General features: G+C 38.4%; 2 protein-coding genes across 2 annotated transcripts in view; both read right to left on the bottom strand.

The window, feature by feature from the left end:
• The window catches only part of Ovch1 (ovochymase 1), a 57,035-nt gene extending 49,293 nt beyond the window's left edge, over positions 1-7,742 (bottom strand). Inside the window, 6 exon segments of the mRNA XM_077799071.1 lie at positions 348-499; positions 1,801-1,896; positions 5,630-5,802; positions 6,536-6,633; positions 6,933-7,048; positions 7,679-7,742. Coding sequence (XP_077655197.1) covers positions 348-499; positions 1,801-1,896; positions 5,630-5,802; positions 6,536-6,633; positions 6,933-7,048; positions 7,679-7,742 — 699 coding nt within the window.
• Positions 7,743-10,776: 3,034 nt separating this feature from the next.
• LOC113175576 (transmembrane O-mannosyltransferase targeting cadherins 1) lies at positions 10,777-279,463 on the bottom strand. Its single transcript, XM_077798495.1, has 20 exons — positions 279,023-279,463; positions 262,927-263,104; positions 252,905-252,978; positions 250,388-250,564; positions 246,721-246,924; positions 164,982-165,063; positions 163,984-164,087; positions 140,275-140,464; positions 108,480-108,601; positions 91,773-91,940; positions 81,197-81,310; positions 66,315-66,458; positions 42,424-42,532; positions 28,678-28,780; positions 26,087-26,222; positions 25,387-25,531; positions 24,283-24,420; positions 22,849-22,971; positions 20,881-20,958; positions 10,777-16,703 (listed from the first exon to the last, which is right to left on the bottom strand). The coding sequence occupies exons 1-20, from the start codon at positions 279,319-279,321 to the stop codon at positions 16,563-16,565; spliced, it is 2,829 nt and encodes a 942-aa protein (XP_077654621.1). The 5' UTR covers positions 279,322-279,463; the 3' UTR covers positions 10,777-16,562.
• Positions 279,464-497,716: the final 218,253 nt, after the last annotated feature.

Here is a 497,716-nt window from a genome sequence, read left to right as displayed (position 1 = left end):
TTTTTCAAACATATTTTGCATTAAAGGAAAAAAATATTATAGTGTTTAATGAAATGTGAAATAAAAAATAATTCCCAGCTGGATTTATAAAAGATTATCATTTTGATTCCATTAGATTGGAAACACTGAAAATAACCCCTGTCCCAGCTCACCAAAATACTGTGTAGAAATGGGCACAGGAAAGAATTCTCTCAGTTCAGACCAAGCACATTTTTCAATAGAAGCCAGATGGAAAGATGAGGGGAAAAGGAACTTTGAAGTAGTAACTCCCCAAAGCAGTCATGGGCAAAGGCAGAAACCACTTTAACCCACTTTACTAAATAACTAGCTGGTTTATACTTTGGTACCTGGCAGGCATCCTTTCCCTGCTCAGGAAAACTGGCACACAGCAGGGTCCTTCCCAGAGGAGGAAGGTTCATACTCTTCAGCACAGAATTACACATTCTGTCATCCATGATGGAAAGTTCCCCTTCTTGTAAGACATTTGAATACTCAGAATCTATAGAGAGAAAACTGACAGATAGTCAACAACTGTCCCCTTTAAAGCAAATTAGTGAGTAGCCCTCACATTTAAAACTCTCTCAAATAGATTTTAAGCCAATGTAGAAGATGCATTTTTTGTTGTTTGTTTTTGGTGTGAATTATGTTTCAAGGTCAGATATGTGATAATGGACATCATTAAGAAATTCAGATTTCAGGTTACAGGCAATTGGCTTTTCTTAACAATATGCTTAAATGTTTCCCCAAGAGGAAAACTAGAGTCAATAAGGCAATGTTTCATAAAAGTCTGTTTTAAAAAATCATAATTTTAAGCTGTGTTGACATACAATTGACAAATAAGTATTATTCATATTCAAAGTGTATAATGTGATGTTTTGATAAATGTATAATTGTGAGATGACATCCACAAACATGATAGCACAATTATCTTTTTTCTTATAGTGAAAATACCTAAGATTTGTTCTCCTAGCAAATTTCAAGTGTACAATAATTATTGCCTATAGGCACCATATCATGCATTAGGTCTCCATAACTTATCATATAATTGTACTCTTTGCCCAATATTTCCCCATTTCTACCATCTCCCAAGCCTCTGGAAGTGACCCTTTTGCTGTTCTTTCAGCTGCACTTTATAAAAGGTCATGATATTAAAAACAAGGAAGCTGGGGCTTGGATTGTGACTCAGTGGCAGTGGCACATGCCTAGCATGTGCGAGGCACTGGGTTGGATTCTCAGCACTGCATATAAATGAATAAAACAAAGGTCTATTGACAACTAAAAAAATTTAAAAATTTATAAAAACAAAAATAAAAAAAACACAAATACAAATAAAATCAAGGAAACTTACTGATTCTATTTCCTGATTACTCTTTTATCATATTCTTCTAAAAAAATTTTTTTGGTAGTTGTAGATAGACAGAATGCCTTTTTTAAAATTTTGTTTCTGTTTTCTTTTTAAATGTGGTACTAAGGATCAAATCAGTGCTTCACACATGCTAGGCAAGCTCAACCACTGAGCCACAGCTCCATTCCTACTATATTCTTCTTTATATTCTTCATACCTCCAGCTTCCTTTATCTGATGTACCTAAGCACAACGACAGCAGCAGGAGTGATAGGAATAGGTTTTTTCCTAAGTGTGAGATGTCTATGGTGAAGACTACTAGAACTCTTCACTGGGTCAGAAATTAGACAGGAAAACAAAAGGATGAATCATTCATGGTCAACAAAAATCACTTCTGCTTTCTCTGTGTATACAGAGACCTGGAGAAAGTAGTGTGCATTTTTTGATGCCTCTTACTCTCTGTAATCTTGCCCCATCCACTGGCCATGCAAAGAATTCCTGCTTCAAATCGATCATCTCTGTGTGGAAGACAGATTGGCTGAACAGCAATTCCTGAAACAAAAATCACGAGGTTTGTGAATAGACAAATGACACCAACTATATTTGGAAAAGTAACATGTGTTTGATTTCATGGATTTCATATTTTTATAAATGTCACTGTTTCCTAAATGTCACTTCATAATTATAAGAGAAGAAAATGCAGAAAAAATAAATCAAGGAAAAAAATCTAATTCACTGTTCTGCATAACCACCATGAGCCCCCCCCCCCCCCAAACTACTCAAATTTCAAGTGTATACTCTCAATTCTGATATTTTCATTTAATAGTTATTGAGCACCAACATGTGGCAAGCACTCTTCCAAACTTCAATGAATGAATAGGAAAATCCTCTCCCCAACCCCTTGTGGAGTTTATAGGAGAAAGAGGGGGGGGGAGGGAGGGAGGGAGAGAGAAATGGGTGGGGGGAGGTACAAACAAACTATTTTAAGTGCTCTGGGGAAAATAAGTAGGTGGAGGAAGAAATTTGGGGAGGATGGACGGCATGGGGGCTATAGTTTTATGAATTGTGGGCATGGTAAGTCTCATGGCGCTGGTGACATTTGAGAAAGGTCTTGAAATTGAGGGAAGGAATCATTCAGTTCTCTGGGCAGAAAGCATTTGCTGAAGACAGTGTAGAAAATCTCTTTTGTGAGACCTTGGCACACCTATTTGGGAAGAATGGAGAAGCCAGGATGGCTGGAGCATATTGAGCAAAAGGAACTTTAACAGAAGATGAACACAATTGGGCTTAGATTCTAATGGGGGGGAGGGAGGGGGAGGGGTGGAGGAGATATTATTGGGGAACCACTGAAGTGTTTTGAGCAGAGTGACGTAATCTGATTTACATGTTTAAAAGAATTATTCCAGCTGCTGGGTTAATAATAAATATTAGGGAAGCAAAAGAAGAAACCTGATACTTTAAGAGATTTTAAAAATTAACCCTGGCAAGAAATGATCGCACAGCCTGGGTAAGATAGTTGAGTGAAGTGAAGAAGGCAGAAGCAACAGGATTTTTGGTGCATTAGAAAAACAATCAGGGATGAAAGAAAAATCCAAGACAAGTCCAAAATTTTTAGCTTAAACAATGAAAAGATGGAGTTGTCACTAACCAAGATGAAAGTAGCTGTGGGAAGAGTCTATGTGAGGGGATAATTAGGGTTGCTTTAAACATATTGAGATGTGGATTAGCTGTCTAGGTAGATGACCCTAACCAGTTGGTTATGTACATCTCATCAATTCTAGAAGGATAATGCAAAAAGGATAATAAAAAACCTAGATTATATATATAATTATTCTACATTAGCATACATTATATATATTCCATTTCATATTATATATTATATACATTATATATTATTATACATTTTATAGATATATTTGTGTGTGTGTATGTATGTATCTCCATCCATCCAGGATCTAGGGGGTTAAAGCTATGATCCTGGATAAGATCACCAAGAGAATGAGGACAGACTGAGAAGAAGTCCAGGGCTGAACCCTGGGGACTGCAACAACACAAGACAAAGGGATGAGGAATCATCACAGAAGACTAAGAAAGGGTATAAAGGGGTGGAGGAAAACCCAGCAATTCCTTGAATATAAGGTAAGAAGATATTTCTAGTATGAGCAGCACTGATCAAAACTCTTATCAAGAAAGACAAGAATTTAGAGTGAATCTTCTAAGCTCTCAGGTAGAGATTATGGTGACAATGACAGGGGTGAAGTTGGTGGAGTGAGTCTGAGGGACTTGAACGTCCAGTAGATGTTTCCAACCTATTACAGAGAACTGAGAGGAAACTGGCATATTTAGCCTAGATGACTCTTGATAGTTTTCTATAAGAAGTGGGGTGATGATTTCCCTTGATAGATCATTCTAGCTTGATGACACCAGCTTGGTGACCTTGGTCTCCTATCTTCTGACTTTCATCATTCCTGTTGAGAGGTCAGCTGCAGCCTAATTGTCTTCCCTTTTTATCAGTAGTTTGCTTTACTATTCCCCCTCGACCCCCTCTAGATTCTTTTGAGATTCACTCTATTTTAGTGTCCTACATTTTCAGCATGACAAGTCTATAAATAAAATTATTTTTAGTATCATGGTTGGACTTACTGTGCTTTATAAAACCTAAAGATAAATGTCTAAGTTACGATTAACCCTCAGCCACTTTCTATTAAATTATATCTTCTCCATAATTATTCAGGGCCAAGGATTGAACCCAGTAGTTGCTTAGGGCCTAAGATGCTAAGGCTGGCCTTTATCTTGAAATCCTCCTGCCTCAGCCTCCCAAGCCACTGGGATTTACAGGTGTATACCACTGTGCCCAGAATAAGGATTTGCCTCCTTTTTAAAACATTTTTTTTTTTGGTACTGGGGATTGAATCCAGGAGTGTTTTTCCACTGAGTAAATCCTCTGCCCTTTTTAAAATTTTTATTTTGATACAGGATCTCCATAAATTGCTAAAATCCTCACTAAACTGCTGAGGCTGGCCTCAAACTTGTTAATCTCCTGCCTCAGCCTCCTGAGTCACTTGCATTATAGGTGTGTTCCACCACATCTGGCTTATTCATGCTCTTTATAAAGCTCAAATTGGATATATACTGTATCTTTCAGTTCATCTTCTCTATGCCTCACTTTCATTTGGATAACCATTTCAGAACTTGTAGTTCCCTATATCTAATTTGATCCGGTAGACAATACTTCTATTGAGTTTTAAATTTCATTATATTATTTTATACTTCTTTATTGGTTCCTTTCAAATCCTTCCACCTAATTGTATTTTGTTCTTTATAATTTTGATATACTTTTGCCTCTTTAAGTAAAACATGCTTGTTTTGTATTCTCCACCTCATTTTGACATATGTAATTTTTGAAGGTCTGATTCTGGTGGTTAGTTTTTCTAACTTCATGTTTGGCTGATTTCTCTGATATTTGTGTGTTCATATTCATTAAAACTTTATACTGAAGCTAGAATTTGAGGCTCATGTTTTCAGAGAGAATTTACTGTTGCTTCTGCCAGAAAACCCCATTTAACTCACCTGGAACCATTTTAAACTAAAATCTTGGCTTGGAGGGCCTGAGCCACACAGGTAATGTCAATTTCAGCCCTGAAGCTGAATAAGGGTTGGTTCATGATTGTAGATTCCTATAACTCTATGTTTAGGGCCAAGGTTCAAACAAGTAAGATTCCACTTTCTATGGCATATTTTTCTCAGTCCACCAAAGCATCACCTTTCAGAATGTCCCAGGTTCTTTGCAACTACATTCATGGCCAGGTAAACCCCTAGGATCTTAAAGATCAATTAGATGCCTAAGAACAGAAGCTTGCTTCAATGACTGGCTACTCCTCTAGATTTGTTTTCATTCATTTTGGCCACATCCCTGCCTTTTCTTGCATTAAAAATAGCAAGGGTTTTAGTATTTTATTCAGAAGGCTTAATACTTGTGCTAATAGTGTGTTACATATTTAGTACCAAAAGTACCATGGTTAGAACTGATGTTGAGTACAGCTTATTCAAAGATACTGCAGTACTTAGAATGCTACTGAGAAGCTGAGCATACATATCTTGTGGCTGGGATTCAGATTGTACAGTAGTTTATTGTTTCATAGGCACTAGACTGAATAAAACTTTTAAAAGAGAACAAAGCTTACTTCTATTACTATTCTATTACTAGACGTATTTACAAAAATTGAACTTGTACTTAAGTTTTCCCCATTGTATTTTTGATAGTTAAAAACCTTTAAATACTTACCAAACTTGACTTTGTGTTTTAGATATAGCAGTGCAATATCAAAACTCATATATCCAAGCCTGTTGAATTCAGGGTGAATAACAATTTTTAAGACTGGAATATTCTGCTCTTGCTTTTCTTTCTGAAGTAGGTTGTACTCCCCAGCCGTCACAGTTAGATTCTTCAGTTGCTTCCTAAAACCAGAGAAAAATGTTTCAATAATTATTTCCCCCCGGGTTTCATATGATTAAATGAAAAGGGATTATTAAGGCTTTAAGCATTTCTGAGTCTTGAAAGAAGGCACTCATTATTGGTTACTACTGTCATACATTCCTAATTTTTGGATCTATTAAACGTAAGTGGTTTTCAGTCATGGAGTGTTTGCATTCTTGTGAACACTTTCATTTACTGCCATCAATTCTGATTATTTAAAAGTTTTCTACTTTTCTTCATTTGTAGACAAGCCAGTCTATACATGCTGCACTGTTTTTAATAAGATATCAAAGTGGCTTCCCAGCACTGCCCCTTTTTCCTATTTGTATCTTCTTTTAACCAAGTATTTATTATTTCTGCAGTAGTTTTCACTCCTAATGATTTAAACCTAGGTTATTGAAACTTTGGAACATACATTTAACATTTGATGTTAACAATTAACCACCACCCTTAGTCAACCACTAAATCCACAAATCTAAATCATAGATGTTTGAGATCTTTGAGGGCATCTCTGTGTAGCAGAGCAGAAAGCACAGGACATCTTGAAGCAGAGATAAGTTTCTAGGAATGAGGACGATCAGAGGTTGAGTAGAAATGTGGCAGAGTGAAGAAGGGGACCGAGGTGTATCAACCCTACATGATACATGAGCATCTCATTTCCCAGTACTGTAGCCATGAATCAGGGTTTGACAAGTATCAGAAATCACAACTTACCCATCAAGACTACTCAGGCAGTGTGCTGCCGTGACAACCCTATCATCTTCAATCAAACTTCCTCCACAGATGTGGCGCTCACCCAATTTTAGGGAGACCTGCCCAAGGAGAAAGTTAGGAACATAATATATATCTCCCCATTGATGCCATCTCCTTTTGAAACATTTGAAATTAATTCTTCTAATCTGATGTGATATTCTTAAAATACTGATATAAATTGGATAGTAGGATATACATTCCCATGAAGTAAACTTATTGGTGGAGAGGTAGAAAGGTGTCAGGAGAAGAACAACACATTCACCTGGGGTCTTGATACTCGAAACAAAAGAAATATTTCACCATTTTCTCATTAAAAACAACAACAACAACAACAAAACAACGTCTTTGTTATTCTGACCTGCCAGGGTTGTCCACCAACTGTTGAATTTCTCCAACTAATTCCGGAGAAGAACCTGGATTCCACAGTAGGCTCCTCACTCTTCCAATCAGCTGCACGAATTCCATACTTGAGTCCTGTGTACAAGGACATAGACACATATTCTGGACTCACCCAGAGTGCCTTGTTTAAGGGTTCCCTTCCTCGAAATTGCACGGCCAGATTTTCCTGCCCTGGCTATCATTCCCATGGCACTCAGCTGCAGGCATTCCCTTTCTCAGTTATGTTCACAGCCATCTCTGCTCCACTAGGTCTTGCCTCAGGACTTCTCTGCTTGCCCTTTCAGCCCAAACTACCTTTACAGGAGGAGGCGGGGCAGGAAAGAACCTGCTTTGCTTTTGGTGAATGGCTGGTGCTCACTCTGGGAGGACGCGCACATCATAGATGCAGGTTTTATTAAAGTTGCTGGGGAACAACATAGGCCACTCCTGAAGAGAGAAACGGGGCTTTCCAGTTCTCCCACCTGATTGTGTTTCCTTGGAGGAGGAGACTCCGTAGCACAAATGTGGTTAGCAGAACTCTAGAATCCAAAGCATTTCAAAAAGGAAACCTGCCCAGGCCTGCCTTTGGGAATATCTGGGCCTTCCCTTACCTGCTTTCTTCCCAGGACTAACCACAACACTGGGAAATACTAGAGAAAGGAGTGGTGAAGTGGTCCCCACCCAGCATTCTTGGCCCTGGTGTCTGCGTCCAGGGGTCCTGCTCACCCAGGCTTTGGCAGAGGCCAATGGCAAGTAACAGCAGCAAACCAGCCCTGGCCAGCGTCCCCATGCTTGCTGGGGATCTCATGAGTTCTCCTCTCAGGATGGGAAAACAGAGGGAGGAATGTGGGCTCTGCTGCTCTTTATTCCCAACCATCCCACCAATGGGCTGCACCTGCCATGGTCCCTGGCCTTGCAGGTGTTCTTCGTGATCATTCCATCCTGAGCTGTTGCCACTCTCTGGCCACTCGGTTTCTGTGTATCTCCCACACCCCCCTGGTCCTAGAGATAGGCATGAGGTGTCTCAATGGCAGGAGGGCCTCTCACATATTTGCAGAGGTCACTACCAACTGGACTGAGGAAGAAGGTGATTATTAGCTGGAGCATTCTAACAAATTCTGTCCCAGAACAGAGAATGTAGGCCAAACCTGGCGTGTGTGTGTGTGTGTGTGTGTGTGTGTGTGTGTTTAAAAATGAGCCTTGGTCACCTTAGGAGACACAGAGAGGCACACTTATGAAAGACAGTGGAAGACTATTGACTCTTAATTAGTGCTTCCCTTCTAAGAACCTTGATGAAATTATTAACCTTCAAGAGTTTTCTACCGGATAGAAAAGATGAAGTTTATGTTGCTATTGCTTTTCTTCTGGCAGTATTATTCATTATTAGCTTCAACAGAATGGGCCAAAGCTGTAGAATCCATCATTTAATTAATAAAATTAACTCATTGGTGAGATTATAATGTCAGTATTTTTTTTTCACAAATATTGTTTGATGATAAGCCTGAAATTGGGAGAATAAAGCCAGAATTTGTAATGGACTTATATTTTATGAGAAAATTAGGGCAAGACTAAGTGGACATTATGCATCAACTAGCCTGGACATCTACCCCCCACACTCAGTTGTCTCATTTCCATGTAAAACAGAAATAAAAGTTCCCTCAGATAGTGGGTAAACAAGGCGAGGGAGATAGGCATCAGATTGGAAAACAGAAGACTGTCAAGATAGTGACAGTGCATATGCAGATACATGAGCAGTTGACATTTACCCAGTGGGGACAATGACCCCTGTAACTGCAGAAAACAACTTTTGGTGAAAGGCCTGAAAAATGTGACTAGCTCCCAAAATTGAATTTAAAGTTCAAACTTTCTTGTCCCATGAACCAAGAAGGGATTTCGGTGATTTTTATCTTCCAAGTACCATATCATTTTGAAAAGCTCTAGTACTGTCCATTATTGTGGACTTTAGCCATCTGTGGCTATTTAATTACAGTTAAATCAAAGATTAAGTGCTGCATTTCAAATGCTCAATAGCCACCTGTAGATGGTGGTTACCTATAGAACAATGAGATATCATTCCCATCACCATAGAAAAGTTCATTGGACTGTACTGTTCTCGAGAGTAGTGCCATTTTATTTTGATTATGTTTCTTTTTTTAAAAAAATATTTATTTTTGCATTATAATTCTTAATACACCATTATATCATAATTTATCATATCTCTGATTATATATAAGGTATGTTGACACCAAATTCACATCTTCATACATGTATTTTGTATAGTGATGAGGGTGATTATCAGTTTCTAATGGTCACTTGGAGGACAGTTTGGGTAGATGACTCCTGAGTTTCAAGCATGGAAGCCAGGGGTTATAGTATAGGGAGAGGGCTATACTATAACCCTGTAAGCTGTCTGTAAGCTACCAAGCTCTTCTGTGGAAATAAAGTACTGAACCTACATGCCTGAGTACTGCCCATGAAACTTCGAGGTATGCTGGCTGCCTGACCAATGGCCCTTCTGGCTCTCATCCCTCACTTTTGCATTCCCTGAAGTCATCATGCTCATTCCAGGTACGCACTATTTTCCAATGAAAGCTCAGAGCTCCAAATGAATTCAAAATCCTTTTCTGCAAGAGATCAAGTGAAAATCATCAAAAAGTCTTTAGTACATGAAAAGGGAAAGGGGTGGGGGAGAAGGGCAGGTGTGTTGTGCAAGAACAGCTGGGCCCAGTGTTCAAGTTGCTGATCGTCCTGTGGGTAGCCTCCCTTGAGGCTCACAGACCCTGTCCCTTGCACTCTTCTGCACACGGAGCACACAGCTTTAGATGTTCCTTGGTTTCTTTCACACCTGGGAAATCTCCATGCAGCTCTGCAGTCTCATCTTGCTATAGCATAGCTCTCTTTGTTTCCAGAGTTCAAAATCTGTAGTCTTGAGTGAGACCTGGTCCTTTTATGGTAGATACATCCCTTATAGACTTACAAAATAGTGCCCTTTCTTTAAGTGGAAAAAGAGCCACTTGGTAAGAAATATATCCATACAGAGTGGCCAGGTCATTACATTGAAATTTGCTAAAGTGATGATGGTTTGGGCATCAGTTACTTGTGGTCATGTTGAAGCATTTAAATGGAAGAATTGTTGTCTTTTAAAAATAACTTTAGTAAGCAAAAGAGTTCAAGGAGGGAGTGGATTGAACTACCCCAGAATGGATTTGACTTATGGGAACTCTGCCTTTAATTTGGGCATAATCACTAGGGTAGGACAAGAGTGAGTTACTGTTCAAAAAGTTTGTGAAGGAAAGAAATACAGCAGCAGCTGGAGATGAAATGGATGGAAAAACTGAAGGTTTTTTTTTGAAATAGTTTTAAAAGTGATTACCAGGTTTTTTTTGCTAGGGATTAAACTCAGGGATTATCCTCCCAGCCCCATGTATATGTATTAAGATAGAATTGACAAGAACCAGAAAAAGGAGGAAAGATGATAGAGAGGTTAAGGGATACAGTAGCATTCCACAAGAAGCAAAATTCAGAGCCAAGGGAGAGGAAAAGATACAAGAGGGTGCAGGTTAATTTGTGGATGGAGTGCAGGATATTGAGGAAACACCAGCTTTGTAACTTTCATTTACTCTGTAAAGAGGTGAGTTTTTCACTAAGCAAGATGAGGGGAGGAGATCTGGAATGGCTCAGTACTGAAAGAGTCAGTATGGTGTATGGGACAAGAGCAGACAAGAGGTACACAGGACAGTGTAATAATACAAACAGCAAATGAATGAATGAGGAAAGGAATGAAGACTTTTTTTTTATTTCTAAAACACATATGTGCTGGTGATAAGGATATCAATGGGAATTAATCAGGGAATACTTGAGAGATTGAAGCCAGACATAATTATTTTCATCATATTTTATACAAAATAGACATTTACATATATTTTACTTTGGAAAAACCTCGGCAAAGTATACATATCAGATTTGGAAGGTGAAATACTTTATGGGAGATATAATTCTAACTGGTACAGCAAAAGCAACAAAAAGGTACATTTATATACAAATGATCAAAATAGGAACTAAATGCATATGAGCAAAGAACATGATGTAATTCATTTCCTCCTGACCAAAGGAGGGATCCATATGAGTCACCACAAATCCAATGATTTCCATATTATCGAACCAAGTCATGTCTTCTAAACATATTCCACTTCCTTAGGAGAAAGTTTTATCTCTTTTCCCCGAAAGTAAAAATCAAAATCACTATAAGAATTTTTAAGTGCAGACTGCAAAAGAAGAGTAATTACCTCTGTCATGTTAAAGCACTTAGGAAATTTAGTCACTTTTTGGGTTCTTTGTCTGTATTGTGATGCAGTGATCATCATTATCTTAAGATTCATTAAAAAAAAAGCAACATCCATTGGTCTTCTAGTCAGGTGCATAGTGCTTTTCAAATCAATTCAAGAGTACCATTCAGAGGCTCATAGACCTTACTGGAATCATGAGACTGACCAGTCCTCCATGAGCAATAATTTGACTGGGACAGTGGCTAACATGCCCTAGGTGAGGTGGTTCCTTGGTGGCAAAGCTATGACTAGAATTCAGATGTCTTGACATTTGGACTAGTGCAAACCTCCTACAGATCAGCAAGATAAGAAATCCCCAAAGGACATTGCACACATTGGAAATACCAGACCTGATACAAATACACACCATGTGCACTATTGACAATGTGAAGAAACCCCTGGATTTCTGGATACAGACATCACCAGGGGCAACTGGTGGTCTAAACTCACAAACTGATAATGAGCATGTATTGTATGGGTGCTGATTTTACGAGGGGCATGTCCAGTTTTTTCCCCCCAGAAGTTTTTAGTTGAAAGGATGCTTGGTGATAAAAATGGAACATTTTAATATGAACCATTTGATTTCTATAAATATCAATTCTGTTTTGCTGCTTTGATTGATATTAAACCATGCTTTTGATTGTAGTTATTTTATCTCTTTAGAGCAAAGAGCTCATAAAAACAAAAATACTAGATGGCAGGGTAGTGCACACCTGTAATCCCAGCTACTCAGAAAGCTAAGGTAAGTTTGAGGCCAGCCTAGGTAACTTAGCAAGACCCTGTTGCAAAATTTAAACAAACAAAAAAACCAAAAAGGATTGGTGATGTGGCTTAGTGATAAAACACTTGCCTTCCATGCACATGGTCCTGGGTTCAGTCCTCAGTCTCAGTACTGAAAATAAAATGCTAAAAGATGCCATTTAGAAAAGTTTTGCTGTATTTGGGAGATACCATCATATAATCAAATAAAAATAATTTGGAGATCAGGAAATAAAATACACCACAAATTACTTCTAGCTGTATTTGCTTTGAATGCCATTACTAACATCCTATAAACTTAATTATTCTAAGGTTGAATCCACCATGAAGTCAAAGTAAAAGTTTTTATGTATTTTTAAAAAATTGATTCTAATAAGTACACTGAGAATTGATTAACAAAGGTTTCCATATATGGGCCAGACAGAATCATGTAGGACTAAACTCTAAGACACTCTATACCACCTATGAGTTATATAATATCATGTTTATATACTGGGCATCTTATCTGGTGCTTTCAAATGGCAAGGCAACTCATCTCCATCTGAGAACACAAATTCTGTAAGCATAAGGCCAAATTACAGTCCAGTTGCCACAAGTGCAAAACCATCCCACCCTGTCACTTGTTGATTAATCTTGGAATGAGATGTCCTTAACCAACCATTGTGCCATAAATTACTCTTTAGAATTCTTTGCTTTTTTTAAGTCTAGTAGTTAAAAAGTAAAAATTTTGAAAGATTATATATGTTTTGAAAAAATCATAAACTCCCATTAAAGTTATCAGGCCTGCAATGTCTGTAGCCTCACTGCTGTTGGAATCATCACCCGATCAGCCAGATAGTAAGGATTTTGAAAGGTTTTCAGTTGTTGCCTAAGGGAAGCTAGTGTTGAGAGCCACTGTGTGTGAGGTGACACATCTCACAATGAGCAGAGTGCAGCTCTGCATCTGAGGCACCTGAAATATCTAATGGAGACCTTAAGAAACCGCACACTTGCTTTTTACTCCCTCTCAAATTATAGTTCCTGTGAGTCAGATTGTATGGGATGGTTTGTATTTTCTCATTTGGTCAGGCTGACAAGTAGCTGCACAAATACTTCAAAATTTGGCATCAGATGAGGTACCACCTATAGTAAATTTCACAAGCTTATGCTAAGGGTTGTGAAGTATTATAGGGAGTTGGAATTTACATGGTGGTAATCCTCCTCGTTTTGTAATAGCTTCAAAATAAATAAACCCAAAAGACTCTATCTCAGGATTCCCTAAAATTTGATTTTTTCCAAGGTATCTGCATCTTTGGTTTTAAGCACCTATGTTACATCATATTTTATGAATGCTATTAATAAATAAGAAATGCTTGAATCATTTTCAAAATCTTGAATAATTCATAAGGTTAAAATAAGCTACTTAAGCCATTCTCACCTCATTCTTCTCTGTCAAAGGGCATGTTAAAGAATTGCCATTTGTGTGGATTTTGAAGATGAGAAGAACTGGTTCTAGGGAGAACTGAAGAACAGGTCAGAAAGACTCAGCCTAGAGGAGGGAATGTGCATGGAGAATTCTTAATGTAGCTGAGAAAAGAGTAACAAATGGTGCTCAGAGTGACAAAGTCACAAAGGAAACTGAATATTAGATCAAGTGTCCAGCCAGGCCAAAGCAACTCCTGTCTTGTCCTTCCTTCCTGCCCAGGACTTGCTGCCTAATTCTGGGACCTAGTGGAAAATGAAATCAAGGGGTCTACTGTTTAAAAGTAATTAAGAATTTTAAGCAGAGAATTCAACCAAGAGAGGATGCTTCTTAGTGTTGGACCCTTGAGACAACACGGACTGCACACTCATGAAGCCAGCTCTGCTCCTCCACTTCAGAAAGGGCTCTCAATTCACAGGCCAAGCATGCCTTCATTAAGGGAAAACCAGAGCCATCTCCTTGACTAGCCAGGGCTCTCCACTGTTATTCTGATAAGGATGAATTCCACTTATTATTTCACATTATAGGGACCAAATGAAACATTGCAATATACACTTAACATCTTTGAAAAATAATGTGATTTAATTTCTTATAGGCACCATTTCAACTGAGAAAACTATTTCACTGGCTACATTTCAGTGAAGGATAAAAATATCTGACTGAATAAACAACGCTTACGTTCCCTTGCTACCCCTTTGAACAGTGCTTGGTTTTAATGTCTAAGGAGAGGCAGGTGTGTGCAGACAGATGAATCAGAGAATAAGAGAAAGAGGGACTGGGGGACAGAGAACATGAAAAGCAGCAGAGAAAAATCTCCTGAAGGCCATGTGACTCTTTTCCCTCAGAAATTTTCAGACTTTAATTGCCTTTAAATTGCCCCAAAAAATGTGTACTCATACCTTCAGTGGGCCTTTAAATAAGGCATGATTACTTCAAAATTTGGCGTACAATCTTTTCCATTAACTTTCTAAGCATGAGTTTTGGTTACACACTATCCTGAAAAGTTGTGGTAAAGTCCTAGATACTAGAGACTTCCTGTTTTCAATTTGGGGATGAAAAGTTATGTTGCAATAAATTTAGTCATATGCTTTTTGGCCTAAGGACTACAGAAATATTATATTGGGTTAGGGAGGAGAAAAACCTTTTTAAGATATTTTTAAAGATAAATTTATGACGTGTAACACTAAAAGACCATTAGAAACAGAAGGTTATAATGGTAATTTATACATTATCAGATTACTGATATGTACAAAAAAGATACATGCTAATTTAAAATCTGTCATCATTTGCATTTATAACATCTTCCCCTTCATCCCCAAAGAAGTTTACTTCCACTTATTTAGACTTACCTTGACAAAAGAATAACATATGGGGGCAGTACTTCCTGATCTTGGGTGGTAAGTAGAAGGCTTTTTTACTGGCCTGAGAAGGTGAAATATATGCACCTACAGGCTGTGATGTCTGTGTGGTACCTGGCTCAGCACATGACCAGTACTGCCTGGAGTGTTTTTGTTTTTAATGATGATGATCAAGTTAGAACCAGGTGTTCCAATTTCTTCATTTCCAAAATATATTACCACCCAAATATTGAAGGCTGAGCCCCAATTCTGTTAAATTGAGTAGGTGGATAATCAATATAATTTTTTTGGAGGGACTGTTTAACTACTTTGTAATTCAGATTCATATTTTTGTATGGTCAGTTTTGAAAGATGCTATTAAAACTTATGTACAGAGAAAAAAGTATATATGCATATATATTAAGTATTTTATAAGTTATGAAATAAATAACACTAGAAATAAATGTCAAATTGTGAATTCACCTTTGCCTTCCTTTTAAATATAAATATATATATTTTTAAAATTTTAAGTTTAGACTTTCCCCTAGATTTTTTGAGTATTCTCCATGAAATCTTCAAAATTACAAGTATAAGACAAAGTTTGGGTTTCAGTCATTCATGTTTTAAGCACAGAATTCCCAATGAAGACTAGGAAGACAAATAAATAGTTATTTTTCCATCTAGTTAGAGTCTATGAAGATTTCTGTTATATATTGTAAATATTTTTCAATGGTTAAATATACTTTCCAAAAAAAATAATAAATCTTAAGATGTCTGAACATTACAATAATAAAGTAGGACATTTCTCTCAGTTAATATCTTTAATATTTTCTATGTAGAATATACTATTTTTTTCTCCACCAAAATAACAATATATTTGAAGGTGGGACGTTTGAGATTTTAAATGCACTTTTGAAATCTTGGAGTAGAAAGAACTACTACTCTAGTAATAAAATTAAAATAATTTTAAACATTTCCATAAAGAATTAGGGGCATCATTTTCCTTGATTTTCCTGTAGGGATAAAGATACCCATATACAATTCTAGAAGCTTCCCTTTTGATATATTAGGCAATGGAAAAACTTGCCTCAGAGTGGAATTGAATTTACTCCTCAAAATATCTCTGGTAATATCCTTAGGGGGATATTAGATAAAGCTCACTTTACAATAGCCCTTTTCCCCATATATTCTACAAGGTTCTACAAAAGCTATTACATACTCATTTCAGGGTCTGGAGAATTAACTGAGCTTCCACTTGGTAGACTTTTCCAAATGGCTTACACCAGAGGATTTATCCTCTTTGAAATAGCTCATCCCATGAAGAATGGATGCTCCGCCTTTATAGCATTTCGAGCCTCTGTAATTTCGGGGGACACGAATGTCTAAACTATGAAAGTGAATTAGATCTCCGGGTTGCAAAAGCACAGAAATGTATTAAGGGAAATCGGGAGTTAAACCAAACAAAAATCTGTAAAATGTGTAGCTGCTGTTTTCCTTTCCTCTCAGATCATCCTGCCTGGCTTGCTGATTTTGTCTTTTTCCTCATGGAAATGCAAGTCCTTCAGCACAGGGCTACTAGCAGACACCCCAAGGTCTGCCACCCCAAACTCAGAGTCTTGAGAGGAATGCACGACTGGTTGTGCCCCCATGGATGTGAAAGCAAGGTCCCCATCACTTGTCCTCTTCCAGGGGCACCAGCATTGTCCCATGAGATGGGTTTAACAGTGCTACGTTCGATCCTTTTCTCGAACTTCTTGTAATCGTTTCTCTAGGCGATCCAATTTGGCGAGATTTTCCTTCAGCAGTTTGCTGTCTGGAACCAGCTGTAAAGCTCTCTCATAATACTCTCTTGCAGACACATAGTTTCCCTGTGGGGAAAAAGAAAGAGAACAATTATCCTCAGTTCCATCAGAACACTTTTCCAGAGCATGGGGAGACAGAAAAACTCTCTGGCCAGTTTAACATTTCCTTTTCATAAGGAAATCTTGTTGGCATGTGCCATTTTATTGTTATCTATTGGTGCTTTTGGAGAATCCATTTGTTTTGAGTACCAGACCAGCTGGAGAATGTGAAGGATAAGCATTATATCATAAGGTTAAAGGGAAGAAAAAAACTGATTTTCAGTTCTATTAATGTAGGGCATGAGGCTATCATTTCATAGTGATCCCAAGGGGTTAGCCCTGTTCCTTTTTTAAAAAAAACTGGTTCTTTTTAGTTATACATGGTAGTAGAATTCACTTCAATATAATTATGCAAGCATGGAATATATCTATGGAACCAACTAGGTGCCCTGTTCCTTTATAAAATAAAATGGAGCCATGGTTAGGAAATAGAGATAGAGAGAGAGAGAGGAAGAGGGTGGGGTGTTTTGGAAACTGCAAGAATAATGATTAAATGGTTTACTTAATGACTGTATATTCTTAGTGGAAGAAATCATTCTAATTTTCAAATTGAAACATAAAAAGTAACTTTTGCCTAACATAGGTTTTACACCATGAAAATACTTGATGAAAATATGGGGTTAAATTTATCTAGTATCCTAGGTGATGGTGATACTTAACCATTATATATTCAGTGTAGGAGGGAAGGTGTGTTTCTCTGACCTGCTGAATAAACCTGTCCTCACCCTTCATTGGCATACATCTGTTTTGTTTAGTGACTCCCCAGTTGGCAACCATATGTGTCTGGTCCCAGATGGTCTCTGGCAAATTAGTCACAGCCATTAGTTTTTTCTCCAGCCCTTTCCTATTACTACTTGTATTGCCTCCCTTGTTTGCTCCACCCTTTCAGATCTGTGTCCTGCAAAATCCCAGAACTAGGAATGTTAGAGTTCTCCCCACTCTAAAAATACATTAATACTGGTGTTTTTACATGCTATACCTCATTCTCAGTTACAACGTCCATGTGGATGAACAGCCAAGCTCAGCAGTCTAAATTTCCATCACAATTTAAAATTGTATCTCTTGGAGTAAAAGTAGTAGGTAGCAACTAGCAACTAATATTTATTGAAAGTTAATCATCTTCCAAATAAGCTGCTGTGTGTCAAAAGTTTAGCAGCTGCCTGATGTAGTGAACTCTCAATGTGATACCATCATTACTGTTATTAAATCTTGCCTGTTTCTCATAGTATTCACTTGTATATTCATGAAAGGGAGTGGAAATGACAGAACAAAAAATTGTACATGGAATCCAAGCTCTGGTATGTGCAATAAATGAAAGTGTTTCTGATTATTAACAATCACTCTGAAAAGAGGCTAAACAGATTGCTGACAAGTGGAATCTTAGATTTGCTACATTCAATTATTATTTTTTCAATTCAAGAATCTATATTGTAAGGCTTTGATTTTTATCAAGCTTGGCACACATGTGCTGACAACTACACATTTGTGGCTATTAAAGTGTTCTCCAAATATATTTTTATTGCAGTTGAGCTTGAAATTGTTCTTTCAGGAGGTTGCGCTGAACTTAGGTCTTATACCAGTGCCTTGGCATCTTCTCAGATCAGCAGGTTTCTCTGTCCTTTTGACAGAAACCTAGTTCATTTTCTCTCCCTCAAATTGCTGTATTCTTGATTAAACTGGAAACTATATATTTTTAAAAAAATTATATCCTTTATTCAGTATTTCCAATTCCATGCTAGGTAGGGAGTTTGAAATGTCCAGTTTCTAGAAAAGTGAAAGCCACTAATTACCTGCAGTTATTTGGATTTAATGACAATAAATTAAGAATTCAATTCCTCAGTTGCATCAGCCACATTTCACCTGCTCAATAGCCCCATGTGGCTGGTCACTATTTCCTTGGCCAATGCAGATATAGAACACGTCAACCATCACAGAAAGATCTACTGGATAACATGACATTCTAGAAACTGCAGATTACTGATCTGTGGCAGTACTGAAAATAGTACTTAGTAATATGATCTGGCTGAGGAACCTCTTTGTTTATAAGAAAATGTAGTACAGTTTTTTTTTTTTTTTTTTGGTCTACCTATTTTATCTTACATAAAACTTCATTGAAAGGTTAAGCATCCCTAATGAGAAAATGCAAAGTGCTCCAAGCTCTGAATCTTTTTGAGCATCAACCTGATGTCACAAGTAGAGAATTCCACACCTAACTTCATGTGATAGGTCACCTGTCAAACTGTAGGCACATTTTAAATATCGTATAAAACTACCTTCAGGTTATGTGTATAAAAGAATTACATGAAGCACAAAGAAATTTTGTATTTGGTCTTGGGTCCCATACCCAATATATCTCATTATGTATATGCAAAAATTCTACCACTCTCAAAAAAATCAGAGACAATTCTGTCCCAAGTGTTTACCGTAAAAAATATTTAAATTGTGTCTTTTATTACTAAGTAGTATGAGCAGGAGACAACCATGGAACTCACGGCCTTATCCCCTTCTCTTGAGTCACCTCACAAAGCCTTATTCAAACTCTCCACCTTCCCACTGGCCTTAGGCCTGCCCAAGTTCCCCCCCAAGTACAGAGAAGGAGTTAGGCCCAAGAATGGGATGACACTGTCCATTGCACACACCATTCATCAATGCAAAAGACACAGAATGTTCAGGACTGTTCTTCTAGGCTTCATGATAATCGTGAAGGCTTAGCACATCTACATGACCACATCCAAGCTATACGACTGCTCTCTATATAGATGTTAGATTGTATAAATGAACTCACTTATGGACCATTTTAAAACTATAAATGTGATGGCTCAACTTCACACATGATGTCTGCAGTAACAACAAAACAGAGGCTAATTTTTAATCACTGTTGATTACATTTTAAAACAATATACTCAATAGATCCTTCTCCAATATATATGTAGATTCATTATATATGTATATATATATTCATTTTATATACATGTGTATGTGTGTGTGTGTGTGTGTGTGTGTGTATATATATATATATATATATATATATATATATATTTATTATATATTTGGCGAAGGATCTATTGAGTATGTTGAATCATTTCCAGGAGAAGTGCCTCTAAATATAAAGCACTAGGCTCAACTGGACAATAAATACACTGTTTTATCTGCATTTCTAGACTTCTTGGATACTCTTAAGGGTATCTGTCATACTTGTTCCAATTAACAATTGATCCCATAGCTTTAATTGCCACCATATTCCATCTGAACAAATACTAGCACATTGTTTTGAAATAAAACTACTTATTATACAATTTAAAATATTTAAACTTATGATTTTACTACTTTCAAGTAAGCTCATTCTATTTCCCAACTGGATATTGCTAGACACTCTCAAATATTATTAAGATCAGAACTTGAGTTCCTTGACTAGGATAAAGGTCATGTTTAGATTCACCATCTCTTAAGTCAAGGCTGTCAGTCACAGGCTAACTGTCCTCCTCACCTATGTAGTCAGGAGCTTTTGACTTGTTTGTTCAGTGATGTGTTCTCAATTCATAAGGGTACCTGGCACATAGGATGCTCTCCACAGATGCTTGTAAGATGAATGAATGAATGAATGATGGCAGTGAATCTTTGATTTCATTAGTTATAAACAATAGTCCCCCTAAAGGTTATTTCAATCCTTGGCAAACTTACCCAAAGTTAGCTTTTCTTTCGAGAAGTGAAACAAAACATACAAACATGTTTTTCAGTAAAAGCTTAAGCAGCAAACAATGCCTTAGATATAAGAAACAGGTAAGTAGTATTTAAAGTCATACTTTAATGTTAATGGAGAGTTAATCAAAAAATTTAAGCCACACTAGCCCTCAATGGGGATTCAGTTTACAGAGATGATACGTATATACGTATATATGGTTTTCTATGATTAGCAAAATGAAATCTAACTTACACATTATATATATGTTAAAAATTCATGATATTCAGTATTTATAAAATATGAAGTAAACACATACTGTGAATTTCACTTTTAAACACCTATGATTTTGGTCGTCAAATGATTTCAAAGAGGAAATTAGTGGTTTCTGCATCCCTTAGAAGAGATTGAATGCTGAAACGGAAATGGAAAACCCGAGTCCCGTGAAGTGAATTATTCTCCTACCTTGATGTGCTGAATTCCACCCATGTTCATCCAGGCCTGTGCTTGATCTGGATTTAGTGCTACAGCTGCCTTATAGCTCTAAATAAACAAGAAATATCAGGTTAGGAAATGAGATGATACAAGATTGCAGAACGCTTCCTGCACAAGTGAAAATTTAAATGGTTAATAGAATGAATCTAGTCACCACTCCTGGTTCAGGAGAGTCCCCATTCATTTATGCTATTTTTCAAAATTGATGATTATAAAGTGAAGGAAACTGAAATGTGTAATTTCCCAGCAGAGCTAATATGTGCTCTTAAAGAGACTGAGGATGAATACAGGGAATCCAGGTGATTTCTATAATAGCACACCACTTCCCACTGGCCTTGACCTGCAAGAAAACTGTACTCTTGGCTTTATTCATGATAGTGCAGTTGGAAAGAAGAAGCCTTTTCAAAATCATAGAATCTGATCTGGGGGCTGGGAATGTAACTCCATGGTAGAGTATGTGCTTAGCATGCATGTAGCTATGGGTTCAATACCTAGCACTCAAATAAATAAATAAATAAATAAAAGTCAGCAAATCTTAGAAGAGTTTCCTAAACAGCTTAATTCCAGTGTAGCACTCCCTTCTATAACATCACTGACCTCCCTATCCAGCCTGTGCTTAAATTCTTAAAACAGATGCTTATTGCATCTATTTTACTAGTAGATAGTTTAAACAGCAATTTTGTTTTTATTCTATCATATGAACTGTCTTCAAATGTTCCAAAAGAATTATCTCTTAAGCATATTCTTTTGTCTGAATATTATATGTTCTATAAAATGCAGTACAAGTGAGGTCTATTTTTAACCTTATATGAATTGTTTTACATCAGAAGTATGCTCACCATGAAATCCTAACTTTCGGAGTACTCACCTTAAATAAGGCAGAGGCTTTACAAACCTAAGGATCTGTGTGTATTTTAAAGCTGTTTGGTATTTTTATTAGCGAGAAACAAGTCCATTAAATAAAATCTAGTCTATTTTTCCTCTACATCAGTTTTAGGAGAAATAAGTAAATGATGAGAAATTATATATTTTTAAAAGCCACTAAAATAAACCTAAAGGCATGTCTCTTGGATTAATTTATATTAGCAGAGATGGGAGTGTAGTATAGAAGTTAAGAGCTAGATTCAAACCATGGCTCCATCTCTTATACCAGTGTGACCTTAATCAAGTTAAATGACCTATGAGTCTCAATTTACAAAAGTATAAAGTGGTGACAATTGCTCTGTTTTTCTTATACAATGTGACATCTGTGACTTCATACAAGTAAATCATACACAGATATGCTAATTAACTACTGTTGGTTTTGAACCTACTGCCACACTTCTTTGAATCTAACCACTCCAGATAATGACTATCTGAGCCACTGGAAAAACAACTATGAAATTACCTTTGCTTTGAATACTATGTAATTAAGATACAGATAAATAGTTTAAATACCCATAAATTACTATACAATATAAATATCTGTAGTTAACTTACCAATAATGATATTATCACATTAATTACAAATAAATTAGGAAGGAAGGTACTAGAAGCATTCAAAAGGCAAAGAAAACCCACAATTTCTGAGAAAAATGCTTGCAATGTTTCAGAGAAAAATGCCACCATTTCTATCTTAAGGGTTCACATTCACATTAGTTCACATATCTTTACATGTTTTCAATAATATTTTAAAAAGTAAACACTCATGTGTTTATTTTTCAACACCATTACATTATTTGAGATTTTCTCCACAATATACTTGGGTATAATTTTTGCAACCTCATTACTCTAACTGTTGGCTGGACACAAGGAAAAAAAAGTATGGTAATTTAGTAAATAATATCAGTAAAACTTCTACTGATGTTCACTTGTGTCTTCTGCAGAATCTTCATTAAATACTACAGGAGTATTCATTTTAATCTGCAAATTTAATACCATATCTTTAGGTGTTTTTACCTCAAAAGCTTTGTCAAGAAGGTTCTGCTCTCTTAGTTGGTTTCCTTTTGTGAAATAAAGTTCAGATACAACTTTTGGGTCCTTTGGTTTCAGCTGGAGAGCCTTGTCTATAGCATCAAGTGCCTACACAGATGGGAAATAAAGGGCAGAATAAATGCACATTGGATAAAGGAAATCTTACTTGAATAATAAAATTCATAAAACTCTTTGTTCAGATGTGTTGGCTCATGGGTGTCCAACAATCAAAATACATTCTCCATTCTCCCTGACATTCTCATTGAGGTTTGATGACCTTAACAAAAATAACATCTTTATACCGCAGGTTTCCCATTTATAAACCAGTGACAACCGGTTTATAGGGAAGTTGTGCAATACAGCTGAAAGGAAGCAAGATCTGGGGTCAGATGTTTGCCCTGACCACATGTCTGTCTGGACCATTCAACAGCCTCCTCTCTGGTCCCCTCAGCCCCAGCACCACAGCTCCTCTGCAGCAGACACCCTTTAAAAACACACACATCTGATCAAGTTGCTTTTCTCCTCAGAAACCCCAGAGTTTCTTCCAGGATGAGAAATGAAGCCATGAGCCCTGCCCCAGGGGTCTAGTTCCAGCCACCCATTTGCATCTCATGCTGTGTTCCTGTTCTCTCAGGCCCATTTCTCAGCCAGGCCCCTTATTGCTGTGCATGTGCTGTTCCCATCACAATCCCCCCCCCCCCACCACCACCCGCAGCTCCTTTTGCTTAATAACTGCTACTTATCAGCCAACCCTAACCTACTGACCCCCTAGACCAGTATATATAGTAAGGAGACCCCATGATATGTTCTTTGGGACACCATATCTCTTTATGATATCACTGAGCTGTGTTATAACCACATTTGTTTTGTGTACTTGTTTAATTTCTATCTTCTTTTCTACTGTTAGTTCCATGAGGATAAGGCAGTGATCTTTTGTTTTTCTTCATACCATTTTTTGGTTGAGCCTAACACAGTGTCTGGCACATAGTGAGCACTCAACAAATATTTTATTGAGTCAGCTCAAGAATTTCCTGGTTATGTGACTTTTAAAATGAAAATAAACAGGAGCATTTGCAACACTGCCCTGCCTTTTAGGGTCATTAAGAAGTTTGCATAAAACTGTGTTAGAAGAAGCATGGAAAATGACAAAGTGTACAAATGTTAGACTTTCAGAACTAGCTAACAGCGGAGATAAGAGCACACAATATATTTAGAATAAGGAGGACCCAAGAATATAGTATTTCAAAGGGACATCTTAGGAGTTAAAAGGATATCCGTGAAAAGCTTGCATGAGCTAGGACAGGCCCACTGGTGATGTTCAAGACTTCTTGGCCTTATGAATGTGTAAACTGGAGAACCATTCAGGTGAGCACACTTTCTACTCGAGTCCAAACAACTCTCAGCAGTGACCTTCCCTACCTTGTCATGGTGCTCCTGCTTGCTATAGATTGCTGACAAGAGGCGGTAACATTCGAGGCATCCAGTCTCCTCTGACACAATGTGACTGGTCATCTTCTCAGCTTCTTTCGTCTGACCCATCACAGCCAAAACCTGAGCCTGCAAACCCACATGAACCTTGGCTTAGAAGATAGTCGGTTAACCCCAAATGGAAGCATTCAGAAAACAATCTTGACAAAAACACTCAGCATCTATTTAGTGACTCACAGAGAAGGCTGAACTACCAGCTCATAGGTTTTAGTTTTTGTGGTTCTTTGTTCCTTTATTTATTTAGGTATGTGCATATATTTGTGTCTGAATCACAGAAATGTCAAAGACACCCAATGAAATGGCTGGTGCCTCTTACAAAATATTGAGTGAATATGTCTGAAGATAAATAATTTCCTGATTCCAACAATCTGTTTTTAACGATTTGTTTTTAATAACAAGTTTGACATAGTACATCTAAGGAAGAATGAAATTCTGAATAAAAATATTGATATTCATGTTATTTTTCCTGAGTTTGGTGGCTGTACTGCAGTTACATTGGAAAAGGTCCTTGTTCTTAGGAACTATATGCAAAAGTACCTAGAGATAAAGGGGTTTGATATCTATAATTAACCAACAAGAGTTAGAAAAATTATACCATGTGCTAATAATAGTATAATAACATTCATAAACATCTAAATATATATAGGTTTACACATATGTACATACACATATGCATACATAATTGTTAAAAATTGATTGAGCTGGGTGAATAGGTCCATGGGAATTTTTAAGCTATTTTTATAACTTTTTTATTTTATGATGGCTCTGATGGAACCCAGGGCATTATACATGCTAGACAAATGGCTGCTACCAAGATATATCTGCATCCTTACAACTATTTTGTAAGTCTAAGGGTATTCTGAAGCAAAAACACCAAATATTTTTGGTGCCCCTGTCTTTTGTGAGTGGTAGTGACCCTGATTCTATGAAGACTCACGCAATGGGCTCCCGTTCTGCGGCCTGGTGACTACAGCGCGCCCTGATGCCCATTGTGCTTGTGTTCCCAGCTTTATGTGCCCTCCTCCTCCTGCTCACCAGTGCCAGGCGGAGCTCCCTCTGTGAAGGCTGAAGTGCTGCAGCTTCCCGGTAAATCTGCAAAGCCTCTTCATAGCGGCCAGTGTTGTAATACAGTGCTCCCAGAGGTGACAATATCTCAGCTTTGCGTGCCACCTGCAGGGCACTGAGTTTGGAGAAAGGCAAATTGACACTTTCCTTCTAACAGGCACATTTCTGAAGGCCTAAACTTAGATTTAGGGAGGACTGTCCAAGGTTTGAGATGATTAAGATTAAAAAAAAAAGGATAATAATGACACTCTCTGAATATAAAGATGTATCTGGTGACCTGCCAACATGGTAACTGAGTCCCAAAGGTCTTTTCCCTTGCTGTTGACAGATAGGTCTGTTCTTATTCTGATGTCTGTGCAGTCTTTCTTCTATTCCCATCATGAAATTGATATGTGTGGTTTAGGTTGCAGTCCATGGATTAACTGTAGTGGAAATTAAATTCAAACCCTAGCTATAAGTGTCATGACCTAACCAGTAAGAAGAAAAGTCTATAAGGATACCGTTTTTTTTTTTTATTGCTGAACTATTCTCTTTGGAAATGAGAATCTGTATCACCTGAACTGGCAAAATCTGCCAGTCTTCTGAAAGCCTGTTTGTTCCAATGAATTACAAAGTTGGTGGCAATTGCTGAGGTCTCTGGCAATGTGAAAGCAAAGAAAAGGAACTGTACCGTTTGTACCATTCTTCGGCCATGCTGTTCTCCCCCAGGGACCGGTAGAGTCTGCCCAGGTTCACCATGGCCACGTGATGACTTGGGCTGAGTCTAATGGCCTGTTGGTAATGGGCCACTGCTTTCTCTGGAGAGCCTGCAACCAATAACGGTTTGGTAAGAGCAGAACATGTCTCAATTGTGAGATACAGTATTATCTGTATAATTCTTCCTCAGTATTACGGTCAGACCAACAATGATTCAATCTGTATTTTAGCTTACCTTTTGGCTTCTCCTTACTCTAACTTTGGACCATTTCCCTTTTCATTCACACTTTCAAAGAATTAGTAATAAAAGGTAGCAAAACGAATGTACTTATGTATACTACAGTAGCCAAAGTGTTTACTATATGTATTACATTAGTCAAACTGTTTCTGGGCACCACCTTTGCTCATATGAGGTTTTGAGATTATCAGCGATTGTTATTTATCCAGTTGTACAAAAATTAGATTTGGCTATTATGGAAAGAAAACTGTCCTGAGGCAATTTCTAAGGGTCTGTCTAAATCACTATACTGAGGACAGTTACTGAGGCACTGTATGTATAAGCTCCATCTTGAAAATCTCTTTTTTAAATTATACATTTTTATTTAAATGGCATTTGTTTAATGTGACTTTAAACATAATAATAATGCCAATTTGTATTTATTTGAGGCATTATAAAATTTATTATTTATATATTTCAGTATACTTCCCAGTTATATGATCCTGCAGGTGTTTTGGATACTGTTTAGCTGCCTTTTGATATAATTTGCTATGTCTTGGGATTTAAAAAATATTTAAAACAAAAACAAAAGTACCACTTTACAGATATAAAGATATATTTACAGATATATCTTACAGATATAGGCATTAAAGTGCAAAGACATAAGAGACTTGACAAGGATACTATAGCAAGCAAGAAAAAAGGCCAGAATGAGAATCAAACCTCTCTGGTCTGAGATGGTTCCCCCAAGAAGTTTCCTAGTGAAACCAGCTAAATGAATGAACTTCAGAATACCCTAAAGTTCTAAATGGGAAAGGAATCTTTATTATCTGCAAGGAAATTTTCTCACATACACCCTCTTTGAATATAAGTTTGACTAGGATGATCCAAGACATACCATGTCACAGAGAGACCTGTGAATTGTCATTGTCATTTACAGGATATGTAGAGTATGTTATGGTTTGGATTTGAGGTGTCCACCCGTATCTCATGTGAAACACGGCAAGAAAATTGAGGTGAAATGACTGGATTATGAAAGCCTTAACCTAATCAGGCCATTAACCTGCTGATATGGATTAACCAGGTGGTAATGGTAGTCAGTTAGGGTAGGGCTGCAGGAAATGGGTCACTGGGGGTGTGAGTACACGTTTTTGTCTGTGGTGAGTGGAGCTCTCCCTTGCTTCCTGGTGGCCACGTCCTAAGCTGCTTTCCTCTATCACACTTTTCTGCCATGGTGTTCTGCATCATCTCAGGCAGAGCAATGAAGCCGGCCATCTATGGACTGAGACCTCTGAAACCATGAGCACCCCCAAAACTTTTCCTCCTCTAAAATTGTTCCTGTTGGTTGTTTGGTCACAGTGGAGGAAAAAGCTGACTAAAACTGCGTGTGACTCTGTCTTGTTGAAATAAAAAGAAGAGGGTTAAATTAGGCCCACAGGAGGTCTCTTTGGATCTTTATATCTTATGACAATTTATCATGTGGCTAATGAACCAGCAGGTGGCACTCTACAACAATTTTACATGCAAAAATAAGGTTAAGTTTCCTAGATATGTAAGAATGTAAATTTATATTCTGTAAAACAGAAGAGCTTCACATATCCTGGAAAATAAAAACCTTTCAAGCATTTCATATTGGGAAAAAATAATTAAGAGTGAATTTTACCGCAGGGCATCCAGTCTAGCAGTCAATAAGAACAAAGTGGTATTTTTGCATTCAATTCAAATATCATCTCATGACTTGTAAGTATTCATTACATGCCAATAGTATATGGGGCTTGGCACAAATCATAAAATAGAATTCATGCCCGTAACCTTTTGTATTAAATAAGTACATTTTATTTAGTACCTGTCATAGGAGAATACTGCATCAATTATAATAATGTACTTTCTGTAAAACATATCAAGGAGGGAACAACGAAACAATTCTGAAGGCTTTTTTTTTTAAAAAAAAAATCAATTATACAAAAGAATCTACCATCTGCTGGTAACTTGATCCAGAGATGGGTACTGTATCACTGTGGAGGAGCATTTCATCATCATAGGTTTATAAACTTGTACAAATGATACCCAAAGAAAGCTGAGCCTCATTAACTCCTGGAGGATACTTCCTGCCACCTGAGGAGTTTTCCTCAGAGACATGATTATAAGAAGGCGCAGAGTTTACTAAACTGAGCCTGAAGACTGACATGACAGCCCCCAGCCCAGGTACAATGTGACTGGCAGCACAGCGAGCTTCCTGCCAAGACACTGGATTTTATTTCTGAGGGATTGTTTGGGTTACCCCTTTTTGCTTGATAAATAGTATTATCTAATCTCCACACAGAAGGTTCTTTTTAAATTTCACTTACCAGAATCAACTAAGAAAACTCCATAGTTGTTGTGTAAATCTGAGCTGTCTGGACAGTTCTTTATTCCTGCCTGGTATATTTCTTCAGCTTCCTTAAATCTTTCCTTTAAAGAAGGGACCAAAAAAAAAAAAAAAAAAAAACAAACATGAAAAAACATTATGAACTCTGCCTGAATTAAGGTGAATTACTAACTATGCACAAGTACCTACAATACAGATCTGTGCTTAATTCCTTTAGGGCAAACAAGGTGATGTTTAATACTATGGAACATCTAAGTGGACTGTGGAAAAGGCTTGAAAACTACTGTTTGAAAGAGATGTCCTTCACCTCTGTAATTCTTAGTAAACTATGAATGTGCTTAGAAGTGGGGATCTGGCTGGGAGGCATTTGAATAGACAGCACTATTTTTTTTTAAAGGATCTATATTATAAGGTGTGTGTTGGGAAGTTTTTAAAGGGAAGAAGGAAGGGGAGACTGTTGCAGGTTATGGGGAGGGCTTGGCCTCATCCTTTCTTTCCTTCCAATATTTCTATGGTTTACCAAACTACTTGCTACTCCCCTTATCAAACCTGTGCTTTTAAAAAAAAAAAAAATCTCTGAGCTGTTCCCTCCTAGAGTAGTATGTCTACTCAAGAGCATCCCTCCAGCCTGAGTGGGGAAGTGGGGCTACTGGCCACACTTCCAATGGACAATTTTCTAATTGCCCTCATGTTCTATTCATCTAAAGATCACCCTAACATGCTTTAATAGTCATGAATTAACTTTTAGGCACATCTTTCACAACCATCAGAGATCACACTTTCTTTTACAATACAGTAGTTAAAATCTAATTAACCTGATGTTCTATGAATTATCCACCAAGAAACAATTTGATTTCCTAGTACAGGTAAAAGGAAATGATGCAGAATAAAGCACAGAACAACTGTTTCCTTAAGATGTTCTCTACATGAACATTTTCCAAAACTACTGTAAGTTACTACTCCTGAGCCCTCAGCCAGGAAAGGGAAGGTGAAGCACAGGTTTCTCAGACGTGGCACCTTAAGTCTATGAATAAAAATGTTAGATATTCATACCAAGTGCTGCAACAGGTCAGGACTCAGATTTGATTTAACCTAGAAAGGTAATAGAAACTTTATCCTCTATAGAATGACCAATGCCATCTGCTTGAATTCACATATTTAAACACCATTAAGGAAAAGGTGAGATATCTCTTTGACAAAAGTGGGGATTCAGGCTTTTAAAAATATGTTCTTTTTTACTGCCAAACTCAACAAATTACCAAACTCAAAAAAGTTAAAGATGAATGAAAATCTTTTTTTAAAAATTTTTTTTTTAGTTATACATGGGCACAATATCTTTATTTTGTTTTTTATTTTTATGTGGTGCTGAGAATCGAACCCAGGGTCTCACATGTGAGAGGCAAATGCTCTACCGCTGAGCCACAACCCCAGCCCCCCACCAATGAAAATCTTAAAGTATTTCCATTCAATCTACTGAAAAAGGGAAGACTTAAAAGATATTATCCATGGAGTGGCTGACAACCCAGTGTGTGTGTGTGTGTGTGTGTGTGTGTGTGTGTGTGTGTGTATAAAAAGATGATAGGCAGAATGTAAATTACATAAAACTCCAATAAAATTGATATTTAGAAAGTAGCACTGGGTATTCATTCACTTATCCATCCATTCAACATAGGTTAGCTACAATCTCAGTAATTAAGAATTGGGCCCTTGGTACTTGAGTACAATGGATTAGCATCCTGTCCCTATTATTTACCCCTGTGAGACTTTACTCTCTCTCTCTCTGCATTAAATGTAAAACAGGAATAACAATAGAACCTCTCTCATAGGGTTGTGAAAATTAAATGGGTCAAAACATGTGAAACACTCAGAACAATGTGTACTACATATTCAGCCCTTTGTTTACATGTAGTTATTATTCTTAGTCTGATCACTAGAAGTTTGACTAGTGCTGGCTGGTTTTTCCACTTACAGGGTTAGGAGTTAGATGCCTAAGACACAGAGATGATGACAACATAGTAGTTCTACTCAAAGACCAATGAACTAACAAACACAATGCAATGTGAGCAGTTGACTAATGAGATAAGCACAAGATGCTCTTGAGTTTGGGTACCCTAGAGTTGATACTGCAGCCATATCAGACATCACAACCATTTCCAAGAGGCATCTTAGCCAACGATTACAAGTTCCTGTGCAAATAACTCTGTATGAGAAATAATGAACTAACTCAGGTGTATTTTCTTTCAATTTTTCTTAATCACCTTCAAGTACAGAAGTCAAGGAACACTTAATATCTTACTTAGCAGCAATCAGAGAAAAATACCCCGGATAATCCAAACTGAAAATCTTGATTTGCCTATTTTACTATTTGATCGGTGTTAGGGTTTGAAACCGCCATCTTTGTTTTTAAAGGATCATATTTTCAATCTTACATGACAATTTTACAGGATGCAGTGACATGATAAAATACAAATTTCACAACTAATGTTGAAAACTACAAATGATATACCTAGCCTAGTTATCTCATTAGATTAGAAGCCAGCTTGTCACAAGTTATGAAGGATTCATTTCTGTTTTCTGTAAAAATATCAGGATGTCTGTATGGCCTGGCCATTAGTTGATGTTGTAAAGCTGATTGGAATGCCTGCCCGTGCCCTGAACTCACCCAGGTCCGGTTTTCCCTGACCAGATAACTACCCTTTCCTAAACCTTAGTGACGCCTCATAAATTCTGGCCTTCCCTGGCCGGACAATGACCCTCTCTGAGTCTCTAAGATCTCCATAAATTCTGATACCGGGGCCAGCAAAAATGTAAACTTGTGTTATGCTCTTCAGAATGTTGTTATCTGTAACCCCCCCCCCCCTTTGTGTAACTTTTTGGGCTATAAAACTGGGCCACAAAGAAGCCTCGGGGCTGTCTTGTTCCCGACGTTTTGGGAGTGAAAGGCAGCCCGGCTGGTCGAAATAATAAGCTTGCTTTAATTTGATTTTAATTGGAGTCGGTGGTCTTTTCTTGCGTCGAGGTCTAACACAAACAACAACAAAAAAGTGAGAGCACAGATTAGAATTGGCAAGAACATTAATGGACCCAAGTTTACCACAATTTTAAACCAAAGGGTACTCAGAGATTAAAACTCTTAGCTAAAGTCTCATAGCTACCTGGCGACAGAGCGTAGAATCTAGGTTCTAAGTGGACATACAAGGAATTGGTGACCCCTGAATAAAAGCAGGATTTCTGAAAATAAACCAGGATGGCTCAAAACTAATTGCTCAAAAATTACACTTTTGGATATTCATCCATCCATGCATCTGCCATCTCAATAGGTACTTGGTGAGCACGCTTCATGTGCTACATACAAGTGGAAACACCACAGGGTACCGCACAGACACATCCCTGTCCTCAGAGACAAGCGAGAGGGTTTCACAACAAGGAGGATCACAGCTAAGCTTGTAGTGTCAGGAAGGAGAAGCACAAGGTGCTGGTGAAGCAGCCAGGAGAGGCACCCAGACCTGGAATTAGAAGGACTGGACACCTGTCATACCTGAGGGTCCTTGTTACCATTCACTTCAGCAGCTATGGAACATAAAGATGTGCCTGAAAAAAAAATCTGCTTCTATTAGATCTTCAAAACATCTCTACAACCAAACCAGGTTAATTGGAATGTGTTTTTCCTGAAAAGAATAAAATTGATGTCCTCACAATCTCCCTGGCTCAAGTCAAATACAACAGTAAACAGCAGTTTTCAAATGTAATTAGTTTTGCCTGATTGAATTTTACCGCCCCCCCCCTTCCTACTGCCTCAAAATAGGCAGAGACTACATTTTCATCTATAACTTCTCCATTGTTTTAGGGTGTATAACTGAGTTTCTAGTAGAAAAATAATTTTCAAAGTCCAAAGGAGTAATGGGATCTAGAAGACCATGTGTGTCAAGAGCAGTAATCACATCCCTGTGCCCTCGGTGGCCCCCAACAGTAGTGTTCAAGGCTCTATGAAAAATGTCTTCAATATTTGTCTTTCTTTTCCTTTCACAAGGAATGATTAACTCCACTTAAGAAAAGAACAAAGGGAAAACATCACTACAGGAGAAAAAAAATACCTTACAGGTGCTTAAAACGAGTTTTCCCTTTCCTGGAAGGACAACACATTCATCTTGAGTAGTGGTATTATTTAATCCTTGAAGCTCCATTTCAAGCCCTCACTTTCAATTACCTCCTCTGGCTAGAAGTCCTGAATCATGCCTGATGGTTCCTGATTTCTACAGACTTGAAAGTTCCAAAGGAAAGGAAAATAAGCTATTCACCAGACAACTTTAATTAAAGATATAAGTGATGCAGAGAATGTTCCTGACAGGTAACAGTGGGTACTGTACCCCTGGGCCCCCAACCAAACACAGCATGAAGTCAGCCTTCCAGGGCACAAACCTGGTCAACATTCCCTCTTTATACATGCTATAATTACCTAAGATGGCATGTGTTTTACCACGAGGAAGGGAAAGTAGGAAGCAGAGGTTCTAAAAAGAACTCCTAACTGTAATTAACTCTTTTGGGCCAAGTGATATATCTGTAACATCTTCTTTATAGATCAGATTGCAGCAACCAGCAGATAGACATTGGCTTATGGCTTAATGCAGCAGCTCTCAAGCTTCTTGATTTTAAGACCCTTTGCAGCTCTAAAAATTACTAGGGCACCAAAGAGCTTTTGTTTATGTGGACTACATATATCAATATTGATCATATTAAAAAAGAAGCTGAGAATTAAAAAAATTATTTGTTAGCTTATTTAAAATAATAACAAACAACATTTACATGAAGTTTTTTATATTTACTATTTATAATTTTACTATTTATAATAATGAAGATTACTAATATTTATTAATTTATATTTTCACAAATCTCCTTAATGTTTGACTTAGTAGAAGAGACCTTATTCTCCTATCTGATTTTGTGTCAATCAATGACTTTTATATGGCTTTTGTTGTTGAGGGTGGTGAAGTGTGTGAGGAAAACCTGGCTTTACATAGGTATTTATATGGTTAGTAAAGGGGACAGTATTTAAATAGCTTTTCCATTCTTGCAGATATGTCATGTAGCAACAAAAATACTAGAGTACTCATGAGGGATAGGGAGTGAAATAGCCATCAGGAAAACTGCACAGACCTTCTTAGATCCCTTCTTGGAGCAGCTGGCTTAATGGATGGCCCAGAGCAATATGCACTGTCTGCAAGGTGAGGAGTCAGGCATCCCAGAGTGGTAAAGGACCAATAGAAAAAAAGAAGTTTCCCTAGGGCCCCAACATCATGGCTAGACTGCTTTCTACAAGTACTTCTGGTCTAACCCATGATGTAAAGTCACAGAGCCAGGAGGCCCCTTCCCATTTAGCCAAATGAGGACTTATAATTATGAACCTGAGAAGCTAAGGACCAATGGATCTTTAAACTCATGTGAATGGCTTTGCCAAAAACTATTCAAGAAACAGGGATTCCAAAGATAAAGCAGAGACAAATGCTTTCTCACTCTCTTGTTTTTATTTTCTTTACAAAATTGTTCCTCCAACCCTAAGTCATCAACAAGGACATTTATGAGAAACATTCTATCAATATTTGATGTCTAACTATCTTTCACATCTGACTGAAATGAATCAACTCATTTGGCTGTCCATCAAGGAAATTTAGATATTTTCTAATCCTGGATTTTCTCATCCCTAGCAGAGTGTGATCAACACCACTCTGTGATAATTTAAGTAAAAGAGAAACAACCACTTTACAGAGCAAATTCTAAGAGCAAGCAATGAAAATAAAAGCCCAAGAGAAAGCATTAACAGTGAGCACCTACAGGAGCAATGCCTTCCTGAGCCCAGGAAAAGAGAGGAAAACCCACATTTACATACAATCACACCTTCCTGCTTCCAGAGGCTTTTCTTGCTGTCATTGTGCCCCCATTCTCTACACTTCCCTAAAAACGAAAAGTTCACTGTTGCAAAAAAAGAAGAAAGGAAAAAATAACCTAAATAATCAACCATTAGCATGTTATTATGGTCTATTCCTTCTGGCCAGGAAGGTTTTCCTTTTATTTTTACTTAGCTGATATATCTCAGGTCTTCAGGCTTCAGATTAGCTGTCCCCCTTCCACCACCCCTGTGCCTCTTTCTCACATTAGGTTATTTAAAAACTTATTAAGCCCCACATTTTCAATTCTGTGAACATAACAAAGATTCAAACATTATTTCAAAGTGACCATAAGTGATATACTTATTGCTTGATTTTTTTTTAAATTGGTGTTCCATTTGGGATGATGGAATACAAGGGGTATATATTCTTGCAGGTACTTGTCGTCTGCATATTTTCTGACTTGTGTTTATTGTTGGGGAGGGGTCATAATTCCTCACTTAAGGGTAGCCTTCCCTCCTAGATTCTATGCTCCCTAAAGGTAAGGCACAGACTTTGCTACTTCAAATCTGTAGTGCTTAGTGGTATGTAGGTGCTCAATACATGTGTTGGATGATGAAGTCGACACATTTTTACATCCAGATCCAGTTGCAAGTTGACTTAGCCACACAAAGAAGTGGTCTGCATGGCTGCATCCACAAAAAAGATGGAATTTGTTGAAGGAAAGAAATTGAACCTCTTTTTTTGACATATAGTTCTAACTTATATTTTATTGTTCCAATTTTCTTTCCACTCAGAGATAAAGTTGCATCCCAAAATACATGAAAGAAAAATATTTTAAGTGTTACCATTTTAATTAATTGAGTTTTTCAATAGGCTATAAACCTGGGGCTAGTAATAGTTTACAATGGGTCGGAGTCATAAACAACGTTAATTTTATTTCCTTTACTGCTAGTGTACTGCAAAGCTGTATAATCTATGGTAAGAGTAGGGTGGTTAAAAGTGAAGGAGGGCTTGTAAATATTTACAATTGGGTCTGAAACACTGGAGTGCAGCCAGCGCTGAATGTTAATGGAGAACCAGAAGAAAATGACAAGCCAGAGACCACCCTGGAGTCAGATCCAGGAGTTTATCTTCTGTCCTCAGATTTCTTGATGTCTTTGCTGCAGCAGACACAGAGGGCATTAACTTCTGGAAGCCTCGTGTATCTGACCTGTAGGATGTCTTACCCTCCCTGGTTTCTGGATCACATCTCCTCTCCCTTTCCACCCCCCCCCCCCCGCATCCATCTCCATTAACCATGGCCCATTACAGTCTAGTCATGGGACCCCAGAGCCACGCTGGCAAGAACTCCAGAGACCAGATTTCAGGCCTGGTCCTGCACGAACCATCTGTATGACTGTGGACAGACACTTGGTTCTGTGTGCCTTACATTTTTATCTATAAAATAAGAAGGTCTCTCCTATACTCGTCTTCATTTTCCCCTTTTCAAAATTACCTGCTCACAATAGGGTTTCATTTAGTTGAAGTCCTAAAACTATCTTCCTAGCCCTAATCCCTTTCTGAGTCATTTTCATTTAAATGTTCCAATGATATTAGAGACATAAAGGTTGTACAACTGCTGGTGGAAGAGGAAATTGGTACTACTCTTTTGGAAAGCAATTTAGTAACATGTCAAGAGTCATGAAATATGTGTATATTTTTTGACATGAAAATTCTACTTCTAGGAATATATCATTAGGAAATGATTCAAAACATTGTTTTCAAAAAGACCCTAGAAAGGAAAAGTTCACTGTTGCAAAAAAAAAAAAGAAGGAAAAAATAACCTAAACTGTCAACAATTAGCATGTTATTATGTAAACTACAGTCCCTTCTTTTGAATTAGTAAATAACCATTAAAATGGTAATTATAAAGGGCCATGCTGCACTATGAAAAAGTGAATAATATTATGCATAATTTTAATGTCAATAATATTATGCATAATTTTATAAGACCCAAAATATATGAAATATAAGTAGAAAAACAACATAAATATATTAAAAAGATTTGCATGATATAAAAATGATATTTTTTGTTTTTAGATATTTTATTAAGGGTGAAAAGAATATTTTATTTTTTCTGATTTTTCACACTTTTGTGTCTATATGAGTTGAGTAGCTGGGGAAAAAGAATAAACTGATCTCATTTCCTTCCTAAAGTCTGGTTTTCCTCTTGTCTCCCAAGGGTAAAAGTGGCCGTGAGTCCTTTAGATGCTCTGCTCTGGAGTTCTCAATGATCTTTTCATTTTCTTTCAACCTGCACAAGCTGAAAGTTCCCCTTTGTACAATGGTCTGTCCATTCCCTCACCAACTAAAACAAGGCTCTTAGTTACACCAGAATACAATTTTAAACTTCTTCCAAAATAACCCCACGTATTTCCACAAGGTTTTCAGCCTTCCATGTCTGAAACCCCCTCTTCAGATATTTAGCTTTGCTTTCTATTACCTATCAATTTCAGGCCTGGGGTGCATCATGAGCCTTAATACGCTTTAACCATGCAATGTCTTTCCAACTTATTAATCTAATTTTCAGATTTCCCCTTCTCAAATCATCTACTTTGCCCAAATAGATATACTTGCTATGTTTAGGTTCAAACAGAGCAAGGAATACAATATGTAGTTCCAGACAAATCCATGAATGGTCTCACTGGCACAGAGAATGGGAGAGTGTCAGTAGATAGCATGTTTGCAAAAGGAGCCAGGAACAAAGAATACACCTTGCTTCCTTTTTTGATGGAATCACAATCTGGCATCAGGGCAAGGATTTCAGCAGGTGTCTGACAAAGTGTTTTTGAAACATCCTTGTAGAGAAGACTGAGAGAAGTGAGCTAGATGATAATATAAATCAATAAGTTAATCAAATGTTAAAGAAGTCTACCCAAAGATTCCGGGGTAAGAGGGAGGCCAACCTGAAGAGAAGGTTCTACAGGTTGGCTATCTGGCTTTCCATCCACTACTGAGCTCTGCAACAATTTTTAAAAAACTAGAAACATAATAAAAAATTAGTAGCTATTCTTATCAAATTTTCCAATTGAAATACCTGGGAAGGGTAGACAATATGTTGAAAGGCAGGAAAAAAAGGTGCTATAGAATCAGAAACTTAAGGATGATGTAAAGAACTTGAAATTAAATTCAGATAAAGAATTCAAAATCTTTTCACATACATTGCGAAAACTGCTTACACAATGGGTGACTTCATTTCAGTGATCATTTAGCATTAGATTGGTCCACAACCATAATAAGCATGCGCCGTCATGTGGACAGATGGTGGCACTGGAAGATGACAGGCTCAGTGAGGGTTAACCCAGGTTTGTGAGTGTTCCTTCCATATTCTCTGGGTATCTGAAATTTGGGGAGGCTGTTAAATAAAGTGGTGCCACGCCACCAAGAAATGGATTCCTTTGCTACCAAAGAATGTTAAGCCAGGTGGATCTTCCTTAGCAGTTTCTCTGTGCCTTGCTTGTGTATCTGAAGCATTCCTCCATGACTAAAGAATCCAAAACATGAAGAGGAGATGGTGCAAGTTGGAGAGGGGGAGGCCACCCTGAATTAGACCCAACAGCTGCTCCATCTCTTTCATGTTAAAATCCATTGCCTAAAGGGGCAGAAGAAAGAACCCTTCAGTCATTCAGTGAGATTCCTAGGTCTCACAGCGTTTTACATCCACCTCTAGAGTAGGAAAGACTGCCAAAAATATGACCTTTTTATGTAAGAAAAGAGCCTGGTCTTAGTCATAATTTGTTTTTCTTAAGGATTGTTCACAGCTTCCATTACGTGAAATGCAATAACTTACATCAATTTGCCATCGCAGTTCACAAAAATGAAATTTATCAAGAAATCAATTTTAAATCAGCCATCTGGCACTTTTTAAACAAAGCTGAGGAAAAAGGATATATGTTGACCTGTTCAAAATTCCCCTTGAAAACTGCTTTTGCTTTTATTTAATGAAAAAAACAAAACAAAACAAAACAAAAAAAACAAAAACAAAATCTAAGCAACTTCTATCCGCTATAATATTTGTTAAAAGTAAGAATGAATATAAAGACCTTGAAGGATAGGATAAAATAAATTTGGGGGTCACTAAATATCAGGATCATTTTTAAATAGTAACTTTCCATGAACTTAGAATTCATCAATTTAGAGAAGGAATACAATTGAAACTTGGGAAATTTATTAAGGCAAATTATTTTTCACGTATTAATACTTTATTTGTATGGAAATAATTATACTAATCACGGTGTTGGTGTTAATAGTTATTAACTAATTAAATTATTCATTAAAATATCCATTAGCACTAAGTTTATATTCAAGAAGATAATCTTAAATATTTCTAAAATGTTAGAGCATTAGATACAAGAAGTTAACTCAGAATATATCAATTTTCAGACTTGGAAACTGAGGCCCAGAGAGGTAACAGACTCTGCCCATGCTGTTGGTTACTGTGAGGTGAAAAAGGAAAATGCTATTAAACGCTGTCAACATCACACCACAGGTAACTGAATCTCAAAGTAAGTTAAGTCAAGAGATGCTGTGTGAAAGCCTGCATCACTACATTAAGCCATAAGAAGAAACGGGTGTAGAAAAAAATCACTAGTTTTCTTAAGCTCTCAGTGTGAAGAAGATAAACCTAAAACACTAAAAGTCAATATAAGGCTGAAATTTAAATGCAAGATATTAATTCAAAAAATAACAATACACAATTAGTTGTTATGGATTCCCATAAATGGAACACTTTGGAAAGACAAATCACCATAAAATGTGGAGGAAATGGAAGTTGAACTGATTTTGAAGAATGGGGAGGGTTTAGAAGAACAGAAAGAAATAATTCCCAGTGGCTCAGCAGGCCGAGACAGGAGGATCACCAATTCAAAGCCAGCCTTAGCAACAGCAAGGTGCTAAGCAACTCAGTGAGACTCTGTCTCTAAATAAAATACAAAATAGGGCTGGGGAGGTGGCTCAGTGATGGGATGTCCCTGAGTTCAATCCTTGGTACCAATAAAACAAAACAAACAAACAACAACAAAATAACTTGTTGGATTGTCACTGGTATGTTAAAGTGATATCAATTAACATCAAGGTAATTTATGGAATATTACTCAGCAATTAGAGAGAATAAAATCATGGCATTTGCAGGTAAATGAAAGGAGTTAGAGAAGATAATGCTAAGTGAAGTTAGCCGATCCCAAAAAACCAAATGCCAAATGTTTTCTTTGGTATAAGGAGGCTGATTCATAGTGGGATAGGGAGAGGGAGCATGGAAGGAATAGATGAACTCTAGATAGGGCAGAGGGGTTGGAGGGGAAGGGAGCGGGCATAGGGTTAGAAATGATGGTGCAACATGATGATCATTATTATCCAAAGTACAGGTATGAAAGACATGAATTGGTGTGAATTGTGTATACAACCAGGGATATGAAAAATTGTGCTCTATGGGTATAATAAGAATTGTAATGCATTCCACTGTCACATATAAATAAAAAAAGAGCAATTAAATGTTTATCTGCCCCGATAAGCTGGGGAAAAAGGAACTGGGAACTGTTAATATAATGCTTGATTTATTTAGTTATACCTCATTATTCCACAAAGAGAGGCAGGTTTAAAAAATATACAATATAAACTGAATAAAATAAATGGTTTTAAAAATGACAAACCCAAGAGTAAAAATGCACACAGAGTAAAGCAGACTATGCAGTCTAGAAGGTTGTCAGCTGGAAGTGAGTCCAGGCAAGATGGAGAGGGGAGAGGGGAGAGTGAATCCTTTCTAGCAGTTTCAGGGTTTTTCATGCACTGGTTTCAAAATAAAACAAACCAACCAACCCTTGTAATGTATGAGAAGTTCAACCTTCTTTAATGCTAAAACATGAGACAATTTGTCCTTCCAGTGCTCATAAAGAAGTCACTGAAATATAATTATGTCCAAAAAAAAAAGTCACTGAAAGATGTCTTGGGTGATGGCCTATGGTTATAATGGATAATTTCTCATGGCCGTGTTTCACACTGGCTCTCGTGGTCAGACAGGATCATCACGCTGAGACACAATTCCATTATAACACTGTGGCCTACATGCTCAGCTCCACTTGCAGTATAAGAGTAAAATTCAGAACATGTACCATAGTAGAGACAAAAATCTACTGGTCACATACAGTGTGACAGACATGGGAATACAGTCATGAATAAAATGGCAATTCTCATAAAGACCACAAACATGCAAATGTATGTTGGATGGTGATAAATACTATGGGAAAGTAAAGCAGGAAAAAATGTCAGAGAACATCCAGGCAGTGGAAAGTTGCTATTTACATACAAGAGTCATCACAGAAGACACCTTTGACATGGTAACACATGGACAAAAACTGACATGATGTGAAGAAAGAAACTCTGGGCCTTCTGGGAGAGAAATGTGGCAGGCAGAGTTCCTGTAAGGGTCCCCAGAGAGAAGCTTGTCATGCATGAGCAAGACCACTGGCCAGAGAGAGGCAGGATGAGGATCTTAGGAAAATGAAGGGGCCAGAAACCAACCTCAGATCAAAAATATTCTTAAGAAAAATTGAATTTGTACTGATTTTTTTTTTTTTTTTGGTAGGGGATGGTTACTGGAAATTGAAGCCAAGAGTGCTTAACCACTGAGCCACATCTTTGGACCTTCTTATTTTTTATTTAAGTTCCTTAGGGCTTTGCTAAGTTGCTGAGGCTGGCTTTGAACTTGTGATCCTCCTGCCTCAGCCTCTGGAGACCCCGAGATTGGTGTGCACCATTGCACCTGGTTTGTACTGATTTCTTAAATTTCCTAAACAGTACAGTATAACAACTATTTGCATATCATTGGCATTGTATTAGGTAATACAACTAATCTAGAGATGTGTATGGGTTAATATGCAAATACTATAACATTGCATATTAAGTTGGGTATCTAAGCATCCACAGAGTTGGGTATCTAAGGGGGATAATGAGGATGACTTATTAAAGCAAGAAAACTATTTTCATAATTTCCATCACTTAACTACTCATAGAATGTCCTAATTTTGCTTCTTGGTGGAACTTATGAGTTTTTTTAAAATGCAAATTGCACCCTAAGTAACTGCCTCATCAAAATAATTTCTTACGTTTAAGCAGAATGAATGCTGCAAGGCATCTAGCTAAGATGTTGTGCATGATTTTAAAGACAATTTGGCAATTGTGTGACAGCATAATCCACTGTCTATCAAGGGCACCTCCAAGTGTCAACAAAATTATTTCATCAATTTAGAGAGGTTGACTCCTCTCCACTTTTCCATAGCAAGGGGTCATATGTCCAGAATTCTGAAAAGTGGTATCAAATCACTTTGAAAAGTGAAGAGGAGGAGATTCAACACAAACCTTTTTTATGCAACGAGAAATTTCTCTTAGAATGCCATCAAACCTGCTATCTCCTAACAAGTATTGAGGACACAGGGTCTTCAAGATTGTCATTAATTTGTTCCCTATTGAGTTCAGAGACCTCAATCCATTGTCAATTCCCCAGAAAAATATGACAAGTAAACAGCAATAAAAACAGTAAGTCTCAAAGTTACAGAAAACATATTAATGGTCAGTAAGACACCACCTTTGTCTAAAGGTCACCTACACTGTGAAGAAAATATTAGAATGAGAAAACTAGGCTTCTCATATCTGTCAGGAAGAAAAGTGACATAGAGAGATTAGGTGTCCAATGTAAGTTTACCAACCATTAGTCAAATCATTAGTACAAAAATTTATGTAACATTAATTTATACACTTAACAGTCACATTTAAAAAAATACGGTGTGAAATTAAATGGAAACAATTACCTGCTCAGCCAATAATGAAGCTAAGCTTGAATATGCATCTGCAAACTCTGGGCCATATTTAATGGAATCCTTCAGAAGAGTGATAGCTTCTTCTTTCTTCTCCTGGGACCTATAGACAATAAGTGGGGCAGGGGCATCTTTTATTAATACTTTGCTTAAATCCTCTGATTAGACTTTAAAATCTCATTTCCTTTTAGCAAAGATTGCTCATTCATTCTGGATTTTATGGCAAATGAATCAAACTTGGCTGTCTCAGGTGCTAACAGCTTCTTTCTGTCTCTGGATTCTCCTTTGGAAAGTGATATAAAGATGCAGGTTATTCACTCATTTTTCTACCTACTTCAATACACTTTGGGGAGTTTTACGTAATAGTTTTATGAGTTGTGAACAAGAAATGCTGACCCTCAGAAGAGTAATTTTGGGGCCATTACCTAGGTGGCATGGGAAACAGTTTACCATGATGTGGAAGATGGTATGGGCTGCCTGTTTCTGGCTGCACCACTTCTAGCTGTGTTCCTAACAGTAGCTGAGCCCCCCACCAGGGACAAGCCAGGCCAGACTGCCAGTGTTAATATTTGGTTTTATATCTAAGGGAAGAAAAGTTTCACACATGAAATTATGAAATTAGAAAATACTGTGACCACTGATCAGCAAATAATAATGAGCTATTTTATCATATTTTTATTGAAAATGGGGACTGATTCAGTAATATGTACAACAACTTCAGCAGAAGTCCTCCACCAGTTATCAAAGGCCATGAGAGTGGCTCCTGCTATAACCCCCTACAGGTTCAGTCTCTGTAGGATGAAGTTATGTAGAAGGAAGTTGTTACCATTTGGAAGCCAGGTGTCCCTGAAAAGCTCACATGTAAGACAACGCAAGAAGGTTTGGAGGAAAAATCATGGAGTCACACACAGACTTAATCCAATCAGTGAATTAATCTCCCGATGGAATTGAGTGGTAACTGAAGGCAGGTGGGGTGTCACTGCAGGAAGTAGGGCACTGGGGACATGGCTTTGGGGATATATTTGTATCTGGCAAGTGGAGACCTCTCGTATTCTCTGCTTCCTGATCATCATGTGAACTGGTTCCCTCTGCCACACTCTTCTGCCATGATGTTCTGCTTCACCTTGAGCCCTGAGGAATCAAGTCTGCTGTCTATGAATTGAGACCTCTGAAACCATGAGCCCCTAAATAAACTTTTCCTCCTCTATAATTATTCTGGTTGCGTTCTTTTAGTCACAGCAGGGAAAAAACTGACTAAAACAGAAGCTAATACTGACTCACATGTATGAGTTCTTATGCTGCCAGAAGCGGCTTGCAACAAGTTGATTTCACCTGGACGGGAGCTTTCTATGACAGATGGAGGGTTCGGGGAACGGGGGATTCATGATTCCAATACAGACCTTGAATTTATGGGTTCAATTTAGTAAACATTTACCATTGTCTGTTATATGCCAGGCACTTAGCTATTTCCCAAGGGAGGTGGTTTTCCATACTATATCTACTTCTTGGGATCTAGCTAACTCCTAATAGGATTCTCTGATGCATGATCCTATCTTTGAAAACAAGTTGTTCAACACCTGTATCCTTAAGTGAATGGTCCTTGGGATGTGGCTTTAAAATTGCAGGATTATAATAAATCTGTATTACATCTTTCTTAAAGCTTTGTTGTTGATTCATCCAGTCAATAAAAATTTCAAAAGTGTCTTTACGTCTATGGAAGCCATTAGGATTACATATATTCAGGTTTCTATTCTAAACTATACCTTGAAGTAATTCTTCCATTTGCTCACTTTTTTAAAAATGCAAATGTATGTTTTAATCCTGGTAATTTGACTATTGATTTTATGGTTAGCAGAACTCTTTCTCTGTGATTTCATAAATCTTTATAAACATTAATTTGGAAATCATCCTAAAATCCAAAGGAAGATGCAGATTTAGGAGATGAAGGCTGAAATTAAGTCTCACAAGGCATTATTTAGTCAGATACTCTTTAAAATAAGAAGAGGGAAAAAAAAAACGACTAAAATGATAGTAAAGATTTAATGGTTTTCATTTGTCATAACTTATGTCAGTTAAAATGGAAACTGAGACTTTTTACAAATGAACTCAGCAAAATTAATTACCACTTAACATGGTCTATGAATGCAAATACTTGAGGTTGTCCATTAACATTCATGTGATACAATGGAAAAGTTATCATCACAGTTATTCACAGGAACTCAGATTTCTTTGTGAAAAATGGTCTCTCTAAAATTCCTTAAGGAACTTGTTGCTTTCAAGAAAAATGTTTCATCCTGTGATCAGCTCAGTGATGAGAATTTTATAAGGCGCAAAGACTCTGGCAGAGAGGACTCTTCCTCTTGGCTCTGTACTTTTGGATGATTCTGGTTTGTCTGGGAACTTTTGAGAATCACTAGACACCAAGGGTCAGACTAACAGATGTCACATGCCACTTTGACAGATACTTTGCAATGCTTTTTAAAGAAAGTCCAAACATTCCATAAGTAGTAATTTTGTTTTTGTTTCTACAAGGGAGACAAATTGAGAGGATATTTCTTCTACAGTCCTGTTGCTCACCATTTGGTGGGAACTTGTATCATAGGTGTGGTTTTGGCTTAAAAATTTACAGCAGTTAATTTGTCCAAATAGAACTTTACAACATGATTACCATGTGAAATTAAACTTAATTTCAAACTGTTTCAGATTTTAGTAGTATTCTTTTTCATATGCCCATTGTAGCACATGTTCCTCTGATAATTATCCCCTATTTAAACACAGGGGAGAGAGTCCTATAGTACTATCAGACTGCTGCCATCAACAGTGCACCTTTCTCTGTCTGCTTGTTAACACCTCAGTTCACACTTTTATTTTACACATTTGCTTCTAGTTACTCTTTCTTCTCTTTGTACTACATGCAGACAATTAAAAGAAAGTTTTCTATGAGCACTGCTTTCAACATTGTCCCTGAGGTAGAAATCTTCATTAATGCTCAACTGCCTACAGATAGACTCAATCAAAACTCTCTACAATCTGGTTCTGACTGACATTCCACAAACACCCTGGGACCCACTATTCCAACCAGACTGGGTGGATTTTGGCATATCTTCTATTGAACCTAAGAGATCACCTGCTCCATTGATTCTTTATCTTCACAGTAACTTAAAGTCGCCTGGGTGTGCTTTAAACAGACCTTCATGTTCTGAGGAAGCCCTCCATATGAATGTGATCACCATCCACATTTGAGTATTATGAATATACCAACCTCCCTCATTTATAGTGATGAAAGTGAGACTCCGAGAGCCTCAACGAATGTCTGGTCCCAAGCAAAGAGGAAGGACCTGCCCCAGTGCCTCTCTGCCTGGTGTCCTTACCATAGCATTTCACGGAGGGCCTTTCCCTCCTCCCCACTTAACTTCTGGTTCCCAGTGAAGCCTTCCCTGACTTGCATGGCTCAAAGCACTGTCTTCTCATCAAAGATCCTAAGCCCATAACATGATTAGAAAAAAGAAATAAAAAAGGTCTGTGTATGTGTATCTATCTCTATATCTACACAGGTCAAGTATTTTTAAATCTGAAAACCTGAAATCCAAAATGCTCCAAAATCATAAGCTTTTTGATTTTTAGATGTTTGGACAAGAGATTCTTAACTCGTAAATTTTCTATGGAAGTATTTAAAAAATCCTAAGAACTAGAAAACCTAATGTACTTCTGGTCCCAAGCATTTTGGACAAGGGATACTCAATCTATATCTTTATCAATTCTATATCTATGTCTATCTATATCTATATATATATTACATTTCTTATACACACACACACACACACACATATATATATATATATATATATATATATATGTGATACATATATATATTTAACGGAGACACACACACACACATATATACAGTCAGTACTTTCCAGGCTCTGAAGCAGCTTATGTACCCTGACTACACAGCAGTTAAAAGCACAAGCTCAAAGACCAGGTCTGGGCTCTGACTCTACTTCTACCATTAACCAGCTTAGGCAAATTGTCTGACTTCTCTGTGTCTCAGGTACACAGTAGATACTATATCTATTTTGGCTTTTTTGTTAAGTGCTTAACCACTGTTGGCTTTTATTAGTTCAATTAATGTTTCTAAAATCACCCACTGAAAACTAGCTCCTCCCCCTTTTTTGTAGTTTAGAAAAAATTTAGGTTAAATATCAGAGTAACTTTTCTTTTTGTACTTATTAGCACAACCCGGGATGTGCTGATATACCTAAATCTTTGGTGTCTATCAAGTGGAAAGTGACACCAGTAACAGAATCATTCCCCGGGGCAGGCTTCCTCTAAGGCAAATGTGGAGGTAAGCAGGCCTAAAAAGAATTCAGAATCCACTTAGCTGCCACATGGGCCACAGAAAGGAGCAGATCAGCATTTTTCAGGGTGATGATCACAGATGAATGCTCAGGCAAGAAAGAACCAAGGCATTTGGAATCTCTTCCTTAGCTGGCAAGGAAGTTTTTCATAAAAGAAAGATTTAGACAGTTATTTCCATGTAAAAAGGAGGTAGGCATCACAGGAGAGGCAGAAAATTTCAAATAGTGTGAACTTGCTTAATAATGGGAATTACCAATATACTTGAATTGTACAGATCACCCCTGGGCCAGCATTAGACAGTACTGAAATTTCCCAATGTGTTCATTTTGGCTCTATAAGAACTAATTTAGGAAACTCAACAGGCTATTATCAGTATAAGTCTTATCTATATGAGACTACTTCCTTAGCCATTTGAAATGAATTGACAGGTCAATCCAAAAGAGGAAAAAATATTAAAATAACATTTTTGTCTAAACTAACCAAGCATGTGATTGATATAGGTTACCATGTCTACACGTGTTTTCTCAGAATTCTTTAGAAAAACCACCTGAATTAATCATGTCATAATTTGTGAACAAGTAGATAAAATCAAACCTCAGTACACACCCTGTGCAACTAGCCACGGACACACTATGAATATGGAGTCATTAAAAGAACACTGTGAATTCCTTTGGGAATTCATGTGACATGAAGGTCTTTCTGAGCTTCTGTTAGGGGGTTCCACTGGCATGGATGAAACTATTATCTTACCCCATTTAGGTAAGATAACAGGTAAGAGGTAGCCTATCTCTTTTGCCCCTCTATCTCTATTGCTCCTCAGCACACCCTGAACTTCTTTGTCTGCCATATGCAGTCACTGGTTGATAAATGGTGATTATCCATGACCTAAAATATTTTATCTGCACTTCTCTCTTAGATTGATACTGCTAGAAGTTTAGTGCTTAAAAATTCCTAGGTGTTGCCAGGCACGGTGGCACATGCCTGTAATCCCAGTGGCTTGGGAGGCTGAGGCAGGAGGATCTTGAGTGCAAAGCCAGCCTCAGCAATGGTGAGACGCTAAGCAAGAGTGAGACCCTGTCTCTAAATAAAATACAAAATAGGGCAGAAGATGTGGCTCAGTGGTTGAGAGCCCCTCAGTCCAATCCCTAGTACCCACCCCCACCCCTGTAAAAAAAAAATTTCTAGGTGTTTAGTAAAATGCAGAATCTCGGGTCTTCTAAGATGTAGTGGATCTTGGGTGGGGCCCAGGAATCATTATTCTTAGCTCCTCAGGCAATCCTGGTCTTTAAGAACATGGCTGCCCTGACTTGTGTGTGGGATTCACCTATCAATACAAGGCTAAATACAACAGGATTCTGAAGGCTAAAGAGGGAGAAAGAAACCCATGGGACCACCTGAGCTGAAGGAAAAGGTAGCTGTGACCTGCTGAACTGCCCGCCAAGAAACACTTCTGCCTGCCAAGGGAGGTGAAGAGGCTGGATGGGGGCAGGTGGGGAGCTCTGCAATTGGAAGAGGCATTTTCTTTTCCTAGGAGCTCTATTGTGAATGTACGCTGTGGATACATGTCCTCTATCCTGTTATCCATGTAAGCATCATAACAGAAATAAAAACCTTCTAATATTTTGCTGCAAAACTCAGCTCTTTTTAAGTTTCCCAGAGGAACTTCCAAAAGGCTAAAATTCCCGAGAATGGGTTCCTGGGACCCATAACATCTTCGTCATTGATTTCATGAAAGAAACATTAAGCAGAAATTAGATCCTGTTCAAAACATGCAAATTTTGACATTAAACATTTGTAGTTTCACAGGGAATTTTCCCTTTGGTTATACAGCAGTGAAACTGTTTTTCCTGTGAGTTAAGTAAAAACATTTGCCTCCTCTCACTTTACTGGCTCTATCTCAATGACAGAGATTTAGCAAAAGCAAATAAGGCTTTGCCACATTTTCTTTCAGTAATTAAGGACCTGTTAGGTTTGTCAATTCAGAAAACTTTTTGGATTCCTGTCTAGAATCTTATGACACATTCATTTAAACTGAAAGCAGATGCTTGCTTTAAAAAAAGTATTGACATTTGGGGAGAATTGAGGAAATGCCAGTAACAGAAATAAATGGATTTGGCGATCCACTTGGCAGCAATAAAATTTCTCATTAACCACAGTGTGAACTTGGAGCACTGGGCAGCCTCGTATTTACTATTCCTTTGTTGGGGTATTTTGTTGTTGTGTTATTGGATCCAGAAATGATATCTCTCACAAATGAAAATGCTTATGATTTTCTTTTTCTTTCTTTCTTTTCTTGGCAGACAGATTTTACTAGCTCTTCCAAAGAATTGAATTGTGAAAGTCAAGTTTGTAAATGTCTAACTGAGATGATCTTTTTATTTTTTTATTTATTTTTTTTTATTGGTCGTTCATAACATTACATAGTTCTTAATACATCATATTACACGGTTTGATTCAAGTGGATTATGAACTCCCGCTTTTACCCCGTATACAAATTGCTGTATCACATCAGTTACCCTTCCATTGATTGACATATTGCCTTTCTAGTGTCTGATGTATTCTGCTGTCTGTCCTATTGTCTACTATCCCCCTTCCCCTCCCCTCCCCTCCCCTCCCCTCCCCTTTTCTCTCTCTACCCCTTCTACTGTAAATCATGTCTTCCATTTGTATTCTCTTGACTTACCCCTCCTTACCTCTTATATGACATTTTGTATAACCCTGAGGATCGCCTTCCATTTCCATGCAATTTCCCTTCTCACTCCCTTTCCCTCCCACCTCTCATCCCTGTTTACTGTAAATATTCTTCTCAAGCTCTTCGTCCCTACCCTGTCCTTGTTTACACCCCTTATATCAAAGGAGTCATTTGGTATTTGTTTTTTAAAGATTGACTAGCTTCACTTAGCATAATCTGCTCTAATGCCATCCATTTCCCTCCAAATTCTATAATTTTGTCATTTTTTAATGCAGAGTAATACTCCATAGTGTATAAATGCCACATTTTTTTTATCCATTCATCTATTGAAGGGCATCTAGGCTGGTTCCACAGTCTTGCTATCGTGAATTGAGCTGCTATGAACATCGATGTAGCAGTGTCCCTGTAGCATGCTCTTGTTAGGGCTTTAGGGAATAGACCGAGAAGGGGAATAGCTGGGTCAAATGGTGGTTCCATTCCCAGCTTTCCGAGAAATCTCCATACTGCTTTCCAAATTGGCTGCACCAATTTGCAGTCCCACCAGCAATGAACAAGAGTGCCCTTTTCCCCGCATCCTCTCCAGCACTTATTGTTGTTTGACTTCCTAATGGCTGCCAGTCTTACTGGAGTGAGATGGTATCTTAGGGTAGTTTTGATTTGCATTTCTCTGACTGCTAGCGATGGTGAGCATTTTTTCATGTACTTGTTGATTGATTGTATGTCCTCCTCTGAGAAGTGTCTGTTCAGGTCCTTGGCCCATTTATTGATTGGGTTATTTGTTATCTTATTGTATAATTTTTTGAGTTCTTTGTATATTCTGGTTATTAGGGCTCTATCTGAAGTGTGTGGAGTAAAGATTTGTTCCCAGGATGTAGGCTCCCTATTTATCTATCTTATTGTTTCTTTTGCTGAGAAAAAACTTTTTAGTTTGAGTAAGTCCCATTTGTTGATTCTATTTGTTAACTCTAGCGCTATGGGTGTCCTATTGAGGAATTTGGAGCCCGATCCCACAGCGGGTAGATCATAACCATCTTTTTCTTCTATCAGATGCCGTGTCTCTGATTTAATATCAAGCTCCTTGATCCATTTTGAGTTAACTTTTGTGCACGGCGAGAGATAGGGATTCAGATTCATTTTGGTGCAAATGGATTTCCAGTTTTCCCAGCACCATTTGTTGAAGATGCTATCCTTCCTCCATTGCATGCTTTTAGCCCCTTTATCAAAAATAAGATAGTTGTAGTTTTGTGGATTGGTTACTGTGTCCTCTATTCTGTACCATTGGTCCACCCGCCTGTTTTGGTACCAGTACCATGCTGTTTTTGTTACTATTGCTCTGTAGTATAGTTTGAAGTCTTGTATCGCAATACCGCCTGATTCACACTTCCTGCTTAGTATTGTTTTTGCTATTCTGGGTCTTTTATTATTCCATATGAATTTCATGATTCTTTTATCAATTTCTACAAGATGTGCTGTTGGGATTTTGATTGGCATTGCATTGAACTTATAGAGAACTTTTGGTAATATCGCCATTTTGATGATGTTAGTTCTGCCTATCCATGAGCAGGGTATGTTTTTCCATCTTCTAAGGTCTTCTTCTATGTCTTTCTTTAGGGTTCTGTAATTTTCATTGTATAAATCTTTCACCTCTTTTGTTAGGTTGATTCCCAAGTATTTTATTTTTTGGGGGGGATATTGTGAATGGAGTAGTTGTCCTCATTTCCGTTTCAGAGGATTTGTCGCTGATATACAGGAATGCCTTTGATTTATGCGTGTTGATCTTATATCCTGCCACTTTGCTGAATTCATTTATTAGCTCTAATAGCTTCTTTGTAGACCCTTTTGGGTCTGCTAGGTATAGAATCATATCATCTGCAAATAGTGATAATTTAAGTTCTTCTTTTCCTATTTTTATGCCTTTAATTTCTTTTGACTGTCTAATTGCTCTGGCCAGTGTTTCGAGGACTATGTTGAACAGAAGTGGTGAGAGAGGGCATCCCTGTCTTGTACCAGATCTTAGAGGGAATGCCTTCAATTTTTCTCCATTCAGAATGATGCTGGCCTGTGGCTTATCATAGATTGCTTTTACAATGTTGAGGTATGATCCTGTTATCCCTAATTTTTCTAGCGTTTTGAACATAAAGGGATGCTGTACTTTGTCGAATGCTTTTTCTGCATCTATTGAGATGATCATATGGTTCTTATTTTTAAGTCTATTGATGTGGTGAATAACATTTATTGATTTCCGTATATTAAACCAACCTTGCATCCCAGGGATGAATCCTACTTGATCATGATGTATAATTTTTTTGATATGTATTTGAATCCGATTCGCCAGAATTTTATTGAGGATTTTTGCGTCAAGGTTCATTAGAGATATTGGTCTGTAGTTTTCCTTCTTTGATGTGTCTTTGTCTGGTTTCGGAATCAGGGTGATGTTGGCCTCGTAGAATGAATTTGGAAGTTCTCCCTCTTTTTCTGTTTCCTGAAATAGCTTGAAAAGTATTGGTGTTAGTTCCTCTTTAAAGGTTTTGTAAAACTCTGCTGTATACCCGTCCGGTCCTGGGCTTTTCTTAGTTGGTAATCTTTTGATGGTTTCTTCTATTTCCTCTATTGTTATTGGTCTGTTTAGGTTGTCTATATCCTCCTGGCTCAATCTGGGCAGATCATAGGACTCAAGGAATTTATCTATGCCTTCACTATCTTCTATTTTATTGGAGTATAAGGATTCAAAGTAATTTCTGATTATCTTCTGTATTTCTGAAGTGTCTGTTGTGATATTGCCTTTTTCATCCCGTATGCTAGTAATTTGGGTTCTCTCTCTTCTTCTCTTCGTTAGCATGGCTAAGGGTCTGTCAATTTTATTTATTTTTTCAAAGAACCAGCTTTTAGTTTTGTCAATTTTTTCAATTGTTTCTTTTGTTTCAATTTCATTAATTTCAGCTCTGATTTTAATTATTTCTTGCCTTCTACTTCTTTTGCTGTTGTTTTGCTCTTCTTTTTCTAGGATTTTGAGATGAAGTATGAGATCATTTATTTGTTGGTTTTTTCTTTTTTTGAGGAATGAACTCCAAGCAATGAATTTTCCTCTTAGAACTGCTTTCAATGTGTCCCATAGGTTCCGATATGTTGTGTCTGTGTTTTCATTTAACTCTAGGAATTTTTTAATTTCCTCCTTGATGTCTTCTAAAACCCATTGATCACTCAGCAACCTATTGTTCATTCTCCAGGTGATGCTTGCTTTTTCCTTTCTTCTTTTATCATTGATTTTCAGTTTCATTCCATTATGATCAGATAAGATGCATGGTATTATCTCTACCCCTTTGTATTGTCTAAGAGTTGCCCTGTGACATAGTATATGGTCTATTTTTGAGAAGGTTCCATGTGCTGCTGAGAAAAAAGTGTAGCTACTTGATGTTGGGTGGTATAGTCTATATATGTCAATTAAGTCTAGGTTGTTAATTGTGTTATTGAGTTCTATAGTTTCCTTATTTAACTTTTGTTTGGAAGATCTGTCCAGTGGTGAGAGAGGTGTGTTGAAGTCTCCCATGATTATTGTATGTTGGTCTATTAGACTCTTGAACTTGAGAAGAGTTTGCTTGATGAATACAGCTGCACCATTATTTGGGGCATATATATTTATGATTGTTATGTCTTGTTGGTGTATGGTTCCCTTGAGCAGTATGAAGTGTCCTTCTATATCCCTTTTGATTAGCTTTGGCTTGAAATCTATTTTATTAGATATGAGTATGGACACTCCTGCTTGTTTCCGCGGTCCATATGAGTGATATGATTTTTCCCAACCTTTCACCTTCAGTCTATGTATATCTTTTCCTATCAAATGCGTCTCCTGTAGACAGCATATTGTTGGGTCTTGTTTTTTGATCCATTCTACTAGCCTGTGTCTCTTAATTGGTGAGTTTAAGCCATTAACATTTAGGGTTATTATTGAGATATGGTTTGTTCTTCTATCCATATTTGTTTATTGATGTTACTAAACCTGATTTGTTATCCTCTTTGACTACTTTCCCCCCTTTACTGTCCTACCTCCCATTGTTGGTTTTCAATGTTATTTTCCATTTCCTCTTCCTGTAATGTTTTGCCAAAGATTTTTTGAAGAGATGGTTTTCTAGCTCCGAATTCTTTTAACTTTTGTTTATTGTGGAAGGTTTTAATTTCATCTTCTAACCTGAAGCTTAATTTCGCCGGATACACGATTCTTGGTTGGAGCCCATTGTCTTTCAGTGTTTGAAATATGTTATTCCAGGATCTTCTAGCTTTCAGAGTCTGTGTTGAGAGATCAGCTGTAATCCTGATTGGTTTACCCCTAAATGTAATCTGCTTTCTTTCTCTTGCAGCTTTTAAAATTCTCTCCTTATTCTGTATGTTGGACATCTTCATTATAATGTGTCTAGGTGTGGATCTCTTATGATTTTGCACATTCGGCGTCCTGTAGGCTTCTAGGATTTGGGATTCTGTCTCAATCTTCAATTCTGGGAAGTTTTCTCGTATTATTTCACTGAATAGACTGTTTATTCCTTTGGAATGGAGCTCTGTGCCTTCCTGTATCCCAATGACTCTTAAATTTGGTCTTTTGATATTGTCCCATAATTCTTGGATGTTCTGCTCATGGTTTCTTAGCAGACTTGCTGAGCTGTCTATGTTCTTTTCCAGTTGAAATACTTTGTCTTCATTGTCTGATGTTCTCTCTTCTAAGTGATCTACTCTGCTGGTAGTATTCTCAATTGAGTTTTTAAGTTGGTTTATTGTTTCCTGCATTTCTAGAATTTCAATTTGTTTGTTTTTTATTACCTCTATCTCCCTGTGAAATTGATCTTTTACTTCCTGGATTTGTTTGTCAATGTGATCTTTCATTGTCTGATTTTGCTGTCTCATGTCTTCCTTGAGACTCCAGATCATCTGAAGCATATATATCCTGAACTCTTTATCTGATATTCCATCTGTTGCAGCTATTACCTCTTCTAAAGTTGAGTTGACCTGCATTGCTTGTGGTCCTTTCTTTACTTGTCTTTTCATACTGCTCGCGTTTCTTTCTGCTTGGTGCAACTGTTGTGTTTTGAAATTTACCCCCTATTTATTTATGTTGCTCTTGTATACTTGAAAAGTCTCCCTTGCAGGTGCGGGCGGCGGCTGTGCCCCTACTCCAATTGGGGTGACGTGTCTACCACGCTGGCGGCTCTCTGGGCCTGTTCCGGGAGTGGAAGGCGGCTCTGCTCTGTCCCTATTCCAATTGGGGTGTCGTGACTACAATGCTGGCAGGTCGCTGGGCCTGTTCCGGGCGTGGGCAGTGGGCTTGGCTGGCGGGATTCCACCTAATGGCAGTCCCTAACCTCCCTGCTTGCTAATTAATGGCTTCTCTGAGGCGCCACGCCTTCTGTAGCTGCGGGGCAGGCCGCGCGAATCAGTTGGCCTGGATCTCCGGTGTCCTGCTGCTGGCTGTTTTGATGTTGCAAGCTGTTGGAGAGTGGTGGTGTATTCTTCAGCTTTCCCAGATGGTGGCCGCTGACTGCCTGGATGGAGTGTCCGCTGTTTTGATGTTGCACTCTGAAGGAGAGTGGCGGTGTATCCTTCAGCTTTCCCGGATGGTGGCCGCTGACTGCCTCGGTGGAGTGTCCGCTGTGGGGGATGGGACTGTACAGCTTCCTTCCCCTTCTGAGATCCCGTGCTCGGCCCAAGGGTCCGTGTGGGCTTGGCTGGTGGGATTCCACCTAATGGCCTTCCCTAACCTCCCTGCTTGTTAATTAATGGCTTCACTGAGGCGCCACTCCTTCTGTCGCCGCAGGGCAGGCCACGCGAATCAGTTGGCCTGGATCTCCGGGGCCCTGCTGCAGGCTGCTGGGATCCCTGGCACTCTATCACTTTGATTTTTTCTGCTTGCCCCTCCCCCAGCGCTGGCTAGCCAGGTTTCGTTTGGGCTGCTACTGGGAGGAGGGGTTGGAGGTCAGGTGTCTCTGGTTTCCCCCTAGTCTTTATGGAGGCTCAGCTTGATACTCCCTCTCCCGGCAAGCCTAGGAGAGATTTTATGCGAATTCCCGCTGTCTGGGGGGTGAGCTGAATGACACCGACCTGTTTTGATGTCGCACTCTGAAGGAGAGTGGCGGTGTATCCTTCAGCTTTCCCGGATGGTGGCCGCTGACTGCCTCGGTGGAGTGTCCGCTGTGGGGGATGGGACTGTACCGCTTCCTTCCCCTTCTGAGAACCCGTGCTCGGCCCAAGGGTCCGTGTGGGCTTGGCTGGTGGGATTCCACCTAATGGCCTTCCCTAACCTCCCTGCTTGCCAATTAATGGCTTCACTGAGGCGCCACGCCTTCTGTAGCCGCAGGGCAGGCCACGCGAATCAGTTGGCCTGGATCTCCGGGGCCCTGCTGCAGGCTGCTGGGGAGATGATCTTTTTAAAGCACACATTTTTCCATGGCCCTAGTGTCTTTCCTATTCATAAAGAGAAGAAAACAGGGTATACTCTGTGTAGCTTTAGGTTCAGGTCTACTGAACACATCCTGGGCAGTTCAGTGGATACACAACACCTAGTTTACTGGGTCACCCTAGTTTTTCTGCTGGGTTTTTCCACAGATGTGAATACACAATGGTCTGGAGAACTCATTCATGGGATAGTGAGGAATAAAAAAGAATTTCTTTCCAATTCAAAATCATACTCATTATAGCTAAAATTCAGGGAGCAGATTACTACTCCCTGGCTCCTGGCCCCCCAAACTGGAAGCTGAGGAGTGAATAGATAGAAAATTCTGACCCATCTAGTCATACAGCAGCAGAAATGGGCCTGGGCTCCCCAAAGACCTCACATGGGCTGGCACAGAGAGGGTCCCAGGAATGCTACTCCTGGTTCTTCTTTACTCCTTTGGAACCTCTCTTGACATCTTCATTGTCCGCTCTGCACCCGAGCCACAGGACACCTGATCACTGTGGCTTTGTTCATGCACATGTGGAGTTAGTTCTGTGCCACAGGGACACAGAGGTGGGCTGGAAAAAAACAGCCCCAAACCAGTGTCACTCCTGAGCTCAAAATTAGTCCCAAGACAACAGCATCACTTCCAGGTACAAAACTAGTTCTAAGTCAGCATTATTTTTAAGTATACACAAATCAATCTGCTAAACCCAGGAAGAGATTGGAAGAATCCATAAAAACAATGCTCCCTGGTTGGGACCTGAAAGAGAAGGCAGTTGAGAAAATCCCAGTTTAGCCAGAATCATTTGCCCCTTAGCTGAAGGGATGCTTTGATGATATGGCTTCATGCACGTCCTGGGTTTCAGGCTCAGGCTGACTGCCTCACCAGCTGATGACATGGATCAGAGGCTTCATCCCTAGGAGCCTCCGTGGCAGAGTTTGTAAAGTGTACCTATTAATCTATCACCCCAAGTCATTGTGAGGGAGGAATAAACCACACGGGTGGTGTGATTCACAGAGGAGGATGCAATAACTGTGAGCTCCCCACTCACCAGCCAGATTCCCACCAGTAATTTCAATCAGAAGTTTCACTGACTGATTTCTCAGCAAAGGCAGGATGCCGTTACAATACACGCCCTGCCTCTGAAGAGAAACGGACTTTCAAGTTCTCTGGTTGTCTTTTATTTACACTTCAGTCAGGAGAAACCTGTAATCCTCAATAAAGCCACAGTACTGCAGCTAGAGAGTTCTGTGGGATCACCTGGTCCTCTCATCTTAAAAGAGAAGGAATCTGAGACTCAAAGAAGTTGACGACTGCCTAAAACTGTTAAAATGCACGGGTAACAAATGCTTTATGTAACCGATCCATTGTTAATTTTCTACCAAGAAGCTGAGCTTCCAATCGGAAAAGAGAAATTATGTCCCTGCGTTAAAAATAATTGATACTAGCTAAGCCTTACTTCATGTTTAGTGGGTTTTAGGTCCTATGTTAACTGCATTACAATACTCGGTAATCCTGAAGGACGTGGTTACTGGTATTATCTCCCGTATATACATGAATAATCAGAGGAAATGCAAGATAAAATTGTTTTCCAAGGTCATACATGAATATGCAGCGGAGCTAAGATTCAAACTCACCAACTTCTATCAGCTGCTAGTCCTGAAAGGGCACAAAGGGGCCAGGAAGGCAGCAGTATGCTGTGAGAGAGAGCACAAGACACAGAGGTCCCACCTCACAGTTTAGAGGCTTCTGACCCTCTCCAAGGCAATTCCCTATGTGTAATAGGAGAGTGACAGTGTCTGTCCTCCAACTGACCCAGATGAACAAGTTCATGAGGCATGAGGAAGTCCTGTGTCACTGTCAGGTACTGTCAGGTGCTATGTCACTGTCAGGTACTGTTGTTCCTTTCACTTGGAGGAGGGTGGCAGGAAGGTGAGGGCAGAGAGAGCTCTGCCATGCTTCCTGGCAGATAAAGTGATGTGGCCTGAGAGCGTGAGGCGGGGGCACTGGGCTGTCTGCAGAAGGCAGAGAGGGGAGGGAGGCTGGCAGACTTGAAAAGGAGTGTCCAAGAATGGAGGTGCACGGGGCAAGCTTCACCTGCCCACCTGCTTCCTGGGACAGACCCTTCGGGCACAGGCAGGTGTGTACTCAACCTGAGGAAACAAAGACGGAGCACATTCCTCTCTGGGCCCTTCTGGCTTCTCTTCCTGGCCTACATAGAGCATTTTTAGACTTGAAAGTCCTTTGATCATCTTCAACAACCTATATACTAAATTTAGCTCCTGTGTAAGGGCAAAGTGGATCTCCTACTGGGTTTAAGATAAATAGTTGAGATGCCTGAAATTCTGAAGTTAAGACATTGTGTGCAGAAAGAAATTTCTAATAATTATCCACATGACTCTTATACGTTAATTGAATGATTCCTTCTTTAACATATATCTCAAGTAATTCTGTAGCACAGGAGCTTAAATAAAGGGGACTATATTACAAATGAATCTGGGAAAGATTAGGTGAGCAGAGGAACAGGGAAAAAGATTTTCAGGACACGGGAGACTACTGAAAACTCTTATAATTGACAAAGTAGTCTGGCCTGTTTAATTATCTTCTGCTAGAAATATTTATGCACAGAAAGAAAATGACATTCCAATTCCTTGAAAAGAATGTAAACAAAACCCGGGGATTCCTTAGAGCTTACTTTCACCCACAGTGCTTCCTGTGTAGCTCTGTCCTCATGCAGCAGGGTTTATGGCAGCCATCAGAGAAAAAAAAAAAAAAGATTGAGGAAAGAATACTCTCTTGCAAACCATGCATGGATTTAAAACTACTCAGCCTTTATTCATTAGTAATCGTGGTATGAATGAGTATAGGTGTGGGGGAAGAGATAAAAAATATTTAACAATTAGCAATCTGTTTATATATAAATAACTTTCAAATCATGGAGATGCAGGAAAACATCAAATTCATTTGGACAGGAACTAATTATAAAATAATAAAAATGTAAATGAAACTACATTTAAAGAAGTCTAACTTTATGGCCTTGGTAACTGTCTTGGTAAATGTAGTTTGGTGGGTTGAGTATTTCTCACACGGTGACAAGCGGTCCATGGAGCTGGTGTCTGGGTTTACACAGATGTGAGAAGAGCAGAAAATGCAAAGGACAATGGCAGGATTACGAAAGTTCTGAATGCTAAGATGCTTGGACTCTGTATGCACACGCGATGGACATAAAATGAATTTCTCAGGGGTCTCAAAGTTTATAAGAAGGCTGGAAGAAGACTAGATGTTAGATACAGAAGAACAAAATGGTGCACTATAATATAAGCAATGAAAAAAAAAAGAGCTTCAAAACAGAAGGAGGCCCACAGTGGCAGATTCTTCACTTCAGAGGAAGTAGGGCGGAAGAACTGGAGAGCAGCCCCACCAGAGAGCTGTGTGAACAGGTGAGGAGAAAGGAGAAGCACTGAGTACCAACAGCGCCTCTTGCTAATTTGATCAGAGTTCAGAGAACAACTTAAGGAAATAGCTCCTCTAAGGAGGGTTTCCCAGGGCAGTCTGGGGAACGAGGAAGTTTGTGGAATGGGGAGAATTTGGACCTAAGAGAGAGCCCATGATAATGGTGGAGGGAGGAGAGAAAAAGAGAAAGAAAACACATGGATTTTATAGCAATGACTACCAATGGCTGAAATAAAGAAGATAAACAGGTACCATCTGTTAATAAGGACATGGAGCAAATGGGTCTCTCACTGTGTCCCATGGAATGAAAATGTGACAAGTACTTTGGAGAAATGTTTAGCAACTTCTTAAAATATGAAAGACATATCTACCCACAATTCTACTTCTGTGTATTTACCCCCCCAAAATGGAAGTATACAGAATGGAATACGAATATTCATAACAGTTTCACTCCTAACAATCAACACCAAAAATAAACCAAGTATCCACCCACAGGAATATGAATGCTCAAATTACAGCATATGAATACAGTGGAATGCTACTCAGCAATAAAAAAAACCCATGGAACAAAATAAATAAGACTCAAAAATTACACTATATGAAAGAATACAGAGATGTCAATAGTACATATTAAACACTCACTTATGGAAGAAGTTCTAAAATAGACTGAATTAATTTATGGTGGAAAAAGAAAATCAGAATAACCATTGCCTTGGAGGAAAGAAGATTTACTGGAAAGAGATTTGAAGGTCTCTCTGGGGTGGTAGAAATTACCCATGTTATTTGCGGTAATTGTAAAACTTCGTCCGGACCACTTAAGACGTGTATAGTTTATTCCCTGCTAAGTATGTCTTGATTAAAAAAAAAAAACCCACAAAGACACAGGTATAAACACTAGCCTCATTAGGGGTAAGGTAATTCTATCCAACAAAAGAGCAAATGTAGAAGGAGTCTGTGGACATGCAAATATTTTAAGGTAGGGAGAAGAGAAGCTGTAACAATTCTCAGCCCAAGTGAAGGGATGATGTCACCTTCTGCATGTATGTGCACAGGACACTGAAGAAGGGAACAAAGGACAAAGGAATAGGGAAATAGGAGCTTTCGTAAAAGAACACAGGGGATAAGTATCTAATAGCTCTTAACTGCCATCCTGTTTTTGATTTTGGGTTTTTTCCCATGATGCTCTCTTCAGAGTTTTGTGAGGATCCTGTGTTTTTCTCCTCCTACATGTGACAGACTGGATGATGATCTGAGGCGTGCTTTCCACAGAAGTAGACACCACTTCTTGGGCAAGGCGGCGATAGTGGCAAAAAATTGTCTTACACATTTACCAGGGTTTGTGGTCTCCAAAGCCCCACCCTAACTAACAAATCTTATTCAGTAACTGGGCAAAAAGGGGGACTAAAAAAATATTTTTTAAAGTTTCATATCCTGAAGACAGTGATCATGAGGAAAAAAAAAACAAACAAAACATTGAGCAATACTGGTTTATGGAAAACAAAATACAGACAATGGGGTATTTTAGGTCACCCTGGTCAAGCCAGTTAATGATAATCAAGGTGTGAAAGAGGCATGTCACACATTCTTAAAATATGTCAGATATATCAGAGATGGGATTATAAATTATGAACATAAAAATCAGAGAACAGAAACATGGTGGCACATGCCTGTCATCCCAGTGGCTCGGGAGGCTGAGGCAGGAGGATGTTGAGTTCAAAGCCAGCCTCAGCAATGGCGAGATGCTAAGCAAGAGTGAGACCCTGTCTCTAAATAAAATACAAAATAGGGCAGGAGATGTGGCTCAGTGGTTGAGTGCCCTCGAGTTCAATCCCCTGGTATCCCTTCTCCTAAAAAAAAAAAAAAAAAAAAAAATCAGGGAACAGAGATTCTAAGGACAGTCCAGAATAGGATTGAGAAAATAAGAGGAGAATAATACCACAGAAGGTAAAGAAGACAACTGAGCATAGAGAATAACTAGGAGATGATAGGTGACAATTACAACCCCTTTGAAATAGTAAGGAGAGAGTGGGAGAAAGAGAGGGTGAGCAGAGGTAAGGGGTCCAGGTCAAAGAGGAATGTTTCAGAATTCAGGTACTAGAGAACCAAAAGGTCTGCATGGTTAGAAAGCGGCAGGGCCATGTTGGTGAATGACCACTGTGGCACAGAAATGAAGCATGTTGGAGAGAAGGAAGCAGAGGAACTGGGTGATCGCCAGAATTACTGAACTGATGAAAGATGGTAGTGTAGGTTGGCAAGTGCCAGTCACTGCCTTGGAGCTCCAGAGCCTGATAGTCTAGAAGAATGCACAAAATAGTGCTGATTGGTAGTGTTGAGGACAGAGGTGGTGAACTGAGCTTTAAAAAGCCGCGAGATGGGGGCTGGGGTTGTGGCTCAGTGGTAGAGCACTTGCCTAGCACATGTGAAGCACTGGGCTCAATTCTCAGCACTGTATAAAAACTAAATAAAGATATCTTGTCCATCTACAACTAAAAATATTTAAAAAAAAAAGCTGCAAGATGGAGACAAGACAGGTATGAGACCGACAGAGATGAGGGGAAGAAAAGTGTAGTGGGTTGGGACCAGAGAAAAGAGGGAAGTAACCTGAGGACTACCAGGTCACCATGGGTGTGGTTGGGGAGGGTTTGCCTTCCACAGCACTTGCCACTCACAGGTGATGTTCTCAGGTGGCAGTAAGGGCTTTGTAAAGCATTCTTTATCCATTGAACTGGCATTTTGCGCACTCTGGAGCTGCAGTTAAAAAGTGGAGGACAGAATTATCTTGAATGTATAAAATTTTGTTTCATGGAAGGAAAAAAAAGGTTGTGTGGCTAATACCCACACGGTGAGGAAGCATATCCCAAACATTCAAATTTATTATAAAGATAATAATATCCTTGTTTTTGGGTCCTAGACTTCTTTAGAAGTTCCATTTTTTTCAGGAACAGTGTAAAAATGTATGTTGTCATCAAATTCATTTATATAGTTCAATTATTAGATATTCTATTACGTTTTTCCCTCTTAGTTTTGATTAACAGGTTTACTCTAACACTCCTATCCTTGAATGTGAATGGCAGGTAGTGGTGGTAATGGGGAGGTATGACCTGATTCTTTAACAAGTTCTTTTAATCTTCTGCTTTAGTAACAAACATAAGCAACTATTTAATCACTCACAGGAATATTTTCCTATACCTCTAATTTAAATATTCTATTACATTTTCTTGAGCCATCAGTGACTTCTGCTCTGTTCATCTATAAAGTTTTCATGCTAATCTTGCAAATTATTTTCTTTTCTCTTGCCCTCCCCCACTCCTCCTCCTCCTCCTCCTCCTCCTCCTCCTCCTCCTCCTTCTTCTCTTTGGATGTTTTAGGTTCTAAGCAAAGCCAACAATAATTAATAGAAATTAAGAATGCTGGCACAGAAAGCTGGTCCTTATCAATCTCTCACACTGTAAATGTGCTGCACAGAATCATAATAGGTTAGCTTCCAAGTCCCACGAAAAGGCATGAAAGAGGCCAAATATATTTGGATAACACTCAGTAAAGTCTACTGCTGTGAAAAGCTGTCTGTCATATAATTCCAAGAATTCAAATGAGTTGCTGCAATATTGCCAGGATTATCTGACAGAATCACATCTTATTTAGACCTTCTGGCCTCAACAAAGTCTCATATTTCTCTCAAAGTCAAGATTATTAAATGTCTAAATGTGTTCAATATAATAGCTACTGACCATATGTTGCTGTTGCACATTTAAAATACAGCTAGCCTGAGATAGACAGCTAAGCTGAGACAGATTATAAGTGTAAAACAGATACTAGATTTCAAAGACTTAGTATAAAGAAGAATGCATTAATATTTTAAATTTTATGATAAATTTAAAATTTTTTAAAATATTAACTACATGATAAAATCATAATTGGGGTTAATAATAACGTTCTCTTACTTTTTTGTGCTTTAAAATATGGCTTCTTGAGAATTTTAAATTACTTGCTTGACTCCTTGTATTTTTACTGGGCTGCTCTAGGCTCTCTGCAGTTTAGAGCTGGGCCACAAGGAGGCACTAAAGTATGGTGCTTAAGGTCAGGGGTACTAGGTCAGACAGACCCAAGTTCCATTCTTTTGCCTTATGGAAGAGGAACCTTGTCACATAATTTTCTAATCTTAAGATCCTTGTTTATAAAACAAGAATAATGACACTGCTTTCCTCTTAGAGCAAATCTAAGCTGCTTATATCTATAGAGATAACTTAGGTTCTTAGAATGAGCATTAACTTCTAGATTATTAAAAAGAAAAGATACAGTTCTAAAAAGTGAATTATAATAACTCCAACATTATCTCAAGAGACAAAGAGGGCATAAATCTTAAATAGTAAAACAGATCATGTCATACCACATTTAGAATATTCTTATTCTTTTCTTGCTTTTGACCCATTGCCATTGGTTCAGAAATATATTAAGGTACGTAGAAGTAAAGTTCGGAGCTATCTAAATGTAGATTAGCTCTGCTGTTTTCTGGGTCACCTTTCTCTGTCACTTGGCAATGCAATTTCAGCATCATAAACCAACTTTACTATTTCCTTAGGAAAGATACAGTTAGGCAATTGCATGCCATTAAATAGTTTAATATTGTGTAGTTTGGGGTCATAGAACTATTTGAGAAGTACAGGGAATAGGAAGCAAATAGGACAAGGAATCCAAAGAGAGGGATTCAATCCTAGGTTGGCCACAGCCAGATAAAGGTCTTGAGAGTTTTCTAGAGTCCTGGTTTTTTCACCTATAAAATAGGGATATGGATGATAATACCATGTAGAATGAAGGTAATACGTAAATATTAGCTATTAACATTATTTTAATCCACTGAGATTAATCTCAACCTCTGGGATGGCTGGTGTTCACCTATGCACCTGGCCTGATTTGTTATTATTTTTAAAGGGAGCTTCCTAGTAGCAGTGATTTTTTTCTTTTTTTCCCCCACTGCAGTTGTACCTCTCTTCATTCTCAGTTGGTTTTCATCATTCTCAGTTTTTGTCAGACTTTGACAATGTCAACTAATTTAAAAAGCAAAGTTTATTAATTTATTGTTGATCTATATTTTATTTCTTTCACTTTATTTGATAGTATTCTCTTGATTTTGTGTTCCAATAGGTGGATGAAGCCATTCTTTTTTTTTTTTTTGTGGTGGGGGAGGTACCAGCGATTGAACTCAGGGGCACTCAACCACTGAGCCACATCCCTAGCCCGATTTTTGGTTTTAAAGAGAGAGAGAGAGAGAGAGAGAGAGAGAGAGAGAGAGAGAGAGAGAGAATTTTAATATTTATTTTTTAGTTTTCGGCGGACACAACATCTTTGTTTGTATATGGTGCTGAGGATCAAACCCAGGTCGCACGCATGCCAGGCGATGGAGCTACCGCTTGAGCCGCATCCCCAGCCCCCTAGCCTGATTTTATATTTTATTTAGAGACAAGGTCTCACTGAATTGACATTGCTGAGGTTGGATTTGAAATTGTGATCCTCCTGCCTCAGCCTCTCAAGCTGATAAGATTACAGGTGTGTACCATGGAACCAAACAGATAAAGCCATTTATCTAGAAACAAAAGGTAAACAAAAACCTTCAGATCTAGATGGCACCTATCCGCTCATATTATATCAGATTATTTTGTGATAAACTCACCCCAATGCTTCTGTTCAAATGAGATTAAATAAACACACACATTAATAGAAAGGACAAATATGTGCATAAATATGTTGATGTCAACAAGCAATCAGGAAGGTAAGGATGAGACATCATACTGTGTTACTGAGACACTGAAGACCATCCTATTAGGAAGAGGATAAAAGAACAAAGTAAGCCATGAGCCTGCACAGTACTGGAGAGGCAGTCAGACATGCTCAGTAGCCTACTCAGTAAGCATGTGGAGTGACAGCCTTCTGATACCCAGGTAAATATATCACTACCTCTGATTCCAGCTATTTTCACCTTGTAAATTTCAATTTCTGATTTTTAATTTGTGTTTTTTAAAAAAATTTAAGTTTAGAAGCTATATTCTATAACCATCACCATTATTACTATTATTACTATTATCATTGTCCGGCCCATTACCCACATGCTTAGAGTTTACCTTAATAAAACAAAAGATGCAAAAGGATACTCATCACACTGCCAACCTTTATGTGGACAGTGAGTGAAAATCGAACATCAGTGATGGCCAAGAGAGGCTCCTAAGACCAAAAGTCACCACTACTAATCCCAGACATGCCTCTGGGATTGTGTTTATGCCATTAAATTACATCTTTAGAGAATGCTGCTTTTGCCAAAGCATATTACATAATATGTATCTTGGGAAATGTCTTATCAAGGGAAAAAAACTTTGAAAAATGCTGTGTCTATCAGAGTTTCCTTCTTGAAGATTCACAAGACATATCAGCACATTACAGCTTCTTGCAATAAAAGAACTATCTTCACTTAATTCAGCAAATCATAAATTTATTTGGCCATATAACCCTTTCCAATCCCTATCCCTTTATACTCTACAAACATCTCCTAGAACCAGTATTTCCAGAAAGACACTCTGGGAAACACACAGAATTAATTGTGATGAATATTATGCTTCCCAAAGTTTAAAAACCCTAATTATTCACCTCTAGGAAAAGGTGACAACAGGAAAAGACCTGAGTATTAAGAAGGGAAGGGTTCTAATTTTTTTTTTTTTTGGTTCCCAGGGACTGAATCCAGAGGGGCTTACCCAGAGTCACATCTCTAGCCCCCACCCTTTTTTTGGGAGGACAGGGTCTCCCTAAATCACGAGAGCCTTGGTTAGTTGCTGAGACTGCCCTCAAACTTGGGATCCTCCTTCTTTAGACGCCCAAGCTGCTGGGATTACAGGCTTGTACAACTATACCCAGCAAGAAAGGGTTTCTTAAAATCACAAAGCCACCTGATCAATGGTGTGTGTTCCACTTACTTAAGGAGATTCCCAAGATTGAAGAGAGCCCGGTTGTGTTGCGGATGGAGCTGGAGAGCTCTCTGATAGTACATCTTTGCCTCTGCAGTGTCTCTTGTCAGTGTTCCAAGGTTGTTCAGGGCGCTTGCATGCCGTGGATACAATCTGAAAAAGTGGAAATAAGAAACCATGACTCCTAAGTTGGGCAGGCACAGTTTGCTTCTTTCCCCTCAGGTAAGCCATAACCCCAATGAAACATTGCATTCTTTTATTTTAATGGCAAGTCTGTGTCAAATCTTCATGGTCAAAGATTTTTTTGCAGCTGAAGGCATGTAAGTATGGAAGGGGAGCACATATTTGAAACACAGAGGCATAAATAAACAACTCCCAGACAGACAAAGAATAAACAGTATGCTAATATAGCAGGAATAAATAAATTTTAGTCCTTCAGAAGCCTACAGTCACTTTCAACTTCCTTGGCTCAGGTGCTGAGTTTCCGGCTGGTGGCGCTGCTGACCAGCTGCCTCGGCAGTGCCTGCTGTTTGCACAGATGTGGGAGTCCTGTAGGGAGGGATCTTCATAAACATCTCTGGGTTGGAGTGTAAGCAAGACTACTGGGGCTGAGAAAGGATGATGCATAAAATCTCCCCCTAAAAACAAACTCCAGAGTGACTCTCTGTCTTGACATTCTTTTTCCATTTTCATTCATTTCCTTTCTCCTACTTCAATTTGGTTCCAACTGGATTGAGATAGTTCTTGGGATAAAAATCTTGAGCACTTAAAACATCTAAACATCAAAAATTTAATTAATGCACAATTAAGTGAAAGCCATCATCCTAATGTGCAAAAGTTAACGCCAAGAGAGTGGGAAGCAGATCAGTAGACCAAATTCATGCTGATTAAGGAAGGGAATCAAGGTACTTAATTTCAGAATTATAAATTATTATTAATTCTAAAATTATTAATTTCAGAATTATAAAGAAGCCAAGTCAGTGTAGAATCCAGTGGCTTCTGATACATTTGGAGTAGACATAAGTTAGCAGCCTAATAGGTTTGTTCCATCGCTGTCACTAGAGTGTTCTGAATAAGCCTGTGGAAAGGGCTTAAATGTAGAAAAGCTGAGAAAATGCCCTTGTAATAAAACTAGGTTCTGTACTTGCCAATTTTTTTGACAGTCAAATGTCACTCTGCCCTCCCTGCTCTGTACCTACTAAGAAGATCAATTTAATTTGCGGACAGAAGAGGCCCTTATTAAAATGTGAAGGAAGGTGAGTTAAATAGCTTTTTTTTTTTTTTCTCTTTGCTCAACTTGGAGATTCCTGTTTATTTGACGCCTCCCTACTCCTTATAGAGCAGCTATGAACATCTTTTAGAACTAGTACTCCTAGGAAGGACACTGTGTCGGGCTTCTCTAGGCTGACAAGGGATAAGGGACAGAATCAGTTCAAATACATCCTCTTAAAGCTTGAAATCCCTAATTATTCACACTGGCTCTGGAGGCTGTTGGAGAAATAGAGTTAGGCCAAAGAAAAACACTGAGCCAGCATGTGTGCTGCTGGTGGCTTCTCTCTGGGCACATTTAATTAGCACAAAAAACTTTAGGAGCCCTGATACCAGCCACTGAGCACCTAGCCTCACAGATCCTGGAGACAAGTGCCTGGCACTCTCTCTGAGATCCCATCAGAGGGGATCAGAGCTATAATCAAAGTCAGAAGAAGCGCCAGGCTCTGGAAAGGACCTTGGGAAATCTGTGTGCAATGATTTCCTTGGAATTGACTGCAAAGCACATCATGGCCAGAAGTCAAATTCTTCCCAAGAAACTTTTGTTTCTGTTTGTTTTTGATGTTGAGCAAAACATTTTGACCTCTGAAAGATTTAAGGGGTGTCCCGTGGGTATGGTGAGGGCAATTTCCATGCTTCTTATTTCTTCTGTGACAAGCAATAATAGTCTATTGGGGACATGTGTCCTCCTTTAACTTAGAAAATGTATTTCATAAGGCTTTCTCTTTCTCTGATTTGTTTAGGCTTTGGAGCCTTCAAGATAAATGTCTGAGGTGAAAACACTAAGGAAAAGGACAGTCTAAATTCCCTAAGAGCTTCCATGATGGCTCACCTATGTACTAAGGCACCTGCTTGCTCTGCCAAGCAGCTGGCCCTCTCCAGATGGTTCTCAGCCCATCTCCACGAACTTCACATTCACTCAGGATCCCACTGCTATGAAAATGAGTAGCTATGTACATTCAAAGTTCAGTGACTACAGAAATGACTTACTTTCTTTTCTAAACAGAAACAGAATACAAGGCCACAGAACTCTCGAAATCAAAAGCAAGTGTTGAAAAGTGAAGTAAGGGACAAGAGAGGCATTATGAAGTCTTTAATATGCCTTGTGCTGTAAGAATGGGTCTGCAGTTCAGAAACCTGAGGCTTAGGACTCCTCCTAAGGTCTTCTTGCCCAGCTAGAGTCAGGGAAGAGGCTGCATGTAACAGAGCTCATCTCTTCCAGAAGGACACTGCGACACTGCTACTACTCTAAGTCAGTCACTGTGAGCACCAATGATAGACCTCTACCTGGAAAAGATATAGACACTGTTTATTCATAGTAATAGCACCGGTTTGCTAGTAATATCCTTTCACTATCTAATTTGGTTCACCTAGTCACAGCAAGCATTGCATTATTTATGAAACAAAGCAGAATTTCATTAAAAGGATTCTTCACAGGTCAGGAAAAATTATCTAGAAAATTAGATGTAGATTTTTTTTTTTTAACTACAAATCCCAGTGCTATTTACTGCAGACCTGTGCAAGGGCAAATTTTATTTTGTGTGTTTACTTTTAAAATAAATTTGTGTTTGAATTAGCTTGGATCTAATGCAATCCTGAGAACTCCAGGAGGGGAATTTTCTCTTGGAAAGATGAATAATTTAAGCAATGTCTATGTTGCTACATTGACTGTCAGAATAAATTAAGTCCTTCTTGACTTACTTCTACAGGTATGTTTTACAAAAGGCCCGTTGGAGATTATTCCCATCCCCACCCCCAAAAATTCAAGATTCACTGAATTGGAGCAGAATAGTGATTTTTCAGGTTGATTTTTAAAGACCAGCATGAATATTCACTGGATTTTCTTTCTCACAGTCTTAGTTCGTTCTTTCGGATTATTTACGGGGATTATCTGGCTACTTCTTTGTTATTATTACTTCAATAAATTAAACTTAAGATTTTATTATAGAGAAACCATGTTATGTTGTCATATAGTTCTGGGGTATGGGGAAGTTTATTTTTTCCCCCTTGAAAAGATACATAGAGATCTGGTTCTAGGAGCTGAAGAGAACTTTTTCAAGTGTTGGATAATTCTGATTCCTGAGAAACAACAGCCATTTAAGCATTTAAGGGGTTCTAAATTTTTATCAAGTGATATTTCCTGAAGCAGAATTAATAAAGTATAGGTAGTCAGGGCATGATTCTCCTCCATTCCCCTAGTCATATTATCTCTGAAGAACGAACATCAACAACATGTTAATAGGATATATCCACTGGGAGGGAGCAGTTGCCTCAGTCAAAAATGGAAGGCAAGGATAGAAGAAAATAAGTTCTAGGGTGAGTTAATGGTATTTTCCATTTGAAAGGACTTTCTCATAAGTTGTTGTATTTAACCTTGAAAATTCAGTAAGCTTACTCTACTCTTTTACAGTTTAAAAAAGGGAGGCTGGGAAAAGTTAAGTAAATATTAGGTTATATTTTTTAAAAAAAGATATCTCAGAAACACTGTGTTCTTAAATGTTAAGAAGGTGAATGGTCACTATATATCTATTTACTTTTTCCCTAATGATACAAGAGTCATGCAACCTTCTATAAACAAATATATTGCTACAAGTTAGAGATTCCATTTGGAATAATTTCTACTTTTTTTTTATTTGACCAATTCTATGAAATAGTTCTCAGTGATAGAAGTGAAATAAACTCAGCACTCAGGAAGTTGGCCACAGAGATTCTTATGCATTGGGAAAAAATTGTGTACTGCTATACAAAATAGTCATGGCATCTCTAAAAGCACAGTATTATGGGAAATATTTAGAATTAACAATACTCAGAAAGTGTGTAAGACTGGGCTCTCTGGTTTAGTGTTTTAAAGTTTTAACCTTAACTAAAGATCCACAGAAGATGTATGTATATGACTAAAGTTTGGCTTTATATTTTATTTCAGTCATTTAAATTTTACAATCTGTTTCAAAGTTAGGGATGCTGTGAATTTTTCACTGTCTGAGTGGCCTGGAAGGCATTTCATTGTTCAAATAATATTGAATCATGTGCTACAGTCTGCAATTTCCTTTCAGAGTATACACACCCTGATTTATTTGTCTGATTTTCATTCCACCCATTAATTTATTTGAGGTTAACTATGCTGAGGTCAGATATTTATTTTCTATTTCCTGTTGAGGAAAAAAAGAATCCAAAAGAAAAACATGACTAGGAAAAAAATCCAACCAGAAAATCTAAATTTCACTGGACTAAAATATACACAGATTAAACTTTTTCAGAAGTTGACAGCATATTTTCAACTGTATTAGTCTCTGATATATTGTAAGTCCCTGGTTTCTTCATGTGATAAAATTTAAATCATTGTGTCACTAAATTGCACATAGGTAAGATGAATCATTTTAGTGGTCTACTTCTTTAATTGCTTGAAATTGCCATTAAAGCTTAGCAAATATTATCTACCCATTCTCCCTTCAATGTACTCCTTCTGATCCACTAAAGACAGCCTTGGGGATAAAACCTCAAATGCAATTTAGGGAAACAGGACACATTCTCCAAAGAGGGGCCACCTAATTTGTCTGACCTCTCCCAAGGGATGACCTCTAAGAGTGATCCGGAAGAACTCCACCCTGTTGATTTTCCAAGACCAAGTAGCGTAAAACCGTGGCTTTCGGATGTCCTCAGGAAATGAGTCATTTTAAATGGCTGAATTTTCCTGATGCCTGAGAACTTACCTCTAGTAGTTGGGAAATTTACTGGGCAAAACCATTCTCTACTCTTTTAAATAGAAATGGTGCATGAAGTAATCAGCCTTTCTCAGAGGCATGGCGGTGACTGTGGCAGGATGGATAGGAAGCTGCTGCCTTGCTGGGGTGGAAAAAACAACTAAGGGGAGTCAGAAGCCTGGGGTGACTTTCTAGCTGTGCCTGTGCTTTAGTTGATTTCTCTATAAAAATAAGGGTAATAACACACTGACCTCTGTGAACAAATGGTTTCTACTGAACAAATGAAATGGTGGATATAAAATATCCATTATCACACCTGTTACACTACATACATTTTCTGCTTTGGGGCCAAATGCAGGACCTACGGGTGGCTTGATTTGGCTTCCCCCATAGCCCTACTGAGCCCATGCCAGGTGGAGCAGCCAGCTTTCCTTCCTGCCTATGGATTTTTCATCTTCCAAACAAAACATCATTCTCCTCTCTGCTGCCGATGGCCTTTGACTTGCTCCCATCTGTCAAGATAACATCCATTATTTCTTCATTGCTAACCCAGTGAACACTCGATCCATCTTATACCCATCGGTTTCTCCTATACCGTGGGTCCTCAGATGTGAAGGTCAAGTAACCCTTCATTCTGAGAAGGCAGGAAAGTTCTGTGTCAACTCCAAAGCCTGTCAGTCCTTCATCATCTGAAGCAAATGATCCCCATAGGCAGCAGAGCAATTTTCCTCAAGCTTTTCCAATATGCTCAACACCACATGGAATTCCAGACACGTGCGATTTAAAAACATCCAAGGTCATAAGGAGACTCAAAGTCCTGTGTGGTTCCTGAGTGACAGATCAATGTGCCCCTGGGATCCTCATTGTAATAACACTTCCCAGCATGAATGCACTGGTTGATGGATTAACTTAGAGAAGACACAATAGTGGGAAGGATAAGAATGTCCATATTCCTAATCAATACCTGCCAGCCAAGGACACCAGAAGAGGAAAGGAGGACAGATGGCACATATTCTGAATATCCACATTAAAAACTGGGGTTAGTCATTGGCATATAACAGGCAGGAATGAGGGGCATTGGACACCTTGCAGTGCATAGGAAAGACCTGCATAAAGCAGAAATGTTCCAACTCACAAGTGGACAGTTCTCTCATGGAGAAATACTGCTTGTGGAGCCGTCTTCTGATGTTAAGGGTCCTGTGATGGAGGCCACAAACATTTACGAAGTACCTACAATAAGCCAGGTCCTCTGCTGAGGGTCCCCAGTAATAAAGGGAAAAAAGTCCTTGCTCTAAAGAAGAGACCCAAGAAGCCAACTGCCTTTAAGGTGTCCTCATGAGAGCAGACAGAGCAGAGAGAGGGGAGACAAGCTGAGAGGAGCACATGGAAGAAACAAATGAGCAGGGCCCACAGCACTTGCCAGGTTTCCAGAGCAGACAAGGCTTTCCTGGAGGGACAGTTTTGGGTGGAGACAGGTCACCAGGACAGAGGGGCAAAAGCAGCAGGAGGAAGGAAGGTGCTCCAAAGAGGAAAGGCAAAAGCACAGAGAACTGGGCCAATGAAAACATTTCACTCTGACTACAGCACAGAATGGAAAGGAGAAAAATAAAGGGCAAGGATGAGGTTCTGGAGAGAAGACAGGTTGAGAGTGAAGAGCCCGGGGGTGGGGGTGGGGTGGGGTTGTGGAAAAGGTCAGCAGTCTGCTGGGTGGCTGGCTGTGGGAACTGGCTCTTGGAGAAGTGGTAGATGGGAGATACCAGTCAAAGCTCTTTTTTCTTCCTTAGAAGGAAAGCAAAGGTTGAGAAGAAAAGAAGGCCCACTGATAGTGGGGAGGGGTAAGGAACTGCTCTGTTGAGTGCTTGGTAGACAGAGAGGAGTCTAAAGAAATAGCAGAAAAATCATCATGGCATGGTGCCATCATGTTAATATACAAGATGCTAAAAAAAATGACTAATTTAAGGGTAGGGAGTGAACAACAGGGTCCATTGGATTTATCTTCTTGGAGGTAGCTGGTGACCTTGCAGACAGCAGTATCAAGAGTGGGGTGGGAGTTGGGTGAGTAAGGAGAGGAATGTAAGGAAGAAGACACTGTGACTTTTTGGGAAATGTTGCCACTTGAAAAGTGGGAAGGAGACAAGAAAGAAGAAAGACTGAATGGCAGGCAAGGGGAAGGAGAGATACAGAGAGGCTTGTGCATATGTTTATTTAGAGATATCCACAACTTAAATTACACTGTTATATTGTTTGCACGTACAAGTATGTAACAACAAATTCCACCATTATGGACAACATAAAGTATCAAAAATATAGCAATAAATAAAGAGGGCAGCAAATAAAGTGTGTTTAAGTAGGAGTGGGAAAGTACCCAGAGATGGTGAAGAAGCAAAGGGTTCTAAAGGAAAGGATTATAAATTAGATCTCTGAATAGTTGGAAATGATGGAATCCTGAGCACACAAGAAGGAGTCAGCCTCAGGGGAGAAAAAAAACAAAAGCAGAGCAGAGAGAGAGACAGACTTATTGTGGGGAACCTGGCTCACTTTCCGGCAGAGGCCAGCAGGCTGGAGACACAGGGAAGAGCCCGGCAGTCTGGGTCCACTGGCAGAATTCCCCCTCCTTCCGAGGAGGTCAGTCCTTTCTTGTTAGTCTCCACCCACATAATGGAGAGTCATCTGCTTTCCTCAAAGTCTACTTATTCAAATGAGAATTTCATCTAAAAAAAATACCTTCACAGAAACATCTAGAATAATGTTTGGTCACATACCCGGATATCATGGCCTGGGTAAATTAACAAATGAAATCAACCATTGCAAGTCCACCCCTCATCCATGGGGCACCCAGAAAAAGGAAAAGATAGATCTGAGAGTGGACATGTGTTTGGCAGAAGTAATTCAGGATCTTCTACTACTGATGGTTTTTAGTTTTTAGATCACAGTAATCTTAAAAATTTATCAAGTCATTCAGATATTTTAAAAACACAAATGTTCATGGGTAGCTTCGTATTATTAGACAAATATTTGCAAAATGCCACATTCCTGGCACTGTCTTTCATGGTAAGAATAAGGATAAACATTTCATCTCTCCTGGGGTTCACCTTGTAGGGACAATACACAGCACATTAATAGGTAAGTAGGCAGAGGGTCATAAACGGAAATATATGAAACAAAGGGGAATACGGTATGTTTGAGGCACTTATACTTTTAAGTAGGGTGGTCAGGGAAGGTGACAGGAAGCTGAAACTTGTGAAGGAATTAAGGGAGGCAGCCACTTGGATATGGGGCAGAGTGGGTTGGGAAGAAGGAACTGCCAACCAGACACAGGAACATGACCTGACTGGCAATGTGCCTGGGGCCAATATGGGAGCTGAGGGGACATGAAGGGTAGTAGGAAGCAGGTGGTGGGAAGTAAGGGATCAGACACTGCAGGACATAGAGAAGGCTGTGAGTCAGACGGGAGCCATTGCTAGCAATGGAACCTATCCATGCCCACTGTGTTGAGAGGAGTCTGAGGGCAGGAGGCAATGGAGGAAATGGGAGACCAGTTAGGAGAATATCCAGTATTTTAGATGAGAGGTGACACCCTTTTTATTTTCTATTTTGAGACAGGATCATGATCCTCCTGCTTCCGCCTCCTGAGCAGTTTGGCATTTTAAGCATTTTATATAACTTATCTTATGATACTCCAACCCTATGGGGACAGAAAGTATCACTATTCTCATTTTAACAGAAAATCTAAATCATATTCAGGTTAAATTGTCATATTTACTTATATAAGTTGAGCATTCCTATTCCAAAACTAGGAAGTCTGAAATCCAAAACACTTCTGGTCTCAAACATTTGGATAATGGATACTCATCCTACATAAGAGGTTGTAAATTAAGCCTCTGTACTGGATGCTGTCTTGTGCCAGCCAGGTGCCCACTTCAGGTTAGAGGCACTTATTCCCCCAGGTGCCAGAAGAGTTGTCTGCGGATAGCTTTCAGCTCAGTTCTTCTCTGGACACTGATCTTGGCCCCAGAGAGCAGCTGTTGCCAAGCCTGTGTTTGCATCCTGGGCACAGGGCCTGACTGATAAAAGGCTGTAAAATTCATCTCTGGCCTCCATTCATGACAACTCTGAGGGGCTATCCTGGCTCCTGGGCTCCCCATGGGATCAACAGAGGCCTCTGCTGCAAGTGCATCTCAACCCCCCCACCGCGCCCCCATCCATGGTGCCTCCCTGGCCTCCTTCCCTGTTGTTTCTGAAAACATTCTTAGTAAACTTCCTGTCTGAAAATCTCTGCCTTAGAACCTGTATCATGAGGAACCGTACCTAAGCAAGTTACGTGGAAAAAAAAAAACACATGACAGAAAAAAAAGTCAGCCAGAAAGCATGAAATGTTTTAGAACAAGGTTTCATTTTGAAGTTCAGTTCATAGCATGGCTACAAAATGATTAGAATTCTAGAATTCTATTTTTCCCACATAATGGTTAATTTCTTCAATTTAATGAATAAATCTGTCAAATCCAATTAACACAAATATATACACATACATACTAAGAATGTAATTTCAACAAGAAGAAAAAAATAATTTTAAGCACTTATTTGTGATATTGGAAAGCAAGACTATACTTTTATAAATGGAAAACAAAACAAAACAAAAAAACCCACCAATCCCCCCAAAAATCCATCTCTACTTGTTAAAACTGGCTAACAAATGTTACCGGAATTTTAATTCTTTCCAGAAATACACTGCAGCTGGTATCCAAGGCCACTTGTAGTCAGAAGAGAGTTATTTTAAATATTCATTCAAAATAGTCTGTGCAAAGAAGGATTTTTTAAAATACCCTTTGACTCCCGATTTTAAAAACATATTCAAACCCCACCAGCTTTATACAGCATTTTTTAAAAGAATTAAAGCAGTATACCTAACACATCAGGGAACAGTGGTTAATTAGACATGGTAGATCTCTTTAGAGCCTAATGATAATGGCATTTTTCAATACTCATTCCTTTATTATTTCCAATTGCCACACACACTTATCTTAAGTCTAATGGAATCTCCTTGTAGAATTCCAGTTATCCATCCAGGAAGGAATACAAAAGAATTAGATCAATAAGCACTATTAGCATGAGAAGTCTCTATTTTATACACTTAAACACATTCTAGTCAGAAAGATTTTAGTTTTATCCTTTCCCATGTGTCAGCCAATCAAATAGTGAGTGGAGATTTCTTTTGTACAGAAGTATTAAGAGCACAAAAGAAAATTTAGTTCTGCCGCCACATGAATGAATATGTAACAACAAATCTCACCATTACATATAATTGTAATGTGCCAATGAAATATCAAAAATAAAAATTAGAAAGGGAACAATAATTTAAAAATGTTAGCTATGCCAACGGAAGATACTCTGGTCAGAATTCTGAATACCTTTGGAAACAGTTCTTTCTTGGCTTTTGGATTTTTTGTTTAAAACATCAGTTATAGATATGATAACTGCTTAGGTATGGGCAAGGCCACACTCTAATGGTCCCATGGTTGCCCCAGCACACCCAAGCCACCGTTAGGATAGGTAATGTATCCCCAACAGCATTTCTGGGATGGTGGTGCCAGTGAAATCTTAATTGTATATTTCACATTGAAAACATCCTTGTGAAAAGAATTTCACTGCTACCTGGGTGACTGAGAATCACAGCCCTTTTATGAGACTACAATACTGCACATCTGATGCTCACCCACCTGGAATATTTCAGCAAACCTGGGTGTGGCAGGGGCTTACTGAACTGGGGTAGAGGGAAGAGGGCATTTGAGTGAGCAAATGTTCTGTGGAACATGTGACAGTTTCCTGCGGACCGTGGACAAGACTTTCTGATGTGTTGGACAAAGTCAAACTTTATTCTCCACCCCTGGATTCTTGATAACCAACCTATTTTAACCAACCAGTAATTGAATCATGCAGGGAAATGAAATGGTTGATGAAAAACAGATTACATGACTCTGTCACCTATAGTAAAAACTCTGAGTACAGTGTGTTAATTGTGTCATCAGATTTCCAGATGTTCTCTATTCCCTAAAATATATAAGTGGATACTTACAACTTAGCAAACTTTCTCTGAGAGTCTGGGCCTTCAGCTCCCATATATGGAGTTAATGACTGCTAAAAAGTCAGTTGTAGTGTTCACTGCAATGAAATATTTTGCAAGCAGACAAAATATGTGGGAAAAAAGAGGTGTATTTCCACATAAAATAAGTAAAAATATACTAAAAAAAAGTTTTTCAAAATACTGTTATCTTCGATGTGAGAACTGTAAAGGACTGGAGAACAAAACTCTAAAAATTCTGAGATAGTCTACTCAAATTAACTTTGCAAATTAAGTATGTTTAACTTGCAGCACTAGAGATTAAACCCAGGGCCTTACCTATGCTCGGCAAGTGCTCTAACACTGATCTACCTCCTCAGTGGTTTTTATTTTATATTTTGGGATGTCTTGCTAAATTGCTCAGGTTGGCCTTAAACTTGTGAACCTCTGCCTCAGCCACTTGAGTAGCTGGAATTACAGGTACAGGCTACCATACCCAGCAAGTATCCTTAATTTTTTATTACTCTTTAAACTGACAAAACCGGTAATTATAGCAATGAACTATGGACGTGATTTTTGCAGATTTTAATCAGTAGTCTCTTACTCCAAGAAAAGGACTTGGTTTGACAACAGAAGATGGGTAAATGAAGATACATTGGAAATTTCAGGGTAAAATAAAATGTTCAATATTGTGCATAATTTGCTTCAAGATTCTCCACTTTTAACTGAATTTTTGAGCTAATCAATAATGTACATACATGGTTAAGTACACATTCAATAACTTCTGCATTTTACTTAAGCCAGGTTAATGTTTCTCCTTTAGGGTTTATTGGATGAGACATTTCTTGGGAGATCTTGTGCATAAAGAGCTGAATTGTTGGGCAGTCTCTGGACTTTTTATTCCCATCACATGGGGTGAAATGGCAGGAACTTCCCCCACAGTAACTGAGTGGTCAGAAAGCTTTGGAGGCAGATGACAAATACATTAGTAGTGGTCTAATTCTCCTATACAGAGAATCCAAAGCTTTATAGTACTATAATAGGTCTACACAGAGAGCTACTCTTCATAGCAAAGCAAAGCTAACACTAACGTTTTTTGAGGATTTCAAGAAAGGGTTCTGACCCCTCATTCTCTTTTTTCATGATTTGGATCTTAACCTGAATATATAATCTTGGCTGCAGCATTTTCCAGGGGAGATTTATTCTAGCACAACTGAAAAAAAAAATAAATGAAATATACTGAGAAAGAAGTCAGTAGTAGTACTCCATTATTTAAACATACAGTTTAAAAGAACCAGAATAGTTATGTTGTATATAATTACCAACTTAATATAGTGTTATGTTTAGAGCTGTAAGTCAGCCAGAAAGAGATCTCTATAGATACAACCCTGATGGCTCATCTCACCATTGCCTTTGGGCTCTGCATAGTCATTTCAACAGTCATGGATAATTGCTGGAACTGATTTCAGGTCATTTCACCTTTAACCTAGAACTTCCCTAATCACTCTCTTTCTTACTGTGTGGAAATACACAAAACATTGGATACACAAAAATGTAGTGTAGGGGTGGAGCAGTTGGGAGGGAGAAGAATTCCTGACTCAGCAACGTCCACAAAGAAACAGCATTACGAAAATAAGGGCAATCTTCCAATCTCTAAGGATAAATAATCATCAAAATGATGGACAGTCCTGGTACTTTTCCTTTACTCTCTAACATGAGGAGTGGAAATTTATTTAAAAAGAAAAGAAAAACTATCCACCTCTGCTGAATATTTATCCCTGTGGTAATCACATAAAAACAATGATATTTTTAATCATAAGTATTTTGGATCTGGTCTGAGAACATTAAATAATTTACTAATTACTAGACAGTACATTTATAGCTTTAATTGTTTTTCCCCATTTCTCAAGGGACATATTTCTTCCAGAAGCACATTGCTGGAACAAACATTTATTTTTATTGTTTCACAGGAAAGAAGCAGAAGTACCCACCCAGCTACTATAATTCTATAAAATCCACTGCCAGAGAATTTTGTTTAATTTACACCTTTGCCCACACCGTGCCTCAGGGCCTACCTTATTTTTCTATTTGAATTTGATTGGAAATAGTCTGTTATAATGAAACAAATTTATGAGACTGATACTTTTTAGACAACTTGTTGTTCTTTTCCTCCCTTCAAGAATACCACCGAAAATCATTACACATTAATTAATTATGAAGGTCACAATCCATGCAATACATGCTCACTGTGGAACATCTGAACACACAAGAAAATATAAAGGCAAAAATACAAACCATAATCTAACCAACAGAGATAAGAATTGCAAACATTTTGAAAACTGTCTTCCAGTGAACAAATGCAATTCTTTATTAAATCTTATAGATTACCTTCTATTCCATAATGAATAAGTTGTATTCTTCAATAAAAAAGCTTGGTTACGATTTTTGCTCTAGGTCTCACATTTGTTGTAATATTTGAAAAAGTATTCAATCACAATCTTGATATATATGATTTAAAACTTTTGCTATATTGAATATTAAGTAAGCAGGTCCTAAAGCCCAAAAGTTTTTGATTGATAACCAAATGCTTGTGTAGAATATAATAATGATTTCAAACTAAGACCTGAGACAATTCAGGTAGGCACTTCAGTATGATTTGTTTGGCATATGAATTTTAATCATGTCCCAAAGTGGAATAGTCTCAGAAAATTTAACCAAATGTGAATCAATCTCTCTCTTCTAGAAGTTTCTGTGAGCATAAGTAGTATTCAATAAGAGGATTAGATTCGCCTTGCTTCTTTAAACTAACAATTGAAGATTCCAAGGCTATGCTTAATTATCATGTGTATTAGTCAGTGACAAAATACCTGAATAATCACCTTATAAAGACAAAAGGTTTATTTTGGCACACAATTTTGGAGGTTTTGGTCCATCATTGATAGGCCCCATTGCTATGGGCCTGTGGGGAGGCAAAGCATCATGATCGGAAAGAAAATGGAGTAAACTATTAACTTATCGCTGATGAAGAAGTGAAAGAGGAAGGGGCTGGGTGTCACTGCTTCCTTTAAGGGCATGTATTCCAGAGCACCACAGGCTGGGGACTAAGCCTTTAGCACAGAAGCTTTTGGGAGACATTCCAGATCCAAACTATAACATCATGTCTCCACATGCTGAAAGTTAAATACATTTATTATCTGGGAACTTTTAGAGAAAATCATCCATAAAGTCAGAGTTTCAGTTCCACTGAATACCCACAGACTACTGCTAGTTACAAAAAAAACTTTAAAAAGTTTTACTTTTCCCTTAAAGTCATATCAAAGGTATTCTTTCTTCCAATGGAAAACACAAGAACAGTGTTAGAGAATACACATACACACACACACACACACACACAATTAACATATTCCCAACATGGTGATCAAGTATTTTCTCACTGTTTTTGATTTAATATATTCATCAGAGTGTTTCATTTCTATACTCAAGTATCTTCCTATATACATGCAATTGAGAATTTACTGGCATACATATCCTATAAAGTGACCATACATTTTTAATAACCAACTCCTGTTTGCACAAATGTATTCAATGGAGTGTTACTTCACTGAATAAGGGGCAGCAATAAAAACTTAAAAAACAAACAAACAAACAAAAAAACATTGAGTGAGAAACAAGGCAGAGTTACCACACTTACAACAGCACTGAATGGTGAGCCGAAAGACTCCTACTCCAAGAAATACCCTCCCTCCAAAGATACGATCACCCTCAATAGAAACCCATGACCACTCATGTCTGGGAGGGCATGAGTGAAATAAACCAGGATCTTCACAGCACAATAGCCAGTGCCCTCCCTGCAAGGCGCTTACTTGAGGGCTGTTCTGTAGTGGTAGATGGCTTCCCTGTTCCGACCTTGGTCCTTCAGGAAGTTGGCGTAGTTGTAATGAACCTTGGCATTATGGGGCAGAGTCTGAACTCCAGATCTAAAACAGATACATTAAAAAAAATTATTTTAACAGCAACAGAGAATACTGTTGTGATATTCCTTCATATTTTACTCATGGTTTTATGAATGTGTGTTTCTGAAACATTTGTTGGATTCACCTCCAACAAGGCTTCCAAAATTTGTGAATTGTATGATTTACTCAATATTATTTTCTAGGAAAGACAAAAGTTGTGCACAAGTGAACAAAGCTGCTAACTGGACACCAGTACAATGTCCTTGGCAGGTAAACATAGAACCTTTCTACTTTCTAGAGACATGCCTGAGGCCTGGAAAGCCCTGCCATGTCTCCTTGGGCTTTCTTTTGGGAGCACAGCAGGGCCCAATGACAGACCTGAGGGCACGTTAGACAGCAAGGGCAAAAGATAATCTTGTATTTCCACGCCAGTGTCCTAACTAGGGTGCAGTGGGCAAACATGTGATACTCCCAGGGCTGCTGTAAAGTGAAACTGCAGAGGATGACGGAAAGCACAGACAAGATCCTTCCAGTGCAAATTCACATACGGGGCAAACCCATTCTTCCTCTCCTGTCTACCTCAGGGACCGGTGTTTTTATTCACAGGAACTCAATGGAAAATGCCTAAGTGCTCCATGCACACACCGAAGAACCAAAGGAAGAAAAGATTAAATGGATTTCATAAAATGAGTATCAACAGCCCATAATTATTACCTCCTCTTCAGGAGGTGAGGTGAGATCTAACAGGTGGTTCCCTTTGTTCTCTGCCTCTTCCCTTTTCTTCTTTCCCACCATTCCAGTTCCCTTTGATGCTGGAATCCAGGCTAGCAGGAAAGGGTATCTCCCATCTCTCAGCAAGTCCACAAAGCCACCGCTTCCCCCTGGGCATGTGTAGTTCTCAGGAGGGCCACTTGGCAAGGAAAACCCTTTTCAGACCCAGGACTGTGCCCAGGGACTCAGAGAGGCCCTTCATTGCTCACCAATAGTGGGTAGTAAATTTGAGCTTATTTGAGATAATTATCACATGCCTGGTTATGTATGGACTGGAGCGAATGAAAGTAAAAGTTAAAAGTAAATGTAGGCCCAAGCAGAATAATTTAAAAGGGACTGATGGTATAATCAAATTAGTCTGCAAGCATTTCTTTGAACTGCGGTAAATGGCACAGTTGCTTTTTTTTTTAAACATTTTTTTAGACGTTGATGAACCTTTATTTTATTCATTTATTCTTATATGGTGCTGAGAATTGAACCCAGAGTCTCACACATGCTAGGCAAGTACTCTACCACTGAGCCACAACCCCAGCCTGGCACAGTTGTTTAATATCTAATTTAAAGCCCATTCAGTGCCACACACTGTCACCAATTGCATTCTAGAGACAGAAGGTGGACAGAGTCCCTGCCCTCGGGAGCTTACTGGGGTGAGAAAACTGGGGAATCAGGAAATGCAGGTGATGACAGAATGGCTTGCAACAGCAGGTGAGCTGAGGCTTATCCCAGAATGGGGATCAGGGGAGACTTCCAGAACAGTCACCTCAGAGCTGAGATGAGGGATAAGGAGAAGTAAATAAGCTCCAGGGTGAGAGGCAGCACAATGCCCTAAGCAGAGGACCTAGAGAAAGTGCGCAGAGGCTTCTGAGGGACTGAAAGAAACTCAGTGCTGCTGGATCAGAGAAGGTAAGTCTGAGAGTGGGGAGACCCTAAGAGGCTTTGGGTTTCTTGGAAGAGCCCTAGGGAGTCAGGGCAGGGTTTAAAGCATAGAAATGAGACCAACAGTGGAACATCTGAGGACTGCAATGGCTGCAGTGGAAGTGGATTAGGAGGAAAGACCCAAGGCATAGAGACCTGTGAGGGTGCTGCAGAGAGCAGTAACAAGAGGACAGAGGAAGAGGAGGGGGAGGGAGAGAGAGAAGGAGGGGAAGGATAGTCAGAATTGCAGCCATGGCTATGGTAGAAGATGTTCAGGAAGCAGAGGTGGCAGGTGGCAGGTGGCAGAGTGTGATGGCAGATGATTGTCCGGAGAACAACCCTTGGAGAATGTTGAGGATGATTCAAAATTTTTCTTTTTTCATTCACTTTTAGCTTTCCCCCCACCCCTCTCCCCGCCAATAATTGGAAATTATCTGCAAAAATAAATCAATACAAGAGAGATGATTGTAGGCTGGGCTTCCTACTGACAAATTTTATTGGAAATCTAACGCTTCCCTGTACTAAATCTGTGCCAATTTTTTTTTCTAAATAAATGCATCTGAGAAGGACAGTAGTGGAGGCAGAGGGAAAATGCAGAACTTATAAAATAAATGCAGATAAAAATATTCCACAGTTCAGGAAATGAGGCTTTGCTCAGAGACATTAAAAACCTTGCTTAAATAAATGGCCACTGTATCAGTCTGCTCAGTCTATCATAACCAAACCCCATGGGTGGCATAAAACAATAGCAATTTATTTCTCACAATTCTGGAGGTGGAAGTCGAAGATTAAAGTCCTGGTTGATTCAGTTTCTGAGGTCAGCTCTCTTCCTGGCTTGTAGATACTCACCTTCTAGTTATGTCCTTGCATGGCCTTTCCTGGGGAGGGAGGTGTGTGTGCCCAGAGCTGGCTCTGGTGTCCCTTCCTCTTCTCATAAGGGAACCAGATCTATTGGATTGGAGCTCCACCCTATGATTTCATTCACTTTGTCACTTCCCTCACAGGTTCTATCTCCAAATAGAGCAAAATGGGAGGTGAAGGCTTCAACATATAAATTTTGGAGGACATAAACATTGGGTCTGTAGCAATCACCGATGACGCCCTAGCTCTTAACCATGAGGGAGGGCACTGTACTTGCCCATCAGCAGCATGAGTTGAGACTGTCGCAGTGCCAAATGGCTGTGCCTAAAGGTCTTACTTTCCACTGAAGGCTTGTCTACAGCTGAGGCCATCTGCCCAGGGAAGCCCATAGGGTAACACAGAAACTCTGAGGAGGGCATGGGGCAGGAGAGGATCAGTGTGACATCTGCAGATGCCTCACAAAATTAACCTGCACAAGAGGATGCAGCTGGAGAGGGGCAGGGATAAAATTCAGATTCAAGGAGTTTGGTTCTAGATTTTGTTCTCTAGCCTGGAGGGAGGTGGTAGGGGTAGGGGATGAATGGTTTGGGTGCTACGTAGAAAGAAAACTTGTGGATCTTATTTTGATAAAATTGAAAGGGGAACAGCTGGGCATGAAGAAGAACTCAGGGATGAGAACCAAGTTTTGGGGGAATTATACTTTAATGTACTATCTCTCTCGGACAACAGATTTTCATTTCATTGTTAGCTTAAAGAAAGATCAATAGGGAAATTCCATGCGAACTGTGAAAATTTATTGGGGGAAATATGTTAGGATGGTGTAAACTTTGTTGAATTTTGGTTGGAAAAAAAATTTTTTTTTAGGACTCTCCATACTGCTTTCCATAATGATTGCACTAGTTTACATTCTCACCAACAGTGTACAAAATTTTCCTTTCCTCCAGTTATTTCTGGACGACTTCTTCTTCTTCTTCTTCTTCTTCTTCTTCTTCTTCTTCTTCTTCTTCTTATTATTATTATTATTATTATTATTATTCTTTTGATCCAGGGATTGACTCCAGAGGCACCTAACCATTGAACCATATCTCCACCCCTTTTTATTTTGAGACAGGGTCTTGCTAAGTTACTTAGGGCCTCAGAAAGACAAATAGTGCCAGACACAGAAAGACAAATAGTGCATGATTTATCTCATTTATCTGTAAAATCTCAAAAGAAAGTCAAACCCATAGAAACAGACAATAGCATGATGGTTATGAGGGACATGAGGGCTAGGTTTAAGGCACAAACCTGCAGTTATGTGGGATGAGTCTAGGGATACCATGTACAGCAAGAGGATTATCTTATTGTGTTGTAGATTAAAAATTTACAGAGAGAACAGATTTCAGGTGCTATTACTTAAAAAAAGGTAAAAATAGCTGGGCGTGGTGGTGCATGCCCAGTGGATCACTAAGCAACTCAGTGAGATCCTGTCTCAAAATAAAATACAACCAAAGGGCTGAGGATGTGGCTCAGCAGTTTAGTGCCCCCAAGTTCAGTCCTTGGTGAACCCCCTCCAAAAAAATGGTCATAATAGGAGGCGAACACGGGATTTGAGAGTTATGTGAAATGGCTTACCTATAGCAATTATTTCACCGATAAATTTCATGGATACATTTATCAAGTCTTCATGCTGTACTCCTTAAATTTATACAGTTAAAAAAGGAAGAAAGAAGAGAGCAGATGAAAGAAGTTTGCTTCCTTTTCCTGTTTCTCTATTTTTACTGTGACTGAAAGAAGCAGAAATAAATACGACCGATAGTGTTGATGTGGCTCAGGCTCCCTGGAGAAGAGCCCAGGTGAGCAGGCAGCAATCCTGGCACCAGCTGAGGGTGACATGATGGCTGAGGGCTGACTGTCTTTTTAAAAGGCCTCTCTAATGAAGGATATATTCTCCTATAAAGGAACCAACCCCCGTTCTCATGTGAGATAGAAATGGGCATCTCAGACTTCACTGTTTAGAAAGCACTTTTCTCAATGAAACTCAGTGGCATGGTAAGGTCTCTGAACTGGCTGCCTAGGGGCTGAGACCAGGTGAGATCAATGCATGTTCTGTTCTCTCAACAAAAGCTGCTGTAGACAAAAGGGCTCATGTACTTCAAGGAGCGCCCCCCCCCACCTTAAAGATCGATGCATGGAGGAGTCCAGCAGCCCAGAAGAAAAGGGTGCCTGTGAGTCCTGTAAGAATTTGTTACTGGGGATGAAAAGAGTCAGAATTTCCTCACTGCTCAGAATGGAGGACTCAATGGAATGCTGATGGCAATTTCATCCTCTCTCTTCATTTTACAGGAGAGAAAAGCTGTGGCCTATCAAAGGTGACCAACTGTTGAATCTGAAGGGCAGCCAAAGGCACTTGCTGTGCCTATGATGGATAGCTCTATTTGGAGGTGGATGCTAAAATACCAACGCTATCTTTCACTCTTACACAATTTGTATAATTTATGAAATACTTTTATTTACATGACAGAAAATAAATACATAAAAATGTAATTGTTTAAATGGACAGTATGAATTTTGTAGGCTATGAGTAGGATCTGGGTCAGAGTGATAGTAATAGTTTTAAAAAGACCAAATTTACACTCAAGAAAATTGCCAAGTTTTCTATCCATAAGTACATAGTGCATGGTAACAGGTGGGTTTTGCAGACAACTTTGATTATAGCATGGATGTAACAGGAATATTTATGAAACTTATCTTTTTCCTTTGAAATTAGCCCAGTTATTCTAATTCACATTTCACCCAAGGAATGGATAATCAGGCCTTCGGAAACACAGCTCTGGCTAAGATCAGAATATTGTTCAGGAGGAAGCAATAATATCCACAACAGGCAGTGGAGTGGGTGGAGTAGCTACAATTCTAAGAACACTCTGCTTTTCCCATTGTTGTTTTGACCATTATGTTCTTGCTGTGATATTTTTCTGCTGTTTTGCCCGGTTCTCAATAAACATCTAGCAAAGAGAACTTTCCCTGGAAAGCATAACTGGCCAGGTCAGTCTCCCTGTCTCTTCCTTGATTTGATTTAGCACTCTCAGTTGCCTTAATGGAAATATCCAGCTTTATACATATTTACTTCACATAAATATGTCATGTTCATAAATTATATGCTGGATCCAAAGTACTATATTATTCATTACAACAATGATCATTTGGAAAAAATCCCCTTCTCCTTGCAGGATTTCAACTCATGAGATTAAAATGTGTGCACTTCACATTTCTCCCTCACACCTCTTATTTGCAGAAAATTGGAGAAATAACAGAAGGAATAAAAATAGCCACTTTTATCAGGCATATCTCCAAGTTTTTTGAATATCAACTTGTTTTGTTGGCATGGCTGGATTATAGGTCAGCAGAACCATCCCCAAATTCCTAATAAGGAAACACATTTTTTTTTTTTTAAATTTGTAGTGTTCTGCCAGAGTTAAGTAGGAAAGGAGTAAAAATTTGTGGCTCTTCTCAATTTTGAACCCTGCTTTGACCCAAGGATGCCAGGATTTAGGGCATGCTCATTTTAAGTTAAGCACTAAGCTAAATATCCATGTCTCATGGATTGCCTCCTCAACAACCTGTCAGGTAAGTTGTATTATTATATTTCTCAATGCGGAGATTTAAGCTCAGACAGATGAAGACATTTTCTAAGGCTATAGATCTAGTGCTTAGTTAAGTAGAAATTTCAACTAAGGTCAAGAAATAGTCACCATCATTCCTGAGGTAGGTCGACATCTGAACCTAAACCAAACAGTCCCATAGGCTATGAGTAACACAGAACAAAGTGAACTCAGTAACACTTCACTATCAGAATGTTATCGTTGATAAGCAAACTCTAGCCTGTGGGCCATAGAGGAGGCAACGTGTTCACACGCCTGTCTTTGGCCTCTTTCCTGAGGCAATAGGAGACGTGAGTACAGTAGTTGTAAAAGGGACTCTATGGCCCACAAAGCCTAAAATATATTTACTACCTGGCTCTTAAGAAGAATTTGTCAGTATCTGGTGGTTTTGTTCTTTGCCCTGGGAAAGCTGTGAATTTCTCTGGCACAGTAGTTTAGAAAAGAACTGAGAGAAAAGGTGCTTCCTTCGGAGTGGGAGAAAAATGTAGGCTGTAAGTGTTCATCAATGGCCAGTGGGTCACTGAAGCAGTTCGAGAGTGCAATTCAGAGACCCTGAAGCGCTTGCAAAAGAAAGTATGCTTGTCTCCATCTTTCCAGGTATTGTGAGGATGGGGCTTAATCTAATCGAATTATGTTACCATGGTATCATTTAGTCCACACAAATCTAAGGTTCTGGGCTATTACTAGGCCCTATGGGATGAGGAAAGGACACAGAACAGTTTCTTGTTACAAAATTAAAGAAAAAATACCTTCCAGCTGCAATTATGGGTGTGTTTATACTGGACCTCACTGAGGTTAGAAAACAAGAGTTCTAAAAAAAGGTGTGGCAGCTTATGCTCCCTTGGCTTTTAGACCAGATGTGAGTTCAAACCCTGGCTCCTCTGAACAGCTACTTCAGCACAGACAACAACTTACCCTCTTCCAAGCCTCTCATGAGCCACAAGTGCTCGGTTCTTTCTGTCTTGTGTGTGTAAGATTCTTGCCAACGGGAGAATAAAGCTGTGAGGGGATGCTGCATTTGTATCTCCTAAAAATACATCACACAGTGGGATCGTTTATGTGAGAGGAAACCTCAGCTGGAAGGCTGGAGCTTGGCCAGCATTTGTGTTTTCTCTAACATAAAGGTCTGGCTTAGGATATTCTGTAAAGACTTTTAAGAATATTGCCAAGCAAAACCATCCCATAATTAGAGGCCTCAGCCAGGCCATATGTCCTAGGAATGCTTGATGGGTTTATCATGTGGAACTGAGGAGGAACAGAAGCAGAACCTCTGCTGAGGACATTGCTGTGTCTGGAACCATTACAACTGTTTCTTAATTCAGCCAGCCCTTGGGTGTGGCCACAGTAGCTACTTTAGTTTTTCTTTATCCTTTAATGCTCAGCTCAGACCTATAGTAGAAAGATCTTTGAAGACCTAAGTGAGTCTTGGTCACTCCCTGCACTTACAGAGGGCTCTGTGTCTAACATTACTTTAGATTGAAATATTTTCCCATGCCTGACTCCATATAGACTTCCAGCTCTTCTATGGACAACCCACCCCCCATCCATATCTTACAACACAGCGCAGAATAAGAATCTGAATACCTTACACAGTGTTTACCACATGCTAGACACTGTCTTGTGCATGTTTTGCTGAGTATTTTATTCTCATGCCGTATCCTGGAGACAAATACTATTATTCTAAATTTTACAATGAAGAAGCTAAGGCACAGAGTGGTTAAATAACTTGCCTCAACTCATATAGCCATAAAATGGCAAAGCTTGGTGCCTAGCCAGAATGTCTAACTCCAGACCCCCAAGTCAACCCCTGATCCTATCCTGATGCACATGTTACCAGCAAATGTTCACTCATCTGATCTGAATATTATTCTCACAGATGAATCCACATATACATCTGGACTTGAAGGACAGAGAATAATTTTAAAGTCTCAGATTCTTAACAGGCTTCTCAGGACTTACATAAAAGACAAATCTCTCTAAACAAAAAAGAGAGAAGAAGAAGAAATCAATAGCTTTAATTTATACATTGACCACCAAAGCCCCCTGCAGAACCAAAGTCCCTTTAAGTACAAACATGGAATGGTTGTGTTTTAGTAATCAACTGTTCACTTCCTACGTACTTCCACCTAAAAGAACAGAAGCTTCTGGATGCAAAGTCAATGGACTTTTTGTTTTTCTTTTCTTAAATTGCTGGTGTCAGTCGTATGGGTTCTGAGCGCTAACTTACTGTCCTTAAAATAAACTACTGCCGGTAAAAGCCATCCCCAAAGCTGTTCTGCTTAAGCAATAAACATCACCAGAAGACACAACCACAGTTCATTTCTTTACCCAGGCACAGGCTTAACACAGTGCAGAACCGTTGCAGTTTCTCATGAAAGCACTGACTATTGAAAGTGAAAGAAACAAAACTAAGCAACAGAGACCAGAAGGAAGTTTTATTACTGAGCTTCAATAGCCCTGTGTTTTCAGAATGACCGGGAAGGAATCTACTGTGTTCTGCAAGAACTGGGTTGAATGTGGAGGGTTATGACAGTGGTTGAGCAGACTCTGTAGTCATTCTGTCATTCTGCGGCCTTAGCACGCGTGAGGCCCTGGGTTTGATGCCCAGCACAGCAAAAAGCAAAAGAATACAAAAAGAACTTTACATTGCAACAATTCCCTAAAGTGCCCATTGAAATAATGATGATGACAATGATATAGGAATAATAAAATAATCAGACATGCATTCCAAACTAATTATTTCTATTTTTAAAAAGTTAAGTTGTCATGTAGTAAAATCAGATGGATTATTTAAAAATAGTAGAGGAGTATAGTCAACTTTAGTTTTATTTATTCATTTCTTGTTCCCTTCTCATATCATTTGGACTTCCGGCTGGAAACGTTCCTCTTGCTTGGCTTTGTGAAGTCCTTGTGGAACCCCCAAGGAGCTCTGCTGCCCTAATATCACCATAGAAGTCAAAAGAAGCTTCTTTGGCTAGGTCCGTCATCTTAGCACACTGGCAGGCACTGACGGAGACTAAGGTCAAGCTCAATCAAGAGGACTTTCTTTTCCTAGGATTCTGATGTAAAGATAGATGGGTTTACCATTCATTCCCATTACTGAAAGGACACAGCAAGGAGTGTCTGGGTCCCTGTTTCCTGTTTGTGACAGGTCAGGTTCTTGACCTTCCTCTTAATTCTGCATGTTTTCCTATGCTCTTCCAAAAGCTTCTCCTTTTCTTGAGCGGTCCCAACTCTTTTGGTCATTTGTTTTCCACCAGAAAAAGTGTCAGGTACCAGCTGAACAGGGAACTGAGGGAACCATGCTAATTACATTGGCCAACTGGGTTATATAAGTGAGGGCAGAAGGAGAAGAAAACACAGGTTGGAGATCCCTGGGAGACAGGGAAATACTGTGTGACAGTAGCAAGAGAGCCAGATACTGGTCACCAGGGCTATAGCACAGGTGAGACAGACTAGGCCCCAGAGACACAGCATGATGAGTGAGTGACAGTCCCAAAGAATGTTCATATTTCCTGACAGGTTCAGGGCTGTGGATGACATTGGTATATTTTTAAACAGCTTCCATGCCACAGAAAACACTCTCTGGAGATGAAAGAGTCTTTCACTTCCTTGTTCAAAATCAATACTCAAAATAAAACAATTAGGTTACAGATCACAAGGCATTTAAAACATTCTAAAGAAGTACACATATAGCCATCTCTCTTGCTGTGTGCTCACCTTTTCCAATGACTTGACTGAACGAGAAAACTAGGCTTATCAGTTTCATTTTGTTTACAGTTGATTTTACAGTTCAACTCATCATTAGGACTCTTTCCATTTAAATTCACAGACTCAAAAAACCTTCCATGAGCCTTGCTTTCATAAATTCACTGAGAAGAGCTCATGTTAAATTTTATATAATATCATTTAAAAAAACCCTAAAGTTAAAATTTAAAATAAAATATATCTTCCATTAAAACTTTACTAAAAGTATCAGGTGCAGTGGTGCATGCTTGTAATCATAGCGGCTGGGGAGGCTGAGGCAAGAGGATCCACAAGTTCAACGCCAGCCTAAGGCACTACGCAACTCAGTGAGGCTCTGTCTCTAAATAAAATACAAAATAGGGCTAGGGATGTGGCTCAGTGGTCGAGTGCCCCTGAGTTCAATCCCCAGTACCAAAAAAGAAAAAATTTTTTTTTACTAAATTTTCTAGATTAATCAACACCACCACACCCATGCTATCTCATTTGCCGATGCAAATTTGTAAGTGAACAAATAAATGGGAAAAAGTACACATTTACCTGTCTAATCATACCTGAATAAGGACTCTCTTGACAGCCAAATTTCATTCTGTTTCACAGTTTTCCAAGAGAAAAGCAACAGCAGCAACACCGTGGACACAATCAGGGTGGTGGCCCCACATCGATTTAGCCAAGTGCAGAGCTTGCTTAACCCATGCACAAAAAGGATGCAGTAGCCCATGCTGGAAAACAGGGTAGAAGGAAACAGGGTTACTTTCGGGGATGCAGCAGATTCCCCCTGAGCATTCTATCCCATGTAACTAGCTTTCAACTAAAGCTCATTCTGTGCCAGAGAAAATACAAAGTCCCTTGTCTTGAACAACATTTTCCTGTTAGTTTTCTAAAGCTAGAGCTTTAGTATTAGTGTGGTACAAGTTCATGTTGTAGGCTCATGAAGAACAAGTTATATTGATGGGATTTTCTTGCTGACTCTGATCCAGATTTCCCGACAGGCACGAAGAATTCACATGTTATTTGAATGGGACTTTGGCACAATATTGTGTCTCCAAAAGTCTTTTGCCTTGTAGAACATGGTCTCTCACACTAACAATGTACCCAGGGACTTTTCCAGCCTGCTAGTTAGACTCAGAACATAAACTTAGTTTGTACCCATTATTGCAGTGTGCATTTTAGTTGAAATGGGCTTCTTTTCAAAGATGATGACTAATGGCTATTACAGAACATCTTAAGTCATAAAGAAGAATAAAATTACGGTATCTTCCAGTAAATGGATTGAACTGGAGACTGTCATGCTAAGTGAAATAAACCAGTCTCCAAAAGTAAAAGGACAAAACTCTTTTCTGATATGAGAAAGCTAATCTCAAATAAGGGGGCGGGGTATTAAAAACAAATAAATAGAGAGAGAGAAAGAAAGGGGAAAAAAACAGGATAGGAAATTTCATCAAAAATAGAGAAAAGGCCAGGGCATGGTAGCTTCGGAGGCTGAGGCCTTAAGTAGCTCAGCGAGACCTTGTCTCTAAATAAAATATAAAAAAAGGACTGGGGATGCGGCTCAGTGGTTAAATGCTCCTGGGTTCAATCTCCAGTATTGAAACAAAACAACAAAAAATAGTCAGAAATAAATAAACAAAAAAGAACAGCAGAGTAGATGAAAGGGAGGTGGGAAGAAAGAGGGACAGGAAAGGAGAAGAACAGTGCAATGGATCTGACTGAACTTTGATACATACATACATGAATATACCACAGTGAGTCCCAACATCAAGTATAACAACAAAACACTAATTAAAAAAAAAACAAACTATAATTAAATTGCAGAAAGTTCAGTAGAGTAGCCAGCCAGTGACTCAGAAGGCTAAGGCAGGAGGATCTCAAGTTTAATACTAGCCTCAGCAACTTAGTGAGGTCCTCAGAAACTTAGGAAGACCCTGTCTCAAAATAAAAAAAAAAATAAAAAGAGCTGGGGTGTGGCTCAGGGGTTAAACACCCCTGAATTCAACCCCCAGTACCAAAAAACAAAAACAAAGACAAATTGGTAGTGCTGAGAAATGAATTAAAGTAAATCACATTCATACTTTTGTGATTATATCAAAATGTATCCTAATGTTACATATAACTAAAAAGAACCAACTTAAAAAGAATAAAACAATTCTTTTTTTTTTTTTTTTTGTTGGCACCGAGAATTGAACTCAGAGGCAATTGGCCACTGAGCACATTCCCATCCCTATCTGTATCTTTTTTTTTTTTTTTTTGAGACAGGGTTTCACTGAGTTGCTGAGGCTGGCTTTGAACCCATGTTCCTCCTGCCTCAGCCTCCTGAGCCACGGGAATTAAAAGTATGCATCATGAATGAAGCAATCTTGCATAAAGAAACCCTACATTAGAAACTAATACCATCAGAAGCCCCCCAAAAATATAGTCCATATATTTGTTCAATTATTTTTTCACTTTTTTTTCTTTTATGTGACTTCCAATAGTCTAGGCACTAAAAACACAATGAAGAATAAAACATAAATAACTTTAGTCTGTGAATGTGGTTGGTCTTCTAAAGGGAAACAACAAAATAGTCTATTCATAAACACATATTCTTTGAAAACACACCTTTCTACCTTCTCTTCTCCTTTCCAAATACGCTTTGGTATCAAAAGTAGAAAAGTGGAGCGGGCACTGAGGTCTCTCACCTGGAGACCTTGAAGTCAAGTTAGAGCTCCATTTCTCACTTCAAGTGCTGTGAGTCAGTTGATCCAGCTCCCTAAAGTTTAGGGTTCACTGTTTGGCCAACAGGAGTCCCTGCTAAACACTGAGGATGATGACTTGAGATAAGGAGGCCCATGTCCAACATCTCCACACAAGCCCAAGTTTTGATTGCCACAAGTATAAAACAACCCCAAAATACAAATCCCCAAAACTTCTTACTGCTTTCACAACTCCTATGTTTAGCCTTAACAGTGGGAAGCTTTTCTACAAATCTTCTGTTGCTGCACAACTGAGCACACTAGTGTTAACTTGCCTGACCACAATGGTTGCTCAACTTCATAAGGTTGCTGGCCTCCTGTTCCTGCAGCCCCAGTCAGATCCCCCCAAGATAAGCAGGATGCTTCTAGGGCCATATGAAGGTCCTCTGGGCTCCATTTGGTCATTTATCAGATAGTTAACACACAGCTACTAAAGGGCAAATAGTATTTCAGACATCAAGGACATATCAGGGAACAAGATTATAATCTTTATCCTTATGGAATGCACATGGGTAGGGAGAAATAGTTAATAAATAGGCAAATAAATATAGAACATGCACATAATCATGTTACATGGATAAAAAATTAAGCAGGGAAGAGCTTGAGATTTTAATATGGGTAGTCAAAGAAAGTCTCACAGACTTTAGAGCAAAGAACTGCAACTCAAGGAAAGTGTGCCACACCGATACCTGCATCTCCAACATCAGCTCTCTTCCCATTTTTGCTTATGTTAGGCAACATGGCTAAGAGCCAACATTTATGGAATCAATCTTTTTTTTTTTTTTTTTTTTTTTTGGTACTAGGGGCCACTGAGCCACGTCCCCAGCCCTTTTATTTTTTATATTGAGACAGGGTCTTGCTAAGTTTCTGAGGGCTTCACTAAGTTGCTGAGGCTGGCTTTGAACTTGCTATCCTCCTGTCTCCGCCTCCTGAGCCACTGGGATGGAATCAATCTTTACATGTACCAAGTATTTTCTATATTTGATTTCAGTACACCTTCACAACTCTATTGATCACATTAATGTTTAACCTGAGAACACTGTGAAGAAGAGAAAGGTTAACTTGCTACATTTGGTCATATATCTAGTAAATGGCAGAGCAAAAATACAAACCCTGATTTCAGATTCCAGGGCCACACCCTATCTGCTGTCCTACAGCAGGGATTGTGATTTGACATCTTGATTCCTATATTCCTCACAGCTTATCAGAGACTATTTTCCTCCTACCCACTCCATTCAGGGCATCTTGATAGTCGTTGACTGCTTTCTTGTGGGAATTGGAGCTGCCATGTAAAGAAACCGGAGGGATGGAGGTGGTTGGAATTCCAGCAATCCACAGTAATGGCCACAAAGTGGCAGAAAACGACAGATATAATTAGCTATTTTATATGTTCACATGTTTACTGAGCACGTTCCACATGCCAAACACCATGCTCAGTACTTTTCTGGGACTTTTTACAAATCTGTAGGGCCTGGGGCAAGACGAGTGCTTTACAGATACTATCTCAATTAAACATTTTATCCCCAGTATCCTCCATTTCATACTTGAGGAAACTAAAGCTTAGAAGAGTTAAAAACTCACTCACAGCTCCAAGTGCTAGGGATGAACCAGACCTGACTACTTAAACACTATGCTGTGATCTAGAGGTTGGTAAACTCATTTTGGAAAGGGCCAGGTTGTAAGTATTTCAGGCTTTTTAGGAGTTGGACCTCACAAAACAATATCCCAGAGTTTGGGGTTCTCACAGGCTGAACTAAAAGAAGCAGTTTCAAGATCTCTCTAATGTTTCTATCTCCCCGTTTCTCAATCCTCTTTCCTGAAACGCAGGGAAGGCCTTTCTCTGAAGTTCCCTTATCTATATAAAGACTGATCCAACAAAGAGGAACATGAGTGCCTTTCATCCCCTTACAAAAATGTCACTAATGGAGGAAGATGAAACCCATAGCACAGAGGGAGAGACTGAAGATTGAATAGTACATTAGAGCCCAGAGAGCTTTGTCACAGGCCACTGCCGGTCCTTAGGCCCACTCAGCTCCCTGAACAATCACTGAATGCCCTCTACAACTGCAACCTACCCCACTTCTCTCTCTCCTATGATGAGAAAATCTAAGCTTCAGCCATCTGTCCTTCTCTGAGCTTCGGATCAAATGTGGCTCCTACATACATGTTCACATCAATAAATTCATGTGCCTTTTCTCCTGTTAACCTATTGTCAGTTCATTTCAGCAGACTTCCATATTCAGACCTGCAGAGGGGAAGCTCCTTTCACCCTCATGCAGGCCGTGAAACTTTTGTCATTTATGATCCACTCTGTAGTGGGAAAGCAGCCATCACACCACAAAAACCAATGATGTTTCAATAAATCATTTATAGAAACAGGCAGTAGGTCAGTTTGACTCATGGGCCTTACAGTTGGTTGACCCTGCTAGACCAAATGAAGGTGAGCCCATTCCTCTCCATTCGGCATGGGCATCTGTATCAAGTAACATGGTCTGTTCTCTCAAAAGTCCTTGCATTGACACATGGTTTAAAGAAATGTTAAACCACAGAAAATAATTTCTATTTAGCTTTGCAAATTTCTTAGAGAGTATCACGTTCTTAAAAACCTGACACGAATATCACAGAAATCAAGATGCTTCTCTATTATGAGAATCCATCTTTCAACATCTGCTCTAATGCAGTTCTTAGCAGCAGGGGAGAGAAACACTTTCTACATGGCTAGGGGCAGGACAAGGCTTCATATTGAAAGAGGAAAATCAAGCAAAAGAGAAACTGCATGTTTTTATGGCTTCCAGGGAGATAAAACCAGTCTAACTTGCTCTGGTTAGTTGGGTTAAGGAAACTGGGCTAAGGACAGTGCACAGAGTCAGTGCAAACCACTAAGACTGGACAAAATCACAATTGGGAGAACCCAAAGCCAAGGGCTTAGCTCAGTACAAAAATGCATTTTGAGAAGTGCCATGACTCCCCCTGCCTCCACTCTCTTCCACAAATACCATCTGCATTCACGGGACAGGGGCATCTCCAATTTGGACATAATTTTGTCAACAAGTCGCTCTGTATGCAGCATGTAGGTAACTGAAGACACCTGCCTTGTGTTTCTTCCTTAGACTTTTATGATGTACATTCAAAGAAAACTTAATAAGAATTGCAAACCAATAATATCTGTTCTTTTTCACTGGAAGAACCAATGTTTTAAATCTTCTATTTAAGAACTTTTTTGGCAGCTCACCACTGTCTACATAGTACACATGAACCCTACCTAGAAGCTTTCAGATGACAGAAGAACACTTCCCATTTTTACCAAACTGAAAAGATAACACCTTTCTACCTCTGGCCCAAGCCTTTTATGTTTGCTACAGCTTCACTTTGTGTTTAATTACCCGCAATCAAGACTCATTTGTTACTAAGGAGAGCTGAAATTCTACCTTTTAATTTGTCAACAGGCTTAAACAACCCATGGGGAGTATCTACCACCCTCGGCCAGCACAAGCAGCTAAACTAGAGGTCGCTGGAGTGAATTTCCTAAGGTATCAAATAAAACACAGACACACAATATACCTTTAAATTCAAGCCCCCTGAAAGTTCCTCTGCCCATGGCCTCAAGCTCCCCAAAATGGGAGAGCGAGGAATATCAAGAGAGGCTGATGAGAGAGAGAGCACATTTTGGAATGGTCTTTTATTGGGGGGACTCTGGTTCTTAGAAATTTCCATCCAAAAAGGTCAAGAGGGGCAGGGTTACAAGGACAGGTAAGGTAACTTGATCCTTGGTGATGTAAGAAGGCACGCCCACACATGAAGACACATTTGGCTGCATTTTTACTACTCTCAAGATGGGGCTACCGTCTACAGCCCTTAAAAGTAGCCAGATCATTGGGAATGACCAACAGTGCCTCAAACCCATCAGGAGAGGAAAACGCTGGTCACGTGATATGGCAGCCTTCCACAAGAATCTCTAAATAAAATAACAGACACAATCTTATCATTTTATTTTTAAAAAAATGTTCTGGGAATCTGAATGAACCCTGTCACTAATTAGTTTCATTTCAGTCTGTTGAATCTCCACCTTGCAAATTATCTGAAGGCTAAGATGTTATTCCAGTCTTAGGGATACTGATATGAAATGGTTAAACAGTGAAAAATGAGAGCAGGTACTTGTGACAACATAGGAAATACCAGAAAGTCAACAGAGACTCCTCAGAGCAAGCTGAACATGGAAGCTGCCGGCTGCTAGGAGCCCAGACTCATTAGTGTCCCCATTTGTAAGGTTCTTGCTTAGCATCCAGATGGCCATCTTAAGTGACAGCAAGAAAAATTTCGATTTCCCACCCAAGGGCATTTCTGAGAAAGGCTCACTACTCCCTCATATCTACCCAACACTCCACCTCTGGCATTCTTTCCTGCCCAAGGGCGTATCACCACTCCTTCATACCAACCCAAGCTTTAACCACCCCTGCCTCATAAAGGTCCTGAACCCCAAGCCTGTGTTGCATCTCTCATCTATAGAGAGATGGCCTTCATTTGTCAGCTCTGACAAATAAACTCTGGTGTGTATCTCTGCCTGCTCTCCGTCTTTCATTTCTTGCTCGCCTGTCTCCGGGTTCCTCGATTTCCTTTCAGGATTTCTGCCCTATTATTTCTCTATCATTTAATGGACGGAGACATTTTCCAGAAGATTGAACGTATCTGGAAGGAAGGGCTTTTTATTTTCCAAGAAAAGAATCGCCAAAGGGACCTTTGAGCATGTCCCTAGTTCCTGAGTTCTAGGGTAGGTATGAAAAGCTTTTTTATGTATTGTTTTCCATGAATAGGTTTCTTCGGTTCCATACACTGGAAAAGAACAGAAGAAACCTGTATCTATGGAACACCTGGTGGGGAAACAGCATTGCTTTGACCTTCTGAGAATCTGATTCTCTTTTACCTCTTTGAAAATGTGATGCTTCCTCTTAACCTGAGACCTCCACTGGTAAGTACAGCAGGGCTCTGGTATAAGAAAAATCTTTGTTTTTGAATCATTTTGTCTCCTAGGCATCTAGCAGTGGACAGGGGCTGATTCTTGAGAATAGACAAACCACTGCAGGTGACGATGTCAGAAACAAACATGAAACAAAGGTTGACTAGGAAACCAACCAGACCAAGCTGGTCTTGAAAATAAGAGACCCATGATTATCACCAGGAGAACTGTCCCAATGCAGAACCTGCTCCTTTCCCCTTGTTGGTGTTTTTAATCCAGGACTGGCTGGCTTCCCTTTCTGCTTGGATCACACAGTCTCAACTAAGTTTTCCAAGTAGGCCCAAAAGGCCTTTGGCCAGGCAGAGTGGCGTATGCCTGTAGTCCCAGTGACTCAAGGGGCTGAGGCCAGCCTTGGCAACTGAGTGTGGCACAAAGTTACACAAACTTATAAGACGTTGGCCCTAGTAAAAGCAAGACAATAGAGGTTTCCAAAAGAGTAAGGAGGATTTTGGAAGGTTATGATATTTACATAAGAATTTTCTGTATTTTCCTGTACAGAACTCAAAATGAACAAAATAATTTCATCAATAACAAGGGATCTTGATGGGGGAGAGGCTGAAATGGTAACACTTATGTCTACTCACGTGCTCCAGGCAAAGCCAGAGCTGACCATGTTGAACCTGGGGCATGTGACATTAGCAGTTGACTGTTTCCCCTCCATCTCCAAAGGCAACACCCAACACCTAACCCCCAACACGAAGATGCTACCCTGCTCAGCTAGCATTGTTCATTCCAGAGCTCCCTTTTGAATTGCTTCCTTGGAGCACATAAGGTTAGAAAACAAAGGAAGAAGGAGAAGGAAGTCAGGGGAAGGGGGAGAAGGACAGGCCTACAGCTATGTGACTTTGATTTCCTTTGACTTTGATTCACCCAATCTCCTTATTTGTAAAGGGCAGATTGAAATAATGACTTGCAATTACCTAGCACAGCTTACAACATTTTTCACATGTTATCCTGTTTAGTCTCGTCTGAATCTAAATTACACTGTCCAAATTTTACTTTCAAATCTTGGTTTCCAATACATTTGCTTTCCACCATGTAAGATTTAACAGACATAAACATTCCTCTTTTATAACCGAGTTTCACAAAATTAAGGCCATTATTCCAGTCCAGTAAATAACTGTTCGAACTTATCTACACCTCATGCCCTAAGCTAAGAACAATTGATTGAGCACAACAGATTGGATAATTGATCTTCAGCCCACAAGTAGCTTGATCTCCTCTCTGATCACTTCATTCTGGCCACTGTTGTTCTATTGATATTTGTCTGTGGTTTGCAATCTCTAGCACAGTTGGGTCCCTCAGTAAAGCCTTCTGGCCGCCCTTCCTGATCATGACCTGTACACAGCACTTATCCCCAGATGGCTTGGTGACTTAACCCTGCCTTCCTACTGGGTTCACCCTGGGTGCCTCCCTACTGGGTCACTGCCCTTGAGAGCATTGGACAAGGTCTCACTCCTAAATTCACACCCTCCTCTGAGTTCAGGTCTCAATGGGCTGAATGGAACAGTTCCTGCTACAGTATAGCAAGAGCAAAGAACAAACCCATTCAAGCCAAAAGCTGTCCCTTCTTAGCTGATGGTATTCTGAAGTAAAACTGTAACTAACTTTCAAAACCCTAAGTAGGCTAATAAATCAGCAGGAAGCCTCTGACTGCTTGATGCGGGAGTTGTTTTCCAATGAGGGTTGGAGATGCAGGGAGGAATACATTGTGAGAGAGACTCGGGCTTCTTTTGAAATATACTGACAAACATGGGAGACACCATGTTTTAAAAGAATTAGAATACTTCTCTAAGGTAAAAAGATTTCTTCTTTTCATTACTCAAATTTTGTATTTTCCCACTAATCTTCCACCAATGGTATCAATAACCTTCATTTTTTTCTTTCTCGTCAGATCATATGGTGACCTGACTTTACGGTTTACCAGTATACCTATACACAGCATTTCTCCTTTATGTTTGTTTCCTCATTCTTGTTAGGACAAAAGAACCTTTTTGTTTTAAGATAACCATGATTGAAATTCCTAAAAAAATGGTTTCATAGCCAAAGCTAATGAATAATTCAGCGAATTGGGGAAATTTAGTCAACATTTACATTTTCTTACATCTATACGCACATATTCTCAGAGGGCAGGTGTGCCTGACTTCATGACCATAAAATCTTTAATCCACTTTCTAGGTTTTTAGTTAAGTGGCCCATTAATAAGCCCACCTTGCTTTGTCTGAACCACTAATGTACTGTACTATGAGAATGTTAAACAATGAATCTTAAAAGGTGAATCTCTGAATACCTAGCCTTGCCTAGTTCCGGGACTTTCTGCCATTCTTGTGACCTGGTCTCCACAAAATCTAGTGATGTATTACCTGTGGCTCAACTTTGGCTCATCCTTACCAGTCATGGCCTTAGACCACAGTCTATGCATCACCCTGACTTCAAGCTCCTGCTGAGATACTAGGCCTCAGCCCACTTTGTGAATCTCACTGGACCTCACCTGGACAGGCAAACACCTAACCCAGACTCACGGCTGCCTTGTGTCCTGCTGGCTGCCTGTGCCATCATCTCGTGTAGAGCATGGGCTGGCGGTGCTCATGTGACTTTTCTAAGTGGCAGGGCCCCCTTTCCTCCCAACACCCATTCCTCTTGCTGCTTGCCTACATGAATTTCTAAACTTCACCAGCTCCTGCTGTCCTGAAGGGCTCTGCATTCCCTCATAACAGAGCCCACACCAACGCCTTCCGAAGCTTTCTTGCACCACTACCAGGCCCTGCAGAGAGCCTGACCTCATGGCACATGGACTCCCTCCCTTTCCTGCTTTACCCAGGGTGCTGTCTGCCCTCCCCCATTGGATCTCTCCTGGGGAATCTGAGCAGACACAGGCAGACACACCAGGATAGTTTTTCTTTTCTAACTATGAAAAGAAAAAAAGAAAAAAAAAAGCAACCCACAAACAAAAAATAGTACATAAGGCCTAAAGGGGGCGGGAGGATCAAGGTTTTTCATAGTTATCTAAGACATAGGAAGCTTGAAATTTGCAGCTGTAAGGGACCTTAAAGATCATGTAGTCAACCTCCTTATGTCAGAGAAAACATTCAGCCTTTGTTTTTTTGGGACTGGCTGACTTCACTTAGCATTATCTTCTCCAATGCCATCCATTTACCTGCAAATGCCATGGTTTTGTTCATTTTTAATGCTGAGTAAAACTCCATTTTACTGATGGACATCATGTATGAAGCACATGTATGAAGTACATGTATGAAGCCTTGAATTGGGTGTCAACATACTTTATATACAAACAGAGAGATACAAAAATTGTGGTATATATGTGTATTAAGAATTGTAATACAAAAAACCAACAACAAAGTACATGTATACTTCATATACAGAGATATGAAAAACTGTGCCCTATACAGGTAATAGGAATTATAATGCTTTCCACTGCTGTCGTGTAGTTAAAAAAATAAAAAAATTATTAAAAAAAGATCATGTAGCACTGTGGATATAGCAGTTTGAGATTTCTAAAACCAGTAAATACTTCTAAAGAAGTGGGGTGGGTGGGAGAAGAGGGATGTCCAGAGGACTGTCTATGGCTCTGCTGACAAGGAGACTGAGGACACAGGAAGGATAAAAATCTCACAAATTTCTAACTATGAAAAACTCCTTTCTCCTTTCACTCCCTTCCCCAATTTAGCCTCAAACAGTGAAAACTATCAAGCAGCTTTAATCAGCATTTGGAAACTACAGAGCATCTGGGAACTATCCACCCGGTATCTTAGAAAACTAGTCGCCTCACCCATTCAATGACTCCCGAGACTGCTTGGCCGTGGGTGGCACTGGGCTGCACTGATTCCCATTTTAACCTTCTTCCTCTGGATTTGCTCAAGTGAGTTTCTGAGATTTCCCTGTGGATACTCTCATTGGGCCAATTTAGATTCACTTCAAATAATCATGACCCTCGTCCAGCAGCTCTGAAGGAACATGTGTATAGATAAATGGACGTGGAAGGGCCAGACCATCAGATGACAGAGGTAGTGTGACTTCAGAGATCAACCTTCTCGTTTTCCCCTCTGAAAAACAGATACTGCAGTATTGTTTTAATAGCTACTTGTGTAAAATTTTAAAAATTTCACTTTGAGTTGATAGGTAAGATTTAAAGAGGTTTCTCAAACTTAAAAATGAGTGAGGCTAAGAGCTGGGGATGTGGCTCAAGCGGTAGCGCGCTGGCATGCGTGCGGCCCGGGTTCGATCCTCAGCACCACATAAAAATAAAGATGTTGTGTCCGCCAAAAACTAAAAAATAAATATTAAAAAAAAATTCTCTCTCTCTCTCTCTCTCTCTCTCTCTCTAAAAAAAAAAAAAAAATGAGTGAGAGTCACCCTTCCTCCTTGTCTACTATGTCCATAAGCTCAGGGGATATAAGATACAAATGGCATCCCTTTTTCCTTTTTTCCCCTCAGATTCATGCCATCCAACTTCTTGTGTAGCCTCAGTAATTCTTGATTGTGTCTATCCCCAAATATTTTTCTACCTTCAATTCCTGTCTATTCCTTTCCCTTTTCTACTCATTGAAGTTTTCCTAAAGTAGCTAAGGAATTTGCTCTTTGGCACTGAAGTGAATAAATCATCCTGAATCTGGCATGTGGGTGAATGTTAAATTACTTTATATAACTTTATTTGAAAGCTTTCATCAACTATTTCTGCTTCATCAATTTCCAGAAATTTCAGTCCTTTGGAGTCTTCTAGTGCAGTTTGTACAAAATACAGAAAAGATAGCCATAAAATTATATGCTTCTCTTGGGATCAGAATCAGAGATCAAAATCTGTTTAAGAATGAATTCAACCTCCAACTCTCTTGCCTGTTCAAAAAGGACATCCACAAAGTGGGCATTTATCACCAAAAGAAAATATTATTCCAATTTATTTTGATGGTAAAAACTCTGACCCTAAACACCAGGGAGTGCCAGGCAAATAGCTGGTTTCTGCCCTTTTTATCCACAGATTTCCAAGTGCAAATGAGAGGAAGATTATATTTTGGGTGTTTTCTGGGCTAGGCTGGAGGAAGAAGAGAAGCCGGAAGATTTAAGGGTTTTTTTCCTAGTTAGGAATAAAAGTCAGGGGTGGAAGGGACTGTCAGTCTGACTCATACTAGACCCTTCTTGTAGAATGGCCACATCAGCCTCCTGGGACTGAGGAGATTTACCCAGGCTTCAGTAGGGCTGGATATGTCTTCTGTGACAGTCAGGTATGAGCACCTTAGGCTAGAGGCCAGGATTTGGCTTCATAATAACTTGAAACAAACATATAACGAGACAAAATTCACCTTTTTTCCCTCTTTTTTCCTCCTGGTGCTGGGAATTAAACTGAGGGCCTCCCACATAGTAAGCACACACACTACCACTGAGCCACATCTCCATGCTGAGCTTTTGGTTCATATTCTATTGTTCCCTAAAGTTTGTGAGCCAACACATAATTTCTGCATAAAGATGACCTGCATTTTCAGGGATGTCAGTGAGGACATCATATATATTTTCCTCAAAGAGCCTGGGCACTAATGAGGTAGAAAGTGGCTGTTTCAAGACAAGGTCAACAACAGAAGGAGATTCGTGCAGAGAAGATTTCTAATTGTGTAAAAGGTTGAGAACTGGGGGTACAGCTCAGTGGTAGAAGCACTTGCCTAGCATGCACAAGGCCCTGGATTTGATCCCCAGAACTAGGAAAAAAAATAACAAGGAAAGAAGAAACAGTTTGGTTTAGGAGATATTCTGCATCATGGTCAAATTCTATCTTCAGGTTTATTAAATGAAGCAAGTATTATCCAGTGCTTTGACACCTCCAGGAGACCCACAGCATCCACCCCACTCTGCTTGGCCCTAGAGAGGACTTCAAATGTTCTATCCCCAATTATCTACTATTCTCCACTAAGACAGGGCAGCTGGTCACTATTAGGTAAAATCTGTTTGTGAAAAAGTCTGTCATTTTTCAAGATAGCTCAATATTTACAAAATGGTTCTGGTGAAGTCATTAGAAACCCTGAAGCTACAGCAGTGTGTTCACACGGGCTTCAATTACTGACAATCTAGGCCACTTCACTTGCACAACACAATAGATAAAAAGGAATCCAGTGCCTAAGTAAAGACGCTCCCTTGCTAGTTTAGTTACAACAATGACTGTGGAAAGGTTGGGATTCCTTAGAGATGTGACATCCCATTGAAATATTCCTAGGCTTCCTCTCACCCCAAGTTTCCAAAATCCAGGTTACACTCAAACGTAGTCAGGACTGCAGACCCAGTGGAATGACCTGGGTCCCCCAGGATCATCTTTCAGAAACAGGAAAGCACCTCCACCTCCTTGATCACATGGCTTGGACATCTGCTGAGACTACACCACTACAAGAAGCAGCAGTCATGATGCGCACGGTAATGACGTGCATGTGAATCCAGAAGTCACAGGGCAGCAAAGAGAAACACTCAGAAATGACAGCTTAGCAACAACGCTGCAATACATGGATGCAGGAACTTGGACAGAAAAGGACAGTCATCTTCTTAATGCAGGCTAGCTTACTGAATCTGTTTTTGGATGCCTCTTCACTGAGTTTGCCAAATGAAGCAAATCCAAATTGGTTCCCAAAGGCAGGCACTTGCTCTTAACTAAACTGATGCTTTCTTCATATGCAACAATTTTATTGTAACCCAAGTCAGATTATTCCTAGGAAAAATGAGCATTTTATTTCTAGACAAATATATAGTACCACAGGAAGGGCCACTGAGACATGGCAAATGTGAAGAGCCTGAGCTGGCATGAGCTGGGTGGTGTGTGGAGGACATACCTGCCCGGGCAAGAGAAAGCCCTGACTTTAATGAAAACACCCCACAAACTACTGATGGTGCCACTGTAGGCTTCCATAATATGAGAGCCTTCCTTCTCCCTCCACCAATGATCTCCTGTGTCTGGACTCAGAAAGCAGTTCCTTGCACTTGTCATTCTCTGTCACCCAGAACCCCAAATTCCTGAGGATTCAGATCTCAGGATTCTTGGCAATACCAAGTCTCTATCACTAAATGGAGTTGAACTGAAATTGCTTTATTATGTTTCCATTTTCTTCTTTTTCTTTCTATCAAAATGAAATAAGGTCTGCAAGGTGAGACAAGAGTCAGGAGAGAATATTTGCATTCCAGCTCTGCTACTTACTAGCTGTATCACCTCGAGTGAGTTATTAACTCTCTCAAAGCCATTTCTGTAACATAATGATCATGGTATCGGCGTTTATCAACAACACTGCTACTTAATATTCACTGGCCACGTATGATGCCAAACACTTCCTAAGTTCTGTATATGGTTATCTCATTTAATGATCACAGGATCCCATTGAGTTGTGTGTTGCTATTATCCCTATTTTATATAATCAAGAAACTGAAGCTGGGAGAAATCACACTGATATTGAAGTAGGAATTTCAAGGCAGGCCCTCTCACTTGATGGGGCAGGCAGTGAACCGCTAGATATAGCATGAATTAATGGACATAATGACAACATCCTTAGCATGGAGACTGAAATATGATAAAAGCTCAATAAATGCTTGAATACAACTAATGGTAAAATGGTATTAAAGAGCAGAATAGTATTGTAAAGAATATTAAGTCTTATGAAATACTCCATTTTGTCAGTCATCAGTTAATGAACTCTTTCAAGGCAGATACTGCAATTACTTTTTTTTGTAGCCTCAGATCCTACTGTATCATTTATGATAAAAAGTACTCTATAAGCTCTGATAAATGAAGAACCTGGAGGCATTAGTACTATAGAAAAAAGCTGACTAAAGATACTTTCACCTTACTTAAGCAAAAACATCACAGCTGGGCAGAGTGGCACATGTCTGTAATCCCAGCTTCTGGGGAGGCTGAGGCAGGAGGATTACAAATTTGAGGCCAGTCTCAGCAACTGAGGGAGATCCTGTCTTAAAACGAAATTTAAAAAGAGAGCTGGAGTTTTAGCTCAGTAGTAGAGTATTTGCCTACCATGAGCAAGGACCTGGTAGGTCCTTTGTGGTACCCTTAGTACCACAAAAGGGATTAAAAAAAAATTACACAGATTGATGTTGCCTTTTGCCCTTCTATAAATTAGTATGGCAACTTCTCAAAAGCCTTTTAGCTGTAAGTAACACAAAATACAAAGAATTGTGCTGTATATTTGTCTGTGTCAAATAATATTTATCAAACAATAACTTCCTTTCCAAATTGTTCTAGGATACCTAAAACAAAATAAAGGCTACCCTTGGCCAAGCCCTACCCAAGTTTAAACATAATGCTGCATAAGCATAAACTTAGGAAAGCTATAGTTTTGGTTTGGGAGAATTGGAGATTATAAATCTCATTTCTAATTAAAAGTGTTTTTAAATTCCTAGTGCAATATCATAAACAAAAATAATGATTTTCTTAAAATATTTTGGATTATATTGCCTTTTTAAAAAATCCATTCTTATAGAACTTATAAAAGTTATTATTGAACTTTTATAAAAATGAACTATTCAAAAAGGCAACATTGTAGACCAAAATACTAAATTTATGGAGTTTACTAAAATCTCAGTTTTAGAAATGAGAAAATCTGGTGCAGAAAACCATCATGTCTTGCTCAAGGTCACACAACTGGTAAATGGCAAAACTAAGCCTATCTCCTGCTTCAATGGTATTTCTGGGCATCTGAAAAGAAAAGTGGTCTTGGAACAATGACATTTGATTGTTAAGAGGGCAGACCAGCTTCAGCACAGTTCAAACATGCTCAGAGCTAAGTACATTATATATGCATACATCTATGAATATCCTTTATAATTTTTAAATTACTTTTATTTCACACAATTTTTTTCTTTTTTGGTACTTAGGATTGAACCCAGGGGTGCTCAACTACTGAGCCACATCCCCAGCTCTTTTTCATATTTTATTTCTAGACAGGGTCTTGCTGAGTTGCTAAGTGCCTCACTAAGTTGCTGAGGCTGGCTTTGAACTAGCAATCCTCCTGCCTCAGCCTCCTAAGCCACTGGGATTACAAGCTTGTGCCACCATGCCCAGCTTCATAGGGATTTTCTTGAGGATAAATTTTCTTGAGATTATTCCCACTTTTAAATTAAAGAAAAAGAGAGGGCAAGGAAGAAGATTATAAACATAATAATTTTATGCAAATCAATAAATATTTCTGAAAATTTATAATAATTATATTTAATAAAACATTTGGACAAGATGGTGTGGTAAGCAACTGCAGCTAATGTTCTAAATATACTGAAGTCAGTATTCCAGTTTAACTGTGAAGTTGTAATGGACAGAGAACCACTGGGAACTAGAGTGAATGTCACCAGCATGGTCTCACCCAACCTTCTGTGTGGCTGTCTGAAGCCTGAGGTGATCAAGTCTGAGCTGTTTGAGGACCTAACTCTCATCACCCCAAGGATGGTCTCTCTGGAACCTTCGGTGTTGGTTGAGGAGGGTGGGAGGGCGGGGCTGGTAAAGAGCAAATTGCTGTGATAATTACCTAGGTGTGTAAAGGACTCTCTCGGCCACCACAAAACCCACCCTGAAGAAGAGGTTGCTGGCTGGAATGAACGGGAACACCAGGAACAGCAAGCCCACTAAAACTTCCTTGTGCTCCAGTCTCTGAAACACAAAATAGCGAAGGACAAATCAATTTTGGTTTAATTCCACTTCAGTCAGCAGTTAACCACCTCTTCCAATTTCGATTCTCAGTGAAGGAGTGAATAAATCCGAGCCCGTGAACCTTCTGACCAGCGAGCTGAGTTTATCACACAAAGCCCCAGGCTGGGACAGCTGGCCTGTCCAATCACCCATAGCAGCCCGACACACACCTGCCACCAGAAACATCTGATGCTGGTACAGTGTGGTCCCTGACCCCTGCTCCTTGCTCTGAGCGGGCGCTGCGGCAAGCCTGCTTCTTGGTTCTGGCCCTTTTCAGATTCCTTGTCCCTGCAGGAACCTTGGGACAGTCCAGGGAGCAAAGCTGCTGGGTAGACTACAGCACACAGGCACCAGAGGGAATTTAATTATGTCCCCTCTCCAAAAGAGAACACTTTTAGAAGAAAAGAAAAGAAACACTGGGAAAAGGTATAGGGATACTGATGGTAAAATTTAGAATACCTATGTGGAGGACTCCATTGAGCCCCCAAATTTCTTTACCACCTCTCAAATGAAGCCAATAAAACAAGTATTTAAGCATCTATTCCACATATTTTTTTGTAATAAAAAAATCATCACACAATTTCATTAAATTGACAAATGCTCTTTTTCCAATATTTGTAAAGATTTTTCTTAATCGTTATAGAATTAAAATTTGCATAATGCATGAATTCGTTTTTATAGATTTTTAATTAAAATTTCTTTGGTACGATAATATGTTGTAATGAAAACTATAAAAAAACCATTTATATTTCCACATGCATATATGATATAGATAGATGCATTTGAAGAGAGTTCTATTTAAAACAGGCCTTACATTTATTGATTTTATTATTTTTTTAAGTCTAAGAAGAAAACCAAATAGAACTTTCCATTTTACAAGATTAAATGTTTCCTATAAATATAAACAGTTAAAACAGTGTAATTATTTTAATAATTGAAAAAGAATAAATAAAAGAATTTCATAAATATAAATAAAACTCCCTAATGGAAATTACAAATGCTTTAAGTATGCAAAGTAAAAGATGTTAAAGATCCTGGCTATTTGTCATCTGGATTTTATTAAAGTCTGTTTTCCTAACTATAACAGTATAGAGTAGTAAAATTTCTATGAGCAATTCCATATATTTTGGAAGTTTACCTTAAATAATTAAATAGTTCCATTAGTAATGATCTCATTTTTATTTAAATAAACCATTCCCTTTAGAAGAAAAGTAAAAATATATAAATTATATCACAAGTTTTCAACTCAAGTGGATACAAAAGAAATGTTATATTTCTAAGGTTCTACCAAAATTGACAAAAAAAAGGTAAAAGAAAAAGAAGAGCAAAATTTTATTTAAAATCTGCAAATTACCTTTGTAATTTAGATTATACTTAAAATTTACAAAGTACATTTCAGTTCAAGAACTTAAGGGATGTAATTTAATAAACAATAAACATCTTAATAATAATCCTATGACATCAAATGCAGGTATTTCTTGCTAACATTAAAAATAAATCTGAAAGTGAATGTCTTATCATGTGGTCCTTATTAATTCTGAGCTTATGGTTGAATAGCTCACTGATATTCTCTTTGTGTAGGTGCATTTTTAGTTTTTACAATAGCTGATTACTTCTCTTGGCTCTTTCCAAAAGCTAAAATACCTTTTTTTTTTTTTTTTAAATCCTGCCCTCCAATGTTTCTTTATTTTGGTTTAAAACAACAAATGAAAAAAAAAGACAAGTAAGATTGACAAACCCTCAGCCAACTCTCTTTCCATGTATGAGAGAAAATATTTGACCCTTGATTTTCTGAGACTCACTCCACTTGGAGTGATATTCTCTATTTCTGACAATTAATCGGCAAAGGTCATAATTTCATTATTCTTTATTGGTTAAGTAAAGAACCATTATGCACATGCCACAATTTCTTAATCCTAATACTGAGGGGCAAATGGGATGATTCTATAATTTGGCTACTGTGAATTGTTCTGCTATAAACATCGAGGGTATGTTGCTCTAGTCTGCTTTTATTAGTTCTTCTGGAAAAATACCATGAAGTGGGATATCTGGGTCATATAGTGGTTCCATTCCAAGTTTTTTGAGGAATCTCCACACTGCTTTTCTTGTTCCTGTTTTTAGAGGAAATGTATTCACTTTTTCTCTGTTCAGTATGATGTTGGTTTTGAGTTTCTTGTACATAGTCTTTACAATGTTAAGGTAAGTTCCTTGTATCACTGACTTTTCTAGTGTTTTTAACATAAATGGATGCTGGATTTTATCAAAGTCCTTTTCTGCATCTATTGAGATGATCATTTGATTCTTCTTCTTAATTCATTTGTGTGGTGAATTACATTTATTGATTTGAACATGTCGAACCAATCTTGCATCCCTGGGATGAAACCCATTTGATCATGATGTATTATCTTCTTAATGTGTTTTTGGATGTGGTTTGCTACGATTTTATCAGGGATTTTTTCATTTATTTTAATCAGGGATATTGTTCTGTAGTTTTCTTTCCTTGATATGTCTTTGCTTTTGGTATGATGGTTATACTGGCTTCATAGAATGTATTTGGACTTCTTCCTTCTCTTTCAACTTCATGGAATATTTTGAGGAGGACTGGAATTAGTTACACTTTAACAGTCTGGTAAAACTAAGCTGAGAATCTATGTGGACTTGGGCTTTTCTTTGTTGGAAGGCTTTTAATTGCTGTTTCAATTTCATTACTTGATATTGGTTTGTTCATGTTTTCTAAATGTCTTCATGGTTCACTCTGGGCATGTCATACATGGCTAGAAATTTGTCAATATCTTCCATTTTATTGGAGTAAAAATTTTCAAAAGTTTCTAATGATCCTCTGGATTTCAGAAGTGTGTGCTTATGTTTTCTTTTTCATCTCTAATTTTGTTCATTTGGCTCTTCTAAACCTTTGGTTAGTTTGGCTGGGGGTTTGTCAATCTTGTCTTTTTATTCATTTGTTGTTTTTAGAGATACATTGTATATGTTCATGGAGTTCACCCATTCCATTTAGCATCTCATTCCTGTGGTTGTACATGATGTACAGTTACACTGGTTATGTATTCATATATGAGCATAGGAAAGTTATAACTGATTCATTTTGCTCTCTTTCCAATCCTCATCCACTCTCCCTTCCCTTTATTACTCTTTGTCTAATCTGATGAACTTCTATACTTCATTTCCTTACCCTCCCTTGTTATGGGTTAGCATCCACATATCAGAGAGAACAGTCTGCCTTTGGGTTTTTGAGACTGGCTTATTTCACTTAGCATGACAGTCTCTATAGTTACATTCATTTTCTGGCAAATGCCATATTTCATTCTTCTTCATAGCTGAGCAATACTCCATTGTGTATGTATACCACATTTTCTTTATCCATTCATCTGTTGAAGGGTACCAAGGTTGGTTCTATAGCTTGGCTATTGTGAGATGCTATAAACATTGATGTGGCTACATCACTATAGTATGTTGATTTTAAGTCTTTTGGGTATAAGCTTTCTATAGACGTATTCATGTCTTTATAAAGCGACTTCTAAAGAGAATGCAATACACTCTTATCTCCCTGACCAAAGCCTCCTTCCTTACTCTGGTGGACTTTCAGGTACTTTCACAGAGCTCCAAAAGCCTAAGCAGCCACCAGGATGAGAGGCTCTTTATCCTTGATACAGGGTCAGATGAGAGAAGAGGCCAACCTCCCTGCCTCCTCCTTATTCATGAGCCCAAGGTGCTCACACTGTCAGGGAAACAGAGTTGGGGAGAATCAAGGAGAGCTCAGCCTCTCCCAGAAGACTGATGTGCAAACTGGAACATGACAACATGAAGGTTCATTTGTTCCTCCACCAGGTTCTTTGGGGGCCAGGAACACTCGCTGTTTTCATCATGACCGTCATCCCAGTTGTAACCACACATGCATCTCTGGGTCTGCTGTTTTCAGTGGCTGCCTTCCCCAACAGACCACAAGCTCCACATGGGCAGGGAATTCCTCAGTCCTGTTCACTGGTAGACAACTTTTGTTTACCTTAGTGCCTGGTACCACTAGCTGCTGAATAAATCAGTAAGGGAATAGATGTAGCAGGAAAGAGAGAAACTGATGGAAGGTGGGGTGGTGGTGGGTAGGTGGAGAAGGATCCCTAGTGCGAGTGATAATCTGGCTTGAAATATTAATAAATGCTTTCAAGGAAGACAAATGGGGACAGGGAACATTGCAAGAAGAAGATACAGAATGTACAAAGCAGGAATCACACTAGACATGTTGGCAGACGACAGATCATGCATTCCCTGAAGGAGATACTACTATGTCCCTCATACACAGAAAGAAAGATGAGTGCTTGGGGTTGATTCTAGACTCAGTTTGTGGCCCTGCCACTAATATAGCATTAGTTGTCTTGGGCACATGTGAACCTTTCCAGCCTCAAGGTGCCTTGACCACAAGTGAAACAAGTAAGGTTCTGGGTTAGTGGGGTTGGATCATTACACAGATTTCTTGAGCATTAAGAATACATGTCATCATAAAGTTGATCAACCCCTTGCCCCACTCACAAAGAGAGAAAATGCAAATTACTAAAATATATGATGGAAAAGGAAATATCACAATGGACACTAATGAAATACAGAAGATAATTAGAAACTATTTTTAAAATTTATATTCCAATAAAATAGAAAATCTTGAAGACATCGACAACATTCTACAGACATATAAACTACCCAAACTGAATCAGGAGGATATACATGATTTAAACAGATGAATTACAAGCAATGAAACAGAAAACACCATCCAAAGCCTACCAATCTACAAAAGCCCAGGACCAGATGGACTCTCAAGCAGAGTTCTACAAGACCTTCAAAGGAGAATTAACACCAATACTGCTCAAATTATTCCATGAAATAGAAAAGGAGGGAAGCCTTCCAAATTCATTCTATGAAGTTAATATCACCCTGATACCAAAACCAGACAAAGAAACATCCAGGAAAGAAAACTTCAGACCAGTATCACTGAAGAACACAGATGCAAAACTTCTCAATAAAATTCTGGCAAATCGCAGACAAAAAACATATTTAAAAGATAGTGCATCATGATCAAATAAGGTTCATTACAGGGATGTAAGTTTCGTTCAACATACAGAAATCAATAAATGTAATTCATCACATTAATAGGCTTAAAGACAAGAATCATATAATCATCTCAATAGATGCAGAAAAGGTATTTGACAAAATACAGCACCTTTTCATGTTTAAAACACTCAACATTGTAAAAGCTATATATGCTAAACCCAAAGCCAACATCATTCTAAATGGAGAAAACCTGAAAGCATTCCCTTTAAAAACTGGAACAACACAAGGATGCCCTCTTTCACCACTTCTATTCAACATTGTCCTTGAAACTCTAGCCAGAGCAATTAGATAGGTGAAAGAAATTAAAGGGATATGAATTGGAAAAAAAGAACTCAAACTGTCACTATTTGCCAATGATATGATTCTATATTTAGAAGACCCCAAAAATTCCATCAGAAAAAATTCTAGAATTAATGTATGAATTCAGCAACACCCATAAATCAAATGTGTTCCTCTACATCAGTGATGGATCTACTGAAATAGAAATTAGGAAAAACTACTTCATTCACAATAGCATCAACAAAATAAAATATTTGGGTATCAATCTACAAAAGAGATGAAAGACCTCTAGAATGAAAACTACAGAACACTAAAGAAGAAAACTGAAGAAGACCTTAGAAGATGGAAAGACTTCCCATGCTCCTGGATAGGCAGAATTAATATTGTCAAAATGGCCATACTACCAAAAGCATTACACAGATTTCATGCAAAATCCCAATGACATTCTTTATAGAACTAGAAAAAGCAACCATGAAATTCATTTGGAAAACTAAGAGACACAGAATAGCTAAATCAATCCTTAGCAAGAAGAGTGAAGCAGGTGGCATCACAATACCAGACCTTAAACTATACCAAAGCGTCACAGTAACAAAAACACACATAGTTCAAAAACACATAGATCAATGATGCAGAATAGAAAACACAGAGACAAACCCACATAAATACAGTTATCTCATATGAGATAAAGGTGCCAAAAACATTCACTGGGGAAAAGATAGCCTATTCAACAAATGGTGCTTGGAAAATTGGAAATCTACATGTAACAAAATGAAATTAAACCCCTATCTCTCACCCTGCACAAAAACAAACCCAAAGTGGATCAAAGACTTAGGCACTAGACAGAGATCTTGTGCCTAATAGAAAAAAAAGTAGGCCTAAATCTTCTCTATTGGGATCTAACTTCCTTAACGACTCCTAAAGCACAAGAAGTAAAATCAAGAATCAATATATAGAATGAATTCAGATTAATAAGCTTATTCATAGCAAAAGAAATAGTTAATAATTTGAGAGAGAGCCTACAGAGTTCCTCAGATAGAGCATTAATCTCCAGGATATATAAAGAACTCAAAAAACTTAACACCAAACAACAACAACAAAAACCAAATAACCCAATCAATAAATGGGCTAAGGAACTGAACAGAAACTTCACAGAAGAAGAAATGCAATTGATCAACCAATATATTAAAAAATATTCAACATCTCTAGCAATGAGAGAAATGCAAATCAAAACTACTCTAAGATTTCAACTTACTCTAGTCAGAATGGCATATATTGCTGGTGGGGCTGCAAATTGGTGCAACCACTATGGAAAGTGGTATGAAGTTTCCTCAGAAAACTTGGAATGGAACCACCATTTGACCCAGCTATCCCACTCCTCAGTTTATAACCAAAGGATTTAAAATCAGCATACTACAGTAAGGCAGCCACATCAATGATTATAGCAGCTCAACTCACAATAGCTAAACTATGGAACCAACCTAGGTGTCCCTTAACAGCTGAATGGACAAAGAAACTGTGGTATATAAACACAATGGAATATTACTCAGCCTTAAATAAAAATGAAATTATGGCATTTGCCAGTAAATGGATGAATCTGGAGAATATCATGCTAAGCAAAATTAGCCAATCTCAAAAAACCAAAGACTGAAAGCTCTCTCTGGTATGTGGATGCTAATTCACAATGAGGCAAGGATAGGGAAGAATAGAGTTTTTTTGGATTAGGTAGAGGGGAGTGAAGGGAGGGGAAGGGGTATGGGGGTAGGAAGGACAGTAGAATGAACCAGACATTATTATCCTATGTCCATATATGACTACACGACTGGTGTAATTCTCATCATGTACAACCAGAAGAATGAGAAGTTATACTCTATTATGTATGATTTGTCAAAGTGCATTCTACTGTCAGATATAACTAATTAGAACAAATTAAAAACAACAACAACAAAATGCATGTCAACAGTGTCACTGAGTTGTGAGCTTCCAGGCCACCAGTGAGTGCTGCCACTAGGGGCTGGTCTTAATGATGTCTTTCTTTGTTTTAAAAACATTCAATTGAAGACAGTGGCATAGTGTTCAAACTCGGTGACATTTTATTTTCATTTAGAGAAAAATAATGTTTATGAAAAAATTCCTTATCTTCATATTTATCTGATGAAAATACTCTGTCTTCCTCTTCCTCAGTGAAGGGAGATTAAAAATATTCAAGAACAAATTTCTTTGAACAACAAGCCAATTTGACATTCTAAAGTTGGGGAAAAAATACATCACAGACATGGCTGAATTTCCTAGAATGAGATAGACTGGGAGGGAGCCCAATATGTATCCCATGGATCACAGATGTGACAAAATCTGACTAAAGAATGTACAGCACATTTCAACCAATAGAGGCAAATGTAACTCAATAAAATATAAGCAAAAAAAGAAAATTTGAGGTATTTTTTCAGGGTATACATAGTACATTCATTTCTAGGAAAAGATATAAAAGGACATTTATTTATTCCAAATTATATTAGAGAAGGAAGAGACATGAAAATAAAAGAGCTAAAAATGCAGTTCTAACAATACATACTATTCATCTGGTCTAGTTAATTCTGCAACTTCAGACAACTTAATTTACTTCTCTCAGACCTTTAGTTTGATGACGAGTTAAATAAAAAATAGTACCGATACCTATTCTATCTGTAGAAAAAAATGTGTGACAAATTCATGAAGATAGGTGTTAGGTTTGATTTTTCTTTTCCGGCTTGGGAGGAATACAGAGAAGCCACCCTCTGAGCTGCAAAGAGGTAGAAATCTCATCTTAACACTCTGCTTAGAGAGCCCCGAGGCTTTCTCTGCCACCATCCATGCAGACATACATCTGGCCAAATGGCTAAGGGAAGAGCAAGGCCTTTCTCAAATCCATAAACTGGCACAGAGTAAACACAGATCCATAACCTGAGTCCAGTCTGGTAGCTTCTGGTTTATGCTCTCCCGTTTGTTCCCAGTTCACCTTTCAAAGCAGGAATGAAGACACACTCAGATCCACACCCCTGCACTCTGGCCAGCAGTGTGTGAGTGACAGAAGACCCTCCCTGCCCAGTTCATCCATGGTGGGCTGTTCCCTTCCAGAGAAGTAGAGAGACTTATTATGGGCATCATCATCATGACTAGTATATTTTCTCTCACCTCTAAAGAGGTTTCAGATAAATGGTTCAGTGCATTTAGGGCATAAATTGTGTTTGCAATATTCTATGAATTGTGGTTATATTTCAATCCTGAGGATTTATTTTGCTGCCCTAGGCTCTAGCTGTCTACATCTAATTGATTAATCTTCAGGGAATCTGGTGACAGCAAACCTCTTCTCTTTAGCCCTGGGATTAAGGCATTTGCCAAGCTGACAACTGTTATGGCTGAATGCTCATTAGGCTCCTTTTATATGTTCTTTCATCAGACTATGGATTCCTCAATTGCAGTCCCCATGCATATTTAAATTTATCTAGATACCTAGTGCACACCTAATGAGCACTCAACAAATACACATCCCACGAGTGAAGATCAGTAACAATGAAGCTGCACAGCTATCACTGGGGCTCCTCGAGTGCTTACATACCCATTTTAGGTTCTCTCAAACAAGGCCCTTTATTTGGTAATACTCTGAAACACTGTATTTGCAACATTAATTTTGGGTGAAAAGTCCTTGGTCCTTGAACATGGAAAAGTAGCTCACCAGTGCCAGGCAGCTGGTGCGCACCACTGACTTGCTGCTCATCCCTTGCAGAAGGCTCTGATGTATCCATTGCTCTATACTACTGCTTACCCCCAAATGGCAATAGTACCTTCTCACCCAAGAAAAAAAATGACCTCTTTCACTTTAGTGGAATTCAATTTCAAATTTGGGAATATTTCACCTTATTGAGGTATTCAGTAAGTTATTATTAAGGAAGTTCTTTTTAATGGAGGAAGCCATAATACTTTAACCAACCGAAATGCACCACGGGTCCACTTAACAGCACATACTGCCTCACCTCACCCAGGGATTTGTTCTGAATTTCCACTGGTTCAGATTAGATTTCTGGGTTCTTTCCAAATAGATGAAATTATAATCAGCAAAAATGCCAGAAAGTGATCACATTATTCCTGTGAGGAGTCTTTCTCAAGGGTGCAAAGCCTTCAGGTCCTCTTCATGCAATTCTTTGGAATCTGACTCTTCCCGGGCTGCTTTTGTATGTTTTAAAACTTGTTTTGCAGCCCAACGCCCTTACTTCTGTCCATGGGAAATGTCTCTGTGAGCCTCCACCTCAGCAAATCCAAGTCTGTGGTTTACTTAAGAAATCATGAATTTTGAATCCACAAAAGCCTTTATGTTTACTTGATGCTATCAAGCATTCAAGCACGAAGATAATATAGAATGCATCAGGTGGCTAGAAACTTAGCATATCCTTAACCTCCAACTCAGAAGCCACATAGGACCCTTTCAAGACCACAAATTTTCAAGACCACAATACCAAGCTAGAGGAAGTAAAATGCACAGAAAGAGCTTAGCTGTTTGGGACAAAGATTCTGAACTCTTCACAAACATACCTTTTGCTTAGTCCTCCTGGGATGCCAGAGTAAACCCTGAGCTGCCTTCCTTGCCTGCCTGACCTTCACTGTTAAGCCCATTGTCATTTTGACTTTAATAGCCTCTCCCACCTAGACTTCTGTCTAGCAGCAGCTGATTTGCCTCTCTAAGGCACAGCTCTTGTCTGGGGTTTCCTTCTGTTATGGTTTGAATATAGTTTATCCCTTCAGACTCAGGCAGGAGTTTAATCCCCAAAGTCCTATGTTCATAGTATTAAGAGTGTGGGAACTGAATGTGACTATGGTGTTTGGATGTGGAGTCTTTGAGAAGTGATGAGATTTGATTAGATCATTAGGATGGAGCCTCCATGATTGAATATCAGTAGCTTTACAAGAAGAGGGAGAAAGACTAAACAAATAGACGCACATACATTGTCATGATATGATGTAGCTATGTGGAACCCATGTCAGAGCCTGTGCTATCCTGTTTGGAGGTCTAACCTCCAAAGCTATAAGCTAAACAAACCTATTTTTTTCACAAAGTAGCCTGTCTCTGGTATTTTGTTATCATACCAGAAAAACAAGACTAATACTCTCCATGGCTATAGCTCTCACTAGGTGCCTGGGGAGTGTTCCTCTCCTTTCACCCTAATGACCCTTTAGCAGGTGACACGTTGCTTGTGAATTCTGCTAACTGTGCCCATATCACTACATACAGTCCCTTCATAAAGTCTCTTCAGTCAATCGCTGGTCATGCCCTCTTTCCTGCCAGTACTCTGGCTGAGAGGTCAGCAGAGTAGGAATAAGGGGATAGAAGGAGAAATATGGATTCCAAAGAATGGTAAAAACTCTGGCTCAGGTGAGCTGATGGGAGCCTGCTCCAACACACCCCCAACTTGGTCCTGTCTTCACAAGGTCTTGCTCATTGTCTTTCCATTAGGTTTCAGCCCTTGGGTAAACTACTTTTTAAAGGCCAGTGAGGATATAAAAATTTTTAAATATTGTATAAAAACAATAAAGACAAACACCAATCTGAGAGAGCATTTTTACCTGACCAATGAGTCTGAGATCAATCTCTCAAGCTTTGGAGAAGAGAAAGTCTTGAATTTTCACTAGTATTAAAACATCGCATGCAACACCACTTATGACTCAAATGAGATCTAGAATCTGAATTCACAACATGAATGCTAGAGCAAGAGGAATGGTGGGGCCCACTTCAACAGAAAGAGGAAGGAAAGTTAAGAGCTGATTCTCAGAGACTCAGCTACACCTGCTACATGCAGGTGATCATACATTTAACTGGAGCCCAAAGAGCCACCACACCACGATGCCATGGATTTAAGGACAGTTCTCCCAACTCATGAGCATAACTCACATTTCAAATATAGACATGGAAAGGTGCCACTTGCGTTTTTCCACTACTCTGAAATCAGCAGGACAAGCTAAAGTGCGACAGCAAATGGCTCAGGTTCAGGATCTCAAGAGCAGAGCTGCCAACCCACAGTCACATTGGCTCAAGCTGGTGATATCATTTCCTCACTTTCATGAGCTCTAACATTTGCTCATAAATGCACAGGGAGTAAAAATTTAAAAGGGGAAATGAACGAAGAAATTATACCCCCTCAGAGACAAAAGGAGACTTGTATAGTCCATGTCTTCTCTCAGCCAAGTTAAACACTACCGCTTCCCATGCCAAACTTTCGTCGCCAAGAGACAGTGCCAGATGCACTAATGAACAGAGAGCTGAAGGCAGATTAAAGTCAAAGTATTCACAAATTGACATGTTAGATTTCTGCTCTTTGGTCTGCATTTTTTTTTTTTGCACAGAGTTTTTTGTTTGATTTGTTTTTAATCAATAGTCTGAAACGTTCTTATAAACACCAGTTCCTGAGATCGACACCTCCTATCTCATAACAGCACCCAGTTACTCTGTAGCATTAAATGAGTTGAAATACTGAAGTTCTGAGGTTACTTTACTCAATAAGCAGCTAATTCATAACTTCAATTGGGAATGTAAGCTGCATTTTGCTTAAGCATGCTTTTAAATGGTTTAAGAAAAATAAAAGTGAAAGTATTTCAGAAGACACCTTTCTGGAAAATATTAGTCAAGTAAAAAAAATAAAATAAAAACAACGTTCACTTTAAGTCAGCCTTAGTAAGGAGTTAAGGGAAACAAGTAAATTATAAAAATGTTGCTAAATAAGTCTTTTTCTGATTAGAAGGAAACTATTACAGGAATTTATGGAGACACAGGGGAAATCAGAAAGGAACTTTCTTCATCTCTTGCTTTTGTTCTGAATAAAAACAGAAAAGGCATGAGAAAGCTACGTATGTTTGAAAAAGAGACTAGAGAGATGAAAAGGAGGGGTAAGACAAGGTATCTTCTAAAGTTCTGTCCAACATATAAATTATTACATGTGTGCCAGGGAAATGAGGCAGCCTGAGGGCCACAGGTCTTGGACCTATGACCATCACACCAGGAGATGTCCTTCTGCCAAAGTGTTCCAAAGGTAAAAGGACCCTGGTAGGATGCCATTAGTAGAGGATAGAAGAAAAGCAAAAGCACACACCATATGCCAGAATCTCCCACTGAGATCTCACAATCATACCACAAGGTAGGTACAGGTGTCCTCCTTTTTGTAGCAGAGGAAATGGAAGCTCCCAGAGCTTATGAGATTAACCTAAGCTCCACCCACTGAGGATCTGACCTGTTCCCATACCCGTCCTCTTCCCATATAGCCCATGCAGTGATGGAATCTAAAGCTGATATGAAGTGGGAGGAAGAATTCTGGTCCTTTACCACTTTCTGATTTTCATAGCAGCAACACATTGATGGGATAAGGTCCCACAATTTGAAGGCAGCCAGGAGAGATGCTGCTGAGATATTCTAGAAAATCTCAACCCTAGAGAGCCTCTAATAGAAGGTACCATTGACTTGCTTTGCCAGATAGATGCAAGCACAAGTGTTCTACAATCTAGAGGGAGGTTTGTGGCACAGAGCATTGTGCTCCTTGTCAAGTGTTCTGTTTGAATGAATCTGTGAATGGTTTGAGGAGGTCCTTCTACTCCCAACACCCAACCTGTGATCAATGACACATATCCAGGCCCACTGACCACATCAGAACATGACTGAATTTAGTTGACAGATCTGGGATACTGAATTATAAATCAGTATTACATTTGAGAAGCATTGTGAAGAAGAAAATGATCACTTCTGATATAAGAAATCAAACATTAAGATGTAATTATCCTTCTGGGCAAGGAAAGTAAGAGAAGCCCACATTGTAATGATCACAGAGATATAAAGAATCAACTAAGTGGACAGCTCAGGGAGACAAAGACCTTCTGCATTTTAAATCTTGTCATTGTTCTAATCTTCTCTCTTTAATATTCAGTTGTTTATATGTGAACCATTTGTGAATGGATCTTCCAGGAATGTTAAAACTGTGTTGATCACTTATTCTTGTAGCATATCTATCATAGTGTTCATTAGGCAGATGGATTTGGAAAACCAAAAGGGTGATGTTTCTCTAAGAGATTTGTGTTCATATGTGTCGAGAATGAAGAGAGTCCAATGGACTTAAGAGAAACGAGAAGCTTGGGGGAAGTATACCAGGACCCTCACCCGACACCCCTGGCTGCAAGGGAAGCCCTGTCTTGAGGAGGGTCAGTGGTGCCCATGAGAATCAAGAGAAAAAAAATGTAAACAGAAGCTTAGACTTGCACTAGGAACCTGTCTGTAGATGCAGTAGGAAGAGAATCTGTGGCTCAGATGCCTAGGCTTGCATCATGCTCAACTGGCATCATACAGATGAATGTGACACAAATAATGTCACTGCATTAGTCAGCTTCCCATTGATGTGACACAATACCTAAGAAAACCAACTTTAAGAAAGAAAGATTTATTCTGGCCCACAATTTTGCAGATCTCTGTCCATGGTAGCTTGGCCCATTGCTTATGGGCCTATGTTAAGGCAGCATATCATATGAGGAGCATGTGGCAGAGCAAAGCTGCTCAGATCATGGTGACTAGGAAGCAGAAACAGACAAGAAGGGGCCAGGTTCCAATAGTCCCTCAAGAGCACACACCCCAGTCACCTAACTTCCTTCCACCAGACCCCACCCCTTAAATGTTCTTTTACCTCTCAGTAGCACCTAAGCTGGAGAAACTTCAGCACACAGACCTTTGAGTGACATCCCAGGTCCAAAATAGAGCAGCCACAGAATCCTAGGTCAAAAACTTCAACTTAATTAAGATGACTCAGGGATGAAGGGAGAGAGGCAGGAACAATTAACCAGTTTTTCCCTCTGTAAGGGTTCAGTTAGGACCCAAGATAGATTTGAACAAGCAAATAGAGTCATGAGTGAACCCAGCTTTAATGAAGTAGAAGAAACAGAGGCAGAGGATAAATCACATACATTTCTAAAAGATTTTGTTTTTGCAGAAATGCACATGCCTGGCAGAAGTTGTCTTCTACCTGTGACTACTCCTTAAGGACTTCTGTTGGGACAGCCTTCTCCCAAAGTAGGATGCTACAGACATCCTCTTAAAAAAAAAAAGACAAGAAGCTTCACTTCTTCACACAGCAAGTCACACTCACCAAAAGGCATGACTCATCTATCCACTTGAATTATCACACAGAAGATGGATCATTTGTTCTATAATCTAAAATTAATATGGAGAAGGAGCCACAAAAATGAACACAGATTCACTCACCTAGTGATTATCTAAATATGTTAGAGCAACAAATCCTAAAGACAACGATTCACCCCACTTTTTAAAAAATATTATTTTAGTTGTCAATAGACTTTATTTATTTATATGCAGTGCTGAGAATCAAACCCAGTGCCTCACACATGCTAGGCAAACGCTCTACCACTGAGCCACAACCTCAGCCCTGGTTCATCCCACTTTATCAACCAAACTGAAGAGATGTTTGGCTCACATGAAATTACTCCATATGAAAGTGAGAAGGGATTTAGTAATACTCTCTTAAAACTAAAAATGAAAAAACAGCTTCACTTGCAGAAATGTACATGCCTGGCAGAAGTTGTCTTCTATTTGTGTAATTAAACTTCTAGAGGACCCACCATTGAAGTAGATTTGATTCCTGTTACCTGTCAATGTACTCATCCAAAATCCAAATATCTTCTATAACCAAAATGTGTTACAATGCATAGTACAGGACCCAGTTTCCTGCCTTTGAAATGTATGATGATAAAAGGCTGATGGGTAATTTTGTTTATACAGAGGTGTTTAAAAGGCTCTTTTCACAAATTACTGACATGACTGAATGATGCTCTTCCCTCACCTTTAACTATAGATTGAAACAACCTACTTACCACAGCTTAAAAGGCCAAATTTAATGGACTAATGAAATGTAGCAGAGGATGTAAATGAAAGTTTTAAAATGGTATCAAATTCTTGTAATTTTCCAAGTTCAGACGTGTACACACCTATTTTCATTGTTTCAAAGCATGGAAGATATATACATAAAAGGGTCCATTTCCATCCAATGGCAGCAACCTAAATCTCTAAGGTGTATATAAGAGAAAGGAAGTGATACATGGCTTGAAATAAGATAAAAGAAAGAATGTGACCCAATAATCACCAGGTAAAAGTTACCTTTTCCATGGAAATGCTTCCAAGGTAATAGAAAAAAGTGGTTTAGATAGAAAAACAATGGGTGAAAGAGTTTCTCCAACAAGCATTGGTATTAAATTGTTTTCAAGTGAAAATACTGGTATTGCCCAGCATAGTGGTCAAGCCTATAATCCTAGCTCTTCAGAAGGTTGAAGCAAGAAGATGTCACACTCCAGGTCAGCCTGGACAACTTAAGCAAGACCCTGCCTCAAGATAAAAATTAATAAAGGGGTCTGGGGACCAAGCTTAGGGGTAGAATGTTCCTGGGTTCAATTCTCAGGATCATACACACAAACAAAAGCCAAAACACTGGCATAGTGAGGACCTGAATCTATAATAAGCAGAAAACTAAAATTCATTTGGCAAAGCGACTCATAGCAAAAAGAACTGAGGTGCATTGAATAGAGAGGTTTGCAAGGCAATGCCAGGGAGCTTGACATTAATAAATGTTGTTCCCAATTAATCACTTTTTAATACCAAATGCCAAAGTCCTGGGTTATAAGCTGACAGAGCCAATTTGAACATTTAAGGATGCCAGGTCCTTTTGTAAATATTGGTGGCCTCTGGCAATTAGAGTCAGATGGAATGAAAGCAAGTCTTAGACGAATTTCTGCCCAAAAGGCAACCATTTATTTGCAGTCACACTGGCTTATCAAGAAGCTTGAGGGAGGCTTTTCTCTTCCTTCCAGCTCTCCTCCAAGAACCTTCCACAACAGTGCCCTTTGTGGAGGACCTAACTATGTGAAGCATAAACAGCTCCCTCCTCCATTTAAATCAGAAGTTAAGCAGGCGAGGTTACTTTTTTTTTTTTAAACCAATTCCAGCTAAAAGGAAAACTGAATGTAGAGAGAGATATGGGGTGTCACTTTGGTCTGTCTTTGGAAACCACCATGTGATAAACAATGAATCAGCTATTGTAGGTGACACCTGCCTCCCCAGCCTATAACATTTTATGGATGGCGTTGCAGTGTCCCTCATGCCATCCTAACTCTGAGCAGTAACAATCATGTATCGAATGCACATATGCATTTCTAACCACAACCTCACCAGAATGGAAGGCAAAATTCCATGAATCGGTCTCAAGGTCGCAACTTTCACAAAGAATTGGTTTCAATGGAATCATTTTGCAGGTGGTATTGTTAAAGAGATAATAAAAAATTATTTTATCGATGCTATTATAATTGCTGGTTTTGAAGGTTCAAAGAAGGCAAGCATGCCTTAAATTCTGCCCAGGAATGGACTCTCAAGATACACACACCCAGCCCTTTTCATTGGCCTAAGTCAATGATTCCCAAAGCATATTACTAGAACTCTGACTGACAAGAAGCCCTGGAAAGTGGTTCCAAATTCAAATTAATTTGAAAAATACTATTTACCCGGGACTGATTTTGGAAATTCACAAGACTTAGTGCACAGTAAGGATTTGTGCAGTCCTCCAGTACAGAAGTTGTTTAACTTTTTAAACCTAGTGCTTCTGAAATGCATTTAAATATATATTTTTTTAATTAGAGCAACCTTAACTATAGGCTAGAATGATGCTACAACATACTTGAGAAATGTTGGTATAAATTGCTGCAGCAGAATGAAATTAAAAAGAAGTTTCTACTTTGGGAGTTTCTACAATCTGTCCTAAAAAAATCATCTCACTGACAAAATTTTTTACTGCATCTCAATGATAGCTTTCATGCAACTATTTTTTTGTTGTTGTTGTTGTTCTGTTCTTGGTAGAGATGGAACACAGCTGATCATCCTTTTCTATGCAAAAAAAAAAAAATCACTATATAATCCAGACACAATGGTGCATGCCTTTAATTCCAGCTACTTTGGAGACTGAGGTAGGAAGATTTCAAGTTCCAAGTCAGCCTCAGCAATTTAGTGAGATGCTGTCTCAAAAGAAAAAACAAAGAGGAGCTGGAGATGTAGCTCAGTGATGGAGTGCTTGCCTAGCAAGTGCAAGGTCCTGGGTTTGAACCATGGGACCACTGCACAGTCTGGGCATCAGCCAGGATAAGACCTATAAGCAGGAAGGTTCTTGGGAGGAGTCTTGATTAGATCATATCTGAGTTTACAAGGTTAACTGTCTCAGAGATGGGGTGGATGCAATGGAAGTAGAGAAACCGGTTCTTCAAGGCAGCTCCTGGGTCTTATTCTATCTTTACTCCCTATACTCAGCACTTTGTTTAGGACCAGTGAAATCAAAGAAATACATAATATTTCACGTTATTGTTTCCCTCTCTGAATGCACTGTCCTGCAGTTACATATTCCCTATGAATATATTCTGCTTGTCTCTGAATACCTTGTCAGATTTCAAGATCATTTCTACTTTTATCACAGAGCTATATACGTGGCTATAGGCTGCTACTCAGACTCCTGGCCTCTGCCTATGAGATGCAGAAAGTGCAGTGAGCCAGCAGGTAATGAAGCACAATATCAGAGAAGTTCCTCCAGTCATTGGCCTTACCAAAGTACTTCTGGAAACTTCCCCTTTCTCAACAGTGGTTTTCTTGATAAAACATAGGCATGGATTACTTGTTCACTCAACAATATGTCTTGTTACCAAAGAAATAGTCCATTTGGGCATTATACTTAAGGGAGAGAAAAGGGAAATTGCATGGAAATGGAAGGAGACCCTCATTGTTATACAAAATTACATTTAAGAGGTTGTGAGGGGAATGGGAAAAAAAAAACAAGGAAATGAATTACTATAGATGGGGTAGAGAGAGAAGATGGGAGGGGAGGGGAGTGGGGATAGTTGAGGATAGGAAAGGTAGCAGAATACAACAGTCACTAATAGGGCATTATGTAAAAATGTGGATGTGTAACTGATGTGATTCTGCAATCTGTATTTGGGGTAAAAATGGGAGTTCATAACCCACTTGAATCTAATGTATGAAATATGATATGTCAAGAGCTTTGTAATGTTTTGAACAACCAATAAAAAATATTAAAAAAAAAGAAGCAAATACTTAAAGAATTTAGTAATCAATCACTTTTGTCTTTTTTTTTTTTCAGGTACTAGTCTAGGCTCCTTGAAATACATTAGTGTGTAAAGCAGATCCCTACCCACAAATTCTATGCAAAAGAACAAGACTGGTGAGGGGTATCTCAACCCAAGCTGGGCAAAGAGTGACTGCAATTCTAACATGGTGGTCAGAGCAGGCCTCCTTGAAAAGGTGCCAGTTAAGCAAGCTTGAAGGGGACAGCAGAGTCAGTCATAAAACACGTTTTATAGCAGGAAATGAGTTGAGGCAGAAACCAGAGAGAATGGGGTGGAGGAGGGATGAGGCCAGAGCACATAGAACATTTTGGCCCATTGTAAAGGTTATGATGAAAGAAAGAAGGAACCACCCAGTTTGACACACAAAAAGGATACAGTTTTGACCTACATCTTGAAACAATCACTCCCTCCACTGTGTTGAGATTAGACTGTCCTACTGGCACCCTGGGAGAAGCAGGGAGACTGGTTAGGAGGCCATGGTAGAAGATAGCAATGATGCTGGTGAGAAGCAGTCACTGTTAAGAGAGATTCTAAGTACAGCTCGCAGGATATTTTGAATATGGACTGAATATGGTATTTAAGAGAAAGTGGAAGAACCATAAAACCCTGAGATTTTACTATTTAAGCAAATAGTAGAATGCACTGAGATGGAAAACTGATGAGGAAACAGGCGGATGGGTAATCTCAGGAGTTATTTCCGAACACTGTATCTGAGAGGTCCACATAGATCTGCACAGGACTGTATACAGATGGCACTTACAACTGAGTGGACCATGGTGAGGTGCACTATCTGTACTATTTCTTATTATATTACAGGTGAGAAAGAAGCTCTGAAGACTTATCATCAACATTTTTGATGTGTCATAATGTAGATAAAGAATTAAGTTTCATTACAAACTTGCTTTCTAATATTCTATGCTACCTTTTTAGATATGCATGCAAAAAATAAGGAATTTTAGGTGTTATATGATTGGGAGGGGGGATTTCCCTCATGCCATATTTTTCTCATTTACCATCCCTTTCTGGATTTGCTGGGCACTGTACTTCAGCTCACCATCTAAAGAATCTGGCAGTCAGTCACTGTTTCCTTTGTATTTTCCAATTCAATAAGCAATCCAATGGGCTTTCAGCTTAGAGGGATGTGTTTTTGCTACTTTTATCTCTGAGAGTGCTAATTACTTATTCCGTGACTTTCTTAGAATAAGATGGAAAAAAAAATGTGCTCCTTTAAATACAGCTTTTATGTTCTCATGGAAATAAAAAGGACAGAACAGCTCCAGGAGTTACAAAAATACCTTTTGACCTTTTTTAAACTTAAAAACAATCAGAAGTGTTGTAAGCTAAGTGGTAATAGGTTGCTTTTATGTGAGTCTGAATCATTGCATTAAGAGAAATAGCAAGTGTTAAAACTTAAAATTACCCCTCAAAAATTGGCACTTTTGGAGTAAAAGCGTTTACTATAGACTACAAGAACTCATGCTGAGAACCACAAAGCACACAAATCAGCAAAGAGAAATAAAGCTGTTAGTGATGTCTGAAAACTTCTTTTTCCCATTACACAACTATCTAATTCTTTCATTAATAAATTCAGTGAGTCTTCCAACAAGGTACAAACACCAGAGGGGTAGGTAAGTCATTTTCTTATTAAGTAGTGTGACTTGTGAAAATGTAATTGCCCCGTGAAGGCAAAGAATGAAACAAATTATTTAATGATGTGGAAAAACTCCTGCAGGCCCAGATCAAAAGCTGAGTGGAGCACTCCAGGTACAAGAGAACTGTACATTATACAGAAATCAGCAAAACGGATTCGTAAAAGTTTCAGTTCCAGAACAAGGAGAAAAACTTCACAGGTGACTTGTTAATCATTGACAATAAGTAAATCTTTGGCTCCAGGGATTCTGATTTTCAGAGGCCTACTGAAGAAAATGTTGGCATTTTTTGTGTCTATTTAGTCTTCCAACATTCACCACTGAGGGGAAGGGGGAAATTCAGCAAGAGGTTTTAAGAATGACAACATTTTAAAAATAACAAAATAAAGGCTGGGAGTGTGGCTTGGTGGTAGAGAGCTTGGTTACATGCACCAATCCTGGGTTCAATCCCCAGAACCAAGGTGGGGGGAGGGAAAAAGTCCTTTCTTAAATCTACTTTTGCTAAATTTTCAAATATTTTTAAAGGCACCTATAATATATCATTTTATAGTAAAGCCTGGAGGTGCAGAGGTGATGACTTCAGTGTTCATATTTATACATACATATTGGTGGCATTTGCCACTGTTTTCTTTCTCTTGATAAACATTCAATTTTAACTAACAGAATTGTTCCATGTTACACCCTGCTTTTCTGTTACATTTGAACACATTGCCTTCCCACGTTATGCTTTAACATTAAAAATTTGGAAGTACATACTAGAATTAGCTCTTGCAACACGAATTTTAAAAGAGCTCCCTGCCACTGAAAGTGGAGGATGAAGGGAAGAGGAGAGGGCTAATTTTCATAAGCAATAATAACATCACACATAGATTCCAATTATGTAAGTGTGCCTGGACCCTGAAGTACATAGACTTGACAAAGGCAGTCCACTGGATTTATTTTGTTTATTTTTAGTCTGATATTTTTACAAAATGGAGACAAGAGCCCTTATTGCTCTCCTAGAGTTATGCTGTGAAAATTTCACAGTGATAGTGATGACAAAGACTATGAAAACAGCTACTAGGTCTCCAGCCTTCCCTATGTGCCAGCCACTGTATGGTCATGTGTCTTGCTCTGGTCTGACCTCACCCTATGGGGCTCATGGAGGTGAGACTACACAACTGGTCAGACTCTGCTCCATAGCCTACCCTGCTCCAGTCTCAGGCCTCTTGATCTGGAACTCTGGGAAGAATCACAAAACACAAGTCACAATACAGTTTGTATCACATATAGCAAAGCAATAGCATAAAAATATGTGAGAAGACACAGTAGCAATGGATCTTTAAATAGGTTCCATTTAAAAATAGAGTGTGAATCCAACTTCTCTATTTTCCAGCAGGAATCAGATGAAATGGTAAGTTCATTTTCAGACTCTCATCAGAAAATTGATATAGGCAACAATTTTAGCTTTGGAACACGGCCTAAGGGCCAACATAAACTATAGCTACTGAGTTGGAAAAATGTGACCCAAGCAGCAGAGCACCATCACCACAGGTAAGATGGCAAGTGGAAAAGTCTACTGAGTGCAATAAGAAGAAGCTGGACCAAATGGGTTGGCCAAGCCTGATGCAAAGCTGATCTCAAACAGTGGCTATTCTCATGACATTGGAAGGCACAGACAGATGGCCCGGGGGCAAGCCATTATCAGGGCCTCATCTATTGATGGGTCCAATGCAGAACATAAAAGATGGGCTACAAATGGGCCAGAAAGATTGGAAATAAAATAGCTTAAGGAGGATTTTCATGAATTGAGGTCAGAAAAGGAATAGAGAAAGTGCTCTCTGTAGAGAATGGGAACTAAAAAGAAAAATGTTAGCCAAAAGGGGACGGGGAGAGGGGGAATCAGCACTGGCATAGAGCCATTCAGTGTTAAATGTAATCTTCATTGCCCAAGTTTAATGTTACTTTACTATACACTATATTAAAACATGATGTTTATTTTGCCAGATTTCATAGTGGCTATTCTAGAATTTAATGATCTTTGTGCTGTAATAAGACTATAACCTATTATTTGGCTGAACAACATGTAAAATAATTTCCAGAAATCTGAATGTATGCTTAGTTCAAATGTATGAGTACATAGTAATACAGTATTCTACCCAGGGGTTTTCTGATCTCTCCTGCAATGATAAAATTGAATAGGTGGGACACTGCTTGGACTGCAAAGCTTTCTTCAGTATTTACTATCCTGTTCATTTACAAACAAAACAAAGTTTGCCATCCCTTGGTCAATTCTGTTGTATTATATTGAATCCCATAAGCTCCTTCAAGTTCTTTCTGGAATGAGGTGTTAGGATATCAATATGCAAACAATCATTTTCCAATAGTGGCTTTCATTATAATTTAACCTCTTTGTTGGAATATATATGGGGATATATTTAAAAGAGAGACTTCAAGCTGACTATCTCTGTACATTAGGTGGCTCCCCTTTTGGTGAGTAGCGGGGATGTGATAAGGCTGAGCATGGAGACAAATCAAGAGCAAGGCTGGGGACAGGCATGAAGTGAGGAGATACTTAGGTCCATCCTCACCTCCATCCTTTCCTTTCCACCAACTTGTCACTTGGCGGTCATCTCCACTGGTCAAGTTGAAGACCTGTCTCCATGTAGACCTGAGAATTTGGCTCATTTTCCATGGCTCACAGCTACAGCCAGGAATTTTTGTTGATTTCAAGGGAACGATGTGGAAAACCGAGAATGGATACACAGACTGGGACAAAACTCTGACCATCTACTAAACATTAAAAAACAAAAAACCCCACAAACTTCCTCAAAGACCCACACTTAAAGAGTGTAGGGCAGGAGAGACCTCCACTGCCTAAAGTCTGTTCCCAAAAGACATCCATGTCATTGTTGAAGGCATTATTAGGAAAACCAGATGTCATTATCCCCCCTCTTCCTTTTCATGCTTTCCACTTACAGGTATACTACAGGATTATAAAAGGTATAAAAATACACTAAATTCTCAAGATACCCTGTGAGAATGTAATAAAAAACCAATACCAAATAAATTACTCTTAAATATAATTTAGTGGCATTTCCTCCATAATGCAGTGAAACCACATTAGAGGACACGGGAAATGAGGAACTATAAAGAGAAAGCCCAATGGTATTAACTCCCCTAAACAATTCAAATTAGACTGGCTACTTTCCTGATATATGTCACTTTTTATTGCAAGTCACCAATCTGACATAAAGTCTGGAAGAGTCATAAAGAAAAACCCAAGTGTATTTTCAGCCTGTGGTTCTCCTAGTGTTTAAACATTCACGGTTCATAGAAAATAACGGAAGCGACAGCTCTCATGGTATCACTACCCTCTGTCTCTGCTGTATGTATGTTCCCACAGAGTGAGTATCCTCACCATGGAGTCTGAGAACAAGTGAGTTCACTTCAAAATTCACTGTTAAAAAGAGCCCATTACAATAATGAATTTCTAGATTGTTCTCAACATTACATCATATAAGCTCAAATATATGCCTAGAAAATAAGGGTATGGACAGGAAGAGAAGATGGAAAAAAAGCCATGGAGCAGGATGAATTATACTTTTAAATTTTCAAAGATGCCAAGTGAGCTTTTCTGTGATATATATAAAAGAATTACTACTTGAGGTCTTAAATTTCCTATGCTATGAAAATAGAGCAAACTAAAAACAATCTCTAAATTCATTCTGTGGCTATTTCTAGGGAAAGGAAACATTTACATTTTGTTTCTTAGTCTTCTTCCCATGCAATTCTGCACAAGATCTCATCAAAAGTCAAAAATCTATTCCCTGCCTGGCTGACCTACAGTCCGGATGGATGCAGACATGGCCAGGAACTGCCTGTAATTTGAAATAGTGTCTAACTTACTTCTATAAAAGAAAGAATTTATTCTTGTTCTCAGGATACCAATGAACAAAACCAAATATTCAATGGAAGTCTATGGAAGGTGAGGCTTGGGTATGATAACACATTTGTTATTTTATCTCTTCCATGTATTCATTTGTAGCTTTTCAAACTTAATTATTAAAATATTAATATAAATTAATATACTTATTAGGATAAGTATAAATAAAATTATAATGGGATAGAGTATACTTATTAGCCCTTCCAGTGTCACAGTTGATAACAAGGTAAGAAGTCAGAAGATGGGTTCTGATGAGTTGGAGAAGAAACAAAGATTGCAATCATAAATTTTGCTCAAAGTGATGGAAAAAAGAAAAAGAAAGGAAAAAAAAACAACCCTGGTTAATATTAGCAAAGGAAAGATTTTTATGTAACTTATTTTTATGTAACTTATCTAAATATTTTTAGATAACTTATTCAACACTAAAGCTGTCCTTTCTCTTTAATCTCCATCTCCTATTCCATATAAATACACACTGAAGCAGGTAAAGGACCTAAATTCTTTCCCCTAATCTCGTTTCCCATCCTCCATGGCCTGGCAAGGGCCAAGGCAGGAGAAGGGAAGGCAGGCAATTGCTTAAGTCAATACAGGCTTGATCCTGTGTGCGTGTGTACACACACACACACACACACACACACACACACATGCCTTCAGCTCCTTGATGCCATTGTCATTTCACACACTCTACCCTGGCCCATTCTGTTCCAGTCATATTATCCCCTTTGCCATCTGTGAGAGCTCTAATCCTTCCAGCTTCAGGACCTCGATCCCTGCTTCCCTTCTACATGGACTCTCTTCCTCCCTCACTCCTGTACTTCCTTCATGCCTCTGCTCAAATTTCACTGCATGTGTGAGGTCAGTCCTGGTCTCTACATAGGACTTAAATGTGACATATAAAGACAATTTTAAGTTTTAAGCTTTGGCTCCCGGCAGCAGGACCTTGGTTCTGTTCACTGCTCTAATCCCAGGAACTAGGAGGCATTCCTTCAATACTGAGATGCTAAGAAGAAGTGGTGAGGCTAATGAGAACATATTCTCCCCTCAATATAGGCCAAGGTTGATTGGGTATGACTGAGATCAATCCGAGACGGAAATAGAAAACATATGTTCCATGACTCTTTGGCTTTAGTCCATATGCTTGTTTATCCAATAATGTTTCCCCTTGATAGTGTGTTGTATAGCCTCATTAGTTCAAAATTTAAGAACATTGTCAGGGATTATAAAATAACTTCAACTCAAGACTTATTCACATAGTACACACATCCTTTGTAAGTACTCTATCTAGATATACCTGTGCTTTGCTGACATTATTAAAAACAATTCTTTAAAAAAAACAAACAGAAGAATATTCATAAAGGAAGAGCTTTTCATTAAAATCGAATCTCACTTTTTATGGGACTTAAAGTCCCTAACCATCGCACAGAAAAACATCCATATTAGTCCCACTTTAGAAGGTTACTAACTAGCAGGAGATCCTGATTTTTAAGACCAGATTCCTGTCTTCCTTTTAGAGTGTAAGAAAATCAAGAAAAGAGAAGCTAGGACACAGAAACAGGAGCTAGAAGCTAAACCTCTGTCTCTGGCCTCTCAAGGAAAAAAAATCGGAACTTGTTAAGTGGACTCCAAGAACTGCTAAAGGCTCTAGTTAATGTTTGCAAAGAATTTTTCAAGATAAAAGCTACCATAGAAGAACTAAGTTTTACTATCTCCTCAGCTGGATTGCTGTCCTAATTTTCTCACCATACATTGAAGTGACTTTGAAACAAATTTCTTGAAAGAAAAGGATGAAGAGCCTTCCTAGGAAGGAGTTGTCATTCACTCATCATGTTACCAAAGACACGCTTAGGGAGGATCAATGCTTGCCTGTGTGTGGGGTCCTTTGCCATCATGAAAGTTCCTATTTAACACATCTGATGGGGTGGATAGCCTGTGAGATTCACCATTTTTCTTAATTAGTTGGTAAGGAGTCAAGAAAAAGCCTACTAACATACCAATCCAGCCTCCACTGCATCTGTTCCTGAAATCAGTTAACCATCCAGCAGGCAGGCCAAGCCATGGGCTAAGGCCAGATCCTAATAAGGCCAGATCCTCATACTCACTCAAACACTGCATTCACCCCAAACATTGCATACTGTTATTGGGAATGGTGCTCTAATGGGTCTTAGATACAGGTTACTTTAAAAAAAATAAGCAAAGTTCTGCATACTCTGTATACTGCACATGAATATCTAGTTGAAGAAAATTAGTAACTTCTTGCATTTTATTTTAGATCACACTGAACAGCAAACAATAAGATATAAGTCATGAATACTGCATGTGGCACAAGCTTGATACTAGATATATGGCAGTAAACAAGATTGAATACAAAATTTCTATCTTCTTGGTGGAAACAATAAAATAACCAAATTATATAGCATTTCAGAAACAATAGTGAAGGACAGTTAAAAAGTGAAAGGGAGATGAGGAAAGGAGTAGAGAGTATGCGGCTGCATTTTAATTTGGGTGCTTAAGGTAGACTAAGAAGGCGATTTTGAGCTCAAGTTTGGTTAAGTAATTTGCAGGCCATAATTTTCAAGAATGGTATTTCACATCATCCTTGCTTTATACAATGGATTTATAAAAATGCAACTGAGATGGTTACTTTAAAACAAGACATTTGGGGAAAAGAATAAACTCTTAGAAAAACAGTACAGAAAAAAACTGAATAACTGCATGCAAAAGAATGAAGTTGGACCCCTACTTCACTCCACATACAAAATTTAATTTTAGTTAAAATGGAACAATGACCTAAATACAGGCAACAGCCATTAAACTTTTATAAGAAAACACAGTGGTAAACCTTCATGACATTTGACAATAAAGGTTTAAGCAACAGAAAGAAAGCAGGTAACACAAACTTCATAAAAACTGAAAACGCCTGGGTATCAAAGGACATTAGCAAGAATGTGAAAAGACAACCTACAGAATGACAGAAAATATTAGGAAATCAAATCTCTTTTAGGGGTTTAATATCCCACACATAAAAGGAATTCTTACAACTCAACAACAAAAAGACAAATGACCTAATTAAAAAATGGGCAAAGAACTTGAAAAGTCATTTGTCTGAAGATACAGAGATGGCCAGGAGTCATATGAAAAACATGCTCACAGATCACTGAGGAAGTGCAGATCAAACAGGAAGATATCTTTTCACATTCACTAGGATGTCCTCAATCAAAATAACAAAAAATAAGAAGTGTTGGCAAGAATTTGGAGAAAAAAAGAACCCTTCTATATTGGGCAGCCACTGTGGGCAGTAGGGAAGGGCAGTTTGGCAATTTTTCAAAAAGTTAACAACAGAATTATTATATGACTCAGCAATTCCACTTCTAGTGATACACCCAAGAGAATTAAAAACATATGTCCACAGAGAACATGCACACAAATGTGTATAGCAGCATTATTTGAATAGGCCAAAGATATAAAAACCTGAATGTCCATCAATGGAGGACTGGTAAACAAATTGTAGTATATAAGAGCAATGAAATACTATTTAGCCTGGAAAGGAACAAAGTATTGATGCATGCTTCAACTTTTATGCACTTCAAGAATACCACGCTAAGTGAAAGAAGCCAGACACAAAAGATCACACACTGTATACAATTCCTTTTATATACATATCCAGAATTGGCAAATCCATAGGGGCAGGAAGCAGATGAGAGGTTAACAGAGTGCAGAGGAACAAAGAGTTGGGTGTGATTACTTAATAAGCAGGGGAGTTTTTTATGAGCTGATGAAAAAACTTTGAAGCTAGAAAGAGCTGGGAGTTGCATAGTGCTGTGAATATATTAAGACCATTAAATTGTACATTTTAAAATGGTTAATTGTATATTATGTGACTTTAATATTAACTTAAAAAATAGGATGTTTCAATAATTGGAAATGGTTTTTAATCCAATTTTCAGGATCAGATCTTATATTATTTACTTAAATTTAAGTTCTGTGTTCATTCTAGTGTTTAATCTATTTGTAACATTTTCAAGTTTTTGTAGCTTTATTGAGATACAGTTCACATACAAGAGAATTCCCCCATTTTAAGTGTTCATGTTAGTGGGTTTTGATTAAACCAGGTGGGCCAGCAACCACTGCCACAATCAAACTTTAAAAAGCATGCAAAAATCCCCAAAAGCTCTTTCAAGACTCTTCACTGTCAATGGCAACCACCACATGTCTGTTACTATAATTGTGCCTTTTCCAGACTTTCATACCAGTGCAATCATTTGGTATCATGGAACTGGGCTACAGTATAAGCACAGAAAGTGTTTACTCAAGAATAGGAATCATACTTTTTTACATACCACCAAGGGCAGATGGACCCAACATGTGTTCCAGAAAGGCACTGTGGAGGGAAAACCTTATTTAAGGATTGGAACAAAGAAGTCCTCTGATCTTGTGTCCCTTGTTATGAAAATTTTTGGACTGGCTAATGAGGGCCTCTACAGATAGGGAATTGCTGGGTCATTTTGTGGCAGTCAAAAGACTTGTCTGGACAGAATCAGGGAGACAGTTTAGGCATACACATCCAGGCACTGCACTTTTCAGAATGACAGTGAGATAAGAAGAAGTCTGGTTTGGTTTAAGGAAGTTCCTCAGGATACAGTCTTATAAATCTGGCAAAGCTCTCTATTTAGCATAATTGGTCTGAGGTTTATCCATGTTGTTTTATGACTCCATTGTTTAAATTTCTGAGCAATTTATTACATTGAGTTTGTGCGTTTACAAATTGAGATCATTAGATTGTTTTCATTTTCTCAGTATTGTTAAAAAAAGCAGCCGTGATGAGTCGCATATAAAACGTTTGTGTGGGCATATGTTTTCATTTCTTTTTAGCAAATAAAATTGCTTAAAGTTATGTTCAACTGTTTAAAGAAACTGCCAAAGTTTTCAAAATGGCTGAGGTATTTCTAATTCCCACCAGTCACGTATGAGGGTTAGATTGCCCTAGGTTGGCCAATACAGTATCATGAATCTTGCTGAGGACATTCATTCTAATAGTATTGTTCTGTGGTTCTCATTTGAATTTTCCTAAAGACAAATGATACTGAGCATTTGTTTTAATGTGTTTATTGGTCTCTGTGTATCTACTTTTGTGAGGTGTCTTTTAGTGGCAGCAAAACTCCAGCTCCATCTAGGGTCTACCTGGGTCCAAGAATTACATTAAAATAATACAGATTAGGGCTGGGATTGAGGCACAGTGGCTGAGTACTTGCCTTGCATATAAGAGGCACTGGGTTTGATCCTCAGGACCACATAAAAATAAATAAATAAATAAAGGTACTATGTCCATCTACAACTAAAAAAATTTTTTTAAAAGAAAACTAGAAAATTTCCAAATATTTTTTAAAAAGAATACAGATTAACAGGAGAAAGTAATAATATAAGTTTTATGTGGCATAGGAACCCACCAAAGCAAGTAAAGTCAGTTACCTACACGTTGGATTAGTCAAAGAAGTGGAAAAGATGAGAATGTAAATTAAGTTATATGAGAAGACTTAAAGGAGAAGAGTTATTGAATCAATAATTAAATGGAATTTTCAGTCCTGACTTCTAATTCTTGGAAGATAAAGACACTGCTTTTCCTTGCAGTATAGGTACAATATCTTTCCCATGGAAATTTTTTTTCTGATTTTAAGAAAAAGCATGAAGATCAGAATGACCTTTTTGAACCTGCAGTTTTTCAAGTGGTTGTACCTCAATATGCCAGAATAGCATATTTTAACCCTCTCCACCAGAACCTTTGCTAGATTTAATCAGTTTTGTTGTTGCTGTTGTTGTTGTTTTAATATTAAGAGTGCTTTATAAATATTCTTGATACAAGTTCTTTGTAGATATACGTATTGAAAGTTTTTCTCCTAATATGTGGCTTGCCTCTTTATTTGATTAACATTATCATTTGATGAATAAAATTTAATTTTGATGATGTCAAATTTATGGACTTCTTCTTTTAGAGGCTTAGTTAATGTGTTCTAAGAAATCTTTGTTTAACCCAAATTTGCAAAGATTTTTCTTCTCTTGTTTCTTTGTAATTTTTGGTTTTATTTAGTTTTTCTGTTTAGCACTACAAATCCACTTAAAATTAATTTCTGTATGCAGTATGAAGTGAAGGTCAAGGTTTTTTCTTACAGATATTCAGTTATATAAGCATCTTTTATTTCAAGATTACCCTTTCCTCCATTGAATTACCTTGGCAAATTTGTCCCAAGGAAAAAAATCAATTCAGCACATAATGTGGGTTTAAATCTGGAATTTCATTTCTTTTTCATTTCCTTTGATTCTTGTTTCTTTTCTTGTTTTTCCATTGAATTTGAGTGACACTCTCCCATTTCCTCTTATGTTTACTAATCTCTGGTTAAAAACTAGGTATTGTATATCATACATTGTAGTGATTCTGGATTCTATTTTATTCTTGTAAAATTGTTGGTTTTACTGTTTTAAAATATTTGATGAACCTGTCAGGACTCAAACTGGAAAATATGTTTCTCTGCCAAGTGCTGAAATTTTTGCTTGGTTAGTTTTTTTCTTCTGCCTGGATCTCTTGTGCCTTCATGGCTTGTGGTCAGTCAATGATTTGGACAAAGGCTATACAGAGATGACTCGAGTCAGTAAAGCTTTCACTCTCTGCTACCCAATCTGGGTATGGGTTCAAGAATTCATTCAGACTTGCAGTAATTAAGTAAGTCTCCCAGATTTTAATTCTGCTTGTGTTCCTTGGTGATATGTGCACACGTTGCTTAGCAGTTAGCCATGAACGCATGGGGTATATATTATCTCAGCTCCTCTATAGTTTTCTTGCCTGTAAAATCTATCCCTGAAATCTCTGGCTATCCTGCTTCTTTCCCATACCAAATTAGCCATTCCAAATACTAAACCTGTGAATTTCTTCCACCAGATCTGGAGGATGGTAACACTCTCAAGCAAGAAGCATTTTTCACCAGTGCAATAGAAGTTTTTTGTAAATAAACATTTTTCAGTTCTTTGCTACTTTTGGTCATTTCTGAAATGGCTGCATTTCCAGCTTTATGTCTTTTCAAGGTGAAGAAGAGGAAAATAATCACTCTACTTAGTCAGCCATTAGTGTAAGCAGAATCTTAACCATATTTTAAATATTTATAAATGTATTATTTATCATGATTTATCAAATAAATTACTTGAAATAAAACAAATTACTTCAAAAATAAGCCAACATAGTTGGAAAAAAACTTCTTGTTTGTAAAACTTCAGATTCAATTTCTGTGAAGTGGGTAGTAAATATAAAACCAAGGTAGGCATTATTTGTTATCACTGCTAAAATATAAATTACCTATTAGGAAAACTTGAAACGCACAAAGTTTTATAGATAAGAACAACCATATTCAGACCCAGACCTTCTGTTATAAAAGAACATTACTGAACATAGAACATTTATCTTCATATGCAGAGTCCATTTGATTTTTTGAGGAAATTACCTTGAAGGCTGTTAGGCAGTGCAGGCTCAACAGGGCCATCACAACTGCCAGAAGGACAGTGGCTAAGTTCCTCATGTCCCAGATGGTCTCTACCAGAGGGATACTGCCCACCTGCCAGTCATAGCACAGGGTAACAGGCGCAAGCAGAAGCCACACGTTGAAGGCCAGGAGGTAGGAGTAAGTAAGGAATCTACGAGGAGAAAAAAAAATTACTAAAATACAACTCAGAATCAGGACATACTGCAAACATTTATTCACTGTATTTCTATTAAACAGTGTTTCTTTTCTATCATTTTTATCTTATAGAAGACAAGACAAGATGTCAAGCCATTCATTCATTTATTCATTAAAGTGGTCGTCTGGGGATAGATCTGATTGCTTCCAGCCACTGGGTCAGATGCTGGCCTTTTGGTGGTAAAGAAGTGAAGACAGTTCTCATAGCATATATTATCATGCAAATCAATAAATATATTACAACCTAGATAAATTCCAGGAAAGAAAAGTTTGATGAAAGCATACTACCCGCCCTCCTCAGGTACCGGGGATTGAACTTGGGGGCACTCAATTGCTTAGCCAAACATAGCTGGAAAAAGTAGCTGAGTAGCTGGGATTATAGGCATGTACCACCAAACCCAGCTCAAAATGTCCCTTCTTAACAGTACCCAGAATCTTGCAATAGATTTGAAAATATTTCATCATTTTTATAATAGATTGACACATATACTCCCCCATTAAAATACCTGCATGAGAACTCACAATGCTTCCAGGAGAATTTATTCTTTAGTCAATATAACAATAGGCTCCTCACTTCCCTTTCTTAGAGCATTATGATAAAGGGCTTAGGATTGTGAATATATGTCTCTTTCAACTTAGAAACATCTCTCTCAGGATCCAAGAGCCATTCCTTGAAAATGCAATCATTAGGAAGGATACGGCCTTGGTCAACTCAGTCTCTGTGAGAGGATAGAATCCTAACTTAACAACTGCTGGTCAGCAGACACAGCTGGTTCAATGGCATTTCCACAGACCAATTCTATAGTTTTCACTACTGTGACTCTGCCAAGCCCTGGCTCCACTCCCTCCCCCAATCTCCTTTCAAAAGGCCGACCTCCCTGCACAACCAGAAGACTCAGCTCCTTCCCCAATGTCAACAGTCACTGAGGGAAATCTGTTTTCAACACTTTTGCTAATGTTCAACTAAGTTCATTCTGACTCCTATTTGAGATTAAAGAGAAAAATTAGATAATTCCTTATCCTCGTAGAATGTATTATCCAGTAGTAAAAATGGAACACACTAAATTGAAAAGGCAGAATAAGATGAATACAGTAAGTGCACACAGTGGGAAGAGAGAGTGTTCCCCACTCCTCAGACTCCTGGAGGGATTCTTGGCTTGACAGAGGTTACATCAGGTGTTTTCTAAGTTACCTTCCAAAGTTCAGAGTCAAAGCAGCTTCAATTCCTGTCAATGTAGCTGCCCTTCCCAGACCTTCCAACCTTCCCCTTCTTCCTTTTCCTGGAAGGTTGGCCACGGAAAATCACCCACGACCATCAAGGGGACAGTCACTGGAGATCATGATTCACTGCCCAGACCCTCAAGTTCCAACAGAGAAATGGGTGGAAGGAGTGGGGATATTGCAGTGGGGTTTCTCAACACTTTCCTCTCTACTATAATTTTTAATAAAATGGTAATATACAAATAATATGATGGAATTCAGATGGAATCCAGACTTTGTCATATAACAAAAACGAAAAACTACCTTTTCCTTTTTAGGCTTGTGTCTTTGGAACTGTCACATAAAAAGTCTTCCCCACAGAAAACTGGTGGCATCATTTTTGTCTCCTCTCCTTACAGAGCTTCCAGGCATTGCTGTCCACCTTCCACAAGATTCTCTGGGATTTAGCTTTACAGGCAAATGCTGAACCACGAAACACCATAGGAAAATCAAGCAACCCTGTTGCACAGTTATACCCTGGCCCCTAAAAATTACTCGAAAAAATATTTCTTTTTGAAGTAATAGATCTAGGCAATAATCATTGATGGCTGTTGAAATTATTATCAAGTGAAAAGCTGATTATGTACTTTATAATGGATGGAATGGACTAAATCAGGTGCCTGAATATGACTAAATAATTCTAACATCACAGAAAGAGAGATGAAGAGCCTAATATTCTCCTGATAGAAATACGCACAGCTACAGAGTAGTCTTGTCAAAAACAAAAACAAAGCCCTAAATTTTATCAAGTCCTAAAATTAAGGGCATACATAGTACATACAGGAAACAACAGTATATGTCACATGACTCCCAGTGATGCAATGTGGGAATCCAGAAAGTGGGAAACACCATAGGACAAGTGACCCTGTTTCTTAAGCAAATACTTTATAATTGTCATCTATAAGTTGAAAGTGGCCTGAGACACCAAAGAAAGTGCAGATTTTGTCTAGATGTTAATTCAAGCAAATCACTATTAAAACTAATCATTTATGGAAATTAGAAAAAAATCGGAATGTTGACTGGCAACAGAATTGGATATAGAGAATCATGATCAATTTTCAAAATGTGATCATAGTATTGTGGTTATATTACTAGTCCTAATCTTTTGGAAACATATCATATGTGTATACTTATACACATATGAAATAGGGTGACTACATCAAAATCAAGATTGGGGATTTGCTTTGAAATAATTAAGTAGGGAGAAGGGGGAAGATGAGAGCGTTGGATATGGATGAAACAAGATGGCCATGGTTATGATGTTATGAATGAAAATAAAGTATAAGTTATTTATGCCATTTTCTTTACTTTTGTGCATATTTGATATGTTTTCATAATAAAAACATTAAGTAGGGGGAAAGAGGCAAAAAATTGCAAACAAACAAACAAACAAACAAAAAATATATATCTTTTTTTATTTTTAGGTTGCAGCTTAACAATGGACTATCAGCCAAGGTTACATAGAATTACTTATTTTAATTTTAAATTAACATTTTGGCTTTGCCCTGAAAGTTGTCCTCAGTTACTTATATTTTCTACATTTGCAATGTTATATTGGCAAAAAGCAAAAAAAAAATATATATATATATATATATATATTTAAATGTACAATCTCAATGTCATTATATAGATTTTTTTTAAAGTTCATTATGCAGCTGGGGCTATATATAGCTCAGTGGCAGACAGCTTGCCTAGCATGTATGAGGCACTGGGCTTGCCCCTTAGCATCACATAAAAATAAACAAATAAAATAAAGGCATTCTGTCCATCTACAACTACAAAAAAAATGTAAAAACAAAAGAACAAAACAAAACCAAAGCTCATTATGACTTTTTACACTCTGTAACTCATATGTTTAAAAAGTGAAGTAAGCCACAGAACTAAAAGCATTTTCCTTTGCTATAACACTAGGAAGGTCAAGACTATTAACTTATCCCAACATTCCCTCTTAAAAAAAAAAAATATGTGTTACATCTACAAACTCCGAGATACTCTCTATCTTGTAGTGCATATGGATTCAGATCATGTTGCTGATAAACTCTTTAAGTACTATCTGAAATATTGACATAGCACTGGAAAATTTTGCAAGTTTAAGCACAAAGAAGCCATTTGGAATCACTCCAAAAGCTAATTACATTTTAGGGAGGGCTAGTAGAGCTAGCTGTAATCAACAGCTAGAATATTTCTTTTTAACTCCTTGACTATGCATTACATTCAAGCTAATCATCTTGTTTATTCCTGCTAAAATTTCAGAAACCAAATAATCTGGGAATATCTCTGCCCTGCTGGGCTCTTTTTTTCAAAGCCAGAGCAAAGCCAAAATGAATTATTTACCAATTTTCCTACTATAAATTCTGCTAACAGGAGGAAAACTGTTAGAACATCTTGCCAACAAAATGAAATATACAGCACAGAGAGGCGGGAATTCAACTTAAGCAATTTAGTCATGCATTTTCATTGATAAGCCAGGAAAAACTAAAGAGGCTTCATGACAGACATACATGAAAGGGAAAAGAGAAGCTAAGGCTGTGGGCACATGGCATCCATTGAGTGGTACCTGCTGAAACTGACTTTGTAAATTGAAATCTGCATTTTTAATCAAGGAAATCAAGGGTATTTTAAGTGAAAAAAATAGACACAGATTCTGTTCTCTGCCTTTGCAAAAACCTTTTTGGCTAAGAAATAACATCACCCGAACATATTTCCTTATCCTATGCAGATGCCTTCAGTAGATACACATGAAAAAAAAATCATGTACCACATGAAGAAATATACAGCCCTTGCTTATTTTACATAAAATAATACTGTTCAAAGAAGCATTCTTTTTCTTTCACATATAAAATCCTTTATTGTTTTATGAAGAGAGGGCCTTGGGTTCACTGAACACACTTGCCTCCTTTGGCAGGGCACTGCCAACACTATCAAAATATTAAACTCAGCATAAGATGCCTTTATTACCCTGCCCTGCCCCAACTTTGCATCTACCCACCAGGCTTGGAGATGTGTTCTGTTCCTTCCCAGGTGGTTGACTATTTTCATCGTCACAACTCCTGAGTTAGCCCTCATGCTTCAAAGGGTCTCCACAGCTTTGCCATTCCCTAGCAATGATAGAACTATGCAGGCATCATCTGCTTATCAGTATGTAGCACCTTCTTCTCCTGCCTATAACATTTTCCAGAGTATAGCCACTTCCCACATTAAGCCTTTTAAAAGGCAAAAATCAACAACTGAATTCAATAAATATTGATTACTTATCTGCTTTTTTTCTAGGTGCTGAAGGGTATGAAGATCTAGCCCTGTTCTCTACAAGGGTATTTCCACTGAGTTGCTGGTGAGAATAGATTCACACATTGCACAGTTGGGTATGGTATAATATAAATAACATCAAATTTCAACGGCATTTTAAGGAATCAGAGACTAGTGAAAAATTAAGGGAAGAGGTTCTCAAATCTCCACAGAATGTAAACAGGTGGAAAGATGGATAACAGAGGGTACAGGCAGGGCCACCAAATAAAGATTGTTTTAAACTATAAATGAACATGGTACTTTGTAAGAACAGTTAAAAGTATAGGATTAAAATGTATAATATTAAAATTATAAAATGGCCAGGTATTGTGGCACATACCTATAAACCTTCCTACCTAGGAGGCTGAGGCGAGCCAGCCTGGGAAACTTAGCAAGATGCTGTCTCAAAAAAAAAAAAAAAAAAGTGGCTGGGGATATAGCTATGGTAAAGCAACACTAGGGTTCAATCCCCATTATCACAAAAATATATAAATAAAATGACTCCCACAAGAATATCTAAAGTGAAAAAATATCTTATCGAGTGTTGGTGAAGATATAGAGCACTTGGAACTTTGAAACACCACTATAAATTGATTAAACCACTTTGGAGAACTGTAGGCAGTTTCAAGAAAGCAAAACAAATACATACTTTCTGACCTAGCCAGCCAGCATTGCACACATATATTTCCCAAAAGGCATAAGATTGTTCAAGACAATACTACTCTTAAGAGTCAAAATCTGTAGACAGCCCTGATGTGCATCTACAATAAAATGAATACACATATTATAGGATAGCATTGAAAGAAAATCTATTCAGCAATGAGAATGAATACAAAAATGTGGATGAACCTTATAACGATAATGGGGAACAAAAACAGAAGACACACACACACACACACACACACAAAAAAAAAAAAAAAACTCAAGGAAAACTACAGTCAAGGATAGGATGACTAGAAATTAGATCTGACTGCCCCCCCACCAAACCAGATCTGGAAGCACAAAGTCATAGACAATTGCCATCAAATGGATGATGCAGAAGGTGGTCTGTCACCCTCATTGCCTTGCTCCCCACAGCAACAGAAGTGCCAGGTAAATGCTATGACCCTCTCTGGGGACATTCCAGGGCCATGAACCATCAGTAGCACTGAATGCCTGCTGTCTCACTCAGCACATGGGAACTGAGATGGCAAGACCATTTCCAAACACTTAATGAATCAGGAAAAGAGATTCAAACAACTTCTGACCAGCTTCTCACTGTGTCTCATTAAAGTTTATGAAGACCAGTGATCCAATCAAACCAGCTCAATTAATGGTAGAGCTATTTTTAATTTCCCAGAAGAATACAAAGACAGGAAACTCAGACTAAAACCACTCTTCTTAGAAACACAACCAAGCAGCTACAAGAAAGAAAGGTAGTACTCTCCATTGGGGCTCCAGGTCTCCTTTGTGGCTACCCAGTTGTCTTGGTATTTGATCTACCTCCTCTGTCTGTTCTAGGCTTCTCGTGCTTGTTCATAACTGAGTCTGTAAGCACTGTCCCTGGGGTTGTCCAGGCGTCTACTTCTCTGTTGTCTTTATATACTGGTCCCTTTGCCACCAGGAGGCTCCACTGCAGATTTCACATTCCTGGGAGCAGCACCTGATTAGCTCACCCACTTTCTAGATTTACTTCTTATAGATGACTGAACTTCAACTCCCCTGATCCTTCATGTCCCAGCATGGATGTCACTTCCTCTGACAAGCTTCTCTTGTCACAGTCCCTCTCCATGCCAGGCTAGTGTCTTCTAGCATCAGGATTTATCACCCTGATTTTTACCTGTGCATTAATACGCCTGTCTTTCCTACTAAAATGGCTCCTTAAATATATGGAAATCAACCTGATATTAAAATAAGGCCTATAGTTTTCTTTCTTTGAAGTGTCTTTGTCTGGTTTCGGAATCAGGGTGATGTTGGCCTCGTAGAATGAATTTGAACCTTGATGCAAAAATCCTCAATAAAATTCTGGCGAATCGGATTCAAATACATATCAAAAAAATTATACACCATGACCAAGTAGGATTCATCCCTGGTATGCAAGGTTGGTTCAATATACGGAAATCAATAAATGTTATCCACCACATCAATAGACTTAAAAATAAGAACCATATGATCATCTCGATAGATGCAGAAAAAGCTTTCGACAAAGTACAGCATCCCTTTATGTTCAAAACTCTAGAAAAATTAGGGATAACTGGATCATACCTCAACATTGTAAAAGCAATCTATGATAAGCCACAGGCCAGCATCATTCTGAATGGAGAAAAATTGAAGGCATTCCCTCTAAGATCTGGTACAAGACAGGGATGCCCTCTCTCACCACTTCTGTTCAACATAGTCCTCGAAACACTGGCCAGAGCAATCAGGCAGACGAAAGAAATTAAAGGCATAAAAATAGGAAAAGAAGAACTTAAATTATCACTATTTGCAGATGATATGATTCTATACCTAGCAGACCCAAAAGGGTCTACAAAGAAGCTATTAGAGCTAATAAATGAATTCAGCAAAGTGGCAGGATATAAGATCAACACGCATAAATCAAAGGCATTCCTGTATATCAGCGACAAATCCTCTGAAACGGAAATGAGGACAACTACTCCATTCACAATATCCCCCCAAAAAATAAAATACTTGGGAATCAACCTAACAAAAGAGGTGAAAGATTTATACAATGAAAATTACAGAACCCTAAAGAAAGACATAGAAGAAGACCTTAGAAGATGGAAAAATATACCCTGCTCATGGATAGGCAGAACTAACATCATCAAAATGGCGATATTACCAAAAGTCCTATATAAGTTCAATGCAATGCCAATCAAAATCCCAACAGCATATCTTGTAGAAATCGATAAAAGAATCATGAAATTCATATGGAATAATAAAAGTCCCAGAATAGCAAAAACAATACTAAGCAGGAAGTGTGAATCAGGCGGTATAGCGATACCAGACTTCAAACTATACTACAGAGCAATAGTAACAAAAACAGCATGGTACTGGTACCAAAACAGGCGGGTGGACCAATGGTACAGAATAGAGGACTCAGTAACCAATCCACAAAACTACAACTATCTTATTTTTGATAAAGGGGCTAAAAGCATGCAATGGAGGAAGGATAGCATCTTCAACAAATGGTGCTGGGAAAACTGGAAATCCATTTGCACCAAAATGAATCTGAATCCCTATCTCTCGCCGTGCACAAAAGTTAACTCAAAATGGATCAAGGAGCTTGATATTAAATCAGAGACATGGCATCTGATAGAAGAAAAAGTTGGTTATGATCTACACGCTGTGGGATCGGGCTCCAAATTCCTCAATAGGACACCCATAGCGCTAGAGTTAACAAATAGAATCAATAAATGGGACTTACTCAAACTAAAAAGTTTTTTCTCAGCAAAAGAAACAATAAGAGAGATAAACAGGGAACCTACATCCTGGGAACAAATCTTTACTCCACACACTTCAGATAGAGCCCTAATAACCAGAATATACAAAGAACTCAAAAAATTAGACAATAAGATAACAAATAACCCAATCAATAAATGGGCCAAGGACCTGAACAGACACTTCTCAGAGGAGGACATACAATCAATCAACAAGTACATGAAAAAATGCTCACCATCGCTAGCAGTCAGAGAAATGCAAATCAAAACTACCCTAAGATACCATCTCACTCCAGTAAGACTGGCAGCCATTAGGAAGTCAAACAACAATAAGTGCTGGAGAGGATGCGGGGAAAAGGGCACTCTTGTTCATTGCTGGTGGGACTGCAAATTAGTGCAGCCAATTTGGAAAGCAGTATGGAGATTTCTCGGAAAGCTGGGAATGGAACCACCATTCAACCCAGCTATTCCCCTTCTCGGTCTATTCCCTAAAGCCCTAACAAGAGCATGCTACAGGGACACTGCAACATCGATGTTCATAGCAGCTCAATTCACGATAGCAAGACTGTGGAACCAGCCTAGATGCCCTTCAATAGATGAATGGATAAAAAAAATGTGGCATTTATATACTATGGAGTATTATTCTGCATTAAAAAATGACAAAATCATAGAATTTGGAGGGAAATGGATGGCATTAGAGCAGATTATGCTAAGTGAAGCTAGTCAATCTTTAAAAAACAAATACCAAATGACTCCTTTGATATAAGGGGAGTAAACAAGGACAGGGTAGGGACGAAGAGCTTGAGAAGAAGATTTACATTAAACAGGGATGAGAGGTGGGAGGGAAAGGGAGTGAGAAGGGAAATCGCATGGTAATGGAAGGCGATCCTCAGGGTTATACAAAAATGACATATAAGAGGAAAGGAGGGGTAAGACAAGATAATACAAATGGAAGAAATGATCTACAGTAGAAGGGGTAGAGAGAGAAAAGGGGAAGGGAGGGGAGGGGAGGGGAGGGGAGGGGAGGGGGGATAGTAGAGAATAGGACAGACAGCAGAATGCATCAGACACTAGAAAGGCAATATGTCAATCAATGGAAGGGTAACTGATGTGATACAGCAATCTGTATACGGGGTAAAATTGGGAGTTCATAACCCACTTGAATCAAACTGTGAAATATGATGTATTAAGAACTATGTAATGTTTTGAATGACCAACAATAAAAAAAAATGCATGTATAAAAAAAAATAAAATAAAATAAGGCCTAAAGGTCTGGAAATGTTTAAATTTTGTACTTTTATTCTAGCCCAAGGCAACCATATACTTTACTATACTTCAACAAAAAATACCTCTTCCATTCCCAATTACCCAGGAATGTGGCTGATGAGTACAGACTGAAGATTATGGGTTTCTGTAGCCCTCTCTGCACCTAATGCCATGGAATACTGAGGACCATACCATGAAATGCTTAGGACCATACTGGTCATGGCATTCCTCATTCATAGATGCATCTTCATAAAGCTATGCCAGGCTTATTTTTTTTCTTTTGCATTTAACTGCAATGAATATAGTTTAAGTGAAAACTTATTACTATAAAGTGAATAAACTATAAAGTGAATCTGAAATGTCATTTAAGTTTTTCTGACCTTTGATATGCTAATAAGTAATCTTGTAAATAGAGATAGTTTAATCATAACAAAAAAAAATGAAGTTTACCTTCAAAGACTGCTAGTAACTTTTTACCTATATATCTGCAAAAGAGCAAATAGAGATTCTGCAAAATAAATGTATGGTTCATTTCTTACCTGTGATCTCTTTCTTTCTCTATAGCACATAACAGCATCTTTATTTCAAACCATTATACTTCCTCTCATTGAGCACAGCTTCAACATCCATCAAGCAGACATGGTCTGACTGCTCACTATACAGCAGGCTCAGGTTTCCACAGAAAAGTCCTGTTGGCCTGTTAATGAACCCTAGCCAAATATATTAAAAATCCTGCTAACATGGACCACATTTTCTATTTTATAAGGCTCTGCAAAATTGGGTTATCTGATAACAACAAAACCTCTAAGAAGTGGGCAGGACTCTCTTGCAGCAAAGGACACAGCCTTAAAGAGGCTACGATTCGTTCCATGTCCCACAGCAAGCTCATGGCAGAATTGGCACACACACAATAGGGATTTCTGACTCCAAATACAACTCCCTACTGTGTCAAATGGTCTTCCATCAGCATTTTTTTTCTTAATATGGATAACTGAAAGGAAATAGGGTGGATGAAGCACCAGAGTTCAGCGGAGCTGCACCTGCTGGAGACCCAGACTTACTCCTTGACTAGTGCAGCTCAGATGAACTTGAGATTTCATCAGTTAAAGCAGGGCTGACATACACTCAAAATCTGGGCACAATCTCCTCCAACATTATATCCAGCAGATAGATGATTGCACTGCTGAAATGTTTGTTAGAACATCTCATAACAAGAAATAGAAGCTTTAAATCAAAGTTTGGGTTTGACATTTTATTCATTATGAAAAGCAATTTTTGCTTTTATGTTCTACTGTTAGCAGAAAATAAAAGAACTGCTCCTTTAACTTTCCTCAGCTTCTCAGAAATTTAAGACTGCAATGAAAATACAATATGTAGATTTAAAGGATTAGACAGGCTTCTTCAAAAAGTAAAAACTAGTAAGTGATCCAGATCAGCATTTTCTAACAACTGGTCTCTAGTTCACAGGTAAAACTTGCTACCTCTGCAAGCTCCCTGTTCTGACTCCTCCTCCCTCTTCCTTATATTTATCCTTTTCATTCCTAGTATCCAAAACAATTCAGATAAGTTACTACTACAGAGTGTCTCTTTAGTTTGGAAAACTACACTTAATGATCTTAATAATCTCTTTTATCCCCAAGAAGCTATTTTTCTCTGAACATAATATGAAATTCACAGTGGGGGCAACACCCTCTGCAGAGATCTCTTCAGCCACAGGAGACCCTGTCTGTACACATGGGTCTCACAAAGTGGTATACCCCGAAACATGGAGGCTGCTGGTTAAGGAATTGTGCCATCTAATCTTGTGATGTGTTAATCAGAATCTCTGTGCCATGAAGCAGGGTCTTTGGTTTAAACCTGCCTCCTGGATGATTCTGTTATTCCCTCTGGTTTGGTAATCATTGCTTTAAAAAAAAAGAGCCTGGTGCAGTGGCATACATCTGTAATCCCAGCAATCCAAGAGGTAGGGGCAAGAGGATCACAAGTTCAAGGCCAACTTCAACAATTTAGCAAGAACCTGTCTCAAAATAAGCAGTAAAAAGAGCTGGGAATGTAGCTCAATGGTAAAATTAATTAATTCATTAATCAATTAATTAATTTTTAAAAGGAAATATAATAGCAAAATAACTTTAGTTTCATTTTTTTTTTAAAAAAAAGAGTTTTGAGGTTTCCAAAACATGTTTTAAAGATACTGGTGGTTGATAGAGCAAGAACAGAGAAGAGAATTTTGCATAGTTTTCCTTAAATACACAAGTATTATTTTTAAAAAAGAAAAAAAAATTAATTCAATAACTATTAGTTCAGAGTTTATTATGACATAGCCACACACTAGGGACTTCACCAATGTCCTAAAGCTGTAAAAACTAAACCAGAAGGTGTTGTACATATTAGGAACAATCAACTGAAAATGGAAAGACAGAGAAAGAAATGTTTTTATACAGAAGTTGAAAAAATAAAAATAGCAATAGAAGTTGAGTCCTACCTTAACATTATTTAATATTTTCCTACAGTGTAATAATACAAGCCTTTGCCTGTATTTTTGAACAGCAGAAACTGATCGACTCATTTAAGCAAACCTATTCTAGCTGCCTATCCAGGTCTCTATCTCAAGAAAAACCACTATGCTAAAAGCAGGACTTTATATTCTTTCACCGAAAATCCCATTTTATATGTTTCCTGGATTTGAAAGATAGATATTTTCAGATTCATAAAGGCAATACTTCTTCTATCAGGTATATACTACTTTGTGCCCTGTCCCCTTCAAATCTGGAAAGATAAAACAAATGACCAGGCAGCAAGGCCTTGAAAGTGGAAACATGTCATTTCCATTGCAGGTTCCAAACATATGCAGAGGCCATGCTTAACTGAGGCTTCTGCTTTCCCTATAATCCCAGACTTACAAGATTCAATGTTGAAGTAACTCATTTCTAAAGATACTTTAGAAACAAAACTAAATTCTGGACTGACACTTTTCTGACAGGACAAGTTACACATAAATCTATTTATTCCACCTCAAATGCATAAACATTAAATCCACAAATGTAGACTATCTGGGTATTGGACCCTAGAAGTGGTACTTTAACATGATGCTCAAGTGTGTTTGAGGCATACCTGAATTTGACAATATGGCTGGAATAAAACCACAAAGCCCTGCCTGGTCTAGCCAGGTCATAATTTGAGTGGAAATTTATAAGGATCAAAAGCAACCATGGTCATGGGTCTTGAAGGGCACTATTTTTGGATGTAAATCATATTCTAAGTTAGTCTTCATCTCAAAAAGCAAGAATTCTCCCACAACTCAGAATCAGATAAGCAAACTATGAGTTGGTAGTTTGGAAGAAAGCACGTGAACCAGAGGCCCACAAAGCTGCTGAGAGCCAACCGCCATGCCATCCTTCCACCTTCTGTCCCAGAGTCCGCTCAAGAGCGCCATGCTTGATCTAGGCCAATGCTGTCCAATAGATATGTAATAAGTCACAACAAACTTTCAGACTTCTGTAAACTATGTTAAAAAGAGGAAAATGTGGGCTGGGGCTGTAGCTCAGTGGTAGAGCGTTTGCCTCGCACATGTGAGGCACTGGAGTCAATCCTCAGCACCATATAAAAATAAATAAAGAAAGATATGTGTCCATCTACAATTAAAAAAAAATTTTAAAGGAAAACTTTAAAAAGAGGATAAAATGAAGCAATCAATTGATTTTAATAATGTATTTTATTTTAATGACTATATCCAAAAATCATTTAACATAAAATTGATATAAAAATTGTTAATGGCATATTGCACTTTTTTTTTCCTCATCAAGTTTTTGAAATCCAGTGTGTCCTTTACACTTATAGCACATCTTAATTTAGCCATATCTGAAGTGCTCAGTAGCCACATGGAACTCAGGGTTCCTGTACTGGATCTAGACAGTCACCTTTTGCTGCCCCACCCATTCTCTCCTACACTCATATGTTCTTGGTTTTATCTTCTTCATTCAGTGTTTCTATTCCACACCCATTCCACTGTGCTTGGCTATAAGCCTCTTCCACTTGCTCTGCAGTCACAAATTATTGTCTTTTTCTTGTTACCAGGGTTGTGTTTTCTTATTAAACATGTCTGTCTCTATTCACTCTCTTTAATCTCTGGTGAAAATTTCTGTTCTGACTGTTGTTCCCACAGAAATTTCACATGGGATAAGAGTGATGGGAGTAATTGAAACTGTGATGGTAAAATTTTCCTTAGTTGTTAAAAAAAATGATTCAATGATAACTAAGAGCAACTGAAAAATAAAGGTGACAGAGAAGTCTTCATGATTAATATAAATGGGGCTACAGGTGTGGCCATTCAGACTTTCAAGGTTTGAGAACATGAAGGATGCAGAAGGTAAAAAGGGAGCCAAGTTAGCACACAGAAAGAAAGACAGGCTGGTCCAGACAGAATTCCCTTAGGTGCCCTAGGGGCTCCGTCACCCTTCTAGAGGAAGAATCAGAAATTAATATCAAGAGCCACACTGTATTATATTTGTATTTTGTTATACTTGTAATCATGCAAGTTAACCAGACATTTCACAGTATGAATTCCATGATCACAAGGAAATATTTTTTTGCCTATATGAAGTAACAAGTAAACAGAACTCAGCAGATATTTTTCAAGACAGAAAACTGGACAGGGTATGGGGGGTGGGGAGATAGTGGTCAATTGGTGATTATAATCAAATTTCTGTTACTCAGAATAGAATATCGGGTATGTTACACTCCTCAGAAGGGTGGCTGGACAGGGCTCAATGATATCTAAGAGTGCTCAGGGTAACCAGGATTACCATTCATCCATCCAACAGTGTTTCCAGGATTTATTTTGTTGCTTGCTTTGAGTCAAAGGTTAGTAAGACCAAGAGATAATTTTAAGGGCCAGCAGAGCAATTCTCACCCACAGAGCTATAAGTAAAACTATGCAATACTTAAAGTCTGAGCACAGAGCATCTTCACACTCAGTGTCAAATGGACAGATTCACAGATTCTGGGAGGCTCTAGGATTCTGAGGGGTTCTGTTCTGGCAGTTCATGACATAGGCTTGAAGATCTTTACTAATAATTATTACATGGGGAGAAATTTTTATTATTAAAAAAGCTAGACCTGGCTGGGAGTGTAACCCTAGTCACTGGGAAGGCTGAAGCAGGAGGATCTCAGTTTGGAGAGATCAGCAACTTAGCAAGACCTTGCCTCAAAATAAAAAGTGAAAAGGGCTGGGGATGTGGTCAGTGGGTTAAGCACCCCTTGGTTTTCATCCCAGTCCCTTCAAAACAAAACAAAACAAAACAAAAACCCTGGAATTTCTCTCAAGGAGGAAACAATCATTTTAATTGTTTGTTGTAGTTGTTTTTGTTTTAAAGACAAACAGCTCATAGGTCATGTCAGACACAAAGCACAAAGCTAAGCATTCATCAAGTCTGTTCAATTTTCCTCTGAGGCACCCAGGAAACCTCAGCCCCTGCAGCTGGGTAGGACAGACAACTTCTGGCCAGCAGGTCTGGGCAGAGGTGATGTGGGTCTCTCAAAGCTGAAATATGAGCTATGTGGTGAAATACTTGATGATATTAAGGAATTACTGACATTTTTCTTTTATTTTTTAGGTAACATGAAAATATTATGGTTATATTTTTTAAAAGAAAAAAATAATAAATGAATTGATACCATATTTGTGACTGGTTTCAAAATGGTCCACTGGTAGGTAAAACAAGAGGTTGGAAGTGGGTGGGGTTGTCAATGAAACAAGACTGAGCACAATGGATAAATGACGAAACTGGGGGAGAAGGACTAACATGGAGTTCATTACTGTATTCTTTCCGTGTTTATAATATGTATCTGAAAGCTTCAACAGAGAAGGGTGGGCCTTCTAGCTTTCACTTCCTCTGCTACTTAGGACCTCTGGATTTCAGGACCATGAAGCAGCTCAGAGCTCACAGCCAACACCTGGAAGATGGAGTCTTTTTCTGTGAGCAAAAATTAAACCTCTTCATGTTAATAAATTATGCCTTATCACTGTGTGTGTGTGTGTGTGTGTGTGTGTGTGTAATCTCACCTATAAGAAGGTAAAAAGGTATAAAATTTTGTAGGATTTCTATAAAATAGCTCAATTTAAGTGTTTATGGGTGTCCTCAATATGAGATGATTGGACTGAACAGGTTAAGCCATTTTGAATTCAGAGTCTGCCATCACATCAGTGCAGTGAGTCACACCTGAGTAGGGTGAGAATACATGTGGTTCTGGAGAAAATTTAGCCTTTGATGGATCAGATCACTTGGGGCTGTGTAAAAAATTAATAGGAATTTGTCAGGAGGAAGAACAACAAAGGTAGGACAGAGCAAATAACCAAGGCAAGAGACTTGCCAAAAATAGGTCAGTCCATGAAAAAGCCCTAGGGGAAGAACGGCTAAAGGACTTCGTGGATGGTGATGAATGTCAGTTAATTGTGGCATGGGTCTATAATATAGCTCTGCTCCTGTCCTATGAGTCTGGTTGCTCACACACAAACACCTTAATTGAGGGATATTTTAGGAGTTTTTAATGTGAAAGGTCTGTGTCCTGAATCTTTGGTGACGCAAAAGAGGAAATGACAATAGCAATGGACATATGAGTGAGATGAAGAGTTCATCAGGAAAGGGAAAATGGAAGACAGATGCCCATGAGAATGTAAGGCCCCAGGGAACAAAAATCCTGGGATGGCAGGTCATCCCAGAATGTGGGAAAAAGATTTGAGTCAATTTTATTTATATCTCAAAAAGGAAGACCTAAAATGGTTTTGGGGATCCACAATTATGCATTCTATGCCATCCTCATGACAGAGCAGTACTATTCTCCCCTGGCTTATCATGGGGTGAATAACACTACTTTCACCACATAAAAGTGAACAAACACTTGCCCAGATGCAAATGTCATGATGACAAAAAGCAAAATAAGGATAGACTTAATTTAGAGAGGGCAGAGAAATGGCTTGAAAAACAGGTAAATGTAGGTGTCATGTCCACAGAAGCATCATATATATGAGAGTGGAGTCCATTATCCATTCATCCATCATACAATAAACAAATATTATAATCCAACCTGCTTAAAACCACACACAACCTGTATAACCTGCCAGCAATGCAAAGAAATGTAAGATATGGCCTCTACCCTTGAGAAAGCCACACATTCATGAAAAGACAATTTGGCAAAGAGTTCACAACAATAGCATTTAATATGAAAAAAAAGAGAGCTCAAAATTGAGTAAGAAATCTCAAGCAAGATTTCAAGCAAGAAGCAATAATAGCCAAAGGGGGAAGAAAAAGAGCATTATAGGACTGGAAGCAGCATGAAAATAGGCTGAGATGAATTTAAAGAACTAAAGCAGTTTACTCTGGGTCATGTCTAAGGTTAGGGAGGAAGGGAAGAGAGGAGTCAAGAGATGAATGGAACATGGCTGGTGGCACATACCTATAATTTTGGCATCTTGGGAGGCAGAGACAGAGGACAGGTAACTTAGAAAGACCCTGAACTACTTAGTGAGACCCTGTCTTAAAATAAAAAAAGAAAAAGGGTTGGGGATGTGGCTTAGTGGTTAAGCTCCCCAGGGTTCAACCCCTAGTACCCAGAGAGAGATAAAGTGAGAGAGGGAGAGAAATAAAGAAAGCAGAAAAGGCCAGATCCCTTAGTCTTTAGCCTAAAGAAAACAGGAAGCTACCAACCTTTAGAAATACCAACTGGGAAGGGTGTGGAGCTTGCATTTGATGACAGCAAACTGTGATAAGAGGGACCAGTTAGAAAGTTCTGTCAGTAATGCAGGCAGAGACCATGAGGGCCACAGAGAAGATGGCAGCAATAGGGTTGGCCACTGCCACAGTCTGGCTGGGCACAATTCAGGAGCCACTTGTCAAAAGAAACTAACTTTATTTTTAGAACCACACATGCCAAACAAAACAGCTCCTCAGGAAAAAACCCTCAGAGCCCAACTGCCACCACCGGCTTCCCACAAGCCTCTCACCCCAACCCCAGCCTCTCCACCTCCCACAATCCTCCTGCTCTTGAGGCCGATTGGCTGGGTTGCATGGGCGGAGCCAAAGAAGTCCCCCAATGAGCAGCTCCGTGGTCTGAAAGGGCAGGGAAACAGCCCAATGAGCATCACCGCAGAGGAGCCAATCAGCTAGATGTTGCTGGGGCCGCTGTGAGCCAATCATCAGCTGGCAGTCTGAAGGGCGGGGAAACAGCCCAATGAACATCACTGCAGAGGAGCCAATCAGCTAGATGTTGCTGGGGCCGCTGTGAGCCAATCATCAGATGGCAGCTGGAAGTTTGCTGGCAGCTGGAAGTTTGCTGGGGCCCCTTTGGCTGTGGCTCTCAGCAGGCCACCAGTGAACAAATTCTAGAGATTAAGAAGATCAGAGTCACAGGACTGCATGGATGTGAGAAATGACAGGGATGTAGTCCTCAGTCACGAATGCCAGGTTATTTGGCTTCCACAACTGGGGAGAACTTGCTTGTCAAGAGAAAGTTGTACAATCAAAATACAATGTCTTCTTTGTTCTTTGGATTCTAATTACACTACTCTTCTCAAATGGAAGGTAGATTCATTTATAAGTCAGTGTCATGTCATCAATTGATCCATAGGATCTCAATTAATTATTGGTTGGTAAAGTTAACGATCCATTACAAAGGATCAACTGGCAGCTGATACTATCTGAATGTTTGGATAAAAGTAGAAAGGTAGAAGATGAAGTATTCCATCCCCAGAGCACCTTGAATAAATGAGGCTTGACATACCCAATGGTCAAGAATAAGATGTCAAATTCTAAATTACCTATAAACTCATGATAACATAAACTGTTCAAAGTACAGCTTAAAAAAAGTCTGGCATGGTAGCATACATCTGCTATCCCAGCCACGTGGGAGGCTGAGCAGGAGGATCCCAAGTTCAAACCCAGCCTGAGTATCTTAGAATCTGTCCCAAAATAAAAAATAAAAAAGGGCTGGGGATGTAGCTCAGCATTGGCGCATTTGCCTAGTACCATAGTACCAGAAAAATTAAATAAATAAAATAATTAAAACATAATCTTCATACAAATACACAGTGGAAAATAAAGGTTTATATCACTCATTAATAAGGGAGGCAGACACTTGACAAAGACAGTTCAAAATGCACTTTCAGATAGGCAAAGTCTTAGATACAACACCAAAAGCACAAGCAACAATGATAATAGTAAATAAATAAATTGACCTTTGTCAAAATTAAAGTACTTCTGATCTTCAAAGGATATCATCAAGGAAGTGTAACAACACATAGGAGAAAATGTTTATAAATCACAAATCTGATAAGGGACTTACATCTAGAATATATCAAAAGAATGGTTACACCTCAATAATTAAAAGATAAATAATCCAATCAAAATGTAGATTAAAAAATCTGAAAATATTTCTCGAAGGAAGCAGGGAAATGGCCAACACACAAAAAAAAAGATGTTCACCATCAAGATCCATCAGGAAAATATAAATCAAAACTGCAACTGCAATAAGGCAGCACTTTACACTGACTGGTATGGCCATAAGAAAAATAGAAAGACTGTCAAAAAGACAAGTGTTGGCAAGAATGTAGAGTAAGTGGAAGCCTCCTGTGCTGCTGCTACAGCTGCCTTGGCAAACATTCTGGCAGTTCCTCAGTTAAATATGAGTTCACATCTCCGATCTGGCAGTCCCACTCCTAATACAGACTAACAAGAAAACATGTATCCCAAAACCTTGTATACAGAAGTTCACAGAAGCAGAATTTAAGATAGCCCAAAGGGGAAACAAACCTAAAATGTCCTTTTTTGTGGAAAAATAAATTGTATTATGATATATCCACACAATGGAATACAACCAGGAAGTAAAAGGAATAAAATATTGATACCTGCTGCAATATAGATGAAGTTGAAAACATGGAGCTAATCACAAAGGATGACATATTATGTGAATCTACTTAGATGACATACACAGAATCAGTAAATCTAGAAAGACAGAAATTAGAGCCGAGGCTGCCTAGGGCTGGGAAACTAGGGTAAAATACAGAGTGCCTGCTAGTGAGTTTTATTTGGGGGAAATTAAAAAGTTTTAAATAGATAACGGTGATGTTGCACAGCTCTTTAATTCTACTAAAAACCACTATTGTATCATGGTCCTGGTTAATAATGTATGGCATGCAATTTATATCTCAGTAAATCTGTTACTTAAAAATTAAATTAATATATATAAAAAATAAACATATATATATGTATATATGAATTGAAATTTTAAAATTAATTTTCATAGTGAAAAAATGAAAAGCAGTAAGATTAGCAAACCGAATACACATGCAGTCAATATCTTGCAAGGTAATAAAACTGTAACATTTGAAGTTTTATTTTTCTTTCTTTTTTTCCCCTGGAGTCACATTTTACTATCAAGAAAGTAATTTTCAAAGTTTTGAAGGATTATTAATTCTCCATAATTAACCCGTTATTTTAAGTTTTATTTTTCCTACTAGAGAAAAATCATCACAACTATCAGGTTTCCATATGTTAAATTCTAAGATGATAGAATTGTACAATATAGAAAATAGTAATGATAAGGTCATAACAAGCCAATGCTCACATTACAGTGAAGGTCACGTAGGCTTCTTTTGTCTTATTCCCATGGCTTAATTTTTCTTAGAAACTTTTCCCACAAGGATACCACAGTAATTTTTCATCTCAGTTTAGTTAAGTAGAAAATGACAAGGGCAATATTTCCTATGAGCCAAACACCTGGAAATAGGATAATCTAAAAGCGAGGGCATTTTGGAATTAAAGCTACAAGAAATCATGAAACAAAGAAAAATTTGATCAAGCTACTCTTAAAAGATACTAGGATTTTAAGTACATGCAACTAGTAACCATAGCAACTAATAAATGGTGAAACAGTAATTTACTATATTTGCCATTAAAAGAAGAAATAATACTTGCAAGAAGGAAGCAAAGATGCTATTGAAAGTTGCACAAACTTTGTAATTCCAGTAATGGAAGTAGTTATGGACTGAATTCTGCCTATCAAAAATCCCTGCTCTATACTGTGACTATTTGAAGATGTGCCTGTAGGGAGGTAATACAGGTTAAGGGAAGTCTTAAGGGTGGGGCCCTAGTGCATGTAAATCTTCTTGGTGTCCTTACAAGAAAAGAGACATCAGAAATCTCTCTTCAAGAATACAGGATAATCTAAAAAGAACAAATTTTTAAAAATTAAAAATATAAAAATGATTTCCTAAAAAAAGGACACCGGAAGAAGGCCAGGTGAGGACACAGTGAGAAAGGGGTCATCTACTGGTTGCCACATGCCAACAATGACAGCACCTTTATCTTGGACTTTCAGCCTCGGGAACTGGGAGGGAATCAATTTCTGTTGTTTAAGCCACACAATCTGTAGTATTTTGTTGTAGCAGCCCTAGCAGATGAATGCAGAAGAAAATGTTCAATGAAGCAGACCAACATAGCCAAATGACAAACTTTGAATCAGTCAGCCTCATCACAGCTAAGTTGCACAGATCAGGAGAGAAAACTCAGCAGAACAATGAAAACAGACCAAGATAACCCAATGTAAGAATCATCAGCCTGCCAGAGGCAAAGTCTGCAAAAAGAGAAGAGACTCTTCACAGGAAAGGGATTAAGACCCCCTCCCTCCCTGAATAGAAGTCTATTCTAATGCAGCCATCCAACAGGAATGTGAAAACCCACTCACAACAACTATCACTGAAATGTCCCCAAGTAGCTACAAGAACAGAAAGACTCATCTCTTAAAGGAAAGGAGGTTATAAAGGTTATAGTGACTATAATATTTAATCACTTTCTATTGACTGATTTTCCTGAACATCATCACAAGGACCGATGGATTCATAGATAGTTCTGGCTGAAATGTGAGTCAGGCAACTCTGAAAATGAACACGTGCCTTGGAAGTGAAAAAAAATCCTAATTTGTCCTTCCTTCCTTCCTTTTCTTTTCGGTCATCAACCAAAAGAAAAATATAACTTAACTCTCTGGGTGGCTGAGAAGGTACAGTAGGAGGGCAGTGAATCTGAGATCAAGTCAACATGCACTGATACCAAGAACTTGGGACTACTTTACTGATGGTGCAAGATATGAAAGAAATAATTGGTTGGTGAGTTGATAGCAGCATGTTCTTGCCCCTCTCCTTCTGCCTCTTTTGGTTTTTAGATACTGGGATCATCTAACCAAAAAGAACAAATGCTCAAGTTCAGCAGACAGGAATGTTTGGAAGGAAACCATTCCGAAGCTAAAGGAAGAAGCTAAAGGAAATGGGGCCACTGTGCGAGAACAGGATTTGGCAACATTCATTTTTTTTTTTTTTAATTAAATGTGATGTATACACACGCACACACACACACTCAAATATAATTAGCCTTTTTTTAAAAAAATATTTATTTATTTTTTAGTTATTGGCGGACACAACATCTTTGTTTGTATGTGGTGCTGGAGGATCGAACCCGGGCCGCATGCATGCCAGGCGAGCGCGCTACCGCTTGAGCCACATCCCCAGCCCGCAACATTCATTTTTATCTTAAAGGCAGAAAGTAACTATTTAAGGAGCTATAGAACTGAAGTAATTTATCAATGAATTGACTCAGTGAAAAATATAGGGACAAGGGGCCCTAGAGATTCTGAAAGCCAGTAAAGAAATCTTAAAAAAAAAAAAAAAAAAGTAGATTGCAACATTAACAAAAAGCTGAATTGGAGATGTCAAATGTAGAGAAGATTTCAACATTTTGAAAAACCTAAGACACTAACAAAAATTTATAAATTTTTTAGACTGCCTAAGAGGCAAGCCAATACTAGAGTATATTAAATGATGTCTGGATGCCTACTCAAGATTTAATTAATACAAATATATGCTGAAATAATGAGAACAATTATGATATAATATTTATTACAAAAATATGTTAATCAAATCAGCAGATTTCCTTTTTGAATGGAAAACAGAGTCTAAATGAAGGGAAGAGAAGCTGGGGGTGTAGCTACCCTGGAGTGCTGTCTAGCATGCACGAAGCCCTAGGTAACATCCTTAGCAAAAAAAGTGAAAATTAAACTAAAATATAAATAAATAATTTAGGTACGGTGGTAAACACCTATAATTCCAGCTACTCAGAAGGCTGGGGAACCTCAAGTTCAAGGCCAGCCTGGACAATGTAGTGAGTCTCTGTCTCAAAAGAAAAAATGAAAAAGGGCTGGGATTGTAGCTCAGTGGTAAATGCCCCAGAGTTCAATCCCTAGGAACACAAAATAAATAAACAAACAAACAAACATATAAATAGATAAATATAAAAAGAAAAAAATATTAAAAACCATAAAGAAAACATGCAAGGCATACAAAGCCATAGAAATTTATCAATTAAAATATATAAGGTAAATAAATAATATAAAGGAGAGATTGCTGACTGGCAAGAAAAGACAAAAATCTATTGTAAGCCAAAATATAAATGGATTTTAGATCAAGGCTTAATTTGAGATTTTTTACGTCTTGGAAACATAAGAAATGAGGGCTACTATCATAAAATAGTATTAGATAATAAAGGCATATACAGAGATGAACATTTAAGAACAGTGCATCTTAATGTTTAAAACATTATGGCAACAATATATTCTGAAGAAGAGTAATTAAAATAGTTAAATTATATCCAAAAGCCTCAGTAGTATATCAAAGCAGATGAATAGATGAGGAATTAAAATACCTTCTCAATGAAGCAGAAACACTGATCACTTCTTGACTATCTCTAGAACTTTTAAGGACAAATGATAAAATATAACTAAATCTATATCTTAGCAAAAACTGGTGTTCATTTCTGTTTGTCACTTAAGACCTCCAGTCCAATTTTAGTCTTACCAAAGGTTATAGTGTCCAAAAACCTCTGTGCACCTCTCTGTGGTTTGTTCTGTAACATTTGTCAAATGAGCCACTTGATAGATATGTATTATCGATAATATTGTCCAGGAAAATATTTGTTGAATAAACAAATATATACCAAAGTGAACAACATCTATAACAAAATAATAAACCAAAACAGCCACATTTATTGAAAAGAATTCCAAATGTATGAATAGTAATTTCCTTTCTATCCACAGGCTGGATAGAAAATCTTTTCTTTCATTACATGCAAAGCCCAACTATAATTTGAAACTATTTAAAGCTACCTAATACATACCAAGTAAAGTTAAAAAAATTATTTTTACTAACCTTGTAAGAAAATAAGGCGAAAATGAAGCTGGATTATCCTGCTCCGAAAAGAGGGGCATGGATCCTCCCATTATCCACAGACGGAAGTACAAAATGACAATCACCTTAAGAGAACAAGAAGATTTGGTAAGAGAGCCACCAATAATCTCCCTCTTTGTATGTGTGTTCTGTCCTTCCTGTCAAGATATGAAGTCAGCCACCCCTTTCCTTAAATCTGGCTTGGTTTCATGACTTGTACTTGTCAACAAAATGCGGTAGAAGACACACTGTGTCCTTTCTAGGTCTAACCTTCCCTGGAGAGGTCTTGCAACTTGGGTTGGATCTTTCAGAACCCAGCTGCCAAGTTGTGATGAAATTCTAACTATCTTTCTAGGCAAGGCTTCAGAAGATGAGATATTATGGAGAGAAGCGATTTGGAAGAGGATGGAGATGACCTAGCCCTTATGATAGCTGAATCAACTTGCCTTAGAACCCAACCAAAAATTATGATGATCAGAAGAATCATCCACCTAAATGCTGCCCAAACTAAAGAATTTCAGGCAGATAATTATGGTTGTGGTATTTAAGCCACTCAATTTTTTTAAAAATATATTTTTAGTTGTTGATGGACCTTTATTTTTTATTTATATGTGGTGCTGAGAATGGAGCCCAGTGCCTAGCATATGCCAGGCAGCACTCTATCACTGAGCCATAACCCCAGCCACTCAATTTTTAGGCCATTTGTTATGCAACAATAGATAACTGATAGAGCCAGGTTTCTGACACCATCTCTAGAGACCAATCAACATTAGCACCTTGAAAGGGACTTGTAAAACACTGCATGTTTCACATATACCTAAAATAGAACATACACCTTCCAATGCTCTGCAATGTTTAAGGCATGTAAACTGATACCAAGATGGTATGGCTGGGATCTACTACTGATTCTATTAAATAATCTGGATTGTGTCTCTGGCCTGAATTAAAATGAAAACATTCTTGATTACATATATACTTACATAACTTATGACCAAAACAGCCCTTTTTAAAAATGGTCTCATGGTAAGCAGGAAATTTCTATTGCTGCTTGTTGTCAGATACCTGAAACAGGGAAGAAAATAAATCTTAAGTAAGTGTAAGAGTCTCCTGCACCATATTCCCTTTTCAATGAATATGCTGTAGCTCTGAGAAAGGCTGTGAAGGCCCCAAGCTGAGAGTGGCCTGTGAGCCAGCACACTTGGGTTCCAATTGCACACCTTTGCTGCTTTCAACCCAGGAGACTGGGAAAGTTTCTTCCCTTTCCTGCACAGTGCTTCTTCTCACTTAGGAGGATGATAATACCTGCCTCACAGGAAAGTCGTCAATGAGACAATATGGAAGGGAACCAAGCGTTGTAATTACTAATACTACTATCCCATCTAACCTCAAAGAATCCAGTCATTCTGACAACTATGTGCTTACACAGTCAAGGGATGATTTTTAAACAAGAGTTCATTTACCTACTTAGTGCAATATCTTTAGCCCACAAAATATCTCACCAATGTCTTACCCCTAAAGATAGTGCTAAGGTTACATGAAGTCAAGAAGTTTTTGTAAGGTTTCAAAGTTAGTGAGCATCAGTGGTGGGATCAGAGTCACCCATATATGAAGAACAATTTTCTCACCATCTTATGGTCCTTGGAAGTAAACAAGTTTACAAGCATGTCAACTTCTGAAGGGGCAGGAACTTGTGTAGACCCTGCATCTGCCACAGCCCATTGAATCTTACAAAGTGGGAGCTGTGGGCATGTACGTGCAAGATATGTGATCAGACAGCTTTAATAAAGACAATGAAAGGGAAACAAGAAGAGCTATCAAAAGCCCCAGCTGAAAACACACAGCAAGTCTTGTCCGCCCACAAGCAAATTTCTACTTATTAAAGCACAGAGTGGAAAAAAGAAGTTGAGTCAAATCACATAATCCAACACACATTTCCCATTTCATCCTTATTCCCCCTACTTATTTTCATTTTTTTCTTCTACTTCTTTTAGTTTGATTTTTCCTCAAAGGATTTCTCTCCAGCATAGCTTAAAATTTGCATTTGAATGAGTTCTCTTCATATAAGGAGAATATTCTTTAAGGAGAGAAATCATTTTGTAAGACCCAAGTGGGTTAGTATCTCACAAAGAAACGTCCACCTTGAGGATTGCTTACAAAATACATGTGCATCCTTAGCTATGTAATAAACATTTTGGAACTGTAGGACATGACAGCCTTACTTAAAGGCAAGTCTCTTCCTTTGCATTTCCTTTTCCCCTTCATGGTTCATAAAGAATTTTGGAAGTAATATATGCTCGGATCTGACTTATCAAGTACTTAATGAATGCAGAAAGTGAAGTGCCCAAAACACAGAACAGTGTCAGCTACTAACAAACTTTGCACTGGATCCATCCTCAAGTACTGTATTTAAATCCTTTTCTCCTTCCTGAGATACCAACACAGTGCTCTGCAAGGAGGAAGGCCAGGTACCATCAGCAGCTACCTCAAATGTGCCAAAGGGTGTCCTCACATTGTGCATGAGGTTTTGCATAGGTTTGCATCTGTGCGTTTTTCTAAGCAAAGTCCTTGACTTGGATACTCAATATCTCCAGAGTCTCTAATCCTAAAAAGAGAAAGTACTGCTAAGCATCCTTCCCTCAGCTTTGCCACTACTGTGATTATCATTTCCAGTCCAAGTCAACCAACGCTGAATTTTTTTGCTATTGCTTTATAGGGGGTAAGATAAATGGCAGCAGGAAGGCAAAGGGAATGAATGACTGATGGATGAAGAAGTGCTGGGGAGGTCAGGAGTCACAATATTTGGGAATGAAAAAAAAAGTACTTCCTGTGGTGGTCTGCTTTTGGAAGTGTTATTTCTCAAGTTCCTTTTGTTGCTTGTTTATTTTTAACATAGTGGAAAAATGAGAAGTGATTTTCCTTTCTATAGAACAACAAACCACAGAGTTTAGGATTTTTTCAATGTTAAATTTAGATGAATTCCCCATATATTATTTCACTGAAAGCTTGCTACGATGGTTACTTCAGTATGTTATTCTTATCTGAGTCCTCTCGTTTAGAAATTCTTGGAGAAATCCCACTTCCTTAAGAAGTCAAGCTGAAGTCACCAAATGATTTATTCTTAAGATGTAACATCCCAAAGCAATCAATGAAAGTCCAAAGTGCTACAGAGATCAGTGATAAAAAAATAAGACTTCTTTTCAAGATTTCTATTTCTAGCTTTTCAATCAATAGTAAATGTGAAAATGATATGGTATCCTCTTTTGATAAATACTAGGTCAGGGGATAAGATTCCTAATCTCAACAGGGTGCACGCCATGGGCTCAATTCTCTGTATTCTTTACTCCTTTCTACTTCCACAACAAAATTGAACAGAGGAATTGTCCCTCACATGCCCAATAATATGGCCTGTGGGGTAGAAATGAATAATAATGAATAGTAACAATATTATTATTAGCAATAATAAAATAGCTAACAATTAATATGTACCAGACACTAAGTGGTTCAAATGTAATAACATGGGCTGGGTATGTAGCTCAGTGGTAGAGCACTTGCCTAGCAAGAAGTGATAATTAAATATTATATCTAATTTTCTCACCTACATATTTCAATTGTAAGATACAAAATGTTATCATTAATGCTTTCTTATTTCAGTAAAATTCTCCACAGTTTTCGTTAAAAAGCCAGAGAGCGTGTCAATACAAACACCGAACCACTGGGGAAACCACTAGAAAGAGAACCGAGGTCCAGGGTTCTATTCCTTTTTTTTCCATCCAATTTGATGCATGATTTGGAACAAATCTACAGAAGTTTTATTTTCTTCCTTTATCAATGAAAATGGGGGCAAATGGTTTCAGGGTCTGTTTCAGGTCAAAAAGATTGTGCTCATTGCATGTTCTCACCAAATGATGATATTATAAATGAATGGAGACAAACAGATACCTGCCAAATTTCAAGAAAAGGGAATGTCAAAGGATCAGAAGGAAATCGAGAATTAGTTGATCTCCACTTTCAGTACATGCAGTTGCATATAAAAATAGTTCAGTATAGATTATTGGTATCATCAAATTATGCATCTTAAACTGATTTTTTCAAATAAAAACAAAGACCAAGATTGAATCAAAGTAATTCTCTAATATGCTTCTACACATGCCACATTTTCTGATTACTAATAACCACTTCCCCAATTGATTATGTGCAAATATTCAGATCCAAAATGTGACTGCTTCCTAAGTTCATTCTCCATAGTCACTCAGTCCTCAATGCCTACTGAAGATCTTAGCAGATATCAGAACAACTGCCACCCTAAATCATCCACCCATAATCCTGTCAGCTCAATCAATGAATGCTTGGGGAAAATTATTTTTTTCTTTTGTGATATTGAGGACTGCATCCAGGGGCACCTTACCACTGAGCTACCCTTCTAGCTCTTTTTTATTTTCTGTGGTGAGACAGGGTCTCACTAAATTGCCCAGGATGGCCTTGAACTCCACAGTAGCTGGGATTACAGGTGTGTGCCACTGTGTCTGCCTAGATAAATTAATATATATTATTATAAGTTGCTCTTCTTTATTAACAATAATTATCATGCCAATAAATATTCCATACATAGGACAAAAAATTCTTTGTTTGATCACACTTTATTCAGGCTCCTGAACCTTCTTCTAAGACCATCTGTACATTGTCTTATAAAATCTCATTTCAACAAGAACCCTGCTAAATCACTTTAGCAAACCAAACGAAAACAAATAAACTAAAAACAATCATCCACCCTTGGTATCTGACTACTCTAGATGTCTGATGATATCTTTCACTCTCCACCATCCCCAGGGGTGATGTCTGATCACCCTTGTCTTTACAAGAATCCTATTAGGTCAGATTAGCCAGAATCCCTCCTTACACATGATAAGGGAATTTCTTTTAGTAATCTGTCATCCACTGACCTCTCCATCCTGCTCCTTGGCTATAAATTTCCACTTGTCTATGCTATATATCAGGGTTCAGCCCCAACTCTCTCTTTGTAGCAAAATTCTACAACAGTGACTCCTGTATCTATTGTTACAGACAATTAAGACTTTATAAACATGTTTTAACAAGTGTGGTTTAAATGTGTTTTTCACACCACAGCAAGATGATCAAAGATCAATAAATGCTTAGTGAAATGAACAGTTTAAAAATCTTTATCTTGACTCCTCTCAAACTCTTTTCCTGTTCCATGTTATCCCTACCCTTCAGTACTAGACTGGGGTACAAAATTATACCAATAAATAATAAATAGCTATATATGGAACATGAATCATAACTAATTAATTTCCCTTTGCTCTTTCAGGATAATGAAGGATATTGATAAAGACTCACATACTCTGAAAAGAATTTGAACTCGGAGCTTTTAGAACAGAAATTTTTAAATATTGCTTCCCTTTGAAACACAAGATTTCTCAATGGAACAAAATATAAAAGAGACACAGCTCACATTAGAAAAGACTACAAGTTTAGCAAAAACAACAGAAGAAAGTTAAGTGTCTCTGGGTTCCCTCTTTAACACACTCTCTTGAACCCAGAAGGGCCTTCTCTAAATCTTAATAAGCAAAGGCATTCTACAGAGGAGCCACCAACCTTTGATGTCCCCTTTGATATGCAAATGAAGATTCTGAAGGAAAAGGAGCTACTATCCTAAGAGGAAATGCATTTCTTAATTCTGTCTACTCAGAAGACCCAATTGACCTTCCATACCCCACTCTGTAGTTCTGGTAAACTGTTCTTAGAGAAATTTTAAACTCTTAACTCATCATGGTATTTACAAAGAAACACATACTTAGATGATCATTCATAAAATATGGAAATCAAGCCTGGGAAGGCACAGGGAATGTGTTTTCAGTTCTCTTAACCATTCTGAAAACTGAAGCTACTATTGGAAGGGAACAGAACAGTGTGGGAGTGCTCTAGGAGAGGGAAAAAGATGGAGCTGAGAAAATGTTAACTGAATTGGAAAAGGTCATGGCCCTTCACTGTCAAAGGTCAACTAGATCAAGCCTCATTAGCTGAGCCAGAGGATCCAATTATAGGCCCTCTACAATTAATTTAGTCAATGATCCTGATTTTAATTCTTTCTATAAGTAATAGCAAAAATTCAGTTTTGGTAATATCAGCCTTGTCTCTCATTAATAGTTCCAAAGAGGTTTCAATTCATTAGTAATAGGGAATACTTAATACATTTCATATGTGCCAGTAATTTGCCCTTGTTATTTCATATTACCTCTGTGAGTGCACACTTGTCCCCATCTTAAGAATAAACCTGCTACTTACTCAGGATCTCATAGCCAGCAAGAGGCAGTGGTGAGACCCAAACCTAGATCCAAAACCAAAGCATTCACTACTCTATCTTACTAGAATCCTAGGCCACAGACCTGACTCTGGGGAGCCAACAAATCAGATCTGGTCATTTATCCCAAAAACCAAATGGAAAAAATGGTGAAAAGCAGAAAAGGAACTTTAACCAATGTAGCCATATTGGGAAGACAAAAGGGAACAGTGTGTGTCCAGCCCTATCTTTCAGGGGCTGGAAATGACTTTGAAGCTTTATAGAAAGAGGATTGAGGGCAAGGTTGGAGCACTGCAGAGTTAGAGGCATTGTGCAGTTGCCAAAGCAGGTAGGTGATAAGAAAGTGATAAGAAAGTTTTTGTGGCCTGGGTGGTAGTTTGGACTCATCAAAAAACATTTGTTCATTAGACCTGGGTATTTCTGGAATCCACGGTGATTCGGAGCAAAGGAGACAGATGCAAAATGGAGAGAGATAATACCAAATTTCTATCCTTCTTTTAGTTACCCACTGGACATTTTCAAGCCCACATGAGTGTAAGGCCTTGTTACAATAATCATATAAAAGTAAAATAGAGCTAGTCTGTACATTTTCAGCACAGATTACAAATGATCCCTGGCTTATTATAGTTCAATTTATGATAGTTCGGCTTACAATGGTGCAAAAGTAATATGCACTGAGCAGAAACCATACTTTGAATTTTGAATGTTGATCTTTCCCTGGGCTAGTACAATACATTCTCATGATGTAGGGCAGCAGCCACCCACCACAGTTCTCAGGAAAGCACATTATCATGAGAGGAAACAACCAATATCTTACTATGTTGCTAAGGTATGATGTTCTGAAGGTTAGGTGCATTGAATGCGTTTTCGACTTAGTATATTTTCAATTTCCAATAGGTTTATCAGGACACAACCCCATTGTAACCTGAGGAGCATCTATAGTATTAAATGGCATCTCTGTGTAATAACAGCACAATAACTTCTGTCTTAGTGCATTTGTGAACAATACTAGAAATGGATAACTTTTAAAGAACAAGAATTTATCTTTTTACAGTTCTGAAGATGAGGAGTCCAAGATCAAGGCACTGACCTTTGCTCTCTAGTAAGGACTTCTTATGTATTCTCACGTGGCAGGAGAGTAAAAGAGCAAGAGAGGCAAACTTTGAAGCTCTTTTATCGTTGTTATTGCTGAGGTACTAGAGATTGAACCAGGACCACTCTACATCCCAAGCCCTTCTTATTTTTTATTATGGGATAAAGTTTTGCTAAGTTGCCCAGGCTGGCCTCAAACTTGCAATCCACCTGCCTCAGCCTCCTGAGTATAAAGAGAAATGGAGAGTGGATAGATAAGAATGCCCCAAGTGACAATGAAGCTGACAGCTGGAAAGATGACAAGTGCATCAGGTGACGAAAGCAGAAATACGATGCACATACAAGGGCCAAGGATTGAGAAAGGGCAAGCTAAGATGGCAAAAGAGCAAGAATAACGTCATGGCTGGGGGATCTAATGTCAGGAGAGATGTGAGCAGTGAGGCTGAAGAGGTAGGCTGGGGCCACTTCACAATGGGTCTTCACATCCCATTGTGGAGTTTGGGTATACTTTGATGGCAATGAACAGTCAGCGAAGGCCCTTCAGAAGAGAGACAAACTGAACTGATTTCCAACAACAGAGTCAGCACTGACACGGGTACAGTGACCACTCTAAGGTCAATAGCAAAGAATGGCCCAGCTGTCCCAGTCGGAAAACAGTGGACAGAAGGAGATAATGGTTATTTGGGAAATTTCTGAGAGATCAGATTTAGAAATAGATGAAAGGTTGTAGCCCAAGAATAAGTAAGAAAAGCATTGCTACATTTACTTAGCAGAATGATTTTGATGTTAAATAATTTCTTATGTACTTTAATCTTTTGTAAACCGGTCATTAGTTCTGAAGGTATAAAAGTTTTCTTCTGAACAGAATACTTAATTTGCCAAAATAAGAAACTTCTACAAAAGGATACATATCAGCATATATTTGTGTGGCATTCACATGTCGAAAAACCTTCCATCTATTCTAACATTTAATCCGTGAAAGATCTTAGAAGTGGCAGGACAGAGAGCATTGTCACTGTGTTACATATCTAACCCTTGTGAGCTGTGGGTCTGAAACCAAAGTTGAGTCTCCTAATGGACAATTCAATGCTTTTTAGCTGCACCACAGTCTCCTCTTTGACCATGTATTCACATGCTTTCTCCTATTTTAATCCACCCAAATTTATTGCACACCAGAATCTCCAAGGAATCCATGCAATAAAATCACTGCTACTTGCAACATACATTTGTACAGGTATACAGGTAAATCTTAGCACTGAGAAAAAGAACAAAAATAGCCAATAATACTATAAAAATATTTTCTGGGCCTCACTGGAATAGATGAGCTCATAAACTCAAGTACAATTAAACTAGTGAAAAAGAGTATTCAATATTGGGACTGTCTGAGTAAAACAGCAAAAAGTGCTTCAGGTCAACAACAGTAATAATAGCAGCTACCATTTAGTGGCTGCCTTCGGTGTCCCAGGCATGGTTCTAATGTATGCGTCCCCTTAGCACATTCCTATGAGATGAGAAATGTCAATATTTTCTATTTGCAGGGGGAAAACAGAGGCATTAATGGCCCAGTAACTTGTCCCAAGGTCCCCGAGGATAGTAAGAGAAGAAAGTTAGAATATAAGTACAGCCCATGCCCTTACCCACAAATGTTCTGCTGCCTCACACATCACTGACAACAAAAGCTGCACTTTCCCCGGGGGAATGCTCAAAGTGCAAATACTGCTTCAGGAGTATGCATATCAATGACATATCTAAAGACATAGGAATTCAGGACACCAAGAAATAGCTAATCAATTTGTTAATTTCTAATTAACAAAAAGCCTGCTGCATCTTCACCACTATGAAAAGTGATAAGCTATTCAGACAATTTTTAATTTGACAAGAATTGGGAACTGACAATATTGGGAACTTAGTGAGGTCCTAGAAGCAATATATGCAAGGATAAAGGCATACATTTGACATTTAAATGATAGCTAACATTTACTGAGTGCTCACTGTGGGCTAGAAACTTTGCCAAATACACATTAACCCTTTAAATACATACCTACAATAACAACAATGAAGCAGGTATTGTTGCTCTCTTTATTTCACAGATGGGGAAACTGAGGCATTAAAAAGTGAACAGCAGCCAGACACAATGGCACATGCCTGTAATCACAGTGGCTCAGGAGGCTGAGGCAGGAGGATCTCATGTTCAAAGCCAGCCTCAGCAATAGTCAGGTGCTAAGCAACTCAGTGAGACCCTGTCTCTAAATAAAATACAAAAGAGGGCTGGGGATGTGGCTCAGTGGTCAAGTGCCCCTGAGTTTAATCCCCAGTACCAAAAAAAAAAAAAAAAAAAAAAGAAAGAAAGAATAGCTTCCCTGGGATCACAAAGCTAGTAATTAGCAGAGCCCGAACCTATGCACTCTATCCCAAACCATACTCTCAATGCCATCACACAGGGCCTTTCTGTACTGTCTGCCCTGCTCCATGACTAAAGGAGTTCATAGAAGGAAGAAATCAACACAGGCTGGAAAAGGAAGGGGAGCCGAAGGGAAGAGATGACACTTGGCCTGGGGGAAAGAGAGAAGAGTCTGGGGAGGCAGGAGGAGCAGTATCTAAGCAGCTGCATGGGGACAAGTGAGCAATGAGGACAAGAAGGGCTCCCTGTGAACACAGCCTAGGCAGCCTCTGCTCCCACAGTGCACACTCCTGAAAATGTCTCTAAGTCAGGTGTCTAAATCGTGAATAAATGAATGCTACAATGGAGGTTCAAACCCTGAAAGCTTGAATAGCAGCGTAATATTCCTAAATGACTGACCCTGAAGCCAGTCTTGGTGTCACTCTTTCACAGAGTTATTAAGTCCTTGCAAGGAGAGATAGAGAAGGAAATGCTTCTACTACCTTTTCCCACATTCTGGACACAGACCCACTCCCGAAGAGCTTCAAACGTTGTAGTTAGTCCCCATAACACCAACTGGCCATGGATGCCGACAGGAGAAGTCCTCTGTGTTACTGGCCAGCACTGGTTTCTCTTCCACTTGCTGTACCTGTGTGGAATGCAGGCCAGGCCGGCCTACGGGTCTCTCTCTATTCTACTTTTATGCTTGAACTTAGACTTGGGTCTGTGTTATGGATCCAGGCAGCTTAGATTTAGGGCAGAGAGGGAAGGCAGCCTCATTTCAATCTTTCACCAAGCCACTTTCTCCAATCCAGCTTTCTGTTGGGGCCCTCCAGTTCCCTCCCCATCCCCAACATCCTCACCCACAGACTCTGAAGCCACTTTGTGGTAGCTGACAGCAAACAGAGGCTTCACACACTGAGTTCACTCTGGGGCCAGGCAGAACATTTGGCAGCCTGGGCTTGCTGCAGACCAAGGCTCCTCCAGAAATAGATGACCTCACTGCACTGCGCTCAGAGCCCACAGCGGAGTAGCTGTGTTATAACCCAGCAGCACTCACAGGAAGTAATCAATGTGGGAGAAAAGAAATCTCTTCTTGGTCTAAAGAAACTCACTCAGAGACCAGCAAATTTCCACGGCCACTGCTAACACCCTCCGACTTGAGAGAGGAGGACTGACTGTCAGAGCCTCAGGGACTGAAAAGTGGGGCGGGGAATCCAATCATGCCTTGCACAAGCTTGACACACACCTGTAAAATTCACTTTCTTACAAGAATCAAGCCTTTTAAATTTATTATTATTATTCTAGGGACTGAACCCAGGGGTGTTTTACTACTGCACTATATCCTCAGCCCTCTTTATCTTTTATCTTAAAAAAATGTCTTACTAAATTGCCCAGGCAGGCCTTGGACTTGTAATCCACCTGCCTCAGCTTCTCAAGTCACTGAAATCCTAGTGCACCTCCTACCTTGAAGGGATTCAAGTTTTATTTCACTCAGAACTCTATTTTTTCCATCAAAGGCAAATACATTAAGGGGGGGGGGAGGAAGTGAAAATTGTGAGACTTCAACTCTAGTCAGGTTTTATTTTTAAATTCCAGTTCTCATTCACATTGAAAGCTCCTGAGGAGAAATCTATAACTAAGATTTCAGAGTAAAAATAAGAATCATAGTGATTCTTAACACAGAGAATACACAGTATAGAAACGATCATTATTCATACTGTCAGGGGTTTATTGCTTACGTAAAATATGTATCAGTATTATGGAAGTTCAAACTTCATAATCTACATGATTAGTTTTTAAAGGTAAGTTTCCTTTCTAGTTTCCTGCTAGACTTGAGAATCTAACTTAAAAATATAAAAAAGTAAACATAATATACAAAATCTAAGTACAAAAGTTGTCCAAGAAACTAGAAATTCCAGCCTCAGACATATTAATTATTTACATATTTAACTATATTCATTTATAGTTCAAAAAAGAAAACATCTGGAACATAATTTTATAAAACTGTAGTAAGCTAAGTTTTCTGTATCGCTGTGTCTGATGCCTTGGTTGTCAAAGGGTTTTCAAAGGGTCCCTCATGCTGTGCTCTCAAAAGCCAGCACTCTAGATATTGCCAGGACAGCTGGGTGTGGTGAAAGCACCACAGACCTTAGAGTCACAGGGACCTGGGTCTGAATCCTGACGCACTCAGCTGCAAACTTGTGGAGCAGGCAAGAGATCTCCGTCCGGAGCCTTCTCTGGAAAATGGTCAGAATTTGCACTTTATAAGGTTCTAGAAAGGATCTCAATGAGATGATGTATGCAAATGGCTCAAGACAGCACCTGACACAAAACAGCAACCAAAGTGGCCATGATTAGAAGAGTGACCATTCAGCAGAAAATGCTCAAATGCTATGGCCTGTCCTTCGTGATCACAAAAAAAATAAGGAACTCGAGAAAAGAATTGGCTAACTACAGAAAAGGCTTCCATTCCTCTCAAGGTCTGTGGGCTCTCTCCTTCCTGGAAAGAGAAGGGAAAAGAACAAAATATTTCCCCAGAAGACAAAACTTCCATTTGGCTTTCCATGCTCTCATTCACTGCATTCTTTTAATTCTGTTCAAAGGTGTTGTGCCTCTTGTGAGTGCACAAGGGAGCAGGCTGAGGAGGGGCCACTGAGGTGGCCTATCAGGGCTGAAAACCAGCCTGGGCTCTGTTCAACACCTGCATGAGGGGGCACAGGTTGAGACTGCCTGTGAAGAAGGGCCTTTCCCTAATTCATCCCAAAAAGCAAATGGTGCCCTCAACTGAAACATCACACTCCACCATGCCTGGTGCCCGCGGCTTTTCCTATTTCTCATAAAGATCCCCTGTTGGCCAGTGGCCCTGATCTATTATGATTTCTCACCAGACAATTTCATTGTCCTAATGACTTTCATAGACTTGTTTAATCTAATCTTTCCATTTTCTTTGCAGGCAATTTCATTTGTTTACTGACATATCATCATGTGTTGCTATATTTCCAGATACCAGACCATGTTCAAAGGAACTTAATGTTTAAATGAAGAACACCAGTGGTTACTGTCTTAACTCAGCTGAGTTTCCCTTGCACATCTAGTACAGTGCTCTATTCATCAGGCATTTAAGTCCTCAAACCAAAATTTAAAAAATCCTATGCATGCAAGTCTAAACATTACCTTTACAAACCCTGCTGATATCAGGACCCAATTTCAGACTCTTATTTTAACATATTTCTTATTCTAAACTTAATTTAGCAAAAAGCATTCTGAACATTTTCTAGTGTAAAGTTTAGAGTCAAGAGATTTTCATGCACGTGGCAAGACTGTTCTCAAAGGTGACCAATCAGTACAATATGTCTAATACTGGGACTTTTGAGTGCTAAAACTTAGAAGATTCTGGGAAAACCAGGATGAGGATAAGATTGTGACCTTGGTACCATCTTCTAGCAGGTGAATACTGAACAGTGAAATAAACTGATGAGGAGTAAACCAAGCCCACAATTCTGCAAAATTCAAATAAAAAATTAATTTCTTTTTCTTGCCTAGACACTTGCTCTATCCTGATCCATGACTCTCTCTTCCTGGTATAAGGGTTTAATCCAAAACAAGTGTTTCTCTGGCAGAACACATCTATTAATTGGTTCAGCATGTTAATTCTGAATATATGAAAACTAGAATTTTCTCATCCATTCTTTTCAGATCTCAGAAAAAATCTTTTCATCTAACTTGGATGAACCAATATAAGGTATCCTTTTTTTAAAAAAACCAATCATTTTATTTTATTTATTCTTTCACATTTTTCTGATTTCTTTTTTTTTTTACATGTACTTGTTTTTTTTTGGCATTACAATTCTTATTGCACAAATATACCACAATTTTTCATATCTCTGTTTGTATATAAAGTAGGTTGACACCTAATTTGTGTCTTCATACATGTCCTTGGGATAATGATGTCCATCACATTTCACTGCCCTTGCTAATTCCCTGCCTCCTCCCTTACCCTCCCTCCACTCTTCCCTATCTAGAATTCATCTATTCGTCCCATGTTCCCCCTCCCTACCCACTATGAGTCAGCCTCCTTATATCAGAGAAAACATTCAGCATTTTTTGGGGGGGGGATTGGCTAACTTCACTTAGCATTATCTTCTCCACTGCCATCCATTTATCAATTCAAGTAAAATAACAAAAATAAACAAATATGGCTAGAAATACAAACTATGTCTCAATAGTAACCCTAAATGTTAATGGCTTAAACTCACCAATCAAAAGTCATGGTCTAGCAGATGGAATTAAAAAAAAAAAAAGACCCAACAATATGCTGCCTCCAGGAGACTCATCTGATAGGAAAAGATATACACAGACTGAAGGCGAAAGGTTGGGAAAAATCATACCATTCACATGGACTGTGGAAGCCAGCAGGGATTGCCATCCTCATATCAAATAAAATAGACTTCAAGCCAAGATTAATCAAAAAGGATAAAGATAGACATTACATACTGCTCAAGGGAACCATACACCAACAAGACATAACAATCATAAATATATATGCCCAAAACAATGGTGCAGCTATGTTCATCAAATAAACTCTTTGCAATTTCGAGTCAAATTGACCACAACACAATCATCTTGGGTGACTTTAACACACCTCTCTCACCACTGGATAGATCTTCCAAACAAAGGTATCCTTTAAAACACCATTTTATTAAAGTAGCAAAAGGGAAAAGAAGGAGGGGAGGAACTATGGTTAATAAACATTTGAGACCACAGTCTCCTCTATGTACAGTCAATGGAACTGTAATGATTTGGTCCAGTGGACTATAAATCTGCATGATTCATTGAAGTAGAGATTGATATTTCAGAAGCTAAATTTGAGTGAAGCTTATAACATTAATTACAAGGAACTTGACGGGTCTGATTTTAAAACACACTATATCTATAAATGATGGGCTCAAGTGTACCAAAATAATTAATCTTAGGCATAAATAATCCAAAACCAAATATTCAAACAAAACTAAAATTCCAAAACCTCATACCTGAAATTTTGATAAACTTGCCTATTTATATATATTTGCTCACACGTGTCTAATAACCATTTTTATTTTAAAATATTGGTAATATTTAAAGGTTTATAAAAGTTTTCCCTCTAGACCACTTTCTTGTATAGTCTTTCCCTCGTATGCAGTTTCATGACTACATGGTTGTCTAAAATTATTCTCACCCTCTTTAAACAGGGGACTCTAATTTCCCATTAGCTATCACTTAAGTAGGTGATATCTTACTGAAAGAAGAGAACACTGAAAATACAGTGAATACACAGACTGGCAAAAGCAATAGATACCCATCACAAGGAAAACAAACTCCAAAAGATATTGTGATATGTCCTTTACCCAAACAGTAAACCTGATCCCTGCCACAGTCAGTCAGAGATCGATTTCTAGGGGGTCTCATCCATACTTAACCTTTAAACCAAGCTATGTCTAGTAGGGATGGATAGGGAAGAACCTTTCTTCAATATGCAAGGACCTGGCAACTGGTGCTAATTCCACTTAGTAGTTGCTTCAAACTTGTGCTTGATGACCAATTCCCGATCAGGCACTTCAGGAGAAACTGACAGAAGATGGATGCCCACAGGAGCCAAACGAAGCCCTTCATGGACCTGCTGGAAGGATGCCCAAAGCCAGACCACATCAGCCCTTGACAGAGCTGGCTGTTATGCCACAGTGTGAGGAGAAGAAAAACAGCTTACCTACTATAACATGATTTGGCTGAGGACCAGAATAATACAATTTACATCCATTTACTGTAACAGAAAACGATGACCAATATCATGGACTGTTCCTAGGAGTGTAATTTGTGTAACTGCAATTTTTTCAATAGAAATTGGGTAGCATGCATCAACATAGACAGTAATTCCTCATTCTTGAACAATCATATTCACCTGTACACAAGTATTGCACTACTGTCAACTTCCTGGTTTTGAAGTTGTACTATAATTACATACAATTTAAGCACTGGGGGCAACCAGATGAAAGGTGCAAAGAAACCCTCTGCACTATTTTTACATTTTCCTGTGGATCTATTAAGTATTTTAAAATAAACAAGTTCTGGGCTGGGGCTGGGGCTCAGTGGTAGAGTGCCCACCTTGCACGTGTGAGGCACTGGGTTCGATCCTCAGCACCACATAAAAATAAATAAATATATTGTGTCCATCTATAACTAAAACAAAACAAAACAAATAAACAATTCTCCTTTTTTGTTAAATCAAGTTAATCTAATTCTAAAGCCTTATTATTGAAGACCACTGACCTCAAAGCATGAACAGATGTAAAACCCCATGGATTCAACACCTGAAATTATCTTATTTTGAAAGACAATATAGTCAAGAATTGGTGCCTTTTACTAACAACTCAATTATCAGAAATTCTGACTTTGTTTCTTTAATATATCAAGTTTGGGACTCAACTGCCTTGAGGTCATTTTCTATCAATAGAAACTTTGACTTTTATAAAGCAAAGTTAAACTCCTTTGCATCACTCTTCCCCAAAAAGCATCCAGAGACTTAACATAGAACACCCAAAATTAGAAGAAAGAATATGTGTAAAATTGGGATAAACATTATTATTCTAATGCAGACAGAAGTAATTTAGAGAAAGTCCTCAAGCATCCAAACCTAAATTATACTCATCAAAACTCCACATAAACCTCAAGAGCTAAATATGCTTTATTTATATACGTGAGTATATACAAGTCAATTGTGTGCAACACAAATAAAAACTAACCCATGGTCTGTCTTTCCAAGGTATTTCTGAAAAATGGTGCTATATGGAACTCTGTAATTTTCTCTTTTAGACAATTTGAAGGTTTACAGAAAGCAGAAAATCCAAAAGGGAAAGAGAAATCAAAAGGCTAACATACTGAACAAAGCAAAACTTTAGGCTCTGCTAAGCATTTAAAGAGTTGAGATGTTGCCACAGCAGGGCAGTGAACAACTATCCTGAAAACAGTCATTTCACATCATTTGGAATAGGGAAAAAAAAAAAAGTGTTGGTGGGACAGAGGGTTAAAAAAATAACCAATTAATTTTCCCCTTACTCTTTCTCTGACATAGGATTTTCAGGGTAGTTTTGACACTGACTAGAGAAAAGGGAGGCTAAAAAGAATATTTAGACCTCAAATGTTTGTGAGCTCCTAAGAGCTTGTATAAAACTAATAGTAAGTAAGTTGCATTTCACAGGATGTATATTTAATTTTTTCCATTGGACTATTTTGACAAATTAAAAAAATAAACTAAACTAGGGTCACTGCAAAATGTTTCTTTTTATTTTCATTTTTTGTTCGTCTGTTCGTCTGTTTCTTGCTTTTTGTTTTCTTAAGTTTGCTTTTATCCTCTTTCTTACTCTTTTGAAGATTTACTTATTAAATCTTAATGTGGAATGACATATAGGATCTCTAGTTCTAGGGCTGGGGGTGCAGTTCAGGGGCTGGGCACTTGCCTAGTATACACAAAACCCTGGGTTCAATCCCCAGAACCACCACCAAAAAAAAAAAAAAAAAAAAAAAAAAATCCAAACAAACCCATTTAATTTTTTAAATGTTTTAAATTTGTTCTAATTAGTTGTACATGACAGTAGAATGCATTTTGACATGTTATACACAAATGGAGCACAACTTCTCATTCCTCTGGCTGAACATGGTGTAGTCATACCAGTAGTGTAATCATACATGTATATAGGGTAATAATCTACCATCTCAGAGCGTGGCTGCCTCAGTCTAGGGAGACTAGCCATGACCTGGAGATATATTGTTGGAGTAAGGTTGTATTTTTATTTATTAACTAAAATATATTCACAGTCATTTTAAATGGTACATATTTCAACTCTGAGAAAAACTTTCCTAACCAGATATCAAGATCACTCAACCCCAAGCTAACAGACCAGCCAAACAAAGAGCTAGACAAACTCTGCGGAGCCACCATATCCACCCTGCCATGTGTGCCTCCAGACCTCATGTAAATGTCAACAAAGTAAACCACTATCTTAATTAATCCACTACTTCAGCTAAACCTAAATCCTACCAAAGACACCCTTTTTCCAGTAAAATATCTACTATGTGGCTGGGCTCTGGACTCTGTACTTATCTTGACTCTTTCTTTTACAATGGTCATAAAGAAAGGCACAGATACTTTTAATACGTTCTTAAACATTCAGAACTTCAATTTAAGATGTAAGACGGGATGTTTTAAAAATAAAAATAATCACCTTCCAGGACTGTTAAGATAAATTAATGAATAAATGTGCTTCCTTCTATGTTTCAGCAATTTTTCCTCTCATCCTCTGGGGAGGATTCTGTTCCTCTAGAAGCCAGTTATTAAACAATCAACAAAATAAGTGGGACCAAGCTACTGAATATTCACATCTCCACTGCATTTTAGCAACTATTGTTCCTGAAAATGTTGATTATTGTGGGGTAGACTCCTTGCTTTCACTTGAACAAGCTTGCATTCCCCAACAGCCATATTCACACTTTTGTATTTCTCAGTTCATTCTGTTTGATATTCCAATCAGATAATGGAATGAATGGAACTCAAAATACCTTTTAAATTAATCCCACCCATAACATAATTTACACAAGTAACTATCATTGCAAAGAAAGCTGATTCACCACACAGCCTCTTAGAGAGTTTTTCATCATCTATGGCAAAAAGAGGGGGTGCTTAGTAGTAAATTCTGTGAAACAGAGTAATGGACTCAAGAGGAAGGAACTGCCGTAATCAGTACATTCTTTGTTTTAAATATATTGCTTTTCTTATGAGATGAAATGAAAGGAAAACATGCTACTCATATCTCAAACCAGGCTAAACCAAGCAACAGGCAATATATGAGATAGGAATCTCAATTTATTTATAATCTCAATTACTAAGGCATAATGCCTTAGCATCTTATATATGAAGTGTGACAATAAAGTAATGAGATCAGTTCTTTTGTTTGGTTCATAAACCGGCACTGATGGGAATTTCAAAATAAGAGTTTCTAAACAATATTGAGAACGGCAAAATGTATAGAGTTAAGTTTGTGGCCAAGATCATTTCAAACAGTCTCTTTATTAAAATGACAGCCACAATACTCAATCTTCACAATACATACATACACACATTAATTTTGTGATAACAGAATTAAATACTGAGAAATATGTGTTCTCCTTTTTGCATTTTATAAGAAAGTCCTCCGAATGTGAACATACATTTCATTTTATTACATTTTTGGGAAAAAAATCTGTTTGTCCCCCTTTGAGATTGGTGCACGGGGGTGGGGGCATATTAAATAAATAGTTTAAGATGAAAACTCAGTTTTGGATTCTTTACAGCCACTGTCAAACGGATCATCACCTAAAGCCAAAACTGAAGAAACAGTTCTCAATTGTGTGGATATTCGTACACACAGGGAAAACAGCTTATGGTGTTCCAGGACACATTGTAATGAAGATACGTTCTCAGAAAAAAGAAGGAAAAAAGAACCACCCCTCAAGATGGCATATGGGGATTTGAGATGAAGAGGACAGGAGAGGTGGGAAGGGGTGACTGCGAGTGGGCTGCACACAGGAAAGTGTGCCAGAAAGGAAAAAGAACCTACTCATGGATGACAGGGTTCTGCTTTGCAGAGATGAGACAAATATAATAATTCAAAAGTATTCTCCGTCCATGAGCACGTTCTCATGTGAACCAATGACCTCGGTGCACACCTTCTTTACTCTCTACAGAGAATGTTCAAATCGTTATTAGTTGTGCTCAGGTCTTTCTCATTCCTACTGATACATTTACAAAGATATGACTGTGCTTTCAATGCAAGACAACTTATTCTTTTTAAGAACTCTCCTTTCTCCTTCCTTTTCTATAATCATATGTTCATTTTATTCTTATTTCTTTGCCTCAACATCCTTTTCATTTCACTTTTTTCCTCAACTCCTCAAAATCTTTTCCATCTCCTGTTGTGTGTTCTCTGCCATTCTCAGGAAAAATGCACACTCATACATACATACACTTAAGTCTTGAGGACCAATAAAATGAGTTATTCGCCAAAGTCCAACTCAACAGATTCCAAGGACATAATCAACATGATCAGTCACTGGTCAGGATGAAATAATCACTTCATACCCACTGATCAAGTCACAATAAAAAAATAGATCATAAGATAGTAAAAATTACTAGTGAAGATGTAGAGTAAGTGGAACATTCCTATGTGATGGTAGGATATATCGACTGGTACAGTCAGTAGGGGAAAGAGTTCAACAAGAGACAAATTTATGCTCTGTGTATAATTTGGCATCCCTTCTCCCAAATTAAAGTACTTGTATGAGAATGTATATAGCAGAATTAATCATAATACCTTAAATGAAAACCACCCAAATGTCCATAAGTAAAACGTTTATAAACAAAAGACAAGAGAATACTACATAGCATTAAAAATAAATGAAAGTACTTACACATACAATAAGGAGAACAAACATCAAAAACATTATGTTAAATTAATTCTGACACAAAAGAACACATACTTTATTATTACATTTATGTAAAATGTCTAGATGAGGCAAATCTACCAAGACAGAGAACGAAAGGGTGGTTGCCTGGGGCTGAGATTGAAAGTGAGAAATGACTACAAATGCCCATAGGGGCCTTTGAGGGATGGTGGGAATGTTCGAAGACTCCAGTGTAGTAAAATATGCACAACTTTATAAATCTATTTTAAAACACTGTATTGTACGTTTCAAATACAGATTATATAGCATATAAATTATACCTCAATAAAGTTTTAAAAAGAAGATATTCTATTAGTATCATTTTCATATGGTAGTGATAAATATTATCATGACAAGTTATCTATTCAACAGATAACATTGTAAAGTTAGAGAAATATTTTCATGAAAGAAAAATCTGACAGCCTGGACAGAAAAAGGTTATTAAAATGCCCAGCCAGATTCATAGCATGTTAAGTGTTATACTTTAGTTCTCTTAGCATTCATACAGCAGACTGAAATATGCCCTTCATATAGTATGCTCCAGGTTAAAAATTCATCAAATTTAAAGTTTTAGGTTATTTATTAATTATATTCTTTTTATATATTAATGGTTATATTAAAAATAGCTTATTTTACATGAATGCTTTAAAAGTATAAATCAAGAATTACTGGCAGTTTAACACTGGCATTGCTAAGAAAAAGTGGCAGTTTTCCAAAAATCCCATCATTTATATTTTTCTGTATCCATTTAACAGACCTTTTCACACTGTACCATAATGGGCCCATCTCCATGTCTGACTCACTACATCTGTGTAAGCTTCTTGCAGGAAAAAGATATTTTCTCAATGACTTGTTCACAGCTCTGATTGTTGTTCAGTGAATCTTTGTTGAGCCATACACACATTAGTTTCCCATGGCTGCTATAATAAATTACTGCAAACATGGTGAAATAAAACACAGCAATCTATTTTCTCAAGTTTCTGAAAGCCAGAAGTTCCAAGTTGGGGGGCCACACTCCCACTGAAGGCCCTAGAGAACACTCCTTCCTTTTCTCTTCCAGCTTATGGTGGCTTCAGGCTCTTCTTGGCTTCTTTGGTTTGTGGCCACATCACTCAGACCTGTGAACTGCCTTCTCCTCTGTGTGTCTGTCTTCTTCTCTTCAGTCTTTTAAAAAGACACTCTTTCTTTTTATTTTTTTAAGGTTTTAGATGGACAGCGTGCCTTTATTTATTTTTTTATGTGATGCTGAGGATCAAACCCAGGGTCTCACACATGATAGGCAAGTGTTCTACTACTGAGCCACAACCCCAGTCCCAAAAGGACACTCTTGATGGGAGTTAGGGAACACTAAAGTAACCCAAGATGATCTCATGTGAAGATCCTTCACTTAATTACACCTGCAAAAACCCTTTTCCCAATGAGGTTGCATTCACCAATCCCAGGATTTGGATGTGGCCCTTTCAGGGAGCTGTTGTTTAATCCACTATACTATATAATCTGAAAGTTAAACTGAAGTCATTTTAAAGGCTTGACAATAACCATTTCAAAATTAAACAGTTGGGCTGGAATCTAACTCAGTGGGAGAGCTCCAGCTTATCATGCATGAGGTCCTGGCTTCAAACCCCAGCACCAATATATAAAAATAAAAAAATTAAGCAGGTTTGCCACCTCACTGATTTACTTTTAATGGGAGAAAATAGTTATTTTCTTTTCCTTTTTTTTTTAAACTTATGTCTTCAATTTAAATTACAGAAGCAGATTTTGTGATGTATTTGACTATGGCCTATTGGGAAAATAGGAAGCAATCTTTTCCATCACTGAAATAAATCTAATTCACTGCAGCATGAGCCAGCTTCACCTTATGCTCCCATGGTTTCAGATTTTTCCAAATTTCTTCTCTTGAAGGATAGAAGTTATTTTCTGTAACTACAGTTACTTTCCAGTGTTTTTCCAAAGGAGGTATGTTTTAATATATCCGGGACTAGAATAATGTATTTTAATGGATTGTGAAAGGATATAAAAGGACATTTTGCTCTTTATCTCAACATCTCATCATGGCCCTCAATATCAAAAGCACTGTTACCTACTTCATCATGTACAGAGGCATTAGTTTGTGTCTGGGGAAAGGATGTAACCAGCCATGCATATTTGGCTCTGAGTCATTGTAGGTTACCCGAAGACAGAATCCAATCCCACTGCTTTGATGGAGAACAAAGGGAGAAAAAATAATATTCTGTTAAGTGTGTCAAAAATGAGAATAAATGGAAAGATCAGGTGCTTTTGAAACCTAACTTCTAGATATGACTAGAACTCAAAAGTCATCAACTCCAACTATCCCACCTGTGACTTTGGGATATCACCATATATTCATACATTTGCTACCTATTTCTCAGGCTGATTTTCAATGATATGCTAAGAAATTCACAGAAAATGAAAAGGGATATTCTGATCTACAAAAATTTGAGGCTACTTCATGAATGCCAGCATTATTCCTTTCTCCAATTACACCACACTGTGTCTATTTCCACATGATCTTGAACCTTCCTGTAATGCACATTTTCCAAGAAAATGAAAGCAAAGGGCAGTGGGTATTAAATTTCTTTTATAGGTTCTGCCTCATTTTTTTCAAAGATAAGCTTGTGATGTCATCCCAATTTAAATGATGCAAATATTGCATTGTACATTGAAATGAAAGATGCAAATGAACCTAAGAATTAATAAGCATCATTTTAAAACCCCACAGTTTTTGCTTGTCTTCTTTTCTTACTAAACAGGATTTAAAATCTGAAGGCGCACAAGTGTTTCATCAAGCTACGGCTGTATTTTTTAAAGTTTAAAAAATATATATGCTGATGTTTCCCTAGGACTATTTAAAATGTATAATTTTTTTTCATTTCCTCATTTATAATTTATAGTAGAATAAAATATAAAGAACTGAACTTATTAATAACTGACATGGAAGAGATATTATTCTTATTTAAGGAAAAACAAAATTATAGGATGTAAAAGGGTTTTTGGAAACTATGAAAGTCTGTAGAAACTTACTCTGCCTGATAAATCATCCCATTCACTGTAAAAAGTAGATTTGTAAGCCCCACGAGAGCAAGAGACTTTACTAGCTTTGTTTACCAATTTATTCTTAGAACTTCGAACTCTTCCAGGCATAGAACAGGTTCTCAATACCTATTTGTCAAATGAATGAATAAGAAATGAAAGAGACCAAGAGTGCAGCTGCACAGACCTAACTTTGAATCCAGGTCTCACGGTGTACAAGCTAAACCTCCCCATCCATCCCAGCCACTGGCACCTGGTACAGCATCTGCCCTGAAAGCTCTTTTACATTCCCACAGTGCACCCCACCTCCCTCAGTTACACTGTAAGCCTCTTTCTGCATCCCCAGTGTCTGTCCCCGTGAGACTCACAATTCTGAAAGTGTCTGAGGATGACAACAATGATTGGGATAGAAGGTCTTCTCTAATATTTAAGGGCTATAATGTCTGAAGTGACTACTTTTTACAAGTGACCTAGTGTATTCACCAATGTCCTCCAGAGAAACAAAAGTGAACATGTGGGTATATACACAAGGAGATTTATTATAAGGAATTCACTCATGTGGTTATGGAGGCTAACAAGCCCAAAAGATAAGGGAGTCAATGTCCCAATTTGGGTCTGAAGGCAGGATGATCTGATTTTGCAGATGAAGTACAAGAACCATCTGCTAGAAGGTAATTCCTTCTTGCTCCAGGGAGGCCAGCCTTTCTCTTCTGTGCAGGCCTTCAATTAATTGGATGAGATTCACACACAAACAGAATGCTTGACTCAAATTCACAAGTTTAAAAATTAATATTATCCAAAACACCCATTCAGAAACATCCAGAATAAGGTTTGACCAAATATTGTAGAGTACCCTGGGACAAGTCAAGTTAATAAACAATATACTTACTATATGAGTCTCATCATGTCTGCTCTGGAGATGTCTATAAATAAACTGTATCCATCATTTCCATGTTTCTAAGTGGCAGAATAACTTCACAGAACAGCAATAAGAGACTTTTGTTCTTTAGTTGCTCCAGTAACTATTTGACTGACACCCCCAAACGCAGGCACATTCCAGTACCTACTACTCTTGCCTGAAACAGGGACCCCTGGAATTACTCCTTCCTAAATCCAAGTCAATGTCTCACTAGTCTTTTTGCCTGACTTCTAGGCCGGGGGGAGGGGGGGGACTGTCTTTAGTGAGCCCCAACAAACCAGGTCTGTCCACTTGCCCCAAACATCAAGTGAAAAAATAATGATGAGAAGGCGTGGCGCCTCAGTGAAGCCATTAATTGGCAAGCAGGGAGGTTAGGGAAGGCCATTAGGTGGAATCCCACCAGCCAAGCCCACACGGACCCTTGGGCCGAGCACGGGTTCTCAGAAGGGGAAGGAAGCGGTACAGTCCCATCCCCCACAGCGGACACTCCGCCGAGGCAGTCAGCGGCCACCATCCGGGAAAGCTGAAGGATACACCGCCACTCTCCTTCAGAGTGCGACATCAAAACAGGTCGGTGTCATTCAGCTCACCCCCCAGACAGCGGGAATTCGCATAAAATCTCTCCTAGGCTTGCCGGGAGAGGGAGTATCAAGCTGAGCCTCCATACAGGCTAGGGGGAAACCAGAGACACCTGACCTCCAACCCCTCCTCCCAGTAGCAGCCAAAAGGAAACCTGGCTAGCCAGCGCTGGGGGAGGGGCAAGCAGAAAAAATCAAAGTGATAGAGTGCCAGGGATCCCAGCAGCCTGCAGCAGGGCCCGGAGATCCAGGCCAACTGATTCGCGTGGCCTGCCCTGCGGCTACAGAAGGCGTGGCGCCTCAGTGAAGCCATTAATTGGCAAGCAGGGAGGTTAGGGAAGGCCATTAGGTGGAATCCCACCAGCCAAGCCCACACGGACCCTTGGGCCGAGCACGGGTTCTCAGAAGGGGAAGGAAGCGGTACAGTCCCATCCCCCACAGCGGACACTCCGCCGAGGCAGTCAGCGGCCACCATCCGGGAAAGCTGAAGGATACACCGCCACTCTCCTTCAGAGTGCAACATCAAAACAGCGGACACTCCATCCAGGCAGTCAGCGGCCACCATCCGGGAAAGCTGAAGAATACACCACCACTCTCCAACAGCTTGCAACATCAAAACAGCCAGCAGCAGGACACCGGAGATCCAGGCCAACGGATTCGCGCGGCCTGCCCCGCAGCTACAGAAGGCGTGGCGCCTCAGAGAAGCCATTAATTAGCAAGCAGGGAGGTTAGGGACTGCCATTAGGTGGAATCCCGCCAGCAAAGCCCACCGCCCACGCCCGGAACAGGCCCAGCGACCTGCCAGCATTGTAGTCACCACACCCCAATTGGAATAGGGACAGAGCAGAGCCGCCTTCCACTCCCGGAACAGGCCCAGAGAGCCGCCAGCGTGGTAGACACGTCACCCCAATTGGAGTAGGGGCACAGCCGCCGCCCGCACCTGCAAGGGAGACTTTTCAAGTATACAAGAGCAACATAAATAAATAGGGGGTAAATTTCAAAACACAACAGTTGCACCAAGCAGAAAGAAACGCGAGCAGTATGAAAAGACAAGGAAAGAAAGGACCACAAGCAATGCAGGTCAACTCAACTTTAGAAGAGGTAATAGCTGCAACAGATGGAATATCAGATAAAGAGTTCAGGATATATATGCTTCAGATGATCTGGAGTCTCAAGGAAGACATGAGACAGCAAAATCAGACAATGAAAGATCACATTGACAAACAAATCCAGGAAGTAAAAGATCAATTTCACAGGGAGATGGAGGTAATAAAAAACAAACAAATTGAAATTCTAGAAATGCAGGAAACAATAAACCAACTTAAAAACTCAATTGAGAATACTACCAGCAGAGTAGATCACTTAGAAGAGAGAACATCAGACAATGAAGACAAAGTATTTCAACTGGAAAAGAACATAGACAGCTCAGCAAGTCTGCTAAGAAACCATGAGCAGAACATCCAAGAATTATGGGACAATTTCAAAAGACCAAATTTAAGAGTCATTGGGATACAGGAAGGCACAGAGCTCCATTCCAAAGGAATAAACAGTCTATTCAGTGAAATAATACGAGAAAACTTCCCAGAATTGAAGATTGAGACAGAATCCCAAATCCTAGAAGCCTACAGGACGCCGAATGTGCAAAATCATAAGAGATCCACACCTAGACACATTATAATGAAGATGTCCAACATACAGAATAAGGAGAGAATTTTAAAAGCTGCAAGAGAAAGAAAGCAGATTACATTTAGGGGTAAACCAATCAGGATTACAGCTGATCTCTCAACACAGACTCTGAAAGCTAGAAGATCCTGGAATAACATATTTCAAACACTGAAAGACAATGGGCTCCAACCAAGAATCGTGTATCCGGCGAAATTAAGCTTCAGGTTAGAAGATGAAATTAAAACCTTCCATAATAAACAAAAGTTAAAAGAATTCGCAGCTAGAAAACCATCTCTTCAAAAAATCCTTGGCAAAACATTACAGGAAGAGGAAATGGAAAACAACATTGAAAACCAACAATGGGAGGTAGGACAGTAAAGGGGGGAAAGTAGTCAAAGAGGATAACAAATCAGGTTTAGTAACATCAATAAACAAATATGGATAGAAGAACAAACCATATCTCAATAATAACCCTAAATGTTAATGGCTTAAACTCACCAATTAAGAGACACAGGCTAGTAGAATGGATCAAAAAACAAGACCCAACAATATGCTGTCTACAGGAGACGCATTTGATAGGAAAAGATATACATAGACTGAAGGTGAAAGGTTGGGAAAAATCATATCACTCATATGGACCGCGGAAACAATCAGGAGTGTCCATACTCATATCTAATAAAATAGATTTCAAGCCAAAGCTAATCAAAAGGGATATAGAAGGACACTTCATACTGCTCAAGGGAACCATACACCAACAAGACATAACAATCATAAATATATATGCCCCAAATAATGGTGCAGCTGTATTCATCAAGCAAACTCTTCTCAAGTTCAAGAGTCTAATAGACCAACATACAATAATCATGGGAGACTTCAATACACCTCTCTCACCACTGGACAGATCTTCCAAACAAAAGTTAAATAAGGAAACTATAGAGCTCAATAACACAATTAACAACCTAGACTTAATTGACATATATAGACTATACCACCCAACATCAAGTAGCTACACTTTTTTCTCAGCAGCACATGGAACCTTCTCAAAAATAGACTATATACTATGTCACAGGGCAACTCTTAGACAATACAAAGGGGTAGAGATAATACCATGCATCTTATCTGATCATAATGGAATGAAACTGAAAATCAATGATAAAAGAAGAAAGGAAAAAGCAAGCATCACCTGGAGAATGAACAAGAGGTTGCTGAGTGATCAATGGGTTTTAGAAGACATCAAGGAGGAAATTAAAAAATTCCTAGAGTTAAATGAAAACACAGACACAACATATCGGAATCTATGGGACACATTGAAAGCAGTTCTAAGAGGAAAATTCATTGCTTGGAGTTCATTCCTCAAAAAAAGAAAAAACCAACAAATAAATGATCTCATACTTCATCTCAAAATCCTAGAAAAAGAAGAGCAAAACAACAGCAAAAGAAGTAGAAGGCAAGAAATAATTAAAATCAGAGCTGAAATTAATGAAATTGAAACAAAAGAAACAATTGAAAAAATTGACAAAACTAAAAGCTGGTTCTTTGAAAAAATAAATAAAATTGACAGACCCTTAGCCATGCTAACGAAGAGAAGAAGAGAGAGAACCCAAATTACTAGCATACGGGATGAAAAAGACAATATCACAACAGACACTTCAGAAATACAGAAGATAATCAGAAATTACTTTGAATCCTTATACTCCAATAAAATAGAAGATAGTGAAGGCATAGATAAATTCCTTGAGTCCTATGATCTGCCCAGATTGAGCCAGGAGGATATAGACAACCTAAACAGACCAATAACAATAGAGGAAATAGAAGAAACCATCAAAAGACTACCAACTAAGAAAAGCCCAGGACCGGATGGGTATACAGCAGAGTTTTACAAAACCTTTAAAGAGGAACTAACACCAATACTTTTCAAGCTATTTCAGGAAATAGAAAAAGAGGGAGAACTTCCAAATTCATTCTACGAGGCCAACATCACCCTGATTCCGAAACCAGACAAAGACACATCAAAGAAGGAAAACTACAGACCAATATCTCTAATGAACCTTGACGCAAAAATCCTCAATAAAATTCTGGCGAATCGGATTCAAATACATATCAAAAAAATTATACATCATGATCAAGTAGGATTCATCCCTGGGATGCAAGGCTGGTTTAATATACGGAAATCAATAAATGTTATTCACCACATCAATAGACTTAAAAATAAGAACCATATGATCATCTCAATAGATGCAGAAAAAGCATTCGACAAAGTACAGCATCCCTTTATGTTCAAAACGCTAGAAAAATTAGGGATAACAGGATCATACCTCAACATTGTAAAAGCAATCTATGATAAGCCACAGGCCAGCATCATTCTGAATGGAGAAAAATTGAAGGCATTCCCTCTAAGATCTGGTACAAGACAGGGATGCCCTCTCTCACCACTTCTGTTCAACATAGTCCTCGAAACACTGGCCAGAGCAATTAGACAGTCAAAAGAAATTAAAGGCATAAAAATAGGAAAAGAAGAACTTAAATTATCACTATTTGCAGATGATATGATTCTATACCTAGCAGACCCAAAAGGGTCTACAAAGAAGCTATTAGAGCTAATAAATGAATTCAGCAAAGTGGCAGGATATAAGATCAACACGCATAAATCAAAGGCGTTCCTGTATATGAGCGACAAATCCTCTGAAACGGAAATGAGGACAACTACTCCATTCACAATATCCCCCCAAAAAATAAAATACTTGGGAATCAACCTAACAAAAGAGGTGAAAGATTTATACAATGAAAATTACAGAACCCTAAAGAAAGACATAGAAGAAGACCTTAGAAGATGGAAAAACATACCCTGCTCATGGATAGGCAGAACTAACATCATCAAAATGGCGATATTACCAAAAGTTCTCTATAAGTTCAATGCAATGCCAATCAAAATCCCAACAGCATATCTTGTAGAAATAGATAAAAGAATCATGAAATTCATATGGAATAATAAAAGACCCAGAATAGCAAAAACAATACTAAGCAGGAAGTGTGAATCAGGCGGTATAGCGATACCAGACTTCAAACTATACTACAGAGCAATAGTAACAAAAACAGCATGGTACTGGTACCAAAACAGGCGGGTGGACCAATGGTACAGAATAGAGGACACAGTAACCAATCCACAAAACTACAACTATCTTATTTTTGATAAAGGGGCTAAAAGCATGCAATGGAGGAAGGATAGCATCTTCAACAAATGGTGCTGGGAAAACTGGAAATCCATTTGCACCAAAATGAATCTGAATCCCTATCTCTCGCCGTGCACAAAAGTTAACTCAAAATGGATCAAGGAGCTTGATATTAAATCAGAGACATGGCATCTGATAGAAGAAAAAGTTGGTTATGATCTACACGCTGTGGGATCGGGCTCCAAATTCCTCAATAGGACACCCATAGCGCCAGAGTTAACAAATAGAATTAACAAATGGGACTTACTCAAACTAAAAAGTTTTTTCTCAGCAAAAGAAACAATAAGAGAGAAAAATAGGGAGCCTACATCCTGGGAACAAATCTTTACTCCACACACTTCAGATAGAGCCCTAATAACCAGAATATACAAAGAACTCAAAAAATTAGACAATAAGATAACAAATAACCCAATCAATAAATGGGCCAAGGACCTGAACAGACACTTCTCAGAGGAGGACATACAATCAATCAACAAGTACATGAAAAAATGCTCACCATCGCTAGCAGTCAGAGAAATGCAAATCAAAACTACCCTAAGATACCATCTCACTCCAGTAAGACTGGCAGCCATTAGGAAGTCAAACAACAATAAGTGCTGGAGAGGATGCGGGGAACAGGGCACTCTTGTTCATTGCTGGTGGGACTGCAAATTGGTGCAGCCAATTTGGAAAGCAGTATGGAGATTTCTCGGAAAGCTGGGAATGGAACCACCATTTGACCCAGCTATTCCCCTTCTCGGTCTATTCCCTAAAGCCCTAACAAGAGCATGCTACAGGGACACTGCTACATCGATGTTCATAGCAGCTCAATTCACGATAGCAAGACGGTGGAACCAGCCTAGATGCCCTTCAATAGATGAATGGATAAAAAAAATGTGGCATTTATACACTATGGAGTATTACTCTGCATTAAAAAATGACAAAATTATAGAATTTGGAGGGAAATGGATGGCATTAGAGCAGATTATGCTAAGTGAAGCTAGTCAATCTTTAAAAAACAAATACCAAATGACTCCTTTGATATAAGGGGTGTAAACAAGGGCAGGGTAGGGACGAAGAGCTTGAGAAGAATATTTACAGTAAACAGGGATGAGAGGTGGGAGGGAAAGGGAGTGAGAAGGGAAATTGCATGGAAATGGAAGGCGATCCTCAGGGTTATACAAAATGTCATATAAGAGGTAAGGAGGGGTAAGTCAAGAGAATACAAATGGAAGACATGATTTACAGTAGAAGGGGTAGAGAGAGAAAAGGGGAGGGGAGGGGAGGGGAGGGGAGGGGGGATAGTAGACAATAGGACAGACAGCAGAATACATCAGACACTAGAAAGGCAATATGTCAATCAATGGAAGGGTAACTGATGTGATACAGCAATTTGTATACGGGGTAAAAGCGGGAGTTCATAATCCACTTGAATCAAACCGTGTAATATGATGTATTAAGAACTATGTAATGTTATGAACGACCAATAAAAAAAAAAAAAAGAAGAAGAAAAAATAAAAAATAAAACAAATAAAAACCAAAAAAAAAAAAATAATGATGAATTCAGAAAATAATTTACTTAATATACCTATTTGGGGAAGACTATGGACTAGTGTCATCAGCCCTGTCTTTGTGGGTACTAACATTAGCTTCAAATTTAAATAGGGAAGAACTGGGGGAGGGGACAAAGGTCTGCATAATTAAACAGTTTTGGTCAAACAGTGGACTGGCTGATCATTATCTCAGTTCTGGTTCTGAGACCATCCTTATCACTTAAATGAGCCATCCCATTCCCACTGTGAGATGACTATCACTGCTTAGCAGGGTCAGCTTCATCATGGGTTGATGTGTCTACAAGGTTCACTATCTCTGGAAGGTTTAGGGCAATGGCTGAGGACTTCTAGGTGCTGTTCCAGGGGTCTGGAACAGAATGTTGTAAAAGCTGGCAGTTGATAATCTGTTGATTATTATGTCCCTGCAAATCTTGAAAATAACTTAGTTACTCTTATCTTGGTGGCTTCATCCTTGAAGGGAGAAGAGATAGGTTAGGTAAATATAGGAATAAGCAACCTTGTCTTGTTGACAGACATTTCCTAAGTGATTAACTTGTTCACTGTGCAGAGTTGAGCAGGAATCTGACTAAAAGTTTAAGGTAATAAAGGAGATACCAAGCTTTTATCCAAGCTTTTAGTCACCCATCAAGCATCAAGAGCCCAAGTCAAAGAGTCAATGCTTTCAGGAAAAGCAGCCGCTAAGTCTCTGTTTTGGTTTTGCCAGAGTATGAACAGATCTTCACTATGCTACAAATCTGAGTATCTGCACAGTTTTCTGGAACCCAATTCTTATTTTTGAAGTCAAGCAAGAAATAGGGAAAGAGAGGGTTAACATCTCATTGCTGAAACCAACCCTCCACTCTCCAGCTGTGAACAATTAGGCTTGTCAGCATTCCCTCCAGGAAACTCCTGCTGCTTTATTAGGATGAATGGGAAACAGGATTTTGACTTTTTGATAGGTGAGGTTATAAATCTACTATCAAGACTGGAAAAAAAAAACATCTGGGTTTATGTGCACAAGCTGAATCTTTAATTAAGGACCCCACAAGATGTTCAACTTCAGAATGCCCTAATATGTTCCAAGGCAGAAGAGGAAAGAGATGGAGGGACCAAGTTTGTGTCTAAGGATTTACATTATTTTAATTGAATTATATAGAAGAGCAGGTAACAGCTGTGCAGAACAAGGTCCCTGAATATCCCTGGTGTGTCAACTTGGAAATATTTGCTACACACAATTCTTTTCATGCCTTTGCACAATTTTATAACTGTCTGAATTTCAAGTTTAATTTTAAAATAATCTTTGATATAAAAATGGATAATCCAGTTCTGAGAAAATAGTATGGGGGAGGCAACTTAAAATTGAATTTTGGTGCATATTATTTAAAATACACACACACAAACACACACTATATTTATTATATTCTATATATAATTTTTAAAAATAAAAAGTTCCAATTAGAAAAACAAAAATCTCTATGACTAATTTGAATGCCACTACATAAGGATTCCAAATTTGATTGAAAAATATTAGAAAAACTTAACTGATTTCACATAAGGTAGAGCAGAAACCTTAGAAAATAATGCTCAAATGGTTGTTTTTGAAGTCAGTCCTTTCACCAGCCTATATGACCTCCCTGCTCAATATAACTCATTTTTGGAATAAGTGATGAAAAGGTTTTAAATTAGTGAAATATTTGGTCAAAACCACTTCCAGTTGTTCATCTGGTGGCTTTGATGCCTCTTCTTCAAGAGGCACACATTTCTGTTTAGTAAAATTCACTCTATATCTGACAGTGTTTTATCTGGTCTCCTTACATCCAGTTTGCCCCTCACCTTTCTAGTCAAAAAAGAAATGCAAAGATAAGAGCATGGTTTATTAGTACCCTATTCCTCACAGTACCCTGTTCACAGAAGTTTTCAAAAAGTGTTTACTGCATTAAATTTAAAGTCTCTCATTATACAGAATCCAGTGCCCTCTGAGAAACTTAAGACATAACCTTTCTGTACCTCCTTTTTCTCTTCTGTAAAATGAGAATAAAGGTAATTGGACCAAAATATGTGACTTATTAAACTCAATGCCAGGCACATAATCAGCACTCAGTAAAGGTATGTATGTATGTATTCAGGTACCTGGAATCAAACCCTAGGCCTTTCACATGCTAGGCAAGCACTCTACTTCCATGCTACATTCCCAGCCCTTTTAAGTGTTTGCTTTTAAAGGACAGGGTCTTGCTAAGTTGCCCAAGCTGGTCTGAAACATGAAATCCTCTTTCCTCAGCTTCCTAGTTGCTGACCTTATGGATAAGTGCAACCATGCCCAGTCTCTGTAAAGGTTATTTTTAAACAAAACTTTTATTATTCATTGTCATGAGGAGAAATTCATAAAACATACAATTGCATTAAGTAAGTAAGGCTCAGACACTTTACAAGAAAACTTCTAGAACTAACAAATGAATTCAGCAAAGTAGCCAGATATAAAATCAACACCCATAAATCAAAGGCATTTCTGTACATCAGTGACAAATCCTCTGAAAGAGAAACAAGGAAAACTACCCTATTTATTATTGCTAAAAAAAAAAAAAAAAAAAAAAGATACTTAGGAATCAACTTAAAGAAAGAGGTGTGCTGCAGTCTGGCTGGGCACAATTCACTAGCCACTTATCAAGCAGAAACAAATTTACTTTTAGAACACACAGGACACACCACAGGAGCTCTTCAGGAATTCCCTCAGAGCCCAACTGCCACCACAGGCTTCCCACAAGCCTCTCAAACCCCTCCACTCCTCCTGCTCAAGAGGTCTATTGGCTGAGTCGCTTGGGCAGAGCCAAAAGAGTCCCCCAATGAGTAGCTCCATGGTCTGAAAGGGCGGGGAAACAGCCCAATGACCATCACCGCAGAGGAGCCAATCAGCTAGCAGCTGGAAGTTTGCTGGGGTTGCTGTGAGCCAATCATCAGCTGGCATCTGGAAGTTTGCTGGCAACTGGAAGTTTGCTGGTGCCCCTTCAGCTGTGGCTCTCAACAGAGGTGAAAAACCTCTACAATGTAAACTGCAGAATGCTAAATATATTAAAAAAGACCTTAAAAGATGGAAAAATCTCCCTTGTTCTTGGATAGGCAGAATTAATATTAACAAAATGACCATACTACCAAAAGCACTATACAGATTCAGCACAACTCCAATCAAAATCCCAATGATATTCCTCATAGAAATAGAAAATGCAATCATGAAATTCATCTGGGAAAATAAGAGACCCAGAATAGCCAAAGAAATTCTTAGTAAGAAGAGTGAAGAAAGTGGCATCATGATACCAGACCTTAAATGATTCTACAGAGCAATAGTAACAAAATCAACATGGTATTGGCACCAAAATAGACTGGTAGACCAATGGTATAGAACAGAGGGCACAGAGACAAACACACATAAATATAGTTATCTCATACTAGACAAAGGCACCAAAAACATATATTGGAAAAAAGATAGCCTCTTCAACAAATGGCGCTGGGAAATCTGGAAATCCATACGCAGCCAAATGAAATTAAGCCCCATCTCTCACCATGCACAAAACTCAACTCAAAGTAGATCAAGGACCCAGGAATTAAATCAGAGACCCTGTGCCTAATACAAGAAAAAAAGTAGGCTCAAATCTTCACCATGTCAGATTAGGAGCTGACTTCCTTAAGAAGACTCCTATAACACATGAAATAAAATCAAGAATCCATAAATGGGATGGATTCAAATTGCAAATGGTATGCAAAGCTTCTTCTCAGCAAAAGAAACAATCGGTGAAATGAATAGAGAGCCCATAGAAAGGGAGCAAATTTTTACCACACTCATATCAGATAGAGCACTAATTCTAGGATATATAAAGAATTCAAAAAACTGAACACCAAAAAAACAAACAATCCAATCAGTAAGTGGGTCAAGGAACTGAACAGACACTTCTCAGAAGATGATATACAATCAATCACATAGTTTCATAAATATGTGAAAAACTGTTCATGATCACTAGCAATTAGAGAAACGCAAATCAAAACTACTCTAAGATTTCATCTCACTCCAGTCAGAATGGCAGCTATTAAGAATACAAACAATAATAAGTGTCAGTGAGGATGTGGGGAGAAAGGCACACTCATATATTGCTGGTGGGACTGCAAATTTGTACAACCAATATGAAAAGCAGTATGGAGATTCCTTGGAAAACTTGGAATGGAACCACCATTTGACCCACCTATCCCCTCCTTGGTTTATAACTAAAGGTCTTAAAAACAGCATACTACAGGGACACAGCCACATCAATGTTTACAGCAGGACAATTCACAATAGTTAAATTGTGGAACCAACCTAGATGCCTTCAATAGATGAATGGATAGAGAAATTTTGGTACATATACACAATGAACTATTAATCAGCATTAAAAGAGAATAAAATCATGGCATTTGCAGGTAAATGGATGTAGTTGGAAAATGCTAAGTGAAGTAAGCCAATCCCCAAAAAACAGAGGCCAAATGTTTTCTTTGATATGTGGATGTTGATGCATAATGGGGGTGGGGGGATCATGGGAGGAATGAAGGAATGAACTTTGGATACAGCAAAAGAGAGGGAGGAGAAGGAACAGGGCATGGAGGTAGGAAAGATGGACACCGTTACACTAAGTACCTATATGAAGACACGAATGGTGTGACTCTACTTTGTGTATAACCAGAGACATGAAAATTGTTTTCTAATGTGTACTACAAATTGAAATACATTCTGTTGTCATGCATAACAAATTAGAATGGATAAGTAAATAAATAAATAAAATATGGTACAGGAGGACTGGGGTTGTAGATCAGTGGTACAGCACTTGACTGGCAGGTGTTAAGCACTAGGTTCGATTCTCAGCACCACATATAAATAAATAAATAAAATAAAGATCCATTGACAACTAAAAAAAATTGTTTTAAATGAATAAGTAAAAATAAAACACCATAAAATACTGTATAGGGTGTGGCTCTGTAGTAGAGTTGCTCAGGTAGCATGTGAAGGTTCTGGACTTAACCCCCAGCAGGGGAGGGAGGGATGCAAATAAAATACCAGCCCACCCAAATAATCTCATGCAGATTACATCTTGATTTGTATGTGTGTTTGTGTGCATGTGTGTTTTGTTTCTGTTTTTATTTAAAGGATTGCCTGTGGCCCGGTAGTAGAACATTTGCTTGCCTAACATAAGGCCCTGAGTTTGATCCCCAGTATCCCAAAAATAGATAAAGAAATAAAACTATGCTCAAAAAGAACTGGGGAGGCCATGAAAATGTGCCACTGAGATCTCCTGCTTCCTCTGGCTGCATGACCTGGTTTTCCTTAATTAGGTTACATTTCCCATGGGGCTGTTCCCATTCAATAACTAAGCAAGACTTGGAAATTACAATGGGTCCATTCCTCTAAGAGGTGGGGCTTCCCTAACAGGCAATTTTGTCTCCAGCAATCACCATCAGCCTGGGCACAACACTGCTAGAACTGTATGGCCCTAGAGCCTGAGACTCTTCCTAACTTACCCCATCCTCCCCTCTCTCCTTCACAGGGATCAGACAGGCATGGTCTTAAGGTTCTATCCATTTCCTCATTTCTATCCTCCCCTCAAAACTTTCCCCCAGGGGCTAAACCAGAGGCTAAACTTTCCACTCAGCGGTAGAGTGCTCACCTAGCATGTGTGAGGTGCTGTGTTTGATCCTTAGCGCCACATAAAAATAAATAAATAAAATAAAGGCATTGTGTCCACTACAACCAAAAACAAAACAAAACAAAAAACCCCACCTTTCCCCCAATATATAAATCTCTTTTATGTTTAATCCTATCTTGACATCCCAAACCAACACTAGAATTTTGAAGAGAAATGTCTTATTAAATGCTTGCACTCCTTGTCAACCAAGTACAGGCTGTGGTAACCCCAGTAGTCAATGTGGAAACCCTTCTACACTCTGTGGTACATGACAGGAGAGAGGCCTTAATAGGGCCACATTACAATTAAATTCATCCCATCAACAACTTCAGGACAAGAAAATAAATTCTTAAGGCACCTAATTAAAAAATAAAGTAAAAAACGGCTCAGGAAAATTTTAATAATCCTAACCGGGATAAACTATGTGCCATATTGAAGATGTTTTTCCCCTAATATAACTACAAGTTTTGTTTAGGATAATGTTGAGTTAACTATTTTCATCACATCCATTTTCAAAATAATATATTAAAAATAATATGAAAAAATATATTTTACTTTCAATAGAAGAAGATGTGCCAGAAACCTAGATCAAACCATAGACTGATTATAAATCTTTTCTAATTTCTTTCTTCATTAAGTTAGTCCTGTTCCTTTTCTATGAGTATCACCCAAGAATCTTTTTTGGAATTTTAAAATTGATTACTTGATAACAGCAGTATCCAGAAAAAAGAACATGTCATCCACTGAAAAATTTTATTAGTTATCTATTCGTGTATAACACATTACTCTAAAACTCCAGCTCAGAAAGGGAAGGATGGATTCTCAGCTTATTCATGTGGACCCCAGCTGAATTTAGTCCCTGGAGACTGTTGGACTTGGGCCTCAGCTCCCTGCCAGCTGTTCACTGGAGGGCTCCCTCATTCCTTGTCACATGGGCCTCTCTTTAAGGCAGCTGCATCCAGCAGAACAAGTGAGCAAGCAAGAGAGTAAGAGGATACCAAAGACAAAAGTTGCAGCCTTTATTACCTAATCTCAGAAATGACCTCTACCACTTCTTCCCACAGAACTAAAGACACTAAATCCAACCCACACTAAAGATGGCACAAGTGCATGAATACTAAGAACAAAGACCATGGAGCAATCTTCAAGTGTGCCCACCACACCATGACTGTAAAAATTCATTTAGAAAATGTTTTCCTCAAAAGCTTACCGACCGGCTCATTGAAATAAGAAAAATAATAATAATAATAAGCAATTGAGGATTATGGCTTTTTTTCTATTAAAAAATAATAATGAACTGAAAAAATGGCTAGTGTTCTGAAATGCATGGAATGAACAGGTGGGAGAGAAAAATCAAAGTAAGGAAATCTGTCTTTTGAAAGCATAAAAGAGCCATGTTGAGAGCTCAGAAAAACAGTGCTTTGTTCATAGTATCAACCTAGAAAATTCTCCGTCAAAAGGGAAGGATTTTAAATGATGAAGCTCAGAAAAAGTTTGAAGTATGTTAGTATCAAGAGAAGGGTTTAAAACAATAATTTATTTCACCACTGTTTTCCAAGATTGATTCAAAGCTTCTCACAGCAATTTATTCTGGCAGAATCTGATTAATCCTGGAAAATACTGTAAACTTTTATCCATTACTGATTTAGAATAATTTTAAAGGAAATCTAATTGGTTTTTTTTTTTCCTCTTTGTGTGTGTGTGTGTGTGTGTGTGTGTGTGTGTGTGTGTATGTATGTGTGTGGTGCTGGGGATTGAACCCAGGGGCTTGTGCACCTCTACCAACTGAGCTATATCCCCAGCATCTAATTGTTTTTTTAAAGATATTACTAGTTTACTTAGAGTATGCACAATGCCAAGCTGAGTTTTATTTATTTATTTATTTATTTATTTATTTATTTATTTATTTATTTTGGCCAAAGACAACCACAATGTAACAGAACTATAAAATTATAGAAACTTATAAAACTTATTCTGCTGAGAAGAATTTTAGAACACATCTAGTTCAACCCCTCTGTTACTTTCACTCCTGGCTATCAATCTTTTTTATGAGAAGGGGTACCTGGGATTCAACTCAAGGGCACTCAACCACTGAGCCACATCCCCAGTCCTATTATTTTTTAATATTTATTTTTTTAGTTTTAGGTGGACACAATAACTTTATTTTTTATTTTTATGTGATGCTGAGGATCGAACCCAGTGCCTCATGCATGCTAGACAAGAGCTCTACTGCTGAGCTACAACCCCAGCCCCACCCCCAGCCCTATTTTGTATTTTATTTAGAAACAGGGTATCACTGAGTTGCTTAACCCCTGGCTTTTTGCTGATGGGGCTTTTACTAGCAATCCTTCTGCTTCCACCTCTGGAGCTACTGGGATTGCAGGTATGGGCCACTGCCTCTATGCCTGGCTCTAACTATCAATCTTGAAGGTTACCTTAGCCTTATATTGGTCCAATTACCCTTCCAAGTTTCACAGTTCAAACATTTATAAATTTGTACAAACTAGCGATATGCTTATTAAAATATAACAACATTATGCCAAGTACAGCTTTGTAGCATAAAAAATAACATGGCTCAATTTGAAGCCATGCACCTAGAAGTTGTAATAAATAAATAAATAAACAAATACATGAAGTAATGTTAGAAATCATTCATTCTAGAGACACTTTCAGGATATTCCTGTTGATCTTCCAAATCATGTGTTTTACTTCTTACATTACTGAAATGTTTTAATCCCTAAGAATTAATCCCTTTTGCTTTGGGCTGTAGAGAGAAAAAAAGTACAATTATATAAACTAAAACAAGCTCTTTAAAAATAGCTCATACCAGGAAAGCTGTGCCAGGTGCTGTGGTACACACATATAATCCCAGTAACCCAGTGGCTAAGACAAGAGGAGTGCAAGTTCAAGGTCAGTCTGGGCAACTTAAAGAACTTAAGAAAATAAATATGGAAAGGAATATCTGGGGCATGATGTCATTTCACAAGGCTATGTGAACATCTGCAGCTGTTAGGGATGTTACAACTTTGGGGGTAGGAGGGGAGATGGCAGTAGTTCCTAGGATGAGAAATACAATCAAAACCCAAAGAGATCTCAGACTAGAACAAGAGACCAAATCTGATACACCAAAATTGATTAGATAATTTTTTTGACATCAAAATTTAAGACTTTCCATCTTTACAGGTAGAGGGCAGAAGTAAAAGAAAATGAAGCTAAACAGGAATATTAGATCTTGGGGAGTGTGCTGACGATACATTTACTGCAATACAAGGGTTAATCTATCTGCTTCACAAGATTTGACAAGACTGCATGAACAGAACCCAGTCCATAAGAAGTAAAGTGCTGTTTCTACAGCCGAATTCAACTTCTTAGAGACACAGATTAATCACCTCATATCTAAGGAAGAAAAACCAAACTAAAAAGAAAACCCAAAACTGTGTCATACAAAGAAAAGCTAAAGAATGTGAAGTTGTTCATCGTAGGAAAGAAAAGCTTTAGGAGGACAAATGTTGCCTGAAAGTGTCTGCAGAACTACAGCTGCAAGAAGGGCAAGAAGGTATTCCTCATCCAAGAGCAATCAGCTCCCCAGGAAGCAGTGAGTGCCAGTCACTCAGAGTCAGAGTAAAGGCAAACACAGGTGTCAGCACTATGTTGGACAGAGTATAGTGGGGACAGTTAATGATGACCACCAGGGCTTCTTCAAATCCCGAGCATAAGCTGGCCACTGCTCACGTTCAGACAGCTTTTGGGACTACCAGCAGTTGATAGTGCAGGAGACCAGGATGTGCCACTTCAAACTATGCCTCCTTGGCACAAGGATTATTTTAAGCTGATTATTTCTTTAAAAAAGTAGACACTGGGGAAAACTCTAAAAATAGAAGAGAAATAACCCTTTTGTAAAGGAAATCTGTTTGTAAGGGTGTCTCCCTCTCTGTACCAGGAAAAGGAGGAAGACTAAATCACTAGACTCTTATTGAAGGAAAAAGCACCCACTTGCATCTGCAATGACAACCCTTAACCCTTGTTAACTGGCTTTTCCTGACCCTGTGTTCATTATCTGGCTTTCCCACACACTTCTTGATTCAATGGACTGTGGGGATTTAAGCCTGAATTCAAAGCCACCTTTTTGAGATTCAATCATTTCTCAGGGTATTTCCTATATATACATATTATCCAACTTCTGTTTGTTTTTCTCTTGTTAATCTGCCTTTTGTTAAATAAGTCTGCTCCATGATGAATTATAAAGAATAGAAAATCATTTTTCCTCCCCTACTCTAGATCTAATCTACTCTAGAGACACCTTCAGGATATGCATGTTGAACCCCCAAATCTTGTGTTTTATTCTTACATTACTGAAGCTTTCTAATCCCCAAGAAACCTTTGCTTTGGGCTGGAAAGAAAAAAGCACAATTGTATAAATTATAAATGATGCACACATATAATCCCAGCCACCCAAGGGACTGAGACAGGAATATTCCAATCTGAAGGTCAGCCTGGGCAACTTAACAAAACCATGTCTCAAAATAAAATTGAAGGAGTTTGGGATGTAGGTCAATAGTAGAGCTCTTGCTTAGCCTTTGCAAGACCCTGGTTCAAACCCCAATACAATCAATCAATACTATAATTCTAATTTATTTCTTACCCCATCAGCATGGATTCCTTCAGAAAATGCTTACTGGAAATAAAATAAATCTACTAAGGGTGTTAGTGTGTATGGCACATTGGTTCACAGGGAAACAAATTGTTGTCATGACACATATGAAATCAGTATATGGTGTCTAAACAACAATGCCACCACAGTTCAGAGAAAGATGCTCTAGAATACTCAGGTAAAGCATCAAGGAGAGGCTGAATTCTTACTAGGGTCATCAAAGAAGGGACAGGTTTAGAGGAGGTGTGCCTTCCCAAAGAGCAAGTGTTTTAGCAGCAAAGAATCAAAGACAAAGATAAGAGCAAAAGCAATGGGATCCTCATCACTATCTCTGTGTGTTTAGACAGAAGAACTGCATTTTCCTTTGGCCCAACTACTCTACTCTCATTTTATCTCTGATCTAAACTAATTAAAAGTATATCTCGGCTTTTGAGTGAACCACAATGCTAATGAGATAGCACCATTAGCATCAGGACTGGGAGGTAATTACTTCTATCTACATTTTGGCTTTTTTGCTGAAATGTGGCAATGTGAAGATGTGATTATGGAAATATTCTAACAGGGCTTGCTGCAGATGCTTTCATCTGGAACACTGACTCCAACAGTCTTCAGCCACTTGGGAACAGACATTTGTAGATACAATTATTTTAATACTGAAAAGCTAGAATCAGTTCCCTGTTTACTGTTAATTTTATTGATGACATGAGTACTTTTTAGTAAAACTTGGTTTCTGTGCTGCAATTTCTATGACAACATTTCATTGTTGGTGCTGTTGGATTTGCGAGGGTTTAGGAGAAGGAGTAAGGTAAAATCAAGACTTAATAAACAGCTGGCAAAGGGAGGAGAGCTGGCAAAGGAAAGAGGATGGAAAGCACCCAGTGGGAAAATGTGCTTCATTACAAGTGAGAAACATGGGATTTTGGTGATGGCAGAAGGTGACAGTTTCAAACCTTAAAGAAGAGAATTAGTTCAGCCTGGAAACCTTGGGTCCTATGGGACTGTCAGACCTCATGGCAAACAATGACTAGTAGATGAGTAACTCCCTGCAGATTTGTTCCTTTTGACTTGGTGGTAGGTGAGCAATGGCTTGGGAATATGCTGAGACCCTCTCAGTTTTACAATCATGGTACTGGACCCTCTATATCAGCAGCCCACCCAAACCCCCACAGTAGGCATCATCATATCCCTTCCTTGAACCAGCTCCTATCACAGCTGTCATCACTGTGGTCTCCATTTGTCCCCAAGTCATGGAAGCAGCCAGGCTAAACTGTATTCTACATTTCCTTCTAGAAAAGGGATTGCTTGGCTATACACAATTTATTTCCAAATCTTACCTTGTCCCACACTCGTTCCCATGCTCTGCAAACCTCCACCCCATCCTCTTACCCTCTTCTGCTCTCCAGCTCCAAACAGCCTTGCCAAAAGGCCACAATGTTCAGAGGGCTCCAATGACCCTCAGCATTTCCCTTTCTCCCTTAGGAAAACTCCTTCCAGTTGGCTCTGACATGTTCTCTCTTCCATTCCCCTTCCCTCAAGTCCTCCCCCCATCTCTTCTCTATGAGGCCTTCCTGGTTGCTGCCCGCTCCCTCTCTCTGGTTTTGACGTTCCACAGCACTAATGATCAAGGCTTCCAATCTAGTCTGCTCAACCCTGCTGTGCTACAAACAAGGTCATCGAGGTTGGGGATCACACAGTACCTCCTGATTCTACCCCTCATCATTCAAAACCAAGTCGAACACTCAAACTCCTCCAGCGACTACTTGTTCACAACGCATGTGAAGTGAGCCCCTTTTGAGACACTAGGCCCTCTAAGGAGACATGTGTTCATTCAATGAATACTGCCCATGATCCTCTCACATGCCAGGAAGTGTGCCCAGCCAGCACTGTGGGATCCATTAGGCAGGAAAACCCACACAAGCCCTGACATTCTCCTGGGGAGACAACACACAATACATAATTACAAAACATGATGACAGTTAAATGGGAAGGCACTGGATCGCATAATGAGTGTATAATGAGGTGATCTGATTTACTCTGAGGAGACATGGCCTGCTTTAGGACTTGCCCAGAATAATACCTACTTAATAAGTAAATGTGTAAATGAATGAATATAGTTAAGGAGAAGAAATTTAAATTATAAAAGGGACCAAAAACTTAACACACATTATTAAATAAATGCATATGAACAGAGAAATAATATATATATTCAATTAAATAATCCATGTAAACAGAGAATCATCCATGTAAACAGAGAAAAATGTAGTTAAAACAGGTAGTAAAAATCATAGGAACAATTTGGTTGAATGCCATTATAGAGATCACCTAAAGACAGTTCTTAAACACTGAATCCCCTCTGGGAAAAAAAAAAAAAAGTAAAAACAAAAACAAATGTTCCACACAGTTGTGGGGGGACTCACTAAAGCCTATGGACCCCAGGTGAAGGTCTCCTAATTTAGAGGCATCTAACCCATGAGGCTCACTTCTGGACAGCACTACACGAAACATTTCCACACAGGTGTCTAATAGACCCACGCTGGCAGGCCCTTTGGAAAACTTGGGTTTGTTCAGAACATTCTAAAGACAAGGTAGTTTCCATGTCAAAAATACACCAACAAGTCCAAATATAAACCTGGAATGTGCTCTGTTGAGCCCTTAGACTAATACCTATTCTCAGGAGGCACCTAACAGAAGACAGAGCCTCTGCAACAACAGAGATCTCAAACTCTGGATTTCTGCAATTAAAATCTGTATCTTACACCAAGAGTCAAGTCCCACCAAAATTTTACCTCCATTTTTCCCCAAGAAAGTGAAGGGATTTTTCTTGTAAACACAGGAACATAAGAGAGTATTGTTTTGCCAAGAGCATATCCCTTTCAGACTAGTTCTACAACTAGGGAAAAAGCATCAAGAAGAATATTGAACAAGTGTCAAAAGGCGATATGAGGAAAATGCATTGTTAAAAGGCAATATGAGGAAAATGCATTTTTAAATTTCATTTCCTTTTTTTATTAGTTGCTCATGACAGTACAATGATCTTGATGTATCATACATTTGATTCAAATGGGGTATGAATTTTCATTTTTCCACGTGTACAGGTTGCAAGATAAATGTCATTTCTGTTTCTTTTTGCACCATTAGAAAATAAAAAATTTCTATTCCATCTCTAACACACATAAAATGAAAATTTCAATATTTGAAGAAAAGTTTCAAAGATTAGGAAACAATTTTATACAGTAGTTTTAAGAACATGGACGATGTAATCAGAGTACCAGAATTCAAATACTGATGTTAACAGGTGTGACCTTGAGGTAATGGTATTCATCCTCAAAGCCTCAATTTATCTTATGTCAAATGGGAAGAGTAAAAACACTAATAGCAACCTTGCAGTACTGTATATATATTCAATTAAATAATTCATGTAAATGAGCTTTAGTGCAATACCCAAAGTTTTCAGAAAACAAACAAACAAAAAAACAATGTAGGCAGGAGAGTGAAAAGGAAAAAAAAAAAAAAAGCAGAGAATGTTTCTTGTTAAATACAAATAAAAACCAAATGATATATTTTCATGTTTCACTTTTCAAAATACAAGTATATTTAGATGAAAATTTTTTGAATAAAAAAATTCATAGATTTTCAAAAGAACTGGAAATCAAAGAAAATCCCCCCTTTCCTGAGTTTCTTAGCCTTGCTTTTCTCTATAGAAACTAAATGTCAAATAGTAATAAAGCCAATCACAAATGGAAACACTTTTTCAGATAAACATTTTCTCTCCCAGATGTGCTTAGAATTTTTTTTTTTGGGGGGGGGTAGTGTGGGTCGTCCCAGGGATTGTACTCAGAGGTGCTCTACCACTGAGCTACATTCCCAGCCCTTTTTATTTCTTATTTTAGGACAAGGTCTCACTCATTGCCAACCTGGTCTCAATCTTGCAGTCCTCCTGCCTCAGCCTCCAGAGCTAAGATTATAGGTTTGTACTCTCGCACCTGGATTAATGTGACTTGCTCTTGCTCTCTCTCTCTCTTTTTTTTTTCTGCACTGGGAATTGAACTCAGGGGTGCTTTACCACTGAGCTACATCCCCAGTCTTTTTCCTGTTGTTGTTTTGTTAAGTTGAGGCAGGGTCTTGCTAAATTGCTGAGGCTGTCCTTGAACTTGTGATCCTCCTACCTCAGCCTTCCAAGTTGCTGGGATTATAGATATGTACCACTGTGCCCAGGAGCATTTCTTAATGATATCTTTATAATTGTTTATTTTTCAAAGGTTTTTTAATCATTTCAGTCATATGCTTTCCACTCACCAATTTCCTTGAGGTTGTTATAGGTGTTTAATGACAGAATGTAGGTAAAATATGCTGGCAAGCTTGGAGTACTTTCCTGTTGTAGAACACAAGTCTCATCAGCATTGCAGACAACAAGAAAATAATGCTGAGAGCCAACCCACAGCACTAGGGCAAAAAAACCTTGAAACAAAGGGGAGTGAAGAGCCATGGTATCCTGTGCTGATGCTGCTAAACCCTGTTGTACTTGCTGGTACAACAGGTCTTTATCCCTACTCAAACAGAATTTAGCATCTATTTCTCTTCTCTGGTTCATTTTCCTAATTTCAACTGAACAGTCAGCAGCTGCCACAGTGCTCACTGGCTTCTGACTGAGCTCCTCCAACCCGGCCTGCACCACCTTGCCAGGGTCTGCAGAAAATCTTCAGGCTTGTGAGGACACAGCAGATCCCTTGTAGTCACTGTGGCTGCTCCTGCTCCCCGCTGCCTGCCAATTAGTCTGCTGGCTGCTTCCTCTGCATTTGTTGGAACTGTGTTCCTATTTCAGGGATCTCAGGAACCATGTGGCAGAGGAGCCAAATGGCAGAAATGCCCAGTATTTGTCATCGACCTGGACCTCAAATGTCCTTGGCACAATCTACCTGAACTCTTAGAACATTTTTAAGGGAGGAAATATAAAAGTATTTTTAACAAGTAAGAAGGGAAAGGATTTATTCAGGAACTAGTTTTATAGGATGACTTGGAGAGTAAAAGGACTTACTTATTAAATTAAAACGATCTCTGGAGGTTCAAATTATGCATTAGTGCTGTGCTCTCCTTTCCTCTTAAACATACAGATACTGTGTACCTTATCCTCCAAGTTTCAAAACCAAAAATTAAAAGACATTGAACCAGGACATTGGTGTCACTGGTTTAACTCAAACTGCAAACAGCTCTGCATTGCTAACCCTGCCATTATGAAGGGGGAGGACTGAACAGCTGGAGCAGATGTGGGAGATGTTCAGAGATATGGAGCCCCAAGGCAGGATGTTAAGGAGCTGCTGAAATTCCTCTAGTGCTGGGCAAAATGCTCAGTCTCTACACAAAACAGCTCTACATCAGCAGCTCATGTCTGGAAGACACTGTTCTCCAACATATGACTAACTTCCCCTCCAACAAATCCCATGTAGAAAATCCCCCAAATTAACCAGCTCCTTCATTTCATACCATTCATGTTACATCAGGTGAAAACACTACCAAAACTCTACTTCAAAAAGGTTTAGGAAAACTTTTAACCTCAACATGTGCTGTCTTAGTAAGAACTAATTATTTTCCTAGCCTATCACCTCCTGTTTACTAATGCAGCAATAATCAATCAACTGTGTTCATGAAAGCAATCCATTCACAATAGTTACAATAAATGAAGAAATTGCCCAGGAATGAGCTTAACTAAGGATGTGAAAGGTACAAAACTCTTAAAAAAAAAAACTGAACACAAAAAAATATGGAAAGACCTCCCAGGTTTGTGGATTGGAACAATCAATATTGTTAAATGTTTATGCTGCCCAAAACCATCTACAGATTCAATGCAATCCGCAACAAAATATCAATGGCGTTCTTCACAGAAAGTCCAAAAGAACCCCAAGAGCTAAAGCAATCTTGAAACAAAAAGAGCAAAGCTAGCTGTATAACAATACCTGATTTCACAACATACTACATAGCCATGGTAACCAAAACAGCGTGGCATAAAACAAGACACACAGACAAATGTAACAGAATGGAGATTTCAGAAGTAAAACCACAACCTCAGCCAACTGATATTCAACAAAGGTGCCAAAACTTACACTGGAGAAAACAATAAATGATGCTGAGAATGCTAGATATTGTGTGCAGAAGACTAGAACTTGACTCCTCTCTCAGTGTTGTACAAAAATCAACTGAAGATGGATCAAAGACCTATGATCTGAGACTCTAAAACCACTAAGAGAAAACTTCAAGACATTGGTACAGGCCAAGATTTTCTGGATTGGACCCCAAAGCACAGGAAACAAAAGCAAAACTTGACAGATTGGATTCCATCAAACAAACAAACAAAACAAAACAAAACAAAAAAAACTTCTGCACAGCTAAGGAAACAAACTACTCACAAAATGGGAGAAAATATCAGCTACTCATGTGACAGAATATGCAAGGAACTCAACAACCAAAAAAATAAAAGGGCAAAAAAGTAATGCAATTAAAAATGGGCAAAGTATCTTAAAAGAGACTTCTCAAAAGAAGAATAGTCAACAAATATATAAAAAAAAAATCTCAAAATCATTAGGAATTAGGAAACTGCAATTCAAGAAAACAAGATACAATCTTACCCCAGATAGAACGGCTATTTTCAAAAACCAAAACCAAAACAAACTAACAAAAAATAATGTTGACACGTATATGGACATATATTGATGGGAATGTAAATTAATACAGTCATAATTATAGGAAGGTTCTTCTAAAAAGTAAAAAAAAAAGAACTATTATGTGATCCATAATTCCAATGAAATGAAATGAAATCAGCCTATCAAAAGAGATATTTGCATGTCCATATTTATTGCAACATCAGTCACAACAGCTAGGATAGGAAATCAGCCTAGGTGCCCATCTTCAGATGAATGGATAAAGAAAAAGTGGTAAGATTACACAATGGAGTATTACTCAGCCATAAAGTATAATATGGTTTCTGTCATTTTCAGCAAAATGGATGGAACCAAAGAACATTACGTTACCTAAAATAAGACAGACACAAGAAAGACAAGTATTCTGTGTTCTCTCTCATATGTGGAAACTAAAAAAATTCAACCTGAAAACAGAATACTGATACCAGGGATTGGGAAGGATGCAGGAATAATGGGTCAGGTGTTTGGATTTGATCAGTGCACACTGTTTGCATATACAGAAATATCACACCAAACCCCAATAATATGCAATTAATTAACTAATAAATGTCAATAATATGAATAAGTAAAATTCATGAACCTAAAAAAAATTTCAGAAAACAATCATGCTAAAGATCTCTTTACATTTAAAAATGACACTAAGGAAAATAATTTTAAAATATGTTATAACTAAAAGAGGGGAAAATATTTTTAATTTATTGATTCATTAAAATAATAAGTCAATTGCCTATTAATAAACATTGCATTTAAAAATCTAGATTTCCTAAAGCCAAAATAATTTAGTGAAAAGAACAGAATTAAAAAAAAAATTTTGTAAATCTCTTTAGATATGTGGCTTAATAGAATAGAAATCAAATTTTCATATTTCCTTCCACATTTAATCTATTCCTATATGTTGTTTTACTTGAAGTATATGAAGAAAATCTACCTTTGCTTAGATGTAGTTGGATAGGCTATGTTAATAACTTTCTAGATAATTGTTGTGTTAGGATTCTCCAGAAGACTTGAACCAACAGTATGTATACACATATATATGTATGTATGTATGTATACACATTTACATACATACATTTATAGACTATACATATGTATATAGACACATATATAGCTTAACTGTATTATATGATATTACTATAAGATGAGACTTTATTACATTGGCTTACACAATCAGAGGCTGAGTAGTCCCAAAATAGTTTCCCAGGCTGGAGACCTTGGGAAACCAGTAACTATTCAGTCCAAAAAGTTGGAAGCCTTAGAACAAGAGGGACCCATGATGCAGCCTCGATCCCAGGCTGAAGGTCTGGAAGCTTCCAAGAGGGTTGCTGGTGCACATGATAGTCTCTTAAAAGCTTAGCTGCAATGTAGAATCCACTGGTCCATCTTCAACACTAAATAAATCTTTACCCATTGTGAAGGCTAATTTTGTTTCACCTTAGCTAGGTTACGGTGTTCAATTGTGTATTCAAAGACCAATGTATGGGATGCTTTGAAAGCATTTTTAAAGTGTTTTAACTTTTTTAAAGATTTTTTAACTTTGAGTGAAGCATATCACCCTTAATAATGTGGGTGGGTCTAATCCAACCAATTGAAGGCCTTAAAAGAAAAAGACTCCCAAGGAAGAAAGAAGAAGAAATTTTAACAAAGAAGGAATTCTGCCTCCTGACTACAACACAGATATTTTGCCTGTCTTATCAGCATTCAGACTCAGGACCACAACATTGCTTGAATTTCTAGCCTGACTGTCTGCCCTGCAGATTTAAGACTTGCTAGCCTCCACAATTATATGAGCCAATTCCTTAAAATAAATCTCTCTACATAGGAGATGGAGATGGAGATGAAATCTCAGTTCAGTTTTCTGGAGAAGCTGTTAGAGTTTGAATCTGAAATGTCCCCAAGGGCTCATGTGTTACAGGCTTGGTCCCCAGCTGGTGGCACTACTGGAAGGTGGCAGAAACATTAGAAGGTGTGGCCTTGTTGGAGTGGGTAAGTCACTGGGGACATGACCTTGAGGGGTATGTTTTGTCCTTGGTTCCTTGCTCATTCTCTATTTCCTAGCCACCATGAAATGGGCAGCTGTGCTCTGCTTTGTCCTTCCTGCCATGCTGTTCTGCCTCAACACAGATCAAAATCAACAAAGACCAGTAACCACAGACTGAAATACCTGAAACTGTGGATGCAAACGAATCCTTCCTCCTCTAAGGTGGACACAATGTTCAAGGCACTATCTTGGAAGCAGAGAGAGACTAGTCCTGTTATGACGCAGATGTGAGGTATTCCCCAAAAGCTCCTGTGTGAGACCATGCAAGAAGGTGTAGAGGTGAAATCATCGGGTTATGAGAGTCCTAACCTAAATCAGTGATTTAATCCCCTGATAGGGATTAACTGGATGGTAATGGTAGGCAGGTACAGAGTGGGGCATGCCTTTGGGGTTTGTATTTTGTCCTTGATGAGCAGAGCTATGTCTGCCACCTGATCAACATGTCCTGAGCTTTCCTCCACCACACCCTTCTGTCACGATGTTCTGCCTCATTTCAGGCCCTGCAGAACAGAGCCAGCTGACGAAGGACTGAGACCTCTGAAACTGGAGCTCCAAAATAAACTTTCCCTCCTCTAATTGTTCTTGCCAGGTCTTTTGGTCACAGCAGCGAAAAAGCTGACTAAAAGGAGTCTCTAACCTCTTGGCATCTTGATGATGAACTTTCCAGTGTCCATCCCACTGAGAAAATTGATTTCTATTTTTATAAATCACCAGGAGTGGTATTTCTATTCTCTTGTAGCCACACAAATCTAGCAAAGTAGTTTGAGTGAATCTTTCAATCAAAAGTGATATTTAATTTTTTAAAAATACAGAACAATACAGCCAGCTCAGCTGCAACTCAGTCACTCAAGAGCTCTTCCTCAAGACAAGTTCTTTGTGCGTACTGCTCACTTCATCACATAGAATGTTGAAAACATCTCAACTTACTCGTTGGTATTTAATAAAAAATAATGATTCTTACTGGTTCATTAAGGATATTCTCACCAGGTGCAGTGACTTGTAATCCCAACTACTAAGGAGGCTGAGATAGGAGGATTGCAATTTCAAGGCTAGCCTCAGCAACTTAGAAAGATCCTCAGTAACTTAGCAACTCCCTGTTTCAAAACAACAACACCAAAAATAAATGTCCAGGGATGTAACTCAGAAAAAACCCCTGGGTTCAATCCTCAGCCCCCCCAAAAAAAGAAAGAAAGAAAAAGAGTTTGTTTGTTTTAAAAATCCACTTGTGAGTATCTGTATATACAACAACTACTTGTACAATTAGTGCTGCCACAATGATTCACAATAAGGGCCAGTTTTACCCACCATTGCTATTGGACTCTGAGCAAATTATCAAAACAGTGAAAATAGAAAATGTCTTTAAAGTACTATTAAAACAACTTTCCACAGACTACCCAAAAAAAGTATGTGAGACACCCCATGGACCTGGGAGCTAGTTTAATAACCACAACTGACTGGCTCTCTCCCAAGCCCACATGCCAACAAAGATCAGAACACAAATCTATTTTATAGAAAAGGGGTCTACCAGTTCAGACGGCAAAGGGGAAAAGGATGGTCCCAAAGCCATGACTGTTAAATTGGGGCCATCCTTTTTCCCTTTACCAGATCCTTTATGTATAAAATACCTTTGTGTTCTGATCCTTGCTGGCATGCGGGCTTGAGAGAGAGATGCATTAGAGGTACATAGAGACTTTTCAAAATGGATTTATTTTGGACAGAGTGCCATCTACATACCACTTCTTGGTTCTCCTTCTCAACCCTTCCTTTCATATTAGCTCTTACTCCCTCTTTTTTAAATAAATTTCTAACCTTGTTTTACAATAGCCAACTGTCACACATGGTAAGTCCTCTCAGAGCACCCAAAAAGTGATAATTAGAAATGTTCGTATTGTTTTCACAAAAGAAAGTGACTATAAAGAATGAAAAAAAAAATCATTTTCTAACTGAGGTGATTTCCAATTTAATACTTTCAACAAAACTGAAGCAGAATCTAATGAAGCCATTCACTGAAATATCATTAAAAATTATATCTATAATATATCAGAAAGTGATAATCCAAAAGGAATTCAAAGAATTGGTTTTTTACATTGTCATCTACCTGTCTCTATAAAACGGTTTCTCATCATCAAAATATAGATGAAAGGAAATATATATGTAAAAAGCAAGGCTAAGCTTCATGATGTAGATGTCATAAGGATCAAATGACATAGTATTGAACTGCTTAGAATATTATTTTATACGTAATAAACATTTGAATATGTTTTCAAATATTTACATAGTATTTTAATTAAGCATTACAAGTGTCATAAATTCTGTTGCTTAAAAACCATTATTTGTGCAAAAATATTCAATTTGTGTTATTCATCTGCTTATGATTATTCTGGATAAATGTAAGCTATTGGGGTAAGGTACCAATATTTTTATTTTTAGAAGGGTTATAATCTGCTGCTCTGGGAAAAAGAAAGCACCCAACCACAGCGCCAGGCACACAGATATCTGAACACAGAAATCTGTTAAATTTTGAAATATTTGCTTTCCTTCTTGTTGTTATATTTTCATTCTACTTTTCCCAGAGACTCATGTCTGTTTCTCTGTTTTGCTTTGATTTGAGACAAGGTCTCCCTATGCTGCCTGCTAAATTCATGGGCTCAAGCTGTCCTCCTGCCTCAGCTTCCCTGTGCTTGATTCTGTATCTTGATATGTTGTACTTTATTGGTCAGACTTTTATTCTTCTCTTAAAATATGTGTATAACCTGAAATTAATTTTAAAGAAATTAATGTCCTATTAGAAGCTAGTTGTGGATAATAACTTGACTAAACAGTTTACCTTGTTCTGAAAATAAAAAATAATTTAACCTATAAACAGGAATTAATGGGTGTCATCACATCACCATGACACATTAAGTAGCAACCTGCAGAAAAGACATTACTGAAATACAGGATGCTATGATTGCTAACAGGATAAATGGGATAGATGTTGACCTGAAATTCCCTGTGAGCAATCATAGACTGTGATGTGGATTTTTAGCCTACAAAGTCCCCAAGATGGGGTGTTTTCCTTAAGACATGCAACTTTGACTCAAAAGCCACTCAGCTGTCACATAAAGAAGCACCGGGTGATAAGCCACATGATGTCTGCATTAAGACACAGGAAAAGACAGTATTGAATTTCTTGTTCTGACAGTGTTGCAGCTAAATTTTCTTCAGGAAAAACATCTGAAATTGCAAGGAAAAAAAACATTTCTAAAATCCATTTGGTAAATATATTGATGAAAGTAGAATACCCAAAATGTGGTATAAAAAAATTAGCTAAACGAGGTTGTGATTGATCTTTCCTGTCCATGGCCCTGCACATGTTGAAGAATAAAACAAAGCCCAGGGATCATCCAAGACAGAGTCATTCCGTCTCCTGCATAAAGCTAGTATTCTACAGGGTTCCACCCTCACTGTAAGGGCATATGCCAGGAAATTTCACTGCCCTAAACACTGACATGAACTAGGGGAGGGAAATAAATCTTCCTTGAGAACTTACAATCAGACTATCCATAAAGGATTTTGGCTTGAATTCATACCACTGTTGGGTTGGTCAGCTTTTTGTTGCTATGACCCAAATACCTGACAAGAACATCTTAGGGGAGGAAAGATTGATTTTGGCTCATGGTTTTCAGAGTGCTCAGTCCATGGTTAGCCAGCTCCATTGCTTTCAGCTTGAGGGAAGGCAGAACACCATGGTGGGAGAGTGTGACACAGGAAAGATGCTCAGCTCATGGCAGCTGGGAAACAGAGCTGGTAGGTGGGGAGGCAATGTCCCCAGAGAAGATATAATCCCCAAGGCATACCCCAATGCCCTATTTCTTCCAGCCATGCCCCACCTGCCTAGAGCTCCCACCACCTCTCAGTAGTTCTTTCAGCTACAAATGGATTAATCCACTGATGAGGTCAGAGCCCTCATGATATAATTACTTTTCATAAGCCCCACCTCTGAACATTACAATGGGACTTAAAGTAACCTCCCAAAGCCATGTGCAAGATGAAGCAGGAACCTTCAGAGTGATAAGATTAGATTATTGGAGCTATAACCTGATCAGTGGATTAATCAATTTGATGGGTTAATAATTTGAAAGGACTGCTATATTGAGTGGTGACTACAGACAGGTAGAGTGTGGCTATAGCACATGGGTCACTGGGAGCAGGCCTTTGGGGTTTATATTCTGTCCGTGGCAAGTGAAGCTCTCTCCCTCTTCCTCCCGGTGGTCATGAATGGAACAGCTTCCATTCACCTCCACCCTGATGTTCTGCCTCACCTTGGGCCAGAGCTACGGAGTTGACTAATCCTGGACTAAATGTCTGAAACTGTGGAACAAACTAATCTTTTCCTCCTCTAAGTTGTCCTTGTTAGGTATATTGATCACAGTGACACAAGGCTTACTAAAATAGGGACCATGCCTTCAACACATGAGCCTTTGAGGGATGTTCCAGATCCAAACCATAACAACTATGTTCTCCAAAATCCTTCAAGTGAAATTTAACATATTCCTGGGGTTATACTGTCCCCAGGCAAGTGCAACAAATGCAGACCATGCCACACGGGCATCTAAGTATGCACAAAGTTCCAAGAATTATGAGTTCAGAGCTAATAATTAAAAATACACAAGTAAACAAAGTATCATGAAAGAAGCAACAGCTAAAACTCAAAACAAAACAAAAATCAGCCAAAATTAGACCCCTGAAGACTTCATAAATAGGCATTATCTGAAACACAATTCCCAAATTTCATTAATTCTATAATGCCATTGATTTTTAAATGCACCATTATTTTAACTCAAAGAGGAAAAATGACAATTACAATTGTAAGCTGCAACCCAATTTCAGAGAAGACAAAGTGGGGAAAAATAAATGTTTATTTTAGGAAGAGTGATATTTAGTTAATATGTTAAAATGACTGAGCACTAAGAATCATCTTGTCTAGGATTGATTCTCTGAGGGCTGGGAAATTTCCATGAGATATCTAAGGCTGAGTGCTTTCCCCCAACAATTCTCACAAGGTACCAAGACAACAAATCCAAACTACTAATGTGCTACATAATTGAGTTGTAACCACAAGGCTTGGACACCAGGCTTCTCTTCTTGCCAATGGAGAATGGAGCTGCGTTCCCCTGACTATGAATAGTGAGGTGGCAGAGTAGAGATAGGGCCAGGTTTTGTTATGTCATAATGAAGATATGTAAAAGCCATTCATTAATCCTGCTAGCAGCAGAGTGGGATTGTCCCAGTCTTGCAGCTTAAACTTTCCGCAGCCTAGATTGATAGATACTCTCTCCCCTAGTATCTTACAATTCCCCATGCTAGATCCCTGTGCATGATCAATGGACAGGTAGGTGAGCACATCTGCATAAACTACTATTTCTGTGAGTTTCCCCCAACAAAACAGTGCCAGAAGAGCCTACAAATATGCCCTTAGATACTTCATATTTCATTGCTCTAGGATGTCTCAAGAATTTGTAAATAAGAAGGAAAATCATATTAAAGGACTAAGAAGATTGGAATAAAAAGCAAAGAGAACTTCTAGAAATAAAGAGTATGACCAAAGAGTTAAACTCCAAGGACAGGTTTATGAACACTACAAATAAAAAATGATGAACTGGTGAAGTGGAGTTAGACCTAATTAATTACCCAGAATATAATAAAACTGGACAAGAAGGAACACAAAAGCAGGATTAAAAGAGTGAGAAGGCTTACCCCATTTCTGTAGAAGATCAAGAGGGAAAGTCGAAAATAAATAAATTAGAGGTGATATTAAAACAGGTAAAGGCTACAGATTTTCCAGATTAGTAAGAAGCCCAATCCACAAGTTCAGGACTCCAAACAAATCACAAGCAGAACAATTAAAAAGAAAACCACATCTCAACTATCAAGAGATACTTTTTAAGATCTTACTAAGACAAAGATCTTCAAAGCACTCAAAGAGAAAACACAGATTTTATACCAAGGTGGAGCAGACTGGTATCCCCTGAAATCAACCACAGAAGCTGAAGTCAGATAATGTCTACAATGAACTAGGAAAAAATAACTGTTAATCCAGAAATACATGCCTAAAAAATCTTTCAAGCATTAAAGTGAACAAAAGATCTTTCAAACATGCAAAACCAAACAAGTGTATGTACCATCATCACATGTACTTCAAGAAATATATTCTAATATAGGCTTTTCAGAAGGAAAAGTGATTATAGATAAGAGAATTGAGATCCAAAAGAAAAGAAATAACATCAAATAGTGGAATGGGTGTCTCTCTGTGTGTATGTGTGTGTGTGTGTGTGTATGTGTATGTGCGCGTGTGAAAAAAATTGAAAAACACAAAAGATGGAAATAAAATGCATAACAGGATAAATATCATGACAATGACTGCATTTTTGACATGTTAAGTAACTTTCAACTTTGTTTATAAGAGTCATACATGAAATATGAGCTAAACCTTTAGAAAGATACATTAGGCTAACAACCCAAAGAATGCCTGAGTAGCTACAACAATTTTAGACATAAGATACTTTAAGAGAAAAACCACTGCTTCACTCTTATTAAACAACTTGCACACAATAGGAAGGCCTGAGTATAGGGAGAGCAAAACTAACAGAACGGCAAGGAGAAATAAACAAATCAACACTGACAGCAGAAATTCTGATACACGTCTTTCAGTAACTGATAAAAGACTGAAAAATTCACCAAAAGAGAAACAGTAATGACAAAATATCAGAATGATGTCACACACAAATCTGATCACAGACCCAGTCTTCTCCTTTCTACTCCTGTAGCTCCCTTTCTACCTCACACTGAACAATTACTGAATATACTGAAACAGTTTTCCCTATATGGGTTATTTCTGTTGATATTTACTACATAAGAAATGAAAGGCAAGAATTTAAAATATTCATTTCTTAATAATTTTTTCAGAAAATGAAAAGGCCATTGCATATTAGCTTATATAACTTGCATGGAAAGTACCTAAGACCAAAACAAAAAAGTTCAGTGATGAAAGGTCTTTGTTTTCCATTTTTGTAAATGTATTTAACATTTGGTGTAACAGATGACTGCTGTATTCTTTTATCTGCTTCTGTATTAATTTTGTTGCAAAATGTAGTCTCTAGGAAACTCTACTACACACTCATAAGAGAATGAGATGGAAAAGCAAACAATATTTTGGTATTATTATTATAAGAACAATGTGGACCTCAAGGAGCCTTTGAAAGGTACTGGGGTCCCTCAGGGTCCCTACACAATATTTAGGCAATGGCTAACATATCATATGCAATCATTTGAACCCACAATGAAAAAAATGCATAAAGCTTTCACAAGTATTGATTATATACAAAAGGGTGGCAGACTCTCAATATAATTCCATTTAGAAACTTCTAAAATATTAAGACTAGATAGTAGCATGGTGACCTATTGGCTGTTTTGTCTCCATACTGGTCCATACATAAAATAAGTCTAAGTAAATTTTAAAGGATTTGTATGTGAGAAGCCATGTTGTACGATGATGGTGCAACTGAGTTGGTAATAACACAATCTCTTGAAGACTGGGGAATTACATAAATTCCTGTTTCACTGTTTCTTTTCAATTGTGTATTATAGGACAGAAGTCTAAGGCAGAAAAAATAAGCAAAACATACAAAGGTACAAAGGAAGAAGTGGATGGAGATGATATTATTGTATATGTATAAGACCTAGAAGATTCTATATAGAAAGAGTCATAACTAGAAAGTTTAGCAATGTGGCTAAATATGAAAAAATATAAAAATGAATTTTATTTTTATACATTAGGTAGCATAAACATGTTGAAAATGCAATTTTTAAACAATGTCTTGTAAGAGCATCAAACAAGGAACAGTCTAAGGAGATGTAAGCTTCATATAGAAAAATGTAACACAGGCTGGATGTGGTAACACACATCTATGATCCAACTAGCTGGGAGGCTGAGGCAGGAGCATCAGAAGTCTCAGGCCAGCCTGGGCAATGTAGTGAGACCATCTCAAAATAAAACCTAAAGAGGGCTGGAAGAGATAGCTCAGTCAGAGTGCTTGCCTAGTATGTACAAGATCCTGGGTTCAATCCATAGCACCACAAAATAAATGAATCAATCAATAAATAAATCAACCATTATGTAAAGATATTAAAGGAGACCTCAATAATTAGGTAAATATATACAATTTCTTATCTATGACAAGAAAACTCAATATCAAGATGTCAATTTTCCAACTTTGATCTAGACTCTCAATATAATTCCACTCAGAAACTTTTAAAATATTAATAAAACAGTAAAGATTCATAAAACAACCAAGACAACTACAAAGAATTACAGAACAGTTATTATGGCAGATATTAGAAATATTTTAAGACCATAACAATTAAGACTAAATAGTAGCATGGAAGACAAATGAACCTAATGGAGACACCAGAGCTAACTCGTATACACAGAGATTTAATTTATGACAGTTTTAGTGGCTCTGTAGATTCATGGTAAAGTACTGTTCTTCACAACAAATAAGAGACTGAGATACTTGATTATTCATATGAAAAACAAGGAAAAAAGTAAGAAAGTAAGTGAAACTTAAATATAAAGGTCAAAGGCATGTTTTAGAAAGGTTTAAAAACCAATTTGGAACATCTCATGACTTCAGAAAAAAGATGACACCAAAGGTGCCAACCACAAAGGTGAAGACTGATCAATTCTACTGCACTGAAACTAACAGTGTATAGAAAAGTCAGCAAATGACTCCAACAAGCACTGCACAGGACGAAATTATCCCCAAGTGGCTAATAATAATCATATGGACACATGATAAATATTATTAGTACTTAGGGGAAAAACAAACTAAAACATAGTGATAAAATATTTCATTTTATCATAATATTTTGCAAAATGATAAAATATTTCATTTTATCATTTTGCAAAATATTGGACTAACCATGTCAAGTGATGACAAGAATGTTATGTATACTCTGGTGACCATAGAGTATATTGTCACAACCAGTTCAAGGGAAAAAAAAATTGGGGTGTAATTAATAAAGATGAAGATATGCATGACCTATGACCTGAAAAATGTCATTTGTAAGAATATAACCTAGGGCAATCCATATACATATATATCAGATGTGTAAAGAATACTTACAAAAAATGATTTGTGATAGCAAAAATGATAAACACAATTTTCTTTCCATGTTATTCTGGATAATAAATACTAGAACAATTCTATAACTGATACAGCATCAGACAGAGTATCATACAGCTAAAATACGAATGGGGCATAGAAATCAGCAATAACACAGATGAATCTCAGAAACAATGTGAGTGAAAAAGCAAATCATCAACTAATAGGTATGATTAACTTATATAAATTTATCATTTAGAGATACAAATGTGATAAAATCATAAAAGTAAGGGAAAAACACAAAATTCACAATTCTGTTACCTCCAAGGATACTAAGAAAAGGTATATTGGAAGAACACCTAAACATTGGAATCCTGTAAACCTGATATAAATTTCAATAACATTTTATCAACTCAAAATTACCTTTTAAGGTAAACCAAATAGATCATATAAAAATGAACCAACGAATATGAGCTAAAATGCCACAGGGTTCAAGCCTTTTATTACAAAAGTCTAAAATTCATTATAAACCTTGGCTGTATCTCTGCCAAGTTCTTACTCTAGCAATTTCTCATTCTGAATTATCAGAACATCATGTTATAAAGGCAGATTATCCCAGTAAATAATTGTGTTTATGAAACACTGCTCCAGAAAAATGACAAAAATACTATAAAATATATTATTTATTTATGGTTCACATTTAATTAGATGTCCTACAGAGACAAGATGCTTCAGAAGTAAATTACAAAAGTTACTCTGGGTTTCACTAAGTTGCTTAGAGCCTTGCTAAATTGCTGAGGCCAGCTTAGAACCTGTGATCCTCCTGCCTCAGTCTCCCAATTTAGCAAGGCTCTAAGCAACTTAGTGAGGCTCAGTCTTAAAAAAACAAAAAACTTTAAAAAGGGATGGAGATATGGCACAGTGGTTAAGCTCTCTTGGGTTCTTTTGTAATTTGGGGAAAGTTATCTATTTGATCAGCTTTTTCAAAATGGTCTATTATCTACTACAACATTCAATTTTCTATAAATAGCATTTCAAAGTCATCACTGGACTTCCAGAGTAAAAACATGACATTGATGACCTCCAATTGTTTAAACCTATTATTCAAATTCAAAACTTTATCTTTTCCCTCTGCCAATAATCTAATGAGACTTGAAAGAAATACATCAGAATCTGAAGAACAGGCTGCCTGCAGGAAGTTGAATTCCATTTTGGTTTCTCCTCTTTTTTTCTTTTTTCTTCAGTGCTGGGTATTGAATCCAGGGCCTTGCAAATGCTAGGTAAGCACTTTACCCACAATCCTTTTTATGTTTTATTTTGAAACAGGGTTTGCTCTCGATAAGTTGCTAAGGTTGGCCTAGAACTTCAACCTTCCTTCTTCAGCCTCCCAAGTAGTTAAATTTACAGGCATGCACCATCACCTCCTGCTCATCTCCTAAATGTTTTAAGACCTAAGCCTTTCTATACAGACCCACCTAAGACCTAAGCCCAGAATTCCACAGCTCAACTGAGTTGGTTGCCAAGTACTTGGTCTGAGCGGAATTTAAAAACACACCTGGAGCCAGGTGTAGTGGTGCATGACTATAATGCTAGTGGCTTGTGAGACTGAGGCAGGAGGATCACAAGTTCTAAGCCGGCCTCAGCAATTTAGCAAGGCTCTAAGCAACTTAGTGAAACCCAATCATAAAAAATAAATAAATAAATAAATTTTAAAGGAATGGAGTGGTTAAGCTCTCTTGGGTTCAATTCCTGGTGTCAAAAAATTTTGTTTTTTTAATTAAATAAAAACACACACCCACTGTTCTGGTTCATCTAACACTGCTCTGGAAAACAACAATGCAGGCTCAGGGGACACAGCCCAATCCCAAGAGCCTGGGAGTCACACAGCCTGTGTTGCTAGGCTTCTGAGCCAGAGGTGCAGAGAATTAAAGAGGGGCAAAAAGGAAGCAGCCTTTCTCATGAAAACATCCAGATTTCTGCTCACTACCTGTATCTGATATCTTCACTCTAAGACAAAAGCAATTAACTTGGAAGTTTCCCTTCACAGACACTAGGGACATTTAAATACAATATTAACTCTGTTAGTAACATATCCCAGGATTTGTCCCAAGAAATTCCCTAGATAAAGTCCTCTCCAAACTTATGATTCCATGAGTTCAACAGGAAATAAGGCACTTGGCCAAGACAAGCATATAAATAGAGCTACAGACCAACTGTGCTCTTGCAGGACGGCAATCAACCTGAAACTCCCTTCAACTGTTTTTGTAATTCTTCTTGTCTTCTCTCCAGACTCATGGCCAGCTTTATAATAATATCTGACACTACCACAGCTCTTATCCTTCAACAGTCCCAGAATGCCATCCCGGTTTAAATGCTTGCTATACCAATGCAGTTCTTGCAAACCACAACAGGTATCAATGGCACATAAAGAAAAAACTCCTGAGAACAGGCAAGGAAAAATTAGACAAGGCAATACCCTCCACACTGAGACCATTCTAAAGTTACAAAGACTTGTTTAGATTGAGACATTAAATGTACACACAAAGACTCTTCCAAATATTGTATCTACATGATTTATGCATAGCACTAGATGTAGTTAGGAGATAATGAATTATGTAAATAGGGTAACAAGACAGCAAACAACCTCCTCCTCAACCTTCCAGGAGGCTCAGCTGAGCACAGCAGGGGTGCAACTCTGCTGCTCTGTCCTGATTAGGCCAAGAGCATCCTCAAATGCAATTAAATCTCCCCAAATGTCAAAATACAGCAAAGAAACCATAATGCAGAATGGCACAGGAGCTCTGCATCTGGAAAGATTCACTGTGTGATTGATTGAGCCTGTACTAGAGCTCCACATGATCAAAGCAAAAGGAAGAAAAAGAAAAAGAAAGGCTCAGTATTATGGTCCCGACTGGTTTTCTGAGACATGAAGTCTGAGATTGTGCATATTGCTAAGGATAACAGTGAAACAGGAGCCCCACATCACAGGTGGAAAGCTTGGGAACTTGGAAGACCAAAACAGTGAAATCTGTTTTGAATGTTAATGAGAGGGTTTATCACTTTCCATTCATAATTGCTCATGGCAGCAATAGCCTTCTTCAGTTATTGCAAATGGGAAAAGAATTTGAAAAATAATTTAAATTTGAATTTAAGCAGAGCACAGACTGGTCATATTGTATTAAGTGTATTCTGTTGGTCTAATAGTAGAAACCCCTTTAAAAGAGAAAGGAGATTTATTAAGATGCTAGAGGCTTCTTCACAACAATATTAAAAATTTGGGGCTGAAATTTCAACACACAAAATAAATGACACAATGTGGCACCTTAAGGATCAGCCTCCATTTTTAGATCCAGCACTCTAATTAGCTGTGACAGGGAATGAGAATTCATGAGGCAACAAGGAGCAGCACCAGATGCTGGGAGATGACAGGGACCTGGAAGGAAACAGCCACAGCAGGGCAGACCCTGTTAGTCCCAAGGCTCCAGGGTTGGACTCTTGAGTTCAGCACGCAGGAAGGAGGGGTCTGCATGCCAACTTCCCTCTCTGAGGCCTCCTGGAATGTGCTGCACAGGAAAACTCCAACATGGACCTCCAAAGGGAGCCTCCCACTTGTCTTGGGTCAGGGGAAAGCAGGATTTTTGCAAGCGTAGATGGGCCTTAAAAATCATCTGCTCTGCTCACATCACACATCAGGGAAGGGAGGACGGAGAGAAGGGGTGATTGGTTGCACTAAGCTACCTGGAATCTTATCCTCAGGGTTTGGACCTCACTTAGAGAAGTCCAAACTCTCTGTTCCTTGTTACACAAAGCAGAGCGGCAGCAGCTGGCAGCAACACAGACTCAAGACCCATCTTGGGACCCATCTCCGGAGGACTGAACCAGGTACTACTTTTCAACAGGATATCCAGAAGATTCCCATGCACATGAAGGTCTGAAAAGCTCTGCTCCACCCGGCAGTTATCACTCTTCCAAAGCAGAGCACAGACTCTAGAGACAAACCTTCTGGGTTCAAACCTCTGCTCCTTGTCTTACTAACTGTGTGACCCTAGGCACATTCCCTAAGCTTTCTGTTTCTTCGTTTTCATCTGTACAATCATCACAACATTTATCTTGTAGGGTTTTTGTGAGGGTCTTTGGTAATTTTTAATTATTGTTCAAAACTATGTCGGAATGTCTGCTCACTCCTGTCTCTGCTAGGCTGGTTGCTCCACAGCAGCAGGGAATTTCATCTGTACTGTGTGTCTCTTCCATTTGCCATCCAGATGCTGCCGGCTCCCTTTTCTTTACCAGAAGACTGGCCTCTGTGGTCTCCATCAATGAGCTGTCCCACCCTCTAGCTTCTGGTTTCATTCAAAATGGGGAGCCCTGGCCCTAGAACAGAGATGGGAGGAGCTGGAGATCAGGGAATATACTCCCCAGACTCCCTCCCTGATGGGTCAATTCAGGCTTGCTGGTGCCTGGATCAAAGGTTCTTTTCAAGATAACCTCTCCTGCTGGATCTCTTCTTTTTCTGCTGTCACTAAGACAGTGCCCTGCTACCTGTGTATACAGTTCCTTTGTTAATAATCCTCCCCCAATTATCCTAATGTGAATGTGCCATCTCTCCTTTTGTGACTTACTAGGTTTCCTTCCATGCATCCACTATATATTTCCTGCAATGTGCATTGCTACTATGCTGGGTGCTAAGGGTACACAGGTAAAATAGAAATGACAAAAGTCTCTGCAACCATAGAATTCATATTCTGGACCTAATACCATATCAGACACAGATAAAACATGCTTCCAACTGGTTAAATAGAATTTCCTCTTTTCATTAAAACTACTTCCCAATGCTGGAGCAAAAGAACTTGTCATCAAGTACACCAAGAGCCAGGTAGTTTATATACAGCAGATATGCCAACAGAAAGTCTGGAGGCTAGGTAATAAGCCACAAGTGACTCTGAGCCTTGTGGATAGGAACAGCTAAAACAAGCACGATGTGGATTTGAATCCAAATCTACTCATTTTCATCCAATAAAATCAAAGACCTTGGAAATATTTTACTGAGAAAGTGAGATTTTAAAAATAAACATGAGAAGGCGAGTTGTGTGGTATTTCCATGAAATCAAACCACTGTGTACCCTAATTAGCCCCCCACCCACCCATATCCACACACCAGACAAAGCAATAACCCACCCACAAAAAATTCTAGAGTTTTTTAATTTTAATTTTAATTTTTTATGTATTTTGTAGAAACCAGCCACATTTCTTAGGAGGCAGATGGATTAAGCTAAATATATTATTAGTAATATGTGTCACTTAAAATTCTGAGCTTGAAGCTTTGCAAAATCATCTTTCCACATCTGCTTGAAAGTTTCATCAAAAGTATTACCCATGTCTAGAGACCAGAAAATGTTACTGATTCCTTTCCTCCACTCTTCCTTCCCAAAACGTCAGATTAACTGTAAGCAAACAGACTCTTTCTACATTTAGAACCCTCCCCAAGAAGAATCACCAGAGGACGACAGTGTCACCATCTGTAGTAGAGATGGCAGTATTAGCAATAAGATTATTTAATTATTTCCTGATGCCAGCAAAGGTATTCATTCACCTGCTCCTTCTTCAGCTGTTCCCAATTAGAAAGTAAGTAAACCCCTTAACAACAGTCCTTAAATTCCAAAACCATAATGGTTAACTCAGTACTAATATATCTGGAGTAGAAAAAGGGAGAGGAATCACAATGAGAAAATACACTTAGTATGTGTTCAAAAGTGGAGAAAGGTTGATGTGGATGTTTTTGTTAGTATTTGTCAGCATTAAGCAGAGTTGTTTTAGTCTCTACTTTATGCAAAGTACAAGCAGTTCAGTAAGTTTTCCTGCAAGACCCATTCCATTAACATTAAGTGAAGGAGGAGTATACCACACACTGGAATTTTGGGGAGTGGTGGTGACTTGTTAAAGTCAAATCAATGACAGTCTATTTTTTTCAGTTTTCTCCCAGTGAACTCTCATTCTTACTAAAAGAGTATTTAACTCAGCATAGAAATGAAGAGAATAAGAGTCTGAAATTCCAGCAAAATGAACTTTTTAACAACACAAAAGCAAAGTAGTAGAAAGTAAATATACCATACAAGCATACTCTTGGAACAAAACATTTAATGAACAACCTGGGAACTGCCCACTATTTTTTAAGCAAGTATAAGAAAATGTAAAGTCCCTGACTTCAATATTAATCTTATTTTCTCCCCTAATTTACTTGATAGAAGTCAGATATTCAAGTAAGATCCATACAAAGATATTTTCATGTGTTTGGATCCATTTAAACACTCAAAAACAAAATGCTGTGTCTGGATATACAAATGCACATGGATTGCTCTGGCCACCACACTTACCACATCTGGGCATACACGTAAAGATTTTTAGTACAAATTGATCTAATTCTTCTAAGCCAGAATATCACACCTCCCATGTGGTTCCAGAATACCCCTTCCATTATTATACAGTTTTTCTTGGCTACAATTTTCTCCCAATCATTCATTTCTTTCTCTACTACAACATTTTAAAAAGTTTATTCTAATTCCCATAAATTAGGATATATATGATGATTATTTCTTTTTATTATTACTTTCCTGGAATTAGTCCATTGAAGAATATGTATGAACTTTAAATGATATGTAATATGCTATAGTAAGCACTGTCAGGATCAAAAAGAAAAGATACCATGAAGACTTTAAGGTATTTTTGAAGTTCACATAATAAAGGTTACAAACATGTGATAGCAACTGATAATCACAAATCACTAAAGTAACAGTAAATGCAATGGACCCTCAGATGAAGGGACCCAGACTAGCTAGACACCCAGGAAAGAGTATTTTAAAATATTGGCTTTAGGCAGGAAGAAATGACTGAGTGGATCAGGTGAAGGCATAGAGATGCATGACAAGAAAGGAAAACCATGGCAACCAGCAACACAAGGTACATTCCAGGGGAAGTGTGCAGAGCCATTTGACTCTCGTAAACTCACAGTCATAGGAAGGCACTGGACAGGTGGACAAAGAAAAGGCTCAAAGTCAATCGGTCTATAAGTACTAAGAGAAAAGCTCTATAGCCAGACACGCCTGTTCTAAGCCTAGTCCTAGATTTGTCTACCTGGAACCTGCCTACTAAACTGGGTTTACAATAACACTAGTTATCTCAATGTTCTTTAAGCATTTAAGTATTTAAGTATTATCACAGTGCTTAGGATATACCAAATGATTAAAACAATATTTTTACTTTGTTTTCATTATGAGCAACCCTGAGGGGTCTAGATCTTGTTGAGTTACCATTAGAGGGGTCTTGATGTAGAGTAACATGACAAGTTATTCATCTGGAAAATAACATCCTTCACTGTGTCCAGATAGAAGCCACCTCTTCCCACATCTCTTCATGCAGACATCTCAGTGATGTCTGCATCTGGATAGTCAGCCCTCCAACATGGATGTGAACTGGCTTCTTCCCAGCCATGTCATTCCATGATACCCAAGGCCCTCCAGAACCAAGTCCTTCACATCTGTTCATACCAGCAGACTCCCAATAATGCTCTGGTACCTTCTCTTATATATGCTGAATTTCACAGTACAGTGAACAGGAGTTAGGTCAACACATTCCCATATTGATTCCATGTTGTTCTCTTGACCAGTTATTTTGTCTGAGCTCAATTTTTTGACATGTAAAACATGGAAACAATAAAACCAATCTGGATATGTTGGAAGGAGATTTAAAGATAAAAGAAAAGCAATCAGCAGTTCAACACAGAATGCTAGGCACTGAGAGTTATCTAATTAACTCTGAAGGCAATTCTGTGAGGTGAATGTTGTAATCACTCCCATTTTACTCATGAGGAAACTTAGGTTTAGATAAAGAACTTGTGGTCACCCCTGGGGAGAGTGGCAGAGCTGCATCTGAACCAGAACTCTGACTCCAAGACCCTTCATCACCCTCGACATCCCCACGGTCTCAGAATCTGGTGTGGGCCTGGGGGCCAGCCCAGGGTGTCCCTGACCTCAGTGCCTTACCTGTGAGAATGACTGGTTGACAAACAAGCCACAATCAGCAGGAAATCCCTAACACCTTCTATCAAGTTGTTTATTTATTATCAAGTTTTTAATCCCTAATGCCAAAGGACTGGCAGCCACTTCGGTGGTAGAGGGAAGGCACAAGAGTCAGGCTAAGGTCCCAGATGCTCACCACATCACATCTCTTTTCCTTCCAGAATTAACACATTTTAATGAAAATTTCCATCTCCTGAACACATTCTGTCTTCTCCCTCTCCTGGAAGCAACTTGACAAAATTTGCAATCAGGTTGGCTTTATGCCTCACTGTGAGTTTGAATTTCTTATGAGCTACTTCTTTATTCATTCCTCGTCAGTCTTTCTGTTTCTATGCCATCAATAATTTTCCTGTGCTCAACACATCATGCTCTTTTCTTCACCTGTTTCAATATTGTTCTGTTCACTCTATTGTTTTGCTTGGGAAGCTTCCCATTTCTTTATTTTGACAACTCAAGGCTATTTTTTTTTTTCATGGCAGTTTCCACGGCGCGTTAATGCACTTTAAACTGTTTACTTACTGTTCTTTAAAGACCAGCATCCAACACCTCACTGGGAAAAATAACTTGCTTCTGATAGTACTGCTTGTGTGTCTGCACCTTTCATAATACAATGGTCTTCTGTTCTCTTTTCCTTTGCCCAGGTACAGAATGTGCCCTAAAATGTATGTTGGGGCCTCGGCTTTTTCACTGAGCAGACAAAAGGTATATATTTAAACTATGACCCCTTCTTTCCCTAACGAAATGTTGCCTTTTTTCTCTCATGTTTTGATGTGTCTCTTAAACATCAGGAAAATACAAGTCTGACATCCACAGGGAGGATTTATATCTTCTGAGACACCTTTCTGAATTTGCCTCTTTAGTAAGGCATTGCACACCTTTACCAACCTGAGGAAGGACTGGCATGCTCCGATTTTTTCAAGTGGGATATAAGAAATGCAATAATTTCTCATGTGGATGAACCTCTGTCCCCTTCCCAGGACACCAGTCCATCCTTCCTTCTGCATTTCCTAACATTTGACATACCCTTCCTTTGGGCTGCCATGGTAAGCAGATGGGTGACCTGTATAAATAAGCTGGAGGATCATAAGTTATTTTGACAGCTTTACAAACCAAACAGATTATATATTTGAACAAAATGCTTTCAGAATGTACCACATTTCCCATGTGCTTAATACTGGTCTGCCACAAGCAATTGTTCACAAAACTTTTTTTTTTTCACAATATCATTCCCTTTTACCCTAGTTTCAGTGACTAATATTTTTAACTTTTTATTTTCTTCTTTTGTGTTTTAGAACAGAAGTCATCATTGTGGATATTTCTTGGAGGCATGAATCCTTCTGCCTCAAGATATTTCTTGCCACTTTAAACTGTACTGTGATTAAGAGGATTGCCTGGGACCTCTGGGGCTGTTCCAACTCTGTGTAAACATAGTCAGAACATAATCTGGTGGATCTGTTCTGTGAGCTGTGCTTCATGACAGTATTTGGCTTCTGACATAAACATTAGCCTCTTGCAGGTTAAAAATATCTAATAGTTTTAAACAACCAATCACATACCAGCTGTGATCTCACTCAACTCAAGAACCAAACTGACCTGGATTGGTCAGGCAGAGATAAAACTTATGACAGAAGGAAAGAGTAACACCTGCTCAGAAAGCTGAACCCTCTGAAGGCATCTAACCCTCCGTGTTCTTTAGGGAGGTGCTATCCTTAACTGACAACTTAGTCATTTACTGAAGGTCTGAGATTTCCCATCAAACTCAGCCTTCTCCTACAATGAATTGATTTTAAAAGCAAAGATTCAGGATTCGGGCTACAGAGGTGTGATTTCCCGTTCTCCATTATTAGCTGAATTTTTGCAGGGCAAGTTACTATCCCCCTGTGTCTCCATTACTGAATCTGTACAATCTGGATAATAATGGTGTCAAATACATGGAGCTGTTATAGAGTAAGTAAATTGATGTATGTAAAATGTTTAAAACAGTATGCATATATAGTAAATACTCAAATTTTAGCTATTATTACAAATTATGCTCAATATATTCTGGGGGTTACTTAATGGAATTCATTATTATATCCAATGAGAGAACTATTACCTCATCTTCTAGTAGGTGTTTAATAAATACTTATGAAAATACACTCACTGAGGTAATGAGATTTTATAAAACCAGCATAAGTCAGTGGACATGGAAGAAAGTTGACTGCACTTGTAACTTAGGGGGAAAAAAAAAAAAAACTCCCAAGGTGAGGTGAGCATAGCTAAGAGTCACTTTTGGCTCAGATGGATTCAGGACCAGGAGGTCAGCAGAGACATATCCACCTCTCCCTGGCTGAGCGCCCACTGGGCAGCAGGTGACAAGAAAGCAAGAGAAAAAAAAGACAAATCTCTGATACTCATATAAATTAGAGTTTTCCCAGACTAGATTTCTCTGTGTTATCCCAGATTCAAAGAGACCCCTCAGCTCTGTTTCAGCCTGTAGTGGGTTAAGGAGATCAAGACAAGAAGAAACCTCAAGATTACCCTGGTTATCTTTTCTTCCTGCCATGTAGATATTCTAATTCATTTCCCATGTGGAAATCAATCATGTGACCAGATTAACCAGAGGGGGAAGCCCAGTTTATGTGGGATAAATATAGTGTCAGAGAGCAGCCTCCCTCTGGGAACCCCAGGACAGGACTACTCCCAGGAGACACCAAGGGAAAGAGACCAGCAGCAATGTCTAGGTAGACAGGCCTCTAGCTGTACCAGTTCTGCTTCATTCCTCAGGGAAAGCAAAAAAAGGCTGGAAAACATCTGACTAAAAGGGAACATGGATTTATTTTTCATATTCTTCCTCAATATTTTTAATTTCTTAGGCCAAAGGAAATCAATAGAAACAGAAAAGCAATCATTTCCTGACTATGATTGCTTTCTCTTAAAAAAACAAAAATAAAAAACTAATGACATGCTAGTATACCAAAGAAAAAACTGCTTTGGCTTTTAGAAATATGCATTAACTTTGAACCATAAAGTAACACATACACACACACACACACACACACACACACACACACAAAACCACACAATCACTCAGAAATGTCACACATAGAAAGTTTCACAACAAAGCAGCACAACCTTCCAACATGAAACCCAGTAGGTACCATTCAGGGGCCCAGGACTGTATCCACATCATTGAATAGCTACTGCACTGCTGCTTTACAGAGCTTCCTAAGAACTGTATTTAACAACAGCCTACAGATGAAATGTGACACATCCCCTTCACCTTAAGGTAAAGAATGTCTTACTTAGAAGTGCTGAGCCAGGTGCACCAAACAGAGAAGCCCACTCACCTGCAGCAGGAGGATGACACGTCTGACAGCCAAGCAGAGCGTCAGCACCTGTTTCAGTCAGCTTGTTTTGCTGCTGTGACTAAAAGGACCTGACCAGAACAATTGTAGGGAAGGAAAAGTTTATTTGAGGGCTTACTGTTTCAGGGGTCTTAGTACATAGAAAGCTGGCTCCATTCCTCAGGGTTCAACGTGAGGCTAAACATCATGGCAGGAGAGGGTGGCAGAGGGAAGCAGCTCCCATCATGGTGATCAGGAAACAGAGAAAGACTCTACTCTCCAGACACAAAATATATACCCCATCAGATATTAATGCACCGATTGGGTTAAGACTCTTTCAACCTAATCACTTCTCCTCTGAACCTTCCTGCATTGTCTCATAAGTGAGCTTTAGGGGGGCACCTCGCTTCCAAACCATAACAGCACCCAGTGGGTAAAAGCCACTTGGACCCCAAAAGAGTTAGTCAGCAACACAGGGAACAGATGAATGCTCCTAGGATATTTCTGCTTTCCCCACAACAGGCCTTTCTAGAAGTTGCTCATAAATCCTTCCCGAAAAATACTGTAAAAGGCTTGACCTCCATATCCTGGGAGTTCTGTCCAGTGCATCAGATGAATGTGGGTTCTAATCTATACAAATTATGCAGCCTTTCTGAGCTCTATCTTTCAAGTGTGTAAATGTGGTGGAAGACCTACTGCCCAAGGACATGGTGATTGTGAAACAGCTGAGTCATACTCGCCTCCTGACATTCCATACTGGCTCCCTTTCATCTCTCAATGGGAGACAGATAATGATAACAAAGCCCAAACTTTCAAGACACAGAAAAGTAGCAACACAGATGTATTAAACCGGTGGCTCAACTGCAGAATGACTAGACATCTCCAGATAAGTGTGCAATAATAAGTGCCAATTGTGTACTTTACCTGATTCATGTCATTTATAATAATTATTAGTTATTTTAGTGATCTGGGAATCAGTCAATTCAAATTTTTACTGCTACTAAGTGAAAAATCTCAGACCTAAAGCCCCTCTGTGTGACTCCCAGGATCCAGGTACCCAACCACTGAGCATACTACCACTTCACTGTCATTAAAGGTAAACAAGGAGGGAAACTCTACAATCACTTTTGGAGAAAATTGCATCCTAGGGTGCTTTGAATCAACATAACTATTTTCCTTGTGTGAACATTAAACTATTTATTACTATTTATGTTCTAGGACTCAGAATGTGAGATACAAACTTTGTCAGAATTTATGTTGGCCAAAGTCAATTCCTGGGAGTTCATAGCTGCTTTCTGATGTTGAGCCACACTTACTGCATCACTTAGGAAAATGTAGTCAATATTAGGTTACAGAGCTTCCAATCGATCAAGCCAGAAAAAGATATTTACTTTGCATCTGCTCATTTTCTTTGCCATGTAGAAAAGTAATCATCTGTTCTAGTACAAAACATAACAGCTGCTTGGACACAATACACACAAGAAGAAATAATTATTTTAATCAGAAACTGGAAATCAAAATTATAAACTTAGCATACTGAATGAATAATAGGAAGGTATTAACAATCCTGTGAGGTTGCAATTATTTTCTTTTTTTTTTTTTTCCTGGAAGACAATTGTAAATTGAGAAAGCTTAAACCAATTAGCAGATGTGGATAAATGACATGGTTTCTCCATGTAGAGGGCTAAGAAAACACATCCTTGAGGTTCCTGTTAACTTTTCTTAAATATAAAATCTACAAAATTATGAAACTATAAAAAGGGATAAAGAAAAGTCTATAGGGCTTGGGTTGTGGCTCTGGGCTAGGGTTGTGGCTCAGTGGTAGAGCATTCACCTAGCATGTGCTAGGCCCTGGGTTCGATCCTCAGCACCACATAAAAATAAATAAAATAAAGATATTGTGGCCAACTACAAAAAATAAATATTAAAAAAAAGAAACATCTATATAAGAGAGCATCTGAACAAAAAATACTGAGCTTTCACAAATATGCAGGATTCAATTATGGTAAAAATCTCAGAACTACCATTACGTCACTCTCAAAAACAAAACAGTACCAAATGGTTTGAATTTTCTAATTATCACACTTAAATAATATGCTCCATCTGGCTTTATGAGCAGACTTTCCCACAGAGGAATCTAAATCAGATAAGCATGCCACTGCACTGTTGCCCTTCCTCTACAGGATCAAAGTCCCTTGGCATGACTCCCAGCCTCCTCCACCACAGGACTCCTGCTGGCCTCCCCAGTCTCATCTCCCACCACTCATGCCCTGAGCTGCTGTAGTTGCATACACTCACATACATGCACACATGTGTGCACACTCACGCTCTGCTATCACATACTTCTGTGTCTTTGCTCATGCTAGGTTCTCTGCCTGCAGATGGTTCTACCTCTTTCATCTATGAAGACTCAGTCTGAGCCAAAGTTACCAGGTTGGCTAAAATAACAACTCCTTTATATCCCATAATTCTCTCACTGCATTTGCCAGAGAAATTATCCTTTTATTTGTATGATTTCCCTACCATTTAGATGTAAGCTAATCCATGCTGGGCCAATGAGAATATCTTATTGAGAATTTGGAGTGAGGACACAGCAACTCTAGTTCACCTCTTACAGAGAACTGAACTGAGTGGCTATATGAAGCTAGCGTTGAGGCAGTTCTGCACTTGTCAAATTAACCCCATCTTTTAAAAGAGAAGAAAAGGAAAACAATATAAATTTCAATTTTTTTCAAAAGCAGAAGAGAGATTATGAAGACTATGAAGCCCTTAAGAGACCAAAAAAAAAAGGAGCAAATGTGTCAACTTAGCTAGTTCTGAGACCAGAAGCTGGCCTCATTATACACCCGTGGGTGATAGAGATTTCGGTATGTCCTGCCAATAAATAACCCAAATTGCTTAAACAAGTTTTATTTATAAAGTTCTGGGCTTAGGAATAAATGATCCTTAAAACATTTGTATATCATAACTGTTTAATAAATGTTAGTTAAATGTATCAATGAACTTCCTTTTAAGAATCAACAAGAGTCAGTTTGTAAATGTACAGTTTTGACAACCTCTGAGATAATCCGGCTGAAAACAACATGCATTTAATCTTAATAAATATTGACATTTTCCATCAATATATTTGACCTAAATTCCAAGCACTTAGGCATTCAAGAATCCAGGATGGAAAAGGAAAAGGGGAAAATGACATACTAGCAAAATGTCCTCCACAGTCTGTTTAGTGTCTCATGAGAACCTGTCATTGCAATATCTCATTTTAGAGTCAACCTCAAACCTCCAACTCCCACAAACTTCCAACTGCACTCATGCCAATGGATTATGGCAATTAAACAAGAAGAGGAAACGTGACAGAGCAGTTTCATGCACGTTTGAAAAAAAGATCATAGACAGAGTATCAAGTGACATGAGACCACCCTCCCTTGTCTCCCCTGTATTATTTCACAGATAAGAAAAACCAAGATCCAGGGAGGTAAATAACTGGCCCAAGAACTACAACTTAGAAGCCAAGTAAAACCCAGTTTTCCATCAGCTGGGCTCCTCTCCATTCTGTTTTCTCCTTTCTTTATCTCCATGGAAAGCCAGGAAAAAGCTATTCTCTTCCAAAAACAAGCAAACAAAAAAGAAAAAGAAAGAAAAACAAAAACTAATCAGCAATGCTGCATTATTCGAGTTCTTCATAAACAACAAGGGAGGAGCAATAATGAGAGTTTAATGCTCAGGACATTCTGTTCTCTTGGTCTTCAACCATAATCACACTGCTATTGTCTGCTTCTAAATGGCTGGAGATTGGCTGCCAATCTCCACATATCTAAAAGGTTTACCTGTCCTTTGCAGCTGTAAAGAAGGGAAAAAAAATGTACCACTTCTCCTCAACTTTGCATGACAACCCAAACTACTGTTTTATAATTAAAGAGACTGCTTTTTTTAATCAAAGCTTTTTTTATCATAATTGCAGTAGGGATCATTATTTCTTTTACAAAGTCACATTCCTTCCACAGTCACAAAGAAAAATTACTTAACAGAGCCAAATGCAAAGTATGAAAACTTAACTGTCAGGAACAAAACACTCCAGCACTCAAACACTGAAATACAACAGTTATTCATTACCTACCCAGGGCATGTCCAGCTCTTAGTCTAAAACACGGACAACTCCTTCCCTCCATGCCATTCTGCTGGTTGTCTGAGGTTAGTGGGTTTTATTTATTTTATTTTTTCCAATTACGATATGTTAATTGTCTTCATCCCCTAAAAATCCATACTTATGTTCCCTTTAAACATTTGACCAATATTGTATAGGTTAAGTCATTGAAGGGCAAATCTTGAATGCTGGACCCCTCATGGGAACAGTAGCTTAGGATGATTTCAAAATCAATAGCATTTCTAGCTTATGAAGTAATAAAGACTATGGTTTCAATACTATAAATAGCATTAAAAATGCATTAATCTGTAACATGAAATATATCTTCCTATATGGTTATAAGATTATCTGTCTGAAATGCTACTAAAATAAGTCTTCATTACTTTATTGTTTCAAACTAATGACATTTATAAAGTGATGCTTTATATGATAGTCATTCTAAATACATCAAAAAATTTCATTAAAAAGAAGTCAACAGTCTCAGAAGCAAAGAATAGCTATGAATTTGGGGACAACTAATAATGAGGATGGCATTCATCAGTTCAGGATACTGATCACAAGCACTCTATCACCTTGCCACACTTTGATGGACTTTCCATCATTGCTACAGGAATGCTTTCCACTTATAATCTGTTTTCCTCTAAAATATTGTAAACTCATAAAAGGAAGTTAACCAAACCCTATAAACAAGTCTAACTGAGGCTATACAACTCTCCATCATAAATACAGCAAAAACTGGGGGAGGGATTATGAAGGGAAACAATTTCTAAACAATTCTTCCACAGTGGTTTCTGCATAAAATAAACATGGGGGAAAGGGGTTAAATCTCAAAATTTATGAAAACTCACAATTAAAAGCTATTATAAGCTCTTTTCATATATTAACTCATTTGCATTAACTCATATGTTTGTCACCATAACCCCATGGGGTAGGTACTAGTGTCACTGTTTTGTTTTGTTTTTTTTTTTTACATAGGAAGAAGCCAGGATAGAAGGTGAAACAATTTGCAATGCTCATACACCTGGTAAGCAGTGGCACATAATCAGAACCCCAGAACTCTGGTAGAAATCCATGTTATTTACTACTATATAAGCTGCCTATCTCAAAGATTTTTGTAAGAATTAATATTGTAAGGTGTGTGTAACACTTGTTACATGGTTCTGGCCACTGGTACGTGTTACAGGGGTACTTGCATTGTTGATCATTGTTGATGGAAATCATGATCAGAATGCAAGCTTCGGAACTGTAAAAGAATTTTCAAATCGTTTGCACTTCTACAATTCTGTTTCCCTTCTGCTGAACAAAATGTCCCTCCAAACTCTTCTTGAATATTTTTTAAATGTTTCTCTCAGGCTGTGTATATTATTAAAATCTGCCACGTTGAATCTACAATCCACAAATCTAGATTAAAACGTGTGCCAATTTTCGGGACAACAAACTGGAAATCCCACCAAATTATCTGAAACCACAGTGATCTATTACCCAGCATAGAGTAACATCCTCCTGAAGGAATTATTTATATATTCCCTGAATGTTTACAAGATGAACTCATGCTACTTTTATTGCAATCACTCCAGATTCTCAGCAGGTTACCTTGAAAAAGAGGAAGAGAGAAAAAAAAATTAAAGTGGGTGGTAGTGGCATTAACCAAAAGAGCAAAGAAATGCAGCAAACCCCCAACAGTACCCTAAGGGCTCTGACTGTTCTGCAAAAGAAAGGAGAGCTGGTTGGTGGCCTTGAAGTCACAGCTGTCACCCTCCAAGCAGCACAGACCAGAAGTTGAGGATTCCAGATGGTGTCTGTTGAGGTGATAGAAAAGCAGGAGACCTGAGATCCTGTTCCAAGAGCCTATTGTGACACTGAGGGAATTTCATGCCAACCAGAAATGCCTACATTCTAATAGCTTTCTCTTTCAACATATGTCCCTGTGCATCCTGATGGAGGCAGATGCCTAAGCTTGATTGCTCTACACTGAGGAAGGAAAACACGGGAGCATCCACTGACTGAAATTCACAGGGGAGTCAAGATTGCCAAGAATCAGTACCCAATCGAGATTAAGCAGAATGAACTACGAACCAGGAACTGTCAGCAGTTAGAAACTCCACTGGCTGCTATTCATAAATTAAAAGGAATTTTGCCTTCGTAGCATGTGATTTATTTGGAAGAAGCTTTTAGTGCTAACTTCTGAATGAAGCCAAGAAACACTTTATTGAAATGATCTGCTCTTCTACTAAGCTCAGTTCAAGAATCAAATCAGAATTCAATAAACTTTTGGATGAACTCAGCAAGGTAATTCTGGCCTTAGCACACACTCTGGGTCTGATTCAGAAGGAACAGTATCACTCTCAACTAATAGAATAAAACAAACAAACAAAAACCTTATCTTCACATTCTTTCTCCACCAAAGAAAATGCTTTTCTGCTAAGTTGCATATTTGAGAGAATAAAATGACTAAAGGAACTTGGGAAACCAGCTTGTCTATGTCAACCGACCAAAGAACATAAAACACACACTAATGACACTATCCCAAAAAACTCAGTTACCAATTAAGAAGCCTTGTAACACTAACTGATACACTTAGTTTATTTTTAAAACTAAGTGCTTTAGTATTTTTCAAAATAAATTTCTCAGCATTTCTATTAGTCCTATAGCAGACATCACCATTTGCTCATCCTTGCCAGTAAAATATTTCCTTCTCCATAAAAGGACAATTGTCTGCAATAACCACTCACTTCCCTCCTCCAATGCCTTAACATTCCCTGAGCACACCTGCAACCCAGAATCATCAAAGGGTACATATTAAGTCTTTGCAAAAGCTACTGTCAACAAATTATGAAAAAAGCTTGGGGTCCGTATGGGGAAAAGATTTCATTTTGATCTTATGTTCATATGATAACACCTTGGTCATAAACTGTTATAATGTTGTTTGGCAATAAATTTCTTTAATTATGCCAGTTGGTTTGGTCATCATTAAATAATGCAGTCTGAAAGTTATTGCTTTCTTGGGTCTGCCAACACCATGCTCCTACCTCCCCCAATTCCATCAGAGTTACAATCTAATGACTGAAGGGTTTATACCAATGGAAAACATTGATTCCATGGCAAAATGTGGCCCAGGTTTTTAAACAAAGTAGCAATTAAAGAATTTGCAAACCCTCTTTAATGTGAATCTAGGTTAATGTCTATGTCCAACACATGCTTTGTGTCTATGAGGTGCTTCCTGTTCTTAGCATGATCACTGAGGTTTACACTTTTCATAAAGAAATTTTAAAGTAAGGGATGGGAAAACTATTAAATAAATATACACTCCATTTTTAAATGTTGGATGCATTTTCTGTGTAGACACATTAGTTAACTCCACATCTTTTCATAAAGTCATTCCATTTATGAAAGCAGGAGCTGAATGAGATTGAAAAATGGCTCATCTGAAATCAATCAATGGCAACAGTGTACAGGGGGGAAGAGGAAGAGAATCCAGTTATTACTCATCAATATTACAGGCTTTGAGCGCAGGTTTTTTTCTTTCCTGTCACCTGCAAATCTCACTTCACTAGCTCCCTGAGCTACTCTCATAGCCAACGTGAGGCTGTTAATGATGATCTAAAACACTTTTGCCTTCCTCACAGGATCATGAGTGTGTGGCATAAAAGTTCAGAATCCTATCTCAGGAGTTCCATTTGTACAGAATTTCTTACTTTGGAGGGAAAAGTGTGCAATGCAAGGTCTACAGAAATAAAGCATTAAAATGACACTTAAAAGATCAGTTACCCATTTCATCAGTGAAGGTCACACAATATTTTTATGCCTCTCCAAGTCCCCTGAATTTAATTACCTTACAATTTCACTATAGTGCCAAACTCTTCTCTAGTCTTAAATCTGTACTGGTTCTTTTGTTTGCATCCTTATGTACAAGGTTATTTATAAGAAAAAATTTTAAGATCTAGTAAAGTGAAAATAGAACTATAGTCTGACACACTCCTTGAGAGTAAAAGAAAACAAGCCCATTTTGAAGCAAAAATATAATGATCATCACTCAGCGGAGTTCTATGGGGGCAGGGTTTTGTTTATTTCACTGCTAATTTCTTGGCACTGAAATATAGTTCTTGGCACCAAAAATAATGCCAGGAACACACAGTAGGTGCTTAGCAAGTATTGTTGAATGAATGGCTCATAATAGACATGCAGGGTCACAGAGAAAAAAGGAAATATCCAAGAATTCATCATCTTCAATGCCTATAGTGGTCACTGCTATTTACATATTAAATGAATCAAGAATATGAACACAAGATTTATTTATTTATTTACTTACTTACTTACTTACTTACTTACTTTTGCAGTGCTGGGGCTGCAACCCAGGGTCCTCATATGAGGTATGCAAGAGCTCTATTACTGAGCCACACCTCCAGCCCAGGATAACATTCAGAATTCACTGAGCTTTCTAATGTGAAAGGGAAAGTGTGTGCGTGTATGAATTTGATGTTTTGAACAGGGTGGGATGGGGAGGAATGTTTACATACAAAACATTTCTCTTTTAACACAGAATAATTCAGTAAAAGGTAGTTTCAACTGAAATGCCATCTGATTCCAGAGTATATATGCTCAGTTAAAGATTTTTTCATTATACTTTCTACTTATAGGACAATTACTAAATCACACATTAAAACAGGGAACTAAATAAATAGCTTCCATTAGGATTTCCCTGAGTTTGAATTTTTCCTGTGTTAGATAATTTCTGGAAAAAATAAAAATAAGAAAAAACACTTCACCTGATAGTGGTTAGCCCAATTTTTTGTTAGCCCATACCAATGCATGCAACCAAAGTTGCAGAAGTTCAACCAAAAAACGAAACTCCCATACAAACTCACTCCCTGAAGGCTCATCACTTGCACAATACATCCTGGGAATCAGAAACCCACATGAGAGTAATAATACAGTATTCACAATACCAAGCTAATAATAAAACCATGTTGTCTGCTCAGTGGAGGGCCATGGTAGACCAGGAACAGATTTACATGCTTGTGATACACACTACTTTTGATCCTGACAACCAATCTGAGAATAGTGTGCTACATGTAGGCTCACAGAGGAAAAATAACTGGTTCAGAATCAAGTGATAGAGCCATGATTTAAATGCTCTATCTACAGAATCAGAGATGGTGGAATAGGATTGCATCTTTGAACTTTTTCTTGATTTACCTGCTCACTTTCTGACAAAGGCATAAGCATACTGTTAAAAAAAATTTTAATACTAATCACACTTATATCTAAATATGTGGCACTTTTCTTTCCCAACTGTTTAAGCCAGAAACCTGAAAATCCTTGTTTCCTTTCTTTCCCTCTTCGCCATCCCAAACATCAGTACATCCCGTATTCAAAATATCTCCTAAAGTCACTACATTCTTTTATCTCATTCTCTCTCACCTTCAGTCAAGATCCTTTCTTTCCTCACCCAGCCATATAAAGCCTCCTAAGCCTTTTCCTTTCTTTACTCTTGCCTTCCAAACACCATGCACCACAAGGAATCTAGAGAAAACCTTTTGAAAAGAAATGTAATCAGGTCTCTCCACATTTTTAAAATAAAACCACCAATGTTTTCTGTTATGGTTTGGATCTAGAAATGCCCCTGGAAAAGTTCGTGTTTTGAAAGTAATGGCCCCCATTATAGCACAATTTAGAGGTTAAGCTTTTAGACCACGGTTAAATCATACAGGGTATAACCTCATCAGTGGATTAATTCACTTGATGGATTAATAATCTGAATGGAGTACTAGGTGGTAACTGTAGGCAGGTGGAGGTAGATGGAGGAAGTTGGTAACAGGGGGCATGGCATGGACTATATCTTGTCCTGGTTCCTCTGTCTCCCTCTCCCTCTGTTTGCTTCCTAGCTGCCATGAGCTGAAGTGGCTTTATTCCACCATGCCCTTGTGCCATGATGTTCTGTCTCACCTCAAGCACAGGGCAATGGAATCAGCCAAACAAGGCTTTCAAACTAGGAACCAGAATAAACTTTTCCTCTTTTAAGTTGTTCTAGTCTGGTATTTTGGTCACAGCTACTAACAACTAACACATATTCTGAATGCATCCAGAGTACAACCCACACTTGCTTTTAGGACAAATATGGCTTTTTATTTCCTGGGCCCTGCCCACCCCCAACAATATCCCACTTTCTCATCATTCTCAAGCTGAAACTTCTCTACCCAGATCTTTGCAGGGCTGGCTCCTCACCTCTTTCAGCATTGAGGGGGCCTTCCCTGATCTGCCAACCAAATTCCCCCAGACCCACCAGTAATTCTTCATCACCTCCAGCTTCACGCTCTGGTTAGCATTCACATTGTTCATTCATTGTTGAATGTTGTATGTCTTTCTCTCCAGAAGGAAGGCCATACAAAAGCAAGCAGCTAGTTCTCCATATTTGCTAGGACATTTCTGGTGCCTAGAAACTGCCTGACTCATGTCAGACACTCAGTAGACACTAATGAATCCAGCAAGCAAGCAAACACTCAAGCAATGAGTGTTAAAAAATTAAAAATAGCAAAGCAGTCTAGGGCTGTAGCTATACAGTAAAGAGCTTGCCTAGCATGGGTAAAGCCCTGGGTTTAGTCCCTAGTAACGAAGGGGGTTGGAGGGATCACCAAAAATGGGAATTATTAAAAACAAAGACCCTGAGAGGATAAAGTTTTAATGGACCACACAGAAAAATAAGAATAGGAATCTAAAGTAGCAAAGTGTTAACAGTATGAATAGAAGTTCCATATGTCCAAATAATTGGGAGGCCATTCAGCTGAGGCTGCTCTAGCACCCTGGACTTTACATAAGCAAACCAAAGCACAATTTAGAGGAAATGTCAACATGAAACTCTAGCTTAACCAATCAGAAATCATCAACTGATCTCTAACAAGGGACTTTCCCCTGGAATGATATAATAAGGATACTGCCACACTTTAATCCATCAAATATTTCTCTGCTCTGCTTCTGTATTCACCCTGTGAAGGACTCCTCTTCATTCCCCTGCATTAGCGCCTCAGACCAGCTGTGGTTTGGACTGGCAATTCACTAATCACTGCTCAAAGAAACCCTTTAAAACTGTGAAATGTCTATATCTTTTAACAAATGTGTGCTAAATTCTGACTTGCCCATGGTTTGAGCTATTTGTGAAGCAATGTAATTTAGTCAGCACACCTGTGCTGAAAAATACTGTTAATTTTCATGGCTAAGTTAAAACATTCAAAAAAAGAAAGAAAAAGAATAAACATTTCATACTCAATTTTCCTGCATCTTCTAAAATGCTAGAGGAGTAGAGTCCCCTGGACTTCCTCCCATACTTGGGCTGCACTAACTTCATGGCAAACAAAAAGAGCAGGGAAGAGAGGGGGCAGTGGGAGAGCACCTTCCTCCCCCAGAAAAAGGCAGGTGCCTGTCTTCTGATTGCTGAGGAATCACAGACCACAGGTTATCACCCTGCATCCCCTAGCTATTCCTTTCTCATCCAATCTAATATAGGCTAGGAAGGAAGGGAGGAAGAAGGGAGAGAAGGAAAGAAAAAGGAGGGAAATGTGGAGAGAAGGGGATCTCAAAAAGTTGACTTAATGCTTTAATTTTTCAGCATCACAGGTGGCACTATAAGATACTAGACACTGAAAACATGCACAGCCAAGAAACCAGGCCAGTACCTCATCAGGGACCACACAGCTCGAGGTGACACCGGGAATCCACTGCTCTTGGGTGCTGGTGGAAGTGAGGAATGGCAGCCACCCCATGCTCCTTTGTGAGGGAACCGCTGTTTCCCGTTCTCCCGGTGGGAGTGGGCTGCCAGTGAGGAGGGCTGGGGGCTCCCAGGCTGCTGTAGGCTGTGCTGATGGATGACCCCGTTGCTCCTAATTGTACACAGAAGGGAGGGGAAACAAAGTCAAACAGAATGACCAGGCTGGCAACCAAAACACCAGCACCCTGCCCCAACCCCCAGGTCCGACTCCCTAGAAGCAACCATTCCCAAGTCTCTGAGCCTTTTGCTTCTGGTAGTTACTACCATAAGTATATATTTTTAAAACATAATTACATTATTATTTATTTTAATCAGTTTTACAGCTTATCATATTGATTTCCAGAAGATCAGAACTTAGTCCCCCGTAGGTGGTCACCAAGGCACCCACAGACACACACACTTCTTTACCCCTCACATTCCAACTATGGTCTTCTCATAATATTTGATTTTGGTGGTATTCAGGATTAGACATTATGATGATCTTATCAAATAATGTTCATAGCTGGGCCATCTGATGTACTCTTATTACATTTTCTATTATGAATCCTCTGAGATAAAATTCGTAATCACCAGATGGACAAAAATTTAAAAGTATGATACTTGCAAATGATGCCGAGAATATGAAACAAAGGTGATTCTCCATGACCGCTATAGTCATTTCGAGAGCAATGACTCAGGATGTGACCCAGTGAACATGCTTCTGACCTAGCAGCTCCACTTCAACAGTTGTGCCAGAGATAAAGCCTCATGTATTTGCACAAGAACACATGCACAAGAATCTCATTGCAGCAGTTTATAAGAGTATAAATGTGGATAGCCTGAACTACAAAATTAGAATGATGGCTAAATTATGATAATTAAACATTATAGAGCAGTAAAAATGAATGAAATATAGCTACATACATCAACACTGATGTATCTAAAAAGCCTAATGCTAAATGAAAAACAAAAGTGATAACATTCATGAAAAGTTTCAAAATACTATGACTTGATATTCACTGTGTATATATAAGAAATAATGCCCTAGAAATAAAAAGTGCCAAATTCAGAATTATGTTTATCTTTGCAGAAAGAGGGTAGGAACTGAGGTCAGAGAATGTCATTTTCAACATGTTAGAAATTACATCCTCACTTAAAAAAAAAGAAAAGAAAAGAAAAGAAAAGAAAAGCTAACTTTCATGGGTTGAACTTTTCCTTTAAATGTTTCCTCCTAAAGGTGATGTCAAATAAAAGAAATCCTACTCCATTCGTGTAGTCCAAACCAAGGTATAGGAATAGATTACTCTTCTGAAAGGAAAGTGCTTCCAATATTCATTTCTATGACTCCTTCTTTCTGCTGCTGGATAACACAAGGAAAGACCACCTAGCACCAAGATGCTTATTCTAAATGAGCACATAAAGAGTAAAGAGGGGGCAGACTCCTAAAGACCTGTGCAACTCAGTGCATGTGTGCCTTCTTACAACCTCATGAAATTCTCAAAGAGATTCATGACCCTCCAAATGCTCAGAACCTCCGAGCTGGTGTCAAGAATCTCATGGTGCGTGAGCAGGGACATCCTGCAGTCTCCTAAATCCCTGTCCTATGCTCTTTCCATAGGGGCAGTGGTGCTCAGAGATCATTTCATGGCTCTAGGGCCACACATCAGATGTGGGTCCAATCCTGGTTGCACTTGGGTTGAGTAGCTGTGGGGAGGTGCTTTCTGAGCCTGCTTTTTCCTCTGTGAAATGAAGACCACAGTCACTGAGAACAAATGGTGTGACCCAGAGCCTAGTGCCCAGTCAGCACTCAAGGCATGCGAACTACCCAGGGCCAAGTCTCCTTGTCAAATGCTCCCGTATCCTGCCTACCGCCTTTCATCAATCACCTGTGTAATTGTTTGATGTCTGTCTGCCCAGCAGCCTCTATGCTGTTTGAAGGAAGGAACTTTGTCTTGTTCTTGTTCAGGCACAGAATAAGCTATGGGTTGAATGGGTGGACAAAAGCATGAAGGAAAGAATAAATTTCTCCAATTACATAGTGCTGCTGGGTTTGAGGACTAAAAGTTCCTAAAACATGTGCTGTGTACACAAATCAAAACTGTGTCATCAGTGTTACTCCTTCCATGGAACCTCAAGCAAGTTAGTATGATGAGGGCAGATTATTAAAGAAAGAAAAGAGACAATTATCCTTTTTGAGAAAAGCTTGGTTCAACAATGACAGGAGGGAGAGAGAAAGGAAGGCAGTCAACAGAGGGTGGAAGAATCCCAAGACCAGAGGAGACAGGGCTTTAGTGAGGGCATTCAAACAGCTCTGGACTGGCCTACAGGAGAAGGTGCATCTGTGATCAGTTGTTACAGCCCTATGTTGTCAGTGAGGCAAAGCAGGAAGAAGTTTGGAGACAAACATGAGGTGATGCAAGAAGTGGGAAGCAAGAGGGATCTGTAGGTTGTTCTCCGAAACGTGGGGCAGGCAACTGAGATTACTCCCATGAGCTGTAAAGGTAGAGGAAAGGCATCCTCCCCTAAGTCAAGCAGGTCCTGCGGCTCCCAGTTTTCTTGGTGGGAGTTTGGACAAAGTGATCACTGGGTTCCTTCCTTTTATATGTCTCTGAGATTGCAGAGAGCTAACAGAGAGCGAAACTGTATTTAAATTATCTCCAAGTTCCACACTCCCAGGCAGAAAGGTGATCAGAATTAAATGACTCACTCCAACCCATTGCCACTCAATAGCGTTGCTCATATCTTTATGTTAAGAAGTATAAAGAGATAGGGAATGGTACAAAGAAATAGTTCTTTTTTTTTTTTTAATTCTTCATTTGACAAGGCAGAAGAATAAATTAGCCACATTTTTAAAAGTTCAAAAATAAGGGACTTATGATTACTGAAAAATAGGGTCTATGTATAAAATTAGTAAAGTTAGTAATTATAGATTTGATAGAGGAAGAAAATTGCGGTATGTGCTTGAAGTTTTAATATGCCTTAGTGATTCTTATCATCTACAAACCACTGAATAAAATGAATGTGCCTTAAAGTTTTTAAATGAAAATGGGTTACTAGGTAAGCTTGTTCTTTAACTGGAAAATGACGTGTAAGTATTCCTATATGGTTTCAACTCACTCTTCATGGAATTTTAAGAGGCACTTCCTGAAACTCTTAAGTACTGTCACCACTAGAGAGAGAAAACAGGCTCCAAGTGAGCAGTACTCTTAGGTGGATAATACTCATTTGAATTCAGAGATTCAAAGCAAGCTGTCAAAACTATTAGCATTTGCAATCTCCCTGTGTGAATCAAGCTTTTCTCAATAGAATGAAGCAAAAACAACCCAGCAGTCTGAACTTGCAATTAACCAAGATACTTTTCAATTCCAAATTTGGGGCCACGCAAAATTGCATAGTCTTTATTGAACTTTATAAAACTGTGAAGAGGCTAAACAGATACAATGCATTTATCTTTATGAAGTACGTCATGTTTATTGTATTATGGTCTAAGGTGAGACAAAATACTTATATATTTTTTAAACAGAAGTGGGAAACCATCATTTTTAGTTATTCTCTCCCTAGGCAGCGCCTAATGTCAGAACTTTAAAATGACTTACGTCATGTCTTGCTTGTGGGAGAGGGAGAAGAGGTCATAAACCAAGCATACTCCAAACACGGTGATTCCCGTCTCTTTTACCAGCATCGCACAGGTCCCCAGAAACAAACTGAGCAGCAAGAAGAAGGGAGAAGCCGTCGGAGGGAAACATTCCCCAGCACAACACTGATCCAGACTCCTGGAAAACAATTGGATGTTCTTTTAAATTAAGAAATGTGGGTCACTAAGAAATATTACCTTAAAAGATAAAAGGTAGTCAATTTCTTTGCATCCTAAGCAATTAAGTGAGTCAAGATTTCTTCCAGAGTATTCATCATGGAATTAAAATTACTAAGATGAAAAAAAGTTAATGGTACTCAATTTGAGTACTTAAATTATGGTACATATAAATTAGGATAAAATATGGCATGTAATAGTATGTAAATATGGGTGTAAATTATGATAAAATATAGTATGTCATAAGTGAACATTCAAAAGTCATTTAAAATGTCATCATAGAGCTATAGTTAGAGAGAAAAGAAGACATTAAGTGAATACATTGTAGGTGAATAATACAGGTTACTACACAACCTGCATGAGCGCTGGAACTATGGTCTCTGGCTCAAATCACAGCTCTGCAGTTAATAAAGAAGTGAGAGAGCAAGTTATTTTACCCCCTGTACTTTGGTCCCCTTATGTGTGAAATGGGAGTCTAGCATTACGGGGGGCATTGAAGAAATGACTTATTACATGTCAAGTGTTTATCATCACATTATTATGAGTCAAGTGTTTTTAGGTGTTCTATACACAAAGCAATCAGTAGATAATTAATTATATCAAAATATAGTAGCTTTTTTCTCTGGAAAGGAAAAACAAATATTCTTCACATTTTAATTTTCTTTTTGCTAATTAATATTTTTAAATTTACTTTCCATGAGCATGTGTTAGATGAAGTTATTTTTTCTCAGTTAAATCTCCAATAGAAATTTTTAAAAATTCTGTAGTGGTATAAAAGTCTTTCTTTCTACCTTACAAAATACAATTGACCCCAAGAAATAGCATTGTTCTCTTTGACAGTTGCCAATCCTGGGCTCCTATTCCTTTGAAGTAAAGGCCAAAACTTCTTGTGGTATCTTCTTCTTACTATTGCATCTTAGAAAAATTATTCATTATCACACCAATATGGACAGGCTGAAGGGCTAATCAATCATTTTTCCCCAAATGTATCAAACACACACAAAAAGCCCTAGAAACAAGTTTAAATTAAAATAATTTCTGTCTAACACCAGAGTAAACAGGAAACAATTCATTGTTAAATTTGGGCTTTTTAAGATTTCATTATACTGTTCATATGATTGCGAATGCAAAGCCAGAACCTGGAGATGGATATTACACTAAAAAAATGCTCTGCCCTTTAAAAAAAAAAAAAAAAGCTGATTCATTTCATTCTTCATTCATTTCATTCTTGATCCAGGGTCTAAATTGGTTTATAACAGGGTTCCTCTGTCTCAGCACCATTGGCATTTTTCAAGCAGATAATTCTTTGCTGCAGGGCCTGTCCTGTACATTGTAGGATGTTTATTTAACAGCATTCTTGGCCTCTACCCCTAGGTGCCAGAAGCACTTCTTGGGTTGTGACAAGCAAAACTGTCTCCAGATAGTGCCAAATGTTCCTGGAGGGAGTGGGGGAATGGTGGCTGGGGAATGAAAAGAAATCACTCCTAATTAAGAACCACTGGGTTAGAACAGTGTTCCTCAGTCACTGGACTCCAAAAGATCACAGGTCAATGAACTGATCAAAAGTTTACAGTTCACAAATCCTTAACCAGGCCTCTCTCCACCAAGCAAGGTGACATGACTAACCCACCCACTTTCCTGGGCCACACTCTGAGCACTCGATCCTTTTCCACATTCTCTTTTCAACTCCTGCCCTATGTAGACATGTCACAAATCAAGTAAGAATCTCATGGTTTGGGGAGTAAAGGCACAATTGAACAGAAAATTATTTTATTGCTTTTTGTTTTCCCAAAGCAAAGAATGTCTGTATTTCAAAGAAAGGATTATAAATTGTACAAGTATAGTTTAAAAACACTACTTTCTGCTTTAGCCTTGTTATTTGAAGCTTTGAGCTACTTTGGTGAGGATGATAAAGAGGAGAAACAATCAGGATCAAAATGAAAAGGAAAAATTAAGCAAATCATAGGCAAATAGAATAGAGCACTGTGCCCAGTATATTTTGGCTCAGAGCTAAGATTCCAAATTCCATTCTCAGGCAGAAACTACCAGTAAAAGGAATCAAGAAGAAAGAGCTCAGATTTCTAGAACTGGGGGGAAAGTACTCTTTTAAAAATGATAGGATATGGTTCAGCATGGGGCTAGAAGAGACAACAGCCCAGTATTGGATAAAAAGCGAGTTCTTATCCCTGGAGCTCATGAGCACAGCACTACCCTGAAGCCTCCCTTCTCTCCAAGCAGATGCTCACTCTACACACACAGCATGGCTGTAATCACAGAGGAGGGCTTGCTGAGCCATACATACCTATTGTAGGAGAGGAAGGCCAACAGGAACAGGAGACACGCTAACACATCAGCTCTGCCAACAATCCCAGCCACCTATGAAGTTTAACACAACGAAAAATTCAAAAACTCAGAAAATTCTGTCAGAAAAATCTCACAGAAATGTCTTTGTTTGTAGATGAATAATATAATGTAACAAAATAGTATAATAAAATAGAATACATATTATTCTTCAAATTCTGACATGACTAACTACCTCTGATCAGTAAGAATTAACAATAAGCTTACAGAAGGAGAAAAAGAAGAAGTGGCAAGATTTTCATGCTTAACTTTATTTTTAACTTCTCTTGTAAAGAGGATCAATTTATAGCATCAAAGCTTATTCATTTATTATTATTTTTTTAAATCTTAAAAAGAGGGCTGCGGTGTTGTTCAGGGATAGAGAACTTGCCTAGCACATACAAGGCCTGGGTTCAATCCCCAGTATCATAAAAACAAAATAAATATTCTTTTGAGCAGTAATGGAGTATGTGACACTGCTAATCTTTGGACACCACAGTGGTAATGAAGCAGAGGATATTTATATACTTATAGAATAGAAGGAAAAAGTAAGCTGAAGAACCAATATTTTGGGCAAGAAAGGGAATAAGTTTGAACTAACAATCATTCCACCAGAGTATATGTTCATGCAATTGTGTGTATATGCATATGCAAGTCTGTGTGTATGTCTGTGTGTGTGTGTGTGTACACGTGTGCACGCACGTATGCATATTTCTAAGATCTGCCACTGCACTGGCTAAAAAGTAGCACAGTAACTTCCTGGCACACCCAAAAATCAGTCCCCACTCAGGAGAACATTAGATCCTTGGAAAAAGGGCTGATAACTGAGATGAGTGTGGAAAGAATCAAGAAAAGTTTCTATCTTCTTCTCATAGCAATAAAAAAGGACCCAAAAAATTAAAGTCAAAAGGTCACAGAAGCCAGCAACAAGGGGCTCCCACTGATCAAACCTGAGATAATTTGAATATCAAAATAAGTAAGGACCATGATTTACTATAAACACAGAAAACAGAAACCTGTGAGTGCATTTGTTTGATATACAAATGATGAAAGAATGGATACATATAGAAGTGCACGCCTACACAGAGCAAGCAAATGGATGGGAAACAAGGAGAGCTCTGGTTTCACTGAAAAGCTAATGAATGTGGGGGAAATAAGGGAGGTGAAAAAAACATTTTTTGCTGCCAAAAAGAAAAGGCTAGATAGAGTATGAATACCAAAAATATCCATAGGGCAGGGTGTAGTTCAGTGGTAGAGTGCTTGCGAAGCATGTGCACTAGCCTGGATTGGATCCCTAGTATCACAAAACACAAAAACAAAAACAAATAAAACAATAGATGCAGTCAAATGCTCTACCACTGAGCTACTGGATTAGACAGAGGGGAATGAAGGGAGTGTTCAATATGTCAAAATATACTCTACTGTCATGTTTACCTAAAAACAAATTTTAAAGTTTTTTTGAAAATAGATGCTAAATCTAGAGCAGTAAAGTTTCCTGAAGTGAGAGATATTAGCATGACTTCAACGTCTTCCCCACTGACTACTTCTCTAGAAAAATAAAGAGAATTAATTACATAATGGAGATAATGTGTTACATTGCATCACACATTCACTAGGCAATCAAAATCACCACCAAGAAAGATGCCTCATTTATACATTATTCTAGCCAAGAATATATAACCTGAATATAATCATGAAAAGAAAACAAAGCAAACTCACAACATCATCCTGTAAAAACAGACATAAATATGCTATTAAATATGATAAGTAATAATATATCATATATAGTAATATATAAAATCTACATAAAATTTTATTAGTATTTTATAACACTAAACTTTTATTACCTTTTAATTTATTCTGGTTTATATTACATCATGGTTCCTAATTATAACTTTTTATAATCTATTGTCATAATATTGCATATATATAATATACATATATAAGTAAACATATAAATGTATATAAGTATACACATATAAGTATATTATATATATGCATGCAAATATTACATATTTGCAATACACTAAATTTCATACATTTTAAATATTTATACATTATATATTATGTATTTACATATAATATGTCATATATTTATAATGCTTTTTTACATTTACTAATTTTAATCATGTTACAAATTATAAAACATAATATGCATATTTATATTATAATTTTATAATAACATTTATTTATTACAATTTAATACATTTAAAACATTTTATAATACAGACACTTTAACCTAAATTCTGAATCATACTGTAATCTATAAATTATATTACAGAAAGACAGTGAAGATGAGTAATTGTTCCAAAATAAAGGATTTTTTATGACCAATACTCTCAGTTTTAGGAAATATACAACTAAATTATTAATATGCAAAGGGGTATAAATTATGCAACTCCTTCAGAATGTTTCAAAAAACAATATTTTTCCAGAGAGGGAGAAAGAGAGGAAGAGTGATAAAACAAATGTGGAAAAACATTAAAAATTAGTGAGTCTGGATAAAAATATAGTCACTCTGTGTATTAAGTTTAAAGTTATTTCAAAAAATGTGTTACTTCAAAAGGGGACTGGAATGGAAGTGGAGTGGGAGACAGATGACTCGTATTATTCTGCCTCACAGGATGTGTGTATTTCTCTTCATATTTTAAAGTCCAAGAAATAAAACTGTAAAGGAAAAAATGGGATACAGATTTTTAAATTTTTAAGTGCTTCTAAGAAAAGGTCCCCAAAGAGCTAGATGAGCAGTTCATTCAGGAAATGAGAAAAGGTGACATTTCGGGCACCAAAAACAACATCACCCAAATCAGGAGAGCACCTGAGGCCCACGGTGTGTTGAGGAATCCATCAACAAGAGCAGAAAATAATTTCTTGGGATGCAGATCCACGAACATCCTCATCACTAGAACACAATTTGTGGTCACAGGGAGAAGCGATGGCACAGCAGGGAGTGGCCCATCCACCAGCAGCACAGATGGCTTTTGTCACCTGATTGAGACTTGATTTTGTTATGTTCAATTTCTGAGATTTGGGTTTATCTTTGTATGAATATCACAACCCCACCTCACATATTGTTGTCACTAATGACACATAGAAATTGCCAGCTGATGAACACCACTGCCCTTCCTCCTTTTCCCTTCAGAGAAAGGGAGTGGAACTCTTCACAAAGGTGTGGCTGTATGGATTGTGGAAATTGTCTTTTCACTTTAAGATGTACATACATGATATCTTAATCCAATTTTATTAGGCAGTCTAATATATAGTTAAAATATGTATAAATATACTAACTAGACAATTAGTATACTGTACATACTGACATATTGTACATACCAATTGACAGCAAGTCACATATTAAGAAAAATTCTAGTCTCTTGGTATAGTCCAATCTATAAGAGAAACCTAAACACAGCCACAGAATTGTATCGCAGCAGAGAGCGAAAGCTACTACCTAATTTGGCTGCTTGGACCACACACTCTTCATTGATTGCTTAATCTATAAGGAACCTGATCGACAAATCAGGTAGACCGCATGACTCAAGGGAGGTAGGCAGAGGCAGTGTGGTATCACCATTGTCAAGGCTTACCTCAGAACTCCTAAAGCAACAATTGGGCACAGGTCATGTGTGAAGCTTAGATCCACTCAGTCTGCACCTCTGCTTCCTTGAGCATTTAGCTGAGCAACACTGCAAGACTTTCTGAAGGTTCCACACAGAGCCATCAAGCCTGCTGCAGTCTCAGAAGAAAGCCTAGAGTCTGGGCCTGGAGGGACACGCACTACAGTATCACCAATGTGGCCAAGAACAAGACTTGCAAACTGATATCAGGAGTAGCAAGTTGGAGTGAGGCAATTACAAGCTAGGTAGGTATACCTAATGCATTAAAGGTGTCCTTAAGCCCTTCAGCCATTTTGGAAGCAGCAGCAACAACATACATCCTGGATGTATAGAATGTAGTAACCCTTCTAGCAGAAGCTCAGAGAGGACATTGAAACGTTAGTGCTGACACTAATAGGTTCCTTTACCCAACCAAACCACTAAGCATTCAACAAACACCTGCTCTATACACCTTTGAGCTGGGATCTTTGGGGCAAAAAATTAGATATCTAAAAGGAAAGAGTTCATCATCAACTGCTAGAGCAGCCACTCTAGTGATTCAATTAGTTAAGATCATCATATTCAATAACTGTGTATTTTATTCTAGTTAACAAGAATTTTCCAAGTGCTTATTTGCCAAGGACTGTGCCAACTGGAGGGATACACCCTGCCTCAAGGACTTGAGCATCTGCTGGAGTTAGAAGAGGGCATTAAATATGATACAAGGAAACCACATGTAACACAAGAGGAAAAATCACTGCCAGGAAAAAACTGGAGGGTTTAATTTTGACTGTAGGATCTGGGAAGGCATCACAGGGGAATGGTTTTGTAATCTGATACTGAAAAGATGGACAAGGAGAATTTCAGAAAGCTCAAGACTAGGGGAATGGAAGCCTCAGCCAGGAAGGGAACAGAGATGCATTCCAGTTAGAGGATGGGAGTAGGGAAAGAGGTCTGAGGATACGTCGAGTGCTTCTGGAAGGAAGGGCAGAAAGTGATGAAGAGCGTGGAGCACATGAAAAGAAGTGGGGGTGCAATGGGAATGGAAAGGGAATGTGAAGTGGGAGCCAGTTGGACTTGATGTTATGACAATGTGGTTGAAACTGTACAGTTCATTAGAAAATAAAAAAGCAACTGGTCAGTTTTTGGCAACTGAAAAACATAGCAAAAGAACAGCATATATTCTGGCCCCAAGTTGAAGGTCTATACCACCAAGAGGGTAACTGTAACCTGGAAAATGTAGCCTTTAACAAATGTTCACCCACTGGGAAAGCATCAGTGCATAGAATTCAAAACAGGCTTAGTATCCCTCATCTGAAATGCTTGAAACCTTAAGAGTTTTAGAGTTCGAATTTTTTTCAGATTTTGGAATATCTGCATAACATAATGAGATATCTTAGGGATGGAACCCTAAACACAAAATTCATCTATGTTTCCATATACTTTTTATATAAGCAACCTAAAGGTAATTTAATGCAATATTTTTAGTGCACCTGTGTTTTGACTGTGACCTACCTCATGAGGTCTGGTGTGGAATTTTCCACTTGCAGCATCATATTAGCCCTCAAAAAGTATCAGAGTTGGAACATTTGGGAACTGGGAATTTGGGATTAGGGATGCTCAACCTATAATGTAAAATACAGATCTCCTAGCAAGACTAATAGAATCATGTGTGGGAATTTTAACTAAGACTTAACTTGCTCTCAAAACTTGGTATTTTTTGAACACCACTCATATGATTTTTACAAAGTATGCTATTTTATAAAGTTATTAATGTTTATTGTATTTGTAAGACTGAGTTCCATTAGCATCAGACAGGGCCAGGAACACATACTTAGCATGTGGTAACAGCTACATGCCAGCTTGATCTAATCAGAACACAACTAACTTTCTCTTATGTCCTCCTAGCCCATTCTGGAAATGGCCTTGACCTTGGAACTCCATGTATCAGCTTTTTCTCCTCTTGCTTCCAATTAATGTAAGTGCATTCCTTCAAACCAGTAAAGTCTCTGTGATGATGGGGTTTTCTCAGAAGACAATTGTAATTTTCCCAATTTCTCTGTTGATTTTTCTTATGATTTCAGGATTCAGAAAAACATCGTATTTCCCAAGAAATACAATGTCAGGAAACATTTCCAAGAATCTCAGGGACTAAAGTGAAGTAAGTCTGCCTCTAATTTTTTTTTCTTTTTTTTTGCAATTGTCCAGCAGAGTGTCTATTCAATAGGCAGTGTATTATAGGCACTCCAATGTTTGTTGAAAGAGTGAGTAAACAAATGAATTGGTCCCTATATATTTATATTGGAAAAATGCTTCTTTCCTCTAGAGTTCTTGTGTTATTATAATATGTTGCTTTGTCTTGTATCTATTTATGTGCCTATTTTTCTTTGCTTTCCTATGAGCTTGGTGAACATCAACCTGTGGATGGGGTCCCTGCTATCCATTCACTTATTCCCCCAGCATAGAGAAGGCAGCCCTACCCCAAGCACATGCTCATCAGCTATTTGATGATCTCACAATGAATAAAGGAAGCCTTTAATCATATCAGCATGTTTATATATGATCATATCAATGTGTTTAAACTAAATCCTATCCCAAAATTTTAAATTCCCCATCCTATTCAAGATAACTTATGGTCTGGTCTCATTTTTTTTCTTTTTTAACAAAAGGGAGAAACTTCCCAGTAATTCCCTTCCCCCACCACAACAAGGTCTTCTGTTGTTTTAAATAGTTTTAAATAATTTATCACTATATCTTCTATCAAGTACAACTTTCTTTCTATTTCTCTAAAATCTATAATGAAATAGCAGTCTCTATTTACTTTGCAGTACAAATTGTTTTGTAGGTCAGATTTTTTCCCTTCTTCTCTATACCTCCCTCATCTTCTTGCAAATGTAAATGTCTTCCCTAACATATCCACTTTTTGACTCCTTTGCACCTTTAATTGTGTTACTATGGATTGTATTTTTATTAGCACAAAAGCCTGTTGAAACCCTTCATTAAAGGTCATTTTGCTAATAGAATTTGCCTGTTTGCTTCAAACCCAGCCTAAACACTATCAGCTCATGATCACACTGCCCCAAGTGGCCCATGCTTTCTGCTTTCCCACTGAAACCATTGAATTACATCTGCAGTTACCCTACTTGTTTGATCTTTCCTGTGATAATTGACTAAAAGACACTTTAAGTATAGATTTTCAGCTGTACTTTAAAAACTATTTGTCAGAAACAAAATATAGGTCTGTGGTCTTAGATTAAAACACAACACTGAACCAGCATTGTATATTTTATATGGCTAGGTTTGGCAATCTTTGATTATTTTTCTTCATGTTAGGACCAAAAAGAACATTAAAATTCAGGTATCTCATCTCATTAAGTTTGTATCTAAAGTCTGTCATGATGGTGTTCTAAAATAAGGTCGTGTTACTGCTCTAAATGTACCCAGTGGACTACGGACACAAAAGCAGCTCAAAGCGCTTTCTCTGCGCTTTACAGGAACACATATAGGCTCTTCTTTGAATAGTAGACATTTGACACCCTGTCTCCTTGAACTTATACTTCTATTTTATGTCCCCCTCAACATTTTTAAATGTATTACATACTTATGCTTAAAAATATTTTATTATCTTATCTCTCTGTAATAAAAATTCATATTTAATTTAATTTTTTTTTTGCAGTGCTAGGGATTGAACTCAGGCCCAAGACCTTGTGCATTCTAGGCCAGCACTTCACCACTGAGCTGTGTCCCCCAACCCATAATTAAATTGATTTTTTAAATTTCATGTGGCCAAAAGCCTCTAAAGGTTAAAATTTTAACTCTGTGTCATTGTACCCAATATTATTAATTCATAATTGTTCAAAATATCACAACTAAAATAGAAAACATGATAATTATTAAATATAAAAGCTTATATTTTGATAAGTGCAGCAAGGTTCAATTATGTGTTTAGCTATCTGTGGCTGAATCTTACCTTTTGTTCAGAATAATGAGACAGCATGAAGCACCAATTCTATTCCTCCTATCACCTTTATATAGATTATCCACATAAATGAGAATGAAGTATCCGTGTTATAGCAATGACTTAATTCTTGGAACTCTGAAGTCACCAGCACTTATCACAAAGTGATCTATCATCTTACACAATTTTTTAATGATCTACCAGCTGACAAATCAGCCAGGTCCTCCTCTAATTTGGTCAAAAGCAAAGAATTTAAACACATCCATCATTAGAGTTAAATGGAATTGCAGCCATTTACTTTCAGAGTTTTGTAGAAGTAAAGCAAAAATCCTCTACCAAGAGTTACCAAAGGACCATTACTTATACCTCACACTCTTTCACTTACAGGCATCTTGTCCAGTCTACTGTACTCAGAGTGGGGAAAATTACCTAAACAATGTCATTTTTTATATGATGATTTTTATCAGTTTGTGTGTGTGTGTGTGTGTGTGTATGTGTACACACACATACAAGTTTATCAATACCTTGGGCTTAAAGGTTTAGAATTCTGTTTGTGGAAAATAGCCATCATACAACCTGATTGCCCAAATCAATTCTCAGTATCAAACCAATTAGTCAAATCATATTTCTTAGGTCAGTTCAAATAAACATACTACTGTGCATCTATACAATTATTGAACTTCTGAACTTAGAACATCAACACAAGCCACCAATCCATATTTCTAATACCATATTGTATTCTTCATAGAAATACACATTATGGTTTGGATGTGAGGTGTCCCCCAAAAGCTCATGTGTGAGACAATGCAAGGTTTAGAGAAATGATGAGCCTTAACCCAGGGAATTAATCACCTAATGGGATTAATTGAGTGTTAACTGAAGGCAGGTGGGGTGTGGCTGGAGGTGGGGCATTGGGGGAGAGGCTTTGGGGTATATTTTTGTATCTGGCAAGTGGAGATCTCACTCTCTGCTCTCTGATCATCATGTGACCTGCTTCCCTTCACTACATTCTTCTGCCATGATGTTCTGCCTCACCTCAAGCCCTTAGGAATGAAGGCTGCTGTCTATTGAGACCTCTGAAACTGTGAGCCCATAAATAAATTTTTATTCTTCCAAAATTGTTCATGTCAGGTCTTTAAGTTGCAGCAACGAAAAAGCTGACTAAACACATAAGACAGGGAGAGATCACAAGTTCTTTCCTCAATGTATCATGTATTAATTGAAGGAAGCCTCCTGACCCCAATAGATCTGTTCCTTTATAAGGAAACTCAGGGGTGTGCATGCCTCAGGCATGGTAGATTCTGATGTATGACAGTATTCCTGGTTTGGGTTTTTTTTTGTTTGTTTGTTTGTTTTCCTTTTTGGTACCAGGGATTGAACTCAGGGTGCTTAACCATTGAGCCACATCCCCAGCCCTTTTTAAATTTTTTTATTTTGAGATAGGGTCTCACTAAGTTGCTTAGGGACTCACTAAATTGTGGAAGCTGGCTTTGAACTTGAAATCTTCCTGCCTCAGCCTCCCCAGCCACTGGGATTGTAGACATGCTCCTATACCCAGCTCTTATTTTTGTCCAAATGAGAAAAGGGCAGGTGAGAGAATAAGTTAAGAAAAGAGAACCAATGTGCCATCTTCCCTGCTGGTGTGTTCTTACACGATCGACTTTGGGAAAGTGTCTGCATGCCAGCTAAGGCTCTGCAAAAGACTCTTTTAAAAAAACTGTGGGGCCATGTACTCTTGGCAAGACGCCCTCTGCCTCTAGCAATGCACATGAAATAAACTAGCTATGGTTACTAAGATGTAAAACAAGGGAGCTTAACAATGCCACCTCATTTGGTGCATAATTAAGTAAATATTTTAAAGGGGCCATAGATCCAAACTATCAATAATTTTAAAACAAAAGTTTTCATCAACTACAAAATAACTACACCTCTTATTAAATAACTTGGAAAATAGTTGGTAAGCCTCCTAAGTCTCTTTCCAACATTAAGGATGTCACTCTGTTTTGGTCCTCCTCCAGCTCTTAAAGTTCTTCTTCACAAATATTATAAATACAAAGCAAAAGTAAAACAGAAATATAGGGCAGGAATAATGACTTAGCATGACAAGTATCTCAACATGCCCCTTGGTGTCTAAAGACGCATTAGGATTTAAATTTTCTGCAATTAAAAAAAAAACTGACCATGTACTATTACTTGGACTAATAATAGTGGCTATTTTTAAATGCAGTTAAATCTTCAAGGTGCAAAAAAGTCAATTTGAACATTCAAACAGAAAAGTGGTCAAGCAGAATGATTTTTATATAAAGATAAACACTTCAGTAGAGCTTTGAATTCACCTGGTTTTGAAAGGAAGAAAAAAAAATATCAGTTAAGCTGATACATACAAATACATTTGTTTTGGTTGTTATTTCATTGAGTTCCAATTATACTCACCGCCTCTGTGTGAACAGGATGCACAGCAAAAAGTAATGCTGTAACAAAAGCAAGTCCACGATTCTTGAAGACGGTTTTATCACAGGTGTACATCAGCACGAGGGTCACTAAGCAGTGTAAAATTACATTTACTGCGTGAAAGTAGAATGGGTTCATGCCAGTCAAAAATATGTTTAGCCTGTAAAAAAAAAAAAAACAAAAAATTAAATTAAAAACTAAAAACCTGTGCTAACTTCAAACACAACACAAGCACAAAGAAAGCAGACAGATTCTATCATTTATACAGATAAGCTATTTGAGTAATTATTTTTAAATGACTCCCAACATTTCATTATTTGATAGATTTGAGTATGAACCACTTTTTTTTTACTATCTCCAAATTAATTGTCCTATCTATAGAAATCAATGCATATATAATACAATGTCACTTCAGGAAACTTTGGCCTTGCTGAGGCAGCAAAAGCAGGTGCTCAACCTGTTTTTCCTTCACCGGGTAGATGATATGAACCCCTCTCATAATATTCTTGTTCTCACTGCCAGCTACTCCAAAGTGGTCAAGTGTTCAAATGCAAGTTCACAGTGCTGTGGGTCAGAGCCACAGTCACTGCAGATGAACAGAAACCAGGAGCCTGTGACTGTGGCCACAGTTCAGACAAACCAGACATGAATGTGTTCTCTCACCTATGGTGCCACCAGGAGCCACATTTCCATATTATGCATGTGACAGCATCATCTAATTACTATCCCACAAGGGGATCTTTGGGGCATGCTATTACCAGCTGCAGCTGAAATAAAAAAAAACATGAGCAAAACCATAATGTTTCAGAAATCTGTACTAGATGTTTTTAATGCAGATTCCCAGATCTCAGAATCTGATTATTAAGACTATGACAAAGAAACAAGAAGAGAACCACATAGAGAAGGGAAGTCAGTTGTTGAACATCATAAAAAAAAGATACTTTCATGAGACAGAAATGCAGAACAGAGACATCTGAAGGTTGCTTTAAATTTAGTAACAGATCATACAATTGAGTCTATGGGATTATAGAAAAAAATGCACTGGTCAGGGTCTAGATGTTTTAGAGGAACATGCACATCCTTAGTCTCCAGTCCATCTTACAAAAGAAGTAACCCTAGGTCATTCTTCACATGCCCCAGATCTTCTTCTCTTACAGAAACAACTCCTCTTTGCCAAAACCACCCAGACTGCACAAGTCAGCTCTAGAGATGACATATGCATATTCTAAATACTTGACTTGATTCATGCACAGCTTTCACCTACAGAATTTTAATCATCTCAAGCTTTATTTGGGCATATGAATCCAAATGTCATAGTTACTAATCAATTCTTCCTTCATTCCCACTCCCAACAAAGTAACCATAATTCAAAACCAAACCTGGAAAACATGGACTGTTATATGGGATTCAACTAAGGGCATTGATGCAAGGTTGGACCCAGCTGTGTGTAGGCAGATCCGTGACCCTGCACACACCAGCACCCTTTCTACAGAAGCATGGTGGAAAATAATCCAAACAAGGGGAAGAGTAATGGGCAGTAAACTAGGGAAACAGGCAGGTTCAAATAAAGCAAGAACAGCACCACATTCCAAGGAAGGAGGACCCCACATGTAGTGTCAAAGTTGCCAGAAATCAGAAAGCTCCAGTCTGTAGATGTAAGAAGGTAAGACCAAGGTGTGGTTCTCAAAGAGTTGGATACAGTTCCTATAAGTCCATCCTCCTGAGGCTGATTCCTCACTGAACATTCTAGAACAACTAAACTATCCATTTAAAATTCATTCATATCGGTGATGATGATGAGAGAAAACAGCATCTCACAGGCATTTTCTGGGTATCCAAATTGGATCTCTGACAGGCAGTTTGCATGAAAGCCTTTAAAAAGTGTATACTCTTTGACAAAATTTCTCATTTCTAGGGATTTTCATGAGGAAATAACCAGAAAAGTATTCAAAGATCATGTGTGGGCAAAAATGCATCTCACCATGCTAATTATAAAAACGGCAAGATCTGTTAAAAAGTCTAAAATGATGAAGAATGAATTCTCCAAACTTCAGTCAAGTTACCTTGAGACAAAATGCTAACAAATTTTTAGGACATATCCCGTTTGCAAGAATTGAAAAAAAGAAGATCTGATTCTGGGAACCAACAGGGGTTCACAAAAAGAGGACTTAACTGATGAACCTCCTCATTTAATAGAAGTAGGAGAGTGATAGATACATCACATCTTTATTTTAACAAAGACATTTATCAAAATCTCCTGCAATCTCCTTGCCCAGAAGATAGCCTAAGATGGATCCGTAGCAAACACAAAGAGTGGTGAGTAATAAATCAATGCCTGCTTGGACTGAGTCCTCCTCTGTATGTCACAGCTTTCCAATATTATCTCTGCTTTTTCCAATATTTTTATCAAAGATTTAAGTGAAACTAATATGTATGCTTATCAAGATTATAAAAATACCTGTATTGGGGAAGGAGTGCTAATATGCTGGAAGACTGATTGATATTCACAGAGTTTAAAAGGGTGAAATTATGAATTTTAATAGGATTAAACTGAATAGTGGTAAGAGTGAAGAGGGGATGTAAAACAGAACAAAATGCTGTCAATCCAGATTAAAATAGTGTACCTGGTACTGCCCAGGAGTTTTTAGTTCCCCTCAACTCATAGACTCAGTGTGTCCTGGGTAAACAGACCAAAACATCAACAGAAAGATAGGGAACTGCTGGGTAAGGTAGCAAACACTGTAATCCCAGCGGCTCTGGAGGCTGAGGCAGGAGGATCCAGAGTTCAAAGCCAGCCTCAGCACTGGCGAGGCGCTAAACAACTCAGTGAGACCCTGTCTCTAAGTAAAATACAAAATAGGGCTGGGGATGTGGCTTAGTGGGTGAGTGCCCCTGAATTCAATCCCGAGCACAAAAAAAAAAAAAAAAAAAAGATCGGGAAATGTACAAGTCAAACTCTTTTTCATTTCAATGTACTCCAGCAGGACTTATCAAACACCTATTAAACATCAGGAATAGTTAAAGGCCCGGAGATACAAAGAGAAGATAGAGCATTTGCTTTTAAATGGTTGACCACATACTAGGAGCAAGAGAGACAGTTAGTCAGATAAGTAATAGTGACAGAATTCTAGCAATGGAGAAATTACCAAGTGCAAAGATTTTGGAGAAGGTAATATTCTTCCTGTGGACAGGAGAGACAAGGTGGGTGGAATCCAGCATGGAACAGGAGACCTCCAGAGTGCTTCTTAACCCTAGAGCACCTTCACAAGAGGGCTCCAGGAGTAGAGGAGGGAGAAGCTCTCTGTAATGAGGTCTCAGGAAGGTAGGTTCGTGGAAGGGGGTGTTCAACATGGGGATGATGACAGAGAGAAATGATACCAAGTTCTCTGGGGGTGGGGGGGGAAGATCTTGGTCATATTTATTGCTCGACCCCAGTGTCTAACACATTCATGGTTGTAGCTCAATATATTTTTTGTATGAATAAACATGATGAGCAAATGAAATACTGAAGCAAGGCACTTACTCTAAGTAGCTCCCCAAAGGGAAAGTAAGATCCAATAACAACATTGTAAACAGGCTGTCTAAGAGCCAGGTTTAGCCAGTAAATTGTTTTGTTTCACCTTTATATCATTTTTCTTTGTAAAATTTACCAATATTTTACATAACAGATGGTTATTTGGATAAATTTCCTGTTCACCTTGAAATGTTATTGGACCTGGTAACACTGGGGTTATATGGCTATGCAGAAATATTTGGGTGCCCATTTCAATAAGACAAATGTTCACAATTTGCCATAGTCTCTGCCAATTTCTACTGTATTCCTAACCTGATGCCATCCATCTATCATCGTACACACACACACACACACACACACACACACACACACACACACAGTTTTTCTTTTAGTAAAAAGAGAGTGCAATGTTTCTTGGGCCTATATTACTATCACAAATGGGAAATCAAAAGACAGTCAAACTGACTGTTTGAAGAAAAATGGAAGAAAGTATATTTCTGGAAGAGGAGGATATTCCCATATGCCTACTATGCAAAATTCTATATGTCAAAGAATATAACCTCCCATCCGGTTCAATTCATTCAATTACCATATCAGCCAACCCTTTCAGGATTTGAGTTTTCAACCATTAGTATACAAAATACTAAGAGGACTTAGGTCAAAAAAAGAATTAGCACTTAAACTAGTAAACATCTGTGCATTTAAACTATATCAAGTGGGGCATGGTAGTACACACCTGTAATCCCACTAGCTCAGGAGGCAGCAGGAGGATCCGGCCTCAGCAACTTAGACCCTGTCTTCAGTGGGAAAGCACCCCTAGGTTCAATCCCCAGTACCACCAAAAAAATAATAATAATGTAATAACAATTAAACTAGATCGACTGCTTTGATAACCAGAAACATGCACACAGAAGTTCCAGGTAGGATGACAGTCCACCTGGAAAAAATTCTCAACAGCAGTGTCTCAGGTTGCACTTCACCCTGAAGGTGCCTCTGTGATGGCATTTTACCACTTTCCTAAAATTCACTAGCTGTATTACTCAAAAGTCATGAGCATTTTTTTTAATTGTAAGAAGCTAATTTCTTTCCATTTACATATCCAACCAGTTCAGCACACACTATATTCTAAATGAAAATTTACTGAATGAACAGATAAATTTATATAATGTTAGAAGCTAAAAAGATAGTCATTCCTTTTCAACCCTAAGAATCTCTCATTTTATTTGGTCTAGCCTTCATTTTTTTTTTAATTGAAAACTAGGCCAAACAGTAGGAAATAAAATATTTTTATCTGAAATAATCCTAATAACTATCTCTGTCTGCAAACCTTCCATAGTTTGGCAAATATGAGCACAAATCGACCCTTCTCCATCTGAACTCTCTCTGCCTTCTTGTAAAACTGCCCAGAAAGGTGGGGCAGTAAGCTCACAGAAAACAGAGTTGATGGTTTCCAGCATGGCCACATCCATTCCCAGGAAAGGTCACAGTATCTGGAACCAAAGGGGAGGCAAGGGAAGGGCTCTGAGCTGTCTGCCTCTAGGATCTCACAGCCAGGAGTTCGACATAAACTCCATCACTCTTTTTTAATTCTCTGCTTTGAAAATGGCTCTGGTTTAGACACACACACACACACACACACACACACACACACACACACACAATAGGCTGTATCCCAGAAAGAGACTTATACTGGGGGGTGGGGAGGAAGTCCTCAGAAAGATCCCAATTCCATTTCAATCAATCAGCTCCATCTTCACAAGCTGGCACAGGTCTGGAAACTTGCTAAGACATCAGAAATCTCCACTGTGGCAACTTGAGCCTGATCCTGGTCTTGCACCAATTTTCCGCAGCATATAGATCAAGCAACATTTTAGAGGCCTATCTATTTCATTCCTAGGAACAAAACATGATTCACCACCTTGATGCCTTCAGGTCAAAACTTTCTGATGCCCAATGCATTCCCACTGCTCCTCATGATATAAACTGCACCCAATTGGTCTCTGGTATTCCAGGATCTCATCACTCCACTGATGCCAGAGAGCCCATCTGAGCAGCATCTCCACACATATCACATTCAGCCTACACAAGGCAATCATCAGAGCACATCCCAGAGCTGCAGGTGCTCCTAATAATGTCATTCTCAATGCCTCCATGAAGGCAAAGCCATCTGCTCTCTCCAGGAATATTATGGAGGGGTAGAAGGGTGTATGTGGTTTGCACATAATAAATGCTTCCCAACATTGCTATCTCAGTAAGCCTTTGGATTCCTTTCTGTATATTATGCCAGGGAAACTGTGGCATCTAGTCTCACTAAACATAGGCCCCCATGGAGTCCCAGTGGTTTCCAAGTTTCTTAATCACCTTATGCACTAATTATGCTGCTAATTTCCTGATTCCTTCCCAAGATACTCTAAGCCAGTAGATCTGAAATGGAACCTGGAAATCAGCCCCAAGTAATCCAAGTAATTTAAGGCAGGAGAGTCTCAGAACAATAAGACATAGATCTCAAAGCTTTGGGAAGTTGGGTAGGATTGACAAGCTTACCAGAAAAGTTGTTTTCTCAGCATAACACAACACACATTCTTTTCCCAGAAGAACTAAAAATGAGGGAAAAGGAAAAATTGACTTTATCTCCTTTATGATGTTTCTCAGGTCTCAAATGATATTTTCTCCAAAACTTTCCGGTGGATTTCCACAGCCCAATACTAGTACATATCACATTCTCCTGTCTTCCTCTATTGCTGTTCATCTTTCTTCTTCCCCACTCTTGCTATCATTATAATTCTCAAATGCTTGTAAGTGGTTTCCATAGTCTTCTTAGATCATTCAACCAATAAATAACAACATCTGGTTCTGCTCTGTTTTTCTCTAAGGCAAATCCCTTTGGCCCTCAATCATTTTGGTTGCTATCCTTCTGCATTCCCTCCAGTACCAGAACTAAATAAGCAAATCATCATCACTTAATACATCTAAAGTACCAAACGATGCAGTTCACAGGCACCAATGCAGATAACAGCACAGAGGAAAAGCAAAATTCCTGTTGATTTGAGCTCAGTGCACCACAGCCTCACCTGCCCATGAAGGGGCAGCAAGTGTCATTATGACTTCATTTAGAATAATGACTGTATCAAAGGAGTCAGAGAAACTGAGGATATGAAGATCAGTAGTGATACCCAGAAGACAGCAAGTCCCAGAAGAAAATCCTTAAAAGGAAATCAGAAAAAAAGTAGCCCAGTGTCCCAAATACCTTAGTTATAACTACAACTGAGCTGTCAATTTTTAGCAAATTCTCCCTCTTTTTTTTTTTCTTCTCTCTCTTAGTGGTGTTTGGTGAGTACTAGGATGTAATGCAATTCAGACATCAACAATCCAGCGTTATTGAAGACATCCAAGATTGCAAGCAAAGTACTCTATAAGACTCTTGTACTTCAATTATTATCAACAAGTTGAAAAGTCACCAAGCCATCTGTACTTCCAATCAACTGGCTGCAAAGTGGGGGCTTCCCACAACTCTCTCAAATTCCATACTTCACTAGAATGACTCACAAGAATACCACTATACTTATTGTAATTTGCTTATAAAGGACACAAATCAGAACCAAAGAAAAGATTATGGCGTAAGGTCTAGGACAGTCCTAAACACAAACATTCTGTATCTTCAGGATGCATCTCTCTCCCAACACATCAGTATAAGATTACCTACCAGGGAGCTCAAGCAAGATTGGAGGTCCAGTATTTTTAATGAGGTTTCATTATGTACACATGATTGATTAAATTATTAGCTATGGATTGAACTCAATCTCCAGCCCCTTTTCCCTCTCAGGTTGGGAGTCAGAAGCTGATAACACATGGCTCACAGCCCCAACTCTCTATAGTCATGTGATTGGTCTTTCCAGCATGGCCAGTCCTCGTCCTGAAACCATCTAGGAGTGAGTCACCACCACTCCCTCACAAAAATTTAGGTATGTGGTTCCATTTCTATCCCTTAGGAAATTTCAAGGGTTTATAAGGTCTCTCCCAGGAACCTAAGACAAAGACCTGACAAATTCTTTAGTATACAACAATGGGAGAGAGAAAGTGATAGCCACATTAATTCCTTTGGTAAAGTAATGTACTCTATTTGATCCAACAGAAAATATTTCATGTTACATGTCATTGACTAAAAACAAAGCAAAACAAAACAAAAGGTCATTTCCTATAGATAGCAGGGCACTGGAATGGATAAATTTTAGGGCCCTAAGTGCAGGTTGTAGGAGAACCCGTGAAATTCTGAGTTTTGTTTCAGAAGTACAACTGCTATCTCTAGCTTAGAACTTTGTAGCAAGCATCCACCAATGATTTATGCTTCAATGCCATTTGACAGGAAGAAGATCCCAAACTTTTAAGAGACTCATGATCTCCCAGCAGGTTTCAATGGAGAGCCATGATTGCCCCTTTCAAAATCCAAGCTGCCTTTAACCTCCCAGTAAGCAGTACTCAATGGAATCCTCTGGGTTGGTCAGAGGAAAGACCAACTCTGCCTTCATTTTTCCCTTAGAGGAAGTAAAAAGAAAATTAACTAAGAAATAAATCAGACTTTTCTACATTTTAAAAGGAGGCCTACCTTAATATTTCCCCAAAAGCAGGCATTCATAAAAAAAATGGTGTATGCATTCATTTAAATTGTCTATTATACTTATTGCACTTTAATAACATAGGTCTGTTTTTTTCTAATTCTTTTTTAAATTGTTGATGGACATTTATATTTTACTCATTTTTTAAATTTTTTTAATTGTAGATGGACACAATATCTTTGTTTATTTATTTAAATATGTGGTACTGAGAATAGAACCCAGTGTCTCACAAATGCTAGGCAAGTGCTCCACCACTGAGTCAATCCCCAGCCCCTAATTATTGCATTTTAATTTACAAATTAATGGGGTTGACTGTGACACTTCCATTCATGCACATTTCTCATATCCTGCTTTAATCCTAACCATCCTACCAACTATTCTCCCTTCCTTAATAGTCCCTCTTCTTCATTTTTTCCCTATATGAGAGAAAACATGCAATATTTGGCTTATGATTAACATGATGACTTCCAGCTACAACGATTTTTCTGCCAATGACATTATTTCAGTCTTCTTTGCAGCTGAATAACACATAATGTGTGTGTGTGTACGTATGTATGTATGTATGTATATACATACATACAGCATTTTCTTTATTCATTCGTTCATCTGTCAATGGGCACCTAGGCTGATTCCATTTCTTAGCTATTGTGCATAATACCACAGTAAACATGGGCACAAAGGTCTCTCTTTTGCGTGCTAACTTCATTTCCTTTGAGTATATAGCCAGGAGTGGTAGAGCTGAATCCTATGACAGTTTTATCTTTAGTTTTTTGAGAAACCTCCATACTCTTTTTCCATAGTGGCTGGGAATTCACATTCTCATCAACATGGTATAAGGGTTCTTTTCACCCACATTCTCATTGATATTTATTTATTTAGATATTTATTTATTTAGCCATCCTAAGTGGGATAAGATGGAATCTCAGTGAAGTTTGATTTGCAAGTCCCTAATGGCTAAAAATGTTGAGCATGTTTTCATGTTAAATGAATTTATTTTTAATTGTCAATAAAATACTCATTCTTTCTCTCAGCAGTAATTCTTAGGTCACTACTATGCAAGCCAGGCAGAGTCCTAGTGGTAGGACAGAGCGCACACTGTCATGACAGGATATTAAAACCAACAACAAAAATACAGTTCCAGGCAGCAATGAGGGATGTGAAGGCAAAGCAGGGTGGAAAGATAAGGGTGAAACATGAGGGAATGTTTGCTGTTTAGTTCAAGAAAACGCCCTGTGAGGAAGTGGCATGAGCAGATACCCCCATGAGGCAGTGAGAGAGCAGGCCATCCACAGAGGGATGGGGAAGAGCATTCAGGAACAAGAAACCACAAGTGCAAAGGCTGCTGGCGGCAGCAGGTCTGGCCTGTACAGGAACAAGGGCTCCAGAATGCCCAGCTGGAGACTGACAGCCCAAGGAGCCAGGGGTCAGGCTGAACAGGACTCTCTAGAACAGAATCCCGACCTTACCATCTGGAAAAGGAACATGGCCATGATGTTGGCAAAATCAAGCATTCCTCATCCCTCTTTTAAAGTGGGATGACACTGGGCACAGTGGCATGTGCTGATGATCCCCAAAGCTCCAGAGGCTGAGGCAGGAGGATCATGAGTTCAAAGCCAGCCTCAGCAACTCGGCAAAGCCGAAAGCAACTCAGCAAGACCCTGTCCCTAAATTAAAGAATTTTAAAAAGGGATGGGGAAGTGGCTCAGTGGTTAACACCCAGTACCAAAAATTTTTTAAAAATAAAATAAAGTGGGATGACTACACACGAAAGTCTGGAAAAACATGAATGTGACTCCAAAGGAAGACAGAAAAGACATTAGTTGATAAGAAGAGATTACTTCAGAAGGTGACTTCCAAGCCTCCATTCAGGGACTCATAAAAACCCCCAGGATCCAAAAATAATTCCTCTCATTTTCCAGCCTCCTACGCTACCAGACTGTAGGTTGAGCTTATCTGGCATCTACAGCGCGTCCTACCAGGCCTCCTCCTCTGGGGTTTCTAGGATAACCTCAGTTTGGTATACAATTTTCAAAGCCACTTTTTCATTTTTCTCTATAAAATATTGCCTCCAAACCTGTTTTTCCTTTGCTGTTTCTATCACTGAATATCCCAGACTGCCTAGGCAAACATTCTAGACCACCTTCACTTGTCTCCTATGATAAACTTAAAAAACCACCTTATCAGCCTTGGAGTGACAGACTGTCTCAAAATGAAATTCCACAGAGGTCAATCAAAAGGAACAGAACCAAAAGAAACATTTCACCATTTCTTTAAGGTTTTGGGCATGGAAACTAGCGCTTATTTTCATGGTTGGCATAACGCTTGTGACTAAAAGATGCAAACTACTGAGAAAAAACTCAAGATCAAACATTAAAATGCTGCAAATTCTTACAGCTGCACATATTAAGATATTCTATTTTTTAGCTCTGACATTTTAAACCACCCACTTCACTCTTATGGTTTATATTACCATCAGAAGCCTTCAATAAAATAAAACTTTATAGCAAACTATGATCTAATAGCCTAAACATGGAAAGAGAATCATGAGTTTAAGGTCCTTTGATTTGCCTTGGGTTCCCCATCTTAACTATGGGAAATCATTAGTTCTTTCTGCTTGAAGCCAACCTCCACTCTCTTACTAAACAGAATGATACAGTTAATAATTCCACAGGAGCTTCTTCTCAAAAGGAAAAGGAAAGGGGGTAAAATTAAAGAGCTAAGCACCTTTTAAATCAACCAAAGCCAATTTTAATTTATTTATTAATTAGGTATATATGATAGCAGAATGCATTTTGATTCATCATCACAAAGGCAGCACAACTTTTCATTTCTCTGGTTATACAAGATGTGGCATCACACCATATGTGCAGTCATACATGTACCTGGGGTAACGATGTTCATCTCATTCCACCATCTTTCCTGCCCCCATTCCCCTTCCCTCCCCTTTGCCAAATCAAAGTTCCTCCATTTTTCCCATTCTCCCCCTCCCCCCCTCCTTATGGATCAGCATCCACTTGTCAGAGAGAACATTCGGCCTTTAGATTTTTGGGGGGATTGGCTTACTTTGCTTAGCATGATATTCTCCAACTCTATAACCAAGGCCATTTTTCAGGGGAGAGTTATGGACATGGTGGGATTTGGTTCTGTGTCATTTCAGTGTCCACAGAGTAGCTTAATACATTCCTCCTGATTTCAAAGCTCCAAACAGAACATGACCAGTAAGGGATAAAGAAACAAAATTTAAAAATGGTTACTGCTGCAGATTAAGTTTCACAGATGTTTTGATTCTGCTTTACCATGATCTAAAAATATTCCTGCATGCTCTTGGACATGCTCTTAGGAAAAGATGGAATGTAAGATTTGATTAGAAATACAAATTCATCAGAATTCTAAATTCACCTGAAGGAATACAAAGAAATGACTATTTGTGTCTGTGAGAGTTTTACAAGAAAAACAAAGCCATCAGGAGTGATCCTGAAGAAGGGATTTACTATAGAGATCTGACCTTTCACAACAGTGGGAGCTGGTTAAATAACCCCAGGAAGTCTGATGCTTCTGTATCTAAAGGGGAGGCTGCAAGCCAGCAAGGTGGTCTCTCCACAAACGGGGGATGGGTACACCAGAAGTAGGGAAAACAAGGCTGAGCTGGAACTCACAGGATAAAGTGGGGTACATACCTGTGACCATTAAGACTCAACTTCAATGATGTGAATGGCTTGCAGAAAGGCTGGTGGTTCTCTTCTTCAAAGTGAAACACTGCACACACACACACACACACACACACAAACACACACACACACACACACACACACACATCTGACTGCAAGTAGCTGAAGGAGGAGCTCTGGAGAGTGCAGGAGGTGCTGTGGGCATGGCTGCAACTGAACACCACCATCAGAGCAGCCAGCACTTCTTCCACAATCTGCAAGAGGCCCCACAGCACCAAAACCTCATGTACATGAACCCTCTCAGCGTGATCATGACTACTTCACTTCACTTCTACCTTCTAAGTCCTGCAGAATTGTCTCCTGTGGACAGCCCTAATGCAGAATCATCCTGGGAAGGGAATTCTGGGAAACAGTACTAACTTTGCTAAACTGATGTAATACAAAACCACCAGGTCTTGGTAAAATGCCTTGATGTTTCACTGCCCTGTACCTCCACAACTGGTAACAGTAGATGCTCTGATAAGTCATTTCCTTGTTTCAACTTTAGCTCATTTCTTATGAGAAAAATTGTGATTAGTACCTTTACTACATAAGTATCTTAATTATTAATTAGTACATAAACACTTTTATAGTAAAAGCATTACACATCTAAGGATTATATTTATTCTTATGTGAATTTCTAGCTCTCAGTATGTGTGGCATACATCTGATGAACTGAAATTAACAAATTTACTTTGAATAAAAAGATACATTTAAATTCTACACTAGGAACAACTGTGAAGACAAAAATATAAGCTACATAGTGGGGAAAAAACATTTGCCAACAGCATACTTGACAAAGGACACGTACTTAGAATGTATAAAAAACTTTAAAACCCAGCACACACACACAAAAAAAAAAATCATTTAGAAAATGGACGTAAGACACAAGGGCACTTTTTGCCAAAGAGGAAATACAAAGGGCAAACAAGCACAAGAAAATATATGTAATAGTATTGGCCACTAAGAAAACAAAAACTAACTGTAGTGATATACTACTATCACTACAATAAGAAAAGGAGCAATAATACCAAGTGCTGGCAAGGAAGCAAGCAACTGACTTAGTCATTCACTGCTGGTAGAAATGTCTGGAAAACAGTTTGGCAGTTTCATAAAGAACCAAACATGCAACCTCCATACAATGATGTTGTACTCCTATATATTTCCTCCAGAGAAATACAAATTTATGTTTAAATTTATATAATTATATAAATTTATATAATTATAGCAAAACCTATAATTGCTTAGAGCAACTTCATTTTAAATATCCAAAACAACTTAGATGTCCTCAACAAATGAACAGTTAAATAAACAGTGGTATGTCTATGCAATGGAATACTACTGAATGGTTAAAAAGGAACAAACTACACACACATGCAACAATCTGAATAAAGCTCCAGAGACAGGTTGAATCAAAGAAAGCCAATCTCTAAAAATCATATCCTATATGATATAAACAATATTGAAATGGTAAAATTACAGAGGTGGAAAACTATTGGTTATTATGGATTAAAGTAGGGGGAGTTACGGATTTGGTGGTTGTTATAGATTAGGGGTTCATGGCTATGGTATGGACCCCTGTGATGGAACTGTTTTATATCTTGGCTGTGATGGTACTCTCAGAAATGTACAAATCTGAAAAAACTGCATAGTACTTAACAAAATTTAAAGAGTACATGTGAAACTGGTGAGAGGTGAATAAAAGTAGATGGTATCAATGTCAATTTCCTGGTTGTGCTATTCCACTTCAGTTACGTAAGATGTTACCATTGGGAGAAAATGGATAAGAAGTATATGGGATCTATATTACTACTTACAACTGCACAGGAATGTACAATTTTCTCAAAATAAAAATGTTTTCTTAATGAGTTTGAAGTCTCAAAGATATCTGCTCAAACAAGCATAATTTAAGATGTGGTTAAATGGTTTGCACATATTTAAAGAGCCACCTTAATTGTGTTTTCATCATCTACCTAAAATAAACATCATAAAGACATCGTTTTTGTTGTTGTTGTTGTTTAGGGTACTGGGGATTTAACTCAGGGGCACTCAACCACTGAGCCAAAGTCCCAGCCCTATTTTGTATTTTTTAGAGGCAGAATCTCACTGAGTTGCTCAGCTCCTAGCTGTTGCTAAGGCTAGCTTTGAACTCCTGATCCAATGTAAAGTGTCAAGGTCAATACTTGGTTCATACTGAATAGCTACTAAATGTGACTTTCTGCCCATCCTTGCAGCATTAAGAGTTGTGTGAGACTAAGTCACTGATGCTCTCCAGCTCTATGCTGTTGCACTAGGAGATGCCATTTCCCCCTGTGACTGTGTGAAGAAAGCTGTCTTATCTTATTTAAATCAATGCACGTGAATAAAGAAAGACTAGTTAATTTTCTCTTACTGAATAGGCACCTATCCATTTCCAACTAGCACCCTGTTGCTCTCTATGCAACTCAGTCTTTGTAAAAATGAAAAAATGTATATTTTATAGCAAGTAACAGTAAACAAAGAGCAATGAATCTTACATACCAAGCTGCCTTTTCCAATCAAATATTACTAGAAAGGAAAAGTTTCTTCACCTCTTTCCCCCTATTCTGCCAACCCCATTACTTCTCTTTATCAATGGCTTTGCCCCCTTACTTAGTCCCTTCCTCCATCCCTCTCTCCCCTGTCCCTGCCATCTCCACTGTGAATTTAAAATTTTTAGGAAGACCTGAAAACATTCTCCCCCACCTCCAGCAAGTGGATAAAGGAATTTAAACCTTCCTTTTTTTTTTAATGGAAAATGCTCAACCCAGGGACCAGGGCAGTGGTTTTTATAAGTCTAGTGTATCTCATACTTAAAATCTATCAACAATGCCCACATAATAAAATTAAGGTCCATCTAAAAGTGAAACATTTATATTTGGGCTATCTAAAGAAATTCTAAGAAATATTTGGAAAACCAGAGAGGGAGGAACTCTCTCAGTGGCTAAAGTTATCTTTCCATTGAAAACCACTACAACTTTTCAAGAGGTCAGTGTTTACAAATTATTCTCTCCAGAGTCAAATGTGTATTTTCTCACCCTCTTTAAAACATTAAACTTTCAGTGGAAGGATTAAGTCAGAAGCCCATGAATTGTTGCCAATTGCCATGGTTTCCTTTTCTAAGTCATCAGAGCCACCTGTCAAAGGAGACCTAGTCCAGCAGGCCAGAACAGGCTTTCAAACTCCAACCCAGTCTCAAATGATCATTACCATAAACCCCAGTTCCTATTACACCCGTTGGAAAACACTTAAAATGCTGATAATACCGAAACAATATTATTTCAACAGTTTCTGTCCGGCACATTGAAACAAGCTTAAGTGCTGAGCCAAATTATAAGGGGTGGAGTCATCAGCTAGTGATGTAGAAGATAGCACTTCTTTCAAATCAGCCCTTCTCTCCTTTCTGTACTAGCCCTCTTTTTAAATTCAAGAAAATACTCTCCTATACAATCCTGGTGTACTCTCGGTTCCCTTTACACTTATTCACACTAGATATGCTGAATCATGACTCTGGGGTTGTAAAAGAAAAACTATTTCAGCAGGGACCCCAAGATCCACGGGGGATTCCACATGTCTGCATTCCTTTGCTTTGCACCTCCTCAAGTCCATTTCCAGAGCTGCTTGGCAGACTGAAGAAGCTCTGGGAGCAGACAAGAGGGAGAAGGTCGGGGTGAGTGGCCTGAGGAGAATCTTCTCTCTCCCCTGCTTTTTCCCAAAACCTACGCAGTCCTAGCAGCTCAAGGCTCCCTCCTCCTCCCATCTTAATGCATTCCCAGAGGGGCTGACACACTCCTCCTGGGCAAAGCTACCCAACAGCTTCTGAGAAATTCCCAATTTGGAAGCATCGCCAGCACCGCCACCCCTCCAGAACCCAGTGGACCCGCGCTGGTCCCATTTGGCAGCCACCGGGCAAGGACTGGGGTGCAATGGGGCCTCATCAGTTGGCCCCTAGCCCGGCCCAGAGAAGCCCGCCGAGAGCGCACACACTTGAGAAACTCAATCCCAAGTCCCCAGCTCTAGCCTCCCGAACCGCCCCAGGAGCCCCGAGAAGCGAGAGCAGGACCCTAGCGCAGAGTAGTGTGGACAGGCTGGAGAAAACGGAGGCGTGGAGGGAAAGGGCGGCAAAAAAGAATGCCCGCCTAGCCAGTCCTGGAACTTCTCCTGGCCTGGAGAAGCAGTGAGATTCGGGGAAGGCGGCGGCAGCGAGCGCGAGGAGAGGGACTCACTTGAAGGTGAGGACGCACAGCGGCCGGTAGGACTTGTGGCTGGTGTTCTCGGCCATGCCCTTGCCCCAGAAGTCGTTGGTGAAGATGCCCCAGCGGAGCGGGGCGCCCGGCCGCACATCGGGGTTGTTCACGATCGCCCACACGTCGTCGTGCACGAACTCGCCCTGCAGGGAGCGGCCGTAGCACAGGCAGCTGGCCCCCGCCAGCAGCGCCGCGGCCCCGGCCGGCGCAAGCCCACAGCCCGGCCGCCGGGAGGGAGCGCGGTCCCCGCCGCCTCGGGCAGAGGTGGTCACCACCATCGCGCCGCCGCCTCCGCTGCTGCCCTGGCCTCTCCCGGGCGTCTGGCATCCTCCCCTGCGGGGGCCCGCGCGGCGTGCGGCGGCAGCCTGGAGGTGGGCTCCTGCATGGTGCGGCGGCAGCTGGACCAGCCGCGGGCGCCCCGCGCTCCGCCGCCGCCTGCGCCGCGGAGTTGGCCCAGCTGCAAATAAACAGCAGTCCCCCCGCCTCCCCGGGCCATCGCCACCTCCTCCGCCCCACTGCGCATGCCCGCTTGCTCTCGCCTCCGCCCCCCCACTCCCGGGACTCGAGCCGATTTCCCCCAACACCTGGCACCTACGTCCCCCTCCCTGGCTCTCTGCTGGGCTCAGCCCGCTGGCGCGCGCGACCCTGACGGCGAGAGTTCACGAATAGGTAAGCTGAGGTCGCGTCGCCGGGCCGCTTGGAAGGGCACCCCCGGGGACCTCCCGGTGATCCCAGCTCTGCACGCAGTCCCTCTGCCCCATCCATCTCTCCCGAGCCGGGTTAAGGAGGGCAGATCTGGCGGGCTTAGCAGGTGCGCAGCCTGCAACCCCATACCCACCCTCCGAAATAAAAGTGGCTGCCGCTTCCCGGGAACTTCCCAGCTTTTCAGCACCCAGGACAAGAGCTGCCGCGGCGCCCGAGAAACGCTCCGGGCCGGCTCTGCGCTCGCGTCCCGCCGCCCTCTCCGTCATCCCCCGCCGGGACTTTCCCTCCCGCCGGGCTCTCGGTCCTGCAGTCCCACCCTCCGGGAAACCGCTTCCAAAAACACCTTCCCAAAGCCAGGAGAAAGGGTGTCCCTGGCCAAGGACTTCCTGCCCGCCCTGCCCGGGTTTGTTCCGAGGCGCCAGGGCTGTTTTTTCTTTACCGCCCATTTCTCTGCCTGTGTTTATAAAAAGCCTTAGGTTCGATTTTTGATTTGGGTCTGGGAGATGACTTGGCTTCTGGAACATTTCTCCTCGCTTTAGATTTTACTTAAACTCTTAAGATAATTCGGGAGTTGCCGAGCAAATTACTTTTTCTTCCTTTCTAACTGGACCTCTTGGATCTGATTTTTTCCTGGTCTGTGATAATAAATTAAGTAAATACTTTTTAAAATAAATACTTTTCAAAAAAAATCAAACAATTCTTTTGCAGTGTTTGAACTATTCCTGCTCAGTCGATATGAATTTTTAAAAACTAGAGGAACACATACCCACAAAAACTGTGTATGAGGACTTTGGCATTAGCTTCTAAACAGCCTTTCTGAATAATTGTTCTCCTTTTTAAAATACTAATTATAAAGCATAAATGAATTTCATATCCCAGGGTGATGATTAGTAGAATTTCTACAAGGATCAATTTTCTGGTCAGTTGTAAACTTCAGCTATTTTACTGTTGAAGTCACCAGGATTTGACACATCCAGACAGAACACACTAAAATAAAATGTCACCATTTGGGGCTGGAATTGTGGCTCAGTGGTAGAGCGCTTGCCTGGCATATGTGAGGCATGTGGATCCTCAGCACCACATAAAAATAAAATAAATTAAATAAAGGTATTGTGTCCATCCACAACTTTTAAATTTTTTTAAAAAGTCACCATTTCATTCCTTTCCTTCCAAAATCCTTTTAAAATCTCATTGATCTGAAACTAATAATAGTAAAATACAAAGCAGAAATTGTTCTTCTCTCTGACCATTTGGTGGCTCTTTACTACACCAACTTTTTAAAATTTTAAGATGTATCTGAATGTTGAAAACTCACTGAATTAAGACAAACATATTCCAAGACAGAATATGGTTCACCCCTTTTCACTTTGTTTTTTGATTTTTTGTTTTGTTCTCTTTTGGTTTTGGTTACCTAAAATGAATGACTGAAAAATCCTAACCATTGATATTTTCATCCTTTCATCAAAACTTTTTGACCCTTGTTAACTTAAACATCCAGACCACATTTTATTTCCCCACACCACACAAAACAGCCCTTCCTATTCACTTAATAAAAATATATTGAGGTGTATACTTTGTGCAGCAATGTGCTCACCGAACAAAACTGCTTAATTATGGGGTAGGAGCCGGTTAACACCATAAAAGTGGAGCTTTCTAAGTTAAAAACTAAAAGGAATAGTGAAGTTGTCCTTGCAAAAATGATATTAGATATAACATTATTCTTACTAATAGGCCAAGATGTCAATCTTACCTATAATTAACAAGGAACTTCTAGAGATAATATCTTTACCCTATAGAATGACCCTAATAATAGATTTTTATAAACAGCAAACTTTTTCTCCTCCTTAAAATCACCTTTATAGAAGTCACATCCTTGCCCACTTCCTTAATCTGAGTTGTATTCTTTTTTAATTGAAAGAAGTATCAGAGGGGTCCATGAAAATGAAGAGTATTGAAGAAGCAGTGAGAGCCAAGAAAGGGGACGAGAGGGATCCTCAAGTCATGTTCCAGGTTTCTGAGCACAGAGTTGCCTGAAGCTTTCCTCCAGGTGCAGTGCCATCTCTATTCAGTTCAGATGATAAATTTTGGATTAACTCAAAATATATATGATCCCTGATGTACGATGGTTCTACTTAAACTCTTTCAACTTGAAGTTGGTGCAAAAGTGATATATTGTGGGAGGCCAACCATATGGGTGACAGAGTTACACTCCCCAGCTGGGTGCTGAGGCGCTCAGTCACAGAAATGGGTGTATCTTGCTACAGCCCCATGGGTGAAGCTATGCTCACCTGTTCCTTTGTAATATAACCCCTTGCCCTGTTTAGGACAGAATCTTCCATGGAAGTGCCTTGTGTATGTCCCCTTCTCTTACTGTGCCCTTGGGTGTGGCCTACCCAGGTGTCAGTCAACCTGCTGACAGTGGACATCATGAAGACAGACTCAGCCCCCTGAAACCTGACCCCTTGACTCATTTGAATAGCTTCTCCTCAATAAAAGGGGTCAGCCTGTGCTCTCACTCTCTCTCTGCAGACCCTTAAGGTTAGAGGAGCCGTCACAGCGACCCCAAAGAAAAAGGTATTTGTGTCTCTTGTGTGGTTATTTCATGCAGCCCAGTTAGCCCAGTTTAACTAGAGTGACCCCTGAGCCTTTTAGTCTCGAGAACAGAAACCCGGCAATACATATTCAGTAGAGTTCATACTTTGAATTTTGATTTTTATTTTTGATTCCAGTCAGCCACATAGTCAAATGGGTGAGCAACTGATATTCTAATATCAACTAAACTATTTGCAGCTAAAGTATGATGTTCGGTAGTTTGAGTGTGCTAATTGTTTTTCAACTTACATCTTCAATTTACTGTGCATTAATTGGGATATAGCTGGTTGTCAGGGAGCATCTATAGTGAGATATCTCAAGTCTTCTCAAGGACAAGCCAATAAATAAATACTTTTTAGAAAATCAAACAGTTCTTTTGCAGCCCCACCTTCCCTCATTTAATGCTCCTCTGTGTTACAGGAAAAAAAAAATTGAAAGTACTGATGTCAGAGACAGATTTACATTGGTATGCCAGCCCATGAAGATATCTACTTCTCTTTTAAGGTGTAAAGCACTCATCTTGACTAATAAAGGAGCCCAAAAGGAAATTAGATTTGATTCTTGTTACTTAGTCTCTGATTATTTTTAAAGGATTGGTAATTAGAGGAATACTACCTTATAAGACACCTTTGTCCACTCCGAGCAATTTAAAACATAAATTATTACAGAAGTGCCTCTCTGAGGCTCATACAGATTAAGTCACTCATGCAAATTAAATGGACCATATTCCTGAAAGAGATTATGACACAACTAAAAATAAATCAAGGGCAAGTAGGTATTTTAATAAAACAAATTTCAAATGACTCAAGACAATTTTTTTTTTTTGGCCAAACTTTAGTTGGGCTCCTTAACATTTTCCTAAGTCCTTGGAGAAGTTAGCCTTCCTGGTAAAATCCAACTGTGGCAAAGAACTCTCCACCCTTGTTATCTGGTCAGTGTTGGGTAGGATTCTTCATACTCCACCACTCCCCAGGTGATGTCTGACAACCCTGGCCTGTCTTAATGAAGAATCCTGTTAGGTCAGTTTAACAGATTCTTTATCCCTAATATTTTCTTTTAATAATTTTCCATCCATTGACTCACACTTTGTCTCTTGGTTGCAAATTTCTGCTTCCCCTTACCTATTCAAAGTTGAGCCCACTCTGTCGCCTCCACTTCAAGACCACAACAGTCCTGTTAAATTAAGTCTGCCTTGGGGCTGGGGTTGGGGCTCACTGTTAGAGTGCTTGCCTTGCATGTGTGAGGCACTGGGTTTGGTCCTCAGCACCACATAAAAGCAAACAGATAAAGGCATGTTGTCCATCTACAACTACAAAAAAAAAAAAAAATTAAGTCTGCCTTACTCTGCTTTAATGAGTATCAATGAGTAACTCTTTAATACTTTGATTGTACTTTTTTAGCCTAATGATACATACACCCTGTTCAGGTTTGTAAGTGATCGAGTGCAATGTAACAAAGGCAGAAATTCAGCAAAATGATTGGGAAAAATTTGTATTAAAAATAATTCTTTGTTATCTAATTATTTATATATTGCCTGTTCTTAAGGATATATTAAACAGAAAGAAGAATAAGAACATTCAAATTACCACACCACGCTCTGGGCCCATAGTACAATAGGCAACATGTGTTCAAAGAATCTGACCCAACATCTGGCAAGACAGGTGTGAGGTAGTTTGGGGTGCCAGATGGTTGGAGGGGATGGCTGTGGCCATCCCTGGGCCCAGACTTGTGGCAGAAATGTGGCAGCAGAAGTTGCAACCCAGGAACAGACAGAGGGGACTTCTTGAAAGAAAACTGGATCCTCCTTCCATCCCTGGATCCCATCTTTGGCATCTTCACAGAATAAAAAGAATATAAAAAATATCTGTGATCTTGCATTTCCTGTCACTAGACAATGAACTCTGTTTACACGTTAGTACAAGGTAGAGGCACATGTGTGTATATTGCAAGAAATCATATTTTGAGGGTGCAAGGGGGTGTCTTTTTCCTGTTACCCTTTTTTGATTCTTGGCTTGGGTCTGTCACAAAAGATAGAATAACAAGAAAAATATATAAATGTGTTTAATATATTCAATGTAAGTTTTACAAGATACAGGAGACTTCATGAGGAAATGAAGTTGGAAGGAAACAGTTAAAAAACCTGATTGCTTTTATACTAGGTTTGGTGAAGGATAAAGAGTCAGGGGAAAAGGTGTAGCACAAAAAGGTTATGAACTGAGAGAGTGAACAGGGGGAAGTTAGCAAGGCCTATTCAGATTCCTTTTGGTTCCCCCCAGCTTTGGAGATTAGGATACCTTCAGGTATATGGAGGTCACCCTTCATATTCTTCTTGAAATACCTTGAATCTTAATTGTCTCCCAAAGGTCTATGTGGCAGAAGCTTGTTCCCCAGGTTGGTGCTATTGGGAGGTGGCCTTTAAAAGGTGGGGCCTCATGGGAAGTTTTAGGTCACAGTGAGTATGCCATGGAAGGGATAATGGGACTGGGGTCCTTCCTCTTCCTGTCTTAGGCTTCCTAGCTATGAGGTGAGCAATTGTGCTCCTTCAGGTGCTCCCACCATGATGTGCTGCCTTGTCACAGGCCCAAAGCAGCAGGGTCTACTGATCATGCACCAGAACCTCCAAAACTGGAAACCAAAATAAACTTTTTCTCATTAAAGTTGATTACCTTGGGTGTTTGTTATAGTAATAGAAATCTTACTAACACATTGGTCTTTCTGACCTGCTTCAGGAAGTCCTTTTAGCACCTACTATTTCTTGAATTCCTGTAGTTTAAAATATTCAGTATCCCAAGTTGCCATATTTTGAGGTTATATCCTAAATACTATGAATAAAAAGGGCTTATTGGAATTCTCCAAGGAGTTTAGAATCTCAGGTTTTGAAAACTGCTATAACATTACAAAGTAAATATACACCGAATTAGAGATTAAATTTTAGCATTATTATGCATAATAGAAAAGAACACTACTTTCCTATGATAAATTTTTAATGACATATATTTTTATTTTTATTTTATGCTTAATTACAAATAAATCCAAAGACTACTTAGTTTCTTGTTCAATCTCCACAATTTTCATAAAATGTCACAGAGGAAGTACTAGAGTGTCATTGTATAAATTTACATTTAAAATTAAAATCAGACTTACACAAAACAGATTTGTATGAAGAGTTAAAAATTTTTAGAAAAATTTTTTCATTGACTCATGAGTTCTAGATGTACTTTCTATTTTGAAATAACCTATAAAATACTATAAGCAGCTCTAATAACAACTGAATCAGCAGAAATATGCTTCTCAAAATCAAAGACCAACAAAAATCTCCTGATTCATAGCATTTGCTGATTTCCATGGTATGAGGGTATGACTAGTCTTGCCACAACCAATTTAATGTTACCAAGATAATATCACTGAACATAAAAATGGGAAGAAATACTGTTTTAGTCAGCTTTTTCAATTCTGTGACCAAAAGACGTGACAACAGTTTCAGAAGAAGAAAAGTTTATTTAGGGCTTGCAGTTTCAGGGGTCTCATTTCTAAACAACTGGCTCCATTGCTCTGGGCCCAAAATGAGGCAGAAGATCATGGTGGAAGAGTGTGGTAGAGGAAAGTGGCTCAGGACATGACAATCAGGAAGCAGAGAGACAACCCCATTCACCAAGAACACCAAAGGCATGCCACCCAATGACTGACCTCCATATCCTACCTGCCTACATTTACCACTCAGTTAATTCCTACTACGGAATTAATTCATTGATTGGGTTAAACTCTCATAACACAATCACCTATGAACTTTCCTTGCATTGTCTCACACATGAGCTTCTGTGGGACACCTCATACCTAAACCATGACAGATGTGTAGTAGCATGTCGTTCTACAGAATTTTCACCAGGCAGATAAAGTGGATGTAAATAAGATCAAGAACATACTAATAGTAAAATAATTATAAAGGTATGGGTTTTGAGCAATAAGATATTCTTTTATCTAATTAATTGGTAATATAATTATTAGTTTATACAACTTAATTTTTAAATAATGGCTGTATTTAACAACTGGCTTACAAAATTTCTAAGAATTTAATAATCAGTTTTTGTGAATAACCAGTTTTCTTCCTATTGTAAGTTGTTCTTGTCAAGTCTTTTGGTCACAGCAACACAAAGCTCATTAAAACAGAAATTGGTACCAGGAAGTGGGTTCATTGCTGTAACTAACCAACCTGACCAGGTGGTTCACAAGCCTTTGGAAATGGTTTGTGAAGGAATGGTGAAAATTTTAGAGATACAAGTTGGGAATGCTTCAGATGTTATAACTGGAGTTTGAGGGTCATTCTGGTGGGAGCTTAGAAAATCAGAATGCTGATAGTACTGTGAACAATAAATATTGGGCTCGTAAGGCTTCAGAGGGAAAGAAGGACTTTTTTGGAAACTGGACTAGAGGCCAGAGACTTTCTGTGAGGTTGAATTTAAAGGTTATGGATTCATTAGTCTGGCAGAGGAAATTTCAAGGCAGCACAGCATTTAGGCAGTGGCATGTATATCACTGGAGACTTTTAGCCAAGTTTATGTGACAATCAGGAGCAAGAAGCAGAGTAGAAAGATTTGAAAACTTGAATTTTTGCCAGAAAAGTGCAAGTAAAGCTGGGTGAAAGGAAGGTATAGTTGTTAAAGAGATCACATCAACTAAAGAGATTCTAAGTACTTTCCTCAGAAACAATAGGGAATATGGCTTTAGGGCATCTCAGAAATTAACAAGACCATGCTCATCTCAGACTCAAGGATATAAGGTTCAAAATTCCTTTAAGAAGAGGCCATGGGAGCACTCTGCTTGCACAGGGAACCTAGGAAGTTGTTTCACCAGGCTCAGTGACCCAAGGACTCAGAGGCTCCTGAAGCCATGGTCCCAGGAGGCTGGTGCTGGTTCTACAGGAATTTAGGATATTGGAGTTAGGGGATTATGGAGGATTCCACTGAGATTTCAGAGGAAGGCATTTGAGGTCAGGCAAAGTGCAGCAGGTTTAGAATCCTGGTAGGCATCCTCTGAGAGGGTGATGTGAGAAGGGAAACTGAAACTGCAGAGCAGACCTCTGTTATTAAGAGATGTCAGTAATATGGAACGTCTTCCAAAGGAAGCTGCAAAAATTGAGCAGAAACAAGCCAAGAGAGAGGTCATGTGGGTACCAACCAGCAAGGCCACAAAGGTGAAGCTACATAAGCCCTTTGGAGAGAACATCATGATGCCATGTGCTCCTGATGCTGGATGTGGAGCTACAGACCTTGTTTGCCAAGATGGATTTCATTTCTGTTTGGGTTCCATCCCTTCTTTCTATGCTACTATTTCTCCTTTTAGAATGGAAATGTTCACTCTTTGCCATTATATATTGGATATATGTAACTTGCTTTTGATTTTTACAGGAGCCCACAGCTAAGAATTTGCCTTGAGTCTCAGAAGATATTTTAGACTTGGACTTTGGGGCAATGCTCAAACTATTTAAAATTATGAGAACTCTTTGAAATGGATTCAATTTATTTTCCATTGAGAGATGGGCACAAGATTTCAGGGGCCAAAGGTAGAATGTTATAGTTTGGATATGTGGTGTCCCACAAAAGCTCATGTGTGAAACAGTGCAAGGGTGTTCAGAGGTACAAAGATTAGATTTTGAGAACTGTAACTTAATTTGTGAATTAATCCACTTAAATTGATTTAACTGGGTGGTAACTCAGTGGCCAGAAGTAGATCACTGGGGGCATGGCTTTGGTGCTAATATTTTTTTCCTGGTGAGTGAAGTTGAGCACTTGCACTCGATGGCTCTCCTGAGTGTCCTCTCCCCACCCCCTCACTCTCTCCTTCCTGGAAGTCATGTCCGGAGATGTTTTCCTTCACCATTCCCTTCCACCATGATGTCCTGCTTCACCTTAGGCTCCAAGTAATGGATTCAGTCAACCATGGACTGAAACCTCTGAAAATATGAGCCAAAATCAACTTTTCCTTCTCAAAGTTGTTCTCACTTTTGGTCATAGTGGTGCAAAACTAACTAAAACAGGTTGTTTAGTAAGGTATGTTATTGTTAGAATGTCCATTGGTCCAAATGCCCAGCAAAGGATCTAAAAATTTTTCACTACACATGTAAGGACTCCCCACTCCAATATTTATCACTCAAATTCAAAATTATAAAAGTAATACTGGCCAACCTTATTTCATCTGATAGTGTGTGAGAGAGAGAGAGAGAGAGAGAGAGAGAGAGAGAGAGAGAGAGAGAGCAAGCAAGAGAGCGCAAGCGTGCTTCACTCACCAGGGACAAAATATAAACCCCAAAGGCACACCCCCAGTGATCTGCTTCCTTCAGGCATACCTCACCTGCCTACTAAGTTAAAACATCCTATGGATTGACTCAGTGATTAGGTCACAGCTCCCATACTCAATTCATTTCATCTCTGAACATTCTTTCAGGGCCTCACAGATGAACTTTTGAGGGACACCACATATCCAAAGTATAACACAACCCTTAATTATCATATATTTCCTTCCCTTGTTCTCATAACTTTTCTTTCCTTTTCTTTTTTTCTAGTTTAAGAGGGTGTATAAGTCCAAAATTTAATTTTGTCCTTGAGTCTCAATTCTTCCAGAGCTACCATGCATTTATATGTAATTAAGTCTTGTTTTTTCTCCTGTTAATCTGTCTTTCTTCATTTTAATTCACTGGGTGCCCAGCCTCTGAACCTAAGAGACCAGAAGAAAAGTTTTTTTTTTTTTCCCCTACAGGTATTAGCCTGATCCCTTGAGTGTTCAGTAGACCAAAGGTTATCTAGGAAGGCAGTATATAATGGGCCCCCATAACATCTCTTACTACCAAAGCCTTGGATGAGTTACCCCAGTTGGCATGGTCCCTGCATATTGTCACATATGAAGAGTGACATGGTATTAAAGACTAATATACCCCAACTCCATGGGAGAGGACAGTAGGAAATCTGCCTAGTACTTTTGAACTCTGCCCCATGCATCACTTCCCTTGGCTGATTTTCATCTGTGTACTTTCCCTGTAAATCCATAAACTGTGAGTATAAAAGATTTCAAATGAATTCTGTGAGCCCTTTTCACAAATAATCAAAACTGAGGGTGGTTTCAGGAACCCCCCAAACTTGTAACTCTTGTCAGAAATGAAGGAAGTTTTGTGGGGACTCTGACGAAATCTCGCTTTAATGCTATTTTTCTACTTTAAAATTTTTCTAGAGTACAAAGTTTGTTTGTTTGTTGTTTGTTTTTTAGTGGATAGCTATTCTTCCCCCATCCCCCAAGAAGAATAGAAGTAGCAATAGCCACTCCCAGAGTTGTAATGTTAAACCCTTTTCTTTTCTCCATTTAGAGTCTCCAGAAAAGGTTACCAAAACAAATGAACAAAACCAAAGCCAAATAAATAAATAGTAAAACCAAAAAAATCTAGAATCACTGCATGAGAGCTGCTGGGGAGTTAACATGGGAACTCAGGTATGACTGTGAGTTTGTAGATGAAACTAAATACTTATGGATGTTTTAGAAAAGAGTGAACAAATTATGAGGAAAATCTAAAAGTCTGATCTGTCTACATAAAATATTCATGACACTCATCAATATTAAGTGTTTTATGTTCTCTGCTGTACAGAAACAATGTGTTTTAATGTGTTTAATTTAATATGGCACTATTTTACATTCTGCTGAATTATAAAAATGATCTTGTTAAGGAATTCACCATCTCACAAATGATCCTGAGGTCCACTCTGTCCCATCCGTGCACCTTTCAGTTCGGCTATATCATTTGTGAGGCCCAATGTTAAAATCAAATGAAGGAACTCTTGGTCCAAAGTTATTAAGAATTTCAAGACTGTGATGGAAGATCTTCAAACCAAGAGTGTGCTCACTCAAGAGCAGGGTCCTTCCAAGTGTTGGGTCCATGTTAAGTACAGTCCCATCTGTGACTGTCCAGGTTGCACCCCACGAAGTCTGTCCTGCTTCTGAGGGACGACTCTGTTCACATAACTCCTGCTAGTTTTGACAACCAAGAATCTTGAATTAGATGTCTTAAAAGTCTTGCCTTGGGACAGCCAAAATTAATGGGCATAGGGTACAAAGGCACTAATAAAATGCCTGCCACCAAGTCCATAATATGACTTTCCTCCAGTGTTATTACAAAAGTTGGAGAACCTATCATATTAGCTTTTCTTTGCCAAGAAATAAAGATTATAACTGGAAATAAACAGTTTTCCTTGAGAAATAACCATCACCCATCTTTTCTCACTTTGTTACAAAGACTTATTTCTTTTTCCATATGCTACTTAATCTAAAGGGATACAAGTGAATCTTTATAGACCCCACTGTAGCTTACAAAAAGATGAAAAATGTCTTTTAGTTTTCATTTTTAGGGCCAAGTTATTGTGAATAAGGCAGCCAGGTTTTTGTGGTAGTGATGTTGTTTTTAAATAATTGTAAGTCTTTTCACATCTTGGATAAGGGCAGAATAATGTACCCTTTCCAGTTGGTAGAAACAGTTTTGCTTCAAAGTCAGTTTTACATTCTCTGTTCTTTCATTTCCTATTTGCTCAGTGATTTTTGTGTTTCCCTGTGATGTAGTTTGACAACCTTTTTTCAAAGAATGAGTGTTATACTTACCTTCTAACAAACACCCATTGTAATGCTGCTATTGCTGACCCACTTGTATTTACGGAAATACCCAAATGTTAATTTTTTTTTCCACTTACACTTTGTCAAAAATTTGGATGTACACAGAAGTGTATTTATTAGAGGTGTGTAGAAGTAGTGACAGAAATGACGGTGTTGACAAACCCCTGTAGTGTGCCATAAACCCTCTGGATTTCTGTCCCCATAGAAAACTGGACTAGCCAATTGTGATAGTCTTTCTCCAGAGGTGACCTTAGAATCCCTCTCTACCCGGCCATCTGGTCTGCCCTCTGTGATCAGAGGTGGGCCTGTGAGTTGAAATCCCTTTACCAGATCTGGTAGAATATGGCTGAAAGGGGGCATGGAACTAAAACATAATAAACATACCTACCATGTGAGTGAAAGTGAATACTTCACAAAGTGTCTGCATATGATCAAAGCCCTGGTTCGATCTCTGACACCAAAAAAGAAAAAAAAAGTGTTTTCATATCAATCTATATGCCTTTCCACTATGGACTATCTATCTTTCATTACCTTAAGCTTTAGATGTATCATTTTCATTTGAATAAATGCACTTCTGATAATTTTTTAAGCAGAAATAAAAAGATTCTACCTTTTGTACTATGGAGTATTTTTAAAGGAAGTTTCTGTAAGAATTTTTACCGTTCTGCAAATATACTATCAGATAAGTGAAAATTGCCATACAATGATTAAATTATCATGTTAGAGTATTTCTATGAATAAAATGCCTAGGAAATGTGAAAAATCTATAAAGAAATACTATGAAGAGCCATTTTAAAAGAGGTTTAAGTACAAAGAAATGCCTATATAGCTAACAGTTTTAGCTACAATTTATCATCACTAAATCTACTCCTGGATTTTTATGCCCCCAAATTAAAAATTATTTATTTATAGATAAAGGAGGATTCCATTCTGTTTCATTAGTAGTAGCCAATTTCAATCCTCCTCCTCCCCTCCCCCCGTTACTGAACTCATAATTGCTTTCTTTTGCTTCAAATGGTTTCTAAGCAAGATGTACACAGAGAAACAGGCTTTTCACTTCCAGATCAGCACCAGACCGTGTTCCAGTTTTCTAAACTGTTAAAAACTCAGAGGGCAACAGTGAAGATTAAATAAGCAAAGGCAAGAGCTTTGAAGAATGTCTAACACCTAACAGGGTTTGCTCAGTAGAAGCCAAGCTTTGATGAAAGATTGTGATGGTGATGCTGATGTTTTTCTGTCTTTTCTCTCAGTAATTTTCCCACTACTTCTCTTTCTCTCCATTATAGTAGAATGGAAACCCTGCAAGTATTAGCTATCTGCTTTCTAATTCCTGATCATTTTATTTTATGCCATTATTTTATTTTATTTTTGATACTGGGAATCAAACCCAGAGCCTTACTCATGCTAGACAAGCACGCTACCACTGAGCTACATTCCCAGACCTATATCCATTTATTTTGAATGAGAACATTTCATCTGTATTTACTCTGGACAACCATAATCCATTGTCCTCACATTGCCTCATCATAGTTGTGGAGCAGAGATTATAAACCTTCTCTATTCCTGGTGCCAAAGAATGCCTCCTTTACCAATGAACTACCCAGCTTCTCTGTTTTTTTCCAGTTTGAATTCTGGCATAAAATCATTTCTTGACAAAACATTCTTTCCAAAATGTTAACCTTTGTCATGACGTAGCTTACATTTCAAATGATTACTTCAGAGACAGGTTTTCGTGGTTCACCATGGTTACAAAGGAATCACATACTATACTGTACTTACCAAGCAAAGGTATTTGACTATTTTATCCCTTATGTTTATTCCCTTTCCTCAATCTGCTTAATTTAAAAACATATTCCTTGTGAAGCTGGAGTATTTGGTGAATATGAACTAGCAAAGAAAAAAGTAAGATATGAGATGTAAAATGACATTTTTCCAAAGATATTCTTTTGTTGGGATTTTCAAGTAAATCTTGGGCCTCTTTTGCTTTAAAATTGCAAGCCTTGGGCTGAATCTCCTTTGTTTTATCTGTAATATCTAAAAGGTTAGAGATAGGGAACTGGTTCCCTTGTAGAAACAGAAATGTCATGGGCTTAAGAAAAAGTGAGGAAGACTTTTGCTCCCTGTAACATAAGGGCTAGATAATTCCAGTAAATTCCCCATCTTAATATTTTTTTTAAAAAGCCAGATTAAAAAACAATAATGACAACAACATTTTCCTCATAAAAGCAGATTACTAACAATAGAGAAATAAATATGTCTGGCCAGGAGATAATAAAGCCTAAGCCCAACATTTGGGGAATTTTGCCCCAAGACAAGTGAGAAGCTGAGTAGAGCACTAACAGTTTCTAAGGACCAGAAGAGTAGGAGCCCAGGTCTACCAAAGATGCTGCCCTGGTAACTGACCATGTGCATAGCAGTATGTATTAGGTATCCATTTCTATATATTAAAAAAAAAGGTACCTGAATGAGATAATCAATTATAAAGATCAACTTCTAAAGAGAAAAGGCTTGTTTTGGTTCACAGTTTTAGAGGTTTCAGTTCATGATTAGTTGGCCTGTTACTTTAGATCTGTGGTGGCTCATCGTGGTGGGAATGCATGGTAGAGCCAAATTGCTTATTGTGACTGAGAAGCCAAGGAGAGAAAGAGGAAGAGACCAGGCACTCACAACTTCCTTTGAGGGCATACCTCCAATGACCTCCCACCAGGCCCCACCTCTTAAAATTTTCCTCAGCTCCCAATAGCACCAAGCTAGGGATGGATCAAGTCTTTAACACATGGGCCTTTGGAGACATGCCAGATCCAAACTGTAGTAGAGCAGCACCCTAAAAATTAGCCCCCTGGACATGAAGAGAAATTAGAAGCTGGTCACCACTTTTACTGGTCCAGCCCAGTTTCCAGGAATCTAGACAATGTTGTAAATAAAAAATAAAATAAAATAAAATGTACTAACAAAAGCAGAAAGAGTTTCTCACCAGAAAACCAATACTAAGTGGACTTCCAACAGAATGAAAATGATTCCAGAAGAAACCATAGAGACAGAGGAAGTAGTAGAATGCACGTTAAGTGGTAGATATGATGATTTATGATGGAATGTAGTTAATTACCTTCTTACAAAACAGTAGAAACAGAAAGCAGATTGCCAGGGTCTGGGAGGGGGGAAAGGAAGTGACTGCTAATAAGCACAGGATTTCTTTCTACTGTGACAAAAATGTTCTAACATAAATTATAGAAATGGTTGCCCAATTCTGTGAGTATACAAAAGTCCATTGAAATGTATACTTTGAAAATATGAATTTTATAGTATGAAAATTAACTCTTATGGCTTTTTGAGAAATAGATAAACTTATAAAAATAGTAAAGAAAGCATACATGGAGTTAAAGTTATTAAATAATAAAAATTATAGGAGGCCATATTTCTTAGCTAAGCTCTTACACAAGGCCCCAGTAGACAGATTAAAATTCAAAATGTAGTCATTCATGCTCCAGTCACCAAACCCAAACTGTATTTAATTGAAAAAGAGAGGTAAAAAACAAATTTCCCAAATACAACTGTTTTCAATTGGTATGATAATGATGTTCCCATCTTTTAAATCCTTACCAAAAAGATAACCTGAAGCAATCTGATGTTACCCAAGCAGTTAGTTTTCAACAGTTCTGTCTCCTATCCCTGCCTTCCAAGGAGAGTAACTTTCAAATAACCAATCTGCTTTCATTCTTTTGTTTCTTCTATTATCAGCCTTTCCCTGTTCATAAAATCAATCTCTTCTGCTCAGATCATTGGAAAATGTATTCTATTTTATGTCATGAAGTGTTGCCTCATTCTAGAATTATAAAATAAAGTCAAGACCTTTGAACTAAATGTGTTGTAGTTTTGTTTTTTGACAAAGTGTTCTGGGATCATTGAATTATTTGGGAAGAGAACAAATTAAGAATTAGTTGTTAGGCTACACAATTATATCTTATGCACATTGTATAGGTATGTCATCTCTCATACATGCACACATTTTTGACAAAGAATGAAAGCCAACCAAGTCAAAGAGTTAATACCAACAAACACTCCATTTTCCTAGCCAGTTCCTTCTTAAAGGCTCCTAACAAAATAGTGATGCAGTTTTCAAGTAGACAGAGAATGGAAAGATAAAACTCTTGTGACTTTTTCTTCAGGTGATATACATAAGGCAGTAATAAAATAAATCTGTATAAACTTAGTAAACACAATAAATAAAAATCACCTCAAGTGATGAAAATATGAAGTTTTAAATAATACTACTAACATAGCATAGTAACACTATGACTTTACAAATACTTTTCTGTTTTATAAATGCTAATTGTTCCAAATGTTTTCTCTAGGCTTGAACTAGGAGGGCTATTGGGTATGCCCCACAGCTGATCAGATTTCCAGCACACTGTAATAAACAATATAAGTGTTAATCATGGAGTGAATAAATGTGTGAATGTATTCACAACTGGACAGAAGACAGGATTTCTGAAGCTGAATGTTTAGGATCTCCTGGAGGCTGGATGGAAAATCTGCTTTTTCCCCCCATTACAATGTTTATTATAATTATCTTCAAAGCTTAAAACATATATTTATAGAATCTTATAACTTTTTGAGTGAAATTGAATAAATTTATACCCAGGAGGCATGCACCAGTTATCACTAGGCAAAGGATTCACTTACAGGATTCATAGTTTTTCTACTGAGTGGTATGGACCCTAACTTCTGACAGAACCATTTCCACCTTCTTTCATTTTGGCAGGAATCTTGAAGGGTCAGTACTCTTATTTCGAACAGCCTTGTTTAAAAGTGCTAAGAAAATCTTCTAAAAGCTCCAAAGTGAGAGGTTTCTTTACTCTAAAGTTTCTCTTCCCTAAGTTTTTCTTTTAACACTAATCTATGACTGTTATGGTTTAGATATGAGGTGTCCCCAAAAAAGCTCATGTGTGAGACAATGCAAGAAAGTTGAGAGGAGAAATGATTGGGTTATGAGAGCCATAAACCCACCAGTGAATTAATCTCCTGATGGGATTAACTGGGTGGTAACTGTAGGTGTGTAGGGTGGGGCTGGGGGGATGTGGGACCCTGGGGGCCAGCCTTTGGTGTATATATTTTGTACCTGATGATTGGGATCTCTCTCTGTTTCTTCATCATCACATGAAGCACTCTCTGCTTCCCTCCAACACACTTTTCTGCCATAATGTTCAGCCTTACCTCTAGGTAAGAGGAATGGAGGAATGGAGGAATGGAGTCGGCTGCCTGTAGACTGAGACCTCTGAAACTGTGAGCCCCCAAATAAATTGTTCCTCCTCTATAATTGTGGTTGGGTCTTTTAGTTGAGCAGCAAAAAACTGACTAACACAATAACCATAGTTTAAAATCAATTCTCTTTACTCATCAAGTGAATGGAGAACTAACAAATCATCCCCCTTCCCACCCCGCATTTCAACAGTAATCTTTTCCATATACTAGCATCACTTTAATTTGAAATGAACTTGGCCCTTTTAAAATTCAACCTACCCAGCTTTCATTTGAGGGGTTTAACTGAACTGGGTGGAGGTTTCACGGTATTTAAGTTGCATCTCAGAAGAAACTAGCATGGAAAATGTTGGTTCAGCCCCACAAGGTTTGGCAAAAACGGAGTACACTTCTGACTGGGTCAGTGATGGGATCTCCCACTGTCTAAGGAGGGTCTGCAGCAGAGAGAGGAATAAGGAATTAAGACAGAGTTCACAGGAGAAAAACGCCAGTGGTCCTTCAAATACCAGAGCCACAAAATCAGAGTCTTGGAATAAAAGGGTCTTAAAACAGAAGGAGAATAGAATATGTGTACATCCAGATGGAAGCAGAAGGGGTTCCATGATCACCACCAGGACAAAGCTCTCTTCCTGAACCCAGGGTGAGGTTGGCAGCTCTGCACAGGGAGCCTCTGGTCCCAGCACACTTCGGTGCCCAGCAGCTTCTGATAAGCAGTGAGACATAAATCAGAGATAGATGGGGAAATTGTTCTAAACAGGCAAGTCTGCACCAGAAATAGGAGTCCTAAGAGGGAGATTTCATCCCACTGAGGAATCAGAATCAGATGGTTTGGGCTTAAAAAAAATTTAAACAAAAATGCCAAATTTCATCACTCTTGAGAAGGGAGTAGGAAAGCAACATCAGCATGATATCATCAATGTAAAATCAGCTTCAGTTAGTGATGAGAAAAGGGTTTAGAAAAACATAACAAGTGTTCATTAGAAGAGAAAAATGTCCTATGTTTATTTTAGAAAAGCATTTTCTATATTTAGATATAATTTTATTCATTATAATATGAAATGTGAATTAATGTTATTTTAAAATACTATTTTATAAACAATACTGATACTGTATAGATCTATAGCCAAGATCTAAATGGGTGAATCCTGTGGGTGATATTGAAAATTCTATATCCAGCAACTCGTATGGCATAGACAGTGACCAAATTGGACCAATCAGGAAAAACTTGCCCTTGTTTCTCCAGCAAGTTTCTGGAACCTCCTAGCTGTGTTGGGCATTAACCCTTTATTGCTAGGGAGTTGGGGAGGGCGGTGCAGGCTGAGGCGCCAGAGAGGCACTTTCTGTCAGTACTTTACAGAAGTATTTCATTATGTTAACAACCTGTTTTACAGCTCACACTGATGAGTATCGGCTCTGGTTTCAACTTGTGCTAACTCTGACCGGAGGTGGTGAAAAGCATGGCTCTGCAGCCAGAATACTGGAACTAAATCCCAGAATTGAGATTTACTAGCTGTGTGACCTTGGGAAAGCTTTTGTCATATGTAAAATGCTTTGATGTGAGGATTACATGAGTTTGCTTCTGAGAAGTGCTTAGAAGAGAGTCCAAAACAGTGAACACTCAATTTTTAGCTGTTATTATCTATTGATAGTAATTCTTTGGAACACTGTGGCTAGGGAACTTGTAGTGGTAGTAAAAAATGTTCTAGATTTACCAATTCTAGTCCAACCCTAGAACTTATTAGCAGCATCATGACATCAATGATAAACAAAAGGAAGAACTCTAACAAGCCCATTTTGTTTAGTTTAGTCCTAAAATCAGAAATCTGAATGCCAGTCACTATTTTTTAATCCAAGTCCTGATGACAGACAAGTTTAAAATCTTAGGCCACTGTGTCTCAGAAAACAAACTTTGCCTTGGGTGACCATCTGGAAGCATTACAAGTTCTATTTTTCTCCCTCTGCAGTCTTTGTGTTCCTGAGAGTTGGTACCAGACGCAAATCTCCCAGAAACTTCATCCACTGGAGATTGACAATTGTTGAGTCTGTTGTTATTAATGATGATTGAATTCTGGTTGAGGTCTTGGGACAAGAGGTGAAAAACAACACATGTAACTGTGGTTCTATGCCATAGTAATGCCTCCCGGGTCACACAGCTTCCTCTGCTACGTATTCTTACTATAACCTAAATCCTTATGTTTACCATTACAAAATGGCACAATTTCATTGAATATGGAATGTAAGTGACAACTTTGCTGAACTTTCAATATGATTGACATGGTTTATCTTGGAGATAACTTGGAGTGAAGAGGCAAGACAATTTCTAATATTAAATACTTTGCTCTTAGTAAGAAGAAACTTCTAACCAAAATTCTGACATCAAAATAGTTTCATTTAAGTATTCTTTTTCCAAAGCTAGTGAAAAATGTGGAAAAACTTCAAGTCTTTTGATTAAACTAAGAACTTATTATTTCCTCTAACACATCTTAACTCTTCTCTTTTAAATACATCTCACCCCGTTAGCTGCCAATTTCTTCTGTTTCTTATTTTCTCTAAAATCCTCTTTTCTTTTCCTCAAATCCCTCATTCCGACACATTCTCCTGCTTTGATTCCATCCTCAAAGTGGAAGTTTATTCTACAAAAGAGTCCACCAAGACAGAATGAGTTAGATTTTAGCAGCAAAAAATTCCCCCAAACCCTGAGAGAAAAGACAAACACTTGCCAGGAGTTTGGAATACCACCAAGAATCTAGAATCACAGATTCTAAATCAACTTGACCATGTTAGTAGATTCTTCAGATGTTAAGATCTGACTCTAAAATGTTGAGTAGAAGGATCAGAAAATAATCTAGCTATTTCTGGTTCCTTTGAACAGAATACACAAAAAAACAAGATGTGGGACAGGCTAGTGTACTGGGGTCATATTTGTTGCATTTACATTAAAGACTGACTTGCTATCCAGTTATTAAGCAGAGAAAGGGGAAAACCATAGGAGATTTTTAAAACCATCTTTTCAATTTATTCTAACATCCTGGGTAACCCCATAGGCAGTAATTTTTGCTGTATTATCCTCTTATTTGTATATAACTTTAAGATAAAAATAGGAGATATGGTTTATAAGACAGGGATAGAAATGGAAATAGCTTCCCTGGTGCACTTACCCAATCTGGCAAATATTTTGAGATATTTTTAGAACAGAAGAAAAACAGGTAATAGTTTTATAAATTAAGTAAGGTAGCATTTAACTATTATATTTTTTCACTTGTAAGAATTTTCAATGAATATCAAGAGAAAACTTACAGTTTTCTTATAGATACTAGTGCTACACTGTTAATAATAAACCTTACTACAATATTCATTCATTTACACAAAAGTAAATCAAAGATTCAAATAGTAGGCATCTAGAACTGCCCTTAGAAACTTCTGTCTCCCCTATCATTAAGTTTATCCTCCATTCATGTAAATTCTGAACAGTGAAATACTTTTGCAAAAATAAAAATGTATTATCTCTGAGGCCTAGGAATACCACATAAGTAGGAAGAAATATTGGAACTATATTTTCTATACTCATTCTCCTTCAAGAATTTTTCAACTTTAGTAAGAACTCTGCCCTCCTGAAGGGACAGACAACTGGGAAGCTTCTGTTAAGGATCTTCTAGTTGTGTCAATACCCTTTAGAGTACTATCTGCAATGTGGACACTAGGTCTTTACATGTCAATTACACACAAACACGATTTATTACTATGGGATAATATTGGAAATTTTCATATATTCCAGATTCCTACATTTCCTTTGAACAATACCTCACTGAAGTATGTGTCTAGGAAGTATAAAATGAAGAATGAATTAGGCTCTGAATATGTACCTTGTTTTTATGGACACCATTCTATAGTGGGAATGCTATATTTGGAAAAGCCATCAGACATAGATAACTTGACCAAAGTTATAAAAGATATTTCCACAGCAAAACAAGTGACATTAAACAATCAAATAGCTTTAGACTTCCCATTAGCCAACCAAGGCAGTGCTGGTGCCATTGCTAACCATTTGGGATGCACTGGTCACATACAAAATTCCATCTCAAAACCAAAGGAGGTGGCATCAGCAGCTCCAAAGTAAGGCCCAAATGGACTTGGAGAGGTGTATTTTGAGAGCTGTTTCACTGATTTGGGATTTTGTCTTGGAAGCATTCTACACAGGCAGCTCATATACCTGATCTTATTCTTGATGTGTACTTATTCTTGTCAAGTACAGAACCCCCAGGGTTTTAAGTGCTGTTATGCAGTCACTGTCATTTGACAAAAGGAACAATGGGATCAGATTTTGGTCTATGTTCAAATACTTATTTCGAGATGAAAAAGTCATCCAGACAGCATGACAGTGTGACAGTGATCTGAAGCAAGATTGCTTTTGTAGCCAACTTCTACACTAGTCAAAGAATGGCCAGCAAGAGGGATCTCAAGCTACAGTATTATTATCCCCATCCTCCATTCAGTTGCAACCTTAGGATGTCCTGCAACTCACATAGCCCTTCCTCTCCACTTAGAGTCTCATTTTGCCGGCATTGACCTTTTCTTTAAGATGCCACTCACACTGATTCAAGTTAATCTATTCAATTTGAAGACTCGCACTGTTTCTGTCACCTTTTGGTTGTTGTCATTGTTTTTTGTTTGTTTCTTTGTTTTTGTGAGTGAGTGTGTGTGTGTGTGTGTGTGTATGTGCTAAGCAAGTGCTCTACCACTGGGCCATATCCCAGCCCTTTTTATTTTATTTTGAGACAGTGTTTCTCAAGTTGTCCCAGCTGGCCTTGAACTTGTGATTCTCCTGCCTCAACCACCCTAGTCACTGAGATTGCCCCTCAGTGCCCAGCTGTTTCTTCAACTTTCCATAAGAATTTTCTAGGGGCTGGGGCTGTAGCTCAGTGGCAGAGTGCTTGCCTAGCATGTGTGAGGCACTGGGTTCGATCCTAAGCACCACATAAAAAAAAAACAAACAAACAAACAAAAAATAAAGGCATTCTGTCCATGTACAACTACAAAAAAAATTTAAACTTTTGGCCAAACTCAATGCAAATTAAGTCCTAAGTTGGTAGATAGAAGTGAAGAGCAGAAATCAATTAAGTAGATTGAAATAAATTGAATAGATTAACTTAAATCTATAATTTAAAACATTCATACAAAGAAAACTCCAGGCCCAAAGGATTTCGTTAGTAAATTCAATAAAATATTTATGAAAGACATAATAGCAATACTAAAATAAATTTTAGAAAGCAGAAGAGGAAGATATACTTCTTACCACTTCTTTCAGCCTAGAATTATATTATTACCAAAATCAAAGATCTTGCATATGAAAAAATTAAAACAGAAACAAAAAGCTAGAGACCCAAATCTCAAACACAGATGCAAAGGTTCCAAATGAAATATTTTAAAATCAGTTGCATGTCTGTATGTAAACATATACATATATATACATGAAAGTAAAATATGATCATCTAATATTTATTCAAGAATTCAACATGAGTTTAGCATTAGAAATCAATCATTCAGTTAACATAGTTCACTCTATTACCTTAAAAGAAGAAAAAACATTATCATTTCAAAGATGCAGAAAAAGTATTCAAAAATTTAACACCCATTCAAGATATTAAAAATTCTCAATAAGTTAGGACTAGAGGGGAACTTCATTGAACCTAATAAAGGGTACCTATGTAAAAATCACTATTAGTATAGTATTCAATGGTTAATGATTATTTCCTAAGTTTGGGTACTTAGTAATTATTTGTGAATAATTGCTATATTATCATTATTGAATCTGCCAAGTCATGAACATAATATATATCTCCATTGTAAAACTTATTATTTATAGAAATAACATGTACATTTATTGGAAAAGATGAGGTAAAGGTGTCTTTATTAGCATATTACCAGGTCTTATGCATAGAAAATCCTTAAACATCTTCAAAAAGCTATTAGAAAAGTAAGTGAATTAGCAAGGTAGCATTCTACAGACCAATTTTTTAAAAAATATTATTTCTAAATACTAGTAGCAAAAAAATTGGAAAAGTAAGAGAAAAGATAACAGTCCAATGACATCAATGACATGAAATAGTGATAAATTTAACACAATGCATTCTAGATCTATACCAAAACAAACAAACAAAAAACACCTAGAAAACATTGTGGAACAAACTAAAGACATAAATTGAGAAATGGAGATATATATTATGTTCATGAGTTGGCAGATTCAATAAAGGTAAGATAGTAATTATTCACAAATTGACTGCTAGATCCCCCACCCCCACATCCCTAATGCTGGGGCTCAAACTCAGGGCCTCACACATACTAGGAAGTACTCTACCACTGAATCACACACCCAGCCCTGACCAGTAGGTTTAACATGAGTCTAATGAAACTACTAGAAGACCTTACTTTTGAGATGAAAGGTTGAATTTGACAAAATTATTTAAAAATTTACGCAGACATAAAAAACAAGAAAAATCAAACAATTTTGAAAATAATGAACAAAGTAGCAGAAATTCTACTACTTGAATTCAAGACTTATCATAAAGCAATAGTTATTCACATACAATGTAAGTATTGTCTTAAAGATAAACCTGTCTTTCAATGAAGCAAAATAAAAGAGTCCAGAAATCCACACATATGGGCAATTGATCTTTGAAAAAGGTGCCTAAATAATTTAATAGTAAAAGGTAATCTTTTCAACAAATAGTGTTCGAATAACTTGATACACATATAGAATAAAAATGATACTATAACAAAAATAATTTCAAATTGATCACAGACTTAACCATAAAACTGAAACTATGAAAGTAGAAGAAAACAAGAGAGAACAGTTTTATGACTTTGGCTGTGCAAAAATTTCTTATAACATGAAAAAAATAAATTGTAAAATAAAAAGTTTGGTATATGGACTTTATCAAAATGAAGAACTGCTCTTTGGAAGACATCATTTAAAAATGAAAGTAACATTTATGGACTTGAATATTTATGTTGATCCAGGGATCCTTTATAAAATATATAAATATTACTATTAATAATAATAATACAACCAATGCAATTAAGATTTAAAAATATATTTGAACATATACTTCACCAAAGGTTTGAATTGCCTGTAAGATCATAGAAAAGTACTAAAATTATTGATTCATCAGAAAATGCAAGTTAAAACCATAATGACATACTACAATGTACACTCACTAGAAAAGCTAAAATTAAAACGTGTTTTATCAAGTGTGTCAAGGGTAGAGCATGTGGGAATCACATACATTGCTGATTGAAATGTGAAATGTTACAAACAACTTTTAAAACAGTTTGTCAGTAAAATATGAACTAGCAATTCCACTCCTAGGTATTTACTCAAATGAAATCATATATTCACACAAAGATTTGTGCACAAATATTCATCTTTGAAACACACCCCAAGTGGAATCAATTCAAATATCTAATAGTTAGTGGGTAAACAAACTGTTATATATTCATACCACTCAGCAATAGAGAGAAAGGAAACACTGTTGATGCAATAATGTGGATGAATACCAGACATACTAGTCAGAGTAAAACAAGCAAGACATCAAAATATACATGTTGTTACTTAATTTTCATAATATTTTAGAGATGACAAAGCTAGTGTATAGTGGTTGAAAAGTTAGTCAGAGGATGGTTGCTTAGGACAAGGGAATAGGAAGCAGAGATTGACTGGAAAGGGACATAAAGAAATGTTTCAGAACTTGGAATGCAATCACCATTTGACCCACTTTTTCCACTCCTCAGTATACACCCAAAGAACTTAAAATCAGCATAACTATAGTGACATGGCCTCATCAATGTTTATAACAGCTCACTAATAATAGCTAAACTGTGGAACCAACCAAGGTGCCCTTCAACACATGAATAGATAAAGAAAATCTATATATACACAATGAAATATTACTAATCCCTAGAAAAATAAAATTATGGCATTTGCCAGTAAATAGATGGAATTGGAGACTATCATGCTAAGTAAAATAAGTCAATTCCAAAAAACCAAAGTCTGAATATTCTCTCTGATATTCAGATGCTAACACACAAAAAGCAGGGTCCTGGGTAAGGAAGAAAGTACTTTTTATTAGACAAATGGGAATGAAGGGAAGGGAGGAGTGGATGGGAATAGAAAAAACAGTAGAATGAATTGGACATTACTTTCCAATGTTCAAATATGAATACATGACCAGTGTAAGCTAAAAAGTCATGTACAAGCATAATAGGAAGTTATACTCCATGTATATATAATATGTCAAAATACATTCTATTGTCATGTATAACTGAAAAGAACAAATAAAAAATTAAAAAGGAAATGTTTCAGGAGAAGTAAATGCTCTCTGTCTTAATCATGTGGTAGTTTCAGGAAGTGTAGACTGTCTTTGAACTGTACTCTCGAAATGGGTGCATTTTATAGTATGTAACTTATAGCTCAATAAAGTTATTAGTTTAAAAAATAATTAATTATTTGGCTGAGCCAGGGAAAACTGCAGATATTCAGCCAATTTTGACATATGAAAATATACATTTTACAGATAGTTTAATATTTTATAAATGAACAATGATATTACCTGTAATTAATTCAAATTGAATTTTGAAAAATGCTTTTACCTTGAATAATATTTGATTCATAATGAGTGAACCTTAAAAAATGAAAAAAACATATACATTCCTCCTTCTTTATAAATCACTGATAGAGGGCCACTGTTGTTGATGCATATTGGAACTGGCTGGAAAGAGAACATCATTAAGGGCTACTTTTATTGTAAACTATAGGGTCTTCTATATCAAGTTGCTCTACTGCTGAGCCACAATCCCAGCCCTGGAAATTAATTTTTAAAAGTGATAAAATTTTTCACAAGTCAAACATACATTTTTCTTTCCTTCTTAATGGGAAGCTAGAAATACTAATTTCTTAGAATGAAAGCAATCTTTAGAAAACTTAACAAGAGTAAAAAATTTAAAAAATCAAATTCAAGATGCTCACCTTAAGTGCAGCAATGTCACTTGCCTAATTCAGAGAGCATATTTTTAAAGCAACAAGTTTCCAGATAAAATTATATTAATATAATCAATGAAATTCTCATTTTCCTTCTTCTGAGAATTTTATTTTATATGTTTTAATTGACACAGTCATTGTACATATTTATGGGGTACAGTGTGACTTTTCCAATGCATGTACACAATGTGTAATGCTTAGATCAAGATCCTTCAGACATTTTTCATTTCTTTTTGTTTGAATCATTCAAAATCCTCTCTACCAACAATTAATATGCAATTATTTTTTTTCAGTCATAGTTATGATTCTGTACTATAGAAGATTAACATTCATACCTCCAATCCAGCTGTACCCCTGTACCCATTAACCAACTCTCTTTCCCTTCCCAGGCTTTAATACTAATGGGATTTTTTTAATGTGTTTTTTTTTCAGGTGTGTTCATGTTTCTACTTCTGAATGATTAAGAAATTGGCTGTGGTAGACTTGGAAAAAAATCTATTAAGGTATGCTATTGCAAAAACAGAATAAAGAACAATGAGTGGCAAATTGTGGCACTCTGAAGAGCAATCACAACATAGTCAACCTTTGCTCTGCCTCAGTTTTTCTTAACGTGTACTTTGCTGATATCCAGATGGTTACAACTGTCTAATAACAGTAGTTATTCTTCAAAGGGCAAGCCAGGTTGTTTCATAAGTACTGATGTGCCACATACATTGGAAACATTTTGGGTGAAATCGTTCTTTTGTGTGTTTGGGATGGGGTCTCCCTGTGTTGCTCAGGCTGGCCCCAAACTCCAAGGCTCAAGCTGTCCTCTTAAGTCATCCTGCTGAGCAGTTGGATTACAGGTGCATGCCAGGGCACCCAGCATGAAATGGGTCTTGTGGTAAGATTGCTAGATACAGTAAGGTATGGCTAGTTAAATTCAAATTTCTGATGATTCTTTTCACTTAAGTATGTTCCAGGTAATATTTGGTTTTTGTCTGAAAATCAAAATTAACTGGGCATCTGGTATTTTTATTTGCTAAATCTGTCAACCCTTTCTTGATCATATAATGATCAATATAATTCAATGAGATAATAGCCCACAATTCATTATGTTTTATAAAATATGCTTGTAATATTCCAAAATTAAAAAGGGATTGGACTAACTGGAAGAGTCCAATCTTTCAATTAAACCGCCAATGCTGTTTTGATAATGCTACACAAACATATGGATAAAATAAATAATTAAGCAATCAATCCATATGTCTATAAAGAAACAGTCAATTCTCTATTACTTCTGTAACACTTCTGGACTGTGTATTGTACACCTTCCAGAGAGAAAAGAATGGTCTCTCTGAGAAAGGTTGACAGGAACTACATTTTAATTTCCTCTGAAAAATTCCTCATGCACTTGGCTCTGATACCATCTTGTGTGTGTGTGTATACATGTACACACACACACACACACACACATACACACACACACACACACACACACACGTTCTGTTGATTTCTGTTGCAATCAAATTCCATGCTATTTTTATCTGAAAGAAGAAATTGGAAGGTAACATCCAGACATGAATATTTGGTGTTTATTTGGACCGTGTCATTAATGTTTCCAGTTTGCTGAGTGGTTTCCATGTTTCCCAGAGGTTTTCACCCTGTAAAAGCTGATGGATGGGCTGACAGAGCTTCCAGGCCTGGGCTGGGGTAATGTGAGCTCAGTGCCTGGAAACAATAAAACAGCAATTTTCTGAGAGATTTACCTGCAGAAGAGCCAGGAACATAAAAGCCTTTTTCAGTTTCCCACCCCTAGCCTGTTCTTTTCTCCTATTCCCAGGAGGGGTTTGGGAGGACTGTATCCTGTCAGGTTAATTGAGTGTGACATTAAATGTAATCTCAGCAGCAGCCACTGTAATGGCTCTAAGGGAAAGACCAGTGGAGCAGGTGGAGGCTTCATGTCAGGAACAGCAGAGGCGAAGGCCACGGGGGGTTAGGAGATGTCAGATCTTTTCACTCGAATGCTGGAGGCATCCAGTTGACATTGACAAGCCATGGTTGAGGCTCCAGCAGTGGCTGTGGACCAAGGGAAGGCTTCTCCTCAGTGGAGTCCATCAGGGCTGGGCCAGGATGGTCTAAAATTCACATTGGGTGCAGCCCACTCCTCTGCATCCTTAACTGCACCTTGAAACTGGGTCTTTATGTCACACAGGATGATGGGATATGTGTCCTAGAACAGGTATCTGCAAGAGAGCTTTGGAGTAAGGAGGCCTGGACTGAAGGATGTGAGAGGCTGCCAATGGGATCCTGGCTCTCCAAGTCTGCTGTGGATCAGTGATCAACTGGCCTGGGCCTGAAGTGGTCATCCCAGCGCACAGCCTGAAGGACACATTGTTATTTACAATACACAGAACTGTGTCAATTCTACCTACCATTGCCATTTCTTCTTTGGTAACCTAAGAATCATGTAACAACAATTCACTCTGAGGTTCACCCAGTAATCCATAACTCTTCTAAATGTTAAATCCCCATAAACTTAAAATAAGTTCTCTAGATGACTTAAGAAAATAATATTTGAAAGTTTCATTTATTGGACTTTTGGGTTCTCACAAGAAAACAATCCCTTTTTTAGCCCCTGATTTTAGAAACCTAATGTGGCACTACCTTGTATGATGTGATAGAGAAATTGGCTGTGTCTTATTTCCTTACCCAGGATAGGAGCATCACTAAAGATAGAAAGAAGATTTTTAGTCCCGGAGGCCCAGAGCTCCCTTTCTCTTAGAGGAAGCTTAGGAGGCTTGTTTAAACTTACTTTCAAGATGGTAGCAGAGATCAGGGGTGAGAGGGAGGAGTGAAGTCAGACCTTGAGAGGCAAGTTAGGTTTTCCTGAGACTGGAGGAAACAGATGTTTGAAAGCAGGCTTTCTAAGACACAAGTTTTCACTGGTGGACACTTTACATTCTTCAGTCCCACCCAGGTGCCTCAAAAGGACATGGACATTGAAAGGGTGGCACATGGATGCCAGGGAAATACTTCTGCCTTGATAGCCTCAGCAGGCCCAGAGGCCAAGCCATGTGGTGACAGGAGCAGCGGATGTCATGGCCAGCACAATTGCAAATAGAGCACATGCTTGTAGTAGAGTGGAGGTGTAGGCCAAAGATGAAGACAACACCTTCTGACCCAAGTTGGACCACTATCCAATCCTCAATATGGATGTTGGAGCCACACTTCTGTCCTTGGCCTAGTTATTGGCCTCAGAGGAGCAGAGTGTCGAACACCATCAACTTTGCTTTGTTGAAACGCTAATGGGGAGGCCATCTGGAGCCTTCTTCCCCAGCCAGAGCTAGAAGTGAGAGGACAGGCTGGCCACTAGGCAGAAGCAGAATGTGGTTCAGGGACTCTGGCTGGGTGTCAGGAGCTGGGGGAAGCACATGGACACTGGCCAAATGTCCCGAGATCTTTCCAGAGAGAAGCTTCAATTGTTCTGGCTCAGCATCCCATCTCTGTCTGATCTTCTGTCCAGCACCCGCTCCAGGTCTCTGCTGGCACTGGTACTTTCTGGACTGATTGGTCCCATTAAATGACTTTCAGATGGTGATTTCCTGTTTCAAGGATGAGTGAGCATTTCCACAAGTTGCATCTCATTTTACTAATATCACTGATTTCTTTGCTTTCTTGCATCTAATCCATCATTCCACTTCATCTGTGGATTTCATTAATGGGCCATTGATGCCCTCTTCCAGATCGTTAGTGAAGATGTCAAATTCTGACCAGACATAATACCAATTCCCATGGCTTGCTGCTGGCTGCCCTGACATCACTTGGAGGAGGCATTCATCATTCTCACACATGTGCCTTCATTATTCCAAACAATTTTAACCTATTTTTCCAGAAACACTTCCTAGGAAGTTAAAAAAAAATTAATGCTTTCCCCAGGAACTCCTAATTTTCACAGGACCAGAACAGATGGCCCCATGATACAGCACACTATAAGCGGCAGTGAAACCTCAGCCTCTGCTAACCAGATAGTTCAGGCTCATTCATTCCTTTTGTCAGTGGAAGAACCAAAAAAAGGGATTATATCCTCCTGCTATAATCCTCACTATTTATGCCTTTTCAGAATCTCACTTTTATGTTGATTTGCCTCTTTTATTTGACAGAAGATTTAATTTCAGTCCATTTTCTGGCTACTCTTCAGGTGCTCATGCAAATCATCAGGTTACTGGATGGCTGGGAAGCTCACACAGGTGGCTGAAGTTTAAGTTCAGAGAAGATGATATTCTCAGTGGACTGGAGAGCAGGGATTGTTTCCCTGACCCTCTTTTACCCATTTCCAGTACAAACCAGGTTCTAATTATACGAAGTGAATCAAAGAAAATCATCTAGTTGATCAAGACGATTTGTTTTTATTTTTAATCTTAGGTGTCTGGTTACACAGAATATTCAAATTTCAGGCATACCTGAATGCCAACTATTTTCCATTTGCCCTGGAATTTCTCTCTGAAATTCAAGAAAGGAAAATCATTTTTTTCTTCTCTGCATTAAAATGCTTTTTTTTTAATGAAGAGAAAATGTAAAATAGTATCTCTACTATAATTACAAGTGTAAATAAAATACTGAGGCACACTGAAAACTAAAAAATGAAACTTTTGGATGGTTGGAATGGCAAAATTGAAGATAAATTTTTCTGCATTTTATTATAATTTTGTTTTATATTTTTAACAACATAATCTGTATTGTACTCTTACAAGTCTGCTTATGAGTGTTGATTCAAAGCTGTGAAGAGGAGAAATGTTAAAAACCTTGAGGAAAGCAGTTTCTCTCTTCTTGGAGTCCAAGACGAAAGTGGATCTCCCATTAACTAAGTGATGTGGCATTTCCTGAGCAATGATTTTTATATATTTCCCAGGCAAATCCCAGGATCTTTGGTACTACTATTATATGACTTCATGCCAAATGTCATGTGAGTTATAACATATAACTCAAAAATTATTCTAAAATGTACAATGCCACTGAGTCTTTGCATGCTCTTCCAAAGTTTAGTGAGTATTTTCTGATTTTGTATGGTAATATAATATGGCATAGCACAGCACTGTAGACAAACATAGCACAGTAGTGAGAACACTGTGGAAACTTCACAGGTTCAAATCCTGACCCTGTCACATATTAACTGTATTATTGTGGGACTATTGTTTAATATCTCTGAACTCTAGTTTCACAGATAAAAAAAAATGTAATAATGACAACTATCAATTGTGAGGATTAAGTGTGTATGTTAGGGTTCTCCAAAGGAGAATTGTAGTTCTAGCCCAAAGTCAGCTTGCTGTCAGAATTTCTTCTTTCTTGGAGGAGATCAGTCTTTATTCTGTCAAAGCCTCTCACCTTACAGAGAGTGATCTACTTTATTCAAAATCCACCCATTTTTTGAAGAAAGCAGTTAAACATTAGTCTCACCCAAAGATACCACCATAGAAATATCTAGAACACAGTTTGACCAATTATCTGGGGATGCTGTGTCTCAGTCAAGTTGACATACAAAATTAACCAGCACAATGAGGTTAAGTGTGTAAAGAGGAAAAAGCTGAGAGCCAGAAGCATTCAATAAACACTTCTCATTCCATTATGCATTCTAGAGGCATTGGAGATGAGGATGAAGTTGTGGGTTTTAAGTTGTTCTTTGTTGAAAGTTTCTGATGAGGATTAACTGAAATATAGCTAAGGAGTGGTAGATAATTATCAATTCTAGTTCAAGACAAGTGACCCTGCAAATTGGCTATTCTACTTCCCCCAAAAAAGAAGACCCTGGAAAAGTGAAGCTATAAAGTCACACCACTGATATGAACCTGAAGATATTTTCAGGGTGATTAACAAATGATAAATAGCTGTACTCTCCTTGCTCTTGGATAATGCAAGACCAACACTGTAGTGAGAAATAAGCACAAAGCCTTCATTTTTTTTAGTTTTCTTTTCCAAAGCAAACCACTAGAAGAAATAGATGTTCTAAAAGATATGAAACCTATTGAATTTTTTCAGGCTGTTACAACAAAATACCACACACTGATGTTTTAGTCAGCTTTTCACCACTATTTTGGAGGAAGAACAATTTTAGAGGAAGAAATTTTATTTGGCACTCATGGTTTACAGACCTCAGTCCGTAGATGGGTGGCTTCATTGCTCTGAGCCTAAGATGAGGCAGAATATCATGGCATAAAAGCATAGCAGAGGAAAGCAGCTTGGGATGTGGGACCAGGAAGGAGGGAGAGAGAGAGACTGTGTGTGTTCTGCTCACCAGGGACAAAATATAACCCCAAAGCCATGCACCCAGTGACTCACTTCCTCTAGCCATACCCTACTTGCCTACAGTTACCATTCAGATAATCCATATCAGTGAATTAATGCACTGATTAGGTTAAGGTTTTTATAAACCAATCATTTCACTTCTAAACTTCCTTGTATTGTCTCACATGTGAGCTTTTTTGGAGACACCTCCCATTCAAACCATAACAGCTGGGTAAGTCATAAAAACTTGAGAGTTGTTGACAGTTCTGGAGGCTGGAAAGTCCAAGATTAAGGTGCCAACAGATCTGATATCTGGGAGAGCTTGCTCTCTGTTTCGAAGACTGTGGTTTATAGATGTGTTCTCTCATAAAGAAGGGTAAAATGGCTTCTTCAAGTCTCTTTTACAAGGACACTGGTCTGATTGATTCATGGGGCTGGAGTCCTCATGTCCAAGGCACAATACAAGAAATGAATTTTGGAGGGACACAAATATACAGACCATAGCACTCCCCAAATAATTAGAGAGAGAATTAGAATAAAACATAAATGTACCATTAAATATTGTGGGAAACAATGTTTTAAAGACATTAAAGTTTCCTACATGTATACTCAACACAAATTTTATTCTGACTTGATTAGTAATCATGACCTTGCCCAGATCTGATGTTTCAGACTTACAAGTTCTCAGCAAAGACAGCTCATCCTTACACTTTCTTCCTGGAAAATAAAACCATCTATAAAAATACAAATAGTGCTTCATAGTACGCATGGAAGTGAAAGAGACTTCAGGTATTATATGTGAAGAATTAATTTTAAAATGTTTTAAAAAATGAGTCTAAATGGAAAGTACACTGAAATGGTGACAGAATCATCCACTGATCGATGCTCCCTTTGGGGATGTTTTCCTCCTTCTATTACAAAATGTTCTAAGCCAACTTCCTCTCTTGAAACACAGAAAAAGTAATATGATATGTCTGCTTTTTAGAGGAGTTGCTTTTAACAAATACAGCCCAGATATGTGAAAATGCTTTGAAAACTGAAGTGATATAAGTGGAGTCATTATTGTTAGTATTAAAAAGAAGGGAAGAGTGACAGTGTGGGAAAATAGGAAGGGTAAGAGCTTTAGAATAAGCTAATGTGAAGGCCAAATAGAAACTCTGCCTCTCCTTTCTTTGTGTGGTGGCAAGAAATCCCCTTACTTTCCTTGAATAATAACAACAACAACAACAACAACAAATGTCAGGCTTTCCATACTGAAGTTTCTAGTGTCTGTACAATTGTGTGTGTGTGTGTGTGTGAATATGTGAATGTGTGTGCATAAATATGTAAGAAGAAGGCAGATGTGAAATTGCTGTAGTTCATGGTACATTGAATAGAATCGTACTATTTGTTATGGCTTAGATGTGAGGCGTTCCCCAAAGCTCATGTGTGAGACATTGCAGGAAAGTTTAGAGGTGGTAACTGTAGACAGGTAGGGTGTGGCTGGAGGAGGTATGTCACTGTGGCTGTGCTTTTGGGGTTTTTATTTTATTCCTGGTAAGTAGAGAGCTCTCTCTCTGCTTCTGGGTACTATATCCTGACCTGATTTCCTCTGAGGCCACACCCTTCCACCAAGATGTTACGCCTCACCTTGGGCCTAGAACAATAGATTTTGTCATCTAGGGATTGAGGCCTCTGAAATTGTTTTCGCCAAATAAAGTTTTCCTCCCTAAATTGCTCTTGTCAGGTCTTTTGGTCATGGTGATGACTAAAACACCATTTAACACAGAAGATGATATAAAGAAAGTTTTCATTTCTTAGGGCCAAGAATAAAATACTTTTGTGGAAGAAAGTTACAATGAACCAGGGAAGTGGAAAAAAAGAGTAAAAGAAAATCTGGTATGGGCTGAGTTTGGATAGAAGTGAAACTGGAAAGAAGCTTCCAGAAGCCAGCTTGGATACCTAGAGTTGAGCTCCCCATACCTCAATTGGAGGTAGATCTCAGAGCATGACAGTCTTTGCCAAACAAATCTCCAAACTAAGAGAAGAAAACAGGTAAAGTTCTAATGACTTCTAGGAGTCGCTCCAGCATCCAAGCAAAACCATGACTGAGACATTATAATAAGTCCATAAGGTGTATTCCTGGAGTGTCTGTTATTAAGCTGCTGTCTCTTGGCTTGCAGAATCCCAAACCCAGCATCATAAGGATTCTGCAAACTGCATTTCTATTTTGCCACCTGACTGTAGTAGAATCTCTTTGCCAAAGCAGGACACTAGAGAGAAACTGGAAAATTGAGGAGGAATGAAAGATGGTTCCTATGGCTTCCCATGGACTTTCTGTGTGTTGTCTTATTCCTGTACTTCCCACCCTCGCAATGCTTCTTCACCATGGCAGTGATACTTCTTTCTTGTAGCATCAGTTAAATGAAATGTGGGTTGAGAGTTTTCTAAGACTTGCAGATCCAAGTTTAGGAAACACCTGCACCAACTAGCTAATATCCCATCCTCCTTGAGCTCAAGGGCCCAGAAACAGCTGAGTGGTGTGTCCTCCTTAAAGAATGCTTCCACCACTTCTCTTCACCACCATACTACAGATCTTTGCCATTGTGATAATGCAAAAATAAAAAAGGAAATTTAAAAACATCAGGTAGGAAGAAGTAAAACATTTTTTCTTTGCAGATAACATGATTATTTACATAGAAATTTCTAAGAATTTTATAAAGAAAATCCTAGAACTAATAAATGAAATTATCAATGTCACAGGATTGAGCTTAGTGCAGGTTGAGTATCCCTAATTCAAAATCTTACATTTGAAATGCTCCAAACCCAAGCCTTTGTAAGAGCCAACATATCACAAGTGGAAAATTCCACACCTGATCTCATGTGATGGGTTTCAGTCAAAATGTAGATGTGTTGAAAATGCTACATAAACAAATACTCAGGCTATGTGTGTAAGGTATAAATGAAACATATGAATCTTGTGTTTAAACCCAGATCCTATCCCCAAGTTATCTCATTATTTATGTGAGAATATTCCAAAAAAAAAAAAAACACTCTGGTTCCAAGCATTTTCAATAAGGAATACAGGAAATAGGAAATAAGTTACATATTATGACCCACAGCATACAACATGAAAATGAAAATTTTGAACTTCCATATATAAAAGCATCAAAAACATTAAACCCTGAGAAGATAAGGTTCTGTCGTCCAGGGTTTAATATATCATTTCAATTAGAGAACAACATACACCGTTGTCTCTTCTGCAGCCAGAATACAAGGGTCTGAGAAAGCACAGGTGGCAGTGAGTGTAGCTCCTCTCATAATCACATCCAATAATCCACCCCCAGAGATTTTGAATCTATCTCTGATGCATTTAGTTCTAATGTTTGGAGGACTTTGTTCACAAGAGAAAAGTCCTTACAACAATTGTTACATGGGACTGGTGTTTGAGACTGCTACCAGGTCATTCTAAGTTCTTCATACCACTAACACAGAGGTGAAGAAGGAGGCCTACTCTGCCGACTGAGTAGTGGATTCTGTTTCCTAGAGGAAATGAGATCAATGCCAGAAAATATAGGCAGGAAGGAGTATTTCTCGGACCCAAGGGATTCTCTGAGAGGATTCTTACTACCTCCTTTTCCAACAGTAAAAATTAACTGAAAATGGCAGAAACTAATAAAGGGAAGAACCACTAAAGATTTAGACTTTTCACATAAAGAACTCTGGCTGGCTAAAGGTTTGGTTGATGGAAGAGGACACATGGAATGTGTAATGGAAGGAGGAAGTTTTAAATACCAGCCACTGTCCTGTGACAGGTTGCAGAAATATGTCCTACCACAGCTCCAGGTAGTTACTAGTTGGCAGCTGCTGTTGTTCATCTGTGTATATATGTGTGTATGTATATAAGTGATCTATTTTATTACTTTTAACTCTCTTTCCCTTATTATTTAACATGTTTTATTGAAGGTTAATTCTATATTTTAGTACTTAAGAAACATAATATTCTGATGGGATTGGATTTGAAAGTGAAGTTTAATTAGCAGTCCAGAGATCTCTAGAAATATTTTATGGTGAGGGTTTTATTAACCTCATTTTGGGAAGGAAGAAACCATGAGATATGTATTTATGTGTTTTATCTTATCTTTTAAATGTCTATTTTGCACCTGCGTTTTATACTGGTAAAATACACACATAATTTATGCATAGATAAATAAACATACATCAGGGGGACATGCTAAAAATCATGATGGGGATACATGACCAAAAAACATTTGAAGACCAAGAGGTTATAGCATAACCATAGAGACCAGAGATACAGTTTTGCTACCTATGTGGGCTATTTTAGTTTTGTAAACAGGGTACTGTATTCCAAAGTCACAGCCCACCCTCCCTCATGCATTCAGTACCATCTTGCATATGGCACCAGGTCAGAAGTTGTGGTGCATAAGTAGATTACACCTTCTTTCTGCTTAAATGGTCAGTGCCCACCATTGGCATCATATCTGGAAGCCAGTGCTTATGTGTTCTATTCAGCTCACTCAGCTTAGTAAATAGACTCCTAGGGCAGTGATCTAGTAAGCATATAGCTCACTTTAGTTCCCATGTTCTGTCTAGTGGAAATCTCTACAAAAATGCATCAGAGATCCCCCAGAATAATGAAAACTGATGTTCACACAAGTCCTGAAGGATTATATAAGTATAGTATACTTCCCCAATCAACCTAGAATACTATAATTTATGCTCAATTTTGTATAGTCTTGGAACAATGTAGCATTCCATTATAAAAAACATTTTATTGAGTTCAGTACTTCCTTTAGCTAGGCCTGACAACAAATATTTACTGTATTTCTTTCATTTAATCAACCATCTGATTCCTCCATCTATGTCCTATTTCACTGCCTATGTATTTACTGAATACCTATAAAGTGAACAGACTCAGAAAAGAGATAGATGAAGAAAATGTAAAAGTCCTCACCTTTCTTAACTATAAAATGATGAAATTGAACTATAATGACCTCTAAAATCTATTTAATAGAATTAGTCTGTATTAAATAATGGACCCCAAGCATCCAGAGTTGCTTTTCTAACATTGATCATAATCCCTCAAATATAAAAATCTAAAGCCCCCTTCCTCTCCACCCATTCCTTTATTATTGCTCAAGTCTGCTTTCAAAAAATGTTACTGGCTCCAGATCCTGAAGAGTTCAAATGATTATTACCTATTGTGTAAGCTAGCTGTTCCTTACTTTAATAAATACCAGAGATACCCAACTTATAAACAGGAAAGCTTCATCTCAGCTCACACAGTTTTGGAGGTTTCAGTCCATGGTAATTTGGCCAGGTTGCTTTGGGACCTGAGTCAGGGAGGTCTATCATGGTGAGGAATGCATAGCAGAGTAGAGCCACTCACTTACATGGACACAGCATGAAAGAGAAGAAAGAGACCTGGGTACCACAGTCACCTTCAAGAGCACATCCCCAATGACTGAAGACCTCCCACTAGGCCTGCCTCCTAAGATTCCGTCAATTTCTGGTAAGAGCATTCTGGGGAGCAAACCTTTAACACACAGACCTTTGGGGACACTCCAGATACAAATGTTAGCACCTATGAACAGCTAAGAAACCAAAGCAATGTGACAGAGAATCTGCTTTGTGCCCAGAGCTGACCACCAGCTGTCTGGCACAGTGTCTGGAAATGAGAGATAGCCATTATTTTTATGGACAGTGTTTTTCTCTCTTAAAAATAATTGCTAACCATTGTTGACAGACTGAAACTTGTAAAGCTCTACTTAGTGGAAAAGCAATTAGGGACAAATAGCACTTCATTTCTAGTTCATTTGGATACTAGCAACCAGAAAATTTTCAGAAAACCAAAGAGTGTTATGAGTGAATCTGAATGAGAGAGGAGCTTTCCTTGTTAATAAGAAGAGGCACTTGCACCTAACTGGCTGCCAGCACACAAACTCATCCACACAGTTATATGTTCTAAAATTTATTTTACTAATTAGACAGCAGCCTCCCTTCCAAAATATCACTCAGAACTGGGCATTTTCCAAGTCTTTTAAATATATCTCATTTGTAAAACCTCTGTTTCACATTTCTGAAATAAAGTTCCTTGTCATATGCTGATTGTTTTAATTAATTTCCAGTCTTCTAGTTCACCAGTTCTTGTAGACTTTGTGATCTGTAAGTCAGACATAAAACCTCTTAACCTATTGAGGTAATATTAGCACTGGAACTGACAGTTCACTGCTTCACTATCCTCATGGGTAAGCCAGTACTTCCCTAGATCTCCACTCTCTGAAATTCTATCACCTATAAGTTTCTTATATATCAGAACATCTGTGGGAAGGAGTTAGTTTCTTCATCTGAACCATGAACCATAAAATAAAGATTAAGAGAAAAGAGCCATGGGGTATCAATCAAAGCCATTCAACTGTTACACTTGTAATAGAATAAATTTCATAGTTACTTAAAAGAGGAGAATTGTTTTCTTTTACATTTGAAAAGACAAGGAGAATATGAATGAAATAAGATTTCAGTGGATATTTATGGTTCATAATTAAAAGGGACTATGTCCTACTAAGACCCCTTATAACTTCTAAACCTGCAATGTGAGGACTTCATTTTCAACAGGATGAAAAGTAAACAATATGGGAGAACTGCCGTCTGCATTAGCTCAGGTAGCAACTTCCAAACTCCCCTTTGCCTCCTCTGAAAGAGAGTTTAAATGCATTCAGATAGTTCTGAGTAACTGCTGTGGGAGTTCCAAGGATTTCAGCAACTCATTCTCTCAGTCAGCAGGAAAATTCTGCTGAAGACCTCCAATTACTTTAACACTTAGCAAACAGTGGTGAATGAAGCACATCAGCACTGCCCACAGGCAAGCTGTTTGCAGAAAACCTCCCCAGCCAGCACCGGGCTCCTTCCTCTGTAGAGTGTGGTCTTGATGCTCAGTAATGGGCCAAGGTTGGTTCCTGGAGGTGAGCAAGGGAAATAGGACTAGAGTGGTTTTGAATTCAGTTCATGACCCAGAGTTCAGAGGTCAGTTACAGAGATGTCACTTGAAGTAGAAAGGAGCCAAATGGCTTAAAAGAGAGACTTTGGCTACTAGAAATCTCTAAAAGCAACTGTAAAATTAAATCTTTTCCCAGAACAATGCACTGAAATCCAGAGGGGATGGCCTAAGGGGTTTAAAATATCAAAAAATTAATTGTGCATATCATTTGATTAAACAATTTCTCTTTTGGGAATTTGTCTTAAGAGTATAATCAAAACAGTATGCAGACACAGAAGTGTTGGTTTTAATACTGTCACTAGAAGCAAACTGAATGTTCATATTAGATATTTCACTAAATAAATTATGGCACATAATAAAAAGAGACTATTTAGTCATTACAAATGGATAAGACACTCACATAACTATTAAGATGTTTATGATACATTTTTGGTGATAAAGGCAGATTATGCAATGAGTGTGAGTCCATTTTAGTTGGGTGAATGGATACATAATTGCATGTACTCTTCTTGGCTTCCTCACTCCTGGTATCAAACTTTGTAGGTTCAACTTGAGAAGTAGGAAGTGGTAAATGACATTACACACACACACACACACACACACACACACACACACACACCACAGTATGTACATGAAGGTATTTGTTACAGGGGATTGGTTTATGCAGTTAAAAGGATGGGGTAGGCAAGTGTTTGTAAGCTATGTATCTGTGTCGGATGCTGGATCTTAATATTCACAGAGCAGACAGGAAGGAAAACTCATACAAACAGGTTGGAATCCCACTAGAAAGGACTGCAACCTCTGACTGATCTTGGTGATGAGGGTATCCTGCAGAAGCTGGGTCCTTTGTCACAGAGCTGAATGCATGTGCCTTCAGAGAAACTAAAGGATAATTTAGGGGTAGCAGAGGAAGTGAAGCCTAGCTGCTGCCTCAGAATAACAAGGTGAGTCAGCAACAGAGTGTGTCTACTGCCCAAAGGTTGCCATCTCCCTCTGCCTTCCCAATATTATAAGAATCCCCCTTGAGACCCACCCTAACCATAAGGATACAAGAATTCTTGGAAATGAAATTCAGACTAGCAAAGTGACACATTGCAAAGCTGTCACTGAGGTCACGTTGGAATCTAGCACAGGGTGAGACCCCAGTGGTCTACCTGCTCGTGTAACTTCTGAGTTAAGCAGACTTGCTCACCCAGCTCTGGATGGAAAACATTGCTCACATGGTTTAAATAATTTTATCTTTCTTCATGGCAAGCAAAGTATTTAGAAATTAAAGCATCTATGACGTGTGAGAAGATACTGCTTTTGAAAATGACAATATAAATCACAATAAAATAGTTTCTAATTGTCCCAAATGACTTACATGTACTTTTTCATTTAATTCTCACATCACACTTATATTAAACATGAAGAAACTGTAATATGAAGGGGTTAAGTAACCAGTCCCAGAGCACACAGCCCACAGAGAGCAGAGGCCAGGATTTTAACCCAAGCATTTGGTTCTAAACTCCTGTTTTTAACCCTATATTACTGCTTCTCCTAGATAGTTAGTTAGATAGCTGTAAATTGCTGTGTATCATAAAAACCCTGAAGCACTAAAAAGTCCTTGAAATCCTATAAAGTATACTAAATTCTATTTAATAAAGGTAAAATAGCAATTAATAATGTTTAAACAGATTTTCTAGAACAAAGTTGTGATAAAGCATATTTTTCAAAGTGGTAAAATTGGTAATTTTCCCACAAACACAAAATGAATGCCTGTCAAAAGTTTTAATTCATTGATTAATGAGGACATCAATAAGACATTAATACTGATGCAAATGAAAAGTAAACATATAGATATTTACATTTAAATTTTCTACTGGACAAATTCATTTGCTATCATCATGAATGGGAATCATTTGCTTTGCTGTGGACAAGAAACAGTTACATTACTATCAGTTTTCTACAAGAGTAAAACTCCAGGGGTTGGAGGGGAAATAAATAAAAAATAAATAATTAAAAAGAATAAAAATAAAAAAGAGTAAAATTCCATCACTACAGATTTATAAAATGGGCTTCTCAAAGACAAACAAGAGTGTACACTCCATAGAACCAGATGACTCCCCAAGATTCTGCTAGAAAATTCCAGCGTTGATTTATGAACACTTGATGATCTTTCTTGTTAATCTACAGGACTTTGACAACTTTTTCCAACAAACAAAATAAAATTTGTTATTGAGGTAAAATAAGCTATTCATAAAAATTTTAGTTACTTAAAACTGTACAGTGTCAAACTTTCTAAGGGTACTTCCTATTCTAAATTTTTATGATCCTAAAAAATAGTGTATTCTATGAGTAAGATTTGATAAGAATGGGATGATAGTAACCTTATTTTCCTATTTTAGTTGATATTACAATTTTCCTATTTTAATTGATATTACAACTAGGAGAGGTCCAGTACCGTGGTGCACACCCATACTCCCAAATATTGGGAGTATGAGGCAGGAGAATTGCAAGTTAGAGTTCATCTTGGGAGACTTGCAGAGACCCTATCTCAAAACAAAAATTTAAAAGGGCCAGGATAGTAGCTCAGTGTAGAGTACTTGCCTAGAATGTGTAAGGACCTGGGTTCAGCCCCCAGTACTGCAGGAAGATAAATAAGTAAAATTTTATCAGGGGAAATTGTTAAAAACAGTGAGAAAAAGAAATAAATGAAGAATTAAAACTGGAGAATATGTAAAGGAGAAAGATATGAAGGGTCTAAGAACAGATATTTGGGTAATACTTTAAAAACTCAGACAGTGTGCTGTGGTCTCAAGTATTCCAAGTAGCAACATGAATATGTTTACTTCCTTACTGAGAATCTCGAAACTATCAACTCAGTGTTGCAGCATCTTAAGTTACAGCCAGCTAAGTTTCACCTTTGGGGTTAGTGGGAAAGTAATTTTTCAAGATGCCAATGGGATCACTTGAGAAGAATGCTTGCTTCTTAAAATTTTTAAATTTTAGTTTTTAAAAATTTCCCAGTCTTATTAAGGTGTGATTAACAAACAAAATTGCATAAATTCAAGGATTCCAATGTGATGGTTGGGTATATGTGTACAATGTGTAATGATTGCCACAATCATGTAACTAGCATACTTCCTTTTAAAGCATCAACTCAAATGCCTTCGTTTTTGGTGAGGACATTTGAGATGTATTCCCTGAGCATAGCTCGAGTATACACTGCAGCATTATTAGTGATAGTCACCATGCTGTACATTAAATCCCACAACTTATCTTACAACTGAAACTTAACCCTGCAATCAATGTCCTTAACTTACCCCCACCTCCCCAGCCCTTGGCAACCTCCATCCTACTCTGTTTCTATTTCAACTTTTTAAGATTGCACATGTTAGATTTACAGTATTTGTTTTTCTCTAATTTATTTTACTAGGCACAGTATTCTAGAGGTCATCCATGTTGTTGCAAGGAACAGGATTTTTCTTCAAGTCTGGGAACATCCCATTGTGTATATATACCCCACCACATACACCTTTTTTTTTAACTGTTCTTCTGTTATTGGATACTTAATTTGATTCCATATCTCTGCAGTTGTGTATAATGCTGCAATGAACATGGTAATGCAGTTGTCTTCAAGATACAGATTTTGTTTCCTTCCAAAATAGAAGGAAGCTTCATTTTATGAGATCAGAAAAAAAAGCAATGAAGCAAAGAAGCAAAGATTATGTAAGACTGCAAAAGTAAAAAAAAAATTCCAAAAGGAAGAGTAAATAGAGCTGAAGGCATAAAAACAGTGTTCAGAACTGCAGATGAATCAGGAAAGACCCAGTCATAGAATCTGCAGTAACAGCAGTGCCGTGATGAACATTTATCATGCCCGTACTGGGACCAAGCCTTGCACTAAAAACTTTAAAGCCTATCTCATTTAAGCCTTAAAACAATCCTATCAAACAAATCATATTGGTAGGCTCACTTCACAGGAGAAAACTGAGGTTGGGATGCTTACGTACTGCCCACACATTATAGAGCTAGGGTAGTGGGTTCTATATCTAGTAGAGGTGTTTTCTTTTAATTTTAAATGTCTTTATTTATTCTAATTTGTTATACATGACAGCATAATGCATTTCAATTCATAGTACACAATTTTTCATGTCTCTGGTTGTACACAAAGTAGAGTCACACCATTCGTGTCTTCATACATATGCTTTGGGTAATAATATCCATCTCATTCCACCATCTTTCCTACCCCCATTCCCCCTCCCTTCCCCTCCCTCCCCCTTGCCCTTACTAGAGGTGTTCTCTAAGCACTTGGAGGTAAATATTTTAGAAAGCAATTATTGTAAGTCTGGAAAAGGTTGGAATGGAGGATGCACAGCCCCCCCAACCCCCTTGGATTGCAAGACCATTTATTTCCCTCCATCTTCACTGCCATCATCATTTTGCAGGCCATAATCTCCTGCCAGGGTTGCTTCCCTAGCCTTAAAAGAACATGGAGGGAGAGGGGGTATCTTGCCACACCCAACAGATACATTGATTACACTGTGGCTTTCCATGTGGTCTTTCAAAAAGCCATGCAATTTTTGCCAATTCTTTGATAAATATTTGATAAATTTAAACAAAAAGACACAATGGGATCCATTTATGTTGGAGGATTGATTGTTGGTAAAGGTGGTAGGAGAAGAAGAGGAGAGACAGGAAGAAGGGAGTTGAAGATAGGGAATGAGAACAGTGGGGGAAATGGCATTATAAAAACCTCTGAGTCTCAGAAGCTGTGCACACAGAGCATGGAGAGCAGAAGTGGGGAGCCCACCTGTAGTGGGGGCTGATGAGAGCAGGTCAGGAGCCCCAGCCAGGCAGAGGGCTAATGCAGGGAAACACTCCTGGGGAAAAGATCCAGGGACTGGGAGGGGGTAAATGGAGGGAGGGGAGTAGAAAGATTAACCACAAGTTCATGAATTTTAGGAACCATCACAGATGGGAGAAGAAAGTAAAAGGGTCTTGGTTCATTATTCCTTCAACAGTGTTAACTCTTAGGAACTGAAAACGAATTCTATCTTGGGCAGGCCTCTATTTTATCAAGCTCTTTTGCCTTTATGATTTTTCTAACATAAAAGTATTCAACTAAATTTTTTTCTAAGAAACAAAAGAAAATTTAAAGATAAAATTTCTAGAGCTGATTAGTGGTAAAAAAAATCTTTGAAAAATCCATTTATCACATGCTTATTACTAAAATAACCTCAGGTTATATCCATCATTTTATTTTATTTCTACATATCCTCAGGATATAAATCATTGCCTTTACTCCTCAAGATATAGTATTTAACTATGCCCATATGAACAATTACTTCACTTTACATTCTTGGATTATGTAAGAATTTTTGGAAAAGTGCTTCTAATACATGAAGCATGCTCTTTTAATTTACAATTTATTTGTCTCAGAGAGGGGATGTATAATATTTTGTTCAATACTACTATCTATTTTAGGTCAAGAAACAGCTCAGAAAAACAAATATTACTTCAATCTCACATCTGACTAGGCAAATCTACACTTTCCAATATGGATTATTTTTGGTCCACTGAGTTTTGTTTCAATTCTTTTTCTGCTGTGTCTAGTTCCACAATATGATTAATGACTGAACTTTCCTTGTCTTCCCCACAGTTGCCTTGAGAACTTAAAATATCAGCTTTATTCACTTACAATCAAGGCAAACAAAGATGCAATCTTGAATGTGCATATTGCTCTTTATTTAAAATGCACAGATATTCATCATTAACTATGTTTTAATCTTTTTTGATGATAATGCATAGAACAAATATACATGGTACAAATGCTTTGTAACTATTTTTGTGGTGAAAAATACTCTTTGTGAAAAATATCAGATTAATATTACAAATTGATAACAAATACAAATTATGCTTGTATTTATAGGGAAGGGAGCTTTGGGAATTTATTTCAGAGGAGTGTAATCTAGTGGGCAGAGAAAGTCTTTCTGAAGTAAGTGACCATTAGATTGTTTAATCTCTAAATTAAAGATGCCAGAATGACTGAATATGATCTTTTTACTTATATGCACTCACGGTTCTTAGGCTACTTCTGAAAATGAGAAAAAAAAATTCACAGAAACATAAAAATACAAACTAGAACTTTAATCTTCAATGGTTTATATGACAAACATTGACAGCAAGTTGTTACAAATAATCAACCTGAGAAACCACTGGACAGTTTCCCTCTGAATTCCATTATAACCCACTGGAATTTGCCTCTCTGAATCTTAGTGCATAGTTGCTGATGGAAAGTCTTAGCTCTTCAGAATTAGCAATATACAAAAACTGATTCTTACTCTTTAAAACTAGTGGGACTACTCTGTCATCCTGTCATCCTGAAATGAGAAATTCAGTCTTTCTGGCACTTGAAACACCTAAAACCAGTATGGATTTTTTTTTTTTACAAGTTTCAACAGGCTTTGGAGAGAGGTGTCAAGAGCAGGCATTGGCATCCAACAGGCCTAAATTCTAATCCTGGCTCAGTAACTTGTTAGCTCAGCTGGCCCACTCTTTCCTCCAATACCATGATCCAAATTCAAAAAACTCTTCCCATTTTCCTGCTCCCTTCCAGGCTTGCAGGCCTGTGTCTTGCCTAGAACACTGTCCCCTTTGAGCTGAGGTAGTACTGCTTGTCCTTCCAGTCTTAAAGTTCATTTATTTGCTTCTTTGGTGAGGCTTCCTGTACCAACTAGATTATATTCCTCGGATATTTATTCCCATAGTTCCCTGTCCTACAAAAACAAGCATAATATTTTGTTGTAATTAATTTCTTTAAGGTCTTTATCTATCAGGTTATAAGCTGTGTGTGGGCCTCGGACCTTTGATCTCTAAGGTATAAAACAGTACCTGGAATGGAGTATCTGCTGAATGAATGAATGAATGAATGCAAGGCTCTCTGTGTTATCTAAGCCTAGTGCCTTATAACTCTGAGACTTGCTTCATGCAGGCTGTTCTATGAGTCCAGAGATTATGTACATAGAATGTTTAATTCCAAAACTTATGATCTTCATGAATGGAAGCTATCTTTATCAGAGAAATACATATACTTTGGGCCATGATATGAAAAATAATAGCAAATCTAAGAAGCTGTTGAGCCAAACAGAGCCCACTTCAAAATGCCAAGCTCACAGAAGCTTGAGTACACACTTCTCCAGGATATGCCAAGCTCAATTGGCATGAGGAACAAAGAAAACAAATGCTGCTGCCCCAGAGTTATTTTGGTTTTATGTTTGTTTGTTTGGTAGGTACTGGAGACTGAACCTATGTATGCATACATCTGAGCTACATCCCCAGTCCTTTTTTGTATTTTGAGACAGGGTCTCGCTAAGATTTTGAGAGTCTTATTAAATTGCTGTGGCTTGCCTCAGACTTGTGATCCTCCTGCCTCAGCTTCATGAGTTGCTGGGATTACAAGCATGTGCCATCATCCCCAGCTACCCCATAATTTTAAAGAACACTTTCTAATGTCAGCTTTAGTGTAAGATTCTACTTTTTGGTTTGAAAAAGTTAAAGTGATGAAAGTTGTGTATTGACTGCTACTACAGTCATGCCTTTTCTTGTTATATCCCACAACTAAAAGGAAGTGGCTAAAAGGAAGTGGCTAAAAGGCAGGGATTACATCCTTTGTATTGACAAATCCAGACCTTCCATTTAGTAAAGACTCAACACATCTTTTTAAAATAAAAAAGAATCAACACATCTTTTTAAAATAAAAAAGAATCAACACAGTTGAGATTTTTACCCAAAATTCAGAGTGGTACTTCTAGTTGTCTACTTATCAACTCCACTTGGATATTCTACCATCTCCCAGAAAACATGCCAAAATCAATTGTTTTGTCTCTCACAAGCCCAAATCCATCTGGCTGCATTCCCTGCCATCCAATATATTCCAGTTATATCACCATTATTTTGAAAACCTCAATGTTACTTTAAAATTTCTATTTGCTGAAATTTAATAGTGTTTCTATATCTAATCCACCACAAAACAGTGATTTCTGTATAATCTACTTTTTCAAGGCCTCATTTTGTGTCCCCATTGCCAACTTCCCAGATAAAGTTCCCACAATTTGTTCTTTCACCTCTGCAACTGATAATCTTCTTAAACTCACTTTCCTGTCCTTCCCCAGCTCAAGAACCTATGATGCCTCTCTGTTCACCATTGCACTGAGAACAGATGCCTCTCTCTGTTTTCTAGGGCTTTCATAGTCTGCCTCCAACAATTCCCTCTTTTTCTTTATCCACAATTTCTCATTGGTCCAGTAAGGCCCATTTTCACCAGTTGCTCCCCCACCATCTCACACAAATACACAAGTTGTGCTGTTTCTGAAATGCCTTCTCTCCTCTTCCACCCCTAATCAGATCTTACTTAAATCATCTTTGGAAGCTCAATTAAAATCCTTTTTCTTCTACAATCTCTGTAAGTCTCACATTGTTCTTCCTTTTTCTGCACTTGCACAGAGTTACAGCTGTTAAAAGGAAAACTGAAGACAAATTAAATTTAAAAGAGTTTATCTGAGGAAACAACAATTTATGAATTGGGCAGCACTTGGAACCAGAAGAGGTTCAGAGAGGTCCATTTTGTACTGGCTTTTGTAGGCTGGACATGGAAGCAAATAAAGGAACTATAGAATGGCTATAGTTAGGTGTTTGCCTTATTTGGGTATAATCTGATGGATTGTAGCTAGAAATTTGTTGGCAGTTCTGAGTGCTGAAGCTTATGTTTCATTTTATTGTTTACATCGGGAGTCATTTTGCTTATGAAGGAATTCACGAAATTAAAGCCGACTCAAGACTAATGTTTCCCAGTTCACTTTTTTTTTTTTTTTTTTTTTTGGTGGTGCTAGGAATTGAACCCAGGGTCCTGTGCATGCGAGGCAAGCACTCTACCAACTGAGCTATATCCCCAGTGCCCACAGTTCACTTTAAAAAAAATAACTCCCTAATTTTGGTTATCATTTTATTTATCAGAAAATTGACCAAAATTTAGTTATACATACCACTCCTGGTCACTATTGTTCATGGTTTGTCTTTGTCTCAGCATGGGATTCATAATTTAGGAAGCTGAGCTCATTGAAGAAATACTCTCTTGGTTGTTCACCTTCTTTTTGTCACCTAATCCTAGGGAGACGCTCTGGCACTCCATGCATTCAAAACCATGGAGATAAACAGAACATTCAGGAAGGTGACAATTATGACTGCTAGGAGACTAACACAGAAAACTGGAGAATGCTCCTTAGCCAAGGCCCCACAAACCAAGCCAACTAGAATAAACAAAAAAGAAATAAAGGTTAATGGCTAGAACAAGCTAGAAGCTCTGTTTCCAAGTCCAGAGGGCAAGATTTCTCAATTTGAGGTTGGAGCATAGTTTCCTGACCTGCAGTCAGGGCTCTGGCCTATGCATTTTGGTGAACTTACTGAGTGACCCAGAGGCATCAGTGCAGTTCTCTGAGGCTCATATCAAGTTATCGAGCTCTAGTTTTAGAGCCTCAGGACACAATAGTTTGTAGATTACAAAATCTCCAAGACAATGACAATACTAGAATCTGATAATGACTATGCTATAGTTTTCTATTGAAACACAATTTTTCTTTCTCTGGATTGTCTCCAAAGGTAATCACATTAAGACCTGTTTTTTTTTTTTTGGGGGGGGGAGGTGGTGGTGTTAAAATGTCTAGACTCCCTAGACTTTTTCAGATTATTTACATAAATGTAGTGAGGATATGGATTAACTGTATATGCTTTTTTAAGTCTGCTTTGTTGGAACTTTTAGTGAGGAATCCCAGAATGGACTTTTTAAAGTTTTTCAATGTAGAAAGTCAAATTAAAAAAAAAAAAAAAAGAAACTTTTTCAATGTAGAAAGTCAAATTAAAAAAAAAAAAGAAACTTGATAACAAACTTCACCTTAAATAGTAGGACAAATTTCTCTCTTTTTGAGGTCATCAAATATTATTAGAATTCCCTAGCTTTTCTTTTTCAATCTGCAAGGTCTAGAGAGCCAAATATCAAGCCAGAGTTTTTCAAGGGCCTTTATTGACTCCATAAAGTCAACCTTGGTTTTTAAAAAATGTCTGGTCATATCTGAACATATGGCATTCTTGTCAATGCCTTGGCAGTATAACCAGTATGTCAGGATTTTTTTCTGTAATATAAGCTCTGACGGGTCCTGGTGTACAGCCCAGATTCAAGTTGGGACATCACAGTAAGAAAACTTAAGCCCTACAGTTAATTGTAACAGGGTGCATACCTCACTCAAGTTTGATCAGTCAGGGTCCTTCTTGGATGTTCAGAGTCTCATCTTAGAGAACAAGTTTCAGTTAATTTGGTAGAAACATTGTGTATGGAAGGCCCTCCATAAAGAGCCTTCAGCAGCCACATTTCTCAGTGATGAAGAATGCAGGCTGACCAAGATGGCTATTTTCATCCCCAGGATCAATTGTAGTTCCTGACAGATCATACAAAAAAATATTTGTTGACTAGAAGGTGCCTGATATTTACTTAATGTCCACTGCATGCCGTAATGGCAGGCTTTATGAGAAGCAACATGGGGATGAGAATTGCATATAGTAACACATTTGATAATCAGGTAATAGCTACTTTCTGTCTCTTCTGATGACAAAGCAAAGGTTCAGATGGTTCAGGAAGAGTTCAAATGGGTGGTCAATGGGTGAGCATGGAGCATGGTCTCACGCTTAGGTCTTATCTGGCTACCAAGTCCATGCTTCTTCCACCAATCCATGGCTCTGACTTCTTAAAGCTTACAAAGTTTTTGGGAGGATGAAACCTACAGACATTAATTAACTAAAGAATTGGGTATGCCCTCTGGATATTCACTGATCAAAGGATACCATTTGAGCTTAGGGCAAAGCTTGGATGGAAAGTCAGCATGTTCCAGGACCTACCACCAATTGTAGACTGCAACTTGATCAGATTTGGGGTTAGATGATTGGTTTTGGCAGTGGTAATTAATACAGAATGCCAAAAAAATATAATTGTAAACAGAAACAATGTCCAACTACAATACAAAAAGAAAGTAATATAATATATCCCAGCATTTGCTTAGAGTTTGACTGTTTCTGTGATGGCCAGAAAAATGACAATGAAGAGGAGTTCATTATAGCTGGGCTTTCTCTCAAATCTGTCACCACATTTCTTTCTGGAACATATTATGTTTTTTTTTTTTTTTTATTCATGAGGTCTAATCTTACTTTGTTACCAAACTTTGTAGATAGGATGTGTATGTCTAATTTTGTCTCATTACAAATTCATCTCAATTTACATCTAAATAATTTTCAAATTTTCCTCTTTCTGCTGTGGCATTAGCCTTGACATGTGAGAGAAAAGGGTGAAGAGGGCTTAAAGCAATTCAGCATCAGAGGAGAAGCAGCTGCTTTAATCCTGACACCACAGGAAAAATGGGTGGCTGCTTAGGAGTTCCCCAGGCTTCCTTAGGAAATGAAGGATTGTTGTTGGGGGGATGGACAGGGAGCATGTCCACTTCTTGGACAGGTGTTTGCCATCAGGTTTGTTCGGTTGCAAGCAACAGAACCAACTCTGACTATTGTGCAGAAATCATACACAAGTATATAGTTAAGATAGTGGGAAGCTTCTGAAATAAATAGAGAAGAAGGAGCCCAAAGAAGGGATAGGAGCAAAGAGAACTCTGGGTCCAGCACAGCAATGATTGAACTTTAGCTGCGTTTTGTTTTTATGTCTTTATAATAGGAGTGTCAAGATTTTAAATCCTAGGACAAAGTCATATTGTTCCATTTGAGTCACTCTTGCACCCTTTGCTATGTGAGAAAAGGGTACTTTTATTTAAAAGACAATCATGGGCTAGGGTATGACTCACAAGTAGAGCCCTTGCTTAGCATGCATGAGGCACTCTCCTGATGGCTCAATCAGGAGTTGCTACTCCCAGAGGCAGCTTCCAGAGCCCAGAGCCCATGAGGTTGGATGTTCAAGTAGGGGCTCCTGCTCCGACTTTTCCTGTGTATGCAAATCTGAGATTTCCTGAGGACCTCTTTGTATCTCTTGCAATCCAATGACAGTCCTGGTTCTGTGAAATAAGGAATAAAAGTCTGAATTGTGTTTTTCTCCTGCAAACAATGGAAACTACTCATTCTGTCAGTTGTTGGTAGCTAGCACAAATAATTATTTCTAACTTTTAGTTCATTCTCTTGCTCTAAGAGGCGTGCATGTGACTCTCTGGGTTAGGTCAATGCAGCTGTCTAACAAGGACAAATCCGCTCCACAAGATAAAGGTGGCAGCTTTGAATTGGTATTCAAGATGTACGGCAGTTGTGCCCTAATGGACTAAAAATAGGGATTAAAAGATTCTCTCTGAAGTTATCAGAGACACTCTGCCAAACACAGTCATGTTTTCTTGGGGCTCACATTCTGTGACCTCTGCAACATTTGGTATTGTTGCCAGTTTTTCTATTTGAAACTGTGTTTTTCCTTCTTAGTCCTAACATACACTTCTTCCCCTACCTTTCAGATTGGGTCTTCTCTGGATTTTTCCATTTATTCATGCACTTAGCATGTTCTAAATAAAAGAGAAAAATAGTGTGTGATTATGGTTTTAAATATGATTTCTTAATTTTAGAAACAGCTTTAATTTCTTTTCCCCCTTGATTAATTCTTACATTTATTTCATTTTTCTGCCAAGTCAGATTATCCCAAATTACCAAAATCAAGTGTCTGATATTAGTACATTGTATCTTCTTTCTAATAGAAAGCTCATTCTTTAATGTCAGCATGATTTCATATAGGCCTGTTTTTAAAGACAAATAATTGTATTGGTTTCTGTATTTTTCAGGAAATCTTTTTTTTTCAGTTTTTTTAAAATACTCAACAGCAGAATGCATTACAGTTTTACACATATAGAGTACAGTTTTTCATATCTTTGTATATAGAGTATGTTCATGCCAATTTATTCCTTTATACATGTACTTTGGTGTGTTTTTTTGCATTACAATTCTTAATACACATATATACCACAATTTTTCATATCTATTATATATAAAGTATGTTGACACCCAATTCGAATCTTTATACATGTACTTTGGATAATGATGTCCATCACATTCCACTACTCTTACTAATCCCCTGCCCCTTCCTTTCCCTCCCTTAAATATGATTCTTAGTTGAAATAGTGATTATACCAATAGCAAGGCAGAATATCGTCATGGAGCAGTAGGGCTAGCTATTGTTCAGAGGTCTTGGCAAGCAGGCATGGGTGTCTCCTGGCTTACCAATGAGGACTAGGTTTCTTTCACTGGAAAAGCAGCAGTGAAAAGGCTCTAATAGCCTAGAAAGGTCAGAGTGAGACCCAGAAGCAGAATAAGACTGGGGCTCTAGAAGGATTCCTGGAATAGGACTTACACTAAGGTAGGAAATCAAGTATCTCTGGTGTCTGAAGCACGCTGGGTTTTACAGGAGGTGGGCACCAGAATGGGCAAGAGGGACTTTCCCTACACATTCAGAACAGCTCAGGCACCTTTGGACTCAGAACCCCAAGTGAAAGACAGTGAGACATAGGAGAAGGACTGAGATATGTGGATGAAGATAACAGAAAAATTTTTATAAAATCTGAAGCTAATATAAAGCTATGAAGAACCAAGAGATATAAAGCTCAAGTACCTGAGTTTGACAATTATGGTCCAAGTGCCAGTTGTCCCATTTATATAATGTAGCTTGATGTAACAAGAGCCCTCATGATAAAGACTATCGAGATTTCACCAATGATAGGTTCACCATAAATCAATACTATATTTTGACTTTCCCAAACTGTTAATTCAACCATAGTTTATATCAATGAAAATAGAATATCTTAAAGAGCAGAGGTGATAATTCTGCTCAAAGTCTACTCCAAGTATTGTATTCAGTTCTGATTTAGGAGAAATATGAAAAAAAAAAACCTGAGACATAGAAAGGAGCTTACCAAAAATAATGAGATTTCTTAAAACAGCATCGCATGAGAAATAAAAAGTTTATGAATTATAAGAAAAGAGAAAATGAGATGGAAATAACAGCTGCCTTCAAATATTTGAGAAGAGGTTATTGGTAGAATTAACTTTCTTCATGTTGCATAGATTAGAGCTAATAAATATATGAAATTTTCAGGGGGTAGAATTTATGGAATTTTCTCTTTGATATCACAAAGAATTTTCAAAGATGCATGAATATACAAACATAAAATGAATTATCCAGGAGGATAGAAGCTTATGTCACTAGTTCTATAACTATTTGAAGATTTTGGGGGGTATATTGGGACTCTTGTGGTTGTAACAAAAATAACAAAATTCGTGTTAACTCAAGCCAAAAGGGAAAACTATAAGTATATTAATTGTCACAAACATTTCTGAAGATCTTATCATGTAGTATTCTCAATACTGAGGATACAACAGTTCACAAAACAGAAAAAAATCTATGACTTCATAGAGTCATTCTGGCAGAGTAATACAGTGCTACCATATGCACGGATTACAGTCTGTGCAAAGCTCAATAGCAAACATCCAAATGAGAGGGTCAGGAGGAGCTGAAATCAGATCTGAACTCCACAGCCAAGACTCAAGTCCCAGTGGGCAGCATTAATAGCCTGGAGGAGAAAGAGGGCACTGATTTGTAACTTGTGGTAAAGCACCAAATATGGTGACAGGCAGCCCAAAGACCATTGTTTTAGTCAACTTTTTCACTACTGCAATTGAAAGACCTGACCAGAACAACTGTAGAGGAGAAAGTTTATTTAAGGGCTCATGATTTCAATAGTCTCAGTCCATAAGTGATTGGCTCAGTTCCTCAGGGATCAAGTTGAGGCAGGAGGACATCATGGTGGAAGAGTGTGGCAAAGGGGAGCAGCTCACGTGATGATCAGGCAGCAGAGAGAGAGACTCTACCCACCAGATATGAAATATATATCCCAAAGCCATGCCCCTAATGTCCCACCTCTTCCAGCCACACCCTATCCCCCTTCAGTTAATCCTTATCAGGGGATTAGTTCACTGATTGAATTAAGGCTTTCACAGCTCAATGAGTTCTCCTCTGAAGCTTCTTTCATTGTCTCACACATGAGCTTTGGGGGGACACCTCACATCCAAACAACAACCATAAAACAAAATATAGAGTGTGTTAGATTATGACAGGTCTGGGAGGAAAGACCCAGCAGGATGCAGAATGGAACAACCAGGGAAGGTCTCCCTGTGAAGTCCAGGGAGGGTCAGTGACATGGTGCCCCATGGAACTCTACGAAGAGTTTGGTTTTACTCTGAGTAAAATGGTGAGATCAAGGAGGGGCAATGTGATCAGAGACTCATTTGGAGAGTATCATCTGGCTGCTGGGCTGACAGTAGAGTGAAGAGAGGCAATGGCGGAAGCACAGGCCCAGGTAATAGGCTGCGGCAGGCACCAGGGAGACCACACTGGACTCCATCAGGGAGTGGTATTATAGCTTCTTAGCTCACTCCACAGCCAGGCCAGGGGCAATTGTTGAACAGTTAGATCTGCCATTGCAACCCAACAAGTACAATTGAGGTCTGGTTGTTCACACATGCATGAAACTGTTTGGCTCTCTTTTCTCTCTTCTTTTCATCTATTCCTTACATAAATACTCATTAGCTGAGATAGACTAACCATGTCTCTCTTCTCAGAAATCTGGAAGAATCTGACACAATGGTAAAGCCTAAGATGAGAGACACCTATGTCTGCCCAAGAACAGAACAGATCATTCCCCTAAAAGTTCTTTACTACCTCCCCAGTTAACTCTTCTCAGAGCAGCCTGAATCTAGGACCTCAAAGAGAATTCTTAAATGACCACAATGTAGATAGCACCAAGGCTGCTTATGAGTTTGAACTTTTTAGGATAAAAACTGCCACACAGTAAACAGAATTAGAACAGATGAGAAGCCAATGGATTTTTTTTTTTTTTTTTGGTATATGAAGAAAAGACAGAGAAAGAGAGAGGGCAGGGGAGGGAGGGAGGAATATTTAGAACTAAAGTAACTTATACTTTGTGTATGTGTGTCCTTACATAGATTTTGTAGATATTTTTGTTGTTGTTGGTGGTGGTGGTGTTAGAATCTGAAGGCCTGTTGTCATCAGCAGAGGCCAGAGAAGTAAGATGATCAGTCTGGAGTGAGGCCAGGGGAATTTGTAACCCCATCCTCTCAAGTGGAAATAATACCGACAGGCATAAAATTGCTATTTATGAGGTTCTAAGACCTAAAAGAGTCTTTTATATATACAAAGAAAAATGCCACCCACAAAGCTAATTCTTTTCCATGTCTGAATTTAGGCTGAGAAGCTCTAGGGCAAGAAAGACAATCTTGTTGGTTTTCAAAATGTATTTAACATTTGGCCAGAGTTGGATAACCACCCTTTTTATGCAGTGGTTCTTAATCTTTTTAGAGTCATAGACCCTGTGGAATATTTTATGAAAACTACTGACCTTCTCCTCTAAAAAATGAATGGATACACACAATTTTGCATAAAACTTCAAGGAGATTATCAGGTCTCTGATTTTTCATGGACCCAAATTAACAAAACAAAACAATATGAAAACTCTAGGGTCTGAGATGCAAAAGCAGATGCCGTGGGTTATTCAACAGACCAACTGTTAATTCCACTGATACCATTTTCCATGACTCTCTAATTTTTTTTTTAAATTTCTAAAGCTACTCCTAAGCATCTATAGATCTTTCCAAATTTGTGCATTTTAGAGAGGGTTTCTGGAAGTTGAAAGAATGTTTCTTAACAGGATGAGAGAATAAATGTTAATTAGGAATTGAATATGTTGTACTTTCTGTTTTCCTCTTTGTCATCTCAGTGTGCAGGTTGCCTCAATCTAGTTTATCATCTTTAATTGATTTTAATAAAAAACTGGAGTAGATATTTGAGATTATTATAATACTTTTCAAAATTTTGTGCAATGGAATCACTTAAAAAACTTGTTTAAATGCAAACTGTTAAGGTCTATCCCAAGAATACCTGATTTGGTAGGTCTGGAGTAAGGCCCAAGAATTTTCATTCTAACAAGTTCATAAGGGATCCTGATGCTGCAAATCATTTTCATTTGAAAGGACTTCATTTGAAAGACACTAATTTCATCTGTTTTAAAGACAAGGGACTGAGACCTGCTCAGATATCTGCTGCCTTTCCTCATTTCTATCCTGAACAAGTGCAGATTCACTTAACTTTTTGTGTCTACCACAGAAAACTATTAGTAGCATTGAATGAGATGAGGTTGGCAAATGCACCAAGCTCATTCTTATCTCAAGGACCTTGTACTCCTTGCTCCTTTACCCAAAAATACTGTTTTTAGAGTCATACAACTTTCTCCCATACTACGTTCACATCACTGCTCAAATTCTCCCTACTTTGTCTTTCCTGTTCTCCCTGTATAAAACAGAGCCCATCACTATCCATCTTCCTACATCACATTGATTTTACTTTCAACCTTTATCTTAACCTGGGTTGTGTGTTCATTGCTTAATTGTCTGTGGATATAGTCCATGAAGACAGGGATGACTCCTGTTTACCATGGTGACTCCACCTCTTAGAACTGGGTCTGGAACTTGATGGATACTCAGAAAATTAAAATAAATAAATAAAAAGAATGAATAGGATTGTTTTTTAAATAGCATAAATCTCATTAGCTTTATGTCCTTATGGACTTCCTTGAATTTTTAACTGTTTATACAAAGTCAGTGAAAGTTTTCCAGCTTTCTATTTCAATAGTTATTATTATCATGATAAAATTCAACAAAAATGTTTAGACACAGGCAGAGAAAGTATTTATTTTAATGTAGTACAAACTCAGTTTATTAGTCATTGTGATTTGGAGACTACTGTAGCCACCAGACAAGGCCATAAATAAAAGGGAGTGTCTCTTTAGAGAACTAGAGGAAATTGATATCTCATCAATTGATTGCTTTCATTCATTAGTGCAATAAATATATTATGGAAGACCTGCTATATGCCAAGCACTGGTCTAGGCTGGAGATACAGAAAATAATAAAATGGGGGAAAAAGTCAATAAGCCAATGTCCTCAGAAAGATTTCACAGTGTTAGAGGGAAGGTAGAGAAAAAATATACGATATAAATACAGTACACTAGAAGGTAATAATGGTTTTGGGTTTGGGTTAGCATGGAAGGAGGAATAAAGACTTTGTGTGTATGCACAATTTTAAATGGAATAGTCAAGAAAGACCTCACTGAGAGGGTGAGGTTGAGAGAAGACTTGAATGACAGCAGGGAAAGAGCCATGTAGCTGTTAGAGGAGAGTACTGCAGACAGTAGAATGTGAAAGGACCCTGAAGCAGAGCCATGCTTACCATATTGAGGGAATCTCAAGGAGTCAGAGGGGACTGGGGGAGACAGAGTGTGACCGTAGGAGGTGAGGTTGGAGGTTGGGTCTGCATCCTGCAGGGCCTGTAGGAACTGTAAGAATGTGGAGCCACTGACTGGCTCTCAGGTTAAAACTTAATCATGATCTGCTTTATATTTTTAACAGGTTCATACTACTGCTATGTTGGGAAGTGTACTGGACTCATATCCAGACTCTGGACTCTCCAAAAAATAAAACAACAACAACAACAACTATATATATATATATTCATTCCCATTTTCCCCAGCACCATTTGTTGAAGAGGCACCTTAGTTTATTATAAGATAACTGTATTTATGTGGGGTTGTCTCTGTGTCCTCTATTCTGTACCATTGATCTACAGTCTATTTTGGTGCCAATACCATGCTGTTTGGGGGACAAGTGCATGGAGTACTGCATACATGGCATACATTCACGGTGCCTGAGTGGCAGGCACTCCCCCTGTGCTAGGCCTGTGATTGGCAGGCTGCTCACCAGCTGCGCCTGAGCGTGAGGCCACCTCTTGTGGTCCCAGTGCTTGCTCCATGGCCAATCCTCAATTGATTGTCTCAAGGACAGTTGGCCAGAAATTGTATTGGTGGCTGCTTATAATCTGCTTAGCTACTGCCCGAGTATATATACATGGTAACTATGCAATAAAATCAGACCTGCTTCCAGCTTGATCACCAAAGGTCTTGATTCGTGACTCTGCAGCCATACTCTCCTCTACCCTGTTACATGGACCTCCTCGCAGGACAAGAGAGAGCCCATGCATGCCATTTTCATTACTATTACTCTGTAGTATGGTTTAAGGTCTCATAGTGATGCTACCTTCTTCACTCTTCTTGATAAGGATTGCTTTGGCTGTTCTGGGTCTCTTATTTTTCCAGATGAATTTCATGACTGCCTTTTCTATTTCTATGAGGAATGCCATTGGGATTTTGATTGGAATTGCATTAAATCTGTATAGTGCTTTTGGTAGTAGGGTCATTTTGACAATATTAATTCTACCTACCCAAGAACAAGGCAGATATTTCCATCTTCTAACGTCTTTTTAAATTTCTTTCTTTAGTGTTCTGTAGTTTTCATTGTAGAGGTCTTTCACCTCATTCATTGATTCCCAAGTACCTTATTTTGGGGGGGGGCTATTTTAATTTAGGTAGTTTTACTCGTTTCCCTTTCAAAGGGAAAATGAGTCACTGATACACAGAAATGCCTTTGATTTATGGGTGTTGATTTCATATCTTGCTACCTTGCCAAATTTATCCACTAGTTCTAGAAGTTTTCTGGCAGAATTTTTTGGGTCTTCTATATATAGAATCATATCGTTGGCAAACAGTGTTAATCTGAGTTCTTCTTTTCCTGTCTCTATCCCTTTAATTTCTTTCATCAGTGTAATTGCTCTGCTAGTGTTTCAAGAACTATGTTAAATGGAAATGGTGAAAGAGGAATGTTTCTTAACCAAATTGTTTCAGATCTTCCTTGAATAATTTCTGCCACAAAATATCTTTTATTTAAAAATATTTATTGACTATCTACTAAACACCAGATATTGCTAGGCACAGTAGAGCATGCCTGAAATCCCCGTGACTTGTGACTTGGGAGACTGAGTGAAGTAGGGGGCTGCAATTTCATGGCCAACCTCAGCTATTCAGCAAGGTCCTAAGCAACTTAGCAAGACCCTGTCTCAAAAAATAAAAAAGGTCTGGGATGTAGCTCAGTGGGAAAGTGTCCTAGGCTTAATCCCCAATACAAACAAACAAAAAATAAGCAGATATTGCAGGTAACTGCCTTTTCTCCACTACCCCTGGTACCCACAGGCAACTGCTTTTAGATGTAGAAAGAGGAAGAAGTGAAAATCACTACTCACTGAAAGCCTTTGGTGTGCACACCATGCAGGGGGGCCAGGCGTTGTCCCTCTTGTCTCTCCAGAATTTTTGCCCTCCTAGAGCTCGGGATTGGCAGGGGTATAAGCAGGGTGCACCCATCACAGTGAGGAAACCACAAAATAGACTTGTGACAAAACACTACTGACTTTGTGAAGCAGAACAGGTCACTTGTGACTGTGCCTTCCATCAACTCTTCATGGAGTGGCCAATACAGGAGCAGAGGTGAGTCCCAGAGACCAGCAGGAAGCAGGTGGGAAAAGAACAGAGGCAGATATGGGCACACGGAGGAGGAGGTGGGGAAGCTAGGAAGCCAAGGGGAGATGGCTGATTCTAGATCCCAGAAGCCTTAGGAGTAGACAAAAGGAGCCACTGAAGAAACCCAAGAAGGGGACACTATGGCACAACTATGAATGCATGCAGAGGGGGAAGTAAGATGCTCTTAAATGGAGAAAACCAGAAGGAGAAGGAAGGAGGTGGTGTCTATGGTCCACGGAGAATCCTAGTCTGAAATGAATTTGTGTTGATACAAAGTATTTCTTGCTAACTTTAAAGCAATTTTAATGTTAATGTCTAAGTTTTGTCTGCATTTTCCAACTTCTGCTTAGGGAGGAATAGCCAAGTGGGAATTTTTACTTTGGCATTAAGGCTATGATGAGGGGGAAATTCCTTAGGGCAGACAATTACATCAGCATATTTTTTTAATTTATATTTTAAATAGTTCAAGTATTCCCAGAGGCCTAGTGACAGACACAACTTCTATAAATACATTAAACTCAAATAATCTGCACACAACTGCCAGCCTGCTAAAAACTCCCACCCCCTTCCAGACTTAACCAATTTTTAAAGGCAATTATGTTTGGAAATTTTAAACCTGGAGCTAATCAATCTAAAAAAAACAGAGTTTACTTCAATAGCATTGCAAATAGCACTCCCCAATCCTTGTTTCTTTACAATTAGAGACTGGAGACCTGTTTACATTACAACTATGTGGAGAAAAACAAAGTATGGTAAGGTGTAGGTAGATGGGGCAGAGTGCTGGAATAGAGGAGACAATGTGAAGACAGAGAAATCCACATCCAAATCCCAATGCTGTCCTTTCCCATCAGTATGACTTTGGCTAAATTATTTAGCCTCAGCTGTAAGAGGAGCAGAGTGGTACTTCAGGTCATGGCCTCTGCACCTAGACAACTATATCTTCCTTTGCTGCCTCCTTGCAGCAAAGAAACTATATCTTCCTTTGCTGCCTCCTTGTATGACCTTGAGAAAGTTACTTAACCTCCACGTGCTTCAGCTTCCTTCACTGTAAAGTAACCACAGTAGTTAGTTCATTAAGGCTGCTTGAAGATGAAATAATTCAAACTCTGTTCAGTGTTTAAAATACTGCCTGGAAAGTCAAAAGCACCATTTAAGTGTTTTCTCTTTAATTATCATTAAATAAAAATGATATAATAACCCACAGGACATTTATAATCATTAAGTGAGATAGTGAGAAAGCTAGTTTATCATACAGTTAAGAGCACAGATACTTGGAAAGTTGTGGCCAGATCATATGTGTTCGAATTTCTGCTCTGCTGCTAAGCTGTATGACCACAGGCCAATTACTAGATTTTCCAAACGAAACTTTCCTATCTCTTACATAGAGATTTGGATATTTATCCAAAATATTTTTATGAGTATTTAGAATACAGGTTAAGCATTCTTAATCTGAAATCCAAAATGCCCTGAAATCCAAAACTTTTTGAGCCACAACATGATTCTACAAATGGAAAATTCCACACCTGACCTCACATGTTTTTTCTCAGTCAAAATGCAGCTATGCTAAAAATATTATATTAAATTACCTTCAGGCTATGTATATGCTTATGAAATGTAAATGCATTTTGTGTTTAGACTTAAGACCCATCCCCAAGACAACTCATTATGTATACATGAATATTCCCAAATTTGAGAAACTTCCAGTCACAAGCATTTTAAATAAGGCATTCTCAATGAGTACTAAAACTATGATAATGAGCACAGTACCTGACCCAGAGTAAGTGGACACTAAATATTGGCTATTATATGTTCCTACATATAAGATACTTCTTCACATATGGTACCTGAGCAATAAACTTTATTTTCTCCTTTGCCACTCATATTATTCATATGGCAAAATTGTTTTTCTTTTTACAAGCCAAAAACTTTCAGATCCATAAGAGTTGTTTGCAATGCAGTTACCAGATGGTGCCATGAATCTATTTGCATGCATTTCTAAAGGAAAGGATAGTCCTTTTTTTGATGTCCAGGGTGGCCATGTTGATTCATCAGCAATTGTTGTTGATCACTACCACAGAAGGGCACTGTGACAGTTCCAAAGACACCATGGAGCACTGTGTCACACATCCTTAGGTAGATAACAATACAGTGGGAGATCCTGAAGATCTGTAATTAAATAAGAATTATAAGTAATTGTGCTGAATGGGATAATAAAGCCACAGCAAAAAAGTACCACAGAGGAAAGAGTAAGGCAGTTCAAGGGTTGATCTTCTACAGATGAGAAATGGCTGGGATAGGTATTTAAAGGTAGGAGTTTGCCAGATGGGAAAGAAGAGGAGAGAAATACTCTAGGCAGAGGGAAAAGCAAGTGTAAGTGACTTGACACACTGAGGAAATGAAAAGTAGCTTGGTTAGTTAAGTAGGTAGCATTCTTCCAACCCTGGAGGAGGAATACTAGGGAACTCCCTCACTAAATATCTGAAAGTGGAAAATATAAGAAATGATTTTTCCCAAAGTGTGGGGCCACAGGAAGTACAGGACGGTGTTCTTGAAGGAAGGGAAACAAGCAAGGTGACCCCCATTGTCACCAAAGCTTCCTACATGGAGGCCATTTCTGAAACCCAGAACAGGCACATTGTAGTGGTTTTGTTAAATTGAGGGGAGACAGCAGTCAGGGTTGGGAATCTGCAGCAGCTGGAATTTGAAGGGAAGAATATAGGCAAAGAAGCAGCAATGGAAAGAAAGAATTCCTAAAACCTGCATGGTAGTCCCACTGAATCTTACATTCAAACTAATCTTTGCATGTGTGAACTGAGGCTGTGTGAAGCATCTGTATTAAAGATCCTGTGGACTCTTCCACCTTGGCTGACTAGAATGTTGTGATTGTGCAGAGATGGAAGTTGTAGGTTGAGAAGTGACATTGTCTTGGACTATCTTGGTCCCTTGAAGAGCCATTTACTTTTAACTTGTGTATCTGACAGAAAAATGTATGATGTATTGGGTAAAACTCTAATAATGCTTCAATATGCTGAGCATAACTCCAGCCTCCTCCAACCCTAAAGCTAAGGATGCTAAACAATAGATCTGAAACCTACACAAGAAATGTCTCTGCTTTGCTGTAGCTCCCCTACCCGATGTCCCACTAATGTATTTGGTGAATGTTTTGATTGATGACTTCCTTTTGTTCTATGACCATACAAGTTCATATAACATCTTCCATGGTGGAATATACCATTTAGGATAACTTGACTCCATGTTCCTTAGCCATGGTTACTCATATTTGGCTCAGAATAAGCTATTTTTTTATTGTATTTAAAGCAGAATTGTTATCTTACATCAACACATGAATAGGGTGAGAATCCATGAGACTGAGTGCTGAAAACACGTACCAGAGGCTAAAAACTGAACAAATCCCAATGCTCCCACAAGACTGCTAAACATTCAAATGCTGTTCATCATTGAAATCTTGGTCAATCAGTTCAACAGCCACTCACTCCATCAAATAAATAAATAGATAGATAAATAGATAAATGAATAAATGAATAAATGAATAAATAAATAAATAAATAAATAAATAAATAAATAAATATTGTGCTAGTCCTAGAGTAGAGGGTACCCTACTTGACTGGTTCCAACAAAATGAAAAACACAAGCCTCAAAAAGTTTGAGCTCACCCATAAGTGACTATTGGTAAACCTGAGTTTGCCAAAACAAATTCAGAATGTTTTGAGGAAGAAAAATAAAATTCAACACACACAAACATATAGATACACAGACACACACACACACACACAGCTTAACATACACAGTTCACAGAATACAATAAAAGATTATTAGAGAGAGAAAAGCAGCAAATTATGACCTATAACCAAAAAGAAAATCACCAGTCAATAGAAATAGATCCCCAAATAACACGGATTATAGGATTGGTGGAGAAAGAGTTTGAAATAGTGTTTATAAATACCATCAAATGTTTAAAGAAAGGCATAAGCATAATTTAAAAAGAAGTGAAATATATTAAAACAATGTGCAACAGAAGACAATGGAAAAACATCTGTAAAGTACTGAAAGAAAAAAAAAAGCTATCCTGGAAAGAAAACATCTTTCAAAAATGAGTGAAATAAAGTATTTTTTCAGACAATCTGAAGCTGGGAGGATTTGTTCCCAAATGAACAACTGGTCAATGAGATATCACTTGTGAGATGTTTATGTGGCAGGAATCTAGAGCAATAAATTTAAACACAACTTGGAAAGGATTTTATGACTCGCGAGTAATATGACTGCAGAGAAGATAGTGAACAAAATACTATGCTGTGTGGAAAGAGCAGTGACTTGGGGTGGGTAAAGAGTCTCTCCAACTCTGCTATTTGCTCTGGCCCTGAGACCATGAGGACATCATCTCTAGGCCCCATGTTATAAGAGGAATTAAGCTATTTACCTAAGCATGGAATTTCAGCAATGATATAATGCAATAATATATGTGAAAATGCTTGACAAATTGAAAAAGGCTATTTAAAGGTAGGGTTTTCATTAATATTATTAAAGATAATTTCATACCATTATTAACCTCATGGGGCATGATGTAGATGCTTTTAAACACATTGGAGCTCTTGGAATAACTGATAGTTAGGAAACATTTATCACATCTCAAGAGCAATTTTCTAAATGAGAGATACTTTCTTTCTTCCCTGGTAACTGGCTATGATATGTCTACTGAAAACTCAATTCCAAATGCACAGCTGACGTGAATAGTACCTAAGAAAATGAACTCATCTTAGGGGAAAAAATTACTGCCACATTCAAAACCAAAATGAAATGCAGCAAAAAAAAAAAAAAATCAGAATAGCTGTCTGATATTTCTGCCTGTGAATCTGTAGCAAACACATGCATAAGCTCATAAGGTTCATTTGCAAGTCTCTCAAGAGCCTGACAACACTTTGTGTTATACACAGGGGTTCGCAATTACTATTGTGCCTGGGATTCAGAGGTGCAATGTTGAGATAAAGAGGTTGTTGAGCTTAGCATTGCTGAATCTTTTTTACTGAGAGTCCAGGAGAGCAATTCTGTTCCTGTCAGATGCCATTAAGGTACAAAAGGAACACACTAATATTTAGAACTAGAATTTCAAATTACATATTTCAATTAGAGAAAACACAGAGACAAAGGCAGTTTTTCTGCATAAGTTTCTCCCTGGGAGGTTAGAGGGAGAAGAGATAAATGAGTACACAAATGCAAGATGGATAGATGCTGTGGCCCCAGAGACAAGCAACACCAGGAGTTCAAGAACAAAAAGTCACAGAGCAGAGACTACAAGGCCAGTCATTCCCCCTGGACATGACTGGGCCCTTTTTACCACATTTGGTGTAATTTTTACTTTGCAGTCATGGAAAGATTTTGGAAAGATAGGTTTGGGAATTAAAATTATGACAAAAAGATTAAAAAGAGTACAGGGACTTGGTCTGAACTAGAGAGCAATGGGAGATAATGGAAAGTTAATACTCTTCACATGAATAAAGAGCTCTTGTCCTGAGAACAGTGCCTGGGGGTTTTCATGGGAAAGTCCTAAAAGGAAATTATTTTAAATTAAAAAAATGAAAATCAATGACAGAGGTAATAAGGAAGAATGTAAGTCAGACATGGTAAATAATAAACATTCATCAAGCACTCTAAATGTGACCTTGCCTCTGACTCCTTCTTTAAGGTGCTCATGGTCTCTCCAGGGAGGGGAGCTAAGGAATGGGGAGAACAAACATTGTACTGTGGAAAGAAAAGACAAACACATCTAACCCAGGAAAGGGCTTCCTCAAGATTAAAGGAAGTATGAGCCAGGGAAGAGCATTTTCAGTAGAGGGAACAGCATGAAGCTTGAGATGACAGAACTGAAAAATAACTCAAAATGCAGGCATATAGAATATGAGAACAGATAAAGTTAGAATAACATCATTTATTGAATTTTGATTTATATGACTTGGGCTATTTGATTTTGTATGTAATCTTTAGTTAGTCCTGTAATAACCTTGGTAGGGGAGTTTTGTTAATCAAGATTTTTAATGTGGGGCTAATACATAGACCCTGAGTTTTTAGTTGCTTATCCCAATAAAGGTATCATTTCTATCTCGTAATATCTGGTAAGAGTCAGGCAGCCTAGATCCAGTATCCAGGACTCCTGGAAAATGTGTCCCCCATGCACTTCTGGCCTATGGACCTGAACTCGTCACATGTTCCAACTTCATTGCAAGCAGGCATGTGTGGTGAGCTGTGCCAATCTCTGTTCTGAATAGGTACTTGCACTAGTTATTTATTCCTGCATAACAATATTATCACAAACTTAGTACCTTAAGACAACACACATTTATCATCTCACTTTCTGTGGGTCAGGAGTCAGGCACAGCTGACTTGGATCCTATTTCAGAGTGTGGGAAATCTACAGTCAAGGACTCGGCTGAGGTTGTGATCTCATTTGAGGTTCCATCGAAGTAAGATCTGTTTCCAAGCTCAGCTGTTGCTGGCAGCATTTTGTTACTTGTGAGATGTTAGACTGAGGTCTTCAATTTCTTGATGACTGTCCACTGGAGGTCACCATTAATGTCTTCCTACATGAGCTGTTCCAAAATGGTAGCTTCCTTTCCTTTTTCAAGTTAAGCTAAGGATAGTCTTCAAGCAAGACCGATGTTGCAATCTTATGTAATGTAATCGTGGTGGTGATCATCTTTCCCATATTCTGTTGATTAGAAGTAAATTACAGGTCTTGCCACATTCAAGGGAAAGGCATAATGTAAGGTTGGGAGTATCAGAAGGTAGGGACAATTGAGAGTAATCTCAGAATCTGTTCACCACAGTACTATTATTTCATTCCTATTTATCAAAAAAGAAAATTGGGTTAGAAGGCGATGAATGATTTGTCTAAGACCTTACAACAAACAAGAATTAGAACTGGAATTCTGGTTCGTTTTATTTTAAAACCTATATTTTAAACCATTAAACTGTACTACCAGACTACAGAGTGCTTTCTGTTGTGATAAGAAGGTCAGATTTTATATCTTGTAGATGATGGGAAGTAACAGAGTTACATTTTCTTTTTTGATAGATCAACTGAACATTGGAATTGGATTTTGAAAGGTAAGAAGTAATTTAGAAGACTTTTTTTTTCAGTACTAAAGAACCCACTGAGCTCTGCTACTGAGCTACATCCCAGCCCCTTTTAAAAATTACAAATTTTGAACCAGGCACTGTGGTGCAAGCTTGTTATGCTAGCAACTTGAAAGGCTGAGGCAGGAGATCACAAGTCTGAGTCCAATCTCAGCAACCTAGTGAGACCTTCAGAAGCTTAGCAAGACCCTGTCTCAAGGTAAAAACCAAAAATAAGAAAAGGACTGGGGATATAGCTCAGTGGTAAAGTGTCCCTGGCTTCAACCCCCAGTACCAAATACATAAACAAATGAGTAAAAAATTAAAGCTTAAAGTTTTGATATTTGCTCTTGATAAGTTGCCCAGGCTGGCTTTAATGTTGTGATTCTTGTACCTCAACCTCCCTAGCAGCTGGGATTGTAAGCATCAATATACCCAGCTAGTTGAGTCCAGATGAGAGATGAAGAGACACTGAAGTAGGACAATGAGGTAAAGGCTGGAGTGAGTGGAGGGGACATAGAGGAAATACTGGATATATGGGTAAAATTGGCAGGACTTGTTGATTCATTGCTGGTGGGAGGAAAGACAAGACTAGCCAAAGGTGGATTCCCAAGACTGACAGGCTGGGTTCCTCTTGCACCCACCTCCTCCTCATCTGCTCCACTCCAATCATCTTCCCTTATATCTATGTCTGGGACACACCAAGCTTATTCCATTTCATAGCTTTCACTTGCTGCTCTCACTTCCTAGAATCCTCTTTCCAACCTCATGGCTAACTGCTGATCCTCTCTCAGGCCTTGCTGTTCTCCACCATACCACATACCATACATCATTACCTAGATTTATCTGGATATTGTGTTACTGGTTTATTTGGTTTTTTTTTTCCTTGTTAGTAATTTAAACTCTTTGAGTCCAGAGCCCTTATTTGTGGTGTCCATCTCTGTATTTCTGTAACCCAGGACCAAGGACAATGATTTGTAGTAAGAATCCAATGCACTAGGTTTAATGATTGACTAGAACAACAAGGAACAAGATAGTGAGGCATCTCAGTGGTCAAATGGCAAGTGAAGTGGAATGAGCATGTAAAATGGGAGAGTATCATGTTGTAGATGAAGGGGCACTATAGGAATTTAGAGCTTCAGAGGAAAGGATTTGGGGAATAAAAATGTGCAAGTTGTGACTAAGGAATGGATGGCTGACATGAAGCAAAGAGTCTAGAGTGGAAGAGACCAAGGGACCATGAGGCCAGGTTGCTGGCTCCAAGCTCTGGATGAAAGGCCAAGTATGATGGCAGGAAAGGGGACAAGATAGGGCTATGAACTCTAGCCCTATCAAGTCTTTGATGACTGAAGGGTAGGTAAGTGGACCTGAGATTCAGGGAAAAGAAACAACATGATTGGGTGGAACTGCAATTGCTCCATATGGGAGAGGATTTTTGATGATGCTGGAAATCCCATATGCTTTTAATAACAGTCCTGTGAGGTGGGCTCTGTTATTATCCCTATTTTGGGGTGGGGAAAATGCAGGATGGATGAAGAGATAAAGTAATTTGCCCCAGATCATAAAACTGGTAAGTATTGGGTCCTACATTCAGGCCAGATAACCTGAGTTTGAGGCCCTCCTTTTGACAACTTGGTCTCAGAACCTCATTATGGCTCAGAACTAATTTCCTTGACTCCTGTCTCCCTGGTTTATTTGGAAAAGTAAATAATAACAACAATAATACATAACAATAATAATTATTATAAAGCTTAGCAACAAAGCTGACCTACGTCTGTAGCTTGTTCATTTATTCATGCATCCCCAAATATTCACTGAGCTCCAACTCTGGCACCATCAGACACTGTGTTTATCATTTTGCATTCATTATCCTTTTTAAGCGTCTCATCACCTTATTGTGGCATAATTATACCCAATTAACAAGAAAAACAGTTTTTCAGTATCTTCCATAATGCTGAAGATGAAGTGAAACTTCCATGAATTCGAGTGGCATTTACTTGATTTGAACATGTTACCAGAATGATTGGCTTGAAGGAAGGTTCCAGCACAAATACCCAGCCCAGGGCCTTTGTTCACTTAGCACTTTCTTCTTTAATTCTGAAAGTTTTCTCTTTGAACACTACCTATGAGGAAACTGCAAAATCGATTTAAATAGAACAGAAGAAAATGATAATTCAGCAGGTTTTAGTCCAAAAAATTTACATTTCTCTACCCATCAAATTGTAGAGGGCCAGATGCCAACCTTTTATAGATTTTTTTGGTTCCATAAAATTAGTTTCTCTTTTCTTGATTGCCAAACATGAGACAGATTCTCTTTACCCCAATGTAAACTTTATTGTTACAAGCATTGTCAACTCCCTAAAGACACCATGAAATCATTGTGAACTCAGCAATTCCTGTCCCTGGCCTACACTTCCCAGATTGATCTTGCAAAAGCACCTCATTATCATGACTCCTTTGAGCATCTACAACTTTCTGAGCTATGTATGAGGCACTATGTAGATCACTGAAGTTCAAAGATTTCAAGGACAGGGACAACGTAGCTCAATTCTGTCAGCGTTACTAGAACCTTGCTCCTAGTAAGGAACACAATACATATCTGTGACTTCCCTATTCTTCATCACATCAGTTTATGTGGGGCAGGATAAAAATGACAAACATAGGTGTGTTCCCAGCTTTTCTTTCTACCAATAAATTAAGTGCTGTTTTTTAGCCCTGTTCCTTTCTTTCCCTTTCCCCTCAACCTGAGAAGAATTCATTCATTGGTGCTATGAGTTGCTGTGAGCTAGAATCAGGAAAATGTCCCGAGGAGTAAAAGTCCCATTCCTACAAACAGTAGTGAAGAGTAGTGTGGAACTCTCTTTCCTAGTGGCTTTTGGTGGAGGAGCTGGCCTGGGGAGGGTGTGGAGGCTTATGGTGGTGATGAAGGGCTTCAAGGAGGGGTTGGGAAGGGTGAAAAGGAGGGGTGGCAGAGAAAGGTCAGGGTTGAAGGAAAGGAGATGAGTGGTAAGCCCTGAGAGACGTGGGGTGTTAAGTAAGTAATATGAGAAGGAAGGAATTTTAGCGAGTGTTGACTTTAAGTTTTACCTTTTTTAAGAAACATGCGTGAAGGTCTGAATTCCCATTGGACTCTCCTCCTTTGAATGTGGTACATTCCCAAATGATCTATGTGGGTCATAGTTTTAATGTAGTCACATATGCAACAAACATTCATCTAACTTGCCTGGTGGTTCCAAACCTCATCATGCAACTCAGGGGATAAAAATAAGTGACAGGGTTGGGGTTTTAATTCAGTGGTAGAGTGCTTGCCTAGCATGTGTGAGGTCCAGGGTTCAATCCTCAGCAACACATAAAAATAAATAAATAAAATAAAGGTCTTATATCCATCTATACCTAAAAATATTTTAAAAACATAAATGACAGCATTGGAGACACTTGTAGTTTAGCTAAGGGACAAAAAGGTAATACTGCAACATTGCTCATTATATTAAACAATTTGGAAGTGGAACTAGATAACACTGGTTAAATATAGGTTATCCCCACCTTTGAAATAAGGAACTCAGAGAAAATTTGAAAGTGGCTGTTATCTAGAAAGGAGCAGAGTTAGTTGAGCCCATGTCTGGGGAGAACGGTGCTTCTTTTTTCCTCCTGCAGTGCTGGGCATTGAACCCATGGCCTTGTGCCTTCTAGGCAAGGGATCTATGACCAAGCTACTTCCTAAACCCCCAACCCTTTTCCTCTTTCTGCTTTCTCATGTTATCTATGGCCTGAGAGGCAAATCAGAACATTAGACCAAGATCCTGCTGCAGAGATTCGTATTCTGAGGTATAAAATGGGATTTTTGAGATTAAAAGAAGGAGATGTGCCTAGGTTACCTAAAGATTCATGATTCAGGACCAGGCTGGGCCACAGAGTTTATCATCTGTTTCTTGGGTATACAGTCACTCTTGGAGGCACACACCTCATCACTGGGCTAGAAAGCAAGCCTAAAGGAGAAGAACAGTATCTCTACCAACTATGGGTTATAATTTGCAACCCTGTGCAGTTGGACACACCTTTATAAGCAAGAGGATCTGACAGAGCCAGGCTGTTGCAATTCTGAATGTGGAGAGCTATCCTTGGGCAGTGTGCGGACTATGTTGCACATCATAGTCTAGTGAATAGGATAGTCTGGTGTCTGGGAACTTCCAGTGGACATTTCCTCTAGTTGACTGCCCAGAGACATTGTGAATTTCTATTCTACTCTGCCATGTCCCACACAGCGCCAGAGATGAGGAGACCTGCTGCAGCTGCACAGTCTCTCAGAGATGAGTGTGACCTGCCAAGATGCCCATTAACCTGTTGACTGCAAGACATCACGAAGCAAGACTCCACCCTTGAAACCTTACCCCTGCCTTTGATGTACCCCCTTAAATTAACCATGGGAGCCATTTTCTAATTGTGTACCTCCATTTCCCACATGGATCTATCAGGGGCTCCACCTTTTTGAAACTCCCCTTTCTGACTCTTTGTCTTTTGTTCTTTAGTAATTATTCTATAATTTCTCAGGTGGCTTATACCCTAATGAGGCACTGGCTGCCTCAAAACACATGAGGATCTCCACCATGGGGCAAAGTTTGGCTAAAGCCCAGTGGAGAGTTTTGGTCCCTCTTCCTTGTGTCCAACCGTCCCATAGTGGAAGCTGGTTCAGACAACAGTCCCTGGTCAGTCAGTGGTGGTTTCACTCCCTGAATGTAGCTCAAGAAGTAATAACTTGGTACATGCAGAATTCCTAGTCCTCTTTTCTTCAGAAGAGAGCTTGGCATGTGCCATGTAGGTGGCCTCATGGAAGATTCTCTAAGGCTGGACTAGTGAGGTGAAGAGAAGGAAACACAGTGACTCAGAGGTGGAGGGGCAGCCTAGGGCCACCATCCTGCTATGCTTTAAGAAATAATAAATGCATTAACCTGAGTGTTTTCCTAGTTGCAATAGAAGCTCACTATCTCAGGTTCTCTTATATTTTTTGCTTTCCAAGCAGCACTTAAGTTTAGTCATTATTTCCATTTTTTCTGTCCATCTGCTTTCTTTACAATGTGTTGCTGCAAATTCCACTTACTAATGGAAGAACAATATGCTCTTTAATTTTAAATCATTATGGACACAACTAAAAAAGCAGTACACATATAAATGTATCACTATTTAGGAGTAACAAGTGTCCCTGAAAGAAAAATGCTAAAAATTGCCACCACCATGTTACTTTATTTTCTATATTTTAAGTTTGTATGAGAAAACACAAACCAGTCTGGTGTGTACCTCAAAGTTTGACTGCTTTCAAAATTAAAGAAAAAAACATTCTAAAATTAATATAGTACAAGCGAATGAGCAGTTACTACTACACTCACAGTAATTTAATATAATTCTATTCAATTAAATAGTGCTGCAGTAAAGACGGATTAAAGGCTCTACAGCTGCACTCTAAGTATAGCAATTAATGTGGTTTGAATCCAGGAATCCAAAAACTACTCCATTACATTTCACTAAGTCAAAGGATGTAAAGAGCAGTTTTTGCATCATTATCGGATTAATAGAGGATTGTTGGTGTTACATCATTTAAACCATAGGTCTTAATCCCTATAATAAAGTCAAGTGTCGCTGTGTTTGCAAAGCAGAACAGGATCTCAGGACTGGGGAGTGCCAGTTCCCTGACATTCTTTTGAAGAGTTGACAGCATTCATGTACTCTGTAGAATGTGCCAAGGATATCAAGGTCAGTGGGGGCCATACGTACTGGCACACAGCAAGTGGACAATCACCTAACCATGGTGGGATTCTGGAAAGATCTTGAGTCTGTTCTCTGTCAGGATGTCTGAAATCTAGCCACCTTGGCTATAGACCTTAAAGTTTTCCCAGACTTCCTGACCTGTCTGTTGCCAAAGAGACATGTCAATTCTTTTCAAGGCATTAGACTTGCAGTTCTGGTTATTGTCACTAGATATTTGGAGACTCAGTTAAACAAGGACACCCCAGAGATGTGATGACAGTAACAATCCCAGCAGTTAACCCTTTTCCATAGTCATATTAAAAAAATACTTTTTAGCTGAATGCAAAAGCTACACATTTAGCAAGATAGAAATGAATGGCAGGATAATTCTTTACAGTAAGATTTCTTATCAATTGCAGTTTTATTTAGGATTGGATCCCAAAATTATAGTGAAAATTTTCTTCATACTGCACCACTCTGAAGCTGTATTTCTGAACCAACTTTTATGTAACTGCTTTTCTTGGCAGAGGGAGATTTTTTTTTTTTAAATTTCTGGCTCCACTTAGGCTTAGAACTCAGTCTTCATTGTCACCTTCTATTGATTTCCACAGGCTTAATGGCCAAGTTCCAGTGTCCTTTCTTCTCATTCTCTGCCCCTTTGACTTTTCTTGCCCTAAATAATGAAGAAATCACCAAGAAATAAAGATCATTATGTACCACATTTAGTCCTGTGAAACCATGTGCCCATTCATCCTCAATGTCCAACTTGCCATGTGCGCTACACTCTGCTCCTTCCCAAACCCTCGAGAAAACAGTGAGCTGAGATGATCACCACTCCGTCAAAACATCTGTCTCAAATCTGGGGCCATCTTCATTTCTCACCTCTTTCCTTTGAAAGATTGAAAAGAAATTTTGAAGAGAATACAATGGCAGATTTTTTTCTTTTTCTTTAAACACACTTGTAGGACTTGTAGTAGGGATTTGATGCCAGCGTAATTCTGAAACCTTGCCTCGACTCCTCTAGGAAAGCACACAGAGAAGCACAGAAAATTTTTTAAGGAGCACCTAACTTGTTTACAGTGAAACCAGGAAACAGAAAACCTAACTTCATTTACCTGTAGGAGCTTTTAAAAGTAGCCAAGGAGTTGCATTTCAGAAATCTCCAGAGAATTACTCCCTCAGAAGGGGAATGTTCTACCTCACATCGAACTACTGCAAGCAAGTGTTAGATCAAAGAAGTTAGAAGGATGGGAAGGTCAGAAAGTGGGGCAAGATGCCAGAGGATCTGGAGTGGCACAGCTGGGAAAGCACTGACCAAAACACAATTCAAAATCCTGAGGATGACCTTGGGAGGCCAGTTCTCTCCTCTGGCTACAGTAACTGGTGAATGAAAGAGGGGAGTGTGGGGCCGCCTGGGGATGTTACCTTGAAACAGTGAGTTCAGAGAGATACATGGCTATGCCACCTAATGTGTGGTGTTCACCCATAAAATATTCTAGCATGTGGGAAAGAACAGCCAGACATTTCTACAAAGAAAAGTTGTAAGGAAAATTTGCCTTAGTGCAGATGAAAATTTGAATCAAATAATCTATTACTGATTTAAAACAATTTATAAATTCCAAATATGAAAACCAAGATGAACCAACTCAGGGAGGAGAAGAAAAGGAAACAGAAGGTAATGACAGAACTCAGGAAAGAAATCACAGGAAAAAATTACAGATATTTACAAAAATAAATTAGAAAGCTCTCAAGGGAGATCGGACTCCATGGAAAGAAACCATAGTAAAGGACACAGAGGATAGAAATGAAGAAAACATAAAATAGAAGAGAAATAAAGAGAGGCTAACAGACAAAGCACAGCCCATATATGCTTAGTTGAAATTTCAAAGAAAAAAAGAGAGAGTGAATATTTTCACATGTAAGTAAAGAACGCTCAGGACAGGAAGCAACAGAGTTGGTCCCTGGGACCATCAAAGTTGTATTAAAGCAGTAACATCCATCCTGAGTCACATTTTGGTAAAGTTGCTGCCTTTGAAGATGTAGAGCAAATTCTTTTGGGGATCCTTTAAAGATGTAGAGGAGCAATAGAATGAAATCACTTTTTTTTTTCTTTTTTGGTACTGGCAGTTAAATCCACTGGCACTCCTCCACTTAGTGATGTTGGTCTACACATGTGCATGCACTCACACATGCACATGTGTAGTCCTAAAATATTCTTTGGTTTTTAAATTTTTAACTTTGTGGGAAAAGTATTTTGCTGTATGTGACCTTCTGAGACTTCAAATCTAATACTCCATGAATTGTAAGTGGCACGATTGTGTTGTAGATCATTGTATTGACAGATAGAAATAAGTTTTTTGACCAGAGGAATTTCACATAAAGCTCTGGTGCCAGATATTGAGTTGTTATCTACTAGAAGGGAAAACAGACAACTCTTAAGTTATCATGGCAATAGAAACTTCCAGAAAAAGCTATTGTCCCCTATGGCTCACAGAACAAAGAAAACTAGGGGACAAACTTAGAAAGGGGATTCTGTGCAGCCTCTGAGGAGGAGGCACACCCAGTTGGTGCTGGTGTCTCTGAGTCCAGAAGAGGAGACTCAAGAACAGGGGCTGTAATCTGGTCTCTGAGGAGTGGGTGGTTATCTCTGGGGAGGAGTTTTACAAAATTGGTCTGCAAGGGATTGGGAAATGATAAGCTGCCTTTAGCTACTGCTGTAGAAATGAGCTGCCAAATTGCTGTTGTAGAGAAAGGCCACTGGGGGTGGGACCTCAGAGAACAGCCAGGCAGCCAATAGGAGGAGGCAGTCCTACTTCCTCTTGCACTACAGCCTCCTCTGGGGCCCCCTGTTGACAAACTCTCCATGGGGCCAACTGGAAAAGCCCAGGTATGATTTGCAGTCTATCTCTCTATATCACAAGGGAGGGTGAATTTGGAACAGAGAGGCAATCACTTAATAACTGGCATAACCACTAATAAAAAAGAGTTTGGAAAGGAAGCTGAGATTTCTGAGATGTTACATGTAAAACTTCATTTTAGAATAGAGAAATATGGTACATTGCTGATTGGTTCATGTTTTTGGATTCAGCTGTAAAACATTCATTTTGATTCCTATATAAAATTCCTCAATTTATCTATCCTTTTGTTGAAAAGCTTTTGGGTTATTTCTAGTTTTTGTTACTATACCAGTGCTATTATGAATATTCTTGTTCATGTTCTATGATATATTTGTTAAGATTTTCTCTTGAATATAAATGTAGGTGTGAAATTGCTGGCTCACAGAGTTTATAAATGTTGAGCTTTAAAATATGTTACAAAACTATTTTTCCATGGTAGTTGTACAATTTACATAGCAACCTAAAATTGATAGAGTCTGTTGAAGGCTTTCTTCCCAGGGCTTGGTATTGTTAGATCACTGTGGACATGCAAGAACATAGGGAACATTGTTCATGAACATGGAACCCAATGGAAAGTTTCTCCTTTGAGGAAACTACAGAAGAACACACTCCAGCAAATTGCTGGGGCAGTTTTGGCAGAGGACTGGCTTCGAGAACTCCAGCTTCATGTGTCTGATTGTCTCCATGGCATGTCTCTCTAGATGTGTTTCAGACATTTCAAATTTAACCAATTTGAAAATGAATTCCTGATAATCCCACTAAATCTGTCCCCTGGTTCTTTCCCATTTCAGTTAATGCCAATTTCATCTCCCGTGTAGCTGACATGAAAAAGACTGGAATCCCCTGGAGCATCCCTTGAGAGTCATAATCCAATCCAATGAGTCACAATCCAGTTACTTTTCATGAACTTTCCAATACAATAGTTCAATTCACCATCATTTTCCACCTGGATTTTGATGAAAACCTCCTAACCATACTCCATGATTCCGTCCATGATTCCGTCTTTGCCGCTCATCAGATTTTTTCTCTATCTAGTAACTAAAGTGATCCTTTAAAAATGTAAGCCATACCTCAAACAAGGGGTTGATGTCAATAACATATATGGAACTCAAAAAACTCAATAGCAATTTTAGATTTATCTCAACAGCAAATTACAGACCAAACAAAGAGCCAGTTTAAAAAATGGCTAAAGATACATGAAAAAATTTTCAGCATCATTAATCATCAGGGAAATGCAGATCAAAACCACAATGAAGTATTACCTCACCTCATTAAGAATGGTTAATATCAAAGAGACTAAAGATAACAAGTGCTGCTGAGGATGTGGAGAAAAGGGAACCCTTGGACACTGTTGGTGGACGTGTAAATTACACAGCCATGAAGAAAAATGGTATGGAAGTTCCTCAAAAAACTAATAGAACTGCCATATGATCAAAAACCCACTACTGTATACACACACAAACACACAAAGGTCATGAAATCCGTATATCAAGGAGACATCTGCACACCCATGTTTATTGCAGTACTCTTCACAACAGCCTAGAAATGGAAACAGCTGAGTGTCCATGAATGGGTAAAGAAAAAGTGGTTCATATACACAATGGAATACTAGTCAGCCATTAAAAAGAATGAAAAACTGTCATTTTCAGCAACATGAATGGAACTAGAGATCATTATATAAGTGAAAAATATATCTCAACTCCTCTTTTAAGTGAAATAAGCCAGGTTCAGAAAAACAAGTACATTCTGCATAGAATCCTCCTCTCAACTGTCTGCATACTCCATCTCTCTTCAAGTCTTAAAGTGAATGTCACATTCTCAGCAGACTTCCCTGCCTACCCTGATTTAAATTGGAAGCCTTATTCACCCTTCTATGTCTTATTCAGTATCATTCTTTATTCACACTTCAGTGCTTTAGTGTTCTCTAAAGTACTTATTCCATCTAATATTCAAGTATCATATTTCATCAAACCTAAGAAACAATCAATTATAGAAAACACTATAATTTTATACACCACTAAGAAATCAATTAAAAGTGGATGCCAATAAGACTGACATATTGCTTTCTTATCACTTTGAAATTATTTTATACTCATTGAAAGAGCTATTTTAGATTTATCTCAACATTGATTTTTATCTTATGTCAAGAGGAAAATATCAGTAAAATTAAAAAAATTGCTTAAGATATTACTAAAAATTCATCATGTTTGGAGTTCACTGAGCATGAGGCTTGGATTTGTTGACTTGGGTGTTTCTCTACCTGCCACCAAGCATGGTGTCATCAGGAGCTGAGTTCTTAAGATGTGCAAAAATGTATACCTCAGAATGAATGGATTAGGGAATTTGGTTATTTGTCTATTGCTTGTCTCCTTATATGAAAATGGAAAATTAAAAAGGGCAGGATTTTTGTTTGTTTTGATCACTGTTATAGCCCCAGTACCTAGTACAATCCTTGGCACATACTTGTTCATTTATTCTGCTGTGCTAAGAATCCTTGAGTTAGAATAATGAATCATCTTTCTGTTAGGTTCCTCATAACCTCTGTGAAATTATATTGAATGAATAAATGAATCCTCCCTGCCCTGAGTTGCTTTTTTCTTTTTAAAATTTGCAAAAACATAGGATTCTTTCTTTGGTCCCCTATGGGATATGATTCTGAATTAGATAGTTTCCATTCATGTGTTTTAAAATTGATAATAGGAGTCGGAAAAATTGTCATAGTTCTAATGGGTGGATGAAAGTACTATTCTGTGAAATTGTACATCTTTGATAACATTCTATCTGAGAACACACTATTGCTTAAGCAAGAAGATCAAAACCAGTTATAAATAGAAACTGTCAATCATCAGAGCTGTGAAGAAAGGAGAAATATTGCTCAGATGAATCATTGGAAATTTTTCTTATGTCAGAAGACAGTAAATGAAACTGACTTGGTGTGATGTCTTCTGACTGGATTTTATTGTCAAACTATCACCTACTCAAAATGGCACTTATCCTACAAAGATAGGGGGCAATTTTTAGCCTGAGTTTTTTAATTGCTGCTTTTAATATCATGCTTTTGGTAGATTCAATTAGTGTTTATGAAGACCCCACAGGTATGATACATAAGAAATTACAGAATGAAGAAAATAAAACAAGACCAACATGCTTAGAGGGAAGATTATTTCAAATTCATTATTCAAGTTTCCATCTACTGGGACCAGCTCTTTCTGTTAAAGGTACATGGGACCTCATCTAGGACATAAGAAAATTTAATTCTGAACTTAAAATGCAAACACTTTCATTTTGTAGTGTGATTACACAAAGTTAATAGTGTCTTTTCAATTGTATTTTTCTAATAAATTAACTTTAACGAGATTTAATTTTTGTCAATTGTATCATTGGTTATAGCTGAATTTTCAGTATCCACCTGAATTTGGAATCACGTGTATTTTGTTGATTCGTGGTGAGAAGGGTTGAGATGAGATGAGGTTGACTTTCTAAAGGAATATGAGAAGTTTGACTGATTACCCTTTACATTCTGTCACCTTTGGTGTTTTTGTCATCTGAAGTATTTAAATTAATAATAATAAAAAAGAAAACCCGTAGCATTTCTAGCATGCTCACCATTTACAAAACTCTTCCATTCCTTCTGCTTTATTTTCAGTTTCAAAAAAAGTGGGGTGCCTAAAGAATGCATGATGAAGTCAATTGTATTTCATGCCCTTTAGGGAAATAGGAATTATCACTTTCTTGGCTGTGCTCTGTATGACTGAGAAAAGTAAGTAGAGCATCAATAACTCAGAAATCAGCAAGTACTGACTAAATTCTTAGAATATATGCCCTATCCAGTATTAAATATTGAAGTGGAGGTTGGAATTAGGGACAAGCACAAAGATTATGTATCTGTATCTACACATCTATATATTTTTATGGTCCTTTACCATTGAATTTGAGCATCAGTGTCATTTCCCAATCCCAACACATGCAATGTGATGTGATTATATAGCATGATTGTTTAGAGGCCCCTAAAGTGCAGAGCCTTAAAAATAATTTGTTATCATTATAATTATTATTATTGCTTAATCTAAATCAAAGTCTTGGTCTCCTAAAGGAGGTATGTCTGTGTGTGTGTGTGTGTGTGTATACATATAAATATATACACACACACACACACACGTAGTGTATATATATATATATATATATATATATATATACACACACACACACATATATATATATACACACACACACACATAGTGTATATATATATATATATATATATATACACACACACACACACACACACACACACACACAGACATACCTCCTTTAGGAGACCAAGACTTTGATTTAGATTAAGATACACACACACACACAATACACACACACACACACACACACACACACACACTAAAGGCTTGGTCTCCAACCCATGGCACTATTAGTAGGAGGAGGAAGCATTAGGAGGTGGTGCCTAGAGGGAGGAAGTTAGGTTACTGGGACATGCTCTGGAAGGGGATATTTGGACCCCCACACTTCCTGTCTCCTTTTACTTCCTGCACTGGGATACCACATGCCCCAAACAACAGAGCCACGCATCCATGGGCTGAAGCCTCCAAAACTTAGCTGAAATATACCTTTTCTCCTTTTAAGTTGATTTATCTCAGGTATTTGTTACAGTAATGAAAACTGACTAACAGTGTGTTCATATTTATCATCATAACATCTTTGTTTACACATTTAACTTTTCCCACTAGATTTGTCCTCATTTTGCCTTAAAAGTGTTAATATTTAGAATGCTTCAGATTTCCATCTCCAAAAGTCTAAATTGGTGTTTAATGAGTTTGCAATGAAGAGCAAGTCTGTTGATATGACTAAATTTTCAAACAATGAGGTAAGTTGAAAATGCCTTGGAAATTTGAGGGGAAATGAGTGATCATGATGAACTTTGAACTAGTGTGAACAGCCTTTACAATGACATGCTGTCTCATTAATATATTTTTATAGATGACTGAATATAACAAAAGTTTAGAGACCTGTCTAAAAAAGAAATATTTGTCAAGAAATACGTGACAAGAAATATGTGTCAGTAAAAATACTTTATGAATAATCTGGGTACAAGGAAGCTGTCTTCTTCTGCCCTGGGATGGTAAGAGAATCTGAAGGCCAGGTTGAATGTAAAGAGCTTAATGGCCCCTTCCTGGCCCACCTTGTGTGTGTGTGGGAGAGGAACAGCATCTGGAGCTGGCCAAGAACCCTTGCATATTCTTATCTAATAACTTTTGTACATTATTCTTTAATAATTAGTCTTTGCATTACTCTTTAATAATGAATCTTTGTGTCTAGTGACTTTGTTCTTTGTTATACATTACAAAATACAGAGTTCAACAAAGGTATAAACACTCCAAAATCTTCCCTTATGACTTGACATTTTTTGTTAATAAGAAATATTTTTAAATTCAACATGTAAAAGTATAATGCTGTGCTAATATCAAGTTAAACACTTCTCCCTGGGATTACATTTACAATTATGAAAGCATATAGTGGGAAAATGGACCCATTATAAAGAACTGCACTTTATAGCATTTTCTCATCTATTCAGTTATTGAGGTCTACAAGAATATTTGGAGTCTAGTTAAAGCATGATTCATTATTCTTATTTAGTGGTTCTTTGCATGGCAGAATAGTATTATCAGTGTCACTAAATAACTAACATGAAGTGACAGCACAACAAAAGACCTGGAGATCCACAACCTGTGTATGATGTTACAGGAACAATCCTGGGTTTGTGTTTCTACTCCATAGTCTATTTCAAACCTGCATTTCTGATCATTAGATTTTAAGTTGACTATAAACATGAGGTGTTGAAAATAGAACCTAAGGGCAGAGAGGCATGTCCAGACACACTCTTATATAGACATACTCTTGCAGGACTTGGAGGAATAGTTCTGCAATATTTTAAGTCTTTTATGCACATCACACTGACCTATTGAGAATCTTTCTTTGCTCTGCATTTATAGAATTTTGCAGTTAACAAAGTCAATCCCTTGTGGTGGAAGTGGCCCACTGAGAAAACAACAAACACATGTATTACTGTGAATGAATGTAACAAGGATTAACTCAAGATAATGTGTGAATATATTTGAAAAGAATCACTCATAGTTGTAAACTACTGTGGCCAAGTAATGTAACCCATAAAGTCAGTTATGTTCTCTCACTTGCAGAAAGTTTTGCATATTAAGAATATAGGTGATTCAATAAACAGAAGAGGGTGGGAGGATAATACCTAAGATTGAATGCCTAACACATGTAAATCTTAAGTTATTGGGTTCACACCATACCTATTTTTAGGCTGAATAATCTGAAAATATAGGCTATACCATTTCAGGAAGATTTAGTTATCATATTACTCTTCACTTCTAGCCTGTCTAGAGTTGTGGGGAGAGAAGAATCCCTAGATACCTATATTATCTATTTCCTCCTCATTCCCAGTGCAGACTTTTCCTCTTTAATGATGCCATTTGGGTAATATCTGTCATTTACAGCTCAGGGTCTGCATGACTTCATTAATGTTACAAGGTGTAGGAGAGGTTTGGTGACCCTCATTTAGAAGAGTGACACAATTTCAGACGAGATCGGGCGCGTTCAGGGTGGTATGGCCGTAGACAGAAGAGTGACACAATTTCAAGCAGCACAAGCAACACATTCTGTAGTTCTCAATAAATAGAATCAAAGGTAACACTCTTATCTCACTTATTGATATGAAAATCACACTAGGCATGCATAGAATGTATAATTTATCATTTTCCCATTCACCTTCTGTTGCAAATGATCTTTGTCACAACTTCCCTGTTTCAAAAGAAAATAATCTAACTTATTATGTTTCTAGTATCCACACCTCCATATTTCTCCCAGATTACTACATATCTGTCCATAAGTTACTGAAGAAAATGTTGACCCTTTCAGAATTTTACAAGACATTTTAATCAATGTCACAGATCATTAACACTGAATAGAAACCCTTAAAGTAGGTCACATTCTACAAGAAAATAAATAGCATAGACAAAGACAGAAGAATACCAGAAGGCATTTGGACTCTTTTTTACTACAGAATTATACCCCAGGAAATGGGAAGGAGAGCAAAGAAGGAGATTTTCCTAAATGTAGGTTTGTTACTGAAAGCTCATTCCTTGTCCCTGATACCAATTTAATAAGGAGGATACAGTTTTGAGTAAAAAAAAAAAAGAAGGTTTATGTTTTGATAGCAAAGGAGAAGCACAGGGGACTCCTGTCCCAGAGGCTGTGATTCTCCCTATCAGGGAGAACAGAGGACTTTTAAAGAAACTCTTCAGAGCTGGGATTGTGGCTCAGTGGTAGAGCACTTGCCCAGCATGTGTGAGGCACTGGGTTCAATCCTTAGCAGCACATACAAATAAATAAATAAAATACAGTTATTATGTCTACCTACAACTAAAAAAAAAAAAGGAAGAAACTCTTCAAGGGTTACATTCCAGGTGTACACTGGCAGGGGGTTCCCAGGTATACTCTGATGGTGTGTTAAATTCACTTGTTAATCTAGGAGATGGTCACTTCCTATATCTTCCAGTGATATCTCCTTCCTGTGGTGGATGTGTACTCAAGAACAGATAACTCAAGGTAATCTTGTTCTTCCCCACCCCAGGTTAGGGAGAGGGAGAAGAAGAAAAGAAAAACACGTTCTTTCTAAAATAAGCAGCAAGGGCTATATTTAAATGGTGAAGAAGACCACTGTTACAGGTTCTAGGAGCAGATCCTCCTAGGTCAATTGCTGTAATAGCCCATAATATGATTTCAGTTCTATATAGGCATGATATTTTGATCTTAGCAAATCATGAAAACTGTTTCCTCCATTCCCAGCCCCACTCTTCCTTCCCTGAAGTCTCAATTCAGCAGAAGTTGGAACATTAACTTTTTAGCAGTAGGTCTGATAACATCAGATCGGGTCAATTTCTGAACCAAGCAATCCTGATTCCCTGCATCCAACATACACAGATGGAGTGAAACAATAAACTTTGTAGTCATTCTCCATTACATGCTAGTTGCATGATTTTATTTAAGTGCCTTAATCTCTCCAAACCTTTGTAAAATGGGCACAACTATGCTTAGCTTACACAAAGGATGTCAGGAATTAAGCAGATGTGAGATGCTATCTAATAAAGTTCTTGCTTTAAGATGGTGATCAAAAAAATTCCAGATGCCCTTCTTAAATGGTCAGATAGATCAACCTCTGTAATAGTGCATCCCAGATGAGAGTGAATGGTTCTATTCTGATTTCTTTCAGCTCAGCATGCCTAACCAATTGCCCCTCAAAACCATGAAGAGGAGAAAATGCTTCCATCTGTTTCAATCTGAATGGGGTTTAAGGATACAGAACAATAATGCACCTGGGGCCACTGCTTGATTCTTGATATTGCTGCCATGGATAATTTCTAATGAGGCTTGAAGCTTTGATCCATTCCCTTTGGATTCAGATTTTTTGATTATGAAAATGGCAAATGACATCTGCTTCCCCTCAATGGCTTTCACAGGAATAAGTAGCCAAGTGTGGAAACACTAGTTTTAAGGAGACCTCCCAGACTAGGAGAAAACTGCAGTTATTGCTGTCTCTTATGGAGAGGAAAGGTCATTAGTATTTAGATAGCCAGCTCTCTCTGAACTCTCCAACTAGAATGGCCACTTCTGTTCTCACCCATGATCCCAAGTCTAGACAGGTGGGACTTGTGAACAATCCCCTTTTTATCTGAGTAGAGTGATTTTCAAATTTGCTTAGGTGGCAGCCCACCTATGTGTCAACTCTGAACAGATAAAATGCTTCAGGGTAGGCACAATATCTTCAGAATGGAACCTTCAGTTTCTAACGTAATACTAAACAAAGATCAGTACATATTTGTTGAATAATAGACTAACTTGAAATAGGACTTGCAGTTTTGCAATAGATATTATTATGAAGGGCACATTAAACAAGTACAACTCCTGGGATGTATTCAAAATTTAACTTAAGTTTTATCTTCTGATTAATATTTACTTCCTGGAAGAATTGTTTTCCTTTTCTATTTGATAAAGTCTCTGGCAGGCTCATTTCCTATCCTGGTCACTCCTGATGTAGTAGCCAATCATTTAATTTGAAAGACATATTCCTGATTCATAAATAAGAACATCTGGCCCAATACTTCAGATTTTACTTAAAGGTATAATGTCCCACCTCACCAGGGTCTATAGCACAGCAGCAGACAGTCAAAGGACACCACTGGTGAGAAGCAGCAAGTGCCAGGATTGAGTGAGATGGCATCTCCTTCATTGTGGCTGGTTTAGGACATCTCATTTTCTGGGTAGAAATAGGAGACTCTCACTTTTTCAGGTGTATTTATGCTGTGTTTACTTACTTTTATCTGCCTTCAGAAATGTTCTACTACTTCTTAATGATGGAGAGTTTTAAGGGCCAATTACAGACAAATTAAAAGGCCAGCCAATTGGGGAGTGGCCACAGCACTAATCAGAAAAGTCTAAAAGTTATTTTTATCTTCATTTTGGAAATATACTGCTAGTTAACTCAGGTTTTCAAATACAACTCTTATTTAACTGGTGAAATAAAAATTTTCCCTTTTCCTTCCAAAGTAGACAATATTTTGTAGAAATGAATGTCTCACTGGCATATTTTAGTGTTGAATGTGGAAAAATGGACTAAAAATGAACAGAAGTAAAACAAGTTTCTAAGTCAGTTTCTATTGTCTCGACTTTAGAAAAGGTCTCAGATTCCTCACATGATTACAGGAGGGCCAGTACAGAAGCTGCAGAAATACCTGCATCTGTGGTGTTACAAAGACTGTGTTCACTTTACTTTCGGCTCTGGAGGATCACGTGAACCTCCTTTGATAGCATCCCTCAAGTGACTTACTCCTGGAGGATTTGCCATTTTTGAAATATCTCACTGTGGAAAGAACAAAGGCTCTACTTCCATAGCCCTCTATGTTTTTGCACATAGCTGATTAGGAAAGGCAATACCTCTGCCATTCACAAGTACAAAGCAAAATACCAAGGCAGACTAGGAACTTAATCAGGCAGAAATTGGGAAACCTGTTTTGGTTTTGTCCTTTTTCCCCCTCCTTGTCATTTCTTGCCTTTTGCATATTCTTCTGTGAAAATGTAAAGCTCTCAGCACCAGGGGTCCAAAATATAACACCCTGAGCCAAGTGACATACATGTGTTCAAAAGTATGCCACCCCAAATTTAGAGTGAGGAGAAATGATCACTGGGTTTTTCCATCTAATATGAGACTAGGCCTCCCACCCTTCTCTTCTCTCCTGGAGGCACCACCCGCATCATACCCTCATGGGGTTGGGTACAAGCACTGCTATGTCTGAGCCTTTTTTTTTTTTTTTTTTGCACTTTCTACAATTTTTTTTTTGTAGTCATTCTAGATTGGATAGATTTTTCTTTATTTGCTACTTGAAACTAGTGGTAAGATTTTTTTCTAATAATAATCCCTAGCAGACACCCAGTCCCTTTGTGGGAGAAAAGAGAACAGTTATATTTGATCCATCAGACTGCTCTCATAAGGAAACTAAGCAAATTCTGCCTGTGTGTGTAACATTTTCCCTGTCGTTTTATGCTCTAAAACTAACATTGTTAGTTTTAAGTGCCTGTCCAGCTGGAGAATGTGAAGGAAAAGAATCATATCACAGGGTTAAGCAGCAGAAGAGCAGATTTTTCAATTTTGCTAATGAAAGGTCTGAGGACATCAGTTGAACCTTGTGGAAGTAACAACTGGGCTATCTTTGTTTCATAGTGTTCCTATCAACTAGAGTCTTGGATGGAGTCCATTCTATGGGAACAAGGGAAAGAGGAAAGGAAGAAAGTAAGGAAGGGAGAGAGGGAGGAAGAAAATAGCTTTCTGAAACTGCAAGAGAAATGATAAAAAGGGTTTGTTTCCCATACCTTCTAATTGGAGTTACTCTAATTTTTAACTTAAAAATTTGTTTACTTATGTAATTTTTACATAGTAAAGGTTAAGTAAAAATATAAATGTTTTAAAATGAAAAAAACAAGTGCAGTCTCAAATGTATCCATCCCCTGTGATGTGTGGCAGCAGCTACCTACTGGACACTGTAATGCAGGAGGGAAGGTACAGAGTTCTGCCTGTTCCTCTCTTGACCTGATGACCAGACTATGTTCTATTTAGTACCTCCTAACTAGCCATCCTTAATCTGCCTCACTCTAGGCCATTCAGCCCCAACCACTAACTTCCTCCAAACCCTCTCCAGCTAGAAATCCATTGTCTTCTTTATCTTGTTCACCTTACTTTTGAATCAATTTCCTGTAAGTCTCAGAGCAAAGTCTTTCAGGTTTCCCCTCCATTACTCTGTTTAAAGCTCATGTATAGTTGAGGAATGATTTTTCCCCTAGCTTTCACTAATAGACTAAAACAGTGATCTCTTAGAAAGCAAGCACAATCTTCCCCTCATATCCACAGGGTCTGCATCTATGATTCAGCCAACAGCAAATGAAAATATTTGGGAAAAAATTACATATGTTACTGAACATGTACAGACACTTTTCTTGCCATTATTTCATAAAATATACAGCATCACAACTATTTACTTAGTGTCTACATTGTATTAGGTACTATAAGTAATATAGGGACTATTGAAAGTGTCGAGGAGGGATGTACAGAGATTATATGCAAATACTATGCCATTTTATATAAGGAACTTGAGCATTCATGGATTATATCATCTGTGAGTGGTGCTCAAACCAATGCCCTGCAGATATCAAGGGATGACTGCTAGGTACAAGTAATCACTCACATTAATTGACTGCTTGCTGTGTTCCAAAGGCACACCCAGATAAAAACCAGAACAAAGCCTGATCCCTCAGTGAGCACTGAATGTTCTTCTATGGTTGCTGTGTCTGTTACTGCTACTCAGGAACTGTGTAAACTTTCTGTTCCTTATAGCAACATTCATCAGGAAGGTGGGAAAGGAGAATTGCAATGAAGAATGAACAAAGAACTGCTTCTTGTGGATGAGTGAAATGTTCAGGCTCTCCACATCCACAAACACAAGTAGTAAAATTTTTAAAACCTTGTGATGATAATAATGATGATGATAATGATGATGATTATTATCTGCAGTGCTGGGGATCAAATCCAAGGTCATGTGCATGTTAGGCAAGTGCTCTTCCACTGAGTAACATCCTCAGTCCCCAAATTGTGCTTATTATTAATACTAACTCTGATGAGGAGGAGTAACACAATCCTAAGTAAGAGGGAACTGCTATGCTTCAGTTTAGGGCACTTGGCTATAAAAGGGCCTTTGCACTTTCTGCCTACTCTGGCTGGGACTCTTTTCTCCTAGGTTGCTATGTGGCTTGCTCCCTCATGCTTCATTCAAATGTGCTTTTCACAGGGTCCTTTCTGACCACACTAATTTATAATGACAATGTCTACCTCCAGCACCTGTTCCTACATTTCCTATGTTTCCCTGTAACATTCATTTGTGCTTCTCTATGTATGTCTACCTGTACATACATATGTATTGAGTGATAGACCATTCCCTTCTAAATAAAGGCTCCATGAAGTCAGTATTTTGCTCATTGCTGTATTTTAATGAAGAGTACCTGACATACAGAATACCTTTCATAAGTATTGGTTTAATAAATAGATGAATTATAGAGAATTTTTGCTTTTATTAAATATAACCAATATCCCCCTATTTTCACATATGAACAAGACAATTCATCAAGAGTAGTTTTTAGGATAGAACAAAATGAGTTTATTTGCCAGTAAGAACAAAGATTCTATACCAAAGCAATAGAAACCTAATATTTGAGGTAACACTTCAGTCTTGACTTAAGTAAGGTTGTGAAGAAAACAATCACAAAAAGCTATAACACAGAGTTTCACAACCCTGGCCACTACTGATATTTGGGGCTTACATAGAAACAAATTTAGCCAAGGAAGTAAGACTTGTACATTGAAAACTACATAAAACAGATGAAAGATATTCCATGTTCATGGATTGGAAAAGTTAATATTACTAAAATGTCCATACTACTCAAAGTGATCTATAGAGTTAATGCAGTACCTATAAAAATTCAAATTTATACAGAAATAGAAAAAAATGCTAAAATTCATATAGAACCACACACACAAACCATCCAAATTGTCAAAGCAACTCTGAGCAAGAGGAAAAAAACTAGACGCATTACACCCCCTGATTTCAAAATATATTATGTAGCTACAGTATTCAAACAGTATGATACTGACATAAAAACAGACATATGGACCAACGGAACAGAATTGAGAGTCCATAAATAAACTCATGCACATGTATAGACCATTGAGCTTTGATAAAGGTGCCCTAGAATGTACAATGAGGAAAGGAGAGACTCTTGTATAAATAACCTTGAGAAAACTAAAATCTACACGTAAAAGAATAAAACTGGATGATTATCTTGTGCCTGGCACAAGAATCAAGTCAAAAAGTATTAAACTTCAGTGTAACATCTGAAACTGTAAGACTCCTAGAAGAAAAAAGGGGGAAAGTTTCTTGGCATTTGTCTTGGCAAGTGATTTCTTGACTATGACAAGACACTTCGGGCAACAAAATAAAAAATAAAACAAATGGATTACACCAAACTAAAAAGCTTCTGTACAGTAAAAGGAGACAACCAACAAAATTAAAAGGCAACCTATAGAATGGAAAAAATATTGAAAACCATATATCCAATAAGAGGTTACTATTCAGAATATACAAAGAACTCATACAACTCAATAGCCAAAGTCCCCAAACAGCCAGATTTAAAAATGGATAAAGGAACTAGATAGTTAATTCTATAAAGGAGACATATAATCAATTTTGTGAAAAGGGACTCAACACCACTAATCAGGGAAATGCAAATCAAAACCTCAAAGAAATATCACTTCACACCTGTTAAAATGACTACTATAAAAAAAGACCCAAAAGATAAATAATGGTTGATGAGGATGTTGGTGGGAATGTAAAGTGGGTTAACCACTATGGAAAACCGTATGAGGGTGCTTCACAAAAGTTACAAAAGAACTACCATATGATCCAGCAATCCCACTTCTAGGTGTATGCAAAGGAGATGACATCAGGATCTTGAAGTGTTAACTGCACTCCAGTGTCTGCTGCCACACTGTTCACAATAGCCAAGACATGGACGTAATCCGATGTTCTTTGACAAATGAACTGATAAAAAGAATATCTGTGAAATATACATGCAATGAATGGAATATCATTTGCACTTAAAAAGGAGAAAATTCTGCCATTTGCAACAATATGGATAGACCTGTGCTAAATGAAATAAGCCAGACAAAAAAACAAACACCACAGGATATCATTTACATGATGAATCTAAAAAATTAAACATTCATAGAAGCAGAGAGTGGAATGGTGATTGTCAGGAGTTGGGGAGGGGTATTGCAGGAAACAAAGTTGTTATGGTTGTACAAGAAGAATAAATCCTAGAGATATATTGTAGAGATTAGTGCCTACACTTAGCAAGTATGTATTATATGCTCAAAAATTTGCTATGATGGTAGGTCTGAGGTTAAGTGTCCTTATCACAAAATTAATAATACTAAGAGAGTGGGAATATTTTTGGATGTGATGAGTAGGTTTATAGGAGAGCTATGGTGACAATTTCATAGGTGTATCCTTATCTCCAAACTAGGCCAGTTATATACATTAAAAATGTACAGCTTTTTAATGTCAATTATACTTCAGTAAAGTGGTTTTTTAAAACATTGCCAAATGTTCCTGGGGTGGGGGCAAAATCTCAGTTGAGAGCTATTGTCCTAAAAGGACCTTAATTTATCAAAACAATCTAAGTTGATGTTAAATTATACTTTCCATAAGTATATATGGTTCTCTTTATGATCAGTGAAATCCTAGTATCCAATTTACACAGAAATATTAAAAAGTGACACAAACCAAGACAAGAGGTTCTTGCTATTCTGCATGTAGTAAACACAGTAAGGCATAAAGTGCACCAATTTCACTTGTTATGAATTCCTCTTTTTCATCTTTATATAACTCAAACAGAAAATTGAATACAGGTGTTCAATTATGGGAGAGAAGAGAGATATAAGGAGAAAAACAAGAAAACACGGTCCATACACAAAAATTATTTACTTCCCTGGTCGTTTTGTGTTGGTGTCCAGGTCTTTGTTGGTTTTAATTTATTTCCAAGACTGTTCTATGGCTCTAAATAAGTAAACATTTAAAAACATATGTATCTTCATGTCACAAAACCAGATCCCACCAGGTTGGTGGAAAGCATTCTCTTCCTATTTAAGAGTTTAAATGTTATAGGCAATAATTATCATCAGGAACCAGCCAAGACTAGCCCACCAATGACCGATTTCCTCTTATTTTTTAAAGACTCCCACACTGCGTAAGTTGCTGATTCCAAAGTGGAGAAAACTGCACTGTGTAATTTCCCTGCAGAGCTAACCTTGTGGATGAAAAGAGGCTGAAGATGTCTGCAGGTGATCCAGGCGATTTCTATTATAGTGCATCATTTCCCACTGGCTTTGACCTGTAAGAAAATTGTGGTTTTCAGCTGTTTTCAGTGTAAATGGGGTTTGTAATAAAAATTTCTTATTTCTATAGACTCTCAGACTAGCTGTCTAACCCAGCCCAACACTCAATGCAGTCATGCCTTTTACAAAATTACCAACACGGTTATCCATTCTGGGCTTAAATATCTCCATGTCCAGATGCTCTTTAGTCCTTAAGGAAGCCTATTTCATTGGTGAAGAGTTTTAATTGCTAGACTACCTTTATTTTTAAGATAAAAATTTGTTGTCTAGAGCAATACAGGATAAGTTTCTCTTGCAATAGTAAAGATACTCAAATGTTTGAAATGTGCATTATATCTTCTAATTTTTTTTTGCCTAAAGAATGTTAACTCTTTATGTATCTGTCTTCCCTATGATCATTAATACCTTTGTTTTCAATGTAATGTATTAATGTGTTTAGTAATAAGTGTATACTTACATGCATGTGTATATGTTTGTAAAGAAAATTATATTGTTGGTTATACTACCTATATACATATGCATGTATATATATATATACATATTACTAAACAAAGGTATTGGTAGGTGCAATGGCACATACCAGTAATCCCAACTACCCAGCTGACTGAGGCAAGGGTATTGCAAGTTCAAGGTCAGTGTGGGCAACGTTGTAAGATCCTATGTCAAAATAAAAAATAAAAAAAGGCTCAGTGGTAGAACAACCCTGGGTTTGGTCCCAAATACTGTGCCCCCCCAAAAAAAAAAAACTCAACAAATACAAACAAGCAGATATTAAAAACATTTTTCAAATGTGGTATATATGTATACAATGGGATACTATTTAACCTTAAAAACAAAAGGGATCCTTTCATTTGCAGTGATAAGGATGAACTTAAAGGACATTGTGCTAAATGAAAGACAAATATCACATGATGTTACTCATTTAAGAAAATCGAACTCAAAGAAACAGAGAGCAGGATGATGGCTACCAGAGGCTGGAGGCAGGAAGGGAGGGCCTTGGAATTGTTAGCTAAAGGGTATAAAACTTCACTTAGACAGGGCATATAAGTTTTGAAATTTATTGCACAGCAGGGTCATTGTAATCAACAATAATGTATTATATACCTTAGAATAACAAAGAAAGTAAATGTCAAATGTTTCATCACAAAATGATAAGTGATGCTTATGTTAGCTTGATCATTCCACACTGAGTACATACACCAAAATATCACAATATACTCATAAATGTACCCAGTTATTATTTTTTACTTAGAAGTAATATTAATTAAAAATATGCTATTGAAAAAATATATTTCAGGTAATTAATATTCAGAAAATTTCTGCCTCATATTTGTCATGTTTTGTATTGGGGGTTCTGGTTAAAATTCAGTTCACTATATCATTGTACTTGCTTTTAAATAATATAAATATTATTTTAAAAGTATCTCAGCATCTAATTTTATGATACAATTTTTAATTTGGATTTTGCTCATAATATAATTGTGTGTTCTTGTGGCTTCAATACCTTCAAGAGATGCTTTAGTTGGAAAATGGAAAAGATACAATGTTTCGACATTTATATTTATTTGTAAATGTCTTATTAATGTGCAGGCTCTGTGTGAATTTTATTCGAACGCTGTCCATGTTGGGATGCTAGAGGCAGTGACACCATCACAGAAGAAACAGTCCTCTGCTCGAGGAACTTCAGTCCTGTCTGATTGTAAACAATCTTGATGGCCTTCAAAGAACTGGTGTAAGCAGAAAGTGTTTTACAAGTAGAGGAGAAGCACAGTCACTCAGAAAACAGGGATGCTCCAGAGGGCTTCTTGAGTGAGGAGGACCCAACTGTGTTATCCTGAGGCTGGATGAGGGGGAATCAGACCAGGGTGAGGTCGGCAATTCCAAGGACATTTGTGCAAGCAGATGTGGAAATGTCCATAACCACTCAGGCAACCATTCAGCTGGAGTTAAAGCATTCTTGCAGACAGACACTTAGAGAGAGACAGAGAGACTGATTCAAGGTCAGAATGTGGGATGCCATGAATAGTAAGTTAAAGGTAAAATACTGAAAAATGAATTAGAAAACAAGAGGCTCATTTATGAAATGAAATTATATCAATTATCAAAAGCTTCATTCACAGACATGCCAAAAGTCTTAGATTTTACTGTATAAATGTACATAAAAACTGATAGAGTACTAATTTTCATTCAAACTTAATGTCTTGATTTTATTAATCATTTATATCTCAAAAGCTTTACCAAGAAGGCTCTGTGTTCTTAGTTTATTTTTGTTTGTGTGCATAAAAAAATTCATAGATGACTTTCAGGTTGCTTGTTTTTTCTAGCATAAAGAGTCTGCAGAGATTTAAAATTAGAATACAAGCCAATTCAATAAAGAATATCCTGCTTAAATAGCAAAAATCAGACTCCTTGATCCTATGTATTAGCTGGTATGGGTGTGACATAAATTCAGTGGGGTGAGAATTAAAACATTCATATTATTCCTAACTTTCTCATTAAGAAATAATGGGATTCTTAAAATAAAAATATAAAAAGGTCTAGAGATATAGTTTGGTAGTAGAGTACCCCTGGGTTTAATCTCCAGTACTGCAAATGATGATGATGGTGATAATAGAAATGATAATGTATATTTCAAAAGAGCTCAAAGAATAAATCTTTAAAATTCTTACCACAAAAATGTTAAGTATTTCAGTTGATGGGGATATTAATCAGCCTGATTTGATCATTCCACAGAATATATATATATATTTTGAAACCTATCATATCCCATAAATATGTACAATTATAATTTGTTAATTAAAAATTTTTAAAAAGAAATAATGGGATTCTGACAAATTTATAAATTTCCCATCTATAAGAGTGACAGTGAAATGGCTCTGTCACTATATAGGGAAGTCATGTGATACATTGGAAAGAAAACGAGATTTGGGGCCAGCTGTTCACCCAGGCCATGTGTCTATCTGGACCACTCATCCATCTGCATCACGCTAGTTGCCTCTTGTCAGGTTCTGTTACCCACTCTGTCCTCAGCACCCACTGGCCCCTGGAGCCAGAGATGTCTTCTAAGCACAAAGACAAATCTGAACACATTTTTTTCTGCTTAAAAATCCCAAACTCTCCATTTTTCCCAGCATAACAAACAAATTCATTGGCTCAGCCCTACATTTGCATCTCACATCTTGTTCCTGCTCCTTCAGTCTCAGGTCCTTCAATGGCCTATATTCTCGCCTTCATAGGAACTTTGCATGTGTGATTTCTTTGCCTGGAAGTTTCTTTTCAGACCAAGTTAACCTTCAAGTCACGATTGAGTGGTTTCAATTTTCCCTAAGTTATGGCGTATTTGATGAATACCTGCCCCCATCTGTACTGCATGTTCTGTGAAGCCAAATGTGAGGCCTTTTGTTTGTGGATTTTATTAACACTCCTCTATTCCTATTGACTCCCACAATATCCAGCACATAACAGGCATCCAACAGATATTGGGTGAATAAGTTCATAAATCTAATGATGGTATAACTTTTAAATGAAGATAATGATAATAGCTGCCACACAGGATGGTTAAGCTGCCTTTTTAGAAGCGTTTTACAAGGAAAATATGAGACAATATATTAGGAAGAACATGGCAAACAATAAAGCACAGAAATATGAGTATTCCTCATAATAGAAACAGCTAAAAACAAACTGAAATAATCACCCATAACATGTTTACACCAAGCATGAGCCAAGGAAATTTTATTTCAAGATGGAAATCTAAAGAATGAGTTTGTGTCCGTGAAACGTGGCTGTAAGATAGGACATGCCAACTAATGATAATACAGACTTCTCAGTGTTGTAAGTATGCAAACTGGAGGATCATTTGGATGCTCACCACTTTCTACACATGAATCCAAATTACTCCCAACCATGTCCTTCTTCACCTTATGGTTGTCACCTGCTTGCTGTAGCCTGCTGGGAGGTAACATTCAAGGTGTGTTGATAAAATAATTTGTCCTCTTTTCAGCTTCTTTTGTCTGAACCATCATGACCAAAACTGAGCCTACAAAACCACACTGACCTTGGCTTAGAAGGTCAGTTATTATGTTATCATATGAAGCATTCCTGAATAGAAGCACTCAGAAAACATTCCTGATAAAAAGGCTCAGTATGCATTTCCTGACTTCCAGGAAATTGTGTCTGTGCATATGTGTTTGAGTTTGCGTGTGTAAATGTGGCACTCAAGGATTCCCAAAGAAATCTAGATAGGTTATTTGTGCTTTTAAAGAATAGGCTGACTAGTCTGTTAAAACATGACCCAGAGTTGCAATGGTTAACTTTTTCATATAGTTTAAAAAGAAGACCGCAATAGTAGAAAAAAATTTAATTGATTGACTCTTTAATTAGAAGGAAATACATGCAACAGAAAATTGAGATAAAAAAGCAATTTTGGTATTTATAATTTTCATGAAAGGATCTTATGCTAGTGTAACATTCCCATCAGTGTTTATAAAATACATGTAATATCCATATTCTTGGTCCAGTTCTGAGGTTCATCAAAGCCTTCCCATATTGCACATTGTATTTATCTGCCCAGTTTCATTTTTTGCAATGTGCTACTTACCCAAACCAGATGAAATTCCTGGTGCGCTGCTGCCTCTCAATAAATCTGCAAAGCTTCCATATATTGTCTGTGCTGCAATACAGCATTCCCTCCCAAAGATAATGCTGTCCAATTCACCTGCAGTACACTAAGTTTACAGAAAGGACCACCAATACTTTTCTTTGCTACAGCATATTTAACTATTTGGAGAGGACTGTCCTTAGACTGAAACTATGTTTTAATGGGATATTTGAGATTATATCAAGAAAAGAGTAAAATAATAATAATGATGTCACTACTTTCTGGATATAAGGATGGCTTCCTCTGAGTTACCAACATGGAACCAAAGTTTCAAGGTCCATCTCATTGTGGTGATAGACTTGCTGCTAATAATAATAGTTTTTATACTTAAAACCTACTACTTTGTTGTTGTTGTTGTTGCTTAGGATGTAAAAAAACAATGGATTTAAATGAAATATAGAAAAATGATGCCTGATTTTTTTCATTATCACCGAGATCAGAAAGCTGCTTTTTACTTTGATTAGGACTTTTAACCATATAATAGGACTACCTTGCATTTATCTAGAGAAGTAAATAGATTAGAAAACTTTCACTTGCATGATCTCATATAATCCTTATGGCCTTTTTTATTTTTTTGGTTTTGTTTTTAATCACTTAGCTTCCAGAAATTTCTCTTGGGATGTATGAGATGGAAAGAAATATACCATTTTATAATCCCACAGAAGCTAAAGCACAAAGAGGTTAAATGCCTTGACAAAGATCTCAGGGCAAATAAGGTTCAGTGAGAAAAAGAGAATCATTTCTCTCTAGTCTAGATAACTTTCTCCCAAGTAGCATTCTGGTGAGATTATGTGTAGATAACTGAAGTTGGTATATATTTTCCCCATGGGATGTGCATTTTCTGCTCAGTAATCCTTTCAGGCAGGCTATTTTAGAATGCAGGTTTGAATGGTGGTGACAAAAGAAGGATCTACATATAGATATGCAGCAGGTGGAAGGGGAGGAGCTTGGGAGAACTAAGTGTGAAAACACAAAGGTAGAGAGAAAGCATATTGTTGCAAGATAAATAGAACAGTCAGTGGACTGCCTTGGGGGTTTGTTTGTTCTTGAAGTAGAAGTCTAAATCAGTCATTTCTTTAATTTCTGTTTTTTTTTGTTTCTTCATATGTGTTACTCCCAATTTGTATTGGGTTGCTAACATCACAGCACATAGCAATATATAGCAATTTTAAATGTAAATTAAGCAAACTTCTTGGGCAGATCAATAATAAATAAATCTAAAATATAAATACATAGTCTTGAAAACAAGAGACCTTCAAAATTACCAGATAATAAAAATGCTTGTGTGTATTTCAGTTTAGAAAAATAATTAAAGTAGAATTTTACTGCAAGGTAGGTAGTCTACTAGGCCATGAGAAGGATGTGATATTTTTGCATCAAACCTAAATTTTTCTTTTGATGATTTATAAGTATTCATGTGTGCCTAGAGTCTGTGTGGTTCTTCCCAGAGCATAAAGAAAGTAGAATCCTTCCCATCTCCTATTGTTTTAAATAAAATGCAATAAAAGCATTTTATACAATTCCTGATATATAGGAGCATTTTATCAATTTTAAGATAAAGTAAATGTAGTTCTAGAATGCTAAGTGAGGAAAATAAGAACTATACCAGAAGTTTGTATCATTTGTAGAAAGCTAGTGTCTACCCTGTACCCTGCCTCTGTGTCTAAATTTCAATGAAGGTTCTGCATCAATTAGAATGATATTATTGAATTGTGGATTTGTAACATCTTACATAAATTATGTAAAAATGTCTACTCCTCAATAAACCATCCATGCTACTTCCTACAGTCTGGAGAGTTTTCCTTAGAGATTTGATTTTAAGACTAAGGCAAATTTACTAAGCTGACTTTAGAGAGCTAGAGAAATCATAGCCCAAGGTACAATGTCACTGTCAACATTCTGAGTTTCCTGCAAACCCCAGGAATTTTATTTCTGAGGCATTATTTGGGTTACTGCCATTTTCTTGACAGACAGACTCGATCAGTATTATCCAGCCTCAAGAAAGCAGGTCTCCTTCGTCTCTCCTGCAGAGTCAGCTGAGCAACCCCATAGCAGTTATGTAAGACTTCAGTGTTGAAGAAAATTATTTATTCAAGCCCAATTTATTTCTTCATCTCCCTTAAATTATTTCATTTATAGAGAATGACAATGAAAATACATGAAAGATATAAGAAAATTAACACTACAATCTATATTGTGGGCAGGAGGATAAAATGGAAAAAGAATGGATATTTACTGAGCGTTCATTCATCCACTGTATGCCAGGTACTCTTCAAATATGTTTAATGCTTATGTAGGTATCAATTAGGGAAATATACCCACAATTTCTAGTCATGTTTATTTTCTTTAGCTTCAGGTATTCAAATCCTTAGGATGACTTCTGGAGTCAGAGGGAAGGGACATTGTTTTCACTCTTACAATAGGAACAAAGCTGAGAAAACTGAAAATTACTTCTTTTGATCCCATCAGATAATTAAGGTCACAGGGCAGTCAACCAATTCCAGGCACAGATGCCCATGGAGAGAAACAGGACCTGAGCATTTGTTTTCCCAGGACAGAAGTTTCCAGAGGCCTTATAAACCAGCAGGAAGATTAAGTCAGAAATGTTAATAAACTGGTTAGGGCTCAGTGTAAGCCAGCCAGAAGAGGGCAAAGACCCTGGGGACCCTGGCCTTGCTGGATTGTCCTCCTGGAGCCCCACCAGTCTCTGGGATAACCAAATTCCAGGTTCCAATTCAACTGGGAACCTGAAGGGATCATGGGATGTGGGATTTGCAGTTTTATATCCTAGAGAAGCTTGTAGAAAACCCAAGGAAGTTTCTGAATGCTGTTGCCTGGAAACCTAGCAGCCATTGCCAATATCTGCCCAGACTAATGAGGGAAAGGGGACAGGTACCACCCAACTGCTCCAAGACCCATCTCTCCTTCCTCCTCTGCATAAATTCCAGCATCATTTGTAGTGTAAATGTGTAGTTTTAAAAAGTCCAAGCATACTTTAGATCTCAAAAGCACACTTATGAGCAAATTCAGGGAAGTGTTTTTTTGAAAAAATTAAAACCAACTCTCTCACAAAGGAACTTCCTGAAACAGAATGTAGCAATAACCAACTTGAAAATTATTATGTTACTGAAATTAATTTTACTTGCCACACTTTTTGCAACTCTAAAATACGCACAGATAGCATAATTTTTTTTTCTCTTTACCTAAAACCTCTCTGTCTTCTACTGGATTACTCAGCTGTATTTTCATTACAAATGTGATTTTGAAGTCCAAACTCTTAACAGGGGAGTTCAAATGAGTACCTTTATCAAAATCAAGTATGTATACCTCTAACTTCCTGATCCCAAGAGCATCTTAAGATTGTGGTTCAGAGTAAAATGTCCTTCATATTTATCTTTGTTTTCTTTTCACTCATAACTCTGAATTTCAAGGAAGAACTAAGACTATACTTTTAAAAATAATGAAGAAAAAATCACCAAAGGAATAAAGTACATGACATATGTGATATTTAAAATAAGTTTAATGTTTTGTTCTCAGTATATTCAGGGCATTTGTCCAAATAATAGTATTATTTATGTATTGAAATTTAATTTCAGGCAGTTGCTCTTCCATTTAATTTAGCAAGTTAGAAGCTCCTGAATTAAGCCTGGCACTCTTTGTCTTCACAGGCATTGAGTTCAAAAGAAAAAGAAGATTGAATCCTTATAAGTCACTTTTAAAATTTGTTTTATTTTACTTTGCAGTATTAAGGATTGAACCCAAACTTTGAGCATGCTAAGAAAGCACTCTACCTCTGAGCTACATCCCTAGCCCTTTTAATTTTGTTTTGAGATAGGGTCTTGCTAAATTGCTCTCATTGCCTTGAATCCTCCTGCCTCAACCTCCTAAGTCCTGAGATAGATAGGCATGCACTGCTATGCCTGGCTCCTAAAAGTCAACTTTAATTAAAAATGCACATAATGTAAAGAATGATTCTGATGTATTGCTATTTTTCTCCTATTCCATCAGTCACATCTCCCAAATTTGTATTCAGTGACATCATGTTGGTAGCCTGAAATCAACTATATGGGAGCTTGTCAATTAGCAAATGCTACATCCAGAGATGTCAATGCAAATATTGCCTAGTGCATAATATCTAAGATATATATGCTTGCTTACTGCAGAAAAGCATAAAGGTGGTATTCTAAACTCATGAAGAAGCTATCAAGATGACCTTGGGGGTGTTGTAACTGGATAGTAGTTCCTCCTCTGTGGCTATGTGCTTAACCTCTTTCTGAAAATATTTTCACCCTGGTTCACAATGAGTCATAAATAAAAAAAAATTCTCATAACAAAAAAATTCTGAGATGGTCTCAAAAAATATAACTCCATCTGCAAATCCCTGGAATCTTTGAATGTATAACTTATTTGGAAAAGGATCTTTATAGATGTAATTGTTTAAAGAATTTGGGATGAGAACATCCTGGATTACCTGGGTGAGCCCTAAATCCAATCATAAATGCTCTTGGAATACAAAGGAGAAGACACAAACACAGAGGAGAAGGCAAGGTGAGGATGAAGGCAGGTTGGAGAGGTGCAGTTCCAAGCCAAAGAAACCGAGCTACCCCTGAAGACATCAGAATTGGAAAAGGCAAGGAAGTGGTCTTTCCTAGTGCACAGCGGGAATATGAACCTGATAACATTTTACTTCTGACTTCTGACATCAGAACTGTAAAAAACAACAACAAAACAAACAAACAAACAAACAAACAAAACCAAGTTGTTCTAATTCACCAGAATATAGCAATTTGTTATGGCAGACACACAGGAAATCAGGACTAGGACCCAGGGGAATTCAGATTTATTCTGATTATTTTTTTTTTAAATTTTTAAAAATTTTTTAAATTTGTTTTAACTAGTTACACATGACAGTACAATGACCTTGACATATCATACATTTGAATCACATGGGATACAGTCTCATTTTTCTGAGTATACAGGTAGCAGAATCACATTGGTCATGCATTCTCATATATACACACAGTAATAATAATGTCTGTTTCTTTAAGGCACACGCTATTCCAAGAACTACTAATTCCAAAACTATAGTAGAACCGAAATCTCGTATCCTCTACCTTGGTACTTATTTCCTCTCAAAAAGCATCCTCTCATTCATGTATTGTCAATGTGGGCATTTCATAAGAAACTTAGTTCCAGTGTCTGCTCTCCTGTGCATCTTTCACATATGGCTGAAGTGAATCATTTGATCTGGCATTTCTCCCACCCCCCTACTCAGCAAAGGCTGGCTCTTTCTAATTTGAGGTTTTCTCAGCAGCTAGGAGAGTGTGATCAATACCAAACAGTGACAATTTAAGCAACAGAGAAACATCACTTTAAAGAGGAAATGCCAAATATTATCAAATAAAAGCTGAAGAAAAGATGAGACAATAAGCCAGCAGCCACAGGACTACATGTCAGAAAAACATGAAAAGAGAAAAAAACCAAAGCAACTTCCTATTTTTGCATTTGTACACAGCTTCCTACTTGTTTTGCAGTCTCACCTCACGCCATTTTCTAAACTTGCAGGCATAATAACTGTTTGCACTCCTGCAGCCTTTAGCTAAGATTTATTTATTTATTTTGTTTGTTTTGAGGTAAGATTTATTTTCAATTGACTTGGCTATTCATACAACAGTACCAGTGACTGTGAAAAAAAAAGACGCCTTACTTTTTGACCCAGGAGATGTATTTTCTGAATGTCTTTAGTTGATTACCAAAAATCCATCTTTAAGAAGTCATATGCACGAAGATATTCATTTCCACAAAAAATAGAAAGGAAGGTACATGATCAACAATAGGGAACTTATTAAATAATCTCTAATACAGGAATTCAGTAACTACTAAGCACCCACTAAGTCAGTATTTATGAAATCAATGAAGCGACATAAAAGGGGATGGACTTTCATTGCAAAATTTGGTTCAGATGTGCACAGAAAACAATCGATGAAGTGGAAAGTCAGTCTAAGTAATTGAAAAAAATTCATAATATAAAACCATGTGTCTGATTGATGATTAATATTCACAATGTGTAAGAAACTCATGCAACTCAATATCAAAAACCAAACAAAGAAAACCAAATAACTTGATTTAAAAATGGGCAGAAGAAATAGGAATAAAATAACACTGCCCTTGAGACATCTGCATTATTTTTAAATTGAAAAATGTTCTATTTTTATCTGAAGACCCAGTTGTTATTATTTTCCCCAGGGCAACTCATTTATAAGAATATCAGCTATTTTAAGACAGATACATGATACAAATAATGAATTATTTAAATGAAAATTAGAGTAGCAACATAATTAAAAAATAAAGTAAAATAAACATATTTTTTTTAAAAAAATGGACAGAAGGAACTAAATAGAACTTTCGCCTTTTTCCAAAGAAAACCTATAAATGATCAACAGATACATGAATAGGTATTCAATATCACTCATCATCAGAGACACAGAAGTCTAAAACACAGTGGGATAGTATCTCACACCTACTAGGGTAACTATTATGAGAAAGACAAGAGGAATGAGTGTTAATGAAGGTTCTGAGAAAAGGAAACACAAGTACAATATTGGTAGAAATGTAAATTAGACAGTTGTTAGGGAAAATTGTATGAAGTTTCCTCAAACATTAGAAATGAAAGCTAGACAAAGGTAAGGGTAGGAAAGAGCAGGGGAATCCCATGAAAAAAGAAGGAGCAGAGACAGGGGATTGAGGGAGAGGGAGAGAGATGGAAAAAGAGGAAAATGGTGGATGAAGTTGACCAAATTATGCTGCATACATACACAAATACACAACAGTGAATTTCACCTTTATGGATACCTATAAAGCACTAATTTAAAAAATGTATAAATAAATAGAAGGAAGACCAGTATGTAGAGAAAGGGAAACTGGGAGGGAGGTATGGAGGGAAAGGGGAAATTACTGGGGATTGAAGTAGAGCAAATTATATTCCATGCTTGCACAATTATGCCAAAATGAACCCCCAAATTATGTATAACTATAATGCACTAATAAAAACACAACCCTCTCCAAAATTAGAAATAAACTACCCAGCATATGAACTCCCAGTGGAACTCTGTACCCATTCCTCTGTCTGACTCCTCCCTTTTATTCAAACCTGTTCATTTTTGATGCCTTATTCCAGGTCTTCTTGGCACATATTTCCAGAGAATTTCAATGGATATTAGTAAGCATCAATGTGAGAAGGAATTGAAAAATATTATGCAACTATTAGGTAATGCTATTGTTATAGGATGGCATAATGTTTAATTATGGTTAATGAAAAGGTCTCAGAACATTTAAACCTATAGTTTTCCAATTTTAAAAAAAATTAGAAAGATGTGTTCTAGAAAAAACAGATTAGTGAAAATAATACCAGTCACGGGAAGAGTTCTAGAAAGGACTATGATACCATGATGTGTTTGGCTAAGATAGGAAATATGATCACTAGAAGCAATAAGAACAGAACATTTCAAACTGATCATATTTTTGATCATCTTTGTTAGCCTAGATCTGAGAAATGCTTTTAGCAATGTACGTCTCAGAAGTCTCATGGCATCTTCTAGATGGGACTAAGAATGCTGAGCTGAATGCAAACACAGTAGGCAAATCCTCAGCTAGTGGAATATCTGCATCCAAGCATTTGATTAAAATAGAGGCCAACTTGAAGAGAAGGTTCTATAGTCATGCCATAAGTTGGACTGCTCTCTGTAACACTTTACCAGTGACTTAAATAGATTTTTGGAAGGCATTTTAATTAAACATGTCAACTAGAATAGCTGGAAAAAATTATGAAGGCTAAATAACAGATGAAATCAAGAAGTCCCAGTAAAACTAAAGTTTCAGTCAAAGAAAGTCAAAATAAATAAGCAGGCCTCAATTGATGACCTATTTCCTGTAAGATGGCACAAATGCAATATGCAATTGGAAAAAACAGTACTTTGAATTTTAAAGTTTGATCCTCTCCCGGGCTAACATGATATGCAATAAGATACTCCCTTGAGATGCCAGGTAGCAGCAGTGAGCTACAGCTCCCAGTCACCCACATGATCATGAGGAAAACAACCATTACTACACTATACTGTGTTGTCAGTGTTTTCAGGATGCTGTGTTTTCTCACTCTATCGTCTTCTATAAATTACATGAGCTATTCAACACTCTATTATAAAGTAGGCTTTGTTTGAAATGATTTAGCTTAACCATAGACTAATGTAAGCACTCTGAACATGTTTAAGATAGGCTAAATTATGCTGTTTGGTAGCTCAAGTTTATTATATAAATATATTTTCAACTACAATATTTTCAATTTTCAAAGGGTTTATCAGGATGTAACTCCATCATAAATCAAAGAGCACCTGAACAAATAAACATGAGCCTTTCCCTCAGGTTTCTAATCAGCTGGGTAAGGCACAGCTGAACAACAGTTAACATTAAAACAACAACAATCAAAGCAGACATTATGTTGGCTGCACCACCAATTTGAGCCATGCAGTCACGGGAATGCAAAGCACATTTTTTAGGGTGATTTAAAGATATATGGGGCCATTTGACTGTCAGCAAGTACATTTTTTTTTCTTGAGCTTACTGGACTACAGTTTGAAAGGCATTTTATGTTCCAGATACCATGATTTGATGGGGGGAATAAATTATCTGAAGGCTAAGCAAGGGACTGTTACCAAAAAGGTAAGTATGTGGAAACCCAGGCAAAGGAAGGACATATTGAAAAAATAGGGTATCTGCCTTATGTGTTTGCTTTTTATCATTGTTACCAAGTTAATTTTGGGCTTACGATCAGAGGTTCAGTTCATGGTCAAGTGACTCCATTGCTCTAGGCATGAGATGAGTAAGAACATGATGGTAGAAGGGCAGAGGAAAGCAGCTCATAACAACCAGGAAGCTGACAGAGCTTAAATGCAAGGAGCCAGGGATAATCTGTTGAGGGCACATTCCCAGTGAACTATTTCCTCTAGCCATGCCCTACCTCCCTGTAGTTACCACCCATTAATCTATTTAGATTATTAAACTACCGGTTAGGTTACAGCTTTCATTATCTAATCATTTTACCTCTGCATTCTTGCAGGGTCTCCAACATGAGCTTTCCAGGGACACCCGATATTCAAGCCAAAACACTTTAGAAAAGACACAATTATAGAAGTACCTACAGCCATATGCTTAACAAGCTCTCAGATGGAAAGAGGACAGGACCAGCCAGGTGAAAATTATAGAAAGGCTGATTTCAGCTGAGTATAGGGAAGAACATGCTAATCATTCACTTGATCCCCACAAAGAATGTGTTCTCTTGAGCAAGATGTACCTTCCTGGAAGTTTTCAGGCAGATAGTGGACCATATTCTTTGAGGTTTGTTATACATGGGGATGCCTGCATTTTGTAGGTGTATGAATTAAGATAAGAGAAATAACAGATGCTTCCCTTATAATTCTCTTCTCTCCCCATAACTGGATATACACATCTTCAGTAAGCGTGGGCTGCATATGGACAGATAGCGTTACTGAAAAATGACAGGTGGTTTGACAAAGTATTTCACAAGTTGTGAGCAATTGATGAAGGTTTGTAAACAATGATTTGATATAGTGTAGGAGCCAGAAATGCTAGAATGATAAAGTGATATTGTCACAAAAAGAATTGTTTTCTGCTGAAGAGCATTGAATATTGTGTGTTTGTCATTAACAGATTCTCTCTCTTTGCATAGGTACAGGAGCATACTGTAGTCATTATCAAATTCAAAACATGAAAATCAAAAAGGGGCCAGCAATCTGAATTACGCCCAGAATTGGTGCTAAAATCAATTGCCCAAAAAACTTAAGAAGGAATCTTTCAGACTTTCAATTTATTTCTCACATCTCACAGCATTTTAGAGTTCCATTTAATATAAGAAAGACGAGTAAAGGATGCCACCATTGGATACAGAACAGATCCTGGTGTAACTAATACTGTCTTCTTTAAAATTGCTTACAATTTCAAATATGTGAAATTCAATAACTTCACATCAATTTACCCTTGATCTTCACTCAAATTAAATCTAACATATCCATTCTAAAATATGACATCTGAAAAAAAATATGACATCTGTCATTTGGAAATATAAGTAATGACAAAATAAATATTTATTATCTTTTTAATATTTCTATCTTCAATAAAAATTGCCCACAGCAAAGATATACGCAAAGATCAGCAGAAAGAGATTAAAATCAATTTTAAGGTCACTAAACATTTGAAACATTTTAAAATAATAACTTTTTAGGAATCTGGAGTTCACCAACTTTGAATTATAATCATGCCAAAGTTAAGGTTCAATTTTGCACTCTAAAAAGGTTCAATTAGAACATCAGGGTATTATTGAAAACATAATTGCTATCTTAAAATATTAATGCAGGTGAAAAGATAGTACTAATTATAATATAAATTTGTCATTCCTTGTAACATTGGTTAGTTGGTTGATGTTGAAGGGAATAGCACTAGAAATTCATGAAATTTTGGAACTGGAAGACAAAAGATTAACTTAGAATATTTTTTAGCCTTTAGATTTGGGAACTGAGACTAAAGAGGTCCAACTCCTGCCAGGCTCAAGAACCTGGCCTATGGGGCCAAGTCTGGAACCCAGACACTGTCACTATCAGGTGTCTTCATATTTTTTATATTCAGAGGGTAAGTGAGGTTGGGAGTAAATAAAATCTGGAGAAGCTATAAGGAGTGCTTGGTTTACGCAATGAGCTACATAAATCCCTGTCCTTCTTCCACTGGGCAGCCCATTAAGCATGTCATCATAGCTGTCACACTGCTTCTCTAACCATGTCTTTTCAAAGCCAAACACCTTAATTTTTTTTCCAATGTGCCCCTCATTTGCTCATGATTTTATACAGCTATCTTTCTGGAATTTCTAGGGAGATGTGGGAAAATCAAAGGTATAACCGCTTCTCTTACAGAACTAGTCTGTTGGAGCTCAGAATGTAAGCCAGCAAACCTAAAAATCAATGGAAACTCAAATCACAGATCGAGACACTAATACAGGAAGTAAAAGGGCATGACTGGTTGCTTGTCAATATGTACACCACGAATGTTTCCAGAACCCTGAGCAAAGATGAGGAGGTGTAAGGATGTTCTTCCAAGAAAGTGGAAATTGAATTGGATATGAAGAATGGGTGGAATTTAGCAGAAAAAAAAACAGGAAAGTCAAGATTACAGAAGATGAAACTGTATGAATAAATATAAATCATGTTCATGTCTGTAAAGTATTCCCCAAATACATGAAAATGTTATCATTTCTATTATATAAGGGTGATTTTCATTGTCAGTGAAAGCAATTATGCATTTATTTTCTGTTCTGCTTGAGTGCAGGGGGAATCAAACAAACTGGGAACCATTAATTCAATGTTTTACTTATTGATACTTTTACCCTTTATGTAATATATAATATATAATATAATATAACATATATTACACACACACACACACCCCATATAAACTGCTGAGAGAAAATACAAGAGTAAAATTTATACTATATACAGGAGTATGCTACACTTTCAGTCTGTGCTTATTCATTCATCCCATGAGTTTAATTGAGCTTCTGGTATGTCACAGTCATTAAACAGGTAACAGTGGATAATATTCCACTGAGGGAATATAGATAACAAATAAACAAGCAAATAAATGGTATATGATGCACGCCATAGCAAAATCTAAACCAGCAAATGTGATAGAGGACATGATGCGTGTGGGTGCTGCTATGCCAGAGTCTTCATGAAAGCTCTTTCAAATAGGACAACATTTGAGTAGAGACATGAGCAAAATGAGGAAGGAAGCTGTAGGGCCCTCTAGGAGAAAGGAAAGCTTATGAAACCACAAAAATCCTAAAATAATAGTCTGCTTAAACAACACTAGGAAGACCAGTAGGTTTTCCTCTTTGTAAATGTTATTTCTCAAAATTAGACTCTGATGAAAATTTGATAGGAGAGAATTCCAACATTATAGTCTGGTAAGGACTTATGTGGAAATGTGCTCAGTTGAAATTAAAGAACATTTCATGTTTTTGATAATCTGCCAGGTGGAGCACAGAGTGAGGTCCTCTTTTGGAAACAGAGTGAAGGCTAGATGACCTAAGTATTTGGCAGAACCAATATCCTCAAAGAGAAGTTGCATGTTTACTTTGATACACCAATAAATGGGAGGAGGAGGCCTAAGGCTGTGTACCACAGAACACAGCCATTATTTTAGTCAAGATTAAAAAAAAAAAAACTCATGTTTTTACATCACCTACCACAGTCATAAGAAGAATCTGAAACATCCAAATGACACAACCTTAATTTTGCTTCCTAGGGAAACTTCCAGGATTAACCAACTACAAATTACAGTCTTAGGTAACTGACCAGTTGTATCGAGCCATTTACTGGATGTTAGCTGATTGAATGCTGCAGGATATCAGTAAAAAATACTTAGTTTGATTTTGTAGGTATTCTCTTCAGCAAAAACAAAACAGAAGAAAAAATGTATACAGAGAAACTATTGTTCATTAAAAATCCTTCCTGCTATTATCAAAATATTCTAGAGAATATAATTTTATTTTTAAACTCAAATAGCAAAAAATATGTATCCAGAATATGGAACAATAGTATCAACTCATAAAAGTAAGAAAGGAGGAGAAAATTACATCTGTGTCTTAGGTCATTAGAAACATCTTTCAGGAAGTCATCATACATCTTGTAAGAAATATGGAGATGCAAATTCTGAAAATTATCAGTAAATGGATCCATTCGAGTTATGATATAATTCATTCCTATGCAAGGCCTGAAGAAAAATTAATAAAACTTCAAGCAATCTTATATGGTTCATGAAATATTTTTTCTGCAAGTTGATGGAGAATCTATCAATGGAATGAATTATCCTGACCTGAAATCTTATCTACTAAGAAGGGGTAAACATTTGTGTAACAAATCTGGACTTACAATTTTTATCAAAAGAAAATGATCATGGAGATTAATGTTAATTATGAGATTAAAAATTAAAGACATTATATAAAAATCTATTTATAGAATATTTATGAAGTTGACAGCCTTAAATCATAAATTTTACAGTTCATGATTGACACAATTGGCAATGAATTAGAAAACATTGTGTGGAATTAAATTGAAACAATTACCTGCTCAGCCAATAAAGCAGCAAAGCTTGAATACCCATCGGCTAACACTGGAACGTATTTACTGAAATTCTTTGGTAAGAGGACAGCATCTTTTTTTCCTTCTGAGATCTATACATTATTATTAATAACACTTTATCTAAATACTTATTGATTTGACTTCAATCTCTCTTTGATTTTTGCAAAGACTAAGTGATTTACTATGGATTTTCACTGAAAAACAAATAAACTAGACTTTGTCAAGGTGCTAACAGATTTTCTGCCTCTGAATCCTCAGTAGAAAGGGATGTTGACATAAGTGGATCTGTAGGTAATTCTCTGGTTTTTCTCCCTGCATACTTGCTAATCTTCTTGGGCATTTTGTTCATCAGTATACAAGTTGTTCGCAAGACCTTCATTTGACCTTTGGCAGAGCATCTTCTAGTACAATGCTCATGGCCTGGGAACTGGTTTTGCAATGCTCTAGAGGATGATTGGGACTGTGGGTACATGTCACCTCACTGCAGGCTGTGCCCCAAGGAGGGTTGAAGCCCCCGTTAAGGACGGGCCTGGCCATACATCAATGATGGAGGAATTTCATATACAATTTATGGAATTGTGAGGAATGTGCAACATTAGCAGAGAAGAAATGTCAGCTACTCTAATAGTGTCTCTTTTTGGGGAGGAACTGGTTCTGTCTCACAGGAGCCTGGAAGTTACTATTCTTTGTAAAGATCATCTCTTGGTGTCACAGGAGTCACCGCCCAGGTATTAATGTTGTTATAGCCAAATATACAAGAATTGATCTGCTGTGTTACTATCTGAACTCCACAAATGCTGCTTGAACCTCTGTTCAGTGCTATACACTGTGCTTGGCACATAACAGAACTAGGGGTGCAGCACTTTGAACCACAGAGAGCACCTAACCTATGCTTGCTGTTTACAGTCAGCATTATTGAGCACCACTATCTATAAATTACACTCATTTAATTCTCACCGGGATGTTGTGAATTGAGTATCATCATCCTATCATCATCATCATTATTATGTCACTTCCCCTGTGTGACAGTTTGGACTCAGAACAGTGAAGTGACCCATATGCTCTCATAAAAGTCCCTTGGCTCCAGGTGCAGTGCCTGCATCCCCCATACCTGTTCATCCTTAAGAAATCAACTTCCTCCCCTAGGACCTGGCTGCCCAGAGTGTGACCCATTGATGCCCCACTCAGCATCACCTGATGCTCATTACAAATGCAGACCTACTAAATCAGACCCTGCATTTCCACAAGATCTCAGAGGCCATTTGCACACTGGGTTTCAGCAAAACTGAACCAGGAAGCATCAAAGGCAGCTGAGAGCAGCACCTGCTACAAACCCCACAGCTCTACTCTCTGCAGGATGAAGTTCCATTGAGGGAAAACTCATTTTGACTCTGTAAGTTTTCATTTTAAAGTGCCCCAAAGCAGCTTGTTGCCAGGCAATTTCATCTGGAAGGCAGTTTGCTATAACAGACCTTTAAAACTTATATTTCCCACAGTGACCTTACATTTAATGATTTGGTTTAGCAAACATTCACCACTGTCTTTTGTGTGCCAGGCACTGTGTGACCAGCAGGCCTTTGTGATTTCCTATGGGAAGTGGCTGTCCCTGCTATTCCCTGCTTATTGTGATTCATTCCTTCTTGGTTTTAAGATGCATGTTTATGATAAAATTGTATCTGCACTTCTCTTATGGCTACTTTTTTGTTGATTCATTCATTTAGTCAACAAACATTTAAAAACTATGTACAGGGCACTGCAGAAGCCTTTTATGTTTACACATAGTCAGCTGTTATACAAAAGCACACACTGAAGTAATACTTTGATGGGCACATATTTTTAAATGAAGTTGTTTTTTTTTTTTTTGTTACTGATTAAGCACCAGCAATTTTATCTTGGATTTTATGGCTAATAGAGTTGTTCCAGTTAAAGGATTTGAAAACTTTTAAACTGACATCTTCCTTGGAAATCTGTCTTAAAGAGAAGAGGATCTGGGGGCTGGGTGTGCAGCTCAGAGGTAGACCACTTGCTTAGAATGTGTGAAGCCCTGGGTTTGACCCCCCAGCTCCTGGAGAGAGAGAGAAAGAAAAGAACTTAAGAGTCAAAAGCTGGGAATTCCTAGGATTTATACTCTCCATAACAATTTAACTTATTTGCCTTTTAAAATCAGCAGAAAAAAAAGAAAAAGACAGAAATTTGATACTAAAGATTTAATAGTATTTAGTTTACTTGATTTTTATCTCAGGGTTAACTTTTTTTTATATAGAACCTCTGTTGGAGTACCTGGCACTTAATAGGGATCATTAATTTAAATATTTCAGGTCCTCCTTTACCATTAATGTGTCATATCAAGAAGTATCATCAAAGCCATTCAATGGAAACTGATTTCTTTATGGGAAGCTATACTTCTAAAACTCTCACTACAAAGAGAAGCAACCTGTCACATAATTTCATTTAGTCTAGGGATATTACAAGATGCAAAGCCTTCAGGCACAGAGAATACTTCCTGTTCATTCTGAGCTGTAGGTTGACTCTACCTTTGTTTGGAATCTTGTGGGAAGTCATTAGATACTGATTACTCAGCCTAATGAGTTTGATTGATACCACATTGAAAGATGTTTTAAAGAAGGTTATAAAGTCCAGAAGATTGTGGGAAGTAGCTGATAGTTTTTTAATTAAATGTTTTAGGTATATTTATAGACAGTTGAATGCCCAGAGTTACATGGTCAGTTCATTGAGCTTTGATAAACTTACATATGGACCATCACCTCAGTCATTTTCATCTCTCCTGTTTATTGGCCATTTTCCTTCTTTCAGGAATCACATGAATTGCAAAATATGTTTTTGTTCTCATTAAACATTTTGAAGTAGGCAAAAGTAGTATTTCCAGTTGAAATTTTTTACAAAAGGGAAATGCTTCGGGAGAGCATAACATTTGCCTACTCACCAAACTGCCTACTCAGTGATAATGATGGGATTCAAACCTGGCTTGTCTGACTCCAGTTCCTTTACCACTGTAGAGTGTCAGGTCTTCAAAACTGCAGCATCAGGAATCTCATGTGCAACATGGAACCATTTATGAGGTTTCGTGGGCAAGCCACACTCAGCATTCCCCTCCCTCCATCTATTCTCTTCAGTGGGCATGTGCTCATCTGTGACCTTTACTAAGGTATAAGCTCTGATGAGGGAGAGGTCAGTAACATATTAATTTCTTACTTCCTTGTTCCAGAGACTATGCCAGTGATCTGTTCACAGTGGTAACTCACTAAACATTTGCTAAAACACACTGTTCTAATTGTGTGTATTTTAAAATCTTTATAAATCTGTCTATGTAAATTTTCCTCTTTTCAAGTGATAAGGGGAAATATTTCAGTAAGTCTTTTCATGTGTCATAATTAGCAGAACACTGTGGAGACATGCTCCTACAGAAAACAAAATAATCTCATCCTCATATGGAATAGCAAAAAAATATGTTACAACCTCCAATTACTGAATTTTTACTACTTATCAGTCTCTGCTAAATGATTTATTTCCCTTATTTCTATATCGTGGCCAAAAGCACAATCTCTAAAATAAACTTCTTGGTTTAAATCCAACCTCTACTTTTTATTAGCTGTATTTTTGGGGGGCAAATCATTTTAGATGTACGTGCTTCAGTTTCTTCATCTTTGCAATGGGGTAACAGTACCTATATAATCCATGGGAATTAAACATCTAGACATGCTTATACATGGGCCTGGCCCATGCAAGGGGTTTTTGTTGTTGTTGTGACCTTGTTTACCTTTTTAAAATCACCAGGTGAAACCAATCTTTCCTTTCTCTTAATTACTTTCTGAAATCAAGATAAATATTGTGGTTCATATTGCCTTGCAGAAAATTTGGGTAAGACTTCTGGATGATTGCACCCTGTGTAGGAGTTTTCTGAAATTCGAGCAAATTTTGACAGAATCTTCTTAATATGCTTATGTGTAAAGTACAAATATCTCAGAATTGCGTTAAATGTAAAATAACATCACTAACAGCATCGTTAACTCTGGAAACCTCATCCTAAGCAAACACTGAGGTGGGCAAGGCTTAATGAGAAACCAATAGTCCAGAATCTACTCAGCTTACATTAGAATTAAGGAAAAGATCTGTGTTTTGTAAGATTACTACGAAAGGCAAATATTTAACTAAAAACAACAAAAATCTAGTAAAAAATGGAGTGTCTTCCTTTTATTATCTGCTCTCAGCACTTCTATTCAACATTTTATTGGAGGTGACAACCAGGGCAATAAAATTAGGCAATAAAATAAAATAAAATGTAAAGAGATGAGAAAGGAAGAAACGATCTCTGTTCTAAGATGACAAGTTCTTAAGATTAAAAAAATCCTAAGGAAATTACTAAAAATATTTGAACTAATAAAGGAGATCAATGGGTTTGTAGTATACAAAAGTCAATGCACAAAAATGAATTAATCTTATTTCTTTTCAGTAAGAATGATCAAACTTAAAACAAAATTAAGATAACAATACCATTTCAAATGGCATCAGAAAGAATAAAAAAACTCAGGAATACACTTAACAAAAGAAGTAGGAAACTTAAAGTCTGGGAATTCCAAAATACTCTGAAAATAAATTAAAGACATAAATAAATGAAAAGTTACCCTATATTCATGTATCATAAGATTAAACATTGTTAAGATGGCAAATAGTCCCAAACTCATCTAGAAATTCAATTTAACATCTATCATAATTTCTGCTAAATCTTTGTGGGAACTAACAAACTAAACCTAAAATTTATATGGAAATTCAAGAGACCCAAGGTAGACAAAATCAAGAACAGAAAGAACAAAGTTTGAGGATTTTTCCCTTTCAGATTTTAATTCTTACTAGAAAGCAACAGTAATCAAGATATTATCATGCTGGCATAAGAATAGATATGTAGATCACTGGAATAGAATAGGTAATTCTGCAACAAATGTTCACATTTACAGTTAATTGATTTTTAACAACGATTCCAAGACAAGTAAATGTGGAAAGAATAATCTTTTCTACAAGTTGTGCTAGGACAACTGGATAGCCACATGCAAAAGAATGAAGTTGGACTCTTACACTAAATACAAAAGCTAACTCAAAATGGAGCAAGACTTAAACAAAAAAGCTATATCTACAAAACAAAAGATTATGTCTTTATGATCTTTGATTTGGCAATGTATTTTTAGACATAACACCAACAGTACAAACATCCATTACATGGATAAATTGGACCCTATCAAAATTAAAACTCTTGTGCTTCAAAAAATACTATCAAGAAAGTAAAATTTACAGATGAAAGAAAAGTTTTAAAAATAGTATATTGGATAAGGGGCTTGTATCTAGCATATAAAAGATGCCTTAGAACTCAACAATAAAAAGACAAGATCCCAGTTAAAATATCTGAATAGAATGCTGAATAGACAAAGGATCTGAATAAATATTTCTCCAGAGAGCATATACAAACAGACAGTAGACACATGAAAGGATGCTCAGCATCATTTGTCAATAGGGAAATGACAATCAAAACCATGATGAGCCAGGCGTGGTGGCACATGCCTGTAATCCCAGTGGCTCAGGAGGCTGAGACATAAGAATTGCTAGTTCAAAGCCAGCCTCAGTAAAAGTGAAGTGTTAAGCAATTCAGTGAGACTCTGTCTCTAAATTAAAAAAAAAAATAGGGCTGGGAATATAGTTCAGTGGCTTAGTGCCCCTGAGTTCAATCTCTAGTACCCTCCCCACCAAAAAATCCATGACAAGATACCTCTTCAAAACCACAAGGACAGTTATAATGCAAAAGTAAGATAATGACAACTTGGAGAAATCAAACCCTCATATACTGTTGCTAAGAATGTAAAATGATGCACCTGCTTTGGAAAATAGTGCGGCAACTCCTCAAGAGGTTAAATAGTGTTATCATTTGACCCAGCAATTATATTCTCAGGAATATATACAAGAGAAATGAAAACATATATCCACATAAAACCTTGTCCACGAACACTCCTAGAAATGTTATTTATAATTGTCAAAGGTAGAAACAACAAACTTCTAAAAAATCCAGAAATGTAAGAATACAAAAAGTTAGGAAATGGAAGAACAGGAACATGCACACACACACTCGCACACACATACACACACACCCCAAACATGTATATGTGTCCATCTCTATAGATAGATAGATAGATAAGTATTGATAGCTATGAAGTCTGAACCAAAATGAAGGTGGTATAACTATATTAAAATAAGGCAAAGTAAACTTTAAAGCAAGATCATTACCAGAGAGGATCTATCTACCTGATGATATCACTATTTTAATATTTGTACAACTAGCAATACAAATTCAAAATGTATGAAAGAAAAATGGGCAAAAAATGAAAGAAAAAATACTCTAAATTAAAATGAGAAACATTCACATACTTTTTTGATGGCTGATAGAATAATCACACACATACAGGTAGAATACAGATAATAGGAAAAACTTGCTTAATTGAAGTTATAGAACACTGTGAACAAGAATGACTTAAAATACTCTTTATATTCATTTATATTTTTTATAAGTACAGAGTAAAATACTTGGAAAAATTGTCCATATGCCTGGTTATAATGCAAACCTCAACAAATTTGAGAAAATTAAAATCATTCAGAGTATGTTTTCTAACCACAATGAAGTTAACTAGATATCATTAGTAATTAGAAAATCCCCAAACAACTAGAAATTAGGCAAACACATCTAAATTTCACCATTGGTTTAAATAAATGTCACACCAGAAATTAAGAAATTACTAACATATTACCAAAAGTACTCTATAGGTTTAATGCAATGCCAATCAAAATCCCAATGGCATTTCTTGTAGAAATAGATAAAGCAATCATGAAATTCATATGGAAAAATAAAAGACCCAGAATAGCAAAAGCAATTCTAAGCAGGAAGAGTGAATCGGGCTGTATAGCCATACCAGACTTCAAACTATACTACAGAGCAATAGTAACAAAAACAGCATGGTACTGGTACCAAAACAGGCGGGTGGACGAATGGTACAGAATAGAGAACACAGAAACCAATCCACAAAATTACAACTATCTTATATTTGATGAAGGGGCTAAAAGCATGCAATGGAGTAACGATAGCATCTTCAACAAATGGTGCTGGGAAAACTGGAAATCCATATGCAACAAAATGAATCTGAATCCCTTTCTCTCCCCATGCACAAAAGTTAACTCAAAATGGATCAAGGAGCTTGATATCAAAACAGAGACTCTGTGTCTGATAGAAGAAAAAGTTGGCTCCAATCTACAAATTGTGGGGTCAGGCTCCAAATTCCTTAATAGGACACCCATAGCACAAGAATTAAAAACAAGAATCAACAAATGGGACTTACTCAAACTAAAAAGTTTTTTCTCAGCAAGAGAAACGATAAGAGAGGTAAATAGGGAGCCTACATCCTGGGAACAAATTTTTACTCCTCACACTCAGATAGAGCCCTAATATCCAGAGTATACAAAGAACTCAAAAAGTTAAACAATAAGAAAACAAATAACCCAATCAACAAATGGGCCAAGGACCTGAACAGGCACTTCTCAGAGGAGGACATACAATCAATCAACAAGTACATGAAAAAATGTTCACCATCTCTAGCAGTCAGAGAAATGCAAATTCAAACCACCCTAAGATACCATCTCACTCCAGTAAGATTAGCAGTCATTATGAAGTCAAACAATAACAAGTACTGGCGAGGATGTGGGGGAAAGTGTACACTTGTACATTGCTGGTGGGACTGCAAATTGGTGCGGCCAATTTGGAAAGCAGTATGGAGATTCCTTGGAAGGCTGGGAATGGAACTACCATTTGACCCAGCTATTCCCCTTCTCGGACTATTCCCTAAAGACCTTAAAAGAGGGTACTACAGGGATACTGCTACATCGATGTTCATAGCAGCACAATTCACAATAACTAGACTGTGGAACCAACCTAGATGCCCTTCAATAGATGAATGGATTAAAAAATGTGGCATTTATACACAATGGTGTATTACTCAGCACCAAACAATGACAAAATATTTGCAGGGAAATGGATGGCATTCGAACAGATTATGCTAAGTGAAGCTAGCCAATCCCTAAAAAACAAATGCCAAATGTCTTCTTTGATATAAGGAGAGCAACTAAGAACAGAGCAGAGAGGAAGAGCATGATAAGAAGATTCACATTAAACAGGGATGAGAGGTGGGAGGGAAAGGGAGAGAGAAGGGAAATTGCATGGAAATGGAAGGAGACCCTCATTGTTATACAAAATTACATATAAGAGGAAGTGAGGGGAAAGAGAAAAAAAACAAGGGAGAGAAATGAATTATAGTAGGTGAGGTAGAGAGAGAAGATGGGAGGGGATAGTAGAGAATAGAAAAGGCAGCAGAATACAACAGACACTAGTATGGCATTATGTAAAAACGTGGATGTGTAACTGATGTGATTCTGCAATCTGTATAAGGGGTAAAAATGGGAGTTCATAACCCACTTGAATCAAATGTATGAAATATGATATGTCAAGAGCTTTGTAATGTTTTGAACAACTAATAAAAAAAAAGAAAATCCCCAAACAACTAGAAATTAGGCAAACACATCTAAATTTCACCATTGGTTTAAATAAATATCACACCAGAAATTAAGAAATATTATAAAGTAAGTGAAAATAAAAATATATTAAAATTCTTAAGATGCAGCTAAAGAAGTGTGGGAATTTTTAGTTTTAAATGCATGTTAGAAAAGGCAGAAACTAAAAAATGATGACTTTAAATTCCATCTCGAAAAAATGAAAATGATACAGCAAATCAAGTTCAAAGAAAGTAGATAGAATTATAATTCCTGCATCCTAAAAATGTTGTATTAAAAACAAAATGCATGTTAAGTGTTCGACACAGAGACAGAAACATGGATAAGATCCAATAAAACGTTGTTATCTATTTTTATTATTAGCCTAGGACAATAAGAACTATAAGATCCACCTCATTTCTCTTCAAGGGCAACATATGCACTTCACAGTGTTTATCTTTCTCATAATAATAACCTCCTCCTTTTGTTGGGAAATCAGCTGGTGGAGCTTCTGGTAGAAATTCTAAGCCAAAGTGGGGAAGGAACAAGTAGAACTAAAATTTATTGCTACTTCCTAGGTGACAAACATTGTCAAGCATACCACCCATGTTGGTTTATTCCACTCTTACAGGGAGCTGGAGAGGTAAAGACTAATGTGCACATTTCACAGCTTTAACCACTGAGGCTTCTACAAGTGAACCATCTAACTTGAGTCACTTAGCTGGAAAAGGTAGAATGGGAGCTTAGACATCAGCCTGAGCCTAAAACTAGGGATGTGCATTAGATTGCATCATCAAAGTGTCCCTTTAGCAATGGGGTAAATGAATCCTGGCTAAATCCAGTGTATGTATTCTCAGCTGTCTTGTAGGTCCCAACCTGGAAGAGTTCTTTTCATGCGTCTAAAGGGTTTAGCAAATACATATTTGGGCACTTTGAATCATGTATTTGTGGCTCAAAACTGACCCTGCATATGCAAGAGTAAGGCCACTGTGGGACAGCCAGCCTGGGTGCAGAGCAGTGTCCTCACCAAGCTGATGATGAAGAGATCAAGACCTGTTTCAAAAGAGTAAACTGGGACATTTCCTGGAGACACATTCTGTGCCAGCCCCTGTGTAAAGTCTTTATGTGAGGCTGTCCCCATTTCTGCAGTTCTGTATCTAGATGGGCCAGAACTTTCCATCTGTCCACTCTTCAGCTTCCAGCTGGGAAAAGCAGGGCAGCCAGGCCTAGCGGCTCAGCCTACCTAGGGTGAGCAAGCCAACTGCCTCCAATTGTTGTGACAGTGACCAGATTCTTATGCTGCAGGTGGGGGTGGAAATGGGATGCAGGTGATCTACTCATAGGATAGTAATTATAGTGAGTGTGATGTTTAGATTAAGGAGGAAAAAAAAACCATTCTTCACCACCATGTAATATGAATCTGTTCTCTATGCAGTTCTCTGTAGCTTCCATTAAAAAAACAAAAAACAAAAAAACAACAACAACAAAAAACAAGCCAGGAAACTAGACACTATCTTTCCCTTATATTGCCCAGACACACATGTGCTTGGTAAATTTTGCACCTAAAGAAAGAGACAAAGTGCATGATCCAGTTTTCCTGCTTTTGAAAAGTAGAACTCAGTTGGACTCCTCACATGCTGCAATCATGGGGGGGAAAAAATGAATGCTTTAGAAATACACACTCTTCATCAGACTGTTTAGATTTAAATTTCAAAACTTGGCATTGTAGAAAAGTGCAGAAAATATCTAATTTTATACATAACTTCATCTGTTAGACAAAAAAGTCAGTAATTTTTTTGATTGAGAAAGACTTTGGTTTGAAATCCAACCTTCCCTCCTGCTCCCCTCCCCACCCCCACAGAAGCCATCTAACCAGGGCCTAGTGACTAAGGGCACTGCAGGACTGGGGCTGCTGAGTGGATCACCAAATCTTTCCATTTCTGCTACTGGCATTTCCTAAATTCTCCCCAAATGTCAACATTTTTTTTTAAACAAAACAAGTATGTGTCACTTTAAATAAATGTGATAAAAACTTTAAATAGAAAACTAGAAAAAAAGGTGTATCTACAATGATAAGTCCTTAATCACTGAGAGAAAATTTTGGGAGTTTTTATTTACTTTTGGTAAATGTCTTATCCTCAAGACAGAGCCAGGAAACTGAGATGATGTGAATGTTTTTACTTGACGCATTAGAAAGAAGCATCACTATTGATAAATAAAAGCAAGATTTCCCCAGCAGCCACACACTTTAAGTGGGAAAACCTACACCCTGTGATGATGATCTAATTTCTAGTATATACAATCTACGATGAAGCTGTTCCAGATCCCAGAATTCTCGTTTTGGAGATGGGATAGTTTGGAGGTCCCTGGGGGGATATAAAATGTGGGATGTGGGACATTGCTGATGGAAAATTCAGAGATTTTATTTATTCTGTGATGAATGTTTGGATTCATGAGACCAAGGGTATGGTCTCATTTCTCTTGCCACTGAAACGTTTCCCTGAGCCATCTCACCCCCAGCCTCCTCTCATCACCAAGGCAACCATGTTAAATAACATGGAAAGCCAGCCAGCCACTGTGCCCATGCTTAAGCCAGCCAAGATAAGTCTTTTTTATCATTGCCAGCTCTTAGCATCTTGATACATGCAGACTGATATAAAGCATCAAGTGGCAGGGAGAGTCTTACATAGTAGCAATTCTCAAGTGTAGCCTAGTATCCTCAGTCTCTCCCATGCTTATGAACACTGATGCCTGGGCCCCTGGCCCAGGCCCACTGCATCATGAAGAGCCCAGGGATATGCATTGTAATAAGTGTTGCAAGTAATATGTATGGCACTAAAGCTTGATAACTGTTGATCTAGGGGGAAAGTCAGAGGAATCTAGTTCCTTACTTATTAATATTATTTAACAGATAAGAAAATACAGGTTTCCACAAGGAAATCACATGGCTTTTTCCTGGAGCTTTCCTCCCTTTAAGCTGCTTGTCTCAGTTAAGCAGAATAATTGGGTTCCCTCTCATGCCAACTGAACACCCTTCATAGATGATCTAATAGTCATTAGTGGGTTGCCCTTGATAGTATATGATTGCATCAGGGACTCTGGTCATTCTTTCCTGACTTCACACTCAAGAGGACCTGTGGCTCTCCTGAGGCAGATAGGTACTGAAGTGTTAGATTTTTCAACCATTTTTATTTTATCATTTATTTCAACACATTTAGCTTAGAGATTTTAGGCGATTGCCAGGTGGCCAGCACCTTGCCAGCATAATTCTTCCTGTGCAGGAGGGGATAATCCACCGGAGAAAATTAATGTATGAAATAGTGAAGAAATAAAAGAAATAAAAGACAAAGTCAGAGAAATAGTTTTAAGTGCCTGATAGGTCCAGCCCAAGCAGGAGCTGGTGCTGAACAGTTAGAAAATGGCTCTTGTTATTATTATTATTTTTTTGTGCTTAATATACCCTATTATTATTATTTTTTGTTCTTTATATACCCTAGAGATTAGTGCTCTATCTGATGTGTGAGGGGTAAAAATTTGCTCCCAGGATGTAGGTTCCTTGTTCACCTCACAGATTGCTTCTTTTGCTGAGAAAAAAACTTTTTAGTTTGAATCCATCCTATTTGTTGATTCTTGGTTTTAATTCTTGTGCTATAGGCATCTTATTAAGGCAGTTGGGGCCTAACCCCAGGTGATGAAGATTAGGGCCTACTTTTTCTTCTATTAGACGCAGATTCTCTAAATGGGACAAGGACCTGAACAGACACTTCTCAGAAAAGGATATATAACCAATCAACAAATATATGAAAAAATGCTCATCATCTCTAGCAATCAGAGAAATGCAAATCAAAACTACTCTAAGATACCATCTCACTCCTGAACACAAACAACAGTATATGTTGGCAAGGACGTGGGGAAAAAGGCACACTCATACATTGTTGGTGGGGCTACAAATTTGGAAAGCAGTATGGAGATTCCTTGGAAAACTGGGAATGGAACCACCATTTGACCCAGCTATTCCTCTTCTTGGACTATACCCAAAGGACCTACAAACAGCATACTATAGGGACACAGCCACATCAATGTTTATAGCAGCACAATTCACAATAACTAAACTGTGGAGCCAATCTAGATGTCCTTCAGTGGATGAATGGATAAAAAAAAATGTGGCATTTATACACAATGGAATATACTCAGCAATAAAAAAGAACAAAATCATGTCATTTGCAGGTAAATGGATGGCGTTAGAGAAGATTATGCTAAGTGAAGTTAGCCAATCCCCAAAAAACAAATGCCAAGTGTTTTCTCTGATATAAGGAGGGTGACTCAAAGTGGGGTAAGGAGGGAGAGCATGGGAGGAAGATTATTTCTAGATAGAGAAGAGGGGTGGGAGGGAAAGGGAGGGGGAAGGGGAATAGCAAGGATGGGGATGTGATGGTCATCATTACACAAAATGTATGTATAAAGATTGGAATTTGGTGTAAACATACTTTAATACAAACAGAGATATGAAAAATTATGGTATATATGTATTAAGAATTATAATGCAAAAAAAGAGTACGTGTATAATGGCATAATTTTGGCTTGAACATACTTTAAATATAAAGATATGAATATTTGTGCTTTAAATGGGTAATAATGAGTTTAAGACATTCCACTGTTGTCATGTATGTAAAAAATAAAATAAAATAAATATCCTCAAAGAGCTCTGACAATTCGTGTGTCCAATGGTGAATCTTCTTTTGCTCTTTCCACCATTTATAAGGGATCACACTGAATTAGTTTTCACTTTTTTTCTTTGCCTGCAATTATTAGCTTTCTTGGCTTTGTCAGAAAAATCCATTGGAAAGTTTATCTCCTGGGGCAAATCTCAAGGAAAGAGCATGTTTATCACTTCAAGGGGCTGTAATCCAAAGCCAACCCCAGGTCCACCAGTTTTATAACACATGAACTAGAGGAGAAAGTGTCCACATGACTGAGCAGCAGTGATACAATAATCCCCTATCACAAGCCTCATGGTCTCCCCAGCCTGTCTTTGTTCTCTGACCTCTGTTGATGAAATGTACAAGCTGAAAAAAAGAGAAGAAAAGAAAATGGCTCCCATGGTTTAAATAAGGGGTACATCAAAGGCAGGTTTCAGGAGTGGAGTTTTGCTTCATGAAGTTTTTGCATGCCAGGCGAGCGCTGCTACTGCTTGAGCCACATCCCCAACCCTTCATGAAGTCTTGAAGTCAACAGGTTGATTGGCATCTTGGCAGGCCACACACATCTCTGAGTGGTTGTGTGGCTACAGCAGGACATCCCATTTCTGGTGCTGTGGGGAACCTGGCAGAGCCTAATAGAAATTCACATGTCTCTGGGCCGTCTTAATCAGCAGGATTGCCACTGGAAGTTCCCAGATACCAGATTTTTCTACTCACTTGCTGGGATGCGGGTTTGGTCTACACATAGTCCACAGATGGCTCTCGACATTAGGCTTTATCAATATGATATATAAAAACAACCTGGGGCTTTGTTACCTGTAGCATTTACCTGGCCAATTCAGAGGAAATTTTATTTTTAAAATTATTTTTTCCTAAATGATATTATTATATTGTGTGCATGTACGAATATGCAATAACAAACCCCATCATTATGTGCGACTATAATGTGCCAACAAAAAATTTGGAAATAAAAAAAGGAATAGAAAACTAAAAAAAAAAAAAAACAATGACAGCTTGCTCATATGTGATAGAAATTGTCAATTACACAAGAGGAGTGAAAATACAGGGAAGTGACAGAATAAGTCATGGAGTGGGCTTTGATGAATCAGGAGAGCATCAGATCCAGACTAGAAGAGGAGGGATTGGATTCAAATCAGAGGAATAGCCTGGAAAGTCAGCATCATGTCAAAAATTGGGAAGTAGATCTGTGTCAAATTTACTGGATAAGTTCTTTCCTTTTCAACATCTGTTTTGCCTGACGTGAGGATAACAAATGCAGTGCACATAGAATCAGGATCCAAAACCATCCAACAAGAACTACAGTCTGAAACCAGACAGTCTGTGGCTTACATGAATCTCCATATTTCTCCTTTACACAGAACTCCATGCTGACAACTGCCTCCTTGAAAACCCTTCCTGGATATTTAACAGTCACCTCTAACTTGTGTGAAAAACTAAATTCTTGATTTTCACTACATCATTTACCTCTTGGGTCTCATCTCCTTTTCTGTTGTCACTGTTCACTCCACAAAACCCACACGTAAACCTTACTGTTCCATCATCTGCCACCCAAGCTTGCACCTAAAAACCTTCGACATAATACTCCACCTGTGCTTCTTTCACCAGGTATCTTCAGGGTGAGCTCGTTCCCTTACTTCTGATCTTCTGCCCAGTTGTCATCTTGTCAGAGAACTCTTTTCTCACCATTCTTTATGAAATATGGCTATCCTTCACTGTTTCTTTAGCTTGCTTCATTTTTCATTATACTTCTCACTTCTTAAAAAAAACAATTTATCTACTTATCTAATTATAATCTGTTACCCCCCAACAAGAAGATTAAAGCAGAAATTTTGTTTTGTCCACTAAAAAATATATATATATATTTTTTCCTTCTGAATACACTTGTCAATCCAGTGCAATTTGGATAATATGATGGGATTTAAATCAATATTTGGCTTCTGTTTATCCTAAATTATTCATTTATTACATAGTCAAAATAATGGACTAGGAAGTTTTAATACTATTTGGTGCCACCTCAGGGTTGTCGATTCTGTCAGAGTAAATAGGCCATTCCCATTGTTAAAAAATTGTATGATATGCATCTTGCATTTCCTGCATTTAAAAATATTTCTCCCTTTTTACATTTAAATAAAAACTAACAATCTAAGAAGTTTGATGCTTCCCTAAAATGGAGGTTCCTATTTTTGTTTTTCTTTTGAAAAACAAAACAAAACAAGGTTTTTGAGATATAATTCACATGCCACACAATTCATCAATTTATAGTGGACAACCTTCGAACTTCTAGGCTAATCAATACCTCACATGTATTTCAGTCAAAGCATTAATCATGTGTTCTGGGATGTCTCTCAGCTTTGAGATGATCCCAGGGAAGCTGTGAAGCTGTTTGAACACAGTAGATCTGGGTTCTAGTACCAGGTCTTCTCCTGGGATTCAGTGTAGGTTTCCTTATTTACAAAATAAGAAAATGACAGTTCCAATATTGCAGAGGTGCTCAAGCTAATTTAAATGCTCACATCAAAAGAGCTAGCTTAGCTTCTTGGAATAAACATAAAGGTTACATTTTTTTTCTTTTTAAAGCACAATAATTTTAAAGGACACAATAGAAAAAGAAACAGCATTCTATTGTGAGGCAGAGAGAGAGAACAAGTAAAAAAACAAATGGAGTCAAAAATCAATTTAAAATATTATTCTTTGCTTCTAGACTTTGACCAACTGCTACATAAAAGTATAAATAGCTTAAGGAAAGTAGAAATAAAGCTCAGAGTTTATCTAAATGTGGATTAGCCCTGCTGTTTTCTGGGTCACCTTTCTCTGCCACTCAGAGATGCTGGCTCAAGGGAATATAAATGAAATTTAATATTCCCTTCAGAAAGACATATGAGGGTGCTTTTCTCCAAAGAGAAAATCAAATCATGAAATTTGAATACAAACAAGTTTCAGTTTGGAAAGCTACTGGGCTGCATGGGTAATGGACAGTAAACAGGACAAGGAGTTCAAGGGCAGGGATTCAATCCTGGGTCAGCCACAACTTAAGCCAAAGTCAAATGAGATCTGTGAAACTTTGGTTTCCAAATCTGTTAAATGAGGATGAGGTTGACGACCGTAGCTATGACAAGCATTACTCTAAAAACTAAATAAGAGGAAGGACATGAAATGAGATTGGAAAGAGGAAAACATTTTACCGATGTTAATTATTATAATTATTCTAATATACTGTATTGAAATTTCCACACCAAAATGCAACCATTCTGTTTGCAGAAACAAAAACAAAAAGAACTAGCCCAACAATGACCAGGGTGACAGTACAGTCTTGTCAACAATTAGTTATCTGAATGTATATGGTACATTTCTTTTCTCAAGGTCTCAGCCTGTCTTCAGCTTGGTCTATTTCCCAGACTTATGAAGTTCTCATGAGATAAAAACCAATCTTACAATTAAAAAAAAAATGAAGTACTACACACGTTAGTCACAGTCATTAGCCCTGATTGTCTTTAAGAGTTGACTTTACCTCAGTGGAGTCAAAGAAAAGAAATCCTTACCTTGGTTTTTCTTGAACTTCTTTTATTGTCAAAAGGATCCATTTCCACTCTTCAAAATACAGTGATTTTCCAAATTAGACTCCTAAATATAATACAAGAAAACTATTACCAGTCACATATGTGAATTGAAAAGGGAAGATTTTAGTATTGATTTCTCACTTAGCTCTTTGCAAAATGAAATTTAGAAGAATCCCTGCCATCCTCCTCATGTGGAGAGCCATGTTCAGCACAAAGTTCTGATGTAATAACTGCAGGACCTCTTTCATAAGGAGGAAATGTCATCACATAGCCAGCCAGGCCATTAAAACTGGGATTCTTTGGGGGAAAAAAAATAGTCCAGAAAGAAACCGCACATGTCAACATGATACTCAAAATCAACTTTTCACTGTATTAATTGATGCAGGGACAAAGGGGGAAAAAGGCATGAAAAGGCATTTTTCCATTCTTTCTCTTATTTGGGCTGTAAGTAGAACATATTGAGAAGCAGCAATAACTTTAACAAATGAGTTCTTGAATTACACATGAAGAAATAAGTAGTCATAAAACTCAATAGTAGTAGAATAAAACAATAAACACCAAAGAGTACAATAATCTAAGTAAATACTATGATAACTGCACATGTTTCCTTCAACTTTTGATTTCCCTTTATTTCTGGTGCTCAGATGGCATTTCTACTTCAGTAGGTATTTCTTCATTCATCCTTGGTGTTTATCCTTCTTAATTTCTACTAGAGCTGGTTTTCAGATTCAATCTTTTTTAAAAAATGTACTGATTCATACTTTTTAAAACTTCCTTTAATAGTATGCTGATGGCATTTATTGTGTGTGTATATGTGTATGAGTGTGTGTGTGTGAGTGTGAATGTATGTGTGTGTGCATGCTTCCCCTTCATTCTGCATTCCATCATGAAAGCTGAGACTTTTTTTTTAATATATAGCTTATTTCAAACTCATGATAAATGTTAACTATACTAAAATAATTCTGTAGTTAGCCAACAACATTCCATTTTAATGGGATTGAAGAAAAACATGAACATACATGTAATCAGTACCAAGCACAGACCTGCTGCAGTCTAGCTGGGCACAATTCAGGAGCCACTTATCAAGCAGAAACTAACTTTATTTTTGGAACACACAGGCCACACCACAGGAGCTCTTCAGGAATTCCCTCAGAGCCCAGCTGCCACCACTGGCTTCCCACAAGCCTTTCAACCACCCCACTCCTCCTGCTCTTGAGGCTGATTGGCTGGGTCACGTGGGCGGAGCCAAAAAAGTCCCCCAATGAGCAGCTCCGTGGTCTGAAAGGTTGGGGAAACAGCCCAATGAGCATCACTGCAGAGGAACCAATCAGCTGGCAGCTGGAAGTTTGCTGGGCTGCTGTGAGCCAATCATCAGCTGGCAGCTGGAAGTTTGCTGGCAGCTGGAAGTTTTCTGGGGCCCCTTCACCTGTGGCTCTCAAAACAGGCCTCTCTGTGAACATAACCCCAAGATGGGGGATAATCAGGCAGATGGGGAAGGGACACTGTGATGGCATTACTCAGGCAATTATGTCACTCGCTGATGAAGAGGTTAAGAGAGCAAAACTAACCCATTAGCTTTAAGGGAGATATAGAAAGAGCCCTTGACAAACAATTAATGAAAGCTAGAAATGAAGGCAGCTATGTGAATTGATGTCTACACATGCTCAGGGCAGCAACCATGACTTTGTAGAACTGGACTGAGATAAGATTAAGTGTGGTTAGAATAATTGGAATTTCTAGAATACTTGTTCATTCTTGTACAAGAACATTTATAAACTATAGGTAAAAACTATTGTTATGGTCGTATTAAAGTCAGTTTATTAAATGTCTAATTTTAAAAGAAAACATTTCAAAGTATTTTAATTTTATTTCTGAAGTTTCACACTCAAAAATTCTTAAGGAACACTTTATTGGTAACTTTATTTTTTTATCTTAGTGAATAAAGGGCATTACAGTAACATAATATATGATGACTGAATTTTGATGTTATTTTAATTCAGTCAAAGGTAATCATTAATTATCTAGAAAATACAAGGGACCTGGGAAAGTATTGGAAGATGCACAAAAATGAATGAGCACATTCCTTGCCCTCCAGAAATTTATAAATACAGAAGCTATTTCATTTTTTATATGAACTCTCAACTTTTGTAAAGACATGTAAATGTTTCCTCCCATTTCTTTGATTCCAAGTTTTTTTTTTAATGTTTCCATATTTGTGGCTACTATTTTCATTCTGACTAGTTTGGAAATAAAGTATGATTCTTACCATGACCATCACTAACAATATCACCCACATGTCTACAATGTATATGAATAAATACACAAAACACAAGACTCCAGCTCAAATCCAATGACCCAATTGCATGATCAACTCACAGCATGGTAATAAGCAAGTACCAAATAGTACTCATCAAAGCAAAGTTACTGCTACTGATCTCAGCTGTTCCTTACTGAGCGAAAACTGGGCATTATAACCAAGTTAATCTTACATGTTTTCCCCATACTATGTTTTTTAGGATACTGGTCTTGAGAAATGTTTTCCCTAAAAATGTCATCCCTTGGCCAGTGCTATATCCATATTTCCTTCTTAAGGATTCACAGGCACATTACCATATGGAGGCTCCAGCAGTAAAGAAATCCACTTAGCTTTGCCTAACCCAGCATTTTCTAAATTTATTTGAGCAGTGGACTCTCCCCTCCCCCTGGCCCACTCAAGAATAGCTGTGAGCATCCCTCGGAAGTAGTATTTTCAGGAAGACACTTTGAAAAAATGTTGTTGAATGACAAGGGAAAGGATTAATTCAGATGGATATTACACCCTCTCCAAAGCTTGAACCCCTAATTATTCTGCTGAGAAAGAGACTGTGGCACCATAACTAAAACTGGTGAAATTACAACACCCTTGACATTCTATTTCCTTAAAGATATTTCCATGATTTAGAATGGGCCAGTTACATTGTAGGTCTAGCTGTAAAACACTCCAATAACATCTTTCCCCCTATTGTGCATGTTGTTCAGCCCTTGAATGGTGAAGAAACAGTGAAATGTTAAGCCATTTATACAGAAAGCTCTAGGTAAGCACACCTGGCTTGTTCTTTGATCCTTCAATATTTCACTATCAAATTTGACCTCAAAAAGAAAATCATTGATGCAAAGTATTAAAATAGATAACTACCAAATAATGCATGATTTGCAGCTACCAGGCAAACACTGCTAGCATTAAACGTATTTTAAATTCTTGCTCTAGAAAATTCTTCTCGTCCTTGGTGCTGTGTCTCTGGCCTGGTGGTGCTCACCATCTGCTCCTATAGTGTTCTCTGTTTGCACAAGATGGCGAAGTTCTGTGAGTAAAGAAGCTACATTATAGAGAAAGGACAATGTTCACAGAGTGTGCCAAAATGCTTCTTACTATTGGTTTTCTTCGCATTTCTCTAGGCCACTACTCTCGGCCTGGCATGATATTATTTTTAGCACTGAAATCCTGGAAAATCATGTTTAAAATATTTAAACAATACACAACTATGTGGGGGAAACAAACTCCAAAAAGGCCAAACCTCTCAACCTCTAGGAGCAGATGCAAAGAAGACAGGATGCCTGTACTTCTATAAGTTTCAGCCAGTTGAGGAAGCAGGGATTTAGCTTTCTTACCTCCCTCAAAACTGTAAAACAGCCCAGTCAGCACTGCTGTATGAATTATCTGTTTTTGCTGTGTCTAGAGAGGAGAATTTTGGCATTTAATAAATACTTTCCATCTCTGTCAAACAATGTACATAAGCCTATGGGAATGGCTCTTAATGGAGAAAAAACAAGCTAATGCCCAAGTAATAAAAACAGGATCAATGCTCATCAAATTGCTGGACAAATAAATGCCATGCACTCCCCATGTTCTATCCCATCAAAGACCAGTTTAATTTTGGGACAGAAGGAGTTTCTATTGAAGGGTCAGTGAAGACAAGCTGTATTAGCTTAAAAGACCATACAAGAGCTTAGGAAGCTGATTCAAGAGACAGATGAGAGACAGCAAGAGAGAAAACACATAGACTCATTGTCCCACTTCTTGTCTCTGGACATTTTGATCAGTAAAAAGTGCTGACTGAAGGATCTCCTTATTCCTCAAACCACAGTGCAAGCTGTGACCAAGGGACAGCAAATCCCAGGTCCCATCTCTAAGAGGCAGACAGTGGGTATCAATCACAGGTACACTATAGTACAAAATGACCTTGCATAGCTCTCTCAGGCCTTGCCCTAGAACAGCTTCTGAATAGTTGGGTAGAAGAATTACTTTGCTGCTTCTTGGAAGCAGATGTAAGAACACATTGCAGGAAGACTGTAATTCAAAGTTTTATTTATTTATTTATGAATGTATTTATGCTAAGCTCAGCTCTCTTTACACCAACACATCTGAGGAGTGTCTGGTGAATACCTTGAAGCAATTCCCATGCTGGTTGTTTCTCTCATAACATGCAGTAATACAGAGAATACTTGGGACCTTTTCTACCCTTCATCACAGGAGAGGTAATTTCTTAAAGCATGACCCTTTGCTCAGGACAGAGAAAATAAATATAAACTCTGCGAGCAGGAAGACTGTGTACAGCTACAGAATTGCAAAGGACTCCGGAATGGTCATAGTCAGAGCAAACATTGACTTTAGCAAAGGGCCCCCAACTCATCAAAAAATGGGATGGCCAGTTATTTACAGCAACATAATGATTCTGTGGCCAAGCATGGCTGGCCCTCCATCTGGATAATGTGCAGGTATTTTTTTGTTCTTCATAATGGTAAATGTCTGGAAGCAATATATTCTCTCACTAGGTATTTCACCTAATCATGTGCCAGCATTGCACTAGTTAGGAGACAAAGCTCAACTTCTTTAAAGGATTCTTTGACAATCAGGCAAAAACAAAACAAACAAACTAAACAAAACATTTATATTTTGATATTCTGTTTCTTAAATTTTAAAATCTATTGTAGACACATGCAGAAATAATGTTTTCTTCCTTTTAACATGTATTTGAACAAGAATGGGTTTGAGACATTAAGAAGAGTCATGGAAGGTACTTTATATTGAAAAGATGAATAATTCAAGAGCTGTCAGCACAAATTTAAGCTCATTTTATTTTGATTTCTACAGGTATAACATGAAAAATCCTGTTAGTAATTATTTCCCAATTCCTCTGGGGGAAAAAAAACAAGAGAGAGTCCTATTGATACAAATAAATGAATTCTTCACTGAACTGAAACAAAATATTGATTTCTAAGCTCTCTTTTGTTCTGGACAGCCATAATATTTTCCTTCTCACATCCCATTCAACATTTATATTGTTTAGGGGACTCTCTTGCTATTACTTTCTCATTTTTTATGAATTGAATTTTAAAAATTTGTTATAAGATATTATATTTAATGTTTTAAGTAGTTCTAAGGTGAAAAGGAAGTTATTTTCATTGAAAAGACAAAAATATAGTTCAATGTGCTGATCAGAAGAGGAATGTATTTGTAGTCATGGAAATCATCTCTAATCCACTGAGAATTTTAGTCTTCTTAATTAAAATGTTAAAAAACTTAAATGCTTAATAATAATAATAATAATAATAATAAAAACGGTTTGGTCATTTAAGAGGCTCATCATTTTGTACCGAGCATCATCTCCTTAAACAGAACTAAGAAAACCCTTAGGGAAGGACATTGTTACTCCCTATCACCCTGGTCATTGCACCTGAATAGGACAGGGTCCTTGAGAGGATGTGTCTAAGGGAAAAATACCAGAACAACCACCACCAAAATTGGCCCATGGAAGCTGTGGCTGTGAGGTTGATACATCATATTATAGGTTATAGTTTATAAAACTTTTTTCTCCATTCACTGGATCATGTAACCTTTAGTTAAGTAAATGATTATTGTCCCTAATTTACAGTTGAGGAAACTAAGGCTGGAAAAAATTAGGTAGACAATGGATCATTTAAAAATTATAAATAATTATTAGATGAATTATATTATCCAGAAGTAACATTTTTTAAAAGAAAGTACAAAGAGGAGAATGTCTCCAGTAAACCTGAGTTTTAAAAAGACATAATTCAATTAAAGTTTCAAGGCTAATGGTCCACTAAGGAGATGGTAAATGTGTACCCCTAATTAAATCTTCCACTACATGGATGACTTCATTTTATTTCACTGGATATCCCATTCAACTTTTTAGGACCAATTCTCAAAGATAGAATTTTAAGAATTCAGATAAACACAATTTTCAGAAAACTGAAATTTCAGTTTTTAAGTAGAAGTTTTGTTTTTTATTATATGCTATGAAAATTCTATTTCTGAAAAGTGTGGCATTATGGAAAGCCAATTTAGCATAGATGACATTTAGAAAGTGTACAAAACTTGGCTTCCAAAGTGTTATAGAAAATATAAATTAGACTATGACATGCACTCAACTCTGCTATTCTCAACTTCAAATAAAACCCTCAGGCTGAAATGTGGAAAATAACAACATGGAACCATATACTAGACAATAAACAAAGACAACTAACTCACTGATGAAACCCATATGATTTAAATTTAATTTTATATTTGATTTCAGTCATTCTTTTTCTAGAGTTTCATATAATCTGTCCAAAATTCAAAGATTTGGGCCATTTTTTTCCAGTAATATTAATAATTTCTGAGTATACATACAATGATTTATAATTGCCATTTGAAAAAAAAAACAATTAATTTGAAATTAACTATGTTTAAGGTAAGATATTTAGGAAAAAAATATAATTGGAAAATTCATAAATTTGACTCTCTTTTTTTATTGTTGGTCGTTCAAAACATTACATAGTTCTTAATACATCATATTTCACAGTTTGATTCAAGTGGGTTATGAACTCCCAATTTTACCCCGTATACAGATTGCTGTATCACATCAGTTACCCTTCCATTGATTCTCACAGGACTCAAAAATATCCAAACAAATGATCTCATTCACATTAGTCTTAATCTCTTCATCATCAAGTCCCCAGATCACCCACCCTCACTCTTGGGAGCACTGAGTCTGTGATCCCAACATGAAATAATCTCCTTTCATAACATTTAAATTATCAGGCAATAAATATCCCATGAAAGTAGGAAATCCTACTGGTCTGTTTCTTTCAGTATTTGGAATTGGTATGAATGTTTCTGATAGTCAATTTCTGCTCTAATTACCTTTCTACTTCATAATGGAGAGATCTAAAAAATTCTCTGTTGGTTTACAAAAATGTGACACATTCTCAAAGGAGAGGTTCTCTAAACAATCTGACCTCACAGGATGAAATAAATGACCTTGAGGAATGACATATACAGACTCTGCTCTGTTTCTTTTCTAAGACAATTTATAGATAGGCTATTGCTATCTGTTTCTCTCAAAAATGAATGAAAAAAATGAATTAGCCTGATGGCTGAGGGATTAACCCTTTAAGTACTGGTGGGTAGGGTTGTTATTGAATCTAATTCTAAATTGCTTCTCTGTTCTTTTAAACAGAAGATGGCAGCCACAATTTAATTGGTGTTTTGTTTGGTTGGTTTTGGTGGCTTTGGGAGAGGATAATGAACCTCTTTGGTGAAAATAAAAGAAAATTGGATTTAGATTCAACATCCCTAGGTGACTTTTCTTACTCTGACATAATTTTGGATTTATATCTTGGGTTTTAGTCTCTTTCACTGAAAATGCAGCCAATAAAATCTCATTGGGCTGCTATGTGAACAAAAGAAATGATTAGTGTAAAGTCACCCATTACTACACATTTACAATATGTGCATTTAATGTGGTTGTGGTTGTTTCCATTCTGACCCGACCCTTGGGGGACCAGTGGATCTTGGCTCTGTCACCTGGAGATGGAACAAAGCCCAGACAAATTGCAAGGGCTCTGAATGGTGGCAAGCAGCTACCTCAGCAGCCCTAGGAAACCCGTGCCAGGTGAAGCCTCTGGTTCTGCTCCAGTCCTATCCCTTTTTCATCTCCCCCAATATGATTTTCTTCACTGCTGTCATGCACCTTCTACATGCCCCCTTCCACCAGGATATCATTCATTGTTTCTCCTTCACTAAGCCGGTGACACTTAGGGCACCTTTCTTTAACACCATGTGCTTCTGGGTGCGAAAGGTGAGCAGCCATCTCTGCATTTCAAGACTGTAAGGAAGTGCATATTGAAAGCTCACTCCAGAGATGGTCACTCCTTCATCATCCAAAGCAGATGATCTCACAGACTCTTGAGCAGTTTTTCTTAAAGCTGCTCTAAAATTCTAACATCAAGTAGAATTCCCAGGCATGCTCATCTAGAAGTCTATGTCTACAGTTATAATAATATTCAAAGTTCTGTGGGGTGTCTGTGGGCCAGATCAATGTGCTTTGGGGATCTTTGTCACCATAACACTTCATGGCATGAAAAGCAAGCCACACGCTCAATGAATCAATTCAGGAGAGACAATAGTAACAGAAAAGTATGCTCCTACTTATTCCCTATTCTCTGAGGAGATCCAGGCAGGGGTGCATATTCTATTTCTTCTTTAGGAATTTGAACAGGACAGGAATTCCATTAGCAACACTAGAGCTCCAATAAGGAGCCCCAAATAGATAGGTTAGAGTAGGCTCGTGTAATCTTTATAAAACCTTGAGTTCTAGAAAGTTCTCTTATGAAGAGATAGAGGAAGGAGAAAGAGAAAATCAGACAAAAGTCATTGTACACCCACACATATCTAGAAGGAACATGAAAATGATAGCATTTTTTTTTTTTGGCATGTGTGGTGCTGGGGATCGAACCTAGGGCCTTGTGCATGTGAAGCAAGCACCCTACCAGCTGAGCTATATCCCTAGCAACCAAAATGATAGCATTCTTGAATATTGTGGGATTGCAAAAAGCTATTCTGCAAAAGATCTTGGAGTGTTAGAACATGGAAGAGCATGTAGTTATTCCTTGTTTTTCTTATATCTTGAAGATGTTGACCCTCTGGCAGGTGGATGTTGGCAAATACTATACTAGAGTTGACTATCAGGAGTTATCTTCACAAAGTCAAATACACCGGAACTAATTGCATTTCCTTATAAATCTTTTGTCCTTTGAAAAAACAGCCAGAAATCAGAATCTCTTTTGAGATTCTTTTAAGACAGAACATTTGTTGCGGGTTACTAGTTCTCAAAAGAGGCTTAATGATCTCCTGGAATGTTTGCTAAATGTCCAGGGACTCCATCTTCAGAGCATGTCAAGCATGGTTTTGAGAGGGTCTCTCAGAAACTGAATTCTTAACAAGCATGGCAATTACAGTTTGAATTTCCTTGGTCTGTGAACTCTGATTTTGATTCAGTGTTTGGGCTGTACCACAGATTCCAGACTGAAAATTAGCCAAGCACAGTAACTGATGTTTGTTCTGAGACTGGGCATTATAAAGGGAACACGTACTAATAACTAACTGATTTGGCAGCCATCTAATGTCCTCCCTGTTTTCAGTGGAGATACACTTTTTTTTTTCTTTTTAAATATCAGCCTTCTGATTTTTCAATAGAGTAGTTAGGATCTATTCAATATGGTAGTTCCAATGAGAAGCCTAGTTCTCTTTGGTTCCCCATGTAATTCCACAGTAGAGACCACTATACTACAGGGTACCAGTCTTATCCCAGAAATTCCCAGTCCCAAGCTAACAGTGTCTTCCTAAGAAACACATGGAAGTACAGGTGGGCATTTTTGGTTGGTACAGTGGTTGGGGAATCCCTTGGCATATAGAGGGTAGGAGTCAGGGGTGCCAATCACCTGCAGTGCATTGGAAGGCCCCACATAATAAAGAGATATTCTATCACAAATGCCAATAGGTCTCTGTCGCAAGCAGTTTTACTCCATTTTATAAAGCAGTAGTTTGCCACAAGTTACTTCATTTTGATTACAAGTATCAAGGTAGAATGACTGTACAACTTTTGGTACAAGTGAACAACCACTATCTGCACTACACAACCACAAGGCACAAACTTATGGTGCTAATATACAGGGACCAACTGTGAATTTGTTGAAAAAAATCAGCAGCACTGGATGCATGAGATGCATGGGTGTGTGCATCTCAGCACCTTGGCATCTCCTGGTGACTGAAGGAGATGGTCCTTGCCCCATTGAATTCCAGTACATCCTCCCCACCCACCAGGGACAAGGAGCTCTCATTACAGACACAACCATAATTGAAGGGTTTGGGGCCGGGATGTAGCTCATTGGTAAAGCATTTGCCTTGCAGGTGTGAGGCCCTGGGTTTAATCTCCAGCACTGCCCAAAATATCAAATGGAAAAATGCTTTTGTGATTAAGCTGCAATCTCTGTGTCCCTTCCCCAATCATGAGATGACTCTACCTGCACTTTCTGCTATGGGATCCTGTCCCCATCACTACCCCTGAGACCTTACCAGTCTCTTCATTCAGGTAGGTAAGATAATTTGCTCTGTGCTGGGCTCATTTTGTCTGTGCTGGGCTCATTTTGGTGACAAACAATATGCCTATGGAAAAGAAACCTCCAGACCTCACGGACCAAGACCCCCCACCCTACCATCACCACAGCCATACCTGCTGCTTGGGTTCATCACAGCCCAGAGGGAGTTTCCAGCCTGTGAGTCCCCAGATATGCCCTGAGGCCTCAGGCCAAATGCAACTGCTCCCTTGGAGGGACAAAGCTGGAGCAGGATGTGATGGAGGCTGTTGGATGTGTAGCCCTCACTCTGAATCCATCCTTGGGTCTGAAAGCCACCTGTCTTAGAGAGCTTGAAATTCCTGCATTTAACGAGGGCAGGCAACTCTGGATTCTTTCATGGGGTTTCTCTCACCATCTTTGGCTGGATCCAGGTGGATGGATGGATTTGTCACAAATTCCTTTTACAGAAGTAATCGCTTAAGCTTTCTCCAGGGGCAGGATCCTCACTGCTACAGTGATGGTGCAGCTGCCCTGAAGGATGTGTGGTGGCCTTGGTTCCATGGCCAGGGCAGCCAGGCATAGAAGAATCCTCACAGACACTCTCCCTATTTCAATGTTCCTGGTTCCCTTCTCCCTGACATCAGGAAGAAAGCTCTTTGGGGATGGTTGTCAAGAAGTGCAGCAGACACTGTCAGGTCTCACAGCATAAGAGGAGTGTTTCACAGCATAAGAGGAAAGGAGGAAAATGGGACCATTCTCTTTCTCTCATCTTCTTCATTCAAAAATGTTTATTTTACCAGAAATAGATTTGCTCAGAGTGGGTAAGATTTATGTAAAGTTACACAGTAATGAAGGGTGAGGGTTTCTAGGACTCCTGTCAAGAGACATGACAACCAGTAGGCCCAAGCCATTCCCAGCAGGTGCACAGGGATGGCTGTTCCTCAGGGCATCCCCCACATCAGTTGATGGGAAGCAGGAAATGCCATAGTCACAGAGATGGTTTGGTTCTCATTGGAAGTTGTGTTCACTGCCTCTGTGTTGTTTGGAATGACGAGGCCTGGATCTTCACTTGGGGGACAATGCTTGCTGGTGCCTGTCTCCCTGTTTCTTCCATGGATGGGCATCCCAAGGACCCCTCCTCCTGCCCTGCCACACTCCCCAGTCCCTGGTGACTCTGTGGGGTTCTCACCTGTTGAGTCACCCACCTCCCCAACACTCTCCCTCTTTTCTTCACCAGTACTGTCCTGTTGGGCCTGCACATGCTTAGCACATGGGTGCTGGACACTAGCAGCCCTATTGGGCTTCAGGAATCCAGCAGATAGCCCTGAAATTTACCCAGGGCTCCATGGTCCCCATGATGCTTCACTGAGTAAGTTGAGGCCTAAAGGGGAACTGGTCCCTCTAGGCTACAAGGGTATGACAGTGGGGGAGGACCTGCTATGCAAAAGTCCTGCAGTGGCCAGTTTGAGGCATTGTAAGAAATCATGTGAGTTTATGAAGTGGCCAATGGCCATCCTGCCCTGTCTTGCCTCACCCCATTCCTGGACTGATCCTGTTAACAGAGGACTGTGATTCTGCATCTGCTGCTGCTACCCACTGCCTTCCCCTCAGGAAGCCTTAGTTCTCCCATCTGTGAAGTGGGGAGGAGACATGCAAATAAGATGACCACATGGTCCGACTCTGAGGAAGAAGAGATGGGTATGTATGATGGACCCCAAATGCTACCCTAGTCAGTACTCAGTGCACTGCTATTTTTTTGTTGACATCACTATTATTAATGCTTTGGTTCAAAGCTAATATAACTTGGTGAGACAGTGTAGCCTGTGGTAAGGTCAGAGGTTTGGTGTTAAAATGAGGAATCATTTGCCCTCTCCACTGGACAACACCAAGTGGAACCTCAGGCTGTACCCACAACAGCAGCAAGGATTGGAAGGGGTGCCTAGAGGATTACCCCCTGTATTCCATGAATAGTTGCTGGGTGCCTCATTGCCGCACGACAGCCCCAAAGACAGGCCCTCCATTCAGAAACAAAGAGACTCCAATGAAAGTGACAACCGACTGTTCTATGATCCAGCTAGAGTTCCCTCTCCTCCTGGATATGAACAGGGAAGTTTCTCCAGGTATAACTGACAGCCATCACTACTGTACCGTGGCATGGAACAGCCTTAGGGTGACTGTGATACTGTGGATGGCAGTATAGAGATGATGAAAAATCCATGGGTCCCTATGATGTGGTTTAAGCTCTGACTAAACCAACCCTGAACTGGACCTTGCCTCCAGGCTTGGTTGTGCAAATCTGTAATTTCAGACAAAGATACAGACAAAAGCAAGTGAGGTGGTCCAGATTTTATTTCATATATGCTTTTATTAATGTCATTTTCAACTGATGAAGCATAACTAAATATATTTTGGGGATACAATGTGACGTTCAGATCATGAAAGTCCACTTCATAAGTTTCCCTGCATGTTAAGTGGACCAGAGGACCCCATACCTTTTGGACCTGACATCATGATGTGGGCAGTTTCTCCAGGCATTGGCCAGGCGTGGATCCAAATGGCTGCAGGAGGGAGGTGTACAAACTGCTTCAGACTTCTCTGCATGGATTCCAGTCACAAAGGCCCCTGGAGCCACCTGGAGATGAGTGAGCCCCTCTGTCTCAACAGACATCAGAGACTGTTATTCCCGGGAAATATTCCCTGCCTCTGCTCTTTTCTGTCCTTTCTTCCATGTTTCTGATGTAACAGAGATGGTTTTAATACATTTGTTTTCTAAAAATCTTAAAGTAAAATGGATGCTCCAAAAGTGATCACAGATATTTTGCTCTTCTGCATCCTCCTTCTGGAGTCAGATCTGGTTCACCTAGCTTTGAGCAGTGGGTGATAATGTAGCACTCAGAGTTAATCCAAAAACCTTAAGGGAAAAGTGATTTCTGAGGTCTAAGGAAGTCACCCCACCAGCAAAATATGATTCAAAGTGCTCCTGAAGGGACAGGCTCTGAGCTGCCTCTGGGCCCGAAAGGAGACCCTGTGTGTGACCTTCTGACAGTAATGGTACCTAGTTACCATTTTTAGAAGATCAAGAGGAACATTAGATGCCCTGAGGCCCTCTTCATTTGGCTGAGACATTCACAATAGCATAAGGAAGTCCCATGAGGCAGACTGTGTTGGGAGTCAGGAAATTACAAGATGTGTTCTCCAGAGTGGCTGAGGGGATCATTTGACTGCTGCTCGGTTTGGAGGGGAAGGAAAGAGTGAAGAAGGGAGGGATAGATGTTAGGGTCTATAAACAAGTCAGGATGGTGCCTGGCATTTTGCCAGAGGGAGTGGTTTGTGAAGTAACGCCAGGGAGCCATTAAGTGTGGAGATTCCTTATTGGTTGACCCCTGTATTTAGTTTATGTTAATTAAGATAAGCTGTGTGGAATGTATATATGCCCCTCCTGTCCTACAATAAAGGGCTCCCACTCTTGCTGTATTAATCTACACAAGTTGTTTGTCACCCTCCGGTTATTTTGCTGCAGCCGGACTTTTCCCAATAGTATTGTCCTTTTCTCACTTACAGCATTGTGCTTGTCAACTTTCCCTCACTATGAGGAATAGCTTAGACAAACAACTTATAAGGAGGACAGGTTTATTTTGGCTCATATTTTCAGAGCTTTTAAGAAGCTCAAAGGGAGAATGAACCCTTCGGGGAATACCACCAATGACCTCACTTCCCCCAACTGCTAAATGTTTCACCACCTCCCAATAGCACCACAGGCTGAGATTTTAGCACCTGAGTCTTAGGAGAACATTTCAGGTCCAAATTAGAGCAAACACCCACCACCTGATTGCAGCATGGCAGGTAGCTGTCCAAGACTACAGATCTTCTCAGCTCTGAGTCACATTCTGATGTGATTAAGGTTTTCCTAGGTCAATATGGCAGGAGATAGAAGCCACTGAAAAACTCACAGTTCCTAGAGGAGGGGATATAGCATGCCCCTAAGGGCCACAGGAAGCACCAGGATTGGTCAGGAGCAGAGATAAATGGAACCTTGGGCAAGAATCTTCATTGTGCTCTCTATAGGAAGGAGCTGATGAGGTGGGGGAGTGGGAATGGATGGGCCAGCATGAATGATTTTGATGGGCTGTCCCTGGTTGTCTGGCCTGTTTCTGGGATTATCAGAGTAGATAGAGTGACCCCAGCCTTAGAGCCCAATATAGGAGGGGGTTGAGGTAGATAGGTCCTCCACGAGGGCAGCCAGTAGTTTCCAGATGCTGACTCCCAATGCACAATCTCTTTGCCCATTCCAATGCTCCAAAGCATGTGTAACCCATGATTCCACTGGTGGGGTTCACTCTCTTCTCTACAGTCATTAGGTGCACACCCACCTTAAATAACAGACCAGTTACCTGGGAAATTACTTGCCCTCTCTGTGCCCAGCCTGCTCAACCAGCTCGTGGGCCACTGTGCTGTGTACATAGTCAGCCCTTAGGCAAAGAGAGCTCCCTCTCCAAAGCACTGGCTCATCTACATGTGGCTTAGGTAGGTAAAGCAAAACCCCAAGCTCCACAGTCCCAGAGCTGTGCTGGAGGTGCCAGGCAACAATCTTACAACACATCCCAGTCCATGTCTGGAGGCCTTCTCCTCAGAAACAGTGATGTGAGTGGATCATGCCCCCAGGAAGTCATAACTAAGGTTTCCAAACTTGGGGGAAATTCCCTCTTCCATATAACTCTATTTCCAGGTCCTTCTAGCAAAGAACAGAGCACCTGCTCACTGTGCTTAGCTCCAAGGTCCCATAGGTACAGTATGGACAAATTGCTCCATCCCTCGCAGGCTGGTGTATATCGATGGCAGAACAGGGACCATCGGCGACCTGACATCAGAGGATCATGTTCACCTCTATCCACCTACCTCCTGAGACAGGTGAGCCCTCTGTGATCCAAGGGCAACTTCAAATTGATGGGAATATGCCCCATGAACTTGAATACTTATTCTCCCTGGCACTACTTACCCTTTGACAGTCCAGTGGTGCAAGCAGAGACCAAGCATCCTTCAAAACCTGAAACAGTCACTCTCTGATCCTTTCTAGGAAAAGTAGGGAGCCCTGGCCTAGAAGTCAGTGATCATAACAGTAATGATAACTTATCCTGAGCAGGGTGTCCATCTCCAACCAGCCCCTGGGATTTTCCAGTTCTACCTCATTTATTTGAATTCATCCCCCCATTCTCAGAGGGAGGTCTCAGTACTCCCATTTACAGATGAGAAAACTGAAGCTTGTTTTGCTTTTGGTGATTTGCCATGTGGTGAAACCAGTTTGGAACTGCAGGCTTAGATTTATTTCAAAGCTTCCTATGAACCCTGGTTTCTGGGGGTCCAGGTCCTGGGAAACTATGTCTTCTACACCTGGGGTTCTCTTATATAGCTAAGACTCCAGGTGCCTCCATTACAGAGGCAGGTGGCCTAACACATGGAGTGCCCTGATGTGTCCCACTCAGGTCCTTGCCCTTGACTGCAGTTGTCCTTGCTGCTTGACATTTCAGCCAGCTGAAGTTTTGTGGCAATCTCTGGCCACCTTGCCTGGCCCCTCAATCTGGCTATTTTAAATTTTTGGCTCCTAAACCTACATAACTGCAAGGAAAGACCTCCGATCACCTGGTGCAGGGGCCCCCACAACAGGAAGTGGGAGAGAGTTTGCGGGGAGCCCTTATAGTAAGGTTGACACATGACAGGAGAGTATTTTATACCCATGAGGGGATGACTCCATGTGAAATTAAGAACTGGTCCCAGAGAGAAATGAAAGCTGAGAGACAGGGGACTAGAAGTAAACAGGGGAGAGGGTTGACTGTTGGGAAGTAAATGTTTCATTTAGTACAGCAAGTCAGCCCAGGATAACTTTGAGACCAGAATTGCCAAACATGACTTCAATTCTAGGAGGCAATTGTGTGGATTTTGGAAACCTTACTGGTGGTCACTGTCCTCCAGCCATCAGCTAGGTCCCTGCTTGCCATGTACATGCCATAGTGATGGCATTGGAAGAGGGGCATGGATCTTGGTGACTGTAGGGAACTACTTTTCTCCACCCAAATGCTCCCAAATGAAAAAGGACATAACTCTAGGTTCTCACCCATATACCTTTGTATGGGTGAGCATTGCCTGGTGCAAAGTCCCTTCATCCCCCCTCAGGTGGCTGACCTCCTGGGGTGCATAGGGGGGGCCTCAAAATCACAAAGGGTACTGGTAGTTTTTATGCTGCCCTGTTAAAGGATGCTGCGCTTCATTGACAGCCTTGAGAAAAGGAAGCCAGGACTCTGGAGTTTGGTGAGGATTCCCAGCCCCACTCTTCCCTTCTGGTTTTGAATCCTCCCTCAGGCCAGGCCTGTCCCTCCCTTGGAGCTTGGTTCCTCCTGACCTACAAGAGTGTCCTGGGCATAGTGGGCTCTTACCAAGAGTCTCTCTCACCTCTGCAGCCTCAGCAGTATCTCATTTCTGAAAAAGTAGAAGGTGAATTAGGGAAGACAGAGGCCCTTGGTTCAAATCCTACCACCACCCACATCTCCCAGAAATTCCTTTCCCATCGGAAACCTCAGTTTCGCTTCCATAAACTGGAGCACAGTCACCCTCAGAACACCTCCTTCAGGTGGGAACTCTATGGGAAGCACAAAATTTTGGACACCCACGGTTGAGAGGTCTGAAGACATGGCCCAGACCAGGCATAATAGGTGAGGACCCAAGATAAGGAGGTGACAGTGAAGCCATCTTGAACTAGCCAAGCATGTGTGTTCTCATATCCAGAGACAGAATCAGGAGTGGCAAATCATCATGCAGTCTATGGTCCTTCTTTCTTGTCAATGCAATCAATTGTTGACCAGAGGCCCCCAGAGTGTGATATTATTGCTTGTCACTAATTGGCTTTTCTTAGCCTCTATATAAAAGGATCTGCTCATACATGCGGTGTTCCCCTTCCTGTGCATTCATGCTATTGTTCAACTTTCCTTGGTTCTGTCATGGAAGCCCTACCCCCCCCCCCGCTGCCCATGTGCTTTGGCCAAAATAATGAGTCATCCATAGTCCTGGGTACCAAGGGTTCCCCACATCTCTGCACCTTCACACCCACTGCTCCTTCTGCTGCCATCTCCCCACAGGTTGGAAGCCCCATATTTTTGTCTGGGGCTCAATCGAGGCATGGTGATGCTGGAAGCTCATCTAGCAGTCTTTGCCTCCTTTCACCTTCTTCCTGTGGAAAGTCAACTTGGAGGAATCACAATTGGTTCAAGTTGGTTGTGGTCATCTCCTTTATTTCTGCTAGAGATTGGTTGGGCCAAAGGCTTGTGCTTGTGACCCAGTTCTGTCCAATCAGAGGAATCTACAGGGGCTTCTGTGACAGTCCCTCAAGAAAGAAAAAAAATGGCAGGGAAGAAGAGGTCTCCTGGCTTCTGTCTGGAGTAGAAACTGCGCAGATATTAAAGCTGGAGTGGACACAGTCACACTGCAACCATAAGTGTGTGATGAAGAAGTGGAAAGTTTCTGGGCCACTGATGACATTGTTGCACTGCCAGACCCAGAATCTCTGGATCTCTCATCACCCAACTCTTCATCAATACCTTACTTTGGATGACTTTGTAGTCCAAGCCACTATTTCTAGGATTTTCTGGAATTTCAGGCCAACACATTCCTGACTTCAAGGCTCAGCTATAAATTGTGTGATTGTAACTAGTTCTCCAACAGAGTTGACTCTGTCCTCGTTTCCCCACTTCACATATGAAAGCACCTTCACACCCACTGCTCCTTCTGTTGCCATCTCCCCACAGCTCATAAGTGTTGCTTGCCTGAATAGTGGTGTCTGATTGCCTTTCTCATTAGGTCTGTGAACACTCATGGTACATTTTTGTCTTTTTTTGTCTCTGCACACTAAGCTCATGCACATCAGGCCTTCAGTTTATCTCACAGACTTGCCAACTCCCCACATGGCCAAAAGCCTCCAGCCATCTACAGCCTGTGGGTTCATGTGGTCCAATGGTTACATTCAGACCCCAGAGGCTTCTGCAGACTTTCAGCATAAGGCTTGGCTCCCTGGGAATCAGAGCTTCGTTGCTGTCAGATCTCACCTCCAGATGCTAATGTCTTATCATATCAGTGTCTTCTGTATTAGCAGCAGGAACACTGTATCCTGTTCCTCATTTCCTGGGTTGTGCCTACTCATACTCTCCTGATAAAGGAGATCTGGAAGGGCAGAGAGGAGGGATCATCCTCTTTCCAAGTGGGTCCTCTGCTCAGTTTGGAACAGACACCTGCTGTACCAGTGGGAAGCAGGGTTCCCAAGTTCCAGTGGGAGTAGATGTCCTGAGGTGTGATGGAGGTAAAGGCTTTTCCCTCCCCAGTGAATAGGGAACTGTCTCTGAGGTTATATGAGAATGACTATGTCATTGTCAAGCAAAGTAAGAGAAAAGTGTGCTGGGTGTGGGTATTTGTAAAGGCTTTTACATCATGGAAGAGACTTTGGCAGTGTCCTTCTGCCTCCTGTCAGTGTGGAGGTGTGGGTTGGAAGTCCCGCTCCACACTTGCTCACTCTGGCCCTGTTTCTTCCTTCTTTGAACCTTAGTTTTGTTCTCCAAAGTGGGGATGTGAGTTGGGTAACTTGAGTGTGTCAGCCTGTGGCAACTCCATGACAGATATTGAATCCATTGTATTTACGGATTAGAATCCTGTGGAAATTTTTTTAGAAGTCTTATTAGGTACCAGGACATTTATCCTGGAAGCTAGCCTAAGTCTGTTCTTGCTACTTTAGAGTTCTACATGTAGCCAGCAGATAGCAATGGCCAGAACTCTCTGGATGGACAGTGACAGAAAACTAAATTCTAATTGTCATAGATATGCAAACAAACAAAGAAAGGAGGATTATAAAATAAACTGACATCTAATGGCATATTACAACAGGTAAAGCTGTACCTGGGTGCTGGATGCTGTCGGCAGGAATCACCTTTCCTGAAATGCTTTCTGCCCTCTTAGTGCTGCATTCTGCTGAGAGCTGTCTTCAAAGTGGCAAGATGGCCACCAACTGTCTAAGCAACCTCCTCCTTGGTTCCAACCCTGAGGCCTGGCCTCTGCAACCCAACTGTTCACATGCCCAGACCTTAGCCAGTCAGTGTGGCTAGGGAGGATGGCCCTGTTGATAGGCCAGATTATAGTAATGAGAACCCCTTCTCCTTGGGAGCTGCTCAACCTGTTTCCAGAGGGGGAATCCTATGATACCAGACAGTAGGAGTCAGGGAGGAGCCACTGTGTCATCTGTTCCTCATTTCCTGGGTTGTGCCTACTCAAACCCTCCTTCCACACCTCACTATCTTCTGTTCACAGAGGAATCATGGCAGCCCTTCTTCTCTTCCTTATTTTACTATCAAAATGGTCTTATTTTACTTTAAAAATAGCATGACTTCCTGTGTGAAGGTCAGATTTGTGCTTTATTCCCAGCTTCTAGACTTGTTCCTTGTCTGATGCTGCAGTTATTCAGTCAAAAACCTCTCACTAAACACCTACTATATGCTAGGTCCATGCTAGGTGCTGGATCCAGGGATCATCAGGAATGATGACATGTTTGGCAAGGTGTTGAGACTCTAAGGAGAGTCCTGAGAAATAGGGAAGACCAAGGCAGATGGAGTAAGTATGAAAATAGTCAAATGGGGTAAATGGATTTGAGAGGGTCCATGGAGATGCAAAGAGATGGGCAGAGATGGACTCTATGAAGGGGTGACAGAGTCTAGAAGGAAGTAAGGGACAGGCCATGCAGCCCTCAGAGCAAAATTGTAACAACAAGGGGAGTTTGTACAAAATTTATGAAGTATACACAAGAATGGATTTCTAGTGAAGAGTTCCTATCTTGTTAACAGCCAGACAGTGAGTGTTCTGACCTTTGGGACCATATGACCTTTGTTACAGCTGCTCAACTCTGTTATTATCAACCAAAATTGGGTATTGACAACACCTAAAGGAGTGGATATTCTCCAATAATACCTCCAATAATACATCTTCACTTGTCATAAAATGTTCCTTTTCTTTTGATTTTTCTGTAATTTTATGTATAAAAACTTACTTGGCTGGCCCAGTAGAAACAGGTGGAAAGTCCACAGGCTGCAAAGTGCACACCCCTGACTGGAGAGGATTGGAAAAGCAGCTGGTAAGGGAGTAGGACAATGGGGAAGAAAGCAGAGATGAGGCGAGAGAAACAGGGGACTTCCCACTCTGCCTTGGGGGCCATTCTCTAGCTATGTGGGCTCCAATATTCCTGGAATTTCAGGGCTAAGGTGCTTCTGGGTAGTAAATTTTACCCAGGGATACTTCCAAAAAATGAGCTGTATCAGAGCAACCAAGACACTCTCTGTGTGGCCTTCAATGAAAAGCTTCACCTCTGTGGGCTTCTGTTTCCTCATTAGGAAAAGGAGGCACTGGAGGGAATGATCTCCCAGAAGTTACTCAGCTCTTCTGTTATTGGTCTTTGAACATCTCTCTCCAGCAGTGCATCTGACCTTCAGCACCATGGACAGCAAGCAAGATCTTCAGGGGCTGACCTGAGACCATAATCACACCACTACGCATTTCAATCCTTCCCCCTGGCTGGCTATCCCAGGGCAGGCAGGGTACCCAGGGCAGAGGATAGGGGCTTTCTGTGTTTATGATACTGCCCCTCAAGACACTGGTTCCTGTGGGTTTGCAAAATGCCTCTACTACTGCCCATAAAATTGCCATTGTGTTGTTCATGTATCCCAAACTCTCTACTGCAAAGCTTAGGCCTCTGGGTGGGAGATAGGGAGACCACATGGAGGGGAGAAGAGAATTATGTGATGGTCAACTGAGCCCATCCACCATCCATCTCCTTCTTGCTTCTCTCCTCCTCTTCCTTTCCTCCACCCTTCTTTCTCTGTCCCAGTTGAAATAGGCAGTGGATCACAGGAACAGAGACCTCTGATGCACTGGTAGTAGAATGAAGGATGCTTCTGAGGTGTGCCCAGTAGCAAAAATTCTCCCCTAGGTGAGCCCTGTTCCTCTTCCTATTTGAATATTTGCAAACATGAATCAATTTCCTTGGTCATTCTGTCACTCATTCATCAGTTCACTAAGCTGTTCATTGTCTTATTAATCCATTTTTCCCATCCTTTATTTAGTGTGTGCTTTTTCTATCTGCTTTAAGCAGAAAAGAGAACAAACAGGGAACAGAGTAGCTGTTCTTCCCAGAAGTCTGGAACCAACACAGGGCTAGGCACCAGATGCCAGATCTGCTCCATTTCTCCCACCATCCTGGGTTACACAGTCCCTCATCTGTTTGTCATTGCACATACTTAGTCCTCCATTCCGTCGATCTATCAGCTCTTCTCCATGACTCCTGCCTGACCCTAGCTTAAAGTGCTTTCTATTTTTCCAAAAAATCTGAAATGTCTTTCTAATTTTGCTCACCAAATTCACTCTTGACCATTTACCACCAGTGTTCTCTTCATGGTGGCCAGAGGGATGTATTCAGTGGTTCTCCCATGCTGCCAGAAGATAAGCATCCAAATATAAACATGGTGTGGAGGTAGATTACTGCTCACCCATGCAGTGCCCTGGGGTGTGAGGTGCTCTCTGTCAGAGGGTCATATAGCCCTTTCCCACATTGCATTTAGGCTTGGCAAAGAACTGGCTGAGGGCAAGACAAGAAAATGTGGACACGTGCTGTGAGAACTACTTTTCTTTTCCTTGTGTTATGATGAAGGTACTGTTCCAGGGAGAAACTGCTTGGTCAGCTTGAGGCCAGAGTGAAGATGCTGTAGGGCAGAGCCACAGTAAGTAGTAGTGGTAGACACAGACTACTTGCCTGTTGGCCATAGAATGTGGGGTCACTTGCTCCTCAGTGTAACCTTTCTGGCTGACTGATACATATGGTCTGTGAGCACATGTTCATTGTCTTATCTCTCATTGGCCCCATTGACCTTTTAATAATTATCCATACTGTCCATCCTGCCTGAGAACATTTGCTGGTGATTCTCTCTTGGCAAGTTTGTTCTTCTTGCTCAGTTTACAATACACTCATCAGTGAGACTTCAGCCAACGTGTGACCTTCTTAGGAAAGCACTGTCCTGTCTGGCCTGTGTTCAAGGTACCTGGAGTTCACTTTCACTGTTATTACATGACTTTCACTTAAAAATAAGTTCCATAAAGACAGTGATCAGGTAGTTAGTTCAGGCATTTTTGAGGCCCCGCTCCATCCCCATTATGTGCCAAATCCCATGCTGAGGGGCTAGTCATGGGGTGGGTCAGCCATGAACTCTGCTCCCACAAACCCATCTCACAGCTAGGGAGACACACCAGCACAACATTTGAACCCATGGCCACCATTTTAGCAAGTAATGAGCGTGGACATACCAGACAGAGAAGCTGCCTAGAAGGAATGCCTGAGTAGTTTTGAAGGGGGAGTTGGGGTCATCCAGGTGGAGAGTTGCTGAGCTGGGGTGGGAACTGTACAGCAAGGATTTAGGGTGCACAGTATTTCTAAGGCTTGAAAGAACACAATCTCAGAAGCAGCTAAGACAAAAGGGAACCTCTGGGCACTCTCATCTTAGCACCTTTGCAATGAGAAGTGGAAGGTGGTGCTTGTGCACACTGTGATAAGCTCTCAGGGGAGCTCTGGGCATAAAGTACTGGTGGCTGGTGGCAGGAGGTATGCTTCTCTCTGGGTGTCCTCTTTTCAGAATGAGTTTTTACCAAGTGCCCACATTACTTTTAGAGTACAAATAGACCCAGAGACAGATGGTATGGAGTCTACTCTCCCAGCCCTTCACATAGCCTTGGGGAACTGAGAGAAAGAGACTGACCCCTCAGTTACCCTTTCTGCTGTGTCCACCATCAGATAAACTTCCCCAGGCACATTTTTAGTGGCTTCCTACTGTCCAGTAACATACTTGGTGGCTTCATCTGAGAAATAGTGCAGGATGACTGTGTCATCTGAGAACATTCAGGACTTCAAGGGTCATCCCAGGACCTCAAGAGCCAATGCAAGGAGATGCTGAAGGATTGCTTAGTTCCTATTCTGCTTCACTGATATTTCCGTGGAGACTTATTCTGAGCAAATAACAAAGTTTATGAATTAACCAGGTTGAACTCTCTTTTGCAGAGGGAGGTCAAGAATCCATGACACAAACCAGACATGCTGGCACATGCCTATTTTCCCAGTAGCTAAGGAGGCTGAGGCAGGAGAATTGCAAGTTCAAAACTAGCCTCAGCAAATTAGTGAGACCCTATCTCTAAATGAAAATATAAAAAAGTGCTGGGGATGTGGTTAAGTGGTTGAGGGCCCCTAAGTTCAATCCCTGGTATACACATACACATACACACACACACCCTCAATCCATGACACATAGAAGGGGCAGAGAGGGTAGAGAGGGTGGAGAGGGTGATCTGGTCTATAATATTCCTGCTAAGGGATCATCCTTCCAAGGATGGGGAGTTTATCACTGCCTGAGACAGTCTACATGAAAAGGAGGTTAGCTTCCTGTTCACTCCAACTATCTCTACCAGGGACACTGTCTGAATGTGGGCATCTGAGAGAGCCTGGTTAGACTGAGAGGCAGTGACAGGACTCCTGACTAGGGACTCTGGTTCCTCTAGCAGTTCCTCTACTGCTAACCATGTCTCTGGTCAAACAGATGTGAATGGGGCCAACTGGTTAGACCTACAGTGTTACCACTGCATATAAAGTTCACCTAGGTCATGCCAATGTTGACATCAAATTTCAATGTTAATCTACTGCAAAGAGGCATGATACAGTTTCTTATCTCCAAGAAGAGCTCCGACCCTCTCCCACTTCCTGTATCCAGATAGCAGGAAGGTGCATTCTGGGGGTTGGGAGGAGGTGCACATACAAAGAATCACTGTTTGTAGCATGGGATCAAGTTAAGGATACCCAGGGTTGCCTAAAGTGCCCTGAAGACCAAAACCTATAGGGTGTTTAAAATCAGGCTTCTAAATGAATGAGATACCTGAAACCTCCAAAAATGGACAAACTCATAGAATAAGTTTTTGAGACACTGGGCATCAGGCAATGCAAGACAGAGTTATCTGGTAGGTGGGAAATAAACAAGGTGATCACTACCATTTTCCTAGTATCTACCCTGGGGGAGTGTCCAGGCTGCCACCCAGCAAATAGGAAACCAAGCTGAGCCCAGGGAATATGCTGAGTTGAGGGACTGGGGCTCAGAGTCTGGGAAGACCAGGTAGCAAGAGTTGCCTTGAAACAGTTATCAGAGAGAACTACACTGCAGAGAGAGAACCTGTACAGGGTCTTTCTCAAGGATTCAGCTGAGTACTGATCAGCACATGCATATGAAAAAACTAACACTTCACAGAAGAAATACGATTGGTTAACAAATATATGGGAAAATGCTCAAAATCTCTAGCAATTAGAGAAATGCAAAATAAAAAGAAAAAAAAACTGTCTGAAATGGGGAATCTTTGGATAAGCTATTCAAAAGAAATTAGAGATAACACAAGGCCTGCGATCACAGATGGACTCACCAGCCAGCCTGGGAAAACTTATAGTTTATAGGACATTTTCTAAGTATTGTAAAAGTCTTGTCCCAGTAATAGGAAATTATTCACCATAACCTGAGCACTGCAGGGGTCATATCTAGCAATTTTGAAAGCAAGACCCTAAAGAGTCAGACTGTTTCTACATGACCTCACTGTGACAGAGCTCAAGAGGATTTAGAGGACACAAAAATACCCACCAAGGCAAAATTCACAATGTCTGCAATCCAGTGAAAAGTTTTCAGGCATGAAAAGCAAAAAAATAGGACCCATACACAAATAAAATTAGTCAAAACTGACCCCAAAATGACACTTATGCTAGAATTAGCAGAAAAGCCATTAAAATAGTTAAAACTGTTTTCTATATCCAAATCAAGTATCTAGGGATTTAAAATATAATTATAAAAACATTAAAATGATCTAAAAGAAGGAAGAGGGAAATGGAACAAAGATCCAATGCAAAGGGGGGGGAAGTAGATTTAAACCTTAATTCATTTTAATTAACACATTATGCTGTACTGCCTACCAGAGCCACTATTTAAATTAAAACAGGTTAAAAGTAAAAAGATGGGAAACTATGTCACATTAGCACTAATCAAAAGAAAGCTGGAATGGCTATATTAATAGCAGATAAAGTAGATTTCAGAGATATTCAGAATAATACCAGTAATAAGGTCATTCTATGATCATTAAGGGATACATTCATAAAAAGAAAAAGGACAAGCCTAAATCTGTAGCAGATGTCGAAAATACACAGATTCATAGGACAGCAAGGAGGCATACACAAGTCCACAATGATAGTCTGTGATTTCAACACCCTTCTTTCAATACTAAATTAAGCAAATGCGGAAATCACTAAAGATGTGCTACTGACCAGCTTAACCTGATGGACATTCCACCCAACAGAAGCAGATACACCTTCTCAAGTGCTCCTAGAACATGTACCAAGGTTTGCCAGATCGTTATGTGATAAAACAAATCTCAATACATTTAAGAGGACTCATGGTACAAAGCATGTGCACAAACCCCAATGAAATTAAAAATCAATAACAAATATTTCTGAAAAAATAACTAAATATTTGGAAATTAAACAGCAGGTTTCTAAATAACCCATAGGTTGAAAAGAAGTAAAAGGAAACTCTTTTGAACTAAATGATAAATTAAACACAGTGTGTCCTAATTGATAGGATGCTAGGAAATCCATACATAGGAGGAAATTTAGAGCACTAAAGGTAACATTAGAAAAGAATATATCAAATCAATGAACTTAGCTTTCTCCTTAAGAAATAGTTATTTTTAAGAGATCAAATTAAATCCAAAGTTGGAACTAGAAAGGAAACATGAATATCAGAAAGCAAATTAAAAAAAAACAGAAAAAAAGTAATGCAGGAAATCAATGAAACCAAACTAGCTTCTTTAAGATTAGTAAAAGTCATGTCTGTTAGACAGACAGATCTATAAAAAAGAGGAAAGACAAAAATCACTAATACCAGGAACAAAAACAGTGTGACATTACTGTTATTCTCAGTTATTTATAGTAAAGAAGTATTACACATTTATGGAAGTAAATCTCTTTAAAACTAAAAGGAAATGTACAAATTTTTGAAAGACATAAACAAGGCTTACTCAATACTACACAGCCTTATTTTATATCTACCCCAAAATTTGAATTATATTTGAAAATCTCACAAAGAAAACTCCAGGCCTTGATGGTTTTACTGGTGTATTCTACCAAACATTTAAGGAAGAAATAATTCTAATTTAACAGAAGCTCTTTCAGAAAATTGGAAAGGAGGGAATATTTTCCAACATATTTTATAGACCTTAATCCTGATACTAAAATCAAAGTTATTATAAGAAAAGAAAACCAAAGACAAAACTTCTGAGTGAAATGCCAGCATATGTAACCTAGCAATGTATAAAAACTTTCTACCACAACTAAGTGGTATTTATTCTTGAGGTTTAGTTTCCACATGAGAGTGAACTCATTTAATCTCACAAAAAGTGTGCAAGAGAGTTACTAATAGGGAACATACATATGTGAGATGTGGGAACATGAAGTTAATGGAATAATTCTATATAGTAGGCCCACCATGCTGACCCCACATATGCTTTCTTTAAAAAAAACAAAAACAAAAACAAAATAAAACAAAACAAAAACACTTTACCTGCAGCCCTACTGGGCTAAAGTTCACAGGATATGTTACATTATTCAGCAAACAACCTATTATCTGAAGAAGAACTGCAGGCTCAAAATGTTAGGAAGAAGAATACAAGTTACTCTGAAGGGATGGGGGGACTCATAAGACCCTTACATAGACCACATCCCAGAACTTGGGAAAATAAGGATAATCCCCTCTAACCATAAAATCTCTTAAGAACAGGTTTCAATTAGCACCAGTCAGCATGGGCCAAAGTGACCTAGAGTTGTCATGCACAATGAAGACTTGAAAGTTTAAAATCATGGTGCTGTCTGTCAAAATTTAAAAGGTGGACCTAGGTGGGGCTCTCTGGAAACTTCCTTGGGACCCCTGACAAAACTGGAGAGCAGGAGAGGCACACCATCCTTCTCCTCTCTGAAGAGACTCACTCTCTCCCTTCAGAGTGTCCCCTTTCCCCTTTGTCTATCCCTTTAGTAAATTCATGCCACTATTCTGAGTGACATGTCTGAAATCTTTCTGGCATGATTGCAAGAATCAGGGTGACAAAGGACTGCTGTGGTTGCCTCAGCATGGTAGGATGGCTCATTCCCTGTAATAGTCACCAGGCCTAATTCCATTTTAGCAATCTAAAGACTATCTTTCCCCAACTACTGATTGGTGCATATTATAGATTATGACAACTATACTATTTTTGAGGTGTGGGATAGGTATGAAGCCAAAAACAAAACAAACTCTTTATGAATAAAAAATCTTATGCTCTGATTTTAAAACTTATTTACAAGGTTGACCACTATGAACCCCAAAGCTCCAGTTGTGGTTGTTATTGTTTTGGTACTGGGGATTAAGCTACATCAACAGTCCCTTTTTTAAAAATTGAGATAAGGTCTCACTAAGTTACTGCAGCTGGCCTCAAATTTGTGATCCTCCTGCCTCAGCCTCCTAATTTACTGTGATTACAGTTGTGCACCACTATATGTGGCCCCAATTCATTTTAAAGTAATCTTTCTTTGATTTAAGGAATATACACTTGTTATTTTGCCAGATTTACCACAAGATAGTGAGAATGTAATTTTATCAACAAGAAGTAGACATAATTTCAAGTTTCCAATTGTGAGGTTGTAAAGTATATTTGGGGGCTCTGTAGGCAAATCCAAAATGGTAACATCACTCTTGCAGAAGAGCTTTTTTTTCTGCTTTTTAAACTCAGGTAACACAAAGAATTGATATTTTAATTCTTCCAGAAATACACTGCAGCTAGTATTCAAGGCCACTTGTAGGTGTAAAGGAGCTACTTTAAACATTTTTTCAAATTAGTAATGTTGAGGAGGGCTGGGGATGTGGCTCAAGCGGTAGTGCGCTCGCCTGGCATGCGTGCGGCCCGGGTTTGATCCTCAGCACCACATACCAACAGAGATGTTGTGTCTGCCGAGAACTAAAAAATAAATATTAAAAATTCTCTCTCTCTCTCTCTCTCTCTCTCTCTCTCTCTCTCTCTCTCTCTCTCTCCTCTCTCTTTAAAAAAAAGTAATGTTGAGGATTTTAAAAAATTATACGTGAATTCCAAGTTTTTATCTTCAAACTACTAATTTTATTGATGACCACTTTTCATTCAGAGTATAATAAAATAATATTATTAAATGTAACAGTATATCACTGAACAATAGGCTAATTTATAACTGAGATTGTACCTTTTCTGGTAATTATTACAATATAAACTATATGGTGCTTCTTCAATATCCATTCACTTGTTACTTTCTTATTCAATCTACATTTGTCTGCATCTAATGGAATTTTCTTACAGGAGAATGACAAAGTCCTATATTACTGGACACCATTCTCATGACAGGTCTCTACCTTATATATTAAATTAATTTTAATCAAAGCTATTTTAGTCCTTTCCTTTCCATGTGTTAAAAATTAAAAATTGAGTAAGGATCCTTTAATCAAAAGCATATTCCTTACTTTTAGTTTGCCAATAGCAAATGAAGGACTTCAAACTCTCTGAATACATTTTTCTTTCAGTTTGGGTTTTCTGTTTCAAAAAGTCAGTAATAGATACATTGGGAACTGAGCAGAAAATTCCAAAAAGACCCATAAGTATGTAAGTATAATTTGTGTTTCCTTCAGAATAAAGTACATATGTTTTGTTTGTTCACAACAAACAACTTTAAACTTTACCCTTTTTTTACTACACTAATAGTTTCACAGAAGAAAATAGCTGTTGAGGTTGACTAAGGACCATAGACCTTTTATCAGACTGTATATGGCTGATAACCAAAACCCTGGAATATTGGGAATAGCAGGAATTTAAGGGAGTGGAATTGAGGAAAGGCATTTAGACAAATGCATGTTCTATGGAACACAGGCACTTTGTTTAGAAAGGTGCACCTTTGTTTAGAAAGGTGCTATTTCTAGGCAATAGAAAATTTTCTCTTACATTCTCAGATGCAAAGTTATGGATGACCAACCCACATTAATCAACCAATATTTGAGTCATGCAGAGCATTTGAACCATAGTAAACTTAGTTTGTCCTAATTTACTTCAGATAGACATATTTCCCCTATAATAAATACTCCTTTAAACAATTTCACTTCATCATGTCACCAGATTAACAGGCACTCCCCTGGTACAACATTGGTGGCTGCCCACAACCTAATAAACATTCTCCTATAAGCTTGTGCATTTCTATTTCTATTGTATTGCTTTGCACAGTTGCTAAGAGTTGGCTGAGTTTATTCCCAAATTTATCCTGGATGAACTTTCTATCAATCTTCCATAAATCAAATTATCTATAAGTTGATAAAATATAAGTATAAAAAAGATTAAGTGCCATTTTAAGAAAACTATATAAAAATAACATCATCATGAGGAAATTGCTCAAATAATTGCTCTATTGAATCAGGTGTGGGTGGACAATTGCAAAATAGTGGAAGAAAATAAAGAAACCTCAGATTCTCTAACCCAACAAATGTGACTATGTCTAAGTTTTCATTCCACTTCAAACTCATCAAAATTTAGATTCGCTGGTTATTGTTATTGGCAGGGTTATACAAGAAATATGAAATAATATTGCAATCAATAGACTCTTACTTAAAAAAAAACCTTGACCTGACATTAAAATATTGGTGAAAGAATATACTTTTTTAAAATTTTAAGTTAAAATGAAATGTTTAAACCACACATAATCTATGATCAGTTTTAACTGATTTTAAAACTAATAAACCAATTATTAGCCATGACTATATTTGCTGAGGGGCTCTCTTGTACTTTATTCAAGCAGGTTTCATTGTATTTCTCTTGCAGTTTTATTGAATGACTATTTCAAAATTCTTTTGTGAGTATAGTGAACTGATCTTAAATGGTCACTGGAGGAGGAAAATATGTCGAAATTTTTATTTGCATCACTGTGATGGAATGATAGCAATATTTCTCAGGATAACTGGGATTTCTTTTTCTTTTTTTCTTTTTTTTGTCATCGTTGTTAAAGCATGGCTTCAAGTGAGTCACCCCTCCCCAAAATCATGTCCTTGGTTACTACTTTCAATATTCATTTCATAGATTAACAGAATACGGCAAAAACAATGCTGTAGAATGACTAGACCTAAGCCTTAAGAAGTTAAGGACCTTCTGCTTTTGCTCAGTTGCTGCCCCAAGATGCTGTGCAAGAAAGGCCCAAGATAACCTCCTTATGGATCTCAACATGTAAAGAGAGAAGCCCTGGAGGAAAAAGCCAGACCACTTTCAAGAGAGGTCACCCAGCTCCATTTTCCCAGCCATAATGACAAGGTGCCAAACACAATAGCAAGTCCATCTGGATGCTCCAGACAGAGCCACAACACCAGCTGCCTGCAGATCCATGAGTGCCCATGTGACACCCCGTGGAACAGAGACAACCTATCCAGTGAAGCCCAGCTGACTGAAGAATTTTGAGTAAATGCATGATTGTGGTTATTTTAAGCCATTCATTTTGAGGGGTAGTTTTCCATGCAACAGTAAGTAACTTTCATAAAACTAAATGGTTAGAAAGCTTTGGAAGCCTCTGGCACATGTTCTAGTGGTCCTGTAATTTCCTGAAATATATAATCATAAGCTATAATGTGCCAGCAGTAGTAAAAATAAGAAAGTTTGCCCCACAAACAAAAAGGAAAGCTAGCACTCATGTTTGTTGAAGCTTTAAGAAAAGGATTCTGACCTTTTCCTTTGATTCAGGTTTTAAATTAAACCTATACCCTTAGAAGCAGCATTTGCCAGGAGAGATTTTGTTCACACTGCAGAAATAAAATATTCTATGCTAAAAAGAGAAGAGGCAGCGATAATTCTGCAATATTTTAAAAATATAAAGTTGAAGAAGCAGAATGTTCAGACATCCTTTGAATACCAGTTTAATATTGTGCCATCTATATAAGTGAGACAAAACAGATTGGTTGGAGAGATAAATATAACCCTGATGACAAATAACTATTGTCTTTGGAATTGATGTGTTCATCATAGCAGCAATAGACATTTGTTAGAACTGGTTTCTGATACTCTCATCTTAGCCTTGCATCTCCCCAATTATTCTCCTGCTATGTGAAAATGTGGGGAACATTAGGAATGCTGCAAGTAAGTGTGCGATTGAGACAAAGGAGAAGGGAGGACCTACCTTTCAAGAACTTGTACAAAACCAGCAATATCAAAGTGAAGACAGTCTTCTAATTACTTGTGTAAATAACCATCAAAATGATGAATGGCCGTTGTGTTTTCCTCTCTAGAATGCACTGAAAAGTGACAATTTATTTCAAATTGACCAACATCATTTGAATATTTGCAAGAAGAAGTTCTACATAAGAATGATATTTTCAAAGCAGGAACTGTGTTTTCAGCCTGGTATGAGAAGATAAAATGTTTCAAAAATTACTATGCAGTATATTTTGAGCTTTATTTTTTTTTTCATTTCTCAAGAGACATGTTTCTTCCAGAAGCACAGTTGATAAAACATGATTTATTTTTATAATTTTTGCAGAGAAAAGCTTAGAGTACCTAACCGGCTTCAATAATCCTATAAAATTAACTGCCAGCAATTTTTGCTCATTTTATATCCTTATTCTGAGCTTTGCTTCAAGAGCTGTTTTGCTTTTCTGTTTGAACCTGATAGAAAAATAGGCTTAGATTAAAAAGGAATTACCAAAACATTTCTTTCTAGCCTATGGTTTTCAAATAAACCTAGTGCTCTTTTTCTTCACTTTAGAAAGCTATTTAAAATGACTAAATGTTAATTAATTGTTAAAGTCAACATCATCTAATATGTGTCCTCTCCAATTAAAATGATTTTCTCTAACAGCTAAAGAAATAAAACATTCATTATAGAACATTTGCAAACAAGAGCATCTGAAGAAGCCAGTTGCTGTGGTGCATGCCTGTAATCCCAGTGTCTCAGGAGGCTGGAGGATCATGAGTTTGAGGCATGTCAGGGAAAATTAGTGAGACCCTGTCTCAAAATAAAAAGTTTTTAAAAGGGCTGGGAGTGCAATTCAGTGGTAGAGAACCCCTGGTGCAATCCTGAGTAATGCAAAATAAATAAATAAAAATTTTTAAGAAGAAAAAAATCAAGAATAATCTCACATACAGAGATAATCACTATAAATTTTGCTAAAATGTCTCCCAGTGAAGGAATGTGAATGTTTAATGAATCTAAAACATATCTTCTACTTCACAGTAGAACATGAAATTTTGATCTGATTTTCCCTTTATAATTTATATTTCTAGTAATTATTGGGAAACTTTTTTCATTATTTTCTTCAGCAGTCCATTTTTTTAGAGTTAGGTTTGTAATAAAATTAGGTAGAAAGACAGAGGGCTTTCCCATAGGCCCTGCCCCAACATTTGCATAGCCTTCCCCAATATCAACAGCCCTCATACAAGAATAGTACACAGTCTATATGAAAATATAATTTTAACTTTTTAGTTATACATGACAGTAGAGTACATTTTAATATAATTAGATAAGCATGGAATATATCTTATTCTAAGTAGCCTCCAGCCCCCAGTCTTTTTGGATGTACACAATCCTGAGATTCACTGTGGAATATTTATGTATGTACATAGGAAAGATGTCAGATTCATTCCACACTTTTCTTTTCCTATCCCCACTTCATTCCCCTTTGTCTATTCCATGAACTTCTATTCTCCCCACCCCATTATTGTGGGTTAGCTTCTGCATGTCAGAGAAAACATTTGACATTTGGTTTTTTAGGATTGGTTTATTTCACTTAGCATAATAGTCTCCAGATCCAGCCATTTGCCAGCAAATGTCATAGTCATTATTCTTTATGGCTGAATAATAAATATTCCATTGTGTATATATAGCACATTTTCTTTATCTGTTCATCTGTTGAAGAGCACCTGGGTGGCTCCATAGCTTAGCTACTGTGAATTGAGCTGCTATAAAGATTAATGTGGCTTTGTCACTGCAGTATGCTAATTTTAAATCCTTTGGATATACACTGAGGAGTGGGATAACTGGGTCAAATGGTGGTTCCATTCCAAGTTTTCTGAGGAATCTCCATACTGCTTTCCATTGTGTTTGCTCCAATTTGCAGTCCCACCAACAATGTATAAGTGTGCTCTTTCCCTCACATCCTTGTCAACAATTGTTGTTTCTTGTATTCTTGATAATTGTGGTTGGAGTGAGAGGAAATTCTGTGTAGTTTTAATTTGCATTTATCTAATTGCTTGCGATGTTGAACATTTTTTTTCATATATTTGTTGATCTATTGTATTTCTTCTCCTGTCAAGTCTCTGTTTAGTTCCTTTGCTCATTTATTGATTGGGTTATTTGTTTCTTGGTGTTAAGTGTTTGAGTTCTTTATATATACTGGAAATTAACACCCTCTCTGAGGTGAAGGTTGTAAAGATTTTCTCCCATTCTGTAGGCTCTCTATTCATGTTCTTGATTGTTTCCTTTGCTGTGAAGAAGCTTTTTAGTTTGATGCTATACCATCTATTGATTTTTTTTTTAATTTTACTTTTATACTTTAGGAGTCTTATTGAGGAAGTCAACCTCTAGGCTGCCATGATGGAGTGTTGGGGCCTACATTTTCTTCTAGTAGGTACAGAGTTTCTTGTCTGATTCCTAGGTTTTTGATACACTGTGGATTGAGTATTGTGCAGGGTAAAAGATAGGGGTCAAATTTCATTCAGCTACATATGGATTTCCAGTTTTCCCAACACCATTTGTTGAAGAGGCTATCTTATCCAATGTATGTTTTTGTCGCCTTTGTCTAGTATGAGCTAACTGTATTTATGTGGCTTTGTCTTCTATTCCATTGGTGTTCATGCCCGTTTTGGTGCTAATACCATGCTGTTTTTAAGATCTGGTATTTTGATGCCTCCTGCTTTGCTTTTCTTACAAGGATTGCTTTGGCTATTCTGGGCCTCTTATTTTTCCAAATTAATTTCATGACTGCTTTTTTTTTCTATGAAGATTGTCTTTGAAATTTTAATGAACATTGTATTAAATCTATATAGCTTCTTTGGCAGTATGACCATTTTGACAATATTTATTCTGCCTATCCAAGAACATGGGAGATCTTTCCATTTTCTAAGGTCTTCTTCATTTTCTTTCTTTAGTGTTCTGTACTTGAAAACATTGTTTTCATCCATGGTTGGTTGAAACTGAGGATGGAGAACCTGCAATATATGGAGGGTCTGATTAAGTCTGGGACCCCATGAAAAATGTTGGAGAAGATAATGCTAAGTTAGCCAATCCCAAAAAACAAATGCCAAATGCGGAATGTTTTCTCTGATATAAGGAGGCTGACTCATAGTGGGGTAAGGAGGGGGAGCATGGGAAGCTTAGACTAACTCTAGATAGGGCAAAGGGGAGGGAGGAAAGGGAGCAGGCAGGAGATTAGCAAGGATGATGGAATATGATGGACATCATTATCCATCCAATGTACATGAAGACCCAAACTGGGTGTCAAAATACTTTATATACAGAGATATGAAAAATTGTGGTATATATGTGTAATAAGAATTGTAATATATTCCATTGTCATTTTTTAAAAAGGACATAACTTTTAAAAATAAATTTAAAAAACAGGATGCCTTAGGATTAAGATACTAAGATCTCTCATGGGTAGTAAAACAGAAAAAACTAGCTCTCAGTCTTATGTGGTTAACAGCCACACCATGGTTAAAAATGAACCAGTCATCAAGGCTAGTTTTAAGATTGTACCAAGAGGTGGGAGTCTGAGAAGTCAGCTTGGCCTTTGAGATTATGGGGCAGCAGAAATGCCACGAACTGGAACCAGACAAAGCAAGACCAGCAAGACAAGGCCACTGAGAGGGGATATCAGTCTGAAAAATGATATTAGAGTCTCTCCCAAGTGATAAGGACATAATAGTGACTGAAGTAGCCCATAGTTGCCTTTACCTTATTAACATGGTAAAATACAAACCCCTAGGTGGAGATTTAAGATGATAATGAGCACATGGTGCATGAAGAAGCAGAACAGAGAAGAGCCAAGCACAACTAAAATCCTACTTTCTCAAGTGATAACATCCAGAGATGGGGACTCTGTATCCTGTAGATACTTAAAAGCTCTACAACTTTGTCTTTAGTTTGAGCTGGCCTGACATTCTCCATCATTGCTGTCCCCCTTCTGCTCAAGCAGAAACTGCCAATAGAGAGGCTTGTTCATGCTACACTGCCTCCAGCAGATCTCAGATAGACGGCATAAGAACCCACTGAGCCAGTGAGTGACAGGATGATTTAAGGGATTTAAGCGTCCATGGATTTTGGTATCTTTGGGGAATCCATCCCTAGCAGATACAGAGGGGTGGCCTGTATTTGTTATAATGACAAATTTACATTGATAACTCATTACTCTTCAAAATTCCCAATTTACATTAGGGTTCTTTGTGTTGTTCATTCTGTGGGTTTGGACAAATGTATAATGACATGTGTCCACCATTAAGGTATCATGCAGAACAGTTTCATTGCCCTATAAATCATCCATGCTCTACCTCCCTCCTCTTCAATCCTTATTCTGTTCTCTCCCTTAACCCTTGGTAACCACACATCTTTTCATTGTCTTTCTAGTTTTGCCTTTTCCAGAATGGTACATAGTTAGAATCATACAGCCTTTGAAGACTAACTTCTTTCTTTAAATGTGCATTGAAGTTTCCCCCATGATTTTCATGGCTTGATAACCTGTTTCTTTTTAGCTGTAAATAATATTTCATAGTCTGAATGTATCCCCATTTGGGTTTTCATTTATCTACTAAAACACAGCTTGACTACTTCCAAATTTGAGCTATTATCAATAAACCGCTCAAAATACCTATGTGTAGATTTATTTTTATGAACTTAATTTCTCAACTCCTTTGGGTAAATATCAAGGAACACAATGACTTGAAGAACTTGAGCATCCATGGATGCTAGACTGAAATAAGAGAAGGTCTAGTTTTGTAAGAAACCCACTAACTTCTCTGTACCCTTTTGCATTCCCTCAGCCATGAATGAGAATTCCTGTTGTTCCACATTCTCTCCAATATTTGGTGTTGCCAATTTCTTGATTTTAGCCTAATAGGTATGTAAGGTTACCCCACTGACATTTTAAATCACATTGCTGACATGACATGATGTCACACATCCTTTCAAATGCTTCTTCTCCTTCAGTGTATTTTCTTTGGTAAGGTATCTGTTAGGGCCTTGGCCTGCTCCCCCCCACCACTGGATGTTTATTTTCTTACTGTGGAAGAATAGGAGAAGATGGCAAGATCAATTTATTTATTATAAATGTAAATATGCAATGAAATTTTAAAGTCTCACATTTTCACTGGCAATAAAGTCCCATCTCATTTTTTTCCATCTAATATAACTAAAGAGGTAGAATGTTTAAATTGCTACACAGTGTCTCCACATTTAAGTGTTTCTCAGACTATGGGGCCTAGAGTTCACTAGATTGTGTCATTAGTGATTTAAAAAATATCCTGAGAACTTGTCAGAATATTTTTGACAACCACCTGCTGTTTACAACTGACTGCTATTTCTTTGTTTCTTAAAGTATAACTACAGTCACTTTTATGTATAAAGAACTAATACAAGCTAAAGTTACCACATTTAATAACAAACTTGAACACTGAGCCAAAGAGTTGGATTCTAAGAGCTACACCCTCTCCAAGGGTACACTCGTTGTCGAGAGAGATGAACAAAATACACACCACATACTGGATGGAGGAAAAGTAAAATAAACAGTGGTCTGAACAGCATAAACAGGTCTCAAGCCCTGATTTGAGGACAGTGGAAGATTGTTTCCTGCTCCAAACTTGGGCTTTCAGGAAATTACCATGGAAGTACCATAGCTAGGCATTGTGGGCAGGGTTGAAATTCTAAACTGAAGATGAAGGAGAAGGAGAAGGGAGGAGGAAAACAAAGAATAATCACTAGGAATCCATTTTGCCTCATGTTTTCACTTGTGGCTTTATGAGTTTAGATTTGAAGTGGTGCATTTTCTCTATCTAAATCAAGACTTCCAGAGTAAGTGAAGATGTGATTTATTAAATATGACTATTCTGAAAACTGTGGGAAAAAGCTGTGCCCATTTGAGCAAGCATGCTAACTTCATTTCAACAACATGCTATTAGCATAGAAGAGTCTTTGTATGTGCCAGAGGCAGGGATGGAGCCAGGGATGGGCACTGTCATCTTACCTGAGGCATCTCTTCCAGGAGCACAGATTATAGTCCTAAGGACACATCAAACAATCAGGGAAACACAGAACTGTCCAAGTATTAGGCCAATTTGGGTTCTCTAATTTAGGGTACGGTGGGTAGAAGATTCACTGACACTGCTGCACAGCCAGAGGCTGTAGAGGACAGCTGTAAACACTCCCCTGTAGAGGGAATTCCAGTGTTAGGTGGATCCCTTCTTCCCTTCATGCCTGTGTGTCTAAAAGTGTGCTGTGCTTTGAATACGAGATAGCCTCCAAAAGCTCCTGTGTAAGACAATGCAAGAATGTTTACAGCTGAAATAACTGAGAGAGCTGTAACTTCATCAGTGAATTAATCTGCTTGAATGGATTAACTGGGTGGTAACTGTAGGCAGTCAGCGTGTGCCTTTGTGGTTTATATTTTGTCTCTGGAATCTCTCTCTGCTTCCTGGTTCCGTGTCCTGAGCTGCTTTCCTCTCCAGGCCCTTCTGCTGTGACATGCTGCATCACCTTGGACCAGAGCTATGGAGTCAGCTGACCAGGGACTGAAACCCTGAGCCAAAATACACTTTCATCCTCCACATTGTAGTTCTCAGATCTTTGGGTCACAGTGACCAAAAGTGGACTAAAACAAAGAGGTAGGATTTTTAATCAAGAGAAAGTAGCTTCAGTTGATATATGTGAGCAAAAAAAAATCAAAGGATTAAGTTATTTTTTTATCAATGAGAATAGTCTACAGAGTACTCTTACTCTCTGCTTTCTTAACTTCATCATTTCCCCCATTCTAATTTCATCCACTACTAGAATGCATTTGTTGCCATATATAAAAGTTCAAAGGCTCTTTCCTCTGCATTTTTGCTTTGGTTTGCACAAATTTCAGAGATTCCATGTTTGAAAATAAAACACATTCCAGGTCTAGAGGCTGTGCAGGGGACTTGTGAAGACACCTCAAGGACCAATGATGGTGGGGGGTAAAGGACAATTGGGTGAGGTGATTATCCCATGCCTGGCCTGGACACCAGGTGAAGAGTACAGTTCTAAGTATCAGAGGAAGAGAGGAAAAGGTAAAGGCATCTGTAAGCCCTCATCGAACTATTAAAAGGGGGAAATTTCTGAACAGAGACAGTTTGGTGATGTTAAGTCTCAAGCATTTCTCTGGTTTATGTGATGGGTACAGCCATCCCATAGCCACAGAACCACATGCCAAGTGCTGGGGTCGGGAGAGTTCCTGTCCAGGAGGAACTGACGTGGGCAATTATGACATGGTTTGTGAGGACAGGTAGGCCAGGTCTCACTGGAGCACAGAAGGGGATGTGTGACCCAACAGTGGGCATCAGAGAAGGCTTCCAGGACTTAGTGACTGCTGAGATTTTGAGAACATAAGTCAGCTTCTAGGGGAGGAAGAGCACCCGGGAGGAAAGAGGGTGTCCGTGGAGTCTAGAGGGAAGAATGTGTGGGACTTTGGAGGAAGGGAAAGTAATTCAGGGTGACAGGATCACAGAGAAAGGGCTGGAGGGGAACAGCCCTGAAGGGCTCTGTGGCTCACATTCAAGACTTTGGGGGTTAGAGCCGAGGAGAGCTGCTGGGTGATGTTAAGCAGATGAGCAACACCAATTCTATATGATTTTACAAAATTAGCTCAGACTGCAGAGTGGAAAAGGGTCAGAAGACGACAGATCTGGAAACTATGTCAGGGCTTATTTCAGTAACCTAGGAAAGAGATGTCCAGAACCATAGAGCAGTGCTGCTGTGAAAAATGACCACCATCTCAGTGACCAAAACCAACACATATTATCTAGTAATGCTGGAGGTCTGAAGGTAGTCTGCCAGCTGTTTTCCTTATGAAGGCTCTAAGGAAGAATCTGTATCCTTGTCTTTCCAGCTTCTGGATGTAGTAGATGTAGTATTTCCTGTCCTTTTTTTAAAAAAAAATATTGGTTGTTTTAGTTGTTGATGGACCCTTATTTTATTCATTTATTTATATGCAGCACTGACAATCGAACCCAGCGCCTCACACATGCTAAGTAAGGGCTCTACCACTGAGCCACAGGCTCAGCTCCTCCTGGCTCCTTCTGAATGCCAGCAATGCTGGGCAACTCTTTCCCTCCATGACTGGTTCTGATTCTTCTGTTTCCCATTTAAGGAACCTTAATATTTCATTGGGCCCACCTGGATAAACCAGGGTAATCTTTTTGTTTTATGTATTTATTTTATGAACGCATGTTAATTGCACATAATGGAACAGTGTGATAGTTCCTTACATGATTATAGTGTGTATTGAGCAGATCCCACCACCCTTCTGCTTCCTGATCTCTAGTAATCACTGTTCTGTTTCTAGGTTGGTTTTCTTTCTTTAGTTCCCACATATGAGTGAGAACATGTAGCATGTGGTAGTTGTTTTTCTGTATCTGGCTTATTTCACATAACATGATGTCTTCCATTTCCACCCATTTGGCTACCAATGACAGCATTTTATTTTTCTTTATGGCTGAATAATACTCTATTGTGTATAATAACTTTTCTTTACCCACTCCACTCCTCTGTGACAGGTACCCAGGCTGATTTCATCTCTTAGCCATTGTGAAGAGTGCCACAATAAACATGGCCATGAATGTATCCTTTAGTATGCCGATTTCATTTACTTTCGATATATATACCCAGGAATGGGATAGTGAGATCATATGGTACTTTAGTTTTGTTAAGAGCCTCAACACTGTTCTCCATAAAGGCTGTACTGATTTACATTTCCACCCACAGGGTGTTAAAGTTCCTTTCTCTCCACATCCTCACTAGCATTTGCTTTTTTGTTCCTTTGTTTTAGTGATCACCCTTCTATCTGGGGTGAGATGGTATCTCATTGTGAATTTGATTTGCGTTTCCCTGATGACTAAAGATATTAGGTATTTTTTTTCATACATTTGACAGCCATTTGTATTTCTTCTTTTTAGAAGTGTCTGCTTATATTATCTGCTCATTTTTTTAAAATTGGATTCCTTGATGAAGGTTTCTGAGCTCCTTATATATTCTGTGTGCTAACCCTCTGTCAGATGAACAGTTGGCAAATATTTCCTCCTGTGCTGCAGGCTGTCTCTCCACTCTGCTGAGTGCTTCCTGTGCTGTGCCGAGACTGATCTTATTTTAGGGTCAACTGATGGGCAACTTTAATCTTATCTTCAGCCTTAATTCCCTGACCGTGCAACATAACATGTTTACAGATTGGGGATGAGGATGTTGGCAGCTTTGGGTGGTCATTATCCTGCCTCCCACCATGGGTATAGAGAGAAGTAGAAGAATTCAGGAAACATTCTGGAACCAGAGGTAACAAAATTTGATGACATGATTTCTTGGAAAACAACCTGCACGTTTAGTCAATTCAGTTTTGTTTTTTTAATGTGTGTCGTCTTTCCTTTATTCACTTGTATTCTTATATTACTAAAAAAATCTAGGCAGCTGACAAAAATCATTTACAAGTGGGAAAATGCAAGCAAAAAGATTGGGACAGAAGTGGTTCGTGTGAGCACCTGAAGAAACAGTCAAGATTTACCTCTAAAAACTGCTCTGAGGTCTCCTGCCCCCGGGCAGGAGAATGACTGCCATGGTTCATTCAGAGCCAGGATAATTTTACCCTGGAAAGCTTTCAGGGCAGCATGATCACTTACTTTGGTAAGCTCTTGTAAAAATCTCAGTAATAACCCATAAAGCATCTCATTTTAAATAGTATAGCTTCCTGGTGATGTCTTCAAGATAAATCACCACATTTCTTCAATTCTTAAACATTCATTTCCCCCACATGATGTTTCTGAAATCAAGATTGAAATGAATCATTTAATGTAGTGTTTGGTACTTTTTCCCTCTCAATTTGTTTTTACCTTATGAAATCTTAAAATTAAAGTCATATAGTAATTATGAAATGTTCTTTTAATTAACTAACAAGGTTTCCTGTTGAACTGGCCCATTGTCTATATAGGGGTTTCTGCCAAAGCTAAATAATAGTTATTTTAGAAATGATCTAAATAGACTTCTAACAGGCTGAATATTAGCTCCCAATGATGTCATGTCCCCCTGCCTAAAATCTGACTATTAGTCAGATGTAATGTGGCTAGGTGTCCTGAGGCAGGGAGATTATCAGGGTGGACCCTAAATGCAATTCTATGTGTCTTTATAAAAGTGAGAGTTGACATACGCAGAGAAGGTGATGTGAAAGCAGGGAGGGATTTGAAGATGATAACTTTGAGGAGACGAGTGATGGGGCCACCAGCCAAGGAATGTCAACAACACTAGAAGTTGGAAGCAAAGGACAGATTTTCCTCCTGAGCCTCCAAAGAGGAAACCCTGTTTATACCTTCATTTTCACCCAGTGGCACTGATTTTAAACTTCTGGCTTACAGAACTAGGAGAGAATAAGTTGTTTTAAGCCACCAAGTATCGGGTGATTTGTTTCAGCAGATACAGACACTAATAAGTCAGTTTCTCTGGCAGTGCTTATGCAGCAGGATATTCCTGCCTTCTGACAAGAAAACAATCCCATAGAAGCCCAGAATGTTTGTTCTTTGTTCAATTTTAGTTAAGTAATTTATATTCTTTCCCTTTGAATATAGCAATCACAGTGAATGTTGTACTTGTTTCTCTGGCAAATATTCACTGCCACCCCCACCTGCCTTCTTGATCCAGGCAGGAAAATGGTCTTCATCCTCAACTCGAGAACAAACTCTGCTTTATCTACCCAGGTAAAACCCGTTTCTCTAATCATATCAACTGTACCAGTTAAGACAGTGTTAATAAACTAACAACCTTCATTTGGTCATAGACATCAGTATAGAAATGTGACCCAAATCATATGAATGAGCTGTGAGATGTTTGAGAAAAATGTTTCCTTGCTCTTTTGCAAGAGAAACTGTAAGGTAGGTCTTTTCCCACTGCGTACATATAAGGAAGAAGCTGAGGATATGGTTGGAGACATGCAAAAATAAGGGATTTCAATGCCATGTTGAGATACCAGATTATTCACTGAACTCCTATGATGTGTTAGAAGCTATTTTATGCATGTTATGTGATTAACTTATTTAATTTCCATGAGTCTTTTGAAGTATGTTAGCAAATTTGAATCCTGTCACAATAATCAATAAACACCCTCTATTGATTCAGTTTTTAGGTGACAAACAACTGAAACCAATCACACACATGGACACTGACATAGCTAGGGAGCTTTATCAGGGATGGAAATGGGGATGGGGAAAGACATGCCACCACCTGAATCCACCAAGCACTGTGGTCACTCTGTACCACAAGCAGAAACCCCCTAATTTCCTGCAGCACAAGTCTGACTAGTCCCCAGCACCGAGTCAGCCCAACCTTTTGCTTTTTCTTGGGTTGTCAAACATTGTTGGTGAAAACTATGTAATTAAGTAGCAAGACATCCCCTCACCCAGAGTTTCCTACTTCATTTTAGTCATGAGTGCTGCTCAGTTATTCCTTCAATTAGTACTCACCAGATCTCACTGAATTCTCTAGGACAATAATTCTAAATATGTATTGCTTTTCTCTAGTTCCTTAACCTGTCTCATGTTGCTGCTCTCAGTGGGAGACCTTGCTTACCTGTGACTGAGATGGGACACCTACCTCCACATATACCCTCAACCACTCCACCCACCCTCCTTGCTCTCAGTGATTGGTTACACCTGCTCAGCTGCACTAGGCCCTCCACCTCTTGCTCACCTCCCATGGTTTTCTATTAGCCTCACCTCTAATATTCTGCTGGGTCTGTACACTAACAAGGAATATCTAAACTCATCAATAGCTTTTCCCCTTATCCAGGTATTGATTTTCTATATTATTGTGGATTCAGAAAAGAAGGAAAACAGAAGTAGGAATAGTTGGGTGTAGCAGGCAAAGCACCAATGTAGCTAAATCAGAATTTTCTGTCTTGAAAAATCTCAGAAAGACATAGGAATTGTATTGATTTCTCCCTGGCTGCATTGTGAAGGGGCAGCTGAGGCATAGTTGAGGATGCTGACAGAACCAGGTCTGCTCCCTCATTTACATCTTACATAATAAGAAACTATGGGTGAACATGGCTGTCTATAATCTTGTACATATATAGAAACATTCCTGGGGACTATGTTGAAAATACTCTTAGCTATGCTGAGATAAGTAAATAATAAAAGGCATCAACAGCTTTTTATTGAGACTTACAACAAGAAGGCAAGAATACAGATTTTATACATGATTCCTAACTTGAGAATACTCCTCATATTTTTCCCTCCCCCAACCCCCTTTGCACTAGTTATCTTCCCCAGAATCAACTTTCAACTACTGCTTCTCTTCTGAATGCTACTGGAGATATTACTCTCAACATCACCATAGTAGATAATACTGTCCTCTTCTATCTCCATTCAATTAAAATCTGCTAATCTTTCAAAGAACAACTCAAACATCGTTTATTCTGTGAGTACTGCAATAATGTCTCTTTTCTGCTCATCCTGTCAGAGAAGCTTGGTTGTCCTGGTCTCTGATCATCCTTCCAATATATTCTCACATAATCAGTCTTTATGGATAGATCATTATTCAACTTTTTACTCTGGGAGTGGAGGAGCAGAGACATGATATCTTCTTCATTTTTATATTTTCTGCTTCTGACACTGCTGCCAATGCTATTTGGTTGAATTGAATTTCCTCAATACAAGAATATATGTATAGGCATATTGCTACAAAGGCATGTAAGTCATTCATAATTCCCAGGAAACACAGTAAGTATAGGCTCTGGGCTTTATCACACGGCATAATTCCAAAATGCAATGAATTTTGGGGTGGGAAAGTTATAAGTGGAGAAAGACAAATGTGCCACACAGTTCTACCTAAAGAAACAGTACAAGTCCTGCAGCAACTTTGTTACTATCCTTTAGAGTCAGTCCTGAAATGACCACAGAGAAGAGCACTAGAGAGAGCAGCAAGCTGGCTCATCTCCACCAGGAGTACACCAGGCTGAGATACACACATGAGGCCCCAGCAATGATTACTTTTCAAAGGGACATAAAGCCCCTGAATGGAGCAGTACATGGATATTTCAGTATCACTAAATTCCTCACTGCAATAGAATCTGTCATCAGTACAAAGATGGATGGTTTTGAACTTAACATGCTCATATTTCCAAACTAACAAATATGTAAATGGTTCTTCTTGCTTGTTTAGGCAAAACTTTGCTAGCCACAGCACACATCATACTCATTGTAGACTCTTGATAACTTTTTCATAGAAGGTTGATCTTGCTGCCTCTTCTACTACTTCTCAGGTGCTAGGCACTATGCCAAACTCTCAGATAAATACATATCTAATTGTCCCTTGAGCTGTTAAAAAAAAAGGAAGGAAAACTTCTGAGAGCTTGAGGGACTTTTTCAAGATCACCATCCAGCAAAAAAGAAACCAGCACTTGATCCTCCATCTAATAGCCTTTAAAGCCCACGTACTTAACTACTAGGAAAAGTACCTTGTTCTCTGATGAGGTGCAGAGGGTCCAGCCACCCAAATGCCACCAGAGATTGCTGCTGGAAGTGGGGCAGACACAAACATTTTTCCAAGGTACCACTGTTCTCCAGTTCTTTCTCAAGTCTTGCAGGAGCAAGTGTTTCACTCTGTCCTATTTCTAATGGAAATTTTCACCAGGAAGCACACCAAGAGTTGGGAACAAAAACAGGCAGCTGAAGGCTTTCTTCTCTGCTCCTCTGGCTGAGGCTTCATCCTGGAAGGCCACAGAAGGGCAGGCAGCTGGATGTTACAGCTTCTTCAGTTTGAGGAATTCTGATTGCCTCATCCTGGGAATCAACCCATAGAATTTGTACTTCCCAGGATGCCCCCCCCCATACCCTCTCATTGCTACTTTCCAGTGTCACCTCTATGAACTGTTCCCTTCACCCCCTGCTTCCTGCCCTGGCCCTGGCTGGAGTCTATACATTCTGTATCTAAATCATTAGTTCATTGATTACCCTCAGTAGACTGGAAGTTCTTGGGGACATGAACTCTTGTCTTCTTCACTCCTCCATCTCTAGCACCACAGTACCTGTCACTTAGCAGGAGTTCAACAAACAATCTTTCTTGAATGAATGATTCATATTAACTGTTATGAGTTGTTGAGATTTCAAGGAACTAGGGAATCAGAACTGGGTTGGACTTATTTTATGAAATGGGGAGGATAGAGATGAGGGAAGATTCAGGACACAAATTGCTATTAAAACCAAGATCATGGAGGAACTTTGGGTGGGGTGGGGTTGGTGCAAATAAAGGGGTGTTCTCCATAGTCATGGGATTCCAGGACCTGCTGCAGTGGGAAGGTGGGGGAATGGAGAGGGGGTAGAATAACAGAGAAGAACAGAATAGAATATTAGAAACAAAGCACACACACACACACACACACACACACACACACACACAGAGAGGAGGAGGAGAAGAAGAAAAGGAGGAGGGGTGGGGAGAGACATGATTATGGGGACCGGCTTATGTAATTTTAGAGGCAAGAAGTCCCATGATCTGTCTGAAAACAAGAGAAGAGAGCTGGTGGCAAAACCCAGTCCAAGTCTGAAGGCCTGAGGATCAGGAGAATCCATGGTGTAACTCCCAGTCTGAGTCTGAAGGCCTGAGAACTGGGGTGATGTGGTTGGGGTGCACTGATGCAAATTCCAGAGTCCAAAGGTCCAAGAACCAGAGGCTCCAATGGTCAAGAAGGAGGAGATGGATGTCCCGGCTCAAGAATAATGTCAGAAGTAACCCTGCCCTTTTTCCTATTCAGGCCCTCAATGGACTGGAAGATGCCCACTAACATTGAGAAGGGCCATATGCTTCACTCAGTTCACTATTTGCTGGTCTCTTCTAGAGACATTCCAATACTGTTATGACTTGGATCTTAAGTGTCTCCCACATGTTCATATGCTAAAGACTTGGTCACCAGTCTGTGGCTTCATTGGGAGATGGTGAAATCTTTAGGAGGTTGCACCTAGTGAAAGGAAGTTAGGTCACTGGAGATGTGCCCTTGAAGGGGATTTTGGGATCCCTGGTTTCTTCTTTGTCCCTCTCCCCGACTCTCTCTCACTCTCCCCTTTCCCCCTACCCCTCTCCGTACCTCCTCATCCTCCTCTCTCTTCTTGACTGATACTGGTGAGCAGCTTTGCTCTACCATGCATTTCCTATCACGGTATTTTGCCTCAACAAAGTCCCAAAGCAAGAGGGTCAAGTGACCAGGACTTAAAACCTCTAAATTATGAGGTAAAATGAAGCATTCTTCCTTTAAGTTGACTATCTCGGGTATTTTGTCAAACCAATGGAAAGCTGACCAATATAGATCTACACAGAAATAATATTTTACCAGGTATATAAGAATCCCTTATTCCATTCAAAGTGGCATATAAAATTAATTATCATGGTAGTTCATTTAATAACTTTGTATTTCTTAGACATTTTATATTAGATTAAGAACAATAGTACCTCATATGTGTCATGTAGTAGTCTACTTATATATATAATAATCTTTAATCCTTACATCCCTGAATTATGTACTCTCTCTCAAATATAACAGATAATCAAGTAACTCCACCTCTCTGTGCTTAAGATTCCTTGGCCTGGACTGAGGTAACAATAGTAGGAAACATAAAGGTAGATAATTTTGAGAACACTTGGGAGGAAACAGTTCGGAACTACTATTGATTAGATTTTAGGGAACAAGACAGAAAAGGGCAGGCATGAGAGAGAAAACAGGTGATAAGAAAGAGAAGAAAAATCGAGGGTTTTCTTTATGTTTACCTGGTATTTAGAAGATTGGAGAAAATGCATATGGACTGATGTTGTTACATTGTTATTTTACTCCAAACAAGTGCAAGACAATATAAAGGATAACTGTTCCCAGATGAAGATGGCAGTCTCCACTGTTTCTGGGACATAACAAAATTCAATTCTTGCTAGAAATTAAAGAAATTAAAGCTTCTCATAGTGATGATGATTAACATGAATTTTTATTTGCATTGGGCATAGCTGAGGTTTCAAAAGTATCTTCTTTTCACAAACAAAAGAGGTAACAAAGGTTAACACCCCTGAGCTTTTAGATAAGACGTGGAATCAGATCTTGACTCTATCTTTTACTAAAATTTGCTAGTTTATACATGAGCTGCCCTCATTGGGCCTCTTACTCTTCATGGGGTTTTACAGTTGAACTTTATAAATCCCCAAGTAGGATGCTGGCGCACAGTAAGCATCCCCAGAAACACTCTCTGTCATGCGCATTAGCCAACTTGATGAACACAAGTGCCATGTTCTTGTGGTCCTTGTAGTTCTTGCCAATAGAGTCACATTCCCCACAAAGCTGAGGGGGACTTTAAGGGTGTCTCTCCTGAAAAATATATCAGACAGTGGGGGGTGTGTGTGTATGTGTGTGTGTGTGTGTGTGTGTGTGTGCACGCATGTACACGTGTGCACACGAGCATGTGTGTGCAAAGAAACTCATTTAAAGAGGTTGAACTTTTGTCCAAATTTGGACTTTCTCCAACACAGAGGCCCCTGGGAAGTCCTCTAGTACTGTCAAGCAAACCCACCCACATAATTAGAGGGGCCTTGGTAGAGCCATACATCCCAGGAATGGCTGAGGAGGTTTACAGTTTGGAACAGAAGAGAAAGCTGAAGCAGGCCTCTGCCAAACATCATATTCACCCAAGCTATTGATGTCTCTGCTACTTTTCTGAGGCAAATCATGGACAAATTGGCAGGTAGATCTTAAACAGTCAAGTGAATGAATTTACTGACATAGAACAGAGAGCTCTTGGGTTTTATCGATGATGGATAATCTGAGGTTTACTTCATCCTTCAAATCTTAATTCAAGCTAGCAAACAAATAACTTTCCAAAACCCTGGTTAGCCCCTCTTGCCTTTCATAAACCCTGTGCTGCTTCCGTATCTGACCTGCTATTGTATTACCTGAAACGTGTTCAGAGGGCTATGTCACACACTTCTAGCTCCCACAGGGCAGGAACAATAGCTCACTCATATTTGTGTGATAGTAGCTAATTAATAGAAATAATAACTTTGTTTTTTATCATGTAGCAGTTTCCAGACATGATTTTATTTTATTGTTATGAAAGGTAGCCATTGTTATAACTTCAATTTATAGATGAATAAACTGAGGCACAGAGATTAAGCTAGAAGACCAATTCAGGAGGTCTGACACTAGTTCCCACATAAACCACATTGTATTATATTTCACTGCCTCTGTATAACAATCCTTATGTAATTCCTCTTGGGTAGAAAAGAGTGCTTGAGAGAATAAGAATTTACTTAAAGTCTGGAATGTAGAGTGAAAAAAAAGATAAGTCCAGTATCTAAAAATACTGATCATCTTGATTATACAACACATGGTCATCAATGGCCTTTCAGGTCACACATTCTCTTTAACCACACATATGTAAAGTTTGGGTTTTGTCAATAATTCTAGACTTGCTGTGCATTTCCATCACAAAGAACAAAACCATCCCACCTGCAATAACCATGAGATTTCTTTACATAGATGACATCATCCTTTGAGGTCATGGACACCAACATTTAGTCTTTGAAATAAACTGTTTTGCCAAATATCTGGTTCCCAAGGCATGCCTAATGGGTTCCTGGGTTCCTTTTATCAGATAAAAACCTGATTAAAATATCGTACAAAAGTGCCAACATTTTAAAAATGAAATAAAATTAAACAGAGGCAAATAGGAGGTTGAAGTGCTGAATGTCAGCACACCTGTGTGTACTGAAGGACCTTGGTACTGGAGAGTCAGGGAAAGAGTCAGACGTTGAGAACTATGGTGAACGGACATCTACAATGTGACAGACTGAACAGGACCCATAGCAATAGGCTGGGTGAGTTGTCTGGGATGATCTGCACAGACCAGCACTAGCACTCTGCTTCCCCCACTGCATCCCTAAAGACTCCATCCATAAAGTCTCAACAGCCATGTGCCACCTCTAACAATGCCAAAGAAGAAGCTGATTTTTAGCCCACTAGAGAGCAATGGCTGCCTACCACACATGACAGAAGACACCCAACAATCTCAACAATGAAGGCAGCAAGTGTTTACCGAGTTCTTACTATGTGTCACTCCCTGCTTTAATACCTCCCTCCCAACATTCATGAGGCCTGGGACAAGAGGGCAAATGGAGGACACATGACCTATATCTGTGTAATTAAAAATCATTAGTAGGCTAATCATTTATGTAGCACATGTTCCATTCTCCTATTTGAGAAACATTCCTTCAAACTAACCAGAAGGCCACAGATCTGAGGTTCAGCATTCTCAGAACCCTTGAAGTTCTATGTGGGGATGCAGAAGGACAGAAAAAGTCAGCCCCAGCTTGCACTCACCCTTCCCACTCACTCTGTGCAAATGTTCAAGGCAACATGGGTGTGCACACGTGAACATCCAAGCTTCCTCCACACCCCTGCTGTCACTACATGGCTACCACTCAATGGGAGATACGTTCCTGCTGGTAGTATGCTTAACTTCTGGAGCACAGATGCAAAACAGAAGCCTACAAAAGCCTCATGGACTTCAGGAATAATAACAACTCCATGCAGTTTTAGGAGTAATAAAATTTTAAATTAGGTGATGCATGTGAAGCTAGTATACTTCAGATCCAGGCACCAGGTTCCCATACTGGGTCCAGGACTTCAGAGGACACCACTCTGGCTCTACTGTAATAGAATTATTTTCTCAGATAGCAATGTTCTTTCCTAAAGGAAGAATCCAGGAAAGGTGGAGAGCTGGCAAGAAAATGTTTTCTTATATGGATGAGGAAACTGAGACCTACAGGGCTTCAGGAACTTGTCTGTTGATGACAAATCCAATCAGGGCAGTCTGTCTCCAGATCATGCTCCTAACATGATGCTGTAACCCAAAGACATTGCTATAAAATAAAAATGAGATTTTTTTAAAACCACTGAATAGAGATATGGTTTAAAAAGTTTATAACTTATACAATAATCTTTACTCTGATTCTAAAATATCTAGGCAAATGTCACATTGCTTTAAATCCTTATATATTCTGAAGATTAATATGCATCCTCAATGCAAAGAATCTTCCAATATCTGGGTTATCCCTGACCTCATCAGTCCAAAGTATTAAAAGAAGCATCTTATTCACTTTCAAGAGGTGGGAAGGCAGGGACTCCTTTTGTAAGTGGAAATTCAGATCCATTAAGAAACGTGTTTTTCCAACCTCGAAGGAGATGAAGCCAGCATTCAGCTGGTCCTGGTTGTGAGGAAAACTCTAGGATGCTGACCAGAGATTTCTGCACAGGGCAAGGAGCCACTGACATGCAAAAACCAAAGACAGACACTAGCTGCCAAATGTTTGCTTTGCCCCATGCTGTGAACATACATTTCATGTTCATTTTCAAGGCATGTTTGGAAACACTACTGGGCCTCAGGGAATGCAGCTGAGCCTTGACACACCAAGGTGATCATTCCTCTATAGGCTAATGGCACATCTAATTCTGAACATGATTTTATTGACAGAGTACTTAAAATACATCACTTAAATAAGGAGACAGTGCATCTCTGACTCACACTTTTATGATATGTGGCTGGCCAAGAGGAACTTACCAGGGTAGGAAAATTAGCTATATTCAAGTTAGAATAAAATGAATTTTCTAAGCTAAGCTTAAAAACCTATCATTTTAGAACTTTGTTAGCATTTAATTACTGTGTAAATTGTACAAATGTGCTTTTATTAATCAATCCCAAAGCCTCTAAGCAATAAAAGAACAATATTCCCATTCTCATTTACATAAACAATTTTCTAATTTTGGGTCCAGCACTTTATGTATTTATGGTCTTGCTTTGGCTTCACTTTCTGATTTAATTACATGCAACTAAAGATATTTTTTTTCCTACTACAGAGTACTGATGTTCTACCTTTTAGCATGTTAGTGAGTTCACAATCTGCTAAAGTACGTAAAAAAACATTGATGACATGAGTCAGATGCTATTTTACCATTTTATTGTTTAAAAAAAATCAGTTAGGACCTGTTCTTGTTTAAAGAGACTTTAAAGAGATGCTTCAAATATATGTGATTTTTTGATCCTAGAATAGCTCCTGTACTGGAAAGAAAAAAAATGCTAAAGAACATCATTGGGCCAATGGACCGAACTGGAGTATAAATGGCATGCTAAATTGTCATGTGCATGTGTTTGTGTGTACACATGTGCATACACAGAGGAGAATGAATGATAATGAAGTGAAGTAAGAGGTGAATGAGGGAAGTGTTAGTAAGAGGTGAATCTCAGTAAGGGGTATAGGGGATTTTATTTTGCTCTTTTTATTTTTGCAACTTTTTGGTAAATTAGGGATTATTTCCTAATAAAACATTTAAAAATAGCATGCTATAAAAGAATCCCCATAGAATTCTACCCTCTAAAAAATTCCTTCATGCATTCACAAACTGAGTTATGTGCCTATGAATAAATACTTAATACTTACCTTCCTTGCTTTCTTATCATCCTTCTCGCTCCAGCTGAGTCTAGGAGGACAAGGTGGTAGCAGGAGGCAGAGCTTGAGCCAAGGAGAAGCTAGACTCTGTTCTCTCAGCATGGATCATTGGAAGTTCTGAGCTGGACTGAACTGAGCTGGTGAGTGGCTGGCCCTTCATCAGCGCTGCTACCTGGATCACCGTGTGAGCACACAGATGAACAACCGCACGAAGGAGGAGGAAGCTCTAAATAGTTTCATATAAAATGTAGCTTACTGACTCCCACTTCTGAGAAAACAGAACAGACATACTTTTACCTCTTCCTCGTGCAATATAACTAATACCCCCAGAAATTAACTTGAACAAATGTGAGAAGACTCTGAGAGGTGGTTAGACGAAAGGTAGGGACTTTAGGACCTAAACTGACACAGTGATGATTTCCCTGGCTTTTCCCTTTACCTTACATACCCCAGATTTATAAGTAAGCAAGACAGTAGCTCCAAAATGCCAAGAGCTTGCAGACAAAAAAATAAAAGGCCCAACAAAACCCTGCTTTCTTATAGAAAGGGGAGGCTGCCTTAGTCTGCTTTTTTGTTGTTGTTGTTTTTTGTTTGCTTTTTTGGCTGTGAACAAAAGACCTGATAAGAACAACTTAGATGAAGAAAAGTTTATTTTGGCTCATGGTATCAGAGGTTCAGTCCGTGGTCGGTTGACTCCATAGCTCTCAGCCCAAGAAAAAGCGAAACATCAGGTGACAGAAGCTGGGTTCCCCTGTGTGGAGTGGGCTGGCTGAAAAATACAGCGAAAAACCACCCGACACAGAAAATAGTTTTAAAGAATGGGGACAGGATAGCTCCTCATCTTTAAGGGTTGAGCTTCCATGCTGGAAAGAGTGTGGAAGCCCTGCTTTTGCTTTATCTATATGAGGGAGCTTCAAAGGCTTTCTACAGCATGTTCTTAGCCAATTAAGGTAGGAGGTGGGCTGCCGGTTCCCAATGGGTCATGCCCAACTCTGGAGCTGCGAGATCAGTCTTCTTAGCCCAGCAAAGACAGGGGTCACATGCATTGTGCAATCCATTAAGTGGGAGGAGCCACAAAATAGCTTGCAATGCCAAACCAAAATCTCCTTGGTTCCAAGGCCTACTGAAGATGCTCAAATAGCTCAGGGATGGCTCCCCACAGTGGAGGAAAGGTACTCAGGCCATGACAGCCAGAATGCAGGGGTGCAAGGGGCCAGGGATAATTAATTCACTGAGGACACCCTCCTGTGACCTACTTCCTCCAGCCATGCCCTACCTGCCTACAGTTACCAACCATGAATCCATCCAAATTATTGATCCATCAAATGGATTAATCTACTGATTTGGTTATAGCTCTCAAAAATCTATTCATTTCACCTCTGAACATTCCTGCATTGCCTCACACATGAGCTTTTGGGAGACACTTCATAGCCAACTCATAACAGAGGCTAAATGAGACAGAAAACTTTAAGGCTATCATTGTGCTCCTCTAGACAAGCACCATAGGAAAGCCATGGTCCCAAAGCCACCTATGCCAAGAAATTCTGAGTGAGGAGCCTAAACATCCACCCTCAGCAGCCTGTAAGGAGCTGATTCAGTCTGCCCTGACCTGCCTGCCTCTTGAGGTGGTGTGAGAGAGGGTCAAGTAAGGACCTTTACCTTTGTGCCCACTAGGTGTTATCAAATCCTGTATCTCCTCCTAACCCCCATAATCAGGGGAGGCCCCATGGGGAGCCTGGACATGCACCCCAACCAAGTAGTAGTGAAGCAACCCTCCCTCAACCCCCTGGGCATTGTCAGAAGAGGGTGAATAGTTAGATTTTTACCAACCCTCAGTGGTCATAGGGACTTCCTAATTATGAAGAATGAAAGAAATTCCACCAGAAGTCCCACCCTGCCAAGGAGCCCTTCTACCATCACCACCTTGGGTATCAACAGACCAACAGGTATACCCAGAATTCTAATCCCTCCTGTCATCAACAAGATGGTGCCTCCACTTCTCCTACCAGAGAGGGGTCTAAAGAAGACACCTAAATCCGAAGGCTAAAATAAGATCCAGGGTCCCATTACATAACAGCCTAAATACTGAGGCTTTTTATCAATCAAAAATCATCTTTCATATCAAGGATCAGATAGATCTCAATAACAATCAATAGATGCCAACACCGAAATAATGGTAGAACTATCTGACAAAGATTTTCAAGCAGCCATCATTAAAATATGTCAATGTATAATTATATATCCTCAAAATAAATGAACAATGTCCCAGCAAAGAAATAAAAATTTCAGTTATAAAATTAAAAATACTAAGAATAACCAAGCGGAAGGTTTAGAACTTAAAAATATAATAGCTGACAGGAAAAAAAAATCTCAACTGACGGGCTCAACCCTAGAATGGAAGGAATAGGAAAAAACCAGATAACTGAAGAATAGAACAATATAAATTATCAACTTGGAACATCAGATAGAAAGACTGAAAAGAGGTGAACAGATGTTTGAAATAAGTGGGATTATAGGAAAAAAATCTAACTTTAGGTCTATGGAGTCTCAGAAGGAGAGGAAGAAAAAGGTAGGGTTGAAGGGTTTGAAATAAATTATGGCTGGAAGTTTTCCAAATTTGTCAAAAGATATAAATCTGTAGATTCAAGAAACTGAGCAAATCCCAAACCCGATAAATCCAAAGAAATACACACCACAGCCTATCATAAACTTCAGAAAACTAAAGACAAATTTAAATATCTTGAAACCAACTAGAAAGAAATGATTTATTCCTATAGGGAAAAAAAATCATTTGAATGACAGTGTATTTCTCATCAGAATCCACACAGATAAGAAGGAAATGGCAAAATATGTTTCAAGGGCTGAAAAGGAGGGTGTCTGAATTCTGTTGGCACAGATTTCCACCTTTTGGGGATATGGTAGAAATCAAGACTCTCTTAGACAAAGGGAAACTAACAGAATCTGTCACCAGCAGATCTCTCCAAACAGGAGAGCTAAAGGAAGCTCCCTCAACAGGAAGGAATTGACCAAAGAAGGAAACTTGGAACATCAGGAAGGAAGGAAGGGAGGAAGGAAGGGAGGAAGGGAGGGAGGAAGGAAGGGAAGGGAGGGAAGGGAGGGAGAAAGGGAGGGGAGAGGAGGGAGGGACTGACAGATGACAGAAGGAAGGAGGGAGGGAGAAAGGGAAAGAGAAAGAAAAACAATAAACAAAAACAATTTTCCCAGGATCTTCTTGAGTTTTCTAAATGACATTTGCCAGTTGAAACAAAAATGGTCACACTGTCTGAAGTGGTTCTAAATGTGTGTAGCCATCAGACAGCAGTAACAGCCTCTGAGCTGGAGAAAGCACAGAGGAAAAGGGAAATGATGAGGGAGTGGTCTGAGGAACTGGAGATGTGAAATAAAATGCAAAATAATTTCAGAGGTGAAGACTGAGATGAAAAGAATTCGCACACACAGCAAATGGACTGAGGACAGGGGAATGATTGGATGACTTTTACAATTTAGCTGTAAACATCCACGCAGGGGTGCACAAATACAGAGGGCACTGTAGTGGACTCAGAACCAGGAAGTTGTTTGTGTATCAAGCTATTTCTTCATGTTTTCAATAGAATGTCTCTTTGACAAGCTCTGGCTGCTTTCCTGATCCTTTAATGAATGTACTGCAAGATGTCAAAGCATCCAGCTAGGAGTATCTGCCTGATTACTGGGCTCTCCACTATTTCCAAAGAACACTCAACCTTTTTAAATCTGGAACTATTTGCAGAAGTCATATCAGTAAGCTCATGCTTGCCTGGTCCCCACCAAATGTGCCTTTCAGATGATGCTAACAGACCCAGTCATCCTTGCCTACAGTCTTGCTCTGGCCACGAGCCCCTCTTTCTGCTTGAGCTACAGCCCAGTTCTGAGGTCCCACCGGATTTCACAGGGGCAGGCAAACACTTGATCTGTTCTCATGACTGCCTCCTGTCCTGTAAGCTGCCTGTGCTGTCACCCAGTGAATAATGGGGGCTGGAGGTGCTCATGTCACCCTCCTGAATGGCAGGCACCTCTTTTCCTCTTGACACCTACCTATTCCTCTTGCTGCTTGCCCATGTGAACTTCCAACCTTCACCTGCTCCCGAAGCTCACACCAACACCTCCTGATGCTTCCTTGTGCCACCACCAGGCCCTGCAGAGAGCTGTCCTCACAGCTCGTGGATGTCCTCCTTGTCCTGCTTCACCCAGGGTGCCACCTGCCCTTCCCTGCTGGGTCCCTCCTGCTGAACCTGAGCAGACACAGGAGACATGTCCAATATTAGGGAGGGGAGGGGGTCTCCCCCATTATCTCTACTGTGCTACTCTGAATCACTCACAGTCACATAAAATTGAACTTCTGTGATAGAAGGGGCCCGAGAAATTATAGAGTAGTGGCTGCCAGATATTGAGATTTTTCCAAATGAATGGAATATAGGAAAGTGGGAAAAAGGAATTTGTCTATTTTTAGCATTATTTAATAAGAAAAAGGACATTGGTCACAATAATGTTATGGGATAAATAGTCTCAGAATTTAAACATGATGTAGAAAAAAACTCATTATACTATTATATCTTCCTCATCCTTCTTGTCCTTTTGCTTCTGTTTAATCTCACACCCCTGAAATCTCATAGCCCAACGTTACTCTAATGGGCATTGGGGAGTCACTGAGCAAGGCCAAGCCTCTTACTTTAAAGATGAAAAAATGCCTCATTTACCCAAGATTACAAGTCAGTGGCCTCCTAGTACGTACTGATCTCTGGTTCAATGTTCCCTTTACTACTTTTGATAAATTATATTTCTGATCATGTTAAATGATTTCTTTTTTGGTGGCGATATTGACAATGACTATATTTAATCTCAATTAACTATCTGTCTCCTCCAATGACTCTGAACAATCAGAGGTTCACATCTATAGACATCTCGCTAGAAAGAGACTCATATGTCAGATAACAAAAGTAGCACAATTTCAATGGCACCACTCCTGATTTTACATTGCAAGAAACACAGACTGAAGCATTGATTTTACAGAAATTCTTATTTTGTAAAAAAAAATTTGCTTTTTAAATTGATTGCCAAGATTTGAAGATTTTACTCAAAACTGAAAATCATAATTTTCCATGTCTCATGTAAGCTCAGGAACTGAGCAAATAGCACCTCTTTCTTAGCTTAGAAACTGAGCAAAAAGCACTTCTTTCTCAGCTTATAACTATTTTAAATTTTCCTCTTTCTATACAATGTTTTTCAATTTTTGTTCTGTGTTATTTTTGTTAGTCTTATCCTGAAATATTGTGTCAACTTTTCTCATCCCAGCCTAGTTTTCCATTCCTCTTCTTCGTGCTTTGCTAAAACAGCTTAGGAATTTGCTCTTTGGCACTTACGTGCATAAATCACCCTTCATCTGGCATGTGGGTGAATATCCGACTGTACTCTGAAACTCTCCTCTGAGAGCTCTCCTCCACTACTTCATTAATCTTAAGAAATTTTAGACATTTGACTCACTCTAATGTGGGTTTTTAAAAAGACCAAGAAGGATTATAAATGTATAATCTTAGTTTAAGAATAAGAGATCAAAAGTTCTGGAAGGAATAATCCAAGCCACAAAGACTCCCATCTGCTTAGAAAGGACACCCATAACTATTCCTGCTCTGTTTTCTGTCTTTTTTTCCATTCATAAATATATATTTTTCTGTTTTCAGAAAGATGTGCACAACTCTAGATAAGAAAACTGAATTTATTCACTTGCAACTCTTTGCCACAAAAAATGAGACAAAACAAGATTTTGATTGCAGGATTCTTGGAAAGTTCAAGTTTTGATTACTTAATGGCTTTGAAAGAACCAAAATATTTTCCAAAGTTTTATAATATTAACACAGGCACATATGTACAATTAACTATGTAACAACTATGATATAATTAGGAAATTAAGAAATTTGCATTAAATAATAATAAACATTTCAAATCTGCTATGTAAGAGCTGTGTGACTGGACTATTCAAAGCCCCCCTTTTCCATGTTATCTACCTGATAGAGCTAATAGTAGTAATTATTATAAAAAAAACTAACATGTATCAAATATTTACTGTACCAGATGTGGTGCTAAGAATTTTACATTATCATATTTAATCTACAAAACACTTCAAAACGAAGAAGCATGAGGTTCTCCCAGCTAGGAGTTACACTGGAATTTGAATTCAGAATCTCTGAGTGTAGAGGCCACACTTAAAAACATCACCCAAATCTGGGTGAAATTGTGTACACCTATAATCCCAGCAGCTCGGGAGGCTGAGGCATGAGGACCAGGAGTTCAGCAAAAGTGAGGTGCTAAGCAACTAAGTGAGACCCTGTTTCTAAATAAAACTCAAAATAGGGGCATTTAGCCACTGAGCCACATCCTCAGCCCTGAGTTCAATCCCCGGTACACCCCTCCCCCCCCAAAATAAAAAACCCACCACCCAAAATGAGTAATGTTTGAAGTCATGAATATAAAGTATTCAGAATGTATAAGAGTCCGTTATAAAAGGGTTCAGTAAAGGTTTGCTAACAATTTTGTTCCTACCAAAAGAACATTTTGGTTAACAAAATAGAGAACATAATAACATTTTAAAGGACATTATACCTTATTAAGTGTTCTGGTTAAGCAATGACACTTTGACAAGATGCCTTGAGGATAGGCACTGAGTAGTTTTTGTAGCCTGAGATTCTAACACAGAGTACTTTAGAGTAGGTGTTCTATAAATAGAAGCTGAATTCAAAGGTGTTCAGAATGGCCATGAATATTTAATGATGTTCACACTTAATTCATCACAATCATCAAAACTCCCAAAGTCATCCTTGGTATCAGCAACCAGCTTAGACCAAAAAAGTCCCTGTTTCCTTTTGGCTGTGAGTGCTATGGGGACAGGTCTCATTATTGGCCAGGCTTCATAAGATGTTCAAGATGCAAAGAACTTTGTCCTACTTTTGCCTTCATTGAATAATATTTAACAACAGCATTTGCTTCTCAAATTGCAGTGAAGTCGTACAAAGCAAGGTAAGGGTCAACCACTCCCTCAATCAAGTCATGTAAACAAGACACTGAAATCTCTCAAGAGAGTTTGAATAACTGCTTAATGAGAAATAAAAGATTTTGAAATCAATTTCTAAGTGAAATATATGGTTTTGATAATTTCTAATTCCAATCAGAAGAAAGATATTTCTGCTTATTATAATTTTGCTTTTTAGCCTTCTCTGAATAGTCAAATTACCCTATTCTAAAACTGAAGTAAAGAAGTCCTGTGCCTTGCTTAAGGCCTTATGATTAGTGGTAGAACCAAGACCTGTCTCCTGATTTAGGAATTTTCCAAGCATCTGAAGAGAAACATGACCTTGGAATGATTTCAGGTAGACAAAATGGGAAATAATAATAAAAAACCAAGTTTTTGGTTATTTGCACTGTTTTGAAGTTTAAAAGACATTGTGTAATCACAAATATCTGAGTGCTCTTTATTATTTTAACTTCTTATAATTTTTCTCAAGGCCAAATTAATGTGCCTTTCCAAGATTTTAATTTTTAAGGGAAAAATTTAGTTAAAACAATGCTGCTTAATTCAGCTCAATTAATGGTTTTATGTAAATCAACACATTTCTAGAGAGCCACTTTAATTATATTCCAGAATATGTAGATATTTGATCAAAGACTGAAAAACAGTTGCTACTAAGAACCTACTTGGTCTCAAATTAATATTCCAAATTTTCTGCACAAACCATTATAAACTAAAGTGAATGGGTCTGAATTTAATCTTGTACAATAGTCTTTGGGGTTGTTTTTAAAGCCCTTGTAATAAAAACCTCAAATCCACATGGATCTAATTTTTATATGCCCAAGTTTTTCTCTTCTGATGCATAAATGTTGATGATGGAGGGCAGGTCTCATTAAAAAGGAAATCATGTGCAATAATTCCCTAGGCCTGTAAAGGACTCTCTTGGCCACCACAAACCCACCCTGAAGAGTTTGTTGACTGGAATGAAAGGGAAAACCAGAAATAACAAGTCAATTAAGATTTCTTTATGCTCCAGTATAACAGATTGTATTTTCTAAAAATGGCCAGAGCATTATTTCTGGTTCCACATGTTCTTTCTTGAATTCGAGTGGGACTTTGTGACTAGCTAAATGGAAAGTGATAGAACTGATCCTGCCTGATTTACTTAGCCAAGTCTTAAAAGAGACACAACTTTTATTCTGACTCCCTTTCTCAGGATGCTCACCACTGGGACCCAGCCATAAAGGACTGAGGAAGCAGAACACTCAGAAAGAGGTCCCCAGTAATTGATTGACAGCTCCTGCGAAGTGCTCAGCCAACAGCCAGCATCAACTGCCCAACAGGTGACTGTGGAAGCCTCAGGGTGATCCCAAACCCAGCCTTTGGGCTAGCCACAGTGACACCAAGTGGAGCAGAGAAAAGCTATCATCACCAAGTTCAGCTTAAGTTGCAGATTCATGAGCAAAATACTGTCACTGGAAGCCATTATTTGTAGTTGGTTACTCATCAGCGGATAACCCAGACATCCAGTTTTTGAAAGCTATAATCATGAAGGACAAATTAAGTTTCACTGAATTCCACTCTATGGGCTTTTAACCATCTTTGGCACTTTTCAATTACTCATTGAAGGAAAAATAAGTTAGACCACTGTAAACCTTTCAATCGACATGCTGAATTTAACAGAGAAAATCCTCCGGTGAAAGCTTGGTGCACCCAAACATTCACATGCTATAACTCTGATGAGCAAGAGCCATCCAGGAACATCCGAGATTTGTGCAGTGTAGTCACTGGGTTGGGCCTAAGCAAAACCTAATCAAAGGAGCCCTGCCTTCAACAGCCTTGTCCTTCACTTGCTGCTCCTTTCAGCATTGCTGTCCCCAAGGCACCGATTGCACCCTAGCAGTAAAGCAGCTAGAAAACTCAATCACAAAAAAACAGCTTGGAACACTTAAGTTGTCTCCTCAGATGAATATGGGAGAAAGTGGAGAAGCCCCTGGAGAAGTGAAGCTGAGCATAAAGGAATTCACTAGTAATGGGGGTCTCACAGGGGCCAGTGTGGGAGATGGCAGGAGTGTGTTGGTGGCACCTGTTATGGACTGAATGCTTATATCTCCAATATGATGGCATTAAGAGGTAGAATCTTTGGAAGGTAATTGGGTCAAGAGGGAGGAGCACTCATGAATGGGATTAGTGTCCTTAGGAAAGCGATCTCGGAGTGTGCTCTTTCCTTCTTTTTACCTTGTAAGGAAATAAGGAAAAGTTGACAGTCTGTAACCTGGAAGAGGACACCCTCACCAGAATCCAACCATGCTGGCCCTCTTGTGTCAGAATTTTAGCCTCTGGAACTGTACAAAATAAATTCCTATTTTTTAGCCACCCAGTCTGTGGTGATTTGTGATTGCATTCCAAATGAACTAAGATTGCACCTCTCAATTACACCAGCAGGTAGGAGAACTCTGTGAAGAAGGCACAGAATGTACAAAGTGAAGATATAAATGGCCACAGTCTGCTTGAGGGTCATTTTGTATTCTGTGGGGGCAAAGTGACAAGGGAGGGATGGCGGGAATTAAAGCAGATGTGTGGGCAGTGGAGAAAATGAAGGTCTTGCATACCCAGTGGTGGAACTGACCTTCACCTAGAAGCCACAGAGACTCGACTGAAGGAAGGAGATGTGCAGGTCAGGAATGAGCAGCTCCAGAATCAAGTGGCAGCTCTGGATGTCTGCCCTTCCTCTCTTTAACACCTGAGGAGGCTCAGGGCACAGTGGGGCAGGGTGATGAAAAATTCCCAAGTTCTGAAAGCCCATGACATCTCAGTTATAGCTCCCCATAATGTGAGGCCATGGTAGACGAGGCTGGTGGAGACTCCTGTTTGAGCTGTGAGCTATGCAGGCCACCTCTCTGCTTCTTTCTGAGCACCATCCTGAAGAGGCAGGGAAGGAATCCAGGTTCTCTTTACTTTTAAAATATCAATTAAAGACCCTGAAAAAATACTCAAACTCCATGCAAACAATTTTGAAAACAATACTATTCACGAATGCTTCTTTAACACCAAATTCTACTTTTCCTAACACTATTTTCCTTTCTTCCTCCCCAATCAGCCGAGTTGCATTTAACGTTACTTATTTCTTTAAATTGCATATGCAACTGCCAAGTAGAAAGTTGGAAAATGAGGCAAAAATATGTCCCTGAGATGTGTCTGCATTTCCAAGGATAAGAAAGACTGGGAGGAGAGCCCAATTTTGAAATGAGGGATCAAAAATTGGCTAAACATTTTTATAGCTTATTTGACAAAACTGTCTAAAAAATTATAGCTTATTTCAGCCAACTAAATTCAGATGAAATTCAAACACAATGTGAGAGCCCAGAAAGAAGGCATTTGTGGCATTTTCCAAAATAAACATAGTGCATTCATTTCTGAGAAAAGAGGCCAGTGGAAATGTACAAATTTCTAATTACACTAGGAAGGGAAGAGACACAAGAATTAAAATAGCTAACGATACAACGAACATTGACACACAGTATTTCTGCCTCTGGGTAACTGTGATTTTAGACATCTCAGATGGCAATTTCCTGTATATTTTAAAAGGTGATAATTGTAACCTATCTTATCTCAAGCAAGTCTGTGAAAATAAGTGGTGTGATACCAGTAGATCCCCTGTGGTGGGTATTACTGAGCTTGAATTTCACTTTGTGGCTTGGGTGGGTCATCTTCAGCTGCAGGAGAGGGAAATACCTTTTCTCATTTCTCAGCTGCCATCAGCAGAGCCACACATCTGGCCAAGCAGCTGAGGGAACAGCAGCCCTGCTCACGCTATAAATCACCATGGAAGAAATCCAGCCCAAGGCTTAAGTGTAACCTGAAAGCTCAGTTTCTACAGCACAGGGTGTAGCAGCGGAAATGCATGCACATTCACACACATATACATATATACACAAACACACAGGCAAACAGACACTCAGATACATAAAATGTTCATACACATACATACATGCACAAATTCAAAAACCCTCTACACATGCACAGATAATAAAGACATGGGAACACACTCACAGATGCACACATATCCCCACACAGATACCTGTGCAGGCCCACACATGTATGCAAGAATAGACATGCACACAGAAACAGAGAGATAGATGTGGATAGTCAGATACACACACACACCCCTACACAAAGACAGAAACAGATAAAAATCTACACACACCCCCACGCCTATACTCTTCCCAGATACCTGAATCATGTCCAGCAGTGTGTGGGGGGGTGAATAAGCAGAAAGGAAGGGGGGCCCCTGCCCCACACAGTATAAACTCCATCCTCTGCAAACTGTTGCCTTCTCACAAAGGTAGAAAATAAGCTTCATAATTTTAATTATTATCATTTCTAATATAACATGTTCAAACTCGAAAGAGGATCCTGATGTGTTTGGGGCATGTGGGTGTTTCTCCTAGTTGTACGCAGATCCTAGTTATATTTCAATCCTAAAGATTTATTTGGCAGCTCTAGACTCTAGCTGTCTGCATCCAATTTATCAATCTTCGGGGAAGCTGTTGACAGTAAGGCCCCCCCCACCAGCCCTGGATTAAGACACTTGCCAAGCTGACAACTGGTATGGCTGAATCTCTGCTTACTTAGTCTCCCTGCTGGATTCACATCAAAGCCCATATCTTCTGAAAAATTTATGATCTGTCCAACCAACATGTATTATGATACAGCCATCCAAATGGGGGTACACAGCAGGCATGAAAAAATACTCCAGGACAAGCCCAGCCTGCAGTGAGGGGTCCAGTGTGCCCCTTGGGGGTGTGCCTTCCATCCTGCCTCTCCTTCTGCAGCAGAAGTGCTGCTTTTTTCCCCCTTCCCTTTAATTACAATCCAAGAATGAAGCTTGGAGATGCAGAGCTAAATGAGCAGTTAGTTGACATCACTGTGTTTGTGTGATTATGCTGTAGGACAACAGTCAGCAATTTTGAACAAATAGATCAGGAGCATTTTGAGTCTCCTACATATCCTTTACATAGATTCTCCAAGGAACTGTGCTTGACTAATCCATACATACCTTCCTGTCTACCATTGACCTCTGCTAGGTACTTCCAACACCCTGTGCCAACTTTTACTGCTGCCCTTTACTCACAGTTTCATATCATCTGGTTATATAGCTGTTTTTCTCATTTGGCTGTGCATTACTTAGGCACATGCATGAAATGTTCAAATCTGTCATCTCAGGAACACACACATCCTAACAGGTACAAAATGAAAATGTGATGCTAGGGAAAATTAGCAAGTAGGGCTGTATATTTTCACTAGGGTTTTCGGGCACGAGTGAAGCTTTATAGGAATTCCCACTAAGGTCCTCTTCTATCTCTAATAACCCAGTGACGCACAGTGACATGAAGCTGAGGTGGCAAGTTCTCAGACCTTGAGCACCTGAGAGTATCTCATAATGGTCTGACAGAATAGACATTTGTGGAAGATATTTTTTTTAATCAGGATACTGTTTTTTGTTTTGTTTTGTCATCTCAGATTCTTAATTGTATTCATTGTTCTTTGCTAATAATTCTCTAATGATGGCAATAACTTGCTTGCTTAGGGGAAATCAAGGTATTTCAGAGATAGTTCCTGTTTTCATTATTAAAGAAGAATGTTTAAACCGAGAATGCTAAGTGTTTTTAATCAATGGGAACCTATCCTGTATCATCTGATTGTACAAGACTTTCTTAACATTTATAAAAAATATGGTCAGAATTCCAATTCCATGAGATGAGGGGCCGGGACTGGGCCTGCATGGCATTATCTAAGTGGATCTCCACATAAATCTTGCAGCACAGCAATCTAAATATGCCAGGTACTTAAATTCTCATTTGAATCTCACAGCAATGCCTTTGCTGTGGTCCACAGGAAAAAAAAAAAAAAAACAAAAAAAAAAAAACCAAGGTGTTTGAAATTGAATAAATCAGAGGGCCAGGTTTATTTTATAGATCACAAAGCTTTGAAGTCATGATCCTCATACTTGTTAGTACTACCAATGAGGATGTGAATTACCCCTGCATTTAGCTTTTACAGTCTTAGAGATTTTACACTTTTATTAATTTGGCAATTTGGCCTTTCCAGAGGCAAAATTTCTTCTTCCAAAGTTACTACCACATGCAGTAATGATTAGGATTCTGAAGGCAGATGAAAATTCAGAGTGTACATGCATTTCAGGTGTAAAAGGTCAAAACTAGGTCTCTCTATAGTACCATTTTGGTTTGGTTCAGTTTTTAATCAGTAGTCTTGAACTTCTCACAAACTGGGTCATGAGATTAAACTATTTATCTCCTCATGAAAATTATGATCAGTGCATTTTATTCTAAGTAAATTATACCTCAATTACAAACAGAACTTTGTATCTCACAAGACCAAAAATAATTACTTTTCTGTGTTAACTGGAGTGGGATACTTTAGCTCTAAGGTTTTTTTTTTTTTTCCTTTTTTAACTACAAACCTGAATAATTAAAACAACAGTTCTATTTAGAAATGTGAGATACATTCTGATTACAGAAGCTCTTTGATTTTCAATTGAGGTTACTTCCTGATAAACTCATCCTAAGTTGAATATATCTTAAGCCAAAAATGCGGATAATATACCCAACCTCCGGAAGGCCACAGCTTAGTAATGCAGTACACTGTAGAGTTTAGGTTGTTTGTCTCATGATTGCATGGTTACTGGGAGCTATGGTTTGCTGCCACTGCCTAGTGTCACAGCAAAGTGCCATACCGCAGAAAAAGATCAAAATTAAAAACCTGAGGTATGGTTTCTGCTGAATACATACTGCTTTTACACCAGTGGAAAATAAAAAATTCATAAGCTAAGTCCTTGTAAGTCAAGGGATATCTGTTATGTTTTCAAATGTTCCAAGGGAAACAGGACAAAGGACTTCCACCTTTCTAGAGCAGGCTGGAGGGGAAGAAAATGCTAGCTCACAAGCTCCACTCACAGTTTGGTTAAGCAATTACTAGAAAAGAGGAGAGATTTAGCAATTACAAACATGAATAAATCTATTTCCAATTGGAAATAAACTATTTTGGGGCTTTGTGACGATCCAGGGGAGTGTCCAACAACAAGAAAACTTTTAAGTTTTCTGTGGTTATGATAAGTGGTAAAGGAAGTAGAAAACAATGTCTCTCTGTGTGTGTTTATGTTCATTTGTCTGTGTATACCTGCTTGTCATGATGTGTGTCTGTGTTTTAAGAGTAATACCGAAAAAAAGGTGGCAGGAGGGTCTTGGCTTACAGGACCTAAAAGAGCTCTTTCAAAGGATCAATTCTGTGTTACTATGAGGGTTAGGGTTACACATGTCAAACGTCAAAAAACCAGCTGAGAAACAAGCCAAAAAAAAAAAAATACCCAGTAAGCTGCAACTAGTGGAGAGAGAAAAACTGACATCTCCCAAAATGTCTACTATGAACCCTCTTGGCAAAAGTACCAGGTAAATAAACTATTCCTACTTTAAAGATAAAGAAACCACAGCTTGAAGATACTGAATAATTTAGCCAACTTCAGCCAAATAGTAGAGGCAAGCCCAATTTTAATTTGACAAAGTCATTCTCAAATACAGGAAGCAATTTCATTTCATCCACTGATGACTGTTACACAGCTGAAATGCAATCTGCCGACAGGTGAGACGCAGCAACACAGAGGGCTGCCAGGGTAAGACTCAGTCCTGGTGTCTTAGGAACAGGTCAGCATTGTTCTCCAACATGGGGCATCCTGTCCACCAGCTGAACACAGACCCAGCTACCCCATAACCTAGAAAGATGCAACTGAAAACTGCTAAGATGAAAGCCTTACCAGTGAGAATGTCCCTGCATTTGATGTGGACATCCTACTTATGATCACACCCAGCATCTATGAGAATGGATACACGCAGGTGCCCAAGCCATATTTTACTTTAGCAATAAAAATTGGTCTACTTAATATCTGTTTTACTCAGCTTTTTTGCTTCTGTGACTGAAAGACCTGACCAAAACAATTGTAGAGGAAGAAAAGTTTATTTGGAGACTTACAGTTTTAGAGGTCTCAGTCCACAGATAGCAGGCTCCATTCCTTGGGGTTCCAGGTGAGGCAGGACATCATGGTGGAAGGACATCATGGGAAGGGAAACAGCTCACATGGTGATCAGGAAGCAGAGAGAGAGAGATTCCACTTACCAGACCCCAAATATACCTCATAGCCACACCCCCACTGAACCACTTCCTCCTGCCACATCCCACCTGCCTCCAGTTACCACTCAGTTAATCACATCAGGGATTAATTAATTCAGTGTTTATGTTAAGGTTTTAGGTTCTCCTCCAAACATTCTTGCATTGTCTCACAGGTGAGCTTTAGGGGAACACCTCACCTCCAAACCATAACAATATCCTTCTCTCCTTACATAAGTGTTCAAATGCTGTTTGAATTGCTCTTCTGATAAGAAAACAAGAGAAGGCTGGAAAACATTTGCATTCCAGCCCCCAAGGAGGCCTCAGGAACAACAGCACAGTTGGAAACCAGCTACCTGGAGCAAGGGCTTCTTAAACTTAAGGACCATACCTTCTCCATTACTTGTCATCAGGGCCACAGAGTTTCTCTTGATTATCCAGTTACTTACACCATAGAATTTCTATTAATTTCCCAGTAATGTAATCTTATGATCTTGCAACCTGGTAACATATTTGTCATAGGGAACTATATTTTTCACCAAAATCATACAATGTTTGCTATGGAATTCCGAGTTTACTAAAAATTAAGCAGTATCCTTAACTCACAAATGTTATGTCAATCATTCATTTATTCATGAAATATTTTCCAAACATCTAATCTGTGCAAGTCCCTGACCTGGCACCAGGAATACAATGGTAAACAAAGCAAAGTCCACAGGCTGGTAAGAACCTAGAGAAGAGATTAACAAACCTGCATGAAATGTCAGGTAGTGGTACATACCATGAAGGAGCATCCATCCAGTTAAAGCTCTGCAGGATAACAGAGGGAGCTTTTATAGGAAGTGCTTGTGTGTGTTGTGTGTGGGGGGGGGGCTACTTTGAAAGGGATATTTGAGCATAGATCTCAATCAAAAAGCGTTCCAGGTAAAGGAAACAGAAACTGCAAAGGCCTGAGGTCCTTTGATAAGAGGCATTTTGGTTGACTCTCTCCCATGACTACAAATAAAACACCCATTTGGGCTCTCATCCAAAATCAACACAAAGCCTCTTTCTCTCACAATAGATACAGGTGCATATACAGAGGCAAATACAAACACATGCATTTATAATATTGCTGCAGTCTGGGGGACCAGAACATAAGGCAGTGTGTCAGTCAATATTTTTCAGAGAAATATTTAGAAAGAGATAGAAATAGAGATGATAGAGACAGAAATGAGAAAGAGAGAAAGAGGATAAGGAATTGGTTCACATGCTTATGGAGGCTGGTTAAGTATAAATCTGCTATGTGACCAATGGTTCATATGAAGTCTGGAGGTATTTTCTGGAGAATTGCCTCTTGCCTGTGAGATTGGTCTTTTAGTCTTTTCAGACCTTCAGCTGATTGAATGAGGCCCACCCACAACACCTTATGGAGAACGATCTGGTTTACTCAAAGTTCACTGATTTAAGTGTTAATCTCATTTAAAAACACCCCCCAAGTTGACATACAATTAAATACCACAGACAGAAAGGCTTCTGAGGTAATAGGAAGGGAGCATAAGTGGGACCAGGGAGATATCGGGAAGGATACCCACTCAGACACACTTGGGTGAGGGCAGCTGGGTGCTCAGTCCCACTTTGAAAGTTTTCAATGCTGAGTAATTAGTAGGAAAGGTGGAGCCAGAAAATCTGAATAGTGGTATTGCTCTAAGAAAGATGCATTTCTATATGGCAGGACCAAAGGCAGCTGTATAAACTAAGGGTCAAGCAGGAGATAGGAAAATCATTGGTCAGCTGCTTGTCACTGTAATGAAATACCTGAGATAAATAACTTGGAAAGGATTTATTTTACCTTGCCATTTTGCAGGTTCCAGTGCAGGATTAATTGGCCCCATTGCTTTGGGCCTCTGGTGAGGCATCGCATTTGATAAAACAAAAACCACTCATCTCAGGACCCAGGGAGAAAAGGAGATAAAGAGGAAGAGACTCATAGTCCCCCCATTCACCTAAGCACCTCAAACTAGGCAACACCACCTCCTAGTAGCACCACCTTAGTCACCAAGCTTTTAACACATGGGCCTCTGGAGGACACTTATCTAAGCCATAGCAGATGATGTACCAGGACCCTCTTCAGAACCACCTGGCTTCAGGAAGGGCAGTAGCCTGGGGACAGGCACTAAAGAGGGCAGCTCATATGAACTAACTCAAGTGAAATTCCAGCCTTGTGAACAGAGCGAACCCAGAGCCCAATGGGATGAGGAAAGAGCACAATTCAGAGGTACTTAGAGGCCTGGGCCTTGTTCCTCATCCCCCACACCTCAGTCCTTGTTGGCAGCAAGAGAGATGAGTGTGACTCTCGAAAGATCTGGGCCGTGGAGTCCTAAGACCAGAATGCTTCAGCTTGCAAGTGGAGCCATCAGGAAAGTTAGTGATAATAAAGTGGAGAAAAACGAAGAGAAGGAGAAGCTTGCTAATGCAGATCTGTGCAAATTAGAGGTGTGCACTAATGGCCTTATCCTACGGAAATGTGCATGCCTGGCACAAGCAGCCTTTTACCACTGCTCAGCACTGCTTTAGGAAAACATCTGTCACCAAAATTTTCAGAGTCACCTAACTCAAGGAATGATTTTTCATTCATCTGTGACTAAATTTTGACAAGTAGAAAAATGTGTTCATTCTATCATCTAAAAATTAACCTGAACAAAGAGCCTAAATAGTAGTTTTAGTCCTTAGGGAAGATCCAAGTAATTGAGGGCAGCCTTTACTAAAGGCAGTTGAGAATGTGCTGTACACTTTATCAAACAAAGTTTCAGAGAGATCCCTGGCTTACTTCAAGGCCACATTCTGTGAGAGGAACAATAAATCTAGTAAGCATCTATCTTAGCAGCTAGAAAAGCTGTGAGAGATTTATTTGTATAACTGAACTTTGGGGGAGCTACTATTAATAGTGTAGTTGGTTCCTGTTATCAATCAATGTATTCACTCCAAAGCAAACTATCTTTTGAATCAAAATATAATATATCTCTTTGGACAGGATCCACTTTCCTACTTCTGAGTACATGGTGATAAAGCATGATAGATTATTTAGTTTCATAAGAGGTGGCTAGAAAGCTATTTTCAGAGAAAACCCACTTGATTGAATAGTCCTCTTTTTCCACTATTACCTTTAGGTGACTAAAAGGGAAATGTTTATGGCCTTAAAATGTAGTAAGGGTCTTGCATTTAAAAATGCTTCGATGTGTGTATTTTTCTGAATTTAGAATTCATAACACCTATCCTCACTGGTTCAGGGCATGAAAATGCTTCCTAAAAAGATTGCTTTCCATCAAGTGGCATCAACTTTCATCCCTAAAGTGTCTAAGACAGAGGGAACTCTGTGAAATGTATGCAAGGTTTAAAACTGCAGTAACAATTAGAGGGAAAAGCCAACCCATTAATTATTAACCGAGAATTACTTCCTTCCTGGAAAGTTCCTGAAGAGTTTAAGAGTGGAAGGGGGAAAGGAGGTAACATTATTTCTCTAACAACTCTTAGAATTCAGTTATTCTTATGTGAAAGCGTTTAGTTCACAGAGAGGATCTAAATCTAGAGGAGCCAGAAGGCTGACCAAAGTCACCCAAATCAAAAAGGACTGTAGTCAACTGGAATAGAAAGGAAATCCCAGTTTTGCTCCCAATGGATCCCTTCGCAGTCAGTTTTCCTGCAGTGAACTAAGAAAAACCAATTTGGCCATCTAAAAAGGGCCAGAGTCCTTGTAAAACCTGTAGTCTCTGGCAATGAAAGCCAGATGGTGGGATGTGACAAGAAAAACACATCGTTGACAAATCTGCTAAAATGCAAATATTAATTAGTAAATAGGTATAAAAAAAAGAGTCCTATCCTACTTGCTTTTGTAAGCTCAGGAAGTCCCTTCTCTGGCTTCAGGACACCTGCATGACAGATTCACTCTGAGGAGATTAACTGACACTGAGCAGGTTGGTTTACCTGGTCATGTCAGCCAACAGTCTTTTCTGCACAGACATACAACAACACAGAGCTCTGGTTCTGGCTCCATGAAGCTGCTGGGATTGCTGGAGCTGGACCTTTGTAGGGGAAACTGTGCCTTTGCATGCTCTGTAGCCAACCGTGTGATTTGACCATTACTTATTTCAAAGATATAAAATCGTTAGGTTCACTTTAGGAGTCAACTTAGAAAGGATAGTGCCAGTTGTTTTGTCAAACACCAGTCTATGTTGCTATGCAGTTATATTTTTAGCTCTGAATAACATTTACAGTGGACTGTAAGTAAAGGCAATTATCCCGCATCAGATGGGTGGGCCCCATCCAATCAGCTGAAGGCCTTAAAAAGAAAGACAGAAAGACTTGAATTCCCAGAGGAAGAAGTACTTCTGCCTCAAGACTGCAGTGTAGAAATCCCGCCTCTCTGATTTTCTAGTCTGCCCTAGAAATTCCAATCTTGCCAGTCCCCATAACTATATAAGCCACTTCCTTAAAATTAATCTCTTTCTTTCTCCCCTCTCCACATATATACATTGGCCCTCCTCATCCATGGGTTCTGCCTCCATATATTCAACCAACCATGAATTGAAAATTATTGAAAAAACTTGCATCTGTGCTGAAATGGATGGTCTTTTTTTTTCTTGTAACTACTTCTTAAATGATACAGTATAACAACAATTCCCATAGCATTTGTATTGCATTAAATATTATCAGCAATCTAGAGATGATTTAAAGTACATGGGAGGATGGGCTTAAGTTATATTCAAATACAGCATCTTTTTAAAAAAATGGGTTACATGATTAAATATATCTTAGAAAGATATCAGTACAGTGGCACACACCTGTAATCCCAGTGACTCAGGAGGCTGAAGTAAGAGAATCACAAGTTTGAAGACCCTGTTTTGAACAAGTACTCTTATATAAGGAACTTGAAGATCTGTCGATTTGGGTGTTTGAGGAGGATCCTGGAACCAACACCCCATGGATACCAGGCAACTACTGCACATATACACACACATTGATCTTTTTTTAAAAAATCACCCAGACTAGCATATATTCATACAGAGCATAGAACTCCTGATTTAGTACTTCACCTGCTAGCTAACTACCTGTAAAGTGTGCTTTCAAGTGAGCTTATACACATGCTGAAATAAATTACCACACAGACAATTCATCATGTTTTCTGTGGGTTCCTTTCCTCATGTCCCATTTTAGATTCTTTCTTTTTCTTTTTTTTTTTTTGCCTCACTTCCAAATAACAGTTAAGCAGATGCAGAGATATCTTCTCCCCAATACATCTTTCCAGTTATGTTTATGTAGCTCCTAAGGATCCACTCGAGACCTCTTCACAAGTCTGTGAAGTACACTATGTAAGTGATACCTGGGCTTTATAGAATTTGCTGTGTCCTAAACCATTTCAGGTGACTCTCCTTTGATCTCAGGGCCTCGTGAGTTTGCAAGTCTTTTTATCTTGAGCCTTCAGAACCACACTCATCACTACCATAAGACCAACACGCATGCACATAATGACAGTCTCTGCCTCTACCAATGGTATCAAAGATATAGTATCAGAAATCAGAAAAAGGATTACAGGCCCTCTAGTTTCTAGTCCTAACACTCATTGTGGTCTCTCCACTGTGGCTTGCTGGAAAACATTTCTATAAACAGTTTCAAAGAAATCTTTATTTAGGCAGTTCTTAAAAAAAGAATATCTCTATGGAGTTTTGTGTTGTTGCTTTTGAAAGAAGGAATATGCAAGTGAGAAATGTTTAAACCTTGCACTAAAGTTCACTAATTTATGTCTCACATTTTTAAATATTGCACTGAAGTTCATTAATTTATTTCCCACCTTCAAATATTTGGGACAACATGTCCCCAAAACTAAGTCACACAAAATGCCAATTCTAAAATAAGTGTCTTTAAAAAAGAAAACAAAAAGGTTATATTATCAGTAAATTTTAGAAATTCCCTGTGTGTGGTACAACTCAGTGACTTGGGAGGCTGAGGCAGGAGGATTTCAAGTTCAAAGTCAGCCTGGGAAACTTAATGACACCCTGTTTCAAAATACAAAATAAAAAGAGCTGGGAATGTATCTCAGTGGTAGAGCATGCCTGGGTTCAACAGCCAGTACTGCAAAAAAAAAAAAAAAAAAAAAAAAAAAAAGAAAGAAAGAAAGAAAGAAAGAAAGGGGCTGGGGATGTGGCTCAAGTGGTAGCGTGCTCGCCTGGCATGCGTGTGGCCCAGGTTCTATCCTCAGCACCATTACAAACAAACATGTTGTGCCTGCCGAAAACTAAAAATAAATATTAAAATTCTCTTTCTCTTTCTAAAAAGAAAAGAATATATATATATATATATATATATATATATATATATATATATATAATTTTTTTTTAATTTTAGGAAAAGCATTCACTATCCATGCCCCTCACAAAGCACAGACCATAGGAAAGCCCTGTGAAAGACTTTCGTAAAGAAATCTGTATAATTTTGTTAAACTCTGCAGTTCTGAAACATACTTGATAACAGAATCTTTGTTTTGAGAAACTTGCCTTAACAGTCCATAAATTGCTAGAACATACTTTGAAAAATGTTGACATAAACTATTCCAGAGAGAATGAGGTTAAAAAGAAAGTTTCCACATTAGGGAATTCTAGAACTTCTCTCAGGAAGTCATCTCAGTGTTTGGCAGACAGAAAATATTTTCTGTATCTGAGATAAATCTTTCATGCTACATTTTAAACATTCCCTGCTGTTTTGTTCTTAGTGAAGAAGAACAGCAGTTCACCATTTTCTGTGTAAGAAATCACTATTCATTTAGAGACCTTTATTAGGGCATCCATCTACCTACTTCACTGCAACAGGAATAAGCACAATGTTGGAGTCTTTATTTTAGATTTCATCTCCCATGAGCATTAGCTATCTCTTTACTCTACTTGGAATCATCTCCTCTTCACTTCCCTCTTTAAAATAAATTTATTTTTAATGACAAATAATAATTGTGTGTATTCATGGAGTACAATGTGTAGTTTTGATTTATGTATACATTATTTTAAGAGCCAATCAAGCTAATTAGCACTGCCATCACTTCACTAATCCACATTTATTGGTGGTGATAACATTCAAAATCTCTATGTTAGCAATTTTGAAATATATAATTACAGGATGGAGTTGGAGAATATAATGCTAAGTGAAATTAGCCAATCCCCAAAAACCAAATGCCGAATGTTTTCTCTGATATAGGGAGGCTGATTCATAGTGGGGTTTGGAGGGGGAACATGGGAAGCTTTGACTAACCCTAGATAGGACAAAGGGGAGGGGGAGGGAGGGGAAGGGAAGGGGAAAGGGGTAAAAAAGACTGTGGAATGAGATGGACATCATTACCCTAAGTACATGTATGAAGACACAAATGGTGTGAAAATACATTGTATACAACCAGAGATATGAAATATTGTGCTCTATATGTGTAATATGAATTGTAATGCATTCTGTCATATGTAACAAATTAGAATGAAAAAAATTAAAAATTTAAAAAAGAAATATATACATTATTCTTATCTGTGTTCACATGCAAAGGATCACTAAAACATATCCTGCAGTCTAATGAAACTTTGTACCTTTAGATCTGCATCTTCCCTTTCCACCTCATGACCCTTTTCCTCTCAACCAGCTTCTGCTAATCACCTTACTACCCTCTGTTTCTAAGTTCAACCTTTTTAGATTTCACATGTGAGATCATACTGTATGTGACTTTCTGTGAGTTAGATGGACCATGAATCTAAATATGCTACTAGAAGTTGGACCTGTATTTAGTACCATGATGCTTACAGATAACTGTAATACATTGTATGGGAACTGGGTTCAAAATTCAATGAAAGAAGCAAAATCATGTAGAGTCAAAATTATTGTGGAAAACCTATTAGAAAGGCTCGATGGTGGAGAGGAACATCTCATCTCCAAAGATGCACAAAAGAGATGGATAGCTTGCCCTCCAGATCTGAGGTAGATGGCTGAACCAAAAAAAGTAAATGATTTTCTTCTCAGAGGCCATCTTGTATGAAAATGCATTTCTTTAAATGTTAGAATCTCATTGGTCACAGAAAGATGCTCACACTGTGAGGGCTCACAGGAACTGAAACTTTTTAAGAGAAAGACAAATCCAAATATCTTGTTTCCTGCCCTCCCCTGAGACTGCACTCACTGGGGCAATTGCATGAAATTTACCCACACTATTTAAGTTGTATTCATTCGTATTCATTCTCTCTCTCTCTCTCTCTCTCTCTCTCTCTCTCTCTCTCTCTTCCTCTCCCCCCCTCTTTCTCTCCCACACCCACACACCTTTGTTTTGTTTTTTTTTTTAAATTGACCTATTATAGTTGAATTTGGGTAAATGTGCCTATAATGGAAATGACTATGTGTCAGAATGTATTTCATTATCATCATAGTTAAATTTTTAAAAATGTCTACTCCTAGGCAAAAAGCAAGAGGGATCATCTTTCTGTGAGCATCTTTCTGTGTGTGTGTGTGTGTGTGTGTGTATGTGTAAATGTATAGTGGAAAGTAGAAAAATTTTATGCCAATGAAACAAGACAAAAGACCAGCAGAATTAAGTCTTTGTAATAATAAGCCTGCAATCTGGATCTTAGCTCTGTGCTGCTGGAAGATTGGACAAGTGATGGGAAACCAGAACTGGAACTGGGGTCAGGGTGTGGAGGATCCTGAATGTTCTGCTAGGGAGTGGAGTGTGGACTTAATGGAGAGCAGATACCATCACAAGCTCTTGACAGGACAGTGGCATGTTTAGGTCATACTCAGGGAGGGTGGATGGGATGGAAGTGGGGAAAGCCAAGCTCTGCAAGGCAGAAATCAGATTTTATTCTATCTATATTTGCCACACTCAGCATATCAAGTATTTTTTTTTCTTATACTTTACCACTGCTATTTTTCTTTTTCCTCTGCAGAGGCATTGCCCTGCATATGTATCTCTCCCACACCCATAAAGGCTGTTCCTGTTGACTTGGATTTATGCTGATTTTTTATTTCCATCAAGTTAGTAAGGATCACTGTATGATTCAACACACAGCTAACTGCAGCTCATCATGCTAGTCAGACACTGGCCTCTACCCATGAGAAACACAGAAAGTACATGCGGAAGACAGATGGCCAACATAGTAAAGGACAAAGCCCTCCCACCCCTTTTCTTTGGTGGGAATCCTCTTATAAACTTTTCAATTCTAAGCAATGGTGTTCCTAGTAATAAAGAGCTTATGGATCATTCGTTTTTCCAACAAATATGCATCTAATGCCAAATAAATGTTGGGTTTCAAGGTTCTCTTCGATATATCAACAAGCAAGATACAGAAAAATTCCCTGAAGAAATTCCAGTTGGAAAAAGAGATCCTCAGGAAACCAGACTATAAATAATAAACACAATTTAAATTTACACCACAATTAAAGGTAGTAAGTGTTATTTTAAAAGGTAGAACAGACAAACAGTAACAGGACGTTTTCACAGAAAAGGGCAAGTTAAATATGATGGCCAAGATGCTCAGCATCAATAATGACAGTGGAAATTAAAATTAGAATGACAATATGATCACTTTATACCCACTAATTTGGCTAAAATATAAAGTTACTGGTGAAAGAAAATACTGGTTAGGACTTGTAGAAATTCTCACAATTGCCATGGAAATGAAAATAGATCAACCACTTTGAAAACTCTCAGACAAGAAATAATAATGACTTGAATTAGGGAGGCAGTGATGGAGGTTGAAAGATAGAATGTATTTTAAGGAAAGAACCAAGAGAATTGATGATGGATTAAATGTATTAAGTAAGAGCAACAGGAATCTATGGCAATCCAAGGTTTTTGGCCTGAAAAACTGAGACAATGGGCTTGGTGCTTACTAGATAAGGAAGAGTTGAGGAAGTGCAGGTTAGGGTGATGGGATCAAAAGTTTTGTCCTGGATTATAAATTTGAGATATCTAATGTGGACAGTTGGGTATGAGTTTGGGTGAGAAGTCCAAGCTAAAGTCAGTATATGTTGAGGCTGATGCTGTGTACATGCTACCTAAAGCCAGGAAGCCACATGAGATCTTCACAAAGATAGAAGAAGCTACAGGAAGTCCATAAGTGAGCCCTGGGGTGCTTCAACATTTACAAGTCAGGGAAAGGAGGATAGCTGAGGGTGGGTGTCCAGTGAGACAAAGGTAAAACCAAATATAGAGGAAGACAGGGGGAAGCAGTGTCTCCAAGAGGAAGGAGAAACAAACTGAGCCCAATGATGCTGAAGCGGACTGATAAGGCTGAGAACTGGCCATTGGATCTCAAAATCCAATTGTTGCCTCAGTACAGTTACTTTCATGGAATGAAACAGAAGCCTGCCCAGAGAACAGTCAAGAGAGAAGGAAATGAAAGGTGTAAAGACAATGTGGATATACAATGATGGTGACGTTTTTCTGTAAAAGAGGAATTAGAAATTAGGTGACACTTGAAGGGAGATGTGTGGTTAAGAGATTGTTTTTTACATGTGTAAATATTACAGCACACTTATATACTGACTCATTAAAGTGCAAGAAAAGTGATTACATGGGACATTAGAATTAGTGAAAAGAAATAAGTTTTTGATCACAAAAGGAAAGATTGAGTGCATGGTACAGTTGCAGGAGCATGGGAGATGTTGAGGTGAGAGTAAGAAAGTCCTATTTTGGTTGTTCATACTTTTCAGTTAAAAAGAAAGAAAAATTGTGATCCAGCTAAGCTTAAAATTGAGAGGCTTCATTGAAAGCTCATCTGGACATACAGTAACAGTGACCATTCCCAAGGCAGTGGAAATCATGGATGAACTGAGCATGACATGCTTTCTACACTATTGCAGTGGTCTGATGGCAGAGCACACCAACATGGGTGGTATAAGGACTATAAAGGCCCTACATATATAAAGTATGGAAATAACTTTTCTTAACTAATGTCACAGAACAAAAAATTGTGGTTCTTGCATAGTGAGGGAGCTGAAAAGGAATGTAGGACAGCAAGAGGGGGACATAATAAACTTTGTCATAGAGCCACCACTATCAAATGTATTTATCCTCTTTCTTTAGGTAGACTTTTTTTTTTTTTTGCTTCAATAGGGTATTTATTCTATCAGGTTTCATAGCATCTTCTTCTGGAGTTTAGAAGTACTCCAAAGAAGCTTAAGTGCCATTAAAATTTGTAAACCTTAAATATTCCAGACTGGATATAAGGTGCCTATTTTTGTCTCCATTTTGGTGTGACTGTGGATCGAACCCAGCACCTCAAGCATGCTAGGTCAGCACTCGACCAATGAGCCACATTCCCAACTCTGTAATGTTTCTTCTTGTCAACATTGAGCATGACCAATTTCAATCTTCATGTCTTTGGATATACGATGATCTCTTTTATTGTTCTGTAGGCATCTTTCTAATTTTCTCCAAGTCCATTTTGCCATGAGATGTAGCTATAAATACAAAGGTAAACAATTTCATTACATTACTTGCACAGGGTGTCTGTTCATCCATGCATGTGTTAAGAGAGATGTTTGTCTGACAATCTCTATACGTTGGTCAAATATCTTTCCATGAGGAGAGAGCTGAGATGAAGTGATACAGATGAGCATGGAGGCAAATCAAGAGCAGGTCTGAGAACAGGTGCAAAAGGACAAACTTAAGATAAATAAAGCCACCCCTTGGGTGAGGACCTGCATTCGCTTCATCACTACGTTTCTATTTTCCACCAAGCTGTCAGTGGTGGTCAGCTCCATTGGTCAACTGCAGATTCATCCCATGTGGACCTGAAAATTGTTCTTGTTTCCCTGGTCCTAGATCTATAGGCTATGATTTGTGTTGGTTATGAGAGGGATGATGTGGAAAAAAATGGGCATGGATGGAAAAATAATGTGGGACAGAAGGTCACTTTAATGTTTAGTGGGGAGAAAAGCCTTCAAATCACCTTTCCAAAGAAGGCTCCACTGCTTCATACCATGAGCAAAGGACAGATCAATATTTGGGTCATTATTAGGCAGGATGAATCATCCCTCCTATTCCCTAAACCCACCCAAAGCTCTGCATTTGCATGTATGCCATGTGATTGTAAAATGCATAATAACAAGCCCCCAAACCTCAAGGCAGCCTGTGAGACTGCAATGAAAAACCAATACCAAATAAATTACTCATAAATAAAATTAAATGAAGTTTCTTCTTGTTGTGCAAGGAAACCACATTAGAAGAAATGGGAAATAGCTAACTATAAAAAATAGATCCAATGACATTAATTCTCCCAAACAATCAAAATTAGAATGACTATTTTCTTGATTTATGTTACTATTTATTGCAAACCAACATGCCTCGTCCAGTTTAAATCTACAAGAGTCATAAAGGAAATCCTGGTGCATGTTCAGACTATGGTCCTCCTGGGATATAAACATTAACTATTCATGGAAGAAAATGGAATGATCAGCCTTTGGAGCTGTAATTCCCTTTATCTCTACTGTACATACATTCCAATGGGGTGATTATTCTAATCACTATGGTCAACAGCCAATTAGTTCATTTTAAAATTCATTGCCTCCAAAGGTATCAACCCAATACTAAATTCCTAAATTACTGTTTACATGATGTAATATATACTCAGATTCAGTCTTGGTGCATTTAGAATGGGAGCAGTAGGAGGTTAAGATGTCGAGGTACAGAATGAGCCAAGTTCTGTGCACGCATTCTCACTGTGGTTCCCATTAAGGGGCACAATCCCTGGAGGAGAAACATGAACTCTTTTGTGGTTAATAAGAAGCTAAGCTTGAGGTCTTAAATTTCTAATGTTATGAAAAATGATATAAACTAAAAACAATCCTATATTTAATCTGTAATTATTTCCAGAAGAAAAAAATTCTTCTACCCAATCATGGACAATATCTTTTAAAATTCTATTCTTTGAATATCCTACCTATGCTAACCCTCCTACTAATTTTGGGAATGTTGTGGGGTGGGGATAATGAGGCAAACGGATTTATATATTTTTTGTATGCTCCTATATCTCTCTGTCTTCTTTTAATATCACCATACCCCTGATTCTTTGCCTCTCCCCATTGCTCTCTGTTGCTCCTTGAATACATGAGCCATGTTCCTTCCTTGGGGCCTTGATACATATTTTCCCTTTGCTTAGAATCTCTTCCCCTAAATACCCACATAGTTCATTCTCTCACCACCCCTGGACTTGTGACAAGTGTTTACTTACTTGGCAGTCCTGTCTTGACACCTACTCAGCATTTATCAGCACTGAATTCTGATACAGACATGGAATTAATTTATTGATGATTCTCCTCTATTATAATCTAAATCTTTGAGGCCAGAAACATTGTTCTGTTTGTTACTGGAGTCCTAGGCCAGAGACCTGAGTCTGGGGGTCCAACAAAGCAGCTCTAGCTATTTACCCCAAACAGATGATGTTTCAGTCAGCTTTTTTGCTGCTGTAACTAAAAGACCTAAAAAGAACAAATTTAGGAGGAAAAGTTTATTTTGGGACTCACAGTTTCAGAGGTCTCAATCCAGAGACAGCTGGCTCCATTCCTCAGGGCTGAAGCTGAGGCAGAACATCATGGCAGAAGAGTAGGGCAGAGGGAAGTGGCTTAAGACATCAGGAAGCAGAGAGAGTCTCCACTCACCACATACCAAATACATATTCCAAAGACATGCCCCTAATGACCCACCTCCCCTCGCCATAATCTACTTGACTACAGTTACCATCCAGTTAAGCCCTTTCAGGGGATTAATTCACTAATTGGGTTAAAGCTCTCATGACCCAATCATTCACCTCTAAACTTTCTTGCATTGTTTCACAAGTGAGCTTTTGCGGAACACGTTATATCCAAACCATAGCAGATGAAAAAAAAAGTAATGGTAAAAAGCAGGAGAGGAACTTTAATGGGTTCCAAGAAGACAAAGGACCCATGTCCTTAATCCTGTCTTTGAGGGGTTGACAATGACTTTCACATTTTATCGAAAAGAAAATGAGGGCAAGGGTTGGGGGATTTGTATAGCTGACAAAGCCCGTGGCCTTGGTGAGGCCTGGTCTGCTCCATCATTACTTCAGGATTGGTCAGGCGGGGCTTTGTCAGTGGTAAGAAAGTCCCTGTTGCCTCATGGGTAGTTTTGATTCATCACAAGATATCCATCAACCAGACCTGCTGTTCCTGGAATCCAAGTAAGAGAGACAGACACAAAATAAAGGCAGATATGCCAACTTTTAAAATCCTGATCTTATGGTTTAGATCTGGAATGCCCCCCAAAGGCCTGTGGATTTAAAGTTTTGGTGCCCAGTGCAAAATATCCAGAGGTAAGGATTTTAGAAAATGATTGAATGATGAGAGCTCTAACTTCCATTTGGTGGATTAATAATTTGAATGGATTATTCAGAGATGGGACCTAATTGGAGAAAATAGGTCACTGGAGTCATTTCCCTCGAAGGGTTTATCTCATCCCCAGCCCCCTCCTCTCTCCCAGCTAAAGATCTGAGAACCTTTCCTTTGACATGCCCTTCCATGTTTCTGCCTTGGGACCCCCTAAAGTGAACTGATACCATGAACCTAAATAAATCTCTTCTCCAAGTTGTTTATTGTTTGAATTTTGGTCACAGGGATGAAAAGCTGAGTAACACACTTGCTTTTGGACATTCACAGGCAAAAGTAAAGCATCTAAGTTCTTATAACATAATCACTGTTATAATGCTAACAACTAGATAAGTACTCAAACCATAGTAGGCACTCAACACATGAGGGAAGAAAATGAGAGAGAAAGAAGGTACGAGAGGCTAGCCTTGCTTCAATGGTCACAGTAGGATGAAGAATGAAAATCATTTTGTCTGATCCTCAGTATTCAACATATGAGCTTTCTCATTTAATAAAAGATATTATTTGTGGTAATGGACTTTATTCCCTTTTAAAATATAAAGACAAAGGAGTAACAAAGTAAATTTAACCCAACATACTGAATAAAGTGAACACATTATTGAAAAAAAAATGTCTAGAGTCAACAGAGTTGTACTTATTTTGCTGACAATTTTGTGTGTTCTCTCCCAGCACAGAAGAATATCCAATTGGCAGGATCTCTGTTTTCCCCTAAGTCCAGTCCTACTGGATGACCAACAGAGTAAGAGTACTTAAGATTTTTGCCTTAGTAATTATCATGGAACATAAAATGTAGAATTATCAGACATAACAATGGAGGCAGGAAATAACCTTCTGCAAGAGGCTATTAACTAGTAGGAAAATCTGATTTTTAAGGCCTAATTCCCATTGCTTTTCCAGATCATAAATAGATTAAGAAAGAGAAGCCAAGCCACAAAAACATGTGATAGAAGCCAAACCTCTGTCTTTGACCTCTGAAAGAAGAAAACCTAAGACAGTGTAAACTGTCTCCAAGGATTGCTTGAGGCATTAAAGTTTGCAAAGAGTTTTCAGGATGAAAATCACCATAGAAAGGTTAAACCTTACCATCTCAGAAATTGGAAATCTTGAGCAATTTTTTTCATGCTGCATTAGAGATTCTTTTAAAAGATTCCACCAAGAGAAAAGCTTTACCAGCTCTCCAGTGAGGAATTTCTGTTTATCCATCATGTTAACAAGAACCCTCAAGGGAGGGTCAAGGCATGCCCAAATCTCCTGTCATCTCGAAGGTCCATATTTAAACCACCTGAATAAGAGGAAAGCCTCTGGAAGCTCCCAACTTTCCTTAACTAGTTGGAAGGAAGTGAAGGAAACTAGTTACAACATGCCAATCCAGGCTGCACTACATTTGCTCCTGCAGGTTAGTTAGAATATAACAGATGTACAAAGCCATGAGCTAAGGCCAAATGCCAAAATTTCATACTTATCCCTAGCATTTTGAATGCTGTTGAGTTTGTGTTTATGCAAAGCAGTGTTTTTCAAAGTGTGGTTCCTCTACCATTAGCATCAACAGGATTTGATTTGTTAAAAATGGATATTCCCAAGCCCCACTCCAGAGCTACAGAATCAGAAAATTTGGGGGCTGTATCCAACAATCTGTATTCTATGGAGCCTTCCAGTGATTCTGATGCACTGCTTTATAGCTTATACTTAGTTACATGAAAATGAAAAGATCTGGCTATCAAAATTCGATTGGATAGAATTATCCATTTGTGACTAATGCTTTCATTTCTTTAGCTAACGCATATTGAATGCCTGTCAGGTGGTAAGCACCTTTCTAGAGGTCAGAGATTTGGAAATAAGCCAGAGACACAAATCCTGACCTCATAGAGCTTATGTTCTAGCTGAAGGAGACAGACAACAGTCCACACACAGACACATCACCTGGCATTTCTTAATGGTAGTGTTGTGAAAGGTATATTGCAGTGAAAGGACATAGGGAGTTGGGGAGAAGGGACACAATGCAATTTGAATAAGCTGTTCAAAGTCTGCATTACCCAGAAAGTAAAACTTGGGCTTTGGGTAATATACTAAATTGTATGCCAGAGTTTGTTAGAGGAGAGTTTTTTAAAAATTTTTAATGATTTTTAAAATTTTTAAAATTCTACTTAAAATTTATTTGCAGAAATATTTATATAGGGATGAGAATATCTAAGTATTTTGTAAAATTTTTTAGAAATACATAATGTTCTGTATTCAAATTCTAGTTCTAAATTTATCCCTGATTTTACTCCTATTGCATCTGCTTAAGTATTTAAAATTATGTTATTTATACTAAGCTAAATGTTTAATTTTAAAACTAGGTGATCAGGAAAAATATACATGGATTCCAGTTCTATTATTATTTTTTAAATATTATCTTTCCCTTTTTAGATTTAGCTCTGTTTTTCTCACTGATACATGGGTGACCTGGGCATATGTCAGCATAATATCTGTACCAATGTTATATACCTACTAGCTAATCCAAGATTCCTTGTGACTTATGCATTAAAATACACCAAGATTGGAACCTCAGCAAGCTTGAATTTTTTGTTATCAAATTATAGCCTGACTCTAAATATTATTTTATAAAATAATCTCTCATTTAAAATAATGTATCTAGGGTAGTGGCTACTGAATGTTCAAGATGGAAAGCTTATGGAGGGTATAAAATAGATGGCTGACAACATTTGAACTCAGTGACAAATCTTAACATTACAGGATTTGAGGCAGAGAACCAGGTATTATATGACTCCTGAAGGGAGTTCAGAAAAGCATCTAGGAAGAAATATTTCTAACAACAACAACAACAACATCATCAAACCAGAATTTGATCTACTTATCAGATTTTTCAAAAAATACAAGAGACAGAGCACAACGCTAAATAAAACCACAGGACTACAATTAACAAAATCCATATCATAGGGAAATCTATATTGTAAGGAGAAAAAAAAGTGATAGAAATGGGGAGTCTATAATTAAAAGAGAAGTAAATCTTCTCAGATGACCTGGGCATGAGGTGATTTCTCTCTGCCAGAAGGCCAGTTCACGTCCAGCCTGAGGTCAGCACTGTAGATAGGACCACAAGGATGGAGGACTTGGTTTTCCCTGTGTTTCAACTAAAACTGTCTAATTAGAAGGAGGAAGAAGAAGCAAGTGAAAGAGAGAGAATTAAGCAGCATGTTGACCAAATACAATAATGCAGACCTTGTTTACACCCTGATTTGAATAAACATCTATAAAAAGTAGATGAGACAAACCAGAAATGTGAGTTGGATATTTGATGAAGTAAACAAACAGTCTCAATTTTTCATATGTGGCACTATAACTAAAGTTATATTTTTTAAAGAAATTATTATAATTTAGGGAGCATGCTAAAATATTTACACATGAAACAACTTGAGCATCTGAAATTTGCTTCAAAACAATCAAGTGTAGGGAAAAGGAGAAAATAGGTAGAAATAGAGATGAAACAAACTTGGCTCTCTGTTCTTTTGTGTATCTTTGAAATTATCCATAATGAAATATTCCAAAAGGAAAAAAAATCAAGAAAGGGGAGATAGACATGCAGATGCATTAGGAAGAATCAGAACTATTTTATGCAAACCAGTGTTTATTTTCAATCTCTATATATCATGCCAGACAATTCGAGACACCACATTCATTCAGCACATTTGAAATGTTGCCAATATACTCTTTCAAAACTATTTGAGATACTATCACAGCATTTGGAAATTTTTGAAAAAGCAGTCAGAAAGAAACTGTAATGGTTAATTTTATGTGTCAACTTGTCTGGGCTAAGGGATGCCCAGTTACCTGGGAAACATTATTTCTAGATGTTTCTGTGAGGGAGTTTCTGTAAGATATTAGCATTTAAATCAGTAGACTGAATAAAAAAGACCCATCCTCACCAATGTGGCTCGACCTCATCCAATCGGTTAAGGGCCTGAATAGAACCAAATAGCATGAGGAAGACAAGTTTACTCTCTTCCAGAATTGGGATGTCATCTCTCCTGTCTTTGGACACTGCTCCTGGTTCATGGGCCTTCAGACTCCAAGACTTATACCAGCATCTTCCCTCATCCCCACCAGTTTTCAGGTCTGAAGACTAGGACTGAACTATAACACTGACTTTCCTGGTTCTCCAGCTTTTATACGGCATTATAGAAAGACTCAGCCTGAAATCATGTGAGTCAGTTCCAGAATAAATAAGTGAATTTCCTCTTACACCTCTCTCTCTCCAAACACACACACACACACAGACACACACACACACCACAAACACAGAGAGAGAGAGAAAGAGAGAGAGAGAGAGAGAGAGAGAGGAGAGAGAGAGAGAGAGAGAGAGAGAGAGAGAGAGAGAGAGAGAGAGAGAGAGAGAGAGAGATGGTTCTATTTCTCTGGAGAAACCCCAGCTAACACAGAAGCCATTTGGAATCACTCCAAAAGTGAGTTACATGTTAGGGCGTCTATTTGAACTAGCTGTAATCAGAAACTTAAGTATTTCTTTTCAGCTCATTGACTATACATTACATTTCAAACAAATCATCTTGTTTATTTTTGCTAAAATTTCAGAAACTAAGTGATCAGTTTAAAATTTCTACCCTGCCAGGTCTCTTTTAAAAAAAAAAAGAGCAAAAATAATTTTCTAGTACAAATCTTACTACTGGGAGGAAAGCCATTAAAATATCTTGCCAACAAAATAGGCTATACAGCAAAAATAAGTCAGGAATTAAGCTTAAACAATTGAGTCATGTATTTCCATTGGTTAACCAACAAAAAGCAAAGAGATCCATAACAAAAAATACGTGGAAGGGAAAGGAAGAGATGAGACTGCTGGGCAGTTGGCTTTCATCAGAGGGCACTTAACTAAATTGTCTGGCCATTTAAATTCAAATCATCATTTAGGCAAGAAATTGAGATTTTTTTTTTAAATTCCAGAATGTATTAAGTTCAAAAAGAAAACCAGAGCTTTGTTCTTTGCTTTTGAGAAAACATTTTAGTGGAGAAATAACACTAGCCAAAAATACTTTCTTGTCATAAGAATATGCTTGCAATCAGTACATTGAAAAAGAAACCTAAAACAATAACAAGAATCAAGCAGCAGTTGTTTGCAATGTATTGGAATGCAACTGATTAAAATCAAAGGATCTCTCTGACTCTTTGACGGATTGGGTATTTGATGAAGTAAATAGTCTCTTTTTTTAGATATTATAATTCTACTAAGAGCCCCTTGTTTCTATAAATACATAATAAATTATCTGTTCGTAGGATCTGCTCTCCTTTGTGTAGCAACATTGCCTACTTTGTTAAGAATACAAACCTCGGGGGCTGGGGATGTGGCTCAAGTGGTGGCGCACTCGCCTGGCATGCGTTCGATCCTTAGCACCACATACAAACAAAGATGTTTTCTCTGCCAAAAAAAGTGAAAAATAAATATCGAAATTCTCTCTCTCTCTCTTAAAAAAAAATACAAACCTCAATATTGAATTGCTTTAAGACCAGTAAGTAGTGGCTCCTCCAGCCCTGCTCCTTCTGTTGTAATCAGCAATTATTAGCCATCTGACCTTCCTGCCTGGGCTGGCCCTGTTTCTGCCCCCACCACTGCAGAAACAGATGCTTCCAAGAGCCTCCAGGTCTTACTTATCAGTGCAGATGTCACCTGCCCTCTGCTCATAAACATCCGCAGCAGCATCTCAATCTCTCATTGATAACCTTCTCTAGGACCAGCCAAAGAGAGTTACTATTAATGCTTCTTTTTAATAAAACCACAACCCCAGCTTAAATTCAAAAAAGGAGCAGAACCTGTCTTACGCTCCATAGTAATAACAACACATACACACTCATATTGCATGTTTGAAAGGTTTCTGTGTCACCAACAGCAAGCAGCAACAGAGTCTGAATAAAGAGGAATAACCAAGGATATAGGAGTCGTGTCAATTATCTAGGCAGAACTTAGATAGATGGAAGAGTAAGAAAGAGACAGCCGTATGGGGGCCACTGAATAAAAGTGGCTCTGGATTATGAACAAACACGACATTTCCAGAGAACAATAAAAGTATAGTTCACACTGTGCACTTTAGAGAGTAAATAATTATGAAATAAGGTTGGAGAGGTAGCCAGTTGTAGGGGCGGCTGTAAAAACCCTTAATTCCCAGGTGGTGCAATAATACTTGTTTTTTGTTTTCTGTGAAGGAGATTTCAAACAGAAGAGAAAAACTCTGTTGAAATCAACAAGAAGATTGATCTGGTATGAATTTTAGTAATAGAGCACAAAATGCTGATGGTCATGATGGGGTATACAGGGGTAACTGAAGAAGGGCTGCTCCAAAGGAGCAAAACCAAACCAGGATCCTCATACTAACAGAAAGGGAACTGTAAAGGATGCTCCTGTTCCTGACTTAGGTGACAGGAAATAGTAGCTCATTGTCAGAACAGAACACACAGAGAGGACATACACATTGTAGAAGGAGAGAATAAGCTTTTTGGTAACCCGAGTTTGGGATTATGGAAAGAAGTTTTCAGCTCAAGCACGTTGTACTGAGAATATTTCTTCAGACCATATGGTGGAATAAGCTAGATGAGTCCCAGGGTCCTGCCTAACATCTGTATTTTTAATAAAGAAGATGGTTATGTGGAGTTAGGAAGTTGTTTTCCTGATTGTCTTGGGAGTTTGGGTCACTTCAAGAGTCAAAGGAGTCTCAGCTCCTGGTTAATTCCTTATCACCTCTATACTCCAAAATCAGTTAAATATGGATAATCAAATTACAGTTTCCAGTTGGGTAAGGATTTCCCCTTCTTGAAAACAATAGGATTTAATTTCAATCTTGAACCCACTGGGGGTTTCCCATTAGCCTCTCTTTGGATGGATGTCCTCCTACTGGCTAGTGTCACCTCCACTCACTCGTCCATACCCCACTCATGGACATTAGGACTTCTACTTTTTGGCTCAATTCTACTTTTAGAAGAAAAAATAAATAAGAAATAAAGCAGTACATTGTATATTTTGGAATTTTTATCCTAATGACTTCAAGTAACTGATAAAGGTTAAAATGAGAAAACAGTGGTACTCATTTTAGCCTCCTAGTGACTTTGTGAGGGTCTAATGGTAATACTGCTGTGACAATGTCATGAGAGCATTTGACAGTCATAGATCAAGTTCATGTGGAGTCCTGGAAGATTCCACTAATCTCTCAGTAGGCATCAAGACCAAGGGCTCAGATCATGTTTTTTTTTCTTTTTAAAATATTTTTAGTTGTAGATGAACATGATTTATCTATCTATCTATCTATCTATCTATCTATCTATCTATTTATTTATTTTTGTGTGGTGCTGAGCATCAAATCGAGTGTTTCATATATGTGAGGCAAGTATTCCACTACTGAGCTACAGGCCCAGCCTCTCAGATCATGGTTTTTGACAGGTTCTAGGAGCAAAGGTTGAGAGTGACACAGGAAGTTCATGTGAATGAAGAAAGTATTACAAAACCAAGATTGGGCCACTTGGTAACTGGTTGAAAACCCCATATCACAGCCAATTTCCAGCCTAGTTGATAGGCCAGAAAGTGTCACTCCTTGGTCATCTGTCCCCCCAGCAAGGCACAGAAGTCTCTGGAGCCCCTGGGAGCAGAATAGAAGGACCAGACAAAAGGAGGACCCAGAGGAGAATTCCAGGGTTTGCTGACGGGTTTCTGAGAAGGAAAAAGTGGATTCACTGGTTGGCCTCCCATTGAGTTCAAGATCTTCTGTCTTAGAAGGCACAGAGATTCCTTCAAGCTAGTGCAGGTAAAGATGAGGTTGATTTGAGAATAGAGGAATTTCATAGAAGCCAAGGGCAGGAAGAAATAGCAATGATAGAATTAACCTTGGGAATCAGACTGGATGGCCACTGGGAGGCAAGACAGCACCCTCTCTCTGACCTCCTTCAGGCCATCTTGCTTCACTTTGTGCACCTTTTCTTGTCCATCGGCTTTCTCATGCTAATTCAAACTGAGGCTGGAGGGTGGTCCTAGGCTGCACCAGGCCTCTCCTTTTCACTGGTCTTCACATACCTGTCACTTCCAACTTCAAGGCCAGTTGCCTCCCCTAAGGTTTCACATGTCTTAAGAGCAGCACCTAATTGGCTCACCTCACTCTCACAGGTCTTTGGCCTCTAACAACTTTCCTTTGATCTTTCAGGTCCCAGCATAGAAGTCACTTGCTCTGACAAGCCTCTCTTGTCACTGCCCCTCCCCAGGTAAGGCTGGCACCCCATAGCACCAGGACTTAGTACGTCCCTGTAACTGACCATTAACATGCCTGTCCTCTCTACTAAAACAGAAACTCCCCCGTATTGGCTCTTCATCTTGGTTGTTTTTCTAGCACACAGCTCTTTAAATAAATGAACATGATTTCAGTGGGCTTCAATAAATCAACCCTATATTAAAACAACATCTTCAAGTATGGAAATATTTCAAGTTTATACATTTTGCTTGTACTGAATACATTTCTGTCAAAACACCTGCTCTCCTTCCAGTTGTTCAGGCCTCTAGCTGAGGGCACATGCTAAAGATCAGTGTGTACAAATCATGGAATCCCTCCGCTCCAAGTGAAATTGGCTAGTGAGAAATAAATGAGAATAAAGTCCCCTTTACAGGCCACAGAAATACCAATAAGTAAATAAAGCTATATCAGATTCTTTTTTATTTTGCATTGAACAATAATGCAGTTTAAATGAGGTCTTTTCTTACCCTGAATAAATATAAAGTGAATTTGAAATGCCATTAAGACTCTATAAATTTTTAATATGGTATTAATAGTTATATTTTGAATAGAGACAAATCATAGAGGTAAAAGTAGTAAATTTCTACATCTAAGTAACACCTCTAAGCAATGAAAAAATAATGAGCCCTTCTAAAAAACATACCCTTGTTTTATTTCTTATCTATAGTCTAGCTTTGCTCTATGAAGTATTTAACATATTTAAACTAATATATTTTCTTTATCTTATTTTATTATCTGAGTTTATTTTTCAGCAACCAGGTACTGATTGCACATTCCACACCAGGCACAGGCTTCCAGACTTGGAGACATGAATCTTGTTTATCTATTAATGAGCACATGAATAATTCCAGAAGAGAGTACAATACCTCCTGGTTTGCAAAGCACTTTCACATAAGAATTATTTGACACCAACAAAACCTCTTCATTTTACAGTGAAGGAAATAGCCTAATGAGGTGGTTGGGATTCTCTCAAGGTCATTCCAAGCACACAGCAGGGATCTATGTGGCACTAAGTTGCTTGGCTCCAAATCCAGTTCTGTCTCTATGGCATTATTCTCATTCCTGGATTCATATGGAGAACAGACGGGGGATATGTTGTGTTAGATATTGTCATTGAATATTGCTTCTGTGGAAGCATCTGCCTGCACAGGGGCTGTTTGTTCAACAGTGCAGTCCAGGTGAACTTGAGCTTCCACGTGACAAAATGAGGGCTGACAGGAGCTTACAGAGTGTGTAGAATCCCTGCAACCAGCACAGCCAATACATGATTATGCTGCTGAAAAACTTATCACCTCACACAGCAAGAAATAAAATTTTAAATTAAAAGCTTTACACAAGGTTCACTGGAGCCTGGCATTTTTGTCATTATGAAAACTATTTTTGCCATTATGTTCCAATAATTGAAGAAAAGGATTGTTCCTTTAACTTCCCTTAGCTTCTTAGCAATAGAAGATTTTAATGAAAACAATATGTAGGATTATGTAGTTTTCTTCAAGAAGTAGAAGATCAATTACATTGGATCAGTACTTTCCAACTCTTGATTGTTTGGAGGCAAATTTTGTCAACTCCAAAGCTCCCAACTTGGACACCATCCTTAGATGCAACTGTTCTCTTCTTTATCTTATCTTGTACTTCCTTTCATTTCTAGAGTCCAAGATAATAATATTGCATAATTTACCCAAACACTGTATCACTTGAATTTTGAATACTAAACAAGAAAACCAGAAGATCTCTTTCAAACCCAGGAGTCTACTGTTCCATGAATATAGGACTAACTGTATAAACACAGAATAGCGCTCATGGTTCAGAGGGTGCAGTTATACTTATGAATACCCAAAGGGGTGACCCCAGAAATCCAAGAAACATTTAGGGAGCTTGTTAGGCACACACATTCCCAATCCCAGATCTATGATGTCAGAACTTCTGCAGTGATGTATAGAAATCTGTATTTCTAACATACACCTTTCGGGACTCTGATGTCCACGCTGGTTTAGGACACATATTTAAATGAGTGATTCTCCAAGTGCAGTTCCTGTACCAGCAGCTTCAGAATTAGCTGGGACCATTTTGGAAATGCAAGTCCCCCACTGTGCTCCAAACCCAATGAATCAGAGAAGCTAGGAGTAGGGGCCAGAAATCTGTTCTCTATCAAGTCCTCTGGGTGATTTTAATGCATGATGAAGTTTGAGAATACCAATTTAAACAAGAGAATAGTTAAATTTAAATTTTAAAACATGTAGTGAAACTCTTCAAGTAAAAGCTGCTGTAAGGAAAAGAAGCAGCTCATTTTGTTCTATGTGGTGTATTTTTCTTCAAACTTTTTTTGGGGGGGATAACCACAAATTGAACTCAGGGGCACTTGGCCACTAAGCCACA

The sequence above is a fragment of the Urocitellus parryii genome, chromosome 5, assembly GCF_045843805.1.
Source record: "Urocitellus parryii isolate mUroPar1 chromosome 5, mUroPar1.hap1, whole genome shotgun sequence".
Taxonomy (NCBI): domain Eukaryota; kingdom Metazoa; phylum Chordata; class Mammalia; order Rodentia; family Sciuridae; genus Urocitellus; species Urocitellus parryii.
The sequence above is the reverse complement of the archived record's forward strand: the minus strand, read 5'-3'. Positions and strand labels throughout refer to the sequence as shown.

Bases quoted from the DNA above. Each gene is read 5' to 3' on its own strand.
- LOC113175576 (XM_077798495.1), bottom strand. From the start codon at position 279,321: ATGGTGGTGACCACCTCTGCCCGAGGCGGCGGGGACCGCGCTCCCTCC. The intron at 250,565-252,904 runs GTATGTATGGCT...ATTGTTTTCCAG, and splicing joins GCCTTCCTCTCCTACAATAG to GAGTCTGGATCAGTGTTGTG. The intron at 164,088-164,981 runs GTAAGTATATAT...TGTTCTCTTAAG, and splicing joins CTGTTTTGGTCATAAGTTAT to GTGATTGTCATTTTGTACTT.